The sequence below is a fragment of the Myotis nattereri genome (genome assembly GCF_964212035.1).
Source record: "Myotis nattereri genome assembly, chromosome: X".
Taxonomy (NCBI): Eukaryota; Metazoa; Chordata; class Mammalia; order Chiroptera; family Vespertilionidae; genus Myotis; species Myotis nattereri.
In genome coordinates, this window is record NC_138078.1 from 6121828 (window position 1) to 6698543 (window position 576716).

Genomic DNA, 576716 nt, shown 5'->3' on the forward strand with positions numbered 1-576716 from the left:
CACCCCTGTTATAGTCTCACACTCACTCATCCTCCTGTGGATTCTGCTGGTCCTGAGGGAAGATGGAGACAGAAGACACAGTCCTTTGTGGTTCTGCTTCTCTGAGCATCTCTGAGAACCACCAGGAGGGACTCCACCACATACCCTGGAACCAGAAGCTGAGAATCAGATTCCTAGCCCCAGATTTCTAAATCTGCAGGAAGTAATATGGTCTATTGGAACTTGCAACAACAACAACAACAGAAAAGTAACTTTTCTTTGGCTTACAAATTGAAGAACATTTGTGTTTATTACGATGACTCAAACTAATTCATTCTGAGCTATCAAAGAGGAGAGGTCTGTGTTTGTATTTAAAAATGCAAAATAGCAATAAATTTAGGATGTTAATCCAAAACTCTAGCAAATCAGTATTAGTGAATATTTCAGCAAGATTGCATGATGTTTCTTAAAGAAATTGGCATTAGGGTCCATCCCTCATTCTGTATTAAATGTAAAAAATTGCATAACAAAGCAATAAATAGTGGATAGTCATTCTGCGTTTAATTTTATTTCACATTGATATGAAATAAATGAGGTGCGATGTGATAATCCCATGCTATTTATTGTGAAAAGGAACAAACTGACCTTGGGAGAAAGCCTCTTTGGTATTTAAAAATGATTGCTTGAATATGCCATAGACCTTGCACTTGGATTTTAAGTACTCCAAGGTTAGCTACTTATATCCCTCCCTTTGTGTAAGTACCCTTGAAATTCGAAATGGAAATGTTCTTTTAGGATGGCCATTGATTTCTGGGAGGTGTACAGAATTGTTAGTGCTCCAACGGTTCCTTGTTCTTGGTACATTGTAGAGTGTTTTCAGAACAAAGAGTTATTTTCAACTGAACTGACTGAGCTGCACAAGGGTACTCCAGCATAGAAATTCTGTATTCACTGGGAGGAGGGAAGAAAGTAATTGGAGATGGGGCTCAGGGACCTTCAGGGAAGATGCTCCTGCTGTGTTCTATACTTTTTCTTCCTACTTGCTTGTCTGTCTAGCTTTTTCTTTTATATCTATATATATAAAAGCCAAGTGACCAGAATGACCAGTCACTATGACAAGCACTGCAGCAGCCAACTGGCCCAATTGGGGCCCCGATTGGCTCCCCAAAACCTCCCGGGTCCCCTCCCACCCGCCAGCCCAGCCCTGATCGGCCCCCATTGGGGTGGGCAGCCGGACCTCACCTGTGCACAAATTCATGCACCAGGCTATATATATATATATATATATATATATATATATATATATATATTCTCAGGAAAGGAGAGGAAGAGGGAGATAGAAATATTAATAATGAGAGAGAATCATGGATCAGCTGCCTCCTACACACCCCCACCAGGGATCAAGCCTGCAACCCGGGCATGTGCCCATGACCAGAATCAAACCCGGGACCCTTCAGTCCACAGGCTGATGCTCTATCCACTGAGCCAAACCAGCCAGAGCTGCAGCTTTTTCTTCCTACTTGCTTGTCTGTCTACCTTTTGCCATCCCTCCACCCACTCGTCCTGCTAGCAAATAGACAGTTCCGGAGAATAGGAATATTGTATGTTTACCAGTTAATTGACTTGGGGGTTGCTACCCAGGCACCACAAATCTAACCATTCAGGGGTTTCCATCTAAGTTTTTTTTCAGCCTGCTAATGGTTGCCCATAAGAACTGATTCTGCTTCATTGTACCTATCACATATAATACAGCCTGATACACCATGTCCTGTTGACATTTAGGTTACTTTGTATTGAATCAGACATTAGTTGTTTTATTTTTTACTTTTATTGATTTCAGAGAGGAAGGGAGAGGAAAAGAGAGAAACATCAATGATGAGAGAGAATCATTGATTGGCTGCCTCCTGCATGCACCCTATTGGGGATCGAGCCCACAACCCGGGCATGTGTCCTGACTGGGAATTGAACCATGACCTCCTAGTTCCTAGGTTGACATTCAACCACTGAGCCACACCGGCCAGGCCAGACGTTAGTCACTTTCAAGTGCTGATTTGTCTCCTGCACATGGGTAGTTAGGCTTACATAGTTCAATTTAAATGCTTCCTTCCTGTACAGACTAGCCCCGTGGTCAGCAAACCATGACTTGCGAGCCACATGCGGCTCTTTGGCCCCTTGAGTATGGCTCTTCCACAAAATACCATGTGCGGGCGCGCACGTACAGTGTGATTGAAACTTCGTGGCCCATGCGCAGAAGTCGGTATTTTGTGGAAGAGCCACACTCAAGGGGCCAAAGAGCCGCATGTGGCTCGCGAGCTGCAGTTTGCTGAGCCGCAGTTTGCTGACCACTGGACTAGTCTAGGGGGAAACTACATGTAATGTTACCAGAAGATTGACACATGGCACTGGCTCTCATTTTTAATGACTGAAATTGAAGCGATTCATTAATTCAACATGTACTAAGTGCCTAATATGCATTGGGCTGTGAAAAATGACATAAACAGAGCCATTCCAAAATGGCTTCAGAGCCGCCATCCCAGAGGAACTGCCTTGCACTCCTCAACCCTTTGGAATGTCTGAACTGGGCTAGTAACCTTTGGACTGGGCCAGACCAACATTGCCTTCCAAACAACAGCTTGTAAAGCCAGGAGGAAAGCAGACCTCCTGATGACAAGGACTGAGATTAAGGACTTTCTTTAGAATCAGCACCACCATGTATAACTCAGGAATAACTTAGCTCATTTGCACCAATAGAAATTCCTTCTTGCTGCTGATGTAACTGTTGCCCTTCCCTTTCTCATAAATACCCCTCGCCTTCACCTCCTAATTGGAACACTTTGGGTTCCTGCCTGAACCAGTGCTTCCTGAAGAGCTATTCTTTGAATCTCAAATAAGTGCTTGTTGCCTCTCACTTTGGCTTTTTCTTTTTATGTTAACAAGGCCATGAAGTTAGCCAGGGGTAGGGACGTTCAACTCACAAAATCATTTGGTCTGGCCCTGGTATTAAGGGTGAGTTAATTAAATGTTTGATCAAATATAGCAGGCTAATTTTTAAGTTGATAATAATGTATGGTCCAAGAATGATGCTATAAATATCTAAATGGTCCTTGACAGGAAAAAAGGTTCCTCACCCCTGAGCTAAGCTCTGGGCATTTTTTTTTTAAATGCCTGGCAGTTGCAGTAGCTGTAGATCACATTTTGTGCTTTATGCAAATTAATAATCCAGCTGGGGAAAGGACACAGCAAGTAAGAGTATTGGTGATAGTGGCATGAAGGGGCCTGAGGAGGGCAGGGCACTGGGGCTGGGCCTTCGTAGCATTCACACACAAATACTCTTTTTATTCTTTTTTTGGATTCTCTGGAATTTGGATTTATTTTTTTTAACATTTAATTTTTTTATTGATTAAGTTATTACATATGTGTCCTTATCCCCACATTACCCCCAGCCTCCCCCCCCCCCCACTCATGCCCTCACCCCCTGGTGTCTGTGTCCATTGGTTAGGCCTATAGGCTTGCATATAAGTCCTTTGGTTGATCTCTCCCCCTTACCCTCACCCTCCCCTGCCTTCCCTCTGAGGTTTGACGGTCTGATCGATGCTCACAAATATTCTTGTGGACATTTGTTTTCATTTCTTTTGGATAATACTTGGGAGTGAAATAGCTGGTCGAGGGGTAATTAGAAACTGCCAAATTGTTTTCCATGGGGCTGTACCATGTTACATTCCCACCAGCAAGGTATGAGTTCCACTTGCTCCACAACCTCACCAACACTTAATATTGTCAGACTTTTAAATGTACCCATTCTCGTGTAGGTCTTGGTGAAGCTATATTCTCTGGCTTCTAGAAACGTGCTCTTCTAGAACGTGGAGTTTGTCTTCATGAGCAATAGGAAAACAAAACAAAGCATCGAGACATAGAAGAACGGTACAGGAACAAGAAGACGCACAATCTGGATCTCAGAGCCAGGATAAGGCTATATAATAGGAATGGTAAGCTCACTAAGAGCCAGGCGTTGTTTTAAGTGCTTTTTGTATATTGATTCCTTTAACACAAAAGCCTATAAGGCAGCTGCATTTATCATTATCCCTTGTTCACAGATGAAGAAAAGGAAACACAGAAACTTTTAGGTAACTTGCCGAAGGTCACACTCACCCAGGCCTGACTTCAGGAATTCTGCTCAATGCCATCCAACGGCCCTGCCTCTGGGAAAGCGCCAGAGAAATTCTAAAAGTGACACATGGCTGTTGGCTTCTCGAAGCAGGGGTCTTGAAAATAGAAGATGGGATTATGGTTAATTAAGAACTCATCATGTCAGCTAGGATATTTTCAGGAGCAGAAATTAAATGCCCAAATAAAAATGACTTAAACAGGGGGTTACTAAGAAGTCTCACGAAATAAGAGATGTGGAGGCAGGAAGTTTCAAATGTGGTTAATTCAGAAATTAAATGACATTGAAGCAGCAGTGACTCATATACTTGTTCTTTGTTTTCCACCCAATTCCACCTTCTTTGTGGTTCTTTGGAAGGTTGCCCCAGTTCTGAGTAGCAAGTACTGTCAGAAAGGGAGGGAGGAAATTTGTCCCAGAAGACGTCCCTTCTGGCCCCATTGGCCAGGATTGAGTCACATGATCTAGACACAGGGGAAGCTGGGAAAGTGAGTCTCTGGCATTCTAGGTCTCATGGAAGGCAGGTTCTGCTGGAAACAACACCCCCCACCCCCCCGCCAAAAAAAAAAAAAGCCAGAGACTGGCAGAAGCCAGCCAGTCATGATGCCACATCTCTTATATTCCATGTCGAAACCCTTGTTTGGCTGTGCTGAAATTTGGAAAAGCTAGAACCCAACTGCCTTGTAAAGGCAGTCACGGGCAAACAATTTGAGGCGGTGCTCAGAGACCGCACCATCTGATGACATCATATTTCAGGGCAGGACGTCAGATGCGCCAGCAACCAGGACCGGAAGCAGTCAGTCCTGCTGCAAACAACAGAGGCACCGCGTTGGGAGGCCTCAGAGACTGGGCACGAAATCCAGACCAGAGCCAGCAACAGGATTGCTGCGCTCAGCCAATCAATGGATGTTCGATGAGTGTTCAGTCTGCTTAAGGCCAGGTATGAATACTGCATGGGGTGGGGTGGGGTGGTGGGGAAGGACAGGGATACTGAAATATCAGATGTGCAGCCTGACCTCAAGAAAGACATAAAAATCCATGACACATTTTCCTGGTTCTCTCCCTACCTCTAGCCATTCTATCAGATTGTTTATTTTGTTCATTGGATTCCACATATAAGTGAAAGCATATGGTACTTGTCTTTCCCTGGCTGGCTTATTTCACTTAGCACACTACTCTCCAGGTCCATCCATACTGTTGCAAAGGGTAAGATGTCCTCTTTCTAGGGCCGAGTCATGGAAACCCAGGGGAGGTGGGAGGGAATTCATAAGAACCGAAGGCTTCTCAAAGGTAACCAGAATCCCGTGTACATAGCTCTGAGGTAATCCAGAGGTCAGGTGGTGGGAGTAAGTGGCGGGAGCAAGCTGGTCTATTCACGGTCCTAAAAGCACACAGCTGACATTTATTATGTGCCTGACACAGTACTTAGGCACCAGATATATTGGAGTAAATAAAGCAGAATTTTCACTTTAAAAACAAAAAGACACTTTTAAAAAGACAAAAATCTAATGCTAGTCAACATGAACTGACTACTTACTATCTGCAAAGCCTGTTTAAATTAGCAAAATACATTATCCTAGACACTAAAATGTGCATTCAATCCTCAGAGTAATCCTAAAGACAGGTTATTTATTAATTGTATTATTTTCCATATGAACTGTAAACTTACTTTTGCCCCACTCTTATGCTTTATATCGATTACATGTTAAAATGATAATATTTTTGATATTTTGGGTTCACTTAAATATATTATCAGAATTAATTTCACCTGTTTCCTCTTGCTTTTAATGTGGCTGTTAAATTTTTTAAATGGCATGTATGGCTCACGCTGTGTTTCTCTTGGACAATGCTCTGATAAAAAGACTAGAGGCCAGTGCACAAAATTTGTGCATGGGTAGGGTCCCTAGGCCTGGCTGGCAATCAGGGCTGATCTGTGGGGCGACCAGCAGGGTGATCCTGCCTTGGCTGGCCTGGTGCTGCCCGCTCACTGGCCCTCCCCCCTGCCACCAGTCAGGGCCTGCAGGCTGGGGGCAGCTCCTACGTTGAGCATCTGCCCCCTGGTGGTCAGGGCACGTCATAACGACCGGTTGTTCTGCTGTTTGGTCGATTTGCATATTAGGGTTTTATATAGATAGATAATTCTAGGGAGAATGTCTGTATTACGAGGGATTCTCTTTGTTGCTTGCTATTGTTTATAAAACCAACTTAGACATTAATTAGTTAAAATTATGCAAATCATGCAGAGGCCTGGGTGGAGGTTTCCAGTGGGAACTGCATTGCCTCGTAGGCGTTGCCTTGGAGCTGTTTAAGGCAGAAATGCTGCCCAGAACACACTCATGCTTTCTTGTGACCATGATTCCAGGCCAAGCTACAGCACATATAAAAATAACACTGATGAGTTCATTATTCTGAACTTATAGCCAAATGGCCTGCTGGCTCCTTCCATATAGTTTGAATCTTTTATGACCCGAAGATACAAAACACATTTTTAAAAACAGTAACTTATGCAATCCAAGTGATCTTGTAAACTTTTGGGAGTTGAGCAACTTTTGGCTCTCCGAAGATGGTGATGATGCTATGCCTTATGTGTGTATAAATTTTTATGTTTTCTAAGTTCCCTACAGCTTTTCTTTTGTTATTTCCATTTGAATGTGACTAGATGTCCCAATGAGACAATCTGAGCTGTTGCTTTGTGCACATTTTGTGGGCGAGGGTTGTCCCAACTCTTCTCAATCCTGCCTAGTGTTCTTTTGGCTACAGCAGTGGTGTGATGGAGCCAGATCCTACCCACTCATGAAAGCCAGACAGGCACATCTCTTCACAACATAGCATTCACATTGCATGGTGGCTTGAAATTGGCCATGGGATGAGTATTTATACCATGGTAATTGGCAAATGCTACAAATCAGGTTTGTTTATTTTTTGTTGTTGTTGTTTTTCTGGAGAGGCAGTTCCTCAACATTTACTAGCACGCTGCTAGGTGTACATCCAAAATTAGAGAACTTCAGGGTTAGACGACATGAGCTAGAAAACATGGGCAAATACACAAATTCGCTGAGTTCAGGAACTGAATTCTGTAGAGATAAGCCCCTTAAAGTCAAATGAGTCATGCTGTCTTCCGTGTGTCCACTGTAAGGAATGATGATGCTCCCTTCTTTACCTAGATAAGGGCAGGCCAAAACTACTTAAACCTGACTAGCACTCCTGAAAGGATGGAAATCACTCTCCCGGCTCCAACACAATTGTTTGTTCTGTCTTTCTGTTTCCTCTCCCTCTCCCTCTCCCTCTTCCTCTCCCTCTTCCTCCTCCTCCTCCTCCTCCTCCTCCTCCTCCTCCTCCTTCACCCCTGCCTCCATCTCATTCTCTCATTCTATTCCTCTTTGCCTCTCTGTGTTTATCTTTGCCTTTGCGTGTGCGTCTTGTAGGGGAGGAAAAATAATGTTCTGCATTCTTAGCCAAGACTCCTGTAACAAACCATTAACAAGAGAAAACAAACAAGCTTATTAACACATATACCTCATATACATCCATGGGAGACACCCAGGGAAAATTGAGTCACTTCCTGAGGTGGCTTAGAATTCAGGCTTAGCCCTAACTGGTTTGGCTCAGTGGATAGAGCGTTGGCCTACGGACTAAAGGGTCCCAGGTTGGATTTCGGTCAAGGTCAAGTACCTCGGTTGCAGGTTCAGTCCCTGGCCCTGGTCTGGTCAGGACTCTTGTGGGAGGCAACCAATCCATGTGTCTCTCTCACATCGATGTTTCTCTCTCTGTGTCTTTCCTCCTCCCTTCCACTTGCTCTAAAAGTCAATGGAAAAATAGTATCTGGTGAGGATTGACCAAAAAAATAAAATAAATAATTCAGGCTTAAAAACCATCTTAATAGGAAAAGGGGAAGAGGGATGTAGGCCTCCAGGGGAGAGGAAAGGCTTTTTAGGAAAGAAGAACCGGCCCTTAGAAGAATAGATGGGAGGTTTGATAGTTTGTGACAAAGTGTATCTGGGTGAGGTGTTGACTTCTAGTCTCCTCTCCTGTGACAAGAGTCCATGTTCCCTGGTTGATGGCACTCCTGGAATGGGGACTTATGACCATTGAATTCTTTTGGAGCAGTGGTTCTCAACCTTCTGGCCCTTTAAATACAGTTCCTCATGTTGTGACCCAACCATAAAATTATTGTCGTTGCTACTTCATAACTGTCATGTTGCTACTGTTATGAATCGTATTGTAAATATCTGATCTGCAGGATGGTCTTAGGCGACCCCTGTGAAAGGGTCGTTCGACCGCCAAAGGGGTCGCGACCCACAGGTTGAGAACCGCTGTTTTGGAGGCTCTGTCTTGAGGCAGATAAAGTCTCCCCTTGCATCTGCTGTTTCTCAAGTGTCTGAAGCTCAAAATAGTCAACATACTATTGGGGGTGGCTTGTCCTGAACTCCTGCAGCCATATTTCAGTGGCATATTCTGCTGCCCTTCGGTCTTGTTATCCATACACAAACACACCATTTTCACTGCATAGGTCACTACAGGACAGAGCTAGAAACTCAGCAACCCAAATCACACCAGTGCGACGCTTTCCTCCAGTAAAAGCTGGGATAAAAATGCTTCATTTTCTTCAGTGGAAAAACAATCAAGCACTAAATTCACTGGCGAGGGGGAAATCTTTAAAACCAGTCAAGAAGGGAGATACTGGAGGTAACCATCTATCTGTACCTAAAAGGAAATCACTTCAGCCGTCTGCGGTTGTCTCATATCAAATCAAGCCCACTGTTTCTCAATTACTTCATTATTTCCCCACAAGAGAGCCCGATTAGCTAATCACAGGGATTTCAGATGGTGCTTACTCACCCAAGCTTCTTGGCAGTCGCTGGAAAAGCGCTGCTCTAAGGCAAACTATTCTAAACGAGAAACATGGGGGGGGGGGTGGCCGTCTTTTCAGCCATCCCCTCCCTTCCCACACATCAGTGAACTAAGCAAAATGCTTGCCAGATGGGCCTAACTCTGAACCTTGCTTAATTCTGAAGTTCACGTATTAGAGAGCCTAGAAATCAGTTGGTGCTGGGAAAAAAATCAACCAAGAACCAGAGGTCTCTGACTGGATGCCATCAGCCCAGAAAAGTACGGCCAGATGTTTTATTACAATGCTTTTTTTCAGAGCTAACATTGAAAAATTAGATTTTCAGTAAAAATTCAGATTTGGGGAATTTTTCTTTTTTTCTTTAAAGGACAGAGTACTGATATTTAGAGAGAAAGGAAGGGCGGGAGAAAGAGAAACATTGATGTGAGAGTACAACATTGATCGGCTGCCTCCTGCATGTCCCCTACTGGGGACCAAGCCCACAACCTGGGCATGTACCCTGACCAGGAATTGAACTGGCAACCTTTTGGTGCACAGACGACGCGCAACCAGCTGAGCCACACCGGCCAGCGCTGGGGATTGCCTTTAGGACTCAGCAGCTGACACATGGGCGGGTGCTCCCTTAAAGCAAGAGTAGACGGAGTTTAGGTAGTTGCCTTGGAGACATTTAAGTTTGCAACCCTGCAATGGAACAACAAATGCATCTATCACCCTGAACTGGTAGGAGCTATAGGAATAACTCATGTCATGCTTGCTCAGTGGCTTTTGTTCCCAACAGGCCCCTAACCCATCCTTCCGGGGCTAGACATATACAGTATATGTTTTCATATGCGTGTGTATCCATAGTTTTTCTTTTTCTGAACTTGGCTAACAATTTCTCAAGGCAGAAACGATTTCTTCATTTTTAATCTTTGTTATCCCAAAGTCTCCTGCAGTGTCGAGAACACACTTAATGTTTGTCAAATGGCTCACAGTCAGCTTGACTCCGCCCATCTTCATTTCAGTCTCCCACCCCATCCCCAAGGACCAGAAAGTCCGAGGGCCTCTCCAGCGAGTCATGGCCAAGGCCGTGTCACTCAAGCTGGCTCTGCCCTGCTGGCAGCTCCCTGAGGCCCCGGATTATTGGACCCGTCCCATCTGGTCACGATCGTATAAAACAGCTCCGCAAATCATGGGTCTGGCTTTCAGGGTCTTCAGTTTGGATGCCGATCTGTGCCAATGGTTTCTGTGGTTCTTCCTCGGATTCATTTAGTCCCTCTCTTGCTGTAGCTCCACTTTACCCCTCCTTCCCCCTAAGAACTTTAACGCTTTCTCTTCCTTTGTCCCAGTTGCATCTCTACTCGGGTTTAGTCTCTTTGCACCATAGTTCTTGGTCCAGTGCAAATAATTCACCTTCGAGAGCAACATTCACTCACTCATTCACTCATTCATTCACTCATTCATTCATTCATGCATTCATTGGTGTATGTTGCAAGTATTCAGCACCTACCATGTGCTGATGAAAAGAGTAAAAAACACGCCCTAGCTGGTTTGGCTCAGTGGATAGAGCATTGGACTGCAGCCTGGAAGGTTCCGGGTTCGATTCCAGTCAAGGGCACATGCTTGGGTTCTGGGCTCGATCCCCAGTAGGGGGCGAGCAGGAGGCAGCCGATCAATGATACTCTCTCTTCATTGATGTTTCTCTCTCTCTCCCTCTCCCTTCCTGTCTGAACTCAATAAAAATATATTTTTAAAAAACCAAAAAAGTAAAAAAAAACATAGACCTGGTCCCTGCTTTCAGGGAACTTACGGTTTCAAATAAATATGTACACAAATGGGTGTGTGATTGCCAACCAAACAGGAAAGAAACGGAAATTATCCTATGAAAGCATGTGGTGAAGGGGGTAAGGGGTGGGCACGACTAAGGAACTGAGCTGTCAGTGTGGTCTGGACCCAGAGAGAGGACAATGAGGACCAGGGGCCAGATGCCACCGGCTCTTATCGCCATGCTGAGGGTGCCTGGAAATGAGGATGCTCCAATGTGCTGCAAAAGGGAGGGCAGCTGAGACGCACGGAATTACTGAACGCACTACTCACTCTGGAAGGAAGACCTACTAGGGCAGCGGTTCTCAACCTGTGGGTCGCGACCCCTTTAGCGGTCGAACGACCCTTTCACAGGGGTCGCCTAAGACCATCCTGCATATCAGATATTTACATGACGATTCATCACAGTAGCAACATGACAGTTGTGAAGTAGCAACGAAAATAATTTTATGGTTGGGTCACAACATGAGGAACTGTATTGAAAGGGCGAGAAGGTTGAGAACCACTGTACTAGGGAATAGACACTCACTTCCTGCATTTGTTTTCTATGTAATTGCCACAGATTTGCTTTCCTCATGGGAAGGAAGAGTCTCAAAAGTTATTATCGAACTTGCTCTAAAAATGTTCTGTTTAGTCCTAGTGTGTTAGAAATGCTCAATAGGAGAAGGGTTTAAAAGTCACTTAGCACCCTCTTAAGAGTCAAAGTGGCCTGAGCAGGCTGAAATGACAGACCAGAGCAAAACGGAGACTCCGTGCTAATTGCCTATTGATCGAGGAAGGGAAAGAGAAGGCAAGTAAGCCAGTTATTAGCATCTTTGCTAAAATAGTTTCTTTTCCTGATTGGAAGGTAATTCTAACAACATAAGACCTGAGCATCTATATATATAAAACGCTAAGCGACCAGCCGACTGGACGGTAGCTATGACACGCACTGACCACCAGGGGGAAGGTACTCAAAACAGGAGCTGCCGAGTGACAGCAACTTTGCAGAGTGCCCTCTTGCACTCCGGAACCCCTCAGGGGATGTCAGACTGCCAGTTTTGGCCTGATCCCCACAGGCCAGGCTAAGGGACCCCACCTGCCAGAGGGACCCCACTCACTCTGTAGACGCCCTTCGAACCCTGTCACCACCCCAGGTGCAGCCAGCCGGGGATGGACTGTGGGAGGTTGGCTCCAGGGCATGTCTGGCCTGTCTTGCCCAGTCCCATCCTGCCAGCCACCTTCTAATTAATTTACTTTCAATGTGCACGAGTCCGTGCACTGGGCCTCTAGTTTTATATATGCAGCAGGACTATGCTGCAGTTTAGGGGACATTAGAGCTGGAAGATGAACAAGCCCACATTCCCTGGTGCTGAGCAAGCTTTGTTACATAACCCTTCCACTTACAAAGTTGTGCCAGTGCCCTAGCCAGTGTGGCCCAGTGGATAGAGCATCGGCCTGTGGACCAAAGGGTCCCGGGTTCGATTCTGGTCAAGGGCACGTACCTCAGTTGCAGGCTCCTCCCCAGCCCAGGCCCTGGTCAGGGCATGTGCAGGAGGCAACCAATTTATGTGTTTCTCTCCCATCGATGTTTCTGTCTTTCCCTTTCTCTTCCGCTCTCTCTAAAATCAAAGGAAAAATATCCTCGGATGAAGATTAAAAATAAAAAATAAAAAAAGATGTGTCAGAGAGGAAATCCTGGCTGAAAAGTTTGATCATGTTAAAGAACATTTTAATTTCCTAGTTTCTGCTGATTCTTGGGCTGTTGGGGCCCAAGATTTGGTGTTGGGGACGATTTTATTATGGCATTGCCTAGCTGTGCACGGTGTGCCCCTAAAGCTTGCATGCAGGGAGAAAAGCTGCTCTGGTTAATAAAGTAAAAGTCAATCACCATTGAGGGCCAGGGAACTCTGAGTGAATTCCATTGCCTTTAGGAAAATGCTTCTCTTCCTTAAAATGTATCTGAAATATATTGCCTATAATCAACTTCGTTCATCCTTGGGAGACATGCTTTGTTCAAGAGCTTTTTATTTTTCCTACAAATTTTTCAATTACAGTTGACAGTCAATATTATTTTGTATTTGTTTCAGGTGTGTAGCATGTGATTAGAGAATCATAAACTTTACAAAGTGCTCTCCCTGATATTCCCAGTACCCACCCGGTGCTGTACATATTGTATTCTGCAATTACAATAGTGACTATATCTCCTCCGCTGTAGGACAAGAGCTGTTTTTATCTCATCCTAGTGGAGGGTGTCCAGTGAGTGCCAGAGTCCATCATGCCAGACTGTCCCACTAAGGCCTTGCTGCCTCCTGTGCTGTTGTTTGAACAGAGAAAGTTAGATTTGAGGAAACTATTGTACATTATTTTATATATGCTTACCCAGATGGACCCTGTGAATAAACCAAACCTGTCTGCCCGGCGTGGCTCAGTGGTTGAGTGTCGACCCATGCACCAAGAGGTTGCTAGTTCGATTCCTGGTCAGGGCACATGCCTGGTTACAGGCTCAATCCCCAGTAGGCAGCGTACAGGAGACAGCTGGTCAATGTTGCTGTTTCTCATCGATGTTTCTCTCTCTCCCTTCCTCTCTCTCTAAAGTCAATAAAAATATACTTTTTTAAAAAAAGAAAAAGAATAAGCCATACCATATGGATTAGGGAAGAGATTACCTTAGAAGTAAGGGTGGCTAAGATTCATGCAAAATAATAATTTAAAAAGGGCTCTTAGAGGCCCAACCAGCGTGGCTCAGTGGTTGAGTGTCAACCTATGAACCAGGAGGTCATGGTTCGATTCCCGGTCAGGACACATGCCCGGGTTGTGGGCTCGATCCCCAGTGTGAGGCGTGTAATCAATGACTCTCATCATTGATGTTTCTCTCTCTCTCTCTCTTCCTCTTCCTTCCTCTCTGAAATCAATGTAAATATTTATTTAAAATATATTTTATTGATTTTTTACAGAGAGGAAGGGAGAGAGATAGAGAGTTAGAAACATCGATGAGAGAGAAACATCGATCAGCTGCCTCCTGCACACCTCCTACTGGGGATGTGCCCACAACCAAGGTACATGCCCTTGACCGGAATCGAACCTGGGACCCTTCAGTCCGCAGGCCGAGGCTCTATCCACTGAGCCAAACCAGCTAGGGCGTAAATATTTTTTTTAAAATGAGGGAAGGACAGAAGCTCTGGGAAGGGTCCCGAATTGGTTGAAAATGAGAAAACAAGGAGAGAGAGAGACTCAGACGCCCCTTCCCTCTGAAAATAGAAGCATGCTGTCACAGCCCTGACCTTGCTGGCTCTTAGATCCACTTCTCTCTTGCCCAGATTTTGTCTGACTTTTGAGCTCTGGTGGCATTGCTCATCCATGCGGTGACGTGGACTCTGCTGCCCACTGCCTGGCTCTGATCCCTGTTTCACTGAATTTGGGGAAATGATTCACCCTCTGTGAATGCTTACTGACTGTACAATAGGCTGATAGCAACACCCACTTCAAAGAGGAGATGGAATGGAACAAGTGGCAACCTGGAAAGCATCTCGAACTGTGCCCAGACACAGTAAATGCTTTGTTAATGGGCGCTACTGCTATTGTTCTTTGAATGAGTATTGATTGGGTGCCTGGTTTTTTTTTGTTGTTTTTTAAATATATTTTTACTAGAGGCCCGGTGCACAAAAATTTGTGCACTCGGAGGGAAGGGGGGGGTCCCTCAGCCCGGCCCGTGCCCTCTCGCAGTCTGGGACCCCTCGGGAGATAACGACCTGCTGGCTTAGGCCTGCTCCGGGTGGCAGAGGGCAGGCCCAATCCCTAGGTGCAGCCCCTGGTCGGGCTCAGAGCAGGGCCAATTGGGGAGTTGGGGCGCCGCCCCCTGTCATGCACAGAGCAGGGAGATTGGGAGGTTGTGATGCCACCCTCAGTCACGCTCAGGGTAGGGCCGATTGGGGGGTTGGGGCACCATCCCCTGTCACACTCAAGGCAGGGTCAATGGGGAGGTTGCAGCACCACCCTCGGTCACCACAGAGCAGGGCCAATCAGGGGGTTGGGGCGCTGCCCCCGTCATGCACACAGCAGGGCCCATCAGGGAGTTGGGGCACTGCCACTCTCACACTCAGGGCAGGGCCGATGGGGAGGTTATGGCTCTACCCTGTCACACACAGAGCAGGGCCCGGGGGGTGGGGGGGAGCTCCCCCCTATCAGGCACAGAGCAGGGCTGATCAGGGGGTTGGGGCGCCTTCCCCTGTCACAAACAGAGCAGGGTGGATAGGGAGGTTGTGGCCCCACCCCCTGTCACACACAGAGCCGCAGGGCGATCAGGGGGTTTGGGCGCTGCCCCCTGTCACGCTGATCCCGGTGCTGGGAGGCCTCATGGCTCCGCTGATCCCAGTGCCGGGAGGCCTCATGGCTCCGCTGATCCCGTTGCTGAGAGGCACATTATCCTTTTACTATATAGGGTAGAGGCCTGGTGCAAGGGTGGGGCCGGCTGGTTTGCCCTGAAGGGTGTCCTGGATCAGGGTGGGGGTCCCCACTGGGGTGCCTGGCCAGCCTGGGTGAGGGGATGATGGCTGTTTGCAGCTGGTCACACACCCTTCAGGGTGGGGGTCCCCACTGGGGTGCCTGGCCAGTCTGGGTGAGGGGCTGAGGGCTGTTTTCAGGCTGGGGGTGACTGAAGCTCCCAACTGCTCCTTTTTTTCTTTTTCTTTTTTTTTTTTATTCTGGGACAGCTTTACCTTGAGGCTTGGCTCCAGCTCTTAGGCCTCCGTGGCTGAAAGTAGGTTTCTGGCCTTTGCTTACAATGTTGTGAATCTGCTGGCTGAAGTCTGGCGGTATTTGTTACAGAGTTTCTTAAACTGCCCACTCAGAGGCCTGCAGCCGCAGGCGGGGAACGTTGGTTTCCTCCGTCACTGAGGCAACCAAGCCTCATGTTAGTTTCAAGCTGCCTGGCTGTTGGCCGCCATCTTGGCTGACAGTTAATTTGCATATCTCGCTGATTAGCCAATGAAAAGGGTAGCGGTTGTACGCCAATTACCATGTTTCTCTTTTATTAGTGTAGATTGATTTCAGAGAGGAAGGGAGAGGAGAGACAGAAACATCAATGATGAGAGAGAATCATTGATCGGCTGCCACCTGCATGCCCCCTCTTGGGGGGTTGAGCCTGCAACCTGGGCATATGCCCTTGACCGGAATCGAACCCGGGACCCTTCAGTCTACAGGCCGACGCTCTATTCACTGAGCCAAACCAGCTAGGCTTGGGTGCCTGTTATGTATAGAGTTGGACCGTCTCTTTCACCAGTCATTCCAAGACCACTCGCAAAATCATATGTCTCTACATGACAATGTCATTGTGATGGCCTTAGTAATGTAGTGCTTGGCTGTCTTTGATTTTTTTCTTATTAAAAAACTGACTCAGTGCATCGTAAACTGTCATATTGATTTAAAATTACTGTAATTCGCTGCAATAGCACGTAGTGGATGTGGTTCAGCTGCTTTATTTCCCCCCTTCTCAAGAAGAACAAGTAAGACCCCCAATCCCTCATCTGTCATTAGGCGTGCACTCAGCCACTTCAGAATGCCTGACCTGCAATGGAAAACCACTCACGTCCCTGGTGGTAGTCACCCCTTCTGCATGCTGACCATGAAATTCATCCTTATACTTATCCTTCATTTTCTGTCTCCCTTATATTTAAAACTAGAGTCACGATAATGGTTCCAGTACTTTAAAACATTTTGTCATAGTAACCCCTAGGGCCTAAAGCAAGCTATGAGATCTGATGATTGTTACTCAGTTCAGGGCTATATATAACTCCTGACATAGCACCTCACTGCTCAATCTGGTTGCTCTCAGATTACAGTCCCCACTATATTTTTGTCTTGGCTTTACAGAATCCCTCACCTATTGCATTTCTGCAAAGATTGGTTTAAAGCAGTTCTTCTCAAACTGTAATGTGTACACAACCTAGCAATCTAGTTGAAGTTCAGGTTCTGCTTCAGTAGGTCTGGGAGGGGCCCGAGTGTCTGCGTTTCTGACCGCTCCCAGGTAATGCCCGCACTGCAGGTCAAAGGCCCACACTTTGAGTAGGAAGGATTTCAAGGGCAGATGCCAAGAGCAGCTACAAAATCAGGCTTAGATGAGCCTCTTGAGAGATTCCAAGCCCCTCTCAACTGTGAAGTCAATGCTCAATGCTGAAATTCAACCCTGGCTGCTCTGTGAGCACCATCTGTCATGGCGTTGCCTAAATGGGTGTCCTATGGGCTATGGTCCCTGAGAAAGGGTGTTGGCCTCTTCCATAATCAGCCTTTTTAAAGCAAAAGCTGTCACCCTAGCTGATTTGGCTCAGTGGGTAGTGTCAGCCTGTGGACTGAAGGGTCCTGGGTTCAATTCCAGTCAAAGGCACATGCCCGGGTTGTGGGCTCGATCCCTAGTAGGGGGCATGCAGGAGGCAGCCAATGAATGATTCTGTCTCATCATTGATGTTTCTATCTCTCTCTCGCTCTCCCTTCCTCTCTGAAATCAATTTTATGTGTGTGTGTGTGTGTATCCTATATAATAAAAGGGTAATATGCAAATTGACCCTAACAGCAGAATGGCCAGAATGACTGCTGGACCAGTCATTATGAGGTGCACTGACCACCTCTTGATCCCTTCCCCTGGCCGTCAAGCACCAATCACCTGATGGCAAATGGGCAACCGGGGGTGGGTGGTGGGGGGCGGGGCTGGCTGCAGGCAGCTGGGGAAGATGGCCCTGTTCGCAGGCCTAGGGACTGTACCTGCGCACAAATTTCGTGCACCGGGCCTCTAGGGTGTGTGTGTGTGTGTGTGTGTGTGTGTGTGAATATATATATATAGCAAAAGCTGTCTTCAAAACACAGAGGCTTCACTTCCTATTTATGTCTGTGAAAATTGAGGTTTTGGGGTGAGGGGGTAAAGAGGTTAAGAAGAAATTATATCACCAATCTTGTATTTATTCTCAGAAAATATTAAGCATCCTAACCCCCAGCTCTGATCTGGAGCCTGTGTTTCCTGAGGGCATGTTTTTCCACCTGCCAAGAACCACAAATGACCACAGATGGGCCCAGAGAAGGCTTTGAGCTTTAGAGCCCATACTAAGTGGTTGAAAAAAGGCCCCATCAAGTCAGTGGGTTGAATAGTTTATATGACACACATTACTTGGCCCCAACCAGAGTTCCCGACTCAGTAGGTTTGCCCGAGAATTTGTGTTTTGCTGAGTTTTCAGGTGATGGTGCTTCTGCTGGGGCAGAGACCACACTCTGAGCCCCTGCATTTATTTTCTTTAGCACTCTGCAAAAGTGGACTTTCTCACGAGCTCTAAGTGTCTAAGAAGGAAAATGAACGGATAAGTGGTGGGTCCAATGCATACCAGGCCTTTTACCTAAATCTTTGTCAGAGAGAGTAGGAGCAGAAAAGCAAGGCTGAGATGTGGCTTTGAGATTTGAATCAACGAGGAACCCCAGTTGCAAAACCCTGTTCCTTCTCGCAGGTACTAGACTAAAAGTCAGAGCTAGCAGCAAGAGGCAAGTTATTCTCTTCTTTGGAATATGGAAGCGTCACATAATTAACGATGACTTGACTAGCTGTTTTAGGTATAAAAACTATAAAGCAGGAGAAGTTAGAAGGAGCAAGCCCTGAGGGGTCTACAGTTTGGTGTCAATAAGAAATCAAAGATATTCTGAAGGTAGAAAGCAAAAGTTCACGTAGAGATTGTCAGCAATGGGTCCAGCGAGTGGAGTCCTTGGTCAACTCATGTTTCCTATTTTCTTTCTTTTTATTATTTTTTTAAAATTTATTTTTATTGATTTCAGAGAGGAAGGGAAAAGGAGAGATAGAAAAAGGATCAATAATGAGAGAGGATCATTGATTGGCTGCCTTCTGCATGCCCCTCACTGGGGATCGAGCCCACAACCCAGGCATGTGCCCTTGGCCGGAATCGAACCTGGGACCCTTCAGTCCACAGGCTGACGCTCTATCCACTGAGCCAAGCCAGCTAGGGCTATTTTCTTTCTTTTTAAATATAATATATTTTTATTGATTTCAGAGAGGAAGGGAGAGGGATAGAGAGATAGAAACATTCATGATAAGAGAGAATCATGGATCGGCTGCCTCCTGCACACCCCACACTAGATACCGAGCCTGCAACCTGGGCATGTGCCCTTGACCAGAATCAAACCCGGGACCCTTCAGTCCACAGGCCGAGGCTCTATCTGCTGAGCCAAACCGCCTAGGACTCCTGTTTTCTTAATGGCTCCCCGTCCTTTGAACCTGCCACTCTATGACAGAGAGAAAGCTTATTAACAACAGGTTGAACTCTCTCACTTACGTCCTTGCAGCTCAGCAACCTCATCCAAATGAGTTTCTCTTTCCCAATAGTTGAAACTCAAGACCAAGGATTGGCTTTGGTGGGATTGACTTTTGGTCGGTGCCTGTCCTCAAGTCATTCACTCCCACGGATGGAAGGCCCTGGGATTGTCTCTGGTTGCTTGGGATGGTGTCAACCTTACCCAAAGCCCTTGGGCTGGGAGTGGCAAAGGCGTGGTCCCTAGAAGACAGCCAGGAGGAATGGAAGCTGGGACGTGCAACCCAAAGTGTCCAATGCTAGCCTTCGTTTTCCGAATCCTCAGGCTTGGGGCCAGCATGCAGAGGGCTCTGAATGGCAAGAGAATGAGAAAGACCTGGAATATTTCTGTTACTAGTGGAGAGCTAATAACAAGGCTTTGGAGACACATAATGAGATGATGAAGTAATACATTTTGAAAGAATTAATTGAATTGGTTTTCTAAGGAAGCTTAAAAAGCAGGGGAACCACCTAAGGGACTATTGAAACGGGTCAGAAGTAGGATGCCGTGGAAAAGGGCTATGATGCTCATGGGAGGAAAAGTAGTTGGCGGACAATTTTGTGACTCTAGGAATTTGGTAGACATGTTAGGGACAGATGTCAGCTCCATGCATGCACTCCCCTGGGCTGGAGTTTACATCTCCCATGGGCACTTTTACTCTCTTGCACCCCCAAACTCCTGTCCGCTCTTCCTTTGTGTTGGCCCAGGCTCAACTGCATCAGCAGTGTATACACGCTTCTGTCCCATTTCTGCCCTGCAGAGCTGTTTACCTTATTTTAAGTATGGCCTTATGTTTTTCAATTTTCTTTTTCTATAACTTAATTTGAAATGTTTGGAACTGAGAAGTCCTCAAGCTACACACTTAACAATGCCATCTTCACCAAAAGTTTGCCCACTTGCTCATCTTAAAAATTTCCCAGGCATTTCCTATGTGCCAGTCCCGCTTGCCCAATATTGCTGCTTTGTCTCTCAATAGTAAAGGGAAAAGTAGTGAGATAGGTAGTAAAGTAAAATGTGTATATTTTACATTGTTAAAAATACAGTTGGCCCTATCTGGTTTGGCTCAGTGGCTAGAGCGTCGGCCTGCAGACTGAAGGGTCCCAGGTTTGACTCCAGTCAGGGGCACATTCCCAGGTTGCAGGCTGGACCCCAGTAGGGGGGTGTGCAGGAGGCAGCCGATCGATGATTCTCTCTCATCATTGGTAGTTATCTCTCTCTCCCTATCCCTTCCTCTCTGAAATCAATAAAAATATATTTTAAAAAATATAGTTGGACAACTTATTTTATACATATATGTCCTAAAAAATACCACGATTAGCCCAGCCGGCGTGGCTCAGTGGTTGAGCATCGATTTATGAACCAGGAGGTCACAGTTCGATTCCTATCAGGACAAATGCCCGGGTTGTCCAAATGCGGGCTCAATCCCCAGTGTGGAGGCAGCCAATCGATGATTCTCTCTCATCACTGATGTTTCTATTTCTCTCTCCCTCTCCCTTCCTCTCTGAAATCAATAAAAATATATTTTTTAAAAATGCCATGATTAGAACCAGAGCTGTAGCCAATCATGGTAAAGTCATTTTCAATGCATACTCTATGGATAGTGAATAATTGTGCTGACAGGGGAATAAGGAGGACACAGAGAATTTTACTAAGAATATGAAAAGCTTATGGTTTTATTAGTGGAGGGATAAGACCACCGTAGTGTGTCCTGGGAGGGGGGACAAGTGCCAATCAGCACCGCCACTGAGTTTGTTCTTATACCATCATTTGGTAGCGGTCTCACTATGGGATTTTCTGACGGACGCTGACAGGGATGTAATGCCCGTGGCACTGGACTGCTGACCCGCTGTCTCCCCATCAGTGCCTGGGCTTTTTTGCTGTCTGGTTCTACAAGATGCCTGCGTGGGTGAGCCTCAGTGGAGGCAAAAGCTGGATAGGTTATATTGTGGGAGTACTTTTGCAAATGTGGTATTTCAGCAGCCTGGAGAATTACCAAGGCAGAAGAGATGAGCCTGCAGGCAAATGTAATTGCTTTTACAGAATGAGCAATTCGGCTTTCCAAGTGTCAGATGCGGTTCTTATCTAATTCCTCAGGTGTTTAGATGGGCTACTTTCACTTGGAAATCTTCGCTTAGATGAAAGAATTAGAGCTGATTTTGAGTTTCTTGAAGTTTTTTTTCTTTTTAATTACCGAGGTGCTAGAGGCTGAAAAAAATATTCAAAAACCAGCAGTTTGGAAATTATAAAATTCAAGCCTGCTGCTTGTTGAATTCATTGTCATCTCATCTTTTAGCGTAGCTTGTTTTTTGTTTTTTAAATATATTTTTATTGATTTCAGAGATGAAGGGAGAGGGAGAGGTAGAAACATCCATGATGAGAGAGAATCATGGATCGGCTGCCTCCTGCACGCCCCACACTGGAGGTCAAGCCCGCAACCCGGGCCTGTGCCCTGACCGGGAATCAAACTGTGACCTCTTGGTTCATAGGTCGATGCTTAACCACTGAGCCATGCCAGCCAGGCCTAGGGTAGCTTTTAAAAGAGCTTTCAGTCCATTTTCTGTGGATATACTATGTCTATAATTATATCTATAACTACAGCAGTTCTCAACCAGGGGGAATTTTGCCCCCCAGGGGGCACTTGGGAATATCTGGAGACAGTTTGGCTGTCACAGTGGGGCCACCGGGAGAGGGCTCTTGGCATCCAGTGAGTAGAGACCAGGGATGCTGCTAAGCATCCTACAGTGGCCAGGGCAGCCCCACCACCAAGAAATTTCCTGCCCAAAGTGTCAAGGTTGAGAAACCCTAATCTACAGATTTAATTCATATTTAAGAAAACTTTATTATTATTATTATTATATTTTTATTGATTTCAGAGAGGGAGAGAGAGATAGAAACATCAATGGTGAGAGAGAATCATGGATCGGCTGCCTCCTGCATGCCCCACACTGGGGATAGAGCCCACAACTCGGGCATGTGCCCTGAACTGGAATGGAACCGTGAGCTCCTGGTTCATAGGTTGACGCTCAACCACTGAGCCACGCTGGCCAGGCTAAGAAAACTTCAAATAGGAAGGAGTAAAGCATCATTGATTCTTAGAAGTTCATTGAGGGAATCTGGCCACTAATGATCTAGCATTGTTTTCTTTTTCTCTGTAGAAGTCTTGAAATCGTTTTTGGAGTTGACGTTGGAACACATTTACTCCCAGTTGCACTCATTTAGGCAGAGAAGGTCACCTTGGGATTCGGTCAGTTTGTTCCCAGGCAGGGGAGCATGAGGACAACAGATCTCAGGGTTTTGGGGCCCCGGATGCTTGGATGAGTGTCCCCAGGGTGCATCCTGAGAGTCATGGCAAGGGTGCAGCTGGCAATGGGGCTGCCGGCTGGGATTAGACCGGACCTGAGGCCCCGTTGGCTCCTAATGAACCCTGAGCTAGAAAAGCCAGCAACTCCACTTACGCCCCCCTCCCACACCTGCAGGGGACATGACGCTTGGGTACATTTCCCCCCTTTTTGCTTACTTGGATTGTCACTTGATCAAAATGTCAGGAGGTGGGAAACAGGAAATCTGAAGGCAGTGGAACCTAAAGCATTTTCCCCCTTAGGCTCCAGACTCCATGGGGTGCATTCTGAGAACTGTAGCCTAGCTCGGAAATTCTCACCCCAGCGCCATCTTGGAGAGAAAAGTCTCTTTGAGCCACGGTTCATGACTATAAGCAGGGGCCACTCTGCCAATGCCAATGCGATGGCCGCAGCACAGACTGGACAGGCGGGTCTGTCCCCTGGGGAAGAAGTGACGCCGGTGTTCCATGGCCATTGGAGGAAACGCGGAGATTGACAGGGTCTGGATAACTCCTGCCCACACCTGGGGACCTTGGTGAGGCCTGCCTGTAGTTCACATCACACAAGCCCTGAGGGACTCTGGGAGGGACTCCATAAGGGAGTGTTGGCCAAGCCATACTTATGCCAACTTTCACCAATCGGGAGTTAGAATGCCCGGGTTGAGCATTCTCATGGCATAGCTGTAGGTTTGAACTGCTCTGAAATACTCAAGTGCTGAGAATCTTATGGGTGGGTAGGAAAATGGTTTTTTTGTTCCCTCTCTCCCTCCCTCCCTCCATGCGCCTTTCCCTGTTCTCCCCTCCCCTTCTCTCCTTCCCTCCAGAGAATAATATCTTAGGAAACTTTAAATTCCTTAGGAAACTACTCATGGGAAAGAACAACTATGTAAAATGACGTTTCAGTATGTACCATTCTATAGGGTAGAGAATATTAGGGAATAAGATGGAGAAGTCGAAGGTATTTTGAAAATCTTGTTATATAAATTGCGTGTTTCATAATGTACTTCTGCTTCAAAATACATGAAATCATTAATTAGCATTTTGTCACCAGAAGATATTTAATAAGCTCTCAGTGGGGCCTAGCATTTTGCCAGACCGGATGCATATTTATTCCCGACAAGTAAACATGAAAATCCTTCCTGCGACCTTTATCAAATGCCATGATGTTTCACTCTATGTGAATTCTAAATATCCCTTATCCGGAGTTTAATGTGTCTTCACCATTGAGAGCAGGTGTATGGTTGAAAAGACAGAATACACGGCTTTGAGGCGGACAGCTCTGATTCCAAATCCCACCATTAGCTTGCACTAGTATGGAGCTGAATTTTCTTGGGACAAAAACATCCGGACTTTACCCCAATATGACACCCAGATCTTTGCTTCCTCTAGTTGACTTCCAAGGAAATGAAGGGAGAGCAAGTACATCCCAAATCCAACTCCTGGGCCACCCTGGTTCCAGGCACAGTCTTCTCTAGCAGGCTAATGGCATAGTTTTCTCATGGGTCTAACCCTGGCCCCCAGCAACCTCTTCTCCACGAGGCAGGCAGAGCAATGATCTGAAAAAGGAAGAACGACCATGCCATGCCTCTGTCCAGAAGCCCCCAGTGGCTCCCCATTACACTCGGAGCCAATTTTCCATCTTTGGGTCCTCCTCCTCCAGGCCTTCGCACATGCTGTTCCCTCTACCAGGAAGGCCTTTCCTACCTAGCTGGTCAGCTGCAAGACCGCTCACCAAAGAGGCCTTGGCCTTCCAGCTTCCGGTGCAGCCCCTCCCAACTGCCACAGCACTCCCTATGCTCCTGCCCCTGCAATCGTTTCTCTGCATTACTTGTAACTCATTTGATATACTTTCTTTCTTTTTTAAAATATATTTTTATGGATTTCAGAGAGGAAGGAAGAGAGAGAGAGAGAGAGAACAGAGAGAGAGAGAGAGAGAGAACATCAATGAGAGAGACACATTGATTGACTGCTTCCTGCACACCTCCTACGGGAGATCAAGCCTGCAGTCTGGGCATGTGCCCTGACCGGGAATCAAACCGTGACCTCCTGGTTCATAGGTGGACGCTCAACCCCTGAGCCATGCCGAGCCATGCCAGCCGGGTTGATATACTTTTTTAATTTACTGGTTATTACCTGCCTGCCCCACTTGAGAAAAGTCTCATGAGAGCAAGAATTTTTATCTGTTTTTTTGCACAGCTATATCCCCAATAGCCGGAACTGTGCATGGTACAAGTATTTTGTTTAATGAATAAAAAGTAACCTCACCTCTGTTTTTCTACCATTGAAAGGAATACAGGTAGACATGGTCATGAGGGATGCTAAGCAGGTTAGGATCCATCCAGATTTCTTTATATCCAATTTCAAATGGAAAATATACAGTTTAGGCTCTTTGAGTAAGTTGGTAATCAACAATATTTTCAATAATAGGCTAATGCATGCAGCGTGCATGGAAGTGCGGCCAGATGTGTTGAATATGCGCACCTAACTGCAGATGTATCTCCATACACTTCATATTTGCAGACACAAGTTTTACCACCAACCCATCCATCCTCTCTGAGCGTGAGCAATATTTTGCCAACCTGTGGAAGGAGGGCCAAATATCAGTTAATCTCGCGATTTTTCTTTTTCTTTCGGCCAGGCGAACTCACTAACAGCAGGCCTCCTGTTTCTATATATGGCTGCCTGTGTGAGTGGTGAAGATAGGCATAGAGCTTAGCACTGTCTAGGAAAGCAGTTCTCAACCTATGGGTTGCGACCCCTTTGGCAGTCGAATGACCCTTTCACAGGAGTCGCCTAAGACCATCCTGCATATCAGATATTTACAATACGATTCATAACAGTAGCAACATGACAGTTATGAAGTAGCAACGAAAATAATTTTATGGTTGGGTCATAATATGAGGAACTGTATTTAAAGGGCCAGAAGGTTGAGAACCACTGGTCTAGGAGAAATATAATGTGAGTGCCATTTTAAATTTTCTAGCAACTCAATTAAAAAAGTAAAAGGTGAAAGTTATATAACTTAAATAATAGATTTATTTAACCCAGTCTATCCAAAATGTTATTTCAACAAGTCATCAATATTAAAGAGGATTTATGAGCTATTTGACATCTTTTTCTTTTGGACTAAGTCTTTAAAATCCAGTTTGGCTCAGTGGATGGAGCATTGGCCTGCAGGCTGAAGGGTCCCAGGTTCAATTCCAGTCAAGGGCATGTACCTCGGTTGCAGGCTCCATCTAGGCCAATTGGTGTGCCTCCCTCACACTGATGTTTCTCTCTCTCTTCCCCTCCCTTCCACTTTCTCTCAAAAATCAATGGAAAAATATCCTCAGCGAGGATAACAAACCAACAAAAAATCCAGTGAGTAGCTCTGGCCAGAGTTTCACAGTGGTTAGAGCATCGGCCCCGTGCACCAAAGGGACTTGGGTTCACTTTCCAGTTAAGGGCACGTACCTGGGTTGCAGGTTGGAGCCCCAGCCCTAGTCCAGGTGCATGTGGGAGGCAACCAATTGATAATGTCTCTCTCACATCATCATCTCTCTATCTATCTCTGTCCTCCCTCCCTCCCACTAAAAAAAAAAGGAAAAAATATCCTCAGGTGAGGATTAACAACAACAACCAAAAAACCCAGTGTGTATTTGACACTTAGAGCACATCTCAGTTTGGATATATTTCAAGTGCTCAATGGGGCTAATGGCAACTGTTGTGGATTGAATGTTTGCGCCCCACCCCCACCCCCGTCCCCTCCAAATTCACAGGTTGAAATCCTACCTCTCAATGTGATGGCATTAGGAGGCGGGGCCTTTGGGGGGAGGTGATTAGGGTTAGCTGAGGTAATGAGGGAAGGGCCCTCATCAGTGGGATCAGTGCCCTTGTAAGAGTGACAAAAGAGCTTACTACTCTCTGCTCTGCCAGGTAGGATTCCAGAAGACAACTGTCTATGAACCAGGAAGAGAACCCTTACCAGACACTGAATCTGCCAGCGCCTTGATCTTGGACTTCCCAGCCTGCAGAACTGTGAGAAATCTGTTTGTTGTTTAAGCCTCTCGGTCTATGGCAGTGATGGCGAACCTATGACACGCGTGTCAGAGGTGACACACAAACTCATTTTTTTGGTTGATTTTTCTTTGTTAAATGGCATTTAAATATATAAAGTAAATATCAAAAATATAAGTCTTTGTTTTACTATGGTTGCAAAGATCAAAAAATTTCTATATGTGACACGGCACCAGAGTTAAGTTAGGGTTTTTCAAAATGCTGACACGCCTAGCTCAAAAGGTTCGCCCTCACTGCTCTAGATCGTTTAATTCTTTTTTTAAATATATATAGATACTAGAGGCCCAGTGCATGACATTCGTGCACTGAAGGGGGGGTGTCCCTCAGCCGAGCCTGTCCGGGATCCCTTGGCAGACATCCCCCGAGGGGTCCTTACCAGTGCCTCGGAGGTGGGAGAGGCTCCTGGCATCACCGCTACACTCACCAGCCATGAGACTGGCTTATGGCTGAGCAGTGCTCCCCCTGTGGGAGCGCACTGACCACTGGGGACAGCTCCTGCATTGAGCGTCTGCCCCCTGGTGGTCAGTGCGCGTCATAGCGACCTGTCGTTCTACCATTCAGTCGATTTGCATATTAGCCTTTTATTATATAGGATTTTTAAATTGATTTCAGAAAGGAAGGGAGAGGGAGAGAGAGGCAGAAACATCAATGATGAGAGGGAATCATTGATTGGCTGCCTCCTGCACACCCCACACCAGGAATCAAGCCTGCAACCTGGGCATGTGCCCTGACTGGGAATCGAACCCTGACCTCCTGGTTCATAGGTCGACACTCAACCACTGACTGGGCTAGACCCATGGTCGGCAAACTGTGGCTCGGGAGCCACATGCGGCTCTTTGGCCCCTTCAGTGTGGCTCTTCCACAAAATACCACGTGCGGGTGCACTGTACAGTGCGATTGAAACTTCGTTGCCCATGCGCAGAAGTTGGTATTTTGTGGAAGAGCTGGTATTTTGTGGGAGAGCCACCCTCAAGGGGCCAAAGAGCCACATGTGGCTCGCGAGCCGTGGTTTGCCGAGCCGCAGTTTGCCGACCACTGGGCTAGACCATTTAATTCTTAATCTGCTCTGGATTTCTCCATAATAATATGTGTTTTAATGGTTTAAAACCACAATTACCATTTATTCTTTTTCATGGTTATGATTGATCGGACTCCACTGGGTGATTCTTCTGCTTCCCATGGGGTCACCTAGGGCTCTGATCATCTGGAGGCTAGACTGGACTGGAGTGACCACGATGGCTCATGCACATGGCGGGCAGGGGCATGGGGCTCATGCTGTCCCATGTTTTGTCAGTTGGGGATACAGCGATCTGGGGCTCTAAGTGGGCTGGAACACCCAGCTGGCTCCCTCACACGGCTGAGGGGGAGTGCTGGCTGCCCACTGGGAGCTCAGCTGGGGCTGTGCACTAGAGAGCCCCACTCTCCTCTGCGTGACTCTCCCTGTGGCTCGCCTTCCTCAGAGCATGGTTCCAGGCCCAGCTTGGAAGTTACACAGAGAGATTTCGCTCCACTCTACTGGTCAAAGCAAGTGATAAGGCCAAACTAGATTCAGGTGGCGGGGGGGAGGGTAGGGAGAGGGGTCCGGAGGGGAAAGACCATCTCTGGCTGGGAGGAGTGGCAAGGACTTGGCGGCCATCTTGAATCCATATTCCAAAGAGAATAGCTGACATTTATTGAGCCATTGTCATGTAAGTTCTAATATCCTGTATTATCCAGTTTCATCAATTTTAAAATGCACTTTTTTTTACTTTTTATAAATCCATAGAAAGCTGTTAAGGTAGTACAGAGAGGCCCTGCGTATAAAAACCCGGTTCTCTCCAATGGTTAAACCATGCATCATTTTACTGCGGTATCAAAGCCAAGAAACTGACATTGGGACAATGCGTATGTATGGTCCTATGTAATTTTAAAAGCGCATAACTGCCCTAGCTGGGTTAGCACATTGGCCCTTGGACTGAAGGGTCGCAGGTTTGATTCCTGTCAAGGGCATGTGCTTCTGTTGCAGGCTTGATCCCCCGCCTTGGTGTGTGGGAAGCAACCAGTCAATGGGTCAGGAAAATAGAAGAGCTCTCATTTACCTAACACTTAGCTCCGCATCGGCTCTGGCCTAGCCAGTGGTTGGCAAACTGCGGCTCGCGAGCCACATGCGGCTCTTTGGCCCCTTGAGTGTGGCTCTTCCACAAAATACCACATGCGGGCGTGCACGTACAGTGTGATTGAAACTTCGTGGCCCATGTGCAGAAGTCGGTATTTTGTGAAAGAGCCACACTCAAGGGGCCAAAGAGCCGCATGTGGCTCGCGAGCCGCAGTTTGCCGACCACTGGCTAGCCCATGAGATGGCATCAGATCCAGAGCCATCGCCCTGGTTTGGTTACTGGATGACTGATTCCATTCCCTGCTCTTATGCCGAGTGTCTTCTCTCTGCGGCTGCAGTTTACATACATGATGCATTTCCTGTCTGAAACCGCTGTCTGCCTTTCATATCTCCATGAGCCATATGCTCATGTGTTTAAAGTACAGATGGTGACATTAGTCATGTAATTCGTCATATGGGAAAATTCAGAGTCTGGCTATTGTATTTCAATATAAGTATTCATTTCTACCTTTCATATTGGGAGAAAAATCCAAAAATGTCCATGGGAATTGGAGGTAGACTATCTACCCCCGCTTAATTTTACTTCCATTGATGGTTCAAATATGGCCTGAACTGTCCAGAAATTATAGAAAGATACATAAAGCTGGCGTGGTAGATTTCTTGCACTGATAGCCCCAGTTTGTCACCCCTTCATGTAGCCTCACTCTGTGGCCTGTGGCTGTGCAGAGCCTCTCTAAACGGCAGTGTCTAGCTGCTCTGGCCAATAGGATGTGACGGAGGTGGCTGTCCAGCAAGTCCAAGCATTAGGCTTCAAGAGGTCTTGGAGCTTCCATTCCCTCTTGGACCCTTGCATCCACCATGTCAACACGGCGGCCAGCCAATCCCCACATGTGAGAAGGCTCAGCCAAGATCAGCAGAGCCATCAACTTGACCTACATCTAACCACAGATGTGTGTATAAACAGCAAAGATAAAGAACCAGCTACCCAGCCGGTATGACTCGGTGGTTGAGCATCGACCTCTGAACCAGGAAGAGAGAGGGAGAGAGAGATAGAGACATCAATGATGAGGGAGAATCATTGATCAGCTGCCTCCTGCACGCCCCTTGCTGGGGATCGAACACACATCCTGGTCATGTACCCTTGACCAGAATGGAACCTGGGACCCTTCAGTCCGCAGACCGACGCTCTATCCACTGAGCCAAACAAGCTAGGGCTGTTTTAATATATTTTAATTGATTTTAGAGAGGAAGAGGGAGGGAGAGATAGAAACATCAATGATGAGAGATAATCATTAATTGGGTACCTCCTGCTCAGCCCCCCTCCCTTTACTGGGGATGGAGCCTGCAACCCCGGGCATATGCCCTGACCTGGAATCGAACTGTGACCTCCTGGTTCATAGGTCAACACTCAACCACTGAGCCACGCCAACTGGGCTATTTAGAGTCTTTGCATTTAGCTTCAGCATCATTTTCGGTGACTAGCATGAAAAAATTGCTAAATTTAAACTTATAAACAAGGACCTGCTTTGATGAAACCTCTCAGCCATTTACAGCTCATATATTTCCAATTCTATGCCAATGGTCTAAAGTTTACTTATACCCTAAGACTATCCATGTGTATTTTGGGGCTTGAGTTTTTCTAAAAGTTGAATTTTCATGCCAATGGTCATGGTTAGATCCCATGTGGGAACTATTACATACGTAGTATTTTTACTAACTACTATTCTTATGTATGCTTTTCTGGGTTTTTCTTCAAAACTGTTTCCTGGGTAATGTCCCAAAAAACAATGAAAGAAACAAAAACAAAGACAAAAGATGTCTGTGGTCACTGCAGAGTACGAACAATTCCAGAACTCTCTTCCTCTTGACATTCTTCCACACTTCCTTTCCCACTGGATCTGGTTGCTCAGATAATCATTTTAAAGTAAATGTTACATGAGGAGGAAATACATCCTATGCTAAGATGACCAGACCACCTCTTGCAAATACCTTTCAAAGGAGAGACAAATTGTTGGGGCTAACTTACACAGACCATTAGAGTAGATGTGTTCTTATGGTTTGCAGGTTTTTGTTCAGTCGCCTGGGGCTGCTGCCAGGAGATCCGTGCCCCAAGGTCTCATGGGACTTTTCCCCCAACCACTTCCTCTGTCCAACATCCTCTGACCTCAGTTTGTTTTCTCAAATAGGCAGGAATGTTCTTTTCCTGCTCATTTTGCACGCATTTGGCAAGTACTACCCTGTATCCGGGTCCCCCCCAGCTTGTAACCAGAGCTGACATTTTAATTGTCCTTGTAAATTCTAGTCCCATGTCAGAATATAGGCTACTTCTTGATTTATTTATACCTTTATATCAAAGTATAATTGACATAACATTATATTAGTTTCAGGTATACAACATAATGATTTGATATTATTTGATGTTTGTATATATTGTGAAATGATTTCCATAAGTCTAGTTAACATCCGTCATCATACATAGTTACAGAGTTTTTTTTCTTGTGATGAAAACTTTTAAGATTTACTCTCATCCGGCCGGCATGGGTCAGTGGTTTAGCATTCACCTATGAACTAGGAGGTGACGGTTCAATTCCTGGTCAGGGCATATGCCTAGGTTGTGGGCTCGATCCCCAGTGTGGGGTGTGCAGGAGGCAGCTGCTCAATGATTCTCTCTCATCATTGATGTTTCTCTCTCTCTCCCTCTCCTTTCCTCTCTGAAATCAATAAAAATATATATTTTTAAAGAAGACTTACTCTTTTAGCAACTTACAAATATATAATGCAGCATATTAACTGTACTCACCTTTCTATACATTACATCCTGTGACTTATTTTATAACTAGGAGTTTGTACCTTTTGATTCCCTTACCCATTTTGCCAACGCCCCAACCCCCAACCCTCCTGCTTCTCGCAACCAATCAGTTTTCTATATCTGTGAACTTGGGCTTTCGTGTTTGTATTTTCAGATTCCACATATAAGTGAGATCATATGGTACTTGTCTTTCTCTGTCTGAATTATTTCACTTAGCATAATGCCTCGGGGCCCATCCATGTTGTCACAAATGGCAAGATTTCATCCTTTCTATGGCTGAATAATACTCCATTGTGTACATGCACCACATTTCTTTATTTGTTCACTCAGCCGTAGAAAGGGTGTTTTCATATCTTGGCTATTGTAAATGATGCTGCAAAACATAGCAGTGCATATATTTTTCTGAATTAGTGTTTTCATTTCCTTTGGATAAATACCCATAAGTGGAATTGCTGGGTCATATGGTAGTTCTAGTTTTACTTTTTTTGAGGAATTTCCATTCTGTTTTCCACTGTGGCTGCACCAACATATATTCCCACCAACAGTGTACGAGGGTTCCCTTTTCTGCACATCCTCTCCAGCACTTGTTATTTCTGGTCTTTTTGATGATATTCCTTCTGACAGGTGTGAGGTGATACTTCATTGTGGTTTTGGTGTACATTTCTCTGATGATTAGTGATGTTGAGCATCTTTCATGTGTCTGTTGGCCATCTGCATATCTTCTTTGGGAAATGTCTATTCGGATTCTCTACCCATTGTTTGTTTGTTTTTGCTGTTGAGTTATATATTTGGTACTTTTTAAATTTTAATATATTTAATTGATTTTTTTACAGAGAGGAAGGGAGAGGGATAGAGAGTTAGAAACATCGATGAGAGAGAAACATCAATCAGCTGCCTCCTGCACACCTCCTACTTGGGATGTGCCCGCAATCAAGGTACATGCCCTTGACCGGAAACGAACCTGGGACCTTTCAGTCCACAGGCTGATGCTCTATCCACTGAACCAAACCGGTTAGGGTTATATTTGGTACTTTTATTAAAGATGATTGAGAAGTGGTTTGGTAAAGGTTTTCAAAATCAGGGATAATTGTAATACTCCATTTACCTCCTGCCTTGATATGTAAAGGATTCTAGATGGCTTCCTAGATTTCCTGAGATGAAATAGGTATAAAACTTAAAACTCGGGGCCTACAAAAATGCAGATGGCCGGGCTAGCATGGCTCAGTGGTTGAGCGTCGACCTATGAAGCAGGAGGTCACAGTTAGATTCCTGGTCGGGGCACATGCCTGGGTTGGAGGCTAGATCCCCAGTGGGGGTGTGTGTAGGAGGCAGCCGATCGATGATTCTCTCTCATCATTGATGTTTCTGTCTCTATTCCTCTTCCTTCCTCTCTGAAATCAATATATATATAAATCAATGTATATATATTTAAAGTGCAGATGGACGAAACCAGGAAGAAAATAGGAAAAAAAAATTATGCAGGTTCCACTGCAAAGATGAGCCAAAATTGGGCTGTAAGCTTTCTGATGGCTCACTCAAAAAGGAAAAATATAGTCAAATGTGTGGTTCATGTTGCCTAAGAAATATAGCCTGCCAGTAATTTGGAGGAAGCAAAGCCCCTCCTAGCACAGAACTACACGAACATTCCCGTGCAGGTCCCCACATGGGGCGCATCGCCTCTGTAATATACGTGATCACTGCTGTGCGAGGGGCGTTTATGACACGATCCCTCAGTGGGAAGGTAAGAGGGCGGATAGCAATGCAAGAGCAGTGTTCCACACGCGTCTTCCGCAGCGTGGCCTGGCGTTCATCTCCCCGGTGGCTTACCCAGAGTAACTCGAGGCGTGTCAGATGAATAGCTGGCATATTTTACAAAGACACTTCTGGTAATATCGTGTCTTTCAACAGAGTTTTGACTTTTGTTCAGAATGCTTTTGAGCAGGGAAGCTCAGTAGACAGTCCTGCGAAGGCTAAGCAAAAGGGAATTCGTTTAATTTGCAATGGGAAGGCTTTGGGGTTTGTTAACAAGAATGTCCTGACTGTGAGGGGATTCCTATGAGAATAGATCCTTTTAAATATATTTTATTGATTTTTTACAGAGAGGAAGGGAGAGGGATAGAGAGGTAGAAACATCAATGAGAGAGAAACATCGATCAGCTGCCTCCTGCACACCCCCTACTGGGGATGTGCCTGCAACCAAGGTACATGCCCTTGACCGGAATCGAACCTAGGACCCTTCAGTCCGCAGGCTGACGCTCTATCCACTGAGCCAAACGGGTTAGGGCAAGAATAGATCCTTTTAGATATGGTTTTGTCTCATTCATGTTAAAGCATGGAAAATCTGCAGAAGGCTTTTGCCGACCCTGTGACATGTTGACTGTGACGATTCATTTCCAGTGTGTTGGAAACAGATGACTGCTTCATGCTGATCCCTGACCCCTGTGCTGGGCCAAGTAGGAGGAGGAAAAGGAAACCTACCAAGGGGGCTCCCGGCCCACCCAGAGGTGAATTTCATTCGGGGTGGGCTCAGTTCCATCGGCCCGGAAGCAAACTTGCAGCCATCTGCGTGAGGTTTTGTGGGAACCGCGAATTCCAGGCCCGGGTCGGTGGGAGAGCACCCAGGATAGACTCTTCATTGAACCCTGTTTTCATTCCCCGAGGGGGTGCTCCCTGGGGCCTCCTTTCCTTGTGAGCTTAGGGCTGGGGAGGAGCTGGACAGGCACCTTTGGGGTTCAAACTCAGACACATCGCGGCCCTTTCCCACAGAAGAGCTGACCCTTGCAACCAGGGCTTCGGACATTCCATATGCGCCTCCTGAGACGAAATGACCCAGAACAAATGCAGGGGGCGTCTCTAGTGGCCTCGTTGAGGTCACCAATGGTTTCCAACCTCAGCAAAGCCAAACCCACGTTACGCTTGCACTGACGATTCTGGCTGGTTAGGGGCAGATTGTCCACCACCCAGTTTCTCTCGCCTAGAAGCAATCTGTATGAGATTGAATCACCATCTAGTCAACGAACCCTTATCATAGGTGGGATGTGAAAATTGTGGATGTGAGTCTGAAGCAATGCAGATGGGTCCCCCACATCTGAGCAACTTGCTAAAAATGTCCTTATACCAGTATGCCCCACCCCGCATGTTCATCCATAAGAGGAAGATCTTGGACGTGAACTTGCTTATTGTCTTGGGTCAAGGTTCCCCAGAAGTAAAGCCTGAGATAGGGGTCCCTGGGCAAGTCATTTATTGGGGGCTGCTTGCAGGAGAAGCCTGTAAGGCGGTGAGGAGAGCAAGGATGTGGTTTAAGAAAAGGTCTAGCCTCACTGCCCAACCCCATGGGGAACTCTGGAGCATAAACAGCAGAGCAGAGTGGGTCCCATCCTGGGCAGGGGCGCTCTGGTAACCTGTACCAGTCATGGCTCCCAGCCAGCCTGCGTGTGTGTATGTGAGGGAACCCCCAAGCATTCCTAGTTGAGGCAGCTCCAGATGCTGCAGTTCTCAAGAGCATCCTCAAGAGAAGGTTTTATTTTACTTTTTAAATGTATCTTTACTTATTTCAGAGAGGAAGGGGGGAGAGAGAGAGAGAGAGAGAGAGAGAGAGAGAGAGAGAGAGAGAAAGAAATGTCAATGATAGAAAAATCTTGATCTGCTGCCTCCTCCACGCACCCTACTGGGGATCAAGCCCACAACCTGGGCATGTGCCCTTGACCGGAATCAAAGGGACCCTTTAGTCCGCAGGCCGACGCTCTATCCACTGAGCCAGACCAGCTAGGGCTGAATGCCAGACTCTTTCTCACCAGCTGCAAAGGGTCAAAGAAAAGCAGCAACACCTGGAAACATTGGCTCGCGTTTCCTTTGTTACAAAAGAGGAAGCAAAAAGGGTCACTGCTCTCGTGTTGTACGCTGTCTGTCATTTGATATGATCACAGTTCCTGGAATCTCGTGAATTGGGATCATTAATCGCTAAGCTGACTCGGGGGCCTGACAGGTCCCACGAATGGGGCACTCCCCATCAGCTCCAGGGCTTTGCTTTAATCCTCTGGGACTCCCCGTGGAAATCCATAATGGTTTCTTCAAAGTGGTGTGGTGTGTTGTGTGAGTGCATACTTAGGAACGCCTCAAGAGTGGATTAGAAACACAATGGACCGTATCACATGAACGGAGACACTCCTATTGAAAAATTAATAAACTTGGGAATTCAGAAAGAGCATTGCAGCATTGACCTTAAAGCCCTCAGGAAACAGAAACAACGATGCATCCAGTCCCTCTCCAGTGGTCGGCAAACCGCGGCTCGCGAGCCACATGCGGCTCTTTGGCCCCTTGAGTGTGGCTCTTCCACAAAATACCGACTTCTGCGCATGGGCCACGAAGTTTCAATCGCACTGTACATGCGCGCCCGCACATTGTATTTTGTGGAAGAGCCACACTGAAGGGGCCAAAGAGCCGCATGTGGCTCACGAGCCGTGGTTTGCCGACCACAGCTCTAGTCTGCACATTGATGAAGGAAAGTCATACAATGTGCGTGGAAGGCAGAATTTTTCTTTATTCAGCCATTCAGTTGGATCTTAGTGTGTGTGTGTATGTGTGTGTGTGTGTGTGTGGAAACAAATAAGGCCGAGCAATAAATATCTAATATACGCTACATAAGAACAGGTCTGTGTGAAGTGTGATGAAGAAAAGAAAGGCAGGGTAAGGAGAACAAGTCTGCGCTGGGGCAGACTCGGGTGTGGGCAGGGGGACTGGGGGCATCTGGGAAGGAGATTTGCTCTGTTAGAGGGATGTCAAGCTGGCTCTCAGATACAGGGGACTTGGAGCCGAGCCCTGAAGCAGTGGAGGGAGGAGCTGTGTGGCCATCTGGAGGGGCAGCGTTCCAGGCAGAAGGGACAGCGGACACAGCCAGTGGCGCGCTCAAGAACCAGCAGGAAGGTCTGGGCGCTGGAGCAGAGTGAGCCAGGGGAAGGGGCATGCGTGATGGGAGCGGAAAGGATCCCTCCGGCTCTGTGTGGAGGAAGGGGAACATCTTCATGTGTCTTGTCTCCAGAGGGAGACAAGAATCTCGGCTAACAAGTTGTGGTTTAGCTGGTTTTTACCCGTGGGGGTGAAGTGTCCAACTCAAGATGTGTCCATATTTTGAAGGTGGAACAAGCAGAATTTCCTAATGATCTGAATATAGGATGTGGCAGAAAGAAAGGAGTCAAGGATGGATGCAGTGCTTTAGTGTGAGCTACTGGGAGAATGAAGCTGACACTGGCTGACATGTAGAGCTGAGAAGGCTGAGCATGTAAAGGGGGGGAGAGAAAACAAGGGTTTGGTCTGGAATGTTCTAACTTTGAGATGCCTGTTAGACGCCCATGAGGAGATGTCATGCAGGCAGTTGAAGTCCAGAATCTAGAAGGGAGGTCTAAGGTGGAGATACAATACTGGGTGGTATCAACTCTGTACTACATTCTTTCTAAATAGCCTTGTAGTATAAACCCCAGGGGTAATTAACATGTTCTAGCCAAGAAGCGCTAGATTTACAGCAGTAGATTTTCTAACATAAGACAATTTGTAAACAACTAAATATAAAGCTATGGTGGTTTTAATGAACTTGGTCTTCATATGAAACCTGTGGGTGCAGTTTTGCAACCAGGACAAGCACATTCCAACAGCATTCTGAGGGTTAAATTAGATAGCTGGTCAGCTAGACTCAGGAAAAACTAGCCTCTTTCAGGCCTTTGTGTAAGACAGGATCAGTGAAACTGAACTTAATCAAAATTAAAAGACTTTAAGTGCATCAAAGGACATTATCAAGAGAATGAAAAGACAACAGAATGGAAGAAAATATTTGCAAATCACATATCTGATAAGGGTCTACTGTCCAGAATATATAAACAACTTACAATCCACACTAATAAAAGAGGAAGATGCAAAGTGACCATACCTTTGCGATGCCCATCAGCCAATCAGGAGTAAGTATGCAAATTAATCCAACAAAGATGGTGGGTTAATTTGCATACACAGGCACTGAGCGGTCGGGGCTGGGGGCGGGCCGGGGGTGGGAAGGGACGCTTGTTCCACACCACCCTGGCCACTCTGGGGCCTCTGGGCAGTGTGGGAAGGTGGAAAGGTGGCTCTGGGCCAGAGCAAATGTGGTGCCGGTAGCCAGGGGAAGGAAGACCCATTCTTGCACAAATCTTCATGCATCAGGCCTCTAGTTTAACATAAAAGACAACCCAATTTAAACATGGGCACAGGATCTATATAGACATTTCTCCTAAGAAGATATACAAATGGTCAAGGGGCACCTGAAAAGATGCTCAACATCATCCTTAGGGAAATGCAAATAAAAAATACAGTAAGGTACCATTGCTAACACACTAGGCTTATTATTATCAAAAGGGTAAGGGGAATGCCTAGCTGGTTTTGCTCAGTAGATAGAGCATTGGCCTGCGGACTGAAGTGTCCTGGGTTCGATTCCGGTCAAGGGCACATGCCTGGGTTGCTGGCTCGATCCCCAGTGGGGGGTGTGCAGGAGGCAGCCGATCAATGATTCTCTCTCATTGTTGAGGTTTCTATCTCTCTCTCCCTCTCCCTTCCTCTCTGAAATCAATAGAAATATATATATTTTTAAAAGTAGAGGGAAATGGAGATGGTAGGGATGTGGAGAAATCAAGCCGATGTGGCAGCCACCATGGAAACTAGTTTGGTGGTTCCTCAAAAAGTTAGATGGGGAATTACCAAAAGAACCAGCAATTCCGCTCCTAGGTATATCCCCCCAAAAGTGGCAAACAGGGACTCAAACTGATACTTGTACACCAGTGTTCACAACAGCACTGTTCGCAATAGCCCAAAGGTAAAGTGTTAAAAAAACAAAATTAAATTGAGTAAATTTGAGATCTACTTGGCTTTAATGGAGGGCAGCATCCCATGTGGCACCTAGAAGGGTTCTGCAGCGGGTTGTACTAAGGGGATGGTTTTTATAGAAAAACAGGGAGGGCAAGGGAGCTAGTAACAAAAGAATAGAAAGGACTATTCCTGTGCCCGGGCATCTTTCCTTGGGGGAGGAGAACCGGAGGGTTTGCCATGCAGGTTGCCTCTTCTTCCTGTGGGGGATGGAGAGCGCCCACTAGCACAGGTCACTTCACTGGTGCCAGACCAGCAAATTCAAGACTGGGCGATTAGGATGTTGTTTCTAGGAGAGGCTGAAACTGCAATCAGATCAGGTGTGAAATCTAGCTTCGGTAGCATGGGCTTTTAGCACGAGTGACGCCATTTTGGACTCGTGGGTTTGGACCTGTGGTGACATCCATTCATCAGATGTCCAGCAACTGATGAATGGATACACAAGGTGTATATGTTGTATGTACATGTGATGACTATTATTCAACCATAAGAAGGAATGAAGTTCTGATAACATGCTACAATGTTGACAAACCTTGAAAATATTATACCAAGTGAAAGAAGCCAGACACAAAAGAATACTGAAGATATGATTCCAGTTGTAGAAAATGTCCAGAATAGGTAAATCCACAGAGGAAGAAGACAGAATGGCGGTTGCCATCTGAGGGTCAGAGGGAGAAAGAGGGGGTGACTACCTAATGGCTACTGAGGTTTCTCTTGGGGTGATGGATATATTTTGGAACCAGGTAGAGGTGGTAGTTGTACATTGTGAATATACTAAATGCTACTGAATTGTTCCCTTTAAAATGACTCGTTTTATGTCGTGCGAATTTCAGAGCCTGCTTCTGCAGGAGGGAGATACTCTTCCGTAAGTTCTCATAAATAAGCCCTGGGTATGTCCATACAGGCTCCAAGTCAGCACAACAAGTTCCTTTGTGCCGGAAGAGCCAACTCTTTCCAAAAAATCAAGCACTGAAAGTTGGTTGTTTTCCTGATTTGCATGCATTGCATTTATATTATTGCGTTGCTTCCCAGGGTTGAAGTGTTTTGAAAGTAAGTCGTAGCCAACTGAACGGAATAGCCTGATTCCTTGTTTACCAAAAAGAAAAATGAAAGAGACGGAAAGGCAGGCCTGAGCACACTGTGCCTTTGAAAGCACAGACTGTACAGGGAGGGACAGGCTGCTATTTTCAGGCGCGTGTGGGTGTGAGGATAGCAGGCCCCTGGAAACAGCTGTTTAACTACAGAATGTGAGAAGTCTCCTGGGACTCAAAGGCCCAACCCTCTACAGTGAACCGAGGGAAAGTTCATGAGAGCTGGGAAAGTTCAGCGCATTGCACAAATGTGAAATGCAGATCTGACACGGGTCTGATTGAGCTGCAGTATTTAGCAAGGCTTTGCTCCCTCTGCACAAAAGAAGGACTCCAGGAAACTGCAAAGCCAAACCAGAAACAGACATGGTGTACTTTCCGGAAGAATAACGATCCTCAAAGCCGCTCCGGCAGGGGTCCAGCCTCCCTCTGGGGGTCTGACAATTGGCCCGCTTCTGGAAGGAAATGGACTTGGGTGGAGGGACAGTTGCCCGGTGCAAGCTTTTGTTTCAGGATCCAGCCTTAGATGCGAACTCTCTGTTACTATGAAAGATGGAAGGTGGCTTGAAGTCTGAGCTTGCTTTCATTTTTGTTTTACTGAATCATGATATCTACCTTTCAATCGTTGTCCCCCATGCACTGGACAGTAAAACCAACCCATTTCCAGCCAGATACAGAGAACACACTATAAATAGGACCCCAAAGGTAGTTCTTTAAAAGCTGGGTGGCCAAGTGATCCATTTTTCTTTGTTTTTCTTATAAACCTTGTAACTTAAACATAATAAGAGTAGCCCAGCTGGCTTGGCTCACTGGTTGAGCATCGACCCTTGAACCAGGAGGTCATGGTTAGATTCCTGGTCAAGGGCACATGCCCGGGTTGCGGGCTCCATCCCCAGTGTGGGGCGTGCAGGAGGCAGCCAATCAATGATTCTCTCATTGATGTTTCTCTCTTCCTCTCCCTCTCCCTTCCTCTCTGCAATCAATAAAAAAAAATATTAAAAAAAATAATAACAAGAGTAAGGAAAAAAATCTTATAATTTAAGGTAAAATTACTTTAAGAGTGCTCTATCTTCAGCCATACTCTGGTCAACAGTTTTAGCATTTATTCATTCTGTCATGCATTTATTCAGCAAGTATATGTTTATTGATTGTAGCATGTTATGCATCACGCTAGATGTGAGGATACAGTGAGAAGCAAAGCAGATACAATGTCTGCCTTGGAGCAGGTGTTAACGTAAAAAACCATTGAAACCTGTAAAGAATTTTTGTGAGTTTATTTGAGCCAAACTGTCGACATATGCCGGGAAGCAGAACCTCAATGAATTGAGATAGTGCTCCGGAGAATGGCAGGGTTACATCCGTATTTATACATGAAATTCAGTGGTGACAGATTTAAGGAGGTGGGATTAAGCGAAGCAGGGAAACCTCTGTGATAGAATAAAAAGTAAAATGATGGACACATACTTAGGTGGGTGCAGGATCCGTTAACATGATAATGAAGGAATTTGTAGTATCTGTCCTGGCTCCCAGAACATTTGGTTGTGCCCCAGGGGCTCCAGAAAAAGGGAAGTTACAAGTTACCCAGACATTTCAAGGGTATGTTATCTTAGAGGCAAAAAGGCAAATGGGCTCAGTAAGGATCAAAGTTGATCTTGTCAGTGAAGATACTGGCCTAGGACATAACTGCCCACCATAACTGCTTTTAGTTAAAGTTTAATTTCAGACCATCCTTTGTGGTTACTTTAGGTCTCTGAGTTTGCTAGGCCGCCACGCAGGCCTTCCCTGAGCTTGTCAGGACAGTGTGTGGCCCCTTTCTTTCACACAGGTAACACACAGAGGAATATAGGAAACTATTTACTCAGGTGGGGGCTGTGACAGGGGGACATTTTCCCATCGCCCAAGCTCAAGGCCTCCTTCCTGGATCCTTCTTTTCTCTTCTAAAATGAAACTCTATCTATGATGAAGTAGAGTGAGACCATCCTTCCCTGGAAACATGGGCCCTCAATAGCATCAGAAGAAAATGGGCTCATTTTACATTTCCCAACAAGGGCAGGATGAGTCAGAGTCAAGCTATGGCAGTGGTCGAGCTGAGCTGGAACTCATGCCTGCAGGTCCTGCAATTCTCAGGTTCCAACTCTGGTTTCCTGTAAGTGGCTAACATAAGAGCACACATAACACCTCCCCAAGCAACCATCACTTACAGTCACACTTACTGAGGAAAGTAACAGCTCATTCATTCCCCAGAAAAGTGCACGCAATTTATCCCATCAAATTGGAGTCCCGGGATTCCCAGTAAGATCTAGCCTTTCCTAGTAACAATAGGTCCCAATTGTTTGCATTCTATTTCATATTTGCATAACTAAGAGGCCCATAGTAATCGTTTTCTCAAAACAAAGGGATAGTTTTCCTCAATTGTGAATCCAGGGCTCTACCTCTTAGGAAGCAAAATAACAATTCCCCTTTTTCTTTTTTTAATTTCTTTATTGATTAAGTTATTACATATGTGTCCTTATCCCCACATTACCCCCCATACCCCCACTCATGCCCTCACCCCCCTGTTGTCTGTGTCCATTGGTTAGGCCTATATGCTTGCATACAAGTCCTTTGGTTGATCTCTCCCCCTTACCCCCACCCTCCCCTACCTTCCCTCTGAGGTTTGATGGTCTGATCGATGTTTCTCTGTCTCTGGATCTGTTTTTGTTCATTGGTTTAGGTTGTTCATTATATGCCATAAATGAGTGAGCATCTATTTTTTTCAGTATCTGCTCTTCAAGACACCTGCCTCCCAAAGCTTTTTTTTTCATATATATTTTTATTCATTTCAGAGAGGAAGGGAGAGTGAGAGAGAGATAGAAATATCAATGATGAAAGAGAATCATTGATCGGCTGCCTCCTGCACACCTCACACTGGGGATCGAGCCCGCAACCCGGGCATGTGCCCCGACCGGGAATTGAACCGTGACCTTCTGGTTCATAGGTCTATGCTCTACCACTGAGCCACACCGGCCAGGCTCCCAAAGGTTTAAACAAGGCCCAGTCCTAAACAGGATCACTGTATGATATTTGTTTATAAAATGTACAGGTGGTGTGAAGCTGAATGTGGTTTGGGGAATGGGCTGAGAGGACTATGATCAGACTAAGCATTGACAGGCTGGATTCAGGCACCAGTCTTACCCAGGTGACAGGGAACCTCCAACCTAGGGTCCTCCGCTTCTGGTGGACACATCAACCTCAAAGGGATCAGATTGAGAAGCTGCCACTGAGCCACCCACATAGGACTTCAGGCCTAAATTGACCATAAATTCTATATGAAATAAGAGGAAAGGTCACAACTTTTGGAATTACAACATAGGGTTCTCACCCTCTATTTAACCTCTCTTATTCAGTTTCTTTAAACAGTTACACACACGCGCACACACAGATGTATATATATATAATTTTTATTTATTGTTGACTGTATGACAGATATCCCCTATTCCGCCCCCCCTTTGCCACCCTCTACTCAGCCCCCGCCCCACCCCAGGCCTTCCCCACACTATTGTCTGTGTCCATGGGCTCTGCATATATGTATAATCTCTTTCCATCCCCCCGCCACACCCCTCTCATCTGAGCTAGATCAGTCTATTCCAGTGATGGTGAATCTTTTGAGCTCGGTGTGTCAGCATTTTGAAAACCCTAACTTAACTCTGGTGCCGTGTCACCTATAGAAATTTTTTGATATTTGCAACCATAGTAAAACAAAGATTTATAGTTTTGATATTTATTTTATATATTTAAATGCCATTTAACAAAGAAAAATCAACCAAAAAAATGAGTTCACGTGTCACCTCTGACACGCATGTCATAGGTTTGCCATCACTGGTCTATCCCATGCATCCATGCCTCTGGACCTATTTTGTTCATCAGTTTATTTTGTTCAACATTATGATATCCCTTTAAAGTCTCTGATTGGAGTCATTTGAGAGTGTTTTCCCTTCTTCAACACTTGGGGAGTAGAAGTCATTTTCTGTGCCCTAATATTAAATTATTTTAGTGAATATTTGGATGGGGTAGTGGAGAGGCAGTTGCCTTGAGGTTAAAGGGCACAAAGGCATTTGAGCAATCATTGAACAGTTTATCACAGTGAACCATTGACCTTCCTAAATTTAGATTTCAGAGTCGCTGTTGGAGGCCCTAAGGGAGGTCAGGGACAGGGTTACATGGGCTGCAGAGCCCTCCCTGAAAACAATTTGTGTAGGGGAAAGAAATAGGGGCCAGGGAGTAGACGGGAAACAGCTCTAAAAAAAATAAAATCTTAAAAAAAAAATCGCTCCCATCAGTACATAGCCTCTAGAATGGCCTCCTGGTATCCATGCCCTTGTGTGGTCACCTCCCTTTATGGGTGAGCTGGGCCCAATGACTTCTAAGTACGTGACTTCTAACTGAGAGGGTGTAGCAGAAATGATGGGATGTCGCTTCCGAGATTAGGTTACATAAAGACTCTGGCTTCCATCTTGCTTGCCCTCTCTTCCCCTCTCACTGGCTCTGAGGAAGCCAGCCGCCATGTTGTGAGCTGCCCTACAGAGAGGCCCAGGTGGCAAGGAACTGACAACAGACTGCAGCCAATAGCCAGGCAGGAACTGACAACAGACTGCAGCCAATAGCCAGTCAGGACCTGAATCCTGCCAGCGTCCCCTGAGTGAGCTTGGAAAAGAATCAAGGAATGTAGGTATGTAAAGTTTCACTGGAAATTGATAAGAAACCAAAAGTGCACACATCCCCTCCTCTTTTTAACCTCACCCGAGGATATTTTCCCATTGATTTTTAGAGAGAGAGTGGAAGAGAAAGGGAAGGACAGAGAGAAACATCGATGTGAGAGAAACACATTGATTGGCTGCCTCCTGCACAAACACACTGGTTGCCTCCTGCAAGAGCCCTGACCAGGGCTCGGACCGGGGAGGAGCCTGCAACCAACCAAGGTACAAGTAGGTGCCCTTGACCAGAATTGAACCTGGGCCCCTTCAGTCCACAAGCCAACACTCTGTCCTCTGAGCAAAACCGACTAGGGCCCCTCCTCTTCTTTTAAAAACAACATAGAATATGCCAGTGTTCAGAGTTTTCTTTTTCCTCCTCCTCCCTCTCCTCTTCTTCCTTCTAATGAACTCAAGCCCAAGGAAAGACCTTGCTTCTGTTGCATTTTTTACTCTGCAGCAAACACTTCGCATTTGTTGCAGAGTTGATTTAGGGAAGTTTGAGAGTAGAGAGCAGAGATGAGAATGAGGCACCTGAGGACACCTCACAAGAGGCCAGACAGCTTGGGGCGATTATCTTCTTGAAGCCGTACAGCAAAGCAAGAGTGATGACTGACCATTTACACAGCTGGCAGCCTTCCGTCTGTCAGCAGCCTGGATTTACTCCCAGTTTCAGGAACAACATTGGAAGTGATCTCCATCCAATTTGTTATGGACGACTGTTCAGATCACCAGGCATCCTTCTTGGTTTCTTCTTGGCTGGAGGCACAAGGATCGTCCAGACTGAATGGGCGTGGGCACGACCTTCTCTGTGTCCCCGACCTCCACTGTGTTCCCGAGAACGTGATCATGATGATTAGGGTCAGGCCTCCAAGAGGTCATGGGCCACCTCTGATAGATTTGTTACTGTTGTAACTAGCCAGTTAATATCAAAATCGGAAGAGATCAGCCCGGCCAGTTGTGGTTCAGTGGTTGAGTGTCGATATATGAACCAGGAGGTAACAGTTCGATAACTGATTAGGGAACATGCCCGGGTTGCAGGCTCAATCCCCAGTGTGGGGCATGCAAGAGACAGCCGATCAATGATTCTCTCATATTGATGTTTCTTTCTGTCTCTCCCTTTCCCTTCTCTAAAATCAATCTATAATAATAAAAGGGTAATATGCTAATTAGACCAGATGTCTTCTGGACGTCATTCAAGATGTCCTTCTCAACAAAGCCGGGGCCAGAGGGAAGCAGCCCAGGTCTCAGGTGCCGGAGGGAAGCTGGTGCTGGCAGCCGGGGGAAGGAAGGCCTACTCTTGCACGAAATTTCATGCAACGGGCCTCTAGTAAAAATATATTTAAAAGAAATAAATAAAATAGGAAGGGAGCAAAGGGGAGGCGACATTGTAAGCCTGGTCATCTGGGCAGCTTCACGAGGAAGATGCAACTTTACACTCCCCAGGGAGCCACCAGTCTATACCCTGCAGTTCAGGGACAGGGCAGAGATCAACCAAAGAACATAGATACATATATGCATAGCCCATGGACACAGGCAATAGTGTGGGGAAGTCCTGGGATGTGGGAAGGGAAATGGATGCATGTGCAGTGAAGGTGAAGGGATGTAGGGACAGTGCTTGTCTGTCAGTCCACCCTGAGAGAAAGATAATTGGCTAGAGGGGGTGGAGCCACTGCAAGCACGCAAAATCTTGAAAGGGTGAAATCCCCAGGACAAAGAATTCTCTCTTGCTTGCAGCTTGCACTCCTATTTCTAGCTCATTCCGTGACCTGTGCACTAGCCCATCATGTGTCCCTAGAAGCCACATGACCCATGGCCATGCAGACCCCACATGCAATGGACGGCAGCTGCTAAGCTGGCCAGATGCTGGACTGACTGGACCTCAGTATGGAGCGGAAACTCTGGGCAATGGCTTTGATCTTAGCCCCGCTGAAGACAAAATGGTGGGAAGGGGGTGGAGGGGCTGGGTGGGGCCTGGTAAAGGGGGAAAATGGAAGACATCTGTTATACTGTCAACAATAAAAATTACATTTTAAAGCAAAGACAAAATGGGACCTTTTCTTTTTTAGTATTTTTATTGATCTTAGAGAGGAATGGAGAGGGGATAGAGAGATAGAAACATCCATCAGCTGCCTCTTGTCCACCTCCTACTATGGATTGAGCCCATAACCCGGGCACATGCCCTGACTAGGAACCGAACCAGGGACCTCAGTGCTCAACCAACTGAGCCACGCCGGCCAGGCTGCAAATGAGACCTTTTCCATGGTGGAACAGAGTGAAAGGGAACCTTGGAAACCCAGGGGTTCAGTTCCACAGATGTAAAGCTTTCCACTGTCCCCCATCTTCCTGTGGGGGCCTCAGCAAATTCTTACTCCCACGGCACCCCAAGAAGCCCATTTCCACTGGCACCAGGTGGGGACATAGAGCACCCCACCGATAGGAGACTCAGCTTTGATGCCTGGGCATCCAGAACCTTCAGAGATGATAAGTCAGTTCTGAAAAAACGTGGCTGGTGCTATGAAACAAAAATGGGTGAAGTGTCATCAGCAAGAGTGCAGTGGGAGAGCCAGGGAAACACGTCTTCAGATTCTAATGCCAGGTCTGCTGCTGGCCAGATCTTTCCAATAAAGCAATGAAGGGTTTTATGCTTTCGTTTCTTCACCAACTCTATAACCATGCCACCAATTTCTCCCAAAGGAGCAATGTCAGGCTAACCCCATAAACAAATCTTACTTGAACACGATTTATGCTCATGAAGACTGCAAGGTCTGTACTGAGCCAACCCAAGGCCGTTGAATCACTCAACTCTGAATCTACATCTCCCTTATATGGTCTCCTGGATCTTAAACAACCTTATGACACCATCCAGGATTTATCAAGCACTTCACTTTTGAAATAATTCTCATTTGCTTTTCACAACAAACTTGAGTGGAAGATGCTTTTATCATCCATTAAAAGATGAGTTTACGAAGAAGTAACACACCCAGCCAGTGAGTAGGAGAGCTGAGATCCAAACTTCCTGGACCCCAAAGTCTTCAAGACCACAGCCCCCCCCCCCATTTTAATGAAGGGGGAGTCTACTTACTGTATTTCCATGGACAAGGACCATAAATCAAAGGCGCTCCACCACCCAGGGAAAGATCATTGATCCCCAGAACCTCAAATAAAGGAAGGACACTCAGGTCAGACAGCGTCTTCATTGACTGTCACCCATTAGTGGCGTCATGCGCAGATACAGCGTCAGCTGCCTGCAGAAATCCTTCCCCACACTTACCAACCCTGTTGTGGGCTCAGAGATTTTGAATGATCTCTTTCGGTAAAACCAGACTTCACATGGTTTGAAAGGTGCCTGGGAGAATTCAAGAGTACTACACAGTCTCCATCTCACCCTCAGAGGGAAATTCCCTCAGATCGCATCTTGGCAGATTTGCTGTCGACCCTTAAATTCTTTTACTTGGAATTGTAACCTTACAGCCCAGGGGTCTGGGCTGCCTGTCACTACTTGAGCCAATTCAGCTGAAACAGGGTTGAATCATATGAGTGTTTATTCCAATCCTGCCGGCAGGGTGGGAGAGCAGCAGGTCAGCCATAAAAATCTGCTCTGCCCCCCCACCCCCACCCCACCATAAGCCAGCTGCTTATATTGGGTAGGAGGACACAGATTGCATGGGGAAGTAGGCAAAGGGTATGCCAAATGGGCAGTTTACAGGTAATAAGGGCTGGAGGTTTGCAAAGCCTGCAGGTATGCAAAGGCTGGGGGTCTTCAAAGGGCTGGTGGCTCTGGTTTTTGCACCAAGGTGGTTAATCTTTCCATGATAACAGGCAGCTCCCCGATGGGGAGGATGGGTCGCCTTTCCAGGTGAGCTCCCAGGTCCCACGTGCAACTCCCAGCCAGGTGAGCAGGTGCCTTCTTTAATCAGAACAAAACAATCACAGTTAACAGAGCATGATTAATATTTCTTACAGTTCTAGCTGGTCCCCGATATTCTGTCTCTACCCCTATCATAATCTCTTGGATTCTAGAAACAGATGCTCCCTCGGGTCACTAAAATAGGAGAGGTCTAATACCATGCTGTATCTGCAGCAGGTAAGAGAGATAGAGGGCCACAGATGCCGAGATACTTCTCTCATGGTCTTGCAGCCTGCAGGAGGAGGAAGATTCTAGAACCCAGGCTGCTCTGCTGGCCCCAGGGTCTTCATTCAAGTTTTCTACCGTTACCACAACCCAGCTAGTCTCCACAGATCTGATCAGCTGTCTTTCTGTACCTGAAATTGGTAGGTTGTTTATTACTGGTTCAAATTCCTGAAAGGTGAAATCAAACTGGCCCATTTCATCTCTTCCCAGCAGGCCCAATCTAAGGCTCTGGCCAGCCTGTGGATTGACTGACTCCTGGGCCCATCTATGAGCAGAGAGCAGCCTAATGCAGCTTCCCGGACTGAGGAGGGGCATTGAAATGGGGCGATTTTCGGGGGAATGGGGGAGTTGACCTTGACAGGTAACACATTTGGGTCCCATTTGTGACAATCCAGAACCAAGCAATCAAGAATCTTTTCTGATATAGAGAGCAGGCCGATGGTTGCCAGAGGGGTGGAGGTTGGGGGCCTGGGTTAAAAGGTGAAGGGATTGAGAAGTACAGATTGGTAGTTACAAAATAGTTATGGGGATGTAAAGTACAGCAGAGGGAATAGAGTTAATAATCCTATATAATAAAATGCTAATATGCAAATTGTCCCCTCAACCGGGAGTTCGACCAGGAGTTCGACCAGGGGGACTGGATTGGGGCAGGCCAGCAGGACCTCACCCGTGTGTGAATTCATGCACTGAGCCTCTAGTATTGTAATAACTATGTACCGTGTCGGTTGGGTATTGAAAATATCGGGGGGTGGGGCACTTTGTAAAGTATACGATTGTCTAACCGCTATGCTGTACCCCTGAAACTAATACAAAATAATACTGAATACAAACTGTAATTTAAAAAATATTGGTTTGCCCTAGCCAGTTTGGCTCAGTGGATAGAGCATCAGCCTGTGGACTAAAGGGTCCTGGGTTCGATTCCAGTCAAGGGCACGCACCTTGGTTGTGGGTTTGATCCCCGGCCCTTGTCAGGGCATGAGGGTGAGGCAACCAATTGATGTGTCTCTCTCACATCAATGTTTCTCTCTCTGTCTCTTCCTCTCCCTTCATTCTCTCTAAAAATCAATGGAAAAATATCCTTGGGTGAGGATTAACAAAAAATAATAATAATAAAAATAAATCTATAAAAAATTGTTTTTTAAACTGAAAAAACGAAAGACTCTTTTCTGATTCATCTAGTTTTCCCAAAGGAAGTCTGTTCCTTGGGGTTTTTGCTGGGTAGAGCGAGGCTGTGAGGGGACTGGGAGCAAGGAAGAAAGTGCTAGAAGAAAGGAAAGGCTACTCTAACCTCCTTAGGACACCTGGGCAGGACAAAAATACCCCACCACTTACTAAATGCCAGCTATGGACCAGGCCCTGTGTTAGGCTTTGTGAGAGCAACTAATACGAATGACTCCTATGTAGTACGGCAGTAGGATGATGGTACTTAACATACAAAAACTCACTGTTATTACCATAGGAGTGCTATTCCTGTGCTCACTTTACAGAGAAGGGAACTGAGTCACAGAGGGGTTCAGCAACTTGCAAGGGGCAGGGCTAGGATTTAACCACGGCACTGTCACGTCTTGATTCTTTTAAACATTGTCATTTAATTCCCTCAGACGCAGGTATAATTACTTACATTCAACGTTTGAAGAGACCGAGGCTCAAAGAAGTCAAGTAATTCGCCCAAAGCCCATCAGCAGGCATCGGCCCTCCCCCTTCATTCAAGCTGTCACACAAGTCACTGAGCAGATGAGGTCCTGCAGTCCTCTCTGCGCATGTGCCAGTCTTTCCACCACCCACACCATGCAGCAGCCCTTCTCTGCGTCTCCCCTGCTGCTGTTGTGGATTTTGTCACAAATTGCTGCATCAGTACCCTATCTATTGCAGACTCGAGTTTAAAAAGGATCCGCCAGAAAAGCTGGCACTATGCCTATTCAAAAGGAAAGTTTTCTCTCCTTTTTAATGATGTCTTCCTTTAAAATTTTTTTCTTAAATTACAATTTACATGAAATATTTTTTTGTATTCGTTTCAGGTGTACAGCATGGTGGTTAGACAATCATATACTTTACACAGTGTTCCCCCTGATATTTCCAGTGCCCGCCTGGCACCATTCATAGTAATTACAATATTATTCACTATATTTCCTATGCTGTTATCTCATTTTTTTAAATGGGGGGGGGCACATTCCTATAAATGTGCAAGATCTGAAGTGTACCGTAGCTTGATGAAATTTTCCAATCTGTATAATTATGGAACCATCATTCAAGGTATAAAGGAGGGCCTGGCCGGCGTGGCTCAGAGGTTGAACATAGACCCGTGAACCAGGAGGTTACAGTTCGATTCCAGGTCAGGGCACATGCCTGGGTTATGGGCTCGATCCCCGGTGTGGGGCGTGCAGGAGGCAGCCCATCAATGATTCTCTCCATCATTGATGTTTCTATCTCTCTCTCCCTCTCCCTGTCTCTGAATTCAATAAAGACATATCTTTAAAAAAATAAAAAGATATAAAGGAAGGGTGCGCAGGGCGAACCACAGGCAAACCAAATCGGGCCCTCCCCCTGATTTTGTAGCTGAGGTTGTAGTGGACCCGCCGAGCTGACTTGTTTATGTGTTGTCTGTCTGCACTTGCGCTGCCATGGCAGAGCCGAGGAACTGACAGAGACTGCGTGCCTTTAAAGACAAAAATATTTACTATCTGGTCCTTTACAGAAGAAGTCGGCCGACCCCTGTTATGGAACATTCTGGAGCACACCAGAAGGCTCCCTCGTGCCTTAAAAATAAATGTCAGCCATCGAATCTTGGAGTCGGTGAGCAGGAATGACGACAGGAAGAGCAACGTGAGGAAGGTCGCCTTTGCCCCTGTTGGTTTTCTCGCCCTCATTGGCACAGTCACGTGTCTGACAGTTTTAAGCTGTCAGCGGGTAGCCTGCCAATGCACGCAGAGCTTCTGTTTCTAAAAAGCTCTCTCAAGAGTGACTAAGAGTTGCGTCGACACGAACAGGAGTGAAGAGGGAGACAGGTTGCGCGCCTCCATTTGCTCTGTGGTTCTGCACATCTGACTGTGGCTGCTTCCTACTTCCCTTCCTTTATGCCAGTGGTTCTCAACCTTCTGGCCCTTTAAATACAGTTCCTCATGTTGTGGTGACCCCCAACCATAAAATTATTTTCGTTGCTACTTCATCACTGTCATGTTGCTACTGTTAGGAATCGTCATGTAAATATCTGATAGGCAGGATGGTCTTAGGCGACCCCTGTGAAAGGGTCGTTCGACCGCCAAAGGGGTCGCGACCCACAGGTTGAGAACCGCTGCTTTAGGTATTAGACCTTCCAGGATGTGGAGAATCAGCGGGGGCTGAGCTTTCATGAGTTTGCTTTGGCCCCATCTCTTTTCTTTTTTTTTTTTAAAAAAATATATTTTTATTGATTTCAGAGAGAAAAGGAGAGGGAGAGAGAGAAACATCCATGATGAGAGAGAATCATGGATCGGCTGCCTCCTGCAGGCCCCACACTGGGGATTGAGCCAGCAACCCAGGCATATGCCCTTGACCGGAATTGAACCTGGGACCCTTCAGTTTGCAGACTGACGCTCTATCCACTGAGCCAAACCAGCCAGGGCTTGGCCCCATTTCTTACATGTTTCCTTTTCATTTGACTTTGGAGCATCCATTGCATCCTGTTTTGTGCTTTTTGTGTTTTCTGCACCTTCAGTCTGCTACTTGAAGTTACATGGGAGTTCTCTAAGGGGTCTGCCATCTTTACAATACCAACAAAGAGCTCAATAAATCAGGCCAACAGCTCAATTGCATCTGTTCTTTAGTCTGGGCCAGAACACACACGCCCGCAATAAATCACCGCCGAGCAACAATAGCATGTCCGGATGAATGAGAAGTGTGTCCGGAACACTCCAAGAACACGGAACATGCTGGAACGGCAAGCCAGCTCCCCAGAATAGATGGCCGAGAACAGGTGCCCTCCTCTCCAGAGGCCTTGGGACACAGGCCGCAAATTCCAAAGCGTCTTATCCTGTGCCCTGCCCTGTTTACCCAACTAGGGACAACCGAAGGGCTACCACAGTGGCCAAGAGGACACGCGGGCACACACACCCCGGCGCACAGGCAGAACCGGGGCCGCACCCAGCTCCCAAAGAGTGTCTGTTCCCAAACTGTGTGTTGATGTTTTCAGAACTCCGAATGCATGTTTATGTTGGAATGATGATTTAATGGGTGATAGAAACATCCTTGATGAAACATCCATAACTCTGCAAAGTCTATTTATACTAGTCTGAAGCCAAAATAAAATAATTATTTGCCCAGTGCGTCTGGCACCCGTGGAATGCCCGAATCTAAATCATTCCAGTGTGATCCTGGGCAAATCAGTTGAACGCTCTGCCTCAGTTTCCCCATCTGTAAATCAAGGGTAATAACAGTACCTTCCTCATAGGGTGGTTGCAAGAGATAATGAGCGTAGAGTCCTTAGCGCAGAGCTTGGCATCTAATAAGCCCTTAATAAATGTTAGGAGTTGTTGTTACAAGCTGAGACCTTGACCTTGCCTCTCTCTCTTCAAGATAGAGCCCATCCTTCACATTTGCATCCTGTTTAGCAAAAACTCTTTCCCCTACTGGCAATGATTATGTTCCTCCTAGGTCTTTTCTCTGTCATGGCAACCCTCAGGACATACGGGGTGGGGCAAAAGTAGGTTTACAGTTGTGAGTACACAAAACAATCTATTCTTTTTTAAAATATGTTTTTATTGATTTCAAAGAGGAAGGGAGAGGGAGAGAGAGATAGAAACATCAATGATGAGAGAGAATCATGGATCAGCTGCCTCCTGCCCGCCTCTTACTGGGGATCGAGCCCGCAACTTGGGCATGTGCCCTTGACCGGAATCGAACCTGGGACCCTTCAGTCCACGGGCCGACACTCTATCCACTGAGCCAAACCAGCTAGGGCACAATTTATTCTGGTATCATTATTTATTAGTTACTGTATTATTTTCCATATGAACAACTGTACGTCTACCCTTGTCTCCCCCCCCCCTTTTTTCCCTGGTAATAATTTGCAGAAAAATTCAGCATGAAGAAGCTACTCTAAAACTCTTTGAGATCCCTGCCGGTGGAAGTATAAAGACTCCCTTATTCTTCCTGTGGCCTTCCAGTTTCCTGAGTAACTCCTGCTCAGTAGACGTGCATGCACACACGCACACACACACTCTTCCAGGGGACAAACAGCAATTCTCAGGGACTGGGGTGGCTCTCAACTGCCCCTGCGTAGAATCTGCCCGGATTCTCCCATCCACAATGGAAATGCAACTTATTTGCACAGAAGGCCAGTTCCCTTTTCTCATCCCCCTGCTTCTAGACCATTGCCAAGGGCGTCTTAGTCCCTAGGAAACAGCCCGTCAAAGGACCTCTTCAAACAGCGGAGCCGTTTAGCCTTACTGTTTACTGTGAGCTATATACAAAGGCTTGGCTCAAGCCTTGAATCAGATGCACTTTTTTTTGTTTGTTTAACCTTGGACTAGAACAAATTGTTAGGCATGGCTCCTACTCCCTTCTAATTTCTGTAAAGAGAAGGAAAAACTATAGAGATTGATTTTCCCTTTGTCCAGAACAAAGAATGAAGGGCAGTTCTTGTAATTATATCCCTTTACCCCTTGTTCATTGGGCACCTGAAACCTGTAGGTGCCGGACACTGAATGGGAGTCAAAGAAGTGCAAATCTGTTCTTATCTTTAAACAGATTATAATCTAGTCAGAATAGAAAATGCTGGAAAGGGACGGAGGGAGAAAAGGAGGGGTGCGCTGTGAGTAATTAGTCCTTGATGGCGAAGTTAAAAATACGGTTTTAGAAAGAGTTGAAGATGTTTGGGGCAAGCTTAGCACATGTTCAAAGTCCATTCAGAACCCAGAATTCATCTTTGCTATGGTTTCTGAAAACCGCCTGATATGTTATGGGATTTTCCTCTACAAATTGCTTCAGTCTGCTTGTACCCGATACGGTCTACAGTACACACAGACACCCTAAATAGATTGTGCTACCAACAATTTCTACCATGAGCCCCATCTATTTGTCCACTGCCATCCAGCATCTGGCCAGAGATTTTAGGAAGGCGTAGTGTTTTGTTTTTTTGTGTTTTTAAAATAATTCTTTATTGTTGAAAGTATTACATATGTCCCTTTCTTCCTCCTATTGATGCCCTCCAGCCTTCCCCCGCCCCACCCCAGGCCCTTACCGCCCTGCCCCGTTGTCTGTGTCCATGGGCCATGCATATATGCATACAAGGTCCTTGGTTGAAAAGACTCCCTCATTGTCCCACCCGCTCCCCCTCCCCCGTCTTCCCTCTGAGATTTGCACTTTGTCCTTGCTCCCATGTCTCTGGATCCACTCTGCTCATCAGTTTATTGTGTTACTTAGATAGGAAGGACTAGCATTTTCAGGGAAACATTTTGAAGTAGGAGATTAAATGAATGATGACTCTCATTTCGCTCACCACTGCCCCGGGGCATTCATCTTTGGTTAGCAGATGATGTCACTATGAGCAAGAGAATCCCAGGCAGCCCAACGGGAGAGAATGCTGACAGAAGACATTTCTCACATGTCATCCCTCCAAATTAAAGAACGCATTCTAAATGAATGGGGGCGAATACACGCCCTGCTGTGTGATTGGCGACTTTCACCACTAAACCTGGAAGTTGAAAGGCATGTAAGCCAAAATCCACCGTCCTCTGGACCTTGAGGGGGTGAGTCACCAAAGGGAGCTTCACATTTCTTCATGCACAGAAGGCAGGAGACTTTCCAAAAATGGCTGTGGTTTCTCTGTTTCCTTGGCTCCCTGACACGTAGTCTAGCCGTGATCACATGGGGCAGGAACCCGCTGCCTTATTTGGGAATCCTTAGCCCGATTTGTATGGGGAATAGGGCAGACTGAAAAGTCCAGATCAAAACGCCAACTCACAAAAATAAAGAGAATCAGATAAAGGAGTCGGCTGTTTTATCCCGAATAACCATAGAGAACTGCCTGATCCGAGGAATAAGTATTTCCCTGCCCATTTCTTTGTAAAGGTCTCCTGGGAAAATATTGAGAATCTTCCATTTTCTGAAATGATTTCCCCCATTTTCTTTCTAAACATAGTGCTGACTGTCTGCATTTCTCAGCTGCTGCGGAGACAGCTCCGCTGTGGGGGGAGACTATGAGTCACATTCACTCACAGTTGTCCAAGCAAATGCTTCTCAAGTGGCCCTCATTGTGACCCTGACATGTTCTGTGTGACAGGCATTGTGGCATGCAGACAGCAGGAACAGTCTCAGCCAAAAAGAAAGGAGAAAAAAAAAATAGGAGATTGCACCATGACGAACTGAGGCTGAGGGCGCAAATGCTCTGGATTTTATTTTATTTTTATTTTTTTATTGACTTCAGCGAGGAAGGGAGAGGAGAGAGAGGGAAACATCAATGACAAGAGAGAATCATGGATCGGCTGCCTCCTGTATGCCCCACACTGGGGATCGAGCCCCCAACCCAGGCATGTGACCTGACCGGGAATCGAACTGTGACCTCACTCAACCACTGAGCCATCCCAGCCAGGCAATGCTCTGGATTTTATAACTAACTTCCAGTCTGCCTTTCCTTAGGGGGGCATAATGGAGTGGAGGGAGGAAGGGTGGACCCAACACAGATCTCAAGCCCACACTTAGGCCTCCTTAGAGAAGCAGGGAAGCTGTAGAGAAAGCCTACACTCCTCTCAGGTATTCCTCCCCGCAGGGCTGCAGCCAGACCACTCCTTTCCATTGTGTTTCTCCAAATGTGAGATCATCCAGCTGAGCAAGAAAAGGAAAGTGGGGAAAGGGAGGGAGTCAGTGAAACAGTAATGGGTGTGTCAGCTCCAACTGGAATGTGTGTCCATTGTCCACCCCAAGTAACTGAAAAACAAACCCGAGGCCAGAATTCCCTCTCCTGGTGGCTAGTGTGTCAATGGCATAGTCGCGGGAAGGGCGCCCTCTGCTGTCAGCTCTGGTTCTTTGTTTTTTTATTTCAAAGGAAATTTTCAAGCTCCATATAAAACAGATTTAAGAAACATTCTGGGTATTAAATAGGGAAGCTAGGCCGTGGCCGGGTAGCTTAGTTAGTTAGAGCATCGTCCCCATGCACCAAAGTTGCAGGTTCAATCCCGGTCAGGGCACATACTAGAATCAAGCAATGATTGCATCAATAAATGGAACAAAAATCTATGTTTCTTTCTTCCTCTCCCTTCCTCTCTCAAATCAATAAGTAACTTTAGCCGAAACTGGTTTGGCTCAGTGGATAGAGCGTCGGCCTGCGGACTGAAGGGTCCCAGGTTCGATTCCGGTCAAGGGCATGTACCTGGGTTGCGGGCACATCCCCAGTGGGAGGTGTGCAGGAGGCAGCTGATCGATGTTTCTCTCCCATCGATGTTTCTAACTCTCTATCTCTCTCCCTTCCTCTCTGTAAAAAATCAATAAAATATATATATTAATAAGTAACTTTAAATAAATGTTTAAAATTATAAATAGGGAAGCCAAATTAGGATTTCAGTTGTTTTAACCAGACTGAGAAAAGTCCATCCCGTCTGCCTGCTGAGGGGGAACCATGGCTTGGGAGTGGAGCGTGGGCCTTAGGGAGCTGGGACAGTTTAACTGAAAATAAAACCATTTGTAGGAAGCAGAGCCCTTTTGGGGTAGTAACACTCTCTGGCCAGCATCTCATTATTTTTCTGTTTGTTCCAGTAAACTAATTTAGACTTGTTATTAGATTCCTTGGTTTGTTTCTCTAGGAAAGAAAAATATATGTAGTTCTCACATCGTGAAAACTCAGTGGCTTTGCTCACAAACACTGCATGGAGATAAGGATTTAAAATAAATACAAGGGCCCAACTCTGATGAAAGGTGAGCTATGTGGCTCAGTGTGCTTTCCTCGGAATATCAACTGAGATATAGTCATTGACCCAGGCATCTCCTTTGAGTTAACCCAAATGCAATCTACAGCCTGTGTCAAATGGGATGAAGATCAAATATATATCTCTTATTATTAATCACAATATCACAACTGCATATGCCCTTGCCTCTGACCCACCAATGCCACTTGTAGGAATTGACCCTGAACTCCACCTCTAACAATATGAAAGTACATACAGGGGTGGGCAAAAGTAAGTTTACAGTTGTGAGTACACAAAACATTTTGTTCTTGTAGTATTTATTTGTGTTACAACTGTAAACCTACTTTTGCCCACCCTTGTACGCAAGCAGTCATTCTTTGCAGCATTATCTGTTCAACCATAGGAGACTGGTTGAATAAACTATGGTGCATCGACACTACCACAGAATACTATGCAAATACATTGAACTTGACAATGTAGGACAGATGGACGTTATATGCCTCCAGATGTGCTGCTCTGAGAAAGACACAACATCGCCCATATAATGGTCTGGCAAAAATACATAACATTTTCAGATTTGCATGCCTGTGAGGATAAGACCCTTCCCTTTGGATCCCGAAGCAGTTTGTGGAGAGGTTGGGGAGGGGCTTGTATTCATGTATGAAGTGGAACCTATTTCTTCTGCAACCCTCCCCCATCTCAGGAAAAGGCAACTCCAAGCTTCCAGTTGTTCAGAACAAAAGCTTTTGTCCTCAAGATTCAGTATTCCCTTCTTGACAAACTAAGAAAAAAAAGGATCTTTCTGGATTAACATTCAGCTCCGATGCTCTCTGCTCAGACACCTCAGATTTGGGCAAAGAGGTAGATCTGAAGATAGGCTGATAATATCTAAACCAACCAAAATGTGGGGCATTCAACACTGTATAGGTGATACCCCTTACAAATATATCTTAATAAATTGAGTATTAGTTTAAGGCCCACGCTAGAAGCCCTTCATTTATTTTTTGGTGAGATCTGTAAATTCAGAAGGTCATTGGGTGGGGCAGAGAACTTCAAAGAGAAGGTAGCACAGTGAAGGAGCCCACACTTCCCCTCACCTTCTACTGGCCAGCACTCAGTCAACATGGCCAAACCTAGCTGCAAGGGAGGCTGAGCAATGTAGTCCAGCTGTCTGCCCATGGGGAGAAGGAAAATGATTTGGTGAACAACTGGCTAATCTTTGCCATTGGTGCTAGATTATAAATAATGTCTTCCTTCTCACATATTAATTAGTATGAATCTATTATTATTAACTATTAAAATATGTTATTTATACTTTGAAATTATGATGACTTGATTTCTCTTAATTTATGAAATGTATGACCTACATAAAACTCCTGATAGTGTAAAAAACCCATTAAGGACATTACGGATGCCAAACATCAAGGAACATCTCACTCAAGTAATACCCAGTCTTTTCTTAGAAAGAAGGCTGGTGCCTCTGTGAGGAATAAAATTAAGTGTTGCTGAAGAAATATTTGAATGCTAGCTGATAACTGCACACCAGCTGTCCTCATTTTATAACACTTTTCCATAAAGTTTTGCTCCCCAGGGGTGGAGGTGGGGTGCAATTGGCATATAGTGGGTGAGACTAGACATTTTACAATTCACAGGGCAGACCCCACAATCAAGAATTATTGAGACCAAAATATCAATAGTGCAGAGATTAAGAAAACCTGACTTGCCGAAACTGGTTTGGCTCAGTGGATAGAGCGTCAGCCTGCGGACTGAAAGGTCCCGGGTTCAATTCCGGTCAAGGGCATGTACCTGGGTGGCGGGCACATCCCCAGTGGGAGATGTGCAGGAGGCAGCTGATCAATGTTTCTCTCTCATCGATATTTCTAACTCTCTATCTCTCTCCCTTCCTCTCTGTAAAAAAATCAATGAAATATATTTAAAAAAAAGAAGAAAAGAAAGAAAACCTGACTAAAAGCAACCATCTCCACAAAGTCCAAAGGGGAAAACCCATTTTAGGAGATCTTTATTTCATGTATATATATTTTTAATTGATTTTAGAGAAGAAGGGAGAGGGATAAAGAGATAGAAACATTAATGATGAGAAAGAATCATTGATCAGCTGCCTAATACTGGGGATGGAGCCTGTAACCCCGGGCATGTGCCCTGACCAGGAATCGAACCACAACCTCCTGGTTCATAGGTTGACAACCACTGAGCCACGCTGGCTGGGCTAGGAGACCTTTAATAATATAGATCTGTGTGGTTCTCAGCTAGGGGTGCTTTTGTTCCCCAGGGATATTTGTCATGTCTGGAGACGTTTTTTTTTCCCTTTGTCACAAGTGGAAAGGTGAGTTGCTACTGACATCTAGTGGCCAGAGACCAGGGATGCTGCTAAACATCCTACAGTGCACAGCCCTATGACAAAGAGTGATGCCACTCCAAATGTCACTAGTGCCCAGGTGGAGGTCAACTCTATTGTGGTTGTTTGGCTCCCTGGTTTTCCCACCCCCTTCCGGTTTTGTGCTTGTGCTCCCATACTTTGCATCTGCCCCATTTTTGACGTCTAGACCTGATACAACTTTGGCATCGGTCTAGGGAACTGGGGGTCACGTTGAAGCAAAAACTGCTCAGTGAACAGAGCAGAAGCAAAACAGTTGAGACCAAGAGTATAACCAGTTACTCGTTTGTGTTTTTGTTTTTTAGATAGCTTTGGCTTTATTTTAAAGTTACATTTTTCTAGAGTATTTTAAACATAACATACAATCCTTATAGAAAATCTGGAATTTACAAAAGAATATAAAGAAGATGAAAAATTAACCTACATTCTCATATATTTATTAATATTTGTTATCAATGCCTCTATTAATATTCTTCTACTCTTTTATCTTTGCAAAGATTCCATTTCTTTCTACAGAGAAGACATACTTTGCTCTCTGTAACTTGGTATCCTTAACATTATGACAAAATCATTTCCCTTACTATCACAGACTCTAATTGAATAATTTTTGTGATAGTCCCTGGTTTTAGCTCATTATAAAGTCAACCCATGCTATCTGTTTAAATTTAGAAAATACAGAAAAGTATAAAGGCAGTTAAATACTCTATAATTCCATATCCCAATTTTCAGACCAGTTCAAACTCCCCAACTGTCAGTTCCAAGCCTTCAGTTCTTTCCCCTGCAATTGATTCCCTTAGCATCCAGGAAAAGCAGAGACCTTGTAATTTAAATCAGGGGTGATCATCAGTCTTGCTAAAGCTGAGGTGGGTGGGGGTGTGGGGAAGGAAGAAGTGCTGGGTAGGTGAGCAGCTATTTTTTTAGAACAAAATTTTAAAAAAATCCTCACCCAAGGATATGTTTATTTATTTTAGAGAGAGAGTGTGTGTGAGAGAAAGATAGGTAGGTAGGTAGGTAGATAGATAGATAGATAGATAGATAGATAGATAGACATCTATTGGTTGCCTCTCATACACACCCAACCGGAGACTGAACCCACAACCTGAGCACGTGACAGGGAATCGAACCCACGACCTTTCAGTATATGGGATGACGCTCCAACCAACTGAGGCTCACTGGCCAGGGCTGAAAGCCTCACCTGAGCAGCCAAGTAATGGCATCTGACACCAACCAAATACAATGCCACATAACTACCTGCACAATACAGCCAGTCATGCTCTCTTCTGAAATGCTGGATGCCAGCAGATGTCATGAGAACAAACTAGCATGGTCCTTAAAACTAACAGTAAAATATGATGGGGATAAAAGGAAAAAGCAGACATATCTATTTTCTCAATGCCTGCCTGTAAGCAAAGCGAAGCATACACACTTGACATTGTTAAGAGAAAAGGCAGCAACAGACCTTCATTCAAAATAAACATTGCCGGCAGGTGCAAAGCACACATGTGCTTCCCACCCATACTTGCTGGTGAGACTGCTGAATAAACACGTATGTCAGCGTTCACGGAAGATGGCAAACAGAAGTGTACATCTGTCCTGAGAACGGACTTCACTCCTATCTTCTCCAATGGATGGCTGACTTCCAAGGGGGCACTTCTTCTAGCCACTGGCGAGTCAAGGTTCATGTCCAGACAAGGGTTTGAAAGAGGCTTGTTATCTACATATTTTAGGGGGACTAGATGGCCCATTTTAATGATCAAACTGAGTGCGTTCAGTTATACCGCACTCATTACCGCAACAGGGACATTATCATGGACTGGGCATTAAAGGTCTGGAGAGTGGCTCTTTTCACGAGACTTTAGGCCCTAGAGACAAGTTTATTTTGCTTTTCCACGGTTAATGTTTCTATCGAATATACTACTATACGTCTTTGAAAGCCAACTGAAATTCTTTTTTAAGTGAAAAAAAATAAAAGTACAACATAGAATAATACCTACCTGCAAGGCGCTGTTAGCCTAGTTAAGTGGACTATACTATTCAGAAATATCCAGGCCTCTTAACAGACGTATAATACACTGGGCCAAAAGGAAGAGGGCTCGTATTTGGAAAGAAATCAGACAATGGTTTGTAGAGGAGATGGTGTTTGAGGTGGATCTTACCAGAGTTAAAATATGTTTCTAGGCTCAAGATGGAGCCACTGCCGCCCAAGGTGCCACATCAACAAGTCAAAACTTAGATAACTGGCCCTAGCCAGTTTGGCTCAGTGGCTAGAGCATCGGCCCGCAGACTGAAGGGTCCCGGGTTTGATTCTGGTCAAAAGCACGTACCTGGGTTGCAGGTTCAATCCCTGGCCTTGGTTGGGGTGTGTGAAGGAGGCAACCAATTGATGTGTCTCTCACATCAGTGTTTCTCTCTCCCCTCCACCCCGACCCCCTTCCACTCTCTCTAAAAATCAATGGAAAAATATCCTCGAGAGAGGATTAACAACAAAAACTTAGATAACTGTCATCTCCCTGTAAATGTTCCTCTTGACCAGAAACACAGTATGTCTGTCAGCCTATCCCCAACTGCGAAGCCAAATCTGGGCCTTCTCACCACAAACAAGGTTGACTGTAGTTCCAGCCAATCCGATATTTTCTATTTTCCTCTTGTTTCTATTCTGTATCCTCTCAGAGCTTCCTGCCCCATTTTGCAGTACTCCAAATGGAGACTGTGCAGTTCATGGAGTGTTGACGTTCGTTTAGATCACCTAAATCCGTGGTCGGCAAACCGCGGCTCGCCAGCCACATGCGGCTCTTTGGCCCCTTGACTGTGGCTCTTCCACAAAATAGCATGTGCGGGCGCACACATACAATGCCATTGAAACTTCGTGACCCATGCACAGAAGTCGGTATTTTGTGGAAGAGCCACAGTCAAGGGGCCAAAGAGCCACATGTGGCTCGCGAGCCGCGGTTTGCCAAGCCGCAGTTTGCCGACCACTGTCCTAAATTGTCTTCTTTCATCATTTTTTAACATCACAGTGGTTGGATCCAGAAAGGTAGAAGGGAGGCGAGGAGTGAGAAGTGAACACATGGGACATGTCTGAGGAATAGGCCTCCGCGGGAGGACCCTGAGGGCCAGGCTGAGGCATTTGAAGGAACTCGGGAAGATGGGGCATTGAGGGCTTTTGAGCAAGGACTGATCTCCTACGGGGCTCTTCTACCCAGCCCCTCTTGTTTGCTTCTGATAATGTCAGAGGAAAGGGCTGCTCAGAGTAGAAGCACAGCTGTGTGGAGCGAATACCAAAACCATTCAGAGGATCAGGCCACCGCGGATTCGCTAACTGCTCATTCCGAGGACCTGCGACCACTCTAGGTTTCAGGTTTACAGGTAACTTGAAGCCCTATTTACCTAGAACTGGTAGGGAAGCAAGAGACAGGAGAAAATCTATCATATGTGAGTAGCTATCATCAAATGGACGCATAGCGCCTTAATAGGGAAAATGAAGCAGCCATGTGCGAGTCCGTAAAACACAGAAGCTAAGTCCTATGTAATTGAAGAAAGTGCATCAAAATAGAAGAGTATCAAAACACAGATGTCATCCGTAAAGATCCCATAGACAAAGTTGGCCTTTGCCGCTGAAACACACAAAAGATATGCTTTTCTATAAGCCATGTATGTAGAGTTGCACTGTTCACTAGCTGTGGCCATTTGAATTTTAGTTAAAGTGCAGTTCCTCAGTCACAATAGCCATGTTCCAATGACCAGTAGCCACAGTGGCTAGTGGCTACCATGTTGGCATATTGACTGCGCAGACATAGAACATTTGTCATCATCACACAAAGTTCTGTCACCAATTTTTGAGGGTTGTGGTTGAGGGGGTGGGGGAGAGGGTCATGAACCCTTTCCTAATAAAATGTGCAAACACACATACAGGTGCTCTTTTGTATATAAGTCCAGGTTTTTGTATATAAGTCCAGGTTTTTATTCATAGACCATTTAGGTATTCATGAATTCCACGTTCAACCCCAGAAGGCTTTTAAATATTTTGGTGTTGGGCTCATAATCCTACTTTTCACACGTAGTCCTGTCATATTCCCAGAAGCCTCGAACATTCCAGTGAATGTCACATACAAAATCCTGCCTCTAATTCCCTTGTTCTCTTCACCAACAATGACCTTTCCTTCTGGTCCATATTGGCCACATGGTCACTTCCTGAAGCTGGTCTTTGGGAAGAACACCCGCTGTCACCTCTGAAATCACAAACTCTAACACTCTGACTACAGACTCCTTCCTTCCAACTCTCTCACTCGCTCCTGATACTTTGGATCTTGGGACTCATCAAGACTCTAGCCCACTGGCCTCTAAACTTTCTCCCTACCCCACACCCTCTTCCTTTATTTACTCCCTTCCCTATCCGCTTGGATAAGTTGGACCAACATTTGAACCACTCTCCTGCCCAGGTCTTCATTCCCCTTGCCCCGTGGTCAGCAAACTGCGGCTCGCGAGCCACATGCGGCTCTTTGGCCCCTTGAGTGTGGCTCTTCCTAAGCCTTAGGCGTACCCTAATTAAGTTAATAACAATTTACCTACCTATATAGTTTAAGTTTAAAAAATTTGGCTCTCAAAAGAAATTTCAATGGTTCTACTGTTGATATTTGGTTTTGTTGACTAATGAGTTTGCCTTGCCTGTTGGCCAGCTCTCAAGTCAGCCTGCCAAAACCCCAATGGGCCCAACTGCCAACCTTTTCCCAGGCTGCACCTGACCTGCTGAAGAGCATTAGCGAAGAAGCGTAGAATTTCTCAGCTTTCTGCTACAACGCATTTATGGCATCCAAAATCAACCGGGTCTTCCATATTGCTGCATCCCTATTGTGTTCCCCTTGTCAAATCTTTCTCCCACTTTCCACATCAGCCCCTTAAGACATTCTCCAGTCTGCATATTTACACAATGACATGTGTGCATAATAACAAGAGATTGGACGTAAGCCATGTCCATTGTAAAGGGACTAAGTAAATAGACTGTGATGCATCTACCAAATGGAATCCTGTGTACCTACTAATGCAATGGAAAGATCTTCAGGATGCCTTGTTGGAAGTAAAATAAAATGATTTTCTTTGTTCAGATGGGCACATTGTGTGCTGTAACAAACTGTGACATCTTAGTAGCTTAACGTAATGTTTATTTCTTGCTCGTGGAACAACTCAGTGTGTGTCAGATGACTCAGAGACCGAGATGTCCTTGTCTTAACCACGTGGCCTTTGAAGCCAGAACAAAAGAAGGAGCATAAAAGGCTCAGGAAGTTGTGCGGGCAGGTCCCCGGATGATGTAATCACTTCTGCACGCCTCCTGTCAGCCAGAACCTCACATGGCCTCAACCAAACAGGAAAAGAAACTGGGAAATAGAATTGTCCTGTGTCCCTTAGAGAAAAAAAGGGGGGATTTGGTGACCACCTAACAGTGTCTCTGCCACAGTTACATTTAAGTACAAAGGGAGGGGGGAGAAAAGAATATTTAAATTTTCTTGTGTATTTTTTTAAAGTTTAGTATAGGAAAGTCATAAACATGATTACATCAATGAGGAGAAGAGATGGACAGAGCTTTCTGATCTCAGTATAAGCTCCTCCCCCTGAGAGGAAAATGTCATGGCCACAGATACCTCAGGTCCAGCCGCTGGTGAGCCGTGACGGCTGGCCAAAGCCGGAGGCAGTAGAAAAGCCCAGGCCGTGGAGTAAAAAGGGCTGGCTTGCCATTCTGTTCCATCTCCTGGCTCCGAAACCTCAGGCAAATTATTACATTCTCTGAGCTTCAGTAACCTCAGCTATAAAAGGATACTTTTTCTAGGGTTGTTGTCAAAGTGAAAGTAATCGAAGCAAAGAGTCTCATATCGTTTCTGGTATGTAATAGATGCTCAATAAACAATAATGATTACTCCTATTATTATTATTAATGATCTATATATATAAAAGCCTAAGCAACTGGCTGACGGGCTGGTAGCTATGACACGCAATGACCAGCAGGGGCAGATGCTCAATGCACAGGCATGGAAACATGGAACAGACTGACGACTCTCAGAGGGAAGTGGGGAGGGAGGAGGGCAGGAAGAGATTAACCAAAGATCTTATATGCATATTAGAGTCCCGATGCATAGATTCATGCACCGGTGGGGTCCCTCGGCCTGGCCTGTGGGGATGGGGCCGAAACCGGCTCTCCAACTCCCCTGAGGGGTCCCAAATTGCAAGAGGGCGCAGGCCAGGCCGAGGGACCCCACCAGTGCACAAATTCGTGCATCAGGCCTCTAGTTTTATCATAATACAGTCCCTACAAATGAAACAGAACCTGTGGGTCCTGGGAATGTGTGCCCTACTGAAGTGCAAACTGGAACCACAGCTTGCATTTGCACTTGCATTTGCATTTCATCCTCTGCTTCCCATAACAATTGACTAATGGAGGTAGGTATAACTATCACCACTTTTCAGTGAGGATAACAGGACTCAGGGAAACCAGATCATTTGCCCAAGGTCCCACAGGTCATAAATTCAGAGCTGGGACCCAGTTCTTCTGACTTTCCACCACACCGGAGTAGACCAATCAAATATTACCTTTTTGTGGTTGAGGAGAGCCCCAGCAATATTTTTTAGCAGATTAGAAGCAGTGAGTGAGCAACCTGGGGTTGAGGGAGAGAAAGAAGGTGGTTTATTGGGGTGGTACTTGGGGATTACAGAGCCAGAGCAGCCGCGGGCCTTGGCCATGGCTTAGCCCAGCATTTCTCACCCTGGTGCTACTGACAACCGGGGCTGGCTCATGCTTTGTTGAAAAACACTGGCTTTTCCCCAGCCTTTCTGTGGACAGATGAGGCAATAGGAATTTATTCAACTCAGGTGGGATCCAACTGCTCCCAGCAGAGTAGAGGTCATTGTCTTCTTCCATAAGGCTTCTCCAAGACTCCGTAAGGCATCTTCAATAACTGGCTGACAGCCTGGCTCAGTGGTTGAACATTGACCTATGAACCAGAAGGTCATGGTCAGTTTCTGGTCAGGACACATGCCCAGGTTGTAGACTCCATCCCCCATGCGGGGTGTGCAGGAGGCAGCCAATCCATGATTCTCTCTCATCATTGATGTTTCTGTCTCTCCCTCTCTGAAATCAATAAAAAATATTTTAAAAAAATAACTGGCTGACAAATGGGCAGGAAATTATATCTGGCAGGTCACCTACATATAATAGGAGAAAGTACTTGGACCCAAACCAAAGCACACTAGTGGGTGGCAAATGCTTTAAAATCTGCTATGCTTAGCCCTCCCCCGCATCTCCTTCCCAACTTTGCTCTTGCTTAAGAAATGAAAAAAATACAGTGTTAAAGTTTCCCTAAATTCCTCCTGCAGGATTAATGGCCCTTGACATTTAAATAACCAAGCACAGTTATCAATGCACAAATACCCAGCAATGGAGCAATGTAAACATCCTTGAGTTTTCAGCTGCAGAATTTTGCAGGCCCAATTTGTGATCCCAGGCGGGAAAAAGACTTACCAACTCCTCCCACTAGGAGATGAGAACCACTTGACCCATTTTGGTCTCCGGGAGTAGTTCAAGGTGATCTCTAGACCAGCAGCACCAGCAGCACCTGAGAAATGCAAATTCCCAGGCCCTACTCGAAGTGATGCTGTGCACACGACAGTTTGAGAACCACTGGTTTTAGAACTATAGGACCAAAACCTGGTTTTGTAAATAAACTTTTATTAGACCACAACCACACCCATTTGTTTATAGATTTTCAATGGCTGTTATACTACAAGAGCATGCAGAGCCAGGCAGGTGTGGCTCAGTGGTTGAGCATCGACCTATGAACCAGGAGGTCATGGTTCGATTCCTGGTCAGGGCACATGCCTGGGTTGCAGGCTTGATCCCCAGTGTGGGGCGTGCAGGAGGGAGCAGATCAATGATTCTCATCATTGATGTTTCTATCTCTCTCTCCCTCTCCCTTCCTCTCTGAAATCAATAAAAAATATATTTAATTTAACAAAAGGAGGCGCATGAGAATGTGTGGTCTGCATGACAGTCCCTAATGGCTAACTTAGCCCCTTCCCCTCTAATTAAGCCACTGTCCTCTCAGTCCCTCTTCAGTGAGGTGAGATGTAGAGTCTGTTTCTAGGCTCCAAGGTCATGGGGTTGTCACCCGCGTGCTCTACCTGCTGAAGTTGACAGCTGGGCTCATTCTCATGGCTCCCTTCACCTAGGACAGCGATGGCGAACCTTTTGAGCTCGGCGTGTCAGCATTTTGAAAAACCCTAACTTAACTCTGGTGCCGTGTCACATAGAGAAATGTTTTGATCTTTGCAACCATAGCAAAACAAAGACTTATATTTTTGATATTTATTTTCTATATTTAAATGCCATTTAACAAAGAAAAATCAACCACAAAAATGAGTTCGCGTGTCACCTCTGACACGCGTGTCATAGGTTCGCCATCACTGCCCTAGGACCTGCTTCAAAGGCACGTGACCTGCGCAGTGACACAGGACCCCATACTCAGAAGGACCCCGCACTTAGCTTCCTGCTCTGTGGTCGCTCTCTTGAAATTCTTAATTTGTGAACCAAGGGCCTCACATGTGCATTTTATGCCTGGTGCCCGCAAAGGAATTAGCCCGCCCCACCTTCATCCTTTGTAGAAACTGGATTCTAACCTAAGACTTCTGCCCAAGACTTCCTCCCTACTCAGGACTCTGTATAAGCGTGAGGAGCTATTTTAAAAATAAATAACAGCAACTACAAGAGGACTTAATTTTTAAGAAGGTGAAACATCTTTAACTTTCAAAATTAAAGATGCCTACTATTGGACAGCAGATGGCGCTCTAGCTGCATGCAGGAGAGGAGATCTGTAATCAGCTAGCTGGTAATTTCAGATTTTTGAGCCTTTAGGAAAGCAAGGCCTCAGAGAAGCTTGATCTAAGAACTTTTCTTATAACATCTTGCATTCTTCTGGTGAGGAGCCACCACAAAAACAGGAAATTCACCACCCACCAAATTTAAGCAGAAAACTGCAAATAATGATTGTAGCACGGTATTAACTCAGTTAAGTACAAAATAAATAATGCGACTAAATTCAGTTTCTTCACATAGACTAACATATTGTAACACAGTCTCGTCCTTTCAAACTGGTGTTTAACACAGGGCATATGTGATCTTGTGATTTATAATAAATGTATGTTTGCTCTTGGTCCTATTTGTGGCACAGACAGGGGAGGGGAGAGGGGCTGCAGGCTCAATCAATCACCAATAGCCAATGATTTGATCAATAATGTAATGAAACCTCCATAAAGACCCAAGAAGGGAAGGTTCAGAGAGCTTCTGGGTTGGTGAACAATAGGGATTTGGGGAGAGTGGACAGCTTAGGGCAGTGATGGCGAACCTATGACACGTGTGTCAGAGGTGACACGCGAACTCATTTTTGTGGTTGATTTTTCTTTGTTAAATGGCATTTAAATATATAAAATAAATATCAAAAATATAAGTCTTTGTTTTACTATGGTTGCAAAGATCAAAACATTTCTCTATGTGACACGGCACCAGCGTTAAGTTAGGGTTTTTCAAAATGCTGACACGCCAAAAGGTTCGCCATCACTGGCTTAGAACATGGGTGCTTTGTGCCCTTTCCCCGCGCCCTTCCCTATGCATCGCTCCCATCTGACTGTTTCTGAGTTATGTCCTTTTTAATATATATATATATATATTTTTTATTGATTTCAGAGAGGAAGGGAGAGGGAGAAAGACACAGAAACATTAATGATGAGAGAGAATCATGGATCAGCTGCCTCCTGCACACCCCTCACTGGGGATCGAGCCCACAACCCAGGCATGTGCCCTGACCGGGAATCAAACTGTGACCTCCTGGTTCATAGGTCCATGCTCAACCACCGAGCTACACCGGCCAGACCTCAGTTATATCCTTTTATAATAAACCTGTAATCTAGTAAATAAAGTGCTTCTCTGAGTTTTTTGTACCGCTCTAGCAAATTAATTAAACCCAAGGAGGGGATCATGGGAACCTCTGATTTATAGTCAGAAGTACCAGTAGGTAAGTGTCAGAATTGAGTTGAATTGCAGGTCACCCAGAAGTGTCCTAAGAATTGCTTGTTGGGTGTGTGGGGAACACTCCCCCCCCCGACACACACACAGTGAAACTGACCCTCAGAACAGCAAGAACATAAGACATTTCCCCAATGTGTTCCCTGTGTTCCAAGGGTTGCGCTTGTTGCCAAATAAAGTGTGAAAGGTTAAAGTCCAGCAGAAAACGGATGCCTTTCACTCCAGGACTCGTGGGGAAAGTGGCAGAGTGAATCCAACGTTTCCCTTGGATGTTTCCTAATTTGCTGGAAGGTCCCAGCTGAGCATATATCGCGGGTCCGAGGCCCGTCAGCCCCGTGTAAATAGTGATGGAATGAGATGATTCAGTTGCTAGGGTAACTATTGGTTGCTAAGTCTGCCCAATATTAAAATGTCCCTAGCACTAAAGTAACAGTTCATCACAGGAAGATAATCAGATAGCCCTTGCAGTCTCTCAAATGAGTTTTTTGTTGTTGTTTGTTTCTTTGTTTTGTTTTGTTTTGTTTATGTGGCGGAAGGTTAGAAAGCATCCCTAACTCTCACCAGAATTCAGTAGCGTGTGCAACCCTGCATGGTCAGCAGACTTGGCATACATAAAGCAATACACCCGCAAACAGTGGTGCCAACAAAGAGTCATCGACCTATGAACCAGGAGGTCGCAGTTCGATTCCCAGTCAGGGCACATGCCCGGGTTGCGGGCTCGATCCTCAGTGGGGGGCGTGCAGGAGGCAGCCGTTCCATGATTCTCTCTCTTCATTGATGTTTCTACCTTCCTCTCCCTCCCTCTCTGAAATCAATAAAAATGTATTTTAAAAAGCAAATCGTCTTGGTTAGTCCATCACGATCCAGCAATCCCTAAACCAGCAGCCTGGAAACCGAGCCCTCCCATTTTCTGGCCTTGATCAGTTGTCCAAGATGTATATGCAGCAGACATGTAATTTATCATATGTATACATAGTCAAATTATATTTATGTCAAGCAGCATAAATGCCATAGCAACAGAGTGACTGCCCTGCCCACTAGCCTAACATGATACACGGAGGACGTCCACCTTTCTGGGCCCCTCTGACCTGGTGGTCTCTTGCGGCACAGGGTCTGCTTGGCGCCCCAACTTCAGGTGCATCTGTGTGAGAAAAGCCCTAAGAAGCTGCCTTGACTCGCCCACTGTATCCCGTCTCCTTGGTCCTCTGAGTAAGCCTCATCCTGCTTCTTGGCTGGTTCTATAGAAAGTGAAGCAAGCCACGCTGGCCTGGCTCAGTGGTTGGGCGTCGACCTATGAACCAGGAGGTCAGGGTTCGATTCCCAGTCAGGGCCCATGCCCCGGGTGTGGGCTCTATCCCCAGTAGGGGGCGTGCAGGAGGCAGCCAGTCCATGATTCCCTCTCATCATGGATGTTCTCTCTCTCTCTCTCTCTCTCTCTCTCTCTCTCTCTCTCTCTCTCTCCCTCCCTCCCTCCCTCTCCCTCTCCCTCTCTGAAATCAAGAAAAATATATCAAAAAGAAAAGGAAGCAAAAACCCAGGTGTCTGAGTGATCACACTCTCTGACCTTGTTTCCTGCTCTAGTCCTGCCTCCTGGTTGAGATGAGCCTCAGACCTAATTCGGGGTAGTGAGGTCTGCAGACAGGCCCGCCGCGGGCTTCCAGGAAAGCAGGTTCTTGTCTGAAGACGGTATTGTAATCTGTCTACACTGCTGCAAGCTGGCCCAGGAGCAAGGAGGTTGCTTTGGTGGCGTAACTTCATTAGTGGTTCTGCCCGCTAGAGTCACCTACACTCTGCTAGATGCTTTCCAAGCAGGGGAACTCTGTAAATAGCCAATTCCCGTTAACAGCCCTAATGCCATCTTAGATGGATGCAAACTCTGATCTGAGCCAAGTCAAGTCAGGGTCTGCTAAAATAACCCCTTTTCTATGGGCTTGACACATGTTTCTGCACTTTCTGATTTTCTACAGCAAATCTGCATATTCTGATCAGCAAAGAAAATATTGCATGAGAACTGGGTCCACATCCACCCACTGGTCCTTCCATCATTGTGGGCCTTAGTCCCTTATCAGTAAGATGAGAGGTTTGGACAATGTGATGGCTAAATTCCTTCCCACCCTGACAAATCCAAGAATTCTAATGAAATGGGAGTCAAGGTTGAGGAGGGGACTGCTTAAAACAGTGATGGCGAACCTATGACACACGAACTCATTTTTTTGGTTGATTTTTCTTTGTTAAATGGCATTTAAATATATAAAATAAATATCAAAAATATAAGTCTTTGTTTTACTATGGTTGCAAATATCAAAACATTTCTATATGTGACACGGCACCAGAGTTAAGTTAGGGTTTCAAAATGCTGACACGCCGAGCTCAAAAGGTTCTCCATCACTGGCTTAGAATGACAATAAGAATGTGGCCATAGATCTATATACATTAACATGCAATGACCTCTAACAGGGGGCATAAGATTGCGTCGCTTCTGTGGATATGCAAAGAGGATATCCTGAATGATACAGAAGAACCTGGTTACAGTACTTCCTCTGAGTTGGGGGAAAGGGTCTGGCCTTGGGGTTATTTTACACCTTCTCCTGTACAAAATTCTGTCAGGTGTACTCTATTGCCTTCTCAAGTCAAGAAGTAGCCCTGGCCTGTTTGGCTCAGTGGATAGAGCATTGGCCTGCGGATGGAAGGGTCCGGGGTTCAATTCCGCTCAAGGGCACATACCTGGGTTGCAGGCTCCTCCCTGGCCTGGGCCCTGGTCAGGGCGCATGCTGGAGGCAACCAATTGATCTGTTTCTTTCACATTGATATTTCTCTCTGTCTTTCCCTTTCTCTACAAATCAATGGAAAAATATCCTCGTGTGAGGATTAACTTTAAAAAAAGGAAAAAGAAGTAGGAATCTGCCATACCACCCTCCTGCCATTGAACCTTACAAACATCTAGAGCACGTAATATAGCTAGATATTTGCTCCATATGTTCTCCCCTTACACATCAGCTCAGCTTGCAAATCTCCATTTTTACGGTGATTCCAAGAAGTTAAATAACTTCCCGGAGTCATTCAGCTTATGAGCAGCAGAGCTAAGATTTGGGCCTGGATCTGCTTGACTCCAGAGAACACGTTTGTGTTTCCAGTGAGTCTGCATGCAGGACCTGGGGCCCAGGTCTAGACAATCCTTATGCAGCCATATGTGCAACGAAAAAAATGGGTGGATTTTAAGTGAAAGAGAAAAAGGATCCCACTTACTTTTTCTTTCTTTTAATTTTTTTTTTTCATTCATAAGTATTGAGAGAGGGCGAGGATTTGTGGATTTGTTGTTACACTTATTTACGCATTCTTTGATTACTTTCCTGTATGAGCCCTGACTGGGGATCGAACCCACAACCCTGGCGCATCAGGACAATGCTCCAAACGACTAAGCCACCCGGCCAGGACCACTCATTTTTTCCAACGAGGCAAAAAAGCAAAGAACCTGAAAACAAGCCAGTGAGAAAGATGGAGGGTGAGCACACACAGGACACACAAAAAAAGTTACTTATGTTAAGAAGTTGGGCCCGGCCAGTGTGGCTCAGTGGTTGAGCATTGACCTATGAACCAGAAGGTCATGGTTCAATTTCCTGTCAGGGGACATGCCTGGGTTGGAGGCTTGATCCCCAGTAGGGGGTGTGCTGGAGGCAGCCGATCAATGATTCTCTCTCATCATTGATGTTTCTCTCTCTCTCTCTTTCCCCCTCCCTTCCTCTCTGAAATCAATAAAAATATATTTTTAAAAAAGGAAGTTGGGCCCGGCCAGTGTGGCTCAGTGGTTGAGCATCAACCTATGAACCAGGAGGTCACAGTTTGATTCAGGGTCATGGCCTATGGCCAGGTTGTGGGCTTGACCCACAGTAGGGGGTGTGCAGAAGGCAGCTGATCAATGATTCTCTCTTCTCATTGATGTTTCTATCTCTTTCTCTGTCTTCCTTCCTTTCTGAAATCAATAAAAATATTTAAACAAACAAACAAACAAAAAAACAAATTAGTATCTTTGTGTTTTTAAATAAATACCCAGAAGTGGTATTGCTGGGTGGTATGGCAGCTGTATCATTACTTTTTTGAGGAAACTCCATACTGTTTCCACAGTGACTGCACCAAATTACAATCCCACCAACAGTGCACGAGGGTTCCCTTTACTCCACATCCTTGCCAGTACTTGTTGTTTACTGATTTATTGATGGTAGCCATTCTGACAGGTGTGAGGTGGTGCCTCATTGTGGTTTTAATTTGCATCTCTCTGATCATTAGTGATGTTGAGCATCTTTTCATGTGTCTGTTGGCTTCTTTGGAGAAATGTCTATCTAGGACCTCCGCTTATTTTTTAACTGGATTGTTTGGGAGTGGTTTGGTGTTAAGCTATATGAGTTCCTAATGTATTGTGGATATTAACACCTTAACTTAAAGATGTACCTTTTATAGTTCGTTAATCATAAAAAGTATTATCTCGTTTGCCAGACTTGATTGAAATGAAACGTGACTCTTTCGAACAATCAGATCAACCCCGACAGGATCAAAGTTTGCCACAACTGAGCATTCTCAGACTTGAGAAGTTAAGGGGTCCAAAGGCCTGGCTTTTACCCTGGCTAATTCTGTGTGCTTGCGATTGTCACCTCAGTTTCCTGTTTTCACATCTGTAGCATAGGAATGGAAATTATTGTCAGTGCTTCTCGGGGTTGTTTTGCAGGTAAATTAATTCAAGGTTTGAAAGCTCTTTTAAAGCTTCACAAATATAAGCCATTGTGGTTATGACATGTGCACACAGCTTTTCCAACCAAAATGAATGTGAATATTTCAGGAGACTTCTGTGTTGCGCTGCAGACTAATTCAGATTCCTACATTTGATCATTGCCAAGTAGTCTCACAGTGACTTGCTCATTAGTCCAGAGCTGCCTGGCTTCCTCCCTGTGGACGAAACCAGCAGAGAAGCCAGAGAGTTCTGGAACTTACATCCAGATGTTTTCATCCCACTTTCCAAGTTACACTCAACTGCAATGGTATTTCTCCATTTCCCCGAAGAATCAGGAAATAGAAGCTTTTCCGCACGTGGCATTGTTTACTCTCAGTCGCAGCAAATGTGCATCTTGATGTGAAGAAATTTCTGGATGCTTGGAACATTCTTTCCTAGACAGACAGGGACTCTTAGCCTCTGAGCACTTCTTTCTTCTTTTACTTTTTTGTTTCTTCATCTTGTCCAAAGACTTCCCTCCCTGTACCACCAGGAGCACCTACAGTTGACATGAAGGTGCAGTTCAGTGCCTATAGTAGAACCTGTTGGGTTTATTGCTCTTGGCAATAAGGAAGACTACACACCATGGACAATTATTGGGCATCTCATTACAGGTTTTATTTTATTTTTTTAAAAAAATTAAATTTAGCCCTAGCCGGCTTGGCTCAATGGATAAAGCATTGGCCTGCGTACTGAAGGGTCCCAGGTTTGATTCCGGTCAAGGGCATATGCCTGGGTTGCTGGCTCAATCCCCAGTAGGGGGTGTGCAGGAAGCAGCCGATCAATGATTCTCTCTCATCATTGATGTTTCTATCTCTGTCTCCCTCTCCCTTCCTCTCTGAAATCAATAAAAACATATTTTTTAAAAAAATTAAATTTACTGGGGTGACGTTGGTTGACATGATCCTACAGATTTCAGGTGTGGGCTTCTATGTTACAATATTGCACCATGTGCCCACCACCCAAAGTCAAACATTCTCCTGTCACCATATATTAGGACCCCCTTAACCCCTGAGCCCCTTCCCTCTGGCAAACACCACACTGCTGTTGGTGTTCACGAGTTCATTAAAGGTTTTAGAAAGGACCTATTTTAGGGTTTGGGCTGGTGTTAGGTGACGTGGGGAAGAGTTTAAGGAAGTGGGGTTTTGCATTAAAGTGAGTGGTGTGAAGAAGTGGGGTAATTGTATGATCGGGTGTCTTCAATCTCATTGAAAAGGCAGGAGGACTGAATTGAGGCCAAAGCTGTAATCGGTGGGTGCAACAGTCATCACATTGGCCGGAGGAGGACCTATTTGGCCACTTTGGTGACCTCACAGTGCACATGTTTTGACTTTTGAATTCACAGAGGGATGTCTTCTATTTGTCTTGATCCATCCTGGTCACAGGGGGGCCTTGTCTGATGATGATGATGTTGGGTGTGATATTAATATTCAGCAGAACACCATGACCAGCTCTGAGTAGCAGGCCAGCTTCTAGCCACAACAAAGCCGAGCTGATAGGGCCACACTGTGAGGGGCTGCTTTTCTTTTTCTCAGTCTCTACCATGAAATAACATACAGGTACAAATCCCTACACACGAAAAAAAAGCATAGCTGAATGAAAAAATTTTTTTTTTGCTAATCCTCACCAAGGATATTTTTCCATTGATTTTTAGAGAGAGTGGAAGGGAGAGGGAGAGACAGAGAGAAACATCGATGTGAGAGAAACACATCAATTGGTTGCCTCCTGCGCACACCCCGACCAGGGCCAGGGAACCTGTACCTGAGGTACATGCCCTTGACTGGAATTGAACCCGGGACCCTTCAGTCCACGGGCCAATGCTCTATTCACTGAGCCAAACTGGCTAGGGCAGCTGAATGAATTTTTATAAATAAACTAAAGGCCTGGTGCATGAATTCATGCATGGGTGGGGTTCCTTGGCATGGCCTGCAATCGTGGTCAATCGGGGCCTGGAGGTCGGCCGGGGGAAGAGGCCATAGGAGGTGGCCAGCTGGAGGGGAGGGGCCACAGGAGGTTGGCTGTGGGAGCACACTGACTACCAGGGGGCAACTCCTGCATTGAGCATCGGGCAACTCCTGCATTGAGCATCTGCCCCCTGGTGGTCAGTGCACCTCATAGTGACCGGTTGTTCGGTTGTTCAGCCACTTAGGCTTTTATATATATAGATACCCTTGTAATCACCATGCAGACTTAGAAATCCAGCTTTGCCAGCCACCCCATCTCAGTCCCAGCCCCCAAAGGAGCCGCTATATTATCACAGTCATCACTTTCTTGTGTTTCTTTATCATTTCTCACATAGCTCTCTCCTTAGACATTGTACTTTGGTCTTGCTCATTTTTAAAAACTTGATATGTCTTTTGAGTCTCTTTGAATCCATAGTTTCCCCTCTATTCTTTTCTTTCTTTCAAATAATTTATCTGTTGAAAAGTTAAGGCCAGTCAACCTATAAAATTTTTCAACGTCTGGATTTTGCTATTTCCTCTTCTTGGACAGTTCAACCTTGACCGCTGTCCTCTTTATTTCCTTCCATTGTCACCTGGATCCAGGGGTCTGAATGGATTCAAGTTCACTGTCTTTGGTAAGTCTCTAGGTGGTGTGTTCTTTCCTCAGGAGACATCTTCCATCTCATCTCCTAAGTAAATTCTATTAAAAAAAAGTGTGCTGCTTGCCCTGGCCAGTTAGGCTCAGTGGATAGAGCATCAGCCTGCGGACTGAAGGGTCCCAGGTTTGATTCTGATCAAGGGCACATGCCTGGGTTGCGGGCTCAATCCCCAGTGGGGACCATGAGGAGGCAGCCAATCAATGATTCTCTCTCATCATTGATGTTTCTTTCTCTCTTTCCCTCTCCCTTCCTCTCTGAAATCAATAACAATATTAAAAAAAAAAAATGTGCCCTAGCCGGTTTGGCTTAATGGAGAGAGCATCAGCCTGCAGACTGAAGGGTCCCAGGTTTGATTCTGGTCAAGGGCACATGTCTGGGTTACGGGCTCGATCCCCAGTGGGGGGCATGAGGAGGCAGCCGATACATGATTCTCATCATTGATGTTTCTATCTCTCTCCCCCTCTCCCTTCCTCTCTGAAACCAATAAAAATATATTTAAAAAAAGAAAAAAGAACAACGTATGCTGTCTGTTTTTAGGTATGAAACACTGACTTGAACAGCTCAACCCCAAGCCCCCAAGGAGGCCAGCTGTGCTAGGCAATCCTGCCCGGGAGAAACCCAGGAGACACTGCTGAGGAAGGCTTCTGGAGCACAAAAGGTCAGGAACAGACCGGGAGTGGCACTAAATGTCTCCTCCCCTTACATGTCGGTGAATAATTTCCCTTTCCCACTCGCTTAACATGCAATGTGGAAGTGCCTGTCATTCAGAAACACTTATAATAGAGGATGGTGACATCTGGCACCGCTCACACTTCGTTGTGATATGATGAAAAATGCATGGTCTATGATAATGTAAGAGTTGTGCATGCGAATTGCTATAACTAGAACGGAGGATTCTATGCTTGCACCCGCAATGCGTACTCGGCTGTCACTTCTTCACTGGTTCAATGAAATAAGGAAGGAAAATAGAGCTTCGTGTCAGCTATTCTAAAAGTTAAAGAGCTCAGCTAACAAAGAGACCATCAATCTCTTGCTCATGTGAACAAATACTGGGACCCCTTTGCTGATCTCATTCCCTGTTTCAGTCAGAGTCTGATCAGGAAAACAGAACTCATAACAGTTCATTTAACAGAGTGAATTTAATATAAGGAGTTAGTTAAGTTGGTGTTGGAAGTCGGAACACAGATAAAGGGAATGTGGAGACAGTAACTGTTGGAAGCAGCCAGGACCCCCAGGAAGAGAGAGGGAGAGAGAGAGACACATCCATGATGAGAGAGAATCATAAATCGGCTGCCTCCTACACGCCCCCTACTGGGGATTGAGCCCGCAACCCAGGCATGTGCCCTTGACCAGAATCAAACTGGGGACCCTTCAGTCCGCAGGCCGGCGCTCTATCCACTGAGCCACACCGGCTAGGGCAGCAGTGAGCATCCTTTCCATACTGAGACCAGTGTATACCATCTGGCCTGCTTCAAACACCACGCTGCTCCTACTTCTGTGCCTTTGGACAAAAGCCTCTGCCCGAATGCCCTTGCCCACTTGGCAAATTCTTACTCAGCTTTCAGGTCCACCGCCCATGCCACCTCCTCCAGGAAGTCTCCTTGGTAAAGTCCAGGCTAAACCTGGGCTCTGTGACCACCGTCTCCCACACTCTGTTGTGAGCGTCTTTATCCCAATCTATTACAACATTTGAGTCTTTTCTGGTATTTTCTCCCCTGGACGGTAAACAACTTGAAGGCAGACATTTGGTTTCCTTTCTTTCTGTATTTCCAGCTCCCAGCTTGGGCCTGGCATATAGTAACCACTAATCCATGTTCTTTAATCATGGTAGCCACAGATACATCCCTGTTGTCTTTCATGCACGTTGGATCTAGTTTTTAATTGCTACCATCTGATTTGGGGGTGGGGGAGGTCACGACTTTAAAATGTGGTCACAGCCCAGTCTGTGTGGCTGAGTGGTTGAGCATCGACCTATGAACCAGGAAGTCAGGGTTCAATTCCTGGTCAGGGCACATACCCGGGTTGTGGACTCGATCCCCAGTGTGGGGCGTGCAGGAGGCAGCCGATCCATGATTCCCTCTCATCATTGATGTTTCTCCCCCTCTCCCTCTCCCTTCCTCTCTGAAATCAATAAAAATATATTTTAAAAATAAAATAAAATGTGGTCGCGGTGGTTTACCACCGCTTGTGTTCTGGGCCAAGTTCCTAATTGGGCTTAAGCCCACCAGAGTTGCCACTCTCGGGCATTAAAGTGACTTAATGAGCAAACCCAAATTTAGGGTCCTGTATTGGTTTTCAACTGTCTCATAGCCTGGCTCCAGTGCACCTAGAAATGGTTGTTGGCCAGCTCAGAATTCGCTCAGGCTCTCGCCTTGCCATTGACCTAAATTCCTCATCTGTAAGTAATTTACATAGAACCAATAAGTAGAAACAAGGATCGAATCTCTATGGGTGCTTTATTCAGATGGTCGGCGATCTGAGAAGACGGTGGGTTACGTGCCCTAAAAAGACTGTCTTACATCTGATCTCAGGCCGACCCTGCTTATAAGGAGAAGAAATGTGTAGGTAAAGGGTTTGGAATTCAGGAGAAAGTAGGTAAGGAGTTTGGAATGTGGGGGGAAGGGGGAAGGTTAAAAGCTGCAGTCCGTGATTTTCCAAGCATCTCTTCATCTGCTAACCTGTGATTATGTGTGTGTGTGTGTGTGTGTGTGTGTGTCCCGTGATTCTTTATCTGCGTCAAGTCAGGGCAGATCCAGTCATACATCCCAGTCCTTGGGGCAATAGCGTTCTATGTGCATCAGTGAGCAAGCCTAGTAACTACAGCTATAAAGCTAGAAATTTTAACTTCTTGAGTTCCCCATCATAAGCAAGGCTAGGAAGAACCAGTGTGAGGAAGTCGGGTGACCGGGAGGGCAGTAGGGGACAGTCTCTCAATGGATCCAAGGGAGACATTGTCTGCTGACTCAGACTGAGTGTGGGCCAGAGTTCCAGGATCTGGGGGGAGGAGAGGAACTTAACCAAATATTGGTTATCAAGCATTTTGTTCTGATTGATCGGTGGGCACAAAACAGCTCAGTGAATAATTTTTAAGGCAAAGAATGGGAATTTGGAGAGTCCGGGTCTGGCCTTATGCTAGGTAAACAAGGGGATTATCTGTAAGTCTTATCAGAGTCATTTGGGGAAAGGTGGTTCTATACCATTTCCAGGAACACAAAAAGCATGGGGCCCAGCCAGTGTTGCTCAGTGGTTGAGCGTTGACCTGTGAACCATGAGATCACAGTTTGATTCCTGGTCAGGGCACATGCCAGGGTTGCAGGCACGATCCTCAGTAGGAGGCGTGCAGGAGGCAGCCGATCCATGAGTCTCTCATCACTGATGTTTCTCTCTCTCTCTTCCTCTCTGAAATCAATAAAAATATATTTTAAAAAAAAAGAATTGGTATTAACTTTTTTTTTTAAGCACAGGGAGGTTTCTTTGTTTTTTAATTGAGGTGTAATTGATATGTAACTTTCTGATAGTTTCAGGTGGAGGACATGATTCAATATTTCTGTATGTTGTGAAATGATCACAATATCAGGTTAATTTCTGTCATCTTATAGTTACAAAATTTCTTTTTCTCTTCTAAGATTTCCTGTCTCCGCAACTTGCAAATACAGAATACAGTGGGGCCTTGACTTACGAGTTTAAAATCGTTCGGAGACCAAGCTCCTTAAGGAGCTCGTTAACTCAAATGACTTTGTCAACTCAATGCAAAAAATGAGCCGAGAGACAGCTGGTATCTCAAAAAACTCGTTAGTCGGGGCACTCGTAAGTCAAGGTCCCACTGTATAGTCAACTGTAGTGAGCGCACCGTGGGGTCTCTGCCCTTCCTGCAGCTTCCCGGGCGCATGGCTCCAGTGGAGTTCAGTGTTGTCCAGGGCGTGTGTTTTCATGGCATCTGCTTTTGAATTTTATCCAAAAATAAACTAAGAATTTAAACAGATACTAACTTTTCCAATAAATGTTAAAGGAACACATAGAAAAGCACAGATTCCAGAAACTCTTTGCTCCACTTTCGAGTTCTTCCAAATGGCTGGCTGGAGGAAGAAGTCGTGGGCAGTGCTCACCGAAACTGCTGAGAGCGCGGGAGGTTAGAAAGGTTTTGATAACGCGGTTCCGAGTTTCTAAGATACGACGGGCGCTGTGTGATCAAGCCGGCACCCCGCGCTGCAGAACCCCACCCCCAATCCCCATGGTTTAATTTCACAGGCAGGCATTGTGTTGCATCGCCGGGAATGCGCTGTTTTCTAATCTCCACTTCTCACGCAAACCTGAACAAATCATGAAATAGGAGACAAACTCCAGCCCAAACATATGCAAATGGCGCCTTGCTATCCCATTCCTCTGCCCAAAGGGATCTTGCTTCTGTCACAGGGAACCCTGGGTCGGTAGGGGCCGCTGGGGACAGTGTGGCAGGGTTGGGGACTTCCTCTCACCTCTGGATCTGCTCTTTTTCTGCTCTACCTTGTCAGCTTCAGCCAGGATCTACTTCCTTCATCGGCCCGTCACCGCCCAGTCATATTCTGGCCCTGACCTTCTGCCCCACAGGGCCTTAGACGAGGCTCACAGGCCCAAGATGCGGGCCTTCTGAGGACCCAGGCTGCACCGAGCATTTGCTGACGTGATCTGCCCCTTCTGAGCCCCAGAAGCTTGATTTCCGTCGCAGAAGTTCACCAGTCCAATTCCAGTAATAATAATGGAAAGGGTTGTTTTACTAAAGATATCATAATGACAGCAGGAAAGTTAGTCAAAATTTTCCTTTTTAAAAGATATTTTTATTTATTTCAGAGGGGAAGGGAGAAGGAGAGAGATAGAAACATCAATGATGAGAGAGAATCATGGATCCGCTGCCTCCTGCAGGGCCCACACTGGGGATCAAGCCAGCAACCCCGGCATGTGCCCTGACCGGGAATCGAACCGTGATCTCCTGGTTCATAGGTTGACGCTCAACCACTGAGCCACACCAGCGGGGCTAGAAGTTTTTTTAACAACAAGGAAAATGAATTAACTCATAATCAGCAACCAAACAATGAAAATGTGATTCTCCTTGGATTGTTTAGACATTTAGCTTTACCTCGTTGATTGAACCCTATGCTTGGCCCGTTGCCATAGAAGCTGGCTGGTGACGATCCTGATTGTCACCTCTAACTTGACTAACTACCATTCCTCTCTTCCAGTGTCTTTCTTTTTGCAATAATGTAGAACCTCAAAGAGAAAGTAACCGTCTGGAACACAACAATGCTCTTCCCACTTAAAAAAGTTAAATATCCCTAATGGCTTTAAAAGATGCTGGTTTTTTAAGGGGGGAAAGGCTGATATCGGAGAGGTACAACATTTCTTAAACCAACATATGGAAAGTATTACACGCCAAAAAGGGAAAGAATCCTGAATTACATCCAGGAGAACTCCCTGGTTATAATTTTAAACACTTACGAAATCACTGATGTATAAGTGCAGCAATACGAAGCCATCGACTCTTGGCCGGAGGCGAGCAAAGATTTTTGTTTCCATTCCAAAGCTAATGATTTATATTTGTAACACTCACAAACTGAAACCGGCATTCTCATTGCATTTATTAATGAAAATGATAAATGGGCCAATTTTGGATGAATGAGCAGATTTCCTGTATTCAATGGCAAGCAAAGTACAAAAGAGGGGAACTGTCCCTCAGCAAAGCATCTATGCACCTTTTCCCTCTGGCCTGACAACCAAAAATTACATGAAAAATGAGTGTCTTATAACCATCTGAGTTAGACCTCATCTGAGGGCTCCTGAGGGTAGATTCTCGGGGATAACAGCTGAGAGGTCCTAACCACTGTGACTAAACTGAGGCACAGCAAGCCCTGGGAGCAGAGGAGAATGCAGATATTCTGGAATAATCCTAGACCTTGGAATATACCAGGCAGTGTTCATGAGGTTGCCAGTCCATGGTATGTAATAGGTACTGCTGCTGTCGGAGGGTTTAGTAGAGAGATAAAATCAGCAGCTCGCCCTAGCTGGTTTGGCTCAGTGGATAGAGTGTCGGCCTGTGGACTGAAGGGTCCTGGGTTCGATTCCAGTCAAGGGCACATGCCCGGGTTGCAGGCTCAATCCCTAGTGGGGGATGTGCAGGGGGCAGCCAATCCATGATTCTCTCTCATCATTGATATTTCTTTCTCCCTCTCCCTTCCTCTCTGAAATCAATAAAAATATATATTTAAAAAATAAGCCCTGATCGGTTTGGCTCAGTGGATAGAGCGTCGGCCTGGGGACTGGAGGATCCCGGGTTCGATTCTGGTCAGGGGCATGTACCTTGGTTGCGGGCACATCCCCAGTGGGGGGTGTGCAGGAGGCAGCTGATCGATGTTTCTCTCTCATCGATGTTTCTGACTCTCTATCCCTCTCCCTTCCTCTCTGTAAAAAATCAATAAAATATATATTTTTAAAAAATAAGTTTAAAAAAATCAGCAGCTCTCTTCATTGCACATTGAATTTACTATTGGTCCTGCCAAAATGAGTCACCTTTCCGAACCTACAGTCATCTTTTTTATCAGTGTTGCTTTTGTATTCCTCCCAGCTTCCACATTCTTTCTCTCTCTCCGAATTCTTCATTCTTTCCTATAATTTTCTGTTCTCTTCCATAATTTGAATCCTTTCCCACATTTCTCAGTCTCCTAAATTCTCTTGTCCCCCTCACAATTCTCCCTTCTCTCCTACAACCCTCCATTCTCTCCCACAATTCCCTGTATCTTCCAAAGTTCCCAATCCATCCCACAATTCCACGTCTCTCTCACAATGCTGTGCTCTCCCACAATTCCTGGTCTCTTCTACATTTCTCCATATTTTTCTACAATTTCTTGTTTTCCTTTATTTTTCTCTGTTCTCGCACACACTTCTATGATTTGATTTCATTTTCTTTCACAATAATCCCATATTCTCTCACAATTCTCTATTCTCTCCCAGATTTCTGTCCACAATTCCCATTTCTTCCCAAATTCCCATTTCCCCCCACAATCCAGTTACTCTCAAAATTTTGTCTCTCCTACAATTCTGTTTCTCAGGAGAAGCTTCCCACAATTCTCCCTTCTCTTGGATAATTCTCCATTCTCTCCCACAATTCTCTGCTTCTCCCACAATTTTCCATTCTCTCCCACAACTCCCAGTTTCATCATTAGGCAATTGATGAAATTGCCTAATCATTAGGTTCTAACAATCATTAGGTTCTGCCTCTCCCACAATTCTTGTGTCTTGTGCCTTTTTCTCCTTTCATACTTTCCCCTTAAGTCCTATGGCCAGAACCCTAAAGACTTCATCTTTCATTTTTCTTTTTTTAAATATGTTTTTATTGATTTCCGAGAGGAAGGGAGAGGGAGAGAGAGATGGAAACATCAGTGATAGGAGAGAATCATTGATTGGCTGCCTCCTGCATGCCCCCCGCTGGGGATCAAGCCCACAACCCTGGCATGTGCCCTGACTGGAAATAGAACTGTGACCTCCTGGTTCATAGATCCATGCTCAACCACTGAACCACACTGGCTGGCAAGACTTCATTTTTCAAACAAGGTCTAAGCTCTCCATACCTATGGATTATAGTCCCTGGACTCTAATTCTAGAAACAGGACACCTTGATGTGGTCTTCTTAGAACTATTATTGCCTCTTACACTTAAGGGTGAAATATCTGTTCTGTGTTTCTCTAGAAGTAAAATGCAGGAAAAAAATCCTTAACGCTACAGCTCTAAACTCAAAACAGCATTTTTATAATATATAAAGTGCAGGCCACTGTTAAAACCCATATTTTAATTAAAATACTAATCCTGTCTGCCTTGGCCAACTCTAAGCTCTCTTTAAAAAAACTTTTAAAGTCCCCAGAGTCTAGGACTATAACCTTTCTGCCACTATGATTCTCTCCAAATATATATTTCTGGAGATTTAAACTCCAAAGGCTCCCCTGAGCTGCTTTCAGCTGCTTAGATGATTGATTTTAAGTGTCAACATTTGTAATTCCCAGGGGCCAACATTTGCAAAACCTTAACTATATTTTTTGTATCATATACAACCCACTATAACACTTAAAAGTCATTCTAATATGACTTTCCTTTGACTTATGCCTCACTCAAAAGCAGCAGAGCTTTGGGTTAGAACAATGTGGTTTGGGGCAAGTTGTTATCTGCTCATATGCAATTTGCAAGACTTTCTACTTTCTAAAGATTGTTTTATAAAACGATTCATGAAAGGAGGAATAAAACAGGGACAAGCACTTATCTGTATAGAACACAAAGAATGTATCTTCTTCCTCCCTTGTTTCCACAGCACCCTGAGTACTTCGGTTACCACTTATACCATTAATTCTAATAATATATTCACATTTCTGTCACCCAGAGCAAGGGATTATAGCTTATTCGTCTTTATATCCCAATCAAACGCAGTGTTCAGCACATGATTGTCGTGGGTACAACGAATGTTTGTTAAAGGAGTAAGTGTAAACCATGTATAAGAACTTTATGGAAATAGGTATATATGTAAAAAAGAAAGAAAAGAAAAAAGAATTTTGTTTTAGAAAATTTTGCTATCCCGTGTTCTTTTTTAAAAAAATATATTTTATTGATTTTTTACAGAGAGGAAGGGAGAGGGATAGTTAGAAACATCGATCCGCTGCCTCCTGCACACCCCCTACTGGGGATGTGCCTGCAACCAAGGTACATGCCCTTGACCGGAATTGAACCCGGGACCCTTCAGTCCACAGACCAACACTCTATCCACTGAACCAAACCAGTTAGGGCTATCTTTATTCTTTAAAAAGAGGGCTCAAAAATGTAGTTCCAGCCCTAACCGGTTTGGCTCAGTGGATAGAGCGTCGGCCTGTGGACTCAAGGGTCCCAGGTTCAATTCCGGTTAAGGGCATGTACCTTGGTTGCGGGCACATCCCCAGTGGGGAGTGTGCAGGAGGCAGCTGATTGGTGTTTCTCTCTCATCGATGTTTCTAACTCTCTATCCTTCTCCCTTCCGCTCTGTAAAAAATTAATAAAATATATATTTTTTAAAATGTAGTTCCAATTTTATAGTCCACAGAATATTTCTCAATCAAACTTCCCCCAATTTAGTTGGAGTGACTTTGAGTAAGAGTCTTTATGTTTAAGGCCCGTCTAAACTGGGTTGCCTGGGTTTAGTTCTCACAAATCATTGTGTAGGCTTTATGTAGGAAAAATAAAGGGACAAGCCTTGCAGGGGTGTGCTAAGTGAGTATTACATTCAGTTGTGAACAGGAAAACAGCAAAGGATATTTACACACAGAGCAGGAAGGAAGTGCACAGGATGGACTCAAGCCAGACCTACTCCCAACAGAGACAAAAAGAAAAGCCCCTGATGGTTGAGTGCCTTAAGCTGGAAACTCAAGAATTTGGTAAAAGTCAAGGGAGCTAACAGTCAGACAATGAGACTTCATTCACGGCCAGGGGACTTTTCTATATAATAGTGGCATTTAAAGGGTCATGGCCTCCCTTAAAAATCAGATGAAAGCCATATTGTTCTCACCAGAACATACTTCCTTTCATATAAAACGTTATTTACTGTTTCTGGTGGTGAACTGACTCCAGCCCATCTCTACCAGGCTATGAATCTGTATGGAAAATGAAATCTGGACCTAGCTGGTTTGGCTCAGTGTATAGAGCATCGGCCCACAGACTGAAGGGTCCCAGGTTCGATTCCAGTCAAGGGCATGTACCTTGGTTGCAGGTTCCCCTGCCTTGGTCAGGGTGCATTCAGAAGGCAACAAGTCAATGTGCCTCTCTCACATCGATGTTTTTCTCTGTCTCTCCCTCTCCCTTCCACTCTCTCTAAAAATCAATGGAAAAAATATCCTCAGGTGAGGATTAGCAAAAAAAAAAAAAAAAGAAGAAGAAGAAAAAGAAAAAGAAAAAAAATAAAGAAATCTGGTGGCAAAATTAATCTCTGGTGAGGTCTGACTGAAAAATCCATGTTATTTCTATTAGATTGATAGATGATCTTAGATGAGATAGTTAACTGCTCTGTACCTCACATTCCTCATCTGTAAAATGGTGTGATAATACCTATCTTTCAGGTGTTGTCAAGAGTAAATTACTACTCTCTATAAAATGTCTAGCCCTTAGTAATCATCCACAAATATCAATTTCTTTTTCTTCCTCAAGGAGAAAGTAGAGAGATCTAAGAGCTGGCAGAGTCCAAGGGGGAAATGAATCAAAGTGTCTTTTTTTTCTCTTTTAATTTTACCTTAGTGATTCTCCCCAAGAGGTCAGACTCATTATGTTAAAGAAAACAGGACATTCTAAAAACTACATGCTAGTTGTCCAGCCCAAATCACCAGGGAGAAAACAACAACAAAGGAACTGACTGGTAGACACATTTCCACCAAGTGATCTCCATTGCCCAGCACAGAGCCTGCCACTTTGTAGGTTCTAGTTAAACATTTCAGCAAGAACGGAGGGAGAGGATAAAGAGAGAGGGAAGGAGTGAGTGGGGAAGGGAAGGAAGACCGAACATGGTTGGGATTTTGCTTCTACTATAGTGCTTCAAGAACAAGGTCTTTGACAAGCACAGAATAAAGAAAAACAGTTTCTATCTCAAGCTACAGCTTCCCATACAGAATGTAGCAGTGTCTGCATTGAGAGTCTTACACTTCATTGACTCCTTTCTTGGAATGCAAAGGAATGGAAAGAAAAGAGACTGGGGAAACACATCAATTTCTAGAACATGTCACTGGGCTACATTACACGTAGAAGATTGAAGAGATGCCATTGTTTTCCTCCATAGGAATGGTGGAGAAAAGGTCATGGAGTTTGAGGGAGAGGACTATATAATGGTAACGCAGAGAGACAAACTCATCCCCTGTGTGGCCTTGGGCAAGGCACATCACACGCTGGACCTGAGTTTTTCCATCTGTAAGATGTTGGCGTTAGTCCAGATCAGTGGTTCTCAGTCTTGGCTCTCCACGGAAACCACCTGAGGAGTTTCAAAATGTCCCCACAGCCAAGCCATAGTCCAGATATTAGACTCTCTTGAGGTGGGACCCAGGCATGAGTAGTTTCCCAGCTTCCCAGATGAAACCACTGTGCAGCTGAACTTGAGAAGTGGTGGTCCAGGTGATCTCTAGACCCTCACTACCCTAAGAGGGTCTCAGACGAGCAGCATTATCACTTGGGGTTTTTTAAAATATACTTTTACTAGGAGCCCAGCGCGCAATTCGAAATCACGTGGCGATGCCCACTCCCTCTCTGGTCCTTGAAGCAGCCACGGCTGCTGCTGATCAGGCCCTCCCCCAGCACAGGCGCCTGGAGGCCCCTGCTGCCCCACCCCCGACACTGCGCGCACAACCTCCTCCTGTCTGGTTGACCGGTTACAGCGTCCCGGTTAATTAGCATATTTCTCTATTTTATATGTATATATAGATGGATTTCAGAGAAGAAGGAAGAGGGAGAGAGAGATAGGAACATCAATGATAAGACTCATTGATCAGCTGCCTCCTGCACACCCCCTACTGGGGATCGAGCCCACAACCCAGGTATGTGCCCTGACCGGGAATCAAACCGTGACCCCCTGGTTTGTAGGTCGATGCTCAACCACTGAGCCACGCTGGCTGGGCACACTTGGGTTTTTGTTTTTGTGTTTCTTTAGCAATCAAGACTCAGGCCTCATTCTAGAGCTACACAATCAGAACCACCATTTTAACAAGACCCCCCCCCCCACCCCCCACCGGTAATTTGTATTGAAATTCAAAACTCTGGCCTAGATACTCTTTCATGCAGCTCTTTCATCCGACAGGGCTTTGCTTCTGGTGCTGACATTTCAATATACGTTTTGATCTCCACGCCGGGCACATCGTAAGCATTAAAAGTTTTATACGTGTGCTATGTGTGTATTTTCAGAAAGCACAAAACTATCCCATCAGACCTGTTCTACGCAGGGGGCTAAGTGGAAATAGATTAGGAGAGCAAAATGTAGCCCTGTAAAAGCTGTGGATGATTTTATGAGATTCCGATCAAAGACTGTTTTCCCTTTATAGAATAGAGTAGGGTCCCCTTAAGAGAAGTTCTCTTCAAAGTCAGCAACACCAGGGTGATTATTAAGAACCCCTGCCTCTGCGTGGCAATTTGTATCCAATCTGGCAGCACGTCATTTCCAGATCCCTTCTCTGTTCCTCCAACTACCTGATGGCACTTTTGTCCCCCAGGAAATAATAGGTGGGCTGGCCAAGAGGCATTTGACCTCCTCCAGAAGTTTCCTGTCACAATGTTCATCACTTCCTTTAAGATTACAGAAGGGAAGCCGGCTCTGAAAAAAAAGACAGAGTAGAAACAGCATCAGAATGCTGAAAATAAAACTAGGACGTGACAGATCAAGGTTATGCAAGATGCTACTCTAACCATTTATAACTCGGGGCTAAGAAAGCAGGATGGCCCCATGTTTTAAGCTGATCGTGTTTTATTAGGACTTAAAAAAAAATAATGGTGTATTTGAAAGAGGGAGTGATTTGGATCCGAATATTTAGGAAGAAGTGGCATGAGCACAACCATCATTTTCAATTCAACTGCTGGGCATTAGGTGGCAGCAATGTGCTGCCCCGCCCATCTCCTCCCAGGCTGGACAGCGCCAGTAGCATGTCCGCAGTCAGCATCTATGGCAGTGGTTCTCAACCTTCCTAAGGCCGTGATCCTTTAATACAGTTCCTCATGTTGTGGTGACCCCCAATGTCATTGTTACAAATTGAACATCATGAAAGCATAGTGATTCATCACAAAAACAATATGTAATTCTATATGTGTTTTCCAATGGTCTTAGGCGACCCCTGTGAAAGGGGTCACGACCCACAGGTTGAGAACCGCTGATCTATGGGAGCTGCTTCTTCTTCTTCTTCTTCCTCTTCCTCTTCTTCTTTATTTTAGTTTCTTTACTTTTATTGATTTCAGAGAAGAATGGAGAGAGAAAAACATCAATGATGAGAGAGTCATTGATTGGCTGCTTCCTGCACGCCCCCTACTGGGGATAGAGCCCATAAACAGGGCATGTGCCCTTGACCAGAATCAAACCGGTGACCTCTTGGTTCCTGGGTTGAAGCTCAACCGCTGAGCCACACCTGGCCAGGCTCAGCTCTCAGCGCAGCAGGCAGAAGTCATCGGACCTGCACTCTGGTGGAAGCCTTCAGGCGATGACTGAACAGAGGTGGTGTCTAAATACCCCAGCTCCCTGGCCTTTCAGGCGAGACCCGGGTTCTAGGCTGGCTTAGGGAGGTACCTGGCAGCATGAAGCTGCAGTCGCCCCAGTGATACCCTGATACACACCTGCTATTGCTTACCTTCCCTCTCTGGACTCACCCCCTCTCCCCTGCCAGGGCTCTGCTCCCCCAGAACCAACTACCACCAATCCAGTCCTTGCCTCGGGGTCTGCTTGTGGGCAAACTCACACCAAGAGGAATTTTATATCCCACCTGCTTTAGGATAGTGGCAGGTGTACAGTCCATACCTTACATTCTTTCCTTTCTCTATTAGTGTTTTCAGGAAATAAAACCAGTGATGGTGTGAAGAGGTCAAAGGGGTTTGGTAATGGTCTTGGTGGGATCCTCTTGTTGCCTTATTCATGAAACTCATTTGACATCTGAATCTGCAAAGAAGTAAAACGATGAGAAAGAGGGCAGGTGTTCATGAAGATGATGCCTGTACAGTGTCTAGGACAATGCCTGTCACTGTTGGCTTTGAACAGCTCAATGGCCTAACTAGTGACTAACCAGGGATACTGAATCCATTAGGATGCCTGCAAAGGTAAAACAGAAGACCTGCTGAACATGGCTTACATCAGTAAGGACAGCTATGGTATGAATCAGGAAGCTGCAGCAAGAATCTTCCTTGCCCAGCCTGCATGACTCAGTGGTTGAGTGTTGACCTATGAACCAGGAGGTCATGGTTCGTTTGATTCGGGTCAGGGCACAGGCCCAGGTTGCAGGCTAGATCCCCAGTAGGGGGCGTGCAGGAGGCAGCCAATCCATGATTCTCTCTCATCATTGATGTTTCTGTTTCTCTCTCCCTCTCCCTTCCTCTCTGAAATCAATTTTTTTTAAAAAAGACAAAGGGTGTGGATGCAGGGAGTGGGGGGAAGGAGGGACCAATGATTCATTCTACTATAACAAGTTGTCAGAACAAAGAACATACTGAGTACCCAAGTGAATTCTCTGAACTCATATATATTCGTGTTTCTGCCATTAATTTCGGCTGGTTACCCCATTACCGTATCATCTGGTGGTCTCGTGTAGGTAAGCTGTCGCAGCTGAGTTTGGCAGGTCACTTGTCAAAGGAAGGAGTTGCGCTTTGCAGCTCTAGCAGCCCATGCTTTGCAGTTTTTGAACAAAACTCTGCAGTGTGAAAGTCTAACCGGATATAGGATAGAAGCATCATTCTGAACTGGCACCCTTGGTCCCTGCTTCGACCTTTCCAGCGAATTCTTAAATCCTCCAGCGCAGATATCACTGAAAGCTGCCCCATGTCTGAAATAGACGGCGATCCAACTAGAGCGAAGTAAGCTGAGTCGGGGGTAAGTTTCTTGGTGAACATAGCGCGGAGGATGCGCGGGTGGCGCTGGAGGCGGGTCCCAGCCAGATGTGCATGGCCCTCCCCGCCCTCCCTTGCGCACCGAACCCTCTTCACCCTCAGAGGAGCCGCAGCGGTTGGCCAGGGCGCCCCCACCTCTCCTGAGCCCGCGAGCGCCCCCAACCGCAGGGCCAGCCGTCCTGTCTGCCCCGCAGGACTGCGCGCCGGGGAGGAGCGGAGACCCAGAGCTACAGAGGAGAGAGGAGGCTGTGCCAGGTCCGCGCCCTCCCGGGGGGCAGGAGGAGGAGTGGCAGGCGACAGCTGCGGGCCTGGCGCGAATCTGAAGATGCCGTCGCCCTGGGCCCTTGCGCTCCCGCTGCTGCTCCCCTGGGTGGCAGGTGGATTAGAGAACGCGGCCAGGTGAGTGGCTGGCGATCGCCCTGGCTTCAGCTCCCCACGGGCCCCTACGCTTTGTCCCCCCGCGGGTGTGTGCGCGCTGAGACCTGGATTTAACAAGGATGCCAGTTCCTGGGCGGCCACAGCTTCTCTCCAGCTCCCTTTGCATCTGAGGCGCCCCACCTGACCGCGTCCAGTGGGATCCTGGGGGGCGGGGGAGGCTCTGCTTGCCACCCCTCCCCGCGCCCCAAGGGTGCGTTCTGGCTTCGTGATCCGCAGGCAGCCGTGGGGCCGCGTGTGTGAGGGTCTGCCTGTGGGTGGGTAGCGCCTGTGCCTGCGTAGTTTTGTGTTTTCCACTCTCGCTAACCAGTACCAATGGATTGTCAGTCGCTAGTTTTGGGGGGGGGCTGGGGGGGGGGAGAAGGGAATGAAACTGGGAGGACTCGGACTAAGGGTTTACCCCGGGCTGAGCCCGCTGCGAAGGGGGTTCCCACGCAGTGGCTTTCTCATGAGGGTTGATGAACTGGAAAGAAAGAACATGTGTGTGAATGAAATGGACTCATTCTTCTTGCTGTGGCAGTTCAGAATCTGAAGTTACTTCTTTACTGCCCATAAGCTTTCCCAAGCCCCAAAACTTATTTTTGCAGAGATCAGCAGGGCCACTTAAGAAAGACATGCTTATATAGTGCTCCCTGCAGGCCTGGCACTGTTCGAAACACCCATTTAAAGCCCCATAACTGCCCTAGCTGATTTGGCTCCATGGATAGAGCATTGGCCTGGGGACTGAAGGGTCCCGGGTTCGATTCTGGTCAAGGGCACATGCTCTGGTTGTGGGCTCCATCCCCAGTGTGGGGTGTGCAGGAGGCAGCCGATCCCTGATTCTCTCTCATCATTGATGTTTCTGTCTCTCCCTCTCTCTCTCCCTTCCTCTCTGAACTCAATAAAAATATATTTTAAAAAATAAAATAAAGCCCCATAACTACACTGTGTGGAGTTATCACCCCCCAGTGATAGAGGACAAAAATGAGGCACAGATGGAGGTAAATGCACCAGGAGGCACAGCCAGTGAGCGGTGGCCCCGGGCATTCAAACCCAGGCGGTCTGGCCCAGCGTCCCTGCTCTCCACCGTCATTAGGGCAGCCTTTTGGGAATCACTCACTGGAAAAGGGTTCCTGGCTCCCTGGCTGTGACGTCTTGCTTTCTGAGGTGTCCACTAAGCAGGGATTCTCCACTGTGGGACTAGCGCCCTTGGGGGCGGGGGTGGACCATTATTGTGGGGTAGAGAGGCTGTTATGTGCATTGTGGGAGTTTTAGCAGAAGCATCTGTGGCACTTCTAACCACCGGATGCCCACAGCAACCTTCCCAAGTGTGACAACCAAAAAATGTCCCTGGACACGTCCAAGGTCCCCTGCTGAATCCCCTCCAGCTGAGTGAGAACCACATCGCTGTTGAGAATTTTTTAAAATATGTTTTTATTCATTTCAGAGAGAGGAAGGGAGAAGGGAAGAGAGATAGAAACATCAATGATGAGAGAGGACCATTGATTGGCTCCCTCCTGCCACGCCCCACACTGGAGATCACACCCACAGCAACCCAGGCATGTGCCTTGACCGGGAATCGAACTGTGACCTCCTGGATCATGGGTCGGCGCTTAACCACTGAGCAACACCAGCCAGGTTGGAGAGTTTTTAGTGGACATTTCCTGGGCAGAGCAGGCTGGGAGCCTTGCTTTGGTGCAGGCTGCTTTCAGGTGAGCCTATCTCTGTTTGACTCGTAGCGACAAAACTTTCATCAGAGTCTGTCACAGTCTTAAGGGATTTTGAAGTTCAAAGAGAACAAACCTCAAATCAGGTTCTTAGAATGTATGGTCACAAGCTTCAATTTCCTTTTCGCGATAAAAATGTGGGCAGATGTAATTTGCTCATAGTTACATTGTCCTGGAACTGTGCGGGTCTTGTATTGCCAGAAAGCCCGCTCTTTGGAGATGAGATTACTAGTTCCCTAGCAACCAGCAAACCGACCTCCAGGAGTGTCACTCTCAAAGTGCCACCGAATTAAATGCAAAGCTGACAAGCCCCCAAATAAGCCAAAGAATATTAAAATGGAGACTCTGTGGAGGATTCTGCAGTTTTCAAGATGTGAAACATGGTTTCCTTACTCCGTATCAGGTTCACCAGCCGGTGTGTTTATTATCTCCTCAACATGCTTGGAAATGTCAAGTGGTCGGCTCTCCAGCAACTGCTGGGAGCCATGGTTAATCAACTCCAGACTCTGAGTAACAGGGACACATTAAAAGGAAAAGCTGGGCATTCACTGCAGAAAAGTATGTCTGCTGATTATTTTCTCTTTTTTAAAAATATTTTTTATTTATTTCAGAGAGGAAAGGACAGGGAGAGAGAGATAGAAACATCAATGATGAGAAAGAACCATTGATTGGCTGCCTCCTGCACGCCCCCCACTGGGGATCGAGCCTGCAACCTGGGAACGTGCCCTTGACCGGAATCAAACCCAGGACCCTTCAGTTCGCAGTCCGATGCTCTACCCACTGAGCCAAACCAGCCAGGGCATGATTATTTTCTGAGGTTTCACACTTATAGCAAAAATTACCCCTGCTATAGAGAGATTTCTAATATAATCACCAGTTTTTATTTAATTGAAAATCTGCACCATAACTTTAGTGACGTAAAAAAATATATGCCTCTTAAATGGTGCTTAGCACATAGCATACAATTAACACTTATCAAATAAATAAATCATTAGCAGCATGTGTTTCCATAGTTTTAAGCATCAATATTTGTCTTGAACCCCAGACTTTTCTATACCCTTTGGGCATTGGGACAATTTAGATGCTCTAGACATGCTTTGTCCATTCCTAGATCTCCCATAATCCCCTGCTTCTATTATAATTCTCCATTCTCTCCATAGTACTCTGCTGCCCCCGTTTTCTCCCATAATCTCATTCTTTCTCATAGTTGCCTGCTTCTCCCATAATCTCACTCTCTCCCATAATTTTCTCTCCCATGCTACTGTGTTGCTCCCATAATTCCATTCTCTCCCATAGTCCTCTGCTGCTCCCATAATCCTATTCTCTTCCATAGTACTCTGCTGCTCCCATAAGCCCATCCCCTCCCACAGTTCCCTGCTTCTCCCAGAATCCCATTCTTTCCCATAGTTACCTGTGTATCTTTCATAATCCCATTTTATCTCATAGCTCCCTGCTTCTCCCAGAATCACACTCTCTCCCATAATTCCTTGCTTCTCCCATAGTTCTCTTTTTACTTTGATGTAGTCCCATTTATTTATTTTCTCCTTTGTTTCCTTTGCCCTAGGAGATGTATCGGCAAACGTGTTGCTACTAGTGATGTCTGAGATGTTGTTGCCTATGGTTTCTTCTAGGATTTTTATGGTTTTGCAACTTACATTTAAGTATTTTATCCATTTCGAGTTTATTCTTGTGTATGGTGTAAATTGGTGGTTGTTTCATTTTTTTGCAAGTATCTCCAATTTTCCCAACACCATTTATTGAAGAGACTGTCTTGACTCCGTTATATGCTCTTGCCTCCTTTGTCAAATAATAATTAAGTGTAATGGCTTGAGTCAATTTCTGGGTTCTCTGTTCTGTTCCATTGATCTATATGCCTGTTCTTCTGTCAGTACCAGGCTGTTTTGATTACAGTGGCCTTGTAGTATAACTTGATATCTGGTGTTGTGATCCCTCCAACTTTGTTTTTTCTCAAGATTGCTGTAGCTATTCAAGGGTCTTTTTTTTGGTTCCATATAAATTTTTGGAGTATTTGTTTTAGATCTGGGAAAAATGCCATTTAATAGGGATTGCATTGAATCTATAGATTGCTTTGGGTAGTATGGACATTTTAATGATGTTAATTCTACCAATCCATGAACACTGTATATTCTTCCACTTGTTTATATCTTCTATCTCTTTTTTCAATGTCCTGTAGTTTTTCAATTGTAAATCTTTTACCTCTTTGGTTAAGTTTATTCCTATGTATCTTACCTTTTTTGTTGCATTGGTAAATGGGATTATTTTTTTAATTTCTCTTTCTGAGAATTTATTATTGGTATATAAAAATTCCATCAATTTCTGGGTGTTAATTTTTTTATCCTGCTACATTGCCAAATTCATTTATGAAATCTAGTAGTTTTTTGGTGAGTCATTGGGGTTTTCTATGTACAATATCACGTCATCTGTAAATAATGACAGTTTTACTTCCTTCTTTCCAATTTGGAAGCCTTTTATTTTTTCTTCTTGTCTGATTGCTCTGGCTAAGATTTCCAGGACTATGTTGAATAAGAGTGGTGAAAGTGGAAGAAAAAAATGCTCCAAGTCAGTAATCAGAGAGATGCAAATTAAAATGACAGTGAGGTACCGCCTGTCAACAAATGACAAGTGCCGGTGAGGATGTGGAGAAAAGAGAACCCTAGTACACTGCTGGTGGGAATGAAGACTGGTGCAACCATTATGGAAAACAGTATGGAATTTCCAAAAAAAATTAAAAATGGAACTGCCATTTGTCCCAGTGATCCCACTTCTAGGAATATATCCTAAGAAACCCGAAACACCAATCAGAAGAATGTATGCACCACTATGTTCATTGCAATGCAGTTCACAATAGCTAAGATCTGGAAACAGCCCAAGTGCCCTTCAGCAGAGGAGTGGGTAAAAAAAGCTGTTACATTTGCACAAAGGAATACTATGCCACAGTAAAAAAGAAGGATCTCTTACCCTTTGAGACAACATGGACAGGCCTGGAAAGTATTGTACTAAGTAAAATAAGCCAGTCAGAGAAAGACAAGTATCACATGGTCTCACTCATATGTGGAACCTAATGCACAAAATAAACTGATGAACAAAATAGACCCAGAGACACAGAAGCATGGAACACACTGTTGAATCTCAGAGGGAAGGTAGGGTTGGGCGGGTGGGTGGGAAGAGATCAACCAAAGAACTGGTATGCATATATGCATCACCCATGGACACAGACAATAGTGTGGTGAAAGCCTAGGGTAGGGGTTGGGGTGGGCTAGAGGAGGTCAATGGGGAAAAAAGAGGACATATATAATACTTTCAACAATAAAATTTTTTTTTAAAAGAATAAAATTTGTTCTATATAAAATGGCATGAAAGGACCTGCTTGATCTAGCCCAGTGATGGCGAACCTTTTGAGCTCGGCGTGCCAGCATTTTGAAAAACCCTAACTTAACTCTGGTGCCGTGTCACATATAGACATTTTTTGATATTTGCAACCATAGTAAAACAAAGACTTATATTTTTGATATTTATTTTATATATTTAAATGCCATTTAACAAAGAAAAATCAACCAAAAAAATGAGTTCACGTGTCACCTCTGACACGCGTGTCATAGGTTCGCCATCACTGATCTAGCCTTTGCCTATTTCTTAACTTCATTTTATGTCATTTCCCCCCATGTTTCATTATGAATGAATGAACGTGATGGAAAATAAATATAGCTGTCTTGATAACACTGACTTTTTTTTTACTACCTTCCCTTCCTTGTCTCACTTTCCCTCTCCCCTATTGATCTTCCCTTCACCTCATCAATAAACCACTTCTTGCATTCAAATCTTATCTTGTGGTCTGCTTCCAGGGGGAGGCCAAACTAACACACTCCTCTTCCCCCATTTTAGCCTGATTCCTGAGCTTGGAAGATAAATGAGAGAAGTAGAGGAAGCAATGGAAAGTTCCAAGTTTTGTCCTACCACTCATGGCATGGGGAGTTTGAAAATGCATCAGTTCACAGTAGGCCTGGAGAGCTTGATAGCCTATATATTCAGGAAGGTGAGATGCTTTGGGGTACCCTGGGGCCTGTTGGACTTGGGCCCTGTATCTTGAAAATGGATAGGAACCCAGAATGAATCTTAACTCATTAGGTACAATGGGCTTGCCATACTGGGAGCTATGGAAAAACAAAAAACAAAAATAAAAAACAACAACAACAACAAAACCCATCATGGTTGGACCTTGTTATCCCTATTTAGAAAAAAGATTGAATTTGTTTGGCAATATTTAAATGGATTTGAACATCAGTAAAAGAAGTTTTAACTTCTCAATTTGTCTTGGAGAATATCATGAAGTTTCCTGGAACCATAAACAAGCGTACAGAGAATTCTGGCACAGTATATTTTTTGCAGAAAATAAGGAATCCCATGAAGAAATACTACACTACTTCCACAACCCCTGGAATGTTTTTAAATTAACTTCAGCTGTGGAGACGGCAATTTTCTGATTAATTTGATCAATGTAGACAGCAAGCTGTATAATGCATTAAAGGAACTCTGGCAATTCAGCATTTAGCTCAGACTCCTACAGCTCAGGGCCTTCTCTCCACGGAGACTTACTCGCCTACGTTAATACATCCCTGCCTGAGGACCAGGTTCCCTAGGCCTTCTATGTGCCAGACTTTGTTTAAGACAGTGATGGCGAACCTATGACACGCATGTCAGAGGTGACACGCGAACTCATTTTTTTGGTTGATTTTTCTTTGTTAAATGGCATTTAAATATATAAAATAAATATCCTATCTAATAATAGACAAACATGGTAATTGACCATACCTTTACTATGCCTCCCATTGGCTAATCAGTGAGATAGCAAATTGACCACCAACAAAGATGGAAGTTAATTTGCATATGTAGGTGCAAAGCGGTGGAACAAAGACTGAAGGCAGCTCCAGCCGGAACAGCAAAGACTGAAGGTGGTTCCGGCTGGAGCAAAGGCCTGGGTCCCGGGTGCCGGAGGAAAACTGGTGCTGGCAGCCAGGAGAAGGGAAGGCCAATTGCATGAATCTTTTCGTGCAACAGGCCTCTAGTCAAAAATATAAGTCTTTGTTTTACTATGGTTGCAAATATCAAAAAATGTCTATATGTGACACGGCACCAGAGTTAAGTTAGGGGACCTCTCAAGGTGGTAGAGGGCAGTGGATGTTGGTGGAATCATTTCAGTCCAAAGTCAGAAATTCTTTCTCATAAACTCCTTTTTATTGATGACCCCAGGTATATATTAGGTTCCATGGGTTTGGGTCAATCCAGCCAAAAGCATAAAAGCTCTCTATACTCAGACATCTGTTAAATTCCTATGATTGATACTTTGCCTTAACCATGTATCTTTGACAATGCCAGAATACACTGGTCCAATTTTATACATTTTAAAAATACATGCTTCAATAAATATGGAGCTAAATGCAGTTCATATTGATAGCTTTGTAAGGTTTTTTTTTGTATGAATGGATTCACATATAAAGAATATAATCATGTATATCAGACTTTAGGAAATGATTCTTGAAATACTACAGTGTTGATCATGGTAGGCTAACTTCTGCATCAGACCATCTCAAAATCTCAGTGGTTGAACACTGCAAAAGTTTCTTTCTTTGTCTGCCTTGAAGTCCAAGGCATGTTTAAAAGATGGCTGCATGCCTTCACATGGAACCAGGCTCCATCCATCCATCTTGAGAGTCACCATCTTCCCCCAGGTCTGCAGAATCCTCTCTCATCAATGGGTTGATGGAAAATAAGCAGATCCAGGGTCTCTTGGGAGGTGTTGTGAGCAGGCTTGGAGGTGATCTGCTTGCATTCCCACATTCCACTGGCCAAATCCAGTCCCGTGGCCCCAACTAGCTGGCAGCTGGCGGGGAAGTCTAGCATAGCTCTGTGCCCAGGAGACACAGAAGCAACCTAATGAGTATTTAACCATCTCTTCCACCGCCATTAAATTGCAACATATGGAGTTAAAGCTGTTTGGCCATTTTTAACTTTAAAAAATGGTAGTTTCATGTAGCTTAGCCTAATGGTTTATGGCCCTTATCCAGAATCCTCACAACCAGATATTAAAGTATAATAAGAATTGAATTAGTGAGGGAACGATCATGAGTGGGCATGCTATTCGAGCAAAGGTAGAAGGAGAGGCTGCTGGGAAAGTAATTTGAATCATTTGCTAACATTAACATGGAATGGCATGTGAAAACTATGTAGAAACTAAATGTTCAAGCTTTTTTAGAAGATATTTATACTTACTTTTTTAAATGTTTATTTTTTATCACCATTTCACTCCTCTATGCCCTCTTCTACCTCTATCCACCCTCCTAATCCCCACAATCACCACACTGTTGTCCATGTCCCAGAGTTCTCTCTCTCTCTCCTCTCTCTTTGACAGTTTTTAAAAGATTTTATAAGTTAGTGTGCCCTGCTATTGTCAATATCATGCTTGCCTATTTCTTCCCCTCAATAATATTGTTTCAATTTAAACAGAAACAATAATTAATTTTCTTTTTATTTGTAGTTTTAAATAGCTGCATGTGTGCATTAAAAAAAAAAACTGGCAAGCATACAATGCAGAGCTGGATTCTGGGGGTAATAAATCAATTTCCTCTGGCATCTTTTTAAACCAGCAAGTAATTAGTAGCATTTCTGTCCAGGAGTGATTTCCCCCCTTTAAACTAATTTTCCATTCTCATGACCAGATGTAGCATTTGATGATCAAACCAGTAAAATCCCATTTGTTGCTGTTCATTTGAAGCCATCTCTCAAAGCTGAGTGAATTCATGGATGGCACACCCACTCATTAAAAGGCATGTGGCTCATTTATGGACCCGCATGGTTCTCAATGGTTTTTCTTTCACTGTTGTTTGAAGCTGCTCGGTCATCTTTAGAAAATATGCACAGAGCGTGTCGTTGCATCCACAGTGTAGCTGGAGGCTGCTTTGTACAGTTGCCCGAACATCAAAATCCATTTTCTAGTTCCCAGTCATCAGTAGATTCTTAGCTGTTCTTTTCATTTTTTCAACAAATGAGACTAAGGCTCGATTTAATGTCCAGTTTCTGATTTCTTCTAAGAGAGCTTGAATTCTAAGATGTATTTGTCACTGAGAAAATAATCTTACTTTCTTAACAAGTTTTTCATGGCCCAAGGGTTACTCATGAACATTTTGGCAAGTTTTACGAGTGATGCTTTGTACAATGTCAAAAAACGATGACTTGAAAAAACACACAACAAACCGAAGACTTGGGAGAAATGACTACAACTCAGATTTCTGTTTCACCTTTTCACCTACAGGCAAGCATGTGAAAGCAATAAAACTCGAGAAAGACAATGTCTCTGGAGAGCTGTGGTAATGTGCAAGCAGTATATGAATTTCATCTTCTGCTGATTTTCTCCTGTTAGTTAACCCCAGGCAGAATTCTGCATAAATCAAAAGTGATTGATTTTGCCCAACACATATGATATGGGTCTGACCACCTGTGCAGGGGGCCCTGGGCTCTTTCACCAAAGTTTCTACTTAGACTTTTGGGAAAATATCATATTTCAATAAATTTCCATTTGTTTTTGTGATATTTCACATCTAACAGTTTTAGTAATCTTGTTAGAGCTTATCAAGTTCACCATGGCTGTAAGGCGGCTGGCTTGAGTTTTGTCAAATCTTTGCTATTTCTTAGTGCTTGAAATCCTTCCATAACTCTCCAGAGCTTTCAGGATGGACAGCCTGTTTCACGTGGACACAGGTCTTTTCTTTCTGGCCCCTGCTAATCTCCCTGCCCCTTCTCCATCCTACTATTTCTTCTCTCTGCTTCCTCTCCCACTTCCCTAGTCCAAACACACACTACTTTCTATTCTTAAGTCTATAGACCACCAACTTGTGTTCTTAGTGGCTCCATCCTTGACACATGTTTTGTCCTCTGCCTGAAACACCTTCCCCAGTAAACAGGCCCCTCCCTTGTACCTGGGTAAGTTCCACCAGTCACCAGAATTCATGTCAGGACCTATTTCCTCTAGAAAACCCCTTAATGCAGGCATTCCTGGGGTCCGGGGGCCCAAGGGTCTGCCAACCACTGTAGGTTCTTGGCTTCATGCAAGAAAGAATTCCAATACAAGCTAGAATAGAATTTAAAGTGAAAGAGAGTTTATTAGTGAAGCAGTGAGAGTGGCTACTCCATATACAGAGCATCCCCTCCCTAGTGGGATTTACTTCTTTTGTTGAAGTTCATTTAATCGAGTGGTAGGGCATTCAATAAGGGGGGAGAGGAATATTCAGGATCTTTCTGGGAAAGAGGTGGAGATTTCTGGTAAGAACCCCAGCAACCACGTTGTGTCCTTATATAGGCTTCAGGCAGCTGCAGGGTGTGTCGGATAGCATGCTAATGTATTACAATGGGATATAAGGAGGTTAGAGGTCACCATAAGGAACAAAAAAAAGACACCAAATAGCTGCAGCAATCTTGAGAAGGAAGAACAAAATAGGAGAGATCACAACACCAGATATCAAGCTATACCAGAAAGCCACTGTAATCAGAACAGCCTGGTACTAGCACAAGAACTGGCATATAGAACAATGGAACAGAACAGAGAACCCTGAAATCTACCCACGCCATTATGCTCAGTTAGTATTTGGCAAAGGAGGCAAGAGCATACAATGGAGTCAAGACAATCTCTTCAATAAATGGTGTTGGGAAAATTGGACAGGTACATGCAAAAAAAAAATTGAATCTAGACCACCAACTTACACCATACACGAGAATAAACTCAAAATGGATAAAAGACTTAAATGTATGTCATGAAACCATAAAAACCCTAGAAGAAACCATGGGCAGCAAAATCTCAGACATCTCTCATAGCAACATGTTTGCCGATAACATCTCCTAGGGCAAGGGAAACAAAGGAGAAAATAAACAAATGGGACTACATCAAAGTAAAAAGCTTCTGCACAGCAAAAGAAACTATCAACAAAATGAAAAGGGAGCCCACTGTATGGGAGAACATATTTAGCAATGATACATCTGATAAAGTGTTAATATCCAGAATATATAAGGAACTCATACAACTTAACAAAAGGAAGACAAACAATTCAATTTAAAAATGGGCAAAGGACCTAAATAGATACTTCTCCAAAGTGGACATACAGATGGCTAAGAGACACTATGGAAAACAGTATGGAGTTTCCTCAAAAAATTAAAAATGGGCCCACCCAGCTTGGCTAAGTGGTTGAGCATCAACCTATGAACCAGGAGGTCACGGTTCAATTCCCAGTTAGGGGACATGCCTGGGTTGTGGGCTCAAAACCAAGTAGGGGGCATGCAGGAGGCAGTCAGTCATCTAAAGACATTTTCAGCTGACACTACTGGAGGGGTTGGTGCTGCTGGTGTCTGTAGGTAGAGGCCAGGGATGCTGCTAAGCATCCTACAATGCACATGACAGCCTCCAACAACAAAGATTTATTTGGCTCAAAATATTGCTCATGTAGAGGTTGGAAAACCCCATTCAGAGGTTGAGCATGACTTATAAATGCCCAAAATTAATTCCATTAGAGGATGAAAAAATTGTTCCTTCAAGAAAAAGTAGCCCGGCCAGCATGGCTCAGTGGTTGAGCATCAACCTATGAACCCAGAGGTCACTGTTCGACTCCCAATCAGGGCACATTGCTGGGTTGTGGGCTCAATCCCCAGTGTGGGGCGTGCAGGAGGCAGCTGATCAATGATTCTCTCTCATCATTGATGTTTCTATCTCTCTCCCTCTCCCCCTCTGAAATCAATAAAAATATAAGTTTTTTTAAAAAGAAAAAGTGAAGAATAAATTCATCCTTGATTTGGTGTTCTCAGCTAATGAAATCTCAGACACCATCTCTTTGTAGCTCTTAACTGAACAACCAAGTTGGTAGGAGGCAGACCACGAGGGAAAACAGCAAGGTTATTTAACTTCCCGACCTTGACTCATGTTATTAACTTGCGTAAAATCCAGCCCTGCAGCAGAAAGCACGTGGTAAAATGTACATTCCTTGTCTGTTAAACAGCCCAGGAAACATTTTACAGTGCATTTAATATGCGTGTGGAAGCAACCCCAGCCCTCCATAAAATGTACAACTCAAGTCTTCTTCCAGGATCTGCTAGCAACCCTGTCCCATTCTAGGCCAGTGAGTAGGTAAACTTGCAGTGAGCTTCATCCGTGGCCCAGAATACTTAGGGGCACTTGGTGACAGGGCTGACTTGGTCAGGAATCATCAAACTACAGCCTGAAAGCCAAGGCTGGTGGGCATCTGTTTTTATGTGGCTTGTGGCTAAAGCTAAATCAAAAAAAGTGTACTATTGCCCAACTGGCATGGCTCAGTGATTGAGCGTTGACCTATGAACCAGGAGGTCACAGTTTAATTCCAAGTCAGGGCACATGCCTGGGTTGTGGGCTCGCGATCCCCAGTAGGGGGCATGCAGCAGGTGGCCAATCCATGATTCTCTCTCATCATCAATGTTTCTATCTCTCTCTCCCTCTCCGTCTCTGAAATATATACTTTGTGTGTGTGTGTATGTGTGTGTGTTTGTGTGTGTGTAAAGTATAATAAGCTAATTAGACCGGACATCCTTCAAAGACGACCTTCCGGATGAAGCCAGGGCTGCGAGGGAAGCCCAGGTCCTGGTGCTTGCCGGCAGCTGGAGGAAAGCCTGGGTCCCGGATGCCAGAGGGCAGCCGGGGAAAGGAAGGCCTACTCTTGCATGAATTTCATGCATCAGGTCTCTAGTATATAGTAAAAGGGTAATATGGTAATTAGACCGGACGTCATTCCAGACATCCTTCCTGACAAAGTCGGGGCTGGAGGGAAGCCAGCCTGGGTCCCGAGTGCCTGCAGGTGGTCCGAGGGAAGCCAGCCAGAGGAAGGAAGCCCGGGTCCCAGGTCTCAGAGGGAAGCTGGTGCTGGCAGCCGGGAGAAGGAAGAAGGAAGGCCTACTCTTGCACAAATTTATATATATAAATAAAGAGTTTAGCAAATTGTGTTTCCAGGAGGCGAAGAGGAAGGAGAAGGCAGCTGGGCTGTCATCCCTGACACTGCTCTGCTGGGGCGGGGCCTCTTCTCCACTGGGCTGGAGTTTCCTCATCTATAACATGGGAGGGCTTGGCTGAGGGTTCTCTAGAGCCTTCCAGCACTTACTGGCCTATAGTGTATGCACCTTCCAGTTTCCTCAAGCGGCGCCAGGTGGCCAGTGGGGTAAAAGTGCAGTGCTCTTGTCTGGGACAGCGCCGAAGGGCCAGGGAGTCACATTGCCACCCTCGGCTCGGAAACAGTCACACACCCGGGTAGCCGCTCTGTCTGTGCCAAGCAGACTTAGGAATCGGTGCCCTGTGAGGCTCAGGAACATAGACTTTTGGCCACTTTCATGTGCCCTAGTTTTCTAGATTATATAACCCAATTCTTTTAACCCTGGGAAAGGAGGAAATGGATGACACTAATTACTGGGGAAGGCTGGCAAGGGATGGTAGCACAGACTGGCCACCCAAAATTCAGGTTTTCAAAGTCAAATGGGCAGGTTTGTTGAAATTAACCAGGTAACTGACATCTCTGCTGCTCATCTAGTAGCAGGGAAGGGTCTCTGTTGCCCTTTCTGTTTTTTTCAATACTAACATGTGGCTCTTTGTCTGTAGTCCAAGGGGTCACGGGTTGTCGGCACTCCAGCCCGGGCTCTGTCGCTATGGAACCAAACTGGCCTGCTGCTACGGCTGGAGAAGGGGCAGCAAGGGAGTCTGTGAAGGTAACTTTGTAAAAAATCAGGCCACCATGTGCTCAAGCAGTAGCTCAGGATCTTTAGGTTTTTATTACTATTTCTTTTTATTTTTTTAATTGATTTCAGAGAGGAAAGGAGAAGGAGAGGGAGATAGAAGCATCCATGATGAGAGAGCATCATTGATCGGCTGCCTCCTGTACGTCCCACACTGGGGAAAGAGCCCAAAACCCGGGCATGTGCCCTGACCGGGAATCAAACCGTGACCTCCTGGTTCATATAGGTCGACTCTCAGCCACTGAGCCATACCGGCCGGGCTTTAGGTTTTTATCTGTGACACCATGAGCTGTGGGGTCCCCAGCAAAGGGACATGGATAGCTATCAACACCCAAGCTCTTAGGTTCCTGTGAGACCTCTTCCCACCCAAAATGTGGCTGACACCATCAACCTAGTCGTGGTTTGTTAGGAGACCTGCCTTGTCACTTATTTCTGTTGCTATCTTAGTGAGCATGCCCGGGTGGCTTGTTGTTGTTTTAATCAGGAGAAACTGAGTTGGACAAAAATAGGTCAAGAAGTACCTCCTTCCAATTATAATTTTTTACAATTGATTTCTAATGATACACACTTTTAAATTATGAATCACGCAACCAATAGACTTCAGTCACAAACGTGAAAGTAAGCCACTTACTTTATAATTTTGTTACATTTTTAAAAATTTCTTTATTGATTAAGGTATGACATATGTGTCCTTATCCCCATCAAAAATAGACCACATATTGGGTCACAAGCAAAGTCTCCCCAAATTCAAGAAGATTGAAATCATATCAAGCATCTTCTCAGACCACAATGGCATAATATTAGAAATAAACTACAATAAAAACAATCCAAAAAATTCAAACACTTGGAAGCTGAATAGCATACTATTAAACTAATGTTAGTCACATTTTGAAAGTCCATGGTGCCAATTTCTAGATGGTTTCAAGGTATACATGTGTATATGCAAAGATGTTAAGTATTTTTGGATTCTCTGTACAACTTTCATACCAAGGAACCATAATTTGCCTTGGTTATTGTTTCTTAGGCCATGCGTTAGGAAAAGGCCTCTAATCATTTCAAGAGGGTTGGGGAGGACAGGGATTTATGTAGAGTTTTGTGGTGTTTGTTTTTAATATGACTTTCTTTTTTGCATTAATCCTCACCAGAGGATACTTTTTCCCCATTGATTCTAGAGAGAGTGAAAGGGAGGGAGGGGCGAGAGAGGCAGAGAGAAGCATCGATGTGAGACACATTGATTGGTTGCCTTCTGCACATGCCCTGGCACAAGCCGGGATCAGGCCTGCAACCCAGGTACGAGCCCTTGACCAGGAATTGAACCCAGACCCTTCAGTCCGCAGACCGATGCTGAAACCACCGAGCCAAACCGGCCAGGGCTATATGACTTTCTATCATAATGAACACTCTCAGTGTGAGGAATCAAATCTGCATTCATTCCTCCCAGCTAACTGAGCTGGGGTGTACTACTTTGTGGTAGGAGTCTGGTTTCACTGTTCTTGTGTCCGTAGGTGGCATATGCCTGAACCTCAGTGTTTTATCTGTTAAATGTTTAAAAGGCAAGTAAGTGCAGAGGGCTCAAGAAAAATACTCACAATGCACATTTGGCAAGCTGAAGAGGTTGTCAGCACTCCCACGGCCCCAGTCGAATGTTCAGGTTAATACCCTTGCCATGATTTTTATATCTAAGATCTATATTTTAGCCAGGCTGGTGTTGCTCAGTGGTTGAGCATCAACCTATGAACCAAGAGGTCACTGTTCTATCCCCATCAGGGCACATGCCTGGGCTGGGGCTCGTTCCCCAGTGTGGGGCCAATCAATGATTTTTCTCTCATCATTGATGTTTCTATCTCTCTTTCCCTCTCCCTTCCTCTCTGAAATCAATAAAAGCTTATTTAAATAAAATAAAATCTGTATTGTATTTTATCCAATTTGCATGGTCCTTCTTGATAGTAAAGTCATATGCTCCTTGAAGCACCAAATAACAGGGTGGTTAGTCTGATTGCCAGGTCTCCGATTTCTAAGCCAGAGTGTGGTCTTTGTGGTCATGGGACAAGAACACAGAGTTAGACCCCGGTCTGTGAGGTCCCAGTCTACCTTGGCCTTCACCTCCTTCCATCTCTTCACCCTCATTCCATTCAAGGCCCTGCCTCAGTGCCCGAGCTTTTTAGATCTTGACCGCTGCCCTGCCTAAATCTGCTCCCTGGGCAGGGTCTGCTTAACTCCATATCATTAACCAGATGTACATGTCACTTAGCCAGATGTTGAAGTCATTAATGAAAAGCTACAGATAGCGGAGTTTCAGGAACAATTGAACAAGAGAGCTTTACTTTCTCTAAAGCCCACTAGAATCTCAGACCATCTACACTAATAAAAGAGAAAGATGCAAATTGACCATACCTCCGCAACACCCACCAGCCAATCAGGAGTGAGTATGCAAATTAACCCAACAAAGATGGCAGGTTAATTTGCATGTGCAGGCACCGAGCAGCCAGGGGTGGGGCGGGATGCTTGCATCATTGTGGCGATGACATAGGGGTTCCACACCGTCCCAGCTGCTCAGGGCCTCTGGGCAGCGTGGGAAGGCAGAAAGGCGGCTCTGGCCGGATGGAGGGCGGTGCAGGCATCCAGGGGAAGGAAGCCCCATTCTTGTACGAATCTTCGTGCATCGGGCCTCTAGTTTTAGGCAAACTGAATGTTGCTGTGGATTGGTTATTCAAATCACAGATCCAAAGTTACTGTAAATGGAAATATCTTTTGGGAGCTTTGACCTTATGGCAGCAAGAGTCTTATTCACCATTGCTAGTTCCCAAGAAAACACTTTGCAGTGTGTTAAAGGGGGAAACGAACCAGAAAAAAAGCAGATCATCCTCTAAATGTCCCCACGGATTTCTCTGCCATAGACAAGGTGGCTGAGTTTGACATGCGTACATTTCACTGTGCTAACTACTCCTGTTTTTTTATCATTAAAACACCTTTTTCTTTCCACAGCTACATGCGAACCTGGCTGCAAGTTCGGTGAGTGTGTGGGACCAAACAAATGTAGATGCTTCCCAGGATACACCGGGAAAACCTGCAGTCAAGGTCAGTGGAACAGACCAGGGTCCAAGTCCAAACTTACCCCAGATCTTTCAAAAGCATTCTCATCGTTGCAGTGGGATTTGTGACATGATATAGTGCTCAGGATTTAACTCCAATCTTCAAATGAAAGTGGCCTCAGGCCCTAGCCAGTTTGGTTCAGTGGATAGAGCTTTGGCCTGCGGACTGAAGGGTCCCAGGTTCGATTCCAGTCAAAGGCACATGCCTGGGCTGCGGGCTCGATCCCCAGTAGGGGGCGTGCAGGAGGCAGCTGATCAATGATTCTGAAACATCAGAATCAGATGTTTTTACCTCTCTCTCCCTCTCTGAAATCAATAAAAATATATAAAAAATAAAAAGAAAGTGGTCTCAGAACTAGAATTTTTAGTTAATCTCCTCTCCCAGAAAAATGTAGAAGTCATTTTGATGCTTTTGTCAAGATGCCAAATAAAAGGTCTTTTTCTCTAAACAAATAGTTTTATTGTGTTTTCAAGCTACTGAAGTAATGCATATTTTTCACTAAAGTAAACAGTGCCAAAGGATATAAATTAAGAAGTAAGCCCTGGCCGATGTGGTTCAGTAGTTGAGCATCATCCCATGCACCAAGAGGTCTCAGGTTTGATTCCCGGTCAGGGCACATGCCTGATTTGCAGGCTCGATCCTCAGTAGGGGGCATGCAGGAGGCAGCTGATGGATGTTTCTCACTCTCTCCCTCTCCCTTCCTCTCTCTGTCTCTTAAATTAATTAAAAAATATATTTTTAAAAAAGAAGTGAGTGTCCAGCCCTGACCAGTATGGCTCAGTTGGTTGAGCATCGTCCCATGCACCAAAAGGTTGCCAGTTCAGTTCCTGGCCAGGGCACATGCCTGGGCTGCAGGCTCCATCCCTGGTAAGAGGTGTGCAGGAGGCAGCTGGTTGATGTTTCGCTCTCACGTAGGTGTTTCTCTCTCTCCCTCTCCCTTCCTCTCTCTGTAAAGTCAATAAAAATATATTTTTTAAAGTAGGTGTCCACCCCCAGTCCCTACTCTTGCCATAGTTAAGTTTGTGCTAAGTCCCTCAGGCCTTTTCTGTGATAGAACCAACATCAGTATCTCTCATGGGCATCTCCCATGTCAGCACATACACAGCTGCCTCACGCTTTTTAAGCCTGTATCCTAGTCCTTAGTGTGAACACTTTTATCATTTATGTAAAAAATACTTTATTTAATCACTATTGTCTAAGTTGTCTCCAATTATTTGCCTTTATAAACAATGCAGAAGCAGACATCATTCTATGCATGTCCTTGCACCTTGCGTGGGTGCAAGGATATGCTTAGAAGAATAGGATAAATTCTGAAAATGGAATTGTGGGTTGATAATGTACATATTTTTTATTTTAATGGACATATTTTAAAAGGCATTTTGCGACTTTTGGCATGGGCTGTTTATTTGAAGAGTTTATTTATAATATTGAGAACAGCAGTTTTCAATCTGTATAATGTTGTTCCCCAGGAAGATTTGCCAGATAAAAATACAGATCCCCAGTTAGATTTTAATTTCAGATAAACAACAAATAATTTTATAGCGTACTTAATATTGAATGGGATGTGTGTATACTAAAAAAGTTTTTTAAAAAATATATTTCTTTATTGATTTCAGAGAGGAAGGGAGAGGGAGAGAGAGATAGAAACATCAATGATGAGAGAGCCATTGATCGCTGCCTCCTGCACGCCCCCCACTGGGGATCAAGCCCACAACCCGGGCATGTGCCCTTGGCCAGAATTGAACCTGGGACCCTTCAGTCCATAGGCCAACGCTCTATCCACTGAGCAAAACGGGCTAGGGCTATACTAAAAAGTTTAATCATTTATTTAAAATTGAAACTTAACTGGGCATCCTGTATTTTTATTGTTGTTGTTTATCCTCACCCAAGGATATTTTTCCATTGATTTTTAGAGAGAGTGGAAGGGAGAGGGGGAGAAAAGAGAGAGAGAGAGAGAGAGAGAGAGAGAGGCATCGATGTGAGAGAGACATATCAATTGGTTGCCTCCAGTACACATCCCAACTGAGACCAGGGACCGAACCTGCAACCCAGGTATATGTCCTTGGCCAGGAATCAGACCCGAGAACCTTTGGTGTGCAGGCCGACATTCTAACCATTGAGCCACACCAGCCAGGGCATCCTGTATTTTTATTTGCTAAATCTGGGAACCTTACCCCAGGGGACATCTGAACACATTTGAAGGGGTTACTACCGTCATTTACTGGGTGGAGGCTAGGGATGCTGCTAAGACGCTACAGCGCACAGGGCAGCCCCCTACAACGAAGAATGATCTGACCCAGATGTCAGCAATGCTGGGGTTGAGAAACCCTGGCGTGAGGAAACTTGCCATAATTCAGGTAGGGTCCCTGGTTCTATAACAGTGGTTCTCAACCTTGGCTGCACATTAGAATCACCTGGGAATCTTTTTAAAATCCTGATTTCTGGGCCTCATCCTCTGAGGCCCAACTACCCTCATCCGAGGATAAAGCCCAGAAATCAGGATTTTAAGAAGATTCCCAGGTGATTCTAATGTGCAGCCAAGGTTGAGAACCATTGTTCTATAACTCAGTTGAGCAAAGAGCAGCAAATCAAGTTCAGCTGCCCTCGAGAACAGGGGGCCAGTGTTCTGGAAAGAGGATGAAGTTCCAGAGCAGGGCAGGCACCCCCTTCGCTCCCCATGCCCAGCCCAGCGCCAATGCAGAGCGGAGCTTCTCCACTGCAACAGCCTTTCTTAGAGCTGCAGCCTCAGGGGGAACCTCTGACTCTCTCACGTTCTCCACCAGCACAGAAGCCAGTGCCGGAAGCCTTAGGGCCTACGGTGTTTCCTAGAACCGGGTCCAGCTGCTTGAGAGAGCTGCTTCAAGCATCACACTCTCACCCTGGCTGGTGTGCCTCAGTGGATAGAGCGTCGGCCTGTGAGCTGAAAGGTCCCCGGTTTGATACCAGTCCAGGGCACATGCCCAGGTTGTGGGCTCGATCCCCAGTAGGGGGCATGCAGGAGGCAGCCCATCAATGAATCTCTCTCATCATTGATGTTCTATCTGTTTCTCTTTCTCCCTTCCTCTCCGAAATCAATTAAAAAAAAAAGAGGGGGGAAATCACACTCTCGCCCTAGTCGGTGTGGCTCAGTGGATAGAGCGTCGGCATGTGGATTGAAGGGTCCCAGGTTTGATTCCGGGCAAGGACATGTACCTCCGTTGCAGGCTCCTCCCCAGCCCGGGTCCTGGTCAGGGCTTGTGCAGGAGGTAACCAATCGGTGTGTTTCTCTCACATCGATGTTTCTCTCTGTCTTTCCCTCTCTTCTACTCTCTCTAAAAATCAATGGGAAAATATCCTCAGGTGAGGATTAACAACAACAACAAAAGAATCACACTCTCGTCTGGCCGGTGTGGCTCAGTGGTTGAGCATCGACCTATGAACCAGGAGGTCAGGGTTCCATTCCCAATCAGGGCACATGCCCAAGTTGCAGGCTCGATCCCCAGTGGGGGGTGTGCAGGAGGCAGCCGATCCATGATTCTCTCTCTTCGATGTTTCCACCTATCCCTCTCCCTTCTTCTCTCTCTCAAAATCAACAAAAAACATTTTTTTTTAAAGAATCATGCTCTCATAAGTAAGAATTCATCTGTATCCCTTAGTAGGGTCTTCACACCAGGAAGCCGCACTTCCCAGATGTCTTGGATTCCGTACCAAGATGCCTTCTAAGAGATTTGGAACAGAGAAGCTATTTTTCATGCTGGTTTTCAAGTCCTAGTAAATATTCAGATTGAAGGAGCTGTCCAGTTGGCTCAGGTTCGAGACGGCCTGTCTTCCCCCGCAGCCTCCCCGTGCCAGGACAGCCTAACCAAAGTCTATATGTGAATATCCATGAATGGCAACATGCCCCAGCCCTCCACTGATGTGTTTCCCAAAAATGCTTCTTCCAAGAGACTCTGGGTGCATCACCTCTGGGTTAGGGCCAAGTGATGGGTGTTCCTGGATTTGCCATTAAGTCCAATCAGCGTTCTCCGACTCCCCCTTTTGAAGCAGTTAAGGTTTGTGCAGGAGATGGTAGGGTGCAGGGGACAGGCAATGGACAAGGGCCTTTATAATGTCCAACTAGGGCATCAGAAAATCCCAATGTGTCTTAGCCGGTTTGGCTCAGTGGCTAGAGTGTCAGCCTGTGGACTGAAGGGTCCCAGGTTCGATTCCAGTCAAGGGCACATGCTCGGGTTGCAGGCTTGATCCTCAGTAGGGGGCGTGAAGGAGGCTGCCGATCAATGATCCTCTCTCATCATTGATGTTTCTATCTCCCTCTCCCTTCCTCTCTGAAATAAAATAAAAAAAAGAAAATCCCCATGTAAGGTTCTTTTCAGAGGTGAAGGCATCTGCTTATTTTCCACAATGCAGTTTGCCTGCTGCCACGTGGAATGTTTGTCCTACAAGGAACGTGGTGATGCTCATCTTCCTTGAAGGGGTTAAGCCACGAGGCACCCACGTGACAGCATTTCTAAACACAATCTCCCTTGCCCAGGATCACTTTCAAGCTTTGTTTTCCTTCTGTATCACTTTTCTTGTAGTAAAGTTATTTATTCTTTTTAAAATATATTTTTATTGATTTCAGAGAGGAAGGGAGAGGGAGAGAGATAGAAACATCAATGATGAGAGAGAATCACGGATCGGCTGCCTCCTGCATGCCCCACACTGGGGAATCGAGCTCACAACCCGGGACGTGCCCTTGACCGGGAATCGAACCGTGACTTCCTGGTTCATTGGTCCACACTCAACCACTGAGCCACGCCAGCTGGGCAAGTTATTCATTCTTAATGTTCAAAATTCTTTTAGTAAACACTGAAAAGCACAGAGAAGAAAGTCATCCTCCATCTCACCATCTGGAGATAGCCATCATTAGCGTTTGAGCACAGCCTCCCAGGCCTTTTGTTTCTATGCATTTTTTTACACATATTTTATTGATTTTTTTACAGAGAGGAAGGGGGAAGGATAGTTAGAAACATCGATGAGAGAGAAACATCGATCAGCTGCCTCCTGCAAACCCCCAACTGGGGATGTGCCCACAAACAAGGTACATGCCCTTGACCGGAATCAAACCTGGGACCCTTCAGTCCACAGGCCGATGCTCTATCCCAGTGATGGCGAACCTTTTGAGCTCGGCGTGTCAGCATTTTGAAAAATCCTAACTTAACTCTGATGCCGTGTCACATATAGAAATTTTTTGATATTTGCAACCATAGTAAAACAAAGATTTATATTTTTAATATTTATTTTATATATTTAAATGCTATTTAACAAAGAAAAATCAACCAAAAAAATGAGTTTGCGTGTCACCTCTGACATGCGTGTCATAGGTTCGCCATCACTGCTCTATCCACTGATCCAAACTGGTTAGGGCTCTATGCATTTTTATTTTATATATTTGTTTGTTAATCCTCACTTGAGGATATTTTTCCATTGATTTTTTAAGAGAGAGTGGAAGGGAGAGGGAGAGACAGAGAAAGAAACATCGATGTGAGAGAGACACATCAATTGGTTGCCTCCCGCATATGCCCCAACCAGGGCTTGGGATCAAGCCTGCAACCAAGGTACATGCCCTTGACTGGAATTGAACCCAGGTCCCTTCAGTCCACTGGCTGATGTCCTATCCACTGAGCCGAACCGGCTAGGGTTTATATTATATTTCTTACAAGTTTGGCATTGATCTTTATAGGTGGTCTCGCAATCTTCTGTTCTCATTGAACAACATTCGCTGAACATCTTTGCATTACCCAGTCCCACATCTGGATGTTTCCGGATTCAGGGAACCTTTCTCGTGTTCTAACCACCCCCTGCAGATGTGAATGAGTGTGGAGAGAAACCCCGGCCATGCCAACACAGATGTGTGAACACACATGGAAGCTACAAGTGCTTTTGCCTCAATGGCCACATGCTCATGCCGGATGCCACATGTGCCAGTAAGTGTCAACAGCCAGGCTGCTGGTAGTCAACCTTTGAGGCTTAACTTTTGCCATTTGATGCTTGGAGGAAAGTTGACTTGAGTGATTTAAAAGCAAACTAACAAACAAACAAAAACACCGAAAAATCTCTCTAACATCACCCCAGGCTAAAACATCTTTGAGTAATTTTTTAAAAATTGTGGTAAAATATATATAACATAGAATGCACCATTTAACCATTTTTAAATGTACGGTTTAATGGCATTTTACACATTCACAATGTTGTATAACTATCACCACCAATTCCAGAAGATCTTCACCCCAAAATGGAAACCATCCTTAAGAGTCACCCCCATTCCTCGGACGACAACACATCTGCTTTCTGTCTCTATGGATGTGGCTATTAAATAAAAAGAGTAGCTGAGGAACAAAATAAATTCTGTATCTCTATATATGCAGAGATGTATTGGATTTCTTCACGAAAATAAACATGTTGGCTAGAATAAGCATATTGTTTCAGGAAGGTGATAAATTTAAATTCCATCTTGGGATATCAATCCCACCAGCTACCTTTCTCATGCCCTTTGCCCCAGGCTCAAAGATTAGTAACTCTTGTTGCAAACACACTCTGATTCACATTCCTGGAAAGAAAAGCCCTTCTGTGATAAAGAGAAACCCACGTCCTGTGGGAGGGTGAGAGTCTATATCCATTCATTTACTGAGAAGGAAAGCTTTTCAGGTTTGATGTTGCAGCTAAAAGGTAAACCCATCCTCCTTGCCTGCCTCCCATCCTCCCTCCCCTCTTCCCATTTCTCTTTCTACTGCCCTGCAGCCCCCAACAAGCCTGGGGCCTGTGCCTTCTGCCAGCTTCCTGTGGTGGCAGAGTCTGGGGACTCCCCAGCCTGTTGTAAAATCTTGGCTAATGCACGGCTCACTGCTCCCCTGGCTTACCCTTGGGCTGTCCCCTCTTGGCGAACTGCCCCAACACCACCACTCATCTAGATTCTTCCTTAGCCAGCAAGCTGAAGAGATAGAGCAGGCATTCAAGAGGCTTTTTTAAAAAATCCTTACTGTTATAAATTAAACAGAAACCCACCAGAGACAAATACCTAGCTTAATGACTTCTTATATGGTGAGCACCCATGTAACTACTTACCAAATAGAACTTCTCCAGAACGCCCCCCCCCAACCCCCACTCGTGGGAGCCACTAGTTGGGCTTTTATAGTAATCACTTAACATTTCTGAAAAGATACATGCTAATGGATGTTTCTAAAACATTCCATGAAGGCCCAGTCAGTGCCAAAAGAGATATCTTTCTCCAAATGGCAAGATAGGATTAGGTAATTTTGAAGATTAATTTTAAAAGGCGACAACTAAAGAGAAGGAAGAGTGAACTAGAAAGATAACCATCCGTGGGTGTTGGTTACATTGCCTTGGCCTGTGTATCTGGCCCTGCCCCCTCTTTGTCTATTTCTATGTATGTAACGGTTGCCTGGGCCTCTCTGTTTATAGCTCAGCGTGTCCCGGTGGCCCCAAGCGCTCTCCTGGAGGCTGATTGTATTGCACCTGGCTCCTTGCAGTCTCTTGTGTAGCTGGGTGATTGGCATGCCATGGATGGGGTGGATGAAGGGAGCATATGCGCCATGCTCTCCTGTTGTAGAAGCTTATGATCCACACATACTGGACTCCTGCTGAGGAAAGGCATTTTTGTGAGATAAGTTATGTTTAGCAATGAGCGACAGAAAAATCCAGCTAAATCATCTTATTTGCTAAAATAGCCAGAGGTAGGCTGTTTCACAACCGCTCAATGGTGCACAAAATTCGTGCAAGGGTAGGGTTCCTGCTAGCTGCTAGCTGCTGACTACTAGCTGCAGTCTCTGCCATCATCAGGGTATTGATTTCATTCCATACTTGTTGCCTCAGAGTCACAATGTGGCTGCCACAGCTCCAGACATCGCACATACATTTAAGGGAGGCAAGACAAAGAGGAAAGGAGTGACGCCAGTGAATGAACACCTCTGTCATGACTGTCCCTTTTATCGTACAGCAGCACCTTTTCCAGAAATCCCACTCCCTCCAGCAGACTCATCTGTACATCTCTTTGGCCACAACTGGGTGACATGGTCACTCCTCTTTGCTGCAAGGGAAACTGGGAAAAAGACAAGTATCTGTTAATATAAAGAGAAAAGCGGGCCCAGAATGGCTAGCAGCCAATCAGTTTTATCTGCCACATGTTTTAAAACTGGTACCTAAAAGACCAAGTCTCATATCTCGAGCGACTCTCTCATTGAGGCTAGACATGCATGGAGAGCTTGTCTAGAATGGATTCTTCTGCCCTAATTACTCAGATTGATCACCTGCATCAGAGGTTGCATTTCAACCCTGTAGAGAGCAGCCGGGTGACATAAAGAAGTGATTAGAGCTCAGGCAGGCGGAGAGGCAGATGCAGCCTGGTAACTGATGGGTGCATGTCCTACCCAAAGACAGTCAAATTCAACACACTGGCCATCGAAACAGACCATGCAGCCACCAAGGCACTGCCCTGCCCAGATTCCATTTGGGTCTCAAACAACGAAGCTTATCCTATAACTAGAGGCCCAGTGCACGAAATTCGTGCAAGGGTAGGGTCCCTGCTGGCTGCTGGCTGCTGGCTGGGGCCTTCCTTCATTCTGTGGCTCCCCCTGGTGGTCAGTGCATGTCATAGCGAGCAATCGAACTCCCAGTCAGTCTAACTCCCGGTTGGTCGAACTCCTGAGGGGACACTCTGCATATTAGGCATGTATATAGATTCCATTTCACGTGTTACATGTAACACCCCAGAACTCTGAGGTGGTTTCTCAGTAAGCAATATTTAGCATCTCGGGAGGAGGCTAACCCATGCCTACTTTTCCAGACTCTAGGACGTGTGCCATGACATACTGCCAGTACAGCTGTGAAGACACAGAGGAAGGGCCACGGTGTCTGTGTCCATCCTCGGGACTCCACCTGGCCCCAAATGGAAGAATTTGCATCGGTAAGGCAGCAGGCATCACCTCCATGCCCCATCCCCTGCCCTTGACTGATCCCTTTACTCAATTCCTCCTTTTTCTTTTTTTTAACTTTAAATATTATATATATATATATATATATATATATATATATATATATATATATATATCTTTATTGATTTCAGAGAAAAGGGAGAGAGAGAAACATCAATGATGAGAATCATTGACCAGCTGCCTCCTGCACGCCCCCTACTGGGGATTGAGCCCACAACCCGGCATGTGCCCTTGACTGGAATCAAACCCAGAACCCTTCAGTCTGCAGGCCGATGCTCTATCCACTGAGCAACACCAGCTAGAGCTCAATTCTTCCTTTTTCACTGATACAATCTTGGTGACTAGACATCGCAAGCTCCTAAAAGTACAGACTTATGTCCGGCTCTGAGACAACATTGTTACCCACATATGCTCTAGACTTTGGGATGCTAGAAAGAACACTTCTCTATTATTTGGGGGTTGCTTAATGCCATAGTGTAAAAAAAAACAACAAAGTTTTCTTTTAGTATATTTATCCTGCACATGTTACTTCGGCCACCAAATTGCATATCCTCATAGTATTGTACTGAATTATATTGCACCAAATATACATAATATTCAGAGCAAGGAGCACAGAGCATTAATAAGCCATGTCAAACCAAGTCAAAACATTGAAAAAGTTATTAATCTTGTTTATTTAAATAAGGAAATATCAGTCTGATTTAATATTCTTAATTCCTTACTACAATAGAAATATTTTTCACTCAAGGTGCTGGATGTTTATTTATTGTAAACATACATAACCTGATAAACTGCATTTAAAAAGCTCAGCCAAAATAGTTCCTACCTCAGTTAAACACTTTTTAAAAATCATGTAAATTAAAAATTTGGCTCTGCTCTTTGAGAGTAATCAAACAGCTTTCATTAGAATGACAAGTTTAGTATTCTGTAGTAAAAGAAGGTTTCTATGACAAAACTAATTCCTGATAAAACTGAATCCACACCCCTCTACCTCTTTGATTGTTCAGGTGCCATTTTTATTGAAAGGAGAGGAGGGTGTGCAGGAAAGTAATCACTGAAAAATAATTGCTGTCAGCCCATCATTTATTTATTGATTATTTTAAGAATGCAAAAGAAACAATAAGCCAGCACCGTCCTAAAATAACAGCACAATATCTATTTGATTTGATATCTGAAAGTGAAATCAAAACCTGAGTCTTTTTAAATGTTTTTTTTTAATTGATTTCAGAGAGAGGAAGGGAGAGGGAGAGGGATAGAAACACCAATGATGAGAGAGAATCATGGATCCGCTGCCTCCTGCAGGCGCCCTAGTGGGGATCATGCCCACAACTCAGGCATGTGCCCTGACCAGGAATCAAACCGTGATCTCCCGGTACATAGGTCGACACTCAACCACTGAGCCACACCGGCCGGGCTTGACCCACAGTTTGTGTATAAGTCTATTCTTATACACATTTCTGTGATTTGGGTCAATATTGCAGGACTTGGGAGAGCTTGCTAATGAAATAATTATTTTGTAAAATGCAAAATTTAAATGATTGTGTATTCAGTTTGCTTAAAGCGTAGTTGTCTGACTGTTTTCAAAAACTGTGTATGCTATGCAGTTTACAGAGCGGGAAAAATATTAATCCACTCAGCAAACATGTAATGTGCGTGTGCATGCATGTGCATGTGTATTTCAGAGGGAGAAAGCTTTTCTTCCTGTCACTGACACCTTCTGGTTCTCCATCCTAGATATCGATGAATGTGCCTCTGGCGAAGCCGGCTGCCCCTACAATCGGAGATGTGTGAACACATTTGGAAGCTACTACTGCAAATGTCATGTTGGTTTCGAACTGAAATATGTCAGTGGCCGGTATGACTGTGTAGGTAAGATTTGGTGGCACCTTTTTCTTTTTCCCTATCCCCACCAAACATGTAGGCTTTCTCTACAACTACAGTGGGGCCTTGACTTACGAGTTTAATTCGTTCCGAGACTGAGCTCGTTAAGGAGCTCGTTAACTCAAATTACTCTATCAACTCAATGCAAAAAAATCTGGCGAGAGACAGCTGGTATCTCAAAAAACTCGTTAGTCGGGACACTCGTAAGTCAAGGCCCCACTGTATTTCAATTCAGTCTATTAGTTGAACAATCTTGGGTACCAACCAGCTGAACAACACAGAAACAGTTACATTTTTGACATGTCTGGCATTTAGGGAACTCTGACGCCATGAATTATTGGAAGTCAGGTCAGTGAAGATTTAAACTAAGGAACTTCAATCTGGATAGCTCTGTTACGGGGGCAAATATCTTGAGATATGTTTTGTGGCCTTTTTAAAAATATATAAAATATGTTTTTACTAGAGGCCTAGTGCATGAATTCATGCACGGGTGGGGTCCCTCAGCCTGGTCAGCAATCGGGGTCGATTGGGGCAGCCAGTCAGGAGAGGGACCACAGGAGGTTGGCCAGCCGTGGGAGGTTGGCTGTGGGAGCACACTGACCACCAGGGGGCAGCTCCTGCATTGAGTGTCTGCCCCCTGGTGGTCAGTGCGTGTCATAGCTACCGTCCAGTCGCTTAGGCTTTTATATATATAGATTGATTTCAGAGAGAGAAAAGGAGAGGAAGAGGGAGATAGAAACATCAATGATAAGAGAGAATCATTAATCAGCTGCCTCCTTCATGCCTCACACTGGGGATGGAGCCTGCAACCCAGGCATGTGCCCTGACAGGGAATCGAACTGTGATCTCCTGGTTCATAGGTCAATGCTCAACCACTGAGCCATATCAGCCAGGCATTTTGTGGCCTTTTTTAAAAAAAAATATTGTATGGTTTTGTTTTTAATTTTTCATTCTTTGTCCAGGTACATATCTGAAAATGGGAACAATATAGAAGTTTTTATATTTGATAAAAGGAAGAATAACAAGGCCTATTTAATCTGGATCTCAGTGATCTGTTCATGGCAGTCTCCAGCAAGTGTGGCCTTGGAAAAATGGCTGAAGGAGATGAAGGCACGTGCTCTTGCCTCTCCTCCTTCAGCCCTTTCATGATTCCAGCTCCACATCCCTATAATGCTCCCTTCCAGGGTCACCGAAACCACTCTGCTCAGATTCCGGTATCAGTCAGCAGTGGGCCTGATCAGTGGGAAATAAAACCCTTATCCCCTGTGAAGGGATTCCAGGTCTCAATGAGCATGTGGAATGGGGCATCTGAGGAGCCCTTGGATGCATTCCCATGGCCCTGATATAACGTGGGGTCCTAGAGCAGTGGTCGGCAAACTCATTAGTCAACAGAGCCAGATATCAACAGTACAACAATTGAAATTTCTTTTGAGAGCCACATTTTTTAAACTTAAACTATATAGGTAGGTACATTGTTACTAACTTAATTAGGGGACTCCTAAGCTGGCCTTTGCTAAAAACGTCCTCAATCTGATTGAGGTACGTTCGCTGAGGTCGACCCCTTCCAACTCTCCCATCCACACTCATCTTGTATACTTGTTTCGTCTATCTCCTTTCCGAAAACCGTCTTCTGCGCATGGCCCCGAAGTTTCAATTGCACTGTATGTGTGCGCCCGCACGTGGTATTTTGTGGAAGAGCCACACTCAAGGGGCCAAAGAGCCACATGTGGCTCGCGAGCCACGGTTTGCCAACCACTGTCCTATAGTGAATGGGAGTTCAGGCCCCTGTAGAATCCTAGTCACATGACATGTGTAGCAAATGTGCACATGACATGGAAAGCTAACAGTTGGGGGAAAAGTCGGAATTCATTCAATCCTGCATCCCAGGACGCATCCCGTGTGATCATGTTGGGACAACACTTAATCCCTGGGTTTTGAACTGTCCTGTGAAGCTTCCACAACTCTTCCGTCAGATCTTCTCAAACACAAAGACCACCCCAGACAGGCTGGTAAAGTCCCTGTTTCTCGTGGGCTTGGACCCCACACCCTGCTGCAGACCCGCCCAGCTCTGTAATGGGTGATGCCGTGTCACAGAGCAGAAGCCTGTTCCCTGATACCCACAGGGAGGTTCCACGGGACAGGCATGGAGAGCTTCCAAAGGAAACAGATCTTTTTGTGATTTTAAAAGTGATTGAGGTTTGCCCTAGCTGGTTTGGCTCAGTGGATAGAGCATCAGCCTGAGGACTGAAGGGCCCTGGGTTCGATTCCCGTCAAGGGCACGTACTTTGATTGCAGGCTCGATCCCTGGCCCTGGTCGGGGTGCATATGGAAAGCAACCAATTGATGTTTCTCTCTCTGTGTCTCTCCCTCTCCCTTCAACTCTCTCTAAAAATCAATGGAAAAATAAATAAATAAATAAATAAATAAATAAATAAATAAATGCCAAAAAAATCAATGGAAAAATATCCTCAGGTGAGGATTAACAACAACAAAAGTGATTGAGATTAGCCTCTGAACTCCCTTTGTGGCTAAATTAAGAACAGTAGACTATTTTGTGTGCATATGTCTACAAAAGCATAGCTAGAAAGCGGGTGGAGAAGCGGGCAATGCACTTCTCACCTGGGTGGAATTTGGTTGACTTTCCTAGTCTCAATCCAGCAGACAAGCTCAGACCAGCCTGACCTTGCTCCTGGCAGTCTGCGGTCTTTGATCAAAATGCCTGTATATAGCCCTAACCGGTTTGGCTCAGTGGATAGAGCATCAGCCTTCGGACTGAAAGGTCCCAGGTTCGATTCCGGTCAAGGGCATGTACCTTGGTTGCGGGCACATCCCCAGTAGGGAGTGTGCAGGAGGCAGCTGTGCAGGAGGAGTGAAATGTTTCTCTCTCATCAGTGTTTCTAATTCTCTATCTGTCTCCCTTCCTGTCTGTAAAAAATCAATAAAATATATTTTTTAAAAAATTGCCTGTATATATGCAGATAATGTCGATGCTTCCTGGCCAGTCTTGTCCTTTGTTAGGAGTTCCAAACCCTTCCCTGTATAGAATGTATTTCCTGATATTGTGATTTAGTTCTAAATGAGACAGATGGGACACTTAAGAAAACAACCTACACATCTTACAAATTTCAGCAGGATGGATAAGCAGATGAGAATGCTGTGGGGTGGTAAGCTATAGACAAGTGATGGCAAACCTATGACACGCGTGTCAGAGGTGACACGCGAACTCATTTTTTTGGTTGATTTTTCTTTGTTAAATGGCATTTAAATATATAAGATAAATATCAAAAATATGTGTTTTACTATGGTTGCAAATATAAAAAATTTCTATATGTAACACGGCACCGGAGTTAAGTTAGGGTTTTTCAAAATGCTGACATGCCGAGCTCAAAAGGTTCGCCATCACTGCTATAGACACATTCCCTACCTACCTGGTGTCAGGCTAGCTGGGGTTCCAGGCCAACGCACTGGGGGTTATGAACACCTCGCAGTTCTGTGGCCACACTTGGTTTGTTGGCGATGTTGACGGTTGGCCCAAGATGGTAGTCTTTCAGCATGCCCTGTTACTAAAAGCTTGTTCACATTTTTAGATATAAATGAATGTGCTGTGAATACCCATACGTGCAGCCTCTACGCCAATTGCCTCAATACCCAAGGATCCTTCAAGTGCAAGTGCAAGCAGGGATATAAAGGCAGTGGACTTCAGTGTTCCGGTAAGTAGCATTTGGTCACGGTGTGTTAGCTCTTCTGATGAAGCATTCTCTCTATGTCTCCTTCCTCCCTTTACCCGTTTGCCTGCAGTGTGTGAAATTTAACTCGGCCTCAGCCTTGTCTTCTCTGCTAATCGAACCACATCTCCAATACTCCAATACTGAAGTTATAGGCACTACATTTATTTACTTACTTATTTATTTATTTATTCATTCATTCATTCATTCATTCATTCATTTATTTATTTATTTTTAATATAAATTTTTATTGATTTCAGAGAGGAAGGGGGAGAGAGAGAGAGATAGAAACATCAATGATGAGAGAGAATCATGGATGAGATGCCTCCTGCACACCCCACACTGGAGATTCAGCCTGCAACCTGGGCTTGTGTCCTGACCAGGAATCGAACCATGACCTCCTGGTTCATAGGTCGACGCTCAACCATTGAGCCATGCCAGCTGGGGGCAAAGTGGGTATATAAAGAAATCTCAAATCTCCTCCAGAGAAATTTCCAACTTCATCTACAGGAGACTGTCTTGTGAATCTAAAAACCCTGGAATTCCCTGTTTTTATGTCTGAGATCCCCCAATGTATCAAAGGCCCTCCTACTGCAACTTCCTCCTACGTTTTTATATTCTCAAGAAGATGGTGCAATAATCAAGAAATTGTAATGTGAAAAAAATCAGTTATGTCAAATTTGAAACAGCAATACCCAGGTAAAGCCACATCTATCTATTCATGGTCATGCATATGCATGGGTTCCTTATCCTTGCCCCAGCTCCCTCTTTACATACTAAGGGAGTGAAATTGTTGGCACCACAAAGTTCGTAATGGCTTGATCTTTTTTTTCCAAAAGGAAAAAAATCAAAACTTCAAAGCAGAAACTGAAAGCAGATGTTTCAGTTTGCCTGGTGTAGGTTGCAACCCTCTGCTCATTATTTATTAAAGGTCCTTAGTTTTACGTTACTGATTTGCATAAAGGCAATTTCCAGGGAATGGGTTTTTCCTGTTAATTTTCGTGCTGGGTCCTGGGAAGAGATTCAGGGAACCATGTACAGAATTACACAGTAGGGCCTCCAGGGGAAGCTCTATATCTGATCAGCATATTACAGTCAAAACTTAGCATGCGGCCTCCGGCAAAGAAGTCAAAACAGGCCATTTGAAGGTCAGGAAAATGAGTAATGATGCCTTACTTGTATTAGTAGTAGTTGATTTCGAACCTGTAATTATAGGCTGTCACATTGGTAAATAAGTAGGACATTTCATTGAATAGGGAAATGTAGCTCTTGTTATAACAGCCCTAGATTGATTTCAAAGTAAAAGCAATGTATAAAAAAAAAAGCAATGTAGTAATTAAGAGCATGTATATTTTCAAAGCATTTTTTCTTCCTCCTTTTGATTGCCCAAAATATTGTGGACTTCTTGTTTATTTTTCTACAACTTTGATACAGAGTGAATCAACCAAGTAATGGAGACGGAATTGAACAGAAGAGATTAAAACATTGCCAAGAAAAATGTTATTTCCAATTTCTTGTATAGTATTCTTTTCAGGGACTAAAGTTGATGTCTACTCCCTTATTTCATTTTCCTCTAAACTATATCCAAGTAGTAGAATTGAATAAATTGGTTCAGCTGTTATTAGTTTTAGACCAGCACATGCCTAGATATTTTATAAAAGGACAATATATTTGATTTTAAAGATCAGTGTTTTAAATTTTTTTAAATATTTTTATTTCACCTTAGAGAGAGAGAAACATCAATAATGAGAGAGAATCATTGATCGGCTGCCTCCTGCACGCCCCGCACTGGGGATCGAGCCGGAAACCTGGGCATGTGCCCTAACTGGGAATCGAACTGTGACCTCCTAATTCAGTGGTTCTCAACCCCTTTGGCGGTCAAACGACCCTTTCGCAGGGGTCGCCTAAGACCATCCTGCATATCAGATATTTACATTATGATTCATAACAGTAGCAACATTACAGTTTTGAAGTAGCAACGAAAATAATTTTATGGTTGGGTCACAACATGAGGAACTGTATTTAAAGGGCCAGAAGGTTGAGAACCGCTGTAGTTCATAGGTCGATGCTTAACCACTGAGCCATGCTGGCTGGGCAGTGTTTTTAATTTTAAAAAATTACTTTTTTTTTTACATTAGTTGGATATCTTTAATTGTCATGAGTAGATCCCTGAAAAGGAGGCATCCATCTTTGGGTTCTAGATTTCAAGGCATTTGAACCAGTCTAGAGAAAAGTAACCCTTAACCCTAGAGCAGGAATAAATCTGTCATGGAAATAGGACTGGAAAAAAAGAATCATTCATCTGCTTCACCCTCAAATCCTAGCTCTGCCCCTTGGTATCTGAATGACTTTGGGCAAGTCACTTAACGTGACCCAGTTGCCTCATCTATAAAACAAAGTTGTTGGGCTAAATGATCTTTTTTTCTACCTCTTGAGTTCTTCATTGACCCACTGGGGGCATGAGGAATCAATCTAGAGGTACATTTTTTAAACAATTTAATCCAGTGGTGAGAAATAGGAAATGAATGTAAAACAGCAAATGTAAAAGCCTCTATAAATATTCAATAAATAGAATTATTTCACTTTAGATAGTAGTGGGTTGAGGTTAAGAAATTCAAAGCAGAGAGAGAACAGGGAAGAAAAATTAGGTATATACACATTGAACCATAAAGCACAATTTTTATTGGTCACAAATGGCCCATTATTGACCATTTACCTGGTCCAGCCTAATGCGATAGCTGTAATCTTGGAACAGCAAATTTAGACAAATCGATAGGGCTACCTGGACGACCCCAGCTTTAAAGAATACCTGTGTGAAAGCAGAAATATGAGAGGACCCCAGAGGAATCCATCACCTTAGAACCTGTAGCCCAACTTGGTAGGAGCAGGTATTTCATCATCGTAGTCTCTGAAGCAAAACAAAAGTATGTCCTCTAAGGAAAGATAGTTAAGATACTCCCATAACAGCCCTAACTGGTTTGGCTCAGTGGATAGAGCGTCAGCCCTCAGACTGAAGGGTCCTGGGTTTGATTCTGGTCAAGGACATGTACCTTGGTTGCAGGCTCGATACCCAGTGGGGGTTGTACAGGAGGCAGCTGATGAATGTTTCTCTCTCATCATTGTTTCTGACTCTCAATCCCTCTCCCTTCCTCTCTATAAAAACCAATCTATAGTAATAAAAAGGTAATATGCTAATTAGACCAGAGGTCTTCCAGACGTCCTTCCAGACAAGGCCACAGCGGCTGCGAGGACCAAGGGCTGGCAGCGCGGAAGAGGCGGTGGCGCAGGAGAGGTGGTAGCGCAGGCTGGCCAGCACTGCGGCCCCTTCTGCAGAGGCGGCAGGAGAGGGCGCTGCGCGGTCCCGGTCCCAGTGATGCCCTTTCTGCAGAGGCAGCCACAGAGGCAGCGGCACCATGCCTCCATGGAGGCTGGACAGGGTGCAATCTGCTGTGCTTCAACCTCCCACAGTCCCTCCCCCAGCTGGCCTGGCCCCAGATTGCCCCCCACCCACCAGTGGATGGGGGGCGGGGCCAGCACTAAGAAGCTAGGGCCAAGGGCTGGCAGCCGAGGCGGCCAGTGGCAGCAGCAGCAGGGTGATGGGGGCGGCGCCTTCCCCTGATCGGCCCAGTTGCCTCCCTCAGAGGGAGGCCAGACTACAGACTACAGCTTAGGCCTACTCCCCAAGGGAGGGTAGTGGGCCTAAGCCGTCAGTAGGACATCCCCTGAGGGTTCCCAGACTGTGAGAGGGGGCAGGCCTGGCTGAGGGACCGCCCCCTGCAGTGCACAAATTTTTGTGCACCAGGTCTCTAGTAAAATATTTTTAAAAAGATGCTACCATAACATAACTGCTTAAAACAGATGCATGTATAGTTCTTCTGAAAATATCAAATGGTAGAGCCTCATGTGGGTTGATTCTGAAAGTATTCATTTCCAGCACTTGAACACTTTTCAAATGCTCTGTTGTTTTGTGAGTTATCTAATTATCGGCCAAGGTAGAACTTCTCGCCTGTTATTGTTTGTTGTAGTTATCCCTGAAAAGTCTGTGAAGGAAGTCCTTAGAGCACCTGGTACCATCAAAGACAGAATCAAGAAGTTGCTTGCTCACAAAAACAGCATGAAAAAGAAGGTGAAAATAAAAAACACCATCGTAGAACCTGCTGGGACTCCTGCCCCGAAGGGTAACTTGCGGCCCTTTGACTCTGAAGAGAGTGTTTCCAGAGATGGGAACCCAAATGGAGGGGAAAAGGGGAATGAGGAGAGAAAGAGAGAGGAGCTGGAGGAAGAGAAAAGAGATGAGACAGCCCTGAAGAACCACGTGGAGCAGGAACGAAGCCTTCGAGGAGATGTGTTTTGTGAGTATCACTTCTGTTATTTTACACATCTTGTGAAAAATGAGTTGTGACCTCTCTGGGACATGAACGAAGAAAAGACAGTTTCACTCATTAAGTGAAATGGGTTTGGCTCTAAGTCCTAAAAAGCAGGGTTCTCTCTAAGTCTGGAAAGTAACATCTTCTGTGGATACGCAATCAAATTTGCTCCTGTGGGCAACAAGAAGTCTGGGTCCTTTCCCCTTACCTTGGGGGGCGGGGGTCCTATTTGACACAGACCCTCCCATTCCACTCGCAGCAAAGTCAGCCTGCTTGTCCAGCAAGCACAGTTGTCTGTCCGGCTGCCCAGACCTCCACGCAGTTCAACCCCAAACCAGGGAGACCCTTACCAGACAGATCTGCCAAACCCTACATTTTTCCTTCTCGAAGGTACCTTTTACAGGCCCACTCAGTGAAAGGAGAATTTCACGGTTGTGTGGTTATTGTTTTAAAAGCCAAAGTAGACAGTTGTAAGGAAGAAAATGTTAAAAGTAGAGCATAAGCTTTAGTTTTTTCCATGAACTGGATGACTACAGAACCCACCAGAAGTCCCAGCTCATACAGGACGGTTTCCCTATTAACTTGCCCTGAACCCCCACACTGAGACTTTCCATTTCATTCTCACTGGGCATCTGTTGCTCCCTCTATATTTTGCCTTGTCTGTTCTTGGCTCTATGGCCATTGGATTTAACCACGTGAGGAATAGACCCAGGACCACCCATCCAGGAACTAGTGTGCCAATGACAACATCTCCCCTAATAGAGAGTGAGAATCTCACAAAAGTGTATTTCCAAAACCTGGTGAGAAGGGACATGTTACATCCCCCTACCTTGCTGCTTCTCTGTTGATTATTTTAAAAAGTCTTAGATTAAAGTGATTATAACTTATTAGGAAACATTTGTCAACACATGTAAACAATAACATGCCAGATAGTTTCTGAATATGTGAATCAATATGTTAAGGAAAATAACTGTATTACTTCAAACTACCAAAATCTGAATATATCAAAATAATTCCCTTTCAACTAGTTTCCTATTAAATGTTCACAGGGAATATTAAATTTCTTCCAGCCAGTTTTTTTAGAAAATAATTTTTATTGATTTCAGAGAAGAAGGGAGAGGGAAAAAGAGATAGAAACATCAATGATAAGAGAGAATCATCCATAGGCTGCCTCCTGCACGCCCCCCCTACCCCCACTGGGGATGGCGCCCACAACCCAGGCATGTGCCCTGACCGGGAATCGAACCGTGACCTCCTGGTTCATAGGTCGACTCTCAACCATTGAGCCACACTGGCTGGGCAAGCAGTTTTTTAAAGAAACTCACATTCTTTTATTTTTGCTTTTTATTTATTTAAATGGGAACTCAAGAGTTTCTTCTTAAATCTTGCCCTTCTCAGCTTCACAGGGCTTTCCAGATTCGTTTAGGTGTTAGAGTGACCCTGTTTTCTCTGAACATAGCTCACTCAGCATGGATACCTGGCATCTGGAAGATAACATCTATTCCTACTACTCAGTGTCAAAGCCAGTTCCTGTGCAATAGGGTCATATGAGTTAGTCCTCTTTAATAGCTGTTCAATGGTTTGATTATATCATTGTTTTGAACATTTTGAAGTAATTTTTTATTCCCTCTCCATTATTAGATCACTTTTGAAGCAGAACGTGGCCAGGGCAAAACCGAAGAAATTGCTGTAGATGGTGTCATGCTGGTGTCAGGCTAATGTCCTGGCGGCCTTTTTATCAGTGGATGCTGGAATGTTACTGTTGTCTTTTATATCCTTATATTTGACTTTTAATGTCAGTTCTCTGTTTTTTTATATATATTATGTCACAGATGCCCCTCCATTTAAAAAATACGAACTGAAAAATTGTAATGTACCAATTGAAACATTATTGTGAGCTGCCTTTCTTGTATAGGTGCCTCGTTATTTGCTTTAAATTCATTTCTGAATTGATAAAATGTGGAAATGTCAGTTCAGCTTTTCCCCCCAATATATTTTATCTGTCTATATGAGTCGATGAACCTCTCTGTACAACACTTCTGGAATTTTTAAAAAAAGCACAGAGAAATGTTTAATTGTGTGACTTTTAGGGCACTTCTTGGAAACCATGACATCACAGATAGACTTTTACCTAAGTTGCTTAACCTGACCTTTTATAGCCGAACTTGTATGTTTAAATTCTTTGTACTAATATCCAAATAATCACCTTGTGTCACGGTTTGTTTTTCTAAGTAAGAAAATGTGCTAATTTGATTTTATGTTTAGCTATGTGCATGATTATTTGCTTTGTGGAAATGTGGTTTTTATTCTTTTCTCTATGGAAATACTTTATTTTCTCAAAAGTACTTTCTATTATGGGAACACATGGCTGCTTTATTAGGCTTCATAATTGCAATGCAAATTAGCATACATTGTTGAGTTCAAGACCTCCGAGAACCTAAAACTAAGTTAAGCAAGTAGCAGGACTAAAAAAAAGATGGATACCCTCTTTTCTATTTCTCTTTTCTTCCAAATCCAATAAGAGCTTTGTATGGTAATGAATCCTGAGTGAATTCTCTGAGGATGAAAGGATACTCTGCTTTAAGATTCTCAGTCACAAATAGCTCCAAGATACCCCCCAAATAGAAGGTTCTCCAGATATTTTCTTGCCCTCCCCTAAAAGCAATGAAGGCATTGGGCCATAAGAGTAAGGAAAGAGAGAAGGTGGCCCACTTATTAATCTTTAAAATTTGTAGTCTCACTCTTCAAGTTTTTTATATTGAAATTCTTGTAGGGTGGGGGGTAGGGGAACACATTGTTTTTCTTTAGTGTGAAGTAATCTTGGCACACAAGGTCTATACAAGACTGTAGCTATATCTGTTTGAGAACTGGTAGTTATAGAAATCCTCAAAACAGTTTTTCTAGTGAGACCAGTTGAAAACCTGCCCCAGCTACATCAAATCAGCCCACAGAATTGTAAGAGAGAATAAAATGGTTATTTTAAGACATTGAAATGTGGAGTGGAAAAAAAATTTGGAGTGGTTTGTTACACAGCAAAAGCTAACTGATACATGTGGTTTCAAATACTGCAGTAGAATCTGAAGAAGACTTTCTATCCATTCAGTGATCAAGGAAATTTGAGACCATAGTTGTGGCTTAGAATAAAGGAAGATAGGGGGGAGCATTTGTAATAAAAGGCAGTGTCCCAGTGATCCAGATTAAAGGAAGAGATGTGCCCTAGCCAGTTTAGCTCAGTGGATAGAGTGTCAGCCTGCAGACTGAAGGGTCCTAGGTCCAATTCTGGTCAAGGGCACATGCCAGGGTTGCAGGCTCTATCCCCAGTAGGGGGTGTGCAAGAGGCAGCCAATCAGTGATTCTCTCCCTCTCCCTTCCTCTCTGAAATCAATAAAAATGTATTTTAAAAAATGAAGGAAGAGATGTTGAACCAAAAATGAAATAGGAAGGCCTATGAATCATGTTATACATGGATAAAAATAATGCATAAATCTAATATTTCATGTTTCTCTAATATTTGTAGCAGAGACTTCTAGTTACCTATCCAGTATCCATTCTCACCCTTTCCCTTACTAATGTAAGCATATATAAATATATTTGGGAGACCCCTATCTGGTTTGGCTCTGTAGATAAGAGCATTGGCCCGTAGACTGAAGGGTCCCAGGTTTGATTCCAGCCAAGGGCACATGCCTAGGTTGTGGGCTTGATCCCCAGTAGGGGGCGTGCAGGAGGCAGCCAATCAATGATTCTCATCATTGATGTTTCTATCTCTCTATCCCTCTCCCTTCCTCTCTAAAATCAATAAAAATATATTTTAAAATATATATATTTGGGGGTTAGTGGGCATTATACTCAACTAAAGGACTGCATTTCTCAAAATCTCTTTCAGTTGGAGGAGGCCACTGAAGCATTGGTAGGCTTCCAGGAAGGATCATTAAAGAGGGCTCTCAGCTGGCAGCACACTTTTGCCATCTCTCTTCTTCCTTCTTCCCGCCTTCAATGTGGTTGTGAAGGCAGCTACTCTATGAGGTACTTCGTGATCCTGAGGGCAAGGACCACACCCTATAACAGAGTGCATAGCTGGAGGAAGCCTGGATCACTGACGACATTATGGCGTCTCTACAGCTGCGCAGACTGGTCACTGCTCAATATTTTATTAAGTGAAAGAAAAAATATCCTTTGTTGGCCTACCTAGGATTTCAAACAAAGCACAATCCAGACTCAGGTGACCACTCTCCCTGCTCCCTGGGGGCTACTTCTGCCATTTTCACCACAAGACCATAGTCTTGGGGATTAACTTTTTAGACCCTTAAATACCAATACATTGGCACTCTCCCTTCCAGGAGCATGCCCATGCCTTTCCCTTTCCTTTCCCTCTCCTCCCCCCATCCCTTCCTCATTCCCAAGCCCCAAGAGCCCTTCCTACCTCTATAACATGTTTCCTACACCCATTTCTTCTAGGAATTATTTCTTTTTAAAAATATATATTTTTGCCGAAACCGGTTTGGCTCAGTGGATGGAGCGTCGGCCTGCGGACTGAGAGGTCCCAGGTTTGATTCCGGTCAAGGGCATGTACCTGGGTTGCGGGCACATCCCCAGTGGGAGATGTGCAGGAGGCGGCTGATCGATGATTCTCTCTCATCGATGTTTCTAACTCTCTATCTCTCTCCCTTCCTCTCTGTAAAAAATCAATAAAATATATTTAAAAAATATATATATATATTTTTATTGATTTCAGAGAAAAAAGGAAGGAAGAGAGAGAGACATCAGTGATGAGAGAGAATCATGGATCGGTTGCCTCCTGCACGCCCCCTACTGGGGATTGAGCCCGCAACCCGGGCATGTGCCCTGACTGAGAATCAAACCATGACCTCCTAGTTCATAGGTCGATGCTCAACCATTGAGCCACAGGAATAGGAATTATTTCTACTTCTGTGATTTACCAAATAAATATTCTCATACAGTTAAATAAATACATAAACAAACAAACAAAATACCAACATATTGTTTTAAATTCCAATCAACAGCCTGTAGTGTCATGGAGCTCTAACCTGCACCCGCACCGAATCATACTTTGCTTCCTTTGGGGAAATCTAAGGTCAGCTAATTCCGCCATGACTCCCATATCTGTTGACCCTGGCCATGATCCAATGTGCAAACCCCCCATGTCATCCACGCTCTCGCACTGTCTCACCCCAACACTGTTATGAGCTTCCTCTTCTGGACACTAACTCCCACTGTTTCTGTCCCCGCCCCCATCACACATACTCCACAGTCTGGTAAACAAACTCTGCTACATCGTAATTCATGCCAGCGATGTCTTCCTCCGTCTCTCAGCCTTAGCTGAACTGAGCTCTCTCCCATAGCCACTTCTACCCCTGTAGCTTGATCAAATGGCTGCCACTCATCCTCCCACAGTGCATTCTCCTCACCCTACTCTTGTTTACAGTCTCTTATTTCTTGATTTCCATGTAAAAACCACTGTTCATTGGAGGTGCCATTAAGTAGCTCTCCAGCCCGCTGTCCTTCCTAGCCATTGTCATCAATCAATCTGTGCAGATGACATCTGTGCAAATGACCCATCCAATATCCTGGCCTCACAGGTCTTTGACCTCCTCCAGTCACTGTCACTGTCCTTTTAAAAAGCTTTTCCCTCATGAGTCCAAGCTGCGGTCACACAGCTCTCCTGCTCAAAGTGAGACACTTTCCACTGGCACCATTCATTTTTGAGACCTTCTCAGAGTTCCAGCAGTGCCCCCTTGTGGCAGCCTATGTGCATATGTATGTGGCTGCCACCAGGGAAACAGCTAAAAGGACTGTCTTCAGCATCAGCCCCCTACCCCCTCACCCCCCATTGCTCCATCTCTCCCTTTTCCGGTGTCTAGTGAACTCATACTTCTTTCTGGATACCCAAAACCTTACAGTTCAGTCACCCCTGAGATCTTGAAGAATCCAATCTTGCAGAACTCTCATTCTCTTCTATCAACGCTTACTGGTCCTATGTCCTGTTCCGCTGGTCTCTGCCAAGTGAAGGGAGGCTACCCTTCAAAGATAACTCAAGTGTCAGGAATAAGCAGGTGCAAGTATAACTTTTACTAACTCATATTTTCTGTTGTATAATAGCAGCTTCAATGCCTTCATACCAAGGAGTAAGAAGGCAATTCCAGCTCCATGGTAAGATCAGGCGTTCTCTCTTTTCTTCTGTAAGAGAACATTTCTTTTTTCAGGGATTCTCTTCTGATGGCCCTCAAATCTCACAGCTACGTTAAAATGGGGGCTGTGTCGGTTAGTGTTTGTGGGTAGCAAGCAACAGAAACATCTCAGCTAACATGTCAAAGGGAAGTTGCAGTAAAAAAGCAGGAGTGTGCAGGCAAGTGGGAGGATCAGTGAGCCAGGCTTGGAAATGGTCTGCAGTGCTAGCAGCAGAGCTATAGAAAAAAGTCATTGCTGACCAGGATGCTGCCATTGCCAGAATGACCTCACACTGTTAGTCTCCACATTGTTCTGCTCAAAATTCACATTCTGGGAGGGGTGTGCATTTGGGCCAGCCTGGGTCATGTGGCTGCTCCCAGCTAGGGCAGATTGGGGTAATTAATTAGCTTTTCAGAGAGTGGGCTAAAAGCTGCTGACCCAAACCCACCGGAGTCCCCACGTGGACCATCTCACATAAACGCTGGGATTGAGTACATGCCAACATACCAGTCTAACTGATGTACTCTTGTCATGACAAATGAGTTGATGCCTTTGTTTTCTTTAGCAACTAGAAACTTAGTTGATGTTTGGGTTGGTTTTTAAACTAAGAACAACTAATAAAAACTGGTATATGAGCTCGGCCAGTGTTGCTCAGTGGTCGAGGATCGACCCATGAAGCAGGAGGATACAGTTCAATTCCCGGTCAGGACACATGCCTGGGTTTCAGGCTTCATCCCCAGTGGGGGGTGTGCGGGAGGCAGCCAATTGATGATTCTCTCTCATAATTGATGTTTCTGACTCTCTCCCTTTCTCTCTCTGAAATCAATAAAAACATTTTTTAAAAAACTAGTCCTTAGGTCTTTTACACTGCTGGTTAAATTTATTCCCAGGTATTTTGTTGTTGTTAATCCTCATCCAAGGATATTTTCCCACTGATTTTTAGAGAGAGTGGAAGCAAGGGGGAGAGACAGAGAGAGAGAAACATCGATGTGAGAGAGACATATTAATTGGCTGCCTCCCGCATGTGCCCTGACGGGGGCCGGGGATTGAGCCTGCAACCAAGGTACCTGCCCTTGACCAGACTCGAACCGTCGACCCTTCAGTCAGTCCGTGGGCCAACACTCTAACCACTGAGAAAACTGGCTAGGGCAATTCCCAGGTATTTTTTGTTGATGCAATTATAAATGCGATTGTTTTCTCAGTTTCTCTTTCTGATAGTTCATTATTGGTGTATAAAAATGCAACTGATTTCTGGATATTTCTTTTGTATTCTGCTACTTTATTGAATTCATTTATCAGTTGCAGTTTTTTGGCAGAGTCTTTAGGGTTCTCTGTGTACAGTACATGTCATCTGCTATATTGTCATTTTTGATGAATGGTCCCTCTGGCAGCACTCCCAGGTTATACCATGAAAGGGGGGCTGTGGATGATGAGCACAGTTTGTCCATGAGAATGGGCCTCGAAGCAACATGGTGCAAGAACAAAGGACAAGGAAGCAGCACGGACCAGTGCTTTGTAGTTCAGGGTTTATGTCTTGCGACTCTGATGAACTGCTGAGAACCAAAATGAAGTGAGGCGTTTCATGGAGCAGTCGGTACAGGATCACTGGCAGCCTGTGCTCTTCCTGGTAAGAAGCCACTCTGACAAAATGAAATCCCAGCGGTAGGCTGCAGCTCAGATTTCCTAACCACAGTACAAAAGACAGTCGAGTAGGCAGGTCTTTGAATAGAGTTGGCATCCTTTCATCCCACTTTTTTTGTACTTTTCCTATATTTTTCTGATTAAATGGAATTTTGGAGCAGCCCCAGTAACCAAGTAGTATAAATATTGTTTCATTGCCTCTAAATTTCCATCCTATGAGCTACACCAAGAAGTTATTAAAGCCAGACTTGCCTGCCCTTCAAATGTGTTTCTCTTTGCTGTTCGGGAGTTACAAACCACACCTGAGCTGAGGGAAGGTTGGAGCTTTGAATTGGATGAGTAGTTGATTTTTTTACATTAGGTTAGAATGGGTTTTAATTACCTAAAAACGAAGATGATTTCTTGATACCTGAAAGTAATTGGAAAAAGCCTCAGGCTCCAGCCGGAGGAGCCATGGGAAAGGGGAGATAGCCTACAGAGCTTTGTTTCAAGGCAGTGATGAGAGAACAATGTGTCTTCTGACATTCACCCTACGGAGCCCAGCCTGTCCAATAAAACTGATTTACAGATGTCTCACTTTGTTCTTGTGATAGAAACAACCTTCTAGCAATCATCTTTTGAAACTAAAGTCTCTTAGGTTACATCCAGAATGGACTTGCAGTATTTCAACGGTTTTTTAAACTGAGTTACTGCTGCTCTTTTTTATCTTTTAACTTTTTTATTTTTTATTTTGGCTAATTATGGCTGTAGTCTTGGCCTTGTCTTCCCTTCTTCTAGGTAAGGTTTATTACATTGCTCCATCTTAGAATTGCCCTGCTTCCTGACAGCATCCAGTCCAGAGCAAACCCCTGCTTCCTTGAACCGCCCCCCAAGTTGTCTTACAGGAGGGGATCAGCAAAGAAGAGAGCCACATTCTGAGTCTAGTTGTACCATCACTTTGGTTTTATTGAGCCCTTCCAGGGGAAGATGTGCACTGGTGATTACTGCGGGATGCACTTGTCTACTTAATGAATGTTCACTACTTTCACATTAGCTGGTGCATGCTAGGGGTGCAATAAATGCTCGTGGAATTAATCTCAGCGTTACATAGGTAATGAACATTTTGTCCAAAGTTTTGCCAATATTCAACTGAGCACTGTCTTGACTGGAAGCAGAAATGGAACGTTGCAGAGCAGTTCCACAAACCGCTGCTGAAAAACAATACCCGCACTAGTTTCTTCCGTCCTTCGAGGCTGCACTGTTGGCCCTGGGCCAGCCGCCTCCAGCGAGCGGCCCCGACCCGCCCCGGGGCCGCTGGTCGCTGTGCGCAGGCGCTGAATCCCGGCTGTGTTTTCCAGTCTGCGGGCTTTGATTGGCTGAACCTTGGTGGTCCCGCCCTGGAAACCGGAAGTCCACATTAGACTCGGAGGCCGCGGAGGGCTCCACGCTCAGCCGGCTCTTCTTGGTGAGCCACGCCCCGGGTTTGCCTAGGTCTCTGCGCGGGGAGTCCTGGTGCGCCCTGGGCCTTGGGTGGGGGAGGCCTGAACGTTCCTTTGTCCCCTCCGCCCCGAGGGCCCCGGGGTGGGCAGATCCCTCTGGGCCGCCCCTACTTGTGTTGGGTGCCAGGCTGTCACCCCAGAACGGTTTGCTGCAGGCTTGGCTTGTCGCTCCACCCCACCCACCGGAACCTGAACCCGGGCCAGAGCGGGCCCTTGGGTTTGTCCCTTCCATTCATTTGCTAGGGATCATCTTAACGTGAGAGGCCCCTAGCGCAGTACAGTATTGACAGTTCAGAAACAGAGACGCCCCTACGGACAACAACATAAACCGATGAACAAAAACAGATCTAGAGACAGGAGACTGTCAAACCTCAGAGGGGAGGCAGGAGAGGGTGGGGGGAAGGGGGAGAGACCAACCAAAGGACTTGTATGCAAGCCTATAGGCCTAACCAATGGACACAGACAACAGGGGGGTGAGGGCATGAGGGGAGGGAGGGGGAACAATGGGGGGATAAAGACACATTTGTAATACCTTAATCAATAAAGGGGGGGAAAATTAAAAAAAAAAACATTTGGCATTTCTCTCCCCTAGAGGAAGGGGCTCCCAGTGTAGCTGGATTAGATCTTAGATCTAAAGTTCTAATCAGATGTCAGTTACTGCTAATTTGTAAACTTTTGGAAAATTTTCTTTCGTCTTCCACTCTTCGGGGTTTAGGCCAGATGTGTGCACCTTGCACATACTGTAATACTAGTTAATAATGACAAGCTTTTATATGCATACTCTTGCTGGCGCTGTATACACTCTCTTTTTGGTATGTATTCAGAATCTAGAGGTATAGGTGTGTATCTAAGCATTATCTATATTAGCATATGTTCTAGAACTGTTATCCAATATGGTAGCCACTAGCTACATAGGCAATTGAGTACTTGAAATGTGCCTGGTCTGAATTGAGTTGTGCAGTAAGCATAAAACAGCGAAATTTTTGAGAATTAGTATGAAAAATATAAAGTATCTCAATAATTTTTTATGTCACATGTTGAAGTAGCAGTATTTTGGATAAACTGGGTTAAGTAAAATGTATTATTAATTTCACCTGTCTGGTGGTTTTTTTGTTTTGTTTTGTCTTGTTTTCTATTTTAGAGAGGAAGGGAGAGGGAGAGAGAGATAGAAACATCAATGATGAGAGAATAATTGACCAGCCGCCTCCCATAAGCCCCACATGGGATCTAGCCTGTCACCAGGCATGTGCCGTGACCTCCAGGTTTATAGTTCGAGGCTTAACCACTGAGCACCACCAGCTGAAGTCACCTGTCTGTTTTTTTAACGTGGCTGCTAGACAATTTTAAATTCTATCTGTGGCTTGCATTATGTTTCTATTGGACAGCAATGTTCTAGAAAAGGGATCAGCAAACTGACCTGCAGCTGAATGCAGCCTGCCTGCTTTTGAAAAAAAGATTGATTGGAGCAAAGCCACGCCCACTTGTGTATGCATTGGCAGTGTTGCTGTTTCTGCTGCAAGAGCAGCGGAGTTGAGTAGTGTGTACTGAGATCGGATGGCTTGTGAAGCCTAAAATATTTGTTGTTTGGCCTTTTAAAGAAAAAGTTTGCCAACCCCCTGTTCTAGAGCAATGCCTGGTATTATAGCAGATATATGTAAACCTTTTCACTGTAGTCCTGTGTAATTGCCAGTCAGGCTTACTGTGTGACAGGTGTAGTTCTAAGGACTTTATGAGGACTATGTCGTTTAATTCTCATATTAATCCTAGGATGTTGGATTTCCCCCATTTTGTAGATGAGGACAATGGGGCACAGAATGGTCATGCAGCTTACCCAGCATGCTCAACACACCTCACTTCTGGGGACTGTACCTTCTTGAACCTCTTTATCCCCACATGGCTTGACTCCTGGACCCCACTTGATTAGCCGACAGTAGACACCATGTTCTTTTTGTTTTTAACTAGAATTTCTGTTAATGATTGTTAATTTTTATTTATTTATTTGTTTATTTATTTTAAATTCGTGTTGTCGTTAATTTTCCCCTGTGATATTTTTCTATTGATTTTTTAGAGAGAGTGGGAGGGAAGGGGAAGAGACAGAGAGAGGGGCTCGAGCCTGCAACCGAGGTATATGCCCTTGACCAGAATCGAACCCAGGATCCATCAGTCCTCAGGCCAACGCTCTTCCCACTGGGCCAAAACAGCTAGGGCTGTGAATGATTTTTTTATACTAAAATTGAGATGAGCTTAGTCTCTGGTGGAAGAAGCTGAGGGGGCCCTGAGCTCAGGTGCAGTGGGTGCAAGCAAGGTGATCTGTATGAAAAGAATGAAGTTCGCCAGCAGAGAGGAGGGAGCATCCTGAATTTAACAAAAAGTATTGGGTGAGTAATTCTGAGCATTGGCCAGGTGTTTGCCAGATGTGTATCAGCGAATGAAACATGTCATTCTTAGGGTCTTGTGGGGGAGACGGACAATAAAAAAATTTAATGTAATATGCACCATGAAAAAACAGTGCAAATACTTGATGTTTTTAACAGGTGTCCTCATCTGTAAGATGGAAATGAGCCTGTCTCGGTTATTGTGAGGATCCAGATGACATGAGTGTACTGCAGGTGGAGTTGCTCAATAAATATACATTGCCTTCTGCTACTACGAGGTAAGAGGGGAAATGAATATGGGGAATTGAGTGCATCATGACACCTGACACAGGGCAGTCACCACTTGTAATTTATAGAGGTTTTTGATTAGTTGTGCCCAGCAGGTGTTTTTAATATTTCCTGATTTAACGGGGCTCATCTAGCCGAAGCGCTGTCAGGGAGGTTCCGTGCGTTCAGTCTGGGAGCAAGATGACAGGCTGATAGCAGTGCCCCTGGGACGTTCCTGCTGTGGGCAGGGAGTTACGCCTGTGCAGTGGTCGCAGCTCTGGTTTCAATCAGAATCGCCTGGAGCGCTGACAGAATACCCAGGCCTACCTTCGCAGATTCTGATTTATTATGATATCATTCTATCCCACAAGGGCCTGGCATTGCTGTTTTTGGTTTTGCTGCTTACTTTCTCCAGATGGTTCGGATTTGCAGTGAGGCTTGAGACCCACTCAATGATGACTGATAAAGGCCAGGCTCAGGGAGCTACGGGGGCAAAGGCCCAGAGCTGTGAAGCTGGCTGAGCCTTCGGTGGTTCAGCCGGGCACAGGGGGGGCGGGCTGGAAGGGGGCGTTTCATTACCTGGCCAAGGACCTTGGTTCCATCCTGAGAGCAGAAGGCAATCCCTGAAGGGCTCTAAGTGGGAGAATGAGGGGATATCTTGGTAAGATATGTACTAGAGCAGTGGTTCTCAACCTTCCTAATGCCGCGACCCTTTAATACAGTTCCTCATGTTGTGGTGACCCCCAACCATAAAATTATTTTCGTTGCTACTTCATCACTGTAATGTTGCTACTGTTATGAATCGTCACGTAAATATCTGATATGCAGGATGTATTTTCATTGTTACAAATTGAACATAATGAAAGCATAGTGATTCATCACAAAAACAGTATGTAATTATATATGTGTTTTCCTATGGTCTTAGGCGACCCCTGTGAAAGGGTCGTTCGACCCCCAAAGGGGTCGTGACCCACAGGTTGAGAACCGCTGTATTAGAGGATGACCCTCTAACGAAGTGGCAGGAAGGCAGTGAGGATGCAAGTGGAGCTGGTCAGATGACAGCCAGCCCAGATTCGGTGTCCTCCTATGTGAGTCTCCTGGTGGATCGTGTCTATCTTTGTGGGTCATAATTGGCTGCATTTTTCTGTCTGTATTCCTTCCACTGAGCTGGCAGCTCCTTCAAAGCAGAGACTATTGAGGCTCAGCATCTATCATGTACTAGACACATACGAAATTTTTTATTAAATGAACCATGTAGAACTCGAAACTGGACACACAGCTCACTTTGTCATTTTATGACAGTTCGCAAAATTTTGTATCCCAGTTGCTTCCACACTAGACGCCCCCCCCCCACTAGGGTAATAAGGGATTTATATTCACCTGATTGCCCCATGGGGGGAATAGAAAGTTTGACAGGATTTAAATGCTGTTAAAAAGATGGAGAGCCCTAGCCGGTTTGGCTCAGTGGATAGAGCGTCAGCCTGCAGACTGAAGGGTCCCAGGGTCGATTCTGGTCAAGGGAGGACACATGCCCAGGCTCCAGACTCAAACCCCAGTAGGGGGCCCACAGGAGGAGCAGATCAGTGATTCTCTCTCATCATTGATGTTTCTGACTCTCTTTCCCTCTCCCTTACTCTCTGAAATCAATAAAAAATATATATATTTTAAAAAGATGGAGAATGGAAAACAGTATGGCAGATCCTTGAAAAATTAAAAATAGAATTACATATGATCCAGCAATCCCACTTTTGGTATATACCCAAAGAATTGAAAGCAGGGCCTCGAAGACATATTTGTACCCCCATGTTCATAGCATCTCTATTCACAAGAGCCAAAAGGTGGAGGCAACCCAAGTGTCCATCAGTGGATGACTGGATAAGCAACATGTGGCCTCTGTACTCAATGGAATATTTTTCAGCCTTAAAAAGGAAGGAAATCCTGGCACATGCTGCAACATGGATCAACATTGATGATATTACGCTAAGTGAAATAAGCCAGTCATAAAAAGACAAATACTGTATGATTCACCTTATATGAGATATATAAAGTACTGAAATTCATAGATATTGTAAATAGAATGATGGCTTCCCACGGCTGCAGGGAAGGGGGAGAGAAAGGAATGGGGAGTTAGTGTTTAAGGGCACAAAGTTTGTTTTGCAAGATGGAAAAAAAAGGTTCTGGAGGTTGGTTGCACAACACTGAATGTACTTAACACTTCTGAACTGTAGACTCGAAAAGGGTTAGGATGGTAAATTTTGTGGTCTATAGTTTACCACAATTAAAGATGGAAAATGAATAATTATGGAGGAGAGCTAAATAGAGGGACATGTGGAATGAAGAGCAAAGTGCTTACACATGAATGCATTCACTTCTGTAGATTGATGTGCGTAAGAGACAAGTTTTGCTAGGATGCCAGACTGCTGCTCTCCTGGCACTGATGTCCTGAAGCTGTAGTTAAATTCCCCTTCAGAGTCTCCTTGAGACTCTGACCCTTCGTTGAGAAATTCTGACCTGAGTTAAATATTGCCTAATTGCCATGTGGGCACTGTAGGCCTGTCTCTTATTAACCACCTTGTTAACCTCCAGCTAACTTCAATCCTGATTTCGTTGGTATTCATGCATATAGAGTGAATATAGAAGGCAGGCAGGATGAATATTTCTTCTTGGTTAGGAAACTTTCCAGCAAGTGGGGGAGGGCTTGGGACCTCATCATCATGACATGGCTGCTTGACTTCCTCCAGATCCCAAGATGTCAGGCGGACAATTTTGAGATAAATATCCAGCAGTCGAGGGTCTTTTTTATTTTTCTGTGCTATCTTTCTTCTTTGTTTCCTGAGCCTTTGATTTTGGGGGAAGTGGAATCTTAAAAAAGGAAAAACCATGGCCGTGAAGTACTGAATGGATAATTAGAAAAATAGCCACTTAAGATCCTGAATTGATGGCCCATTGAGTGACTATTAAATGACTGGGGAAAAAAAAAAAAGACTGCCAAGGTTGTCTACTTTCTGGTGGTAAAAATGCAAGACTTGGGATCTTGAGGAACATGGAAACACCAGAAGGAATCCCATAGTTGTGGCCAAGAGTACTTAATTTTTTAAAGGGTACTTAATTCTTATATTTGGTGATAAAGTCTGAGAGGAGAGTCAACTGTTTTAGAGTCAGGGTAGACTCCTGAGGAGACTATGAATGCTAATATGAATGCAAAGCCATGGTGATAGAGTACCTTCGCAGTATTCTGATTCCAGAGGGAAGGTTTGTTGAGCCACTCACATTGCCATTTTTCTTTTTCTTTTTTTTTTTAAAATATATTTTATTGATTTTTTACAGAGAGGAAGGGAGAGAGAAAGAGAGTTATGAACATCGATGAGAGAGAAACATCGATCAACTTCCTCCTGCATATCCCCCACTGGGGATGTGCCCGCAACTCAGGTACATGCCCTTGACCGGAATCGAACCTGGGACCTTTCATTCTGAAGGCCGACGCTCTATCCACTGAGCCAAACCGGTTTTGGCACATTGCCATTTTTCAGTAGGCACATATATATTTTTAAAATATATAGTTTTATTGATTTCAGAGAGGAAGGGAGAGGGAGAGAGAGATAGAAACATCAATGATGAGAGAGAATCATTGATTGGCTGCCTCCTGCACACCCCCTACTGGGAAATAGAGCCTGTAACCCAGGCATGTGCCCTGACCAGGAATCTAACCGTAACCTGGTTCATATGTCAACACTCAACCACTGAGCCACACCAACAGGGCTAGGCACATATCTTAAATGTATATAGAATTTATCATGGAATCATATTAGACTAATAACTTTTGTGATTATGAAAATAATACATAGTCATCATGGAAATCCGAAAAGAGTAAGAGAACAAAAAAAAATAACCTAAATCTTGCCGTTCAGAAAATCCCAGTCTGACATTTTGTGTATATATTTTCAGCCTTTTCACATATGATTTTTAAGTAAAATTTGGTTCAGACTCTATATGTTGTTTTTAAATAACAGCTTTATTCAGATATAATTTATATACCATACAATTCCCCTATTTAACATGTATACTTTAGTACTGGAGGTTAGTTGCACAACACTGAATGTACTCAACATTACTGAACTGACCACTTGAAAAGGGTTAAGATGGTTCATTTTAATGATATGTGTGGTTTTTAGTATATTGACAGTTGCACAACTTGTCACCACAATCACCTTTAGAGAAGATTTTCCACCTACCCCAAGAAAAACTGCACCCATTAACAGCCACTCCCCTTCTCATTCCACCCACTGGTGCCCCAACCCCCCAGCCCTAGCCAACCACCAGTTTCCTTTGTGTCTCTGTGCCTTTCACTTAGCACAGTGTTTTCAAGGGTCATCCATGTTGGAATGTGTATCAGAATCTCATTTCTTTTCTTTTAAAAATATTTTTTATTGATTTCAGAGAGGAAGGGAGAGGGAAAGAGAGAGAGAGAAACAGCAATGGTGAGAGAGAATCATTGATCGGCTGCCTCCTGCATGCCCCACACTGGGGATCGAGCCCACAACCCGGGCATGTGCCCTGACCAGGATTCGAACTGTGACCTCCTCGTTCATAGGTGGATGCTCAACCACTGAGCCATGCCAGCCAGGCAGAATCTCATTTCTTTTTATTGCCAAATATCATTCCGTTATATGGATGTACCACATTTGGTATATTCATCCATCAGTTGATGGACATTTGGGTTGTTCCTACTCTTTGTTTTGAATATTGCTGCTATGAACATTCATGTTTAACCATTTGGGACCTTCTCGTTTCTTCTCAGTTTGAAGGAAATTCTTAGCTATCCAGCCTCCACACCACTCATTTCCTTACAGTAATTTATAGAAGTAGATTTGCTGTCTAAAAGGACATTACATGTTACAGCTCTTGTCAGATGGTTTCTAGGAAGTCTACATTCATTCTCTCTGGAATCACTTCAGTGTTATTAGCCTGTATATGTTCAGTGATGCTGTTTAATACCAAGTGCTGTAAAATAGGAGTCCATGAATTTTTTTTATTGATTTTTTTACAGAGAGGAAGGGAGAGGGATAGAGAGTCAGAAACATTGATGAGAGAGAAACACTGATCAGCTGCCTCCTTGCATGCCCCCTACTGGGGATCGAGCCTGCAACCAAGGTATATGCCCTTCACCGGAATTGAACCTGGGGCCCTTTAGTTCGTGGGCCGACACTCTATCCACTAAGCCAAACCAGTCAGGGAGGAGTCCATGAATTTTTTAAAAGACAGAGTCCCTGCCATCAAGGTGCTTATGTTCACATTTAGCCAGATGGGCAGATCTAGATCCACGGTTTTCATGTAGACAAGATGGTAGACATTATGTGGAGAGAAACATAGACTGGTGAGCTAGAGTAAACATTGGCCTGCCCGGGATGAGATTCACTCAGATATAATCATCAAGCAACTTTTTACACCTAAAAGTAAAAAAAAAAAAAAAAAAAAAAGGAAGAAAAGAAAAGAAAAAAGTTAACAGAGCCAAACTGCAGCCTAGGGACCAGTTAGTCCAGTGTCATAAACCCTCTGGATCGCTTCTAACGGTTCTCAACCTGTGGGTCGGGACCCCTGAAGATACATCCTGCATATCAGATATTTACATTACGACTCATAACAGTAGCAAAATTACAGTGATGAAGTAGCAACGAAAATAATGTTATGGTGGGGGGTCACCACAACATGAGGAACTGTATTCAAGGGTCGTGGCATTAGGAAGGTTGAGAACCACTGGTAGCCTTAGTGTAAACCTTTCCCCTGTTCTCCAGAAGACTCAGATGTCAGCACAGTGGGGCCCATCAGACCTGGCTCCGGCTGCCTCCCAACCTGTGCTAGCTCACGACCTCTTTAGATTCCTTGGGACATCTAAACAGCATCCCCTGTTGCCCTGTTTCTCATTCTTTTATATTCAGAAAAGTACCACTAAAGATTATAAAATTAGCCTGGCTGCCATGGTTCAGTGGTTAGTGTCGACCTATGAACCAGGAGGTCATGGTTTGATTCCTGGTCAGGGCACAAGCCCGGGTTGTGGGCTCGACCCACAGTGTGGAGCGTGCAGGAGGCAGCTGATCAATGATTCTTTCTCATCATTGATATTTCTATCTCTCTCTCCCTTCCTCCCTGAAATCAATAAAAATATTTTTTTAAAATTTCTCTAAGCCCTAACCGGTTTGGCTCAGTGGATAGAGCTCCCACCTGCAGACTGAAGGGTCCCAGGTTCGATTCCGGTCAAGGGCATGTACTTTGGTTGCAGGCACATCCCCAGTAGGGAGTGTGCAGGAGGCAGCTGATCGATGTTTCTCTCTCATCAATGTTTCTAACTCTCTATCCCTCTCCCTTCCTCTCTGTAAAAATCAATAAAATATTTTTTAAAAAATAAAATTTCTCTTAAAAAAAAAAGGTTATAAAATGAGCAAGTAGTTCCCTTATATAGCTGAATATGGGAAGAAGTTTCCAGACTTGCTCAGTCGTACCCTGTTGATGTTGACACTGGCATGATTTCACCCCCAACATGACCACCAGATTCCATGCACAGGAAGTGACAAATCTTGATTCGGGAAGCTCACTGATTAGTAAAATTAGAGGTGGCAAAAGTTATAGCAGCTCTTTAAGCAGCCATTCATGCAGAAGCTGTTTACAGTGCCGCTAAAAAAAAACAAAAAAAACTACTGAGAATCAAACTTTTTAAACGAAACCATGCCCCACTGCAGATCCCGTTTTCTAACATGCCACACCCATTTTTATTACCCAACTCCTTTAGCAAACACCATGTAGGTCACTGGCAGAAAGTGCCACGCTACTAACAGGAAGCCGTGATTGGCAAACACAAGCCTAAGAAAATGGAAAACTCTTTTTCTCTTTGCAGCTGTGAAAATGTCTGCCAGGACTCAGCTAGCGGCCAGAGCTTCCCTTATTGAGCAATTGCTGTCTGAAGGGAAATTTGAGGATCTTGGCAACCACCTGACAGAGCTGGAAACTCTGCACGTGACCAAGGAGCATCTCCAGCAGACACATGTGGTCAGGGCTGTGTACCGTGTCCTCAAAAACTGCCCCACGGTGGCTTTCAAGAAGAAGGCCAAGTGTCTCCTGTCGAAATGGAAAGCTCTTTATAATGATCCTTATTTCAAACCAGGGGACAGCCCCAAATTCTTCCCCGTGGGTGACAAGGACAAAAATTCAGGACTTTCTTATGACTCACGTCCAGATGAGACATTGGGGGGCTCCAGTTCTGATCCTCTGCTATCTTCCCAAGATGCTATAGCAAAAGCCGCTGAAATGCTTATGCCTGAAAACAGCCCAAATGGAATGGAACGTAAGGAAGAGGATGTCAAGGGCGGCGACCCCAAATCCACTGACAAGAGAACAAGTGAGTTGCTACATCCTGCAGTGCCCGTGAGAATGAAATGCACAGAGCTTCTTTATGAAGCTTTAACTAGTTCTTCCACCAGTCAGCCCAAAGCAGAGTTGTGGCAAAGCTTTGCAAGAGAAATTGAAGAGCACGTTTTTGCCCTGTATTCAAAGAACCTCAAAAAATATAAAACTTGTATCAGAAGCAAAGTTGCCAATCTGAAGAACCCCCGAAATTCTCACTTACAACGAAACTTGCTCTCTGGGACCATGTCGCCAAGAGAATTTGCTGAAATGACGGTCATGGATATGGCAAGCAAGGAGCTGAAAGAGTTGAGAGATTCCTACACGGAATCTGGCATTCAGGAGCATTGCCTTCCCCAAGTGATGGAGGGCACCCAGACGGAGAAAATAAAATGCAGACACTGTGAAAAGTTCAATTGCAAGGTCACTGTAATTGACAGAGGAGCACTTTTCCTTCCAAGTTGGGTGCGGAATTCAAACCCAGATGAACAAATGATGACCTATGTAATCTGTAATGAATGTGGGCAACAGTGGTACCATAGCAATTGGGTGTGCTTGTAATTGTAAATAAATGCTCTGGGCCTGGCACATATCTTAAATGTATATAGATTTTGTCAGGAAGTTATCTTAGACTAATAACTACGATTGTGAGAATCAGAAAAGAGTAAGAGAACAAACAAAAATCACCTAAATCTTGCCGTTCAGGAAATCCCAGTCTAAAATGTTGTGTATCTATTTTCAGCCTTTTCACTTGTGATTTTTAAGTAAAATTTGGTTGAGACTCTATATGATGTTTTTTAAATAACAGCTTTATTCAGTTGGCTGGGCGTCCTCTTGTATTCCCTGTCAGGGCACTTGCCCGGGTTGTGGGCTCTGTCCCTGGTAGGGGGCATGCATGCAGGAAGCAGCCAATTGATGTTTCACTCTCACATCGATGTTTCTCTTTCCCTCTCCCTCTCCCTTCCCCTCTCTAAAAATTAATAAAATTAGTTTTAAAAGTAAAATAAGTAAATGTTCTGAACAACAGATAACTGGAGTGAAACCTTTTCTTTATATCACCTTTTTATGCTTGTTTTTAAAATCCTATACAACCCTAAGAAGCCCAGTTGGTGTGGCTCAGTAGTTGAGTGTTGACCTATGAACCAGGAGGACACAGTTGGATTCCTAATCAGGGCACATGCCTGGGTTTTGGGCTCAGATATACAGGAGGCAACCGAACAAGCCTCATCATCAATGTTTCTATCATCAATGTTTCTATCTCTCTCCCTCGCCCTCTCTGAAATATATATATACTAGAGGCCCGGTGCACAAAAATTTGTGCACTCGGGGGGAAGAGGGGGGTCCCTCAGCCCGGCCTGTGCCCTCTCACAGTCTGGGACCCCTCGGGAGATAACGACCTGCTGGCTTAGGCCTGCTCCCTGGTGACAGAGGGCAGGCCTAATCCCTAGGTGCAGCCCCTGGTCGGGCTCAGAGCAGGGCCGATTGGGGAGTTGGGGCGCCGCCCCTTGTCATGCATAGAGCAGGGCGGATTGGGAGGTTGCAATGCCACCTTCAGTCACGCTCAGGGTAGGGCCGATTGGGGGGTTGGGGCACCGCCCCCCGTCACACTCAAGGCAGGGTTGATGGGGAGGTTGCGGCGCCACCCCCTGTCACTCACAGAGCAGGGCCCATCAGGGGGTTGGGGAGCTCCCCCATCACACACAGAGCAGGGCCCATCAGGGGGTTGAGGAGCTCCCCCCGTCACTCACAGAGTAGGGCCAATAGGGGAGTTGGGGCACTGCCCCCTGTCACACACAGAGCAGGGCCGATCAGGGGGTTGGGGCGCTGCCACTGTCACACTCAGGGCAGGGCAGATGGGGAGGTTATGGCTCTACCCCATCACACACAGAGCAGGGCCCGGGGGGGGGGGGAGTTGGGGCACCGCCACTCTCACACTCAGGGCAGGGCCAATGGGGAGGTTATGGTTCTACCCCGTCACACACAGAGCAGGGCCCGTGGGGTGGGGGGGTTGGGGTGCCGTACCCTGTCACACACAGAGCCACAGGTCGATCAGGGGGTTGGGGAGCTCCCCCCTATCAGGCACAGAACTGGGCCGATCAGGGGGTTGGGGCGCCTTCCCCTGTCAGGAACAGAGCAGGGCAGATAGGGAGATTGTGGCCCCGCCCCCTGTCACACACAGAGCTGCAGGGCGATCAGGGGGTTTGGGCGCTGCCCCCTGTCACGCTGATCCCGGTGCCGGGAGGCCTCGCGGCTCCGCTGATCCTGGTGCTGGGAGGCATATTACCCTTTTACTATATAGGATAGAGGCCTGGTGCACGTGTGGGGGCCGGCTGGTTTGCCCTGAAGGGTGTCCTGGATCAGGGTGGGGGTCCCCACTGGGGTGCCTGGCCAGCCTGGGTGAGGGGATGATGGCTGTTTGCAGCTGGTCACACACCATTCAGGGTGGGGGTCCCCACTGGGGTGCCTGGCCAGTCTGGGTGAGGGGCTGAGGGCTGTTTTCAGGCTGGGACTGAAGCTCCCAACTGCTCTTTTCTTTTTCTTTATTTTATTCTGGGCCAGCTTTAGCTCTGAGGCTCCAGCTCTTAGGCATCCGCTGCTGAAAGCAGGTATCTGGTTTGTTTAGGTTCTATAATCGAAACTCTGTATCAATTCCAGCTCTGAGATCCCGGCTCGCTGAAAGCAGGTTTCTGGGGTTTTGTTTAGCTTCTATATTTGTTACAATGTTTGAAACTGCAGGCTCAGAGGCCAGCAAGGCAGGCAGGGAACGTTGGTTTCCTCCGTCACTGAAGCAAGCAAGCCTCATGTTAGTTTCAAGCTGCCTGGCTGCCTGCCGCCATCTTGTCTGGCAGTTAATTTGCATATCTCGCTGATTAGCCAATGGGAAGGGTAGCGGTCGTACGCCAATTACCATGTTTCTCTTTTATTAGATAGGAGATTATATATATATATATATATATATATATATATATATATATATATATATATATATATATATATATATTTAAAACCCTAAGGAAGTCATTTGCTGAAGTCCGCACCACTATCACTAAAAGTTGATGCTTTGGCTAGAGAGTGGATGACTGTCTGCATTGTGCTTTGTGGCCACATAGTACTTTGCTATCCTCAGAGTGTTTGAGAGCATAAGCTATGAGCCTGTTAGAAATGCAGTCTCTCGGCCCCAAGCTACTGAATTCGAACCTGCATTTTGGCAGGATCCCCACGTCATCCTGTCCAAAATAGTTTGAGAAGCGCTACTTTAGCAATAGGCCGATAGTTATCAACAGTGGCTGCATATTAGAATCATTTGGGGAACTTTGAAACTCTACCGAGGCTGAGGGCCAACCCTAGAACAATCACATCTGAATCTGTGGGCTGCAACCCAGACATCAACATTTCCTTTTTAATTTTTTTCCTAAATATGTTTTTTTTATTGATTTTTAGAGAGAGATGGAAGGAGAGGGATAGAGAGAGAGAAACATTGATAGGCTGCCTCCTGCACGCCCCTACTGGGAATCGAGCCTGCAACCCAGGCATGTGCCCTGACCGGAAATGGAACCAGTGACCTCTTGGCTCCTGGGACGATGATCAACCTCTGAGCCACACGGGCCGGGCTTCTTTTTAATTTCTCGACTTATTTTGAGATGCTGTCACAGTTGAGAACTGCTCATACCTAGGCTGTCACTCGACCCTTTTCATGGTTCTAAGAAAAGACTGTTGTTCTGTATACTTTACAGGTGATGAAACAGGTCCACAGAGATGCTGTGACTTGCCCAAGCTACACAACCACAGGTAGCCCAACTCAAGCTGCTCCCAGCTTTTCTTCCTCCAAATTCACTGTCAGTGACTGCCTCAATATTAACTTCTTTTTTTTTTTAATCCTCACCCAAGAACATGTTTCTCATTGATTTTTAGAGAGAGAGGAAAAGAGGGAGAGAGAGGAAAAACATTGATGTGAGAGAGAAATATCGATCAGTTGCCTCATATGCACCAACACCAGGCATCAAACCCACAACCCGGGTATGTGCCCTGACCAGGAATCGAACCTGCGGCCCTTCAGTGCACTGGACGATGCTCCAACCAGCTGAGCTGCACCGGCCAGGCTACTTTGACTTCTGAGAAACGTGTTCCTAGAGATGCAGGACAAAGTGAATAGTGCCTCTAGGCTCTAACATTGTGTAACTAGAACTTTGTTATTTTTCCCTCTTTTCTCAGTTTACAGGTCTCCCTTAAGCCGCGAAAGTTACCCTATAACTAATCCTACAGTGTTTTATTTTGAGTCCTTGATTTGTGGAAGGAGTTATGGGGTGTTTTTTTTTCTTTGCAAAGTCTCCAGGGTATGTAAACTCTTCAACTATGACAGGGGTTCTCAACCTGTGGGCCGTGACCCCTTTGGCGGTCGAACGACCCTTTCACAGGGGTAACCTAAGACTATCCTGCATATCAGATATTTACATGATGACTCATAACAGTCGCAACATGACAGTTATGAAGTAGCAACGAAAATAATTTTATGGCTGGGTCACACATGAGGAACTGTATTTAAAAAATCAGAAGGTTGAGAACCACTGAACTTTGACCTTTAGTTTCTGATGTTAGGGAGTCTTCATGTTCTCAAGGGCATGTGTTTTAGGTCTGCAGGGGAGGACAAAACACTTGGGAGGCTGCAAATTAGACTGAAAACGACACATCAATAAGAGAAAACCAGTTTATTACCACTTGCTACATGATACCCACAGGAGAAACTCAGTGATGAGTAACTCAAAGGGCTGGTTAGAACTTGGGCTTATATGGCATTTTAACAAAGAACAATACATTTGTAGAGAAGACAAAGGAAAGGGGCTTTCGGTTTCTAGGGGCAGCAAACTGGGAAAGTAAATATATGGGGAACCTATGGAAGGTAGTGGTTATTTAGTCATTTGTGTAGTCTCAGTGCCATCTTGTCTCCAGTGATAAGGTTGTTACCCACTTCCTGGTACGGAATTCGTGAGGGGAATTTCTGTTCTGTTTTCAGGGGGAGGGCAGGAAGCTTATCCTGTGTCTGCTTTTTCTCGTTCGCTTTCCTCTCAGAATGATCCTTATATCAGGATGGCATATCCCGGGGTGGCATACTCTGACCCCCTCTAGGTCTGAAGTTCCAAATCTACTTACGGAAAAACAGGAATAAATCAGTCAGACGAAGGCCATTGCTTCAGCCTTTGACTCTCCCAACAGTTCTCTAATAAATGAATTGAAAAGGAAATGACTTCTTTGAGGCCTTGCAAACAGTGTCTAAGCAAGTGGTATAATTGTTTAAACACAGCAAACCTTCTGTGTGGTTGCAGCTGGTTTTTTTCCCCTTTTTTAAACATTCATAGATGTTATGTCGGTGTGGCTCAGTGGTTTAGCATTGACCCCATGAACCAGGAGGTCATGGTTGGATTCCTGGTCAGGGCATGTGCCCAGGTTGCAGGCTCAAACCCAGTGTGGGGCATGCAGGAGGCAGCCAGTTGATGATTCTCTCTCATCATTAATGTTTCCATCTCTCCCTCTCCCTTCCTCTCTCTGAAATCAATAAAACATATTTTAAAGTAAATATTCATAGAATGTTAATTGTAATAGCTTCACCAAGTTTACTTCTGAAAAATAAAAAGAGTACAAGTTTACTTCTGAGTTATCTGCAAACCAGATGACCTGCACATTTGCATAAGTTCTTTTCTCCCAACTTGTTTAACTTGCTTTGCCAGACCCTGAAGGCCTAAGCGCACTGACAGAATTCCCCCAAAGGTGCTCAAAACTAAAATGCCTTTGTGTTTCAAATGGTTTTGAAGAAATCGCTTGAGGCCATCCAGTGCGAATTCTATTTTGGTCCCTTTTCTCCCCGTGACTTCCCAGGGCTGTTTATTGTGAGGTGGCATATTAGTCCTTTAAAGAGAAACTTGCAAAGTCACCTAAAACTTCAAGTTTCACAAAGTGTGGTTTCATGTGACTTGGAATGATCTTAAAGACTATTCAGTGGGTATAAAAGAGCACAGTACGTGAAACCCAAATGTGATTAGTTCATGTCACTCTGCTTTTTGGTTAGGGTTTTTGTGTGTGTGTGTGTGTGTGTGTGTGTGTGTGTGTGTGTGTGTTTTGTTGTTTTTTTAGTGTGTGTGTGTTTTGGGGTTTGGGGGTTTTTTTTGTGGGTAGTTTTTATTTATACTGGAATTTTGCAACCTAAGTTTGCAGACAAAAACGCCTGAAATGGAAATTCTTTTACTCTCCAAGACGTAAAAATCTGGCTAGTCTTCCTCATTTTGTATTAACTTTGTTAGTGACTATTGCAACTAGAGTTGGGAAAAATAGTAATCTGGGTTTTTGCTTTAGATAGCATTTTGTTTTCTAAGCATTGGTAATCATTCTTTCACATCCTATATTTTATTCCCTAAAAATAAAGGTGTTGTTTCTTTTAACTTGTTTGTTTGTTTTGTTAATCCTCACCAGAGGATATTTTTCCATTGATTTTTAGGGAGATTGGAAGAGAGAGGGAAAGACAGAGAGAAACATAGATGTAAGAGAAACACATCAATTGGTTGCCTCCGGCATGGGTCCCGACCAGGGCCCGGATTGGGGAGGAGCCTACAACCAAGGTATGTGCCCTTGACTGGAACCGAACCTGGGACCCTTTGGTCTGCAGGCTGACACTCTATCCACTGAGCCAAACCGGCCAGGGCAAAGATGTTTTTTATTTTATTTTATTTTATTTTATTTTATTTTATTTTATTTTATTTTATTTTATTTTATTATGTTTTAATATATTTTATTGATTTTTTACAGAGAGGAAGGGAGAGGGATATAGAGTTAGAAACATCAATGAGAAACATCGATCAGCTGCCTCCTGCACGCCCCCTACTGGGGATGTGCCCGCAACCAAGGCACATGGCCTTGACTGGAATCGAACCTGGGACCCCTCAGTCCGCAGGCTGACGCTCTATCCACTGAGCCAAACCAGCCAGGGCAAAGGTGTTTTGTTTTGTTTTTAATTGCTTGTAGGGTAAAGGATCTTTTATTTACACTCATTTTTATAGGAAAAGGACCTAAGACTGGAAGGTGTCGTTGTCAAAGATGAGGCATAGCCGAAACTGGTTTGGCTCAGTGGATAGAGCGTCAGCCTGCGGACTGAGAGGTCCCGGGTTCGATTCCGGTCAAGGGCATGTACCTGGGTTGCGGGCACAGGATGTGCAAGAGGCAGCTGATCGATGTTTCTCTCTCATCGATGTTTCTAACTCTCTCTATCTCTCTCTCTTCCTCTCTGTGAAAAATCAATAAAATATATTTAAAAAAAAAAAAAGATGAGGCATAGCAAGGGTCCACAGGCTGAGGCATTGTCACAGGGGGAGAGGGGGAGAGGGGGAGAGGGGGGAGAGGGGGAGAGGGGGAGAGGGGGAGAGGGGGAGAGGTGGGGAGATGAAGTTAAAGGGCCATCGAATTCATGAAGGCCTCCTCGGTCATGATAAGGACTTTGGGGGGGTTTCCAAGCTTGAGGGGAAGCATGGAAGCTAGGGAGTTGGTGGTGATAAGATTTGAATGACCTTTAGGAAGGATTTCTGTGGCTTCTATGTTAAGTTAGATGGGGAAGAAAGCAAGGGTGGATGCAGGCACACCAGTTAAGTGGCCATACCAATGGTCCAAATTTCAAACACAAGGGCACAAAGACAGCTCTCCCTGTATCCTTATGGTTGACAAAGTCCTTGATAATGGGGTTCAGGACATGCTACCCCAAAATATTTTAAGCTGAAGGAATTTGAGAAATGGCAGGTGCAGGAAGGACTCTCTGATCTCCCCATTCTCCCGAGGCAGGTCATAGGACCCATCAGTGAGAGGTGCCCGCCCCACACCCAAGGAAAAGACCATTCTTATGTCTATAGCATAGATGGAGACATGATGAGAGGAACCGGAATGAACAGGCCCCACTAGGTTTCCCTCAGATTATTACCATTGGCTCATAACCTTTGTTCTATCACATTTTCTCATGACTTTCTGCTCTTCATTAAACCAAGTAGAAAAACACTCGGGTTTAACCGTTTGAGTATTGATTTTCTTATCAAAGCTCCTGTGTCATGTAAAACTTACGTTAAATAAATGTGTGTGCTTTCCTCTTGTTAATTTGTCTTTTGTAACAGAGTCCCAGCCAGGAACCTGGATGGGTAGAAGAAAAACGATTTTTCCCTCCCATACATTGGCAATATTGCAAATGGATGCTTCATAAAATACAACCAACCCCAAGTTCCCTACTTGTGGCCCATAATAAGAAATAACAAACAGCACAGAAGCTCTGCGCCATGCAAGGATAGCCTGGATCCTGGTTGCCATGGTTCTGAGGAGCAGCTCTGCACTGGGCACAAACCTCAGTTGTTATACCTGAATGCAGAAAGGCTCTCTTCACGGATTTTCCCACATCACTCTCCTTTTGTCCATGTCACTTCTTTCAAATCCAAACTTGGTACAATTGCAGCTCTGTCTCTTCCCCAGCCCTTCCTGGGATCAGAGGCTCCTTTCATTCCCCATTTCCATTTCCAAGGACCAGTCAGGAAGCCCGCGGCTGGCAGCGCTCCACTGCCTTTGCTAGGGCCGGCCTTCATCTTTCAGGTCAGATTGCTTTGTTATTTATAACTTACCAGTAAGTGCAAAATATTTGACTCAAACATTTTTCTGTCTCTCAGAGGTATTTACTGTAAGGGCCTAGATTATAGAAGGCACCTTCTTTATTTATTTATTTATTTTTAGAAGGCACCTTCTTGCTTTCAGAAGAGCCCACAGCCTGAAGGGAGAACCCATGACGACTTCATGTAATCTCATTTGCAATATTGTTTAAAATTAGGCTTCCAGAGATGTTACTGTGTGTTACCAGAAAGGCTATGCGGTAACAATTGCACATTGCTTTACACTTTGCCAGGTGCTGGGGGCAAAGAGATGACAAGACACCGTCCCAGGCCTCAGGACCCACGAATACAGGTGGAGCGCCAATGGCATGTAGCCAGTAGTCATTTTCCACTTTAAGAGACCGAAGAGGCAGGGGTGCAGGCGTCTAGGCCAGTGATGGCGAACCTATGACACGCGTGTCAGAGGTGACACGCGAACTCATGCTTTTGGTTGATTTTTCTTTGTTAAATGGCATTTAAATCTATAAAATAAATATCAAAAATATAAGTCTTTGTTTTACTATGGTTGCAAATATCAAAAAATTTCTCTATGTGACACGGCACCAGAGTTAAGTTAGGGTTTTTCAAAAGGCTGACACGCCGAGCTCAAAAGGTTCGCCATCACTGGTTTAGGGGAATCGGGGAGGGCTTCACAGAGGCTGTGTCCCTTCAGGCAAATCTTGAAGTTAGCCATCCATTCAGAGGAAGGGCGAAGGATGTTTTACCACCATAGTCACTAGATTCCTGGCACTTTATATACAGCATCTCATTTAATCTTCACAACGACCCTGCCAGCAGTTTGTTTTTTATTTTTTAAATATATTTTTTATTGATTTAAGAAAGGAAATGAGAAAGAGAGAGATAGAAACATCAATGATGAGAGAGAATCATTGATTGGCTGCCTCCTGCACGCCCCCTACTAGAGATCAAGCCAGCAACCCCAGCCTGTGTGCTGACGGAGGAATTGAACTGTGACCTCCTGGTTCATAGGTCAACACTCAACCACTGAGCAACACTGGCCGGGCATTTTAATGGATTTTGATATCATTTAAAAATGAGACAGAAGCTAAAGGGTATGGGGGTTTCTTTGGGGGTATGAAAATGTTCAGAAATTGATTGTGATAATGGTTGCACAACTCTGTGAATAAACACCATTGAATTGATTGCTTTGAATGGGTGAATTGTATGGTCTGTAAAGCTATTATGAAAAAAATCAGCCCGGCCAGCATGGCTCAGTGGTTGAGCATCAACCTATGAACCAGGAAGTCATGGTTCCATTCCCTGTCAGAGCACATGCCCAGGTTGCAGGCTTGATCCCCAGTGGGGCCGTGCAAGAGGCAGCCGATCAATGATTCTCATCACTGATGTTTCTCTCTCTCCCTCTCCTTTCCTCTCAATAAAAATATATTAAAAAATCAAATGAACTGAGAGAGAGAATTAGAGACAGAATCTCCATTGGATATTTACCTCAGTGAGTCATTCTGAACCTTTCTGTACAATTCAGGGTCCAGCGTCCCTCATACCTATAGTGGAGCAAAACAGCAGCCTTCCTCAGAGGGGCCTCCAGGAGGGGGCCGCCAGAACCACTGACAGATGAAGAGGAGTCAGCTGGCGGCCAGGCAGCGTGCTGGGCTCTGGCCTTTGCATTTCTGCATAGAAGGCCCCTTCCTCTTTCAGTCACACATCCAGCAGGGCCAAAGCTTCCATCCACAATCATTGCTCCCCATTTCTCTCTGTTTCTTCCCCATTTCTCAAGCCACAGATTTGAGCTGCCACATACGCCCCCGGTTAGATCTGTGCCCAGAAAAGAAACTGCAGATAAAATCAGCCCCGCACTCTCGCCATTCGCAGTGAGGCCCTGGGATCAGCTGTGTCAGCATCACCTGGGAGCAAATACAGACACCAGGGCCTCATCCAGACCTACTGACTCTGAATCGTCCTTGTCACAAAGCCCTCAATGAGTCCTACGCATGTTCCAGTTTGCAAAATGCTGTCCTGTCCACAGCCATTGGGCCTGCGAACTCTGCCTCCCACTTAACACCTTTGGATGAAACCCCAAGTTCCCAGCTAGCACAGCTCTGTCCACTGGTCTTGGTCACAACCATCTCCACCTTCCATGTTGCTAAATGCAAGGGACACTTCTCAGCCTTGAAACCTATCAGCAGCATTTACACACTTGCTTCCTTCTTGAAAACACTGTTTTCATGTGGCTTACAGCAGGTCACTGGCCTCCTTGCTGGTCATTGACTGTGCCAGGCACACACCTGCCACAGGACCTTTGCACCGGCTGCAGCTTCTGCCTCAAATGCTCTTATCCCAGATTCCCAATGACTTAATTTACCTAGCTCGGATGTCACCCTGGGCAGTGATGCCTTCCCCAAGTACCCTTTCTGATTTGTTTTGGTAGAGCTTATTCACTATTTAGATACAATGCTTTACTTACTTAGTTTGTTAATTGTCTGTTTCCCACCCCCCTCCCTTCACCAAATTGTAAATGCCATAGGGTTAGGGATTTTTGTCTTCTTAGTTTACAGATTATCCCCAACCCTAGAACAGTTCCTGGCACATGGAAAGCCTTCAACAAATATTTACTGAATTAATGCACTTAAAAAAAACCATAATAGCCAGAAATATGACATATCAATACCTATGCATATTTATGTAAAGAATTAAAAACCTGTTTAGAGGGAGTGATTATAGTTTACAACAGGCAAAACAATTTGAGAGTGGAAAGAATGAAGAATTGGAAAAGAGAAAGCATGTTTTTCCCAGAATATTTTTGAGCTTTTCTTTCCCATGTAGTGTCTTTGAGTGAGCATCTATAATAATAAAAGCGTAATATGCTAATTAGACCAGACGTCCTTCTGGATGACCTTCTGGATGATGCCGAGGCTGCGAGGGAAGCCCCGGTCCTGGGTGCCAGAGGGAAGCCAGTGCCAGCAGTTGGGGGAAGGAAGGCCTACTCTTGCATGAATTTCGTGCATCAAGCCTCTAGTCCAGTGGTCGGCAAACTGCGGCCCCTTGAGTGTGGCTCTTCCACAAAATACCACGTGTGGGCACACACGTACAGTGCAGTTGAAACTTCATGGCCACACTCAAGGGGCCAAAGAGCCACATGTGGCTCGTGAGCCGCAGTTTGCCGACCACTGCTCTAGTCAGATATAAAATCTCAGGCCACATATGCTCAAATGCTAGGGTATAGACAATTGTCTTGTTGTCTTAGGACCTTTCCCTTTCTCTGCATTGTTTTCCATTTCAGTATTCAATACCATTTTCACCAGACAAATAAGGAAAAGGAGGTCAGAATAAAATTCTATTTGTTCATGGTTTTATTTGCCAGAAAACCCTGCAAGTATTTAGTAAGGAACATAGTTGAAAGAATTGCTTGGTGATTTCTTCGTTGTTGTTGACTTAATACCTATGTATTACAGACTGTCCTTGAGTGTATGTTGGTGGTTCAAATGTGCCTATATATATATATACTGTTATATATACTGTTTGCAACATATGAGGGTTTTTAAAGCTCATGTGCATTTATTTAGTTTTGTTACAAGTCGGCAGTTTTTTTAATTTAAATTCTACAATTCAGCAGTTGTTAGTGTGTATTCACAAAGTTGTATAACCACCACCGTTATCTAATTTCAGAACACTTTCACCATCCCAAAAAGAAACCTAGTCCCCATTAGCATTCACTTCCCGTCCCTCGCCCCCCCCTCCCCAACCCCTGGCAGCCACTCATCTACTTTCTGTCTCTATGGATTTGCCAGCTCCAGACATTTCATATACGTGGAATCATACCATATGTGCTCTTTTGTGTCTGGCTTCTTTCACATGAGTTGTTTTTTTAAAACTCAAGAAATAAATGTTGTTTTACTAACCAAAGGAACTGCACTGACCTTTATTTAAAGTGCAGCTTTAACTGAATTCACGCAAATAACTTAACATTTATACCTGTTACAATTACACTTCTTCAAACTTTTGTGTGAATGATTATTTTTGGTTAACCACATGCAAAACTTGACATATTGAATGCAGAAAAGCTCAACTCTTATCTACAAGATAAAGGTCATATGATTTTTTTTTCCTTAAGAAAAAGGAAATACGGATACTTCCCCTCGTTTCTTAATTTAGTTGGCAAAGATGAGTTTAATCGAATTTCATCACTAAGGACTTCGAGTCACTGTGTTTGGTGAGAAGTAAAGTTTGTAATTTTTAGCAACATATGGGGTTCAGTTTTTCCTCCCCTGCCTATCTCCTTCCACATACACACCCTCTGGCATAAAATTATTGTGCTTTTGAATTGTTTAGCTTGTTGTAAAGTAGTCGTTTCCTCACATAATTCCATTACGTCATTAGGCTGGGGAATTTCACACTTAGCTCATCCGATGAATTTTCTGTATTCTATCTCTCCCCTGTTGTATCACTGCTTTACATTACTTGTGGACATGTTTGTTTGTTTTTTCCCCTCAAAGCCACAAGGTTAACTGCTTAATGCAATTTTGTAAAGTTGATTTTTATTCAAGTGGGAGTGGGATTTCAATATGAGTTCATCCATGTTTCTGTTCTGCATATTTCACCCCACACTTTGGAAACACTGCATCGAACTTTAATAAACTGTATCAAGTGTTACTATTATGAATGTTTCAAACCCAAAATAATGCATTCCAAATAAATTTTTTAATGTTTTTATTTATTACAGAGAGGAAGGGAAAGGGAGAGAGAGCTAGAAACATCAATGATGAAAGAGAATCATGGATCGGCTGCCTCCTGCATGCCCCCTACTGGGGATCGAGCCCACAACCCGGCATGTGACCTTGACCAGAATCGAACCTGGGACCCTTCAGTCCACAGGCCAATGCTCTACCCACTGAGCCAAACCAGCTAGGGCCATTCCAAATAAATTTAATTCATGTTATGGAATTTGAAACTTACCAAATCAATAAAACAAAGCCCTGAGTCATAAGAGCTGTGTTAGATGGTTTTATTGATCAAATAGTTTATGACCCTTCCAGGAGGACAATTGTAGACCACCACAGCATTCAGATCAGCTTGGCCCTCACAGCAGTTCTCAACCTGTGGGTCGGGCCCCCTGAAAATCCATCCTGCATATCAGATATTTACATTATGATTCATAACAGTAGCAACATTACAGTTATGAAGTAGCAATGAAAATAATTTTAATTGGGGGTCACCACAACATGAGGAACTGTATTAAAGGGTCGCGGCATTAGGAAGGTTGAGAACCACTGCTTTAGAAGGATTGTACATCAAAATGTAAAACTTGCTTTGGCCAATGACATATGGATGGACACTTTAAGAGCCAGCAGGGGTATTATTTTGGTCTGTTTCTCTCAACCCACGAGACCTGCAATATATCAGACAGGGTTTGTTCCATTAGGTTAGGTTCATCAGTCTGGGTCCAGTGGGAAGATGACATGGAACCGGAACGACAGCTGACCCATATGGACATTAAGGTGAGAAATAAATCTTTGGTTTTTTTTTTAACCACTGAGATTTCAGGGGTAGGGGTTATTTTCTTTTGTTTACCACAGCATGGCTTAGCCTAAGCCAGTGGTCGGCAAACTCATTAGTCAACAGAGCCAAATATCAACAGTACAACGATTGAAATTTCTTTTGAGAGCCACATTTTTTAAACTTAAACTATATAGGTAGGTACATTGTTATTCACTTCATTAGGGTACTCCTAAGGCTTAGGAAGAGCCACATTCAAGGGGCCAAAGAGCCGCATGTGGCTCGAGAGCCACAGTTTGCCGACCACGGGCATAAGCTGACTGATAGGAAGTGTTAAGAGAGGTGTAATGCCATTTGCCTGCATTTACATTATGAATCACAATAAGTTTGCACTAGATAATCTAGGAGACATTTGAACTTCATACCATTCAGAGTCTGTAGCTGCAAATAAAGACATCAACTCCTTGTGACTTAGTAAAGGAATTTCTTGGGGGAGATTATGGGTAGTTCTTAGAGGCAAGGCTGGTGAATGGAGTTTGTTCAGTGGTGGGGACAACAGGACCCCAGAACATGACTGGCCTGGTTAAAATGCTGTCACTGCTAGGTACTTAATATTGCCACTGGCATCATCACCACTGGCGCCATCCATGGTCACCAGATACCAGAGGCCACCACTACCCATGCCAGAATGAACTCCAAGCTGTTCCAGCATCTCTGTGTTGCTCGCCCAAGACTTGGATCTTCAAAGAGTGTATCTGATTGACCAATCGTGGGTCCCATGCCTGTATCCTTACTGCCATTGTTATGGAAGAACAAATATCAAAATAATCTGGACTCTGCGGCTTTTATAATGAAAAGACTCACAAAATAGTTGGTTCCCTGTCAGAGGTGCCTTCAGATGCTAAGCAAGATCCCCAAAACCCCCCAAAAGACAATCCCCAAAACTCTTAGAAGTTAAGAAAACTTTATGCCCTAGCTGGTTTGGCTCAGTGGATAGAGCATCAGCCTGTGGACTGAAAGGTCTCAGGTTTGATTCTGGTCAAGGGCACATGCCCAGGTTGTGGGCTTGATCTCCAGTAGGGGGCGTGCAGGAGGTAGCCGATCAACTATTCTCTATCATCATTGATGTTTCTATCTCTCTCTCCCTCTCCCTTCCTCTCTGAAATCAATAAAAATATATTTTAAAAAAGGAAAGAAAATTTACAGCTCTTAATCTGTATTTCTTACTAAGTCATGCTTCCCTTTATGGGGGTAGAACATAAGCGGTGTTAAATGATCACATTCTAATTGAAAATTTATGAGACGAAAGAGTATATTCTAGTCCAGTGATGTCCAATAGGATTTTATGTGATGGTGGAAATAGTCTATATCTACACAGTCCAGTGGGGTAGCCACATGTGGCTACTGAGCACTGGAAATTGGCTAATATGGTTAAGGAACTGAATCCTGAATGCTGTTTAATTTTAATTGATTTATATTTCAATTGAAGTAAGCACATGTAGCTAACAGCTACATTAGACAGCACAGTCCTGGTCCTTTCAGGCACCACACATAATTTTCCCCACAAAGGTCTTCACATTTTTGTGTGTTAGGTTTGTTCCTAAATATTTTATAATATTGTTATTTAAATTGGTATCTCTTTATTTATATTCCCCGTGTTCATTGGTTATAACTTATTTTTGTTAACCATTTTGTAACCTATCCACTGCTTAGTCCATTCTGGCTGCTCTAACAAAATACCATACACTGGGGGGCTTATAAACAAACAAACAAAAAAACTTATTTCTCACTGTTCTGGATCCTGGAAGTCCAAGATCAAGGTGTCAGCAGATTCAGTGTCTGGTGAGGGCCCTCTTCCAGGCTTTTCCCTGTGTCCTCAGGTGATGGAAGGCGTGGGGGGTGAGGGAGCTCTGTGAGGTCTCTTTCATAAGGGCACTAACCCCATCATGAAGGCTCCACCCTCATGACTAATCAGCCCCAAAGGCTTCCACCACCTGATACCATCACATTGTGGGTTAAGTTTTCAACATTATAATTTGGTGGGGGACACAATCAGTCTACAGCAGTGATGGCGAACCTTTTGAGCTCGGCGTGTCAGCATTTTGAAAAACCCTAACTTAACTCTGGTGCCGTGTCACATATAGACATTTTTTGATCTTTGCAACCATAGTAAAACAAAGACTTATATTTTTGATATTTATTTTATATATTTAAATGCCATTTAACAAAGAAATCAACCAAAAAAAGAGTTCGCGTGTCACCTCTGACACGCGTGTCATAGGCTCGCCATCACTGGTCTACAGCAAGCCACCTTGTTAAACAAGAAATATGTTTTCTATAGTCCTTTGAATTTTCCAAGCATAGTGTCTGTGTGTAATAGTTTATTTCTCCCTTTGCAATCCTCATACTTGTTTTTTTCTTTTACTTCTGTGTGGTAGAACCTCCAATGTTGAAAAGAATGATCACAACAGACATATTTTTTTCTTGTTTTAAAAATGTATACTTACAGATTTTAACTGTTAAGAATGATGTTTGGTATAGATTTGTAGTAGCTTTTTCTTTTAAACAGTTCAATTAAAAATACATATATATATATATATATATATATATATATATATATATATATATTTCTTCAATGATTTCAGAGAGGAAGGGAGAGGGAGAAAGAGATAGAAACATCAATGATGAGACAGAATCATTGATTGGCTGCCTCCTGCACGCCCCCTATTGGGGATGGAGCCCACAACCTAGACATGTGCCCTGACTGTAATTGAACCGTGACCTCCTGGTTCATAGGTTGACACTCAACCGCTGAGCCACATTGACAGGGCCAGCTTGGATTATTTATGCCTATGTGGGTGGTAGTGACGGGAGGAGAGGAGAGGATGAGAAATTGGTTATGTGAGCACCATAGTGGTTCCAGCTTTTACACAAAAGGTCAAGACAGCTGCTCATGGCCACTGGGTGCTCAGACACATGGCAACCAGGAGGCGAGATGAGCAACACTTGAGCATTCCTGTCCTAAGTTCTAGGAGCAGAGGAAGTTTTGGATGAATGTGTGTGGGTTCAGGAGGGCTTTGTCTGAAGGAAAGAGTTGCCAAGATAAATGGATTTTTGTCTTGCCCTAACCTTTGTAGTCTAAGGCAAGGATTACTACATTTGGATGTCATGTAAAGTATTTCTAAAGATTGCTTAAAACTGCTTCATTACTGAGCATTTGAGATCTTGCTCCTTGGCGTATGTTGTCAGTTTGACTCAAATAAACTCATAAAAATTATCTAAAAAAGTTGCTTCATTAAAAAATTTCCACTTGCCCTGACCGGTTTGGCTCAGCGGATAGAGCGTCGGCCTGTGGACTGAAGGGTCCCAGGTTTGATTCTGGTCAACGGCATGTACCTTGGTTGCGGGCACATCCCCAGTGGGGAGTGTGCAGGAGACAGCTGATCGATGTTTCTCTCTCATCGATGTTTCTAACTCTCTATCCCTCTCCCTTCCTCTCTGTAAAAAATCAATAAAATATATTTTTAAAAAATTTCCACTTATTGTCAGATGGGTACTGGGAATAGTAATCTGGCTGGTGGAGGATCTTGCCTTCAATTTGTAAAACATGTAACATTTGTGAAGTGCAATAATGTGAAGCTCAATAAAACAAGGTAGCCTGTATCATTTCAATTACAAGTATTTATTATACCTAAATCTGGGGCGTACTTATAGCTCCTCATCAGAGATACCAGAGGTGATTTCTTTCAGACTCCAGCTTGAAATGGGTAGTAACTCCCAGTGCTCATATAGTAATGAGTAGGTGTCATTTAAGGAAGGGAATTATTAATGCCTAACAACCTTGATCTTTTTCCTCCTTGAGTGATGCATTAGATGTTTACAGGATATAAAGATGAAAAATACTACTTAGATGGAGTCAAGCAAGGTCAGTTCTTAAATGCTTTCCTTTAGTAAACAAGTTCATGGAGTGAGAGAGATACAGACCATCTACTTACTTTATGTCTGCTTGCCAATCATACACATTCCACCACAAAAATCCCCAAACATGTCCTCCAGGGAAAAATCTTTGACCCACTCTCTACTCTTGCACTGTTAGATCAATTAGCTAAAGAAGTGGATGGTGGGCCCTGATAGGTTTGGCTCAGTGGATAGAGCGTCAGCCTGGGGACTGAAGGGTCCCGGGTTCTATTCCGGTCAAGGGCATGTACCTTGGTTGCGGGTGCATCCCCAGTAGGGGGTGTGCAGGAGGCAGCTAATCGATGTTTCTCTCTCATCGATGTTTCTAACTCTCTATCCCTTTCCCTTCCTCTCTGTAAAAAATCAATAAAATATATTTTAAAAAAAGAAGTGGATGGTGGAAGATAATATATGAGAATTCTTCCCCCCCCCACATAAACAACAGTTTTATTCTAAATAATCATATCATTAAAAAATTTTTTTCTAAAGTAGTTTTAAAAAAATAACCCCAGTGTCATTAATTCTGGAAATTCTCTTTTTCACATTAGTACTACCTTAGTTGAACTGTAACATTCCAAGAACTCCAGAGCTTCTATAGATTTAATTTTTAAAGTTAAAAAAATAATTCGCCCACCCGGCATGGCTTAGTGGTTGAGCATGGAAATATGAACCAGGAGGTCACGATTGGGCTCCAGGTAGGGGCACCTGCCCAGGTTGTGGGCTTGATCCCCAGTGGGGGGCGTGCAGGAGGCAGCCGGTCAATGATTCTCTCTCATCATTGATATTTCTCTCTCTCCCTCTCCCTTTCTCTCTGAAATCAATTTTAAAAAAAAGAACTAAAAAAAGTTTAAAATTTTCTATTTTATTTTTCATGATAAATGATGTTACTGAAAACTCTACTTGGTAGACTTTTAGTTACTTTGATGATCTTTGCAATCTTACAAATAGGCAACAAATATGTAACATGTAAAGTAATAATAAACCAGTCTCCAAAGCTTGCATTGGAGGCCAGGGAGTTGCATTTCATTAAACCCAAGCTGAACAGAGTTGAATTCAGTTTAATACAGAGAAAGCCAAGCATGCCCCGGATGTGTCGTCCTTTGTATTTCCTGACGCATCAGCTGAATTGTGAAAAACTCAAAGAGCTTCTTATTACTCTTGCTTTTAGACAATTTCTGTAGAATAATGCTGAGCTTTTCTAGAGTTCGAAGATAAAGCTTAGGGGTTCGAAGCAGCACGGAGCAAGAACGAAAAAAAGTGTCACTCCAGGCTTCCAGGAGAGGCTGCAAGGATTTAGATTCCACTGTCATCTGAAGCAGACTATCGATGACGTTGGCTACGAGTCCTTTACTGGATGTTCTTAGATGGTTTAATATAACTGCCCCGGGCGGGGCAGCTGCAGGGCTCAGCGGAGGCCCCTTGCAGTTGCTCTCCACCTGGGCTCTTGCCTCACCCTCAGGCTCAGGGGTCTCCAGGCCTGAGGTCCACAATAGGCCTCTCCCTCTCCCCCTCTTCCCCCGGCAGAATTCAAATGATGGGGGGCACGGGGAATCCCCCACACCAGGTTTCTGATTCCCGATCCACCAAGAGGGCCCTGGAAGCCCAGCCAGGTCAAGAGGGTCAGTCCAGCCTGGTTCTGGCCCTCCTGGCCCATTGCCTCCACCGCCTGGGGTGGGCAAGAAGGCACAGTCAGAAGCCAGGTGTCCCCGCCATGGGAAGGACGGTGTCCCAAGCTTGGGGCCTGGTAAAAAAGGAGTATTATTATTATTTTAAATATATTTTTATTGATTTCAGAGAGGAAGGGAAAGGGAGAGAGAGAGACATCAGTGATGAGAGAGAATCATTGATCGGCTGCCTCCTGCGCGCCCCACACTGGGGATTGAGCCCGCAACCCAGGCATGTGCCAGGGAATCAAACTATGACCTCCTGGTTCACAGGTCAATACTCAATCACTGAGCCATGCCAGCGGGGCAAAAAGACAAACAAACAAAAACATAAAACAAACCACCAAGTAATCTTAAGTGTCAGTTGTCTAGGGTCCAAGTCATAGTTATTCCAGAAAAAGTAACTTTCCTTATTCTTTCTTCAGGTGTTGACTATACATTACACTCAGATAATGTTGCAGGCTTGACTTACATTTCAGAAAAGCCTAAGAATCACTTGTAGGACCTACTTAGGACCATTTTTTGAAAACTCTTGGGTTTCTCAAGACTTACTTTAAGGCAATGTACAATAATTCCACAAGAACACTTGTCAACAGCTGGCTGGTATTAGCAGCTGCAGAGATAAACTCGCATGTCATGTATGCCATCACCCCTTGGTTATGATTCTGACATACGACTTCCAGGTAGCATTTCCCTAGTGACCCTGTGCACTGCTTGTTGCAATTTAGTGCAAAGAACATGACATATTTGTTTCTTTTGAAAAATTAACTGCAATGTTCTTTTCTGTTGTATTGTGTAGTTTTAATTATTATGTGTTTTAAAATAAGGTAATATCTCACCTGGCTGGCATGGCTCAGTGGTTAAGCGTCGACCCATGAACCAGGAGGTCATGATTCGATTCCCGTTCAGGGCCCATGCCCGGGTTGTGGGCTTGATTTCCCACTGTGGGGCGTGCAGGAGGAGGCCAATTAATGATTCTCTTTTATCATTAATGTTTCTATCCCTCTCTCCCTCTCCCTTCTTCTCTAAACTCAATAAAAAGTATTTTAGCCCTAACCAGTTTGGTTCAGTGGATAGAGAGTCGGCCTGCGGACTGAAGGATCCCAGGTTCGATTCCGGTCAAGGGCGTGTACCTTGGTTGCAGGCACATTTCCAGTAGGAGGTGTGCAGGAGGTAGCTGATCGATGTTTCTTTCTCATCCATGTTTCTAACTCTCTTTCCCTTTCCCTTCCTCTCTGTAATAAAATATATTTAAAATATTTTTAAAAAGATAATATCTTTCCCCGCCCTATTTTCAACAGATTTGAATTTTATGAACTTTTACTCATTATCTTGGGAAAATATCGTGCATGGATAAAAATAGATTTTTTCTATAAAGAAAAAATTCCATTTAAACTCAAAGTAGAAGTCAATCTTTTTTACACGCGTCATTTTCACAAGTATTCTAAAACCGTCTTTCATACTTGTGAGAAACTCACACAGAACCTTTCTGGTGCTGAATGAAGACTACATTGGATTCACTGCCTGCAAATGACTCCCTAAAGGCCAGAGGTTAATGATAACCCAGCAAAGCAAAGCATGCTGGGTGTTTCATGTGGGAAACACGTGAAATCCACTGAACAAAATATACTGAGAGGTCACTAAAAGCCCCTCTGGTCTCCAGGGCGTGCATCGTTAAGACCTGCGTTCAATGCCATCTATAAAGTGAGGAATTGAGGAGAGCTCCCCACTACTGCTTTATATTTGCAGATGACAGAGGCAGTTGTTTTTTTTTTTTTTTTTAACAAGATAAGGACAAAATTTAAATCTAATTCCTGTTATTCCACATCACAGCTGTTTGTTGTTGTTAATCCACACCCGAGGATATTTTTCCATTGATGTTTAGAGAGTAGAAGGGAAGGGGAGAGACACAGAGAGAGAAACATCAATGTGAGAGAGACACATGGATTGGTTGCCCCTCTCGGATAGAGCCTGCAACGGAGGTACATGCCCTTGATCAGAATGGAACCTGGGACCCTTCAGTCCCCAGGCCAATGCTCTATCCATTGAGCCACACCAGCTAGGGCACAGCTGTTTTCTTAAAAAACAATTTTTAAAAATTCTCAGCTAAGGATATGTTTTTATTGATTTTTGGAGAGGAAGGGAGAGAGAGAAACATCAATGTGAGATGAAACAGCCAGATGTGAGCTGAAACATGCATCGGTCGCCTCCCCAATGCACCCCCAACGGGCCCCTCCTGGGGATCAAACCGCAATCTAGGCATGTGCCCTGACCAGGAATGGAACCCGCAACCTTTTGGTGCGCCGCCAACGCTCCAGTCAACTGGGCCACCCGGCCGGGCGCAGCTGTTTTCATTTTCCATCTAGCCGTTTGTTCTGGGCCCATTCGCTTTCTCGTCGAATTCACCTCCCGTGACGGGGATGTGTTTATTCCCACATTACGTAATCTTTCAGAGGGACCGACGAGGTCGTGCCCTGTCCCGCCGGGACACAGCGGGAGGACAAGAGGAGCAGCCGATCGCAAGAAGAAAAACCTTGATTGAGCTGGGAGACTGGCAGTTCGGGAGTGGGCGAGGCGGGGCGAAGCGCGGCTCCGAGGCCTGGGTTGTCAGGCCCCGCCCCCATTCCCGCGGCCTAGCCCCGCCCCGCCCCGCCCCGGCCCCGCCCTCGGCCCCGCCCCCGCCTGTCGCCATGTTGTTCCCTCGGCGCTGGGCGGGAGCAGCCGGAGTCGGGCTCGGGTAGCGCCTTGGCGGCCGCGTCCGACTGTCTCGCTTTCCTCGGTGCCCTGGCCGGGCCGGGTCGGAGCTCCCGGGCGTCCTGGGTGTGGCGGCGAGGTGAGCGGAGCGCGGACTCCCTCGGGGCTGGCGTGGGGCGGGGGCCGGGGCCGGGGCCGGGGCCCGGGCGTGCGGTCGGGGTGTGAGCCCGCGGGCCGCCGGCGCCGTCTGGGTCTCCAGCCGCTGGGGTGGGCGCTCCGCTCCGGGCCGGCGCGGGTCGCTGGCGCCCGGGGCGGAGGCCCGGCTGGTCGCCCCTGCCTCCTCCTGACTGACACAGCAGGAAAGACGGGTTCCCATTCCCACACCCCCGGGAGGGAGGCCCGCACACAACCCGGGGGACACACGCTTACCCCAGCCTTTCCCCCAACCCCTGGGGGCACCCCCTCCCCCCCCAGCCCACCCAATCCGAATGGGCCGCCGACTGGCTCGCGTGGAGAATGCCCAGCGCTGTCACGATCTGATGTTAGCGATTGTGACGCGCTCCCCAGGCGAGACATTTGGAACGTGGAGCCAGGGCCGGGGCTGGAGGCGGTTTGGGGTGTTATCTGATTCAGGCTGGCTACGGTTGCAGAATGGGGTTCCTGACTGGCTTCCAGCTTCGTGTGTAAAGAGGCAAGATGAGAATGGGGAGTGCCGCCCGCATCGCGGTGGAGGTACTGGCTTTGTCGTTTCTAAGTGATGACACATCCCGTGACCTAGGTTCTTTTGAGGAATGACTTTTTTTGTTGTTGTTGTTGGTGCTAGTTTCCAATTTGTCACGTGGCCAGGCTTTTTATAGGCTTTCAGAACCCTAATGAAACCCATAGAATGTGATGGCTTTTGGAAAATTAAACACAAATTTTTTAACTTGTCTGTCCTTCAGTCTGCCACGGTGGTAATGGAAAATTTCTAAATTGCCTGTAATCTCAAAAAACCGGTTCTTGGAGCTAAACTTGTAGACGTGAAGGAAACCCATAACTCCTCAGTGTGGGACTTTTAAGAAGACTCTTCTTAGGTTCTCGGTTAGAAACTTTTGTTGAAGTTATCACTGCTTGTCTGGAACTCTCAGTATCTTATTTATATTTACAAATCGGAGACAGTGGTGTGGCAGTCTGGTGCTAGCAGTATTTCTGTGTAGAAATTTTAGTAAATTCCTCCTGCTTAATGTTTCTGGTTTGGTGATTTCTTATTTTCCAGAGTTTTGTGGTGTGGGGATATTTTTGGTTTAGCATTTGTGAGGTTAAAGTGGACCAATGAAACTAAGTAGACTAGAACATTTTTTGGCTTTCATTCCAAGCCGGGTTCTTGGAGATTAGGAAAATACTTGAATGCTGCTCCCTCTTTTCCAACTTCTTTTTTCTTTTCCCGTTTCAGCCACTTCTTCCATCCAGAATACATTACTCTGGAGGCCTGAAGATAAGTTCCTTTGGTTTTAGAAGTTAAATTTTAACCTCCCCTCATTTCTTGGGCAGCCGCTCTGGCATTGGCTGTTCTCTGTGTGTAAATCCTGTACATACATCATTTAATTGAATTTTCACAGCGTTTCTGTGTTACTAGCTCCATTTCACAGACGAGGAATTTGCTGGGACATTGAAGGGTTAGGTCTGTTTCCCGCAATCACACAGGGCAGAGGCAGGATTCAAAGCAGGCCTGTGTGAGTTTAGAGTAATAGTTCTCAACTGGGGCCCTTGATGTCTCCAGGCATTTTGGGTTCACTCTTGAGAAGGAGTGCTGCTGGCATCTTGGGGGGTGGGGGGTAAGAAGCCAGGAATGCTGCTCAACTCTCCAGGGCACAGGGCAGGCCCCGCATCGGAGTTGTCTGGCCCAAAATGTCACTATGCAGGGGCTGAGAAAGCCTGCTTTACAGCAGTCTGTAACCTCAGAGCTCAGGTTTCAGCACGTCTGTAGTTTTTCAAATGTAACGGCCTTTTCCTATTTAGGAGAACTCATTTTAAGAAAGAGCAGTGGGGAAATTTGAGAACTTGAAGAGATTTCCCTTGACTCAGAGGCATATACATTCATTGGAAAGATGGAGTGAGCAAATAATTTCGGATAACAGAATCCAATTTTTAAGGCAAAAGTGGCAAAAGGACCTCGAGAGCCATTCATATCCATGGAAGTAGACTTAGGGAGTTTGGTTGCTGTATTATTCCAGTTTGCTATAAGCATTTTCTGAGTCACCTGTCATGCACTGATAGGTGCTGCTGATATGAAGGGGAGCATGCAGTCTAATCACAATCATAAGATCAAGTTCTGACTTGTCCTGGAACCAAATTTATTGTGTGGGCTGCTCAAGGTCGGGGGTCAGGTGTTATTAAAAACACACACACACACACACCCTCCCCCCTCCCCCCCAGCCTGGCTGGGCATGGCTTAGTGATTGAGCTGACCTATGAACCAGGAGGTCATCTTTTGATTCCTAGTCAGGACACATGCCAAGGTTGTGGGCTAGATCCCCAGTTTGGGGCCTGAGGAGGCAGCCGATCAATGATTCTCTCTCATCATTGATGTGTCTCTCTCCTTCTCCCTCTCCCTTTCTCTCTGAAATCAATAAATATATTTTTAAAAAACCACACTCTAGCTGGGTGGCACAGTTGGGTTGGAGAGTTATCCTGTACAACCAAAAAGGTTGCTGGTTCGATTCCTGGTCAGGGCACATAGCTAGGTAGCAGTTTTGATCCCCAGTTGGGGCATGTATCAGAGGCAACCAATTGATGTTTCTCTCTCTCTAAAAAAAAAAAAAATCAGTGAAAACATATCCTCTGGTGAGGATTTAGAAAAACCTCAATAGGTGCACACCCACACACAGGTACCTGTATCATAGTATTTACTGTGTGAAGACTTAGGTGAAATGAGGAAACGTAGATACGCTTTTGGTAGCTTTGTAGGTTGGCCACATGTGAATATTTACAAGAAACAAATTGAGTAGCCATTATAGTTGAGCATAAAATTTCTTAAATTTCCCCTCAGTAGACAATAGTCATGCATGCATTTTATCATGGAAATCAAGAAATACATGATGAAAATATTTTTTTAAATGGCCTTTGCATCATTTTCTTTTGCATCTTCCAGTCCGTTTTCATCATGCCTGTCTAAGACTAGGCCCTTCAATATAGGTACCGCTTCATTCTGGCGGCAAGTGTAACTTTTAGGTGAACTCTGGGAGTGATTGATTGAGGAATCCCAAAGGGCTGGCTCTTGTTTGAGGAATCTGTGAAGGGGTTATTCATGCAGCCAACATGGCATCTTTTGTGCGTAGCTTTGCTTTTTGACTCATGCTCAGGGACAGCGTGTTCTTTGTTAATGAATAGATTTCTCTGCCTCTCATCAGGAGTTGTCTGCTGTGGGGGATGCTAAATTATACACCTAAAGTGGATTGCTAGCTCATGGATCTGACAAAGGAATGTGTGTTCTTTTCTTTCTGGAGGCGTTTTATTCTGGGAAGGGGAATTGGTCCAGGAAGAACATCCATTGGCCTCTGAGGAGTCTTGCTTGATCTGTAGTTGGCTTGGCTGCTCTGGCCAAATTAGGTCACCGCATTTCTTTTCTTTTCTTTTTTAAAATAAGTTTTTATTGATTTTGAGAGAGGAAGGGAGAGGGAGAGAGAGAGAAACATCCACGTGAGAGAGAAACATCAGCGGGCTGCCTTCTGCACACCCCCTATTGGGATTTGAGCCTGAAACCTGGGCTCAGAAACCCAGGCATGTGCTGACCGGGAATTGAACCAGCGACTTCCTGGTGCAGGGGACCACGCTCAATCAACTGAGCCACACTGGCGGGCCACCTTTCTTTTTATGAGATTACATGACTACGTAGAGACATCAGATCATTGGTTTCCAAGTAGTTCTTCCCCAGGCAATTTGTTGGTTACATCAGCAGGAGGAAATAAGCCAAGTGGAATTGTGTGTGTGTGTGTTTGAAATGTGTCTCACTTGAAAGCTAGCTAGGTAATAAATTTGTTAGTCAAAAACCAAGGACAAGAAAATAGGGCTTGTGATTAAGTAGGTCATCAACAGAGACTATTAAGGATTTTGACGGGTGAGGGGTGAACTCACAAAATGCCTCATGGAGTTTGGAAAGCTGTGATGCAAACGAAAGGCCAGAATGCCTGAGGGAGGAGCCACGGGAGACTCAGGTGTGTAGGAGGAGGAAGCCTGGCTGCCTTGCGCTGGGAGGCGAGGCTGGAGGTAGTCCCAGGCGGTGTTTAGCAGGGAGCCCGGGGTTGCCTGGGCCTCCTCCATAACCTGGAGGAGAAATCTGTTTTCCAAAGTGCATCTTGATATTGTACATGTTGTCAAGTTGAGCTCTGTGTATTTCCACATTCTGGATTATTCCATCACTTTTTGTTTCTTTCTGACCCAGGGTTTGAATGCTACTGTGTATCATGAACGTGGAGAGGATGATTAGTTGTGAATGAATGTAAGTAAGGTAACAGATCAGCATGGGATGGAGAGAGACAGCTGTATGTTTTGGAAGAAATGTGTAAGTGAAGCTAACAGTGGAGGCTTCGCTGACCCCAGCTCATTTCATTGTGAGGAGTCTGGACACAGACTTCACTTTTGTCCCAGGCCTGCTGCCTTACAAATGTACGTTATTGTTTGACAAGGGATGGAGGAACAGTAGGACACAACTTGATTCATTCATCCCATCGCCATAGTCATTATCCAGGTGTGAAGGGTAGCAGAGCAGTGTAAACTAGCAAACGGAACTGTTCAGTGTAAATTGAACTAACACTTTAAGTTCCAAATTCATATGCATTGTATTCGGCTTTTGGGTCCAGAGGCGAAGTTAGTTTTTAGGTTAGTTTTCATAAGTGTGGTTGTGTTATCAGTGTGAGAGAAGCCTGAAAAAAACCTTAGAGATTTGTTTCTAGAACTTGCTATGTAAAGCTCTAATAGAAGAATGCTTAAATGATATAACAGGCTCAAAAAAGTTAGAACCTACTGGGGTATGTATGCTATAAGGTGACTGCGCTAGTCTTTGCAGCTTCAGGCTTGTGTAATCAGAGCAGTGATTAGATGAATATGCGTAAAAATACAGACTTGGTTTAGTTGCAAGTCAGAACAGAAGAACTGCTTGAGATCCATACGTTAGTAAATGCAGAGCATTCTCGAATGAGTTCCAGTCTTCTTAAATAAAATTTCATAAATAGTTGTTTTGGAGCAAACAGCTGCCACCCTCCTGTCCTGTTCCACATTCATATGTGAGCAGTACTTGAGTTTCTCACACCAGCCCTGGCAAACCAGATTTGCAAAGATATGACGTCATCGAAAGGAATGTGCTACGATGTAATGCTGAAGCTGGGAACTCCCTTGGGAGCCAGTTTGCATGGTGTCCTGCAGGTGTCCAGTTCCTTTCTGATTCCCTCAGAAATTTAAAGCAGCCCACCCTGCTCGTTTCCTATGCAAACTGTCCCTTGATCTCCTCTCCCTCATTGTCCATAGTGTTCCATTCCCATTTTCTGCTGCTCACACTTCTTTTTAAAAAAAATATATTTTTATTGATTTCAGAGGGGAAGGGAGAGGGAGAGAGAAACATCAGTGATGAGAGAGAATCATTGATCAGCTGCCTCCTGCACACCCCACACCGGGGACCAAGCCCACAACCTGGGCATGTGCCCTTGACCGGAATCAATCAACCTGGGACCTCTCAGTCCGCACGCTGATGCTCTATCCACTGAGCCAAACCAGCCAGGGCTGCTCACACTTCTTGAGGGAATAGATCTTCTGGTGGAGAAAGGGGCCTCTGGGTGCAGAGGGTGGTCACAGGGTCTCCTGCCTCTCAGAGAATCCCTTGCGCTTCCGCCCACCTGCCTGAATAAGTGTCAACAAGTGTGTTAGGTTTCCTCATCTCTCTCTCTCTCTCTCTCTCTCTCACTTTTTTAATAGATTTTTATTGGTTTCAGAGAGGGAGAGAGAAACATCAATGATGAGAGAGAATCATTGATCAGCTGCCTCCTGTACATTCCCCAGTGGGGATCGAGCCCACAACCCGGGCATGTGCCCCTGACTGGGCTTGAACCCAGGACCCCTCAGTCCTCAGGCCAACACTTTGTCCATTGAGCCAAACCAGCCAGGGCTCATCTCTCTCTTTTTTTAAAAAAAAAATATATTCTTACTGATTTCAGAGAGGTAGAAACATCAATGATGAGAGAGAATCATTATCAACTGCCTCCTGCACGCCCCACACTGGAGATCGAGCCTGCAACCCGGACATGTGTCCTGATTGGGAGTCGACCCATGACCTCCTGGTTCATAGGTCGACGCTCAATCACTGAGCCATGCTGGCTGGGCTCTCTTTAGTTTGTCACTGTGGACCATTTGTTTTCCATCTTCTCAATTTTGTTGCTGTCTCATCTGTAGTTCCCTCTTGTTGTCTTTTTAGGGTTTGTACATTTTTAGTCCTTTTTGCCATTTGGTGGGAGTGAAAGTAACACATACTTGACCTGCCCTGTTTGGTTAGACTGGGGGAAGCTGTTTAATCTTTGTGAACTTGCATTTATTGAACTATAAAACACCAACTTGCAGGTGATTTGAAGGTGCGATATGCCTACCAGATACAGTGCAACCTCAATTCTCGAACTAAATTTGTTCCGGAAGGCTATTCAAGAAGCAATTTGTTAAAAAAAAAAAGAAGCAATTTGTTTGAAAACCAAATCATTTTTTCCCAATTAGAAATAATGCAAACGGAATAAATTCATTCCAGATCCCCAAATAACCCCCTGTTTTAACCTTTCTTATATACAGTACATGTCTAATGTATTGTTTAATCTATAATCACACATTCTTTTCTTAAACTTACTGAACCACCCCTTCTAGCCTTAACCAACTCACTTTCTTCGCTTTTCCCCATATTGCTACCTCCAAAATGCTGTCCCCAGCAAACTGCTTTTCATTTATCTAAATCAACAAGTTTTTCTACCTCTTCAGTCGCCTGTGATCATTGTTTCTTTTACACCCTTAGCAACATTAGCACTCTTTAAAATTATTTATTAAATTTATTGGAGTGACACTGGTGAGCATGAACATATACGTTTCAGGTGTAGGTTTCTATGTTACAAGATCTGTATGTTGCACCATGTGCCCACCACCCAAAGTCAAATCTTCTCTGTCACCTTATATTGGGACCCTCTTGTTTCCCCACCCCCTTCCCTCTGGCAACCACCACACTGCTGATTGTGTTCAGTTTTATGTCCCACATACAAGTGAAATCATACGGTTCTTAGCTGTTTCTGACTGACTTCTTTCACTTAGCATAATGTTCTCAAGGTCCATCCATGTTGTTACAAATGGCAGTATTTCATCCTTCCTTATGGCTGAGTAGTATTCCAATATGTATATGTACGACATCGTCTTTATCCAGTCCTCTATCAAAGGTCACTTTGGTTGCTTCCATGTCTTGGTCACAGTGAATAATGCGACATTAGCACTCTTGATGTCCTCTTTAAAATTGTGCGAATCATCCATTTTGCCAACAAAAGCAACAAAACACACACACGCACGCACGCACGCACGCACGCGCACAAATAGTCACAGCTCGATTTCCTGATATGTTAACAAGGTGAGGTTTAACTAAACTGACTCATACTGGGGCATTCTCTCCTTGTTTGTGGCCTTTGTTTTGTCATGCTGGTGTTATCAGCACGAAAGAGTTGTCGGGTTCACAACCCAGACATTTTTTTTTCCGTGAAAAACTTGGTAGAGAACCGAAATGTTCGAGATGGGGAACATTGGAGACTGAGGTTTGACTGTATTTGGTAAACAGTGGCGGCTAATGTTATTCCAGTCATAGCATTTGTTATTTGAGAAAACATGACAATAGCAATAGGTAGGGAAGTGGACATGTTTCTTGTGTTGGTGAATGAAGGGGGTAAGAGAGATTTTTGGAAATGGGGGAAATAGTTTGGTTTTAGTTATGTTGAAGTTGAACTGCCAGCAGGGTACCAGATGAATCTATAATAATAAAAGGGTAATATGCTAATCAGACCAGACGTCTTCCGGATGTCATTCCAGATGTCCTTCCTGACAAAGCCAGGGCCGGAAGGAAGCCAACCCGGGTCCCGGGTGCTGGAGAGCGGCCGGAGGAGAGAAGCCTGGGTCCCGGGTGCCAGAGGGAAGCCGGTGCTGGCAGCTGGGGGAAGGAAGACCTACTCTTGCATGAATTTTCGTGCATTGGGCCTCTAGTATATTATAAAAGGGGTGGAATTCTTGTCTGGCCCCGACGGGGTGGGAGGGTGGAGGTGGACTTTAGTTTCAAAATCACTGGGTTTTATATCCCAGGAAGATACGGTTTGGGAAGAGGTAACAGCTTCAACCTTGCCATATACCAATGTTAAGAGCTTGTTAGAAAAGGGAGCCACTTAGGTTGCTGAAAGCTAAGTGGGTGGTGAAAGCCAGAGAAGGTGGAAACTGTTGTCAGGGGTAGTTTTATGGACCATTAAGTCGGAAGCATTTTCAAGGTCATTGCTAGGCTGTGGCTGAGTCCTGGCTAAGACTGGAAGGTCTTCCGTCTCCAGCTAGAGGTGTGCTACTTTGCAAGGTTCTTTCCCAATTGAGCCTCTATTGCCTTATTTGTTTAAAAAATGCTTATTTAGGGGCTTAGGATGTGGTTGTTGGCAATGAATTTTATGGTGGGGTCTTAAATTCAATGATACTAGTAAAAGTTAAATTAAAACAAGCCAAAAACAATAGATTTCTTCATTTTCACTAAACAGGCAAATTGAAATACATGGTACAAAAAAGGTAAGATTATTGTAAAATGAAATGGACAGAATAAATATTCGATTTAATTTTCCATCTATGGTAATTTCACAATAAAAATCATAGTTTGCTTTGTAAAAAACAAACAAAAAATGCCCGAGTACCCTTTCAAGATTTTATGTCATGACACATGGCTACATCCGAGAGAATTCACTACTAGGTGGGCCTCAGGTGGGGACACTGGTTAGCCATGAGGGTCGTTTCTAAAAGCATACACTGTGAAGCTCTAAGAGAAGCACTTTTCTCTTTATTCGCTTTAGAAGTGCATATGCCATAGGCCAGTGATGGCGGACCTATGTCACCTCTGACGCGCGAACTCATTTTTTTGGTTGATTTTTCTTTGTTAAATGGCATTTAAATATATAAAATAAATATCAAAAATATAAGTCTTTGTTTACTATGGTTGCAAATATCAAAAAATTTCTATATGTGACACAGCACCAGAGTTAAGTTAGGGTTTTACAAAATGCTGATATGCCGAGCTCAAAAGGTTCGCCATCACTGCCATAGGCCATTTATCTAAGGACTAAGGAAAAGCCTTTGGACTGGCCACTGGGAGTTGACTGGGGACTTCTGCATATATAGGAGTTGGGGGATGAAGTTGGGAGCCTGTGTGTAATGAGCAGAGTGGAGGGTGATCAGGCATAGTCGTGAAATGGGTAGTGATGGCACAGTAAGGTTAGGCGTGGAAAGGTTTTTGTAAGCAAAGTCATCTGCATTACCTTGGTGGGGACAAACAGGCCTCATTGATGGAGAAGTAGGATGAAGTGAACTTTCTGGAAAGCTACCTGCAGCACTCTTACATTCTTCTCATTGTCTTTTTAAAAAAATATATTTTTATTGATTTCAGAGAGGCAGGGAGAGGGAAAGAGAGATAGAAACATCAATGATGAGAGAGAATCACTGATCAGCTGCCTCCTGCACGCCCCGCACCAGGAATTGGGCCTACAACCTGGGCATGTGCCAATTGGGAATGGAATGGTGACCTCCTGGTTCATAGGTCAATGCTCAACCTCTGAGCCACGCCTTCTCATTTTGACCTGGTGACAACTTCACTGCAGACGGGGGGCCTTTAATCTAGCAGAGTCCTATGTGCCAGACATAAAGCTGTCCTCTTGAAATATATCTGCTTGGGAAATTTCCACTTCCCTTACTTAATTTCTCTAACAGCCAAGACGTTCCACTTTGCTGTGGCTTCATCCCTCGTGGGCAGTGTTTGTAGACGAACTCTTCCCTGAGTAGATTTGGAAGACCTCCAGCCCTGACACTTTTCTGCTTCAAATTAAAGACATCTGGTTTCTTATCTAATTTGAGAGGACTCACAACCAACATTTCCTTAAGCTACAGCAGATCATTGCAGATCATGCTTAATTTGTGTTTAGCTGCTCTAATGTATTGTTCTAACAGGCATATTCAAATTCATTTCTTTTATAATGCATTCTTCCTGAAACAGCCAGTCTAATTCCCAGTACTGCATCTCTGTCTTTTGATCTGTATCTGTTTCTTTGCATTTTAATTCTGTCTCCCCAAATGAAACCTTGAACTGCTCCACTCTTTTCCTTATTGTCAAGCACTGTAAGTGCCTTTTCCTGTAAGTGTCTTAATACAGGTAGATACATTTATACTTGTTTCTCTGAAGGTCTCATTAAGCACAACAAACACTATCTTCACTTCCAGGATTAGCAGTTTCCCGTAAGTCTGTTCACTGAACCATCACAGTTCATGGTCATAATATTAATAACATCTCATGAGTGAGGGAGAGAAGAATAGGAAATAGTGATGCCAAGTAAAGACGAAAGTGAGAGTGTCATGAGCTACACAAATGGGTTACACATGATATATGAATGATGCAGACACGTATCGATCATTTCGTGAGGTCCAGATTCCTTTAATAATCTGATGAGCCCTAGCTGGTTTGGCTCAGTGGATAGAGCGTTGGCCTGTGGATTGAAGGGTCTCGGGTTCAATTCCAGTCAAGGGCACATGCCCAGGTTGTGGGCTCGAACTACAGTAGGGGGCATGCAGGAGCAGCTAATCAATGACTCACATCATTGATGTTTCTCTCCCTCTCCCTTCTGAAATCAATAAAAATATATTTTAAAAAAGAATCTGATGAAACCTTTTTTGACTCTTTCCAGAGAAAAGCTCCAGCTCACATGCTTCCATCCCTGCACTCATCCTTATTTCACATGTGATTCTAGGTGCATTTCCCCCCTGCAGCTCCTTCATGGACTCCCAGGTAAGCACACACTATATGCACACTGTTGAATGCAGAACTCATGTAGCAATTCAAATGTAAACTAACCGAAATGAAATAAAATTAAAAATCCAAGCCCGGCTGCTGTGAGTCAGTGGTTTAGCATCGACCCATGAACCAGGAGGTCACGGTTTGATTCCTGGTCAGGGCAAATGCCTGGATTTTGGGTTCCATCCCCAGTGCGGGGCATGCAGGAGGCAGCTATTTGATGATTCTCTCTCATCATTGATGTTTCTCTCTCTCCTTCCCCCTTCCTCTCTGAAATCAATAAAAACATTAAAAAAAATTCCGTTCCTCAGTTGGATCAGCCACATTTCAAGTGCTCAGTAGCCATGTACGGTTAGTAACTGCCGTATCGGACAGCGCAGATATAGAATGTTCCCATCATTGCAGACAAAGTTCTGTCAGATATTGCTGCTCTACAATTTCAGGATGGTTTAAGAAGATTTACTTCCTTAACCAAATCTCTTCTTTCCTCTTCTTTCCCACTCTCTCCACAATTGTTAATGATTAGTGTACCTACAGCCCTGTCTTGTTTTAAGCAAAACTGTAGGTATTTCCTAAAAGTTTAATTAGATGACTCATCTTCAGAAAAGAGATTGATTGAAACGAATTCTTTAGGCAGGTTGAGCTGCTCTAATGTGAAGTGTGGTTTGACTTCAGTATTTTTCCTCTCTAGCTGTCTCTGAGGTAATACTCAGTGATAGACTAGGATCATTTAGTTCATCTGGCAAGTTGTGCCTCCAAATTGGTCTATTCCTATGGTATTTTGCCTAATTCTTCCTTTTTTTTTTTTCCTGGCCGACATCTTGCAGTAGAGATAGACTTAATTACTTCGTTGACTTGCTTCTTGCTTATATATTTCAGCAGGGCAACCATGAAGACCAGAAACAAAAGAGTGGAATGGCTGACACACACCTATATTAAGATACTATAAGGAAATAAATACAGCTCTAGTAAAAATGGAGATAAGTTAGAGATTATTCATGCCTTTATTTCCTTGGTTAGTTTCTTTGAGCCTCCTCAATTTCTCAGGCTTTGAAATGAAATACGTGGTATGCCTCTAACTAGGACATTTAGGATGAATGAAAAGGTATGTGTTTTTTGGAAAAAAAAGTTTCTAAATTTAAACCAAGAGTGATAAATTCAACTTAAGTGTTCGGACGTGAGAACTAGTCAAGGGGTCACAGAGTATGTGTTTCAAACTCTGAAATTTTGAGAACAGCAGTGTACAAACCCAGCCTACTCTCCCTTTGGCTGCTTGTTAGAGGAATGCTGCTTTTTTGCAACCTTGTACTTTTTTGCAGCCAGCAATACTAATTTTAAAGTGGTTTTCTCATTAGACTTGCAAGTAAGAATCAATTTTTTTGTCCTTTCCCATGCATTTTAATAGACCTCAAAAGTAAAATGGGGGAGGAACTGACTGATTAGAGAAACAAAGAACTGTAAGTACAGAAAGTACAAATAGAAAAATAAGAAGCCCTAGCCAGTTTGGGTCAGTGGATAGAGCGTCAGCCAGCGGACTGCAGGGTTCTGGGTTCAATTCCGGTCAAGGGCGCATACCTCGGTTGCAGGCTCTGGCCCTGGTTGGGGCTTGTGTGGGAGGCAACCAATCGATAATGTCTCTCACAGTGATATTTCTCTCTCTGTCTCTCTCCTCCCTTACACACACTCTCTCAAAATCAATGGAAAAATATCCTCTGGTGAGGATTAATAAAACAAAACAAAAGAAAATAAGGATAGAATAATAACAAGAATAAAGGAGGAAGTAATTTAGTTTGGTCTCAGTTTTAACACTTTGGTACCTCACCATATGTAAAGTTTTGTATATGATGTTGCAGAACAAAAAAAGGGCAAATGAATGGTGGCATTTGCTGTTGCGTGTCCCTCCCAGGGAGTTAGACAGACTCAGACACAACAGACTGATTAGACCAGGGGTCCTCAAACCACGGCCCGCGGGCCACATGCAAATACAAATATTGTATTTGTTCCCGTTTTGTTTCTTTACTTCAAAATAAGATATGTGCAGTGTGCATAGGAATTTGTTCATAGTTTTTTTTTTAAACTATAGTCCGGCCCTCCAACTGTCTGAGGGACAGTGAACTGGCCCCCTGTTTAAAAGTTTGAGGACCCCTGGTTTAGAGCATAAGTGAGTGAGAGCTGCGATAGGGGTGGAAAGGATTAGAGAGAAGAGAAAGATTAGGCAGGGGAGGCATAGAAGGCTTGGATGAAGGCTCTGAACTAGGCCTTTGCATGACTGGGATATTCATAGCTGTCCAGGTATAGGGAGGGGGCTCCCAGGCCAAGATAAGGGCCTGAGCAAAGGCTATACAGTAAATACCCGTGATAGGGTTGGGGTTGGTGGCTTGTAGGGTTATACTTGGGGCAGGCTTGTAAGCAAGGTTGGATAGCTCTTTGAATGCCATGTTCAAAATTTTGTATAATAAAAATCATAAAGACACAAGTGGGTTTAGTTTGGAGACAATTAGATCCATGACCAATAAAAATGTCCACCTTTAGCCCTGACCAGTTTGGCTTAGTAGATAGAGCGTCAGCCTGCGGACTCAAGGGTCCCAGGTTCGATTCCGGTCAAGGCATGTACCTTGGTTGCGGGCACATCCCCAATAGGGGGTGTGCAGGAGGCAGCTGATCGATGTCTCTCATCGATGTTTCTAACTCTCTATCCCTCTCCCTTCCTCTCTGTAGAAAATCAATAAAATATATTAAAAAATAAAAATGTCCACCTTTAATTAAACATTCCTGTTAAGAGATTTATATTCTCCATGCCTGGGTCTGAATCCCTCTTGGTCTGTTGTGGTATATGGTTTTGGAAACCAGCAAGGGGTTGGAGAAGGCCAGAGAAAAGGCTACTACTGATGAACTATCCATAAGCAATTGATAGTGCAAGATAAAAGTCCACAGTGGAGGAGTTGGGAAAATAGTATTATAAAAGGGAAAGGGTTGACATACAGTGCTGTCTTTTTATCTTTAGTTTTGAGGTATCTGCTTCCCATTGAGATTAGTGTGTGCTGTATAGGTGTGTTGGTGACAGCACATGGTATTGTAATCCTAAAATACTATCGATTGTGCTTAGAACTGGTTTATTTAAAAGGACACTGCTGCCCTGACCGGTTTGGCTGAGTGGATAGAGCATCGGCCTGCGGACTCAAGGGTCCTGGGTTCGATTCCGGTCAGGGGCATGTAAGTTGGTTGCGGGCACATGCCCAGTGGGGGGCATGCAGGAGGCAGCTGATCGATGTTTCTCTCTCATCTGTGTTTCTAACTCTCTCTCCCTCTCCATCTCTGTGAAAAATCAATAAAATATATTTTTTAAAAAAGACACTGCTGCAGGGACAAGGAGATTATTTGTGGCTCTGTAAATCTCATTTTAGGGTCTTGTTGCTAATAAGACCTTAGGCTGTGTGTGTATATCTCTATCTATATTCTTTATTTAATTCACCATAAAATTCATCCTTCTAATATGTACAGTACAATGGTTTTTAGTATAATCACAAAGTTGAGCAAGTATCACCACTCTCTAATTCCAGAATATCTTTACGCTTCCACAAAAGATACCTGTAGTCATTAGCAGTCACTCCTCATTTACCTCTCCCCTCATTCCCTGAAACCACAGATCTATTTTCTATCTATAGATTTGCCTGTTCTGAACATTTCATATCAGTGGAATCATATAATATGTAGCCTTTTGTGTCTGGCTTCTTTCACTTAGCATAATGTATTTGGGGTTTATCCATTCATCAGTTGATCAACATTTGGGTTGTTTCTGCTTTATGGCTATTATGAATAATGCTGCTATAAATGTACACGTACCAAGTATTTATGTGGATGCATGTCTTAATTTCTCTTAGGTATATGCTTAAGAGAGGAATTGCTGGGTCGTATGGTAACTGTGTTTAACTTTTTTTGTTTGTTTTTGTTAATTCTCACCCGAGGATATTTTTCCATTAATTTTTAGGGAGAGTGGAAGAGAGAGGGAAAGACAGAGAAACATCTATGTGAGAGAAACACATTGACTGGTTGCCTCCTGCATGAGCCTGGACCAGCGCCCAGGCCAGGGAGGAGCCTGCAGCTAAGGTACATGTCCTTGACCATAATCGAACCCGGGACCCTTTGGTCTGCAGGCTGGCGCTCTATCCACTGAGCCAGGCTGTTATTTATTATCATTGTACCAGTTTACATTCCCATCAGCAGTGTATGAGGGTTACAGTTTCTCCACAACCTCTTCAACACTTGTTATGGTCTTTTTTATTCTAGCTGTCCTAGTGGGTGTGAAGTTTTCATTTGCATTTCTCTACTGGCTATTGATGTTGACCATTTTCCCTTATTTTTAAGTTGGGCTATTTTTTTTTTTTTTATTGATGACTTGTAAGAGTTCTTTATATATTCTGGGTCCAAGTCCCTTATCATATATTTGTTTTCCAAATATTTCCTCCGATTCTGTTTGTTGTCTTTTCACTTTCTTGATAGTGTACTTTTAAGCACAAAAGTTTTAATTTTGATGAATTTTAGTTTATTTTTTGTTTTGTTGCTTGTAATTTTGGTGTCATATTGAGTTATTTTCAATCTTAGAATTAGGAATCAAATGTCCTTGAGGCATGGTGGATAGCAGTATTTAAGGAAAATTTAAAAGATGATTTCCATTTTACTTAATTGGAGCATTCAGTCAAGCTAGATTGTAAGTGAAAATGAAGCTTTTGATTCATTTTTATATACTTTTGATATTTAAAAAAAGTATGACTTTGCAGACAAATTACAACTTTCAAGATTGAACTCAGTATTGAATATTCTAGGTTTTCTTGCAGACTTTAATATAAATCTGTAAGCTTTTTCATAGTGTGATCACCATGTGCCTAGTATTTGGGTTTATCACTCAGCAGTATACTTCTACAGTTCTATGTCTCCAGTTAGGCATTTAGGTCATTTCCAGAAATCCTTCCTTGGCATCTAAGGCCCTGCCTGCTCCAGGCCTCTCCCCCCAGTCCCATCTGCATAGAACTCTCCTTTCTCCAGACTCCAGGTGCTCAGGCCTACCTTGGACTCACCCAGTACATGCCAGTCTACATTGGCAGGGCCTTGGCCTGGGCTGGTCCCTCTCTCTGATTCCTGGCTCCCTCTCTTCTCAGTTTTCTCCTGCTGAGCTTAGCTTGTGGTTAAACCCACTTGCCCTCGGTCAAGTCCACCTGTAGTGGAGGCTGACCTTGGTGAGGCTGTGTTCTCAGAGCAGTGTGCGGCTGAAATAAACACTGAGACATGGCTTTGGAACAGCCCACACTGGACACCGGTGTCTAGTCTATCACTGCCACTGTCGACACAGCCAGTTTTCCTCTGGCGCTGGGAGTTGCCACTTTTTCTTTAACGGAGTGGCAGGTGAGGTAGCTGGCTGTGTTACAGAGTCGCGGTGTATGAAATTGACGTCCCTCTGATGGCTAGAATCACACACAGCTCCAAGCTACTCCTGAGATGCTCACACAAGGGGCCCGGGTCTGCCTGAGGCAGCCAAAGGTTTACACATCGCATCTCTCACCAGGGCAGATGCTGCACTGTTTGAGTGGTTCCTTGGTTTTTGGTTGAGTGCAAATAGTTGTATTCTACACCAAGTCCAGATTCTCATTTGTAGGACTTTCCACAGTTGGATTGGTGTGGATTGTCATCTTCCCCAACCTCCAGCTCCATGAGTTGGGTGTCACATCCTCAGCATCAGGCACACAGTAGGCACTCACTAAGTGCTTGTTGAAAAACTGCTTTCCCACCCACTTCACCAAATGCTAGACTTCTGGGGTGGTCCTTTAGAGTTCTGCAAACATTGGCTTGACATTTCATGTAAAACATGTTTAAGCTACTGAAACTAATAAAACTCCGGCACATTCAGATGTGCTTTATACTACACTAAAGGCCCGGTGCACAAATTCGTGCACGGGTGGGGTCCAGCCCGTCTGCCCCGATGGGGAGGTGGGACTGGCTGGGGGGAGGGGCCGCAGGCAGTTGGCTGGCTGGCCCCGTCTCCTGGTTGAACTCTTGGTAGAGGGGACAGTTTGCATATTAGCCTTTTATTATATAGGAAGGCAATGGCTTGTCTACTGCTAGTTCTGTCAAGTTAACGGTTTTGAGCAGATCTTGAAATAAAGTGAGCAGTTGACTCTTACCTAGCCGTGGGCAAACTACGGCCCGCGGGCCGGATCCGGTCCGTTTGAAATGAATAAAACTAAAAAAAAAAAAAAAAAGAAAAAGACCGTACCCTTTTATGTAATGATGTTTACTTTGAATTTATATTAGTTCACACAAACACTCCATCCATGCTTTTGTTCCGGCCCTCCGGTCCAGTTTAAGAACCCATTGTGGCCCTCGAGTCAAAAAGTTTGCCCACCCCTGCTCTTAACCATTGCAACTGCTATTTTGCATTATACCCACCACAGCAACAGGAAAACCCTCAGACATCAGTGCAAGGCAGCTGAGCCTCGTGGGTTAAGTGCTGGGGTCTAGAACAGCCTGCCACATTCTTGCCTCATTTCTACCTTTTACTGGCGATGTGACCTTGACCAAGGTATGTAAGCTCTCGAGTCAGTGTCATTGTGGTCTGGGGATAGAGACTTGTGAGGAGTGAATGCCGTGAAGCAGAATAAGGGCTAACAGTGTTGGCGTTGTTGCTATTACTCTGTACAGTCATACCCCACTTTATTGCACTTTGAAGATATTGCAGTTTTTTTTGTAAATTGAAGGTTTGTGGCAACCATTAGCAAAAAGATTATGACTCATGGAAGGCTCACAAAATAGTTAACAATAAAGTATTTCTAACTTAAGGTATGTACGTTGTTCTTTTATTTTATTTTTTAAAAATATTTTTTTATTGATTTCAGAGAGGGAGAGGGAGAGAGATAGAAACATCAGTGATGAGAAGGAATCATTGATCAGCTGCCTCCTGCAGGCCCCCTATGAGGGATCAAGCCCGCAACCTGGGCATGTGCCCTTGACTGGAATCGAACCTGGGACCCTTCAGTCCTCAGGCTGATGCTCTATCCACTGAGCCAAACCAGCTAGGGCTGTACATTTTTTTTTTAGACATAATGCTATTGCATACTTAATAGGCTATATAGTATAGTGTAAACATCGCTTATATGCACTGGGAAAACAAAAGAATTCATGTGGCTTGATCTGTTGTGGTATTTGCTTTATTGCTGTGGTCTGGATCTGAACCCCCAATATCTCTGAGGTATGCCTGTATTATACTATTGTATCCTTAACTCCGAAATGTCAAGATTTTGAAGAGTCACTTTTTTCATCGATTGAATTTATAAATTAAGGACTATTATATGTAAGTCCCACAAAAATGCCCTTCGCTTTTAAGGAGGACAGAGGGCTTGAAACCATTGGTTAGAGCAGGGGTGGGCAAACTTTTTGACTCAAGGGCCACAATGGGTTCTTAAACTGGACCGGAGGGCCGGAACAAAAGCATGGATGGAGTGTTTGTGTGAACTAATATAAATTCAAAGTAAACATCATTACATAAAAGGGTACGGTTTTTTTTTTTTTTTTTTTAGTTTTATTCATTTCAAATGGGGCGGATCCGTAGTTTGCCCACGGCTGGGTTAGAGAATGGCTAGTACTTTAGCACAGCTCCGCATTCGTTGAATTTGATCTTCAGGGCTAGGATCCTTTGGCTTCCTATTGTCTGCCTGTATAGTTCTCTCACTTTTCTGCCCATAACTCTTCCTGAAATTCCACTGAAGAAATGGCCATAACAGAAGCCTTTCTGTGATACTGCCAGTAAAGACTTCTTATATTCATTCCACAGAAACTGCCTGCTTTCCTATGAGGAGCCTGGTGCAGTGGTGAATCGCTTTCCCCCTGTTGTCCACGTCTAAGTGAATTTTCCCAAGAGTCTGAGAGGTAGGTATTGTTGTCACCATTGTCTGGTGAGCTTCAGGATGTCAAGTAGCTTTCCAGTTGGTCTTCATTGGCCTTTGACACCAGGAACCAATTCTCCTTCCAAGTTTTCACCTTGTCCTTGGCCGCCCAGAAAGAAGCTTCACAACTCTTTGCTGCCTTAAACTGCCTTTTCCTGTGTCCCATTGGTGTTCCTTCCTCACGTGGCCCTTTTTCTTTGTTTATATTAATTTTATTTTATTCTCTGGAATATGATTATTCTAAGCTATGCAAAATTTGAGCAACTTGAAGAATGAATGATATATTTTTACATTTATTTCAATTTAACACAATTTTATAGCCCAGTGTGAAGCTTAGAGAAGCAGGGTTGGCAGGTGAAAGATTAACGTGTAGTATTTGATTCTAGGACTTTTTTTAGGCTGAGGAAGGTCATGGGCAGCTATCAGGTGTGATTTTCCTTTTCAATTTAAGAATTTAGTGGCTACTAGAAGTCAGCTATTTCTTTCACATTTTAATTCTTGTGTTTACTCTTAAAATTATGGAAAAAAAACTGTACATTGCCAAGCTGAGCTTTCTAATTTTTTCTTTGCAGATAATGATGATGCTTGAACTGAACAACTAAGGTGAGATTTATGACCTAGATAGAATGCTTTTCTTATGCAGACTTCCTTATAGAATTTAGCTGAATTGCTAAAATTTTATTTTAACTTTGATGAAGACTATTGCCTTTGGGCAATCATTCCAAACTGTGGATTATGAAAGACTTGACGTTACATTTTAAGGTAAGTTCTGAAAATAACATGGCAGGATACTGTATTTATTCAGCTTGAACTGAAGAAGTTTCAAAGGATTTTACTGTTTTTAGAAAAGGAAAAGGAAACATTTTTAATATCTGTAAGCTGATTATGGTTCTGTTAATGTATAGATTCCATGAAGCTACGTTTTGTTAGATGTCATTGGGAAATGAGATGCTTTATACAATTACCTGTATCACCATGTATGTTTATATACAACGCTACAGTTAGAATCAGAGAGATGTGTGTGTATTCGTTGCTTTAGCAAATGCCAGCATACTCCCAAATTGGATATCTGGGAGGCCCCAAATTACAGATGGGAAATGTAAACATTGTGCCCTATTGCCTGGTGTGTGGGTCTAGCATTCCCCACATTTGTTTCATCAGAATAACGGCACAAACTAGGCAATCTCACATTATTACGAAAAAAGAAACGAACTGTCAACGTGTCCTGATAAAATTATAAACGACAAATTCCAAGGAACTTCTAAGACTTAATTTGGTAGATGTATACAACCAGTCATCTGAGAGAGGTTGTTAGGTTGCATAATCTGGGTTATAATTTGATGTAGAGATTCTAACCATCAGTGCTGTACAATAAAACTTCGTGTCTGGTAAGGCAGTTAGAGACCTAGTAAAATACTGGGGTAAATGATACACTACAATTACGCCCATCCGTTCCACCCTCCTAACACAACAGGGAACTTCGGTGTTCACATATCTTAAACATTGTGTGAAAGGAACAACCTGGGGACAGGAGCTGCTGGGGGAAGTATTCAGTGTTGTTGGCCGTGCCAAGTGGTTCTGAGGGCCCAGAGGTTAGTTAGCAGCGTGGTAGGTGAAGCGGGGTGGGAGCACCATCAGAAGGAACAGTGTGTGCCAAGGCGAAGGCAAGGGAGAGTGGGCTGGGCAAGTGGAATTGAATTTCAGTTCCATCTGACTGCTTTTCTGAAGGACTGAGCCAAGAATGGGGAGCAGGGCCAACTGTCTTGCCTTAGAAGTTGGACTCAGACTTGAATCTGTGGAGAACCGCTGGAGAATGTTAAGGAGGGGTATTCGGCAGATACTTGGCCCTAAGTCAGAATATTTGGTGTGCTTTTTCGGTTTTGTTTCTCCTGTTTCTGGAAGTTGAAGTTGTTTAAGCAAGACTGCAAAGATTTAAACAAAGGAACCGATTTAGCACATCTTTACATCTGCCAGGAAATTAAGAGGCTTGAGAATGTTTGAACTTCCTCTTTAACATTAATTTAGTCTGGGCATTGGGCAGAGTGATCCATTGGCAGTCAAAAGTCTCCAAGAGGGTCCGACTGGTGTGGCTCAGAGGTTGAATGTTGACCTATGAACCAGGAGGTCACAGTTCAATTCCTGGTTGGGGCACATACCCGAGTTGCAGTCTCGATCCCAAGTGTGGGGCGTGCAGGAGGCAGCTGATCAATGAGTCACTCTCATCATTGATGTTTCTATCTCTTCCTCTCCCTTCCTCCCTGAAATCAATAAAAAATAAAGTCTCCAAGCGGTCTGTACCTTGATTGCCTCAGACTTTTGTTGGCCAATTTAAATTGTATTAATTATAGCAGTAATTACTATAGGAGTAATTTAAAAGAGCCAGTTGGAGTTAGGGACAAGTTGCTACAGTTTTTACCGGAAGAGTATATAGCTGGAAATACAGAATTCTTGCACGTTATAGGAAGTGTTCAGTTACATTACCCTGGGTCACATTTGCATATAAGTAGGAGTTAGCCAGGTAACGTTTACTGCAGTGATTTTGCAAATTCATCCTAGTAATTTCACAATTATTGTTCATGTTTTAATTATCTTCCCATTGAGGGACTCCCAATATCTCCTCTCACATTACATTTCCATTTTTATTCTAGAGCTTTGCTGTCCAGTATAGCTGTTGGCTCTCTAAATATGGCTATTCAAATTAGCTCAAATTAAATCCAATTTAAAATTCAGTTCCTCACTCCCCCCAACCATATGCCAAGTGCTCAGTAGCCTAACTGTGGCGACTGGCTGCCATATGGGACGCCGCAGATGGAGGACATCTCCACCATTGCGGAAGGTTCTCTTAGTGCCACTCTAAAGGTTGTCTTCTTTTACAAATTTTAATATACTAACGGCTACTTAATAAAAACCTTACAGATTAAGTGATATAGTGTGATTCAAAATAAACTGGGGAGAAGGGCGAATGGGGAGTTACGGAGGAAATAGGATTTGCCATCAGTTGGTAATTGGTGAAGTTAGGTTTAGGACCCATGGGGTATCATTATATTATTCTCATTTAGAAATTTTGTGTATGTTTGAAATTTTCCATAATAAAGAATTAAAACAGAAGCTTAAATAGGAACAGCACTTAGAAGCAGCCATCTATAAATGAGCATCTGAAATCCCACCTGTAATGTAGGAAGGTTTTTAATCCTGCCCCAGGGTTTCCCCTAAGAGGGTACACATAGCACCTTGTTTTTATTTAAGGGTTACTTCACTCCCCCTCGAAACATACAAGTAGCAGCACTGGCTCGCGCTACTTGTGGGCAGAATGAGTCTGTGGGTAGAATGTGCTAGATTACATTGTTTAAAATTCTGTTGCTGCTGACGTTAATTTTGGCAGACTCAACGTAGTGTTCCCAATGAAGAGAATAGAGTTCATTTACTCAGTGGTTGGCTTATTTTTGTTCACGGCCAAATCAGTCAGCTTCTGTGTCTGGTTTCCTGGTTACCAGCTCCTATGGTGACAGCACTGGAAGAAGCGGGGGTCATGGAGAAAACCCCTGGCAGGAGAGCAAAGCCAACAGTGTCTGTCACGGTGTCACCAAGGGCTGTTTGAGGTTGTCACCCAGACTTGCCTACTCCAGTCTCCTCCTACATCTCTAACAAATGGTGGCCGGGCTTATTGTGAGTAGAGAGAAACGGTTGAGAGCAAGGTGTTTGGGGTCAGACTTGGCTTGGAGTGCCAGCTTCAGCCAGCTGAGACCCAAGGAAGGGCAAGACTGGGCCCTCGCCAGCTGCCGCAGGGAGTAATGGCAGGCTAGGCCAGGCGCATGGTTGAGTGCTCCATAAATGACAGCTCTCGCTGTTAGGCATTCTCTGTGCAGAAAGGAATTGGGCCTCTGTTTATTCCCCTTAAATGCTGATATTTCTAGAATCGTGTGGAGCAGTGTACAGGTCTAAAGGAATGTAATGGTACCTTTTTATTTTACAGGGTTCTGAAGTCAGAGATCTTGAGATTAATAATGGCAGGAAAATCCTCACTTTTTAAAGTAATTCTCCTTGGAGATGGTGGAGTTGGAAAGAGTTCTCTAATGAACAGATATGTGACTAATAAGTTTGACACCCAGCTCTTCCATACAATAGGTGTGGAATTTTTAAATAAAGAGCTGGAGGTAGATGGACACTTCGTGACCATGCAGATTTGGGACACAGCCGGTCAGGAGAGATTCCGAAGCCTGAGGACGCCCTTTTACAGAGGTTCTGACTGTTGCCTGCTCACTTTTAGTGTCGATGATTCTCAAAGCTTCCAGAACTTGAGTAACTGGAAGAAAGAATTCATATATTACGCAGATGTAAAAGAGCCCGAAAGCTTTCCTTTTGTCATTTTGGGCAACAAGATTGACATAAACGAACGGCAGGTGTCTGCAGAAGAAGCCGAAGCCTGGTGCCGGGACAACGGCGACTACCCTTACTTCGAAACAAGTGCAAAAGATGCCACGAACGTGGCAGCGGCCTTTGAGGAAGCGGTGCGAAGAGTGCTTGCCACTGAGGATAGGTCGGATCACTTGATTCAGACAGACACCGTCAGTCTGCACCGGAAGCCCAAGCCCACCTCCTCTTGCTGTTGATCCTGATGAGGTTTAACCAACTCACACACACATACGAATAAACATGGGGAGAGGAGAATTAGCATCTGCAGCAATAGATCATATACTCATAAAATTAAACTAACCATATTGCTGCTTCATACGTGGGTGGGAGAAGGGATACATTCACTCACAGAAGAATCTTATTTACTCAATAATGGCATCTTACATTTATAAGTTGTAACGGTTGTCTAATGTTTAATTTAAATATGTAAGTTACAGAGCTAATAAATGAGATGACCAAGACTTTGACTTTGTGATTAAAACAAAACACTTGAATATTCTAGAAATTGTTCTTTTCCTGGGAAAATGGAGAACGACTTTTTATATATGTATATTTTTATGTAATTAGCATCTATTCCTGGTTCAGAGGGAAATTTCCTACAGCAATAATGTTAGATATTAAAGATTAAAATTGAGTGCATCTGTGCTGTAGTGATTTGATTGTTTCTACATTCTCTTTAAAATTATTGAAGTGTTCACATTTTCATTCTACATAATGGAATTGATCTCTTGATCTCCCCAGTAATCGCTCATCTGTGTGCCACACGTTCGCTACCCCCTCAACCCCAGAAGCCAACTTTATCATTAGTCTTAGAGGAAATGTGAAGGATTGAACTTTGTGTGAGGGTAAGAGAAGACATCTTTATTTGGTCGTGTATTTACTTAGTGCCTTCTCCTTCACTGAACATTGTATAGTGATTTGCTCTCGAAGATTTCTCATCTTGCTGCAATGACCAGACTTACTGATAAAACAAATTGTGATCTTTTGTGGGTAAAGTTCATATGTTGCACCTTCATGCTGATTCCATTCTCCAGAGGCAAACCAACTCCTAGACCCCATGTCAGTGAAGACAGCACCCTGGCTGTAGAGCAGTGGGTTATCAACGGACATGCTTGGGGCAGGGGTACATTTTGAGAAACGAAATAGATAAATTTCTTTCCCTGGCTCCACTCATTGGAAACCACTGAAAAAGAGTATCATTACAGTAAGCTAAGCTTTTGAAAATCTTATTTCCTAACATAACAATTTGGCTGTAAGGAAAATGTTATGACATTTTTAATTTGGGGAAGTTAAATCTCTTCATATTCTCAGGTTGGAGAGAGCTCTAGTTTTTATTATTTGCAATCACCTCCCCCCCCGCCCCGCCCCCGGGAAAAAAACTAATCCTCCATCCAAAAAAACAATTTTTTTTTCTTGAGGAGACTTGCTTTTCTTTTTAATATAATTTTATTGATTTCAGAGAGGAAGTGTGAGAGAGAAACATCAATGATGAGAAACATTGATCAGCTGCCTCCTGCACACCCCACACTGGGGATCGACCCTGCAACCTGGGCATGTGCCCTGACCAGGAATCGAACCGTGACCTCCTGGTTCATAGGTTGGTGCTCCACCACTGAGCCATGCCAGCTGGGCTTGCTTTTTTTTAAAAATCAAAAGTGTACCCATTGTTTTGTGACTTGCCCTTTTTCTCTTAATATGTCTGGACATACTTACATTACAGTAGACCCCTCTCATTTATTTGCTGTATGGATATCTAACAACTATTCAAACCCTTCTTCCTTGGTGGATATGGAGCAGTAGTGCATGAAAGTGCTAGTTTCCACACATCGGTCAATTTCTCTGCAGACATGAAAAGTGGCAACAGTGAAGCATTCTAGGAGTCACATGGTTCAAATTCTAGGGACAAGGGACATGTCTCTACCTTTGCCACCCAGTTCCTGTCCCTGGCGGCAGCTACATGTGTTTTTGGGTGTCCATCTAGATCAGAGATGGGGAACGTTTTTCTGCCAAGGTCCATTTGAATATTGATAACATTTGTGGGCCATACACCATTATCAACTTAAAAATTAGCCTGCTATATTTGGTCAAACATTTAATGAACTCGCCTCTAATGCCTTGGCAGGGCCAGACCAAATGATTTCGCTACGGCCCATGGGCCAGAGGAAAGTATATTGTATTAGGTGTGCTAGGCTGTCGTAATAAAATGCAGATTGTGTGGCTTGACAATGGGAATTTTTCTCACAATGCTGAAGGCTAGAAGTCGCAGGTCAGGGTGTTGGTAGGTTTAGTTTCTCCTGAGGTCTTTCCCCATGGCTTGCGGATGACCTTTCCCATGTTGTCACCCCCCCCCCCCCCAATCTATATCAAAATTTCCTGTTATAAGGATACCAGATTGGATTAGGCCCACCCAAACAGGCTCATTTTAACTTAAATCATCTCTTTGAAGGCCCCATCTCCAAATATAGCCACATTCTGAGGGTGTGCGTGGGGGCTAGAACTTAGGAATTTGGGGGGTAGGGGTAACGTGTATAGGTTTTTACAAAATGTATAATTTCGGTACTTGAATAGATTTAACTAATACATTAGTGTATTTTTAAACTTTAAAGCATCTTTTCAAGTATTGTATTTTCAAATAAATATTTAAGGATTAGATTAGTTGGCATTCTAGAGGCCTAGTGTTGAGCAGCTAAAATGATCAAAGGAAAAGGTCTTCATGTGTGTAGACAGGCTGACAGTAATTCTTCACACCATGACTTAAAGGGAATCTGGGGAAACAAGGGTTAATATAACAAACATGGTACTGAAATGTGATTAAGAACAAAACCTGACTAAATAGCTTTGTCCTTCAATGAAGCAACAACTGATGGAAAAGCTCTTGAACCAGAAGCAAAAGGTAGCTGAAAATCTGATTCTTTTGAAGAAAAAAGATGCTTTAATTGGCTGGTCTTACCTATCTATACAAAGATGAAAAGTATGGGAAAAACAAGAGTTGGGGATCAAAGCAGGTGGTGCAGGAGTGGTGGCAATAGCTGCGGAGCCCCCAAAGCAAGCAGAACTGTGGTTTGGGGAGGAGGGGCTTGTTAAAGCGCTGTGCTTGCCACTGGGCGTTTGGGCCATCGGAGACAGTGCGTGCTTCCACGCTGTCTGTGAATGTACAGACCAAGTTCAGTGTTAAAGACCAACTATGACCTCAGAGAATGGACAAATGTACTTTTGACCAATGAAAACAATTTCAGGAGGCTGTGTAGAAGATGGAAAGGTACTTCATCAATGGGTTACTTCCAGTTTTGTCACCTCCTTCACCCTTGTGAAAAATTCCCTAGTTGAAGTTCAAACATGTCTTAAAGAAAACCTTGCTTTACGTTTCTATAAAAACTTGTGTAAGCTTTCACTGTCCTATGACACTGACACCAGTTCTCACACAATACCAGTGGCTTGTGGGGCAGTGCAGTGTTAAGCAGAACAATGGACCTGTGGGTTCTGAGAAGTCGTCACCCTGGCCCGTTAACCGGGAGGTACTGTTGTGACTGCAGAAAAAGAACATGGGTATATCGGGCAGAGCACCGATCGATGGTCTCTGCATTCGTGGACAGCGGGGCAACAGTGCAGCCTTCTAGGAAACGAAGGACAAAACCAGATTGGTGCGTTTTATTTGGATCTTTGGAAGTGCTAACGATTACAAATTTAATACCTATGCTCAGTGAAGCCTGATGCTTGTGGGGAATCATGAGCCCTGGCAAGTGCCCAGGGTGCTACTGATGTCCCTCCACTGCTCTTGTATTCCGGAACCTTCAGTAACGCCACCTACTACCAGATCTATGCTTTACCAACTCGCCAGTCCTGGTTCTGGCCCCTCAGCTGTCCAATCCCCATGCCTAGTGCTGCTTTTCCCCCCACACCTTTGTGCCCAGCATGCTTTCCCCGTGCAGCCCACCCACCAGCTCCCACGCTCATCACTGGACTTGCCTTGGAGCTCCTTCAAAGATGCAGGCATACGTGAAATTTGGTACTTAATTCCAGTAACGTGCTCACGCAGGGCTCTTGTTACATGTTCCCATCTCGCCCTCACAAGCCTAGAGAAAAGGGTCGCTGTTTGCAGGGCACTGCCGTTGTGTGGCCGGGCCAGGACCCATCGATCTCTACCTAGAACTCCCTGCTGCTGCTCCTGGCCGCTTGCGTCGCAGCCCTCTGTGCTACGTGGTCATTGAGGGCAGAGCAAACTACATAAAACAATATGTGTTGCCCTGACCGGTGTGGCTCAGTGGATAGAGCACTGGCCTGCGGACTGAAGGGTCCCAGGTTTGATTCCGGTCAAGGGCATGTACCTGGGTTGCGGGCATATCCCCAGTGGGGGGTGTGCAAAAGGCAGCTGATAGATGTTTCTCCCATCGATGTTTCTGGCTCTCTATCCCTCTCCCTTCCTCTCTGTAGAAAATCAATAAAATATATTAAATAAAATAAAATTAAAACAAACAAACAAACAAAAACCAATACGTGTTTGGGTCTCTCCAATGAGCATGGCTGAAATGACTCCTAGATTTCTAGCTGAATATCTTTTTCTGCTCCCAAAGCTCTGGCACCTAATTTGAGATGATCCAGGTTCTGTAAATTGGGTTAAAATATATACTAGTTTGCAGACTTTCAAAATAAAACTAAAATGGTATTGGTGGCAGGGTGAGCAGCACTTAAAAAATTTGATATTAAATTCCCACAATCTTAGACAAACATCTTTATTTAGTAAATCAAATAAATAGGGTAAAAAAAATCATAGTAGCAACTTCACACAAAGATACAAGAACAAACTTAGAATTACTTGCTCAAGTTATTCAGAATGGAAGAAAATTCTTCAAGTGCTCACAAGTAGCACGGAAAATATGTGCTTATATTACTTGCTTTTCGATCGACATCTACTTGTTTACAGTAAGGTCCACACTCCTTACAGTAAAATAGCCCCCTCCCGCCCCCTCTGGTGCACAGCCTAAAAGGCTAGGAGTGCGAATGTTAATGTAATACAAGCTTTTCTGTCTTTACAACTTGATGAGAATCGTCTTACAGCTTTTTACTAATACAGATTATCAACAGGTTCATGAAATCTTTAGCATACTAAGGGAAAGGAAAGAACACAACCCTGCACTTTGGGCCCAGCCACCCATTTTACAGACATGGATCCCGGATTTCAGAATGACAGCAGGATCACTGTCCCATCCCGAACAGCGGCAGGTACATGGCACTGGGCACTGCACACGCTGTTTACTTCAGCTTCTTGGGTAGGGCTATGCACAGTGCCTATACATTTTTATATCATCTCTAGATGTATGGGTAAGCCCATGTATGTCCTACCAACTTTATTCCTCACTGCAGATGCTTTAGTTTTACATCTACCAAATCTTGACAATGACATTTGGTTCTGGATTGTTACATCAAGATCAAGCTGTATGAATGAGGAAAGTCAAAAGCTTATTCTCAGATTTTCAAAGATGTTTCAAGGATATTGATAAAGAAATCCTTATAAATAACTGTTCAGAAGCAAATATTAATCTACTAGAGGCCCAGTGCACGGGATTTGTGCACTGGTGAGGGGTATGGCCTGCGGGGATCAGCCCACCATGGGAGCGCACTGACTGCCAGGGGGCAGTTCCTCTGTTGAGTGTCTGCCCCCTGGTGGTCAATACGTGTCATAGCGGCTGGTTAACTGGTCGTTCTGCCGTTCGGTCGCTGGCCTTTTATTATATAGGATTGATAATTCTAAGAAACTGTACTATTTTTATCTATAAGGAATTTCACTAGGCTTAAATAAATTAACACTACAAGTAAAACTTTCCCAGGCTATTTAATCAAGTAACTTACAATGTACACATTCCTGAGTATATTCCATTGTAGCGACATTGTTTATTTCCGAATTTTTCTGTGCTTAGCTTAAGAGGTGTTTCTTTCCAAGAAACTGAACTTTTCTGTCAAATGCACTGGATCGAATAGGAGAATTTGGTTCATAAAATGGATTCATTGCAAACTAGGAAAGAAGAAAGTATTAGTGAGTTTGTCAGAGTAAAAAGACTGACAAATCATGAGTCTCTAAATTATTTTGAGCTTTAAATGAAAAGAAATCATTAAACACATTCAAAACAAGTCAGAAGATCACATTTTTAAATTTCCATAAAAATGTTCTATTGTTAAATAGCAACTTCCCCTTAAGGAAATTTCTTTCTCGGTGTTATAGTTTTGAGCAGTACCTGTGGTGAAACTGATGGTGGTATGATAAGTGTTGCCTATGTAAGCAAAATTAACTCAGGATTCACCCTGTGTGTGAATTACTAATCTTATATTCATTGTAAACATATGAATTAATCTGTAAGACCTACATAAAATACAAATGAAAAATGTGCCATATCATGGGTCTCTAAGTTAAGAAAAAGTTACACCACACTGATTAAAAACTACTCTTGTGTGGTAACTTTTTAAGAATCAGGTTTTTAATACTCTCCTTTAACACAAGGCTAAGTGACCAGTTTCTCAGATAATGCAACAAATGTATCGTAACAGTCAGAGAAAATTATTAACAACAAATGGAATCACTAATGAGGAAAGGAGTTAGCAATTTTTACACCTTAATCACTTTGTCTACCTTTATAAAAGGACTAGATATTCTTACTTGCTAGTGCTGACTAGGAATATTGTTAGTATGCAAAAATCTTGTGCAAATACAGAATATTTAAATTATTAAGAAATACTGTTGTTAGCACTGCAGTTTAACTACTGATGTCCTATTATTTTATTTTTTCCAATTAAATACAAGAAATGCAGGTGGCACCAATCTCCTTGGGTGACTATTTGATAATATATGAATCACTTCCTGCTGGTTTATGATCAGTATTCATTGCACTGTAACTTATTTGTAAAGTAGATGGAAAGCATTTTAGATTGAAATTATAAAGCAATTTCTCTTATGGAGAATACTTCCTTCCCTCTCTTTAGGGTTCCCTAGTAAAATCAACTATATGCACCAAAAGAGGGAGAAAGAAGTAGATTTTAAAATAACCACAAGCCCTGGCCGGTGTTTCTCAGTGGTTAGAGCAGGGGTGGGCAAACTTTTTGACTCGAGGGCCACAATGGGTTCTTAAACTGGACCGGAGGGCCGGAACAAAAGCATGGATGGAGTGTTTGTGTGAACTAATATAAATTCAAAGTAAACATCATTACATAAAAGGGTACGGTCTTTTTTTTTTTTTAGTTTTATTCATTTCAAACGGGCCGGATCCGGCCCGCGGGCCGTAGTTTGCCCACGGCTGGGTTAGAGCATAAGCCTGTGGACTGGAAAGGGTCATGGGTTCAATTCCGGTCAAGGGCATGTGACTGGGTTGCAGGCTCTATTCCCAGCCCCCGTTGGGGCGTGTGTGGGAGGCAACCAATTGATGTGTCTGTCTGTACTTCCCCTCCTACTCGCTCTAAAAAAAGTCAATGGGAAAAATATCCTTGGCTGAGGATTAACAACAACAAAATAACTATGAGTTCTTTCCCTAAATACATGTTAATCTGGTGAAAACTTGCCTGATGAGGGAGCTGCCAGGGATGGTCTGACTGAGGGAGAGCTGCTCTGAGATGAAAACTACTACAAGGGACTCGCTTTGACAGGCCAGTTCCCTGCCGTTTGAATCCCTTTTATCAGTTTTAAAAAGTTATAGAACATACATACCTTTATGTATAGTTCATAGACATCAGTAAAGAAGTTCTTTATTCCATCTTCTTGTCTTACATCATGAAGCATAATAAATCTCATATGTGAAATAATTAAGGTGTAATCTTAGAAATGTAAAATTAAAAGCAATAGTTCAAAGTTAGCTTAGTTTTTACCTTAAAGAGAACATAATCTTTAAAGTTAAAAAATAAAAGTAAAACCACCCTTGATAGGGTTCAGATAAACCTTAGTTTTACATACCAGACTTGGTTTTAAAATGATTTAAAGAAAATGTATTTTTTCCCTGAAAAAAATAAAAGTAGCTACGTAAATGGCAATTTTCACCTGACACTTTAAAGTTCATCAACTTATCCTGGCATCTGTGTCCCATGTTCTAGTTGGTTACCCCAACCTGTAGTTAGGTATCTTTATTAAGAAGGTAAGGATATGACCTGCAGTAACAAATGCTGAAACAAACCACTCATTGAACTTGTCCACAGTTTTCAAGTACATGTTGTTTGACAGCCACATATTCTCATCCACCAGGTCAAGGGCAGCATGAGCTATGAACTGGTTCAGATGACGATGGTCGTCCTAGATGACAGTGTGAGCAGCACCAGGTTAACATTTCCATACAGCATCAAGACAGCCAACATTTCAATCTGTAAATCCTATACAGTTCTTCTTGCGGGGGGACACTTTATTTTTCTAAAAAAGTATATTTTTATTGATTTCAGAGAGGAAGGGAGCGAGAGATAGAAACATCAATGATGAGAGAGAATCACTGATTGGATGCCTCCTGCACGCCCCACACTGGAGGTCAAGCCTGCAACCTGGGCATGTGCTCTGACCAGAATCAAACCGTGACTTCCTGGTTCATAGGTTGATGCTCAACCACTGAGCCATGCCAGCTGGGCTACTTTTAAATTTGGTATCTAAAATTCAATAAATAGAAATAGCCGATTATAATATACTAATTATAATATTAATAAAATGTTTTCAAGAAACTAAAAAAAATTTAATTTTGCAAGAAGGAAGCTACCAGTTTCCGTAACCTTTTAAGCATGTGGGGGAAAAAATACTCTGTTGGAAAACAAATAGATCCTCCTTTCAAGAAGCCTGTATTCTTTTAGAGCAGAGGTTCTCAACCCGTGGGTCGCAACCCTTTGGCAGTCAAACGACCCTTTCACAGGGGTCGCCTAAGACCATCCTGCATATCAGATATTTACATTACGATTCATAACAGTAGCAACATTACAGTTATGAAGTAGCAACGAAAATAATTTTTAAAAAAATATATTTTATTGATTTTTTACAGAGAGGAAGGGAGAGGGATAGAGAGTTAGAAACATCGATGAGAGAGAAACATCGATGAGAGAGAAACATCGACCAGCTGCCTCCTGCACACTCCCCACTGGGGACGTGCCCGCAACCAAGGTATATGCGCCTGACCGGAATCGAACCCGGGACCCTTGAGTCCGCAGTCCGATGCTCTATCCACTGAGCCAAACCGGTCAGGGTGCAACAAAAATAATTGGGTTGGGTCACAACATGAGGAACTGTATTTAAAGGGCCAGAAGGTTGAGAACCACTGTTTTAGAGGAAGACAGGAAAAAATACCTAAAAGGTTGTGGATAAAGGACAGCAACATAGGTAAGCTGGGGCTAAGGACAGAGAGGTGACATTGGCACAGGCCTCAAGGTGGGGTGAGGGGGAGGCTTCCTGTGTAGTGACACCTGGTGAGCAGTGAAGGCAAGCGAGGAGGTGGCACTCCTAACATGGTGGCATGACTCTTTCAGGTGTAAGGAGTTTACAAGGCAGGGGGACCTGGGAGTGGCAGGAGGCCATGCTTAACCCTTGTGAACACTCAGTCCCCTGTGTGATAGCAGGAGACAGTCCTGTCAGAGCTGGGAGTGTCCTTTTCACAGGCTGACAGAGCTGAACTGGAGAAGGTGGGAATGTCCCACCATATTGTGGAGGGGGCGTTCACCACCTGAAATGGTCTTACTCCTGTGGAATTCTTACTTTCCATATGCATTTTCAGAGAACACCTCCGTTATGGGTTGAATTGTACCCCCACCCATTCCTGTGTTGCAGTCCCCACCCCCAGGACCTTAGAATGCAGCCTTATTTGGAAAGAGGGTTGTTGTAGATGTAACTACAGTGGGGCCTTGACTTACGAGTTTAATTCGTTCCGAGACCGAGCTCGTTAAGGAGCTCATTAACTCAAATTACTCTATCAACTCAATGCAAAAAGTCCACTGAGAGAGGCTCGTATCTCGAAAAACTCGTTAGTCGGGACACTCGTAAGTCAAGGCCCCACTGTAGTTAGCATGAGTTCATGCTAGAGAAGAGTGGGCTCCAGTGTGACTGGTGTATTTATAAAAAAGGGGACCCTTGGACACAGACACACCCAGGGAGAACGCCAGGTGGAGACTGGAGTTGTGCTGCCACCAGGCAAGGAACTACCAGGAACTAGGAGAGAGGCCGGAACAGATCCTTCGAGAGCACCTTCCCTGCCGGGGCCTTCTGACCTCCAGACTGAGACAGAACATTCCCATCGTGCTAAGCCACCCAGGTTTTGTGCTCTGTGGCGGCAGCCCTGGGAAACTGTACAGATCCTTTGCTGAGGAGGCTGTTCCCACAACTGGGCTGGAGGAAGGCTGCCAGTTACCCTGGAATCCCTCGCACAGCTAAAGCATGTTTACTTCATGCCCGTTGCCAAGATGCAGCTAATTTAATCCTTAGAGAAGGGATGTATTTCGTGTCTGGCTTATAGCAGCATTTTCCATTACTTTACAGGGATGATCAATCTTGAGAGATTAGGAGAAAACTATAGAAATGCTTTCAGAAGGTAAGTGGTAGCATCTTGCGATGAAGTACTTTTATATGCACTGCTTTATGTACCACCAGGCCCCGGAGTGCACAGGAACTATAATTGAGTAGTGGTGTAACACAAAGCCATCACTGCTACAGAGATGCCTCAAACCAAAGTTTTAATGAGCTGCGTGCTCATAGGGATGTGGGAAAAGAATGTAGCACCAACACCTGGTAGGATAATTACATTTCTATCATATTTTACTGGCAAGATCTGAATAGTTGACAAGCATCCTACACTAGACTGGACATTATGCATTACAATGAATTTGAAAAATCAACTCCTGTCTTAAAGAACATTAAAGCTTATTTTTGGAGGTCGGGAGACACAGCACAACTTCTGGGCAATTAGGAACGTGGACTGGTACGGAAAGATGGAAGGGACCCAGCTATTCTCATCTCAAGGCTCTATGGCTCTGTTTATTCTGAATGGAGACGTTTGCCAACCCAGTGTGTTTTTCTACAGCCATTCTTGATAAGGAAGCTGGGTGTGTCACTGGGGAGGAGAGCATATGGGCACCAGCCAGAGATAAGGTAGGTCACTGGGAACTGCCATCGTCTTGGGCAGCAGGAAGACATGTAAGTAAGGGTCCCTTTTAACCCTCCCAGGTGTAAATGGATCTACTATGTATGTCCTGATGAAAAATGTGACTTGCTGGGGCACAATGGGCTTTCATGGCATTTCAAGGCAGCAACGACTGTTCTTTCAGACCCACTATGGGTGGACCATGTTTCTATGCACTTAAGGAGTAGCTTTTCCTAGTTGGGTGGCACAGTGGACTGAAGACCAGGAAAAGAGGCCCAGAGCTTCCTCCCAGTACATGCTAAGTGTGTGCTGATAAAGGATGAAGCAATTTATTGAACCTTCCCTGACTGGCTGGCTTCTACCAGCCCATGGGACTCCAGAGCAAACCTCGCTTAATTGTTATCTCATCTGTCCAGATCTCCAGTTCGAAAAGCACATTACACCATTATCATTACAACAGCATGACAGTTCTCACGGGGTTTGTTAAGGTTCCATACGCACTTTGGATTCTGCTTTTCCAGGTGGCAGAAACTCCATTTCAAAAACTGGATTGTCATGGTGGCCAACAATCACGAAGTAGAAGCTTCCAGACATTGTCTCCAATATATGGCTCCTAATTAAATGAAAAGAAAATGCATTTAGTACTCAATACTGAAAACCAAAAATGGTTAGCTGGGAGTGTACAGTCCCGGGGAAAGTACAACCTAGGTGTGCCAGGGCCCAGGATGCATCATGCCTCACAGGGACTCCTGCTGATTCACTCAGAACATGCAACAAAAGCCAAAGAAGTTCGAAATATATTTCCTAACGAACGCAATACTTTGTAAAGGAAATCAGGCTAGAGCTGGCGCATGTAACCCAGGAATTGGAAGGCCAGGTCTGGAAAAAAAGGCAGGCAGGAGACTCTCTTGGCATGCTGAAGTAAGTAGGATTTAAGATACTATTTGGAGCAGGGCTTGTTACACTACAGCCTACAGGCCAAATCTGGCCTTATCTGTCTTACTATAGTCAAAGGCTGCTTTTGCCCTACAGTGGCAGAGGTGAGCAGTTGTGACAGGGATAGCCTGGTGCTTTACAGAAAAAAATGGTCCCTGTTTTAGGGGAAAATGAGAAAAGGGCCCAAATAGTAAAACTGCATAACCAAGACAAGCAGGAATGATACAAAAGCTGTGCAAAATAGGAGAATTGGCCAGAATTCTCAAGAGAAAGTGAGGGGAAGAGGGATGGGAGCTTGAAATGTTAACCAAGTCAGCAATGACATCATTCATTTTTGCTGGAAGAGGTTTCCTAGCTGGAGTTTGCCAAGGGAAGGGCTTACTTTCTTCACAAACATTTAAGCAGCAGAGAGAAAAGATAAGGCAGACACCTCCCCCAATGCACATTTAAGCAGCAGCAGCAGCAGACAATTAATGTATAAAGGAAGATAACCACCCACAAAATACTTGTCTCCTGTATGGAAATCCATGACTGGGAGAGAAGCATGGTGCTAAGTACCGAGTGAGGACAAACAAAAAGGAAGCTGAAGGAAATACTGCATAAAGGTTGTATCACAAACTACACAGCTGAGCAGGACTTGAGCTGCCAAGAATTTGATTTCACAAACAGCTGGAGAAGGGAAGTAACTATTCAATTATGACAAGGAAAAACTGAAGGGTGGGTGAAGTGGAAGGAAAAGAAACCATACAACCACATAGTCTCAGGAAGGGAATATCTACAATCATTTAATGTTAGAGGGCTTACTATGCCTAGGTAATGGGCAAAAGGGAGACACTCTCTAGAACTCTGTGCTGTCATATATATGGAACTTTCTGCGAGAATGGAAATGCTCTGTACCTGTGCTGTGCGATCTAGTAGCCACTGCCGACTAAGGAGCATTTGAAATGTGGTTCATGTCTGCAGAACTGAATTTGAAATTTTATTTAATTTTAATGGATTAAATAGCCACACGGGGTTCATGGCTACTGTACTGGACAGTGTAGCTCTAGAGCAGTGGTTCTCAACCTTCCTAATGCTGCGACCCTTTCATACAGTTCCTCATGTTGTGGTGACCCCCAATTTCATTGTTTCACATTGAACATCATGAAAGCATAGTGATGAATCACAAAAACAATATGTAATTATATATGTGTTTTCCGATGGTCTTAGGCGACCCCTGTGAAAGGGTCGTTCGACCCCCAAAGTGGTCGTGACCCACAGGTTGAGAACCACTGCTCTAGACCAATGACTGCAAACTTTTTTTTTTTTAAATTCCAGGATCTCTTCCACCTTCCCTCCACCCATGAAGTATTACTTAAACTCCAATATGTAACACAAACAATACAAATAAAGCACCACAACAGCTGTGTTTGTGTAAGTTGTGTGTGCGCCTGCTCAACGTTCCCATCACCTGAAGGAGGGACCCTTCGAGCATCTGCAAGGGAGACTAGGCCTGGAGGAGTGGAGAAGGGAGCTAAACAGAACTTGGCAATGGATTAAATGGGAGGACTGAAGATGTTTCCAAATGTTTGGCTGAGGTGATCAAGCAGAATATCAGGATGCCATGCTATTCACTGAGAAAACAAATAAGGGAAGGAAGAGGGATGAAAACATGTCAGTTTCCAACATGGTATGGTAGCCAGAATAGCCTTCCTGACCACCTGCTCCCCCCCCGCCAAATGTCCACATCCTAATCTTGGGAACCTGTGAATGAATGTTAATTTACCAGGTAAAGTGGAATTAAGGCTACAAATGGAACTGAGGTTGCTCATGAGCTGACCTTAGATAGGAGATGATCGTGGGCTACCCAGGTGGGCCCAGTGCAAGCACAAGGGGCTTTAAAAGTGGAGGGAGGCACGAGAGGCAGTCAGGTGACTACAGGTCCTGGCTTTAACGATGGAGGAAGAGGTCACCAGTCACAGAATACTGGTGGCATCCAGAAGCTGGAAAGGACAAAGGAACAGAGTCTCCCCAAGAACAGAGTCTCCCCAGGAAGCCTCCAGAAGGGAACGCAGCCTGATACCTGGATTGCAGCCCAGTGAGACCCACGTCGGACTTCTATGCTAAGAACTGTAATGTAATGCATTTGTGTTGTTTCAAGCCACTAAATTTGTGGCAATTTGTTAGGGCAGCAATAGGAAACTAACACACATGTCAGAGCTGGAAAAAAAGAAAAAAAAACCTCCCTTGCAAGTACGAGAAAAAAGGAAATATTCAAGGAAGCGTCAGCCAAAAGGTAAAAGTGCATTCTGTAAAGAGAGCCGGAACAGAGGGAGTTCATTTACCATGGCACATGGGTAGCAAAGCATTGTTGGAAAGGTGGGTCTAGGGCAGCCGTGGGCAAACTACGGCCCGCGGGCCGGATCCGGCCCGTTTGAAATGAATAAAACTATTGAAAAAAGAGACCGTACCCTTTTATGTAATGATGTTTACTTTGAATTTATATTAGTTCACACAAACACTCCATCCATGCTTTTGTTCTGGCCCTCCGGTCCAGTTTAAGAACCCATTGTGGCCCTCAAGTCAAAAAGTTTGCCCACCCCTGGTCTAGGGCAACTGTGCGTCAAGATGGACCTACCTTAGGGCAATATGGGGAATGAACATGGAAAAGAACAGGGACTGTGGTTTTTTCCAGCCTGAATCCCTGACACCGAGCCTAGTATATAATAAGTGCTCAATGTTTGCAGAATGGAGCTGCGGGGGGGGGGGGGGGAGGGAGGGCTGTAGTTTACAGTGTGAGATGACCCTAAGAATAGGGGAGAGGGAATGCTGGAGTGAGAGGCAGGGTGGGATTAACCAGCCCAGCTGAGGCCTGTGGGGTGGGGAGGAAGGGGAGTACTCAAGAGGCCTGATAGCTGGAGTCTGTTCAAGCTATTAACAGCACCTTTCTGAGAAGCTGCTGAGGTTCCTTACATAAAGCAATCCTCCATTACACGGGGAAGGGCTAGTTGCCTGAGGGTAGGGGAGGCAGGACTGCACCTGTGGTGAGGACAGCAGCAGCCTCTGGTTGCTAGGGTGACCTGAGCTGCTTTAGGGAGAGAGACAACTAAAGAAATCAAGGTGGTGCTATAAGGAGCTCAGGGTTACCTTGAACTCAAAGAGGCTGTGCACATAATGTAGGAAGTAGGGCACTAACTAGTAATGAACACAGAAATGGGACCTGGGACCTTCAGAAACCTGTGAGGCTACCATCAGAAAGGCAAAAGCCCAAATGAGCTGAAATGTGTGGACTAAGTTAAGAAAAAGAAAGCCTTTTTAGGCTACAGTCAGGAAAAAGCAGGGTTTCTCGAAAGGTCAACTGCTTCAAGCACCTGGTATACAAAGTACAGAGGATGCAGATCTGCTGAACTTCAATTTCCTTAAAAAGAGTGATTTTCCAACAGCAAATGTGGAAGAATCAAGGTTAGGTAGGCTATGAACCTCAAGATGGGAATATTAAAAAAATCTAGACATTTCAATAAATACAGGTATTCAGTTCTCAGCAAACTACATATCTTGGATTAACAAATGTGATTATACATCTAGTGATCAGTGATATTTGAGAACTCGCAGGAACAGAAAAGAGCCATATCATCAGATACAGGTAAATGTTATTCCTATTTTCAAACACTAAAAGGCTTATCTCCTAGTCTATAATTGGGTACTTTCAGAGAAATGAAAAGACCAATAGAAATATGTATTAAATGGCTGCCTTTGGTTAGACACCATACTGAGAACTTTTATTATACATTATTCAATGTGGATCCCTACACAAAAAGAGTAGGTTGTTATTCATTCACGTAACCCCTGGTTATACTGAGAACAAGTCATACCAAACTTAAATTTTATGTTTTGGAAGGGAAATTAGGAGGCAGTAAATCATTTTTGGAAATAGTTTGGTGTACACCTAGAAACAACTAGACCTTTAGCTTGCCTGATAACACAGTCCGGTATCCCCAGAGCTATAACAGTGCTGGGGCCCAGAAAACACTCCTTATAACAATAATTGTGAGATGAAGCCAACTTATCACATTCAAAGATATGCTAAGGGCAACACATTTATTAGAAGGCAAAAGGCAAGATTCAAAAATATCTCCACAGCTAAGAGAACTAGGCGTGAAATTAACAAAGTAGAATTTAATAGGATGCAAAATAAAGTCCGGTACTTGGGCTTGGAAAAAATGAGCTGCACAACAGGGTGAGGAAACCTAGCTTAAGAGCAGTGCATCTACAAGCACCCATTTTCATTTATTGCAAACTGAATAAGAGACAGCAGTCTGAAACAGTGGTCACAAAAAGCTAATGCAATACCAAGCTGCATTAAGAGAAGACAATGTCCTCTTCACAAATAATATCATCTCTGGGTAAGTAGTCAGTTCTGGGAATTGTATTTTAAGTGAATCAATAACTGAACTGTGTGTGGGGGGAGGAGGGTGGGATCTAGGCTAGGGAATGCTCTGGACAAAAAACTGAGGATGTTTAAACTGAGGAAGGGAAATACTTTTTTTTGGGGGGGGGTGAAGGTGGGGAGCAGTGTCCAGCACAATGTCATCTGTAGAGAAGATACACTGTCTAATGGAAAAGGGAGCTGACTAGGAATGGCAAATGGGTTTCTTTTCCTGAGCCAGTTCGAATCACTGGTAGTGACTGCCAGGAACTGGTGCTGAGATCCTAAGACTTAAGTGTGGTCAGCAGGAAAGATCGCTGTGATTAATTATCCACTGTCGTGGGTGATGGTGGGGGAAGGGCAGTTGGCCTCAGCGAGTGCCAAGCGGTGACTCTTTTTGCCACCATCCAAAGCATACCCATTAAAGCCCAGATGAAGTCATACTTTTCCCGCAGAGATGTCTCTGCGGGCTTCCATCTTCCACTCTCTTTTTTTTTCTAAACTCCACTCGAGTTTACAGTAATCTCAGCCCATCTTTATCTTTCTCACAGCATGCAAACACAAACTTTAGCTCACTGATTTTCAACCAGTGACTTTTGCCTCCCCGAGGACATCTGGCAATGCCTGAGACATTCAGTAAGGTCAGAACTGGTGCGGAGGCGCTGCATTTAGTGGGCAGAGAGGCCAGGGACAGGGCTAACCACCCCGCGGTGCACAAGGCAGCGCTCCCTACAAAGAGTTTTCGGGCCCCAAAGGGCAAGACAGCGCTCCCTACAAAGAGTTTTCGTGCCGCGGTTACGGAGCCCTGTGACCCAGTACAAGGCAAAAGATGCAAAACCCCAAGCTGGCGGAGCTCGCCGGATGCAATGCCTGGGCTGTGATGGGACCAGCCACCGGGGGGCTGGCCGGGTTGGGCCCGGCGCCCCAGGCCGCAACTGGATGGAGTGACAGGGTTAACACTCAGATCACGCGGCCCCGGATGTCCCCCAAAGCGCCCGCCTCCTCCCCCAATCCTCGCTCTATCCCCTACCTGCGCCCCTAGACGCAGACTTCGTAAGAAGGTATCCACGGAGCTTCCGCTGCGGCGACTAGCGCTCGGAACTTCAGTAAGGAAGCCGGACAAGCTCTCGCGAGACTCGGAGGCTACGCTCTCGCGGTAAGTGGGCGGGGCTTCGGCAGCTAGTAACGCGGGCTCGCTGGCGCAGGCGCAGTAACGCTCCGGACTTAGGTCGCTCAACCTGGCGGGTCTCGGGGAGAGGGCGGGACCGGCTGAGAGCGGCGAGGAACCACGTGGTGCCTCGGCGTCCCCGGACCCGGGTTTCCCAGACTCCTCGCCTGATGTTTCTACCTCCCAGCCTCCGGTGAGAGTGGCGATCGGGCGGTACACGACCCCACCCACCCATAGCAACCCGAGGGGAGGAAGTGCGTTTATGCGGCAGGGTTCTTAGTTCGGGGTGGGCGGGAGACCGTTGAGCGATTCCCCAGCACCGCGGTTGGGCTCTGGAGGTAGGGAGTTCCCTCGTTGCCACCTTGAGGCGGGGCGGGCGGGACTGGCTCGGTGGGAAACTGATGCCGGCGGAGATTAAGCATCTTGTTGGCTTTCGTTAAAGCGCTGACCGGGTGCGCGTGTGGGGTGCAGTGTCTTGTTGGTTTTCGTTAAAGCGCCGACCGGGTGCGCGTGAGGGGACGAAGCTTCGTGTTTGTTTCCTTCAAGCGCCGACCGGGTGTGCGTGAGGGGACGAAACTTCGTGTTTGTTTCGTTAAAGCGCCGACCGGGTGCGCGTGAGGGGACGAAACTTCGTGTTTGTTTCGTTAAAGCGCCGACCGGGTGCGCGTGAGGGGACGAGGCTTCGTGTTCGTTCCGTTAAAGCGCCAACACGGCGCGCGTGAGGAGAGGGAGCTTCCTGTTGGTTTTCGTTCAAGTGCCAATCGGGTGCGCGCTTGAAGGGACGAAGCTTCGTGTTTCTTTTCATTAAAGCGCAGACCGGGTTTGCGTGAGGGGACGAAGCTTCGTGTTTGTTTCCCTTCAAGTGCCAATCGTGAGGGGACGAAGCTTCATGTTTGTTGTCGTTCAAGCGCCAACCAGGTGCGCACTTGAGGGGACGAAGCTTCTTTTTAAAAATTTATTATGTTATTACGTATGTGTCCTTATCCCCACGTTACCCCCCAACCCCCCACTCATACCCTCACCCCCCTGTCTGTGTCCGTTGGTTAGGCCTATATGCTTGCATACAAGTCCTTTGGTTGTTTCGTGAAAGCGCCAACCGAGTGCGCACTTGAAAGGACGAAGCTTCTTAATGTTTCGGTTAAAGCGCCAACACGAAGCTTTGTGTTTGTTTTCGTTGAAGCGCCAACCGGGTGTGCACGTGAGGGGACGAGGCTTTGTGTTCATTGGTTAAAGCGCCACTGGGCGCGAGTGAGGAGGGGGCGCTTCCTGTTCGTTTTCCATTCAGGCGCCAACCGGGTGTGCACGTGGGGGGACGAGGCTTTGTGTTCATTGGTTAAAGCGCCACTGGGCGCGAGTGAGGAGGGGGCGCTTCCTGTTCCTTTTTCCATTCAAGCGCCAACCAGGTGTGCACGTGAGGGGACGAGGCTTTGTGTTCATTGGTTAAAGCGCCACTGGGCGCGAGTGAGGAGGGGGCGCTTCCTGTTCGTTTTCCATTCAAGCGCCAACCGGGTGTGCACGTGGGGGGACGAGGCTTTGTGTTCATTGGTTAAAGCGCCACTGGGCGCGAGTGAGGAGGGGGCGCTTCCTGTTCGTTTTCCATTCAAGCGCCAACCGGGTGTGCACGTGGGGGGACGAGGCTTTGTGTTCATTGGTTAAAGCGCCACTGGGCGCGAGTGAGGAGGGGGCGCTTCCTGTTCGTTTTCCATTCAAGCGCCAACCAGGTGTGCACGTGGGGGGACGAGGCTTTGTGTTCATTGGTTAAAGCGCCACTGGGCGCGAGTGAGGAGGGGGCGCTTCCTGTTCCTTTTTCCATTCAAGCGCCAACCAGGTGTGCACGTGAGGGGACGAGGCTTTGTGTTCATTGGTTAAAGCGCCACTGGGCGCGAGTGAGGAGGGGGCGCTTCCTGTTCGTTTTCCATTCAAGCGCCAACCGGGTGTGCACGTGGGGGGACGAAGCTTCTTGCTTGTTGTCCTGAAAGCGCTGTTCCCGCGGGGCTTTCCAGATTTCCCGAAGGTCAGCCACTGTTCCGTCCTCAGAAATGCCTATGCCCTCTGCCTGCCCGGTAACCGTCGGCATCTTCTCTTCCAGCTCACCATGCCCTTTAAAGAGGACGAGTTGACTCAAGATGAACTACGCAGAAAGCTGTACCAGACCTTCAAGGACCGAGGTATCCTGGACTCCCTCAAGGTATCGGCTTGAGGCATATCTGTTCTATAACGTTTACAAGTGGAAGCGGTAACAGGGAGTCCGCATTTAAACCCACTGGGTCTTGGTTTTACAAATAATACGATATGCAGGTGGTATTGGGGAGTGACGCTTTTATGTTTTGTAGAACTCGTTATCCTGGAAAGCATTCTCAAACGGTTGAGAGTTTGCCCGGTCTTCATATTCAAATAGATTTATTGACTGGCATTCAGATAGGAGCGAATAGCTTGATTAAATGAACACGTTTTCGTAAGGTTAGGCTTGTTTTATGAAGCTGGTTTGTAGGTTCCTGAGTTAATACGTGGTTTTGTAATAGTCATGTTGGAATGAACGACATTGACACCGTATAGAAAACGTTACATGTGCTGCTTACCGTAGAATAGTTTGGAGAATGAGAACTTTAAAAAAATACATGGAAAGATCTGAATATTTAATTTGGGCAGCAAATACTTATTAGTATGAATTAACAGCAAGAAATAGGGTTAATAGCAATGGATACTATTACCTCGAACATGTTTTCATTACTATATACATTTCTGAAGTATATTTTACACTGAGATGTTTAGGAAATGTGAGTTTGTTTTTACTTCTCCCTCACCCATTGTTATTGTAACTAAAGAAACAACACCACTTCAGATTCACCTGAAAAATACAGAAAACAAAGGAGGAAAAGTCATCTGATTCAACCACTTGGTATAACGGTGTGTTATTCTTAGTTCACTATTATATGGTGAACGTTTTCCTGTGTTCATAAACGTTCCTTGAAATCCTAATTTTAGTGGCCCTAGGCTCATGTTTGGATGTATGTGTAATTTAAGTAGCAGTTCCCTGGTGAATATTTTGCTTGGGTAGCAAATATTTATTATTATACTTTATATATGTTAACAGCAACGAGTAGGATTACCTCAAACATGTTTTCACTGCTATATACATTTCAGAAGTATATTTTACCCTTAAAATGGGAAATTGAGGAAAAGTGAGTTTGTGTTTTTTTTTTTCTTCTCCCTCCCTCATTGTTTTTGTAACTTAAAAAAACACACAGCATCACTTCAGATTCACCTGAAAAATACAGAAAAACTTCAAAGAAGAAAGTCGTCTCTGATTCAGCAACTTAATGGCATAATGGTTTGTGTGTGTATGTGTGTATTCTTCTTAGTTCAATATTATATAATAAGCATTTTCTTGTGTCCTTAAATGTTCATTGCAATCCTCATTTTCAGTGGCACCAGGCCCATGTTTGTATGTATGTATAATCTATGTAGCAGTCCCCTGATTAATATTTAGCTTGGGCAGCAAATATTTATTAATATACTTTATATATAAATTAATAGCAAGGAGTAGGAGTAGTTCAAATGTGTTTTCATTACTATATATATATATATATATATATATATATTTCAGAAGTATATTTTACACATAAAATGTTGAATACATCCTAGGTCTATACATCCTGCAATTGCATTTCTCATTTTTGCCTAATTAAGTGGCTTTGTATGACTCTTTATCCTGGAAAATCAAAGGGCATAAGCATTTTTTTAAGGCTCTTGGCTTGTTCTAGAAAGATTGTAATAGTGTATATGACACCAGCAGTTTGAGAATGCTTGTCTCACTCCAATATTATTATCACGACATTTAAAAAAACCAATCTAAGATTGAAAAGCAGCCTTCATTTTAGTATTTATTCCTTTGATTGTTAATGATGTTGCACATAGTTTCTGGCCATTTGTCTGTTTTCCATGGATTGGCAGTTTGTCTCTTGCTCATTTTTTTTAGGATGTTAGTGTTTTCTTATTGTGTAAGAATTCTTTTAATAGAAACTATTAATCTTTTTTTGTCATTTTTGTGGTAATACTTTTATTTTGGTGTTCAATTCTAATTTGGCTCTAAAATATTGATGTTATATTTTTATATGGTCAAATCCATTGATTTTTTTGCTGATTATTCTCAGTAAATTTTTCTCCACTAATAGCATGAGTAATCACTTTTTAAAGTTTCTTTTTTTTAATATATTTTATTGATTTTTTACAGAGAGGAAGGGAGAGGGACAGAGAGTTAGAAACATCTATGAGAGAGATGGATCAGCTGTCTCCTGCACACCCCCCACTGGGGATGTGCCTGCAACCAAGGTACATGCCCTTGACCGGAATCGAACCTGGGACCCTTGAGTTCGCAGGCCGACACTCCATCCACTGAGCCAAACCGGTTCGGCACTTTTTAAAGTTTCTTAAAAGGCTTCAGTTCTTATAGTTAACACTTTAACCCACCTGGAGTTAATTGTAGTGTGTAATGCATTACTAGACCTAACGTGGGATGGTTATTGCATTCCTGAATATGGAATTTTTTTTTCTTTTTCTGTGTTTCTGGATTAGATTTGGTACTGTTTGGCTTCCTATCTGTAGTTACAATTGACTAGTCCTTTCTTAGCTATCCTTGTTCGGCTTTGATATTGGGATTATGCTAACCTTATTCACTCTGTAGCTGCAGTATATTCTTGGGAGAAATGTTTCCGGTTTGCAGCTGGCTGTTTCTGGAATTACAGCTTGGTCAATGGCAGGGCAGAGTTTTACTCTCTCTGTCTGAGCTAATTTTTTCTCCGTTTAAGGACTGTGGTTGGGGTGAGTTCGTGTATTGAATTTTTTTAGTGGCCTAACTCATTCTATTTGGATGTTTGAAAAGAATTTGTATTTATGATTAAGTACGAAGTCACAGATAACTATTAAAGTTTATCAAGGCCTTTTCATATTTTTAATCTACTCAGTCTGTGAATTTCTTGAAAGATGTCTCAGAAGGATTCCCAAGTCTCTTCTCTCCCACTTACCCTCCCCCCACAATAATTGTATTTATTCTTTCCTTAGGGACATTTCAAGATTTAATTATGAATGGGTATCTCTCTCTGCATTGGCTGCTGGAAAGCCCCCAGCCAGTCTTGCCATTTCTTCTAGCAAGTGCTAGATGGCATGCCTTTTGTATTTGTCAATATGGGAATTCATCTATGATGTCATTTAATTTTATTCTTCTCTTATTTTCTTTTTAACCTGCTTATGTCACTCATTTAAATTTTATCCTATTTCAGTACTTGTTTGCAGGACACCCTGAATCACTTTTGTCAATTAAGCTGGATCTAAATATACTACTTCTTTAGCATGTTACAAATCTCATTAAACAACCTCTAAATTTTACTGGTGGAGAATGCTGTAGTTTCTCTTTCCTTATTTTATTATTTCTGTTACTGAATGACATTAGATGAGGCAGAACATGCATATTCTGCTCAATATAAATGTCTTTTGTACTATAGGATTTTTGATGTATGAGTCTTGTTCTGTGCTGGTAGTTATATACTTCTCTCTAGCTGAAGGATAGAAGATAGAAGTATAGCAACTCCTTTTGTTTCTTGCTTGTATTCTATTAATATGAACACATTAGATACTACTTAGTGTTGAACCCCATGGATATATGCAGCATACTCTTAAGCTTAGCCCAATTACGTTTCCAGCTTATATGCACAATAGATGAGAACAAATATCCAGTAATTCAGTTAATTTAGAGATTTTTCTTAAAACCCAAAGGAATAATAACACTAGTTATAACCTTGAAAAAATTACTCACCTTGAACCTAAATTTCCTTATTTATAAAATGTCTTGAGATGTAAATACTATATATGAAAGTGCATGTTAATAAGCCTTCTTTAGGTTTACTGGTTTCTCTCTTGCATATGTTATTTCCTTTTGGGGAATTTTATTTTTGTCAATATGCTCAATACACTGATTTCATCCAATATTGTTTTCATATCCTCCAACAATCCACAGAATTCTGTTGCGGAAGCAGCAGAATTTTCTCTGATTGGTGTCTTGACCAACGGCTGCTGAAATGGGCTCCTAGGGAAGACAAGTAAGAGTTGACATGTGTTCTGACTCACCACCAGTTCACTTGGGAAGCTTTCACTGGTGAAAGCAGACTTCTTTGGGCAGAACCCATGGGCTGCTTGTCTCACAGGGTAAGACAAAGTATGCAACAAAGAAGTTCTAACTTCTGTCCATGGATCTAGAACAGGGGTGGGCAAACTTTTTGACTCGAGGGCCACAATGGGTTCTTAAACTGGACCGGAGGGCCGGAACAAAAGCATGGATGGAGTGTTTGTGTGAACTAATATAAATTCAAAGTAAACATCATTACATAAAAGGGTACGGTCTTTTTTTTTTTTCAATAGTTTTATTCATTTCAAATGGGCCGGATCCGGCCTGCGGGCCGTAGTTTGCCCACGGCTGATCTAGAACCACTGTGGAAATAAAAGGTTTCTAATTCGTGTGGCAAATCTGTTTATCTCCAGTGCAAAAATCCTGCTAAAAGTATTTTCCCTCTTGTCTCTTTTCTCTTTTTTTGTCGTTGAACTAGACACAACTGAGAAAGCAACTCATTCAAGAATTGATGCACCCTGTATTGAGCGGAGAAATGCGGCCCTCGTCCATTTCAGTGGAAGGGAGTGCCCTTTTAATAGGCGCTTCTAATTCCCTAGTGGCAGATCATTTACAAAGATGTGGCTATGAGTATTCACTTTCGGTTTTCTTCCCAGAAAGTGGCTTGGCAGAAGAAAAGGTAAAGTTTTTCCTTACTGTTTCCGAATTTTCTATTAACAGCTTCTCCCCCCGACCCCCCAAGATGATAATAAAGTGCTGCACAGTAGCTGAGTGCTCCTTGGCTGTCTTGGTCCATTTCTCAGTTGTTTTTTAGATAATTCACCAAAGGAGTACTCAATTTGATATATCAGTTCCTTGGAATCTTCATTAGTCTTTTGTTAAATTGTGTTGTGTAGAATCACGAAATGTTTCAGAGCTAGAATTGATCTTATGTCCCACATAGTTGACTCAGACTCATAACTGCCATTTATGTTGACTGTTGTGAGCTTGGCACTGGGCTAGTCACACTGCAGGTGTACCTGTGTCCCAGATGAGGAGCCAGAGTCTGGAGAGGTGAGTGATTTGCTCAAGGTCACAGGATTTTGAGGTGGCAAAATAGGGCAGTAAATCTAGATCTCTAAAATGTAAACTGATGCCACAGTCTCTGTTTCTAGATATTTCTCTTCTTTGTGATTATATAACAGAAGGAATAGATTAATTTTTTAAAAATCTGTGGTGTTCTCAAATATTAAAACACATGTTTATCACTTTTCTAGTTATTTTAACTATTCCTCTACCATTACCATTGAACATATATTAGTCATACTTTATTAGTATTTTCAAGGCAGGTATAACAAACTTTCCATATATTTTTTTTAAAGTAGACTTAACTTTTTAGAGCAGTTTAGGTTCACAGCAAAATTGAGAAGGAAGGGAGAGTTCCCGTATGCCCTCTCCCCCCATACATGCACAGCCTCCCCCATTATCATCATTTTTACAGTTAATGAGCCTACATTGTGGCATCATTATCACCTGAAATCCATAGTTGACATTAGGGTGCACTCTGTGTTATCCCTGTGTTTTGGCTCTCTTTATCCTATCTGTAATTGACCAAAAGTTTTATATTCAGAAGTTTTAAGAAATCATGAACAGTTCTAATATTTGAAAAACTTATAATTTACATATGCTATATTTATTCATTAACAACCAAATTTTACTTATCAACATTAGGAATTCTGTTTTGGTCCATCAGTCTCTAGGTTTGTCATTACATTTCACAGTTTTATTTATTGAATGAGCAATAGCCAATTATATAGTGATTAGAGCAGTAATTAATCTACCTCACATGATTGCAGGTTTTTACTGTTATAAAATGCCATGCAGAATATTTTCTTTAAAGGAAAACCAGTAGAAAATCATGTTAGTGTTCTCAGCGTAGATGTAGTAAGTGATATGTGCTGTACTGGGAAAATATATTAAGAATAGCTACCCAAAATGTTTGTTTAAAACTATTTTCAGTATACTTTAGTCATTCATAGTTGTAAAGACAGTAAAAATTTAGTTTATTTACATTTTGAAGCAATAATATTTAAAAAAAATTACTGCAATTGAAAGGCCCTGGAATTCACTCATGAATTCATTGGTTCATCAGATGTTTGAGTGTTTATCATCTGTAAGGCACTAACCATTTCTGTCGTTTCTGTTAGGCATGTCATCTTCATTGTGAAATATTTGGAGATTAATTACATGATCAAGAAAAAATATTTTATCCATATAATCTCAATATGTTTATTGTAATTTACTTAGTAGTATAAGAAACAGCTTCAATTTTATATGAGCAGTTATTTTTTATTTAATCTGAAAATGATTACTAGTCATATTCAGAAACATCTTAATTCATCATTTAAACATTAATGTAAAAATGTCTACTTAATTAATATTTTTTTTTCCTTAAGGTATTTACTATGCAGGATCTATTACAACTCATTAAAATCAAGCCTGAATCCAGTCTCTACAAATCACTGGTAGGATTATTTAGTTTTTATAACCTGCTTTGGTTTGTTAATTATACCTCAATAGTTTAATAAAAGTGAAATGCTTTATTTTAATAGGTCTCAGGATTTGATAAAGAAAACAAAAAAGGTAGGAGCTTTCATCTTTATAGAGATATAGTACCATCTTTGTCATGTATTTTTCCTATAAAAGTATGAAACTAATAATTTTTACAGGGAAGAATAGGGAATCTAATTCGAATTAAATTATGGTGTGTTTTTTTGTTTTTTTTTGTTGCTGACAATACCTGACCTTTTGAATAAGCAGAAGAATCCATCTATTTGACAAATGGAGATCATTTCCTCTAAACTTCAATTTTTTAATAGCTCTTAGATACTCAAATAAGATACACTTTGGCCAAAGCCGGTTTGGCTCAGCGGATAGAGTGTCGGCCTGCGGACTGAAAGGTCCCAGGTTTGATTCCGGTCAAGGGCATGTACCTGGGTTGCGGGCACTTCCCCAGTGGGGGATGTGCAGGAGGCAGCTGATCGATGTTCCTCTCTCATCGATGTTTCTAACTCTCTATCTCTCTCCCTTCCTCTCTGTAAAAAATCAATAAAATATATTTTTTAAAAAAAAAGATACACTTTGAATAATTATAGAGGTAATGTTTGTACTTCAGCTGTGTTTTCAAACTTCCAGTAGCATTTTAGGATGAATTTCCTTTGTTCAAAGCTTAATCTGGCTGAAAAGAAAGAAACATCAATTGAACTTGAGCTTCATCTAGCTAGCATCCTAGTAAAATTTCTAAAACTCAAAAACTATGAATAGCAGACATGTCAGGAGTCCTAGTGGCAAAGTTTGTATAGAACTCTGGGCTAACTGTAAAATAGCCACTGTTAAAATGAAGTGATTTTTAAAACTTGGTGACTTCCAATTAAGAGGTTAATGCTGCGCCCTAACTGGTTTGGCTCAGTGGATAGAGCGTCAGCCTGCAAACTCAAAGGTCCCGAGTTCGATTCCGGTCAAGGGCATGTACCTTGGTTGTGGGCACATCCCTGGTAGGGAGTGTGCAGAGGCAGCTGATCGATGTTTCTCTCTCATCGATGTTTCTAACTCTCTATCCCTCTCCCTTCCTCTCTGTAAAAAATAATAAAAAAATATTTTAAAAAATTTAAAAAAAGAGGTTTAAGGTCATCAGAAAACATGTAGGAAGATATTTTGCACCTAACTATTGTCTATTCCCTGACAGGGACCTATGTCTCTGTTATGAAAACTCACACTCACAAATGAGGTCATATTATAGATAACTTTTCTGATTTGCTTGCTTTAGTCACCAATATATTTTTCTATAGCCATATTTAGACTAATTATTTTTTAAAGAATGTAGTTAATTAACCACCTGTTGATGGAGGTTTTGTTGTCTTGTTTGGGTTTTTCCATTAGAAGCAGTGTGCAGTGTGCACACCCTTTGTGTCCTTGTGGAAGTGTAGCTGTGTGAATTCCTAGAGGTGGAAAGACTAGGTTAAAGGTCATGTTCATTTTGAATACACAGATATTGACAAATTTGCCTCCCGAGTGATTGAGCCTGCCAGTTTCCCCACTCCCTTGTCAGCACTTCAAGTATGATCAGAGTTTTAATCTTAGCAGTCTTATTGGGAAAATAGGATCTCTCTGTTGTAGTATTAATTTGCATTTGTTTATGATTTTGTTTGTTTTTTTGACATTAAAATTATCTCTAAGCTCTTTGTCCATGCCCTTTTAAGAATTTTCTTACTGATTTGTAAGAGCTCTTTGATATAAAAATTAGTGCTCTGTCTCCAAAATATAGTAACTATTTTTTCCAGCTATCATTTGTCTTTTGACTTTATTTCATACCACATATAAGTTCTTAATTTTTATGTTAAATGTTTCTCTTTATCACTTCTAGATTTTTGTGTTGTGCTTGGGAAGGACTTCCCTCAGAAACTATTCTTTAAAAATACCTAATGTAAAACAGGATAATGTTATAAACCCAAAATTTATAAACAGTGACTGAGCAATGGTTGTGAGACCAAATTTATGTACATTGTGTTTTTTAGGTTTTCTCGTGGAATTTCTAAAAGAAATGGCAGAATATCATCAGGCTAAAGAGACCTGTGACATAGGTACTCAGACAAGTCCGATGTTGCCTATCAAAGACTCCCTTGGTAATTACAGGCTTGTTTCATAATTTCAGGTTTTCTGTTTTCTTTTTGAATGAAGGAAATGACGTCCTTTCCCATGTTATTGGTGTTCCTAGACTGGGAGGGATGTAAGCTGCAGGTGAGGTGCTCATTTCCTCTTGTGTCATTGCTGGAAGGGACCAGTCCTATCTTCAGTGCTGCTCCTCCCTCCATGGTCACCAGGGTGACGCAGAGGCCCATGTTTTTGTTTGTTGGTTTGAACCTCAACTGGGAGGCTCTTCCCTGCATCTCATCTAACTTTATCTTATAGCCACTAATGTGAGAAGATCTAGACTATTTACATTGTGAAGAACTAGAGAAGTCAGCGGCCCATCATTTCATTTTATAGTTGAGGAAAATGAGGTCGCCAGATGAAGGAAAAGCAACTTGGAAACACCCAGTGTGGGTCAGAAACTAGAGTCCAACTTTTCTGGTCCATGATCCAGATCCTTTCCATGGTACAGCCTTTCTACATACAGTACCATCCTGCCTTTAGGCGTATGCTCAGAAGGGAAACAGCTGGCTAAAATGCTATGATTAATCCTGGCTCCTCCTTACTCATAAGGAGCAATAACTTTAACAATTAGTTCAAAGATCTTAATCTACTTCTGCCAGCCTTTTTTTTTCCTGTGCATACTTTTTGGTGGGCACTGGTGTTCACATGGTTGAGATTGCACTCTTGGTGTGGGTTTGCACTCTGTTAACGTTTGATTCCAATCCACATTTGGTTTGAGGGTTGTGGGTCTGCTGGAGAGAGCACTGGAATGAGAGAATCAGTAGACCTGGCTTTCGTCCCAGTAACGCTATTGTATAGTTGCTTAGCCTCTGGGAGTCACCTATACTCTAAGGGCACCTGTGTCCTCTGTATAATGGAAGACTTGAAATTCATGATCTTTGATTCATTTTAAGGTCAGTGTTTTGAACATATGACCAAATTTTCACCAAAGACCAATAAAAGAACTCTCTGCTTTGGCACTTAGAGACTGGAAAGAGATGCCAGTGTTTTCTGACTTAAACTTCGCTTTCTTTTTTGCTGACATTTTTTTAAATCTTTTTTTTATTGTCTAAAGTTTTCGCTGACATTTTATGATGAAAATTTTCAAACATTCAAAAAGTTGTAAGTTTTACAGTTCACCATTAATTTTGTGTTACACTTGCTTGATCACTTTTTGTCCATCCAGTAATCTATCTTAATTTTTTGAATTATTTCAAAGTAAACCGCAGATCTCCCTGCTCACATCCCTGTACTCTTTGCTTTTGAACAGACCTCTTGCTCACCTGACTTCGTTCCTCTACCCTAACTGCCTGTGTTTTTTTAATAGCTGAGAAGCTTCAGCATATTGATGATCAGTTTGCAGGTGCTTGCCCTCAGCATCCAAAGTTAGACTCTTTAGAAAAGAAGTTAAGTGAATATAAGAGAGAAATAGAACAACAGCTTCAGGCAGAAATGCTCGAAAAGGTAAATTTATCTTGTTGCTATTAACAAAAGTGATATTTTTGCTTTTCTTTTCATTCTTAATCTTAGGTATGTAGGAAAATATCTAGAATCTCCATTAATGAATGTGATACTAGACTGTTGTGCATGGTATTTTTCTTTCCACTTGATGTCATTTCTCTTTGCCTTTTGAATGAATCCTGATAGGTATAGTGAATGAGATGAAAGTAAAGGTGAATTAAACTAAAATATAGAGTGGGAATGTTAAACCTAACCATGGAGAATCTGTTACTATTTTTTTAGTATTGTTATTGGTACTTACAATTATTTTTGATCAATTGGCAGTTGAAGCATTTCAAAAATACTGAAATAATAAAACTTAAAATGGAAGAGAAAAGAAAGTCTGAAAAGGAAATAGCAAAGTTCTGGAGTGATGTTGAGAAAACTTGTCAAGCAAAATCCGAAGCCCTCCTTAAACGGGAAAAGTTGTCCCTTGAGAGAATTCAGAAACACCAGGAGGTAATATTTTAAAATTGTTTGATGGGTGGCTCTTTCCACAGCTGTTAGTAGACTGGCTCAAAGTCCAGGAGTGAGATGCGACATCTGATGGAACAATTGATGGCTCAGGCCCTAGAGGACCAGTAAGGACTATGATCAAGAGTACACATGGGAGAATCAGCCTTGAAAAGGATATGTAGACTTCTTTTTCCGAGACTGCTGGAAGGAAAAGTGGAAGTGAATGTCCATGTCAGAAGTGTGAGACACTCGCAGTAAATTAGTGGCAGATGTGAGGATTAGGTAGTGACCTTGAGTAGAGGACCAGAGATGTGGAATGGCTACTGGGCCCAGGGGGAGGGGGGTGGGAATGGAGCAGAGCAGCTTTCTGAAGCAGACAAGACTGCTAGAGCTATTTTGGGGTCCCTGCTGGGGTGGGCAACCTGGAATTGAAGTAGAACTAATCAGGTACTTGTAGGTGATTGTTCTGTTACAGCTCTTGGGAGGATTGGAAGCTCAGTAAGAGCAGAAAGATGGTGGTGGTTGGGGAGTGGAGCTTTATAGAGCTGAATTTATTTGATTTGAGAAAGACAGCCTGTTTAGTTGAAGACATTGGGGTTCAGCATGATGGCGAACGGAACCAGAACAGAGGGTGGATGGCTACTAACCCAGGGAGGGGAGAAGGGAGAGCTACATGGCATCTCAGACATCAAGGAGTAGGTCTGGGGATATTGACAGATGGAAGAATAAGGGTGGACCAAGAGGACAGAGTTGCAATTGAACTTCTAGGTGAAGTTGGAAACCAAATGCAGTGTGTTTCTATCCGAGCAAAGGCGAAGATTCCAGGAGTAGAGGGACCCAGGGCTTTAAGTGTCATCCATTTGATCTTGGCACCCAGGAAAGTGACTGGACAGGACGTGGAGAGGTTGAGGAATGGCGGGAAGTGCGTGTCAGCAGGAGGGATTGGATCCACCCCTTTAGGAAAAACAATTCCTTTCCCAAGGGGGAGTCGGACCTGATTGGATTGGGGGCATGGTTTCCTATGTACAACCAGAACTACTAATGCCAGGAGATGGTCAAGTAAAAAGCTTCCTCCTGGCATCAATCCTTACTTGGAGCTTCTCAGTAAGACACAGTTATTAATGGTGATTGAACCCCGTCTATGATTTTGTGTAGCATTTCTGGGAATTGCACTCATTTTAGCTATAAAAATAAATGAAAGCACTGGTCTTCAAGATGATGGATTGTTTTCACACTAACACTGTCATCTTCAAGGTAGATGACTGACTAGATCAGATCAACCAGTTAGTTAACAGCCCCAGTCTCCATTTAGTCACGGATTCCCTGAAGCCTCTGGAAATGGTTACCATTCTCAAAAAGGCACCATGTCTTTACTCTGCCACTCGAATGTCTGTCCCCTTCTCTCCCTGTTAAAACTGTCCTGTCCTTCAAACTCCAGCTTAAATGTCACCTCCTGTGACTCCCATTGATGTACTCATTTAGGCGTCATTCCTGCCATGGAGACGACCCTGGTTGTGAAATCATCACATTGGAGTATGATTGTTTTTCTCTCCCTTAGTAAATCGTGAATTTTTTAAAAGATGGGGACTATAACTATTCGTTTCATATCCAGCTCCCAGTGTGCTTTCTGACATGATATTCAGTAAATCCTTGCTCAGTGAACACACAGATAAAAGTGTGGCCTGTGTTCTGGGACTCCATACCAGCTTGCTCATGCTGAATCAGAACCCCCTATGAATTGAAACTTGCAGGCAACAACTGCTAAACCATGTGGATTCTGTTTTGTTAAGTGTTATTGTTGAATGTGTATTTCATTTCTTTTTCTAATTGAAGAATTTATCAAAATTTTAAGTAACAGATGTTAATTAGGTAGAATAATTACACAAGGGATGTTGAATATAGGGTAATGTAGCTTAACAGTCATTAGGCTAGGGAGTAAATTCTTGTGTAACTAGAACAGGCAAAATGCATACCTTGAGGTGGAACCTCTTAAAAGTGAAATTGTTCCTCTCAATGTCTGTACTTTGTCCTCTGGAATGTAAGAAGCAGTTCATTAGTTCAAATCTGTTTTATTTTCTTTAGCTTGCTTGCTAAAAATTAATGCTTTCCTGTACAGATGGAGACAAAAGAAATTTATGCTCAAAGGCAGCTTCTACTAAAAGATATTGATTTGCTAAGAGGCAGAGAAGCAGAGCTGAAGCAAAGAATTGAAGCTTTTGATGTGTAAGTAATGTTTTCATTTTTAATATTCAGGGTCTGTGAGTTTAAAAAGAACTAAATACATCTAATTATTCTAATGCTAATTGCCAAGTAGAGTTCTTGGTTGTAAAGGTGCCATCACCTGGTTTTAAAAGGCACAAGTTGGAAGAAACAAAAGACTAGGATTTTTGCTTTTGAAATACTACACATTGGGATGAATAGCAGAGTGAGACACCATCATCAGGCTACAGTAAAACCAGACCAGCGCTTTGAAGAAGCTAACAACACTTTAAGAAATCATGTTGCACACTTACATTCGGTCATTCAGATCTAGCGGTTGCATATGCACAAAGTAACTGAATTGCAGACGTATTTAACTGCTTTGCTGTCAGAGGAAATGGGGTACCTCTGACTTGACTTGTACTGGGTGAAACTGTGATGTGTGTGTACTTTTTTAAAGCACTCACCAATGTTTAATTCTTCACATCTTACCTGCCATTAATAGGAAGCTCACCAGTCTCATTTATGCAGTAAGCTTTCTTTCCTGTTAGGTTCTGCTATTGACACTCATAGATACCCTTATTTCATGAAAGGATTTGTGCCTAATCTTCATTAATGTTATTCTCTCATTGTTTTTAGATTTCAGAGAGGAAGAGAGAGAGAAAAACATCAATGGAGAGAGAGGTAGAAACATCAATGATGAGAGAGAATCATTGATTGGCTGCCTTCTGCATGCCCCACAATGGGGATCGAGCCTGCAACCCGGGCCTGTGCCCCCGACCGGAATCGAACCCGGAACCCTTCAGTCCGCAGGCCGATGCTCTGAGCCAAACCAGCTAGGGCATGTTCTCTCATTTATATAGGCTCAATTCATTTGATTTCTCCTCTCTGCCTAACGTATTACTCTGTTTTTGGCAGTAGTGAAGTGGTAAATTGATCATGAGAGCAAAGAAAAGTGACAAAATTTGGGTGGAGATAGCTCATGACTATATCATCACTTTATCTCCATTTCCCCTAACTCTTCCTTCTAAGCATGCTGTATAAGCCAGTAAATGTAGTTTACTGCTCCATTGCTTTACAGATTAGCCAGCAGAGGGAGCTAATGCATAGAGCTTTTACTTCTTAGAATGGTCAGCTTTCCCTAGCACAGTGGTTCTCAACCTTCCTAATGCCGCGACCCTTTAATACAGTTCCTCATGTTGTGGTGACCCCCAACCATAAAATTGTTTTCGTTGCTACTTCATAACTGTAATGTTGCTACTGTTATGAATCGTCATGTAAATATCTGATATGCAGGATGTATTTTCATGGTTACAAATTGAACATAATTAAAGCATAGTGATTAATCACAAAAACAATATGTAATTATATATGTGTTTTCCGGTGGTCTTAGGCGACCCCTGTGAAAGGGTCGTTCGACCCCCAAAGGGGTCGTGACCCACAGGTTGAGAACCGCTGCCCTAGCACTTCCCATGGCTTGATCTAAGTGCCTATGAACCTGATTCCCTGGATCTGGAATTGGTTTGTGGTTGATTTAAGGTCTCACTTGAAGACCATTCCATTCTTCAGTATTTGGAAGTTCTCATTGATTCATCTACCTTTTCTTTCTTGTTTGGCACTCTGCAATATTCAATCACTAAATTATTAAATTCCAAAACCAAATCTGTCTTTAATACCTATGGGTTAATCAGTTAAATCTCACAGAAACAATCTTACAGAAGAACAAGTACTAAAGTACACTAAAGCTTGGTATGTAGCTTTATTGTAATGTTATTCTTTCACCTTTGAGTTGATTACGGCCATTTATCATCTGTTTTTTTTTTTAATATATTTTATTGATTTTTTTGCAGAGAGGAAGGGAGAGAGATAGTCAGAAACATCGATGAGAGAGAAACATCGATCAGCCGCCTCCTGCACATCCCCCACTGAGGATGTGCCCGCAACCCAGGTACATGCCCTTGACCGGAATCGAACCTGGGACTTTTCAGTCCGCAGGCCGACGCTCTATCCACTGAGCCAAACCGGTTTCGGCATCATCTCTGTTTTTTAAGTGTGGGTTATCTTCTGTGAAAAAGCACTTTGGTCTGGATACTTTCCCACTCCCTGCAGCCTGGTGCCACCATGCTGCTCCATCTGCTATTTCAGATCCGGCATAACTTGGTCAAGGTCAGTTCATAAAATAGATGGAGGACTCCGGCTCTTTCCATTTATTTCCCAGAGGTGACAGTGTTACAGAAAAACCAGAGAAGAACCAAGCAACGCTTAGAGAGATGGAGTTACATTTATTACGTGCGGGCCCAGAGGAAAATGTGTCTCAAATTCTGGGTGAAATCACACACGAAGTTTCCCATATTTATACTATTTTGCCTTCTTTGTCTCCCAAATATGGGGTTTTTCCAGTTCCCTTTGCAAGTTCTTAAAGGGTCCTATGTGCTGGGGCTTTGAGACTTTGACCAAAGGCTTGGCCTGATGCCAGCACTGATAACTTCGTCTGGAGAAGGTTTAATGGCCTCTCTGAAATGGGAGTGATCTTATTTTCCTTATTATTTAAGCAAGCAAGCATTTCCAGAAGCCAGAAATAGAGGATCAAAATTTCAAACAACAGCTTTTATATAAGATGGATGCTTCAACAGTAACATGACAGTTTTAGTCCATGGAGCTAAAAATCACGTTATTTTTTCTCTTAAAGTCTTCATTTCAGATACTACAGTTTTTTTAATCTGCTTTTTATGTTTTTGCTGATTTCAGGTCCCAGAAGATACAACAAGAAAAACATAAAACTATGGCTGATGCACTTAAGAGAAGGGAGCTGAATATAAAGAGTATGGAAGAAACCTATGAACAGAAGCTCAAGAGTGAAATTCTAAAGTAATTGTTTGGCATTCTTAAATAAGTAATATGTTTGAATTAAGTTGATGGCAATACTAGTGAAGTAGATAAGACTAACATTTTCTGGTGAAAGTTCGTGTTTTCATTGACAGTCAAACCTTTCTCATGAGTATTTAAGATAGTTTTACAAAGTAACAGTACAGAGAATAGCATCCTCTGCTCGTTCTTACTCATAGCTTCTCTAACATGTATTGAGGCCCTTTAATTTGCTTTTATTTTTAGGACACCTTGTGACTTTCTCAGCTCACACTGCTGATAAGCTATAAAAGTGGAATTATAATCACCTTTAGTTCTCTTTTCCTCTACCTCACTCATACTGCCACTAAGATGGCAATATCTAACAATTTATAAATTATTCTACCTAGTGGTTATAGTGTTTGTCAGGGGACATGTGCCTTGTATTCCTTCAACATTCTGCAGAGCCAGAATCAAAAGAAACAAACTGAAATTATATGAAGCAAAAAAAAAAAGATCAGGGAAAGGAAAATACAGATAACTGGTTACTATGGCTTTCCTATAGTCCGAGTTTTATTGTATTACAGTGACTAATATCTTAGTGCAAAGATATTAAGCCCATATGATAACTTTTCTCAGTATACCAGTGCTCAGTATAGTGTCTAGCCCATAATAAGTGTTCAGTTAATATTCGTTGAATAAATGAATTCTTGTTGAAGAGATGACTCAACTGAGCTGCTCTGGTATTTCTTAATCATTGGCCGCTTTTTACTGCCTTGCCTATAATTTGTCATTGATATTCCATTACATAGTACTTGCACATATTTCTTGAGCTCATTCTTTTTGTAATCTTTATTGTTGAAAGTATTACACATGTCCCTCTTTTTTTCCTATTGATCCCTTCTAGCCCGCTCCCGCCCCTCCCCCCAAGGCCTTCACCATCTTGAGGCTTATTCCTTAAAAGAATTCTGATAAAAATATAGTACCTTTCCATATAGTGAATTTGAAATGATGGATGTTACCGCTACATACTTTTATGTGAGCTCCTCGAGTATAGTAGCAAACACTGACATATCTGTAGTTAAACTTTTAGGAATAAATGAATAAGTGTGTATATTAACTTTACACTGCCACATATATCATGAGCTGTTTGGTATTTGTCTGCTTTAGGTATGACTTTAGCAAGGGTTGGAGTTCACAGGGTACTCAGCACAGGAGTGCTTCTCCCCCCCCCCCCCCCCAATCTCTGAACCAAAAAGTCTGCTAGTAGCAGCTGGTGGAGATAAGGAAAACTGCTTGAAAGTGTGCCTTTAGTATTGCTAACCCAGACATGAAGGCGACCGTTGGCTCAGAACACTGTGCCCAGCTGAGGCAAAAGGTCTTCTGGTGGGGGGAGGGCAAGGCAGATGGATGGGATGTTACTGACTTACTATCTTTTGGGATTTAGAGTCAGTTGTATCAGTGTAAATTTAACTTAATTTACTTTTTTGTGTCAGTCCAGACCACTGTGGAATAATTGTTCTTAGTAACCTCACAATAACATGAGTTTTCAGGACCCAGTTTACAGGATTGCCGCAGGCTTTTACCGGACCTTGTATATTCAGAATTTGGATCTCTGGCCTTAAGTACTGAGAGGCCTTGAAGTTATGTATGGCCATGTTCATGCCCTTAGGCGCCCGGTGCCACAGAAGCTCACACATTGATAGGAATCTGTCCATGAAAGTGACAAGAAACTCATTTTAGTCATTCTGATTCTCAGGTATCAACTTGAGCTGAAGGACAACTACATTGCCAAAGCTAACAAACTGGTTGAAGAAGACAGAAAGAATAAAGGTGATTCATTGTTACTACAAAATTATACATTTTTTGCCTTTTCAATTTTACAAAATTTAAAAAATAATCATTGTCTTTCACTGTGTTTTTGCAAACCTTCCTGTTTAACCTTTTGTGTATTTACAAAGGTCAGTTATTTACTGACAGGATTTTACCCAACTTTATATACATTTTTTATTTTTTAAAATATGTTTTTATTGATTTTTGAGAGAGGAAGGAAGGGAGGGAGACAGAGAGATAGAAACATCTATGAGAGAGAAACATCGATCCACTGTTAACCAACTGAGCAACACAGACCAGGGCAAAATATAATATATATATTTTTTAAACAAGAAAAGTGGTATATTAAAAATGACGCTTAACCTGAGAGAAAGTAGGGTATTCAGGATTTTTTTTTCTCCTGTCTGCCTCCCTCCCTCCCTCCCTTTTGACAATCATCAGCTTGTTAATTATATTTATGGATCTGTTTTTGTTTTGTTTAGTTTTTATTTTTTAGATTCCACATATAAGTTAAATCATATGGTATTTGTCTTTCTCTGTGACTCACTTCACTTACCATAATACCCTCTAGGTCCATCCATGTTGTTGCAAATGGCAATATTTCATTTTTTTCTGTGGCTAAGTAATACTCCATTGAGTATATAAACCACATCTTTATCCATTCATCTATTGATGGTCGTCTAGGTTGCTTCCATATTTTGGCTGTTACTAGTAATGATGCAGTGAACACAGACAGGGGTGCATACATATATCTTTTCCAATTAGTGTTTTTGGTTTTTTGGGGGTTATATGCCAAGAAGTAGAATTGCTGGATCATATGACAGCTCTATTTTTAATTTTCTGAGGACCCTCCATACTGTTTTTCATTGTGGCTGCACCAGTCTGCATCCCAACAACAGTATATGAGGGTTTCCTTTCTCCACATCCCTGCCAGCACTTGTTTGTTGATTTACTGGTGATAGCCATTCTGATAGGTTCAAAGTGATATCTCATTGTGGTTTTTACCTTGAGAGACTTCATTTTTTACTTACGGAAAATTTTATTTTAACTTCTCTGTCCCCTGTGACCCGATTTCTTATTTCTTTAACTTCTAATATATTTTTATGCTTCATGATATTTTCACTTGACTGTAACCCCCCTGAACTGTTGTAGAATTGGTCCAGGACTAGGAAAGTTGAATAATTTTTCAATCTCTAGGTATTTTACCTCTCAGTATATTTCTAGGAACTTGCCTGTGACAAGAAGTTGAACTTCAGTGGAAATTTCAAAGGACTTCTTGGAGTAAACCAGGGCTGGGTACTTGATGGAGACCTGTAAGGACACCCAGCGTGTGGCTGCTCCTCTGTGACTATCTTGTGGAGACTAGTACTTCTTTAGGAATTAGTACCATTATGTAGTCAGCCAATTAATTTTGATGATATATCTGCATAGTAGACTTGTATTAGATGAGGTGAAAATGACAAAATAGTGACTATAAAATCATAAGACAAATCTTTGTGTTTAAGGAAAGTCAGATCTTTGGGCATGAGGGCTCTGAGCACCTGGTGTAACTCTGGTTGGTATGTGTAATAGGAGGAAGCTCACCACATATGTGACCGTTAGGACTAACTTCTATCACCTGTTGGGTAAAAGGGCTTATTTCTTACTTTCCCTACTGATTTTGGGCTCTGACACCTGCTATTTTAGATGATGAAATAATGGTCATTAGGTCTGACATTGGCCATAAATTCTTAAATGAGTTCTGTATCCACTAGAAAAACATGATGTTTAATTGGTTGGCTCTCTATTTCAGAAAAAGCTATACTTTTGCAAGAGCAGCTGTTGGCTCTTAATTCAAAAAAGGAAGAACTCTATCATTGTGCAACTCGTGTGAAAGAACTTGAGGTAATTGCTAAGCCTATTTTTTGAAATAGATGTTAGGCAGTATATGGAATTTTAGTGTCAGTCATACATAATTTAGCTTGTTACTGGACTTATTATATGACTAAGAAGGTGGTGGCCCAACTTAAATTTTCTTTTCAGTCTTAGTCTCCTAGGGAAGCGTGGGAAGTACATCCTTTGGGGCCTGGAGTTCTGCTTGAATCCTGTGTCTCTCCCTTACTGCTTATGTGCCTCAGACAAGTTCCTTAACATTGGGGTGCTGCCCCCATTCCATGGTGGTTGAGGTTCCTTGGTGTGCTGACTTAAGTGCCTAACCCATAGCAGGCGGCCAGTGCATTTTAGTTTCTGCCTCAGCCTCTTCTTCCCTTCCTATCAGCAGAAGGTGAAAATTCCTATCATTACATCGGGTTCTTACAGGTTAAAACAGAATGAAATGTGTTTTTCACATGCCGCTTTACTTTCCTTCTGTTCATCACATGTGCTATCTGAAGGACAGAGCTAGAACTTGACATACCTGAATATATCGTGCACATAAAATGTATTTTTGCAGCTGCAGTGACTTATTTGAGAACTTTGTAGGCGTTTGTATACAAACATTAGATGTACAAAGAAAAGGAAAGCGCCTACAGCATGTTTGTGATAGTTCACTTTTTCATATTTGAGAACTGCTACAGTCTATGATTGCTATTGGGACTTTAGTTGCATCTTGAAAATGGGCGATAAACTTAATCAGAAGCACTTGCTTTGTAGGCTAGGATTCTGCATAAGTATAAGGTTGGATGAACTTCCCCTGAGTCAGGCTCTTCTTACTGCAGAGAATAAGACTTCTGTCCAGTGACCTTAATTACATTGTGATGCCCAGCTTAAAGCAACCCTCCAGCTTTTGCGTAAGCAGTACTGCAGTCACTGTTCATTGAAAAATGCAAGTTTTTTTCAATTCCAGCTTGAGCTTGAGTCTCTCAAGTCCCAGTGCTTGGCAATAACCAAGCAAAACCACCTGCTGAATGAAAAGATGAAAGCGATGAGTGACTATTCACTTCTAAAAGAAGAGAAACTAGAGCTTCAGGCTCAAAATAAATTACTTATGCAACAACTGGAAGAGAGCAGAAATGAAAAAGTGCATCTCTTAAACCGTATGTCTTTTTTCCTGATTTGCATGTCTTTGTAATTCGTATTAGCTTAGTATTATGAAACTGCTTGGTAATACCTGTAAAGGGAGGCTTCAATCAGAAAAATTTTATGTACTTAAGATTCTCGATTTGAAGTTACTGCCTTTTTGCTTGCTGTTATATTAGTAGTGTCACTAAGAAGAAATATTTCTAAACTGTACAAATCTGCCTGTCTGGATTGTACCAGTTTCCCCTCACCCTCTGCTGTTCAGGTTTGGCCAGTGGGGTCACCCTCACGGCTGGGAAGGAGGGCTGAGAGTGAGGTGAGGTGGTTGTTATCTCCTCCCTGCCATCCCCCCCCCCCCGCCCCCGCAAACTGTGTACATTGGCTGTGGGCTGGCCCTGTGCCTCTCACCCAGGTAAGATCCCAGGGCTTGCGGGATGGCCTCTCACCAGCACTCTGTGCCTATGCCAGCTCATTCTCTCCACTTCTGGGAATTCTTCCCTCCCTGACCCTCTAGGCCAGTAGTTCTCAACCTTCCTAATGCCGCGACCCTTTAATACAGTTCCTCATGTTGTGGTGACCCCCAACCATAAAATTATTTTTGTTGCTACTTCATAACTGTAATTTTGCTACTGTTATGAATCGTAATGTAAATATCTGATATGCAGGATGTATTTTCATGGTTACAAATTGAACATAATTAAAGCATAGTGATTCATCACAAAAACAATATGTAATTATATATGTGTTTTATGATGGTCTTAGGCGACCCCTGTGAAAAGGTCGTTCAACCCCCAAAGGGGTTGCGACCCACAGGTTGAGAACTGCTCTAGTCCCAAGGAGGGTTAACAGCATGGCCCCATAACTAGCCCAGGGAACTACACCATCTTTTGTGGCTACCCTACATGAGTTACCCTTTATTAGAGGGTTCTTCAGTGACTGAGATGGGGGAACTCCATCTGCTGCCTGCTTGGACCCCAAGTGCTGCTGATAGATGTATAGATCAGATTGTACCCAGGGGTAGTCATCAATAGGTTCTGATGGAGGGCTCCTTCTGTGCCTTCTGTGAGTGGTAGAGGAAAGAGGTGGGCTTTCAAGTTAATTTGAGGATTTGAAAGAATTTTTTTTTAAACTTGGAATGAGAGTAGGAAGAGCAGTGAAGTTTGCATTTGCATGCATTAAATTCTGAAATTTGAGAGTCAGGATTACTCTTAGTTCATTCCAAAGAATTAATATACTGTTAACTACATGTGTACAAAAAAAGAGAAAGAACAATTTAAAATCTCCTTAGCTGCTTTTGCTAAGTGAAATGAGAAAACCTACTGTTGATAATCACTAGGCTTTTTTACCTTCTTAGGCGTAGCTCAGCCATCTCCTGAGCTGGTAAATTTACAGAAACAGTTAAAGAAAGCAGAAGCTACTATCGTGTTAGGGCATAAGGAGTTTGAAAACCACAAGGAAGCTATGCACAGACAGCTGCAAAGTGAAGTGAGTACTGCTCTTTGGTTGGCCAGGTGTTAGGCCAGTCCACTGTGTACACATGTAAACTTGGCATATGTCATGCCATTGTAAATCAGATTGATTTTAACATCAAAAATTACTCCCCCACTATGCTAAGGTATCCTTTTCATCTGAGAAAATGCTCGAGTGATATGACTATATTCATAACAGTAATAAAATCCTGAGGAAAGCAAACTCATATAAATACAAAATTGTCCAAGTCCCAGTGGTGCCCACTAGTGTGTCTCTTGGTTCTTGCCCCTGTGACCTAGAACTGTTGACACACTCTGATGTCTGCCTCATGCCCTATAGAGCTGTTCTTTGAGATGAGTGAAAATGGAGGTGGGAAACTTTTGTGCTCTGTTGTTTTCTAGGGCCCTGTGGATTACAGGCATAAAGCTGTTCAGAATGGGCAAAACGGAAAAGAGAATAAGCCCAATAAAAGACTTGTTCCTTTTGAAGTGAACTGGAATTTCTTTTACATTGATTTCTTTCCCTTCTCTAAATCTTTTCAGATTGAGCATTCTGCAAAGCTGAAGGCCCAGATATTAGATTATGATGCTTCTGTAAAGAGCTTAAATATGCAAGTGGTTGACTTAAAATTGCAACTGAAACAAACTCAGACAGGTTAGAAACATTTTTAACCTATAAATGTGTACATGTATGTGTAAAACTTCTGATGTATGTGGAAATATAATGATCATTACTGAAATTTTAGTAATTCTCAGTAGGGGAAAAGCCATAGAAATATGCCATCTTAGAAGTAAAACTCCCTGTCCATTTCAGGAATACCAACCCGGTCATCAGTTAACGTGACTTGCTTTTATAAGTTCCCCTCTGGCTTGGGAGAGTCTTATACCCCAAACAGAAAGGTGTGGTGATGATGTACCTCAAATTTATTATGGACCTAGGCTTTTCTTTTATATTTGTTACCCTGATAATAAGATCAATCTGACTCTTTAGTGGTTTTACATGTTCCTTGAGAGATGAGTAAGCATATGGGAGAAGTGGGTGGCTTCTCTCACATTGGCATACATAACATTGATTCTATATAATGTTTTTGTTTTTGCACCCTGATTTTGAGGTTAGTTGATTGACCTTGGGCACATTTAACTGGGACACATCAGACACTTGGAAGGGTTACTGCTATTATGTTGTTACTGCATGTTTTCCATGAGGATGCGTGCTATCTGCCCCTTCCTACTTCATAACTGAAGCTGAGCTACCTGTTTTGCTGCTTTGAAGCTCAGAGGAAGTTTCTCTGTGTTAGCAGTTGAACTAGTTTCCACACTTCCTGGTCTTGAGCCTCTCTCAGTTCCTGTTTGCACTCTTTCCTTCTCAGTTCTTGCTCTCTTCTCCCACACTAGTTTTGTTTTTATCTCTACTCATTTCTACTCCTTCCTGTTCCTTATTTCCTTTCAATTTGCCAAACTGCCCACAGCTGAAATCACAGTGATCTCGAATGATGAAAAATAGTTTGAGGAGGGAACCTTTTCAAACACATTCATTACTCTGGAGGCATTGCCGGAGAGTAGCCGCCACAAGACTGGCTGTGCATGTACTGGCTTTGCTTAGGGAGTCCCAGCGTCTATACACCTCACTACTTGTGTGACCCAGCCTCAGCCCCTACCTGTAATGTGGGAGGAGGAGAGTTGTTAGCCTTGTTGTGACTGCAGGTCCACACACCATTTTCTGAAACTTGGGCCCTACAATGGTTTTGCCACAGCCCTGGGAGTTCCTTTAGTGAACCATGTTTGCAGTTAAATGTATGACTGTCCTTGCTGGGTAGAATAAATAAAGATTATGAAAGGGTTTGCATCAGTTCAGGTCAAGTTTATCAACCAAGTGAGTTCAGGTCCGCTTAGGCTTTGCAACCAAATAAATTATGAATAAGTTCTCAGAGCTTTTTGGATATTAAGATTGTGTATTATGGATCGTGAAATAATAATTATGTATTAAGAAAGAAGGCCTAAAAGAAGGCCTATGAAGCTTTAGCTGGTACATAAAAGCTCCCAATAAATGCTAATAAATAATTAGTATTACCATGGCTTCAGAAATTGTTTAGTGTGCATGTTTGTTCTTATTACTACCTCCTCTCATTTTTCAAAAAATAATTCTCAAGCATATTTGAATTTTCTCTGCTCATTCATCACATTATCTCTGTGTAACCTGCAGCCCTAGAGAATGAAGTGTACCGCAATCCAAAGACAGCTCTGTTCTCTCGTTCTGCCAGCGGATTTATGGGGCCTCCTAAGGATGAAAGAAACAGGAATCGCTTGAAAAACTTTCTCAAACAGGAACAGCTGATGGCAGACACAATTGCAGCAAGGGTCTTACATTCTACAAATGCAAGCACGGATGGTAGCTCCCCAGATTCTGAAATTGAGTTTGTAGCCAGCACCAAAGCAAGAATGAAAGAGCTAGAGCGCGAGGCTGAAAGCTTGGAAAAAGCTTTCCTAGATTACCGTGATAGAGTTGGTCAGTACCCTGCCGCTAGAAGCCCAGTAACATCCAAGAGTCTGCCACCTGTGCACTTGGAAGAAACTCTCAAGAACATCCTTTCGGGTTCCTCAGAAAGACGTATTTTTGCAGAGGAAGCAGCTGTGCCCAAGAATCGTGCAGGCAGAGTGGTAGAAGCGCTGGGCGATTCAGTCTCAGGGCTCTGCAGAGGCTCTAACAGACGCCTTTCCTCCACTCCTGTTGCTAGAAGATGCCTTGATAGTGAAATGTATCTGGAAGGTAAGCTTTTGCAGAAAGGGTTGCAGGACTTGGATGGTCCTCAGTGGACCTCTTACCTGAGTAAGAGGGAACCCTAGGCAGCAGGAAGGAGCAGAAAGTTCATGCTTAGCTGAGCCTCGGAAAGCCCAGGGCCTGAGAAATCTCTAGTTGTGTCCTCACTGCACCTGTGGTTGCCTGCTTACCAGCAGCTTCTCCCCTATGGCACAACATTGGTGTGGGAAGCAATGGGATAGAGTGGCAAGTTCCAGCATTTTGCTTGGCATGCAGCTGTGTTCAGAGAATAACAATGGCTTTTCCCTTACTACTGATTAGTTTTATACATTTTATTGTAATCACTGCAATTTCATTTAGGTGCTTGAATCGTTAATGCTATAGGTCATTTATACATCATACTCAACTGTTTGCAAGGATAGATAACAGAATTTCTTTTCAAACTAATAGAACTTAGAAACCACGTAGCTTTTTTTTCTCCGTGTAATTTATTCTTGCCCTGATATCTTCTGCCCCTTAGGTCTGTGCCAATCCCAAGTTGCTTTTCCCAGTTCTTGTCCAGAAAGAATGTTCCAGACTTCACCAACTGAGTCTAGGCACAGCCTCTCCTTCCATTCGCTCTCGAGCTCTCCGGAGCAGAAAGCTGAGTAAGTCCCATGTTCTGATTGGCCCAACCAAGTCTGGTTAGCTGAATGGGGTCTCAGCCCTGACTTGTGTGGTGGTTTTATTTATTTATTTTTTAAAAAATGTATTTTTATTGATTTCAGCGAGGAAGGGAGGAGAGAGAAAAAATAGAAACATCAATGATGAGAGAGAATCATTGATCGGCTGCCTCCTGCACACCCCCTACTGGGGATTGAACCTGAAACCCGGGAATGTGCCCTTGACCAGAATCAAACCCGGGACCCTTTGGTCCGCTGGCCAACCCTTCAGTCCGCTGGCCGACGCTCTATCTACTGAGCAAAACCAGCTAGGGCTTGTGTGGTGTTTTAAAGTGACGCTCAGGACCACGTGGAGTGTAGAATTTGCAGTTAGATTGCAAGATGATGTGTGATCTTTGAGAATCTGAATTACTGGGAAAATTCCTCTTAGTAAATAAGTAATTTCTCTTTGTTTGCTAACCCTGATGTGTGCACTATGGTGGCAATAAGCATCTTCATAGTTCCATGAATAGACTCGGTGTATAGAGATAAAAAAGCAACATACAAAACCTGCAAAAGCAAATCAGTTTATTTTTAAACTTGAAGTAGTTTCACGCATCATTGAAAAGGCATTTAAACATATTTTGGGCCTGGCTGGTGTGGCTTGAGCATTGCCCCATGAACCAGGAGGTCACGGTTCCATTCCTGGTCAGAGCACATGCCTGGGTTGCGGGCTTGATCTCTGGTAGGGGACGTGAGGAAGCAGCCAATCAATGATTCTCTCTCATCATTGATGTTTCTGTTCTTCTCTCCTCTCTTCCTCTCTCTGAAATCAATAAAAACACTTTAAAAAATATTTTGGTATTTAAGTCCAAACAAAGAAAATTCTAATTTGTCTATTGAGGTAAATTCTGAATTGATAGTGGGTTGTAGGGTCTGACTATTGAAGCAGAATGGAGTAGACGTATGTAGAAGCTAGGCTGTGGGTCACCCAGGCTGGGATTGAGTCACATGTGGGACTCCTGTCTGTGCCTGATCCTTATGGAGGGAGACTCTGATTCCTTAGTTCTGTTCTCTAGGCTGGACATCTGTCTGTATATTGATTCAGTCCCAGTGTACAGAGTTGAAAACTGGCGCATGTACCCATCATGGTTCTAATGCATGTAATGTATATGTATTTACATTGCGCTCTCATGATAAAACCAAGAGGAGAAACAGGACACCCATGTGGGAGTTAGGGCTTGTAGTATTGCATCTTCAACTAACTCATGTTGATTCTGTATAGAATTTGTTCTTTTCAAAAAATGTTTTGTCGTTCTTGAAGAAATAAACAGCATTGAGAGTGTCGACAATAGTGCCTGCCTCACAGTGTAAGGTGGTTCTGCAGAGTGCCCGAGCTAATGTCTTGATTGCTGGGAATGATGCCTGGTGCATGGAGAGTGCCCAGTGCAGGGCAGCTCTCATTCTCACTGAGCACAGTTCATTCTAGAGCCTTTTCCAGAGTCACAAAGGCTTTTCATAGTCCTGTGCTCTTGGTTTTACCCTATTAGAGCTTCACACTCATGAATTTTATTTTTCCAACCTAGTCTTTATCAAAGACAAACTGAAGTTCAAGACAGAAGTGACTTTTCAAATGTGGACGAACTATCTTTTAAGGATGACGAGGAACTTGAATCAGAATCATCTTTTGAATGTAAGTTCAAATGTAACTACTGGTTTTTAAAAGTTGAAAATGTTGAAAGCTTAAGTTTTGGTGAAACATACCCATTGTTATAAAAATCAAAGCAGTTATAAATTACGACATTTGTATTTTGTGATAAAAACAAAGATATATTGCTTCGTTTTTATATCAAAGATTTTCAAGGATACATTTGAGTTCCATTTTTTTAAAATTTCAGGATAACGAATAATTTCAAAGTTGGAGCTAATCCCATAAGTGAACCCATCACTTAATTTGCCAAGTTTGGGATTACTTCAGATTTAAAATAAGTGATTTTTAAATTTGTTTTATTTCTTTTTATGGGCTATGAAGATGCCAAGTTATTTCCTTTAAGTTATACAGATTCTGTCGACTGCCTCAGATGTAGAAAACTCATTCTTAGTGAAAGAATGGAGGTGAAAGTATATTAGCTTCCTTGTCTGGAAACTGGAGTCCTGGCTCTGGCCCTGCCTTAGAGTGTTCTGTAGGAGCCTACTGCTTAAGTACAAAATTGGGATGTAGAGTCAGTTAGCTCTGAGGTTCTCTCCAGCCTGGGAAAACTTTATATTTGTATGTAACCTACCATTTCGCCATTGAGCTTCATCACCAAGTCAAAGTATATTTTGAACAATTAAATGAAAGGCCTTAGTAAAACTTGGAAATTTTTTGCAGCTAACCTTAACAATTGTGTTAACGCCTTGCTATTTAAATGGAGTTCAAATAATTGTCAGCGAGCCAGGTGAATTCTTCTGTCACTTTCCTGTTGGGTTATGAATCTAGTTTTGAAAACAAATCTAATTCTTTAAGAACACTTTGAGAAGCAAATACATTGGCAAGTGGTTATGCTGAAACGTTTTGGGATTAACTCTGTGGGGAACGTTCTGGCCTGGTTGCTTTGGTTGAGACTTCAGCATTACGCGATGAGTTACTCATACACTGCACTGCCTTCTCTTGCTGTTGCAGCGGACATGCCAATGCAGTTTGAAGTGAATGGCCTCCACCCTGGTGGTGACATGTCTTCCTTGGGCGCAGCTGCAGCCGCTCTGCCTAACAGATCTCTCTTCTCTCAGTATCCAAGTAAGTTTTCCTTGGTGGTAACTACAGGTAGTATGATGGGTACTGAACACCAGTCTGTGCCCTTTAAGTTATTTCATGTATTGTGGGAGTAGTTACTGTGAGCATAAATTATTCAAAGTCTTAGTGTGGGGTGTTAGCAATGTTAATGACATTTCTGAAGTAACTCCCAATCTGAACATGTAAAGAGGAGAAAACTGAAGGAAAGGCTTCTCATTTATTCTTCCGGGCCAATGGCTTTTAATATGTTTTCCTTGTCCAAAGTCTGACAGAGCAGTTACCTTTCTGCTTAAGACACTTTCGCAAAAACCATTCCATCTTGAGAAATTAGAGTGTAACAATGAAATGGTGGTTAGTACCCATATACATCTTCAGTGTGATTGGTATGTTAATATTTGTTTCCTTCCTTCATGTCTTTAAAAATTAGGACAGAAAAACCTTTATATTTCAGTTTTCAGAAGAACTGATGATACTGGAGAAAAAGTATTTATCAGACTTGTCTGGCCCACTTTCTCTTTCCTTTTAGCTTCTCCAGCTTACCCACTTCCTTCACCAGTGTGGATGCACAGGGAGGAAAGCGGTAGGGGGAGACTAGAGCTTTGCTCCTGCCAGGTCCTTTTCTCCTTGAACCAAAGGGTTTAAGCCTTAAGCTTGAAAGGAAATTCCTCAAGTAAAACTACCTCTTGTCCTCCCAGTGTTTGGGCAGGACTGTCACGCCCAAAACCTATGTGTGCAAAGCCTCTTGTAAGTAGTTTCTTGGTTTAAGTCATCATACTCAGGGATATGAGGAATTGCTAAAAGAAGCAGGAGACTCTGAAAGGGTTGATGTTGCTGATTCCAGAGTAAATCATTCTGGAAAGCACTCATTCAGCGAGACTTGATCAAGAACCTTCTGTGTCCTGGGCGCTGGGCATACTGCAGTGGGCCAACCCAAAGCCCTTGCTTCATAGAGCTTCTAGTGGGGAAGTTGGACAGTCAGCCATCACCGAGGACCTCCGATGGGTACCCAGTAGTGGCAGTGGCCACCCAAGAGTGGATGTGATAGGCATTTGGCAGAGACCTGGGTGAACAGGGAATAAAAATAACAATACAATAAGGGAAACAACTGAGTTGATAGGTGTTCTGCCTCTGAGATGTAATGTAAATTATAATAGCTTTTAAAATTATTCTTAGTGTGTTTACATTGATGATTGAAAGATTCTCTTATATCATCATTTCCCCTGTTCATCTGGGTACAAAGGGAAATGAAAAAGTCTGAAACTTGCTCTCTTTGAGGTGCCCAGTGGAAATGCTGCTTTTCTTTGCTCTTACATCCAAAGAGGTTTCTGTATGTTACTCTGCATCTACAAAGTGCAGTCATGCACCACTTAACAGCTGGCATATATTCTGAGAAATGTGTCCTTCAGGGATTCATCATAGTGCCAAGATCAGAGTGCACTTAATGTAAACCTAGATGGTACAGCCTCCTGTATACCCAGGTTGTGTGGTCTAGGGCAGTGGTCAGCAAACTCATTAGTCAACAGAGCCAAATATCAACAGCACAACGATTGAAATTTCTTTTGAGAGCCACATTTTTTAAACTTAAACTATATAGGTAGGCACATTGTTATTAACACATTGTGTGCGGGTAGTTTTTATCGCGCGCTAACAGGTGGCGCGGGCCATTTTTGCAGTTGAATAGATTGATTACCATCATACCTGGAAGTACATACATAATTCACCATTGTATGTGTTAGAGACCCAAATTTTGTCCTTTGGAATTCGTATATCTGCATGTTAGCATCCCTTTAGAGCAATAAAAAAGTATAAAAATAAACGTATTTATACGTTACCCGCATTCTACCGCTAGTCTATAAAAAACGTGTTAATACGTGTCCCGCGCTCTACTACCAGTCAACGTAAAACGTATAAATTCGTTTCCCGCATACAATGTGTTAAATTAATTAGGGGACTCCTAAGGCTTAGGAAGAGCCACACTCAAGCGGCCAAAGAGCTGCATGTGTCTCGCGAGCCTTAGTTTGCCAACCACAGGTCTAGCCTATTGCCCCTTGGCTACAAGCCTATACAGCATGCTACTGTACAAAACACAAGATTAAATCAAGCACAAGAGCCGAAACCGGTTTGGCTCAGTGGATAGAGCGTCGGCCTGCGGACTGAGAGGTCGCAGGTTCGATTCCGGTCAAGGGCGTGTACCTGGGTTGCGGGCACATCCCCAGTAGGAGGTGTGCAGGAGGCAGCTGATCGATGTTTCTCTCTCATCGATGTTTCTAACTCTCTATCTCTCTCCCTTTGTCTCTGTAAAAAATCAATAAAATATATTTTTTTAAAAAAATAAATAAATCAAGCACAAGAGAAAATGATGCCATCAAGTGACATGGTATTAAACATAAAATATATGAGAATGCTGGCTGCACAACATGGGATGCTGTTTTATGGCAAACTTTTTTTTATCAGTAGAAAGAAAACTATAAAATAATGATAAAATGTATAGTGTAGTAAATACATAAACCAGTGACATGGCCATTTATTATCATTATCAAGTATTAGGTACTAGACGTAGTTATATGACTGGTAGCACAGTGGATTAGTTTGCATCAGCATCTCCGCAGACACATGAGTAATGTGTTGCGTTACGTTACCATGAGGTGATGGCTGCACCACTAGGCAACAGTGATTTTTCAGTACATCACTGTATACTCAGCAATGATGTAGTCCTTTTTTCTTTATCTTTTAAAGTCAAGCAACCAAACAGCGTTTCTATTTTGAGGTTGCTATTCCATGTGATAAAGTGATGCCATTTAGGAGTAACCATTTTTCCAGCAGCAAGGAGGAGATTGCATTTCTGTCTGTGGAAATGAGCAGCTGTCTCCTCTGATATTTGAATTTCATAACCAGGACTATGAGACCGAGAATGTGTTTCCTCTGTCCTGTTGATAAAACTAACTCAATTCCTAACAGGGACTTGGAACAGGGCAGAACACAAAAACCTTTAAAGTCCTCTGGTGAACCTGTGAGTTTGTCTCTTAGCATTGCTGGGGGGAAAGTTTAGCCGGAGAAAGGCAAGCATAATGCTCTGTGGGATTGACATTGAGTTAAACCTGTGAAACGTGGGGACTTGTGCTTTGAGCTAGAGCAGTGGTTCTCAACCTGGGCTGCACATTAGAATCACCTGGGAATCTTTTTAAAATCCTGATTTCTGGGCCTCATCCTCCGGAAATTCTGTTTCTTTGTTACTCATGTTGTGGCCTCACCCCATAACAAAGAAACCGAATTTCTGGAGGATGGGGCCCAGAAATCAGGATTTTAAAGATCCCCAGGTGATTCTAATGTGCAGCCAAGGTTGACAACCACTGAGCTAGAGGGAATAGACAAATAATTAAAGCCCAGAACAATAGATGTAGGACAGACAGATACACATGGTTGTGACAAGGCAGGTACAAAATACTGTGTGAATGTTGTGGTGGAGAGGTAACTGTCACTTTAGAAATAAGGAGGACCTCACCGAGAAGGAGGCACTTAAGTGGGGGCTTGCTCAGGGCTAGGGTTTTATGGGAGAGGTGGGAGGAAGGGAGTGTCAGGTTAAGGAGAGAGTGAAAGCAAAGCACAGAACAAGGGAGGGTACAGTTGGATTTAGCCAGCAGTGTGTCTGCTGCTTAAGATGCAGTGTTCCCAGTGCAGAAGAAGGGTGCTATAGCAAGTCCAGAAAGAAAAAAGCAGATTGTCACAGCCCAGAGCACAGTGGGTCTGGGCTCCACCAGAACAGATACAGCAATAGAAATCCAGGTCTTCTCTTCAGGAAATGACAGGCACTGATGAAGGTGGGTTGCTTGAAGGCAGAGACTAATGTCAGGGAGAGCACACTGACTCGGTTATTTTAGCTGCAGCTATCTAGGTAAATGGTGAGAGGGACTCTAATTGCAGCAAGGTGGGGAGTTAGAACCTGTAAGCCCTGGTGGCTGAGTGAATGTAGTGTAGAAAGGCATGATTAAAGGGACAGGAATGGTAACTTCAGGTGTGAAGCTGATGTGGGGTTTTCGTGTGTTGATGGCAGGGAACTGGTCAGAAACATGGGCGTGAGGCTGGGGGAGAGATCAGGACTAGAGAAATAGCCATGGGAATGATCAGGGCAGAGCCAATAGCTGAAACCCTAGGAAAGGATCAGCCCAGGGGAAGTGGGGAATGACGGTGAGATGATTCGGGGGGTGAAGGGGTGGAGTGCTGGTTTTGTACTGGGCGGGAGAGGCTTGAGCGCCTTTGTGGGAGTCCGGAAGAGTTATAAATTACGGACTAATGGTTAATGCAGAATCCTAAATGGAGTTAGATTATAACCAATTGTGGAGACAGAAATACAGGGCTTGGGGAGGGCAGAGGATGGAGAAGGGGGTGAGGAGGATAAAGAAATGTGATATGGAGGGGAGGACAGTTGAAGTTGTTTGTGATAAAGGTGACTTGTGTTCATCTCAGTAAAGTAAAAGGCAAGTGCCATGCCAGGAGTGGGGTTGGGGGCTGCGAGACCATGAAGTTGGATCAGCAGGCCAACACAGTCAACTGAGAATGGAGCAGGGGCACCTGCAAACCAGTCCTGCATTTGTTAGAAAAACTGATGCTGGAAGCTACCTGCTCTTTATTTTCTGCCCCTTTAGGTGCAGATGAGAAAGAAGTTAGAGAAGAGAGTGAAGAAGAAAGAATATGGAACCTGTTGAAAGAACAAAAGCAGAGAGAAGAAAAAAGGCAGAGTGAACAGAAAGCTTTGGAAAAGGAACGAAGAGAACTAGAAAAACTGGATCAAGAAAGGGTAATAGTTATAGCTCAGTTCTCCATGTTAGTTTCTGCATGGTACACCTTTATTGTGAGTCTTTAGTGTCCCCTAAAGACATAGCAGTAGGGTAACTTTCAAAAAGCCTGCTACAGGCATCCCGATCCTCTCATGTGCTTCAGCGCACTGAGAAGGGGAGTTTTGCAAGCCTGTGGGCATGCATTCTCAACTGGTCCTAAAAACACACCTGGAAAGGGGGTGTACTCTGCTTTGCTGTAGATCTTTCCTGTGTAAGTGGGGTTTCCAGGTCAGCTGGCTGGGACCAGAGGAAACCCGGGAGGTGGCTTCCTCAGGCTGCCCTGCCCTCCTCCCTCCTGATTGTCTTTGCCCTTCTATGTCTGGATTCTGGTCCCAGACAGATGGACTACTCTGCCACTTTGCATGCCTGTTGGACCTTACATAGATTAATCTTCCGTATCATGTTCCTTGAACTCCTGGTTCATTTGGTCTAGAGCACAAGACCCTTTAGGCAAAGTAACCCCATCCTTCATTACATGACTTGTCTGTCCCCCTTTGATGGTAGCAATGACTTCAATGAAAAAAAAAAAGGAAATGGTTTTCTGGTGTGTACATTTTACGTAAACAATCAGAGTTATATATAGCATTAAGGGTTTTTATTTTATTTTTTATTTTATTTTTTTTAAAATATATTTTATTGATTTTTTACAGAGAAGAAGGGAGAGAGGTAGAGAGTTAGAAACATCGATCAGCTGCCTCCTGCACATCTCCCACTGGGGATATGCCTGCAACCCAGGTACATGCCCTTGACCGGAATCGAACCTGGGACCTTTCAGTCCGCAGGCCTACGCTCTATCCACTGAGCCAAACCGGTTTCGGCAGCATTAAGTGTTTTTAAAATGTATGTGTGTATTTACTATTTTGCTGGCCATCTATTTGACAGTGGATAATTGAAGAATCTTTGAAGACTGAAATGGACAAAGCATTAGAAGAGAGTGTTCAAGAAGAAATGAAAGACAAATCTGCTTGTGGTGAAAATGCTTTGGAGAAATATATGAAAATCATCCAGGAGGACCAAGACCTGAATCTGGTGGATAAGGTACTGATGCTGTAAACCGGAGGTTTGTGGGTGGGGACGCGAGGGCTTCTGTGGTTTGTTAGAAAACTTTGGGATTAGAGTCTGCCTTCTCTATCCCATTGTATGCCATAAGTGTCTGTAGATCACCGGTTCTCAACTTGTGGGTCACGACCCCTTTGGGGGTCGAACGACCCTTTCACAGGGTCGCCTAAGACCATCGGAAAACACATATATAATTACATATTGTTTTTGTGATTAATCACTATGCTTTAATTATGTTTAATTAGTAACAATGAAAATACATCCTGCATATCAGATATTGACATTACGATTCATAACAGTAGCAAAGTTACAGTTATGAAGTAGCAACAAAAATAATTTTATGGTCGGGGGGTCACCACAACATGAACTGTATTAAAGGGTCGCGGCATTAGGAAGGTTGAGAACCACTGCTGTAGATGCAAGCGACGGATCTTCCCCATATGCCACATGCATGTATAAAAAAAAAATGTTTTCCCTAAGTGGAAGCCCTGGCCAACTTTAAAATCATTTTTCGTGAGAATTTTCAGCTGAAAATATTTAAAAGCACCCGAATTGTGAGTAATATATTTATTTTTATAGTATTCATTGCAAATTGATTTTTAAACTCATAATATCGTGGTATGTGGGGATGGTTTCCATTTTGGATGTGGCAGTTAACTGGCTATTGGAGACAAAAAGGTAAAAGCAGAGAAAATCCAAAGTTCAAATGTAGCCTCGAGTCTCTTAAATGTATTACATTCTTGACAAAATTTTATCGCTTTTGCTTGGGTAAAGATTGAACAGATCTTGATTTGTCAAGGTTGAGATGTCTCATTATTTTCAGAACAAGAATGAAATTTCTATCAATGAATAACGAATGCATTGGTACTATCTAAGACATGAATATGTTACATAAGTCTGGAATACTATGGCTGTTGAGAATGCACATGGGATAGTTTGAGCTTGCTAAATTTCATGTCTAAAAGTCACCTTTTTGGACTCTTAAATTATATTTCAAAAAGTTCTCAGAGATATCAGAAGTCTTTAATAAAATTAATACATTAACACATATCTAATTTCAAAATTATTCTTCCCCCTCTTTATCAGAGCTCAATAGAAAGTGTTGGAGAGAGCTCGCAAGTGGACACGCTGCCCTCTAGTGACAAAGATGAAAGGTATGCTTTCCCTACCATTGTGTTCTTACCCAAACCATTATCAGATTGCTGGCTTTGTCAGCAATGGCACCATTCAGATGTAGTCTGCCTTTAAGAAATTATTGAACTAATCAAATTACTGACATCAAAACAAATCTGTTGCATGTTGAAGTTTTGATATTGCTACTGATACAAATTAAGTGAGGGCAGAAACCCCACAGGGAAGAAATAGGAACATTAGAAAAGTCCCCAAATGAACTGACAAGAATTTAACAAATTTTTCGTCTTTCCCTAATTTAGTTCCACAGGCCTGCCTCATGAAGAACCAGATGACTTTTGGTAAACACATGTGTTGCCCAGCTTCTTTCTCATGTAACAATAAAAGGCCTATGTTCTCTGTAATAAACAGAATTCTCAATAAAAATTGTTTATGCAATTCAGTGTGGTTTCTTTTTCACCATTTTATTTGGTACTCTAGTGTATAAACCAAAAATCTAGTCAAGAGATTTTCTAATTTCTTTTCAGAATTCCTAATTCTTAGGCCTTTCATTACTCTAGAATGAGTTGCTAAGGGTTTTTCCCGTTTTTGTGTTAGATTTTATTTCTTTGAAAACTTACTGGTCAAATTCTAATCCTGCATTTTGGAAGTTTCTTCTGTGTTTTCTGCTCTCCAGAGTTGGGCTACTGCCTGTCAAACTGGAGGGCGTCTTCCCCAGCGCTATCCTTCTGATTTGTCCCTCAAAATAAAGACAGGTTTTCCATTCCAGGCTTCCGAAATTGTACAGTCCACTGGGCTTTGCTTCTGACATCTTTGTCTTGAGAATGAACCCAAACCCTGAGATGGTAAGAAGAGGAGATAACATTTACTGGCACTTACTGTGTGCCAGGTACACTTTAAACCTATACCTGTATTAACTCACTTAATGCTCATATCAGCCATATGAAGTGTAGGTACCGTGACTGTCCATATTTTACAGATTAGGGAACATGGGGCACAGGTCAGAGACTTGACCAAGGTCTTATGATGGTCCAGTTGTGCAGCCAGGACCCAGGTGTTGAGACCAGCACTGCCTCTAGCCTGGGCTGTGCTGAAGCTGCTCCTGTGAAAGACTTGCCAGGACCTGGAATGGCTCAGTCACTAGAGTTGCTCCTCTCCAGGATAACCTTTAGAAACTGCACTTCACCCAAATCAAGGTAAGTGCACTCAAACGCAGCACAGTATAACTTCCACACAGGTAAGAGGAGACCTGTTTGCTGCTGCCCCCATTTCTTCATCTTCGTACTCCTGCAGCTCTCAGTCCAGCAACTTGCTGTGGGAGCATCTCGGGGAAAGTTCTTTAACGACACTGCCATTATGGTCACTAAAAGTGCATCCAGGACTGCTCTGAGGGTGAACAACCATCCCGGTTTGCCTGGACGGGGGCATTGTGGGGAAACACGGGAGTTGGTTGAAAAGTCTGTGAGGAGGATTCTCTGAAAGGTTGGAGGCCTCTAGGGGATTCTTGCCAAAGGCAGCAGACCCTGCCTTGACTTTTCCAAACAAGTCTAAGCCCCCGGGTGTTTTACTGAAATGTTTATATTTAGACTTCAGGACATCCTTGTTTTAAGGACACTATAAATACATGTTTTCTCAAAAATACCCTACTAGTAACATCTAAAGATAATTTTAATTCAAACTATTGCAATGAAAGCCTAAGGAGACAGGCAAACAAAGCTGTCTGGTTCCTTTAGCTACACAGTCCATTAACCCTCTCACAAAAAAAACATGTCAAAAGAATCATCTGTCACTCAGGATCTGCTGGTCAGTCCTGGCAGGGCATTTCCCGGGACATGAGACTCGGTATTGATGACCACCCAGTTAATACAGGAAGGATTTGTCTGGTTAATTCCAGGAAAATTCTAGAGCCGAACATTTTCCTTTACAAATACAAGCTGGGCTGCTTTGTTTGTGCCAGTGATACTTGTCTGGCCCGTAAGTTCTATAACAAAGTGGTTGCCTTTCAAACCTTTGTGATTGCGCCTTTGTTCTAGGTGATGTCCAGTAGTTGAGGTGGTGTCTAGACTGTCAGTGCCCCAATGGGGATGATCACAGTCAGCACCTAGATGCAGTCTGATTGGAAGCCAGGCTCTGACAGCGACTGGGAAAGTGTGTATAGTAGTTCCCTTTACCCAGTGTTTCCCTTTTGGCAGATTGTTACCCATGGTCTGAAAATACCAGATGGGAAATTCTAGAAATAATTCGTAAGTTTTAAATTGCATGTCATCGTGAGTAGTGTGATGAAATCTCACACCATCCTACCTGGGATGTGAATCCTCCCTTTGTCCAGTGTCACCTGCCCATCAATCACTTAGTAGCCATTTCAGTTATAAATCGACTGCTGAGGTAGCACAGTGTATGTGTTTAAGTCACCCTTATTTTACTTAATAATGACCCTGAATACATTTACATAACTTTTATTAAGGTATAGTGTTGTAATTGTTCTACTTTATTATTGTTAATCTATTGTGCCTAATTTATAAATTAAGCTTTATCCTCGGTATGTATGTACAGAAAAAACATAGTATATATAATGTTTGGTACTATCTGTGGTTTCAGGCATCCACTGAGGTTCTTGGAATGTATCACCTGCACAGAGGGTTGGACTTCTGTAGAACTCCTGGGACAAACTGGGAGATGCATATTTTTGCCTACTCCCTCTGCATTTGGCCTGGGTGTATAGCTGTGGGTGTGTGGTTTCACGCCTGGTAAGAACTGCTTCTTTGTTTGCTACAGGCCCGTGGGACTTGTGAATGTAATCACTTCTGGCTGTCAGAGGCAGGCAATCTGGGGACCTGTACCTTGGGTGGCAGCTGCTAACACCAGGCAGAGATGTGTATATAAGCTTCTTTCTGGAAGATACTGGTGATCTGGAGCTGGTGGGGGAGGCATCCTTGGCTTCTTTAGTGTCTAGGGAGGATGGCACTCGCCCCCTAGATGTGTGCTAAATTAGAAAGAAACCAGACTCTCAGGCAGCAGTTTTTAATATATTCAAATAGACCAGTTTCAGGGAAAGCAGTACTTGGTGAATCTAGAGCTGGTTTAGAACTGTTTGTTTGTATGTTACATTCTTGTGGGCTTTATGGCCATAAGCTCAGTTGGCCTTAAGAGTGAGGTGTTTGGGAGCCCATCTCAGGTGGGTCTTAAAAGATGGAGCACTAGATAGGGAGTGCAAATCCTTTGCTCTTCAGGAGAACCACGGGGTCAGGGGTCTGTCCCCTCCTGATTGTATGGTGGTGTGCTTCGGATGGGGTGAGACCATGTCTCAGACTTTCCGGCCTGTTTCAATGGGGCTATTTTCTTGTTCGCTGCATGTATAAGAAGAGCTCGGCTAATTTTTTTCAGAAAAACTTCCATGTATAGTGGTACATTCGGTGTACCCATGGGAGAGAGTAGTTCAGAAATGTGCTGTTGTCACCTATCTCAAGGCAGATTCCATTTAAAGAAAAGTAAGTCATTTCTCATGTAGCATTTCAGATGGCACATTACCTAGAATGCCTAAGAATACAGATTTCGAGATGCAAGACTCCCTGCAGCCTCCCCTGCTTCTGCCTCCACAGGACCCCCTGAGTGAGTCTCTGTTTAAATCTTCCCAGGTGAGTACAATAATATTTATACATACTTAACATCCGTGTGAGAGAGAAACCAATCAATTGCCTCCTGCATGAGTCCCAACCAGGGTATCAAACCTGGGATCTTTTGGTATATGGGACGATGCTCCTGAATCAACAGCCACACCAATCAGGGCGCAGTAAGTTTAAATATCAAAACATTGAGGAAGATTAGTGGAGCAGTTTAGAAAAAGAATGTTCTTTGCCAAACCTGACTTCTATTTGCATTTTTATTTCCTAAAAACTTGGTAGTTTTACTTATCCTAAATATTTATTTTGAAAAGTTACCTTAAGCAACATCTATAATTTTTTACATCTATAATTTTTTACAAACATCTGGGAACAATTAGCCTTGCACTAGCTAGAGAAATATGCCATTGTTTAGGAAAATATGTAAATAGCAAAGTGGATTGTCTCTTAAATGTTCTAATATTATGGCTAGCATAGCATTAAAAAGCCCTAAAAGGATTTTTTCCCAAATTTTTATTGTGGAATTTTGGTCCTCATTTTTTAGTAGACAAAGTATTTTTGCTTGCTGATTTTTCTTTTTCATGATTACTATTTTTTGTTGTTGTTAATCCACATCCAAGGATATTTTTTCCATTGCCTTTTTTTTTTTTTAAGAAGAGAGTGGAAAGGAGGGACGGAGGGGGAGAGAGAGAGAAAAAACAAACATTGATGTGAGAGACATGGATTGGTTACCTCCTGAACACGCCCTGACCAGGGCTAGGGATTGAACCTGCAACCCAGGTACATAGCCTTGACCGGGAATGGAACCTGCGACCCTCTGGTGCGCAGGCCGACACTAACCACCGAGCACAATCTGCCACACACTTGTTGGGTTTTTCAATGAGTGGCCCCTCCCCTAAAATTTTGACTTTCTTTTCACCTCTTAAAAGTTATTTCACAAGGTATAACTAGATAAATGGAAACAGCTCCATCTGCTAAAGGTTTTCACATTTGTGGCATGATTACTGTTGATAATAAAGAGACCGCACGTGATCTTATCTAGCCATGATTTACACAACATTTATTTAGGTGATTCATGTAACTTAAGAAATAATTACACAAATGCTACATTAACAGAAGGTATGAAGTATAGTGTGACAAACAGCAAACTAATTGGGCTCCTGATTTGGTCTCCTACTGATTGTGAATGAAGGGCGGTTATCTGGAGGCGAAAAGCTGATTATTACTAAGAAAAGTTGGAGAAAATTCAAATGTGTAATCATTCTAACAAGTCATTTTAAACATTATAAAATGAAATCTTAAGGAACAGTTTTAGCTCTGCTGCTTTAGAAAATACTGTTAGCTCTAGCCCTGGCTGGTGATTCTCTGTGGTTAGAGTGTTGCCCTTGGACTGACAGTTCACGGGTTCCATTCATGGTCAAGGGCACATACCTGGGTTGCATGCTCGATCCCTGGCCCCGGTCAGTGCATGTGTGGGAGGTAACCAATCCATATGTATCTGTTTCACATCAATGTTTATCCTTCTTTCTCCCTTCCTTCTACTCTCTCTAAAAATCAAAGGAAAAAATATCCTCGGGTGAAGATTAACAAAAAAAGAAAACACTGTTAGCTCTAGATCTTTTTAAATATTCCCCAATAAATCTTTCAGTAGATTTCTATACCTCGGGTTTGTAAAATAGCCAATGACATATGGACCCTTATGCAGATTGTTCCTTATACTTTCCCTTAACTTAAGTTTTGTGTTCATCCCATAGGTATATTGCTTTCATTAAGTCAGAAAATGTCTATATTTTTCACAAAGAACTGTAAAGTGTTAATGGTACTTTATGTAAAGTACACCCTAGTGGGTGAGGTCATTTTCTTAAAAGAGATTTGTCAGAAATGAAACATAGCACTCTTAAAAGCTGGATTTCATACGAATGTGAAATCTTGATCATGCATACTATTTAAAAATGACACCATACTGAAGACGGAGAAAGAGAACATTTATGTATGTCAAAAGGCAACTGAATGAAGCTATAATTTTATTTCATTTTTCTTAGTACATCCACAACTATTTCCACCTAAATAGATCTTTAAAATAAGCATACACAAGTATTGACTATTATCTACAAATATTTATTATAACACTGGAATAGAACTACAGGAAGCCCTTGGCACTGATAGAAAATATTGATTCACTGTTAGGTTACAAAAATTTATACATAGCAAAATTTAATGCTCTTTACATAAAAAATATTAGACTACTTGAACAAAACTTTCGAACATTCTTGGTAGTAGCCACCAGAATTAGAAAAGTCAAATTAGGCTTTAGACACTGCTTCTAGAACACTGGACTCTAATGGCACCTGCACTGCCGGAGGAAACATCGAAGTCTGCCATGCAACAGAAAGCACATCACCAAGCTAGTCCGGAACAACCGTTCTACACGGGGGAGAGCTTCTCCCACTAAAAAAATAGTCAAGGTCCAAATAGGCATGTTTAGGCATTAACAACCACAACTGAAAGAATCCAAATGAAATATACTTGTTCAATTTTAATAGCATGTTGATAAAGTTATGCTTCCTTTCATTGCAATACAGTTCTGCACATGTATGTTTTAAAATCCAGGAAAACAGCCAAACCACAAGTTAATTCTTAACATGAATATACATAGTTAACCCTATATTATGCAGCCCCCTTTAAAAAGCACGGATGCACCCAACAGTTATATGTATCATTTCATAAAGAACAACACAAAGTTTACCATCACTAATACCCAATACCTATAGTCACTTAATGTTCTGGTACACAATGATTTAGAAGGCAAGTTTCTGAAAATGGCTTAAACTCAAGCAGTTGTTTTGCTGAACATGGAACTTTGATTATTCCAGGAAACTAAGGTTTAGATAAGAAAAAGTGAAATAAATACCCTAATTTAAATTACTTAAGTATTCAAGTCTATAAAAGTAGGAGGTCTGTGGTCTATTCGCAATTAGGTTTTAGATAGTTGGTATGAAACTGTAAACTCACTTTTCAGACCACATAAAAATGGTTTAGAATGGTGGTCATTTTAATAAGGTAACACTTCTTAATTTAAAAAAATGTTTGTGGAAAAAAATTCTATGAAGTATTTTGGATCTCCCGTTGTGATGCAAGTTCTTAGAAATTTACAGCAAATACTCATTAAGGCTGAGCTGACATTTATTTCCCAAGAAGAATGATGACAAGTGGGTCATTTTATTACAATGAAGTCTTTTAGAAAATTGATTCCAGAAAGCTTGTCAAGGAGTCAGAATTCAGCTTCTTTAATGGTAGTTATAGCAGAATTATAGTAGCACATTTTAGCATTATTGAAAAAAGATTTCTGATTGGATCATAAAGTTAAGGTGTCCTAATCAATTGTAAGAATTACATTATCTTTGATGAAGCCACTGTTCAATAAATGTTGGCTGTCAGAAATGGAACTTCACACCAATTCCATTTTATTCCCTATTAGGTACATCTGTTTAGGGACAGATGGCACACATGAATTTATGGTCCCTTCCCTTGGTGCTGGCACATCATGGGTCCCTATCAAGGACTATGCCATATTCTCAATTCCTATCTTGGTAGGATTGCTCTAGCAATAAATGTGAACATGCCACAAATTTCAAAAAGATGAACAATCATTTTGTCAAAAAGTGTTGCCTTTTAAAATGGCTAACATGAAACCTCCTGTATCTGTTCTAAAGGAAAAGGTTTACCTACTAGAGGGTTTTTCTAGAAATACATCCCAGCAGCTTGAGATAGACAGTGAAGTGTTTGTAGTTCTATGTGAGTTTGTTTGGTGGGAAACACATCTGTACTGCAGAGCAGCTGCCTGATGATTTGTCACAGCTGTCAATGTGTCGGCGGAAGCACTCTGGCAAACGTTTATGTATAAGAATTGAGTTGTTCTTTTGACCGGGACTGGATATCTTGCAGTTCCTGTTCTTCCTTTGCTTTGATATCCTGGTAAGCCTGCATTTTGCTGGCATCCTTTAAGTAAGCCCAGTTAGAAGACAGTATCATGAGGAAGTGGATCTGGAAAAGAAGGGTGAGCATGATGGCTAGTGAGCATGTCAGAGGCAAAGCAAGCTGCTAGGTAGATTAGACGGACTTTACTGTAAGAAAGGGAGAGGGTTATTTCATATTAATACTCATTCTGCAATCAGAGGCATCAGATACTGAGAGCATGTTCTAGTAGAGTCAATATTAAAAGGCAGAAGAAAAGTTAGTATCCCGACATAATGCACTTGAAAAAAATGGTCAAAGTTAATTAAGAAAAAGCAAAAATAGAACACATAGAGGGTGCTTTTACCATTTTGAGAATAATTTTAAAAACTGATACAGAAGTTCAGAAATGTGGTTATTTTTAAATAAGTGCGGTGCAAATATCTTTGCTATTGGACAAAAATCAATTACCCAAAAGGCCTAAAAGTCTGAACAACGTTTATTTTTAGTAAGTAATAAAGAGCTACATATTTAACATGGAAAAATTAAGTGAATGTCAAAACCAAACTTAAGAACTATAAGCAAAGCATGCAGTCTCTGTTAACAATTTTTTAGTAGTAAAACTACATTTTCCATTTTGTAACTGCCATTATTTCATTTCAAAAATGTAAAAATCCATATTGGCATTCTTTACAGTTGATGTGGTCAACACTTTTTCCCATTTATTTTCCTCATCTTTCCTGCAAAATCTACATCTCAAGTTCCTTATATTTCCTTCTCAACATACTTGAGACCTTCAGATCCAGGAACAATTCCTCTTCCTATTAAAATCTTTCGAGTGCCTGGTTGGTGTGGCTCAGTGGTTGAGCATCGACCCATGAACCAGGAGGTCACGGTTTGGTTCCCAGTCAAGGGCACATGCCTGGGTTGTGGGCTTGATCCCCAATAAAGGGGGTGTGCAGGAGGCAACCAACCTGATTCTCATCATTGATGTTTTCTATTTCTTTGTCCCTTCCTCTCTCTAAAATAAAAAAATTAAAAACTCATGTGCAGTTTGAGAACTGGCTTTAAGGAATCAGTTACTACTTACCAACAACTTAGGGTTATCAATTTTGTGGGCTCTGAAAAGAAGGATTGTGTTATGTTTAAAAAAAAACTCACATAAATCCTTTTTTCAGAGAAAACAAATGGGTGGCCTTTATTTTACTTCAGATTTTCACCTTGCTTGAGGGGCATTTATTTGGTAGTGAACCATGCAATCATAAAAAACTTTTAATGAAATTTAAAATATATTTATAAAATATTTTTCAGAAGGAGTCTGACAAAACAAAATCCAGACTAAGACAGTTTTCTTTCATTTCATCTTCGGCACTGTGTTCATTTTTGCCATTGAACTTGGTTATCAAGCCAGTAAAAATAACGGAAAATGCAGGTGTTTCAGAGTTTTAATACTTCACTTAGAGATGTTGTTTAAAGTTTAAGTTGAAGAAAATTAATTTTTAATGGGTGCTGAGCAATGTCAGTAAATAACTGAATCCTTTTCAAAATGTGGAAATAGCCAGATCTCATAATTTTGTAATTCACGTACGGTAAGTCATCTTATTAACCTTCCACGCAGAATGAGTTGACTAAAGCTATTTACAAATTACTGGTGCGAAACTGCAGAAGCCTAGACTCTGCTTTAGTCTGGGTGTCAGTGATGTTCATGCTACATCGTACAGCTCTCTAACGCTCCTTATGGGCCTCATGCAACTTAGAATTTAGTGCAGCAATCTTCCCGACTCTTAAACTTCAAAACCGCATAGTTATATGTAGTAGCCATCATGTAGATCAGCTGGTGGAAGAGAACAAAACAGGACAGTAAGATATAGGCAGTGAGGGCCAGTGCCACACTTCTAAACTTGGGTGGGGTGGGGTGCCAACTCAGCCTACGGTGTTTCTTTTTCCCATTTGTAACCACCACAGGCGATTCTCACATCTAGCGCACACAAACCTTTTCTCATTTCACATACACCACATCAGTCTTCAGCTTGGCCCATGGTATGTTTATTAAAAAGACTAGGACGTGTTTAAAGGATGACAAGATACAGTTCTGGGTCAGTAGCATCCGATGAAGCTAAATGCTCTATTTCCCATCATCTTTCCAAAACTGTCTACTCAGGAGCAATTGGTCCTCTCCTGCCTGTTAAGCCCAGAGAGCTGGCAGCAGCCCAGACAATGGGTCACACTCTGAGTGAACAGGTGCTTTCTTTTCATGGGCTGTCATGGGAAGGGATGACTTCAGGGATGGAAAACCTGGGGATGACTCATTTCTGAGCTGATGAGATGTCCCCCTTTTGCTTCACCAATCTTAGATTTCTTGAAATCACAAACCAAGCCCTCCCAAAATACATATCAGTGCACATACATACATACACACACCTGTTTGTGTTTATACAGTTGATCCTCATTATTCACAGATTCTATATTTTCGAGTTTGCCTACATACTAAAATGTCTTTGTGGCCCCCACATTAGCACTCACAGCACTTGCATGGTATTCATGGACATGTGCAGAGTGGTGAAAAAGTCTCGTCTCCTAGTGGAGGTCAACCGAGGTGACACTGCCTTTTTGTTCCAGCTCTGTCTGAGCACAAGTGTCCTTTTTGTCAATCTGTTTAGTGCCATGTTTTTTGCATTCTTGTGGTTTCACTCTAAATGTTCCCTGTTCCAGGTGCTGTGTAATGGTTTTAAGTGCAAGAAGGTTGTGAGGTGCCTTCTGAAGAGGATACATGTACTGACTGAGCTTCATTTGGGTATGAGGCATAGTGCTGTTGGCCGGGAGTTCAGTGTTAGTAAATCATGTCTTTGAATAGAATCCCACAAAGCAGGCTTCTGTATTCCATTGGTTTGACAAAACTGTTGTGACCAGAGGCTCGCAGATACCTAATCCTGTATTCCCCCAAGGAGCAATGGCTCTGTGTTGGTTAATTCGGTGTTGAGAAAACTTTATTAAGCATAACTTCTGTGCACAAGATCAACGGTACAAGTGTGTATGTATATATGCACATTTCCTCACATGACCATTTATCCATGATTGAAGTCATGAAAGTAAGGGCTGAATAAGCCACATTGCAATGTTCCCGTCCTAGTTAACAGGTGTTCCAGGTGTTGGTCCCCTTTCTTTCCACAGAATCCAATTTACATTACCTACAATCAGTGCCAGTACAGCCAACTAGTACACCCTGCGATCTAGACATGTGATAGGTTTACACAGGTGAAGTTAAACCCACCTTGAGTCCTAGAAGTGTTTCCTGGAAGGGAAACCTGTCGTTATAGAGACTGCTGGGAGGGGGAGCTAGAACAGGCCAATCCTCAGGCCCTTACTCACCAGGGCAATGACGGTGGCACCAGCTCCAGCACAGGCCACAATGAACAGGTGATAGGACATGTAGAACTAGGAAAGAAGAGGGCACCAACATGAGCATTTCATGTGTAATGAAATGGCCTACTCCCGTTCCAACATGCTGCATCATCTTTAAGTATTTACGCAAGGCTGAGTATAAGTGTGTGTTCCAGTCCAGCCCAGTTGGAATCACCTGGTGGGTGTTTAAACTTTCTGATGCCCTAGAGCAGTGGTCGGCAAACTCATTAGTCAACACAGCCAAATATCAACAGTACAACAATTGAAATTTCTTTTGAGAGCGAAATTTTTTAAACTTAAACTATATAGGTGGGTACATTGTTATTAACTTAATTAGGGTCCTCCTAAGGCTTAGGAAGAGCCACACTGAAGGGCCCAAAGAGCCACATGTGGCTCGTGAGCTGCAGTTTGCCGACCAAGGCTCCTAGAGTCTCACCCCATAACAAATTGTTCCCTGCCCTCTCCTGTAGCTTTCTGCCTCCTGTAGGATGTGTTGTCACTCTGTTAGGGGTAGGGCCACAACATTAATAACAAACAGAATTTCTAGAGGATGAGGCCCAGAAATCAGGATTTTAAAAAGATTTCCCAGGTGATTCTAATGTGCAGCCAAGTTTGAGAACCACTGATCTGGAGGCTGGGGCTCAGCCATCAGTATATTACAATGCTGCTCAATGACTGCAATGTGCAGCCAAGGTTGGGATTCCCTGCCTTGAGCCATTCCACACTATGGATATACACACACTGACCAGCCAGGTCGGCAGGGGCTCATTATTTCAGTAACTGATTGCTTTCTAAAAGCACATTAGGGTTCTCTTATACATGCAAGTTTCTACTGGTGCATTTAAGAGTTTTATAAACCAATGCCTGAAGAATATTCTAGGGCCAGAGGTTTTAAAGCAAAGAATGTTAAGATTTACTGCCAATTAAGGGTGCCCTAGAAATAACAGCAATCACTCTGGCAATATAAGTGACTGACTGTAACTTGATTTATAAAATTTTGACTTAAATACAAATACAGGGGACACTTTCCCCTGAAAATTAATTTACACTTGTCCTGTGACATGTTCTAATTTGAAAAACTGAAGGTGAAAGAAAAGAGTCTCTTTATACTTTCAAAAATCAGGATTGGGGTCACTTACAAATTGTTGCAGAAAGAGAAAGCTTTCTGATTGCTACGATCCTCACTGAATGAAAGGGCCATCTTTTAGGTCAAAAGTGGTTGAGTACTGATTACATACAGTTCACTCTTTAAAAGCCTGCAAAAAGGTCTTTCCTTGACAGCATTTGAGCCATCCCTCCTGATTTTGCTCCCCAGGAGAATGGACTCTGTTTTGTTGTGATCATCTGTGAGCCTTTGACAGGAGAGTGGTTTACCTCGTTGGTGTTGCAGATGTTCTCTAGGGCAGAGCCGCATATTTTTCCTGGGAAAGCATTCCAAGGAATGATACCTGTGAAGTGAGACCCAGTAGAGAGTTAGGTGTTAGGGCAAACTACAACGCTTCATGCTCTCCCGTCCTCACCACTTTGGAAGCCAATTACAGTGCAGTTGTAGGTCATATTCGTCATCAACAATGAACACACTTGCCCTCTGCAAAACAGCCTTTCGGAATAATTAAGTCCCATTTGGACTATAGGGCATGAGTAAAGTCAACTAGTCTGTAAGAGACTTAACCTGATACTATTTTTTCTACAAATCATGCTTTGTTTAGTGGAGCTGATATCTGTAAAAAATGATTTTTTTCCCTCCTGTGTATCTATGAATCATAGTTGAGCAGCTCCAGGAGGACCCCCCGCCCCATAAGGCATTTCATCATGCTGAGGTCAAGTTCGTTTTCTCATGATTCCTTGGTCTGTGGCCTTGTTACTCAGTCTCTTTGTTAGTGGTTTGCCATGAGATAAGTTGTGAAATTGAGAGTCTGTGCTCAGAAAGTTTCATGGCAGTTTGACAGAGTAATTTGTTTTTGTTAAATAATTTGGACTTGTATTTTGTATGTCTTTGCTTTTATATTCATAATTTTTTTTAAAAAAAATTTATTTCAGAGAGAGGAAGGGAGAGAGAGAGATAGAAACATCAATGATGAGAGAGAAGCATTGATTGGCTGCCTCTTGCACGCCCCCTAGTGGGGATCCAGCCTGCAACCCCGGGCATATGCCCTGACCTGGAATGGAACAGCGACTTCCTCGTTTCATAGGTTGATTCTCAAGCACTGAGCCATACCGGCTGGGTCATTTTTTATTGTGTTTTACAAATGTTTTGGAAATACTTTGGGATTGAAAACACTGACCTTCATCACAGAGTGTGGCCAGCACGGTCTGTGGTCTTTCTCACTGTAACCTGGACTCCTCCCTGCAGCAACATTGTGCACTGGGGGCTGCTGCTCTTTTTGCCATTAATGAGCAGGTGCATGCTTACATATTGAACTCAGCTCAATTTACACTTCCCCAGGAGGTAAGGAAGGAGGATTTTAAAACATTCCTGATTTCCTCCATCCTTGCTGTGGGCCAAGAATAAGTCTTCATGCTTCAGAAGAATGGGAAATGACGAGTCTCTAAATTGTCAGTGGAACCGGCGATTTAAAATACAGATTAAAAAGATGATTACCAATACATTTAGACATTGATTTACAAATACTTTAAAATCAACTTTAGGCTCTGCTTTTTAGGCTCTGTTTTCAATCCATCGAAAAGAAGTGTGGTTGAGCCTTGGTCTTTATGAGAAAAGATTATTAGGCTGATGGGCAATTTAAAACAAATTTCCTATTATATCATAAGGTAAGAGGCTGAGGATAAGTCACACGGGAAGAACAAGCAACAAAAATGAAATGCTAGTCATCTCTCTCTCTCTCAAAACTCTGAAAGAACAGTTACTTCCTCTTCGGTTCTAATGAAAAGCTGTTTTCCCCTAGTTTCTGCCAAGAACAGGATTTCTGCCATCCTGGCTAGAAACACTAATTAAACTCCGTACATAGGGGATGTTGCCTTCTCTCACTCAGCAGGGAAATCAAGTCTCAAATTAATTGACAGGCACAGCAATGGCCCCTTCTGTGGCTTGTCAAAATGAACCAACCGTAGCTGCCTATTGGGATGATCCCATTCATTTGAAAACATGTTTGAACCTGTTTCCAACTGCCGGCTGTTACAGAATATGTTCTCATGGCTTTAAAATACATTTGGATTTTATGTTGTGTTTTTCAGTATAGATGAAGTTGAAGCAATTGGTCATTTTAAAAAGACCTGCTTTGAAGAGTCGGACATACAAATTAATTGGATTATACAGGGCATGCAATGTTTTGGATGGAAAGATGATACAAAACTGGCATATTGAAAATACATAAACTTTTTATAGTGGACATCATCTTTTTTATTCAATTGCATTATGAATTAGCTTCTCATTAAAAAATGTTTGCTACTTTCTTGAAAATATAACAAAATTTTAAATGTCACCCTTTATAAACTAAGACCCTAACGATCTTTCCATTCTAACAGAAAAGGTATGAAAGAGATCATGATGATTAAAAAGAGGCCCATGTAATAATTAAGGTGCAGACTTACACATGAGAGCATAAACATTAACGGGGGATTAAAAGGAAGTACCGTATTGTCGGATATCCACGCAGATCTGCTCCACACTGGCTGTCCCGTTGGTCTGGGGTGACTTGATGACTTCACAAGTTGACCATATGTTGTAGAACATAAACACGGGCACCGCAGAGAAACCAAACACACCAAGCCAGGCCACTCCCAGCACATAGGTGAGGAAGACAAACTAAGCCGAAAAGGACAAAGAATCGTCACTGGACCTGCCAAGGCGCACTGCCTGGGAGGAATGATTCTGCATTTCTGACCTGATACCAAACCTGTGGGATGCATTCAATTCAGAGCACCGTCCGGCCACAGTAGTGACAAGGGAAAGGAGAGCCAAGGCTGACCGCTGGGGCAGGGTGGTCACACTCTCCAGAGAGAGAGTATGGAAAATGTTTACTACCGAAGCCTGGTTAGTTAAAAGTCCTTTTAACAAGGACCAGAGATTTTCAAGAGATGAGATACCTTGTCCAAGATCACAGAGCTAATTAGTGACAGGACCTTCCATGTGGCATTCTTCCTAAACATCAATTCTGTACTCACCATGGGACAGTGTCTGGGTGGTTTCACACGACACTTGAATTATAACCATATTAATTTTCCCCAAATTAAGTTCTTTTACATAATAGATGGATAGAATAATAGTCATACAAGACATCCCTTCTCAAAAGCAACCTCACTAGTTTCATGATCCTGTGAAATTACTAAAAGCATTAGATCTTGAACCTGTATTAAAAGTTTAAAATAGCCTTGCACACAAGTTTAATGCACAGCGAATCTGATCAAATTCTCATTTCCCCTGAGTTGTTTTCATCTTTAAGATTCACAGCGACTCTACAAGCAAAGCCCTGGCTTAGGACAAAATCACCGTGTTCACCCCCACGTTGCAACAGAGAATATAATCACATTGCTTTAAGTTTCTTCTTAACCTGCCTTGACTACCAGTTTTCAGAGAACTTTGAAAGGCTGTTTCAAACACATTGGGGTATTTATATTTTCAGAATGTGCACCCACGGAGTGTGTGGGTGAAGGTTCGGAATCCTAGTTTGGCTTTTTAGTTTTTCAGGCTGCTGCTGAAGAGGTGAAGGTTCCATCTAGCTTTCCACACTGCAGGAAATACCTGGGTCGTGCCAGGTTGGCCTGGGGTCGGCTCAAGACAGGTCACCTCCTGTCGGTCATCCCAGGAAACTGCAGGAACAAGGCATTTTATCTCAAGGGCATTTACACTTTGGGAAGCATTTGCATTTCTAAAAGTATTCAAAGCAGCAGAGTTCAGCAGTTTCACAGGCTCCCTCCCCAGTGCTTACGGGTGGGCCACTCCAGACTTGGCTTTCTTTTCTGGCCCTTCAGAAGAAAACTTGCTTTCTAATACACCACAAAGACTTGAAAAGGGGCTGGTGATTCTTTGCTTGGTGAGCCTCCCTTTCCCACAGCGGTCAGGGCTCCCAGGATAGCCGGTGCCCAGTGGAGAGGGCCTGTGGGGACATTTCTGTTCTGGTGGCCTCTAGCATTCAGAGTTCTGTCCTTAATGACACACCGTGAGGTGCGTCGCAGGCAGAGCCTGAACTGATTGCATTCTGGCCCTGGGCAAACAAGCTTTGCTGACCTCTGATCTAGAGGAGAACAGAGCTTAGAAAGAGCTCATTAAAAGACTGGGTTATAGGGCTGGTGTGGCTCAGTGGTTGAGCATCGGCCTATGAACCAGAGTGTCAGGGTTCTATTCCTGGTCAGGGCACCTGCCCCGGTTGTAGGCTCGATCCCTAGTGGGAGGTGTGCAGGAGGCAGCTGATAAGTGATTCTTTCATCATTGATGTTTCTATCTCTCCCTCTCTGAAATCAATAATTTTTTTTTTTAAAAAAGACTAGGTAATAAAGAGCTGCATCCCAGAGGGAAACTCTAAGGGGGTTGAGTGGCTAGTATATGTAAGGCTTCAGGATCACAATCCACATTCAAGATATGAAGAGAACATTGAGACGATGTCCAAGTCTTCTCCTTTTATTGTGGGAACTTTATATTTGAAAAATCTTTAATACCCTCATTACCTATACCTTGATAAGGGAAATGTTTGATGTAATACTACCTCCCCCCATATACTTTAATTTATTATCAATAATATATTGAAGGTACTTTCAAATTCCAAACTCTAAATTAAGAACACTACAGGCATACCTCGGTTTTATTGAACTTCAGAGATGTGTGTTTTACAAGCTAAAAGCAAAGACCCTCCAGCAGCAGAAAGATTATGACTCGTTTCATTGTGGTGGTCTGGAACCAAGCCTACTGCATCTCGGAGGTGTGCCTGTATGTGTGTCATGGACTCTCCCTGCATTCTCAGCTCGTAGCTTTTCTCAGCTACACAGTACAGAGAGGTGTGGCTCTGGCTGTGCATCAGACAATCTGAGATTCATACTCACCATTCCACTGATGCATCGGCCACAGGCGGTGGTTTTAAACTCCCCGTGAAGTTCTTTTACTGCACTCGTGGTGTAAAAGCCTTCTGCCAACAGGATGATCCCATACAAGAAGAAAAAGGACGCAATTCCATAGATGACATACTGCATCATTTGGATTCTACAGAAAGGAAGAGGAAAGCCTGAGGATTTAAATCCACTGCCTGGTAAACAGACAGTGTTTTCAACCTCTGGAGGGAGGACATGAGAGTGGTGTCCTGTGGCATCTCCTGCCACTCTCATGGCTGCAGTGGGCTTGTGGGCATTCCGGACAGGCAATCCTGCCCACCCCACGGCATCCTGGGCCTTTTTTCCAAGGTGGGCCCACTGTTGAGGTGCACAGCCTTCCCAGACAATAGAGACTTTTCCTTCGGTCAGGGGCAGAGGCCCAGGTGTAATCTTGTAATACTTACCCAAGTCCTGTGCCGTGGGGGTTAGAATCCTCATTTTGCAAATAAGTCAAGAAAGGCATTGAGCATGTTCTTTCTGCCATATCAAATGCCTCCCAACCAGGCCTACTGGCTAATGTCATTCTGATAAGGCCCCTAAGTAAGCACTCAGGCTTCCTTAAGAAATAACTTGGGCAGATTTTTTTTTTTTGCATTGAGATTCTCACTACATAAGTGATAATGGTCAAGAGGTTAAGGTACAAAAAGTTAACTTACAACTAATTTTGTCCTGTGAAAGCTGACAGGGACCCAGATGACTGTTCCTCAACCTTTGGCTGCCCTTTGGAACTACCGGGGGAGCTTTAGGAAATACTGGTCCCTGGGTACTATCCTTAGAGCTTATGACTTAATTGGTCTGGAGCAAAGCATGGGCATGGGGAATTTTTAAGGATTCATGGAAATCTGAGAGCCACTCATCAAGTTCACTAGCTAATTAAAGCAGCACACCTTTCCCAGGGTCGGTCGTGGTAAATATTCTTGGTCTTCTTTGCACACAGTTGTATTCATTAAGTCCCTTGTCCTGTTTGATCCTCCTTATAACTTCACCTACCCCTGCTCATTACTTTGGATATCATTCGTGAATAGATAAAACAGAATAACATCCCCTAAGGACTCTTCCAACATGACTTCGTTATTGATCCATAAAAATTCATCCGTGCCTTTTTCAGTCTGGTGGGGAAGTTTTTTATAATCACAAGGCACCTAAATACAGTGAGACTTTGGAGGTCAAGGAAGGAAAAAGAAAATACTGGAGGCAATAGGGAAAGTATATGAAGTATATGAATGCACTACTTCGGGGCTTGTACCGTTAGGAGAATCTGCATGGCAGTTGTTGAAACTCCACTGAGAATGGTTCCAGAATGGGGAGGCAGAGATTTGGGGCTCAACTCCCCCAAACTTTCCCTTTTCTGCATTGGAAGGTGTTTTGGGATTTGTTCTTCTGCCTGAATAATTAATGTCAAAAGTCCTGCTCCTGTAGAATTAGAGGACAGTCCTCAATAGGGTTCCTATTATTCCAGGGATGGTCGTTTCTTGTGAGACCACTGGAGGGCGCCTCTTACTTGGGAACCATGATAACTGGTTGTGATCCGCAGCATCACCCTCCCACCGGCCCCCATGTCCAAGGCTACAGTGTGTGGATATCCTATGTGTGAAGCTTGCCATTCCCAAGTGAGATCCCAAACACCCACTGCCTTCTTGGCCCTTTCTTTTTTTCCTTCTCTCATGGACCTTCTTCTATCTGCATACAGCAAGCTTTCATGAAAAGCATCAGCTTTCTGCCAGGAGAGCACACTGTTGTCTTTCTGAAAACATCATGGGGTTGTTGCGTTTTAAACACAGTTTTAAAGGGAACCAGGTACTTACACATCACTCAGCACGGCATGGTCCCTGATGTTGGTGGAGAAGTGTTGCTCAAGAATCGCCACAGTGCCTGCAAGAGCCACATGTCCACAGCCACAGAACAAAGCCACCCCGGAGAAGCAGAGGATGGTGGCCACCAGAGAGGCATAGGGGACTCCTCCCAGGCACTTGATGCAGCATTCGAAGCAACCTAGACCCAAAGGAGAGAAATGCATCTGTTATGGGCAAGATGCTCTGGTCTTCATGAACACCACACATTAGCAAAGAAGGTTCTACTTTTCCATCTTCCTTCTCAGACCCTATAGTTAACAGTGCAACACCCCAAGGGCCAGTGGGGCAGTTGTCATGATATCCTATTCTGTGGGTGAAGACTCTAGGGCTCCAGGAGGGAACGTAGCCTAATTTGCTAGATAATTGATAGATAATTATGTAGTAAGTCACAATTCTAGAGCTTCTCCACTGACCCGGGTTGGTGGGGGGACCTGCTTAAGTGACAATGTGGAGCAATCACTTCCCTAACAGTAAAAAGAGAGGATAGCAGGGAAGCTGCAGTTCTACGAAGAAAAGCCACCATCAAGTTCACCGCAACCTCAACCTTCTGGGGTTCCAAGTACCTCTATTTCTGTAGCAGCCAATGGCTTTGCCTGAGCCCTCACGTCCTGGGAACCAGAAGAATCAAATACAGTAATTACACTGTTGCTGCATTCAGAAAAATATGAACGTGATCATTTTGGAAAGGTGATAGGTATTTTGGTCCCTAGAAGTACAGTCACCAAGGCACACTTGAGTGGATCCCCTCAGGTTTCATTCATGTCAATATCAGAAATTACCTTAATTTTGTACTAAAAATGTCCCCCAGCCCAGCAGCACAAGCAGTTTATTCATAGTCCTCCTCCTCCCCGGCTTCCATCTGTCCCCTTCCTCGACACACATGTTCAGAATAAGAACCCAGAACTGGTGGATGACATTTAAGTACTTGAAGAAGGAAAAGGAACAGAAGAAAAAAAAAAAAAGACAAAATGAGCATCCATGAAGTGAAATGAAGGAGAGAGAGCCACAGTTCACTCTTCATCTTGAGAAGAATAAGACTTCTATTCATTTTTAAAATAAACTTTTACTTGAGATGGCCATGGAGACCTCCCCAAGGGGCAAAGCCAGTTGCCATTTTCAGTTCGGAGACATTTATGTTTTGGTAGAGCAGTGCTGGCCTCAGGATAATGTCACTACCTCCCTGACCTCCTGTCCCTGTTTATATTATCCAGACCCTTAAGTAAATGGCTTGTCAGGGAAATCGAACTCTGAATGCATTATGGGGTCTAATAGCAGTCAAGGGCAGTTCATTACTCCAAGGCAGCACATGAAGCTAGCTACATTTCTTTTCCCCAAATGGTCTTCACAGTAGACAGGAAGTGGATACCCAGCATAAAACACTGGAGACAGGCTTTTCCATTTTGATGATCATCCCATTTTAAACTAGCATTTGCTTAACCTCACCACATTACCAGATTTCTCCACCCTCGATGTGTTCTAGTACATAAAGCAATAGACCTGTGTGTGTTGTATCATTCACAATCTCCCCACTCCTAGTATCTATGATATAAGTAACAAGATGCATGCCTGCTTCCCTGGCTAACAATGTCATATCTGGTCCATATTGCATAGAGATGTGTGGCCTGGAGGCTCTGCTGTCCAACATGGTAGCCACTAGCTCATGTGGCTATTTAAAATAAAATGATAAATTCAGTTCCACGAGCCACATTTCACATGCTAGTTGCCACATGTGCTAGCAGCTGCCCTATTGGACAGAGCAGATTGAGAACATTCTATCATTGCAGAAACACTGCTTTAGAAGTTTAGAGTTTCACCTGTCACATATTTGTTTTTCTATAACATGACCTGGGTTTTAACTGAGTTTTACTTTGGGTTTCATTAATTCAACATGTTTTTGAAGACCTACTGGGTACTAAGAACTGTGCTTGGCTCTGGGGAAACAACTATGAAATCAGATTTTTTTTGCCTTCAAGGAGATCAGTCTAATAATGCTGAAAGCAGACATATAATGTTATTATAGTACAGTATAAGATACAGACTGCTGGAGAGCCAGTGGATGGTGGGTGGGAAAGGGGAGAGAGAAGGACAGGAAGGAATAAATTCATATTGGGGAGGGATTAGGAAAGGCTTTCTACAGAAAGACCTCATATGCAGAACACAGTTGACATGGTGACATTGACATATACTAGTGATCTGATAAAAGGCTTATTCGTTCCTGAATATTTTTGTTTTATATATGTATACTATATATTTAAATAAACCATATCCTTTCTCATCATTTGGAGTTAGGTTAGGTGTTATGGCATAGCACACTTGCTCTTTAACAATATAACTCATCTTTCACAATCCAGCTGCCACTTCAAAGGTCTTTCATCCAAAGTGTTATAGCATTCTGCTTCTTTCAAAGGAAATATCACAGCTGCTCCCTGACTCAGAAAGACAAGCGGGGTTAGAAGAATGCTGCTGTTCAGTCCCAACTTCAACACTACATCAAGGTTAAAGTTTCCCTCCAATTTATATCTCTCAAGGACTCCATATACCCCATGCTGTGGGTCTGATTTTATAACAGCGGGGGAAATCAGGGACTCAAGGATTTGGAGGATCACGTAAATGAATCAGTCTCTCTGCAGATGGTTTTATTTGCAGCTATAGGAGCTCTGGCTCCTATAGAACAGAAGTCACCATATTGGTTATCATTCCACATTCACAGATAAAACTCTTAGGGACCTTGCCGGCCAATGTGAGTCGAGGCTTGTGGAATGCAACATGGGAAAAATGTATAGGAAACAATACAGCTGGATGCATAGCAGGTTCATCTAAAGGCACAGCTCAGCCCTCACTCAAGAGAAACTCTTCCCATAACCTTGCTGTTATCATCACTTTGGGTATTGAGGTGTCTCAAAGGTCTTGTTTAATTGAAGCTGTCAGTTAAGCGGAGTAACAGATATGGGTGCAGATGACAGCATTAAAAAGGAGGGAGCAGCTGTCTATTCACTTGTTCCATTTCATTCAATTAGTGACCATTCAATGCTCACCAAGTGTCTTCAATGTCCCAAGCATTTTGCTGGGCACTGGGGACTCAATGGTAAACTAAGATAGGTGTGGTCTACACTCTAATGGAGCTTATAGTCTACGGGGAAATGGACATTAACCATATGGTTCTAAGCTCAGAAGTCCTAGGATAGCAAACTATGGGGACTCACTTAGGTTTCAGAGGGATGGCCATGGATGGCTTCTGGAGTTTAAATATGAAGGATTAATTTCAGTTACTTAGGCAAAGGGAGAGCAGAATGTGTTAGGGAGAATGTTTCAGGAACAGAAGGAACAAAAACTCTATGGTAGAAAAGAACAGGGCACTTTTCTGCGCATGAAAGAAGCCAGAGCACAGAGTACACAGAGGGTGGGGCAAAGAAGATAGGAGGGATCTATTTCTGATAGACCACTTAGGGTCTTAGGCACCTTAAGGATTCTGGACGTATCCTCAGAATCATTTGAAGCCATTGAGCTCTTGTAACCATAGGGAACAGACTGGGGTTGCAAAAGATCACTGAGGCTGATGGGATGGGAACAAAGTGGAAGTGGAGGTGAGGAGGAACCCAGTATAATGGTTCACACAAAAGATGACAGGAGCTTGGACCAGGGCGAATGTGGTGGCAGTAGAGGAAATTAATGGGTCTGAGAGATGATTAAGATGTCAAATGGGCACAACTTGGTGTGGATTTAATCATGGGGTTGGGATGGGTTGGTGAGCACCAAAGAAGACTCGTAAATGTCTAACCAGGTAGATGTTGTATAACCAGATAGATGTTGTATTGTTCTCCTAGCTAGGTTGGCCAGAAGAGGGCTAGACCTTGAGGACAAAGATGTTGAGTTTCCTTTTAGATATGTTGAGTTTGAGGTGACTGGATGTCGTCTTAAGGGAGGATTTCTTGGATCTGTGGGTCTATAGCTCAGAAGAACTAAAGATGGATGCCATCAGCTTCTACTGGACAGCAATGAAAACTTTCAGACATCAAGAAAACATACGAGTGGACCATTTGTCAGTTGAAAGTGCTTTAGACCTTTTGTTTTGCAAAGTGTGGTCCTTGGACCAGCAGTATCAGCTTCAGCAGGGAGCTTGGGAGAAATGCAGAATCTCAGGCCCCGCTCCAGACCAGCAGAATCAGAACCTGCATTTTAACAAGCCTCTGCCTCAGGTGACTTGTGTGCACAAGAAAGCTTGAGAAGCCCATTGCTAGTCAACAGTCCCATCTTCCTAGTCTCAGGAGTGGTGTCCTGAGCCTGTTTGAAGTGCCTGTGTTGTGTTCAACCATGTTTGGTGTTTTCCCCTTAAGAGGTGGCCCACTGAGCTTGGCCAAAACTCTAGCAAATCAAATGACAAGTTCCAGGGGCTGCAATGAGGAAACAAAATGTTTCAAGTTGTTCAGCTGTCCTGAAAGGAGTGCAACTAGAGCGCTTTTTCTGAGCCAAGTAAGTCCTCTTAACCTCAGAATTTTTGACAAAGATGCTTTAGAGCCACACCATAGATGAGGTCTGAGAAAACAGATTTATTCCCTCACCCGACCCTGCCATGGGGCTGAGAGTGCCCATGCAGACAAAGGAACTGGATCTGTGATTCAGGCTGTCCCCAGTGTGAGAAGTCACAGGCAAGACTGGTGTTTTGAAATGTGGAGGTGGTGCCAAGCATCAGCAGAGCACCACACTGTTCAAGTTCATGCTAGCTAAGGAAGGTCAATGCTTTTCTTGGATACTCCATAAATCCACACTCAAGTTTTCCCAAGATTCAAACCAGCAAGGACAACATTGGTTAACGTGAACCAGAAAAGGCAAGGAAAGCATTTTTTCATGACTAAGATCTACTCAAGTAAAAATAAAAATCAATACCAGGCCTTCAAGCACATTTTGCTGTAATTCTCAATGCCTCTCACTAAAGCCCCAGAACCTCTTAGGTTAATAATGCTGTAAGCCTTCACTTAGCCGGTTTCGGTGGCTAAAGAGAATTTAAAATTTTTGGTTTTGATTTACACAAAAAGTCCAGTGTGCATTAGCCTAAGCGTTTAAATATAAACCACATAGTAGGGAGAAAGAAATCCACATCAATGCCTCTAACTCTCAATGGCCAGTTTGTCTCCAGTATCTCTAGAACCTTTTGTGCAGAACAACAGAATAAAACACGTTTTGTCCTCGGGCTTGCGGATGGCCGTTGCCATGGCTGTGGGTTCATGACAGCCCAGTGATTTGCCCCGAGTTGCCTGCGATCCTGGCTGCAGATTTAATGCTGGCCCAGAAGGAGGGCCAGAGGGAACAGGGCTCACATTCTTCCCCAGGGAATGAATGTCACACTCACACACACACCATGCTCTAAGCACGGCCTTCCTTGCTCCTTTACTGATTCCTAATGAGCCACAACATTAAAAAGAAAAGGAGAAGTAGCCAAGGTTTGCAACTTTCAAACCACAGCATCAGGAAAATGGAAGCGGTGAGAATCCTACTTAATAGAAGCAAAAGTGAATGTCAGCAGCGGTTCTCAACAGGGCGTGACTGTGCCCCCAGGGGACATTCTGTAATGTCTGGAGATATTTTGGGTCCCCACAATTGGGGGAGAGGGGCGCTACTCGTTCCAGCGACTAAAGGTCAGGGATGCTGCCAAACTTACAATGCACAGGACAGCTCCCCAAGTATCTGACCCCAAATGTCACTAGTGCTGAGACAGCATGAACAAAAATCTATATGGGTTTAGATCCGTGGTTTTCAATGGGACGATTTTGCCTCCCTGGGGACATTGGGCTGTGTGTAGGAAGACATTTTCGGTCATCACAACTATGAGGGCACTGCTGGCATCTAGCGGGTAGAGGCCAGGGATGCTGCTAAACATCCTACAGTGCATAGGGCAATCCCCCCCAACAAAAATGATAGGATGCAAAATGTTAGTAGTGCCACAGGTGAGAAACCCCGCTCTAAGGTTACAACGCACAATCCTGGTCTGAGACACCTACAATTTTTTTTAAGAAAGAGCTTAAGTCCTGGCTAGTGTGGCTCAGTTGGCTGGCACATCCTCTCATGCACCAAAAGGTTGTGGGTTTGATCCCCGTTGGGACGCGTGTGAGAGGCAACTGAGTGATGTTTTTCACTCACATCAATGTTTCTCTCCCCCCTCCCTCCTTTCTCCCCTCCATAAAAAAATCAATGAATGTCCTCAGGTGAGGATAAAAAAATAATAATGACAAAAAATTTTAAAAAGAGCTTAATAAACTTTAGTTGGCTTAGAAAATATCACAGAGCAGAGGCTCTCAAGGTTTGCTGCACAGAATTATCTGGAGACCATTTGAAAGCCCAGATGCCCAAACTTCACCCCAGACCAAATAAATCAGAATTTCGGGGGGTGGGACTCAGCAATGAGAGGTTTGTGATTTTAAAAACAAAGCTCCCCATGTGATTTTAATGAGCACCCAGGTTGGAGAACAAGTGTTACAGAGCCATTCAATATTGGAGAACTTGCATCTGCCACAGGGAAAGTACCAGAGTCCTAATACTTACAAGGCTTCCTAATAAAACTGGTGGTAAGATGAACAAATGGGACTTTTTTGATAGCATGAAAGATCTACACAACTCAGAGAACCAATATTTTTCAAATGACCCATGTGTGATATGAAATCATTCTTGAATACAGAGCTAAGATAGTACAACAGATTTGAACGGAACACAGTATAAAAAGTGGAGCTTTGCAAAAATGTAAAACAGTACTTACTACTCTTCTCACTCAAGTTTTATTTAGTTTAAGAAAATAGTTACCTTTCTAAAATATTATTTAACATGTAACAGATTTATTATGGTTTGTTATTATTTTAAATAAATAATGAGTTCATTATTTCACAGTTAATTTTTCATTTATAATTTCTAATACAGAAAATATTTATAGATATAGCCCACATGAGCAAAAGTTTTTGGGGTCTTCAATTACTTTTAAGTGGTAAAGGGACCTGTTTTTTAATAATATAAAGGGAATTGCCTTTCAGCAGATCCTTTTAAAAAGCTTGTCCTAAAAGCTATTAAATATATTAAAGAATAGATTTACTTCTAACATTTGCAAAATGTCATGAGCAGTAGATGATAAGCAATTATATTAAAGACTAGAGGCCCGGTGCACAAAAATTTGTGCACTCAGGGGGGAGGGGGGTCCCTGAGCCCAGCCTGTGCCCTCTCGCAGTCTGGGACCCCTCGGGACATAACGACCTGCTGGCTTAGGCCTGCTCCCAGGTGGCAGAGGGCAGGCCCAATCCCTACGTGCAGCCCCTGGTCGGGCTCAGAGCAGGGCCGATTGGGGAGTCGGGGCACCTTCCCCTGTCATGCACAGAGCAGGGGAGATTGGGAGGTTGCGATGCCACCCTCAGTCACGCTCAGGGTAGGGCCGATTGGGGGGTTGGGGCACCGGCCCCTGTCACACTCAAGGCAGGGTCGATGGGGAGGTTGCGGCACCACCCCCTGTCATGCACAGAGCAGGGTCAATCAGGGGGTTGGGGAGCTCCCCCCTATCAGGCACAGAGAAGGGCCGATCAGGGGGTTGAGGAGCTCCCCCCTGTCACTCACAGAGTAGGGCCGATAGGGGAGTTGGGGCACCGCCCCCTGTCACACTCAGGGCAGGGCGGATCAGGGGCTTGGGGCTCCACCCTCTATCACCCACAGAGCAGGGCCAATCAGGGGGTTGGGGCACTGCCACTGTCACACTCAGGGAAGGGCCGATGGGAGGTTATGGCTCTACCCTGTCACACACAGAGCAGGGCCGATCAGGGGGTTGAGGCGCCGCACCCTGTCACACACAGAGCTGCAGGGCGATCAGGGGGTTGGGGAGCTCCCCAATATCAGGCACAGAGCAGGGCTGATCAGGGGGTTGGGGCACCTTCCCCTGTCACGAACAGAGCAGGGCAGATAGGGAGGTTGTGGCCCCGCCCCCTGTCACATACAGAGCCGCAGGGCGATCAGGGGGTTTGGGCGTTACCCCCTGCCACGCTGATCCTGGTGCTGGGAGGCCTTGCGGCTCCGCTGATCCCGGTGCTGGGAGGCATATTACCCTTTTACTATATAGGATAGAGGCCTGGTGCATGGGTGGGGCTGGCTGGTTTGCCCTGAAGGGTGTCCTGGATCAGGGTGGGGGTCCCCACTGGGGTGCCTGGCCACCCTGGGTGAGGGGCTGATGGCTGTTTGCAGCTGGTCACACACCCTTCAGGGTGGGGGTCCCCACTGGGGTGCCTGGCCAGTCTGGGTGAGGGGCTGAGGGCTGTTTTCAGGCTGACTGAAGCTCCCAACTGCTCCTTTTTTTCTTTTTCTTTTTTTATTCTGGGCCAGGTTTAGCTCTGGCTCCAGCTCTGAGGCCTCTGCTGCTGAAAACAGGTATCTGGTTTGTTTAGGTTCTATAATCAAAACTCTGTATCAACTCCAGCTCTGAGATCCCGGCCGGTTGAAAGCTGGTTTCTGGGGTTTTGTTTAGCTTCTATATTTGTTACAATGTTTCTTAAACTGCAAGCTCAGAGGCCGGCAATGCAGGCGGGGAATGTTGGGAGTCCTCTGTCACTGAAGCAAGCAAAGCTCATGTTAGTTTCAAGCTGCCTGGCTGCCGGCTGCCATCTTGGCTGGCAGTTAATTTGCATATCTCCCTGATTAGCCAATGGGAAGGGTAGTGGTCATACGCCAATTACCATGTTTCTCTTTTATTAGATAGGATATATTCACATGGTGAGAATGAACAAATTCAAGAAACAGACACTTCTTAGCCTCTTCCTTTGCCTTTGTGGGAACTGGCTTTGGCTTTCCTAAACACCATGTGTGTGTCTTAGCCTAATGAAGTGTGGGAGCAAAGAATCAGGGAAACCAATGGTGAGTAGGAGAAGCTAGCTCTAAGTTTAGATATCACAGATTTTAAGAAAGATCTGTAGGGTATTCAAGAAATATGAGAACTATCTGCATCATGAAGCTTTGGTAGCACTCAACCTCCTTGACCATCTGGGAGACAACATCTATGTTTTCCTGGATTCCACTGAATTCACTGAGTGTCTGTTGAAGCAGTACTATATGCCAGGCACTGTTTTGCTCTCCCAGCATCGACACTGGAGTGGGGCGAGGGACAGAAACACAGAAGAAATCATTAAAACAGAATAAAGAGAGATGACTCAGGGGCATGGGGAGTGAGGTAGAGACAGATTTCCTGGGTCTAGTATGAGAGCTAAGGAAAGGGTGTATGGTGGCAGCAGTGTGGACAGGCCTTGAAGAACAGAAGGATCCATGGTTAGGACAGATGGAACAGTACAGGGGAAGGAGAGCAGGGCCAACCTACTGAGGGATGCATGGGGGGAGTTCAGGGTGTGGCCAAGTTTATCAAGGATGCCAGCGCAGTGTCAGGGTAGGAACCAGAAAGGCAGGTGGGGCTCTCCTGTGGTGGGGCAGGGGGGGGGGCCTCCAAGCCAGCTTGGACCTTTTCAGGCTTCATTTTGCCGGCAGTGAGGAGAGAGAGGTTTGTGAACAGGAGAGTTGACATGATCCAAGGTATGCTTTTAAGAGGTTAATCTGGGACTGGGGTGTAGGCTGGATTGGAGTGGGTGCAAACGAAAGTCTTCCACTGTAGGTGGTAGCAGAATGGGTCTTTTGGAGGTTTTTTCCAAAGCATACAGGGCGTGTTCAATGGAGGCAGGAAGGATGAAAATCAGACAAAGCTCAGAGCTACTAAGCACTCAATGTCACACAACATTTTATGGAAATGGTTTGACAAGAAGCAGTGAGAGAATTTATGTGAACAAGTCTTCATAAGGGTCATTCCAGAAAACATAAACTAATCCAGAGAGACAGAAAGCAAATCAGTGGTTGCTTGGGGGAGGGTAGGTGAGAGGAAGGTTTACAGAGGGAACCGGGGAAACTTCGGGATTCATGAACACGTCACCATCTTTCTCGGGCACATACCTATGTCAAAACTTATCAACTAGGCCATTTTAAATATATGCAGTGTCAATCATACCTCAAAAAAAAAGTTAGAAAAAAATAGCTACTTTTTAAGTTTGGTTTTTACAAAAGACACTAGTAATTTTAAAAAGCTGTGAGTCCCTTTTGGGAACTAAGGATTGGCTGCACAAGGTAGGATCCACATTAACCTGGGTGGGGCGGGGTGACAGGTCCTGTGGCTGCAGAATCCACAGGACATGGATTCTGCAGCCCCCCACTCAGTGACAGGTAAGTGAAGGGGCTACTGTCATTGAGGAGAGAAGACAGTGCTCTATGGCACAAAGGATGCATTTCCACTTGGAAATTGGAAACGTTCACACAGCTTGTGGCAGGCCCCCTTCTGAGACAACCCCAATGATCCCGCCTCCTGAGATTCACACCTTTGTGTCACCTAGTGACTTGCTTCTAGCGTCCTCTTTCTTGTGGGCATACTCTCGTACCCACTCACCTGATCTCTCTGATGAAGCCAGCTGCCATGTCATGAGGGAGCTGTGGGAAAGCTCACATGGCAAAGTATCAAGGGAGGTCTTGGGCCAGGAGCTAGTGAGGAACTGAGAGACCTCAGTACAACAGACTATGAGGAAATGAGCCCTGCCAACAACCGCAGCAGTGTGCTGGGAAGTGGATGAGTCCCTGGTTGGGCCTTCAGATGAGACCCAGAGACATATAAGCTGAGCCCAGATTCCAACCTACAGAAACCGAGATAATATATGTTGTTGTTACTAGTCACCAAGTTTAAGATTAATTTGTTAAATGACAATAGATTACTAATACATTGGTGCTTGCCTACAGCTCTACAATACAATAGTTTTGCATTCTTTTTAGATACACAAAGATACAATGATTATCTAAAAACATCAAGAGGAGTTTCCTTCAAATTCAATAGCACCAACCGTAGCTGGCATGGCTCAGTGGTTGAGCATCCACCTATGAACCAGGAGGTCATGGTTCAGTTGTTGGTCAGGGCACATGCCTGGGTTGCAGGCTTGACCCCCCAGTAGGGGGTGTGCAGGAGGCAGCTGATCAATGATTCTCTCTCATCACTGATCTCTCTCTCTCTCTCTCTCTCTCTCTCTCTCTCTCTCTCTCTCCCTCTCTCTCTCTCTCTCCTCTCATCAATAAAAATATATTTAAAACATCCAACAGCACCATCTGCTAAGGATGTGGTGATTTGGCTTTGGACATCTCGATAGTAACTATGTATACAAGTTGCCTGTGAATTTCAAGTTTCTGTTCTTCAGAAAAGTATTTTGAACTGAACCAAGGTTATGATCCTCTATGTGGTGGCCAGACTTTAGTGTGCATCTGAATCGCCTGGGGAACTTATTAAAACAGCAATTCCTGGGGTCCACCCCCCCAAAATGGTGGGTGGGGCCTGGGAATCCAAATGTTTAACCAGCATCCTTGGTGATTCTGATTCAGAGCATTAGAGGCCCATATTTTGAAAAATCACTTAACGAAATGACCCCCAATATTACAGTTAATAAAATATAAATCATCTTTTACATATCACAGAAAATAAAACTTGCTAAAGTACACTGAATTGAGCAATGGATGAAAACAGCTCCATGACATCCATTAAAGGCATGTCATAGGATTATATTAAAGAACATGATGAGGGACATTTAAGAATTTCTCCCAAGCTCCCATCCACTACTTTCTCCTCACCCTCTCTTTGCCACAAGGAAACAAACCATTCCCACTTTCACTGCTCTTCCCCACTCTCCTTCACCAAGATTTTAAACAAAGGAATAAGAGGAGGCATGCTTTCAGACAAGTAGACAAGAGAACCAGAGGTCACTATCTTTCAAACTAACCAGGACTCAGTGCATTAATGACGGCTATTTTTATGCATGCCTCTCCACAAGCAGAGAGGGAAAGCAGAATGAATACCTTAAGCTATTCTGTCTTTTCCAATGCTAAAGAGAGGTCTAGATCTCGAGGGTAAATTCACTTCAATTCCTTCCTGTCTTCTCTCTTCTTGCTCTGGACCTTCCTCTAAATTAGTGTGTCTCAAATGGTAATGTTCATAGGGACCATCTGGAAATCCTGTTAAAATGCAGATTCTGATTCTGCAGGATGGGAGCAGGGCCTGAGACTCTGCCTTGGTAATAAAATTCTAGGTGATGCCAATTCTGTGGCCCAAAGACCATACTTGGAACAGAGGATCTAAATTCTCTGATGCTATACTCGGAAGCCTGTGTAACACAATCTACAGTAGCTTGAAGTATTCCCCACAGGTGTCCATTAACTATCCCTTTTATTACCAATGCTACCATCTCAGATGGCCATCTCAGGCCTGGGCCCCTAAGGCAGCATCACACAGGGTTGCCTATGTGGCCATCCATCCTTTGATTCCCCGGAGGCCTAGAGAAGATGTATTACCTGAGTAAAAAAAGTTAAAAAAATGAAAAAATAAGAAAAAAGCAACAGATGGTGAAGGATTAACTATCCAAGTCCTAAAAAATGTAATTCTACTGGGAAGTTACACCAAAAACAACAACACACACATGAAAATATCAGGCAAAGGAAACTGGAGCTACTGGACTTTTCCAAAGGGGAATAAGGGAGTTGGGGGTTGGAGGGAGGTGGTCTTGACTATAATAACTGTACAGGTGGGAGAGGCATTTTCCTTTGGCAAAGATCTTCTGGTCAGCTTGTATCAAAGCCTCTTCTTCCCCTCCCCCACTCGAAAGAAACGGAGAACTCTGAAAAAAAAAATAAAAAGACACAAGAGCCATATGGAATTCTCTCTATTTTTTTCTCTCACACCATCTGGTTTGGAATCTAAGTACAGAATGGCAACTGCATCGATTTAGAAGCCAACAAAATCTCCAAGCAACTGGGAAGGCGAAGACATGGCTGGGTTCAGTCCCCTCACTCCGGAGCCTGCACTGTACTCTTTTAATTTGTTTTGTTGTTGTTAATCCTTACCCGAGGATATTTTTCCATTGATTTGTAGGGAGAGTGGAAGAGAGAGGAAAAGACAGAGAGAAACATCGATGTGAGAGAGACACATTGATTGGTTGCCTCCTGCATAAGCCCTGACCAGGGCATGGCCCGGGGAGGAGCCTGCAACCAAGGTACATGCCCTTGATCAGAATCAAAGCCAGGACCCTTCTGCCCACAGGCTGACGCTCTATCCACTGAGCCAAACCAGCTAGGACTGCATTATATTCTTTATACTCTCTCTCCTACATGCAAGGTCTCTGTGGCTGGTTTCAGACACAAATGGTCCTGATTTCAGTCACTGCACAGAAAAAGTTAAAACTATGTGTGGGTAGAGATTGTTTCAGGATCTCGGAAGATGATTCTATAAATCAAGTTCAGTGATTTTATTTCTCCCCTTCAGACAATAACCTGCTTGCTCATGGAATTCTCACATGAAATATCACCAGCAACCTGATACTGAGTTCTACAGTTTCTCAGCATACCATTCCAGAAGTCTAAAAACTCTAAAACCAAGGATTATTTCTTTCTTTCTTGGTATAGTTCAGCTGGCAACAAAACCTGTTCTGATCTAAACTTATTTGAAGGCAAAACCCAATGTGATTGGACCAGAGGCTGTTTATAGGCTTCCTTTATGCAATGTAGGCTCTCTACAAAGATTAAGGTGTTTGATTTGTGGGAGCACCCAGACTTCGCTGGTGATGTCATGTAGCACGTGGTGTACGTGCCATGTTACTTTTCAAAAACCCAAACTCTTCTGAATTCTGGAATAAGTCTGGCCCCAAAGGTTTCAGAAAAGAAATTGGATCGAGCCTTGTGTTTTGCTCCTCTCTGGCCACTGCTGCTTAGAATGCCCGTGTTCTGGTGTTTGGTTGTAGGATCAGAAGCATGTATTTTTCCAGTGTTCTTAAGGAAACTGTTCAACCAGTGGACAAAACTTGTCAAGAGCAATTGCTAGAGGGCTTTCCTCTAATAAGATACTGATGTTTACTCTTTACCACACAATCCAGGAAGATTTTTTTAATTTTTATTTTTCTTGATTTCCAACTAGCCTGGTGTCTTCCAACACATTCTTAAAATGAAAATGAAGAACTTTCTGATAACTTAGGGACCTTCTTGTTATGTTAACTAATACCCTTCTTCTCACTCTATGCTATTGAACTGTGCACATTTAAAAATATATTTTATTGATTTTTTTTACAGAGAGGAAGGGAGAGGGATAGAGAGTTAGAGACACCAATGAGAGAGAAAAATCGATCAGCTGCCTCCTGCACACCCCCCACTGGGGATGTGCCCGCAACCAAGGTATATGCCCTTGACCAGAATTGAACCTGGGACCCTTCAGTCCTCAGGCTGACGCTCTATCCACTGAGCCAAACCGGTTAGGGTGAACTGTGCACATTTAATGGTGCTTGGGGGTATGTTTGTTAAAAACAGCTTTAATGAAATATAGCTTACATTTAAAATTCACCTGTTTTAAGTGTACAATTCAATGGTTTTGAGTAAATTTAGTTATGTAACCATCACCACAATCTAATTTTAAAACATTTCCATCATTCTAAAAAATATCCCTTGTACCCCTTAGTAGTCACTCCTCATCACTCTTCCCTCAGCCTGTGGCAAACACTTTCTGTCTCTATGGATTTGTCAATTCTAGAAATTTCATATAAATGGAATCATACAATATTTGGTTTCTTGCGACTGACTTCTTTTACTCAGCAAAATGATTTTTGAGATTCATCCATGTTGCAGTACTAGTATGTGTCAGTAATTCATTCCTTTTAATTGCTGAAGAGTATTCTTTAATTGCATGGATATAACATGTCTAATGGTAATTTTAAAAAATATTCCAGAACCCTCCATTCTTTAAAGACCTCTGAGAACAAATGTGTGATATCCCTTCTTGCTCACCTTTTCTAACCAGCACTGCTCAGGTACACACAGAGCTGGCGTCTAACAGCCCCATGTCAAATGAAGGAATCCATAACCCCAAATGTAGAGCTAAATCCCAAGTCAGATTTCATGTTAATTAACCTGAAGCTCCAATTTAGGTTTTAAAATAAAAATAAAAAGTTTTATAAAATAATTGCGGGCGTTGTGACTTTGGAATTCAATAGGTGTGTTACATCGTATCTCAGGTACTTCTGAGGTATTCCTGAAAAAGTAAGAAACTAGGAAAAATGATTCTATGGGTTTATGCAAAATTATAGCAAAACTTCAAACCAATTGTTTATTTGACCCAGTACCATCCCTTTATAGTCACATTTTAAGTAACTTGAAATCACTGAATTTTAGCTAATTGAGCTGAGTATTAAGACGCGAGTAGACTTTGGGAATGTGGTGGGTGGATGTTCATACTACTCAGCATTTTCCCCCTTTTTAGTCCCCCACACATTTCACATTTCATCCAGGCCCAACGCCTAGTGGTTCTGAGGGACCAGAGTTCCTCATGAGCAAGGAAACCAGAAACTGGACCTACCTGACGGGATCGGGTACAGTTACCCCATCCCCACTCCATGTGCTTTGACTTTCCCATCTCAAAGGCAATGGCTAACATTAAATCAGAGTACACAGCAGTGGGGCCAGGAATAAATCTGGGGATGCTCACAGTACCCTTAGAGCCAAGGCTCCTTGACTGTCCTGGCCTAGTTTTTGGTCCTAAGGTGGACATGGGTGACACCTCCCCCCCAATTATCAGTTCAGACATTGGAAATTTTGTGGTTAGCCCTAAGGTGTAGCTCATTGTATACTACTCCCTTTGAGAAGAAGAGGTGAGTGTGAGGAAAGGGGGAGGAGGGAGAAGAAAGAGGCGAAAGATGGAGTGGAATGGAGAGAAGAAGAGAAAAAGGAAGATGATCAAATTTTTTAAAGGGTCAATTCCACCCATGCCCCTGTGAACAAATGAATGCATCAAGCAAAAACATAAAATATCACCAATTGGAAAGAACCATTACAAATAATATTAACGATAACAGTTGACTTGCTATTAGAATTCACCCCAAGGCTGTATTTACCTGGACTGCTCAAGGGGCTAGCCCTGTCCCCCAGGGTTGGCACGGGACGGTACTGGTGGTTCTTTGAGCCTGGGTACATCCAGTGGTACCTGCCAATTTCCATTTCAGCTCTGCTGTTCACTGCCAATTTCAGGTGGCAAAGAGTCAGTGTCTCTATCTCCAGCAAAGATTCTATATCAGCATTTTAAGTAATTCTTTTACCATATAGTTCAAGGAAAGGAGGAGTTTAAAAATATGCAATTGGAATGCAATCTTTCAATACCATCTTATCAACTCAGCATGATAAATTGAGAATGTTGGAATTTGTTCCTCTGTTTTTCAATTTAAGTTTACAAAAATCACCCAAATTGTTTTTTCTTTTCTTATTTAATCCATTTCTCCCACCCCACCCCTTAGAATGCTCATTTTGGGCAGACACTATTTATAGTAAAAATCTGGCTTCCCACAATAATATTTTTCTCTTTGTTTATTTCTCTTTCAGACCCACAGACTATCATAATTATTGCAGCTGCAAAAGCAGAGGTGACTACAGGCTCACTTTCCATAATGGTACCCAGTCCCAGCCTTGAAAATCTGGCAAAGAACCCCATGCTCTGCTGAATCTTGGATGAAACTCCCGTCCTCCTACTGACATCTGCAACATTCTCTGTCACCTCATCTTAAACTCAGTACTTCAGAGCCTAGAATGTTCTGGATTAAACCCTGACTCAGTGATCTCCCAGTGTCTTATAGACCAAGGGCTGCTGAGTTTGGACTACAGTTTACTCACACACACGGTGACAATTGGTCTCCTGAAGACTCGGGTCCCTATTTGGTAATATAACTATAATTCCTACTTCTTAGGATTGGAGAGAAAAACATTTACTAATTTTCCTGACCCAGAGTCAGCTGCTGGTAACTATTAGTTAAATTACAATCTTGAAATCCCTAAGAAAACATAAGGTCAGCATGCCAGTTTATGTTTGGGAATCCCATAAAACCCAATAAGAGGTTATGTCCTCTGGGGTGCCACAAATATTCCAGGATAAAAAATATAATTCTAGCATTGACATAGATAATTATTCCATCAGAAGATCAGGCTATAACGCCCCATTTGGCACCTAAGAACCAAGGAAACAACCACATTGCGAGGCAACACAGCACATGCCCTGACCAGGTGCACTTCAAACCTCACAAAGACTTTATAAAATCCCAACTGTGATCTTTGAAAACTCTCAGGGATTTCCCACTGGGAGTGGACACATACTTTTCCAGGTGATGTTTTAGAGAAAGTCTTTTTTGGCTTCAGGTTAAAGTAAAATGTCTTCTAAAGACTTAAAGACATTGAAAAGAAAGGAAAGATTTTAGGACAACCAGAACTGCACATTGAAAGTGTTTGGCTGTTTTTGTTGTCCACAATGGTGCCAGCTGCGTAAGTTACAGAGTGCTTATGGTGCGCTGGTCACCATGCAAAGCATATTGCAGCCAATACCTCATCTGTCACAAGCACCCAATGAAACAGGTACTGTTATTCTTCTATCTTTACAAATGAAAAAACCAAGATTAATAAGAAGGCAAGTCACTTGCCCACAACCATGCAGCAAGGGTGGAGGAGCCCAGGTATGAGCCCGGGCATTTTTACTCCATTTTCTACTCTTTTGCTGAAGCAGTGGTTAGCTTAACAAGAGTTTTTCTGCAGACCCTCTGGAGGTGAGCTATGCTTCTGTGCCTCCTAAAAAAATGTTTCAGATCCCAAGCTTCTGATGTTATGTCAGGGTTCTTAAATCTTCTTAACTCTCACCCTTCCCTGGATTTAGATTTTTGCTTTACTATTCACAAGATTCTCTCTTAGACATGGGTTGTGCTACATTTTCTGAAAGCAAAATGACTCAGTGGGGCTGGTGGAAGAAACCAGAAGAAGGTCCAGTCGCCTCCTGCTATGACATGATTTACTCTTGGTAAAGTGGCTGTGAGCTCTCCATATTGACCTCAAGCAAGAGGATTCCATGTAGCTCTATCACATTTGATCTGAGAAATTTCATTGTCCTTTAAAAACATTTCTCTCTCTATGCCCAATACACAGTAGGTGCCCCCTGAAAGTGTGCTGAATAAATATTTGGTTGAATGTAAAGGAGCTCCCTGAGACCCTGTGGGCCAAAAAGTGGACCCCCAGGTCCCCCTGCACACTGATCTCACCCAGGCCAGACCATGCAATTGAAGCACTCTCTACATGGGATACATCTATTCTCTGTTCTCATCTCCTCACAGGGTGGGGGTGTCTCCAGACATTTGGGCAATCAGGCACAGTCGGCCAGGCAGTGACAGTGAAAAATATGGACTGCCCTACACTAATGTGTTTGCTGGGAACAACATGGCAGCCATGCCTGAGATGCTTAATTTAGCATAAAAATAATACTGCTCCAGCAGATGTGGGGGTGGAAGTGGCAAGTGGATGGAGGTTTTCCATTACTTCTGGGAAGGCCTTTTATAATAGTGAATCTTAAGATATGAAAGAAAAGAAAGTCATGTCTATTTCATGTGTTTGAGCCAAACTTAAAGACATTAAATATAAAATTATTTATAAAATTTCAAAGAACCCCACATACATTTTGTTTAAAAGGACAAGGTCCCAACACTCAGAAGGGAGTCACATGATTGCAAGGAAAAGCTGCAGCTTGAATGGTATATTAATGTTAATTCTGGGCAACTGGCAAGAAATGAGAAGATATGTATGCCCGGGGTCCTGCCTTACAGAGAGAAGACTGCAAATGTTCCCCTAAGAGAGTAGGAGAGAGAGATGGGGAGGAGACCAATCTATATTCTTGAAGAAGCACAAAAGGCTGTGACATCTGAGATACTATTTATGGTTGGGGCTGAGGTGAGTGGTGTGACTGATGGCTATAGACACTACGGTACTTGGTCATCACCAAAGGTGGGTATGAAACAAACAATGGGAAGTTGAGGAAAGTATAACAAAACAATGCCTTGTACACTTTTTAAAATTTACTTAACGTGAGTTAGTGACAAGGCTGAATAACTGCTACAGACCGCCAAACTTTCTAGCATCTAGGAAATTATCACTGCAAGCAACTGAGTGACAAAGATTGAGCTTCCTAGAAAGACCACATTCACTGGGCAAGGTCTTTGAAAGCTGTATCTATCATCCTTCATTTTTAGCTATTATTTAAAATATGAAAGGAAAGCCATCACCACACTACAGAATATAGCTAAGGTCATGAACGATGGCCACCTGCTTTTGTAAATGAAGTTTTATTGGAACATGGCCACACCCATTTGTTTAGATACTATCGATGGCTACAATGGTAGACTTGAGTAGTTACAACAGAGACTTTATGGCTCACAAAGCCTAAAATATTGACTCTCTGGCCCTTTGATAGATGAGGTGTGCTGATCCTTGGTTTGAATATAGCTAGTAAAGCTGGAATATATAAAGAAGTTAATGCAATTAATCAAATCAGCCTTCAAAATAGGAAATTATTTTCTCTTGTTACATGTTCTCTGAAGAGATATACAACTGGGATGGCTAAGGATCAAAATTATCTCTGGCATTGTTGTCTGCTATTTACTCTGCCATTGATCAGCAAAATTATGGTCAAACTCAAGATTAAACTACACATATTAGTCCTTAAAACGAGTTAGGGTCCTTCTACTCCTATGACATGAGCTAAGAGGTCAGAGGAAGGATAATGGTTCAAAGTAGAACATTATTAAATTAATAAATAATCAAATGAGTGAAGGAACAACCAGGTACGTTTGTGAACTTGGACTGTAGTCTTCCTCTCTCCCATAGCCACCCTGTTCCTGGCCAACCATTTCATGTGGATGTACATTTGGTGCCAAGGAGAGAAAAGCAAGAGTGTCTTTAGAATAATCCAATTCATTACCAGTCCCAGAGAGGGGAAATTTTTGTCATGAGGATAACTGGCTATTTCACATGCTCCTGGATACATGAAGGCTAGTAAGCCATGTTGTTAAAATTATTTACTCTAAATTGACCTCTACTTCCAAATAACAGAGAAATATAATTTTTAGTGTTACAGTTTGAATTCAAGATTTCCACTCAGTTTTAAGGTAGGCAAATCTAAATTTGCAGAATTGGGTCAGAATTCTTTGTCTAATGAAATAGCAAGACCCAGCCTTGAAAAGTATGCTAATGGCAATAATAATATAAAAGTAGGAGATGCACCAAATGGCTCATTGAGATCTCCACACTTAAGTTTTCTTAAAAAATAAGATGAAAGCAAGCTGTATCATACCTACCACATATGTCCAGCACCATCTGGCCAGCCACGCTTTTCTCTACAGCCTATCCCCCAGACACCCTCTCTTCAAATGTCCCCCTTAGCAGATTCTTATAAGGAAAAATTGCATCTAAAACATTCTCTATACCATATTCATAAAATTAAGTTAGAGAACATCAATAAAAATCTTAAAATGAAATAATTCATAGAATACCAGAAATAGTGTAACATGTTCAATGCGTCACAATGGGTTTTAAACATGCAGGTCATATATTCTAGAGGAGTGATTTTCTTCCTAAACAAAAAAAAGATAGGGTCCAAAAGTGCACACGTTTTGCAAAATAAAATAAAAAAAGGAAAGAAAGAAACAGAATCTAATTTTTTATCTATTTGATTAAAAGATTTAAATAGATGTGTTAAGTTTTTAATCAAGTCAACAATTTCAATTCATTTCTTATTGTGACTATGTCCTGTAATTTATTTTAAATTATACATTATTTCCAATTTACTACATTTTCCTTCCTATGTGGTTAGGAACTTAATTTGAAGCCTGGAATTCTGGAATTTATTTCAGCAATGATTCATAGGAGCTTAACTAGTCTGACTATAATTGCTTTAGGAGCTCGCAATTTCCTACATGTAATAAAAATAATTTTCATCACAGATACTTAGATTTTTTTTCACGCAATAGAGCAATTGATTCAATTGTTTTTCTACCCTGTGATTCAGTACTCCCAGCAATTCCAGATGCATTGGTTTCCACAAATGAATTGCCATCAAGTAAAGCTCTACAGAAATAAATAGAAACCTAACTCTCTATTTTTTATTATTAAGTCTCATAATCTATTTCCTTTGATTCTCATTCATTTCCTTCACTTATTCCATTTCAGTGAATCTGCTTACTCAATGCTCACATTTTGATTTAATTTAATGCTTCCAATTTGAAAACTGCCATTTGTAGTAATTTGGCATTGCTTACATCTGAGAAAACCTGCTTGCTTTCCTTAGAGAATTCCTGAGTAACTACTAAATACTTATTGTGAATTTTGATGGTTCAGTAGTGTTCTCTGACAAAAGCTATGAGACTGCTTCCAAAACACATTTGCTTTCTCTTTTTAAAAGACTTGGATTATTATTTTTTTTTTTAAATAGGAACAAATTCATGTTGATTTAGTTTAAAGAAACAGCTCTCTTTGTCCTGCCAAAACTCCCAGGAAGTGACACCAACTAGAAAAACGGAGGTCCATTTATAAAGCTAAATTTAATTTATGTTCTTAATAAACATTGTAATAATTACCCAAAGCCATTAATTCAGAAACTACTGGGTAACAACCACTGGGCAATAAACCCCAAATTAAGAGACAGATATCGCCTCTAGTGCTAACTATTAAAAAAAAGAAGGAAGGAACAGAGGGGCAAAATATATGTGCATAAAAACCTGTGGGAAGTGACAAAATATACAGGGTTAAATTTGGTAAATTAAATCCCTCGTTGAAAGTTTTTTGTTTTTTGTAAAGAACAGCTCCACCAGCTCAAGAATTATCTAATACATTCTCTAACTGTGTCAAGTTTTTAAGTGCTAATTTCAATGCAGCAAACATTTATTTTCGAAATTGAACATGAAATCTGAAGAAATGCTGGCGTGATAAACACACACAAACGTGTGATTCTCGTTTTGTGCCTTGAATGACAATGGCGAGCAGACTGGGGACACTACAAAGATGATACCTGTGTGAGTTTTGACTTGTGCAGTTTATGAACTTGTCTAAATGAAGATTAGGAGAGAAGCCATCCTCCAGACCAACATTTATGGTAGGTGGGTCACATAGAGAGCGATCGCAACCCCGTGGCTGCAGTGGAAATACACTCCCTGGCCCGTATTCTTACTGCAGCATGTACTCTATATATGGTCAGAGCTTGTGTTAACATGGCATTTTTTAATTCCTTAACAAATAGCTAGTGTTTATCAATTTTGGTAATTTTTAAAGTTCCTCCAGGAATTATCTTTGGCTTCTCATTTTATCTCCAAAAGCATAGCTACTGAGATTTCATACACAGATGGTCAATGGATGTAGTGGCAGCCTGTGGATTTGGTATTAAATAATATTTAATTGACATAAAATAACAGTGTTCCACAAGACTAAATGATGATGAGATACACGATTGTGAAGTGGGGATTTCATATTGCTTCTATGCCCCTTGCTTGCTTTTGGAGAGAAAAATGAAAGGTATGTTTTTGCGGAGACCGAAATGGTTTTATCTGCCACTGGCAGACACCCTATTAATAAAAAGTGTGTGCTAAACAGAGTCATCTGCTTTAGGGAAAACCTGCTATCACCTGGGGTAGGCTTCCTCACAACAATGCTATGTTACTCATTACATCCCCAAACTTCATCTCTGAACATCATGGATATGAATCTTTAAACTGTCATCTCAGTTCCTCAGCGTCATAAATTCTCCTGTTGCTATTTGCTCATTCATGTACATATAAGATCTATACAAACAAGAAAGGGCAGGGTTGTGGGGGACTTTGGGCTGTTGTTTTTTTGGGGGGGGCATAGGGTGGGTGGGTGGTAGGTTGGATGCAAGGATTGAAGTAAACTACCCATTTTAAAATGGAAGTGCTATTGCCACTTAATTATACCTAATGCCACTGAATTATACACTTAAAATGGTTCAAATGTCCATTTTTCTGTGTGTGTATTCTATCACACTTCGAAAAGAATTCATTTAAAACATGAAATTGCTCTCCGGAGGATGCAATGTCATCCAAGTACTGCGCACAGAAGAAATCCCATGTAAGAACACGCAGCTTCAACCCAGGCGTGCTGCGACGCCAAAGCCATGCCACTGCCGCTCCTGTCATGTAAAATGGTTGACTATCAGCGATCTCACAGTTCGACCTACATAGTCATAGTAAAGCCTCCATCCCGGGGAGTGACTCCTGCTTAGTGACTGTCAGTGGACGGCAGGGCCGTGAGAAATAACCTTCCTTTGCGCGGTGGCTTTTGATGCTGGAGCCACTGCGGCTACAGAATCTGGTCCGGGCCATAACTTTGGGGGAGGGAGACAAGTCACCACGCAGGGGAGATGCCTGGACTGACAGCAGCTGAGCTGACTCTATGGCTATCACACACTTGCCATCAGTCATTCCTTGGGCAAAGATTAATTTTAGCTTCTATTTTCTGCCACTTTCGTACCACAAAACACTCCCCCCCCCAACCCCCGCCGAAAACCCCACCATTCCATATGTCAAATTGTGATATGATCTAAGATTCCCTTTCAGGAACAGGACCGTTATCAATTTCCTCCCCGAAATCTCCAAGTCATGAATAACAGAACCCACTCCTCTCCCATCAGCACTAGGCAACAGAGCTGACAGACCCGCTCTCCAGCTCCAACTTAAATGGCTATTACATGTCATAGCCAGGGCCCCATACATAGAAACAGCAATCATATTCAATAAGAACATGAGAGAATGTCCAAATCGTTACAGCATGAGTGGAACCCAAACGCATTTAAGATGCATGCCCCTCCAGTTCTCTTTGGCATGAGCAGCAAACAATGCATCCCATATCCCTGGACCGTAACATGCAGAACACAGAACCTAAGTTATGACATTCCGTTAATTCAAAAAGAGAGTTTCCCCCAATCCAGCTCAAGGTGACAAGCTGCTGTCGCCCTTCTATGAAATACCACGTTCGCTAGGAAGATTTGGAGCAGGAACGGATTGCAGAAAGGCTGCTCTATTAATTTAACATCAAGGGGGGAAAAAAACACCCAAAAGCAAGACCGGGCGGTAGGGATTGCTTCTGAGCTATTTTACAAGAGACACAAACCGGGCGACCCCCCCTTTAAGCACCCCCAGTGAAAAGCTCTAAACAGGCTATTGTCAACGCCGGGTACCTTTTCTCTCTTGGCTTTGTTCAGTATTTTCCTCCGCCGCAGTTTCCATGGCTGGCTTCATACCATCCACCAAAAATGCTTTTCCCCCGCTCCCCCCAACACACACTTTTCCCCTCCTCTTCCTTTTCTTTGGACTCCCCTCCGTCTCTTATTTACACTCGCGTGATTGAGCGGTTCTGTTCCTCACTACAGTAGATTACAGTCCCTTCCAAGATGCAAAAGTCTCTTCAGCGTCAATTTCCCTCTGCCTACTGGTCCATAAAGACAGCTGCCAAGGAGCCGGCAGCCATACGTCACCAAGGATCCCAGTTATAAAACAGCTATTCTGTGTCCGATTGTGCCTCCGATCTCAATGCGGCTCTGAGGGGGGGCGGGACCGCTCCCCACCGGGCCCCTTCCTCCCTGCTCTCCTACCCGCCGAGCCCTTCTTTCTCCTTGCCAACTGCGCCCAATGAATGCTAATGAATTCTCCCAGGAGAGAAGAGATTCGTGATTCCTGACATCAGAGGAGGGCATGTGGAGAAGAAAAGAGCCCCTCCTACCACGTGACTCAGCTGGCTGACCATGAAGTATGTTCTCTCAGGAGAAGGCACGTCTTCCGGAAGCAAATGCCTTCTTTTCCGTGGGGCCCCGTGGGGCATCATAATTGGTTTTATTTCATGTACCCCTGGCCCTGGCAGAATATAGTCAAAGGACTTGCCCAGGGTCTCTATTTTATTTGCTTTCTTTCAAATTTGCCTTTTACACAATCTTCACATAGATATATATATCCACCAAAAACGCTTTTCCCCCCTCACCCATATATATGTATATATGAAAAGTACATAAGAAGGAAGATAATCCAAACATCATGGGCGTAATAATAGCAGTGTACCAGTTTAGTATTAGTACCTATTTCCTGGCCTCTAACTAACATATGTGATGGAAACAAAAACTTTAGCTCAAGCCCAATTAATAGAGATACCTGTCCTTATTTTAAAATAATCATAATATGCTGTGAGTATATCTAGCCGACATTTTGGTGGCTTCTTGGAATGAAAATCAGAAGAGAGTGTTTTTCTTATTGCACGTGGTTATTTCTATACGGAGCTTTCTTCATTACAACCCCTGGCTCAAAATGAAAGGGTAGTTTCAAGAGCATTCAAAATGTTCAGCATAAAAGCTATTGTACCAATAATGATTTTGACTGCTGCTTTCACATGCCTCCTTGCATACCCAGGTACCAGTGCACCAGCGTTCTCACATTCCCATCCAAGCATAGAAGCCTCATTATCATGGTTGAGCCACATGTTTCCAAGCATCACTGATTTCTGCACCATGCTTTAAGCACTTAATTTCATTTTCCTATCAAAAAGTTTATAGAAACTCAAGTCAAATACAGGGATGGAGGCTGATAACCGCAGGACAAAGGGTTCCAATTAAGAACAGAGTCTGGTAGTTGGTTGGGGTGAGTACCCATCTTAAAAACAAACATAAAGTCAAATTAGAGACCACTCTCTCCAAAAAAAATCTCTCCCAAATTTTAAGCGTTTCTTGCTCAACACTTAAAAAAATGTATAAGATCCTGCATCAAAATCCTCTAACAACCTGATCTTTTAACACATTAGATCTGGATAATCCGCAAAGCCTTCTGCATTCAATACCGAAGGACCCGTTAAACCGAAAAAGATTTTGAAAACCAGTTTAGCCTGTTTCAACATTTTCTTTTCATTTTACATCTCATTTTTCACTGTAACCATTGTCTTAGAAGACCACGCCCACAATCAGCTATTTCCTTAAATGATGGCCCCAGACAATGTCTCATGGTGAGGGGATTGACAAGCATGGCAGTCTAAAATTTCAGACTTTCACAAGGAGATTCATTGCATAAATGCACCACAGCTTTTTTATCCCATCATCTACTGACGGCCACTTGGGCTGCTTCCAAATTTTGGCTATTGTAAAAACCATGCTACATTGAACACAGGGGTGAACGCACAATACAATACACAGATGATGTATTATAAAATTGTACACCTGAAACCTATGTAATTATGCTAGCTAATGCCACCCCAATAAATTCAATAAAATGTTTTTAAGATGAAAAAATTAGAAGAGACAAAAACAAACAAACCAGATTCATTTGTGATGAACTACCTCCATGGGAAAACCTGACGAGGATGATGTGTCCAAACAGGATGGTCTTAAGCATTTTTGCAAAGATTTTGTAGGTGCATTCAGACAGAGAGATGGTAATTGTTGCTCTGTGACAGGTTTATTCTCCCTCAGCAGTTCAAGCAAAAATTAAAACCAAAACAAAATTCAATTCAGCACAAAAGGGGACAGTTGTGATGAGCTATATTATTGGCTTTTACCTTTAAAGTATCTAGCAAAATCATTCAATTATAGAACTGCAGAATAGAATGATTCTTTGGCTATGACTTAAGAGTATTGTTTTAAAATGTAGGTAAAAGCGGGAAGACAGAATATGGAAGACATTCCAAATTTAAGGGCAACTCTAGTTCTGTAGCACAGTCATGGAAATCAAACGCAGGGACAAAATGTTTACAAATTCCCCAGTTGATACCTTTATCTACTTCCACCCTGAAAAACTCCATGTATCATTTTTGTATCATTTAATGTACCATGCACCTTTAAATGTATCAGTTTTGCCTTATTCATAACTTGATCATTTTTCTTTTCATTAGGCCAATAATGTATGACAATTCTAAAAGTTACCATTGTAACTTTATACACAGCCTCAAAAACCTCCTGGATATTTATAATACATCATCTGAATCAGAAAAATAATAATAGATACATTGTTACTAGCAAGAAATAAGAGTAGATATTTATAACATTTCTTAGGTATGCACCCACTTGGGGCCAGAATAGATACATAGAATGAGTAGGATGGGAAATGTCTTAAAGAACTGAAAATAACTTATTGAACTCCATGCATTAAGGCAATCTGACTAAAGCTAAGAATAGTTCTAAATAGCCCTTAACCAGTTTGGCTCAGTGGATAGAGCGTCAGCCTGTGGACTGAAGGTCCCAGGTTCGATTCCGGTCAAGGGCATGTACCTTGGTTGCGGGCACATCCCCAGTAGGGAGTGTGCAGGAGGCAGCTGATCGATGTTTCTCTCTCATCGTTGTTTCTAACTCTCTCTCCCTCTCCCTTCCTCTCTGTAAAAAATCTATAAAATATATTAAAAAAAGAATAGTTCTAAACAGAAATAAAAAAATATTAACATAAAATAGATGTATTACATTGAACCATACAAAACTGCTAATACTAAGAATAGTAGTTTCATACGGTTCAACGTATATATTCACATGTCTTCTGGAGAATTCCAGCCAATTTAGTAAACGTGCACAGAATAACCTTCCAATTACTAACAACCTTTCAAGTACTAATATCTACAACAATCACAGACATGCACAAGAGACAGAGCTTGTCTTCATGTAACACACAGACTACGGAGACCCTCCTAAACCAGGGTGGTCCTACCTGGTACAAGCACTGTGGTATCACAACAAAGAAGATGAGAGGAGGGGAGAGAGTGAAGTTGGGAAAACCTTTTCCGAGTTGATTTGGCTACTGCAGTTAGGTAGAAACCTAAGTAGGAAAAGTAAAGAATGGTAGGGACAGGAAGAATAGGAAAGGGCATGGATGGGCAAGGAAGAACTGGGCGGGTAAGAGTAGGGTAGGGTAAAGAAGGGATATGTAGGAAAGGGAAAAATGTTCCAGGAAAAACTGAAAAAACAAGGTGAGAGAATCCTGTGTATGCACTCTGAACATCATCCTGGTTGGCTGACTAGTTTGTTCATTGATTCATTCATTCAACCATGATTCATTAAGCACCGAATGCATGCTGAAAATTGAGTCACTAATCTACATTTTATGATTATGATTGTTCAGTCAACTGGGAATTCATTGAATTGCACAATCACCTACCTACATTTCCTTACCATAGTCACATAGCTATCAATATAGTTTGTCAAATGTCTACTCCTTCCAAATTTCTAGAATTATATTTTAGGTTTCTTTTCACCTCCAAATGACTCCTCAGTGGGGAGTCATTAATCACCAAGAAGGGATGTTTCCATATTCCTTCCAACTAATTCCTCTGAAATTTTCACATTTTCCAGGACATTTTTTTCCCTCAAAGTTCAGCCTCCTATTCAGTACCCAGGGGCAGAGCCTTCTAGTAGTCCTACCGTTCCGGAGGATAGAGCCTCATTCATCTTTCCATTCACATTGTTTACCATTCTTGGCATTGACTGCTTTTTTTTCTGGATTTTTTTCTTTCCTCCTGCTAATGGATATCCCCTCATTACCAAAGAGCCAGCATGCCCTCCAGATTCCTTAAGCTCCTTTATCTCTCTCCTGAGTAAGGAGCTAAGACTGCATTTGTGGAACACATCATGGTGACCACCTCCAACAAAGACAGGCAACTCAGGGCCAGTGGGTTTCCCTGAGACCTATACCTTCCACAATGTTTCTGGGGCATAAAGGCATTCACATGTCTTTGCGCATGCCTAGCATAACCCTTCCTCTTTGGCCCTCAAAGGAAATCAATACACAGAGTAACAACCCCAAAAGCAAAGACAACCTCACTTCACATTCTGATAGTGGGGAAGGGCATGTAATAAGAATAGAGCCACAGTTGTCTAATAATCATTCACCTTACTAGCTATAGATGAGAAGTTTTCTTACAGACCCTGGGAAGCTGGAGGACCAAACAAGGCTGTAAAAAGATAAGATGCCTTGATGGGTTCATTACTCAGAAAATAAACACATTTTTGGGAACAGACCAAGGACAGGACACGCTTTGATTTGGTTGCTGTGCTTGGACCCTGACCCCCTCCAGGAGTTTTTCTCAGGAAGGCTGACCATTCTCCAGTCCCAGGAAGGGGCTGAGTTGTTTGTAACAAACATCATAGAAGATTAGCCACCTTGTTATCAGACTTTGAGCTCCTGAAGGCCGAACTGGAGACTCTACCCTGCCCTTTCCATGTTACACTTGCAGCTCACAGCTGCACATAGCTATCTTCTCCCTCATGTGTACGTAATCAGCCCATTGGTGAGCAAGGTCAGAGCAGAATTTCCAGGGTGACCAATTGCTCTACCCATACTACCGGCAGTACTGGAATAAATGCTCATATGATTCAACCCTGTCTCTGCTTAATTTGGCTCAAGTAGTGACAAGCAGCTTCGACCCATTGCATCCAGTTTCAATTCTAGTGTGAAAATCCCTCACCTGCTTGAATGAATGAATTTTAAATAAATTGTGTTTTAAAAGAAATTGTTAAGTGATTACTATTATCACATTACTTGAAATCAAAGATGTCTTCTAGCAGCAAATATCTGAAAGTAACAAGAATATTCAAAATATTAAGACCCATGCTATATTAAAAATGTTGCACAAATGAAGAAATTCAGAAACTAGAAATATAGCATAGAGGCAGAAATTTAGAATGTGATTGTCTAGAATTGGGTCTTTTCCATAATTAGATTTTTCCAAAGTTCTATCAATTTGGCAAAACTTTGTCTCCCATTACCAATATGAAATATCTTTTTTAATTGATGATGATGATGATAGAGAAACATCAACTTGTTGTTCCATTTCCTTTTGCAGTTACTGGTTGATTCTTGTATGTACCCTGACTGGGGATCAAACCTATAACCTTGGTGTATTGGGATGATGCTCTAACCAACTGAGCTACCTGGCCAGGACTGAAATTTTTAATTTTACATTCAATTTGTTTTTTTTTAAATGTTTTTTGATACCTTATTCTTATTCTCTTTCCTGATGCATTTCCTCAATAATGCCTTTATATTTGTTATACTTTCCTTTCCAGGAAATGACACCACATAAAGCTAAAAGCTAAAATGACAAACCAAATTGGATGATGTATATAAAAACTCTTAGAAATGGTAAAGCTCTGTAAGTATAAGCCATATTATTAGTGATTCTCTTTTTAAAAAAATACATTTTCACTGATTTCAGAGGAGAAAGGAGAGGGTGAGAAACATTAATGATGAGAGAGAATCATTGATTGGCTGCCTCCTGCACATCCCTTACTGGGGATCAAGCCTGCAACCTGGGCATGTGCCCTTGACTAGAATTGAACCCAGGAACCTTCAGTCCACAGGCTGACACTCTATCCACTGAGCCAAACCAGCTAGGGCTAGTGTTTCTCTTTGGTGGTAGAGGTGGTTCTCAGGCAGGCCACTGTCATGAAACTAGCCAAGAACTGTAACGATGAGCACACAGAAACCCCTGTTAGCCAATCTCTTCCTAATCTAATCAGCCATTCACTTAACAACAGGCAGCGTCCTCATTAGAATCTGCAGTGATTGTTGAGTTTGGAAAAGCTGCTTGAGGGGTGATGGGCCTTTTGCTTCTGGCAAAAATGCCGCTAAACCTCAATTTTAAAAGGAGAGCAAGAGAATCCTTTTGGCAGGAGCAGGTGTGGCATGAAAAGTATCAACATACCAGGCTGCCAAATGGACACACAGCCCAGGTAAAACTGTGGCATGAGGCAGAGTGTGCATTTTCCTCACTGGTGTGGACCTCATCTGTCAGCCCCAAAGTCAAGGGCAGCATTGCTGCTTCTCTCCCATCTCTTAAACCAGTGATGTCCAACCTCAGAACTACTTACATATGGGCTGGATAATTCTTAGGTATGGGGCTGTCCCGTGCACTGTAGGATGTTTAGCAGCATCCCTGGTCTCTACTCACTGGATGCCAGTAACTCCACCCTAGTTCCGACAACCAAAAATGTCTCCAGACATTGCCAAATGCCTCCTGGAGGGTGATATCACTTCCACTTGAGAACTACTGTGTTAAATCTATATTTTCTTCCCTAAGTTTCCTCTGGCTATTGCAATATTCTGTTGGCCAGTGGTTCTCAAGCCTGGTTGCACACTGGAATCATTTGGGAAACTGAAAATACTGATGCCTGGGCCCTATCCCCAGAGATTTGGACCTGAGAGTCAGAGATGTGTGGTGGTTACAAAAACTTTAAAACCTCCCCAGGTAATTCCAATATGCAGACATAAGCAGAGCTGTTTTGTAAAAATTATAGAGAGCGGTTTGATGGATGGATAGGAGACCAGAGAGGCCAGAGTCAACGTAACCAAACTCAACTGGGGAAGATGTGGAGACACTACACCCAGTTGAGGCAGAAATGAAAAACTGGGCATCAAGGTGAGGGAGAGGAGCTTCAGAGTTTATTCTGAGATGGGAGTTTATTCCAAGATGTCACATTGGATCCCCATAAGGATGGTGAATGCCATAGGAAATACTTGGGAAGATGAGACAATGTGTTAGTTCCTAGGGCTTCCATAACAAAGTACTACAAACGGGGTGACTTTAAACATCAATTATTCTTTCAGTGTTCTGGAGGATAGAAGCCTCAAATAAAAGTTTCAGCAGGACCATACTGTCTGTGAAGGCTCTAGGGGAGCATCCTTCCTTTCCTCTTTCAGCTTCTTGTGGTTACTGGCAACCCTTGGTTTTGTAGATACATCATTCCAACCTTTGCTTCTGTCATTAGATATCATGTTCCTTGTGTGTCCATGACTTTTCTTCTGAGGACACTAGTCATACTGGACTAGGGCCATCTTAATTAAGTATGGCCTCATCTTAACTTGTTTATATCTACAAAGACTCTATTTCCAATTAAGGGCACATTCACAGGTACCAGATGTTAGGGCTTCAATATATTTTTCTGGGAGACACATTTCAACTCACAACAGGTGAGGAGAGTTAGTGAGAAAGATGATCAAGTTTGGAGGCCATATGGGCCATGTCTGTGCAGCTACTCAGCCTAGGCAGAGTTTGGAAATGAAGACTTGAGTGTTACCAGCAGAGAGGAGCCAATTAAAATCATGGGAGTGGGTGAGTTGCCAAGGGAGCTGATACAGAGGAGAAAGCCGTGCTGGTGCCACTCAATGGGTCTTCAGTGAAAGAATTATTCTCAAAGAATGCAGAAAATACTGGAAGAGATCTAGGACAGGGCCTTGGCAGAGGGGAGGAAGGAATTTTTAGAAGGACAAGGTGGTCCAAAGTCAAGGCAGCCAGAAGGCGAGGACTTGGCAAAGGCCACTGGAATGGAATATTCCAATTTCCTTACCAGTGTCAGTAGAAAGATTAGAATAAAAACCCAGTGCATAGAGGAGCTAATGAAGGACTGGGAAGTAGAGAAGAGGAAGTGGGGCAGCCAACTTTTCAAAGAAATTTGATAGTGAGGGGAAGGTGAGAGAATGATTCAGGCAGATTGGGGGGGGGGGCACAGTAAGGAAGAGAGTCCCAACATGTTTTATGCTGAAAAGAAAGCAGCGGTTGAAAGAGAAATAGAGGAAAATACAAGTGAGGGTGAATAGATGACAAATAGAGATCACAGGGGAGGGTCCGCTGTGGGTAGGAGGATGGAACACTTCTTCCTCTGAAGTGGGAATGCAGAAAGAGGAAAGGAAAAGAAGTTGATCCAAGATTTAAGTAAGTTCATCTTAGAAGAGGTGGTGGTGATAGGGAGCTTAAAGGAGCAACCTGTCTGATGTTGAGAGGGTGCATTTGTTACCTCATTTAGTCCACATTACAGCCCTAAGAGGGAGGTATTATCAGCCCCACTTTACGGGCGACATAACAGAAGACATGATGCTCTTGGTCTTAGTAGGGGAGGCAGCTTGCCTTGAGTGTGGATTGCTTGGGAACCTGAGTCTTCAGGGGATCAGAGAGCTGAGCAAAAACCCAGGGGATTCGAGACTAGAGGTGGATGGAGGAAAACAAACAATACCCTCCTCACAGTGTGTCTTCTCACATGGCGGGGAGGGAAGGGGTCCCCTAGATGGTGCCACACTTAAAGTCAAAACAGAAACAAGGTCCAGATGATGGCTTTTTTGTAACTGGTTTTGACTTGAAAAGGAAAGTTTGTACTTCCTTGTATGTATACAAGACATACTTCAGGAGATAGATAGCCAATCTACTGACAACATGCTTCCCGATGACCACATCCTGGTGTGGAGAGCAGATGCCTCACTAAGAGCAGCGCATCATCAATGAGCTCCCCATGTGAGTGCTCCCAATGAACTTGTCCACCAAGCACACATCAGCCAATATGAACAAAGGCAGGTTTTCCAAACCTGTTAGCTATTGAAAAGACAGCTACTGGGATCTCAGTCATGTCTTTGGAGCATCCAGAATCCCCAGTGGCTAGACTATTCTCTTAGTCAGGAAGAGTCGGTGGCTCAACCTCACAGCTGGGTGAACCTGGGGTGCAGGGGATTTCCCTTACCTCATCTGCCAAAACTCAAACTCACACTGCCTCCCCAGTTCCCCTTTCCTTCTTGAAAGGCACAGCCCAAAGCCTGCTACCTTTGGAAGACCTCCTTGGGTAACTGTACCCATTTTCTTCTTTACATTCTAACCACTCCTCAGTTGCTCAGTTATAAATGTAAGCAACTCCAAATGGTAGCTATCTACACTGATGGTTGTTCTGTATTTTACTAGTTGTAATTTTGATGTGGTTGTGGGAGGCGGTGGCCAGTGTTGACCTATGCTGCCATCTTGTTCCTCCTCAAATGATATATTTTATCTGCTTTAACTGATGTTTGAATACCCTGGATGCATGCCACTGTGCTCCTGGCATTCTTTAGAGCAAGATGCCAGCACCTCTTTCTTTGGAAGTATGTGGTGCAATTAACTTTTTCTCAGCTTTGATCCTACTAACCTGTGTCCTTTAAGCTCTCAAAGCAGTTACACTAAACTTATCTTCATATTGCTAAAAGCACAAAGAAAATGGAAACCAGTAAAACCATTACAAAAATATTTTATAATAAAATTTAGAACCTGTTACTCACTTGGAAATATATTTTAGAAATGAAACGGATAAAACAGTGTTATTCAATAGAATATACAAAAATTGAGTTTCACACAGAAATCTGACAGAAAGAGAGCTTTAAGATTGGTTAAGATCTCCTCATGGATTGGGAGTATAATTTTTAGTACAACTGTAACAATATAGTTATGTACCTTTTATGATAAAAATAGGCTATTGATAGGCTAGGATAGAAGGACTATGATATTTGTCAGCCCTCAAACTGCCAGAGTAGATTGAGGTAATTTAGGTGAGCACATGGCTGTTACCTTCTTTTTCCTCTACTCTAGATGTTACCTTCCTAACACTACCTACTCAGATGAAGGACACTGTCATCCCAGACAAGTAATCTCACACCAAGTGATCTCAATAAACACACGCAAGTCTGAAAACCATTGATTTACAGAAGAGTATGATTATCCAACATTTAGCTTGACAGAATATCTGAGAGTCGCCAATACATAGCTTGACAGAGTATTTGAAATTTACTTTCTGACATTAGAACACCTGCTCTTGTTAGCTCAGGAAAACCCCCAGGATTTGTAGATACATAATTCAAAAGCCCTCAGATGAAAGTCTATGGAAAACCAATGCCTCGTTGGGTCACCTGCTGGGTGGGCCAGGGTTGGTATAAAATATGAATTGCACAAAAATGTGAGCTATTTCATTTAATCTACTGATGATAAAAATTTACACTAAAAAGAATAAAAAACCACATACTTTTAAATACATTCACATTTACTCAAATGGAATATTTTATTCAATTTCCTCTTCTGTTTATTTACTGGGATGGAAATTAGGAGAAGTGGGATGAAGTCATTTAGATCTTTATTCCACTAAAACAGTCAGTGGGCTTTGAAAATTGAAACCATTGGGACAACTTGAAATAACCATCCCTGCCAGGTCAGACAAAAAATATCTTAGTACATAGAAAAGGCAAACCAGTGAAGAGTAAATCTTGGCAGTCTCACTGAAATATACCAATAATATTTTACATCCCTCATTCACATATGATATCTTCATATTGGGGAATCTACAGATTCAGAGCACCTCAAAGGGAAAGGTAAAAACTGAGGGACAACCTCTGTATGGTCTCTGACCTCATCAATGGACACGGGAATGAAGCCAACCACCTGTAGGTATACACAGCCATATCTGTGACTTAATTTGTGTTTGTCACGACTAAACGGGAAAGCTGACACATTTGCTGGATGTAAGTTTGTGTCCAGGCCCAAATAATGGATAGCAGGATCCTGAGAGAACTTTTGGCATGACTGCACACCTGCTACAGATAATCAGTGTGAAGGTGGAGAGATGCTGGGAACTGAGACCAAACCTGTTGTAGCCCTAGCCAGTTTTGCTCAGTGGATAGAGCATCACCCTGTGGACTGAAGGGTCCTGGGTTTATTTCCAGTCAAGGGCAAGTGCCCAGGTTGCAGGATCGATCCCCAGTGAGCAGGAGGCAGCTGATCAATGATGTTTCTATCTCTCTCCCTCTCCTTTCCTCTCTGAAATCAATAAAAATATATTTTTTAAAAACCAAACCTGTTCTAAATTTCTAGAAGAGATTTTTCAACAGATCACCCATGACTACCACTAATAGGAAACTAACATATAGAAGCCAACCTAGGTTCTTGAAGAACAAGTAACAGCAAACTAACTTGATTTTTTTCTATTTAAATATTTAATTTGTGAACTTATCATACTTAAATAACAGTAAATTAGAAAAAAAATAGCTTTTCCCCCACAAACATTTTATGAATCAATTTTATTCAAACTTTTCTCTTGCATCTTCAACATTGTTCATTTAACCAATCAGAATCTTTGTCGTCATTAGAACTCAACTTGGAGTCTAGTTTCCCAGAGCCTATTATCTTTGCTTTCTTCTGAGCTGACATCCACCACTTCTGAAAAGTCTATGCTGAGGTCTGGCCAGCAGACAAGTACCCACTCACAAGGCTCTTAACTTTAGATGGGTCAGGTAATTTCAGTTTCTTCTAAATTGTATAGTATTCATAAATTTACATCAATGGCATAGTGTATTGGCAAAATGAATATATATATATATGATTTAAGATAGGATCACCAAACCAGGTGAATTTCATCTACACTGACCTTGCAAGCCACTTAATAAAACCCTTCCCATTTTTTTCCTTTTATAATACAAAAAAAGAGATTTATTTGTACACATACCAGTGAAGGAGAGCAGTCTTCTGTCAAATGGAGAAGATGAAGATTCTCAAGTAGCTGATTTTTGAATCTACTATAATGAGAAGACTTTCTTTGCTGCCTTTAGATGTTTAGATGTTAGGTCTATTTACCTAACATTTCACCAGGCTTTTTTAATGGGTCTTCCTCCTCCTGGGCCTGATTTTCTCATTCCTTGTGATATCCTAGCTGGCATTGCAGGTAGTTTGTACTCTTCTGTTCCTCCAGGTACTTTCCCATGAAGCACAAGACATCATATTCATTGTTGGAAGAAGCTATGGTCTTTGGGTCTAGCAGGAGCTTGCTTGAGTGGTTCTCCAATTCCAGGGCAGACTCTAGAGCAGTGGTTCTCAACCTTGGCTGCACATTAGAATCACCTGGGAATCTTTTTAAAATCCTGATTTCTGGGCCTCACCCTCCGGAAATTCTGTTTCTTTGTTACTAATGTTGTGGCCCGACCCCATACAAAGAAACAGAATTTCCGGAGGGTGAGGCCCAGAAATCAGAATTATAAAAAGATTCCCAAGTGATTCTAATGTGCAGCCAAGGTTGAGAACCACTGCTTTAGAGCTTGTCTGCCGGTTCCCCAGTTATCTATCCCAGGCCACTTAATCACTAGAAGGCAGATTTTACTCTCACATCCTCTTAGATATCTTAGGAATTGCTTTCCATGTTCCTTCTTCACCTCAGCTTGGTTTTCAAAGAATGTGGCAAAAAGAGGTTCTCCTGGGACTTCAGTGTAATAACAGGCCACCTATATATAGAAAAGGCTAATATGCAAATTGTCCCCTCAGGAGTTCAACCAGGAGACTGGGAGTTTGATCGCTTGCTATGACATGCACTGACCACCTGGGGGTGGCGTGAAATGAAGGAAGGCCCTGGCTGGCAGCCAGCAGCTGGGGAAGGGATGCCCCGGCCGGCAGCTGGAAGGCCCCAATTGGCCTTGATTGTTGGCCAGGCCTAGGGACCCTACCTGTGCACGAATTTCATGCACTGGGCCTCTAGTAGATAAATAAGCATCACTGATGTGCAGCTCATAAGAATGCACGTGATTAAGAGCAACGTTACACTAATCAGAGAGGAGGTGCTTGGCTGCCACCTCAGCTTTAGAGAACACCAGGCATAAACAGTGCTCCCTCCCCATATTTTTTGGGACTAAGATAATGTAAGGTTGGCAACATGCTAGTACACTTTAAAACATTGCATTCATTCTGTGCTTTCAACCTACCCACAACTTAAGGTCACTTACACACTCAAGTGGAATCAGAATGGCCTAATGTGCTTTCAAAGTGGTTATTAAATGGTAGCTGTCAATGCAGAGAAGGTTTCTAGTGTTATGCCACTGGGCTTTGTACTTGGTCTGTGCCATGGAGATGGCAATGTCACACAGGGCTCAGAGGGCAGGCCACTTACATTCATTTTACCACCTAGGCATTCAACGTGAAATCACTGGACTCAAGTCACCTAGAATTTTTTCACAGAAATGACAATGAGAAGAATTTTGTTCAATTCTTCCCTGATTTTCTGGCTCTCCTTAAGGTAAACGTTATGTGCACACAGCATTCTAAAAGCAGGAAGAAAAATTTTAAGCCATCTAGCTCTTCTTTCCTTTTCCAGTCTGTAATCAGGAAAGACAGGACTAAAGATTCATATTTGTTGACTCACAGCCAAACGTGCTCTTGTTTTTGCCTGATGTATAGTTATCAAAGTAAATATTCTGTTAGGTTGTGGCCCAAATGCCAAATCTGCAATGCACACATCAGACACAAAATATACATCATATCTTTGCAAAAACACATTCATGTATTTTACAAAATACCTTTTAAAAGTTCAATCGTATTGGGCCAAGACAGAGTATAATAGAGAAGACAACATAAATCTTTGGAAATCAATGCTTGTTAACGTCAATTTATCATTTTAATGAAAAGCCTCTGATAAGCCATGCCATTGGATTAAGTGAGCTAATGCATGCCATGGGCTTTGCACAAGACCTAGGAACACTCCATAAAAAGTAGCTGTTCTGATTAATAGGTGAGACTGGAGTGGGGTTGGAAAGGCCTTTTCACAAAGGCAATAAAGCTCCAGGATGGAGCTTGTCAACCAGCCCTGGTCAGAGCATAATGGATGGACAATGGTCACCTGCTCCACCCACTCTCAGGGGCAACCTAGGATTACTAGCAATCGGCTCTCAAGCTGAGTTCCCACTCATTCCTGCTCACTTGGGAAAGCAGATCAAACTGCAAGGGAGAGACATTTATAAAAGCAAAAAGGAAATTAGTGCACATCTTGCTTCATTCTTAGTAAGAGATTCTAAGTTCTCACTAATTGTACCACACGAGTGTGATACGTTCCACAGCTGAGAATGGCTGTTTGGGGGGAATAGAAAATGCCTCTAAGCACTTAAAATGACAAAGCATTAAAAGAATCCAAGCTGTTGTTATTATAGTGCCAAAGAGGAAATGCAATAACAGAGAAAAACAAGGAAATTCCTGATTTGAGCTAATTCTTCAATTCCCGAAGCTAAATATGAGTTTGTAGCTTTTAAAAAAAGTGCCTGCCTGACCCTACGGGTCGCATATAAAGGATAAATTGAACAAGGCATGGTGATATAAAATGAAACTCAAATGTATTTAGAAAATCTAAATATGTTTATTTTTAATTGGCCATCCTGACAATTAGCTTGTTTAAAATGTCAAAAATCTTGTTTTGAGGGATTTGCTGTGCAACCTTTTCTTCTGCTCTGTCAATTTCATGGGTGAAAGTGGCAGGTAATTTGTCACGTTCACACCAAATAGTTAATCAGTCAATATGTTAATTATCCAGTATATTTACTTCTTTTTAGAAAGTAATTTGATTATTTTCACTAATTACTGCCAACCTTAGTGGAAGATTGAAAAGAAATGAGCTACACATTTCAAGCATGATAACCCCATACTTATTTTAATATATGCAATGGGGGGAAAGAGAAATTATTACATAGTTTAATCTGCCCATGATTACTTTTATCATTGTGAATAAAAAGCAATTAGTCTATTTGCTGTGATGCATCCCAGTGAGACTGCCCTAAGCATTCTCTGAAACTCTGCCTAAAATTGTAACCGTGGAGCTATCAGCCAGAACATTTCTATTGCGTCATTTTTGCCCTCTTCTTCCTCACCCATCAAAAATTCAGAACTCATTATTTCTGGATTCAAAACATATTAAGGCTAACAGTTGGAAATACACAGAAGGTGACAAAGGCCAATTCTTTCCTTTTTAAATATCTGTAATTTACTGCTAGCAACACCTAAGACAAGTTATAAATATTTCAAATCTTAATAATGTCGTTATTTTCTTGACACATGTTAACAAGCGCCAGCCATGTGGCAGGGATGGTGCCAGGCACTAGGGATCTAAAAAGAGAGTGGAGATGATTTCTCATTCGAGGATCCAAGGTGCTCTTGGGAGCAGAGGGACACCAACATTCACTTCTGATTCAGCAAATCTTTACCTGTCCCCTCGTGCAGAGGGCACTGTCATGGCAGCTGGAGCCACAGAGTACTGATCCCACCAGAATGGACAGTCCCTGAGTGTAAGCTCCACACCTGACTCATTCCTCGATGCTGGCTTACCTCCTGGCGCAGGGCAAGTGTTACAGGGTTTGTTGACTGGCCACCAACAAGGATCTGGTCCTCAGTCTCCTTGAACTCATACAACCCATGGAGGATGGGGGAGCCACGGGGGCAGAGATGGAGCAAAGCTGAAGTTGGGGGGAGAATGGCAGATAAGGGCTGTGGCTGCCTGTGGCAAGGAAGGCCTCTAGCCCAGTGGTTCTCAACCTTCTGGCCCTTTAAATATAGCTCCTCATGTTGTGACCCAACCATAAAATGATTTTCGTTGCTACTTCATGACTGTTATGTTGCTACTGTTATGCATCGTCATGTAAATATCTGATCTTCAGGATGGTCTTAGATGACCCCTGTGAAAGGGTCATTCGACCGCCAAAGAGGTCGCGACCCACAGGTTGAGAACCGCTGCTCTAGAAGAATCATTCTCTGAATGGGGTCCTGAGGGATAAGGAGCGGACTTGACTTCCTGTGATACTTTAAGAAATTTCATAGTTTCTTGGACAGTATTAGACCACACTGCAAAGACTAGGAGTTTAAGATTTGACCCAGCTTTTCCAGGAAAGCGAGTCACTAAACTCCTGTGTCCGATCCTCACCTTTACTGCTGGATAGTATTTAGTCAATCCAGTTTAAAGTGACAGGGAAGATTAATTGATAATGTAGAAAAGTGGTGAGAACAGTTCTTGGCCACTATAGTAAGTGTTAACTATTATGGTAATGTAGATAAAGGCTAGCCATTTTTATACAAGACTGTTTCCAAGTTGTAGCACCATTATCAGCAGTCAGCCTGAACCATCAAGAACTCTGAGAGAGTTTTACACATCACTGAGTCTCAAATCAGGGGCAAGACGTCTCGCTTTTGGCGTTTGCTAAACTCCCAGTTTCATTCAACTTTTACATGTTGAGAGTGAAATGTATAAGTGCATGATCACTGCTACATGTGAAAAATGCTCAACAATGTGATGTACTAGCTTTCAGCTCCTGGAGGTAAGAGCAGCGCAGCAGCTCACAGGTCTGACAAAGCTGGCTCAGAAACACACTCAAGACCTAACTCAGAATGACGTGGCTCTTAAACATTGGCTCATGCCATCAGTTGAGGTTAAATAAATGAACAAATAAAATGTGTTAAATCATTGCTGTGTGATCTCTGCAAGTTTGCATGAGACAAGTCTTGGGCTTGCCACCAGTAGCAGTTGGCACTTTAAGTCACTAAAATAGGTGGCTGATCGCTTCTTCACTACGAGACCCTTGAGCTGCTATGATTTCAATTAGAAAAATAGATGAATGGTAGCTGTTTATAACCTGTGGGTTTTTTTTAATGCTAAAGCATGCTTACCATGTTAGTGAACAGAGCCCAGGCCTTAATTTAAGGTAGAAACAAATCCAAAGTCTCAGTCAGTACCTACATGCATCTGCCACATGAGCTACTTCTTTGTCGAGGTGAATGAACCAGCTATAATCCTATTTCTATCCAAAGAAGTTCTATGAATTCCATTTTTACTGTGCAAAGACTTACCATGTTTTAACTTTTGTAAGTTTATCAAAAAGAGAAAAAGTATGCAATGTTTTTGTTTTAAATAAGCACATTAGAGACTATTGCAATAAAGACATCCTATATTGTTTCACACCTAAAGCATACTACAGTCCGCCCTCTGTATCTGTGGGTTTTGCATCTCTAGGGTTTGCATCTGCAGATTCAACCAACTGCAGATAAAATATATTTGGGGGGGAAAAATCTCAGAAAATTCCAAAAAGCAAAACTTGAATTTTCCACGTGCCGAGCACTACACTGAATCCATGGAAACGAAGTGGTTTGTAGGCATATCCTGCTGTAGCCTAAATACAGTCCATTCTCAGGGCACTGGTTCCATGACCCTCCCCCCAAACAAAATCTGAGGATCTCAACAAGGTTATGCACTAGCTTTCAGTATAGTATTTTTATAGAACCTATGTCGCACATCCTCCTGTATACTTTAAATCATTTCTAGGTGACATAGAATGCCTAATAAAATGTCAATTCTATGTAAGTAGGTATTGTTTAGGGATCAATTTTCTGGATTTTTTTTTCTTGAATATTTTTGACCCATGTTTGGTTGAATCCCAAAATGCACAACTCAGGAATACAGAGGGCCGACTCTATGGTTTTTTTTTAAATATATTTTATTGATATTTTTACAGAGAGGAAGGGAGAGGGACAGAGAGTTAGAAACATCGATGGGAGAGAAACATCGATCAGCTGCCTCCTGCACATCTCCTACTGGGGATGTGCCCGCAACCCAGGTACATGCCCCTGACCGGAATCGAACCTGGGACCTTTCAGTCCGCAGGCTGATGCTCTACCCACTGAGCCAAACCGGTTTCGGCAACTCTATGGGTTTTATGTAAATACTTGAGCATCATCAGATTTTGGCATCCACAAGGAGGGTCCTGGAGCCAATTCCCCAAGGATACCGAGGGACTATTGCACCATTATTATTTACTAAGTACCCAACACAAACCTAGAATTCAATTAACATTCATTTTATAGCTTCACACGGTGGTATACAATTCGCTTTCATGAGCTATATAGAATACACTACAAGTATACATGACAAATATACAAATTGCCTCCAATGAGTCATGTGAAATTTCAATTTGGAAGTACTTTTGCAGGTCTTAATAGCTCTTTGGTAATACACGCATTATTCTTCAGTTATAAAATTCACACATTTAAAAAAACTAACTGAGCTAAAATGTGCCCAGAAGGAATTAAATCAATGCACTTTCCTGCATAAAAATCAGCCAGTCAGAGCAGGAAGGAAAACGTGTTTTTCCTATGGTCGACTGTAGGATTCCGCGCCTAATACTGACTAAATTTGCCACATAAAAATTCAAGCTTAACGCATAAAAATCTAGCTACACATTTAGTTATCCAAGGACAGAGCCAACTGAATAAGCTGAAGATTTGAGAAAAATAAACACAACCCAAATTGTATTAAATTGTGAGAAGACAGGGCTTTGAAAGCACAAGTATGTAGATAACCGTTCAATCATGGCCTAGGCATCATCAAGCTTTTGCTGCCATTTCAAAACACCGATTTCTTTTTTCTTGGCTATGCCTTGTCTAGGAGGAAGGCCCCAACCTCCACCCTCAGTCCCTGCATAATTTCCCTACCCTGACACATTTAATAATTTTAAGCACACAGCCTTCCTGTGATGGGGGCAGCCCGAGTCCCCTGTAGAATGCGGCTGTCTAGCATAGATGACAAGAGGAGGTGCCTGAAGGGAGGGCAGAGCAAACCCATGAGAAACCACTCAGCTCTAGGCAGCCCACAGACTCAAGGGGCTTCGCTGGGTGACTGCAGTTGTCACCCTATTCATCTCCTTTCTCCCTGCACAATAGGGTGCCCGGAGCCCTGCAAAAAGCCGTCTTCTCTCTTTATCATCATTCATATCTTAGCTATGACAGGCCGGAAAAAAAAGACTCAGAGGGGAAATGTGCCTCAAATTAGCATATTTCTCCCCTCCACACAATGAAGGCTTTTGAGCTTCAGCTTTTTAAAAGCAGGGGAGAGAGAGGAGGAGGGAAAGGCAGGGCTGCTCTTAGCAACAGTGTCTGAATGTAATGATTTGCCTCCCTCAAAGCGGCTTGTGTTTTTCAATTTTCTTAAAGCAAGCCTCCTCTCGAATGGACTCAACATTTATTAGAAAATATTTATTGGGTCACTGTCTAATAAACATCCTCCCTCTTGTCACTAAACTGCAATTAAATTCTTTGATTAAAAAAATAATTACAAACCCTAAACTCTTCCTCCAATCTTGTGATGGAGCGTGGCAGCTACCTTCCTCCTGGAGAAATTGACAAAATGAAGAAATCCAGTAGTTGGAACTACTTATTCAGGGAAGTCCTCGGAGGGAACACATTTGCCATGTTTATTTATACGTTTCCACTCTTCAGAAATCAAAACAAGGGCTGAAAGGTAACATGTATGCTTCGATTACCCTGAGAATGACTGTGCGATGCAAGCCATCACTTGGCGTCACCTTTCCTCAGAGGCTGCCCCTGTCACCATCGTCTTTGCTCAAGGAGAGTCCTAAATATACTATGCTGCAGTAAAAAAAAAGGAACTCTTGCCTTTTGCAACAGCATGGATGGAACTGGAGAGCATTATGCTAAGTGAAATAAGCCAGTCAGAGAAAGATAAATACCACATGATCTCACTCATTTGTGGATTATAGAGAACAACATAGACTGATGAAAAAGGACAGACCCAAAGACTGAAAAACAGCGATCAGGCTATCAATCCCCAGAAGGAAAGTAGGGGAGGGCGGGGGTAAGGGGAAGAGATCAACAGAAGGACTTGTATACATGTATATAAGCCAAACCAATGGACATGGACAACGGGGGGATGGGAGCATGAGTTTGTGTGTGGGGGGGAGGTTGGGGGTTAAAGGGGGGGATGAGGACACATTTGTAATACCTTAACTAATAATAATAATAAAAAAAAGGAGAGTCCTAAAGCTGAAACAGGCATAGGCTGACAAACCAGACTGGAATGTTTGAAAGGTCATAAAAACATCCATCTAGTAAATATGTGAGGGGTCAGCAGAAGAAATGATTTGTGTTCCATGCCATTAAATATTAATTCTCCAAAAGACTGAGTCTCAATTTGAGGGGGAGAAATTAAGATTTCTGGGGCTCAATTGAATTCTTTGAAAGGGCTCTGCCCTTGAACAGTAACTCAAGACCATCATGGATGCTTACAATGACACCCTTCTCCACACGGCTCCAGTGCCTTCATCGTGGCCCAGGCACATTGGTTTTCAGGGCCTCCAGGAAAGACAGGCCCAGGAGATTCTGAATGTCAGAGCTCTCCCAAGGGCCACGATGGAGCCAGGGGCCAGCTCAGCTCAGCTTGGTTCTGGAAGGCGGCCCATGCTAGAAGGCCCCTGAAAATGATGTTGGGGCCATCTGCTTTGCTTCCCAACTATACCTCTGCAGAGCCAGACTCCCGCCTTTATTAAATGCCTAGACATAGCCCCCTCCCCCAGGCCCAGGTCCCCCTGACAGGGATCAAAGTTCATCATTGTGTGTGTGAGATCTAACTTCTACCTTTCTGGACATCCATGCCTACATCTGTATAATGTTCATAATAGATTCCCACAACACCATGTTGTTTGGAACGGTCATTGAAATTCTATAAACCCCTCTATACACCATATACATTCTCTCTCTCTCTCAAAAACATATTAGCTGGTTATGACTTTTCCACATTGGATTATTTGGATTACTTACCAGATGTGTGTGTGTGTGTGTGTGTGTGTGTGTGTGTGTGTGTGTGAGAGAGAGAGAGAGAGAGAGAGAGAGAGAGAGAGAGAGAGAGAGAGAAAGAGAGAGAGAGAAAGAGAGAAGTCCAAATTTCTCCTTGGTCCTTTATCCAGTCTCTCTTTACCTCAGACTTGGATGGTAGCAACAGCTGTCTAACTGGTTATTAATCTTCACAATCTCCCATCTCAAATTCCAGATCAAAGTATGTCTGTTCTAAATTAACACTTTCATTGAGTTGTTCCTGCAATCTACAATGCAACCCCTGCCTACTAGCTTAGGTTGACTCTCAGACTCATGTGATCACCTTCCTCCAAACGGAGTTATCCATGCTCACCCGCCATGCCCCTCTTGGCTACTCACAAGTACTGTACCTCTTGCCTCTGCCTCTCGGACCAGTTTCCTTCTCACTCTTCCCTCTCCCCTCCCACTTGTGCTAATTCTAGTCATTTTCAAGGCATAATTCAAAGGCTACAGCTTATGGGAACCCCCCCCCCACAATGATGAAGTTCTGACCACATTTCAGGTCTATGCTCCCCAATTTATCACATTATGACATTCTATCTTTTTCTCCAAAGCATCCATGTATTTATTTAAGTCTTACATTCCAAAAACACTTTGACATCTGATGGGACAAGGACTATATATGTTACTTCTCTGGTGCCATGCAAAAACACTTAGCCTAACTTTAGAAAAATGTTGTCACATTCAATGAGAACTCACTGATTTTTCAAATAATAATTATCAGATTATTTGCAATGCTTATGTCCTATGGCTTTTAAAGTAGGAGTATACTTTTTCTATCTGAAACAAATAAAAAATGGACCACATAGTACCATCTCTTTAAAGAAATAGGTAAGTAAATAGCACTTCATTACCAGAGATGAAAAATTTGGCAAAGTATATTGTAAAGTGTAACTTTACATATTTAACATATTACATTGGTAGGGCTCAATATGTAGAAACACCAAGTGGTTTTAAATTTCCACCTACAGTTTGTGAAGCCCAGGGGCTCAAAATGACCTCGATGTTGAACAGGAGGCACATCCATCTGCCAGCAGTAATTGTTTTATTGACCTGATTAAAGAACAACTATTTCCATGGTCAAAAAGACCTACCCAAACCCATCAGCCTTAGGCACACAACAGCAGTAATTAAAGATGCATATTTGTCTAATTAAAATGAGTCAATAGGCAGAACATAAAATATTATTAATATTTATTCAACATATTTCTTTCACTGGTATGATTAAGCCATTAAAAAAAGTACCCTATAATTCACTCATTTAATGTGTATAATTCAATGGTTTTTAGATTATTCCTCCCTTTTCATTTGTTCAAATTCAGTGGTTGCAACTGTCACCACAATCTAATTTGGAACATTTTGGTCATTCCTAAAAGAAATTTTGATCACATTAGCAGTCAATCCCCACTCCTCTCTATCCTACCCAACACCCAGCTCTGGTTCTAAGCAGCCATTAATCTACTTTCTCTATAAGCTTGGCTGTTCTGGACATATGTTTTCAGGGGTCATCCATGTTGTAGCATGTGTCGGAATTTTATTTTATTTTTTATTTTATTTTTTCCCATCACCATTTATCCCCACTATATCCTCTTCCACCTTCTTCCACCCCTTCCCTTGGCAATCACCACACTGTTGTTTATGTCCATGAGTTCTTTTTTTTTTGCTCAATCCCTCCTCCACCATCACCCCCACAACATCTCTCAATTGATTAATAAGATTCTATGGAATGATATACTCCATTTCATTTATCCATTCATGAGCTTATGGACATTTGGGTTGTTTCTACTTTTTGGCTATTATGAATAATGCTGCTATGAACATTGGTGTACCAGTTTTTTTTTTGCATGGACATAAGTTTTCATTTCTCTTGGGTATATATTTAAAAGTAGAATTGCCGGGTCATATGGTAACTCTGTTTAAACATTTGAGGAACTGCCAGACTACTTTCCAAAGCAGCTGCACCATTTTACATTGCCACCTGCAATGTGTGAGAGTTTCATTCTTTCCCACATCCTCACCAACACTTGCTTTATCTTTTTTATTCTAGTCATTCTAGTGGTGTGAGTGGCATTTCACAGTGGTTTTGATTTGCATTTCCATAGTAACTAATAATGTCGAACATCTTTTCAAGTGCTTATTGTTCATTTTTGCATCTTTTTTTGAGAAATGACTATGAAATCCTTTGTATATTTTTATTTAGGTTATCTTTTTATGATTGAGTTGTAAGATTTTATTAAAAATATACTAGTACTCTGGATATAAGTCCCTAAGATATATGATTTTAAAATATTGCCTTCCATTCTGTTAGTTGTCTTTTCACTTCTTGATGGTATCCTTTGTGGTACAAAAGTTTTTCATTTTGATAAAGTCCAATTTATCTACTTTTTCTTTTTCATGTGTTGCTTGTACTTTGGATGTTGCATCTAAGAAACCATTGTCTAACCAAAGTCATGGAGATTTACTCCCATATTTTCTTCTAACAGTTTTATAATACTAGCTTTTACATTTAGGTCTAGGATCCATTTTAAGTTAATTTTTTGTGAATGGTGCGAGGTAGGGATCCAACTTCATTCCTTTGCATCTGGATATTCAGTTGTCCCAGTATATCTATCTTAATCCATTTCATCTGCTATAACAAACTACCATAGACTGGTTGGCTTAAACAACAAAAATTTATCTCTCACAGTTCTGGAGCCTGGAAAGTTTAACATGAAGGCACCTGCAGATTCTGTGTCTTCTGAGGTTTCATTTCCTGGTTTATAGACAGCCAACTTCTCCCTGTGTCCTCACGTGGCAGAAGGAGTGAGGGAGCTCTCTGGAGCCTCTTTTATAATGGCACTAATCCCATTCATGAGGGTTCCACCTTCATGACCTAATCACCTTCCAAAAACCCCGCCTCCAATTACCATCATTTTGGGGATTACGTTTCAGCATATGAATTGGAGGTAGGGCACACATATTCAGTCTATAACAGTACCCTTGTTGAAAACCAGTTGACCACAAATAAAAGGGTTATTCTGGATTCTCATTTCTGTTCTATCAATCTTTATGTCTACTTTTATGCCAGTATCACACTGTATTGATTACTGTAGCTTTTTAGTTTTGGCAATTTGGGGGTTCTCACATTCCATTTGATAAAATTCTATTTTAACACAAATCTTGGTTATATTAGAAGTGACTGGAAAAATCTAATTTTACATCTGACTGATGCTCATTAGATGGCAAAGAGTTTTAGTGCTTTAATCTTATGATAGTTAAAAGGTGCTTTAATCTCATACACAGCCTATGAAAGTCAAAGATCCTATTTTATAAATTCATCATCTTAATATATTCAGAGTTATTTGAACAAATAGCATTACAATTATTGTTCCAGTTGGTTATAAGAAGATGATTGCCAGACCTTGGACACAGAGAGACTTGGAGTCCAAGAAACTGGAGAATGTCATTCTCCCGGTCAATACTGGGATCTAGAAGGATTTCCAAACTTATAGAATTTGCAAAATATTTCATGGTTTGGTCTACAGGTACAGATGGTTCCCCTTAGAACCTACCAACATATTTCCTAGTGTCTGGCCCATCTAGAGTTCTTGAACCATTCTTTACCACTGACTATATACTGTGAACAAAATTAAGAAAACATGCCCAGCCAGCATGACTCAGTCATTGAGCATCTACCTATGACCCAGGAGGTCGTGGTTTGATTCCAAGTCAGTGCACATGCCCAGGTTGTGGGCTCCCCGGTGTGTGTGTGTGTGTGTGTGTGTGTGGGGTGCGTCATGCAGGAGGCAGCCAATCAATGATTCTTTCTCATTACTGATGTTTCTATCCCTCTCTCCTTTCCTCTCTGAAATCAATAAAAATATTTTTACAAAATAAGAAAACAAAAGAGGCAACACATTGTCTTTAATATGAAGTAAGGCCAAGAAAGCTGTGATATACCTTGCCTTACTTATCTTCTAACATTTGCCAGAATGTTTTCTTTTCTACAGTGGAAATTTAAGCATCGGAAAACCTTCTAGCTCTTTCAGTATTTATTTAGGATAGACTGCCATTTTCTATCTCACAGAATTTTATTCATTGTATGAAATGGCCTTCCATCTAACCTATTCCAACAGCCTATTCCAAAAACAAAAGGCTTCTTATATACATAGATTTTATTTTTCCATACTAGAGTAAGTTAAGAGTAAAAATTCTCTCTCCTCCGATATACTTGTATTTATGTACTATTAAAAGTTATTTAGCTTTCAGCTTGACACTATATATCTATCAATTAATTTTTAGGATTTTGTTTAAATCTTTAGCATTTTCCACTTCTGTTGGATGTTTTAGCTTCTCAAGACCAAGGACAGCCAGCAACTTTGCAAGGACACTTTTTCTTAGCAGGTATTGAATTTTCAGCTACATATTCTTTAAGGGGTGTATACCCACACATAACCTGGTGCAACCTCCAAATCAATGAACCTCATTATGCATTTTCTCTGAAACTTCGCATTCTCCATGAAGGAAGTTGTGTCCTGAGGATTCTTCCCAAGCCACGAAGGGGCACTGTGCACAAAGTGGTGGGTTCTTTGTCACAGAGAGAATGAATGGGGAGTCCAATTCCCATAAAAGAGTGCCAAAAATCCTGATCTCCACCCTCCATGCCTTTCTCCCTTTCTCATTTTCCATCTTTCCCTTCCTCTGCCATTTGGCTGCCTCCTTGTAACATTTAAGCCTCTGATTTTTACACCTGAACAATGTTTCTTTCCATACTTGCATTTTCTCTATGGAATTCTGAGTTTCCACACATCTATCGATCGCATCTCTTAGTCACCCCCAGAATACCTAGATTCATTTGTCTAATTCTGATCTGTGTCCCTGGACACTACTATCCATGTTCCCAGGCCCTCCTTGCACCAAAACACAGGCTCTTACAAAATCTACTACTCATGAAAAGGCTGTCTTACACTCAATGTAAGCTCATATTTTTGTTTTCTTGTTCCACATAGTAAAGTGTAAAGAAACCTACTCTGACCTACCAGAACAATATAGACTTCTTCTCTCTCCCACCCATCCTTTTTTAAAACTAACTTTCGCTTCTTTGACTAATCATCTTTCCTAGTACTGATCTGCACTTTTTAGGTAATTGTCAGTACTGTGATGGACCACCAAAAATTGCTCATTTCTTGCCCTCATCAGATGCATGCATGATAAGGGTCAGTGCTTTCTATGAACTACACCAATGAGGCTACTACTAATGAACAGAGACAAGCAGATGGCTTGGTTGTCCTGTCAATATGTCTATTTGTATTGAGCTTTCCACCCAGTTTTTGTCATATTTCCATTTACTAAATATATACACATGGTACTATAAATTCCCAATCCCCAAATCAGTAATGATATAAAGATGAGACTTTACGAAACTGTGTGAGATGAAGAAAAATACCATCTTATACATCTATAAGTATCTTTACACATGAATTGCTGCCATAGTTCTCAGTGTTGAATAGAAGAATTTGGTAGAAAATCAGGTAAGAAAACAACACAGCAATTTTTAAAAATCCAAATTATTTTTAATATAAATATTCACAGGCTAACTTTTAATATTTACCAATGTGTTTCTCTCTCAAAGTCTACTTAAACAAAGAAGGTTTCATGTTCTTTATGGATTTCAGTATGTTATTTCTAAATACCCCCTCTAAACTCTAATGCAATATTAACCCCACCTGTATTTTTGCATGGTTTGAATACGTGAATTATGATTCCATTCAACCTCCTCAACATCACTCAAACCCTCATAAAATCCATTTCTTTATAGAAAATGGAAGTGTTTGCCAATCCGTTAGCCCCTCAGCTTTAAGTGGATTAATGCTGGTGCATTAGAAAATGGCTCCTACATATTACATCAAATGAGTAATTTCAATATTGGACTTTATAATAAAGGCAAAAAGGCCCTTCAAATTACAGCTTTTACAAAAGCTGAATAGCAGGGTTCTTTTCCAAGCAACTTTACAAATGCTGTGATTTAAAGATTAATTGATTTTTAAATTACCTGTTATTTCTTTAATTCTATTTGTTTCAAGATAGAGAAGGTGAACTATAGAGTAAACACCTACATGTTCTTTCCACAGTCTAAGCCTGGAACTACATGAATTTCCAGTGGCCATTATAATGATATTAAGGGAGCCATCAAAAACATGAACTAAGGATTTCAAACATTTTTCCGGTTTACTCAGACAACTGCCCCACATCATAAATATTCTTCACTGGCAAAACTGCATGTGAGAATGAGATGCCACTCACACAAACTGGAATGGCCATAATTCAATAGATAATAACGGGTGTTGATAAGGATATGAAAACACTGGAACACTCATACATTGCCTGCTGGCAGGAATGTAAAATGGTGCAGCCCCTTTGGGAAACAACACGAAAGTTTCTCAAAAAGTTAAACAATTATCATATGACAATTCCACTCCTAGGTATATACCCAAAAGAAATGCAAAATGTATGTATACATAAAAACTTATACATGAAAGTTCATAGCAGCATTAGTCATAACGTCCAAAAAAGGCAAACACCTCAAGCATCTATCAACTGGTTAATGGATAAACAAAATCTGGTTCATTCATATAGTGGAATATTATTTGGCAATATAAACAAAGTACAGACACATGCTACAACACGTAAGAACCTCAAAAATCTTATGCTGAGTGAAAAAGTAGACATAAAAGAATATATATTAGACCATTTATATCGAAAATGTTCAGAAAAGGTAAACAGAGACAGAGTCAATTAGTGGTTCCTAGTGAACCTGGGATTGAGAATGGGACTAGGCAATAGCTATAAATAAGCTTAAGGGACCTTATTGGGCATGGCAACGTTCTGAAATTGGATTGTGGTGATGGATATATAACTCGGTAAATTTACTAAAAATAATTTAATTGTCGTCAAAACTGGTGAACTTTATGGTGTGTAAATTATACCTTAACACAGTTGTTTAAAAAAATAGATGTGGGAGAAATAGCCAGGAAGCAGGTACAGTCATTCAAGTCAGAGATGATGGTGGCCTGGATCAGGTAGGACAGAAATTAGAAAAAGGTGGTCTGATTCAAAGAAGCTGGGAAGACAGAACTGTCGGGATTTCCGTTATGCTGTTCCTTACTTTAGCATTCTGTGAACTCTTACAGCACCAACGCTCTGTCCCATTCATTTGGACATAATCACATACTGCCTGACATTATCAGTTGATTGTGTTGTGCATATTGTCATTGCTCCGGGCTGGATTGTACATGAGTATACCATAAATACTCATGAACAAATGAATGGTGAGACAATTGGACATAATCAGCTCCATGCTGAATATCATTGATTATTTGGGATTATATTAACAGTCATCATAATGTTCAGACACTAAAACTAGCAATTACCTTCACAAAGGAGTTGCGAAAGTCATCCACACAATAGTAGAGTAAAAAAATCAATTTTTAGAAAATAACCACCAAAATTGATATAAAAAGGTAACAGAAGACAGAATCAGAAAGTCAGCCAAAAGCAGCATTTGCAATATATATATATATTTTTTTTGGGGGGGAATAAAAATATAGAAATACTTTGAAGAACATGTTTGTCTTCTTAAGAGTCTGTCCATTTACTAATTCAAGTCTTAAGCCCATGTAGTGCAGTGGACGGAACTGGGTCCAGGATATAGAAGTCTGGACCTTGGTTGAACCACTCATGTGAGTTTGGGCAGCTTCCATGGGAAAAGAAAAGAGAACACTAAACATCTTTCACAAATTCTATGGAAGACGTCAATGAAATTATGTGTAGCCTTTAGGACATGCAATGAATTAAAGTATTACTGTTTTTATTGCAATCACTTAAAATATTTGTAGTAACCTATTTTACAAATGAATTAAAGCTATATTAAACTCACTTCTTTTTTTAAAATTCTCATTTGAGTATATTTTTCTCATTGATTTTTTTAGAGAGTAGAGGGGAGGGAATAGGGGAAGAGAAAAAGAAATACTGATATGAGAAAGACACATCAATTGGTTGTCTCCTGCACAGGCCCTGACCAGGTCTTGGGATCAAGTCTGCAACTGAAGTACCTGCCCTTGACTGTGAATCGAACCCAAAACCCTTTGGTCCACAGGCTGACACTCTAACCATTGAGCAAACTGGCCAGGGCTTAAACTTGTTTCTTGGAAAAAACTTTGAAGTTCATTTGAAAAGAGTTCTACCTAATAACTAATTTCTGTTCCAATTCATTGAAGTACAGGGAGCTGAATAGAGATTTTGAGTCAGAGCTGGGTTCTAATTTCAACTCTGCTACTTACAAGTTGGATGACCTTGGACAAAACTTAAACTCTCTTATGCCTTGGTTTTTGTACTTTTTTTTGCACTTGATGATAACCTCTTAAGAAGCACCTTATATACTGCTGAGGACACAGTAGGTCCTTGATGAATAGTAGCTACTGTCATTATTATTCATATAAAAATCATGATTATTTAAAACATGACTCGCTTAAGGTTCTACACAGTTTTTGCTAATCACCAGATGTCTCAAAGAACAACACATTTTGTTCTGGAAGGATGGACGAAGTAATCTCAGACATGGAATGAAATAAACAGTTGAAATGGAGGGAAAATGACCCTGTTCTAAACACCACAGGCCTCCATTTCCCCTAGTTTCCACAATTTTTACCGACATGAACTTTTAAAGATATCTACCCAGTGTATTATTGCCAGGAAGGTAGACTATTCCTTGTATCTGACACATACATATCTTTAGAAAAGCGATCACTCATTACTTTGCTTCCTAATATTTTACCAATGAACTAATAATGCGCCTTTGTAGAAAAGAACTAGCCGCTGCCAACTGACCCTAAGCAATCACGCAGCCCACATGGCACATACCAAATTCCATCGAGATTTGTTCAAAGTTTATTATAAAATGGCCTCTTTGAAATGATTGCCACTTGCCTTGCCTATTACGAATGAATGACCAAATCAAATTAAAATGCATCCCAATATCCTTAGGTAGGGTATCAACTTTGATCAAGAAATAAAAACCACTTTTAAGTTTTCATGGAAAATTCCCTTTTTACAGCCTAATATATTTTGCCTACGGAATAGTTAGTTTTTCTAGAAAAATGAATAAGTACATAGAAAATCCTCTGGCGTGTTCATTTATGAAATACAGAAAGAACAGGAACATTCTAAGTATTTCATATGTGAGCCTAAAGATAACAAGAAAGATGTTTCATAAGGATCCTATTTTAGCTTGAATCTTTCTAGGAGCTGAACCTGAAACAGGGCATGGTTGCACGTGGTTCATTTGGAAGTTGATCCCAGGAAATATGGGTAGGAGAATAGGAAGTTAGGAAGGGAAGAGAAGGTAGCCAATAAAGACAGATTAACAAGCACATTATTGCTATGGGTGACTGAGACTTGGCCCCACTGGAGAATTCGAAGAGACTACAGAGCATGGGCTGCAGAGTCATCCCACCAAGGCATGGGGGTGGGGGTGGGGGCAGGGATATTTACACACCAATTTCCACCAGCCATTGGCTGAGGGCTTCTTCTGGAGGGTGGGAATTCTCATCTGGCCAACAGATGAGCAGGCCAGAAGCCCTCAGGTGATGAAATGCAAGTGCTGGCACTTGGAATTCCATCCAGGGTTCACTGAAGTGGTAAGGGGAGGTGACGTGGGCGTGGCCCCACAGCATCTGCTACAGATATATTACCTAGACTAGTAAAAGGAAGCCCCACAAAAACATACATCAAGATGAGGAGTAGAACCATCAAAATTGCTAATTCCTGCTCAGAAGTGAGTCATATTACTGGAAAATGAATCTGATATAAATCCACAGAGTAGTGAAGAGATTTTTTTATCTTGTCATCATATAATAGCATATCTTGTCATCATATGCTATTCATATAAATTCAGTATTTACTTGATAAAAACAAGTAAGTTAAAAAAAGCAAATAAGTTAATTATGATATAAATCATAACTAATCAATACAAGCTATGGTTTATATCATAATTAACTTATTGGGGTACAAGGTTGTCGAACTTTTTCTGTAAAGGACCAGATAGTAAATATTTTAGGCTTTGTCCATCATATGGTCCCTGTCCCATCTACTCAACCCTGTAGTTGTAGCAGCCATCGACAATACATAGAATTGGTTTGGCTGTGTTCTGAAGTTTTTATTTCCAAAATCAAATGGCTCATAATTGATATAGGCAAAGAGAAAAGTAAGTTCGAAGAATGTAAAATTTTTCTTTCATTTATAATAGCATGATTTTAATACATCTCATCTATACTGCCTCCCCACAGCCCCTTTTGTTTTAAAAGATTTAATATGTAGTAGAGTGACATGATAAAAAAAGCAAAACATATAAGAAACTATACATTGAGAATTTTCATTTCTCTGGCCTCTAGTCACTGCTTTACCTTCCCCTCACAAGTGACTACTTTTACTAGTTCAAGTATAAATACACACTTTCCACCCTTCCTAAATAAAAATAGCATAGTATATTTACCATTCTGCAGCTTGTCTTTTATTTAATGCACATAAAACATCCTTCTATAGATCCATATGTACCTTCCCCATCCTTTTTTCCAGCTGCATGGTATGACTGTACCCTGGGAGATACAGCTGGCTCCCTATAGGCAGACACTGGTTTCTGGTCTTTTGCTATTATAAGTAAGTGCAGAGGGGAGAGTACAATGAACAACTTCCACATGCATCGTTTTGTATAGGTATAGTACAGCTCTAGGATACATTCCCAGAAGAGGTATTCCTGGATCAAAGGACTGGTGAATTTAGGATTTTGGTAGAGACTGACAACATGTCCCCAGCAAGGGTCACTCCACGTTTGCACTCCCACCAGCAGCACATGGAAGTGTCTTCTAAACCCATTTCATTGGGAATAAAGTAGAAAAATTACTTTAAATATTCATGTAGGTATCTGTGTCTCCAAGACCACCCTGTGTTCAGAGATTCACTAGGAAGACTCAAGGGATTCAGCATATAATTGTACTGACGGCTAAGATTTATTAGAGCAACACAGAATCTAAGGGGAATAACACACGTGGAGTCTGCAGAAATCCACACACAGGCTTCCTTTGGTCTCTCCTTCCCATTAAGAATCACGCAGGGCACACTCAGTCCTCCGAATGAAAACACAACAACACGTTTGAGATGTTTCTGTCCAGGGAAGCAATTAGAAAGACTGAGGCTGGTCATGTAGGCACCCTCTGCCCAGACATATCAAAATTCTAGACTTCAGGAAGGAAAGCGGGTGTTCAGCATAAACCATATTGTTTGTACAGCTTAGGCATCCTGAACCAGCCTTACTGGCTAGAGAAAGTTTCATATCCGAGAAGGTACCTGTTTACCAATTTCCTAGCAGCCAGCCAAGGACCAATCTTGCAAGCAGGCCTTGTTAAGGATAGCAGCCTCAAGCCTGCTGTGTCAACTCTTTTCTGCACAATCTCATATGATAAAATTATTTCAAGTTTGAAACTAGATGGCCAGTGGCAGGAAGTGGATGCCACTTTTGGCGAACTCTGGCTCAGAGGGATGAGCTCTGGTGGGTCGGCTACTTCACTTCACACCATTTGAATCCAACTGTAGCATCCAGGTGCTGCCGCAGGAAAATGTGCTTGGCATAAAAAAATTGCCTCCTAACAAAATTACTATTTATTTCAAGCTGCTTCTTTTAAAAAACTGACCCCATTTTTCATTCTATAGAACTACCAAGAGCCAAAAAGGAACTGAGGGCTCGTGCTGCCTTCATAGATTTTCATGAAAGAAAGACTAGCTCAGTGAGAAAGCAGACTACAGAGTAAGTATCTTTTGGTTTACAGCTGAGATTTAAATAGAGACACTTCCTTAAGAGGAGAGTTTTCTCTGTAGCATGCATTTTCTAATGATTCTATGAAAGCACACATATTTTCTAATGCAATCAACCTGAACACCTTTAAAAAAAAAACACCTAAATTCTTCAGAGCTGAATAGTAGAAAGGCTTGTGGGAGGTTCTTCTCTAAATCTTCTAATGTGCCATTTTAATTTTAATTGAAATATCTATAATAATAAAAGCGTAATATGCTAATTAGACCGGGCAGCTGAATGACCTTCTGGACATCATTCCGGACATCCTTCTGGATGAAGCTGCGGTGGCAGGGGCCAAGGCAGAGGCAGCTAGGGGGCAATCAGGCAGGCAGGCACAGTGGTTAGGGGTGATTAGGCACACAAGCAGAGGTGGTTAGGGGCAATCAGGCAGGCAGGCAGAGTGGTTAGGGGCAATCAGGCAGGCAGACAAGTGGTTAGAGGTAATCAGACAGGCAGACAGAGTGGTTAGGGGCAATCAGGCAGGCAGGCAGGCCAGCAGTTAGGAGCCAGCAGTCTTGATTGTGAGAGGGATGTCCGACTGCCAGTTTAAGCCTGATCCTGTGGGGTCCCGTATTGTGAGAGGGTGCAGGCCGGGCTGAGAAACCCCCCACCCCCACATGAATTTCGTGCACTGGGCCTCTAGTATATACATAAAATGCACAAATGAGAAATGTATATCTCACTTCATTTTCACAAAATGAACATACTCGTGTAGGCAGATCTCAGATTTTAGAAAAGATCACTAGCACCCAAGAACCCCCTCCCTCTTGTGCCCCTACCATCTCCTCAAAGTTAGCCACTAGCCTGACTTTTAACACCACTGATATGTTTGCTCAATTTTGACTGTTATATAAATGGAACCATATGGAATATTCTCTTTCGTGTCTGGTTTCTTTCGTTCAACAACTTGCTGGTGAGATTCATTTACATTGCTGTATGTTACAGTGGTTTATTTACTCTTGCTGCTGTAGAGAAATCCACTGTATGAACACGCCACAGTTTATTTGTCCAGTCTACTTGAAGGGCATTTGGATTATTTCCAGTGTGGGACTATTATGAAGAGTTCAGCATGTTCATTTTCAAAATGCTAGCAATTTTTTTAAATTGATGAATAGGCATACAGTCACATACACAAACCCTGAGTATACAACTTGATGTATCACACACACACACTATTCACCAAACCCAAGAACAAGATACAGAATACTTCCATCACCCCAGAAGACTCCCTAGACTCAATTTTCAATCACTTCAAAAAGATGAGCAACTGGCAATCTTTAAACACACTGTGCATTCTCTACTGAGGTCATCGAGTGAACATGGTCAAGCCACATGCTCTGTCATTTGCTTGTGACCTTACAAAGGTCACTCAGCAACTGTATCATCATCTGTAAATAAAGGGGTGGAGCTATATGGATCCCAGGGGCCCCTCGCAGTGGCACCACATAGTCAACAAGAATCACAACCTCCCCTGCCAGTCCCTCATGTCTAAACCCAAATTCTTTTTGCTGCTATTTTATCCTCAAGTCAGCTCGGTAAAGAGGAGGAGCAGTTAATCACCATTTCCCACTTACTAACTTTCCTGTTTCTTACATATCATTAAGTCAGCCCTTAGCTTTCTCTTCCTCAGGCTGAATAATTGCAGCCCTTCTTCCCAGGTTGGCTCTACTCCAAGTCTTTGTGGCTCACCTCGAAACATTTTCTAATTCTCTGTATGCCTCTAGAAACTAAGGAGCCCCAACGGGATGTAATATTTTAGTAATGTTGACCAAAGGAGATTAAGGAGAGAGAAACCCAGTCAATAAAGAGCCCACAGCATCACCCGGGATCTCAGTACAAAGGCAAATGTTCCCACTCCGCCCCAGGCCTCCTGAACCAGAATGTGCATTTTCACAATGTACCCAGTGACTCCATGTTCATTGAAGTCTGGTAGGCAAAGGATGCTATATTCAAAGTAAATCTTGAGAAGGAAGGACCTACTAGTTTCTATTTCTGCTATAACCAGTGGTCACTGATTTATGGCTTAAAACAGCAATTTTAAAACTTTTTTCATTGCATGGCACATATAAACTAATTATTAAAATTCTGCAGCACACTAAAAATATATTTTTTGCTGATATGACCAAAAAATAGGTATAATTTTGATTGAATTACAAAAATAATAGTAATTACCTACCCTTTTTGCTCCAAAGTGACTTTTTAAAAAAATCAAATGCCTATACTTGTATATAAGAATTTCTAGTACCAAGAATGAACCAGTCAAACACAACCGTATTATGCAACGTGACCAATAAGATGCAACTTTATTAAATGACCTATATATTTAGGGCTCAAGACAGGACATTCACACAGGATGGCTATCATTATGTTGGCTGTTGTCATTTTTTTTTTAATTTGACAATCGAAGGGGAAAAAGGTCAGTGCCCCTGACTAAACAGTCAGATGTTGCATGTTTTAAAAATTCTTGCGGGCCCTGACCGGTTTGGCTCAGCAGATAGAGTGTCGGTCTGCGGACTGAAAGGTCCCAGGTTTGATTCCGGTCAAGGGCATGTACCTTGGTTGCAGGCACATCCCCAGTAGGATGAGTGCAGGAAGCAGCTGGTCGATGTTTCTCTCTCATTGATGTTTCTAACTCTCTATCCCTCTCTCTTCCTCTCTAAAAAGTCAATAAAATATATTTTTACATTTTTTAAAAAATATATTTCTTTATTGGTTTCAGAGAGGAAGGGAGAAGGAGAGAGAGATAGAAACATCAATGATGAAAGAGAATCATCAATCGGCTGCCTCCTGCACGCCCCCCACCGGGGACCGAGCCCGCAACCCAGGCATGTGCCCTTGGCCGGAATCGAACCCGGGACCCTCCAGTCCGCAGGCGGACGCTCTATCCGCTGAGCCAAGCCGGCCAGGGCAATAAAATATATTTTTTAAAAAATTCTTGCGGAAAACAAAATTTTTTTGCAGCACACCGGTTGAAAAATTGAAAAATCACTGGCTTAAAACAATACAAAATTATTCTCCTCCAGTTCTGGAGGCCCGAAGTCCAGAATCAGTTTTACTGGGCTAAAGTCAAGGTGTAGGAAGAGCTGCTTCCTTCTGGGGGCTCTAGCAGATAATTTCTTGGCCTTTTCCAGTTTCTAGTGGCCACCTGCATTCTGTGGGTTGTGGCCCTTCTTTCATCTTTAAGGTCAATAACATAACATCTTCAAATCTCTGTTCCTCTCATCTTGGCTTCCATCCTCACATCTTCTGATTCCCCTGCCTTTTTCTCATAAGGACCATTGTGATTAAATTGGGCCCACCTGGATAATTTTCTCATCTCAAGATACTTATGTCTAAGAAAATCTCTTTTGCCATATAAGGTAAGTTATTCACAGGTTCCTGGGATTATGACTTGGACAGGGTGGTGAAGGTGAACATTTTTTAGCCTACCACAGGTGAGGAAGAAAAATAGGATAGAATGGGGCAATACTTATTAGGCAACATCACATCAATTATCACTTATATAGGTAGTAGAATCAAAGAAGTCAAACAAAACTATAGAAAATTTCTATGAGTCTTAACATGCAGCAATAAAGGATCCATGGCTTTAAGTTCACAAAGTCTGAGCTTTCCTCCCTCTTAGAATCATATCATCTTAGACTTGGAAGAGATCTTGATAGTACATTGCCTCAATTTCCATATTGTACAAAGACACGGTGATGTTGGCAGAACAGTTCCCCCTGATAATACAGACCAGGATTTGAGCCCATGTTTTACCCAACTCAATGCTACTTCTTTTTAATGTTTTAGTAAAGGCTCGGGTTTGTTTTATTGGACAGAATGCTAATAGGTCTTTTGATAACTACATGTTATCTAAAACGGAAATTGCCCAAATTCATTCATTATTTCAATAATCATTACTGGAGCACCTACGGTGTGATGGTAGATGCTAGGATACACAGAGATACTAAATTACTGACAGACACCAGCAAACAAGATTTTGTGCTGTAAGCTTACAATATGAGCGATACTGCCATAAGGATTAGTTCATGATTTCATTCATTCCACTGCTATGATTGCCCTCCATGTGACAGAAACCTAAAGAATGCCAGGAAGCACAGTGAGAAGACCTGATTGGGCACTGCATGAAAATCCAAGTGCTGCATATATCTCAAAAAAGTTGAGGCAAGAGGGAGCGCCATTTATTAATGGTCTGAAAATACCCCATTTTGCATAAGAGGTGCTAATTACATCTGTGCTTGAGATAAGGCATACTACCGTTTCAGTTCTCTCAGAAACTACACAAAAAGCATCCTATCTGTCTTCCAGCATTAAATATTTGTGCTTCTTTGGTTACCCTTAAGAGTAGTATTCTTTCTCTCTCAACACCTCCTTAGCCATTTCTAGATCATCTGTTTGCTACCATCTCTCAAGTTCATAATTATTTAGGATTACAATCAATGGGATGCTGGTAAATGGTTAACAACTGGCTCTCTGATGGGGTGGGGATGGGGATGGGGATGGGGAGATCCAGATCTGTAATGTTTGTCCTTTTCTATGGTATAAACACTACCGTCATGGCCAATCTTAAGCTGCCAATTTTATGTCACTGAACCTGGAGTTGGGAGGAGACACTCATCATCAGGGCAAGAACCTGCATGTACCAGCTGCAGCACAGCACTATACAATCAGGAACCCGCTGCAACTGTATCTGTGAAGTTGACAAACCTCAGAGTACTATGCAATTTCAGTCTTCCCAACATGCTCTGGCCAGTTTCAAGTATAAATTGTGACCTCCACACGACAGCTCAAATTATTTCCAGGACAGCCTATCCAACCCTTTCAAGTCTTATCTTAGCCAAGGACCTTCCCTAGCTACAACTGCCCCCACTAAATTTTCCCTCTTGCTGTTCTACCCAATATTTATCTGCACCACACACCTCGAATTCTATTTGCTCATGGGGTTTCTTGGTGGCTTAGTGTACATGACCTGTTAGTAACCTCCCTACAATTTCTGTAAAAATAAAGACTAGCATAGCTTTCTTTGGCATCATTCTTCGTATCTATTGCCACAGACAGTATGGCGAGAGCTCAGTAGCCCCTGCATTAATTCTCCTTTGAAATAATTGAAATAGTTCCAACAACAGGATCTGTGTAAAACCATTCACCTCTTCTAAAATACAAGAAAATCTAACATCATACAGCTTTAAAATTTGCAGCAAGTGTATTTTCTTTAGTTGTGAGGTGAAATTTACATGCATTAAACTTCATCCATTTTTAAGTGTACAGTCTTATGAAATTTAGTAATTATACACAATTGTGCAATCACCATAATCAAGACAGAACAGTTCCCTCATTTTCTGTAGCTGATCTCCTTCTCTGATCCCTGGCAACCACTGATTTACTTTTTGTTGATATAGTTTGGTTTTTTGAGAATGTCATATAAATGAAATCATATAGTATATTTGAATTTGTCTTTTTACACTCATAACATTTGAAAGTCTTCCATATTGTTGTGGATGCATATCTCTTTACTTTTAATTGTTGAGTTGTATTTCATAGTATGAATATATCACAGGATGTGTGTGTGTTTTTAATCCATTTACCAGTTTAAGGATATTTGAGTTGTTTCTAGTTTGGTGTTATTATGAATAATGCTGCTGTGATTACTCACTTTAAGTCTTTGTATAAATAGATTTTCTTTTATTGCTAATTTTTATACCTGTTTTTTAAAACATATCAGGCACAATTATAAATATATTATACTTATTATCTCATTTAATGCAACTTCAACTCCAAGGGATGAGTACTTTTAGTTCATCTGGAAAAATGAAGTTGCACACATTTTCATAGCTAGGAACTTGAGGAGTCAGAATTTGAACCCTGCTATCCCATATTATTGTCATAGGGATTAAATCAGCTAATAGATATAAAGTGCTTAGAATAGTAAGCGTTCAATACATGTTAGGTATTATGACTTATGGTTTCTCCTGCACACAATCTTACCATCCACGGAGTATTCAATAATGTTTGCAAGTGAAGCTGTACAGGTATTGAAATAAAATAAATGAACAATGTGCCTCGCCAGTGTATGCCTGTTCCTTCTTTTCTTGGCTCACTTCTCTTTTCTTCCCCATCCTCAATTCCCATCCCAGATCAGAAAAGAAATCCATGTTTTATCACCTCAGCAACTGATGTCATATCATAGCAACAAATGAAACACCACTCAGTGCTAACACATGCCCTAGGACAAACACTTCACAGTGTGATGAAAGAAAAACTTCATTAGTTGGCCAGATGGTTTTTATACAGGGAAGAATTTTAGAAGACAAGAAAATCCTCACTAGAGATTTTTTCATCATCCACCTCTTTTTCCTCCCTTCAATTATTTCATTTTTATGGATTTTTAAGACGAGAGCACAAAAATGGCACATGAACCTTGTTGGAAAGTAAAATATGACTCATTTAAAATATACAGGAATAAAAAATGAAATAAACTAAAATATACAGGAATCTTACAACACTCTGGTACAGTGAAATATTTAGTATAAAATATGGGTCCTTTGTGGAGCCCAACCAAGGCAAAGCACTCACTACAATTCCAGAAGATTCTTTTTAACTATAAAAAATCAGCTCTGGTGAAAATAATATAGGGAGAGGTGTCCCAGTATCTCTGTTCCTGATATACTTGTTATCCTTTCTGACCCTTGTGATGCTATTGGGTAGCCATTTTGTCAACTGCAAGATTTTCCCCATGCGAATGAGATCATTAGCATACTCAGACCCTGAATGTCTTCATATCTGCTTTTTTCACCCTAGCTGGGTTGGCTCAGTGGATAGAGAGTTGGCCTGCCGACCAAAGGGTCCCAGGTTCAACTGAAATTGAAATTTCAGTCAAGAACATGTACCTCAGTTGCAGGCTTGATTCCTGGCCCTGGTCTGGGAGCGTGCAGGAGGCAACCAATCAATGTGTCTCTCTCTCTGTCTCTCCCTCTCTCTTCCACTCTCTCTAAAAATCAATGGAAAAATATCCTCGGGTGAGGAATTATATATATATATATATATATGATTTTTTTCATATTCTTTGTTAAAAATAATTTCGTAGACTAGGCAAAAATGCCACAAAGTTAAAACCACAAAGTCTATCAAGTGGATCCTGGACCTTGGAAGCTCAAAAGTCAACAAAGAAACTTGTTTGCCCTCAGCTGTGGCCTCACCTTCCTGGGCACAGAGTGGTCAGGATCCAGGTGGAAAAGGGGTAAAGACAATGGGGAAAACACTGGTGGGTCTCTCTTTTGCTGAGGTCACAGGCCTGAGCTTGTCAGTGGAGTTAGCGTTTCTTCTGAAGACAAAGGCCTCAGCGGTCTTGGCTACTGTGACTTTTAAAAAAAATATGTTTTTATTTATTTCAGAGAGGAAGGGAAAGGTAGAGAGAGTTAGAAAAATTGATGAGAGAGAATCATTGATTGGCTCCCTTCTGCACGCCCCACCCTGGGGATCAAGTCTGCAACCCAGGCCTGTGCCCTGACCGGGAATCAAACTGTGACCTCCTGGTTCATGGGCGATGCTCAACCACCGACCCACCACAGCCAGGTAACTTCTGAGACTTCTTAGAAAGAATCTCATGGTTTCTGTTTTGAATCCCAAATACCAGTTTTATAACATAAATAAGTGTAACATGGCAGGTAGGTACAATATAAAAAATATGAAGCAGCAGTAATAAATAAAAGTACATTTTAGAGCTTTTGGGAAATACCCAATAAGAAAAGTATATGACTTCCCCACCTTCAAAGAACTGTCTCTTTCACTTCTGACTTTGTCTGTGAAAATATAGTTTAAAAATTGGTATAATATAACCATAGAAAGCCATAGAGACTGAAAGTAATCTCTCCTCTTCCCCACCCTCAACTTAACCAATGGTTTGCCATCTTGGATAGACAGCAAGCAGCGTCTTCAGGAACAGTCTCTTTCTCAGTTCTGCTTGGATGATAGGGATCTTTTGCATTTTTATGTGTTATAGTAGAGGCCTAGTGCATGAAATTCATGCACTCAGTGGGGGGGATCCCTCAGCCTGGCCTGCGCCCTCTAGCAGTCCAGGAGCCCTCAGAGGAAATGTCCAACTGCTGTGGAGGTTGGAGAGGCTTCCGCCACCACCGCTGCACTTGCCAGCCATGAGTCCAGCTCAGGGCTTCTGGCTGAGTAGCACTCCCCCTGTGAGAGTGCACTGATCACCGGGGGGGCAGCTCCTGCATCGAGTGTCTGCCCCCTGGTGGTCAGTGTGCATCATAGCAACTGGTCATTCCACCATTTGGTCAATTTGCATTTTATTATATAGGATAATTTCACCAAACCATCCTTTGGGAAATCTTTGGAAAATGAACAGCAAGATATAATTTCACACAGTCTTACTACATCTCATTTCTGGATGAGAACAAATGTCATAGCCACATGCAACATCCACTTGAAATAAAAATCCACCCCGTTTTGTTCACTCATGCCATGGTAACTGTTGCTATCTCCCAGGAAAATGGTAGATTATAATGCAACAATGCAGAGTGGTTTAAAAGAAGACAGACTCAGTGGAAACTTTGTTTGAAGACACCAGGGATTCTGCCCCAGAAAAAAACCACAAAAGCTATAATACTGCAAGCAAAAATAAGCTAGTAGTAGTTATTCAGATGCCAAACTGTCAATTGTGTGACCTTTCCATGCTGGCCCCTTCCCAGGGCTCATTATGAGAAAGGTTGTTCTTTCTCCCGAATGAATGCAGCTTTTGAACACACTTTTCTAGTTACATTTGGTCCCAAGCGCCGATGGATTATTTTAACCATGCTCTCCTAGTGGGAAACTCACTCACTTTCTTTCTAGAGAAAGAGCTGCCTTGTGATAATTATAGTGGTTTTTAAACTCCAGGATGTGTGGTGTTTTGAAAGGAAAGAAATGAAGTCTTTGGCACAACAACAGAGAAATAATTTCCCTTTGGTCGGTCCATCCTGGTCCCTTTTCTTAAGTTTTCAGTGAAATGGTGAAAGAAACCGGAAAGAAATACTAATGTTGCAGTTTCATATTTGGTATCACATGTTGATAACAAAATCAGTATTTTTCCTAAAGCAATTCTTTACAGTATCTTGTTTTATTGTATCCAAAATGATAACCAATGACTGTAGGATGTGGCCCATTTATTTCTGGAAAGCAGTGAAAGGTTAATGAAGGCAAGAAAAAATGTTGCCATAAATTGTATCAATAACAGTTATATTAAAAGGTCATCTGTTTGATTTCCCCCCTTGTGTAGTACAAAGAAACATGGAAAACCAGAAAGACACTTGAAAAATCTGAAAGTAATTGATGCTGACCCTCAACCTTCTGCCCATCTCTCCAAGGACATGCATGGTAATGTAGTCAAATCACTGAAGCAGATCCATGGAGCATCTTATTCAGCAAAAAAGCAGAGCCGCTGATATATTCTGAATCGCCTTGCCTGGTACTGCTGCCAATCCCCTCCTATGGAAAGCAGACAGGGGGCTGCTATACTAGACCAAATGTGGTCATCCCCCTTAGGGAAGAAGTTGGTGTTGTGAAGGGAATCTTGGGAGGAAGTGGCTATGTCTTCTCACATTGGGTGGTGGTGCAAGGTTCTTACACCAGGGCACAAGGCACATGAAGGGAGTAGTTTGGTCTTCAGGGCTTTCCAAAGGTTCACAGAATGGCAATTTTGAGTTCAGGGTCAACTTAAAGAAAGACAGCTTTAAAGGGTTGGGATGATCTCAGAAATGATATTCTACTAATATACTCTAATGAGCCCTTAAAAGAAGTGGAAAACCCGCCCCCCCCCCCGCCACCCCAAACCAGAGTGAGGTTGAATGGTTAATGGGAATTGCCCTTCCCATGTAGTGTAAATGAAAGAGAGAGAAAGGGGATATATTAAAGGACAAACAAGAATTTCGGAGGATAAAGTCAGAAAGGTGATCTTCCAGAGTATTCAAGTGTGTATGGTAAATGCAGTAAAAGGTGAAGGAGTTGCCAGCTCTTCTAGAACCAGGCTTCGTGAAGACTTGGAAAAGTCACTCCACCCTATGTCACAAAATTTAAGTTCAATTCTGTTTCCTCATTTTTAAATGTAGGTGGTAAAGTCACTGACTTATAGGGCAGTTGTAAAGATTAAATGCACATGAGAGCACTTTGTAAACTGTAAGGCACTTCATGATATCATGATCAAAAAGAGCATAGAGGTCATGGGCTCAATCGTGTTTTGATTCCAAGAGATAAAAAAAAAACACCGATTATCTCCTCAACGTGGTTTTGTTTCTGACTTCTTGGATAAGAACAATGACCTTCAGCCAGGAAAGAGTAAAAATAAAATACTAGGAAGAGAGAGCTGAGGCCCCAAATTGATTAGAAGATATTCTAAAGGAATTTAAGCATTACAGTGATGACAAATTACACCCTAGGTACTGGGAGAACTGGAAGATAAAACAGCTAAATCATCCCCTGAAATACAAAATGAGTAGGGAAAATGCATTTGTAATTTTCAAAAAAAGAAAAAGGAAGATAAATGCCTCAAAAACTATGGATTGCTGAATTTGATAGACATCTTTGTCAAGAGTCTAGAATAGATTATTAAAGAATGTTTTGTGAGCGCTTTAGAAGAGGATGCAGTGGTTATTAGATGTGAGATTAGCCTCTCTCTCTTTTTTTTCTGAGAAGGTAATTAGATTGTTAGTCTGAGGGAATTTTCTAGACATGAACTATCTAGATATGGCAAAACAATTGTAAAGGCCTTTCCAACTGCCATGTTCACAAGGGAATGTGGAAGAGACGACCTTTAGTGATGTTGAGGCCCAACAGTGGTGAGAAGCTACTGGGCAGTCTTCAGTCATTAGAGTGGTCTGGGCTGGCCCTTTCCCTTTCATGCTTATCAATGGCTCAGACAAAGTTACTGATACTTTCTTGATTAAATCTGTAGTGATATGAAACTAGAAAGTGAGGTCAACCCACTTGATGACCAAATAATCAGATGCCAAAAGGAACTTGACAAAATGAGGAGAATCTGAAAAGAATAAATGTAATGGGGACAAATGTCATATCCTAAATTTAGGTCTTAGGAAGCAAATGCATGATTTTAAGATGAGGGCAATATATAGAAAAAGACTAAAGGGATTAGTTGATGCAAACATCAGGTTGAGCCCAATGATATCTTCAGCCAAAGAGGCCAGTTAGAGCTTACACTGAATGACCAAAAATGTGGAACCAAGATGGTCTCTGTTGTTTGGTGTTCAGTTCTGGATGCCACACTTCTCAAATAACTACAGGAGTCAAGGGACTGAGTGGAAAGGCTAGTGGGATGACTAAAAATTATGCATGCAAGTACCTAGCATAGGGCTTCATTCTGAACTTAGATTCTGTGAAATGTCTCCATTTTGCATTCAGGTATGGCATCAGAATACTGAGGAAGATTGGAGTTGGGCAAAGAATTTTCTAGAAAGTGAAAAGATCTTCATAGACATTAAAATTGTGTGTGTGTGTGTGTGTGTGTAGAGAGAGAGGGAGAGAGAGAGAGAGAGAGAGAGAGAGAGAGAGAGAGAGAGAGAGAGAAGGTACTTCTAGAAAACTGTTATTTAAATAATGGGAGGAAATACTTTGTATTAAAATATTTTTTAGAGGGCAGTAACTGACAACTGGTAGATTTCAAAAATAAAATGTCAATACTTCAGCACAGTTTACTTAGTTTCTGAATTTTGAATATAACTACAGGATTTTAAAATCAGATCCAAATCCAGCCTTGGGTTTTTCTTGCATTTCCTATTTCCCACAACTTTTGCTAATAGAACATGAATTAGATATGTAAATCATCTCTCACTAAAAGTGAAATACAGGATCTGAGTCATCTTTTCTGAGATAAAATTGTTGGTTATTAACCAGCCTACATATAAAAGAATAACTTTTAAAATGTGATGGTTGCATAAGAGTTTTCCTTTACCCCTTGGGTCAAATGAGGGGAAATTCCATGGCACAGAATAAAATGTCCGCTGTTTCCACAGAAAAGATTGTTTCCACAAAGTTTGGCAATAGCATTCTTGGACAAGTAATATCTTTTCTTTCTCACACTTATTCAATAAAGTGATTCATTGCACAGCTCCCTGAAGTGGTGATTATTGATTTGGACATAATATAACCCACATTTTTCCCCTTTCCGGGACCCTAAGGTCATTTCTTGCCTTAATTCTAATGACATGCCAAAGTGGTTACTCGTGTACATAAGCAAACAATACTACATGGGATGCTTGGAAATAGCGTAGACGCTTTATCTCAAGAGCAACAGATGCATAGAACATGGGAGGTTGAGGGAGTATTTTATCCTAGAATTTAACCAAAAGCCATCAGAGTAAAGCCCAAAGGTATTAGGTGTCCATCAACTGAAGAATGAGTAAACTAAATGTGGTATATATCTATACAATGAAATATTATTGGGCCATAAAAAGGAATGGAGTATTGATACATGATACAACATGGCTGAATCTCAAAAACATTATGCTAAGCAAAGAAGCCAGACCTAAAAGATCACATATGATTCCATTAAAAATAAGAGTCCACAATAGGACATGAAAAGAAAATAACCTATAGAGACAGAAAGTAGATTAGCAGTTGCTTAGAGCTGGGGCAATGAGTTAGGGGGAAATGTCCAGTGATAGCGAATGGGTATAAATGTGTTTGTTTGTTTTTAGTGGGACAAAATGTTTTAACATTAGATTGTGGTGATAGCCACACAGCCCTGTGAATGTTCTAAAACAGTGAATTGTATATTTTAAATGGGTGAACTGTGAATTATTTATCAATAAAGCTGTTTAAAAGACATTAGGGAATCATGATGAAAATGTAGGCCATAAATTTGTAATCTGTGGTTATCCTCCCCTTAGAGTTTCATGTTAAAATTGTCTCCCCTTGGACTTCTTTAAAAAAAAAAAAAATATATATATATAAATTTCAGAGAGGAAGGGGGGAGAGGGAGAGAGAGATAGAAATATCAATGATGAGAGAGAATCATTGATCACCTGCCTCCTGCACATACCCTATGGCAGCCGTGGGCAAACTACGGCCCGCGGGCCAGATCTGGCCCGTTCGAAATGAATAAAACTAAAAAAAAAAAAGACCGTACCCTTTTATGTAATGATGTTTACTTTGAATTTATATTAGTTCACACAAACACTCCATCCATGCTTTTGTTCCGGCCCTCCGGTCCAGTTTAAGAACCCATTGTGGCCCTCGAGTCAAAAAGTTTGCCCACCCCTGCCCTATGGGCATTGAGCACACAACCCAGGCATGTGCCCTTGGCCAGAATCGAACTCAGGACCCTTCAGTCCATAGGCCTACGCTCTATCCACTGAGCCAAACCAGCTAGGGCCCCTGGGACTTCTTTACTTTCCTGCCAGAATACCCTATTCAGTCACATTTAAATTATTCTCTATTCCTTTGTTTATAATTTACTAGTGGCCTGGTGCACAGATTCATGCATATTGAACAGAAATTAATTAGAAGAAATATTTTAATATCACTATTCGCCCTTTCTCTATAATAGAAGTGTCAGAGATGAAAGAAAATTAGTAAAATGTATATGAAAATAATATATAAATTAATTAATAAATAAACAATAACAATATGATATAATAAACTCAACGACATGATATAAAAGCAACATTGATAAAAACAATGACTGATAAATTGATTAAACTTATTCTAACACTTGGAATCTAAACAGCCTCTCCTACACAGATCCTGTTAATTCTTGATTATGTTAGGTCGCAATCTTTTGATAATAAATCTAGTACCATTACAAAGACTCCATTTACTATTAATATTTCTCAGTAGCATGATGATTGCACCTACTTTCAATTCTAATTTATGACACGGCATTCCCGAAGGAGTAATACTTTTAAGAAATTCAATGGGAAAATTGTCCTTTTCGGCATCATCTGTTGAATCTAGTATTATTGTCAATTACACTCTCATCTCTGAGTCTTAATGCAATATCTGTTCCCCAGTCTTTCTCAGCATGTGGGAAAAGAATAGGATACGTCATTGCATGTAATGTAGGAAACAGGATACTGATTTGTTTCATTTTAGGGGCATTCGGATTATTGGGATCTGGTTTACAATGAATGAGCAAGTCCCTTTCAAAAGGAGGTCCTCCATCTTCGTTTCTGAATATGATGGAAACTTTGGTTACACAGGGATAATTATATCTACCCGGATCACTATTACGATCATATTTAATCACCATTGTTACTTCCGTGTGATGCCACCACTTTCTTTCAGCTTCAGAATGTCAACCAAAACAACCAAATTCACGATCGACAATGACAGATCGAAACACACATGTGCAATTGGAGCCAGCCAGAGCTTTATATGTATCACGCATGCACAAGTCAACTTGGCCTTTTATAGATGTAGAACAAACTTGCTTAATTAGACCTGCTTTCTGATTTAGCTGAACTTTTTCCATCCCAGTGAAGCACCCCAACTTCTCTTTCAGGTAATTGTCAGCAACACAGCAGTAAATATCAACACAAAGCAGATTATTATTGTAGATCACACAGGGAGAACAAAGGGTAAAATATTTAACTGCAGCAGTGTTTGACTATATTCTGCGCAGTGAGAAAACCTGAAGTCATTTTCAAGGTCCACCATTTCTTACTTCTTTTCAGTCAGGTCAAGTTTCTAAGCTTTCTAAATCTCCGTTTTCTGGCTAATGAAAAGAAAATAGGATTCCACCGAGTCTCCTAGCTACCTACTCCAGGACTTCTGTGAGGATCAAATGAGATGAGGCACATGAAAACACTTCACAAACATTTGGTTAGTTTCCACTTGAGGCTAGTCCTCACCAGGGAGAGGAAGCCTGGTGTTGGCATTTGATGTTATTACTTGGACAGACTGTTGACACTTAGCATATTAGCCTTTTATATATATAGAAGACTTTTAAATACTCAAGATAATTTTAGACTTTCAGAAGTGTCACAAAAATATTGCAGGGTTTCCTTTATCTTTTACCAGCTTCTCCTTATGTTAATATCTTACATAACTACAGAAAATTTATCAAAACTAAAAAAACTCATCTTGATATGTTATTAACTAGAATACAGAACTTATTTTGGATTTTTCCAGTTTTACTACTAATGTTATTTTTCTGGTCCCAGATCCAACACTAGATCTCACATTGAATTTAGTTGTCACATCTCCTGAGTCTGTTTTTCATGACCTTGACTCTTTTGAGAAGTCCTAGTCATGTGTTTTGTAGAATATCCCTAATTTTGAATTTATCTGATGTTTTCTCATGATTTGGTTGAGATTATGCATTACTGGGAAGGAAACCAGAGAAATGATGCTGTGTCCTTTGCAATGCATCATATCATGGAGGGAACAGTGTTAATATATATTACTTGTGATGTTAACCTTGATCCCTTGGCTAGGGCGGGGTCTTCCAAAATTCTCCACTGACATTTAAAATTTATTTCCACACAGTAAAAATATTTATTCAATGTTTGTCATCTGTCAGAGAATACATTAAGCTCTAGGGCTGTGGTGCTCATTCCTGTCTACAAATCAAGATGGTCTGTGAAGACTTTTAGACACACATTCCTGGGCTCAGCCTCTCAAGATTCAGAATGAGTAGGTCTGGGGAAGGTTTCCCAGGAGATCTTCACAATGGCCTGGGTGGAGAGGCAGAGAGAAATAGGACAGTTGCCCTACTTTGGAGGAGCTCTCAGTCTAGAAGAAAGACACAGAGACAGATAAATCAAAAGTGATGATAGCCATTCTAATGAGGTAAGAACTGAGGACTGTGTGAGCACAGAAAACAGAGCCCCTCACACTGCTTCAAAGGGGAGTCTGACTCCCTGGACCCCAAGTATTTGGAGGTATTTGGCTGTCAAACAGGTCTGGTCTCTGTATTTACTTTTTTAAGTACTTCTTTGTACGACGCATGTATGTGTGCAAAGTATAAATTCATGGGGTCTGCATGCATTGTGTCAGGAAAGTCACATGGTCTAGAACAGTCCTTTGTAAAAAGGGAAATCCTTTACAGCTGTGAGGCCAAGTCTGTCTGGCAGCTTCCAAATCTGATTAAAGAAGTTAGAGCTGTTCCAACCTCTGGCAGTGTCAGGAGAGGAGTAGGCACATAGAGGGAGTATCAAAACAGAGGGAATTCCCACCTGGTGTGTTTGCTCTGCAGAACTAGGCTTTGGAAGTTTGACAGAGAAAGAAAGGTTTGGCCTGATTCCTAAGGGAACCTGTGTAGGAAATTCTGAGTAGCCCTGAAATCTCAGCAACCAGCAAGCATCTCACACCTGCTTTTCTTTTCTTTTTTTTAAAATATATTTTATTGACTTTTTACAGAGAGGAAGGGAGAGGAATAGAGAGTTCAGAAACATTGGATGAGAGAGAAACATCGATCAGCTGCCTCTTGCAACCAAGGTACATGCCCTCGACTGGAATCGAACCCGGGACCCTTGAGTCCGCAGGCTGACGCTCTATCCACTGAGCCAAACCAATTAGGGCTCACACCTGCTTTTCATATGAAGACATGAAGTTAAAGAGGCTAAGTGCTTGTCCCACAGTGCCCAGGGAGGAAGGTGGAGCCCAGAGTCAAGCACAGATCTTCCAACAATGATACAAAGTAGCCTTGAATCCCAGGGCTCAGGTTCAAATATGGGTTCCATCACTTACAAGTCGGGTAACCTTAGGAAAGGGGCTTATTTTCTCCATGTCTCTGTTTTCTGGCTCTTAAAAAAGAGATGACAGGGTTGCCTTTTGGGGATGATGAAAATGTTTTTGAACTAGGTAGAGTTGGTTGTTGAACAACATTGTGAATATACTAAATGTCATTGAATTGTTCAATTTAAAATGGTTAATTTTGTTATATGAATTTTGTCTCAATAAAAATGAGGGATGACTGTATCTACTTCATAAAATGGTCATGGGATTAAATGGGTCAATCCACATTAAGCAATTAAAACAAAGTCTGACACACAGTAAGCCCTCTAATGATACTGATTATGATTATATCATAGTCCAGCTGCTTCATTCCATGTAAGTGCCATTAAAATGTGCTCAAGGGATCCAGGCCATACAAGTGTCTCAATTTTTGCCTAATGAATAATTAAAACCAAACATTTTTATTTTAAAATGTCTTTCATTTTAGAATGTATCTGAAGTATCCCAGCCTGCACATTTCCCATCATTAAAATATCAAGTTCCCATTTTTATTAAGCTGTACTTTACCTTCTAAAAATTAAATACAGCATTTAAAAAAGAGTGGGATTTTTTAAAATGATAAAAAAACATTGTCATCTTTTCTTACCCCGAGCAACAACACAGGGGAATACTTAACAGTACATATTGTGCAAAAAGACACATTTCAAATTGAGCTGCCAGCAATTTACAATGGATATATTAATACCATTTTATCCAAAAGAATGGGATTAAGAAAGACATTATGAGGCAGTCAAAAGCTTTGTTTCAATAGTTTGTAAACAGATGCAAATAAAGATTGAAGCTGCTGCCTAGGAATAAGTCAGAACAATTTCATAAAGAAAAACTTACACTTTTCTGGGGCTTTAGGAGAGAAATGAACAAAAAAGAATGGATGTTAGGGAAAATTAACACAACCAATGGCATAATCCTTTATAATTAGATTCAACTGATATTCATTGAACAATGAGCATACACAAAACATCTGTAAGGTGCTGGGGAATATAGAATTGGTGAGTCACTTATAAAGCTGGAGGCTCATGAGTAATACCTATAATGCTGGTACGTGAAAGTGATGTCAGCAGTCCATCCTCAAAATGACAAAAGTGTGGCAGCAGCCAAGACCTTGGGCACTGTTGAAAACTAACATATATTGTTGAGGGTTGAATTGTGTTCCAACGAAAAATGTATGTTCAGGTTCTAACCTCCAGTACCTATGAATGTGGCCTTATTTGGAAATAGGGTTTTTGCAGATGAAATCAAGTCAAGATGAGGTCATACTAGATTGCTAACCCAATAATTGGTGTCTTTATAAGGAGAGGGAAATTTGGACACAGAGGAAAGACACAGGGAAAATATGAAGGTAGAGGCAGAAACTGGAGTATTGCTTCTACATGTCAATGAATGCCAAGAATTGTGAGCATGAAATAGATTCTCTTTCAGAGCTTTCAGAAGGAACCAACACTACTGGTACCTTGGTTTTAGTGTAGACTCTAGTCTCTGGAACTGTAAGAAACTAAATTTCTGTTGTTGAAGCCAACCTGTTTGTGGTATCTTATTACGTATCTCTAGGAAATGAATATATCTGCCATCTTGGGCATACTCTCTTCAAGCCCATGAGAGTTTGAATAGAAGAGGGGTCAAATGTCTGGGCTCTGCAGTCAGGCATTTCAACTTTGCCATGTAAGAACCATGTGGCCGTGAGTCAGGTACTAAAATCTCTCTGTGCCTCAGTTTTCTTGTTGTTGTTGTTTTTTTAAACTATTCATTGTTTAAAGTATTAGAAAACTATGGTACATCTACACAATGGAATTCTACACTGCTGTAAAAAAGAAGAAATTCTTACTATTCGCAACAGCATGGATGGACCTGGAGAGCATTATGCTAAGCAAAATAAGCCAGTCGGAGAAAGATAAATATCACATGATCTCACTCATTTGTGGAATATAATGATCAACATAAACTGATGAACAAAAAAAAAGTGTTCTTGTTTTTAAATGAGGATAATGGTAGGAACCACCTCACACAGTTGTCATGAAGTTTAAATGAGATAAAATTCAGGAAGTCTGCATTAATGCTATTACTGTTATACTGAAAATTTTAATATTTACCCTATTTGTATAACAATCCCTCCCTTGAAACTCCCTTTTCCTCTTTGGCCTACTTTTTAATTCTCTGACTTTCTAGTATTTTCAACATAGTAGAATCTACAATGCCTATATTTTGATGAAAACTTGAGTTCCATGGGCAATAGAGTCTAATCTAATTTTGAAATCTCCAGGTGTTTCTAGAATAGCCTAACACTAGAAAGAGAAAAATAGTACCCAAGTGCCTTTGAGCATGAAGAATGTGTGTCCATCTCTGTCCTTGAGAGACTGCAGTTGGTACAGGTAGAGACACAAACATCTTTGAAGCCAAAAGAAGTAGGGTAGACACAAAACATAAGAAAAACTAAAAAACTAGGTAAAGTTTATGTAGGTGGAGTTGATTGAGAGGCATTCATGGCACTCCCAAGGATGCACGAATCATTGGAAGCTGCAGGGACCCACCAGGAAAAAAAATCATGGTGGAGGCAAGTCTTAACATGGGTTTGAAAGAAAATGGATGTACACGGCCAAGGTGATTGGTGTGATAGTGAAGACGTTTGTACAACATTGTGAGTACAGTGGGGCCTTGACTTATGAGTGTCCTGACTAACGAGTTTTTCGAGATGCGAGCCATCTCTCGGCCGATTTTTTGCTTTGAGTTGCGAGCTAAAATTCGGGTTACGGGCCAGCTTCAGATACCCCACCGCTAGTTGGCGCAGCGAACGTCACAGTGAACGCCACAACATCAGCCCAGCATCACATGTCTCACTCATTCACTTTTTTAAAAAAAATATATTTTATTGAGTTTTTACAGAGAGGAAAGGAGAGAGATAGAGAGCCAGAAACATCGATGAGAGAGAAACATCGATCAGCTGCCTCCTGCACAGTCCCCACTGGGGATGTGCCCGCAACCAAGGCACATGCCCTTGACCAGAATCGAACCCGGGACCCCTCAGTCCGCAGGCCGACGCTCCATCCACTGAGCCAAACCGGTCTTGGCTCATTCACTTTTTGATTTGACATACGAGTAATTTGAGTTACGAGCTCCATCACAGAACGAATTAAACTCGTAAGTCAAGGCCCCACTGTATCTTAAATGCCACAGAATTGTATACTTTAAAATGGTTAGATGGTAAATGTTCTTATGTGTATTTCGCCATAAAATAAAAATAAATTAAATGAAAGGAATAAAAGCCAGGAAGAATTCCACAAGAACAATAGCAAAAAGCCATGGTGAATGAGACAGGGCAAGGTGATATGTGGAAATAGGAGAACTAATGGTGATACATTTGTCACAGAGATGAGATTAACTTGGTATAGCACCTAAGGCAATCCTTTTAAATCAATGATCAAGGGAACATGTGATACTTATCTTTCTCTGACTGGCTTATTCGTTTAGCATAATACATGATCTCACTCATATGTGAGATCTAATAAACAAAATAAACTGATGACCAGAATACATCCAGAGACATAGAACCATGGAATAGACTGATGAATTTCAGAGGGAAGGTGGGGGTTGGGGGTTGAGGGAGAGATTAACCAGGGAACTTGTATGCATATATGCATAGCCCATGGACACAGACAATAGTGTGGCAAAGGCTTGGGAGGGGCAGGTGCCAGGAGGAGGGGCTCAATGGGAAAACACACACAATAAAAACAAAGGGGACATCTGTAATATTTTCAACAATAAAGATAAATTTAAAAAAAGACCAAGGGAAAGGCCAAAAGCAACAAATGATGGCCATCATCAGGGCTCTACATGGCCTGACACTGTAGATTGGGTCCTACATGCCTACTGGATTACTCATAAGTGCATTAAAATGTCTTTAGAAGGTCACTGATAAACTTCTGCTGATTGGCTATTCATCAAGGGAAACACAGATTAACATACAAGATGTCTACATATTTCTCTTCAAAATTTTAAGAGTTTCACTTGTTCAAAATTTCTTCATGCAAATGTTCTCTGATGAATGCCCATAGGTCCTGCATTCCCAGAATAGCTGGACACCCAGGAGTGGTACCAAAAGCCCTGCCTAAATAGATAATGGCACGTGCAACTTAAAGTTGTTCATCAGAAATATTAGGGAATGAGATGCCAGCATGCAAGGCAGATGGTAGGATGAATCCAGCAAGATGGTCAAGGGTGGTCTGGAACAATCTATTGCTTGTTAAGATGGCCTGCTTATGACTCTGAAGGCAAAAGGAAGCTTTTGCAAGGCTGTGCAAGCCCAGGCACAGCACATCCACCTATAAACAGTGAGAACAGTGGACAAGAGGATGGTTGTTTCCTGGCGGAACCTAGCCTCCATTATAGAGTGCCATATGTCTGACTTGAGTAGGCCTGTTGTCTGGCAAAGTCTGAGGTGACATCATGCACATACCATGATGCTATGTCACCCCCTGTCCAGTTCCAGGAATAATGGACAAGCCACTGGGTTAATTTGGGAGCACTATCTCAACTCCCATGCTGGGTAGTAGGGCGGGGGAATCTGGGGTTCATATGAGAACACAGGCAAGGACATTTTTTGGGGTCACACAATTTCCAGCTGTGTGTCTTGGTGTCATTGCAAGGTCTGGGTCATGGGGCAGGAGAGGATACTTCCCTTACCATAGCCTCCCACAAAACAGCCACTTGCTATGTCCACACAGCTGAAGATCAAGAGGCAAATGCATACCAGCTAGACTGGTCAATGATTATACGAGCTGTCCTAATAAGTAATGCTCTTCATCTAGAAGTGGGATGTGTCCTTTATTTCTATTTTACTGATTTTTTGTTAATCCTCATCTGAGGCTATGTTTTCCATTGATTTTCAGAGAGCGTGGAAGGGAAGGAAGACGAGGTGGGGGGAGGGAGGGAGGGAGAGAGAGAGAGAGGAGAGACACACATTGATTGGTTGCCTCCCACATGCACCTGATCCTGACTGGGGTGGGGAACAAACCTGCAACTCAGGTATGTGCCCTTGACCAGGAATTGAACCCACAACCCTTTGGTGCACGGCCCAACACTCTAACCACTGAGTACACTGGCCAGGGTGGGATGTGTCCTTTAACAGTTGAAGAGTAAATTGTGATACGGGACAAAACAAATGTACCAAGATGTCAGCATTCTCTAAAATGTAAATTATGTTTCACCAAAGAGCACTGGAAGCATGTGAACTTGACAGGGATGCAGAGGTACAGAGTTTCCTTAGGGTGCCTGGTAAAGCATGAGTTATACAAACAGAAAAGAGTTTGGGAGCCAGTGGACTGTAATCCGTAAAGCTCCTAGGATCCAACATACTTCTCCAGTACAGTACTAAGACAGAATTAATGATTTCAGAAACTATTTCTGGCCATGTGCATCCTTTGATTCACTTGGTTGTATATAATATTTTAAAAATAATTCCACTATATTTACTTCATCTCTTTTTTTCTAAAGATATTTCACAACTAAGTGTTTCAGTATGCATTTTAAAAAGCATATTTTCCTACATAGTCAAAATACTATTATTACCCTTACAAGAGTTAACAACTTCTTAAGATCATCCAAGATCTGTCTATATTCAAATGTTGCTAATTTTCCTCCCAAATGTCATTGACAGTTGGTTTGATTGACGAGGATTTGATAAGGCCCTGGATCTGAAACAACCAGAAGCAAATCTAGAAAGCAGAGAAATAAAATAAAAAATTATGCCGTAGCAAAGCTGATTTTTTTTAAATCAAGTAAAGTATCCATACTTTTGTGTTGTTGTTTTCTTTCCTAGTCAGGGTTTAAAGTTGGGGGAAAATAGGAACAAGTAATTTGGGGCAAGAAGGGTGCCTACCCTTCCATTTACAAATGCTCTGATTACCCTCGAACATCCCGATCAGCTGGGGCAGGGGAATCGCCACCAGTGGGGGTGTCAAAGGAGAGAGCAGGCTATTACTAGCCTGAGCCTTCAGCTAAAGAAACTTAGGCATGAAGAGGAATTTGCCCAAGATCACAAAGTCAGTGAGTAGGCAAAGTGGGGGCTCAAACCCAGGTGCTGTAGCTACAGAGATCTGCACTTAACCACTGGAGTACAGTAGTCACCTCCCAATGTCATCAGGATCTGGTCTTTGACAAGTACAAACATAAAAGGATGCCCTTCCAGTTCACAAGGCAACATTGTAGAGGATGGTCCTCAAACAAAAACAAAGATTTTATACGCAAACTGGTTTAATTCCTAATACCAACTGTTACAGATTTCTATCACATATCTTTTCAAAGAGTTTCTTTTCTCAATGTTCAAGTAATATTTCTAAATCAGGGCATGAATCTTGATTAGTTATCAATCTCTCACTATGTGGATTTAGGAATGAAGATCTTGAGTTGTGTTGTCCAATGCAGTGGCCACATGTCACCATTGAGCACTTGATTGGGACTAGTCCTGTTGAAAAGTGTTGGGATTATAAAGTTCACCCTGGACTTCAAAAGACCTGGCATGAAAAATAAGATAAATACTTCAATTTTTATATTGGTCACATGTTGAAATAACATTTTGGATATATTGAATTACAGAAAATATTACTAAATTAATTTCACCGGGTTTTTAACCTTTCAAATAATTTGTAATAGCCATTTAATAATCATATAAGTGGCTTACATTATATTTGTATTGGACTGTGCTGATCCAGAGTACTCTAAAATAGTTCACATTGTATAAAATATTTAGCATAGTTTTTCATGTTGGAAATGCATATTTTCTTAATCAGGTTTTTATCTAGAAACAAATACCAGATCCCTCTAGATTCTAAATGGCAAATGAATTCATCAGGCCTCCTCAAATATACAAGACTTTCACATTAGTTTGTTCTATACTTTATCTACTTCAAGAGCAGTGCATTTAGTAGCCATAATGCAATTTTGCATTATTCTGAAATAGAGGGAAAATGTTTTAAGGACCCTTCAGTCAATAATGCAAACTCCCTAATCTACAGATTCTGCAGATCTTACCTCACTTTATTTACTCCCATTAAAAGGTTTTGGAACCATGGTGTAAGAAGAGATAACAAGCAGTCTCCATTTTCTCAGCACATTTCCCCCCTGAGAGCTACAAAATAATGTAGCATGTCATTAAGTGGGCTGAGTTTTCCCATAGACTTTAGAAAATTGAGCCTGGGGTCCTGACCAAGGACTTCAGATCAAAGAGACAAAGACGTAAACAAATGTGACAGAAGGAAATATACAACCTCCAGCCTGCATAAGTATTCAAAATACTGACAGGAGGACCCAGTATTGGATGGGCCCAGAGGAGGTGACCCCACAGGGCATTTGGCCTGCCTGGGAATTTATATGAGGGGAAACTGAAACCGGGAGGAACAGAAAAATAACATTTGTTCATCATCTACATATATTTGCATATTTCACCTCAGTTAAAGAGAAATCCAGTAACTTGTTAGTGCAGGAGTCTTGCTCTCAACTCTGCATTCCCAGAACAGGGCTTTTTTTTTTTTTTTTTTTTTTTAGTTATTCTGTACCACTTTTCTTACAAAGTCTAAAAACTGTGCATAAACAAACTATAATTATACATAGAAGGCTGGTTTACTATAAAGTATATATGCATTGTATAAAAAAATTTCTCTGTGACTTTATTTCATCCTAGCATTCCATTAATTATCTTTCTTGCCACCTTAGAAAGAATTCCTAGCTATTGAAATAGCAAGGAATGTCCAAGAAATGTAAGCTAAATACCTTCCCCCAAAAAGTCCTCCCCTACTCCCTGACAAACAGAGGCAATCTCCAAAAATATCCCCTATAGTTTTGCAATAGTGGCGCCACCATGAAGGTTTGGTTGGGAAGTTAGGCAAGGGCCTTTAGGGGTAGACTTATCTCCCATACTGTCCTTCACTATTTCCACTTCTCCTGGGAATAGTCTTCAGAGGCAAATCAAGTGCATGAATGGGGCAGGACTTAGTCACCCCCCTTAGAAGGACACAAAAGTGCTTATAACCCTACGTCTGTGTGTAAAAAGACCCGAGTGTCAGGACTACCTCTTGAGGTCCTACCTCCCCCCACCTTCAGCCACTACCACAGACAAGAGTAATGGATGGAGTGAGTGACATGCAGTTGAGGTAGCACATTTGACAGCAATGAAGGAAGAGAGAAAGTGTGAATGGCAGAGAAAGGCTTGTCTTATACAGAAAAGTCATATACTATTTTATGTTTGGATTTCGAGAAGTTTGTTTTAGTTTTTTACCCCCATAATGGCTCCAAGTGAAAAACTGACATATCTTTTGGAAAGTTAAAACATGCAGAACAAAAAGATCAAATCACTGACAAGCATGAAAACACTGTATGCTTTTGTGATACACTTGTAATTTGTTAAATCAGCAACAGAAATGCAATTCTGACCTTGCTATCTACATCCTTCTCCTGATTCTACAACTCATAAGAATAAAACACTTATTGGGTTTTTTTTGGTTATGTGCTTCAAAAAGATTCCACCAAATTAGTATTGTACATATGCATATATGCAAATGTATTCAAATTTTAAGCAATGAATTAGAAAGCAAAATCTCATCCTGAAGTTTCACTTTTAATCAATGATTAATTTAACCTAATGCCTTTAGGAGCTTGACATCTTGTAGGCTACTACAGTTTTCTCCAGTGATATCTTAAAACACTCCCCTTAAATGTCACATCTCTTCATGTTTATGTTTATAGTCCTGTATGTTTCAGGATACAGCTATTTCATTTGAGCATGTGAAAAATGCTTTCACATATTTATAAGCTCCCAGCACTACTGGCATTACAGGGCATGGAAGGGATAGTCCCTATATAATCTAGTCCTCTGTACTCAAATTTCAAGACACATTCCCTCTCTTCGCCTATAGGAAGAGAGGCCATGAAACCCTAAGCAGTCATTGTCCTGCTGACATCATCATTTCCCCAGCTCTCAACATGACTGACCATCAACAATGAACCTCTTCTGGGCCTCAGGTCTCTCTACCTTAAGTCACTGCTGAATCAAAGATACTAATAACAAAATATAGACATTCTTATTCTCAATGGTTGATGCGTGAACTTGGATACTAAGCTACAGATGCCCCTTCTCATAGGCACACTTGTCTTCCAATGACATTAACTGCAGGCCTGTCCATGCCTACCGTGTCCACGGACAAATGCTGTGTGTTTCCACTTTTAGTAACAAACAAGTAAGTCTAGCTCAAAAGATGATGATCCAAGTGGAAAGAGTTAATTAAGCTCATCACCTTGGGTTTCTCCTTCAGGAGAGTGTTGGGGCCATTTTGGGGGGAAGACACTGATAAGGGTGCTGAAATGAACGACATGAACTTCCTCATACAAGCCTGACTACCCAGAACTGCCAGTGGCAAGAGGACACCGCCTCTCTCCACAGGAAAGCCTCAGAGGCCCACTGGTGGGTCTCAATCACAGACCTGCCATCTACATGATCCCCCAGCCTTACTTCCCTCCTTGTTGAAGTCTGGGGTGAAATCAGTGATTCCCATTTTTTGGAGAGAAGGATGGTGGGCTAAGGCAGTGAGTTTCCACGTTGGCTGCACATTAGGATCACCTGGGGAGATTCCCACAGTCCCCCACCAGGCTGCATCCCAGAACATAACCAATGGACAGAGACACCGGTGGGGGGTGAGGGCAGGAACGGGAGTGGGGGGGGGCAAGGATGCATATGTAATACCTTAATCAATAAAAAAATTTGAATCTGGGGAGGGGGGGAACCAGAGAGCAGTAGCTTGCAAGCTGCCCAGCTGATGGTAACACACAGCAAAGTTTAAGAACCAGTGGTAGATGGAGCAAGTCAGAACTGCTGAGCACTTTTTGGTTCCAAAATGACCTCCTTGCCCTCCAAATCCATGCATTACAAAGCCCATGCTCCTAATTGCTGGGTTTTATATTTCTACAGGTGGGCGGGGACAGCAAAACAGATTGAGAACCACTGAGTTAGATAGTGCCTACGGCCCCTTTCAGTACCCAAGGTCTATTTTTCTGTAATCCTAGTTGGGTCACCCATCACGTATGGAACACGATAAACACTAATGGAAAATGTCAGCGTTTTGAAACATTTCTGCATGCAGCCATGGATTACTGTAAAGTTCACTTTCTTGCGGAAAGCCATTCAAGTTACAAGCTTGCTACTGAAAAAAAAAAAAAAAAAGCTAAGCTTTCCATCATAACGGATCTTCCAATGCACACACTAAACTCTGGAAGGCAAAATTAATTACCTTCCATTGTCTCTCATGCAAAGCCTCGAAGGAGAAAGCAAAACATACACATTTCTTTCTCTTCCGCCTTGGTAAATGAAAATCAGCAGTGGCATTTGTCACATGCTTTCTAACCCAGCCAACACTTGGCAGTTCAAACTCTGTCCTTTCAGCCATTTCTATATTCTTTGTTCAGCAGCCGCACACACACGGAAGCATTCTGCTTGGGCTCCCAGGGAGGGCAAACAGGAAACACATTCTTTTCTCTGGAAGAGAAAGATGTAGCTTTTTGCCTTTCATTTTTCTTCTATATGGGGCAATATTTTATTCCATCCATTTAGTTCCTGCAACTCCCACCTCCCCCCCCCCCTTTTTTTTCTTGTTTTGCTTGGTGATGGTTTTAAAAACGGAGATTAGAAATGCAGTAGAAAAAAAGTGGGTTTTGCCTTTTGCCTCCCAAGCTAATTATCTAAAATAGAATCGCAACTGCTTCTGGTGGTAGCAATACCTGTTTCTCTCCAGCCTGCAGAGATAGATAGCACTTTCCTTCACGGTGGGGTCAACAGGTCTCCAGGCCAACTAGAATAATGGGACATTAACTAGAAAGGAACCTATAGTTTTCTCAGACTTGGGTATGCAAACGCATTACCTGGGAGCTTTGCTAAAAATGCAGATTGATCCCACAGGTCTGGGGTAGGGACTAAGGTCCTGGGTCTCCAACAAGCTCTGGGGGATGCTGCTGCTGCTGCTGCTGCTGCTGGTATTGGGACTGCATTTCATAAACAAGAACAGATATGGTGGCTCTCAACCTTGGCGCTCATAGAGAGCTTTAAATACTACTGATGCCCATCCTATAGCAGATCAACAGAATCCATGGGGAGGGGGTGTGGCATTAATAAAATACTCCAGGTGATTCTGATCTAAGTCAATTCGCAGAGAGTAACATCAGAAAAATAGTGCTTAGCCACAAACCCTCCACCTTACAACTCCTCCGGTAGAAAACAGAAGATAGTAAATCTAAATGTGTGGATAAAGTCCAGTGCCCGTTCCCAGAGGTTAACATCTATACATTACTAGTGGTAGGTCCAACCATCCAACAGATATTTGTGGCATGCTGACTAGACCCCAGTAAAACTGGGCTGGACATTGGGGGTAGCATGGAGAACAAAAGAGTGGTCTTTTACCCTCAGAAAGCTGATAGTTCAGGGCAGAAAGGCATGACCCAAACAATTGCACAAATCCCTATGATTTCAAGCCATGATAACTGCTAGGAAGCATGAGTGCTGAGTGTAATGAGAATGTGGAGCAGGGTGGTGGGTTGACATTAGAAACAAGCAAACATATGGTTTATTGTTCAACCAATGATCATAGAAGTTTTTTTATTGTGGTAAAATATGCATAACATAAACTTTAATTCAGTAGCTTTAAATACATCCACAATGTTGTATAACTATCACCACCATCCATTTCCAGAACTTTCCATCACCAGGAGCAGAGAAACTCTATAAGCACTGAACAGTAATTCCCCATCGCCCCTCCCAATCACAGAATATTTGAACTGAGAGGGACTTTGAGAGCTTGTACTTCTGTAGTCTGATTTTACAGAGAAGGAAACCTGACTTTCCAGTTCAGAATCCTTGCCACTGTAGCATGTTGTCAAATAGAATTAGATACTAAGGAAAAGCTGTTAATTACGTGCTATTAGTGAATTACTCTCAGTAGTCACTGAAGAAAGAAAGAAGCATTGAACTTCCCAGTTCATTGAGGGCAGTAGTCAAATGTCATACCAGGTTACCCTATCTGGGCACCATCAACATTAGGGCTGGATCATTCTTTGATGTGGGGACTATTCTGTGAACTGTAGGATATGTAGCAGCATCCCTGGCATTTATCCATTAAATGCCAGAAGCACCCCACTCCAGCTGTGAAGCAAACATGTCTCTACACATTGCCTGATGTCCCCTTGGGGGCACAATGTCCCCGGTAGAGAACCAGTGAGTTAGAAGGATGATTTGTTCAAGTGCCACTTCTTCAAAGGCTGAAGAACTTGGCTCAGTCTGACTCAAAACCCAAAAGAAAGACATATCTTCCATTCCCTGCAGAAAAATCCACTTCTTCCAGATGTGAAGCTGTTATATCTCCACCATAGTGCATACTAAAACCACCTGGGGAGACTTTAAGAATCTCTATGCCCAGGCCACACCCTGACCAGTTAAACTAGAATTTTGGGGGGTGGGGCTTGGGCATCAGTATTTTTTAAAAATCTCTCCCCCCCTTCCCTTCCCCCTCTCCCCTAGGGTATCAGTATTTTTGAAAGCCCTCCATGTGAGCCCAAGGCACAGCCAAGGTTGAGATCCACTGATCTAACACTTGCTACTCAAGCATGGTAGTCCATTGATCAGCATCATCTCAAGGTGAGTTGAGTCTCAGGCTCCAGCCTAGACCTATTGAATCAGATCCCCAGGAGATTCAAATGCACATTAAAGTTTAAGAAATTCTGCTCTGGGATTCATAAAAAATAGTACCTTAACTTGTGAGTAGTCATGCTAATGTTTGTTTTTTTTTTTTTTTCCCAGCTGCATGAAGCAATTCAGATAAAATCCAAAGTAAACTTGCAAATGGTAATTTTGAAAGAGCTGCTTCTCAATTTCCCTCCTCTAAGCCCAAGAGGCCACACTTTTGGGGGTGGAAACACCAAGGGAGAAATGTGGCCTGTTTGCCATTGTGGACATTTGTCTGAGCTTGCAGTCCCCAAAAGGGGGCCGGACACACACTGCTATGTGCTCCGTGGGTGCTTAATAAATATTTGTTGGCTGGCTGACCAGCCCAGATGTGAGAACAATGTGTGTTTTTCTCCGAGTTGGGGGAAATTTATCCACCTAACCATTTCATATGATTTAAGGCGAGAAGTCACAAGTCTGCTTGTCTCGCTTTTGGAAAGCAGTGGGGCTGGAGGAACGGAAGGCGAGGGAAGACTAGAACAGTCAGAGGCAAAGCGAGAGGCTGCAGAGAGCACAGAATGCATTACTGTACTGGAGTCATGAAATAAACAGAAGCAAAGTATGCCAATCACCGCATAATGAATTTGCTTCTGGCTGCCAAAGTAGGAGCCAAAGAACAATGAACAATGTGAGTGGCTTCTGTTTCCACAATGCAGCCTTGTGAATGTCCACAGGCAGAAAATTTTGCCTACCATGCACTGGGCATTTTTCTTTCTGGGCGGGGCTCCAGACCCGGGCAACAAACTGTGTACCTAAGAACCATTTCATCTCAGGACTAGGAAAATGAACATTTGAACCTCCTGTCCAGAATCATCCTGGATATGACAGGGTTTCCTTTTCTGGAAACCATTTTATTAGTAAAAGCAAGTGTTCAAAAGAGCAGTGGTATTGGCATACCAAAAGAGTTTCTAGAAGCTCCTTGCCAACTAGACCATCTCATAGGCACAGCTTGGGAATAGTCATGCTGCTTTTGAGTACTCGGTAATTATTTGTCAAGGAACTTGACAGCCCATGTACTAGTATCCTTTATAATTCTTTTTTGTTGTTGTTGTTCATTCTCACCCAAGGATATTTTTCAATAGGTTTTTAGAGAGAGTCGAAGGAAGGGGGAGAGACACACAGAGAGAAACATTGATGTGAGAGAGACACATCGATTGGTTGCTTCCTACATGCTCCCTAAAGGGGCTGGGGATCAAGCCTGCAACCGAGGTACATGCCCTTAACAGGAATCCAACCTGGGACCCTTCCTTCAGTCTGTGGGCTGAGGCTGTATCCACTGAGCCAAACTGGATAGGGTCAAAAATAAGTTTTGACATGTACTAAAGCAGGCCATAATAATACAATCCACCCCATCAATTTATGTATATGATTATGTCCCAGGTGGCCTACCCAAATTGTCCGCAAACTAGCATTTGAGAAGTCCAGGAATACTCATTTATTCAGACAAAAACTGGGGTGTTTATTCATATTGAACTGGTAAAATAGGATGGATTTTCATTTTAGTTTTTCCTCTGTAAAACTCCTTCAAACAACAAAATCTCTACTTCATCAATCACAGGTTCACACACACCTGAGTCAAAGATTGGGTGCATTGCTTTTTCTCTCCATAACTCAGTTTCCTCGTGTCTACATGCTGGTGGCTAAACTATTATGATTTCTGGGAAGACAACAAGCTCAAAAGATACCTGTGATGCTGCAACTATATGAGAAACCTCCTCATGAAAACACACAAAGGCAACATTTCTATACCTTCCAATGTCCTTTCTTTCCCAGTTCAAATAAAGAAGATCTTTGGTTCATTACATTTTTTTTGAAGCCTACAGCCATTTGTGGTACCCTCTCTCCCACCTGCTCTCCCTCCCTCTTTTTCTCTCCTTCCCTCCTTCCACAGTCCTCAGACACCCTCAAGATTCCTGCATCTTGATGGGGTACCAATTGCTTTCATATTATATCCTTAAAGTACTAGAAGTATGTGTATTAAATACAAACTTAAATTTCTTTATTTAAAAAATAGCTTTATTGAGGGTAATTGATATACAACAAATTGTAGAGACAAACTGTAAATTTGAAAAGTTTTACATGTATATACCCATAAAACCATCACCACACTCAAGGTATAAACAGGTCACTCCTAAAGTTGCCTCTTGCTCCTTTGTCATCTTACCATCTTGTCACTCTGAGCCCCTTCCCCAGGCAAGCACTAATCTGCTTTTTGTCACTATAGATTAGTTTGCATTTTCTAGAATTGTACATAAATGAAATCCTATGATATGTACTTTTTTGTCTTAGCTTTTTTGCACTCGGCAGAGTTATTTTGAGATTCATCAATGTTGCATGAGTTGATAGCTGGTTCCTTTGTATTGCCGAGTACGATTTTATTGTATGGATGTACCACAGTTTGTTTATCTATTCACCTGTTGGGGCACTTGAGTGTTTTCTAGTTCTTGACTATTATAAATAAAGCTGTTATAAATATTTATATACAAAGTCTATGGACATATGCTTTTGTTTTTCTTGGGTTAATATCTAGGAATAGAATCGCTGGCCGGAAGCATCACACTGTAGGTACATATTTAACTTTTAAAGAAACTGCCAAATTTTTTTCCAAAGTGATAGTACCATTTTACATTCCTACCCAGTGCATGAGAGTTTCAATTTCTTCACATCTTTTCCAACATTTTAAAAAAACTTTCAGTCATTCTAACAGGTATGTAATGTTCTCATGGCTTTAATTTGTCTTTCCACAATAACTAGTAATGTTGAGCATCTTTTCATGTACTTATTTTCCAGATGTCTTTTGTGAAATGTCTGTTCAAATCTTTTACCCATGTTTTTCAAAATTAGGCTGCTTGTTTTTGAGAGTCCTTTCTTCTGAATGCAAGTCATTAATTGGATATGTGATTTGCATACTATTCCTTCCAGTTTGTGACTTATCCTTTCATTCTCTTAACAGTTTCTTCTGAAGGCAGAAGTTATTAATTTTATTTTTATGGACTGTGCTTTTTTGATTATAGATATATATTTAATATTTTATTATTCATATTTTTGATCTTTTATTTTTTTTGTCTTCTTCTTAAAGAAGACCCTTTAACATCTCTTGTAATACTGGTTTGGCGGTGATGAACTCCTTTAGCTTTTTGTCTGTGAAGCCCTTTATCTGTCCTTCAATTCTAAATGATAGCTTTCCCCTCCTTTTATTGAGTTTCTTGGGGCGACACTGGTTAACAAAATTATACAAGTTTCAGGTGCACAATTCCACAACCCACCATCTGTACACTGTATTGTGTGTTAACCACTCTAAGTCAAGTCTCCATCCACCACCATCTATCCCCCTAGACCCTCTCCACCTGATGTACAATGAGCCCTTTGGCATAGCTTGAGGGTTTCACTTATAGGACCGAGGCTTTAAACAACTCAAACAACAATCATGCCTTCATGTAGCCTTGTGCTGAGTAGACATGTTAGCAGATTCTCAGGGGTTTACCAGTTCTCCACAAGCAGTTTTAACTATTGGGATTTCATTTGGAACATCATCTAACAAAACTTCAAATAGGCACAATAAGGATCATTTAAACCAGAGGCCAGTGAACTCTTTGGGGAAAGAGCCAAATAGTAAATATTTTAGGCTTTGTGGGCCACATACAATCTGTTGTAATGACTTGACTTTCTCAGTCAGAGTAGTGCAAAAACAGCCTTAGATAATAGGAAAACAAATAGGCATGGCTGTGTTGTAATGCAATTTTATTTATGGACACTGAACTTTAAATTTCATATAATTTACACCTGTTATAAAATATTCTTCTTTTGATTTTTCTTTTAACCATTTAAATATATAAAAACCACTTTTAACCTGTGAGCCATTCAAAAACAGGTGGCAGGCCAAATTTGGTCCATGGGTCATAGTTTACTAACTGCTCATCTAGATGGTAATTTTATAACCAGGTTTGATGCCCAAAGTATATACCTGAGTTAGCAGTTGTGTTTATTCTAACTTCTACCAAGTTACAGATTTTCACCTTAAATGTAGTATTTCTTAAACATGGTCTCAGGAATCCATCAAGACCTCACATCTGAGAATTTTATCTTAAAGGAATATCATTACCTTAGTTTCTCAAATGACCAGATTTTCCTCCTGACTTAAATTGAGCTACCTGCTAAAGACAGCATGGTAGCAATACTGAATGCACAACAAACCATCATTCTTTCTGTCAAATATTGGCTTCCACCTTCTCTCTGATCATATTGCTGGAGTTGAGGACAATTGGTGTAATGTGGTAGCCTGAATTTCACTTCTTTTCCCTGCTGTGTCTGAGGGCCAGTACTAATGAAGCAATGGTCATATTTGACTGAATGGCCAAAGAGGCAGGCAGAGGGAGAAGGAAATCAGGACCACAAAGTGCTGTGTCCTGGGTTCTGAGCCCTGGAGAACCAAAGGTTTTTAATACTCCACCAGCAAGGGCTCATACCCCAGAAGTCACCTACTCACTCTGTACGTTCTCTCATGAACTGGAGGTCCCCAAGTCAGTGAAGAGAAGCTTCCACAGAGCTGGTTTGTTTCATTCGCTGAAGGTAACTCAGCACAGTGCACATATGCTTTTGTCATTAGGGTGCTGTGCAAGGAGAGTTTGCCTTCTGTGCAGGGTCACTGAACCGCTGATGGAGGTCTCTCGCCTCTTCTCCCAGAGGGCCTTAAACATGCCTGGAGATTTAGTGTAACACGTTGCAACTCCACAGGGCGTTCCGTCTCTCCATATCCTCAGAGACCTCGTGGGGAGAATTGCTGGCACTAGGCCTGAATTCTCCCCACGGGTAAGCAAAGCTGGTTCCAAGACTGGAGCTTCCTGTTGCTTGGGGAAGGGTTCTCTCTCTAGGACATCTCAAGGAACACTCACTGTTTCCACAGGGCATGGAAGGGGAGACAAAGGAGCAAAGCCTGGCCACTCTGATCCCCTCCAGGTGACCCCAAAACATCTCGGCCCACTAAGACGTTAAGCAAGCCTACAGATTAAATGGATATGCATCACAGCCACCGTATGAATGACACAGAACTCTCTCTCCCAACCAACCCCCCACCTCTTATATCCAAAAACTTGCAAAAAAACCTATGCTGTGTTATTGAGGTAAATCTAGAGATAGTACTGTGAAATCTAACTAATCACACAAGCTAGGCAGTAAAAGTTAATCTTGCAATTGCCACCCAAATTTGATCTCCCTATGTGCATTTGTATGGGGCAGTTCTTTTCTCCATGGATCTTTGAGTATATTTCCTTCATCTTATGGTTAGAAAGGAATATTCCTGTGTAGCATAGTCATCCTAAATTAGCTAATCATATACTGAGGTTATTTTATTGTAACTCTTTGTTCAAACTAAATCATAGTCTTAGACATTCATTTGTCACCAATTATTTATGTTGAATGAAAATTTGCAAACCCCATGAGAAGAAGTCATTTAGCATATCAAAGTTGGTTAGAATCACAATGTTGGGTGCTTTTCTGGATGGTGATTTGCCATGGAAACACTTTATATTTTATATGTTGTATCTGTTACAAAAGGGGCTGCTGATTTTAACCTACTTCAAGGAAGTATGTAAATTGACTAAAATGTGGAGATTTATATAAGCAGAGAAACAAAGCAGGCCTCCCATATACTCCCTCTCTCCACTCCTCTCTGACGGTTACTCAGCCCTGGGAGATATAAATGACAATAATAAATGCGTTGTAGTCACTGCTTTCCCTGAAATGTTACAACATCATTTTGGTGAGAAAAGAGCTCTCCGTTCCTTGCCATACAAATATTTTATTTGGGGGATTTTTCTTGTAATGGGAGATATCTTAATTTGAGAGTGTCTATTGGGGCACCTTGGCTGATGCTTTGCTTTTATTACAGCTTCTAAATATACCCACATAATCACAACAGCCCAGAGGGGTCAATAAGCTCCTTAGCATCTCCCTGCTATGATCCTGCCCCACAGTAAGGCACTGACAATGGCCACAATTAAACCTGAAAATCTAATTTCTACAGAGCATAATAAGAATCTGGTACATTTTTTTTCCCCATTTTTAGTTGTTTTAAGATTTCTAAACTTGTGTTGAAACATGCTGCTTTCATTTCCCTAGAGAGGAATAATATTCCTTTAGCAAAATTCTTAGGTCAAGCCCATGTGTGTTTTGGAATGGACCAAAAGCTGGAAAAAAAATAACAGATATCATCTGGGGAGGGGAAATCATAGCCAATTTGTAACAAACCCTTCTAGAAAAGGACTAGTATGGAAGAGAATTTTTCAGACTGTATATTGAGGATTGCTAGTTCCATGAGATTATTAATAGGTAGGTATTCCAGTTAAACATCTTTGGAAAATGATACAACTAATATCGCCATCATGGACTTTAGAAGACTAGCAAGCAAACAGCTATTTTTTAAAATCTCATGGTTCCAGATACTCTATTACCTCAAAATCCCTATTCTCCCCCAAGGAATGTCTGTCAATATCTTGTGATATTCCAGTTGATAGGACAGAAATGCTGGGATGTAATTAGTTTCTAAAAATTTTAAATATGGTGCTTATTAACAAGAATTGAAAAACATTGATAGCTAGAAGACAGGCAGGTCATCATTTTAAAAAATTAAGAGAAATAAGACTTCTGTATGGCTGGGAAATAACAGAACGAACCACTGTAACTCACACAATTGTGAAGTTTCGGGTGCCATCCCCAGGTGTGAAAACCAACAGACAGAGCCAGTTACTCAGAAAACACACATTATAACTAGCTATTACTACTCGGTGCCTATAAAAGCGATTTTTAACAGAAGAATTAAAATGCATTAGGCTGAGCCATATCAAATTGCCGATTTTATAGTAAAGAAATGGCCATATGTTGGTAATTTCACATGGTTCACTCCAGCAGAGGAATTATATAGAGCTAGGTAGAAGATAGGGTAGTCAAACATTCTTAAAAGTTAAACAAGAGAAATTGGGATGGTTCATCTAATTAACTTGATTTTATCAGTGGGAACAAAAAATAAGGAACATTTATTCCAGATGACAGGGTCAACTTTTCAGCAGACATGTGTTTTATTTGTAGGTAAGTCTGGATGTTCTTGTCTTAAGTATATGTGACCCATAGGCTCAACAATTCTTGCTCAACAGCTGAGCTTAATCAATAAAATTCCACTGGCTGTAGGATGTTAGAATTGTGTATTTTAGATGCTTCTCTCCTTCAGGGTCAACAACTTTTAAAATCATCTTAAATGACCCAACAAATCTTTTTTTCTTTTCCTTTGGATGAATGGATCGGCATTATTCAGTTGACATACTTTCTACAAGAAAGACTGTAGTTAGTATAAACTTACAGATACCTCTCAGGAGTAAATTGCATATTAAAATTTTCGTTTAACCCAAGTGGAAAATTACACTTGACAGAAAAGAACTTTAAAACAATCCATCCTCAGATGAGCTACTTTTATCTCTTGCTATTGTTTAAAATGATTCAAATACAAACTGATTATATGACTACATTGAAAAATACAAATGCTGCCACTTGTCCAGCCTATGAAACAAAGCTGGTTTGTTAATGGAGACCTAGCTATCAATCTGTATCCCTATGGCTAAAAAGAATGCTCAATCTGTGGGTCATAATATTGCACCACTTTCCTACCCAGCTGCAAGTCATATTCAAGAATCCAAAGGAATGTCCCAAGTTTGTTCTAAACTGTCCAGATGGGCTCACTCACATACCACTCCAATAAACAGTACCGGCCAAGCGTGCACAAACTGGTCAGCCCACCACATTCATACTCCATGAGGTGCAGGCATTCCCACCCTTCTATTAGCATTGTCTCCTGCTACAGGCATAGATCCATCTCCCTGTAGAGCTCATGATTACACTAGTGTTTTCCTTTTAATCTACTTATATCAGCATTACTTCATGTTCCCTTTTAAATTGTTTAGGCATATTTATTAATGTAAATTGCAAAGCTTGGCCACTGAAAACTGTTTGGTGCTACCATACTGGATTAATATCACTGTCAAGGAGGAGAATGGGTATTTGTATTAGTCTGTGCTACCTTACTGGGGGCGAATGCCTCATTTCCTTCAGGTGAGGTTTCCAATTTGAGCATTAGCTACATTTTGGACCAGATCATTCTTTGTGGAGGTGCTGTCCCGTGCATTGTAGGGTATTTAGCTGCATCCCTGGTCTCTACCCACTAGATGCCAGTAGCATTCCCAAATGTGACAACCAAAAATGTCTGCACACATTGTCAAATGGTCCCTGGGGAACAAATCGCCGCTGTTCAGAACCACTGCTTTAGACTTTCTGAGATTCTGAAACTAGTTTGAGGGCCTCTTACAACTGCCTTCATGCTCTCTCAGGATACTGAGGCTCAAAGTGGGGCCCCTGGATCAGCAGCATCGGCAGCATCTGGGAACTTGTCAGAAATGCAGATGCTCAGGCCCCACCTCACACCAGCTGCATCAATATCTGCATTTTAACAAGACCCACGGGTGATTCTGCTGCACATTAAAGTTTGAGAAGCACTAATCTATAATGCCCTAGAGGTTGGAATCTATCATTTAGTATCTTATAAAGACAATGATTCATAACAAAAGGTGTTAAATATAGGCTGACAAGCCAGAATCATTTATTATTCAACAGCTGGTTCCTTTCCATTTGTTTTGGTCTAGATATGTGCTTGTTCACTGGTTTTCTTTTCTCCTTCCTTCCTTCCTTCCTTTCTTCCTTTCTTCCTTCCTTCCTTCCTTCCTTCCTTCCTTCCTTCCTTCCTTCCTTCCTTCCTTCTCTCTCTCTCTCTCTCTCTCTCTCTCTCTCTCTCTCTCTCTCTCTCTCTCTCTCTCTCTCCTAGATGTGTTCATTCCCTCCCTCCCCTTCCCACTCTCTCCCTCCCCTTCCCACTCTCTCCCTCCCTTCTTTCCTTCCTTCCTTCCTTCCTTCCTTCCTTCCTTCCTTCCTTCCTTCCTTCCTTCCTTCCTTTCTTTCCTATAGAGAGAAACTAAGGGGAGTGGGAATCACAGCTTGCTTATGCTCCACTTTCTCATAGGGACTGGCTCAATGACAATCACCTAGTTGTACTTCCCTGCCAGGTTTACCCAGAAGATGATAGGAAACCACCCAACAACAGTTCTTATGCCCCCAAACTCATCTGTCATTCTAAGGTAGTCCAACATTAATTTAAAAAGCAGATATGTTTATTTAAAATAATCAAAGATATAGAATATGCATTTTCAACAGGGGCAAATCACCATCCGTTGGATAAAAATGGGTTCTTGAGGGGAAATATAAAACCTTACTCTTTTATGTATAAAGCACAAATATACACACAGTACATAAACATATGTACAATGTATCTATTGTATTAAGATTTCATAGGGAGGCAATTAGGGAAAAATGTTTAAAAAGTCTCCTTGTGGGGGAGATAAATAAGAAGGTTGAAAAACGCTGATTTAAAAAGTGACCTCTTAAAAGACAAAGTCTTCTAAAACCTCAATGTAGTCTTGGGTAACAAGCCACAGGCACTCACTACTACAGTCTTTGCTTCAGAAGACAGAAACACACAAGTTGGAATGGGAACGATGATAAAGAACAGGGACAGAGAGCAGTCTGGGGACCATGCTGCTGTGGAGAGAGAGGCTGCTTCTCAGATGTGAATTCTGACCCCTCACTTCCCAACTGTAGGGACCTTGGCCAATTTCCTCTCTCCCTCCAAGCCTCAATTTCCTACCACCTAAGCAGGTTGACATGAGGTTGAAATGCAGTTATTATTAGAAGGCGTCCAACATGACCTGGCATAAAGTAAGTTTGCATGAAATATTAGCTTTCTCTTTTCCTGCTAATCATCCTCTCCAGTTGTAATATTTTAAAATGTCATTAATTTGGACTATAGTTTAAATTAATTTTGGGAAAATGAATCTATTCCTTCTTGTTTGGATTCTGAATGAATCATAAACAGAACTTTAGTATACTAAAAAAGAAATCTGTAAACAAATGAGTCTCTTATCTCATCCCCATAATAACTTATTCAATAGGTGAAGTCAGGTGGAAGGTTTAGTGGAGAAGCTGTACAGTCCCTTATGCTATAATGCCACATAGGTGATCCTAAAAATCATCATTCTTTGCAAAAATAGCATAAAAAACACAGGGCTTATGAAAAAAAATGCAATTAGGGATACAATACTCAAAAGCTTCATCAGTGACACATTTAAAAAGAAAGAAACCTAATAAAATGGTTTTTACACACGCTACATAATTAAGAAATGTATAAATACAATTATAAATATTTCACTTCACCTTGCAGAAAAACCTGAAGTTTGTTTGCGGAGTGGGTGTCAGAGGGGTTGCAGCTTATGAGCTACTGGGAAGGGGTGGAAGGAGGGTATTCTGAAATTGAAGGGCAGGTTGCAACCCCAGATGTGGATGGGTGTGGGTCCTAACACAGCGGGTGAACTGAGGTTTGGAGATGTCTGAAGTGTGGGGATGTATGTGTTTTGTATATTCTGACTCTGCTCGGGTCAGTTGGGAACACTTTTCTGCTTTCACCTAATGCTCCACCAGGACAAAATGGCATATAAGCAGATGTGAAATTCTGATTATTCTTATATTATTTCCTGATATATCCACTGCATTGGAACACATTTGTGATTTCAAAACAAACAAGAGTTCTAGAGGAACTGACTACTGCATTTCCAACACTGCTTACATTTTCAATCTTGGATGTTCTGTAAAAAGAAGGGATCCTTTCTCTGAAGGACATCTTAATTCAGAATCAAATCCATCAACTACAGTCTGAAGCAGGGGTCCTCAAACTTTTTAAACAGGGGGCCAGTTCACTGTCCCTCAGACCGTTGGAGGGCCGGACTATAGTTTAAAAAAAAACTATGAACAAATTCCTATGCACACTGCACATATCTTATTTCGAAGTAAAAAAACAAAGCGGGAACAAATACAATATTTGTATTTGCATGTGGCCCGCGGGCCGTAGTTTGAGGACCCCTGGTCTGAAGCCTATAGGGACACCTAGCTCATTTACACCTATGACAATGCTTTCAATAGCATCTTACACCATTCCTGAGTTTCCATAGAGTTCAAGAATTTCCAAAGGGTACATAATGCGCTGAACATGAGAGGCAGCTAATGGAGAGGGCTCTAGCCTTACAGAGTGGAGTCTACATCCAAACCCCTGTGTGACTTACATCGTCCCTTCACCTTGCTGAGCCACATGATCAAATCTCTAAGCTAAGGCTACTCTGAGGATCAGATGAGATAACATATGTTGAAATTACCTGGACCAGTGCTTTAAAACATCAGTTGAAGGTAAATCTGGACACAGATTGACTCATAATCATAAAGAAAGCATCACCTTTGTCCTTCTAAGAGGTAATGTATCAAAAAGATCCCTTATTTTACTGCCTTGGCATAAAATGATCATTGAAGTGGCTATAAAAATTCAGAGAAAATCGAAAATAAACATCCCAAACACTAAAGTAGTTTATAGACACAGGAAGACATGGGGGAAAGCAACCACTTCCATCAGCCCAGAGAGAATTTCCTTTCCTCCCTCAAGGTTTTATTAGCTTTCATCTCCCTGGTTTCTTGTGTTACAGTCTGGAATGTCCTACTTTGTTGTCTAAAAAAGAATATTCAAAGTCCTGAGTCTACAAAATTATTCTTGCTCAATCCATCCCTCCTGCCATGGCATCTGAAGGAACTTTTGAGTCATCTGATTTGGTTTCTTTCTTTCTCTAATCCAGGAGTGAGGACCTCTTGTTCCCAAAGTCTAGCCAGACAGACAAAGTCACACTGCAAATGCAAAGACTTTTACTTGCTCGTTTTGGGGACTCCAGGTTTTAATCCTCTTCTAAAGCAAAGAACACACACTTGTACCTGAAGACAGATACCGATTACAAGAACTGGGCTGCGAACTCAGCGAATTCTCCTCACTATTACTCTTTGCTCAACCTGGTACTGATATTTAAACCCAGGGAACTTTCCCAACCAAGAAAGAGATGCTTTGAAGACATAAGTCTGTCAGCTGATTTTATTTCCTGTTAAAAAATAATTAAATGACCTCTAATTTTAAGATTTATTTTTTAAAAAGAATTGCTAAGTGCCATGTAAAAGCAAAGGGTGACAACACAAGGATACACTAGAAGGGCACACTTCTAGAATCAAAAGTCATGATTTGCTGGTCTGAGTTCAGAATACCTACATGATTATGAGGCTATTAGTGGATGCAGATAATGAGTTGATTGCAACAGGAGTCCAAGTGTGTGGTTTCCCTTGTAGACTCAGTCCACTACAGTAGAATCTTCTTTTTAAAAAAAATATATTTTATTGATTTTTTACAGAGAGGGAGAGGGACAGAGAGCCAGAAACATCGATGAGAGAGAAACATCGATTAGCTGCCTCCTGCACACTCCCTACTGGGGATGTGCCCGCAACCAAAGTACATGCCTCTGACCGGAATCAAACCTGGGACCCTTGAGTCCGCAGGCTGACACTCTATCCACTGAGCCAAACTGGCTAGGGCAGTAGAATCTTCTTTAACACATAGCCTTCACAGTAGAAATACAAAAAAGAATACTATTTAATAAGGTATTTTCTGACAATGGGTATCTTCAAGAACAAGTGGGAAATAGTCCAGGCCTAAATACACGAATGTTTCCCCTCAATTTGTTATTTAAGGCAATTTCATAAACGTGGATTGAATATATTATAGCATTGACGTTGATTACCTCATTTGATCATTTTAGCCACTCTGAGCTAGAGACAGCATGCTTCTCCATTGTGTTAATAAAATGGCTTACCCATAAAATGATTCCTCAACATTGCCTCATTCAATCTGGTTTTTGACAAGGTCACTAAAGCACACAGAAGTTAAGTGGCTTGTCTAAGATCATGAGATACTTAATGGAAGTCACAGCACTAACACCCAGATCTCTGACCTTTTGTTCAGCACTCCTACTTGGCCACAAGAAAGCCCCACCTGAAGGCTCTGCCCAAAAGCCAACACAAAATCAGTAAGGAAACCAGAAGAACCTCAGGCTTTGGTCTCCCCTTCTAGTCAGGGCTCATGATCCATACTCACAACTAAATGCCAATCCAATCAATTCCAACAACAGTTACTGGTACCCCCCCCCCCCCCCCCCAGCACATGAGCTGCAGCAGCACAGACTGAATCACAGGAAGCCCATATGACCTGTCCCATAGAGAAGGTACTAAAAATCAGGCTCCATCAAGACGGAAGAAGGTTCAAGTAAGGGTACCCAGTTGGATACTAATGGGTGTGTCCATAGTTTGGCTCCACTGGGTGATCCTGAAAACATCTCAGGTCCTCAGTGCAGGGCCAGCCTCCAGGCAGGGAGATGATAGGACAGCACAAGGCCACCATCACAGTCACCGTCATCTAATACCAATGCATTTCTCTGACTATGCAGGGTTCTCTAAGGGCTGGGAGAAGTGGTTCCTTCCTCCAGGAATCACAGACACATTGGAATTTGGAACTGACTGTTTCACTAGGGCCAAGACATACATTTAAACAAACACTGACAGGACCACAAGGCAGGGCCAGGCGTGAATGTCTGTGACTGGCACAGGGTGGCAGAGCTGGAGACGAATGTCCTTCAGTAGTTGGGAGAAGGACAGTATCATCCGGGGAAGCAGGTTTCTTTCCAAGGCATTGCAATGGAAGGACAGGGTTTCTTCCTGTTGGCCATCTGCAGAGCCCTCTGGGCTCCCAACTCACAATAATGTGTTCAATGAATGAAATAAAACACATAGGAAGAAAACTAATTAAACTAAAATATGACTATCCAAATCAACAAATTTGAAATAGATATCATAAATATATGTAATCATATAATGTAATTATACATGCATGTATAATATATATGTTCTTTATTGATGCTGGTAAGGGTATAATATACAGTGTGCAAATAGTGATGAGTATAATATTTTGAAATGTCTGCAACAGCTGTTATGAGATATGAAAATATTTGTGATTTCTATTACTGGCAAAGTTGCACATACTACTAAAGTGACTGTGTGTGGTTGGTTGCCCACGTTCATAAGAGAACAAATGCAAAGTTCTGTTAGAGGTTAGTGAAAATGCAGATGTATTTTTTTCCTATCCCAATTCCTCCAGAGTTTCATCCCCATGGACTCCTTGAAGGTGTGCAGCCCTTCAGAAGCCCTTGCTCTAGAACAGAGAGCAGCAGGCTATGGCAGAAAAGCCAAATCCAGCCTTCTGTCTGTTCTGGTAAATAAAGTTTTATTGGCACACCTATTCATTGACATATTGTCTAGTGCTTCTTCTGAGCTACAATGGCACAGTTGAGTACTTGTGACAGATATTTACTATTTAGCTCTTTACAGAGAGAGTTTGACGAGCCCTGTGTTCATCACTCAGTGAGCCTGATATTCTCTGGGCTTCTGGGACCAGCTGGAGCTCAGGCCTGACACTCTAGAGGTGGCAGAGGGGTCTAAGACTCCAAGCAGACCTTTAAGGCTTGACCAGGCAAGCACCTAATGGCTTACCACCCTCAGGGCCTCCTGAATTCTAAAACTACAGAAGGCAGGAGCTCGCTGCATAAGCAGTTTGTCTCTGTCCTGAGATAGAGTGAGGCCACAGTAGGCTTTCTGCAACCCAAGCCTGCTTCTACCTTCAAGGAAAGTCCAATTAAATGATGCGCTAAGGATGTGCTATGGTATTTAGCAGACAACATAATCTGTACTCAAATGTGGCTCTCCTATTAAGAGTTCCTTTTAATTCTTCAGAGTTTTTTAGACTCAATGGCTGACATGGAATACTTCCTAAGTACTATGAAAACTTTACCTTTCAGAGTGGGCTCCCTTGAAAAATGCAGAACTCATTCATGGTATAAAGAAATGCAATTATACCAGAGGGAAAGGGGGTTTGGGGAAGATAGGAGAGGGTAAAGGGGGAATAAATGGTGATGGAAGGAGACTTGACTTGGGGTGGTGAACATAAAATACAATATACAGATGATGGATTATAGAATTACACACCTGAAACTTATATAATTTTATTAACCAATGTCATCCCAATAAATTCAATAAAAAAGAAAATAGCCCTAACCCGTTTGGCTCAGTGGATAGAGCGTCGGCCTGTGGACGCAAGGGTCCCAGGTTCGATTCCGGTCAAGGGCATGTACCTTGGTTGAGGGCACATCCCCAGTAGGGAGTATGCAGGAGGCAGCTGATCGATGTTTCTCTCTCATCGATGTTTCTAACTCTCTATCCCTCTCCCTTCCTCTGTAAAAAATCAATAAAATATATTTTTTAAAAAATTGAAAAAATAAAATAAAGGCAAAAAAGAAATAGAATAATATAAATATTGCATGTGTATACGCCATCTGTACAATATGGAAATGAGTATCGCCAAGAAAGAGTTTTCCAGTTCAGCTAGCCATTCAACCTCTTTCATGTTGCCCTGGATGATTCCGAGGTTTCAGAACAGCCATATATGCAATTTGCTATAACAAGAATATCCCACGAAAGGGTCAGGGTTCTACCACACTTCCTGCCTTTCAAGTTGGCCAAGCTTTATATCACATGTATTTGTTTTTCTGTGGTTATAAAGATAAAACCCCCATTTGATCTTGGATGTGAGGCTCAGCCTGAAACAGCTATGTCCTCCATTCATGAAACAATGGGATACAACAAAACAAACCTCCAATTTCATGTTGAAGCTGAATATTAACCAAAAGTTCAGAATTATAAAATGAAGCAAGAGCTATGTTGATTCAAAGAGTCACTGGTCTCATACCAATTTCATTTATGCATTCATCTACCAGCTTCATACACATACATCATTTCTTTTCTCCCCAAATAAAGAACATCTATAAGCCTTCAAAAACTTTAGAGTGATCAAATGTAATGTGGGGGCTTCCTCTTTTGATAATTTGAGCAGCTGCTGCGGCAGAATTGTTTTCCTTCCCTCCCTTTCACTGGGTTTTCTCTCTAGCAGCTGCTTTTGTTTTTTGTTCCCGTGCCTCCTCCCACTTCCCCTCCTCTAACCAGTTACAAAGTTGGGGGCTGGGGGCGCTGAAAGACAAAGCAGTGCTTGTGAAAAATTTGAGTAAATCTGGGCTAATAGCCAAATTTAATTCTAAAGACCCATTTTGGAAGCTCAGGACTAAAATGGAACCTAGCATAGGTCTGGCTGTTTCTAGGACACCATGTCCCTATTTTGGGGGAAAGGCGGAGAGGGAGGAAAGAGATTAATTTGATTCTATTGGCCACCATGTTTTGAAGATTTAATACGTGTTAAAAATAAATCATTTCTCGTAGAGCTAAGCTATAAAGAGATTTTTAGTTTGAAATAATTTATGATTAGATAAAATTTTAAACTTAGTGGATGTACAGCACATCAATCATTGAGTTCTATATTTTCCAAACCACAACCTTACTAGACCTTAGCTTCCTAGAAATAGAGCAAATCTAGCATTTTTGTGTGTTTTTTCTTTTAAGAAATGTCCGACCTAATTACCTTTACATTTTAGGATTAAATCCATTAGAAATATCTTGTGCTTCAAAGAATAGAGTAGCTGTTGGAAACGAAATTCACCATCCAAGTTCATAAACTCTTTTCAATGATTACATTATTCCCAAAATTGATTCCAAAAAAAACCAATTTTAAGATAATCTCAGTATATATATTGAGGTTATATAACACACACACACACATAATTGAGGGCGAGGGAGAGAGAGATAGAAACATCAATGATGAGAAAGAATCATTGATCGGCTGCCTCCTACATGTCTCCTTCTGGGGATTGAGCCTGCAACCCAGGCATGTACCCTTGACCGGAATTGACCCTTCAGTCCACAGGCCAACACTATCCACTCAGCCAAACCAGCTAGGGCTCAATATATCATCCTTTTATTAGTAAGTTATGTTGTAGTTATTGGAAACAATGCTCTTTTGTGTTTTATAGTCATCCCCAGAAAGATTATGGAATGATGATCACGAAAGCAAGACCACTAACTTGAGAATGATCTAACTGCACTTAAATTTGAAGGAATAAATGCACAAAAGAGTCTGTATGTTTTTTCTGTTTCTTTGTATCCTATTAATTCTATAACCCAGTTTCAGAATAATTAGTACATAAACCCAATTGTTTATCCTTCCATGCTTTGTCAAATCTTAAGAATCTACAAGAAAGGAGTTTCCTCAAAAAATAAAAAATGGAACTCCCATTTGATCCAGTGATCCCACTTCTAGGAATATATCCTAAGAAATCAAAAACACCAATCAGAAAGAATATATGCATCCCTATGTTCATAGCAGCACAATTTACAATAGCTAAGACTTGGAAACAGCCTAAGTGCCCATCAGCAGATGAGTGGATAAAAAAGTTGTGGTACATTTACACAATGCAATACTATGCAGCTGTAAAAAAGAAATAACTCTTACCATTTGCAAAGGCATGGATGGACCTGGAGAGTATTATGATAAGCAAAGTAAGCCAGCCAGAGAAAGATAAGTATAACATATCTCACTTATATGTGGAATCTAGTGAACAAAATAAAATGATGAATAAAACAGATCCAGAGACATAGAAGCATGGAACAGACTTACAAATTTCAGAGGGAGGGTGGAGGTGGGGGTGGTGATGGGAGGGGAGTGATTAACCAGGAACCTTATATGCATGTATGTATAACCCATGGACACAGACAATAGAGTGGTGAAGGCCTGGAAGGGGCGGGTATGGGCTAGAGGGGGTCAGTGGGGGAAAAAACCCCAAAACAGAAATAAAGGGGATATCTGTAATACTTTAAACAATAAAGATAATTTTTTAAAAAGCTGGAGATACAAAAATGAGGAAAAAAAGGGTAAAAGGGGTTAAGTATATGGTGAGGGAAGAAGATCTGACTTTGGGTGGTAAACACAATGCAATATACAGATGATGTATCATAGACTTGTACACTTGAAACCTATATAGTTTTATGAACCAATGTTACCCCAATAAATTTAGTATCAAAATTTAAAAATAAAATAAAAGCAAACAACATTAAGAAAAAGAATCCATAAGATCCCTGTGAAAGATAATGTCACAGACAGCAGCTGACATTTACTGGGAATGTGTCATGTACAGACACAGTGCCTGGCACATCCCTTACATCTTCCCCTTTACATGATAACCCAGAGTTTTTGAGTGCGGAGATTGTGTCTGGGAGCACCTAAATAACTTGTTAGTAAGGGGTAATACCAAGATTTAAATCTAGGTTTGTCCAACTTTCAAAATTATACTTAAACATTTACATTTAAAGTTATTCAAGTCCAGGTTTGTCTAACTTTAAAATGAACTTCAATATTGTACTTCATTTTTAGAGTTAGCAGAAAAAAACTATTGAAGTTCATGTACTACATTACCAGAGAACTGTCTGAAATATTAATTTATAGCTTATCAATTTTTATTTTACACACAATTATAACAGCTTGATTATCCCTTTATCATCCACTCTCTGTGGTCGAACTCTGAAAATGGTGAGAAGGCATCATTGAGAGTACAAATGAGATTAGAGAGAGAAAATTGTGAAGATGACACATAAAACATCAAAAGCACAGCTATTTTGAAACTATTTAATGCTTGGGCATCATTTCTCCCATCTCATCCTTCTATTGTAACAGGACACATGAGTGGTGTCCATTATCAAAGATACTATGACCAGTAGTACTCTTGAAAAAGTGGAGGTCATGAAAGACAAGAAAAAACTGAGAAATTGTCACAGCTCGGGGGAGACTAAGGAGATGTGACAACTAAATGCCACGTAGGATCCTGAACTGGATCCTAAAACAGACAAATGATCTTAGAGGATAAATTGGTGAAATTCAAGTGAATGCTTTCGTTTTGGTAACAGTATTGTACCAATACCAATGTTAATATCCTGCTTTTGATAACTGTACTATGGTTTTGGGGAAAGCTTGGTGGAGGTTATATACAAACTTTATAATATTTTAAAAACTTTTCTTTACCTGAAATTATTTCAAACTAAACAAAAATTTTAAATCTAATTTGGTTCCACATACATATATAAATTATATTTTAGAAATATCCGGCCCAGAAATCTTTAAAACAAAAACATTTTAGTTCTTTATGAAAGAGGTAAACTTCCTATTCAGTGAGTACAGAGTTGGCACGCATATATTTATTGAAAAATGAAAATATATCTCATTCCCATTGAAAGCAGTACTATCTGATAACTTTTTAAAAATAAACTTATTTTTGGAACAGTTTTTGATTTACAGAATTATTACAAAGATAGTACAGAGAGTTCCCATGGACCCCACTCCCAGTGTCCCCTATTATTAATATCTTACATTAGTATGGGGTGTTGGTCATAATAACAAGCCCCATCCTGGGCGCTTCTATTCATACAGAGGCTGATCCCACTGGCCTTTTGGGCAGCTCATTACACGGCTGACGACGAGGATCAAATTGACACTAATCACATATTTACTGAGCACTTACTATAGGCCCGGCATTGTACTCACAGTTTGCATAAATCGTCGGATTTAACTCTCACAATAACAGAATTAGGTAGGTGCTTTTTATTACTCCCACTAAAGGGAGAAGGAAGCCGAAGCTCAGTGAAGTTAAGGGACATGCTCCAGATCACCCAGGAGGAAACGATGGTGCCAGGGTTCACACTCCTAACCACAGCAGCTGTCATTCAACTGAAACCTCTACACAGCTATTTATGTTTCCCATATCCTATATATGTTCACCTCGTGTTATGTAAAGTCAGTAAAAGTGTTGTACTCCTTCCAGCTTAACTTCATCATCCAGGAGTGTCTGATGAGCATGCTTTGTCCTGATTCAGATCACTGAGGAAAATGAGGAACTGGACAGGACCCTGTAAGAATTCACCAGCTACCTCCATCCAGGGTGGTGTGCTCTACTATCTAACAGCAATGTTTGGGCCACACGTCAAAAAGTGTCCACTTGTCCAGCTGGCATGGTTCAGTGGTTGAGTGCAAACCTATGAACCAGGAGGTCACAGTTTGATTCCTGTCAGGGCACATGCCCGGGTTGTGGGCTGGATCCCAAGTGTGGGGTATGCAGGAGGCATCCAATCAATGATTCTCTCTCATCATTGATGTTTCACTCATTCCCTCTCCCTTCTTCTCTGAAATCAATAAAAACATATTTTTTTAAAAAAGTGTCCACTCTGTCTCACCAGGTAGAGATTGTCCCAATGATTGACAACCCTGGCTGCACATTACAATCACCAGTGGAACTTTAAAAAGTCCCTATGTTCAGGCAACACCCCAGAAAATTACATCACAATCTCTGAGGGTGGACCCAGGCATCAGCATTTTTAAAGCTCTTCAGGGTGCCGGAAGCCGGTCCATCCTTGCTGCTTGACACAGTCACTGCAGGATAGAAACATCTGCACAGCATATGTTTCAAGGGGCCTGACGTATATGGCATCCTGTTCTTAATATATTTGCTCCCCTTCTTGGCGCTATGTGTTTTAACCAAGGTCACCTCTCCGAGGAAGGTTGTTTCCCCAGGTAGGGATTTTTCCCTGAAGTTAGGGAGAGGATAAAACCCCTTAACTAAGTGCCAGGCGGGTAGTTAATCACTTTAACTACGAACAATCATGCTTAAGCTACATAATCTTTACTCCCTGGAATGGAGATAAGAAACACCCTAACCTTTGGAATAGAAATTGATAGGATTAAAATCAACTGGTATAAATACAGATGTAACAAGACAATAAAAGACAAAACCTGGCTGGAGAACCTAGCGAGAGAACATGGCAAGAGAACCTTGACAGAACTTGGCTAGAGATCCTGCCTAGGCTGCTGATCAACTGAACGCTGTCTCCGTGTCATTCCTTCTTCGCCAACTCCGTCCACACCTTTGGGGACTCCTGGACCTGTTGGGGTTGGACCCCAACACCAGGGGATTCCAGCATGTAGCTGGGGTGAGAGCCACTAGGCCAGCACACATTTCCCTTTATCCACAAGGAGACCAGGGATAGGACTCCCAGGTCTGGATCTGGGCAGTACGCTCCTCTTTTAGACAAGTTGCCCACTGACAAAACATGCCAGCCACTTGTGACCAAACCTTTATGAACAGATTACTGGTCTTTGTGAGGTATGCACTCCACGACCTACGGAATTGGAGAAATAGGAACATAAATATCACCGAAGGAGAGGCTTCTCTTAGAATTTCTCAGCATTGATATCAAGCTCTTTCATTTCTTTTGGGAAGAACTAATTATACAGCTGAAATACCAAAGAACAAACCTTGAGTGTGCCATTGTGAATAATTCATCCTCCAAAGGGGCTGGATTTATACAGGACAACATAAGCATTAAGAAGTTAAAATGTGGCATGTTTATATTCGTGTAGAGCAGTGGTCGGCAAACTGCGGCTCGCGAGCCACATGTGGCTCTTTGGCCCCTTGAGTGTGGCTCTTCCACAAAATACCATGTGCGGGCGCGCATGTACAATGCGATTGAAACTTCGTGGCCCATGCACAGAAGTCGGTATTTTGTGGAAGAGCCACACTCAAGGGGCCAGAGAGCCGCATGTGGCTCACAAGCCGCAGTTTGCCGACAACTGGTGTAGAGCAACAAGTTGCAAAGAGGTTAGGAAAAACACCAGCAAACTGAAGTCATCATTTGTAACAAAAATATTGATAACACCTTATATTCTTCAACGATAAAATTAGTAATGATGATGATGATGATAGTAATAATAGCTTAAACAGTGAGTATTTTCCATGGCCTGGGCATTGTTTTATGTACTTTCCATACATGAAACCATTTACTGCTCAACCATGTAAAGTAGGTACCTCACTGTCCAAGGCCCAGAGAAGGGCACCTGCAGGTAACTGGCATTTAAATCCAGCAGTCTGGCACTGAAGCCCACCCTCAAGCATAAAATGACGCTGTCTCATCTGATCCTCAGGTTAGCTTTCTCTTACACAACAGCATGTAAAAGCAGCAGCTGCAATGCTGACATGTCCACTGAGGCCTAGGCCAGTGATGGCGAACCTATGACACGCGTGTCAGAGGTGACACACAAACTCATTTTTTTTGGTTGATTTTTCTTTGTGAAATGGCATTTAAATATATAAAATAAATATCAAAAATATAAGTCTTTGTTTTACTATGGTTGCAAAGATCAAAAAATTTCTCTATGTGACACGGCACCAGAGTTAAGTTAGGGTTTTTCAAAATGCTGACACGCCGAGCTCAAAAGGTTCGCCATCACTGGGCTAGGCTCACAGATAGATAGGCTCACAGAGCTTTTAATGACTCAGATGAGTTGACTTCCATTCCACACCTCCTTCTTGCTATGCCATAAACAGTTCTTTCTCAGATGCCCATCTACAGATACCAATGTAAATAGAATCTTCTGCTGGTAGAAATACAGCGGCTTCTAGCCATGTGGGACTGCTGAGCATTTTAAATGTGGCTGATGTGTCTAAAGTACTGAATTTAATTTAATTTAAACTAATTCAAGTTGAAATAGCTAGTGACTATCATACTGGAAACACAGCTACAGAGGCCATGAAAGGTCTATCATTTTCGCCTTTTATAATTACTTCTCAAACTAAATTCACTTCCAGCCTGTTTCCACGCTCATTTAACAGCTCCCCAGTCCATTTCAAGCTCTACTGAAAATAAAAGACCACCGAGGGGTTTTTATAAGCTTGCGCTCTGTGATCTCATTGGGAATTTGCCTGGCAAATCCACCACAGCAGGCTCAGCTATAAACTGGAATATGTGACTCACAAAATGTAGTCAAGAAAAACATTTCTTGAAGGAAAGCCATCACACATTTCCTTGCACACGGAGGATGTGGTTTGTTTTCAAAAAGCTGAAAAGGGGCTCAAGATAAGGCAAATGTGAACTCCACTGACCAGTAGCCAATTGCCTGGTCTGCCTAAAATACTACCCCAAACTGAAATGACCAGTCCAAGTCTTTCCCCTAGTTGCCAGGCACACAGGATGTTCATTATTTCCTTTGTCCTCTCACCATTTTCTTTTCTTAGCTAAAAAAAAAACAGATGCCAAGGTGAATGTGAAAACTCTTACCAAATTTTATCCAAGAATAAAATTCAAAATATTGGCTTCTGTGGGGATTCAGAACAAGCCACCTCAAGAGAAGGTTTGTTTAACCTTTTCTTTTTCATATTAGCAGGAATGTGAAAGTGATGGCAGGAGCTGTGGCAGCCATATTGGACCATGAAATGGAAGCCAAGTCTTGAGAATGATAGAACAACAAGACAGACGGCGCCTAGGTCTCTGACTCCTCTCTTTTTTTAAATATATTTTATTGATTTTTTACAGAGAGGAAGGGAGAGAGATAGAGAGTTAGAAACATCGATGAGAGAGAAACATCGATCAGCTGCCTCCTGCACATCTCCTACTGGGGATGTGCCCGCAACCCAGGTACATGCCCTTGACCACAATCGAACCTGGGACCCTTCAGTCCGCAGGCCGACACTCTATCCACTGAGCCAAACCGATTTCGGCTCTGACTCCTTTCTGTAGGAGAGCCACCAGACCAGCTGGCACTTTCACATCAGAAGGACTGAAACTTCTGGCATGTTGAAGTTATTTTTAACATTGTGGGGGGGCTCCATTATAACATATAAACCTATATAACCCAGCTAGTTGGTATCATTACAAGTAATACAAGCATCTGTGTTGTGTTCTATTAAAAATAATTACAAAAGTGTATATACAAAGAACCATTCTTCCAAGCTGCCTGGCATCCAATGGTGCTGCTGAAGTATCTCCAGAGAGAATAAACAACTTACATGATTTTACTGGGTCCCAGAAGGGCAGTCCTCAGGTTGGTCACTCGCCTTACTCATTGGATCTGGCCCAGTTGATTTTAACCACTTTCCAAAAACCTAACCCACCATCTAAAATGTGCCACCATTGAGACCCTTAAAACAAATGAGCCACAGGTTTTCTTCTTCCCTTTCCCACACTGACAGGAGAAAATAGGCAGGAGAAATAGCCTCCGCCTCCTCCCTCTTCCCTCCTCCTTTTCCCTCTTTTCTCCCTCCTCCTCCTCTTCCTCCTCCTCCTCCTCCTCCTCCTCCTCCTCCTCCTCCTCCTCCTCCTCCTTTCTTCTTCTTCTTCTTCTTCTTCTTCTTCTTCTTCTTCTTCTTCTTCTTCTTCTTCTTCTTCTTCTTCTTCTTTCTCTCTCTCTCTCTCTCTCTCTCTCTCTCTCTCTCTCTCTCTCTCTCATTGATGGTTATAAGCACCAACACCCCAACAAATCAACCATACTACCACCTCCATCAAGAGGAGGTGAGGAACACAGAGAGTACTGGGGTTCAAATACCAGCATTACCACTTCCTGGCTCTGTGAAATGGTGGGGGTTACATTGGTTGATGCAGGTAAAGCATTTAGAACAGTGCCTACACATAGTAAGTAATGACTCAGTAAATGTTTTATATGTGTGTGTATCATACTTCTGTGTATACATAGATGTATGTTATACAAACAACTTATATATGCACACATATCTGTCTGCATACCTGTACGTTATATATAGCATATATACTGCCCACACTAGGGATTGAGCCCACAACCTGGGCATGTGCCCTAGCCAGAAATTGAACCCTGACCTCCTGGTTCATAGGTTGACACTTGACCACTGAGCCACACTGGCCGGGCTGTGTCTCCATTTCTGGACTGATTTGCACAAATATTCTGAGTTCTGTGAAAACCAAGTTCATAAAAGCAAAATGCCCTTCTGTCCCAAGCTCAAAACCTATGAAAGCTTATTCTCCCGCATCTGTAATATACCTTATAATTAAGTGCATCTGCCACCTAAACATCCCTCAAGGAGCTCTGAAAGGCCCAGCAGGATTTTCAGCTGCTCTGACCCAACCCCAGCAGGGGGATGTGGCATGTGAGTACAGGGCAGGAAGGCCACCTAACGCAACAGTCTCTGGACCCGCCTCCCAAGGCTTGGAACTGTAATTTTATTTTCTCAGTGACCAAGGGAGCTCATGTGAGCCATAAAAAAAAGGATGCTGACATAGAAATATAAACACGATGCCAAGGAAAGATTTCCCTAAGGGTAGAAATGGATCAAAGAGCTCACAATAGAAGCAGTACTCTTCCCTACATTCCCCCCTCGCTTTTGGAATGGATATTTTTTAAAAGGCAGTGTTGTCACTGAGTAGGTCTCCAAAGCAGGACAGATTTCTATCACTGATGTGGATACAGAATGCAGTTTATGCACAGAGACATCTACATAGACTGCTCTTCTCCAATCATCCAGAAGTTGAAATAGTTTGGAAGCATCAGTCATTTGTGAAATAATCAAGTATTAAAAGACTCAGAATGGTTAACAGTTGCCACAAAGCCCACTCTACAAGGGAACTACAAAACTCCTGGGCACCCGCTCCAAGCGGCTGATTGGCAAATAATGCAGCAGTCAGCACTGCTTAAGTTAGCTTACAAAGAGTGTGTATTTGCTTATTAATTCATATGTGTGTGTTTTGAGGTGACTCCATCTTAAAAATAAATAAAACAAGGCAGATTGGCTATAACGGGAGCTCTGCGACAGCACAGGGGAGATAGAAATACACTGAAATATTCAAGTCCAGCGTTACAGTAGGGACTCAAGTGAAAAGTGGGCACTTCTGCCTCAACGCCTGCTGCTAACGGAAGATACACATATGGAGCCCAAGCACGATCCATTCCAAATCCCTCAGTTAATTGACAACCAAGCTGTGAAGGTTGTTTCACTCCATTAATCATGGCAAGGATACATGTAAGCTATTTAAAAAATATTCACGTTTTTAAATGGTGGACATTTTAAATCTCTTCAGTGCTGTATAGTAATAACCTTTGGCATTTCTCAAAACAACTTATGTGATCAAGTCATTAGCTGAAATGCCAGTTAAATAAGGAATCACTCACTGGACATGAGAAAGTTATGTGTAGAGATTTTTATAGGAATTATATTTTTAAAACAAGTATGCACAGCCTGACATTTTAAGTACGAAGTTACCATGGCAACAGTAACATACCCCATCTCTTCTACCCTAAAATATTCACAGGTAATAAAATTGTAGAAATAAATAAAGCATTCCATGTAAGTCTAAACTACAGGGTGTCCCCCCAAAAAATGTATATATATTTTGCCCAGCCGGCATGGCTCAGTGGTTAAGCATTGACCTATGAACCAGGAGGTTAGAGTTCAATTCCCTGTCAGGGCACATGCCTGGGTTGTGGGCTCGATACCCATTGTGGGGTGTTCAGGAGGCAGTCGATCAATGATTCTCTCTCATCATTGATGTTTCTCTCTCTCCCTCTCCCTTCTCTCTGAAATCAATAAAAATATAGTTTAAAAAATGTATACACACTTTAACAGCTGATAGATCAATTTTGAAAATGAAATGTATTTAAATAAACACGGCCTTTATAATTATTCAATGTGTGTGTATATATACTATTTTTGGACACCCTATATGTAAGAGACTGGACTTTGTCAGGCATTCAAGCAACACCTTAATTGGTTTTCGAGTTCATGCAATGGTGTCTCCAGGCTTCTAAAGAAGGAAGCATCACATAACAATGATGCTTCATTGTGTTATTATAGTTACTGACATCATGGTTTATCCTATGACACAACTTATTGTTTTGATCAGTTTTATTACAAACCCTATTTTCCTAATTGTATGAAAGTGTCAATGATAATTTGCTACATTCAAAGAAATGCCCTTTTGCAAAGTTCTGATTCTTCCCAAGTGAATATCTTTCAGTAGGATGTTCACTTGCTGAAAGATTCAGATAAAATGAAGTCTGAAACCTGCTAGTACTTTCATTAAAATAGTCACTACAATGTAAAAGAGAAATGTCTCCCCTATGGTAATACATGTGGCAGGAATGTAGACCAGTATTGGTGCTATTCCTTTACCAGGAAACAATGCTTTTTTGAACATATTTCTTTTGTTTTGCTTTTTAAAATTTTATCTTTATTATTGAAAGTATTACAGATGTCCCTTTTTCCCCACTGACCCCCTCCACCCCACACCCTCCCAGACCTTCACCACACTATTATCTGTGTCCATGGGTTATGCATATAATTTCCTCAATTTCTCCCTACCCACCCTCCCCTGCTTTCCTTCTGAGATTCGTCAGTCTGTTCTATGCTTCTATGTCTCTGATCTATTTTGTTCATCAGTTTATTTTGTTCATTAGGTTCCACTTATCAGTGAGATCATGTGACACTTGCCTTTCTCTGTCTGGCTTATTTTGCTTAGTCTAATACTCTCCAGGTCCCTCCATGCTGTCTCCAAGGGTGAGAGATCCTTCTTTTTTTACAGCTGCATAATCTTTATCATGGTTTCTCTGCTCATAGGTGCATCCTACCAGACTGTGGGCTCTCCATCAAGGCCAAGAACTCTCTTATTCACCACTATAGTTCTTGCATTTCCAACTGCATTTGGGTAATGAATGCGCACAATTAAAGTTTGGAAGCTGACTGGTAAAACAAGCTGTCTCTAATAATATCTTTGATAATGTTAACAAAAGCATCAATATCACAGCAAATAACTACCATGGACGTTCAGAGCTTGGGCTTTAGCTGTTAACAGTCTTCCTTCTCCTCAGGCATCTCTGTAGCTGACTGTGACAATGACAAAGCATTAGACATCTGTAGCTTCAGGAAGGCATTTTCTTACGGGAATGAAAGCAGAGATGACTCCCTTAACTTTTCAACTTCCTTGATTTGCTTATTTGGAGAAGCCATCTAAACTCTCTTCAACTTCCGGAAATGGTCAAGAGAGACCAAACGTTTTATCCTACAGATTTCAAATAATAGTATACCAGCATGGCAGACATCACAAAGAGGGACTAGGCAAAAGGACTGGAGGTAGGGGTAAGAGATGGGAAGCAGAGAGTTTCCTGACTGGTCAATATGTGGCTGTATGGTTTTGGGTTGATAATATTTTCATGAATAAACACCTGTTTTCAAATATAAGGCTAAGTACTATACTGAATAGGGTTCTGATTACTTGAGGTTTCATATTAGGATGAATTCTTAATTCTAGGAAGCCAAGGTGTGGGTTTCCCCATTCTTTTTTTTTTTCTTTTACACTTTAAATGTGCAGTTTACAGTATACAAGTCATAACACTGCATTTTAAAATACAAGATAAGATAACATGAATGGGAAAACAATTTTTTAATTCTTATAATTCAAATGCTTTTGATTTCCTGATTCATGCCAATATCTATTTTTTCCTGTTCTCTAAAGAAATTAGATTACATTTTCAAGCAAAAGTTGTTAATGGGCAAGAATTAGAACATTGAAATCTTTTTAAAAAAATACAGTGAAGGGACTGGATAAAGAAGATGTGGTACATATACACAATGGAATACTACTCAGCCATAAGGAAGGATGAAATAATGCCATTTGCAACAACATGGATGGACCTTGAGAACATCATGTTAAGTGAAATAAGTCAGCCAGAAACAGCTAAGAACCATATTATTTCACTCATATGTGGGATATAAAACTGAAACTCATGATCACAAACAGCAGTGTGGTGGTTGCCAGAGGGAAGGGAGTGGGCGGATAAAAGGTTCCTAATACAAGGTGACAGGAGAAAATCTGACTTTGGGTGGTGGGCACGCAGTGCAATATACTGATCTTGTAACATAGAAACCCACACCTGAAACCTATATGCTCATGTTGACCAATGTCATCTCAATACATTTAATTTAAAAAAATAAATAAAAATACACTGAAGGTTTTCCCATTCTTAATGTCACTCTCAAAGAGCAATTTTATATTTATTTCTAGTAAGCCCCATGAATGTTTAGTAGTTTTACAGATGTAATACTATAAAATACTAAATAATAAGACTTTCGAACAACCGATGTAGAAATCTCAGTAGGTGAAATTATATTGGAGTTGTGTTTTTTTTTTCCACAAAGCTATTAAAGTAAGATGTACAAATTGAAAATAGTAACATATTCATATATGTTTAGGAATCATTAAACTGTATGGACATAAAAACTTGACACTTACCTGGAAATGACCACATTTTTACCAATTTCAACTAAAAATATGGGGAGGGGGGACTTTCCTGAAAATATAAACAATAGTTAATTTTCTATGCTAATATTAAGCTACCAAAAAGCATTCATTAAATGTCAGTGAAACGACAGACGAAGATAACTAGAAAACTTCCTCTATCTCATACCTAACAATTACCCAGACAGGTGTACCACACACCTGAAGAGAACATAACACGCACAAACCCACACTTACAGAGGAGATAAATTAGGGGATGATTCTTTGCTTCACCAAAGGAAATGCTGAAGAACAGCAGTCTTTGGTTCTTAAGTATTTGTGAGCAGAACCCCAGGTCTGGGGACAATGAAACCTAAAGCCTTTGAAGACTTATTATTAGAATGAGGCTATAGCCTCATCAGCAGTTTCAGGGAGGAAAAAAAGAATGGGCACTTCCTTTATTTCACTGCAATGTCAGGCTGGAATGGTCCCTGGGAGAGAATATTTAGGCTGCTACCTTCTGTATTACACTGAACCACATGGAAATGCCATATCATACGCCAAAAATGGTCTAATGTGGTATATTTCATGTGTCTCAACTTAAGAATTTCACCAAGGATTGGGAAAGCCAGGGAAATATTATACGTAAATCACTCATTGTACTCTTCATCAGCAGCTCTTAGAATAAAATAAAAAGGTTAACCTATTGCTTGCAATTAAATGCTAAATGAACAAATAATTGGCTCACTTCAATGTTATATGCTATTTTAATTTGTTACATGAATATCTGAGAGTTTGCCAAAAAAGAGGCTGAAATAATAAATAAATAAAACCCTCAGGTAGTCCTAGCTTATGTGGCTCAGTGGATAGAGTGTCAGATTGTGGATTGAAGGTCCTGGGTTCAATTCCGGTCAAGGGCACATGCCTGGGTTGTGGGCTCGATCCCCATTGGTGTGTGTGTGTGTGTGTGTGTGTGTGTGTGTGTGTGTGTATGCGCGCGTGCGCACGCGCGTGCAGGAGGCAGCCGATCCATGATTCTCTCTCATCATTGATGTTTCTGTTTCTCTCTCCCTCTCCCTTCCTCTCTGAAATCAATAAAAATATTTTAAAAACAAAGTTTTAAAAAAAGAATTTTATAATTCGGTTTTATATCGTACATGGTATTATTATTTGTTTCATTATTTCTTAACATAAAGAATACCTTGCTTGTGGTAAGAGTTTAATGGATATCAATTGAATTAAACAAGTAGGTCCATATCAGCACCAGTAATTAGCAATATCCAACACTGGGTTCTGTCAGTATTAAGAGAGGCTTGTCCTAATGGCACCTTCTGAACTGGGCAACCCCTTCTATATCTGGGTCCCTTTATTTGGTGTCTAGAATCTCTTGCTCTATTTCATCCCAAACCCCAAACTTTCCCACGGTCTATATGCCATTAAGGTTTATAAAGACCATCTTTTACAATTTCAAAGTTCAGTGTAAATCAATGTATCCCAACCTTAGAACTCTTGACATTTTGGGGCCAGATGACTTTGTTTGGGGAGGCTGTCCTGTTCACTGTAGGATGTTTAGCAGCATCTCTGCCCTCTACCCACTAGATGCCAGTGGTACCCTCCCCTTGACTCCAGTTGTAACAACTAAAATGGTTTCCCTTGGGGGCAAAATCCACTACAGTGAAGAAGAACCATGGGCATGAAAAATTCTTCTTCAAACACAAAATAACATGGTTGCTTTTTAAAGCATAAGAGGCTTCCATTGGTCTCCAGTCCCTGAAAGAATGAGAGGTTGACTCCAAATACTGCCTCCACACATTGAGTCTCAACCTAGGAACTTTTGACATTTGGGGCTGGGTGACTTTGAGGAAAGAGCCTGCCAGGCAGCAAGTCTAATATCTCCAAGCCACCAACTTAGCAGAGGTTTCTAATCAACAACCCAGTCTGTCACTGGTTAGTCAAAAGTTTCCTTTTTCTCTTCAGTGATAGCTCACTTGTCATGTTAGGCTGAAGACACTGCAAGGCAATCAAAAAGTAGAAGTGGCACCATTTTTGCTCAAATCACTAAATGCTAAAATAAGATGAAAAAAAGTAAAAAGAACTTAACCTGTATGTCCGAATTTAGACTTCAATTTTAAGTTCTAGCCCCAACTGGTTTGGCTCAGTGGACTGAAGGGTCCCGGGTTCAATTCCGGTCAAGGGCACATGCCCGGGTTGTGGGCTTGATCCCTAGTAGGAGGTGGCTGATAAATGATTCTCTCTCATCATTGATGTTTCTCTCTCTCTCTCCCTCTCCCTTCCTCTCTGAAATCAATAAAAATATATTTAAATTCTAGAGTTTCCACATCGAGAGACCCTTCTAAGACAAAAACAGGACAAAAAAAGTGAATGTCAAGAACAGATTCTTGTGACTGGGGCCTTTCGGGATTACTCAAATCTACATGTACAGAAGTGCGTGCGTGCATGCGTGAGTGCGTGTATTGGCTGGAGAGGAGACAGCGGGCAGTGGGTAGACATTGTGTAGCAGTCCTGACTTGTTCTGGTCATCATCATCAACAGAAAGGGAGTACTAGCACTCTATTAAAAACTGCATTTCCAAAGATATGTTTCAGGACAATTTACATTTGTGATTTCTCTTGCCTCCAAGTAAATAAAAGTTTGAGGCGTTGTGCAGGAATACGAATATTTCTGTGACATGATGAATAACAGTCGTACACATAATCTCATTTGACAGCTGAATAAACCACTTTCTGGAATAAATCAAGCTGGCCGTCCAGCCCAATGCTGGCCTCTTCTTTGCAGGGTGAGCAGCTATATAAAATTATTCCAGGAAAAAACTTTCCATTTAACCACTTAGGCAAAATAGGTAATCTCGAAACGACCAAGAAAAGTTCATTTTCACAAGTAACATCACCAAACATGGAAGTAACACTCCAACAGAAGAGCCATGTTTAAATCATCCTAGGGTTACCTTAGCTACCTTAGCTACATTGCACTAAAGTATGAATGGAAAATGGTCTCCCCCCCCTGCCCCCCCCCCCGGCCCCGTTCTCCTTCAACTAAGAATTTGCACCTTAAAGGTAAATGTGTTTTTTGTAATGGAGCAAATTGGGTCATATTTTTCTTTTAGAAGAAATCCACATTTGTTTTTATCATAATGAGGGTTTTATTTTCTTATCTTACCATATGTCAAGGGTTGGTTTAAGTAAAAATACCTCACTTTGCTTCAGTTTTTATGACCAGGCTGCTACATGATAACTCAGAATCAGCTTCCCCCATAGTTTCTATGTTAATCTAAACAAGTTTGTCCATTCAGCTGCACTTTCAGAAGTCACAGATCTGGAAGGAAACATGACATCTCATGGCATTAGATTTAACCCCGATTGACTTTTTCTTTTAAAAAAGCCACAGAAACTATGAGGGACCTCTAATAAAATTGTAAAAGGTGTACAAAAACATTATTAAGGGGTGTAAAAGAATATCTACTTGTATGAAGAGATACACCACATATGCAATTGGAAGGTCCAATATAGTAAACACAGTGACCATCACCAAAATTATTCTGTAAATTCATTGTAATCCCACCCAAAATCCTAGTACAAATGTGTGTGGAACATGAAAGGCTGATTCCAAAAGCAAAAAATGAAGAATAGCTCAGATACTTTTAAAGAAGAACATGAAAAGTTCTATAAATAGACCAACAAAATAAATCCCGAGGCATGGAGACATGGAACAGACTGACATATTGGGGGTGGGGGGGAAGGTGGGGAAGGGGTGAGAAGAAATTAACCAAAGAACTTTTATACTTATATACATAGCCCATGGACACAAATAATAGTGTGGTGAAGGCCTGGGGGAATAGGATGGGAGGAGGGCGAAATGGGGGACATCTGTAATACTGCCAACAATAAAACAATATATTTTTTTAAAAAGAGAAAAGTTCTCCTAGGAGATATCCAGGCATACTATAAATCTACAGGAATTAGGACAGGGTAGTATTAGTACACGGATGGCGAAAGAACAGAATGGAGTCCAGAGATGTATACACATATACAGTAGGAAAACTTAATCCTTGAGAGATGGTATAAAGATCAGTGGGAAAAGGATAAACTATTAAGTCCCTGGTGGTTTATGTATAGGAAATACAAAATAAAAATAGATTTCTAACTCATACTATTCCAAAAAACTAAAATCCCAATGGAATAAAGACTGAAAAATGAAAAGCATACATTTAAAAAAAAAACTTTAAGAGAAAATACATTGGAATAGAAGAACATCTTTATCACCTTTGAAATAGGAACAATTTTAAAACAAGGCAAAAATTAAAAGCACAAATCATAAAAGACTAACAAAAATATTGATAATTAGGGCTTTATTACAATAAAAATGTTTTGTACAATAAAAGATGTGTTCCACAAAGTTAAAAGATAAACCACAGAGAGGAAGATGATATTGACAACACATTTAAATAAGAGTTAGAATTCAGGATGTATAAAGAATTGCTACAAATCAATAAGAAAAAGCATACACACACACACACACACACACACAAAGGGATATAAATGAAAGAGAAAGCACAAATGGCCTAATAACTTACCAAGAAGTCTCAACCTCTAGGGCAGTGGTTCTCAACCTTCCTAATGCCGCGACCCTTTAATACAGTTCCTCATGTTGTGGTGACCCCCAACCATAAAATTATTTTCGTTGCTACTTCATAACTGTCATGTTGCTACTGTTATGAATCGTAATGTAAATATCTGACATGCAGGATGGTCTTAGGCGACCCCTGTGAAAGGGTCGTTCGACCCCCGAAGGGGTCACGACCCACAGGTTGAGAACCACTGCTCTAGGAAAATTCAACATAAAAAACAATGAAATACCACCTCATACCTATAGAATTTTTGAAAAATTAAATGCTGCGACAAATACCAAATGCTGGTGAAGATACAGAAAAACTAGAATGCTTACACACTACTGGTGAGAGAATAAAGTGATACCACTACGTGGAAAGCAGTAGTGACACTATACAGTTTAAAGCCAACTTTATGTGATGACAAAGCATTTATTTCGCTAACTACATCATTACTTCAGTCAACAAGACAACACAATTTTTCATTGAAGAAATAAACACATTGTTATAGTCTATGTGCCTAAACAACACAAGAAGAAAAGTTATTTTGGCAAAAACAGTTTTATATCTATTTCTAAAAATTTTCAGGATGAGAATCAGAATCAGACCTTCAACCCTTTTTTGCAAACTTGGACTCCACTTGGACTACCCACTAGCCAACAGTTGACTAATTACTGTAAATTGAGACATTTTCTAAAACTCCATCTTCTTCAGGAAATGAATTCAAGGGAGGTCTCAAAAGTATTCATACTGATCATATCCTGAATAAATACACAACATCTCCATTTCCTCTTTATTCATAACCTATCATGATCTACTTTCCATCCCGAGGTAGGTAATGGAATACCTTATATTTGTAATCTCTTCCTCACCATTCATGTTTTTCATGTACCATTCTCATCTTTCATCAATTATTTTCAAAGTTCTGCTGTATTTATGTTTTCCCCTTAAAATGGAAGGTAGGAATCAGTGGTTTATGCACTCCCTAACACAGCTCTATGCATATAGGCATTTAATAAATGCTTTTAACAATAATGATGTAGAAGCAGGTCTATTTTCCAAACAGAAATAATCACCAGTTTTAAAATAATGTTATTAATGTTGATTAAGAGTTCATACTGTATGATTCCACTTATATAAAGTACAAAAACAGGCAAAACTATGTTGGCAGAAATTAGGAGTGAGTACCCCTGGTCAGAGGTGCCGCACGGAAAGGGAGTTTGCTGAGGATTTCTGAGGGGCTAATAATTTTCTGCTTCTTAGTCTGTGTATTGACTACTTAAATTTATAAAAATGTGTCAAGCTGTATGCTTGTGATTTCCCCGCTTTCTGTATACATATTATATTCCAATAATAAATTTTAAAATGATTTTATAATATCCGTGCCTGTTACAAAACATCTAAAAATATTTGTGACAACATATCATTATATGATAGCGCTCAAACCAGTTTTTGGTAACCCATGACAGTGGCTTTGCAACATGGTAATAACACTTGGAATAGAAATTCATCTCTTTAATGTTCTTTTTAAAAATATATATTTTATTGACTTTTTTTTTTTTTACAGAGAGGAAGGGAGAGGGATAGAGAGAAACATCGATGAGGGAGAAACATCGATCAGCTGCCTCCTGCACAACCCCCATTGGAGATGTGTCTGCAACCCAGTACATGCCCTTGACCGGAATCGAACCTGGGACCCTTCAGTCCGCAGGCCGACGCTCCATCCACTGAGCCACACCGGTCAGGGCTTTAATGTTCTTAACTCTGTTGTACTTACCATGGAAATAGTCAGAATATGCCACGTGTGAAAACTAAAAGGAAAATATATAAAAATTGCTGCAAAAAATAAAGTTATCTTCAGGGTTTGACTTTCTCTGCTAATTACATTTCTCCTTGTGTGAAAGAACAGATGCCTGCATTTAAGCTGCCATTTTAAAAGCCACCATTTAAGCATTCTTTTCAGGGAGCCCATGTGAAATAGCACATTCCTGAACCTAAAAGAGTGGCCTGATGCACATACAAAATAGATTTTCCAGGCTCCTTCTACCCTTTGCTTCCAATGTTCCTGTTTCTTTTTCTACAAGCGTGCTCAGATCTCCCACAAAACACCAACTTAAGGTCTCTCTACCACTAGGTAGGATTTGAGTATTAGGGGGAAGCAATGACATTACAGACTGTCCTTAAAGGATTTCTGTTATAAATAAGGGGGAAACCAGTCCTTCCTCTTACAACTCCTGTGTCTCTCAAACACAAGGAAAGCATAATGCTGTGATGACCATAGACCTTAAGGATGAAATAGAATGTGCAGGAAGGTTGCCTTAAAGTCTTAATCTGGGTAGATTTGATTATACTTAAGGAGATGAATTCTAAATTTGGAAAGGTCATCAAAGTAATTAAGGATGTTAAGAAATGGGACTAGATCCTTGATGTCTTTCCACTTAATGAAAAGAACAAAAGATGATGAAAATTATTTTAATAAGCAAAATGAGCTTCATATTGATTTAGTCCTTTCAAAGATAAAGTGCCCTGAACATCAGAACAAGTTGCCAAGGAAAGCCAGGCACTCTATTCCCAGGGGTATTTGGTTTAATTATTGAGATGGTTTAGCTGTCATTTTACTGCAAAGAAAGAGTGAATTAGGTGGTCCAAAAGGCTCCCCGTTCTAGCTCCAGATTCTCTGGTAATATTAAAAAAGTAAAAAAACAACAAACAAAAAACTTCCTTCAGCTAGAAAAATCCAGCATCCCTTTCTGAAGGATAACACCTTTTGAACCAGAGATCTCCCCATTTTGCAGATGTGTTCAACCAAGTCCTCAATAATGCCACTACTAAGATTTTATAATACTGTGAAGCACAAAATGTTTTTAATCCCTTTACTCTAAAGCAGTGATTCTCAAAATGGGGCGATTTTGCCCCCCACACAACAGTTGTTATTTGGCTATGTCTGCAAACATTTTTGGCTGTAACGGTTGGAGAGGGAGTGGGTAGAGGCCAGGGCTGCTGTTCAATATCCTAAAGTACACAGGACAGCCTCTCAGGACAAAGGATCATGCAGCCCAAAATGCCAATAGTGCTGAGGTTGAGAAATCATGCTTTAAAAGTACATTTGAAAGAGAAGGAAAGGAGACTTCTTTTAATTCAGTATCTGCCTCCAGATGCTCCAAAGAATAAAGTTGAATTGAACAGTCATCTGAAAACAAAGAAATAAATGTACAGGCAAATACTATGCAATAACTGCAACTCAAGGTTATTTATAATAGATTTGCCACACCAAGTTCAAATGTACTGAGTTATATACAAAATTAAAAGTAAAATTAAAAAGATTAGGTTTAAACTTTTTCCTTTGGCAGATTTTTGCTCTAACCAAGTAAGCAATTTTTACTTCTAGACATTAAAATCCTATTTTCTGATCACTAGGAAATGCACTTCTTTTTAATGAAGTGATCAGCTCATCTATCAGATGTAATTATCAACCTACAAAAAGAAAACTTAAAATAAATGGCCAAGATTGATCAAGAAAAATAAAGAGAATATAAGTTACCGACCTCACTAGGAATTAACATCACTATTGATCTCACAGACAAGAGGATTAAACACATAATACAAGAATGTTATGCACAACTTTATGCCAATAAAGTCAGTAGCATATAAAATGTGGAAAAGTCCTTGAAAGACACAACTTGTAAAAACTGAAACAAGGACCAAGAGGAAATCTGAATACTACTATCTTTGTTAAAGAAATATAATTCAGAACGTTTCCACAAAGAAAACTCTGGACCCACACAGCTTCACTGGTAAATTCTTTCAAATATTTAAGGAAGAAATAATATCACTTTTAAAATTAATAATGAAATAAATACATAGACAAGGACCACGTTCCATTTCACCAGCCCTTCTGGAATCACACCAAAAAACCAATCACCCTTTCTGTCCCAGAAAGGCTTACATTTCCTTTCTTCTCTAACTTATCTTTTGAAAGGAAGGAAGCAATAGACAAGATTAATAACATTTTTGCAAAATTCATTTATATGTGTCCATTTGTAATCAGTTAAAATGTGTCACTCCCTATTTGGCTTCTTGTGCTCCTCCGCCATCTTATGTTCTACTCCCCCCCTCCTCCACTTACTCTCTGCTATGGCCAGGCCAGTTTCTTCAGGATCCCACAGTAAACCTTGCTCACTCGTGTCTTCCACGTGTACCTGAATCCTTTCCACCCTTCTCAACACACCTAAAATCCAAGTCTCCACCAGAAACTTCATGTAAGCTAGAAGGTCTTAGCCTTCTCAGAACTCCTTCCAGACTCTTATTTGGAATTTTATAATTAGACCGTAATGATTCTATCTCACTGGGCTTCTTTTATCTCCTCGGGGAGAATGTCATCTCCTTCCAGCTGTTGCTTCCCTGCTTAAAATTCCTTCATGATTCTCTTCATGATTCCAGGGCCAAGAAGGTAATGTTAAGTCCTTTGCTGACCTGGCTTCTCTTCAAGCCTCAGCTCTCCCCACTTCCCCCACATTCAGGCTATGCCCAGCTCCTCAAAGTGTCCAAGCTGCAGTCTCTGCTATGCCTCCTGCTTTCACACATCTATACCCAGGGCCTGGGATGTCCTCTCCCAGACACACTATGACTCCTGTCATCCTGCAGATCCTCCCAGAGTCAGATCAAAGGTAACTGCGTCCCTGAGGAACCCCTCTCTGAAATACCATCCTCTTTTTTGTCCTCAGAGGAAATTATTCTACAGGATCTTGTACTTATTTCTCTTATCATTCTTTATCTGCCTCTACAAAGTGACTGTGGGGATCTGAGGACAGGGCTGGGTCTTGTTTATTTATTTGTTTATTTTTTGCTTCAAAACTTAGCACTGTACCTGGCTCATCTAAGCCGGATTCTGAACGCTCACAGTGTGATCACCTGCCATATTCGAGAGCCTTCACGGTGATGGGCATGTAACAGGAACTCAAAGGCTTACAGATTGGCACTTGCTAGTTGCATAGTATTGCAATGGGTACTCATTTACCCCAGTTGTATAAGGTGGGAATGGAAACACAAGAATATTATTACCTTTTAATCCTGAGGGCAATAATGAATTTCACTGAAACAGTATTTCCCTCCAAGCTTCCCTGAACTTCAAAAGTCTGACAAGACGGAAGTGTTTTTCACCAGAGAGAGGAAAATATTTCATAACATCAAAAGAAAAAAGCTAAAGGCAAAAAAAAAGAAATGAAATAACACTCAAACTGCTCTTTAAATTGTTTTTGTGTCTGTGTATGCCTGCAGCAATCAAATTACTTCTAAAGTGACTTCAAGCTGTGAATTCTGTTATTCTGTGAATATCTATGCTAAAAGTATTATTAAAGAATAATAATGTCATTTACCTATTTAATTTATTATAATCAATCATAGTTTATAATACATAAGTAAATATTTTACATACCTTGAAATCTATATATTTATAATGTTGATAGACAATAAAGTATATTTTATGTGGTAAAACCTTAACCTTTCAACAAATATTTGTGGAGCACCTACAATATGCCAATCATTTGAATGAAAATTGGGATACAACAATGAATAAAACAATCTTTGTTCTTGACAAATTTGGTATTTGAACAGAAAAGGCATATGAAAAACACTGACAAACCACCTAATAGTAACCTGAAAATTTATGTAAAATTATTAAATGGATAATATTGGCTCAAAAATACAGTAGAAGCTCTGTTACCAACATTCACCTAGTGAGCCCATGTTTTCTATTCTCTTTGTTAACCACACTGACCATTGCCCACAGATCTTGACCTCAAAGCTATTCTCAAGACAACTCTGGACTATTTCTCCCACCAGCTGAATTGTCTACCTCAGAAGAGCCAGTTGTCTGTTACTTTAATTATTCAATTCAATTCAATATTACACAAACTAATAAAATATGAGTGCTAAAATTTTTTTATTTCTTGAAAACCAGGCCGATGGCTTTGAAAAGTCTTAACAAAGAGGACTCACTTGGAAAAATGACTGCAAAAAAAAAGTGCCGGCAAGATAACATTAAAGCCACCCAACTGCTTGACCCTGATACAGCAGATAAGGATCTTCTCTAAGAAACCCTTGGAAGGGTCAAGTGGTTTGGACAACAGCTTCTTCTGGAGCAAAGATACACTAAATAATTACTTCAAGTTTGTCACAAACAGTACTTGGTGCTATTGGGCTACAAGGTTTTTTTCAAAATTGCCTGGGAAATTTGAAGGGCGTGCTCTCCAAGAAAGAGGAGGGTGGGCTGCTACTAGATCTTTACACTCAGAGGGAGGGAGGCTAGCACATTCTGGGATACTTCCTGCCCAGCTCTTCATCAGGATACTATTCCTTTGTCTCCACTGCATCTGAATTCCTGAGCAAACTCCCAGACCCAGACATTGTCTGCTCAAGTCCTCAGTAGGCTTTCTTCTGAGTCTTGCCTCTGAAGGTGGCCTGGGCTCTGGGTGCGGGGTGAGAAAAGTTCTCAGGAACAGCCAGCTCTAAGGGGAAGAGGGCAGAAGCCAAAGCTAGAAGCACTCCTCTACCAGTCTCCTTGGAGAAAGCTCGTTGTTCAGCATTCAAGGAACCTACAAATGATGCCTAGGATGCTGGCTTCATGGAAATAAACAGTATTCAATTAGGGAGCTGTTTTCTCATGTTTTTCAAGCATAACATTACCCTCTCATTTCTTTTTCTAAATTACATCCATTTCGGTCTGTTGGAACCCCCCAAAATAATTTCATCAAATCTTTCATTTCTGTAGTAAACTGAAATTAAGAAGAGAAAATTATTTACCCAAGGTCACACAGTCAGTTAGTGGAATTCCTGTGGTGGGCACCTGGGCCTGTGGCTTGCCCTGCTTTTCCTGTTTCTTAGTCCCAGGAACAACAGCACCAGCAGCACCTGGGAGCTTGCTAGAAACACAGAAACTCAGGCCCACCCAGACCCACTGAATCAGAAGCTGTTTGTTTTTTTTTTTAACAAGGTCACAGTTGACCTGTATGCATATTACAGTTAAAGAAGAACTGCTCTAAACAGATATTTTAAATGCTATTTTTTTTGTGAAGTGATAAATTCATAATCTTCATATAAATTTCCTTGCAACAAGATGGATCAAAACAAAGATCATTTTACATACAATTTTCATTTAAAATGATAGCCAGCTAATGAAACAAAATTAGCCTTTCTCTCTGGATACATGATCCATATGAAAGCAGGATGGATATCCTACACATGCCTTACAAGAGGTTACTGCATTGAATCCATTCAATTGCTATGCCTTCAGGCCTGTGAATAAGGTAACAGAATCAAAATTCTGTTCGGCAGTGTGGGTTCCCAGCAGATAAAAGCAGAGTAACACTGAGAATATGTGTGCATACGCACACTCACAATGGGCAAATGTGGAACTCTTCAGCTAGTGAAATAAATACTTAGTTTCATCACACTCATTTAGTTGGTGTACTGCATACACACAATACATCAACATCTTCCCATTGTGCAAAACAACCAAAGTTACCGAATAGTCAAACACACCACAAACATCAATTGGCTCATTGCATTTACATGAACCATCCAGAATAGGCAAACCCATAGGAAGTAGATTAGTGGTTGCTCTGGCTCAGGCTCGGGGGAGGGAAGGACAGGGAGTGACTTCTAATGGGTCCAGGGCTTCTTTTGGGGGCGATGACAATGTTAGTTAGTGGTGGTGGCTGCACAAGTCTAAATACACTAAAAATCATGGACTCTGTGCACTTAAATGTGCCAATTGTAATGGTATGTGAATTATACCTGAACAAAGCTGTAAAAAGAAAATCAATTGGCTCAACGTGTTTTCTTTTAAGATACATTGAAACATACAATTGTACACACCATCATTGCTCATTACTTTATTTTTCCACTTAAAAATGTTGAATACCTTAAAATTTGAGTCTGAAGGGGCTTTTATTTCCATGAACCTCCCCCATTTTACCAGGAAATTAACTGGTAACAGTTCAAGGAAGTGACGTGCATGAGAACCAAAGTCCCAACTCAATGGACCAATGGTCAGAATTTTCCCAGCATTACATCATTTCAATGAAAACATTCATGGGGAATGTTCGGTAATTGAATACAACTGGAAGAATGAAACCAGTTCATGGCCCTGTGGTGTATTTACTAAGAACCCCCCAAAGAAAATCAGTATGTTTCCTTTTTAGCATGAGGGGAACTTTCTTTTTTTATGTCAAAACTAAACACTAACACCAAGGATACCGGCAGAACCAGTGAAGTATGCACAAATTAACATAAGTTGGCAACCGAAGTGAAGAACCAACAATTGTCCAAGACACAAAGTACTTCCTTGAGAACAGGCCTCTGCTTTGGGCATTGGCTTCATGAGAACTTCCAGACCTACTGAAAAATAAAACCCTCACTTAAGCCCAGGGTATTGTGAAAGTCGTTCTCAAGAAGGTGCCCGCATGAGAATCAGAGGCTCAGTTTTGAACCTGTACAAATCCCAATGCTTGGCGTTCAAAACCCAGAAACTTTATTTCAGGAAAATTAGTGCTTTTGCTCAATGCTGCACTTGGTGGAACTTCCACATCGCGGCCCCAAGCATTGCCAAGGGGGTTACAGGCTGAGCAGCAGCCCTGATTTTTGTGTATGAACCTCATTTAAAAGGGAGTGCTGCTGAAACCGGTTTGGCTCAGTGGATAGAGTGTCGGCCTGCGGACTGAGAGGTCCCAGGTTCGATTCCGGTCAAGGGCATGTACCTGGGTTGCGGGCATATCCCCAGTAGGAGATGTGCAGGAGGCAGCTGATCAATGTTTCTCTCTCATCGATGTTTCTGACTCTCTGTCTCTCACCCTTCCTCTCTGTAAAAAATCAATAAAAAATATTTAAAAAAAAAAAAAGGGAGTGCTGAGTGATGTGACTACTCAGGTGGAGGCATTTGGAGAAACAGGAACCAGTCACCTGTCCCACAATTCGGCCCTTTCAGAAGGATTTTGTCCTAGCTTGCCACTAGCTCTCTAGTAAAGAAATTTCCTGTTGGACTCAGGGGTGTTATTTCCTTTCCAATTTTGATCCCCTAGTAAATTTTTAAAAATTAACTATAAAATTCTTTGCACTTCCTTTAACATGCAAAATACTGAACCTTACCATAGCCTCACCAAAAACTTAATTGGCACAAGATTACACTCCTCCCACATACACACGCCAACCCAGACTCAATCGCAGCGGGGATATAGGATGGGGTAAGGGGCTGCGGATAGCAGGTGGGGGTGGGGGCTGGCAGGGAAGTCACTCCTTAGCCCTCACCATTAACCCGCAGAGTGGGTGGGGGTGGCTGGCAGGGAATTCATTCCTTGGCCCTCACCATTAACCCGCAGTGCTGAAGCCCACTGGCTCCCTCATTAGCAATGCTTTGGATGGGTCTTCAGCCTGTGGCTTTTTTTTTTTTTTAAATATATTTTATTGATTTTTTACAGAGAGGAAGGGAGAGAGATAGAGAGTTAGAAACATCGATGAGAGAGAAACATCGACCAGCTGCCTCCTGCACATCCCCCACTGGGGATATGCCCGCAACCCAGGTACATGCCCTTGACCAGAATCGAACCCAGGACCCCTCAGTCCGCAGGCCGACGCTCTATCCACTGAGCCAAACCGGTCTCGGCCAGCCTGTGGCTTTTGTGGCGCTGGTGGCTGGAGTCTGTGAGTCACTAGAGAAAGATGACCGAGCAGGGAGAGAACACCCTTTCCCCAGCGCTCAGGCTCAGACATTTCCAGGGCTGCGGCGGAATGAGGTTGATTCCCCACCCCACCCTCCGCCCTCCGCCCTCCAGGAGTTTCCCTGGGGATACAGAGTACACCTTTAACGACAGGTTGCTGACGGCAGCATTTCGGGGTCTTAGGAGGTGACAGAATCTCCCGGCCACCTAACATCCGCCCCGGCCCAGGTTGCAGATTCTCAATCTCCAGAGCTGGGCTGTCACGCTTACTAGGCAGTCATCCCCAACTGCACCGGAACCCGCCTGGCACACCGTCCCCTCCGGCGCCCAGGTCCGCATTTTGATAGTTGGAACAGGGGACAAAGAAATGAAAGCCTCTGTCCCATCCTGTCCCGGTCCCCTCCCACCTTCCTTGTTTCCAGGGTCCTGGTTCTCACATGGGGTCTTCTTCCCAGAGACCCTGGGGAATCAGGCGTTTGTTTCACGTGGGTTTCGGGCCAAGGGAACCAGGGCAGGGTGCGACAGGACCGAACTCAGCGCCCGGGGCTCGGGTGTCAGGGAGGGAGGGCGTCCCAGGAAAGGGGCAAGAAGCTCGCTACTCTCCAACACCCCCTGAACATGAGGCAGGGGCCGGCCTCCCGGGACGCTCCGTCCGCCACCCGCCCAGGCGCCCCGCTCTTGCCTGGAGCGAGCCGAAAGCCGGGGCGCAGCCGAAGGGCTGTGGGGGCGGGGACGCCCCCGCGATGGGGCAGGGACACGCACCGGGACGCGAGGGACACCTGCGCGGCGCCCCTCCCACCTCCAGCCTCCGCCCCCTCGCCCGGGATCCCCGGCAGAGGTGCCCCCGGAGGCCCCACCTGAGCGGGGGGCGGGGGGAGGGGGGCGCGGGGCCAGCACGCTGCCTTACCCATGGTGGCGACGGGCTGGAGGGGCGCTGGCTCCCCGGGGACCGGCCGAGCAGGTGGGGCGAGTTTGCAGGTGGGGCGGGCACACGTGCGCGGGCCGGGCTCCTGGCGGGCTGCGCTGGGCTGCGGGCGGGCGGCTGGCGGCTGGCTCCGGGCTGGGGTGGGAGAGCGACTGGGCTCCGCCTGCACTGGGGGCCGGCCGCGCCGAGAGGGGCCCTGACGTCAGCGCCGGGGGCTTTGTGAGCCCGCAGCAGGGCCCGAACCGCAGCAGGCGTGCCCAGGCGGGTCAGCCAAGCGGGAGGCTCCCCCAGGACCCCCTAGCGAGCACCCCGGGCCGGAAGCCGGAAAAGCCAGATTGGGGGGCCGGGGGGGAGGGTTGGGGATGGAGAGAGAGGGGAGTGGGCTTTCAGGATCTCGGAAAAAAAGGAACTCTTACAGCTGCAGAGGCTTTGCGGTCTTAGTCATCACCCATTGTGCAGATAAAGAAACTGAGGCGCAAGTCGCTGCACCGGCTCCTTTTGTTCACATACGGGCTGCGGGTGGTTTACTGGATTCCGCAGGTCTAACCGGGGTTGCACGTTAGAATCGGCTGGGGAGCTTTGCAACCATGGTTTCATCAAGTCCTCGGCGGGTGGGACCAAGTCAAAAGCTCCCAGGGTGATTCCCACGTGCAGCCAAGGTTGCCAACACTGACTGGAGTTACTTGTGGGTAACCAATGACTTCGAAGGGCACAGGCGGCACTTTGCAGTCTGGGGTGGTGACGGGTTTGGTGGGGTCTGTTATCAGCCCACTTGCTCCCTGGCAGCCCGGCCCTGGCATGTGCTGGGAGACCTTGCAGACTCGTCCAAGTCCCTGCTTCTCCAGCTCAGGCCTCCTGCTTGAACCTGTAAGTGAAGTAATGGTTTAACAGTGTCCGGGGTTTAAAATTCCTTCTGTTTCCTTCGAGAAGCATTTTTCCTGTTTCCAAAGGTTTTAGAAAAGAGCTGAGACCCTGGCAGTTTTTCTACCGTTACTGCGTCCTCAGTCATTTCTGCGCCCCTGATAGTTTATGCTGTGCTTTTAATTGTTTTGAAAATACATCATGTTACTTGAACCGAGGGTTACATAAACAGTAACAATAGATAGTACCCTAAGGGACATTTAAGCCAGAAGAAAGGCTTCAGGACTAAAAAAGGGTGGAGGCGGCAAACATTTCATCTCTTGAAATTTATTGGATTAGAGAAGATCTTATCAAGGCAGAGCTCTTAGAAAGCCTAATAATATTTTGCATAAAAGGACAGAGATTTGTGCTAGGTGGATCATTGCTAACCAATCTCATGTAGTGATAAAATAGCAGGGAGCTCATAGCTTTAACTTTTTGCCCTGTTACAGAGAGCGATCCATTTGAAGGAGGCCTGAGTGCACGTGTTTGCAGAAATCCAGCTGCAGGTGACAATGATTAGGGTGGCCTGCAAAGGGCAGAGACCAAGGGGGAAGGAAAGGAGGCAAAGAGGAATGTATTCTACCTCCAGGTTTAGGGAAGAGCATTTGGTTGGTTCCAACACCCTAGGAGACAGTGCAAACAACAGAATGGGCTTCTCAAATAGTACCTGGGCATGCTCTGACCCCACTCGGCCACTATGGAAGCAAGAACTCTAAGGTTTTGTGCTTTGGGATAAAAGTAAACCCTTTCATCCACTTTCTGTCATTCCCTAGAAGTCTCAGATTTTTTTTCTAACCAAAGAAAAGAAAGAACAGCTGTCTAAATATTGAAGCTAGTCACATGGGATGCTGTGATTAAAAACCAAGTTAGAGCGAGTGTGTACACAGTGTCAAAGGAAAGCCACATTTTAATAGAAAATTTTACTTACTTTGGAAATGTCACGGACTGATTTCAACAAGCAATTGTCCTGAAAACCCTTAAGAAAAACAACACAGCAGTTGGGAATTAACAAGGCTACTACAGACAGGGTGCAGAAGACACCTAATATGTATACTTGACTATTAGTCAAATAAATGCTATTTGATAGTAATAAACCATTTTTTTCTCATATTAAGTAACTGAAACCTTTTAAAAAATCAAGCAAATCTACCTTCCAGGTGGGTGACTAAATTGGTAGAGCCTTTCTGGAAAGTTATTTGGCAGTATGAATCAAGAGTCCTAAAAATATGCATAGCCTCTGACCTAATCTCTTGCTTCTGGGATGTTCTCCTAACTAAATAATGACTGTTTCAGTAAAAATTAATGTAAAAAGATGGTTATCACAGGGCAAGATGTAATAGCAAACAAAACAATAAAACAAAAATAAGAAAGAAAGCAACAACTGTTCAATAAAAGGGAAGTTATATATATTACTAGCGACCCAGTGCACGGATTCGTGCACATTGAAATTAATTAGAAGGTGGCTGGTGGGGTGGGACTGGGCAAGATGGGCTGGACACACCCTGGAGCCAACTCCCACGGTCCCTCCCTGGCTGGCCACACCTGGGGTGGCACTGTGGCTTGAAAGGTGTCTGTGGAGTGAGCGGGGTCCCTTTGGGAGGTGGGGGTTCCTGGCCTGGCCTGTGGGGGATCAGGCCGAAACAGGCAATCTGACATCCCCCATGGGATCCCAGAGTGCCAGAGGGCACTCTACAAAGTTGCTGTCATACAGGGTGTGGAATGCAAACGTGAGTGTGCAGTAAAGCAGATTCGGGACTGACAGTGCCCCAGCAACAACATAACCCATGACTGAAGGTGGAATCATGTGGCCCCACGAGGAATTGGGCTCCATCCTTTCTGGTTTTTGGGTGTGTCACCTGAGAACCGCTGCTGCCAAGTCACTGCAGCTTGGCAGCTCCTGCGTTGAACATCTGCCCCCTGGTGGTCAGTGTGTGTCATAGAGACCGGTCTGATGGAGGGAGGGACACTTAGCATATTAGCCTTTTATATATATAGACTAGTGACCCGTTGTGCAAAATTGTGTGAGATCTGGGACCCTTTCCTCCCTCCCTACCCCCCTGCCGTGCCATGGGACAGCCCTGAGTCCTGGAGTCCCGCCCCACGTGGTTGGTGCGCCATGAGATGGCCCTGAGTCCTGGAGTGCCACGCCAATGCCCCGCCTCTGGGCTGCACGCAGCGGCCGCCGGACCCTGACTCTGTGGTGTGCACATGGGGCCGTGGAAATCCTGGCAGAAGCCTCGCAAAGCAGCCGTCGGGACACCCACAACGTGTTTGCGCACAGGGCTGCAGGAACCCCAGCAGAAGCTGCGTGGAGCAGCTGCTGGCCCCGCCCCCACTGCCCTGCCCCTGCTGTGCTCACCGCCATCTTGTGATGGCATTATGGTGTGAGGGTCAATTTGCATACTCTCTCTTTATTATATTGATTATTGACTTAGCTCAGTGGTTCTCAGCTGTGGATGATTCCCTCCCCATCCCCATTCTCCCAGGCCAGGAGACATTTGGCAATGTCTGGAGACAGTTTTAGTTGCCACATCTGGAGAGGAAGTGCTACTGGCACCTGGCTGGTGGAGGCCAGAAATGCTGCTAAATATCCTACAATGCACAGGACAGCCCCACTTGCAGCAAAGATTTATTTATTTTTAATTTTTTTTTATTGATTAAGGTGCAGCAAAGATTTATGATATAGTCCCACCCAAATGTCAATAGTGCTGAGATTGAGCAGCTGTGATCTATTTAATTGTATATCTCATGGCCCCGTTTCCAAAGAATTATGTGGGGAAATACTCAGAGATATTTTTAAAGTTTTAAAGCTGAGTGTACAATATAATCCTAGTCATGTTTGTATGCACATACATATGTATTGAAGAAGACTGAAAAAATAATATGGTAGGGACTGTGGGGAGGAATAAAGTTTCCTGTACTCTCCTAGGTTCTTCCAACTGGTCTAATAATTAAATTGGCATGAGACAAATTAACAAGAGAAAATAACTACATTTAATTACATATGTAAATATGGCAACCCCACATACACAAAAGAGTTAGAGACCAGAGACCCTATATGCAGGGGAGGTTCAGAGACAGGGTGACTGAGGTAATAAGACATTCTGAACTAGGGATGAGGTAAAGTGCCTTGTAGGCTTCAAAGAGTTAAGGCAAAATAAGAAGAGCAGACATTTAGTAAATAGAAGTTTGTCCTGCCATATAGGTGGGTCATAAAGTTACTACTGGTGATAACTCTTATTATGGGCAAGGCCCCTAACTTAAACTCTTTAAGGGAGAGGTAAAAGTTTCTCTTAAGCCTGCAGGGTCTTGATCGCCTTCAGTTCAAAATACTTCACATGCCAAAGTGGCACATCTTGGGGAGGCCTATTCTGAACCCATGCAGACTATTATTTATTTACCAAACATATATCTTCTAACTGGTCACACAGCTGGACTACATTTCCTAGGCTTCTTAGCAGTTAGGTGGGCTAAAGTGTGTGCCTCTGGGAGTGAGGCCACCAGTTGGGAGAAGACAGCTGAGAGACTTTTTCACCAAGCCCTACTATTCTATTTGTTATCACGCATATGTGTTATTTATAGATGTGGATAGTGATACTGATATATTTAATTAAAGCACCTGTGTCCATTGGGTGCTTAGTTCTATGCTTTCCAGGCTCCTGAGACCTTATTTCCAGACATACCTATATGTAAAATGGGTATAATCATAGCCCTACCTCATATAGTTGTAGGAAATAAAGGAGATTGTATTAGTAAGGAACTCACCATCTGGGACTCAATAAATGGTAGCTGATGTGGATGTTGTTGCTGGTGATATTATCATTATTATCTCCACCTTTTACCTTGGGGAGCCTGAGCCATCACTGGAATCACCAGAAATCACCTTTAGGGTGAGGGCATTCTGAGATTTTGCAGTGCAAAAAGGGATGGAGCTCTCTGGTGTACAATTTTGCCTTTTTATTTTAGGTGTATAGAGGAGCCCTCACTTGACTGCATCCATTCTAGAGGATGGAAGGAAATAGTTGATTTCCATTCTGCTATTATACTGTACTAGAGGCCTGGTGCATGAAATTCGTGTACTCAGGGGGTGTCCCTCAGCCTGGTCTGTGCTCCCTTGCAGTCCAGGAGCCCTTGGGGAGTGGGCCTAAGCTGGCAGTCAGACATCCTTAGTGCTGCCGTGGAGGTGGGAGAGGCTCCTGACACCACCGCTGTGCTCGCCAGCCATGAGCCCGGCTTCTGGCTGAGCAGTGACCCCCTGTGGGAGTCCACTGACCACAAGGGGGCAGCTACTGCATTGAGTGTCTGCCCCCTGGTGGTCAGTGCACACTGTTTGGTTGATTTGCATACTAGCCTTTTATTATATAGGATTTTATTTGTTTATTTACTTACTGGTGAGGGATGGTGTCAGGTGGCCTTGAGTAGTAAGCAAATAGAATGCAGCCCAATGTAGAAGAAGCAACAGGAAATTAACAAAATAACTTTCCTATGAAGTTGTACAGTACGTCATTTAATTAGAGAAAAACTGAGTTTAAATGAACATGTTTTAAAATTGCAAATATTCCCTAAGACTGAAGATCCCTCACACCTTGGATGTGAATCCAGATGGTTTTCTAAATGTCTACATTTACATTGATATTAGAAATATCAACCATCCTGAGTTGGCAAGTTGAGTGGAAGAAGGGCAGACAAAAAAGTACAACGTACATAGAGTTCGAAAAGGCAAGGGCAGTCAGTGCCCAGCCAGGGGACAACAGGAGGGATAGGGGAGCAGCTGAGAAGACCTGCAAGGAAGAGCTGCCCAGACCTTGGAGATAAATATTAAAGCACCTCCGAGATAATCATCTTTGCCTTCTCCTACATTTTCCTATGTTCAACTTGGGAATGGAAGAGGAGAAGATACGATTTTTTTGCTGTCAGATTTTTAAGGAGCTAATTGTCCCCTGGGGTCTTTGTGACTTTTCAATTGGCTTTTCCAGTCACCTGCAGGAGACAGGTGGAGGTCTCCCTGCTCTCTGCTCCCCGGGTCTTCACCTGAGGCCCTTTCTGAGCATCTAGAACAGTGATGGCGAACCGTTTGAACTCGGCGTGTCAGCATTTTGAAAAATCCTAACTTAACTCTGGTGCCGTGTCACATATAGAAATTTTTTGATAGTTGCAACCATAGTAAAACACTTATATTTTTGATATTTATTTTATATATTTAAATGCCATTTCACAAAGAAAAATCAACCAAAAAAATGAGTTCGCGTGTCACCTCTGACATGCGTGTCATAGGTTCGCCATCACTGCTCTAGGGTGAGGGCCCTAGATTCCCTCTCACACTTTCCTGGTTGTCATATGGCATCCTGACCTTTCCTTGTGTTTCCTTTAATGAGGAAACTGAGTCTTGGAGATATTCAGTCATGTGTCGCAGGTCGCACACTGAGTACACAGCAAATCTAGATTTAGAGTTGAACCCTGCTCTATCCGAATTCAAGCTCTGTCCACTCCACCACATTACCATCCATAGAACATGTTTCTGGATCGTATGATTCCCGATCTGGGCTATAAGGAACAAGTGCCAAAGCCTCAGCCAGGTGTGGGAAACTGTTTATTGCCTTCACTATCTGATAAGCATAGACAGAGACACCCCCCCCCCCCCGAACACCCCCCCCCCCCCCCCCCCCCCCCCCCCCCCCCGCCAAGGCTGGGTGCCTTTGAAGCCTTGGCAGAGGTCGGAGCTAGGCGCCACCTCTGTTTGTCCAGACAGTGGTAGCTGAAACTACTCCCCCATTTATTATTATGTAAATCCTTGCTGATGGGCTAGTCTGCCTGTTAATGGGGGGTCGTCTGCCTAAGGGCTATGCTATGGGTGCATCCCAGATCAATAAAAGCATGGTGAGGCCTGAGCATGGGAGGAAGTCCTTCCCCTTGAGTTGGACTTGCCCACCTGGTCCCCCAATATTCCCAAATTATCTCTTGTCTTTTCATTTTCATTTGTGTGCGGCTCTGCTTCCAGGTCCTGAACCCTGACCCACGCGGGACGTGGGAAGGAAACACTCAACAGCCAGGAGGGTGTTTAAGGGCTCCCTTTCAGAGTCAGTCTCCAGTTCAGCCGTGGCTTAGAGGATGGGGAACATGGCTATATCCTGTCGTGGGTCTTACAGAGTCACCGGCTACAAGTGAGCAGGATGCAGGCAAAATAGAACACAGCTGCATCCCAGGGGGGCCCAGGATTCAAAGCTGGCTGAAAACAGATCCTGCCTTTAAACACAGATCATTTCATGCTGTCCTTTTGTGAAGCAGAGCAATTGGCAAATGATGTTTCTTTGGTTTGTACTGAGGCTTTCACTCCGCAAGTCTGGGTTATGTCCACTCTAATGCTTGTTGTCTTTCACAGGACTCACTACTTTTGGACTGTGGCCGAGTTACCCACATACAGGAATCTAGATCAGAATTCACAGGGGGGCATCAGTTTGTTGTGGAACTCACAACAAACACCAAAGAATGTAGCTAATCTGACAGTGCGTACTTCTTTTTGCAGATGAAATTTTTAAATAAAACCATGTGCAGAGCTCAAAATTATTTATTAGCCCATCATTTTTCTTAGCTGACAATGATCTCTTTTACTCCTCCCACACTTCCCATTTGGCTAGTAATAATGAATTTTGTAGCCTCTTGGAAAAAATAATGTTGCTCTGGGCTAGGATTTTCTTATCATTTTTCTCAAGGAAGCTCTTTCTGACCTCCCTATTAAGGCTGAACGTCCCAACTGACAGTCTCATTGCACCATCCACCTTCCCTTCCTAGGTCCTGCCACAGTTGCAATTTTACTTCGGATTATGTGAACATATAATGTATGTTTTTCTCCTCAGTTGGGCCATGGCTATAGTGAGAGTAAATTAAAATATCTTGATTAATTAATTAAAAATGTTTTGAGGAACCTTGGGAGACTTCATGTCCTATCTTCTCCCTTCCAGGACTGTTTGTAATAATAGCTTTCTGTCTTTCCTGCGTCATCAATATCTCCCTTTTGACTTAATCATTCCTACTGGTTCACACACATGTTCCAGCCATTGCTTTATTTTCTTGCTCCCTTTCTTAGCAAAACCTTTTGGAAGAGTAATCCACACTTGCCTGAATGTCCTCACCTCTCACTCCCTGAAGCTCACTCCAATAAGCCTTAGGTCCCCATCATTCTGCTGAAACTGCTCTTGTCAAGAACACAAATGATGGCATGTGGCAAGATGGGACACTTGCAGTAAAGGCCTCCATTTTTCTAGAAACATGTTCTTATCTAAGCTTTCATGAACTCACACATTTCTGGTTTTCCTTTTACCTCTTCAGATGAAACTTCTCAGTCTTCTTTGCTACTACCTAAATTTATTTTGTCATGACTATTTTTTATTGTCAGTTTCACCCTGTGGATTCGATGCTCCAGGTGGGCAGAAAGTTTATCTTGATCACTATTATAACCTCAATTCACAGAACATATCAGATGCTCAAGTTTTCATTAAATGAATGAATATTTCCTCCATTTCAACTTACATAATTTTGAACCTAACAATCTTTAAAATTCTGGTTAGTATAAAAAATATCCTGCCCGGCCAGCATGGCTCAGTGGCTGAGCATTGACCTGTGAACTAGGAAGTCACGGTTCGATTCCTGGTCAGGGCACATGCCCGGGTTACGGGCTGATCCCCAGTGTGGGGCTGTGCAGAAGGCAGCCAGTCAATGATTCTCTCTCATCATTGATGTTTCTATCTCGGTCTCCCTCTCCCTTCCTTTCTGAAATCAATAAAAATATATTTTTTAAATATCATAAGTATTATTCTGAGTTTTATTCTTTTACCTAATATATTAGCTACCTCTTGTGAAAATGAATAGAGGAAAACCACATTCAAAATGGAGTCAGGAAGCCATGAAGGGAGGGTTTTCATGCATATACCACTTGCTGCAGCTTACTTTATATACCTTAGCTGGAAGAAGCTTACTTTCCGTACCTCAGCAGGATGAAGGAAGATTTTCTAGTTGCCCAGCAATAAATATCTCAACCAATGAGAAGCCACCAAAACTAGAACTCTCCCTTTCAATGAACTTTAAAAAAATGTTTTTATTGATTTTAGAGAGAGAGAGAGAAGGGAGAGGAATAGAGATATACGAACATTGATGAGAGAGAACCATCCATCGGCTGCCTCCTGCATACCCCCCACTGAGGATTGAGCCAGAAACCCAACCTGGGCATGTGCCCAGACTGGGAAGCAAACCTGTGACCTCTTGGTTCACGGGTCGACGCTCAACCACTTAGCCAAACTGGCTGGGCCCTTCCAATGAACTTTTATTCAGAATTGCCCCCCCCCCCGCCCCAATTTCTTCCCTTCTCCTATAAAAGCACGCTCCTCTCCTTTGTTCTCTGGACTTGCCTATGGTTTGCTATAGTTTGCAATTCCTCTGCTATTTCAGAATAAACTCGATTTTCCTGGCTAAATTGCTTACATTTTTATTTTAAAGGTTGACACCCTCTTACTTTTGATGAATACTCTTTCTAAATTTTCATCCATTTTGTAATAAAAATATTTATTCTGACAATCATTCTTCTTTCATGTTGACCTCAATTCATTGATCAGCATTCTTTGAGCATGTTTGTTTTCAGCCAGCTGGGTAATCCTTGATTGTGTTGACACCCAGCACACATTTCTGTATGTTGTCCACAAGGAAATAACACCTTCTATTGTGGAAAAAGGTCATCATTTGTTTAGCACACACAAGGTTCTAGGTTGATTCAGCTGTTCAGCTGGGGCAGATACTTGTTAACAGGATGATTTTCCAAATGCACCATGGGCAAGGGCCACTTAAACCCAAGAAAGAGGGGCAGATGTGACAACTGTGCAACCCCTGCATATTTTAATGCCCAGAAACTGATTCTCTCCTCTCCTCTGAATGGCTACCCCTCTTCTTCAACTCTTCCTGAAGTCCAGAGAGGATGTTGAGCATGTCCCTGTTCTCCCATCTAGAAACTTTATCCAAGAAAGCAATGAAGTTGGAGGTGGCAGGGGAAAGGAAGGTGGGGGTGGGAACTCTGTCTTAATATATGGGGGTTCCCTACAATCAATCCTTTCTTTTAAAAATGCTCAGAGATCCTAATTGTTAATTCTACCATATATTTGTTGATGCACTCTACACATCACTGAATATTTCTCCCAATGGGTTGAGATAGATGTAAGCAGGGTCAGCATTATCGAAATTTTGCAGGAGTGGTGTAGTAACTTAGCCATGGTTATAAGACTTGTAGATAATTAGAACTAGAACTGTTGACTGGAGCCACAATGCCTCTTTGTCAATTTCCCTTCTCACCTACCAGTATCAGCATGTAGTTAAAAGTGTGACAAAGTGACTGTTGCTGTTTTCTTGGGGGCAAGTGACCTAACTCCTTTGAACCTGTTTGTTCATGCTTCAGAGACAGATAAGAATACTCATGGCACATGTTAACTTTGTGGTTTAAGGTAAAGTCCTACCTCCAGACTTATACTTTCGTTGTTATTGTCACGATCTATCAAATCAATGCCTCCCTTTCTCACTCCCTTTATTCAAGATGGAGGCTCCTGCTTCAATCCAGTTTCTTGGTGTCTCTTCGCATGACTCAAGGGTCCGTGATTATATCTACAAAGACCTGTAGGGTCCTGAGATATAAGATGACAGGCATGAAATCCTTGACTCATGTTAAAGAAACAGGTGGTGTTCATTTCTAGCTCGCCTGGGGACATCCTAAGGACCAGTTGGACTCTTCTCCCTGTTCTTCCCTGTGTCCTCAATCCCTCACTAATGTTTGTTGAGTGAATGAATGACTACAAAGAGCAGACAGACTTGGAATCAAACCTCACTTTGGGCCCTGATTAACTGAGCCTCAGTTTCCAAATCTGCAAACTGAAAACAATAGACTCTTTTGAAAAATTTTTATTTTAATTTTTTAATTTGTGTTGAATTTATTGGGGTGACATCCTATATAATAAAACCCTAATATGAAAATCGACCAAAGGGCAGAACGACTGGTGGAACATCCAGTCGCTATGACATGCACTGACCACCAGGGGGAAGACACTCAATGCAGGAGCTGTCCCCAGCCCACAGGCCCCAGGCCAGCCAAGGTGGGTGCCAGCAGGGGCCCCGATCACCCCAATCGCCCCACCCTCCGGTCGCTCCACAGATGGCCCTGATCGCCAGGCAGGCCTAGGGACCCTACCCTATATATTGGGAACTGTCTCTTAGATTTAAAAATTAAAACCTGGCAAGGCTACTCTAACCCTGAAACAAAAGGATGATGCAGCAATGCCATGCATGGACTCTGGCTTGCACATTTTGTGGTCAGCCCTAATTCTGACACTTACAACTGTGTGACAAAGCCACTTACTTAACTTCTACCTGCTTCAGTGTTTCCACCCATAAGATGGAGAAAATGGTACTACTGCTGCAGAAGGATCATGTTATGCACTACTTTTATAATCAGGGCAAAAAAATGTAGCTGCCCATACAACAGCAAGATGCCTTTCACCTGTGTGAAAAGTAGTCACTGGTGCATGCAGCATCCCGAATTGCGAGAGGGATATCCAACTGGCAGTTTAGGCCTGACATCCCCCGAGAGGTCCCGGATTGTGCGAGAGCGGAGGCCGGGCTGAGAGCCTCCCCCCGTCTCCGCCCCCCCCACCCCCGTGCATGAATTTCATGCACTGGGCCTCTAGTTGGTTAATAAAATTACATAGGTAGCAAGAGACTATTTGCAGGGTTGGTAGGAGGATTTAAATAATAGCTATTCAATATTTTTCTCTTTCCCACATTCAATTTACCCTTAGCTCCCCCTTTAATAATGGTTATCTGCTTTAGATTTTGTTGTTTCTTTTCAATTTTTGCTCCTTATCAAAGGCAGGAGACAACTAGAAGGTAGATTGTTCTGCCCTCTTTCTATCATTTGATCTGCCCCAAACTAGTCTTTGTCCCTCCTTTGTCTAGTCATGAATTTAAAAGTATCCTTTGTGCTTTGTGGGTCACAAATAAATGCACTGCACACACAAGGATAAAATATTAGCAAATCAGTCCACATACATAATGTCCTTGTTTAAAAACAAGGCAATCAAAAAACGTAAGTCTAATTCTAGAAACTGTTACATTTCTTTTGATTTTTAAAAAATGCAATTGAGTTTCAGGTAAAGAATCAACATCCTTTAAGAGAATTATATTGAAGTCACTTTCTATCACCAAACAGGTCATATTTTGGGGAGCAACTTCCCAATCTGTTAAATGAATAATGATTGCTTTAGAATAATCATGATTACATCCTCAAAAGGCAATTTTATCTTGGTTAATTTTTTCTTTGTACTGTCAAATGACTATTTCTGAAGCAATTATAAGGCCCAGTATTATTTTTCACCACTGAACAGCACACCCATTACCCTTCACAGTGCCCTGTGTTTCTCTGCCACACAAGCACTTGAAAACGGTGGTTTTGTGATTTAAACTTATCAAGCAAAAGGTCATTTAGGAAGCTTATTTGATAATTCAGCTTTGCCTGTGTGTCTTTGTACCACAGCAAAGGGCCAGGGGAAAATATGTGGGTGTGTGGCTGTGGAGGTAGGATTAATCCTCTCTCTGCATTTGGTTTCTGCTTTGTTAAGGAGTTTCGTGTGGGTGGTGGGAGCAGATTGGCCATCTGAGAAAGCCAGGCTCCTTTTCCTCCCAGCAGCTGTGCACAGGCTTTCTTTGCCTCCCCTGTACTAGTATATGGCTGCATTTGTGTCTGTCTTTAGGGTCAGGTCCTTTGGGGATGCAATGTGTCTCCCCACCTTTTCCTGATGCCTGTCGTACTGCATCTTACCTTTCTGCAGGTACACTAAAGCCAGGTTTCCTCCTTGGAGAAGCTAATTAGCACATACTGATAAGAAAGAAAAAGGTGCCAGTGAGTAGCACTTTATCTGCCTCAGGTAAATACACACAGCTGACAGGTGTGATCTGGCGATTCGGCTAAAAGCATGGGCTTTGAAGTGAAGTGGACTGAGTTCAAATCCTGCCAGAAGCTTCCAGGGACTCCAGACCAGTGACTTGAATCTCTCTGAGCAGCCTTCCTCTCCTGCAGGATGGGAGCAGAATGATAGCTTTCTTGAAAGGATTGTTATGAAGAGGCAATGAGTTGATGCACTTAAAGAGTGTGGTGCAAAGCCTCACTTTCAGTAAGTGCTCCATTCACAGGAACTAGTTATGGAGCAGCCAGAGTGGCCCTGGGAGGACCAAGGGTGGGTGCATCTGGCCTTATCTTCAATTCCTACGCTTGGCTTTTTCAGAAGGCTTTCTTGATTAATTCATTTTAGTTTGGTATGTGGGCACGTGCTTGTGTGGCCCAAGAACACCTTCCAAGTGGACATTGATCTACAAGCTTTCAATATATATATAAATTTCATATATTGACATCTCTCACCTTTTGGTAGCATTCCATGCTGTTTTTCTTGGTTGTCTCATTGCATTAAGGTTTTATCACAAGAAAAAGGGCTTTACTCCTGGAGTGGAGTTCTAAACCCAGCATTAATTTACGTTCTCTTTAGGGGAGCTTTGTCTCCCCCAAACCATCTTTGTCAGAAGCCACCGGCTGCACAGACGGTTGTCCCACCCCCACTCTGTCCTTGGCTCTGACCACACAGCAGTTGTCTCCCTTGCAGCTCCCACATCTTACTCATAATCACTGACTGTTCTCAATCTGTCTTTTTTCTGATTTCCTTTTTCTTATTCCTCCACCTCCGCAATTTCTCCCCCCCCCCCCTTGGCTTCCATTTCCTTCTCTGAGTACCACTAGCCCAGCTTGGCAGGTTTTCTTCTTTTATGCCATTCCCCGTGTTGACCAGGCTTCCCAGACTTTTCTGCTTTTCCTGAGGCCAAAGCTGAGTGATGCTGTGTGTCTACTGGTTCCTAGGAGCAGTGGTCTGTGCTCTCTGTGAACATCTCCTCAGTGTAGCCAGTGGGCAAAGCCCTAGTGGCCCCAGGCACTTATTTCATTCAGCTCAAATGATTCAGAGGCACAGTGAGTGACCCCCCTGTGTAGTAAACTAATGAATTAGTTGGTTCAAGGGGGCCTCAGAGCCTGAGTCCACCACTGACCTGTCAGACGGCAAAGAGTTCCCACTCTTGGTGCCGCTCAGGTTACGTTTATGTCTCTGAATGTGACTGCCAACCACTTGATATAGTTCACTGGGGATGCACATGAAATGGGAGGCTCCTGACCTCCTGAACCAGATCCTCTGGAGGTGGGGCCTGGCGCTCTGGGTGATTCTGATGGCTGCTAATGTTGGACTTGGGAAAGGCACTGTGTTAGTTTCCTCTTGCTGCTGTAACAAATTACTGCAAACCTGGTGCTTTAAAACAATGCAGATTTATTTGGAGCTTAGAAGTTTAAAATTCATTTCACTGAGATAAAGTCAAGGAGTTGGCAAGGCTGTATTCCTTCTAGAGGCTCCAAGAAATCTGTTTCCTTGCCCTTTTCAGCTGCTTATGACCTGTATTTCTTGGTTTGTGGCCCCTTCCTCCATCTTCAAAGTGTATCACTCCAGTGTCTTCTTCCCATATCACATTGCCTTTGCTCTCATTGCTGACTTTAAAAAGGGACATTATATGGGTATTCTAATTTAACATCAGCCCTTAAAAGCAATGTTAAGTAAATGTTAGTAAAGCAAAGAGCAATACTAACAACAGTGGGATAACATACCACCACTCTATGGTTGAGAACGTTGACTATGGCTCACCCTGGGTGTCAATCAAGCTATTAATAGAAAGAAAAAAAAAAGAACTCAACAACAGGCAAGAAGCAATAGGCTATGAATAGACCACTGTGATAAGAGAATAATGACCAACCAGATAAAGACACCACAAAATAAAAACAGAACCACAGGCCAATATCCTTGATGAACATACATGCTAAAATCCTCAACAAAATTCTAGCAAATCGGATTCAACATTACGTTATAAAGTTCATACACCATGACCAAGTGGGATTTAATCCAGAGATACATGGATAGTACAATATCTGCAAATCAATAAATGTGATACATCACATAAACAAATTGAGAGACAAAAGTCACATAATCAAATCAATCAATGCAGAAAAAACATTTGACAAAATCCAAGACTCTTTCTTGATAAAAACTCTCAGCAAAGAGGGAATAGAGGGATCATACCTCAACATAATAAAAACCTTATATGACAAACCTATAGCCAACATCATACTCAATGGGCAAAAATTAAAACCATTTCCCCTAAGAACAGGAACAAGACAGGGATGCCTACTTTCACCACTCCTGTTCGTTATAGTACTGGAAGTGCTAGCCATAGCAATCAGACAAGAAGAAACCAGAAAAGAAGTAAAACTGTCCTTATTCGCAGATGACATGATACTATACCTAGAAAACCCCAAAGACTCCATCAAAAAACTACTAGACCTAATAAATGAATTTGGCAATACAGCAGGATACAAAATTAACACCCAAAAATCTATGGCCTTTTTATACACCAATAATGAACTCACAGAAAGAGAAACTAAAAACACAATCCCATTTACCATTGCACCAAAAAAATTAAGATACCTAGGGATAAACTTAGCTAAGGAGGTAAAAGACCTGCACAGGAAACTACAGGACATTGAACAAAGAAATAGAGGAAGACATAAACAAATGGAAGAACATACCATGTGCATGGGTTGGTAGAATCAACATCATTAAAATGTCCATATTACCCAAAGCAATCTACAGATTTAATGCAATCCACATTAAAATACCAATGGCATATTTCAAAGATCTAGAACAAACTCTCCAAAAATTCATCTGTAATAAAAAAGACCCCGAATAGCCACAGCAATCCTGAGAAAGAAGAACAAAGTTGGAGGGATCACAATACCAGATATTAAGCTATATTACAAAGCCACGGTTCTCAAAACTGCCTGGTACTGGTACAAGAACAGACATATAGACCAATGGAACAGAACAGAGAACCCAGAAATGGACAATCCATTGTGCTCAATTAATATTTGACAAAGGAGGCAAGAGCATACAATGGAGTCAAGACAGTCTCTTAAATAAGTGGTGCTGGGAAATTTGGTCAGATACATGCAAAAAAATGAAACTAGATCATAAACTAACACTATACACAAAAACAAACTCAAAATGGCTAAAGGACTTAAATGTAAGATGGAAAACCATAAAAAAATCCTACAAGCCTCCATAGGCATCAAAATAGCAGACATATGTCATAGCAATATCTTTTTTGTTGTTGTTTTTTAAATATATATTTTATTGATTAAGATATTACATATGTGTCCTTATCCCCACGTTGCCCCCTCCCCCCCCCGCGTCCCCCCCCCCCCCGCTCATGCCCTCACCCCCCCGTTGTCCGTGTCCATTGGTTAGGCCTATATGCTTGCATATAAGTGCTTTGGCTGATCTTTCCCCCTTACCCCCACCCTCCCCTACCTTCCCTCCAAGGCCCGACAGTCCAATCAATGCCTCTCTGTCTCTGGATCAGTTCTTGTTCATCAGTTTATGTTGTTCATTATATTCCACAAATGAGTGAGATCATGTGGTATTTATCCACTCTCCAGTTCCATCCATGCTGTGGCAAATGGTAAGAGTTCCTTTATCTTCTTCCTCTTCTTAAAGAATACCTTTCAGCATTTCATATAATGCTGGTTTGGTGGTGATGAACTCCTTTAGCTTTTCCTTATCTGTGAAGCTCTTTATCTGACCTTCAGTTCTGAATGATAGCTTTGCTGGATAAAGTAATCTTGGTTGTAGGTTCTTGCTATTCATTACTTTGAATATTTCTTGCCACTCTCTTCTGGCCTGCATGGTTTCTGTTGAGAAATCAGCTGATAGTCTTATGGGTACTCCCTTGTAGGTAACTGACTGTCTTTCTCTTGCTGCTTTTAAGATTCTCTCTTTGTCTTTTGCTCTTGGCATTTTAATTATGATGTGTCTTGGTGTGGTCCTCTTTGGGTTCCTTTTGTTTGGGGTTCTCTGCACTTCCTGGACTTGTAAGTCTATTTTTTTCACCAGGTAGGGGAAGTTTTCTGTCATTATTTCTTCAAATAGGTTTTCAATATCTTGCCCTCTCTCTTCTTCTGGTACCCCTATAATTCTGATGTTGGTACGCTTGAAGTTGTCCCAGAGGCTCCTTACACTATCTTCATATTTTGGAATCTTTTTTCTTTTTCGGTTGGGTATTTTTTGTTTCTTCGTATTTCAAATCTTTGACTTGATTCTTGGGATCCTCTTGTCTGCTGTTGGATCTCTGTATATTATTCTTTATTTCAGTCAGTGTATGCTTAATTTCTAGTTGGTCTTTTTTCACATCCTCCAGGGTCTCACTAAATTTATTGGCAGTTTCCATAAAATTCTTGAAAAACCTTACAAACGTGGCTTTGAACTCTATATCCAGTCGTTTGCTTTCCTCCATTTCTGTCATTTGTGACCTGTTTCTTTGTCTCCGCATTTTTTATGCTGCCCTGTGTTGGTAGAGTGGTTTTGTGTGCTAGGTGTCCTGTAGGGCCCAGTGGCTCAGCCTCCCCAGTTACCTGAGGTGGACACTCTTGGTGCACCCCCTTGTGGGCTTTGTGCACAGTCTTCTTGTAGTTATGCCTTGATTGTTGTAGGATCATTGGGAGGAATTGACCTCCAGGCCACTTGGCAGTGAGAATCAGCTGTGTCTGCAGTGGGAGAACTTCTGTGCTGAAGACACCCTTCTGGGGCAAGACTTGCTTCAGTGGGGCTTTGGTGCTCACTGAGTCTGTGCCCTGAGTGTGTCCCTTATGGATCTGAGGAGTTGTAATCTGGATGGTCCCCTTCTGACCACTGGGTACACTGGCTCTTGGATCTAAGGAGGTGCTAATTTAGCCTCTGCCTGAGGTTACCCAGCAGGAGCTACGAAGAGAACTGCAGATTCCCCTTCCTTTTCTGGAGTTTGTAGGTGCCCTGATGAGGCCCAGCTGTGAAGCAATGCAAGCTGCTGTGGGGCCTTGGGCCTTCTCTTGGAAGTTCTGGGTCTGTCTGGCCCAGCTGCAATTTGTTAGGTAATTTTCAGGTTTCAAAGGGCCAGAACATTCATATGCAAAAGCCTCTACCACAGCCTGGGTGGGGCGGGGTCTCAGGGAATCAAAGGGCAGAGCAAGCAGCTATGGCTGGTCCTCAGCCCTGCCCTAAGGGGCCACGCGTCTCAGAGTCCCGATAATTGCTGCAACCACATCTGAGGGAAAGCCGCCCTCAAGTTCAGAGTTCTGCCTGCTGCCAGACAGTCCAGTTTCTCCCCGTATGAGTCGTGGGTCCCCAGAGACTTCCCGGAGCCGGAGTTCAGAGCAGTCGGGAGCTTGTGACTCCCTCCTGATTCAAAAAGACAGCCGCGTCCTCAGGTACCAGCCCCTTTCCTCGCGCGTGCACACACACGCTCGAGCCTCCGTACCTTTGCACTTTACTTCCACAGCTCCTCTGAGTCTCAGTGTGCTTTTCTCTTTTCTTCTAGTTGTAGAATTTACACTCAGCCAGCCTTCCTGTAGTTCTGGATAATGTCCGTTTTGTCTTTTCGTTGTATTTTTGAAGTTGTTGTGGGAGGCAGCAATTTCCTGGTGTTTACCTATGCTGCCATCTTAGTTTCTTCTCCATAGCAATATCTTTACCAACACAGCTCCTAGGGCAATAGAGACTAAGGAGAAAATATAACAGATGGGACTACATCAAAATAAAAAGCTTCTGCACAGCAAAAGAAACCATCAACAAAACAACAAGAAAGCCCACTGCATGGGAGAACATATTTGCCAATGCTATTTTAGATAAGCGTTTAGTCTCCAAAATTTACAGAGAACTCATACAACTTAACAAAAGGAAGATAAACAATCTAATCAAAAAATGGGCAAAGGACCTAAATAGACACTTTTCGAAAGAGGACATACAGAAGGCCGAGAAATATATGAACACATGCTCAAAGTCACTAATCATCCGAGAGATGCAAATCAAAACAACAATGAGATACCATCTTACACCTGTCAGAATGGCTATCATCAATAAATCAACAAATAACAAGTGCTGGTGAGGATGTGGAGAAAAAGGAACCCTCGTGCACTGCTGGTGGGAATGCAGACTGGTGCAGCCACTGTGGAGAACAGTATGGAGTTTCCTCAAAAAGTTAAAAATGGAACTCCCATTTGACCCTGTGATCCCACTTCTAGGAATATATCCCAAGAAACCAGAAACACCAATCAGAAAGGATATATGCACCCCTATGTTCATAGCAGCACAATTTACAATAGCTAAGATTTGGAAACAGCCTAAGTGCCCATCAGCAGATGAGTGGGTTAAAAAACTGTGGTACATCCACACAATGGACTACTACGCCGCTAAAAAAAAGAAGGAACTTTTACCATTTGCAACAGCATGGATGGAACTGGAGAGCATTATGCTAAGTGAAATAAGCCAGTCGGAGAAAGATAAATATCACATGATCTCACTCATATGTGGGATATAATGATCAACAAACTTAGTTGAACAAAAATAGATCCAGAGACAAATGGCAGGGGAAGTGGGGTGGGGGTGGTTAAAGAGTAACCAAAGACTTGTATGCATGCATATTAGCATAACCAATGGACACAGTCACTGGGGCGGTGGGGGCTTTCCTGGGGTGGGAATGGCTGGGGGGGGGGTGTCAATTGGGGAAAAAGGAGACATATGTAAAACTTTAGACAATAAATAAAAAATAAATATACAGAAGGGCCAAAAAAAGAGAGAGAGAATAATGTCCATGTCCCCTCAAAGATGTCCACATCATAATTCCAGAACCTGTGACTATGTTAGCTTATATGGTAAAAGGGTCTTTGTAGGTGGGATTAAGTTAAGGCTCTTGGGATGGAACATGATTCTGAATTATCTTGGTGGGCCCAATGTAATCACCAGGGTTATTTTAAGAGGGTAGTGAGGGAGATCAGATTCAGACAAAGAAGGTGTGAGGACAAAAACAGAGGTTGGAGTAATGTGTGCCCCTGCCCCCCCCCCCCCCGAAGGAATGCAGCCTTGACAACACCTTGATTGTAGACTTTTGACCTCCAGAACCTTAAGAGAATAAGCTTGTGTTGTTTTCAGCCACTGTATTTGTGTTAATGTGCTATGGCAGTAATAGGAAATGAATATAACCCCTTGCTGAACAGTGTGGCAACTCCACGAGCAGCAGCATATAAAGGCCATGAGCTACCTGAGGGGGGCAGAGCAGAAAAGCTCCTTTAGGTTTTATTTTAGGAGTCAGACTGGAGAAGGTTCAGTTGAGTTATCAACCCCGGGGAAAGCCCTCGGGAGAGAGGGAACAAGGATTGTACATTTCACAGAAAAGGGCTCCTGAGTCTTGATTGCTTTATTCTGCGGACGCCAACAGCTGAGTGGCCATTTGTAGAAAGGGAGGGAATCATGGACTGGTTCCAGGGACATCTGAACTGAACTCAAGTCACTTAAAGGGAACAAAAATATCCATTCTGTTCATGGTGAGTATTCTTACCACGATTCAAAAAATTAAATGTAATGAAATCTGTAATGATATGGAAAACTAACATTTTCTCACGTTGATGTACATGAACAAAAGCATCTTTGGGAAAAAATAAAACCAAACTGGGGGAAGTTTGGGTCCCTGGCTCTCCCTGGAACCAATTTATAGGAACCCTCTCCTGATTTTAACAACCCTCACATGGCGTTACTGCTTGCTTGTTTGTTTTGGGTTTTGATTTATAGACAATTTGTCTCAAGAAACTTTTAGACCCTTTGCTACCCAAAGTGTGGTACATGGACCAGCAGCAGCATCTAATGTGAGCTCATTAGAAATGCAGTCTCAGGCCCCCTAGACCTGTTGAATCAGAGCCACATTTTAACAAGATCCTCCAGTGGTTTGCATGCACACTACAGTTTGAAAACTACTGTTCCAGACAACCAGAAAACACAGGCAGCGGTTCACAGTCATGATTCTTTTCTGCAAGGAAAATGTACCATTTTCATTCTCATAATGATTTTTAAAATGTAAATTATTTTATCCTAAAAGTAATAAAAGCTCATTCTAGAAAAATGGTGAAAAATACCACCTGCGCTCCCAACACCCTAATGCAGTGGTCGGCAAACCACGCCTCGCGAGCCACGTGCGGCTCTTTGGCCCCATGGCATGGGCCACAAAGTTTCAATTGCACTGTACGTGAGCACCCGCATGTGGTATTTTGTGGAAGAGCCACACTCAAGGGGCCAGTTTGCCGACCACTGCCCTAATGTAACCACTATTCTTATATGTGTACATTTCCACATATTTACATTGCATACCCACATCACACTGTCATTACTTCAATGGCTTCATGATAGTAGAATGGCTTATTTCACCACTCCCCATGTTTTGGGCAATTTTTCATCAATTCTGTGATGATACACATCTTTGTGCACATAGCTGTTTTTCTAAATTGAAGATTATTTCTTTAGAATGACTTTCAAAAAGTAAAATTACTGACTGGGTCATTGGTAATAAACACTGAAAAAAACTCATTTTAAGAAATTGGTAGTATACAGAGACATGGAACAGACTGACATATTTCAGAGGGAAGGGGGGGCAGGAAGAGATTAACCAAAGAATTTATATGCATATATGCAAAATCCATGGACACAGTCAACAGTGGGGTGAAGGCCTGAGGGTGGGTGGGAGCAGGGTGGGAAAAAGAAAGACATCTGTAACTTTCAACAATAAATAATTTTTTTTTTAAATTGGGCCCAGCCAGTGTGGGTCAGTGGTTGGGCATACACCTATGAACCAGGAGGTTATGGTTTGATTCCTGGTCGGGGCATATGCCCAGGTCACAGGCTCAATCCCCAGTGGGGGGTATGCAGGAGGCAGCCGATCAATGATTCTCTCTCATCATTGATGTTTCTCTCTCTCCCTCTCTCACTCTCCCTTCCTCTCTGAAATCAATAAAAATATTTTTTTAAAAGATTTTTAAAGAATTGTTGGTACAGTGTGTGTGTGTGTGTGTGTGTGTGTGTGTGCTGGGATCATAGAAATCTAATCTTTTTCATCTAGATTCAACTATAGAACAATAATGTTTTACTCCTATCTTTTGAACAACTCGCCCTGGGTTCAGCCTATGAAAATGATTCGGGCTCTAGGAGATGTCTGGGGACATTGCTGTGAGGGAACACCTGTTCCTAACTCAGGGTTCTTATCTTCTAAGACACTATCCCCAGTCATCAGCATTATCTCAGGACAAAGTGGGTTATGGGACTTGCTCGCCCCTATGATCATTTATGATTCATGGAAATAGATGGGTGCCAATTTTAACTGTTTTGATGGAACATGCTAGTAGCAGCAGTTGAGTCACTGTCATTTGATTTCTGTTCCTTCATTTTTCACACCTGTCAGCAAAAGTGGAACAAAGCTTTGTGATTTTTTGTCTGGTATACCTATTTAAGTGTTCAATTTCAGTGTTTTTATTTTTGAAATATATTTTATTGCTTTTTTACAGAGAGGAAGGGAGAGGGATAGAGTGTTAGAAACATCGATGAGAGAGAAACATCGATCAGCTGACTCCTGCACACCTCCTACTGGGGATGTGCCCGCAACCCAGGTACATGCCCTTAACTGGAATCAAACCTGGGAACTCTCAGTCCGCAGGCCGACGCTCTATCCACTGAGCCAAACTGGTCAGGGCCAATTTCAGTGTTTTTAAATAGCAACCATCACAATAATCAATTTTATAACATTTTCATCACCTCTGAAATACCTAGACCAAATAGCAATCACTTCCAATTGTCCCCCAAGACTCCCCCACCCAAGACAACCACAAATCTACTTTCCATCTCCAATGATTCACCTATTCTGAATATTTCATATATAGTTGACCCTTGAACAACATGGAGTTTAGGGGCACTAACCCCTCCCCCCCATACAAAAATCCACATATAACTTTTCACTCCCTAAAAACTTAAGTACTAATAGCTTACTGTTGACAGGAAGCCTTACTGATAACATAGTTAACACATATTTTGTACATTATATGTATTATATTCTGTATTCTTACAATAGAGTAAGCTAGAGAAAAGAAAATATTAAGAAAATTATAAGGAAGGGAAAATACATTTACAGCACTGTAGTGTATTGATACCATAAATGTACACCATATATTTACAAGATGAGTCATCTGTCAGTCTGTCAGTACCTACATCAATATTGTCTTATATGATACAAAACACTGTAGATGTTATATGTATTACTAATAATGGACATCAAAAATGAAAAGATAATGTGAAAAAATTCATATTTATTTACAGTTATAATAATTCCTGCATTGATAACTAAGTGGCAGCAATATGATCACTTTATGGTAGCTGAGCTTAATCTATGATTGCTTCATTTTATTAATGAAATCACCAAAATATTTTCCAATATATTTATTGAAAAAAATGCACATATAAGTGGACTTGCACAGTTCAAACCCATGTTGTTAAGGGTCAAATATATATAAAATCATACAATATGTGACCAGCTTCTCTCATCTAGCATAATATTTTAAGGTACACCCCTATTGTAGCATATGTAAGTATTTCATTCTTTTTATGGCTGAATGATTTTCTATTGAATGGATAGATCACATTTTGTTTATCCATTCATCAGCTGATGGACATTTGGGTTATTTCCACTTTTTGGCTATTATGAATGCTGCTGCAATGAACATTCATGTACAAGTTTATGTATAGACATATGTTTGCATTTCTCTTTGGTATCTACCTAGAAGTAGAATTGCTGGGTGGCATGGTAACTCTGTATTAACTACTGCCAGACTGTTTTCCAAAGTGGCTGCACAATTTTACATCCCCATGTTCTATTTTCTCCACATTTTCACCAACACTTGTTATTGTCTATCGTTTTTATTATAGCCATCCCAGTGGGAATGAAGTGGTATCTAATTATGGTTGTGATTTGTATTTCCTTCACAGCTAATGGTGTTGAACATCTTTCATTGTTTACGGGCCATTTGTGTATGACTATTCAAATCTTTTGCCCATTGTTTTTAGCTGGACTATTTATCTTCTTATTATTGAGTTGTAAGAAGTCTTTATATATTCTGGATCCAATTCTCTTATCAGATAAATAATTTGCAAATATTACCTCCTATTCTGTGGGTTGTCTTCACTGGTAGGGTTTTTTAGTCTATACATAAAAGAAGCTATAGCATTTAGAAATTTGATTTTGGTCTTTCTCCAACCACAATTTTTGGTATGTGTGTACATGTGTGTATATATATATTAAGTCTAGACATTAAGCAGCTTTAAAAAACAGCTTCTCAGAGCAGGAGGCAGATCATTTGCTTGCCTGTTTGATTCTGAGGGCCTGATTCTTACAGTGAGTGAAACTGAACCAACAACAACAAAAACGAGAGTTTAATTTCTCTCTTCTGTGCCCCCTAGCCTTCTTACCTAAACATGGTCTCCAGAGATGGATGAATGGAAAAGAGAGGTAATAAATCATCCACATTTTAGTAGGATCATCTTCCAAGTAACAATTTAATACTCCAAATGAGAGAATGAGCCCATATACTGACCTTGGTGAAATTCACTGCAAAAGAAGTCTTAATGGAAAAGGCTAATAAAATTTTTCAGGAAATTAGCTCCACATTGACAGGAAATAGGAATGTTCAATGTGTTGGACAAATAGTCCTTTCTGAAGAAAATTGCTGATTCGTTCACTAAGAACACATGTATGAAGGCTTATTTAAAAAAATAGTTGAGCATCTGAAGACAAGTGGGGACACTGTGGCCCAAAGGCCCCTGACACATACTGGAGCAGTGCCAGGAAAAAGAAAGGATGGATCTAGCACAGTGATGGCGAACCTTTTGAGCTCGGCGTGTCAGCATTTTGAAAAATCCTAACTTAACTCTGGCGCCATGTCACATATAGAAATTTTTTGATCTTTGCAACCATAGTAAAACAAAGACTTATATTTTTGAAATTTATTTTATATATTTAAATATTTATATTTAAATATATTTTATATATTTAAATTTTATATATTTAACAAAGAAAAATCAACCAAAAAAAATGAGTTCACGTGTCACCTCTGACACGCGTGTCATACGTTCGCCATCACTGGCCTAGAAGGTGCTTCCCCTTCTTTGCTGTCTGCACACATCCCTGCCACCCAACCTTCAAGTTTACCAGTAATCAAATCCCACCTCTCCTCTGGATCCTCCTGACTCCCATCAACCCACACAGGTCCCCTGACTCTCCGACTGCCGCTAGGGCATGTTGCCCTCCCACACAACTTTGGACTTAATTTTCTGCTTCCTGAGATTATTTTCCCTGTTAACATCTTGTCTACCCCATCTCCCTGCAAGTTCCTAGGGCTGAGGATGTCGCACCTCACATAAAAGAAGGGATTCTGTAAGTGTTTGTTGAAGTAAGTGATATGGCCTCTAAGAATGGGAAATGCTGCTGGATTGGCTCACACCATCTCAGTGGTTGTGCTTTGCCACAGTTCACAAAGGCTGCTGGCAGAAGAGGGTGACAGCAGGCCCGGGGGCGATGCTTCTGTCACCACACTGTTTGGCTCTTCCTCTCTGCCTCTTTCCTTCCTGAGCCTCTGCTTTCCATGTGTGTCCTTTTTTATTTTTATTTTTTGAATCTTCTATCCTTCCCACCAAATGACGAGAGAAAAACAATGGTCATAGAACACAAATAGCAAAAGGAAGGAAGCCTGCATTATTATTTTTGGTTCTTTTACATCTTTACTCTTCTTTCTTTCATCTTTATTTTAAAATTAAATTTATTGGGGCAACATTGGTTAATAAGGTTATTTGTTCATTTGTTACTTTCAGTTTCTATATCCCACATGTGAGTGAAATCACATGATTCTTAACTTCATCTAACTTATGTCACTTAGCATCATATTTTCTTTTATATATATACTAGAGGCCCGGAACACAAAAATTTGTGCACTCGTGGGGGGGGGGGGGGGTTCCTCAGCCCGGCCTGTGCCCTCTCATAGTCTGGGACCCCTCAGGGATGACCATCTGCTGGCTGAGGCCTGCTCCCCAGGGGATTGGGCCTAAGCTGGCAATCAGACATTCCTCTGGCAGCCCAGCAGCCCTCGGGGGATGTCCACTTGCCAGGGGGAGCAGACCTAAGATGTAGTCGGACATCCTTAGCGCTGCTGAGGAGGCAGGAGAGGCTCCTACCACCACGGCTGTACTGGCAGCCATCAGCCTGGTTTGTGGCTCCCCCATGTGGGAGTGCACTGACCACCAGGGGGCAGCTCCTGCATTGAGCGTCTGCCCCCTGTTGGTCAGTGTGTGTCATAGTGACCAGTCATTCCCAATCTTTCTGCTGTTAGGGTCAGTTTGCATATTACCCTTTTGCTATATAGGATAGAGGCCTGGTGCACGGGTGGGGGCTGGCTGGTTTGCCCTGAATGGTGTCCTGGATCAGGGTGGGGGTCCTGTTTGGTTGCCTGGCCAGCCTGGATGAGGGGCTGAGGGCTGTTTTCAGGCTGCCCACACCCCCTTCAGGGTAGGGGTCCCCACTGGGGTGCCTGGCCAGCCTGGATGAGGGGATGATGGCTGTTTTCAGGCTGCCCATACCCCCTTCAGGGTGGGGGTTCCCACTAGGGTGCCTGGCCAGCCTCGATGAGGGGATGATGGCTGTTTTCAGGCTGCCCATACCCCCTTCAGGGTGGGGGTCCCACTGGGGTGCCTGGCCAGCCTGGATGAGGGGCTGAGGGCTGTTTTCAGGTGGGCCAAGCCTGCAACTGAAGCTCCCAGTCTCTCCTTTTTTTCTTTTTTTTTTTATTCTGGGATTTATTTACCTTCTGTAATTGAAACTTTGTTGCAGTTCCAGCTCCAATGCCAGCTGTCTGAAAGCAGGTCTCTGGGGTTTGTTTCGCTTCTATAATTGAAACATAGTTGCATTTCAGAGCTGTTGCTTTCAGGCTCAGAGCCTGGCGCAGCAGATGGGGAACCTTGGCTTCCTCCATCACCGGGGCAACCAAGCCTCATGTTCGCTTCAGCTGCGTGGCTTCCAGCCGCCATCTTGGTTGGCAGTTAATTTGCATATCACCCTGATTAGCCAATGGGAAGCATAGCGGAGGTATAGTTAATTACCATGTTTGTCTATTATTAGATAGGATATATATATATATATATATATATATATATATATATTTGATTTTTTTACACAGAGGAAGGGAGAGGGATAGAGAGTTAGAAACATCAATGAGAGAGAAACATTGATCAGTTGCCTCCTGCACACTCCCTACTGGAGATGGGCCCACAACCAAGATACATGCCCTTGACTGGAATCGAACCTGAGACCTTTCAGTCCGCAGGCCGACGCTCTATCCACTGAGCCAAACCAGTCAGGAAGCATGATATTTTCAAGGTCCATACATGTTGTCATAAATGGTAGTATTTCATTGTATATATGCATCATATCTGTATCCAATAATCTAGCAAAGGACATTTTGATTGTTTCCATGTCTTGGCCACCATGATTAAGGCTGCAATGAACATACGTGTGCATAAATCTTTGCGAATGTTTTAAAAAATGTTAGGTAGATACCCAGACTCTTTCATCTTTTCTGGACATTTGTATCTATTTAGAATTGCAGATGGTGGCAGGGACTTGAGATAGATCATGTACTCTATAACTTTACAATAAAGAAAGGGAGATCCTGAGAATGTTAAAAAAAGGCCCTGGATGGTGCAGCTCAGTTGCTTAAACATTGTCCCATGCACCTAGAGGTTCCATTCCCTGTCAGGCACATGCCCGAGATGTGCGCTCCATCTCCAGTAGGGGGTGTGCAGGAGGCAGCCAATCAGTATTTCTCCCTCTCTCCCTTCCTCTTTCTCTCTCTCAAAACAAAAACATATTTAAAGAGAAAAAAGGAGGTTCAGAAAAATGTATGCCTCAAGTAGCCCAGCAGAGAGTGGTAGGTCAAGGCTAGAACCTGGGTGTCTTGACTTCCTATCCAGAGCTCTTGGCCTTGCCTCTGGGTGAGATTTTTATGCATATGAATGCATGATTCATAAGAAAAGGATGTTTGGTAAATGTCCTACTATCACAATTAGCAATGTCTGCAAACCTATATAGATCTCTGTTTAATTTAGGCTGATTCAATAGTCTAAAATCTGGGAATTCAGAATCAGACAGAAAAAATAAACAATGCATTGTTCTGACAGTTTTCATAAAACTCACCATGGCAGAGTTTCCTAAAACTCCATAGCCTCCTACCCTGCAGAAATGCTGGCTTCTTTTTCTGGCAGATGATTAAAAACTAAATCCAACCCCAAAACATAAATTGGTAGGTGAAAAGCTATTGCAATATCCAATTCAGAAATGAGTGTGGATGCCAAGAGGCGTCTACTGGTGCTCTCATGGCTCTGCCCTGGCACACGTGGCTTTGAGTCAGGCTGTCCAGTATAATTAAAAGTCATGTTACCAGTATCTGTCAGGGGAATGGCATGTTCCAGAACTTGCAAGAAATGGTGCTGTAGGAAAAGGTTCCATAAAATGTATCTGCTTCAAGAAATTACATGAAATATATCTGTGTGAGACTCAGCTGATTTTATGGAGGGCAAGCAGGCGAGCATGATGACCCTGAGAAATCCTCATTATCTTGCTTTGAGAAACTTCCAATGAAAATAGAAACAGGGCTTCCTTCCAGCAGAAGACTTAGGATTAACTTCTTTCACTTTCAAAGTCAGTAGAAACAGCATTCTTTTGTAACCCTTTCTTTTAGCATAAAGATCTTGGTGATATCATGTAATAAATGATAAAAGAAATATGGAAATATGGAAATAAGACACTGATATAAAAAGCATAGCACAATTTTTCTGTTTGATGTTTTCTGAAAAGTATGATCTGACTGGATTTTCACTTCTTTCATCTCATGATTGTTGAGGCTCTGATTGTAACAATCAAAGTCGAGTGAAGTACCAGTTGAATCCACTTCCAGGATAATGCAACTCTGGGAGAATTGTTGAGCTCAGAGCTTTAGATGTAATGTTCATCATAATCCTACTGACATACTGGTTGTCAGGGAGATGATCAGTGTAGGAATTCTGGGGGTCAGCAGCCCCAAGTCTTCTGTGACCTCCTGGCTCATCAATATGCCCCAAGAGATCACAGTCCCGCCCCAGAGCAACATGGCACCAGGGAGGTGCCCATGCTATTTCAGCTCTAAGAGGGCCAATGGAAGAAATCTCAGGGCTTATGTGTCTCTAGAACAGTGGTTCTCAACCTTCCTGATGCCGCGACCCTTTAATATAGTTCCTCATGTTGTGGTGACCCCCAATTTCATTGTTACAAATTGAACATAATGAAAGCATAGTGATTAATCACAAAACAATATGTAATTATATATGTGTTTTCCGATGGTCTTAGGCAACCCCTGTGAAAGGGTTGTTCGACCCCCAAAGGGGTCACGACCCACAGGTTGAGAACCACTGCTCTAGAATAACCATTTCTGATGTTGTGAATAAGCAAATTATGGGGCTTTGGTGGTTTATTGAAATATAGAGGAGCTGGGAGCACTTGTTTTATGAACACATATTGAGCATCTGCTTGGAGACCATCTCTCTATGAGGAGCAATGAAAGCTGGGACACAGGAACCCAGCCCTCTGGGAACTTACAGTCAGAGGTTGACTTTTGAAGAAGGACTGCGATCAACTCACCTCTTGCAAGGATGATCATTTATATAGAGAGCTTTTGTGTCACTGATACATAGACACCTCAGTCCACACTGAACCCCAACCCAAGAGTCATGGCTCCTTAGGATAAAAAAGCAGGAACTTTCTAGTTCACAGACTCTTAGGATAGTTATGTGGCATCCACCATGTTGGAGTCAGATGGTATCCCACCTGGTCTGTGCCTGATTCCAAGAGTGAAACTTGATGAAGGTCTGGCAAATCCCAGTATATCGGTATTTTCTCTAAGCTTCTTCTGTCCCATCCCATCAACAAGTGTACCCACATAACACAAGCTGAAGTAGGAAAGGGAATTCAATGGCTTTGTCTCATCCTTTCATAGTCCGATTTGCACCACTATGTCCTGGGCTTTAAAGATCCCAGATCACTTCAATTTTGAACCACCAGGATCTGAGTTTTTGCCTGGTAGGTTGGAAAGTAGCAGAATCATTGCAAAGAAGAAAGAATGAGAAGGCAAGGAAACAGGGAGTGAGAGTGTGCAAGAACAAGAGACTTTCTGCAGATGTGTTCAGCCTTGAGGTTTAAGCTAGATGAGACAAGACAGGCAATATTAGTTCCACTTTACTTGACTCAAAGAGTCAAATGCAGTGGTTCTCAACCTTCCTAATGCTGCAACCCTTTAATACAGTTCATGTTGTGGTGACCCCCAACCATAAAATTTTTTCACTGCTACTTCATAACTGTAATTTTGCTACTGTTATGAATCATAATGTAAATATCTGATATTCAGGATGTATTTAGGTGACCCCTGTGAAAGGGTCGTTCGACCGCCAAAGGGGTCGCGACCCACAGGTTGAGAACCGCTGGTCAAATGAGATTGACCTGGAGTAAGGAAATAATGAGTTGTTCTAGAACCTACATCTTCTTACTCCTTATTTCATCTTTTTTGTTGTTGTTAATCCTCATCTGAGGATATTTTTTCCATTAATTTTTAGAGAGAAAGGGAAGAGGGGGAGGGAGAAGGAGAGAGAAGGGAGAGGGAGAGGGAGAGGGAGAGGGAGAGGGAGAGGGAGAGGGAGAGGGAGAGGGAGAGGGAGAGGGAGAGGGAGGGAGGGAGGGAGAGAGGGAGAGGGGGGGAGATATATATATATATATATATATATATATATATATATATAGAGAGAGAGAGAGAGAGAGAGAGAGAGAAACAATCGATGTGAGAGAGACATGTCAATTGGTTGTCTCCCACATGCACCCTGACTGGGGCTGGGGATCAAACTTGCAACCCAGGTACATGCCTTCGACTGGGAATCAGACTCAAGAAAGACCCTTAGGTGCGAAGGCCAAAGCTCTAACCATTGAGACCACCAGCCAGGGCTCTTTACCTCATCTTTCTACATATTTCTTTCCTTCTGGCTGAACATCAATCTGTCATAAATTACTCCATGTTATACCATTTAGAAAGAAGGTTAGTCCTGGAATAACTCAATTTGAGGATAATGTGTTAAATGAAATTTTTAGTCCCCATTTTAGTTACTTAGCAACCACATATATTTAGTGATGACTACTTCTATGCCTATAAAGCACACACAGCATGCACTTGGTTTCATATGTACTACTTGAGCTAGACCATAATTTAGCTTCAGCTTTGGTCTAAAAACTCTAATGATTCTTTTATACTCAGAATCTTGTTTTTCACCCTCTGCTGTGCATATGATGTGTGAAATTCTGATACTGTCTCATTTTAAAAAGAAATTTTCTTTAAGGAGATTATGTTAATGAAGGTTGTTTATGACTTTAGTAAACTTATGGGAATTTATATAGGCACAACCATTTTGGAGAGAAATTTGACAATGAGTATTAAAAGCCTTAAATAGATTCTGTTAGAATTGTGAATTCCACTTTTAGTCTGTTCTGTGGAAAGCAAATAAAAAATGCAGACCAACATTTATGCATAAAAATCTTCATTGATGCATTACTTAGTAGACTGGTTGGGGTAAATTTTATATGGTCATAAAATAGAATATTATGCTTCCAGTATAATACATAATTCTTTTAGTGGTAAAATGTGTATTCTATTAGGTTCAGAGGTCAAGCAGAATACCAATGTACATGCATGTTATGACTCTCACTATGTAAAATCACATGGATGCGGGGGTAACACACCAAAATAGCAACAGTAGTTGCATCCAGCAGGTATCATACTGGCAAATATTTTTTCTCCTGCATATTTTTCTATTCTTTATCAAGTATTCTACAGTAAGTACGTATTATTATTATGATCAGAAAGAAATGAGCTTTTAAAGACTTTCCTTATGTGTTAAATGTAGGTTCTTCACATGCATCTACTTTGAATAGCTCTAAGAATATGCTTCAGGGAGTGAAGTGAGGAGTAACATAATCATTCTGGCACTGGCCTCCCTGCTTCTACTTTTGATTCCCTGAAGCTTTTTCTCTGCACAGCAGCCAGAGGGATACTCTTAAAATGTAAGAGCGCCCTGTTTGAGGAAAGCATCCAGGACAGTGATGGCGAACCTTTTGAGCTCGGCGTGTCAGCATTTTGAAAAACCCTAACTTAACTCTGGTGCCGTGTCACATATAGACATTTTTTGATATTTGCAACCATAGTAAAACAAAGATTTATATTTTTGATATTTATTTTATATATTTAAATGCCATTGAACAAAGAAAAATCAACCAAAAAAATGAGTTCGCGCGTCACTTCTGACACGCGTGTCACAGGTTCGCCATCACTGATCTAGGAGATGGTTTGGGGAAAAGGGTTTAAGGAGTGAAATAACCATTCTGTCTCTAGACTTTTCCAGCCGCTGTTCTACCCTAGATCATGAACTTGACATGCTGCCACCAGCCGGGTTTCCAGCCTCTGGTCAGCCTTGTGATCCACTATCCACATCGGCACGAGCTATTTCTCCCGATTAATAAAGGCTGTAGTCAAGGAGCATTCACTGACAGCAACCAGGGACCGCAGTTAATTCTGAACAGGTTTTTTTCAACAATTGGCAACTGAGTTTTCAGTCCCTGGTTTACTTATGCCCATAAAGGTGTGATTGCTTAATGTGTAACCTCACACGTTAGAAAACTCTGGACATAAAGAAGCCAGCAATATTTAACAGTTATTTAAAAAGTAGTAAATAAAGTTTAAAATACATGCAATTCAAAAACAAGTAAGAGCAAGTTTCACTCTTCGATTCCAATGTTCTCCAATAGTTTCCTGTCTCATTAAGGCAGTGTCTTTAGCAGAATGGACAAAGCCCAGTGGCACAAGCTGCCTGCTCTCCACCCATCCGTGTTCCCCTATACATCCGCTCCAGCCACACTGGCCTCCTTGCTATCCTTTCCATCTGCCAGTGAAGCTGCCTCAGGGCCTTTGCATTGGCCGTTTCACTTGCCTGAAAGGCTCTTCTCTCAGACACCAGCCTGGCTGCTCCCTCCCCATCTTTGCAAATACCAATCAGCTCCTTTTGTCTATATTTTGTGGAATTTATTTTGCATTTCACATATAAGTGAGATCATATGGTATTTGTCTTTCTCTGACTTCAGTTATCATAATGCCTTCAAGGTCCATCCATTCTGTTGCAAATGACAGGATTTCCTTCTTTTTGTGGCTGAATAATACAGTGGGGCCTTGACTTATGAGTTTAATTCGTTCCGAGACCGAGCTCGTGAAGGAGCTCATTAACTCAAATTACTCTATCAACTCAATGCAAAAAATCTGCGGAGAGACAGCTGGTATCTCAAAAAACTCCTTAGTCGAGACACTCGTAAGTCAAGGCCCCACTGTATTCCATTGTATGTTTATATGACTTTTTTTTTATTCATTCATCTGTTGATGGGCACATAGGTTTTTTTCCATGTTTTGACTGCTAAGCTCCTTAACATGTGGAACTAGATTCTGGCAGTTTTTAATCTCAACAAATGGAAGGTATACATGCACATACTTAGAAGTCAAATAATCCTGCAAGATTTAGGGTCAAAAAAAGCCATAGGCCATACCCCATCATGCCATACTGGATTGCACTTCCCAGAGACCACTATTTTCAGGTGATAAGTACAGTGGGGCCTTGGCTTACGAGAGTCCCTACTAACGAGTTTTTTGAGATACCAGCTGTCTCTCCGCCAATTTTTTGCATTGAGTTGATAGAGTAATTTGAGTTAATGAGCTCCTTAACGAGCTCGGTCTCGGAACGAATTCAACTCGCAAGTCAAGGCCCCACTGTACTATGGGGAAAATAAAGGCAGCAGAAGAGTTAATGAGTGCCTTCCTGGTGGAGGGAGTGTCATTTAAAATAGAACATTGAGAAGGTGGAATGTGAATAAGAGTCATAGCGCCCTCGGTGTCCGGATCTGTCTCTTGCTTCAACAGCGTTTGGATAGAACAGACCCAGAAATACCCCTTCTTCCAGCCTCCAACCACTCTCCAGCATCTTATCCAGTCACCACCTTCAGAACCACCTTCTAGACTAGCCAACACACTGTTGTTTTTTCTACCTTAATTTTTTATTGCTGAACAATGATGAGCTCCGAAATTCGTCAGAATTATTCAATTGAGGTAAAGGCCCTGTCAAGCGCCTAGCCAACCTGCATCTGCGGGCCTCCCACACCTACCTCTCTCTGGGCTTCTGTTTCCACCGTGACAATGTAGCTCTGGAGGGTGGGGGCCACTTCTTCCTCGAGTTGGCGGAGAAGAATCTCGAAGGCGCTGAGCATGTCTTAAAGTTGCAAAACCAGAGTGGTGGTCACATTCTCTCCAGGACGTGCTGAAGCCTTCCCAAGATCAGTGGGCAAAACTCAGGACACCATGGAAGCTGCCATGGCCTTGGAGAAGTAACTGAACCAGGCCCTTTGGGATCGGCAGGCCCTGGGTTCTACCTGCACAGACCCTCAGCTTCCCAGAGAACCACTTTCGGGTAAGCAGGTGAAACTCATTAAGAAGATGGCAGACACCTGACTCACCTCCACAGGCTGCAGGCCCCCAGGCTGGGCTGAGTATCTCTGAAAGGCTCACCATCAAGCTGACCAGGAGCCTGTGGAACCCGGAGGCCTTTGAGAGGCCCCTCTGCATTCCCCTGGTGTCTGGTTTTTGCCTGAGCCTCTCCCGGAAACTACTAGCCATTCTTTTAACCACCCTGGATCTCTCTCCCATTCATTGGACCAAATGAAACAATAAAGCTTTTTGCAGCAAAAATAAAAAATAAAGGAGGGAGAGAATGATTCCTGTGGCTACCTAGATCACAAGCTGTCTGGTTAGAGCCATGGTCAGCAAACTGTGGCTCACGAGCCACATGCGGCTCTTTGGCCCCTTGAGTGTGGCTCTTCCTAACCCTTAGGAGTACCCTAATTAAGTTAATAACAATGTACCTACCTATATAGTTTAAGTTTAAAAAATTTGGCTCTCAAAAGAAATTCAATTGTTGTACTGTTGATATTTGGCTCTGTTGACTAATGAGTCTGCCGACCACTGGGTTAGAGAAATGACAAATGCAAAATCCTGGGGGCAGACCACTGGGTTAGAGAAATGACAAATGCAAAATCCTGGGGGCAGCAGTGTGCTAGCTCTGGGACCACTGCTTCCCATTCTATTCATGCAGAGGAATCCCGTGATGCTCTTGGTAAAATGCAGATCCTGCCCTGGCCGGTGTTGCTCAGTGGTAGAACATCTGCCGAGCACTGAAGGGTCTCAGGTTTCGTTCCGGTCAAGAGCACGTGCCTGGGTTGCAGGTTCATTCCCCACCCCAGTCGGGGCTTTGCGGGGGGTGAGGGGGGGGAGGAAGGAGGAGTCAATCAATGTGTCTCTCTCACATTGATGTTTCTCTCTTTCTCTCCCCCACCCCCAATCCTGTCTGTCCCTTCCACTCTCTAAAAATCAATGGATTGGGTGAGAATTAACAAACAAACAAAAAAGCAAACAGACCTGCAGATACTGACTCAGGAGGACTGTGGTGGAATTCCAGACACTGTATTTCTAATGAGCTCCTAGTTGATGCTGATGTTGGTCTAGGGACCACTTTGCTGCTTTGAGTGAGGTATTACAGTTGGACCAACAAGGCTGGAGGAAAATGAGACAGTGGGCAAGTAAGTCAGAAAGATAACAGGGACAAGAACCAGGTCTTGCTATGCCTTAAGGCCACTGTAAGGACCTACGCTGTTATTCTGGGATGGGAGCAGAGTGATGTGATCTGGCTGGCTTATGTTATGTTTTAGAAGCATCTCTGTAGGTGCTGTGCTGAGAATAGATTGTAGGAGGGCAAAGGCAGTTAGGAAACCACTGAACAAATCCAGGTGAGAGAGGGTGGTGCTTTGGACATGGAGGCAGCAGCAGGAATGTGAGTAGGTAGTGCCAACTGGGTTTCTAATGGATTGGTTGGGGGCGTGAAAGAGGAGAGTTGCTTGAGCACCTGGGAGGATGGAGTTGCTATTTCTGCCCCATCTCTCACATCTATCTTCTCTCCAGTTCCACTGCCACTTCTCTAGTCAAGCTCCATTAATTCTCATTACTGTAGTCGCCTTTGAACAGATACTGCAAATGTCTTTTTGAAAAATGGCTTTGTTCAGTCCAGGCCTTTGTAAAGACCTTGCACTTGCTTAGAGTTCATAGTCCAGCAGGGAAGACCCTTCATAAAATGGCCCGTTCCCATACTTCTGTGTCATCACTCTCCTTCACGAACCCATTACTCTAGCCCGGGGCTTCACAACGTTCTCCCCATCACCATGTACACGCTATGGAGGATAAAAGCTGGGATATTTGCAAGTCCTGGCATGGCTGCCCTAACACCACCACGTTGTCTCCCATTCAGACACTTGAATTCACTTTTGTGGATTATACTTTAAGAAAGCAAACTATTTGCAAACCTTCCTTCTCTGTCCCTTTATTGTTATCACATGCTGACATTAGTGCTACTCAATGTAAAACCCATGAACCACAGCGTTAGCATCACCTGGGAGCTTAATAGTAAGGCAGCTTCATGAGCCACACCCCACAATATTGAATCTTATAACAGGGCCCAGGAATCTGTATTTTAACGAGCTCCCCAGGTAACTGTTACACATGCTAAAGTTTGAGATGTAGTGGATGACACCACACTCCAAATTGAACATCAGCACATCCCTATACCACATTTGAGCACAGCTCAACCCTGGCTGCACACTGGATTACCTGGAGAGCTTTACAAAAAACCCCAGCAGTTTCTGGGCCCCCACTACCAGCGATTTTGATTTAATTGGCTAGAGAAGGATCCAAGTGATTCTCATGTGTAGCCATGTTTGAGAACCGTGGGAGTCTGGTAGATGGATGTACATTGTTTCTCATATAAAACCATATATTCTGCCTTTTGCTAGTAGCTCTACCTGGAATGTGTCCATACCATCTGCATACTGCCAAATCTATGAATAGACTGAGCCCAAATACAGTTTCTCTTCAAACTTGTCTCTGATCCTTTTCTTTTCTGTTTCCTGAAGCCACATGTGTGGCTTCTATAACACCCATAGCCAAATAAGACTCCTAGATTGTTCTTTGTTAAAATGAGGCCTCCTTCAATGAAAATGTGTTTCTGAAACTGTGTCCTATGAAGTATTAGTATTCTATCATGTACTAATATCTATCTTTAAAAATATATTTTTAATTGATTTCAGAGAGGAAGGGAGAGGGAGAGAGAAAAACATCAATGATGATGCTGCAAACAATGGAAGAGGGTGGTTGCCCCCAATGCAAAGAGAAGACAGTTACCCTAAAGAGGCAATAAAAACATGCTGGATGGCAGAAAACCAAATGCCAATGACATCCCCTTCCGTGAGCTCAGTATGGAAATTAGCTCCCTTATTGTTCACACTCATGGCTCCTTGTCATTTAATTTCACATCACTTATCGCAATTTGCAGTGAAATAGTGATGTCTGAATTTAATTTTGTGACTGCACGGACCAATGAGGCTGCATGCTCAATATGCATGGCTCATATTAGGCTGATCATAATTGAATGGATTAATTTTCAGCCACTCCATTAAGAAACAGGATAGGGGTTGGGGAGGGAGGATGAGAGGAAGAACAAAGTAGAAAGGAAAAGGAGAAGGAAAAGAGGGCAGAAGAAAAAACACACATCAATGATGAGAGAGAATCCTTGATTGGCTGTCTCCTGCATGCCCCCCCCTGGGGATTGAGCCTGCAACCTGGGCATGCGCCCTGACTGGGAATCGAACCGAGACCTCCTGGTTCCTAGGTCAATGCTCAACCACTGAGCCACACCAGCCGGGCTGTACTACTACCTATTTTGTGGAACAACTGTTCCACAAAATAGAAATTGAGGCCAAAAAAATAGAAATTGAGGATTACACACCACATGATTTCTGCCCATCACTCTCCAGGTTTTTCTCCCAGCCCTCGACCATAGCTTCTCTATCTTTTTAAATTATTACATTTTCTTTCATGGAGCTGAAATTTATATAACACAAAAGTAACCATTTGAAAGTGAACAATTCAGTGGCATTTAGTACATTCGCAACGTTATATAACCACCACCTCTATATCCCAAAACATTTTCATCACCTTGAAAGGGAATCCTGAACCCATTAGCAGTCACTCCTATTTCCCACCCATCCCCCAGCCATTGGGCATGTTATTTTTCTTACTCTGAAACAATTTGCTCATCAGAAAATTTGACCACGCTTCATTGTGTTGGTAGGAGAAACAAAGCTGGTAACATGTACAAATTGTCCAGCACTATACACATTAGGTACCTAACACAGGTTGGATCCTTACTTCACTTACACTTCAGTCTTGCCATTCTGGTGTCTGAGGTGTCAGATTCTATAACATTCAAAAGAGTAAAAGGGGTTTTGTAAATTCTTTCTTTAGAAAAATAACTTATGTGGAACAAGTTACACATACATATAATGAGAAAAAAAATCAATATTAAATTTCTATTTTTATTTTAAAACTCTTTGTTTTAGAATTATTTTAGGTTTATAGAAACATTGTAAAGGTCGTATAGAGTTCCTGTATACTTTCACCATTTTCTCATATTGCTAACATTTGACATAACTATGACACATTTGTCAAAACTAAGAAATTAACACTGGCACATTCCTATTCAATGAAACTATGGACTTTATTTGGATTTCATCAGTTTTTTCACTAATATCCTGTTTCTGTTCCAGGATCCAATCCATGATCTCACATCGAAATTAGTCATCATGTCTCCTTATTCTCTTCTGTAACAATATCTGTCTTCCTTATCATGGCCTGGAGGATTTTATAGAGTACTGGTCAGCTGTTTTCTAGAATGTTCCTCCGTTCAGGTTTATCTGATGTTTCTCTCATGAGTAGACTGGGGTGATGGGTTCTGAGACTACGGGAAGTGAAGTGCCCTTCTCATCACATCAGATCACATCAGGTAGCACACTGTACCCACAGAATTTATCACTGGCGATGTTGACCTTGAGCACTTAAATGATGTGATGTCTGCCAGGTTTTTCCACTGAAAGTTATTTTCCCCTTTCTGTACTTTGGAAGTGAGTCACTCATTAGCTCCTACTCAGTGGGAGAGGGAGCACTATCTATAAATATTATTTGGAATTCTTGTGTAAGGAAAATTTGTCTCATCCCTATTTATTATTCAATTATTTATTAGCATGGACTCATGTATATTTCTCTTATACTTTGGGTTATAATCTGATACTACGTTATATAGTATATAGTTTGTTCAAATTGTTCCTGTTTGGCCACTGGGAGTTCTTTCAGATTGGTTCCTGTGTCCCTCTGACATCCCCCCCCTACACCCCCGGCCTGGCAGTACCTTAGCTTTTAAAAAAAATTTATTTTTATTGTTGAGGTATCTTAGCTTTTGATGTAAAATTTGGTTTTCTTTCCCTTCTATCCAGAGATTGCTTTAAGAGTCTTCACATTACAATGGTTTCTAGAATGTCAGGCCAAAGTCTACTTTTCTGTTCTTAGTTGACCTTTCTGTGGCAATACTATTAATCTCTTTCCTTCCAATTCCATTTCATTTTCTAAAAATATACTATGAAATTTTCAAACATAAGCAAAGCCAGAGAAAAGAGCATAATGAGTCTCCATGCATCCATGTCCTAATTTCAACAATTCTCAACATTTTGCTGATCTTGTTTCAACTGTCACTTCTCCCATGCTCTGCCCCTGGAATACTTTCAAGGAAATCCAAGACAGCATATGTATTCAGCTGTAAAGGATTCAGATAAGAACTTAAAAAAAAACATAACCACAAAACAATTATTACACCTAACAAATTTAATAACTCTTTACTATCCTCTAACACTCAGTCCATATTCAAATTCCCCCCAAATTTTTAATAATGAATTTTTTTCAAATTAGGATCCATACAAAGTTGACACATTACATCTTAGAACGGTTCCTCCCCCTGCTATCACCTCTTCTCCAACGCACACTTTTAAAAGTCCATTTGTTGAAGAAACTAGGTTTTCTGTCCTATCAAATTTCCCTCATTCTAGATTTGGCTGATTGTATCTTCAGTGTGTTTAAAATGTTAGTCTACTCCCTGAACTTCCTGTAAATTAGTACTTAGATGTAGAGTCTTAATTAGATTGTGTTATATATACACATATATATTTACAAAAATATTTGCAATATATTTGATATAGGCATATATATATATATATATATATATATATATATATGTATTTTTTTTTTGCAAAAATACTTTATTGGTGGTGATATCAACTTCCTAAGGCATCCCAGCAGGAGCCACATTGTCTGCTTGTCCCACTTACAATTTCCCCTTTCAAGATACCTCTAGCTCCTGGTTTTTCTCTTCTTTGTCTTTGTCATTTCTTCTCTGTTCCCATCACAGACTCTACTTGACGTCGTTGTTCTTCAGGGCCTATTGTCACTGGTCCATTCCTCCCAGTCTATATACGGTGCCCTTTTCCATATTCTTGTCTTTTTAATGCAGACCCTCTCCACTGAGTTCTAAACCCAAATATCCTGTGACTGGCAGGATGTCACTGGATGTCCTGTGAGCCCTTCAAACTCACCATGTTCCAAATAGAATTAATTATCTTTGTTCCCAAACCGGTTTCTCATTGTTTCCTTTACTTCAATAACTAGAACCACCATCCAAGACAGAAATCTGAGCCATCCTAGACTTTTTCTCGCCTGCCCCAAATCACCAACCCACGGAACGTCTATTTCAGCGATGGCGAACCTTTTGAGCTCGGCGTGTCAGCATTTTGAAAAACCCTAACTTAACTCTGGTGCCGTGTCACATATAGACATTTTTTGATCTTTGCAACCATAGTAAGACAAAGACTTATATTTTTGAAATTTATTTTATATATTTAAATGCCATTTAACAAAGAAAAATCAACCAAAAAAAATGAGTTCACGTGTCACCTCTGACACGCGTGTCATAGGTTCGCCATCACTGGTCTATTTCCTCAATATCACAAGCATATCCCCTCTTCTTCTTGCTGCTAATAATGTCAGTTCTAAAATTCAGACAAAAAATGCAAATGCATTATCCAGAGTCACACATTCCCAAGCAGTGCTAGGGCTAGAACCTAACCTGGTGCTTCAGCATGGAATGTACTGGAATCCTGCTGAGAGCTGTAAGTGGCTCCAGATTCTTTGTGATGCTTTGGATACAGTGTGCCTTACATATATTGACGTATGGCTGTAGAGACCGCGTTCAGCAGGGCGAAGCAGCTAAAAGTGGGGAGCTTAGGAGTCAGAATACCTGGGTTTGACAGCCACTTGCACCACTGACAGTAAACCCGATTCAGCTGGTTAATTTCTCTGTGCTTCAGGTTCCTAATCTACAAATGGGAATATTCCTTCACCCCTTTTCTGAAACCCCCAAAGCTCTAGAAACTAGAAGTTGTTCTTTTGTTGTTGTTGTTTTTTTTAAAAAAAATAATTTGGCAGCCAAATCTGACTTAACTGTAAGGATCTGATGACAATGCCTGACCTGAATAAAACTGAAAGCACAACAAAATCTGAATTCTGAAACATGCCTGACCTAGAGGTTTTGGAAAACAGGTTGTATACCTGTAATAGGTCATCATAGGTTGATTATGTAATAGGTCATCATAGGTTGATTACTAAAAAAATTAATATTTGAAAAGTAATTAGAAGAGTATGTGGCTCATAGTAAGCCCAATATAAGTGTCTGATAAAGCGAAACACAATATTTTGTGTCAGAATAGCTTGATGAATTTGGAGGCCTCTATCAAAACTGAGTTCCTACCATAGCTTTTCTGTTATATAAAAATTAAACATCAGAGACAGAAAATCCCCTTTTTTTGAATGGCACTCCAATTCCTTCCCTGCTCAGAACTATCCACTATTCTGAAGCTGGTGTATATGAATATTGTGCATGCAAGTTTCTTGATATTAGTACATATATGTGTCCACAGTATGTATTTTTTTTTTAAATCCTCACCGGAGGACACTTTTTACATTGATTTTCAGAGAAAGTGGAAGGGAGGGTGAAAGGGGGACAGATGGAGAGAAACATCAATGTGAGAGAGACACATCGATTGGTTGCCTCCCACTCGTGGGCGGGTCAAACCTGCAACTCAGGTACTTGACCTAGACTGGAATCAAACCGGTGACCCTTCTGTGTGAGAGCTGATGCTCTAACCACTGAGAACACTGGCCAGGGCCACAGTATATATTTTTTAAAAAACAACAAACAATAATCGGTCCCAAATGTCAATAGTGCTGAGGTTGAGAAGCCCTGCCCTCATCCCTCTCTTTCCTATGCTCCTGCAGCTCCTGCACGCATGCGTACAGCAGTGCACACATTGCATCTGTTATCACTGCACACCTGTCTGCTTCTCCTCCTAAAATGCAAGTTCCCTGAGGAAAGAGGCTATGGTTTGACTACCTGGAATGGAAAGGACTAAAAATATTTCCTGAATAAATGAATGAACACGTCACAGGTCTCTTCTATCACAATTTATCCAGGAGGCATATGGGAAGATGGACCAGTGGGAATGAGATGTAAGAAGCCAATGCATCCATCTGAAGAGCTGACAGGGAAACATGTCTCCATATTAGGAAGAAATTTCACACCCAGGATTTCCACTGGCTCTCTTTGGCATTTTTGTTGTTGTTGTTGTTAATCCTAACCTGAGGATATTTTTTTCCATTGATTTTTACAGAGTGGAATATTTTTTCCATTGATTTTTACAGAGTGGAAGGGAGTGAGGGAGGGAAGGAGGAAGGGAGGGAGGGAGGGAGGGAGGGAGGGAGAGAAAGAGAGAGAAAAAGAGAGAGAGAGAGAGAGAGAGAGAGAGAGAGAGAGATCGATCAACGTGAGAGAGACACATGGATCGGTTGCTTCCCACATATGCCAGGACCAGGCTGGGGATTGAACCTGCAACCCAGGTACCTGCTGTTGACCAGGAATTGAGCCAGAGACCCTTCAGTGAGCAGGCTGATGCTCTAACCACTTAACACACCAGCCAGGGCTCTTTGGCAATTTTTAAAGACAGAGAATAAATAAGTGTCAACATGTATTGAGTATTTACCGTGCAGCCAGCACTATGTTTTCCAAGTACTAACTCAATGCGGTCCTCACAAGGACTCCATGTGGGGGAGTTAACACCCACTTGAAGAGGAGGAACATGAAGCACTGAGAGGTGAAAGGAACTGGGTCTGCAGTCACAAAGCCAGCAGGGGTGGCACTGGGATGGTGGTTTCTTCAGGGAAAGGAAGGAGAGTCCTTTGTAAAGAGAAACATTTCACTTTTAAATAGCTAAGAGCCTGCTGCCAATAGAATTAGTCTGTATTTGTGCCCGAGTTACATCCATTTTCTATTTAGGCTTACGAGTTTAAAATATAAAAAAGAGAACTACTGAAGACTTGGAATTTTAGTCACACGTCACCTCAGGGGAAATTAATTCTGATTTTTGTCTACAATACCCAGGCTCAAACTGCAACTCCAGTAATAAAATGAGAGCTGGGAAAAACAAGCACCTGGGGCGGATGAAAGTAATGTATGTGTCACAGGGCAGGGGCTGAGACGTGGAGTGAGTGTTCTTAGGGAAAAACATGTCAATACTAAATCTTCTCACCAACCTTTGATGGATGTGCTAATCTTCTCGGGTCAACAAGGCTCACCCTGGCAACGCGCTGTAATCACTTATTTAAAAGGCAGCTGGCTCTTTTAAATGGCCTGTTTCATCCATTTTTAGGTTTCCAGTCTGAGAAATGTATTCTCTTATCAAAACGATATTTGCAATACAAAGTAAGAGTTCAATTATACCTCTTCCACACCAGAGGAGACTGCAGAGGGGAGCAGCTTTGGGCATTACAGCTCTGTGCTCAGGTCTGACATTCAAACTCTGCAGAGGTAAAGAGATAACAAAAAGAATGTCAGACAGGTAGTTTCCTCTATTATTAGAGCGGCAGTCCACAAACTACTGCCCATAGGCCAAATCTGGCCCACGCCTATTTTTATAAATAAAGTTTTATTGGAACACAGTCACACTCACTTGTATACTTACTGTCTATGGCTGCTTTCAGGTGGCAAGGGCACAACTGAGAAGTCAGGACACAGACCTGCAGCCTGAAAGCCAAAAGTATGAATTCTCTGGCCCTTGGCAGCACATGCGTGCTGACCTCGCAGGGAGAGAAGTCGCTGTCTGGCTGCATGCTTGGCCCATTCTCGGTGGGGGCGGAGGAGTTCCAGCAGGAGACCACATCTGCCACATTTAAAGCATCTGCCTAGTTCAGCTGGGTTCAAGATAGAAGCAAGCAGAAAAAGACAAAAACCTAGGCCAGTGGTTGGCAAACCGCGGCTCGCGAGCCACATGTGGCTCTTTGGCCCCTTGAGTGTGGCTCTTCCACAAAATACCACGTGCGGGTGCGCACGTACAGTGCGATTGAAACTTCGTGGCCCATGCGCAGAAGTCCGTTTTCGGCCTGGGCGAGTCTATTTTGAAGAAGTGGCGTTAGAAGAAGTGGGGGTACGTTCGCTGAGGTCGACCCCTCAGATTGAGGACGTTTTTAGCAAAGGCCAGCTTAGGAGTACCCTAATTATGTGAATAACAATGTACCTACCTATATAGTTTAAGTTTTAAAAATTTGGCTCTCAAAAGAAATTTCAATCATTGTACTGTTGGTATTTGGCTCTGTTGACTCATGAGTTTGCCGACCACTGACCTAGGCAGTATCCCTAAGTGAGGACTTCAATGCACTGAACAGTGTAACGCATATGAAATGATCATTTTATGTCAAAAGAGAAACCTCGCAAGCAGGCAACAGTACATGCCCTGCTGCTTAAAAAAGGCTGATATATGACACGAAATTCATGCAAGGGGCTCGGCCCTTGCAGCCCCTCCCCCCCCCTCACCCCCCTCCCTCTCTTCCCTCCCACCCCACACATGACAGGCCCACTGGCACTTTGGTGAACATGCTGATTTCTCAGGACAACGTCCCCTTTCCTTGAGAAAACGCACAGAAGCAGATGAAGGAGCAAATCCCAGAGGAAGGGGCCCAGGACTCAGAACTTCAGCGGAATGACCGGCCAGTACTTGGGCCGCTTTCGGTCAAAGTGCTTGTTAAAGCTCAGCTGCACGGCGGCCTCCATGGCCTGGATCTTGGCGGCGCTGTCCCCGTACAAGCACTTCATCTCGGCCTGGCGCCGCTCGCTGGGGCTCTCGGAGGGGGGCTCCATGGAGCGGCTTGTCTTGTAATACAGGTCGTGGTCGGCGTTCACATAGTCCTCCAGGCGCTTTGCGTCCAGCTGCTGCTGCCGCCCTGAGAACAAGCCAACACAGTCAACTGGGGTGAATTCACGGTTGCCAGACGTGCGGGGGGGGGGGGGGGGGGCGCATCCCCCAAGTCCCTTAGCTTTCCCTTTCACACTGTGAAGCCACGCCCAGCTGCGCTGGCTGAGATGTTCTCTGGATTCTAAGGCACTAAGTTTGGAAGCTCCTTGCTCACTTATCAGGGGGCTATACGCTGGGAGAAATAGCAACAAGCCACAAGGAAAGGTGCTACCCCAAACTACCCAACATCTGGCAGCAGCCCTGAAAATAGAGGAGAAATTGACAGCAACTGGCCTCCTCTCCTCACCCAGCAGCCAGCTCACATCTTGCCCAACCAGGAAGGGCAGGTGGGGCTCACTGGGTTTTAAACACCGACCGACCCAGGCCGGCAGGGAAAGGCCAGGCTGCCTGGAAAGGCCAGTGTTGCGAGAAGTACTCCCCAGCACAGAAGAGGTGGTGGCAGAAAAACTGAATTTAGGTAATCCAGAAAGAGCAATGGCCACCATGACCTGATCCTTTCATGCATCTAAAACACACACTGTACCAGGCAACAGGAGGTCAAGTGATTGAACACTTGCCGAAGGTACGAGGGCCAAACAAGGGCAATTCAGCAAATGGATGGGAAACCTCTGTGGTCTAATCTTCCTGCTACATTAACCAAGCTAAAGAGGTAAGGAGGTAGAGATAACTTCAGTGCGCAGGCTGATGCTCTAGCCACTGAACAACACCGGGCTGGGTGTCTATGTCCTCGCTATGGGATCTGACTTTTCACTTCTCAGGTTGGCTTAGGCTCCATTTCAAGTGCCATCGTTATATGCTTTCAACCCTATTAATTTAAATGGATTCTTGCCCCGGCTGGGTGACTCAGTTGGTTGGAGCATCATCCCGTACACCAAAATGTTTGCAGGTTCAATCCCCAGTTGGGGTACATACCCAAGTTGTGGGTTCGATCCCCGGTCCGGGCGTGTATGGGAGGCAACCGATTGATGTTTCTCCCTCACACTGATGTCTGTCTGCCTCTCTGTCTCTCTGTCCCAGTTCCTCTAAAATCAATAAAAACATCCTTGGGTGAAGATTTAAAGTAAATAAATAAATGGATGAATGAATAAATGGATTCTTCTAAAGCAAGAAATATTTATTCAATTTATTCTCCCCTTCTCTATTTTCTATTATAAAAAGCACTAATATAACTTTTATTCTTATGTTAATAAGAACATAAAATATCCGCAAAACAAGGCTGTGGAAGGTAAACTTTAGCCTATTACATAGATTTTTGTAAGCGACTGTCAAGAACAGAAATTGATAGCCGAATGCATCCATCTGTAGCTACTGTTGCTACAAAGAGAAATGCTACCAAGTAAGGAGTGAAGATGGTTGTAGGGGATAAAACAACACTATAAATCATTCTTTCCTGGTTAAAAGCAGCAGAAAGAAAGGTTAGTATGGAAGAAACCACAAAAGTGAAGGAACCAAGTGTGCACAGAAAGATATTTATGTGGCTATGCACAATCCCTCTCATAAATCCTGTTCTTCATAAATGACACCTTGGACTAGGCGGGAAGGAGTTTTATAAACTTGGAAACATTAAAAATGTGGCCATTTCTGTCTCAGCACATCTGCAGTTCCTTTTCACACAAGGAAGCAATGCCCTGATATGCCAAATGACTGGCAAAATGAAGACCATATCCCTGTTACCTTATCCAGGGAAAAGATAGAATTGACTTACTGGGAAATGCAGACCTAAACCAAAATATTGACCTAATATGGAAATGAATGGGAGGTCAACAAGCATTTGTTTCTCATTCTCAATCTTTCTGACAAGTTTGAAACATCAGGATGTAAGTTGTTCAGTCCTCATGGGTGTTTAAATTCTATTCCCTACCCCGCCCCTCAAGGACTACTCCTCGGAAGGCCTGGTATTTCCCCATTAGCCAGGGAAGAGAGGCCCACCTAGGAGCGCCTTGGCCCCATTACCCATCCTTGGGGTCTCCTTTTGTTGTTGGCCTGCAGGACACAATCCCATGTGTGGGTCTGCTGGGGCCTCCGAGCCTCTGCATCTAGAGGGCAGAGATTCCCAGGCCACAGTCCTTTCACTCTGAAGTTTGTCCCAAGACTATCATCAGCCTTCTCGACAGATTAAGTGACACAACAGATGTTCCACTTCCTGTCTAAATCCGAGTCTCTGAGTTTAGAAGTTTGAGTAAACACTGGAATCTTCGCTGTCTTAGTAAGTGTTGCTCTCTGCCGTTAGAATATGTGAATTTAATCTTTTTACTTTTGCATCTATAGTTTTCTTTTCCTTATAATTTAGCATGGTTATAATTATGCTTCTTTCTGCTACTCTTCTGACAAAAACTCTTACCAATATTAAACTGGTGTCATAATTCTATGTTGAAACATTTTCTTTGTAAAAAATATATTTTTATTGATTTCAGAGAGGAAGAGGGAGAGAGAGAGAGAAACATCCACGATGAGAGAGAATCATGGATCGGCTGCCTCCTGCACGTCCCCTACTGGGGATCGAGCCCGCAACCTGGGCATGTGCTCTTGACTGGAATTGAACCTGGGACCCTTCAGTCTGCAGGCTGACACGCCAAAGTGGCTAGGGCTCGAGAGACATTTTCTTAACTGTTGATGAAATACTGTTAACACAAAGCAACCTTAGCTGGCAGTCTATGAAGCCTGTGCAACTTTCCAAGTTTGAACTCGGCTCATGGGTTGCCACCATGGGGTTTTAGTTCTTAACAAAGTTAGTTCATACATTGCAAGAATAAAAGTCCTCTGCTCTGTTCTCTACTTGTATCTCCTTCCCACCCAGCCTTCCTCATGAAAACTTAAGGCTCAACTCTGTCCCCTCCCTGCCCACAAGAAGTCTGGAATTTTCCGGGTTTCCTGCATGGATTTAAGGGGCAGGAAGGGGGAGGGTCCCTGTTGCCTTTTTTCACCCCTACCCCTAGTCCCAGGAGGACACAATGCCTGACACAAAGCCAGTGCTCAGGAAATGATCGTAGAGAAAGTGCGGACAAAGGCCATACATTATTTTTTTGTAAACAACTGTTTCTTCCAAATGCTGTTGAAGAAAAATGATGACACCCCAGAGAGAGAGAGAGAGAAACAGATGCTGAAATCACAAAAGGTGCTGGGGTGGAGCTCCCCTACAATAGGTTCCTCAGAGCCTCCACGGGGAGAGGATGGGGGCAGAGCCAGGGTTGGGGTCTGATCTTGTTTCCTTACATTTGAGTCACTTCACCTCCACTTACTCACACAATGAAAAAATATGTTCCAAGGCTGGACTACAGATTTGAAAACCAGCCAGCTTAAACCAAATACCCTCAGACTGGCTGAAAGTGCTTTCCTGTATACTGACCTAGGGGACCAAGCAAGCCTTATTCTTATTCCGTTTTCTGTTCGTTGCTTCCTTCCTCCCACTGAGAAGGATTCTCAGTCACTGGCAGTTTTTTTTCCTGTCAAAACAAGGTGAGGGCTCATCCAACCAGATGGAGAATCAGATGACTGAAGCAGAGAAGGGGAACGTCACACCTCAGACATAACTGAACAGGTGCCTTGTTGCGGAGAGGTGGGTCATTTTTACTGAAAACAGCTGTGGGACTTGATGTTACAAGAGGTTTTTTCTTGTAGGATATTTGGACATGGGAATTTGTTTTGATACAAATCATACTCTTTTTATATTCCAGTTTTAAAACAGGGTTTTAGTGGGGTGACTAACGTCCTCTCAAAATTCACATCTCCTTGGAACCTCCAACGAGGTTCATGTGAATATGATCTTATTTGGAAACTAGAGGCCCAGTGCATGAAATTCGTGCATGGGTAGGGTCCCTAGGCCTGGCTGGCGATCAGGGCCAATCGGGGCCTTCCAGCTGCCAGCCTGGGCCTCCGTTCCCTGGCTGCCAGCCGGGGCCTTCCTTTGCTCCATGCCACCCCCTGATGGTCAGCGCACATCATAGCGAGCGATTGAACTCCCAGTCTCCCAGTCGAACTCCCAAGGGGACACTTTGCATATTAGGCTTTTATATATATAGAATAGCATCTTTGCAGATGTGTTTAAGGGAAGGGTGACGATGTGATCATACTGGATTAGGGTGGACCCTATCCAATGAGGGTGAAATAGAGAAGGACACATAGAGACACAGGGATAAAACCATGTACACGTGGAGGCACAGGTTGGAACTATGCTGCCACAAGCCACCAAACGCCAGGAGCCAGAAGAAGCTGGAAGAAACAAAGCCCAGGAGACTCTGGAGGGAATGTGGTCCTTCCAACACCCTGATCTTGCACTTCTGGGCTCTAGAACTGTGGGAATAAATTTCTGTTGTTCTAAGCCATCCAGTTGGTGGTAATCTGTTAGCGGTCCTGGGAAACTGATGCAGGGGTAATACATACATAGGGTTAAAACAAGAAAAACAGTCAGTATTATACTATTAAGGAGAAACTGTACTGGATTCATCTGGATTTAGGATATAGAACCTTGATATTTTTTTTGCTTGAGTCCAAAGATTTACATGATATTGCCAATAGAGACTTATGTCCATAAAGGAAAAAAAAAAAGGGAAATGACTTGGACCCTAGAGAAGCCCATAGAACAGGGAAATAAGCATTCATTATTCCACAAATAATTAGCCCATAGGCAGAATATTTTGGAGGACAAAGCACTAAGACAAATGAGTGCTGAAGAATGTTATTTTCCCTCATTTTTTCAGCATTAGCATGTCTTTCTGATTATATTCTCTGCTACGTTGCTAGAATTAATGATCTTCTAGCACAACCGAGTGAAAGCACAGACTTGTTTTATATCATGAATGCCTCATTTCTGACTTGTCAGCAACACACCCAGGACACAGGTGCAGATCTGGAGCCATTTCTGATGGGTCTGCCATCCTCACCCTACATCCCTCACTCCATGACAAATACAAGCCAGTGGACAACCACCATTTCTGCTTTTAGAATAAAAGTGCATTTCCATCCCTCCCTTCCACTTTTCGACAGCCTTTTGCATGTTTTTTTTCTCGCTGATTGGCTTTATGCATGTCTGAACAGCTGGACTAGATGAAACACACATGTGGCGGGATTATGCTCAATCAGTATTATTCCACACTTGAGTATCACTGATTAAACCAAAATGGCTCACTAAATACTGGGCTGTAACCTTCGCTGTATCCTTCAGGTTTTCCATACAGGGTGGACTGAAGCAGGACCAACCAGATAGGGTTCCAGCCAACTGACAGAGTCTAAACCTCCTTACTCAGGTAGACACAACACAATGGAGCAGATGTCTCCCATCAAATGTATGAAGAACACATCAGGGCCCTTTGATAAGAATAGCACCATTGAGTGTTAACTGGCGGTGGCCTTACCTTCTTTTCCTTTCTCTCATTCCCAATTGACCCCATCCCTCAAAGCCTGAAGCACATTCCAGTTCTCCACAATTAGCCTGTGGAGCTCCTCCTCTGACCACCAAGTTCACTGGCTCTACCCTCATTTGCAAAAGTAACCATGGACCACACCATAGATGGCTCTTGTAGGTATCGTTTTTAATTTGATTTATCTCCTCTTCCCATCTGGGTTCGCTCTTTGCGAACATGTCCCTGCTTTGACCCACCAACTAGCCCCAAAACACGTGATAACCATCTGACTGGCTGAAGCCGGAGACAACAGGGGCAGTGTTTGTTTCTGAGGGCTTTCTTCTCTATGGGGAACGATAACTGGCACGCATTTTCCCTCTAAGAGTCAGGACTATAACCTTGCAGTCGCAATCGATGGTTATTTATGCCTAAAAAAAATGATACTTTTCTTAACCTAACAATAAAGATTTTCCCTAAGAAGTAGGTGAAAACACAGCTGACCTTTCAAACTTCACAACTGTCTAGTTTCCTGTAAGTAATGTTACCACTGAAGTTTTAGATAATTGGAAACATCTCAGTTGGAAATGAGGACATAACATAATCAAAAGCATGCCTGTTCCCACTGCACAAAAGTTCTTTATCCTTCCTTTTTCCCCCTTTTTTTCCTCTTATCATCGAAACATGTTAAATTAGAGACTAGCTGGAAGAGTAGTAACCACAGGCAAGAACATGCTATCTCGTCTGAAGGATTTTATCCTAAGAAAATATTAAACAAGATTCAGCAGATGAAAAGCTAAATCAAGTTTAGCTACGTTTTCCCTGGCTGGTAAGAGTTTATAAAATTCTGTGTTCTCTATATGATTCATATTCAGAGTTGAATTTGCCCTTAATGATGAAGTAGCTTCTAGTGGTTCAAAGAGCAAAACAAAACAACTTTAACCCTTTGCGGTCGTTTGTCTACTCTCAGCCACCAAAGCTTTTTTACCGTTCCCGTCGTATGTCTGCTCTCAGCCACCACAGCAAGGAACTGTACGAATCTTAACTCTATTCATTCATGTGTCAGTTCATAATTTCTCTGAAAGCTCTTTAAGTGTCTAAGCGACCTTGTCACGAACCAAAACATTGCCCCGACAAATCGGAGATATCGAAACTCAATATAAACAAACGCGGTCGTTCCACACTCGCCATGCAAAACACCGTGGCGAGTCCGTCGCCTTTTGAGAGTGAAGAAATCGACAAGCTTCGGAGATACTTCGCAGAATTTCAAATAAAGCTTTACAAATTACGTTTAACTGTAATTGGGCATTCTCGCTTGCTAAGATATTTCAAAATAATACTCCAAAATGGCAAAAAGAAAGTTACCGAAAGAAGTGTACTGCAAATCTGAAAGTAACGATGAAGAGTTTTATTTTGGCACCTTGAATACTGACTCTGACGTAGAAAGTGCTAACGTTTGTTGTGATTCTACTAGTAGTGACGTAGTTCCAAAAAAGAATTAATAAATCTTGTTTATCCTTCATAATCTTGCATGTTATGTATCCCTGCTCTTTCAATGGAAATTAATTCCGACCAGTACAACACCCATGTCCAAATTTATCTATTTATTTATTTTTTTTTAAAAAAATATATTTTATTGATTTTTTACAGAGAGGAAGGGAGAGAGATAGAGAGCTAGAAACATCGATGAGAGAGAAACATCGACCAGCCGCCCCCCGCACATCTCCCACCGGGGATATGCCCGCAACCCAGGCACATGCCCCTGACTGGAATCGAACCTGGGACCCTTCAGTCCGCAGGCCGACGCTCTATCCACTGAGCCAAACCGGTTTCGGCCATGTCCAAATTTAATAGGACCGCAAAGGGTTAAGTATTCATACTACTCAGGTCCCTTACCGCTTTATGAAGCATTTCCCGACTGTGTACAGAACTAAACCTCCATGGTTTCTAGTAAAGGCAATGGACTGGAAAGCACCCTGGGCATTCAAATCACTTCCATCTGAATTCCATCATTCATTACTGCTCCAAGGAATGCGTATTCATCCTATATGCGTATTTCACCAAAAGTGCTGGTGAAAAAAAATAATGCCGGTGAACCACTGCCCATTATTTTGTTATTGGAGGCGCAGGGCCAAGCCCTGGCAGCTACTTCTAATAGAGACCCAGTCTTTAGCAGTAAGATTCTCACCCTCGCCAGACAATTCTCACGCCTCCCAGGGGCTGCATAATGCTTTCAGGGCAGACTGCAGGACACAAAAGCAGAGCAGACTCTTGGGCAAGTAGTTCTGAATTTTGCTACAAGTACACGTTTTAAAGAGCACAAAGAAGTGGCAGCCCAGTGTGTTCAGTGCTGTTATTAGTAATGGGGGGTGGGTTCGTTTTTCTGGCCCAAGTATTTCACTTTCGTAAGTTATGTCAAGCAAGAATGTCCTGGAAACAGAACTCAAAGTTGTATTAAGGACTACATGGACTAAATTGTGTTAATGACTACATTGTGTGAATGACCAAAATTTATTTCTTTTATGTTTTGAATATTTAATTATTGAATATTTCGATCAATTTAAGAGTTTGGCTAAGTGCTGCCTGGAGCAGAAATATATGACTTTTTTGGAAGTCATAGAGCTTCTTTATAAAAAATGTACAGAATCTGAATCAAGCACTAAGTAGGACAGTTACCAGTATAAAACCAGTTTATAGTTAATAATCCACAATCAAGGATGAGTTATTAGCAACTAACCATGACAAGTAACATTTCTTGGGCACTGGGTTTGTCCCAAGCACTGTTCTCTAACTTTTCTCTTATCTCATTTCATCTTCATAATTACCACCCCATTAATTAGGGTCCCCATTTCACAGGTGAGGAGACTGAGGCACAGAAAGGTTAGGGCAGATGGCCCCCAAGAGGTTAAGAACCTCTAGCTACTATGTGGTGGAACCCTGTGACTTGAGTGGTTCTGCTGTAGCTGCCTCTGTATAATTTAAAATAATAAAAGCGTAATATGCAAATTGACTGACCAGCCGAACAGCAGAACGACCTTCCGGACAAAGCTGGGGCTGCAGCCATGAAATCGAGGCGGCTGTGAAATTGAGGCAGCTGCCGTGGCTGCGAGGAAGGGATCAAGGCAGCTGCCGCAGCTGCGAAGGCCTACTCTTGCACAAATTTCATGCATCGGGCCTCTAGTGTTACTAATAATAATTTAAATACTGGGAAGTAAGGTTAAGGATGAAGGTCACAAGGGTTTTCAAGAACTCCCTTTTTAAAATATATTTTTATTGATTTCAGAGAGGAAGGGAGAGAGAGAAACATCAATGATGAGAGAGAATCATTGATCGGCTGCCTCCTGCATACCCCACACCGGGGATTGAGCCCGCAACCTGGGCATGTGCCCTGACTGGGAGTCGAACCCAGACCTCCTGATTCATAGGTCGACACTCAATCACTGAGCCACTCCAGCCGGTCAAAGCTCCCCTTTTTGTTGGTTTGCACTCTAGATCATGGGAAAACAAATATACATCACATTTTCTTCGTAGAGATGGTAAGACCTTTCTCCAGTTCCCTTTATATTCCACTCCTGACTGCATTTGGGAACAAAGACAATTCTTGCAGGGTGACTGTACAGTTTCCCAGGGCTGCCGTCACAAAGCACAAAACCTGGGTGGCTTAGCACAATGGGAATGTTCTGTCTCAGTTCTGGAGGTCAGAAGGCCCAGCTCAAGGGCGGGGAGGGCTGTGCCCCCTCGGCAGGGAAGGTGCTCTTGAAGGATCTGTTCCGGCCTCTCTCCTAGTTCCTGGTAGTTCCTTGCCTGGTGGCAGCACAACTCCAGTCTCCACATGGCGTTCTCCCTGGGTGTGTCTGTGTCCAAGGGTCCCCTTTTTATAAATACATCAGTCACATTGGGTCAGGGCCCATCTAATGACCTCATTTGAACTTGATTACTTCTATAAAGGCCCTTTCTCCAAATAAGGTTCCATCCTGAGGTCCAGGGTTAAGGGAGGTGGGGGTTGAGATTCCAATATATCTTTTTTAAGGGACACAATTCAAGCCATAACGGCAATGACAGCAGTGCAATTTGGAGCCTTGAAGTAAACAAAGATGACTTAGGAATACCATCAACCAAAATATGAAGTTCATCAAGTTCATACAGCATTCCAAGCCTAACTCACTTTGTAAAATGTCTCACAGAACCATAGCAAGTTTAGCACTTTGTGGGGTAAGATTTCAAAACCTCATGATTTAAGGCTCATAATAACAAAATACTTTACTCATTCATTTAAAATAATACTAAGTGCCAGGCACAATGTAGCAGATAATTTTCATGATTTTTTAACCTACCTAGGATTCTAACTGACAAAGGCAAGAGGAAGGAACAGGGATAGTTCTTAACCATATCTGTAACTGAACTGCTCACCCTGGAAGAACACATTTCATTATTTTCTGTTCATTCCATTCATATCTATTTTTTATTGAGTAACTGTATCAGGTTTATTTTATACTAGAGGCCGGTGCATGAAATTCGTTCATGGAGGGGGGGTTCCCTCAGCCCAGCCTGTACCCACTCCAATTGGGGACCCCTTGGGGGATGTCCAACCGCCGGTTTAGGTCCAACCCCTCACAATCTAGGACTGCTGGCTCCTAACTACTCACCTGCCTGCCTGCCTGATCACCCCCAACCTCTTTGCCTGCCTGCCTGCCTGATCACCCCTAACTGCCTCTGCCTGCCTGCCTGATTGCCCCTAACTTCTCTGCCTGCCTGCCTGCCTAATCGCCCCTGTCTCTGCCTGCCTGCCTGATCACCCCAAACTGTCTCTGCCTGCCTGCCTGATCACCCCTAACTGCCCTTCCCTGCCAGCCTGATCTCGCCCCCAATTGCCCTCCTCTGTCAGCCAATTTAGTTCTGATTGGTCAGTTTCTATGCCAGTCAGCATCAAAAGCCCCGCCTCCTAGGCAGCCATTGGCTCCTCACAGTTGACCCAGATTTGGTTCTGACTGGTCAGTTTCTATGCTAGTCAATGTCAAAAGCTCCGCCTCCTAGGCAGCCATTGGCTCCTTATATTCACCCAGATTTGGTTCTGATCAGTCAGTTTCTATGCCAGTCAGCATCTCTGGGCCTATCAATGGGGCCTGATCAGAAAGGCAGGGCTGATCAGCAGCCCCTGTGGAGGCCTGGAGAGAAATGGAGGCGTGGCTGTTGGTGAGGCCGAGAGAGAAAGAGAGGCAAGTTCTGATCAATGACTTCCACAGAGGCTACGGATCAGACCCTGCTTCTCTCTCTGTAGGCCTCTCTCAGGGCCTGATCTGCAGACCCCTAGGCAGTCAGTGCTGGGTTGCCATGGCAACCCAGCTGACTTCCAGTCTGGTCAAGCCTTCGGTGGTTAGGATCCTGGCTCTTTATTATATAGATTAACATATAAGTCAAAATGGCCTCTCTGATGACTGGGTTTTCTCCCATTCTTAATTACAACTTTGATCGTAAAATTATCAATCTCTCGGGGGAAAAACATCTTCTGGTAAGGACAACAGAAATAAGCCCCATCATCATCATTATTTTCTTTTTCAAAAGTAACAAACGGCATTCCAACCAAATGTGGACACGGGCCAATGCCTACTCTCCCTCAACATGTCAAATGGTTATTTTGTATGTATTTTGAAAAAAGGTAGACTTCCTTCCTGGAGATCAAGGAAAGAAATGTATTCTATGTGTAATGTAAGTGCTGTTGTAAAAATACTTGTTTGGATATACTTTCGAATGAACACCAAAGAAGTCAACAGTTTAATTGAAAGAAGGAAAATTAAAAAAAAAACCTGAAACTGAATGAGTAGTTTAGTGAAGGAAGAATGATGGGCAAAGACACTAAAGGGCGTGACGCTTTATACCAAGCCCACTGCTCAGTTCCTGACACCCAGCGGGATCAATAAATGCTAGGCCATCATTATGAAAATATGATCATTCAAAATGGAAATAAAACTCTTCCCAGACTTCCATGTTTCTGTTTACTAAAAATGGTAGGTAAACTTTCATATAATTAGAACTCAATACAAACAATATTGAGACTGGCTACTGGTTATAATAGAGAGAAAAAAATAGATATTTGTATATTTATTAGAGACACTTAAAATGTAAATGATCTGATAACTTCAATAGTAAGAACAGCACCAAAAGCAGTTCTAGTTCTTTGTAGTCAGAAATTAAAAAAAGAAAATTCCTGCTTTCTGACTGAAGATATAAGACCATTATCACAATTCTCTAACCCCTGGGAAGACAGTCTCAATGCAGGATCAAATCGGAAAATTTAAGTAAGTACTAGGCATTTTGTTATTCTATTTAGGTTCAGACTGATCTCTACTTTGAGGGCAGGGAGCTTAATGTTTAAGAAATGGCGGGTCTGCAGTACCAGGGAAGGCCCAGAGCTATGTACCAAAGAGTTGGCAACAGTATTTTAGGAACCCAGTTGTCTTCGGTACAAAACCCAATCCCTAAGTTTGTGCATGAGGAAGGAGCACAGGAATTGGAGTCAGGCAGACCTTGGTTGATTCCTGACAGCAAATTATTAGTTGTGTACCATGGAATAAGTCAAATAACCTTCTAAAGGCTCACTTTCCTCATTTGTAAAATGGGTTTAATACCTCGAGGGACTATTGTGTAGATTAGGGAACACATGCGTGCACACATGCATGCGCACACATGCACACTCTCCATCTGGTGGAGTCTCTAATATTCCATAAATGTTAGAGATCCTATTGGGTGAAGATTTGTTCTAGAACTGAAAAGAAAGTCCTATATAAAAATAGCTCTGGAAACTAATATAATTGAGGTGCCATGTCACCATGGCTTTTCCGGGCCTCTGACTGGATTTGGCATAGTATCTGTGCCCAGTTGAGGAGTGAGAAAGTAAATTTACGGACTGGGGGAGAGAAAGCTGCAGAATGCAGGCCAAGGAAAGCAAGCTTGTGAAGGCAGCTCTGCACTTACGCCGCTCCTCCCTGTGCCTCTCGGTCTCTGCAAAGTACTGGCGGAGCTCCTCTGTGATCTCCATGTTGCTCAGGTCGCACTCCACCTCATCATCTGAGTCGGTCTCCGCCCCCTCTTCTGTGGTCCAAGATTGGTCTTCGCTTGCGGTGTCAGAAGGACGCTGCCCAGACCTTGGAGAATGTGAATAATCACAGTGGGAGTCCTTGGAGGACAGGTGATGGTCATAGAAGGGCGGAGAACATCTACCTTTCTTAGCATAAAAGCTCTGGGGAAGACCTCCTGGAGTGAAGTACCAGGGGGAACAGAAATAAGACTCCATGGCCCTCCAATAGGCATTCTGGTGGCTTCGCATCCAAGCCATTGCTTGATAATAATGTTGCCAGTATCTTGCATATACTGGATGACAAGACCAAGGCGTGGTAGTTTCCGATGATGTCATCTACAAAATAAAGGGAGGTGTAGGCTCGACACTGCAATTCATCCTCAAGATAAATCCCTAAATGTTTCATCAACTTATCAACACATATTTACTGAGTATCTACTAACAACCTACTCTACTGTAGGATGCTGCGGGCCAAAGAGGACATGACAGGTCCATGCCCACAATGGAAACTGAGTGTATGCACACCCGCTCTGAAGTATGTGTACATGAGGTACGCACAGGATAATTAGCTTAACGTTATGGCCATAAAAAAGTGGGACAGAAGCTAGTAATGATCATTTTTAGGTAGGATGCAGGGAGAGCTAAGGACTGGACATCTATCACCTTGGCCCTTTCTATCCACTGCAATTAAGCAACTAGTTCCCAGTTTGAAACGGCCTGCCAAGAACCACATGGACTAGTGAATGGCATGTTTTCTGGTCCCTCCCTCTCTGCCCCCTAAATGCCTGCTGGCCCAGCCTATTCCTCAGTCCCACGTACAAAAGATGTTGAGCAACGCACCCAGTGGTGCTTTTACTTTTCGTTTCTAATGTATTTCTTTGGTCTTCTCCATCATGGAATGAGAACACCAAGACTTTAAAGACTAAAATTTACCTTTTTCTCTTATAAGTTACAACAAAAATCTCACCTTTGCTGCCATCTCTGAATGTGAAAGTCCAAATGGGCACGGGAACTAGGAAAGACCAAGCACAGTGCAACATCTGGTCAGTATAGTTATGTGGCATTCATGGCTATTTTGTAGTTTGCCAAGCAGCTTCTCATAGGGTGCCTCTTGCCAGTACCATGCCTAGTCTTCATGCAGCTTACTACTACAGGACCCTGGCACCTGGGCATGACCTTGAGGTCTGAAAAGGAGGGATCCGCTTAGGTATGATCAAGTGGCTCAAAGGACACTCCACTTTTCAAGTACTGGTTTCCCTAATTTTTGTTTTTCATTCCAGTTTACTTTTCAATATTTTTTGGTATTGGTTTCAGGTGTATGCATAGTGGTTAGACAATTATATACTTTACAAAGTGTTACCCCTGAGATTTCCAGTGCCCACAGTATTATTGACAGTATTCCCTAAGCTGTACTCTACATCAGCACTATTGAAAGACATGCAAGATGCCCCCAGCAGCATAAAGGTCACTACCTTAAAGTGCAACGACATATAGAGATTTAACAACAGAACTTGTTTCCCTATTGAAAATAACTATATAAATAGTTAGTAGTTAGTGTATATATAAAAATAATATCGAGAGTATGAACCAAAATTGACAACTATTATTTTATGTACCAATCCTTAACTCATGCCAATGTCTATTTAAATTAAACTGCATGTCCCTGAGGCTTGAACAGAATACTGTTCATCTTGCCAACTCACCAGAAACCTTTGTTGGGCCTTGGGGATGCCCCTCTAAATAAGACATCTTCCAGACTGGCTGGTGCCCTGCACTTTAAGGCCACTCAATAGACCTTATTTTGGTTTGGGTTGTGATAAGCACCTCTCAGCCAGCGGGTGACACCACGCTCTCCCTGTCTAACCACGCTGCCCCTTTGCAGGAGGAGAAACTTCCATGGAGGCACTTCATGGAGCCACCATGCAGGATGCCTGTGCCCAACAGCCTTGCTATGCCCATATCTGCGCCTTTCCCCACTACCTAAGTGCGTGTGACTTACTGATATGACAAGAAATACCTAAAGGTAAAGTCCAATCTGCAACTTTTACAACCCATTTAAAACCGACTTAATATTTTTCCTTCTGTTCAGGAGTTTAGAGCTACTAAAATGACAATCTATATCAGAATGTACTCTAAGAAGTTAAATAAAAAATAATACCCTAAAATGCATGAGAATTTAAGCATCTGTTAGACCAGTGGTTCTCAACCTTCCTAATGCCGTGACCCTTTAATACAGTTCTTCATGTTGTAGTGACCCCCAACCATAAAATTATTTTCGTTGCTACTTCATCACTGTAATGTTGCTACTGTTATGAATTGTCATGTAAATATCTGATATGCAGGATGTATTTTCATTGTTACAAATTGAACATCATTAAAGCATAGTGATGAATCACAAAAACAATATGTAATTATATATGTGTTTACTGATGGTATTAGGCGACCCCTGTGAAAGGGTCGTTCGATCCCCAAAGGGATCGCGACCCACAGGTTCAGAACCGCTGTGTTAGACGAATCCACTAACACAATGTGTTGCTGAGCAGTTGCTTAGGATTTGAAACTTCAGAAATCAGATACTGAAAGAGTCCTATTTTTCCTAACTTCACTCAATCACAGAATAGAATTTAAAAATCTCCAAGCCTTAAGAAAGAAACGACTTATTTTGTAATCTTGATCAGATGTTTCACTATGGGTAATGTTGAGACGTTAAAATGACCACTTCTTTTAAGATTTAACCTAAAAGAGAATCATTTGCTTTCTTTTTAAATATAATAAGCTTTCAAATAGGGTATTTCCAAGAGGGCTGACATGAACTTCTGTAAATTTATCTTAAATATAACCCACACTTCCTGTTCACTGTTCTAAATTCAGAAATACACATATGCAGTGAACGTAAACTGGAAAAAGGTTAACAGATGCAGTGAAAATGTAAGCGCACATTCAGTCCACATTACTCTTAACCATTTGTACGCCATAAGCGTCTATAGACGCAAGCGGCGGACCTTTTTAAATTAAATTCAAAGTATCGTGGCAGTTAACCAGTTAAAGTATAATTTAAAGGTTTAAAACATGAGCCGTTATCCGAAAACCTGGTTAACTGCTTTGTGCTTTACAGGCCACTGAAGAAATCTAAAACAGTCAATATAATTCAGGGGCTAACCACCCAGAGAAGTGAAACGAACCCAAAATGAAATTATGGCAGAAATCAGCACACACTTGAGTGCTAAACTGTAAGGTGCAGCCTTTCAGTGCTAATTACCTGCAGCCAGTTTTCATCTGTCTATCGCCGATTCCCGAATCGATTTCTGAGAGCCTGCAGCACCTAATGACATTAAAGTGAACTCCATGTGTGTCTTAATCAAATTTGTTTTAGAGATTCACAAGTAGCCTAGGAATTAAATTAGAAAAGTCGAGGAGACATCTGCATGTCTTCTGAAGATGAAGAGTTTTGAATCCAGCCTTCTAGCCTTAAAAAACATACTTAGAACCAGATTAATGTGAATAGTACTTATCCCAAACTGACAGCCTCGAATATGTAATCAACATGATTGTCACTGAACACTACTATAGACCTCAGAAAGGCCTGCTTTTATTAAGAATTGGGACAATCCAGCCTGGCTTTAAAGAAGCAGCACCAATATTCTGCAAATGCATGAGATGGTGTCTGAGAGGCTCCACTTTGCAGAGTGGGAAGTGTAGGCAGATGTGATAAAGTAGGCAACTGTTTAAGAAGTTCAAGTGTCATCCATCATGTTCACCAGGCTGCTAAATGTCAATGGCTGTGATTAAAAAGAAGGGGGAAGCACTAATTTGAGGAGAGATTACTTATGTATGCCTTTAATTCAATAAATAACTTGAGAGAAGGGCTGCCATGGTACACTGCTTTAGAGATCACGCAAGTTTGCAAGAAAGACACCAGGATAATGAGCTGAGCTGAGCGGAGAAAGCCAATTTCAGCATTTGAAGCAGAAGCGGCTCTGATTCAGCCCAGTGTGCTGCCTATTTACAAAGCACACCAACTAATCAGCTAAAGGACCAGTCCCAGGGGTGGGCAAACTTTTTGACTCGAGGGCCACAATGGGTCCTTAAACTGGACCGGAGGGCCGGAACAAAAGCATGGATGGAGTGTTTGTGTGAACTAATATAAATTCCAAGTAAACATCATTACATAAAAGGGTACGGTCTTTTTTTTTTTAGTTTTATTCATTTCAAACGGCGGGCCGTAGTTTGCCCACGGCTGGACTCTTTTAAGACCGAGGCCATTAAGGAAAGAGGAATTTATAATAATGATGGAATACAGGCAACTTTGTCCTCAATTTTAGCCTGTGATTTCTGCATTGGTATGGACAGACACTAGGACTTCACAATCACATCTGCGGCCACCCTCTAGCAAGTCCAGAGGCCTGGGGCTGTATGTCAAATATGCCAATTTCATCCTTGGCTTTATTATCTCCCCCCCCCCCCAATTCCAAAACCTGTGTATCATATCCTCTTACATTTTCTTATTTTTAAGATTCCTAAAATCCTACAGATAGTTGCTTAAAAATAGTTCCTGAAATGACAAATTAATCCATCTCTGAAAAATTAAATCAGATAAAGTATAGAAAAACACATAAAAAGGAATACCAGCTTGCATAGAGCTTTATTATTATTACTAGAGGCCCGATGCATGAAAGCCCCGGCTGCCTCGGCTGGCCCTCGAAGCCCCTCACAGCCCCAGCTTCGTCAGGAAGATCATCCAGACGGTTGTCTGGACGGTCCTTCTGCTGTTCGGTCTAATTAGCATATTAGCTCTTTGTTATATAGGATTAGCTTACTCTTGGTATTTTATGCCTGCAATTATTTTCTGTAAAGTGTCAAACAGTAAATATTTTGGGCTTATTGGCTACATACAGTCTCTTTTTTCAGTTGAAAAAAACAACCCTTTAAAAATGTAAACACCATCTTCAGCTCCCGTGTAGTACAACAGAAAAGCTGCGGGCCATCATTTGCCCACCCGTTTTACGTGCAGACATCATTAAGCTGTACAGACACTGCCCTCAATATGCTGAGCATCCTAATCGTTCCTCACTGTCCACTTGGAAATCACTGGAAAAACTTTGGCTTCTCACCCTTAAACTTGGACTAAGACGAGTGGAAGCAAGAGAACTGGGATTATGACCAACCCCAATGGTGGTGACAAGTTCCTAATATTTGGGACAAAAGAATCCTCTCCATGACTAAATAAGCAAATTGAATCACTTCTCAAAGATCTACATAGACATTTAAAGACTTAATTAAGAAAAAAAGACCTTAAACTCCTGCAAAACAGTATCAGTCGACGGGACTTATGAATGCACATGCAGTGCCATGATTTCTGATGAACACGCTACCACAGCGGTTCTCAACCTGTGGGTCGCGACCCCTTCACAGGAGTCACCTAAGACCATCCTCCTTATCAGATATTTACATGATGATTCATAACAGTAGCAACATGACAGTTATGAAGTAGCAACGAAAATAATTTTATGGCTGGGTCACAACATGAGGAACTGTATTTAAAGGGCCAGAAGGCTGAGAACCACTGCTCTACCAGCTGCCGTGAGTGAGACAGTGACCCAACAAGGACGGGAAGCAGGGAGAGTTCCCAGTCTTATCACTGGGAGAAGGAATACACATCCTTCCCCACTAGTTGCACCAGGTAGCTCCCAAGGGAAGGGTCCTGTTCAAAGCTGGTGATTCTTTCTACACACAATGCTTAAGAACTTAATAAAAACACCTGGGTTTCTGAAAGGCCTACATTAAAATAATTCTAGGCATTATGACAGCACCACCATCAGACACCACTATCATTTCAAAGCAAAGAAAGCTTATGGTTGCCGCAGACTTAGATGCCTTTTCAGTGGTCTTTAATTTTATCTTTCATTCCCTACCTCCCTAGGAGTGTCTCCTACTCTATTAGAGCACATTTTGTGGGCTGATGGGATGATGTGGCTGAAAGAAAAGAGATTGGCAATGTCAGGGCAGGCCGGGAGCCACAGCACTACCAACCGGGCAGCCCTTCCCCCGTGAGTACAATGGCATAATAGTCACTACCCAGCTGAGCCCTGGCAAGTACAGAGACCGAATTCATTGTCTGTCCTCAACCATTAGAGAAGGAAGGAATAAAAACAGCATTGAGGTCATTCACTGAACACTGCCGAGACCCACAGACAAGACAGCGCCTCTGAGTCTTCAACAATATATTTCCCTATAAAGCCTTGCTTGAAAAATGGGCTCATTCTTCATTGAATCTGCTTATCCTGGAAAAGACATTTTTAAATGCATAAATATACATGAATAACAACAGACAAGAGCTTTGTAGTTTTCAATGGACACACTGTGACTACTTCCATCAAGTTATTTTGAAAATTTCACAAATAAGTAATGTGGCATTGTACATCTTCTTTTCATTGTATACAGCATTTATATACTTATAAATATAGGATCTAGGGTGTGTCATAGCAGTCAGATAAATAGAATAAAAGCACAAATTTCCCTCAAAACGATAAATCTGTAACTGGATTTTCCTATCTTCCTTTTCCACTAGAATTCTGACAATTAAATAAACGAAAACTCACCTGTTTTGATTTTTGCGTAGGAACACACAAAAAGTCATTAAGTAAGTTATGCTGGTTAAAGCCCTGAAAGTCGTACCATTCCTATAAAGCTCCCACCAATTTGATTCTCTGAGCCAATGAAATAATTTCAGGACCTAATCAGGCCTTCATTACAATGTTTTAAGGTAAAAGGAAGGAGGAGGAGGGTCTGCTGGAGATTGTTCATAATAAGATACGGTGAGAAATCTGAATTACATAAATGGAGTCATGCGGTTCTAATAACCCTACCGGAGTGGATGACTTCCAATAACACACACTGGTAGGAACCTCCTCACCTAAGAGAAATAATAAAATGAGGTTTTTTTTGAGAGCACTGTTTCCTGTCCTCACCCCCAGCAGCTAATAAGGCTGGTAAGTTCATCTGGCTCCCTCCTGTGGCTTTGCATGGTCCCTGCTCAGTGTTTTGGACATCAAGTCTGAATGGTCTTCTACCCTCAACAGCCCAAGCTCCACCTCCCAGACACAGGCCTCCCACAAGTGTACAGGCTTCCGTGTTCAGCAAGACCACACCTTTCCGTCTCTAACAGCCACCATAGGCAAGGGAGCCCACAAGCAGTTTTATTTCCTTATTCCCTCACCCCCAAACCCCAGTTTACAGTCTTCCGGATGTTGCAGTAAGTAATGGCACAAAGAAACATAGCCTGAGGGAAGGAGATAGACTGAAAAGATGTAGTTAATTCTTTTTAACATGGATAACAGTCTACCCACAGAATGGCACTGTTTAATTTGTCAGCAAGAGTGATGGACTTGTGAATGGATTTCTTTAAAAGTTCACCAAATGCCCATGTGACTAACGTCAGAATCAGAAGTGAAATATGAGGACACCCAAAAAGAAGTTACCCTCAGACTCATAAACACAACAGGCAATAGGATAGTTGAAAACTGGAATAACTGAGGACATAATAATAAAATAACTCATAAGAAGAGACAGTAAGATCTCTTCACTGTAAGTATATCCTTCATGCAGTAAAAAACCTAGTGTGATCATAAAGAAATAAGTGAACAGTCAGGTAATACAAGTTAAGCACCTACCAGCAAAACCCATGGCTATTTTAAAAGTGGTTAAGAGCATCAGTAGATTTCAGGAGCCTTATTTCAAATTTTACTTCTATAAATACATACATGGTAATTTCATGTTAATCTCTCTTTTCTGAATGTATACAGCATTCATTATGCCTCACTCATTTGGGTGTTTAATCAATTATCTGTAGGCATGGATTTGGCAGTCTACTTCTTTTAAATATCCCAGTTTTCTTCCAGCATAAAAATCATAGCTAATATTTCCTTTCCTTGGATGCTATTGGGATTGTTGTTTCCTGGTAACACATTCTTCTCCTACCTCTCCCCTCTCTAAAATCACTGAGTAGCTATCACTCAAATAACTCTGACTTTATTATAAAGCTCCAAATTTTTTTCAGAAAGAGTAAGTTATTTAACTAATGTTTTCAAAGATATTTTCAATGTATATGACCAACTATAGCAGGGGTCCTCAAACTACGGCCCGCGGGCCACATACAAATACAAATATTGTATTTGTTCCCATTTTGTTTTTTTACTTCAAAGTAAGATATGTGCAGTGTGCATAGGAATTTGTTCATAGTTTTTTTTAAAACTATAGTCCGGCCCTCCAACTGTCTGAGGGACAGCGAACTGGCCCCTTGTTTAAAAAGTTTGAGGACCCCTGAACTATAGCTATACGTTCTTCAGTTGTCCACTTTTTTCTCTGTCCTGCAACTGGATTTCCTATTGTAGATCAGTGGTTCCAGGAGCTCTGTAGCTAGTTTGAACTCTCCAAACTCCAGCCTACATGTTCCATTTCCCCCACCCCTCTCATCTCACATTATATACTCCATGGTGGACCCTAAAAGATACAACAATCTTTCACCCTCTGTAAAAGTTTTAGAATGAAAATTTCTCTCTGGAGCTTTAGTTTACATACTTTCCCATCAGAGCAATGAGCACACACAGACGTGCACACCTTACAGTGAACTTGCCTTCAGTTATACCTATCCAAGGTTACTAACAATCTTTCAAAATACACAATTTTCTGTTTGCATTACCATCCCAAAGGAACTGTTAACTTTATAAACCATATAAGCATACATTGTATGTTGAAAGTAAATACCCCCAGAAGTCTCATTTGTGTTATTAATTTTTAATCTGGACTTTCGAGTAATGCTGTTCTGACTTCAGGTTCAAGACAGCTGAATACAGAACCTAGCCTGTGAAATAACTTTAAAAATAATTTCTAATAAAGAAATTGTTCAGAACCCACTGGTTTGTATTAAGGAACTCTCTGGATTTCAAAGCTAATGGATACTGTTTGGCTACTGGTTTAACTACTGAGTAAGAAAAAAAGGGCAAAGGCATTCCCCATCTCCACGGGTAAGGTGCATACAAATGTTCTCCAGATAACTTCCACTTCCACCCCCGACTTCCCACAGAGGTCAAAGTGCGAGGGAAAAGAAAGAAAACCCAATTTTTTTAGAAGACGGATCAATATCCTAGACGTCCCTCCAAGAAGGCGGCTGCCCTGGGCGATCTTGTTTAGAGACTGGGCTGGATGGGCAGGCCGAATTCACCTTCCACATCTAGCTTATCACAATGCCCCTGGCACACCAGAATCACAATGGGGAACTTTAATAAAAATACCGATGCCTGGGCCCTACTTCTGGGGATTCAAATTTAATTGCCCTGAAATGGGGGCCCAGTGATTCTGACGCACGTGCGAGAGGAGAAGACTGCACTAGGCCCTTGTTACAAAAAACCAGCAAGGAGTTAGGCATCTCTTGGGCCTTTGGCTCCACCTTTTACCGCGAGATGGTAATTTCTACGACAACGTGACAGCCAAGCCCTCGGCTCTCAGGGCCTCCGAGGAAGCCAGGCTACGCTTCACCTCCCAAAGAACACCCAGCCGTCCCCGGAGTCACCTCGGGCTCCCAGCTTCCAGATCCTGGGCGGCGGGATGCAGGGACCTACTTCTCTGCGGGGGGGGGGGGGGGGGGGAGTGGGCGGAGCTATCGCCACGGCGGCTGGACGTGAACTTCTGATTCGCCACACCGAGCGCCGGAAGTCCCGCCCTCACCGCGGTGACGCCACGTCCGCGGCGCGTTCGGCACCACGATGCTGGGGGCGGGCGCCGGAGAAGGGTCCACCCCTCGAGTTGAACGTGGGAGCGGCTGGAGGGGGGGTGAACACAGGAGTCGCCTGCGACACTGGTCGCGGCGCTACGGCGAGGACCCGGACCGCTGCGGCCACGAAGGTGGTTTCTGCGCGGCCCCCGACCCCACCATAGTTCCTTGGCCTTTGATATTTCGCTCTTCTCAAGGGAGGGTGGCCGCGGCCCAGGGGAAAACCGCCTGGCTTTGGAAATAGTCATCCGGATCTGAGTTTGAGCGTCATTCCAGCGCGTCGTCTATTGACTTTCCTGTGCCTCAGGTCCTCTCCCATAATGTGTGTGAAAAATACCTAGTGCACAGCGCCTGGTGCGTTAGAGCAAACACACAAGTGGTGCCTATTAACATTACTTTTTATCATCACAATCTTTATCAGCAGTACTTGCCCTGTTAGTATCGCAGAGAAATCATTAATAACCTCAATTCTTTTGTTAATCCTCACCTGAGGTTATTTTTTTCATTGATTTTTAGAGAGAGTGGAAGAGAGGGTAGAAGGGGCGGGTAGAGAGAAACATCTGTGTAAGAGAGACACTCTATATTAGTTGCCTCAGACTGGGGCTGGGGATAGAACCTGCAAGCTAGGCTTGTGCTCATTACTGGGAATCGAACCAGCAACCTTTAGGTGCATAGGGTAACACTCTAACCAATGAGGAACACGGGCCAAGGCTAAAAAAAATCTCATTTTTTTTAATAGAGCATGTTAGGGAAGGACTATTTAGGTAAAATAAATTGTAAGATAAAAATTAAATGATCTTTTTACTTTTGAAACTGGACACAATCAGTCCCAGGCCACCTGTCACTACTTGAGCCAAATTAAACAGACAGGGTTGACTCATATATGAGCGTTTATTCCAATAATGCTGGCAGTATGGGAGAGCAGTCGGTCACCCTGGAAATTCTGCTCAGAGCCCCCACCCCACACACACCAGTTGGCTGGTTATATACACAGGAGGGAGAAGATAGCTACCTGCAGCTGCAAGTGTAACATGGAAAGGGGAGGATAGGGTCTGCAGTCCGGCCTGCAGGAGCTCAAAATCCCATCACAAGGTAGCTAATCTATGATGTTACAAATGGCTCAGCCTGGAGGGGTGGGGTAGAGAAAAACAACCTTCCTGAGAAAAACAACCAGAGGGGGTCAGGGTCTCGGCACAGTTCTCAAAATGTATTTCTTTTCTTTTTCTTTTTCTTTTTTTAAAAATATATTTTATTGATTTTTTACAGAGAGGAAGGGAGAGAGATAGAGAGTTAGAAACATCGATGAGAGAGAAACATCGACCAGCTGCCTCCTGCACATCCCCCACTGGGGATGTGCCCGCAACCCAGGCACATGCCCTTGACCGGAATCGAACCTGGGACCTTTCAGTCCGCAGGCTGACACTCTATCCACTGAGCCAAACCAGTTTCGGCTGTATTTCTTTTCTGAGTAATGGAACCATCCAGGCATCTTACTAGTATCTTTTTACAGCCTTGTTTCATCCTCCAGCTTCCCAGGGTTTGTAAGAAAACTTCTCATCTATAATTAGTTAAGGTGAATGATTATCAAACAGCTGTGGCTCTATTCTTACTACGTGCCCTTCCCCACTATCACTTTAACATGGCGAGTAAGACATTTAAAATTATATATGTGGCATGCATTATCCTATCTAATAAAACAGAAACATGGTAATTGGCGTACGACTGCTACCCTTCCCATTGGCTAATCAGCGAGATATGAAAATGGTGATCGGCAACCCAGGCGGCAGGCAAAAGTTGTGGGGTGGGCAACGGCTGCCTTTCCCCACCCCCCAGCGGGTGATCACCATGGGAAAGCTGGGGTTGCCGGCTGGCCTGCGGCCCTGATCGCCATGGCAATTGGAGGGCGGGAGGGCCGGAGCGCAGGCCAGGCGGCAACCGCGGACCCCCGCCATGGCAATCGGAGGGCAGGAGGGCGGGGTGCAGGCCAGGCAGCAACCACGGACCCCCACCATGGCAATTGAAGGGCGGGAGGGCGGGGCACAGGCCAGGCTGCAACCACGGACCCCCACCATGGCGATGGGAGGGCGGGAGGGCCGGAGCACAGGCCAGGCATCAACCCCGGACCCCCACCATGGCAACTGATGGGCTGGAGGGCCTGCATTCGATCGGAGGGTGGGAGGGCCATGTTGCAGGCCAGGCAGCAACCCCGGACCCCCTCCATGGCAATCGGAGGGCGGGAGGGCCTGAGCGCAAGCCAGGCAGCAACCCCGGACCCCCTCCATGGCAATCGGAGGGCGGGAGGGCCTGAGCGCAAGCCAGGCAGCAACCCCGGACCCCCGCCATGGCAATCGTAGGGCAGGAGGGCCGTGTTGCAGGCCAGGCATCAACCCCGGACCCCCACCATGGCAACTGATGGGCGGGAGGGCCTGCGTCCCTCGATTGCCATGGTGATCGGAGGGCGGGAGGGCCGTGTTGCAGGCCAGGCAGCAACCGCGGACCCCCGCCATGGTGATCGGAGGGCGGGAGGGCCATGTTGCAGGCCAGGCAGCAACCCCGGACCCCCACCATGGCGATCAGAGGGTGGGAAGGCCAAGTTGCAGGCCAGGAAGCAACCACGGACCCCCACCATGGCAATCGAAGGGCGGGAGGGCGGGGTGCAGGCCAGGCATCAACCCCAGACCCCCGCCATGGCAACTGAAAGGCGGGAGGGCCTGCGCTCCTCGATCACCATGGCGATCCGAGGGCAGGAGGGTGGGGCGCAGGCCAGGCCGCAACCCGGACTCCTGGAACCTCTCTTAAAGGTTCTCTTAAAGCAGTTGGCGAGGGACCTCGGAGAGCCCCAGGGGGCCCTGGTGCCAGCAAAACTGAGACCTGGGGCGGCTCTCCTCAGAAGGTCCAGAGAACAGCCACTGCAGCCCGCCCCCACCCCAGCGCAAGGCAAGGCACGCTGGGCCCGAGGCCCCACCCCCTCCCAGAGGCCCCTGGCTTGCTCATGCAGCCCTGGTCACATCACTGGAGCAGCTATAAGGCACAGAAAGCACCATGGACAGCCGCTTGCTCGCACTTGCATTTGCTAAGACAAGGACAGAGGGTGTGAGGGCCGGCTCACATCTCCTTCTCCCTCCTTTTGCTCCTCCTCTGGCTGCTTAGCTTGCCCAGCTTCTTATCCAGGCTCCTCTGCAGCTGGGCCCACTTGGCGGGGTCCAGGGACCGGTCCTTGGCCCCACTGCCAGTGTACAGCACTCCCACCCAGCTGATTCTCTGCGGGGCGTGGGCGGGGCCCTCTCCCCACAGCCATGGATCTTGGGCAGGCAGTGGCTGAGGCAGTAGCGGTGGCTGCAGTGTGGGCAGAGCAGTCCCGGATTACGAGAGGGATGTCCGACTACTGGTTTAGGCCCAATCCCTGTAAACTGGCAGGACATTTTTTTGAGGGGTCCCAAATTGGAGAGGGTGTAGGCCAGGCTGAGGAACACATCCTCCCCCGTGCACGAATTTCGTGCACTGGGACACTAGTCCTATCTAATAAAAGAGAAACATGGTAATTGGCGTACGACCGCTACCCTTCCCATTGGCTAATCAGGGCAATATGCAAATTAACTGCCAGCCAAGATGGCGGCCGGCAGCCAGGCAGCTTGAAACTAACATGAGGCTTGCTTGCTTCAGTGACGGAGGACTCCAACGTTCCCCGCCTGCTGCTGCCGGCCTCTGAGCTGCAACTCTAAGCAACTATGTAACAAATATAGAAGCTAAACAAAACCCCAGAAACCTGCTTTAGTCTGCCGGGCTTCAGCCAGCAGGATCGCAACATTGTAAGCAAAGGCCAGAAACCTACTTTCAGCAGCGGAGGCCTAAGAGCTGGAGACAAGCCTCAAAGCTAAAGCTGGCCCAGAATAAAAAAAAAGAAAAGAAAAAAAGGAGTGGTTGGGAGCTTCAGTCACCCCCAGCCTGAAAACAGCCCTCAGCCCCTCACCCAGACTGGCCAGGCACCCCAGTGGGGACCCCCACCCTGAAGGGTGTGTGACCAGCTGCAAACAGCCATCATCCCCTCACCCAGGCTGGCCAGGCACCCCAATGGGGACCCCCATCCTGATCCAGGACACCCTTCAGGGCAAACCAGCCAGCCCCACCTATGCACCAGGCCCCTACCCTATATAGTAAAAGGGTAATATGCCTCCCAGCACCGGGATCAGCATGACAGGGGGCAGCGCCCAAACCCCATGATTGCCCTGCAGCTCTGTGTGACAGGGGGCGGGACCACAACCTCCCTATCCACCCTGCTCTGTTCGTGACAGGGGAAGGCGCCCCAACCCCCTGATCAGCCCTGCTCTGTGCCTGATAGGGGGGAGCTCCCCAATTCCCTGATCATCCTGCGGCTCTGTGTGTGACAGGGTGCAGCGCCCCAACCCCTGATCGGCCCTGCTCTGTGTGTGACAGGGTGCAGCGTCCTAACCACCCCCCCCCCATGGGCCCTGCTCTGTGTGTGATGGGGTAGAGCCATAACCTCCCCATCGGCCCTGCCCTGAGTGTGAGAGTGGCGGCGTCCCAACCCCTGATCGGCCCTGCTCTGTGGGTGACAGAGTACGGTGCCCCAACCCCCTGATGGGCCCTGCTCTGTGCGTGACAGGGGGCAGCGCCCCAACCCCCTGATTGGCCCTGCTCTGTGCGTGACAGAAGGGAGCTCCCCAACCCCCTGATTAACCCTGCTCTGTGCATGACAGGGTACAGAGCCCCAACCCCCCTGATGGGCCCTGCTCTGTGAGTGACAGGGGGCAGCGCCCCAACCCCCTGATTGGCCCTGCTCTGTGCATGACAGGGTACAGAGCCCCAACCCCCCTGATGGGCCCTGCTCTGTGAGTGACAGGGGGTGGCGCCGCAACCTCCCCATCGACCCTGCCTTGAGTGTGACAGGGGATGGTGCCCCAACCCCCCAATCAGCCCTACCCTGAGCGTGACTGAGGGTGGCATCGCAACCTCCCGATCCGCCCTGCTCTGTGCATGACAGGGGGCGGCGCCCCAACTCCCCAATCGGCCCTGCTCTGAGCCCGACCAGGGGCTGCACCTAGGGATTGGGCCTGCCCTCTGCCACCCGGGAGCAGGCCTAAGCCAGCAGGTTGTTATCTCCCGAGGGGTCCCAGACTGCGAGAGGGTACAGGCCGGGCTGAGGGACCCCCCTCCCCACCCCCCCACCCCCAGTGCACAAATTTTTGTGCACCGGGCCTCTAGTGTATTTATAAATGCCTATCAGACAGTGGTATTCTATTTACCCAATATACAGTGGTGAACAAGACGTTTTTTGACCTTATAAAATTAACACTGTTGAGTAGAGCATAGACAATAAACAGATAATATAATTGTATATGATGGTAAGTTATATGAAGAAAATCTAGCAGGTAAAGGCCAGGAAGTGTTTCTATATTGAGGGAGATTACTTTAGACACGATACTTTCTCTACTGTTTAGAAAATGGATGTGGGATGAAATGGGATATTGATGGATGGGAAATGGGGGTAGGGAATGATAGGAATTATATGTCTTCTGGGAAAATTCAGGTGTGGATTGAGGCTGATAAATTAATTGGGGCCTGGCTAAATCTCCGCCTTATGGAAGAAACTGCATCAGGGGAGGAAAGAAAGAGAGAAGAAGAGGAAGGAGATAGAGGGAGAAAGTGCTGAAGTAACCCTGGGAAAGGCAGAACCAAGCAGGCCTAGAGTAGATACATGTAGATACGTGTCAGGTAGAGCAGTTACTGGCGTGCTATGAGTATATAGTACTATGAGTGTGTGTATATATTCTGTCTCTGGGTGGAAGGTGCTCAGAGTGGTGAGGTAGACCCACCTGGCCAGAGACTCAAATTCCACCTATTGCGTTGCTTGATGCTCCCTGGTTTGTTGCCTTGGCTCACATGGCACAAGATGGCACACCACTGTGCCTTACTTTCAGCCAGCGGGAAGAGAGATATGGGAAGCCGTGGCAAGCCCCGTCTCTCTAAGGTAGTGTTTCTCCACCTTGGCACAATTCAATTTGAAGCTGGGCAATTCTGGTTTTGGGGGCTCTCTCGTGCATTGTAGGATGTTTAGCAGCATTCCTGGGCTCTACTCAGTAGATGCTACTAGCATCCCCCAGCTGTGACAATTAAAAGTGTCCCAGACAATGCCAAATGTCCCCTAGGACCAAAGCTACCCCCAGTTGAGAACCACAGCTTTAAGACTACTTTAAGTCTCCAGTCACACTTCTGCTTAAATCCCACTCATGGCCAGCGCTTCATCACTGGACCATCCTAAGGGTAGTGGAGTCTTGGAATTGTCTGCTAGCCAGATTCCCAGCTAAAAGTTAACTAAAGAAGAAGGAAGGAAGCTAGCAGATTCTCCCGCATCCCCATTGCTGCAGGGAGTGGAAATTCCGTAGCTGACTGAGAAGGTGGCCCTGTGCTTGTACCTTCCCGGCTAAGTTCTGGTCAGGAATCATTTAAATTCACTTGCGTGGAAATATTGGTGATGGGGGACACTAAGCATGCACAAGGGACAATCCCTTTTGAAAAGGATGGTGGGCATTTGTTACTCCAGAGAGCTGACCAGCGTGAGTGAGAAACTGATTCTGCAGTGGAGGCTGAAGGAGGTGGGAGTTCACATGAGTTTTAGTGTCATCCTTTAGCAATTTATAAATCCTACCACTTGTTACCCTGTTGTCTGGCACTTTCTTTGATTTTTTTAAAGCAATAACCTCAAATTAGTAATAACCCGCCCAGCTGGCGTGGCTCGATGGTTGAGCATCGACCTATGAACCAGGAGGTCATGGTTCGATTCCCAGTCAGGGAACATGCCTGGGTTGTGGAAGGTGGCCAATCGATGAGTCTCTCTCATCATTGATGTTTCTATCTCTCTCTCCCTCTCTGAAATCAATAAAAATAAAAAAAATATTAGTAACCCTTATATGGATTTTAGCAAGAATTTAAAAGGTCCTTCCAGACAAGTAACTCTTTAAAGTAGGATTTCTCTAGAACAGCGGTCGCCAACCGGTGGTCCACGGACCACTGTGGTCCGTGAGGTCCGAAAAGTTGGTGGCCGCTGCTCTAGAACACCATGTTGGTTTTAACAAGTAGGTATTGTTGACAGCATTACCTCTGGTGATTGGAAGTGGGTGGGAAGATCTTTTACTTTGTATTTTATGCTCTTCTGTATTATCTGCACTTATTTTTGTTTTGAATACAATTACTTATAATAAAAATTTAATAAAACTTTTCAAAGATACCCTCAAAAAAAGGACGGCTTCTCACCCTCAGCACTAGGACATCTGGAGCAGCATAATCCTTCGTTGTGGGGGATGCCCTGTGCATTGTAGGATGTTTAGCCAAAATTGACAAATCTCCCTTGGGCAGGGAGGCAACATTGCTCCCAGTTGAGAACCATTCCTTTTAACGGAGCTCCTAAAAATTCCACGGTCTGTTAAGGCCATATGCCACAGTAATCTCATATCAATGTATCCTGGGGGTGGGAGAGGCATGTGTGTGTGTGTGGGGGGGGGGTAGTCAGAGCTTGGAGTAAACGAAGCTCCAGCTGTAACATGGCATGTCCTCTTTTTTATATTTTGGAGAACTCTGCTTCTGCTTGTCCCAGCAGCTGGCGATCAGATTGACTGAGGTATGCTCGAAGGCCCTGTGAGGATGCAGTTTATTTACTAGTAAACCCCAGGACAAGACAATCTACAGAGGCCATTACCTAAAGCACGAAGGAGCACAGAATAATCCCAGACTGTGATAGTGGGCCCCCAAATTCCCCTCTGAGATGTGCAGGCGTGGATGATCCTGCCAGGTGTGGGAAGCCATAGCTAATTTTATGGGGCTTTTTAGACCCCTCCGGCAACCCTCTGCTACCTGAGTGTTGTGGAGAAGTTGGTTGGGAGCCAGTCCCCGTGCCTCAGTCATGTAGGTGGTGCTAACACTCCTAAGATGTTACTTTGAAACCGGGTAAAGGAAATGTCAGTTTCCTAGGAGTATTCCGCCCACCCACCCCCCAGTGAGCCACCTTCAGGCCTCGCCAATTTCCCTTCAGGTTCACCTCCCTGGCAAGCTCCTGTCCCAGCATGCAGATACTCTATTTCAGGTGATGACCTCACCTCCTACTGAAAAATAAAGATGACCAGGTGCACATTTTATCACTTCAAATTGTCTGAACTCTGTACTCACTCTGCCTCTTGCCTTAGAATAAGAGGTCTCTTGGTTTCCTCTTAGGCCAATCCATTCTTGTGTTCTTTGCATCCAAACCCACGGTCTCACAAGCACCTTGCCCCTTCAATTATGTTCTCTCTCTCTCTCTCTCTCTCTCTCTCTCTCTCTCTCTCTCTCTCTCTCTCCTCCCCCACCCCCTTCATCAGTCTTGCTTAAGCTTTCTGATCTTTGCAGTAGTTTGGTTTGATTTTTCACCTCCCACTCCTTACTGTCTGTTTTTTCCACTTCTCTCTGTGCTCTAACATGTAAAAAGTGGCCTCCTGTGATTCTCTCACCTTCTTTTCTCTCAACCCACTGCCATTTCTCTTCTAGCACGTCCACTATAACACAGCCGTCTCACCGAGGCTCTCTGCTGACTTCTTTCTATCTACTATCCAGTATTACTTGGCCTCTCTGCAGTGTTTGATACTATTGCATGCCCTCTTTCCTTGCAATTACCATATTTTCCCTCCCCAAACTGCAAAAGTTACATGTGTTTCAAGCACAGAACAAAACACAAGAAGAAAAACATAAGAACAAAAACACAAATCTTGGAAAAACAGGCACTTAAGCACAAAGGAAAACAAGAAATACTCCCATTACTTTAAAAATAACCACTCTTTATATTTAGTGTATGTCCTTCCAAGTTTGTTGTATACTAATACATTTAAACACACACACACACACACACACACACACACACACACACACACACACACACCACTCTCTTTCTTATACACCCTCATATAAAAACCAAATGGTTTATTGTTGTAGATCTGGTTTTAGCTGTTCCCCAGAAAGCTGATTCAATGATATACACATACCTCTCCTCCCCACAATTGTGACAACTAAAAATGTTTCCACATTGCCAAATATTGGAGTGTGGGGGGGGAGAACCGCCTCCAGTTGGGAAGCAATGGGGTAAAGAGAAGAGTTGAACTTGGATGTGGCCTAACAACAGTCTTTGTGGACTCCACAGGCATCTCAGGAGCTAAAATGGCCCTTCTGGGTGGTGATAGTCAGGCTGCGCTATCAGGGCCTTTATCTTTCATATGGAGAAGTCATTGGATATGGGCCTCTGAGAGGGAGCATGGTGTTGGGGTGAGGTGGCTATCTGAAGCTGGAGCAATATGTCCTTCATTGAAGGGAGTTCTGGGCCATCCCAGTGTTCATGACACATGCTACTCCAGAATTGTTAATTTGCTTCTCAGCATCTTCCACTCAATGATAAAACCCCTGAGAATTGGGGCATGCCTCACTTGGTTCTGTGTCATTAAAACGGAGCATACCACATGGGAATAAACACTGGTTAAACGACTGTGAAACTAAATGGGACAATAATTGTGGTTATTTGGATATTGGCAAACTTAAAATACTCTAATGAAAGGCTTCTTGAGATGTGGGGAACTCCAAAAAGATTAATCTATATTTATGTTATTATATTAAATTATGACTACATTTTTTGGAAGTAACAAGTCACTATCAGCTGATAAACAGTACTGAGCTAATTTTTAACAGTGTTTTGAATTTTCAGTAGATGAGATTCTTTAGCAGTAATTTATAAAGAGGATTAGGGGATTGGTGTGGGATGGATTCAACCAATTTATGAAATATTACTCAGAATTCAAGTAATGAAAAGTTCTGTTTAAATAGATGTGATAATGCACTATATTTTGTCCATGTATAGCTTCCTAAAATAACACCTATTTTCATCCAGCAGAGGGCACAGCTGTACATAGTTATTGATGGAGAAATACTTTTAAAAGCAAATACAAATGCATAATCTCACAGCCATACGCTAGTGACATGTTATCACATGTAAATGGGTGTAACTATACATCTGAAGTTTAATAATGTGTTGTTTGTAGACTGCATTTCCAACTCTATTCTTTTACATTTTTTAATGTTATATCTTCAACAAGCTCAGGATTAAGTTAATCTCTAAAGAATACTGTTAATTTCAACTGCCTAAAATCATTTGAGCCCTATAATGTGTAAGGGTATTTTAGAGCACAGTTGCACTTACGGTATGTTTTCTAGTCTCACGAGATATTTTATAGGGCATGATAGAAAAACATACCTACATATACTGCACAGTATTCCCCTCATAGTTTTGTAAAAGTCAGGTTAATAGTGCCCTCCCATTGTTTTTAGATTTTGGTTGGCATGAATATTGCACATAATGAGCTCATATGGTGAAATGGACAAAGGCCTGTTCTAGGGGTTGAAAGATCCTGGCTTTGTACCTTACTGATTTTGACACTTTGGTCAAGTAACTACTTCTCAGAGCCTCTCTTTTTTCATCTGTTAGTAGAGGGATGATAATGCCCACTGGGCCCCCTTCATAGATGGGTGATGTGTGCTCTCAGTGTAAGAGCCATGAACATCAGATGCATGGGGTCATTTGTGTCACAGTACAGAATTCACTGAAGCAATGTCATGAAGTGCCCACTGGATGGTGGTCAGTCTCTAGTTTTCTGTGAAGAATTTGAATGAATCTCCAGGTTCTTGGGCAATTCAGAGCAGTGGGAGGAAGAGGTGTCCAGGAATTAGTTTTCTGCTAATCTGGGGAGGAGGGATTTGATTAGTATTCAGACCTTATTTTTACCACAACCTGATAAAGCTGGTCACGCTTCAGTTATGTTTCTTACTTTACTTTAGATACATGCCTAATTTCATTTTGGGGAATTTATCCTTTGACAGTAATTCAAGACTACAAAAGGACATAATAGCTATATATGCATAGATGTTTATTTATTACAGTGTTGTTTATGGATAATTAGTGAACTTGGAAGCAATTTAGGAACATGGCAGTCATAAAAATTAAAATTATGATTATTATAGTTACATAAAAAGTAAATCTGATGAGTGGTAAGTCAAATAAGAGCAGAATGAATTATGTTTCATGTTAATAATTATGTAAAAATTGAAAGCATGTGTGGCTGGGAAAGAAAGGCAAGAAAGATGGAATGGTAATAACCCCTGACATGCCAGACAGTTAGTGGTCTCTGTCTTTCTGTGTCTCTCTCTCTCTCTTTCTGCATCTCTCCTTCCTAAATCACATTATTGCTGTTATAATGATACTTGCAGAACATGACACTTCTAAAGAGATTTTCATACTTTGTTTGAAAAACAATAATGCCTAAAGTATCCAGAATGTTAGGGAAGAAGTGGCATATTTAAATGACTTACTTAACTATGTCATTTAAATAAGACTATTTTTTTTCTGTTAAAATTTTTAACTGATTAAAGTATTAAAAATTAAGAGATCATTTTTTTCTGATCTTTACTCATTTAAACACACAAAACAACAGCAGCAGAACCATTTTGGCTAGAACTCTTTCTTAAATATACTACATACTTTCCTGTTTCCTCCAACAGTTTCCTGGGCATATCTTACTCTTTCCGATCTCAGGCTTGCCATGAGACTGTCAATTTCTCTTCCACACAGATTACAGTGTTGTCCTCATGTGCAGTTCAACTAGAGCAGGGGTGGGGACCCTTTTTTTCTGCCAAAGGCCATTTGGATATTTATAACATCATTTGTGGGCCATACAAAATTATCAAATTAAAAATTAGCCTGCTACATTTGGTCAAACATTTAATTAGCTCACCCCTAATGCCTTGAGGGCCAGACTAAATGATTTTGTGGGCTTTATACAGCCTGTGACTGGAAGTTCCCCACCCCTGAACTATAAGGTTATTTGCCTCTACAAGGCATGATCAAATCTCCTGAGTTTTGATTCCTTGAATCTTGTTCTTACAGGTTTTCTTTTTTGTTGTTGTTTGGTCTTTTGGCGTTATTTTTGTGGTTGCCAGTGTCAGAGAGTTAGCAGTCTCTCTGTGGCAGCCTTATTTTTTTCTGACCTCCTAACAAATTTGCTGCTTCTAATATGCCTTGCTGGAAAATCACACAGTTGAGTTTACTAGAATTATGTTGTGCAGAGAGCTCCAAAGGGCTTTCCACTTTATGTACGTGTTTAGACAGTGGGGAAACGGCCATATCTATGTTGGTTGCTCAGAGGTGTTTTGACTTATTTCTTAGCTCCTGACTGTTTCCTGGATACGCTGAGGTCTCAGGGAAATGACCTATGCACAAGCTACATCTGCTGCAGGGAAAATGAAATACTGGCTCTCAGAAACAAAGATAGTAGTAGTAAATCCAGTCAACCTCAACAAATCAATGGAAACTGACAGCAGAGCCAAGCAATCAATAGTCATCAAAAACCTCATGCTTGCATCTGCTCCGTTCTTTTTCCTTGTCACTTCATCCTTTCCATTCATCCTGGTACAAATTTATCTCTAGTTTAGAAAGGAGCAACTGAACAAGGATCAGCAGAAATTATACAAAATTAATTAGGGACGAATAATTTATGTTATGCAAGGCTCATTTCCTTTAGCCAACCAATAAATAGCACATCTTTTAAACATACAGGGCATATTTAAAACATAGAAAACAGATTGCTAGATGCCATGGAGACTCAAACCTGCAACCCAGAAACATGCCCTTGACTGGGAACTGTACCTGTGACCCTTTAGTGTGTGGGCTGATGATCTACCATTGAGTCACACTGGTCAGAGCCCTACCCTTACTTTTTTAAAAAATATATATATTTTATCGATTTTTTACAGAGAGGAAGGGAGAGGGTTAGAGAGTTAGAAACATCGGTGAGAGAGAAACATCGATCAGCTGCCTCCTGCACACCCCCTCCCTACTGGGGATGTGCCTGCAACCAAGGTACATGCCCTTGACCGGAATTGAACCTGGGACCCTTCAGTCCGCAGGCTGATGCTTTATCCATTGAGCCAAATCGGTTAGGGCACTTTTTAATAAAAGAATTAATTGCAAGAGTAAAGTGGACCATTTGTGCAATTAAAATAGAATTAAATGTAATTAGATTAAATAATTCATAACTCTCTGGGAATCTAGATGTTAAGTAAATTCAGATATTGCTGTTACCCAGAGTCACTGCTATTTTCTTTTCGTTCTGGTGTCTAAAGTAAGACTCCAGTTCAATGTTATCCACTATAGATGTATAGGCACTTTTTTGAAGAGCATTTCTACCATAATTTGTTGAACTCCACCCCACCCTTGAAGGTATTTATGCACTTCCAGGGCTTAGGAAAAGTTTTTATACTTCCCAGCCTTCTCTTTACTCAAAAAAATACCCAACAAAATGGGTAATAACTATAAAATAAAATAAGCAAATCTATCCCTTAATGTTCAGAGCAGTGACTGAAAGACAGCTTGTAATGGGACATAATTTTGGGTTTCTTTTGTTTAATTCTGAAGAAACCTTACAGATTCCATGGATCAGTGTGTGAGAAATGACCTTCACTTAGATTCATGTATGAGAAATAACCATCTTCTAAGAATCAATGCCAACTGCTAGGCAATGTTTTTAACAAGAAAAATCTTTATTTAAGTTTGGTCAGTACAGGTAAGAAATACTGGAGTCACAGGACAATGTGCATTAACAGGATACAACAGTTCATAAAAACTGAGTAACTATGCACACAAACTTCTCAAACATTCAGTCACCTAGAGATAAAATGCACAGATGCATGGCGGAAAAACTACTACAGGGCTCCATCAACAAATCTAACTTTTAGTGAAAACTACTGCACTGAGAAACTTGGCAGTCATAAAACCACATCTACTCCACCAAGTCTGAATGGTGCATAAGCATAGTAAAAGCACCAGCAGGAATGCCCTACACACCACAGGTACTAGATAGACACAGATTTATACAGCCACCATTGCCTTATACTTTCAGGAAAGATTTCCATTTACAACATCACATTAACTCTTATAAAGTAACCTGACCCTAAATGACGTTTTAGCAACAAAGTAATTAACTGTTAGAATTTCCAAAGTGGCAGAGATATTGAAGCAAAGAAGAAAAAAAAAAAGGGAAACACACACACACAAGATAAATTGTGACAAAAGTATGCATTAATTTTGTGGATAGTATCCTCTCCCAAATTAAATAACCCTGCATAAAAAGTTGCTGGAAAAATATTATAAAACTGAACACTGTACATTTACACGTGAGTCCAAGCCATTCTGAACGTGGCAGGAACCAACAGTTCGGTTACCTTTCCCACTCACTGTTTTTTTTCCTTTTGAGGGTCACGACTGGAGTCTGTGTCGTTTCACTGTGTGAGAGAGTTCACTGCCCTGGGAGAGACTATACTTCCATATCCCCCCACTGAGTTGGTTTATGTAACTACTACCTCCTTTGCCAGTTCTCTCCTCTGAGCTGTTGGAGGCCTTATTACCAGTCACTGGAGAAGAAGGAAAGCCATTTTCGGTCGTGTCCCCCTCCCTGTGACCTCCAGGCCCAGACGTCCTCAGCCGGGAGGAACTGCCGTTGCTTGGTCCATTGGTCAGCCGACTGCAGTCTTTACCTGGGGCCTCTGCCTGTCCCACAGGCTCAGATGTAGTCCCGCTGGTACCTGGGGTTGGGGCTTGAGCCTGCTGCTGTTGGTACTGAGCCAACTGCTGGCGTGTCTCCTCTAGTTGCTGCTGTAGAACTAGAATGGTACTCTGCATATCCTCTACTTCTTCCTCCAGCTGAATGATGAAGTCATTCAGTTCACTCCGGCTGCTTTTAAGCTCCTCACTGTATTTCTTCTGTAAAGCCAACTCTGCTTCAAGCTGCGCAATAAGTTCCCGGTTCACCTGCCTGCCAAGCTGTTGATTCTCCTGGAGAAGCCTTCGACATTTCACCATGACGTCTTTGCCGGTTTGGCTATCAGGAGTAAACTTCCAGGCACTCAGTTCATTCTGGGTTTGTTCCAGTTTGTCTTTAGTCTCTTCCAGCTCACCTCTCATTTTTAGGAAAAGGAAGTTGATCGCGGGGTCCACCGCTGTTGATGTCGGCTGGGGAGCGCTAGGCTGCTGGGCCTGCTGGAGGTACTGGATTTGAGCGGTATACTCTTGGACCCCTTGCTCCTTGGTTGCTAGTCGCATAACAAGGATGTCTTTTCTGCGTGCAGACACTTCCTGTTGTTGCTTTAGTTTTTCTGCTGACTCCCTTAAGCCAGTTACCTTGGAGTTCAGATCTGTGTACTTGTCCTCCAAAGTTTGCACATATGCTTCATACTCTTTCCATCTTAAAATCAACTCATCTCGTGCCATAACTTTAAAGTCTGTCTCACTCAGTTGAACCTTTTTGGGGAGAGGTTCCTCGGTGGTCATCTTGAGTCCCCTCCAGACAGAGGTCCCACAAATGCAGCCCAGTCACAGAGGCCGAGGCCGCGCTGCCGGTTCGCCACCCAGGGCGGGTGAAACCACCCACTCGATCGTGCAACCGCCAGTCTGGTCTGATTCTCCCCTTTATTTGTGGGTCTCGCATTCACAAAATGGCTCCGAGGGAGGAACCGAGGCACTGCCGTCCCACCCCCTTCTGGTTCTTCCTCCAGAGGAAGAACCCCATCCCACCCACCATCCTGTCCCCTGCAAACATTTTTGTTCAGTATGATTAGAAATGGCCTCTGGTATTGGTTAAATGATCAGGAAGTCCACACTGTTTATTGCTTACATGCAGGTGTGACTGTTAAGGGAAGGAAAGGGAGTATATTTGCAGTGAACAGCAGTGTTCTGTCCATATTGCACAAGTTTTGCTGGTCCTTTTGAAAGGAAGCTAGTTGAAAACATGGCTATCTTTTCCATAGTTTGCAGGCTATCTTAATAAACACCTACAATGTCCTATTGTCAGCTGAATAAATCACATATTAGAAAGTGATGTATCAAATAAATTCTAGATTATTCATGATAGTAGAGATAAGGTTAACTTTTAGAGAAACCACTTAAACATATTGAAGTAATAATCCAAATGAAAGTGTTTAGAGCCCTGAAACCATTTCAAGCCACATTTTACCCTATAAGTTAAAAAATTCGTTTTACAGTGTTATGAAAAATTATGAAATAAGCAATATCCTTTCCACCATTTTTGCTCATTTTCTACTGTAAATGTTGATGGGAGACAAGATGGACCAAGGGTTAGGAACTAGAGAATACTTTCCATTCTGGCTATACAATGCTATGAACATATGTAAATTTGATTATCATTAGTTCAATGAATGCTGAGAATAATGTATGTACTAAGTTTATTAGGTAACCATTTGGTTTTCTATTAAGCTAAACAAATGCAACAATTTAATATATAATTGATAAGGCTAGTTTAATTGTTTGTAGTCATGATTCTTAGCTTTGGATTCATACTAGCAACACTTGGAAAGCTTTTAAAACCCTAAACCCAGGCCACATCCTAGACCAGGGGTGGGCAAACTTTTTGACTCGAGGGCCACAATGGGTTCTTAAACTGGACCGGAGGGCCGGAACAAAAGCATGGATGGAGTGTTTGTGTGAACTAATATAAATTCAAAGTAAACATCATTACATAAAAGGGTACGGTCTTTTTTTTTTTTTAGTTTTATTCATTTCAAACGGACCGGATCCGGCCCGCGGGCCGTAGTTTGCTCACGGCTGTCCTAGACCAATTACATTAGAATATCCTGGGGCTGGGACTCAGATATCAGTATTTTTAAAGTTCACTGGGTGATTCTAATATTAGCTGAGTCTTGGAAACACTGCTTTATAGAATATCCGTTTACTCTTAAATTTAAGTGCATTAGGGACTCTAACAATCTTTAAGAGTCTATAGGAACCATTTCTGTTATGTTTCTTTTGCTTTGAACAAAAGCAAATCATTTTAAAAGAATAATCTTATTTGCTTTCTTTTATTCCTCCTTTTATCTTTTAGCTCTTTGGTTTCTCTGCCATATTGATCAATATAGCATAATGTATGGCATTAGGTCATCCTAGGTTTGAATCCAGGTTGGGCTATTTGCTAGTTATCATTGACTGGCAATTTATTTAGCCTCTAAACTAGGTCCCCCATCTATAGCAGTGGTTCTCAACTGGAGATAATTTTACCCCCTAGGAGACAGTTGGCAATGTTGGAGACATTTTTGATCATCACCACTCAGAGGTTGCTTTTGACATCTAGTGGGTAGAGGCCAGTAATGTTGCTAAACATCCTACAGTGCACAGAACAGTCTCCATAGCACACAATCATCTGGTGCCAAATGACACTAGTGCTGGGATAAAGGAACCTTGATCAACAGTCTGACTGTATGTATTCATATTCTCATTCCTCTACTTCCTAGCTGTGTAACCTTGAGCAACTTATTATTTCAGCCTGAATCCATCTGAAAAGGTAGCTATTATTAGCATTCACCTTGGAGTTGATGTGAGGTTTAAATGGGTTTATGCATGTGGAGCCTTAACACAGTGCCAGATAGCTATTTATCATCAAAATATGTCTCCCATTCTGGAGCATTTATAGCCTCTTGTTAGGGTCCTTGAGATCACATGTTTGACCCTACTCTCAACAATCTCAGTGTTAGTATTTCATAACTAAGTGATAGGAGGGGGATAGGGGTTGAAGGGTGGAGTTATCTTTGAAAATGCACCTGCTTTGGATTCTAAGAGGAAATTCAGAGGAGACAGCCCTACAGACACTGTTAATTTCCTTCTCCCACCTTTCATGTTCCTTTCCCGGTTTACTACTAGAGCTTAACACTTGTGCTGAGGTGGAGTGTTCAAATAGACAAGCTTGTATTGGTTCAAATAAAAAGTAAAGAATAGCCCAACCAGTGTGGCTCAGTGGTTGAGCATTGACCTAGGAACCAGAAGGTCACAATTCGATTCCCAGTCAGGGCACATGCTCAGGTTGTGGGCTCCATTCCCAGTTGGGGGCATGCAGGAGGCAGCTAATCAATGATTCTCTCTCATCATTGATGTTTCTATCTCTTCCTCCCCCTCCCTTCCTCTCTGAAATCAATAAAAATATTTTTAAAAAGTCAAAAATATTTTTATAAGTGCTGATTCTAAGGGAAGAGGGCTTAATAGCAATGAACAGTTTATTAATAAACTTTTTATATTTATTATTAACATGGGGCTGTTAACTACAGGGGTCTGAAACTTGGGAAAGAGTTCCGTGCTGGAAATACATTTGGGGATTATTGCAGAAGAAGTCAAAGTTCTGGGAGAGAATAAAAGTGAGAGAGAGGGTGTAGGGAGAAGGGGGCTCAGGTTATAGCCCAAGAAATACCTACTTGGCTAACATTTATTGCAGATCTACTGTGCACCTGTCAGTCACCTTTCTAATCTAGAATACTACATTTCTTTTTTAGGGAGAGTCACTAAGTGCTATAAGTAAATAAAGTGAATCTTTTCTGAAGACAATATGGGATACTCACAAAAATAGCTTGGAAATCCCTGTACTGATAGCTCTACATTAATTGGATTCATTTTTAATTTTGTCATTATAATTATATCATATTAAAATATTTAAAATTTGAATTTTTTTATCCACGCATATGCTTTTCTCTAGTCATAGTGTGCTTATAACTAGGTGTGTTTTTATAACAGTTCATTGAGATATAATTCACAAACCATACAATTCACCCACTCAAGGTATATAATTCAATGGTTTTTAGTATATTCACAGAGTTGTGCAACCATTACCACAATCAACTTTAGAACATTTTCATCACACCCAAAAGAAACCCTGTACCCATTAGTAGTCACTCCCCATTTACCCCAACCTTCCAAGCCCCAGATACTTTCTGTCTCTATAGATTTGCCAGTTCTGGACATTTCATATAAATAATTAATTTATAAGGTCGTTTTTGTCTGGCTTCTTTCACTTAGCATAATATTTTCAAAGTTTATCCACATTGTAGCATGTATCAGTAGTTCATTCCTTTTTGGGGGATATATTTTTATTGATTTAAGAGAGGAAGAGAGAGGGAGAGAGAGATAGAAACATCAATGATGAGAGAGAATCAATTGGCTGCCTCCTGCACGCTCCTTACTGGGGATGGAGCCCGCAACCCAGGCATGTGCCCTGACTGGAAATTGAACCCTAACTTCCTGGTTCAAAGGTTGACACTCAACCACTAAGCCATGCCAGCCAGGCAATCATTCATTCCTTTTTATGGCTGGATAATATCCCATTGTGTGGATATAGCACATTTTGTTTATCTATTCATTAGATTATGTATATTGGGTTGTTTCCACCTTTGGGATACCATGAATAGTGCTGCTATGAACATTTGTGTACAAGTATTTGTTTGAACATCTGTTTTCATTTTTGGAGGATATATATCTAGGAGTGAAATTGCTTGGTCATATGGTAAGTCAGTGTTTAACCTTTGGAGGAAGTGCAAGTATGCTTTCCAAGGAGGTCATGCCATTTTACATTCCCATCAGTAATGTATGAGTTTTGAAATTTCTCCACATCCTTACCAACACTTTTTATTACCTATCTTTTTTATGCTAACCATCTTAGTGAGTATGAAGGGGCATATCATTGTGGTGTTGATATATATTAATGTTATTTGATATGTATTTCCAGGTTGCTATCTTTCATAATCAATATTTCAAATGGATTAGAACTATTCTTTCAAATAGCTATATTATAATTTGCTAGACCATTCTTCTATCTAGGGACACTTGTTTACTAATTTTTACAATTATAGATTTTCCTGCATACAGATTTTCTAATGTTTGGATTATTTTCTTACGCTGCTTTCAAGATCCACTTTGGTCTTTATCCATGAAGAATGCATAAAGAAGTGTGCAACTGGGAAACACTGTGTGATGGATAAAAATATTCTCTGATGGATTAATTTTTATCATCAAAGGTTTAAACTGGCAGAAAGCTCCCAATAAAGAGGATTCCAACCAAGTAATGAACACAAGCTTGGCCACTTTATTCATCTTTAAACAGAGATGGAAAGGTCCTCTCTAATTGCTACTTGAATAAAAATGAAACTCCCAACGTTCACTATTGAGCTGGGACCCTTAAATTTATTATTACCTAATTACGTAATTGTTTTTTATTGTATAAAAAACAAAATATAAGCAAAAGGAAGGAAGGGAAACTCTCTCCCTCCCTGGCAATAATCATTGCCTCTTTCTACAGGGTTCCTAGATGAGCATCTTTGAGTCATTAGCAGGCCTGAACTACCTGCAGTGGTTGAGCCCAAGAAAAACCACCTATAAGCAGATTTAATAAATGCCCAGCAGCCCCTGGGCTCTGAAACTGCTGGGGTTTCTCCAAGGAGATTACATTTGTTTCTATTTTCTTTGGTCTTCTGGTTCATTTATATACATTTAAGAGCAAAATTCATACAAATAGGTGGGGAAAGTTTGAGTGGCCTCTTCCACTTACTTCAGAAAATTGACTTAAAATTAGAGTGACATTAATTCCCAATGCATTAATTAGACAGCTTGCAGGGTCTATCTTCTGCTAATTTAAATTATTTCCCTAAATTCTGCTTTACCACTTCTGGGTGCAGATATGCCACGGAACGAATTTGATTGTTACAAAAGGGACTTGTTTTTTTGACTGTAAAAAGAAACAACCCAGACCTTAAAAAAACAATGAATGTTAAATTATGAATACAGAGAACTTCTGCCCAATCATATATATTCAAACGTTTATTGAGTACCTACTGCACATAAGGCAAGATGCTGGACTATGGACTCAATTGCAAAATGGGTTGGGTGCTAGGGAGAAACAAGACTAATCTTGAGGCAGAAAGTTATATGATGAATGCAGAAAGGTCCATTGCGAAGGGATTCTCTGAGCATTTTCTAGATGCCAGTTTTATTTCAGTTTCCTTTTTATTTTTTTAATCTTTATTTTTAAGAGTCAAATTTTTGTTTTTCCCCTTCTGTTTTCTTCTTTTAGAAAGTAGAAGTAACCAAACCTGATGGAGGCAGGAGGGGCCCTGGGGGTTTTTGACTAGCAGGACTGCAGGTGTGGAGCTGAGGTGTTTGCAGTACTGGTGGGGGTGGTGGTGGGGGGCGGTTGTGGGGGGGATGGAAGCCTGTCAGAGGGTGCAAAGTGCAGGAGAGAGAGGCCTACTGATATGGAGCAATTTGGCCCTGGCCCTATAGAGTAGCAATTGCCCCTAGGCAAGTGTTTGCGAAGCTATCTTTTATTGGACTCTCTGGTGCCTGTTTAGAAAAATACAGGTAGCTTGATCCCAGACTCTAAGATTGTGACTCAGTTGGTGGGTGAGAAGCCTGGGAATCTGTATTTTTACAAAGCTTCCTGGGCAATGCTCATGCACATCCAAGTTTGGGAATCTCTACAGTCATTGCATGCAACTCAGTGGTGCCAGACTACCAGGCTGCATATCAGAACCATGTGGGGACTATTAATGAAGTGGATGCCTGGGACCTATCCTTCAAGATTCTGTCATTGATCTTCTGAGGGCCTGAGGACCGGGATTTTTCCAAGTTCTCCTGGTAATTGCAATGAGCAGCCAAGTTGAGAACCACTGATTTAAATGCATCCAATCCAGCCCTGGCCTGTGTTGCTAAATGGTTAGAGCATCAACCCAGGAACCCAAGGGTCACGGATTTGATTCCTGGTCAGGGGCAGGTACCTGGGTTGCAGGTTCACTCCCCAACCCCTGTTAGGTGTGGGTGAGGCAACCAGCCAATGTGTCACCTCTCTCTCTCTCTCTCTCTTTCCCTCCCTCCCTCCCTCTCTCCCACGCTCTCTGAAAAGCAATGGAAAAAATATCCTCAGGTGAGGATTTTTAAAAAATGCATTGGCAACATTTGTATCACTTAAAAAAAATAAAGGCATTCAATCCTGATGAATCGTTGCTCTTGCTATCAAAGCTCAAAATGAAGAAATGGTGGCAGTTTGAGTAATTGAACCGGATAATTCAAGAGAACTGAGAGAACAGGAGAAAGGACTCAGAGTGGGTGGGTGCAGAGGGAGTAGGCACATCATTATCAATACAGCACCACTAAGAGCACTTTCTCCCAGAGGCAGCTGCACTTTATCATCTAAGGCAGTGGTTCTCAACCTGTGGGTCGCGATCCCTTTGGGGGTCAAACAACCCTTTCACAGGGGTTGCCTAAGACCATCGGAAAACACATATATAATTACATATTGTATTTTGTGATTAATCACTATGCTTTAATGATATTCAATTTGTAACAATGAAAATATATCCTGCATATCAGATATTTACATGACAATTCATAACAGTAGCAAAATTACAGTTATGAAGTAGCAACAAAAATAATTTTATGGTTGGGGGTCACCACAACATGAGGAACTGTATTAAAGGGTCGCGGCATTAGGAAGGCTGAGAACCACTGATCTAAGGGGATGAGGGGCTGGAAACACAGCCCCTCCTTTAAAGTCCTGCTCTTTCTGTAAGGTTCATAAAGCAGCCAGCGCCTTGATTATGAAGTGAGGCCTTTGTTTCCAGAAGATAAGCAGTCTCAACAGTCTTCCAAGGCCAGCAGAAGCATGGCAAGAGCACGGTCTGGTGATTTCATCACTGAAAGGCTGGACACCTGTGCAGAGAAGTGGCCTTCACACAGATGACAGACAAACTCAGCTGATTTTCTGCAGACTCTACTTGGAACTATGCTCCGTGTTTCTTTGAATTTGTAAATAGCACAGCAGATGGCAGTCCAACATAAAAAGAATGAGATGAATCTGTGACCATCTCCAATGTGGCAGCTAGGCCAGAGACAGCAAAGTCTGGGAACTATACAGTCTGCAGAGCACTGTCCCATAGAACTTTCTTGAATGATGGAGCTGTTCTATATCTGAGCTACTCGTTACAATAGCCACGAGCCACATGAGCTCCTCAGCACTTGAGGTATGGGTAGTGAGAGTGAGGGACTGAAATTTTAATTCATTTCAATTAAGTACAATTTCAGTATCAGTAGCAACATGAGATGAGTGGCTTCCACATTGGATGGTGCAGTTCTAGAGAATGAATCTAGACCAGCCGTGGGCAAACTACGGCCCGCGGGCCGGATCCGGCCCGTTTGAAATGAATAAAAATAAAAAAATAAAAAGACCGTACCCTTTTATGTAATGATGTTTACTTTGAATTTATATTAGTTCACACAAACACTCCATCCATGCTTTTGTTCCGGCCCTCCGGTCCAGTTTAAGAACCCATTGTGGCCCTCGAGTCAAAAAGTTTGCCCACTCCTGATCTAGACTCTGCCACTTACTACTTCCTGCACCCTTAACCTGGGGGCAAATTTCTAAAGCTCTTCAGGCTTCGGTTCCCTTGCCTGTATTTCTTATTTGCTGATATCTAAATCCTCTTAGGGAGAGAACTCTGTTTGGGAAAATGCCTTGATTTATAATTTGGCTATGAAAATACAGGCAGTCTTCGGGTTACGTCGGACTTGACGTACATCATTTTGTGATTATGTCGCCATCTCCCATTTATTTATAAAAAAAGTTCTGTCATTTTGACGTGTGTACATATGTGCTTTATGTTTTTTATTATTTATTTACCACAAGTAAAGGTTAGGAATTGTTATCTTTCTTTTAAATTTTTTTTTACTGTTTCACTTCATTACTGCTGTGTATGTGCTCCATGTGAGTGACATAGGAGCTTATGTAGGTGGGTTCAGACTTACGGCGAAAATCGAGTTATGTCATGCTGTAGGAACGGATCTCTGACGTAACCGCAGGACCTACTGTATAGATCTCAGAGAAGGGTCTGGAAAGGGAATGCAGACTACAGGAAGGGCCAGGCATTTTCTATAAGAACATGGGAGAAATGATGCATCTCTTGTTGGCCCTGATGAGAAGTGAAAGAAGAGCCAGTAAGAAAGGTTGGGCCTACATGGAATGTTGGGGTGGCCAAGTGGACTCTAGGAACAGGGAGAGCTAATATGACTTCGAAGTTACTTCTGTTACTGTGTTGTAGACCTTTTCTATCTTTCCAGATCTTTGATAAAAGTTGCTCCAAGCACAACTAGCTTGGTTGGATTTGTGTGTGTTTGTTTATGTGTATGCATGTTAGTGTGATTGCGTGTGAATTAAATAAGGGAGGGGCTCAATGTTTAGAGTAGAACTGAATGGAAAAGATAAGAAGATGGGATGGTCAGGCAATTACTAAGCTAAACTCATTTAGCAAAAGCAGGAGCTCAGAGGCAGGAGAAACCATGAGAAGGTAAGCCCCTAAGAAGTTTAGGAATCATGAGACTAGCATTGTTTTTTCAGTAAGTAGAAGTTAACACCAAGAAGTTAACACCCATATAGGGTGCCCCCCCCCAAATGTATACACACTTTGGCTGCCTTTTTTAATTCCAGTGGGTTAAATCTGAAAAGAAAGAAACATTAATTGAGCTCTCAGCTGTTAAAGTGTGTATACATTTTTTGGGACACCCTGTATATCTCAAAAGGAAGGGTCATTCTAGCTAATATTTGTATTATATGTACTAGGAAATTAGGGATAATGATACCCACTTGAAGGGTTGTTGTGAAGATAAAATGAGATAATGTCTAAAGTGCTTAGTTCGTGCATCGCACATAAAGAAGAGCTTAAATGACAGTTAAGCATCATTTTCTAAATATAATGCATTTGTTTTAAAAAGAAAATTGAGTGGAAAAAAAGTGAAGCTAAGCATTTCTTCAATGCCGTACTCCTTTCTTTTTAAGAAGGGACTCTTTCAGACCCTTACTTGATAGCTATATCACTTTACATTGTAGATCCACACAGAAACTTCCTGGGAATATATGAGGTCTTTCCGTCTGCTCCTTCTCTCAATTACATATGGCTATCACTTTTAAGTACCCCAAACCAATGCAAACTATTTTATGGCAGTGCAGCACTTATATTGAGCTGCTGTTTAACGTCCAGGTTTATCTTCCATCTTTATCCACAACCATCTCAGATTTTTCTCTCTCTCTTATAACTCATGTGGGATTATTGCATTGATGAGCCCAACTTTCACCTCATTTTACTGAGATGAGGGTCTTGTTTACCCAACAAGTTGTCCTTGCCTCTCCTGTAGTGGTCTTCATTTCCAGTCCTTGTTCATCACTGCTGCTTTTCAAATGTCACTAACTGCCTATTCAGAACATCATTCTTTGGCTGAAATATGTTATTTGTATCCTTTTCATCTCTCTTATTGATTTCAGCCTGCTTCTTGTTGCTGAGTTGAGTACTTAAAGAACATTCTTGTACGTAACAATCAAACCTCTTCCTCAGAGTAGGCTGGGAAAATTCTGAGAATTATAGGGTTGTCAAAACGCCTGAAAAATTCAGACAGTGCAGGTTACACTAGAGGTCACCAGACAGATGTCTGCTTTTCCTCACAGATGATGGGATAACTTTAAGTTTCATGATTCAAATTAAGTGTTTTATTCATCCCTAAACAAAACAAAACAAAATAACGATCTCACCTGCAATCAGCTACCTTACCTCTGGGTAGTGGACAATCAGCAGCATTTGTGGCCATAGAAAATGTTTGATTGAAATAAAGATAAACCCGCCTTTTGCCTTTAGAAATATGTTTCTTATTAAAACAGCTCTGTGTAAGTACCATGGCATAATTTATCAAATATATTACTTAATTTATTGATGGTAGCCATTCTGGCAGCTATGAGGTGGTACCTCATTGTTGTTTTAATTTGCATCTCTCTAATAATTAGTGACATTGAGTATTTTTTTCATATTTCTCATAGCCATTTGTATGTCCTCTTTGGAGAATTATCTATTCAGGGTCTCTGCCAATTTTTAATTGGGTTGTTCATCTTCCTTTTGTTGAGTTGTATGAGTACTTGATATATTTTGGAAATTAACCCCTTATCAGATGTATCATTGGCAAATACGTTCTCCCATGCAGTGGGTTTCCTTTTCATTTTAAAAAAATTGATTTCAGGGAGAGGAAGGAAGAGGGAGAGAGAGATAGAAACATCAATGATGAGAGAGAATAATCAGTTGGTTGCCTCCTGCATTGCCCCTATTGGGGATAGAGTCCACAATCCAGGCATGTGCCCTGACTGGGAATCAAACTGTGACCTTCTGGTTCATGGGTAAACACTCAATCACTGAATCACATCAATAGGGCATGGGTTCCCTTTTCATTTTGATGCTGGTTTATTTTGCTGTGCAGAAGCTTTTTAATTTGATGTAGTCCCACAAGTATCACATGATCTCACTAATATGTAGAATCTAATGAACAAACTAACAGGACAAACAAAATAGATCCAGAGACATTGAAGCATGCAACAGACTTACATATTTCAGAGGGAAGGAGCGGGGGCGAGATGGCAAGAGATTAACCAAAGAACTTATATGTGAGCTTCTGGGGAAGATGGAAATGTTGTACTTCTTGATTTGATTTGAGGTTGCATGGGTATATACATTCATCATGATTTATCTAGTTGTATATAAGACATAAGCTAAAATGTTAACCACGTTGAATTGAGTGATTTTAGTTTCTTGCTATATCTATGTTTTGCAGGTTTTCCTCAATGAACACGTTTTTCTTGAGTAACTAGAATTTATTTTTTAAAAATAATTTTATTGTTTGAGCTGGTAAACTATTTTTCTAATTTGCCTATTTACAAATATACATCTACACAAGATCATCTTTTCCCTGGATGTACTTAATGCTATAACATTTGCATGAGCATATTGCCTACAGATAATTTCAAAGTTCTAACGAATCATAGATTTGTATGACTGGAAAGTAAGTTGAAAAATCAGCTGGTCCAAAAGATTTATGTACATGGCACTAAGGAGAGGTGGTTATTAATTTTCTTCTGCTATATCTCTCTAGGTATAGAGCCTCCACCACTTCTGTTAGCCAGCCTCTTTCAGTACTTTATCATCTTGATGGACGATTGCTTAGACGATCCTTTTGAGGCAGGTAAAAGCCAGATTGAGGACAAAGCTAGGTTATTGACTTCTAGAATGTTCTTCCATCCACCTGATCCTACTGCTCCATAATTGATATTTCTAGAGTTCGATTTTTCTATTATCTTTGATGAAATTAAAGAGCTGTTTGTATGTGTGGAACTTGTTTTTCTTCAGGGACAACTTACTTTTATTATTAGGAAGTCTTACTCATGGAAGCACCTCAGCTCCACAATGATGTCTTGCCTTTAGTTCAGAATAGAGGCATCATACACCCATGACTTCTTCTATCTAGTAGACTGTAATTTATGTATTGAGAAATACTTGTTAAGAAACTACCAAATCAGGACATTTTTGAGAGGTACAACAGAACTATTACTAATTTAGCTAGCATAACAGACATAAATGGGACTACCTCAGGATATTTACACTAGAACAAGTTCATCTAAGCTGCTTTTAGCAAACCTGTGCGTGTTGGCTGCAGGTGCATGTGTGTTTGTGCAGTGGAGTGGAGTGAAGGAACGGGGTTTAAAAAGAGGGAGGTTCCCTCTTTAAAAAGAGGGAGGTTCCAGTTAAGGCAGATTTTGTCTTTGTGAGTTTAAGTAAAGAAGAAAAGTAGTCTATGTTTTTGTTGAAGTCCACAGCTCTCAAAAATATTGTTACAAATATAGATTGCTTCACTTTTTTTTGTGGTTCATGATGCTCTGAATATTGATGGAACACCAGGGTGGAAAGCTCTTTTATTTTGGGGGTGGTCTGTCTCTCTTTACTGATTTTTCTGCACGCAATTCTGCATCTGTTTATGAGAGACAATCTGCTTGCCTATTCATGAGAAAACTTTCCTTTGATTCAGTTTTTGCCCTACCCAGTGCTTCCCTGCATTACTGTTTTGCTTTACAATAATCAAAATTGATAGCTATCGACCAACTCTGACACCATTCTGATTTTATGAGTATTTTTACACACAAACTGCTCCTTGATTATGCCTATAATTGGCACAGTGGCTGCAGAATCATTTTTAGATTTAATTGGTTGCTCCTAACTTACTTTTGAGTAGTTTTTTTGTGTGCAAAACAACTGCTAAATAATAGTCTGATGAGAATACCATTCATCAGTTTGAAAACACTGTCACATTCCTGAGTTTACATTGAGAAGGAGGGAGTTTGTTAATGAGAAATATGTAGACTATAGAGTGGACTCTCAATGTTCAGTCATGTCTGGGAATACATAAGGGCAATATAAGGGTGATGATGTTCACTTACTTTAACCACTTGTTAGTTTGATTCTATTTAATTTGATCAAAACCCCATGAAACCAAACCATTTGTAATAAAGGTAACACAATTCCTCCTCTTTTATTTTGATGGATGTTAATTACTACAGGCAGGAGCTATGGAGTAATTCAATTACTGGCTATAAGAATGTCATTTAATTAATAATGCATGCCTCATATCTGAGTGTGAAGTTCTTTGGAGAGTGATTACAACAGAAAAATGTAATTCAGATACATGTGTATCATCCAAATGTTTTTTTTCTATATACCTAAGCAAATACGAATCCATTTTTCCCTTCTCTTTTTATATACATACTTGAAGCCCGGGCCAATTGGGGCTGTCTGGTCCAGTCCCAATCCCCAATTGGGCCGGCAGGGGGTGGGGTGGAGGGGGAGGGACCGCAGTAGGTTGGCTATAGGAGCGCACTGACCACCAGGGGGCAGCTCCTGCATTGAGCTTCTGCCTCCTCGTGGTCAGTGTGCATCATTGCTACTGTCAGGTCATCCGGTTTTAACAGTTGCTTAAGCTTTTATATATATAGATTGTACATACTGGAATCTCCCTAGCTTTTTTTGCACTTGGTGATAATGCTTTATTTTAATCAGGGACTATTAAGGTCTTTCAGCCTCAAATTTAATTCAGTGTCATAGCAGGAGTTGTTCAAAGTAGGGAAAATGGGCAGGTAGAGACATGGGGAGAGGACACTTTTTGCTATATGCACTTTTGTAACTTTGAATTTTTTTAATTGAATTTATTGGGGTGACATTGGTTAATAAAATTATATAGGTTTCAGGTGTACAATTCTATAATACATCTTCCATGTTCTGTATTGCATGATCACCACCCAAAGTCAAGTCAACTTTTGTCACCATTTATCCTGCCTTTATCCTGTTCTACTTCCCCTTCCCCACTGCCTTCCACATACTGTTGTCAGTGTCTATGAGGTTTTCTTTTACATAATTCCTTCACCTTTTTCACCCAGCCCCACAATCCCACTCCCCTCTGACAGCTGTCAGTCTGTTCTCATCTATGAGTCTTTATATTTTTTTGTTAGTTTATTTTGTTCATTAGACTCCACATATAAATGAAATCATATGGTATTTGTCTTTCTCTGACTGACTTATTTCACTTAGCATACAGTACTACTCTGCAGGTCCATATATGTAGATGCAAAGGTTAAGACTTCCTTCTTTTTTACCGCTGAGTAGTATTCCATTGTGTAAATGTACCACAACATTTTTATCCACTGCTCTACTGATGGACACTTCGGCTGCTTCCAAATTTGGCTATTGTAAATAATGCTTAAATGAACATAGAGTGCATATATTCTTTCAAATTAGTGTTTTGGGTTTCTTTGGATAAATTCCCAGAAGTGAAATTGCTGGGTCATACGGCAGTTTCCATTGTTAACTTTTTTTGAGGAATCTCCATACTGTTTTCTGCAGTGATTGCACCAATATGCATTCCCACTAATATGGCATCAGGATTCCTTTTTTTCCACATTCTTGCCAATACTTGTCTGTTGATTTATTTATTATTTTTAAAAATATATATTTTATGGATTTCAGAGAGGAAGGGAGAGGAAGAGAGAGATAGAAACATCAATGATGAGAGATAATAATTTATTGGATGCCTCCTGCAAGCCCCATCCCAAGGATTGAGCCCACAACCTGGACATATGCCCTCACCTGGAATCGAACCGTGACCTCTTGGTTCATAGGTCAACACTCAACCACTGAGCCACGAAGGCCCAACTCTTTGCCCATTTTTGAATCAGATTGTTTTCTGATTGGTGTTAAGTTGTATAAATTCTTTATATATTTTGGATATTAACTCCATATCTGGTGTATCACTGGCAAATATGTTTTCCCATTCAGTGGGCTGTGTTTTCATTTTGTTGATGGCTTCTTTTGCTGTGCAAGAAAACTTTTTAATTTGATGTAGTGCCATTTGTTTAATTTTTCTTTTTTCCCCCTTGCCCAAGCAGGTATATTAGGAAAAATTTTTCTTTGATAAATGTCCAAGATTTTATTGCTTATGTTTTCTTCTAGGATTTTTATGGTTTTGAGTCTTACATTTAAGTATTTAATCCATTTTGAGTTTATTCTTGTGTATGGTATAAGAAGGTGGTCTAACTTAGTGTTTTGGTTTTTTTTGCACAATCTGTCCAATTTTCCCCATAGCATTTATTGAATAGACTACCTTTAGCCCATTGTATGTTCTTGCCTCCTTTGTCCAATATTAATTGACCATAGGCATTGATTTATTTCTGGGCTCTCTATTCTGTTCCATTGATCTATATGTCTGTTTTTTATGCCAATATCATGCTGCTTTGATTACTATGGCTTTGTAGTGTAGTTTGATATCAGTAGCATGATTCCTCAAACTTTGTTATTTTTTCTCAAGATTGCTGTGGCTATTCGGGGTATTTTGTGGTTCCATACAAATTTTTGGAATATTTGTTTTATTCTGTGAAATATGCCATTGGTATCTTGATAGGAGTTGCATTGAATCTATAGATTGCTTTGGGTATTATGAAGATTTTAATGATGTTAATTCTTCCTATCCATGAACACAGTATATGCTTCCACTTATTTATTTTTTCAGTATCATAATGTTCCTAGTATAGGTGCTTTATATTCTTGGTTAAACTTATTTCCAGGTATATTTTGATGCAATTGTAAATAGGATTGTTTTCTTAGCTTCTCTTTCTAATAGTTCATTACCTTATATAATAAAACCCTAATCTGCAAATCGACTGAACAGTGGAATGACAGGTTGCTATGATGTGCACTGACCACCAGGGGGCAGATGCTCAACGCAGGAGCTGTCCCCTGGTGGTCAGTGCACTCCCACAGGGGGAGTGCCACTCGGACACAAGCTGGACTCATGGCTAGTGAGTGCAGCAGCGGTGGTGGGAGCCTCTCTTGCCTCCGCAGCAGCGCTAAGGGCCTCTCAGGGGATCTCCGACTGCTGGCTCAGGCCCACTCCCTGGACTGCGAGAGGGTTCAGGGCAGGCTGAGGGACTCCCACGCCCCCAGTGCACAAATGTTGTGCACCGGGCTTCTAGTTGATATATAAAAATGCAACTGGTTTCTGAATATTTACTTTGTATCCTGATACTTTACTGAATTCATTTATCAGTTCTAGTAGTTTTTTGGTGGAATTTTTAAGGTTCTCTATATACAGTTTCATGTCATCATCTGCAAATAATGACAGCTTTACTTCTTCCTTTCCAATTTGGATGACTTTTATTTCTTCTTCTTGTCTGATTGCTGTGGCTAGGGCTTCCAGTACTATATTGAAAAAGGGTGGTGAAAGTAGATATCCCTGTCTTATTTCTGATCATAAGGGAAACAGTCTTAGTTTTTGCCCATTGAATATGATGTTAGCTGTGGGTTTGTCATATATGGTCTTTATTATGTTGAGGTATGTTCCCTCTATTCCCACTTTGCTGAGAGTTTTTATCATAAGTAGGTACTGGATTTTATCAAATGCTTTTTTTTCTGCATCTATTGATATGCTCATGTGATTTTTACCCTTCATTTTATTTATGTGGTGTATCACATTTATTGATTTGCAGATTTATTATCAACCTTGCATCCCCAGAATAAATCCCACTTGATCATGGTATATGCTCTTTTTAATGTATTGCTGGATTCTGTTTGATAATATTTTATTAGGGATTTTACCATTGATGTTCATCAGGGATATTGGGCTATAATTTTCTTTGTAGTGTCTTTATCTGGTTTTGGAATTAGGATAATACTGGCCACATAAAATGAGCTTGGGAGTCTTACCTCCTCTTGAATTTTTTGGAATAGTTTGAGAAGATAGGGGTTATTTCTTCTTTTAATGTTTGGTAAAATTCACCTGTGAAGCCATCAGGTCCAGGACTTTTGTTTGTTGGAAGTTTTTTTTTTTTTTTTTAATTGTATTACTGCTTCAATTTCATTAGTTGTAATAGGTCTATACAGATTTTCTGATTCATTTTTGGAAGATTTTATGTTTCTAGGAATTTATCCAGTTCATCTGGATTGTCCAATTTGTTGGCATATAGTTGTTCATAATATTTTCTTAGAATCCTTTGTATTTCTGTGATATCAGTTGTTACTTCTCATCTTTCATTTCTGATTTTATTTATTTGGGTTCTTTCTCTTTGTTTCTTGATGAGTCTGGTTAAAGTATTGAAAATCTTATTTATTTTTTCAAAGAACCAGCTCTTGGTTTTATTGATATTTTATATATTTTTTATCCTCTATTTTATTTTGGCTCTAATCTTCATTATTTCCTTCCTTCTACTTACTTTGGGCTTTGTTTGTCGTTTTTTTTCTAGTACTTTTAAGTACAGTTTAGATTGTTTACTTGAGATTTTTCTTGTTTCTTGAGGTAATACTATGAATTTTCCTTAGGATTGCTTTTGCTGTGTCCTGTAGGTTTTGGGTTGTTGTGTTCTCATTTTCATTTGCTGCAAGGTATCTTTTGATTTCTTCATTGATATCATTGTTAATATGTTATTTAACCTCCATGTCTTTGTGTGTTTTTAGTTTTTTTCTTGTGATTGATTTCTAGTTTCATACCATTATGGTCAGGGAAGCTTGATATTTCAGTATTCTTAAATTTATTGAGACTTGTTTTGTGTCCCAACATGTAGTCTATCCTAGAAAATGTTCCATTTGCACTTGAGAAGAATGTATATTTTGTTGCTTTGTGGTGAAAGTCTCTGAAGATATTGATTAAATTCATCTGATCTAATGTGTTATTTATGGCTGCTGTTTCCTTGTTGATTTTTCTGTCTGGAAGATCTATCCAGTGATGTCAATGACTATATTACTACCATGACTGTATTACTGTCAAAATCTCTACCTTTATGTCTATCAATACCTGCTTTATATATTTAGGTGCTCCTATGCTGGGTCCATAAATATTTACAAGGGTTATACCCTCTTGTTGGGTTGCTTCCTTTATCATTATATAGTGTCCTTCTTTGTCTGTTACTATAGACTTTCCTCTAAAGTCTATTTTATCTAAGTATTGATACCCCCGCTTTTTCCCATTTGCATTTAATATCCCTTTCCATCACTTTACTTTTAGTCTGTGTGTATCTTTTGTTCTAAGATTAGTCTTTTGTAGACAGCATATATTTCAGTCTTATTTTCTTATCTATTCAGCTACTCTATGTCTTTTGATCTGAACATTTAAGCCATTTACATTTAAAGTAATTATTGATAGGTACGTATTTATTTGCCATTTTATTCTTTAGAACTATGTTGTTGTTGTTTTCTCCTCTTCTTCCTCCTCCACCTCCTCCTTCTCCTCCTTCTCTTCCTCATTTTCCTTCTCCTTTTTTTTTTCCTCCAAGATTCTGTCACATTTCTTGTATTACTGGTTTGGTGGTAATGAACTCCTTTAGCTTTTCTTTTTGGGAAAAACTATTTCTCCTTCAATTTTAAATGATAGCCTTGCTGGGTGTATAGTTTTGGCCGTATGTCCTTGCTTTTCATCACTTTGAATATTTTATGCCAATTCCTTCTGGCCTGAAATGTTTCTGTTGAGAAATAAGCTGACAGTCTTATGGGAGCTCCCTTATAGGTAACTGTTTCTCTTGCTGCTTTTAAGATTCTCTTTATCTTTAACCTTTGTCATTTTAATTATGATGTGTCAGCCTCTTTGGGTTCTTCTTGTTTGGGACTTGTAATTTTTAATTTTAAACCTAGAAAATTTAATATGTATTCAAAAATTAAGTTAAAAATATCTACCTACTAGTAATACCTACGCTGATGTAAGAAACTTTTTTTTGCATTGAACTATCTACTGAATCCCTTGTAACTCTTCTCTTTAAGAATGCAACTGCCAGATTTAGGGCACATCATGTGTATATTGTGGAAAAATTTCCCTTAGAAACACATGGAAATTAGTTGGAGTTATGACACTATGTATGTATATTATATTTAGATACTTGATTGATTGAGTAGGATTTTCAATTGTCTTGACTTTGCATCACAATGTTTCTATGGCATTATACATTCCAATTTTCCTAAAATATAGCCTTATTAAATGTGCACTTATGAAAACTTTTGTAAGTTACCAACATTTAGACAAATATACCTATGGCTAATTTTTTTAAAAAAATATATTTTATTGATTTTTTACAGAGAGGAAGGGAGAGAGATAGAGAGTTAGAAACATCGATGAGAGAGAAACATCGATCAGCTGCCTCCTGCACACTCCCTACTGGGGATGTGCCCGCAACCCAGGTACATGCCCTTGACCGGAATCGAACCTGGGACCTTTCAGTCCGCAAGCCGACGCTCTATCCACTGAGCCAAACCGGTTTCGGCGTATGGCTAATTTTTAAATACGTTTTGTTCAGCATCTTTACCTTTATGTGAGCACAGTTGCTAACTTTTGGTGTTGAAAGGAAAAAGTCAGACTTTCATTTTAAAAGGGAAAAATGACAGGATGATAGTGACAGGAGTGAAGAGAAAAAAGACATAATTCTATAATTCAAGCAGACACTCAGGAATCAAAGACATTCTTGGATAATCCAGTTGCCTACTTAAGAGAAAGAATTTTTTCCCCTCTTTTGTTCCCTCTTGGATAACTGGTGTTATTCATCAGAATAAAACGTGGCTTTTAAGAGAAAGAAAAAGGGGCCTATGCCTTTAGTGTATTTTTCCCAGTGGAGTTTCTTTCACTTACTTTGTTAGAGCAAAATAAATGATTTTACTCCTTGGTGTCATATATGGTCATGTCTAAGTAGGGCTTTATGTTTATCATAAGAATATTTTGTCTTAAAGGTAGCAAATGAAGTCTTTAAATCATAAGGGGTGCCATCTGACTGCCTGAATAACACTGAAAACAGTGCTTTGATGACTGGGCAAGTCTCTGTCTCAGGAGCCTTGCTAATTGAAGATTTGTCACATCACCCCCTTAATTTAAGCAGTCTGCTCTGCAAATGATGATTGCTCTTTTGCCTTTGTGCTTTCCCTTCCAAGCAAATCATCTGTTGCTTTGCTTCACACCAAGGAAGACACAGGGACTGCTTCATGGGACTGTCAAAAACCAAACTTCAGCCAAGTAAATCTTAATGATCTAATTGGTTTCATTGAATCGGGCAGCATCTAGCAAGTAGAACGGTGCCCCAAAGTGCTACAGAATAGAGAAAGCTTTTAAAGGCAAGATGAGGAAGTGATAAACAACAAAAAATGATTAGGTCACCTCCCTTTGGGGGACAAAAAGTCTTTATAGGTGGGTTACCTCATATTTCTTTGAGGGATGGAGAGGGACGATGCAACAGATGACTTCATTGTATAAATTGCCTTATTTATCTCTTTTAAGCTTAACAAAGACCCTGCAAGCCATAGATGACAAAACCAGTTCATTGCCATTTAGCCTCAATTTACAGACATAGTAAGTGGGGACTCAAACCAGATTCTGTTTGTAGAACTCTTAGCTTCTAACTCATCACTCTCCAATAGAAATATAATGTGAGCCACACCTATAATTTTACACCTCCCAGTAGTCACATTAAAAATAAAAATGAATAGGTGAAATAATTTTTGTTTTGTTTTTTGTTAATCCTCACTGAAGGATATTTTTTCCATTGATTGTTAGAGAGAGTGGAAGGGAGGGAGGGAGGGAAGAGAGAGAAAAAGAGAGAGGAGAGAGAGAGAGAGAGAGAGACATTGATATGAGAGAGACACATCCATTGGTTGCTTCCCGCACATGCCCGTACCAAGGCCAGGGATTGACCCTCCAACCCAAGTACATGCCCTTGACTGGGAATTGAACCTAAGACCCTTTGGTTTGAGGACTAAAACGCTAACCACTGAGCATACTTGCTAGGGTGGTGAAATTAATTTTAATAATCTATTTTATTTAACCCAATATATGCAAGATATTCTCATTTCCAAATGCAATCAATATAAAAATTGCCAATGAGAACTCATACTCTTTTTTTGAACCAAATCCTTAAAATCCAGCACATACTTTATACTCAAAGCATATCTCAATTAAGATGCTAAATTTTTATTAACCATACTTAGTTGACATTTAAATTTCATAAAAATTACAGTTGAAAAAGTAGATTCACAAAGATGTTCCAAGCATACTTAAAATTTTTCCAGTAACCGAATCAAACATTTATATTTATATTTAAATTAAATTAAATAAATTTAAATAAATTAAATTTAAATTTAAAATTCAGTACCTCAAGGGCTCTAGGCATATTTGAAATGCTCAGCAGCCATATGTGGCCAGTCACCACTGAATTGGTTAGCATAGCTCTAAGCTATGTGGAGGAAGTTAGAGGCAGCTGGGGAAAACTTTCTGGCAAGGGTCTTAAGAAAGGCCATGAATAAAGGCAAGAGGAAGGGGTACCTGGATTTTTGGTAAGTGTTGTCAAATGCTGAAGTCCTCATGGTTTCACCACTCAGCCATCTTCAGTTTCTTTTCTTTGATTTGATCTTGATTATACTCATATCTGCAGATATACACTCTGGTTCCAGTTCCCATTAGGCAAAGTCTGGATTCATAAGACACATCTATAGAAAGAAGAGGGCACAATATTAGGCTCTGAACATTACTTTTGAATCAATTTGTTGTGAACCATCATTTAAAACCATTCTACACAGCAACATATTCACAAAGATAATTGAAAAAAAATTTGAATAAAAACAAAAAACTCATTCCACCAAAAGAAAACCAGATTTCAAAACCCCAACCAACCATCCAAGCAACCAACCAATTAAACAAAAAGCAAATTCAGAGATAATCTTATCTGCTGTTCTCATTTCTAAAGTTAGAGCCTTAATTTTCACCACAAACAAATATCAATTCCAGGTGGGCTAAGACTTAATCAGGAAAAGTAAAACCTTCCTAGAAAAAGAGGTAAAGGGTTCTGACACACAATTTCTGTGTCTGTGTCTGGGTGTGTTTCCACACCACCAAGCAAGTCTTTGACACCAACTGGGTGTCCCTACACTTCAACTCAATTACGACATTATGTATCTGGAGACAGAGTCAGATTCCACAGGGTAAGGGATCAATCAGTCCCACAAGATGGTTCCCCACTCCATTTTCAGATGCCAGCTTGTCAGAAGTTCAGCTTGTCAGAAGACTAACTGGCTATAGGTTGGAGAGTCTACTGATCCCCTCAATGGTTTTGATTAATTGGCTAGGGCAGGTGACAGGACTCAGATGAACATTTTTAAAAAAATATGTTTTTCTTGATTTCAGAGAGGAAGGGAAAGGGAGAGATAGAAACAATGATGAGAATCATTATTTGGCTGCCTCCTGCACGCCCTCGTTGGGGATCAAGCCCTCATCCCAGGCATGTGCCCTGATTGGGAATGGAACCCTGACCTCCTCCTGGTTCATAGGTTGATGCTCCACCACTGAGCCATGCTGGCTGGGCCAGATGTACATTTTACTTAGTAGATTATAGCTTTATTATCCTATATAATAACAAGGTAATATGCAAATGGTCAGCACTCCGTGACGCCTAACGACTGATCAGGAGGAGGGGACAGTGAGCTACAAGTGGCGGAGAGCTACAGGAGGCATGAGCAGTGGAGAGCTACGAGCGGCAGTGGGTGGGGCAGCCAGCTGAGGCAAGCGGCAGTGAGCTATTCATGCACATATTCGTGTGCAGGGCCACTAGTAAAAGTATATAACTCAGAAACAGTAGGATGGAAGAGTTATAGAGGGTGAGGTATGGGGAAAGGGTGTAGAGCATCCATGCCCTTTTCAGGAATGCCACTCTTCCCAAATCTCCATGAGTTTGGCAACCTTGAAGCTCTCCAAACCCTGTCCTATTGGGTTTTATGGAGACTTCATTACATAGGTATGGCTGATTACATCATTAGCCATTGGTGATTAATTTAACCTCCCATTCCTCTTCCTTCCCTGGAGGTGGTACTGAAAGTGCCAACCCTCTAATTACATGGTTGGTTCTCCTGGCAACCAGCCTATCCTCAGGTGAGGTCCAAAAGAAACCTCATTAACGTAATGAAAGACATTCTGGTTTCTCTTATCATTTAGAAAACTCCAAGGGTTTTTTTTTAATTGCTTAAAGTATTACAAAAAGTATTACATATGTCTCCGTTTTTTTCCCCCCCGCCCTTGACAATCGCCTGGCCTCCCCTACCCCCCAGTGTCTTATGTCCATTGGTTATGCTTATATGCATGCATACAAGTCCTTTGGTTGATCTCTTACCCGCCCCCCTCCTGCCCTCCCACCCTCCCCGGCCTTCCTGCTGTAGTTTGACAGTCTGTTCGAGGCAGCTCTGCCTCTGTATCTATTTTTTATTTTTTGATTTATTTTTATTTTTATTTTTTTAAATTTTTTTCTTTTTTTATTGCTTAAAGTATTACAAAGGGTATTACATATGTGTCCATTTTATCCCCCCACCGTAGAAAGTCCCCCAGCATCCCCTATCCCCCAATGTCTTATGTCCATTGGTTATGCTTATATGCATGCATACAAGTCCTTTAGTTGATCTCTTACCCCCCTACCTCCTGCCCCCCATCCCTCCCCAGCCTTCCTGCTGCAGTTTGACAATCTGTTTGAGGCAGCTCTGCCTCTGTATCTATTATTGTTCAAAAGTTTATAATGGTCTTTATCATCCAGAAATGAGTGACATCATGTGGTATTTTTCCTTCATTGACTGGCTTATTTCACTTAGCATAATGCTTTCCAGTTCCATCCATGCTGTTGAAAATGGTAAGAGTTACTTCTTTTTTAAAGCAGCATAGTATTCCATCGTGTAGATGTACCACAGTTTTCTAATCCATTCATCTGCAGATGGGCACTTAGGCTGTTTCCAGATCTTAGCTATGGTGAATTGTGCTGCTATGAACATAGGGGTGCATATATGCTTTGTGATTGGTGTTTCTGGTTTCTTGGGATATATTCCTAGAAGTGGGATCACAGGGTCAAATGGGAGTTCTATTTGTAGTTTTTTGAGGAAACTCCATACTGTCTTCCATAGTGGCTGCACCAGTCTGCATTCCCACCAGCAGTGCACAAGTGTTCCTTTTTCTCCACATCCTCTCCAGCACTTGTCGTTTGTTGATTTGTTGATGATAGCCATTCTGACAGGTGTGAGATGGTACCTCATTGTTGTTTTGATTTGCATCTCTCGGATGATTAGTGACTTTGAGCATGTTTTCATATGTCTCTTGGCTTTCTGAATGTCCTCTTTTGAAAGGTGTCTATTTAGGTCCTTTGCCCATTTTTTGATTGGATTGTTTATCTTCCTTTTGTTAAGTTGTATGAGTTCCCTATAAATTTTGGAGATTAGGCCCTTATCAGATATGACATTGGCAAATATGTTTTCCCACGCAGTGGGTTTTCTCGTTGTTTTGTTGATGGTTTCTTTTGCTGTGCAGAAGCTTTTTATTTTGATGTAGTCCCATTTGTTTATTTTCTCTTTAGTTTCCATTGCCCTAGGAGCTGTATCGGTGAAGAAATTGCTTAGGCATATGTCTGAGATTTTGTTGCCTTTGGATTCTTCTAGTATTTGTATGGTTTCCCGTCATATATTTAAGTCCTTCATCCATTTTGAGTTTATTTTTGTGTATGGTGTAAGTTGGTGGTCCAGTTTCATTTTCTTGCATGTATCTGTCCAATTTTCCCAACACCATTTATTGAAGAGACTATCTTGACTCCATTGTATGTTCTTGCCTCCTTTGTCAAATATTAATTGAGCGTATTGGTTGGGGCTGATTTCTGGGCTCTCTATTCTATTCCATTGATCAATATGTCTGTTCTTGTGCCAGTACCAGGCAGTTTTGAGAACAGTGGCTTTGTAATACAGCTTGATATCTGGTATTGAGATCCCACCTACTTTGTTCTTTCTCAGGATCGCTGCAGCTATTCGAGGTCGCTTTTTATTCCAGATGAATTTTTGGAGAGTACGTTCTAGGTCTGTGAAATATGCCATTGGTATTTTAATGGGAAGTGCGTTGAATTTATAGATTGCTTTGGGCAGTATGGACATTTTAATGATGTTGATTCTACCAATCCAAGAACATGGTATGTTCTTCCATCTCTTTATGTCTTCCTCTATCTCTTTTTTCAACATCCTGTAGTTTTCTGAGAAGAGGTCTTTTACCTCTTTAGTTAAGTTTATTCCTAGGTAGCTTAATTTTTTTTGGTGCGATGGTAAATGGGATTGCTTTTTTAGTCTCTATTTCTGCACATTCACTATTGGTGTATAGAAATGCCATAGATTTCTTGGCGTTAATTTTGTATCCTGCAACATTGCCGAATTCTTTTATTAAGTCTAATAGTTTATTGATGGAGTCTTTAGGGTTTTTTAAGTATAATATCATGTCATCTGCAAATAAGGACAGTTTTACTTCTTTTCCAATTTGGATGCCTTTTATTTCTTCTTCTTGTCTAATTGCAATGGCTAATACTTCCAGTACTATGTCGAACAGGAGTGGTGAGAGTGGGCATCCCTGTCTTGTTCCTATTCTTAGGGGAAATTGTGTTAGTTTTTGTCCATTGAGTATGATGTTGTCTGTGGGTTTGTCATATATGGCTTTTATTATGTTGAGGTATGATCCTTCAATTCCCACCTTGCTGAGAGTTTTTATAAAAATGGGTGTTGAATTTAGTCAAACGCTTTTTCTGCATCAATTGATATGACTATGTGGTTTTTTTCTTTCAATTTGTTTATGTGATGTATCACGTTTATTGATTTGCGGATATTGTACCATCCTTGCATCCCTGGGATAAATCCTACTTGGTCATGGTGTATGATCTTTCTGATGTACTGCTGGATCCGATTTGCTAAGATTTTGTTGAGGATTTTGGCATCTATGTTCATGAGGGACATTGGCCTGTAATTCTCTTTCATTGTGTTGTCTTTACCTGGTTTTGGTATTAGGGTGATGCTGGCTTCATAGAATGAGCTTGGAAGTGTTCCTTCCTCTTGAATTTTTTGTAGTAGTCTGAGGAGGATAGGTTTTAGTTCTTCCTTGAACGTTTGGTAAAACTCCCCTGTGAAGCCATCTGGTCCTGGGCTTTTGTTTGCTGGAAGGTTTTTGATGACTGCTTCAATTTCTTCCATAGTTATTGGCCTATTGAGATTTTTAGATTCTTCCTGATCAAGTTTTGGAATGTTGTATTTTTCTAGGAATATGTCCATTTCCTCCAAGTTGTCTAGTTTGTTGGAGTAGACCTGTCCATAGTATTTATTAACAATCATTGGTATTTCTGTGGGGTCTGTTGTTATTTTGCCTCTATCGTTTATGATTTTGTTTATTTGGGTCCTTTCTCTTTGCTTTTTGGTGAGCCTGGCTAGAGGTTTGTCAATCTTGTTTATCCTTTCAAAGAAACAGTTCTTTGTTTCATTGATTTTCTGTATTGTTTTTTTGGTCTCTATGTCATTTATTTCTGCTCTAATCTTTATTATCTCCTTCCTTCTGCTCACTCTGGGCTTTTCTTGTTGCTCTCTTTCTAATTCATTTAGCTGTAGATTTAAATGATTTACTATCATTTTTTCTTGTTTGTTGAGATAGGCCTGTAGAGCTATAAACTTCCCTCTCAGGACTGCTTTCATTGTGTCCCATAGGTTTTGGATTGTTGTGTTTTCATTGTCATTAATTTCCAGGATGTTTTTGATTTCTTCTTTGATCTCATTGTTAACCCAATCAATATTTAATAACATGCTATTCAGCTTCCAAGTGTTTGAGTATTTGGGGTTGTTTTTATTGTAGTTTATTTCTAATATTATGCCATTGTGGTATGAGAAGATGCTTTTTATGATTTCAGTCTTCTTGAATTTGGGGATACTTTGCTTGTGACCCAATATGTGGTCCATTTTTGAATATGTCCCATGAGCATCCGAGTGGAATGTATATTCCGTGGCTTTGGGGTGAAGTGTTCTGAAGATGTCTATTAAGTCCATTTGATCTAGTGAGTCATTTAGGATTGCTGTTTCTTTGCTGATTGTTTGTCTAGAGGACTTATCCAGTGCTGTCAGTGGTGTTTAAAGTCACCTACTATGATTGTATTGTTGTCGATCTCTCCTTTGATATCTTCCAGGAGTTTTTTTATGAATTTGGGTGCTCCTGCATTGGGTTCATATATGTTTACCAGAGTTATATCTTCTTGTTGTATTGATCCGTTTAGTATTATAAAGTGGCCTTCCTTATCTCTTGTTATGGCCTTCACTTTGAGGTCTATTTTGTCTGATATAAGTATTGCTACTCCAGCTTTCTTTTCCTTTCCGTTTGCCTGAAAGATATTTTTCCTTCCCTTCACTTTCAGTCTGTGTGAGTCCCTTCTAATGAGGTGGGTCTATTGTAGACAGCGGATGTATGGGTCATGTTTTTTTATCCATTCAGCCACTCGATGTCTTTTGTTTGGAGCATTTAGTCGGTTTACGTTTAAAGTTATTATTGAAAGGTACTTGTTTGTAGCCATTTCTTTTTTTGTGTGGCTGTTTTCTTTCTGAGAATTTTATTTCTTCTTTTTACACAAGTCCTTTTAGCATTCCTTGCATTGCGGGCTTGGTGGTGATAAACTCCCTTAGCCTTTTTTTGTCTGTGAAGCTTCTTATTTCCCCTTCAAGTTTGAATGATAGCCTTGCTGGATAGAGTATTCTTGGATTCAGTCCTTTGCTTTGCATCACTTTGTAAATTTCCGTCCATTCTTTTCTGGCCTGATGAGTTTCTGTTGAGAAATCATTTGATAATCTAATGGGAGATCCCTTGTATGTAACTTTCCGTCTCTCTCTGGCAGCCTGTAAGATTCTCTCTTTGTCCTGAACATTTGCCATGGTAATTATGATGTGTCTTGGTGTGGGTCTTTTCGGGTTCACCTTGTTTGGGACTCTCTGGGCTTGTGTGACTTTTTTCTTCCCCACCTCAGGGAAGTTTTCTGATATTATTTCTTCAAATAGGTTTTCTAATCCTTGTTCATCTTTCTGTTGTTCTGGCACCCCTATTATTCACATATTGTTTTGTTCCATGTTGTCCCAAAGCTCCCTTAAGCTCTCCTCCTGTCCTTTGATTTTTTTCTCCAATTGCAGTACATTTTGGGTGTGTTTTGCTTCCTTGTCTTCTAATTCACTAATTCGGTCCTCCGCTTCTCCTAGTCTACTGTTGATACTTTCCATGGTGTTTATTATTGCAGCTATATCACTCTTCATTTCTTCTTGGGTCTTACTTAAGTTGTTGATTTTTTCATCTGATTCTTCTAGCTTCTTCCATATGTTATTGATTTTTTCATCTGTTTCTTCTTGCTTCTTGCATAGGTAGTTGACTTTTTCATCTGTTTCTCCTTGCTTCTTGCAGAAGTTGTTGATTTTTTCCTCCATCCGGTTTATGCACTCTAGGACCCTTATTCTGAATTCTTTTTCTGTCATGTTGCATGCCTCTGTATTACTTAGCTGCTTTTCTGGAGAGTCGTCCTTCTCTTTCCTTTGGGGGTTTCTTTGTCTACCCATGTTTGATCTCACTGACATATCTAGACGTTGAGTCGTTCAGTGGCTGCTCCCTGGGTGGCAGTGACTCCTTGGTCTGTGGTTGCTCTTCGGGCGGTTGCGGTGTCAGCTGCTCTTCAGTTGGCAGCAGCTCCTCTGGTGGGTGCCGTTCATAGCTGTGGTGGCTCTTCTGGCTGGTGGGGGGAGGTTTCACATACAGCTGCTGTTCCTCAGCAGAGGGGGTGGTGCTCAGGAGGCTGCTGTTGCTTGGATCAGCTGCGTTGATTTAAAGGCACAAAATACAACACAACAAGGCGCCACGTACCAGGCACTTAGTCCTGCCAGGTATTCAGGAGAGTGTTGAATTTCCCTGCGATACACTGTTCCTCTGTGTTGTAAACCACAGTCCTTATTTTAAAGCAGGCCGTATTTGTTTCCCAGACTGCCTTATTTTGTGTTTAGCAAAGAGTCAGTTTGTGGCTCAGCCTCTGGGTGGCAGTGTTCTGGGGTTGACCTCTGAGGCTATACGGCTTCTCTATCGCCCTTAAAGCTGGTTTGGGGAGGTCAACTATCCAGAGCTGTTTCTTTAATTGTTCCCCTGCTCTCTAAAATATTTCTTGATATGTCATGGTTTCCATGATGCACATCATCCTGTTCCTTCTCCATTGGGAATGATTCATTGAGGAGCTTTTGGGATATGGCACATGGAACTACACAAATCAGCAGAAATGGCCTTAACTTTATATGTATTCATTACTGAACAAGACTGTTGTACTCATTCTACCTATGAAGTCAAGACACAAAGCCCCTCACTGGAACATGATGGGCATTTGAGTCCATTCTTCCTCATCCTGTACTTACATGATTGATTTTTCATTTCTTTATTTAACTAAAAGTAGGCTTTATATTTATCATTTTTAGTCACCCTATGGTCAATTGCAGCAGCTGCGAGGCCTCAGGGTCCCGGGATCAGCAGATCCGAGAGGCCTCAGGGCCCCAATAACAGCGGAGCTGCGAGGCCTCAGGGGCCTGGGATCAGCAGATCCGAGAGGCCTCAGGGCCCCGAGATCAGCGGAGTGGCAAAGCCTCCAGGCCCCAGAATAGGCTGAGCCAGGAAGCCTCAGGGCCCCGGGATCAGCAGAGCCTAGAAGCCTCAGGGCCCTGGGACCAGCGGATCCAAGAGATGTCCTGCTCCGGATCAGCAGAGCCGAGAGGCCTCGGGGCCCCAAGATCAGTGGATCTGAGAGGCCTCAGGGCCCCAAGATCAGGGAGCCAAGAGGCCTCAGTGTCCCTGGATCAGTGGTACTGTGAGGCCTCAGGGCCCCAGGACCAGCGGATCCAAGTGGCCTCAGGGCCCCAAGATCAGGGAGCCAAGAGGCCTCAGTGCTCTGGGAACAGCCGCGCCGAGAGGCCTCAGAGCCCCGGGATCAGCGGAGCCGAGAGGCCTCAGGGCCCCGGGATCAGCGGAGCCGTGAAGCCTCAGGGCCCCGGGATCAGTGGAGTGGCCAAGCCTCTAGGCCCCGGAATCAACGGAGTGGGGAAGCCTCCCGGCCCCGGAAAAGGCTGAGCAAGGAAGCCTCAGGGCCCTGGGATCAGGGGAGCCTAGAAGCCTCAGGACCCCGGTACCAGCGGATCCAAGAGGCGTCCCACCCCGGATCAGCGGAGCCGAGAGGCCTCAGGGCCCCAAGATCAGTGAGCCAAGAGGCCTCAGTGCCCCGGGATCAGCGGAGCAGAGAGGCCTCAGGGCCCCAAGATCATTGGAGCTGCGAGGCCTCAGAGCCCCGGGATCAGCGGAGCCGAGAGGCCTGCAGGCAGCGGGATCAGCGGAGCCGTGAGGCAGCGCCTGCCCTGGAGCCAGTGCCCAGGCCCCTGGATTTACCACAGGCCCCTTCACCCCTGCCCTTGCCCCGCCTCCACCGCCGCCCCCCTGTCCAGCAGCTGCCCCGCCTGCCCCACTTGCTGAAGTCCAAATCTTAGGCCAGCCTCCTGCAGGTGCTGGCAGGGGCCGCCACCCAGGGGGTTCCCCCAGCCCCCATCAGCAGCCTGTTGGAACTCTGCTTGGCTGCCACAGCCACAGGCACATCAGGACCACCCTGCTGCTTAACTCCCAGGTCCTGAGCACAGTGTGGAGCCGCCATGCCTGGAGGGCGGGCACACGTGTGCCTGGTGCAGCGGGACTTGCTGGGGAGCCGCCCACCTTCCCGGCCAGGCCTTAGGTCCGTCGCCCAACGTGGAAGGGCCCCAGCGGCCACCAGGCCCTGAAGGCTGCCCTGAAAGTCACACAAAGACAGCCTTCTACTGGAGGGCAGGCATGTGGTGCTCCGGGAAGATGCCGGAGGTAGGGAAGGAAGGTCATGGAAGGGAACAATTGCAAGAGGAGATCCCGAAGGTTCTGAAAGCAGAGGACCAGCTCCTTGCAGACCTGAACTCTGTGGGGGCCTCCTGATCGGCCCTGGCGGTGGGAGACACAGGAGGAGGTGATGGACCGGGGCTGCGCCCAAGGAAGACTCAGAGGAAGCAACGTGTGGACAGGGCCAGGCGGAGCAGGCAGGCCCGTGCGATGCCCGCTGGAGCGCAGCCAGACCCCAAGGCGACCACCAAGCCAGGCCCCAGGGAGAAGGGAGCAGATGCCACTCCACTCTCTGGAGAAGACCATTGAGCAGAAAACTAAAGAAACCGATTTTACATCATTTCCCGTTGGAGAACAGTTGGCATGTAAGCCCCTGACCAGTGCCCAGCCTCTCCTCTGTCTGTCTATCTCACTCTTAGGTACCATGTTCTTTGTTCTCTCTTAAATGCAACTCATTTTTAAACTAGATTGCTTTTAAAAGAAGACTAAATATAGTTTCCCTTAAGTTATTTAGGCGGTGCTGGGGCTGCTGGGGGCCTGATAGGAGACACAAACAGGCAGCGGGGGGCCTGTACCCAGCAGCCCCAAGGCCCACCACCTTGGTGCTGGGGCTGCTGGGGCCCTGATCAAAGACCCGCAGCCTCAGGCCCCGCCATCAAGGTGCTGGGGCTGCTGGGGGTATCAGAGACACACACCCGCAGGCCCGGCACCCAGCAGACCCAACGCCTCCGCGGCAGCGCTAAGGAGCAGCAAGCCGAGCGGTAGGAAGCAGCAAGCAGGTGGGCAGTAAGGAGGGAGGGGTCCCAGACTGCGAGAGGGCACATGCTGTGCTAAGGGACCCCCCACCCATCCCCAGTGCACGAATGTCCTGCACTGGGCCTCTAGTTTAATATAACCACCTGAATTTACTAGTGAAGAAAGTGAGAGCTCCAAAGTCAAGACCATTTTTACCAATGGTTGGTAACAACATTTGTATGAAAATTTGGTTTGCACTGAGTCAGGCACCCTGTTCTGTTAGTCACATCTGTTGGGAAAAAAATAGAATTTGGGAATCTTCTAGAAGATTTAGCAGTTATCCTATATAATAAAAAGCTAATATGCAAATTGTCCCCTTGACTGGGAGTTTGACCAGTAGTTGGACCAGGGGATGGGGCCAGCCAGCCAACCACCTATGGCTCCGCCCCTTAGCTGGCCCTGCAACTGATTGCCCCCCCCCAATCGGGGGGGGGGCGACCAGCCAACCACTTGTGGCCCCTCCCCCCAGCGGGCCCCATCCCCAATCGGCCCCCCCCACATCAGGGGCAAGCCAGCTAGCCAACTTCTTCCCAAGTCCCTCCCCACCCACCCCCCGGCCACCCGGCTTGATGGCCCCGATTGGGGCGGGCTGGCCAGACCCCACCCATTCACAAATTTGTGCACTGGGCCTCTAGCTTTCTTATGAATTAAAATAATTATGTAAGTACATTGGAGATATTTTTAGGGATTATTGTGGCACTGATCACTGGGTGAAAATGGAATATATTGACGGCGATAAGCTTGATAAAAACTATGTTTCATTTCAGTACAACTATTTTAAAACAAGAAAAGTGCCATTGTTGTCTACTACCAAGTCTTTTAGAGAAGACACAGATGGACATGGCAGGCTATAATAGAATCTAAACTTTAACCAACACATAATATCTATTTTCCCCCCACAGAATCTCTCACTCCGTCATTTTCAAAACACTTGACTTTATTAAGGAGTTTACACACAATATTGAAAGCTTAGTGGTATTATTAAATAGTCAGTTGTCTTCAAACTATCAGTATGTTTCCAATGCTTTTCAATAAGTGTCTTGAACACTGCATACTTTAACTTATCTTGAATCTTCTGGTAGTCTGGCACAACTTCTTTTCACTGCAGATCTTAATGAAACTCCTTGGGTTTTTGTTGAAATAGTTTTGATTTGTGTCCTGTGTCTCTATTTTGTTCACCTAACTTGTATTTTTTGGCCATTGTTACAAGAGCTTCTGGGATACTTTGATTTGATCTTTCCAGAATTTTAATCAATTCAGGGGCAGTCTTCCAATCATTTTTCGTCATAAGAGTAATGGACGTGCCAGTCTTCCCTGCTCTTCCAGTACGCCCTACTCTGTGTACGTATTCTTCAATGTTTCTTGGGAAATCATAATTATACACATGTGTGATATCATCAACATCAAGACCTCGGGATGCTAAGTCAGTAGAAATCAGTATTTTCACATTTCCACTTCTAAAGTCATCTAATGCCTGCTCACGGTCACTCTGTTCTCTGTTTCCATGCAAGCATTGTACAGACAGGCCTTGGACACTTAAATCGCTGGATAAGCCATCAGCAACAATTTTTCTACTGACAAACACGATGACTTTGTCTTTGGGTGACAGGCTGTGTAGGAATTCTTTTATAAGAGATCGTTTTTCTTCTTCTGTGGTAACAATTATATTTTGCTTCACTGTATTTACAGCAACTAGGTCCAGAGTACCAACATAAACGATCATAGGCTCTTTCAAATAAGTTTGTGAAAGTCGATGAATGGCATCTGGCCAAGTTGCACTTGTCATAATCGTTTGCCGATCTGGGCGCACATCTAATAAAATCTTCATTATCTGAGGTTGAAATCCCATGTCTAGCATCTTATCAGCTTCATCTAAGACTAAGTAGGTTATGCTTCTAAGGTTGACAAAATTATTCATTTGCAGATCATTCAGTCGCCCAGGAGTTGCAATAATGATGTCTATGTCTTTGGCAACGTCTTTTATTTGTTGTTGTCTACTTCCACCACCGTATATACAAATACTTTTAAGATTTTTATATGCATACTTAGAACATTCATTTCCTATCTGGAGAGCTAATTCTCTAGTCGGTGTAAGGACTAGCATGCCGGGACCATTCCTCTGTTCTCCGGGTGTTGCTTGAGAACTGATGTGAATAAGCCCAGGCAATAAATAAGACAAAGTTTTGCCTGTTCCAGTTTGGGCGACTCCTACAAGATCTATCCCTTGTAGAACAATTGGCCACACCTGTGATTGAATTGGCGTTGGCTTTTGAAACCCTGCTTTTTGAATGTTTTTCATTATTTCAGGATAATTCTGGAAAGCGTCCTCAAATTTAATAGTTGGGTTGGGGATAGACCGTTTTTCACCATCTTTCAAATCATCACAAATTATATTGAAGTGTTCCTTCCTCCAAAGGTCTGCCTGCATTGGAGACAGAGAACTTGTTGCTTTGGATTCTATGTAAAAGTCTTTTTTAATGGGTGCTAAGTCTTCCCATCTTCTTTTCTCCCAGTCTGTCACTCTTGCCTTAATTCGATCCCAGTCTATCAATGGTTGAACTTCTCTAACAGTGTTATCTGTGGTTAAGTCTCTTGCAACAGCTGGCTGGGGTGCAGCATTATTAGCAGTGCCTTCTGAATATTGGTGGTTGCTTCCTTGTCTTTCAACAATAGTCTCTATAGCTGCTTTGGCCTTTGCTTGCATATCCTCGCTGCCAAAAATGTTTACGTCTGCTTCGGAATCACCCCGTACCGGGAAGATCTGTATTTTCGTGTTTGTCCTACTCTGAATGTCTCTTATTTTTGATCCGCCATGACCAATCACTGTACCAACCAGACTTTTTTTTATTTTAAAAACGAGAGGAGGGCCTTGGGGGCCAGGAGCCCTAGGCTCCAGGTGGCTGGAGGAGCTGCCCCAGCTCTGGCCTCTGCCACCTCTTCCTCCCCTGCCATCTCTGTAGGCCCTGCCAGCCCTGGGATCCCTTAGGTTTGGCTCTGCCCACTTCTGCTTTGGGGCCCAGGCCATTGCTACATGGTAGAATTGGTACAGACTTATCGCCTACCACCAGTTGGGAGATGTGGCCTCAGGTCTCTTTCTCTTCAGGCTCTGGAGAAACAGACCATACTGACTTGTAGATAGGTAGTTATATACCCGTTACCTAGGGAAACATTTAATGTGATGTCACAGAGGGATGGCCTGACCAATCACAGGCTTGGGACTAGGGTGAGGTAAGCAGGTATCTCTGAAGCAAATTTAAAGTGACACTCACTCTCAGAGGTTGAGCCTATAGGCCTTTACAGGACCTTGAGAGTGAGTGTTTCTGCATCATGGGTGTCATAGGTGCCTCCATTGCTCACTTCATGCTAATTTTAGCTCAGTTTGTGAGCAGATTTGAAGCAAGCCATGAACTTATCCACATAGTTTTGCTTTTTTAAAAAAATAAATAAATAAATCAATCATTTCCACAGGAAGAAATATAGTGGATTTGTTTGTTTCCTTAGATCCTTCTTCTTTTGCCAGTTACATCTTCATGGCATTTTTCTCTCTTCAGCAAAAGTTGAAGTTGCACAGAGTAGGTTTGATTCTCCTTGTATCCTTGTATTTGTAAGGACCAGTGTCAAATCCCCTTAAGGTTTCTGTTCATCAGTGTTAAATTCCTAGTTTTCTAAAATATTTCTTTTCTTTTCTTTTCTTTTTTTCTTTTTTTTTTTTTTTTTTGTTGGCTGTAGTCCTGCCATATATGGCTTTTATTATGTTGAGGTATGATCCTTCTACTCCCGCCTTGCTGAGAGTTTTTATCAAAAATGGGTGTTGGATTTTGTCAAATGCTTTTTCTGCATCAATTGATATGACCATGTGGTTTTTTTCTTTCAATTTGTTTATGTGATGTATCACGTTTATTGATTTGCGGATATTGTACCATCCTTGCATCCCTGGGAATAATCCAACTTGGTCATGGTGTATGATCTTTCTGATGTACTGCTGGATCCGATTTGCTAAGATTTTGTTGAGGATTTTGGCATCTATGTTCATGAGGGACATTGGCCTGTAATTCTCTTTCATTGTGTTGTCTTTACCTGGTTTTGGTATTAGGGTGATGCTGGCTTCATAGAATGAGCTTGGAAGTGTTCCTTCCTCTTGAATTTTTTGTAGTAGTCTGAGGAGGATAGGTTTTAGTTCTTCCTTGAATGTTTGGTAAAACTCCCCTGTGAAGCTGTCTGGTCCTGGGCTTTTGTTTGCTGGAAGCTTTTTGATGACTGCTTCAATTTCTTCCATAGTTATTGGCCTATTGAGATTTTTAGATTCTTCCTGATTGAGTTTTGGAATGTTGTATTTTTCTAGGAATTTGTCCATTTCCTCCAGGTTGTCTAGTTTGTTGGAGTAGACCTGTCCATAGTATTTTTTAACAATCATTTGTATTTCTGTGTGGTCTGTTGTTATTTCGCCTCTATCGTTTCTGATTTTGTTTATTTGGGTCCTCTCTCTTTGCTTCTTGGTGAGTCTGGCTAGAGGTTTGTCAATTCTGTTTATCCTTTCAAAGAACCAGCTCTTGGTTTCATTGATTTTCTGTATTGTTTTTTTGGTCTCTATGTCATTTATTTCTGCTCTAATCTTTATTATCTCCTTCCTTCTGCTCACTCTGGCGTTTTCTTGTTGCTCTCTTTCTAATTCTTTGAGTTGTAGAGTTAGATGATTTACTACCACTTTTTCTTGTTTTTTGAGATAGGCCTGTAGAGCTATAAACTTCCCTCTCAGGACTGCTTTCATTGTGTCCCATAGGTTTTGGATTGTTGTGTTTTCATTGTCATTAGTTTCCAGGATGTTTTTGATTTCTTCTTTGATCTCATTGTTAACCCAATCAATATTTAATAACATTCTATTCAGCTTCCAAGTGTTTGAGTATTTGGGGTTGTTTTTATTGTAGTTTATTTCTAATATTATGCCATCGTGGTATGAGAAGATGGTTTTTATGATTTCAGTCTTCTTGAATTTGGGGAGACTTTGCTTGTGACCCAATATGTGGTCTGTTTTTGAATATGTCCCACGAGCATCAGAGTGGAATGTATATTCCGTGGCTTTGGGGTGAAGTGTTCTGAAGATGTCTATTAAGTCCATTTGATCTAGTGAGTCATTTAGGATTGCTGTATCTTTGCTGATTGTTTGTCTAGAGGACTTAGCCATTGCTGTCAGTGGTGTATTATAGTCCTCTACTATGACTGTATTGTCGTCGATCTCTCCTTTGATATCTTCCAGGAGTTTTTTTTTTTATGAATTTGGGTTCTCCTGCATTGGGTGCATATATGTTTATCAGGGTTATATCCTCTTGTTGTATTGATCCCTTTAGTATTATGAAGTGGCCTTTCTTATCTCTTGTTATGGCCTTCACTGTGAGGTCTATTTTGTCTGATATAAGTATTGCTACCCCAGCTTTTTTTTCATTTCCATTTGCCTGAAAGATATTTTTCCATCCCTTCACTTTCAGTCCGTGTGAGTCCCTTCTAATGAGGTGGGTCTCTTGTAGACAGCAAATATATGGGTCATGTTTTTTTCATCCATTCAGCCACTCGATGTCTTTTGGTTGGAGCATTTAGTCCGTTTACGTTTAAAGTTATTATTGAAAGGTACTTGTTTGTAGCCATTTCTATTTTTGTTTGTGGCTGTTTTCTTTCTGGGCTTTTTAGTTCTTCCTTTTACACCAGTCCTTTAGCATTTCTTGCATTGCTGGCTTGGTGGTGATAAATTCCCTTAGCCTTTTTTTTGTCTCTGAAGCTTCTTATTTCCCCTTCAATTTTGAATGATAGCCTTGCTGGATAGAGTATTCTTGGATTCAGTCCTTTGCTTTGCATCACTTTGTAAATTTCCGTCCATTCTTTTCTGTCCTGATGTGTTTATGTTGAGAAATCATTTGATAATCTGATGGGGGATCCTTTGTGGGTAACTGTCTGTTTCTCTCTTGCAGCCTTTACGATTCTCTCTTTGTCCTGAACATTTGCCATGGTAATTATGATGTGTCTTGGTGTGGGTCTTTTGGGGTTCATCTTGCCTCGGACTCTCTGTACTTGTGTAAATTTTTTCTTCCCCATATCAGTGAAGTTTTCTTACATTATTTCTTCAAATAGATTTTCTAATCTTTGCTGCTCTTCTTGTCCTTCGTGCACCCCTATTATGTGTATGTTACTTCGTTTCATGTTGTCCCGAAGCTCCCTTAGGCTCTCCTCCTGCTTTTTAATTTTTTTCTCCAGTTACTGTTTAGATTGAGCTTGTTTCTCTGCCTTATCTTCTAACTCACTAATTTGGTCCTCTGCTTCTTCTAGTCTGCTGTTGAAACTTTCCATGGTGTTTTTCATTGTAGCTATATCGCTTTTCATTTCTTCCTGATTCTTGCATAGGTTGTTGATTTTCTCATCCATCCAGTGAATGAATTGTACAACCATTATTCTGAATTCTTTTTCTGTCATGTTGCATGCTTCAACTTCATTAATGTCCTTTCTTGGTGACTCCTCATTGTCTTTCCTCTGGGTGTTGTTTCGTCTCTTCATTCTGATTATCTCCCAATGGTTCAAACTTCGAGTTGCGTGGGCCTGGGCCGTGTGCAGTGGGAGCCTCCCAACACCTTAGTGTCACTGAAGAGCTCTGACACTAAGATGTGTGGTTGTTGTGGGTTGGTGGGAACCAGGCTTGCTCAGAGTCAGTGTTGTCAGCGCTCAATGTTGCCTAGTACGCGCCCTTAGAATCAGGGACCCTGCCTGCACCATGCTGAAACAGAGACCCCCCCTGAAACGTGTTGAAAACCAGAGCCCCCTAGCATGCGCCAGGAGTCAGAGTTCCCCAGAATCCAGTATCAGAGTTTCTGTTGCTTCGCGCGACCTTGCCTTGAGAATCAGGGTCCCTGTGTGCCCTTGCACCAGGAATTGGAGTCACTGGCTCTTAGTATGAATGCACAGGAAATCAGGATCTCAGGCGCAGGTGAAAAGAAGCACAGTCAAGTCACTGGTGTTTGGTGCTGCCACCTGCCCAGAGAATCGGGGTCCCTGGGCCTGTGATATGTGGGACAAATTCCCGGTGTTTGCGTGATTGCTCCCAGCCCAGGGCTCAGAAGCCGGCAGTGCGCCTATGCTCAGTTCCTGGGGTTCGTGAGTTTGCTCCCAGCCCAGGGCTCAGAAGCCGGCAGTGCGCGAGTAGGATCAGTTCCAAGGTGCTCGCGCACTTCCAGGCTAAAGTTCCTGGAGCGCTGAGGCCCAGGCAAGGGGTGGGTCTATCAGTTAATTACTCTGGAGGTGCCTGCAAGCCTGTGGGAAGGGGGGATGGGCTCTGTTACTCAGGGATCTGCCGCGGGGATTTCTGAACTTTTGGTGTCCGCAGGTCTGTAGCTGTGGTCACAGGTCTCTGTCCCCAGTGGCTGCAGGGTCCTGGTATGCGTCTGAGATCAGACTGGGTGGTGCTGAGGCCAGGATCGTAGCCTCAAGCAGCTCTGTTTCCCAAGATGGCATGGTCACTGTGCCTGTGCTGGCCGCCCAGGAGTGTCCGCGCAGTGAGCGGGACTCCGCCGCCTAAGACTGCCCGGTTTAGCAGCCCCTTAGAAGACCTGCAGAATCTAACTGTCCCTAGCTCGTACACACACACCACACACGTCCACACACTCCTCTATCACTTCCTTGCGCTCTCACACTCTCTCCCTCCCTACCTTCCTGCTGGTCCCCATTTTTCCATTTTTCTCCAAGGGTTTTTTTTTTTTTAATTTTTTATCACCACATCAAAACTCCAAGGTTTTAGGAGCTCCATTCCAGAAAGAGGGAGGAAGACCAAATATACAGGGTGCGGCAAAAGTAGGTTTACAATTGTTCCTATGGAAAATAATACAACAATTAATAAAAATACAAGAATAAACTCTGCTTTGTGTACTCAAAATATCACAACGGGAAAATGTCTGGTATTCGCTGGCACCCTGCTCCGGGGGCAAAAGGACCCCCTCCCTCTCTTGGGCCGGTGAGAAGCTGACCTGTCCACACTGACGTCTGAAAACCACCCCACCCCGGTGAAAAATCCCTGCCGGACAAACGGCTCCCGGAAAATGACCAAACCGCAGGACAGACCGCAGGTTTCACCTGACCCTGGAAAGCCCCGACTGCCACCAGTTTCGGCCAGCAACAATTGCCTCAGAAAAGTATAAAACCTTGCCCCTGCCCAGGTTGGGCGCGGCTTCTCCTGCTCCCCTCTCTGAGCCAGTGAACCCGCCCGTGTGCTCCCAATAAAGCCTGTTTAATCTGGTCTCTGTTTTGACTCACGGTTTTTCCTCGCGGCGGCGTAAAACTTAAGAGAAAATATTTTCATAATCTTGACACAAAGTCCACCTTGAAGCATGGCACTGAAATTAGAAACATTAAATAAAAATATTGAGAGATTTGACTTCATTGAAAAAACGTAAGAAACTTTATAGGTGGCCAAAATATAGGTTAAAAGACAAAAATTAACCCATAGAAAAAGCTGTAACATATGTAAAAGAAAAAATATAGAGGGGTTATTAGCTATAATGTAACAGAGTCTTACTAATCAATAAAATGAACACCTCAATAAAAACATGGGCAAAGCATGGAGTTAAAAGAATAAATTCTTAAAAGCAGTTCAAATGGTCAAAACTTTTATGAATATGTGTTCAACTTTCTTAATAATGAAAGAAATGCAAAGTAAAATAATAAGATGTAAAGTTTGACATATTGGTTGGTAAAAACTAAAAAGATTGACAACAGTCAGGATTGTGACGGTATGATGAAAGAGGCCCTCTTATACACTAGTGGTGGAGATCTATATTCATACAAAGTTGGGGTGGACAATTCAGTGGCATTCATCACAGTGACTAATAGGCATGTCTTTTGCCAAGCAATTTCACTTCTAGAAATTTATCTTGACAACACAATCAAGCAAGTGAATAAATATATTGAGAGTTTTATACTAACACTGTACAATGGAAACAATTTAAATGCCCTAGGGCCGTGGTCAGCAAACCACGGCTTGTGAGCCACATGCGGCTCTTTGGCCCCTTGAGTATAGCTCTTCCACAAAATACCACGTGCAGACGTGCACGTACAGTGCAATTGAAACTTCATGGCCCATGTGCAGAAGTCAGTATTTTGTGGAAGAGCTGGTATTTTGTGGAAGAGCCACACTCAAGGGGCCAAAGAGCCGCATGTGGTTCGCGAGCCATGGTTTGCCAAGCCGCGGTTTGCTGACCACTGCCCTAGGGGATTGGATAACTAAATAATGGTATATTTGTGCAATGGCATATCATGTAGCCATTAATAAGGATAAAATAAGTGTACAGGCATGAAAATATGCTCATAGATCATTAAAAATTTGGTTTTAGAGTTTTGACTATAAGGGGAATCCTCGTTTTGTTTTAAAAAGGTATCTGAAATATTTAGTCAATGCTGATTTCTTTCAGAGCGGAATTGGGAAAGGCACTATCACTTCTTTTTTTAAACTATGTTTATTAAATTTATTTTTAGAGAAAGAGGAAGGGAAAGGGAGAGAGAAACATTGAGAGAGAAACATGGATCGCTGCCTCCTGCATGCTCCCTACTGAAGATTGAGCCTGCAACTGGGGTATAACCTCTTTCTAGGCAATGAAAGGCAATGTTTCAGAGGTAGATTTCTGATGTCAGACTCTGGGGTTCCAATTCTGGCTCTGCTGTTTACTAGCTTTCTATTGTTAGGCCTGTTTCTTAATCTCTTTCAGCCTCTATTCCTTGACCTTTTAAGTTGGGCATAGACATAATGGTCCAGCTCACAGGATCGTTGTGAGTGTTCATATATGTATTGGTTGTTTCATTTTATCATAGTGTCAGAAAATGGCCAGGGTTTAATACATTTTAGCTATCATTATAACATTTTTCTATATGCCTTGAACTTTACAACAAACATCTATCACTTTGGCAGTAAAAGAGCAATACATACATAAGGTGGCCCCCAAAATGTGGAAATACAGGCACATATAAAATGGCTTATTGATATATCACAATAGAATAAAATAGCCATCTATGATTCCTGACTTGATTACCCTGTATATTTACGTTTAAGTTATTTTTTAAATTAGGTGAAATTCATATAATATAAAATTAACCATTTTAAAGTGAAAAATTCAGTGGCATTTAGTATATTCACAATGTTGTGCAATCACTACTTGTATCTAGTTCTAAGAAATTCTATCACTTCAGAAGGAAAGCCTATACCAGTTAAGCAGTCACTCCCCAATCTCTTCTTTCCACATACCCCTGGGAACCACCAATTTTCCTTCTGTCTATGGATTGACCTCTTCTGGATATTTTATACAAATGGAATCATACAATGTGTGACCTTTTGTGTCTGGCTGTTTTCACTCAGCATATTGTTTTTGAGGTTCATCCACATTGTAACATGTGTCAGAACTTCATTTCTTCGTAGGATGAATACTATTTCATTGTGTGGCTAGACCACACATTTGTTTATCCATGCATCAATTGATGGCCTTTTGGCTACTGTGAATTGTATTTCCATGAACATGTGTGTACAAGTGCTTGTTTGAATGCGTGTTTCAATTCTTTTGGATACATACCTAGTAGTGAAGTTGCTGGGTCATGAGCTAATTCTATGTTGAACTTTTTGAGGAACTGCCAGATTGTTTTCCACAGCAGTTGCACCAATTTACATTCCCACCAGCAATGCATAAAGGTTCCAATATCTCCACATTCTCTCCCAAACTTGATGTTTTTCATTTTTTAAAAATTATAGCCATCCTAGAGGGTGTGAAGTGGTATTTTATTGTGGTTTTGATTTGCATTTCCTTGATGACTAGTGATATTGAGCATCTTTTCAGGAGCTTGTGGACTGTATTAGCATATCATCTTTGGAAAAATGTCTGTTTAAATCCTATGCCCGTTTTTCAGTTAGGTTGTTTGTCTTTTTGTTGTTCAATTGTAAGAATTTATATATTCTGGATGTATATTTACCTTTGAAAACAAAGAGTGAGTCTCATCCTTTGAGGAGTCAACTCAGATCCTCCAAGAAGCCTGATGTCTTTGGCTAAAATTTATTTCTCCACACTTAGAGAACAGGTAACAAAGACCATAATGTGGCCCACAAATCTGAAAATATTTACTATTTATCTCTCTACAGAAAATGTATCAATTCCTTGAGGGCAGGGATGGTTTTTGACAGAGCCTTAAATGCTCAAAATGATGGCCCTCGGTCACTAAAAAATCGAGTGTTTTGCATATAGTTCAAAGTGAAGCAATCTATTTTGGAAAAAAAATCTTTCCAAAGTGATTATGGCCAGCGTTCTGAACTTCAAATTTAATTATTTGCTAATAATTTACATATATGGAATACCCCATTTTCAGGTAAATCAGAATAAATGAAGTGTTCCTATAATTTTATTTGCCAAATTTGTGGCTGAACTTTCAGGAAATAATTTGAAAAATAATTTACGTGCTTCAAACCCTGAAGTTTGAAGCTAAACCTGAAATCATTGCTATAATTTGCCTCTGTGGAAACACAAGATTATTGGTACAAAGTATCACTCAATTTATGGTTCAGGAACTGAGCCACATGGCCTAAAGCCAGCAATTAGTTCACTGCTAGCAAAGGCCTGTAAATGTCTCTGCTCTTACCTGAAGAAGTTTCAGACTGACACCAGAAATGTGTTTTAAAATAATGCATCTATTTTTTTCTTTATTGATTAAAGTATTACGCATGTGTCCTTATCCCTCCATTGTCCCCCACCCCCTGCTCATGCCCTTACCTCCCCTGGCCCCTGGTGTCTGTGTCCATTGGTTAGGCTTACATGCATGCATGTAAATCCTTTGGTTGATCTCTCCCCCTTACTCCCACCCTCCCCAGCCTTCCCTCTGAGGTTCGAAAGTCTGAAATAATGAATCTATTTTGGAGATCCTGAAACTTGGACATTTCCACATTGCTATTTTCACCTTAGTCTAGGCTTCTGTTATGCATCAGAAATAGCACAACGCAAGAGGCACAATGCCCTTTTCTTAGCTGTTTTACCTTGATTTTTTTTAAGACCCAGCTTGAGCATTTCTCTGGCCTTGAAAATCAGATTGATTTAGGAACTGATGGCTGCCTAGTGGAGGAAAATTAAAAGTTGTGACTGCACTACCCTCTGGTCTTCTGTGTGAATGGCCGAGGTCTGTGTTTGATTCTAATTAAAAGCAGACAGAAATTACTGAGGTGAAACTAGAGAGAAAAAAGTGTCTGCCTTTATAATCATGAGACATCTTTGCAGGGGCCTGCTCTAGTGATGAGTGGGGAAACAGGTATGCTGGGGCATACTCAGCAAACTTCCTCTCTAAAGGCCAGATAGTAAATATTTTTAGCTTTGCAGGCCATAGAGTTTCTGTTGCAACTATTCAATTCTGCCATTGCATAGACAACAGGAGAAAGAAATAGCATGGCTGTGCTCCAATCACTTTATAGGCTGCAGGTTACACTTGGCCTGCGGGTAGGTGGTAGTTTGCCAATCCAGGTCTATACCATCAATCTGAGGTTTCTTCCTCCTGTTGGCACACTTTGGAGAATTTCTTTGTTTACAATCCACCCAAGGAAGGTGACCATGGAAGGCAGAGAGAGATGCTTTTTACACATGGCATGCTTTCTATGAAGATTCTGACAATGCATTTGGTCCAGGACAAAGCTAAAATCATAGCTAATGGGGGATTGATGACCCATGTAGTTTTAGAGACATTTTTATTGTAGGTTTAACTGGAAGGAAGAATCTAGAATTGACTGTTATCTATAGGCCTACAGTAAATGGGGCGAGAATTTTTCCCAAGATAGTGTGTGTCTGCCACTCTCTCAAATAAAATATTTTTTGGCTACTGTCTTGTTCTTTTCTCTTCGTAAATGCAATGTCAGTCATCTCTGTGCGGTTTCTGTGTAGATTGTTCGGATATATGCTGGGTTTTACTTTCCTAACATAAATACTCCCAAGATTCCCTTTAATTTCTTCTGAGAAGAACTTGTAGCAATAAAGTGGAGTGGTCTTTTATCATACATTTCAACACTAACAGATGTTCAAATGCATGTTAAATTGAAAATACAGTAGTCCCCTCTTATTCATGGAGGATATGTTCCAAGATTCCCAGTGGATGCCTGAAACCATGGATAGCGCTGAATTCTACATAGACTATGCTTTTTCCTATACATACGTACCTTTGATAAAGTTTACTTTCTAAATTAGGCAATTTCACAGATAGAAGATTTATTTTTACTGTAGATCTTAACAACCTCAGCACACATTTTTTCTTTTCTTATTACGTCCAGAACTTTCACCTTTTTCATTTAAAGAAAGCACTTGACAGCATCTCTGTTGCATGTCTGAATGGCCAGCATCACTACTCCTGGACTTTGGGGCCACTGTTAAGTAAAATATGGGTGACTTGAACACAAGTACTGTGATACGGAGACAGTTGAACTGATAATCAAATGGCTACTGAGTGATGAATGGACAGAGTAGTATATACAGTATGGAGACACTGGACAAAGGGATGATTCACCTCTCAGGCCAGCATATTGAGAAGGTACGTCATTGTATCATGCTACTCAGAACAGCCACAGTTTAAAACTTATGAATTGTTAATTTCTGGAATTTTCCATTTAATATTTTTTGACTGTGGCTGATCATGGGGTAACTGAAATCCTAGAAAGCAAAACTGCAGATAAGAAGACACTACGGTGTTGAGCTAGTGTAAGAAAGGACAGATAAATGGCCTTTGAAATGCTGCCTAAACTTACCTTCAATTAGATCATATTCTTACCCTTATTTAGACGCTATTATTTATATGAGACAAGAACATTCACAAATAAGTGGGGAGAGGGATGGATTATGTAATAAATGGCAGTGGAAAAATCAAGTTTGGGAAAAAACAATTTGGAAAGAAAACAGTTTAGGACCTCATCTTACACCATACACTAAATGAATGAGATGATATAGAGTTATGAATGAAATAAGATATGAAAATATAATAAAATCCAGAAGAAACTTTGGTTGAACATTCAAATGATCTCGAGTAGGAAATGCCTTTGGCCCAGGAATCCCAGCTACAGGCATCAATCCTACAAGATTAAACACACCATAATGTAAGGTAGAGCTATATTCAGGCAGCGTTTTCTTGTAATGGTAAAACTGGAAATACCCTGAATGTTCCCCAGTAGAAAAATGGCTGGGTTAATCATGCACATTTTTACTGTGAATGATTACTAGAAAAATGAATCACAGCTATTACTTGACTTGGAGAGATGCAGTGATATGTTAGTAAGTAAAGGGGAAAGACGGTCTTCAGGGTAGAAGACACACTATGGTATAATTTTGGTTAAAAAGAAATAGATGCTCTCTCTCACATGCATGTGTTTGTATATCAGCACAGTCAAAGACATAGCAGGATATGCCCTGAATTATTATTATTGGTATCTTGGTGTGGGTTGACTGGATTGGGGAACAGTTTTTATCAATATACCTATTATAGCACTTTATCTATTAAATGGAATATCCATTCCATTTAAATGAATGGAATATGTTATTATTGTGCTTCAATTAAAAATTTACAAGTGCTTATTTATTATAAAGCAATATAATATAGCATTACATTTTTTAAAAAAGGAAAAACTATTATATCACGTTTTAAATATCTCCCTGGGTCATCTTGGTATAGAGGATGTCCCAAAAATGTATACACACACTTGGAATAATTATAAAGGCAGTGTTTATTAAAATACGTTTCATTTTCAAGATTGAGCTATCAGCTGTTAAAGTGTGTATGCATTTTTTGGGACACCCTGTATTTAAGATCCTCAGTATTACATATATTTTTAGTTGATAGTTTTTAATGGCTGAATGGTATTGAATTATCATGATTTTCTTTAACTATTCCCCTAATGTTAGACATATGTTATTTCTAGTTTGCCGCTATTATGGTTCTTACTGCATGAACACCTTTATACTTATTGTTTTTATTCTGTTGATTAATTTTTGAAAATATATTGTCTAATATGTGATTATTATTCAAATTATATATGAATATCTATTGCTCTTGTTATACACTGCCTTAGCTATAAAATTTTACATCAGATATTTGCATTGATATTCATTGTAATCCCTGTCTGTAAGCAAACCTTCTAAAGGCAGATCTGAACATAGTTTGCAAAGTGCTGCTTTTCTCTGCATTTTACTGATATCCCAATATAAGGACACTCATTACTAGCTGTTCATTACAAGAGATTGTAAATACAGCAAAATGTCTATAATAGCTGAAAAGATCTTTTAAGAAGAATTTGACAGCCTTTTTGAAAATAATAACAGTAATTTGCATTTATCTGATACTCAACTAGATGACTCCCTTTGTTAGTAAAATGGATTGATACATAATTTCTTACACTACTTTGCTACCATGTCTTTACACATCATTTAAGGAACTGTTTTCAGTTGTCTGAATTACAACAGCTTATTAGTGGATATAGACGTTTCTATAAATCACACTTCCTGTGTCTCTAATGTATCCCTTTATAGTAGGTTCTGTTTGGTATTTAGGGGCAGATTTCACAAATACCATAGGCTTTACGACACCCCCTGTTTACCTCTGTTTTCTGTTGACATTCATGGGTTGAGGATTCAGGCATATCTCTGATCTTTTTGTCTCTTATAAATGACTCAGCTATACCCATGAGTCACAAACAAGCGTCACTTGACTGTTTTCTATTACCTTTGGGGCTTGTCGAATGGATTTTGACCTTGTTCTTCCTTCCTCTCAAAATAGAATTCCTACCATGGATATCTAATAATACTACAGATATTTTTACCTCCCTTTTTAAAGCAGTCTCAACCAGCCCAGGCAAGACACTTTGCATTTTTAAACTTCATTGGTCATGAACTAAGAGCTCTAACTGATCATTTTCATTTAATTATGCCTTGATTTTAGGATAAAGAGGTCATAGGCCTTCATGTTTTATCACTTCTCAAGCAACATCAAAATGTTGTTAGTATAATACCTGCTACACTTCCTTCACTCTTCAGATAGAGAACATATGACACTTGTGGTGGTAAAGACATCTGTTTTAAACTCATGTAACAGATGGTACCATTGAACTCAACAGAAGTGGAGAAGAAACGGAAATGCAAACTACACAGTTAGACACTAACTAATGTTCTGTATACTTGGATGGTACAGAATCCTTCATAAGTGATATACCTTGAATTGAAATGCTCTAAGATATTTACCATTTCACTTTCTGCTTATTTCTTTTGCTGCACTAAAAGCAAGTTTTTGTTATTTAATCATTAGCTATCCTCTGCCTTCCTCTCTTTTGTAAAACAATCTCACTAGCAATTGGCAATAGGATTGGTATTATGCTAAGAAAAATAAACAGATGTAGCTCCTACCTCTATGACTTACATTCTAAAAATACCATTTCACAGGGCTACCACAGTTGAAGGAAAATAAAAACACTTGGAACAATGTCATAAAAAAAAGTTACACCAGCTGTTCCTCCTTCTCCTGTTGTGTGTGTGTGTGTGTGTGTGTGTGTGTGTGTGTGTGTAGTACAATTACATACAGGAAAATAGTGTTTGGTGTACAATTAGATGAGTTTTGACAATATGTACATCTATGTAAGCAACACTCCAATCCACATGTAGAATCTTCCATCACTTTGGGAAGTCCCTTTGTATGCCTTCTCTAATAATTCTCCTGTCCACCAGGCAACCTCTGTTCTGATTTCTATCACCACAGATTAGTGTTTGACTGTTCTAGAAAGTCATATACATGGAATCATAGTGTACAGACTCTTTAGTGTCTGGTTTCTTCCACTCAACCTAATAATTTTAAGATTCATACATGTTGTTGCATGCATTAGTAGTTCATTCTTCATTGCTGAGCTAGTTGTATTCCATAGTATAGATAGACTACAATTTTTCATTCTCTTGATGGTCACCTGAGGTGTTTTTAGATTTGGGAGATTATGAATAAATGCAATGCACATTCTTGATAGAGTGTTTTTAAGTACATATATATGTTTTTATTTCTCTTTGTTCTGTCCCTGGGAATTGAATTGCTGAATCAGAAGTAGTTTTATATTTAACTTTATTAAGAAATTGCTATATGCACATATCATTTTACATTACCACCAGCAGTGTTTGCTGTGAATTCTTGCAAACATTTGTTCTGTTATTGCTAGCTTTTAATTTTTAAATATAAATTTTGTATTTTATATTTAAACTTAAAATTTTAGCTATTCTAGTGACTATGTAGTGGTATCCCATTGCAGTTTTCATTTGCATTTATGTGGTGACTAACAATGGTGAACAATTATTCATGCATTCATTGGCTATTTATATATCTACTTTTTAAAAACATTATCTGTTAAAATATTTCTCACATTTTTATTCAATTGTTTATCTTTTTTAAATTGCTTTGTAGGAGTTATTTACACAGTTTGGATATATATATATATATATATATATATATATATATATATATATAAATGAGTTTTAACAATATGTACAATATGTACATTTATTCTCCTCCAAGTCTGTGGTTTGAATTTTCATTTTCTTAATGGTGTCTTTTGGTGAATAAAAGGTTTAAATTTGTGTGAAGTGTCATTTATCACTTGTTTTAAAAATATATTATATTGATTTTAGAGAGGAAGGGAGAGGGAGAGAGAGATAGAAACATTAATGATGAGAATCATTGATTGGCTGTCTCCTGCACATCCCCTACTGGGGATTGAGATTGCAACCTGGGCATGTGCCCTGACCAGAAATTGAACTGTGACCTTCTGGTTCATAGGTCAATGCTCAGCCACTGAGCTATGCTGGCTGAGCTCACTTTTTTTAAGGGTAGATATTTTTGCATTCTGTCTATGAAATCTTTGCCCAATTTATCTTCTAGTAGCCTTATTGTTAAGCTTTGACATTTAGGTCTGAAATCCATCTTGAGATAAGTTTTTATATGGTGTGAGATATGGGTCAAAGTTCATCTTTTTAAAAAATATGGATCTCTCCCTTGTTCTAGGGACCTCTGTTGAAAATACTTTCCTTTCTCCATTTGACTGTTGTGGAATCTTTGTCAGAAATGACTTGGGTCTTTCTTCTCTCTATAGTAGTTCATTGATATATTTGTGGATCATATGCCAGGACCAGTGTATTGATTGCTTAATTTTATAGTAATTCCTGAATGTAGGAATATAAATCCTCTAATTTTGTTTTTCTTTTTCAGGAATTTTGATCCTTTTCATTTCTATAAAAAGTTTAGAATTAGCTTTTAATTTCTATAAAAAATTGGCTGAGCTTTTTCCTGTATTCATATTAACCCTTGACAATTAACCTAATACTTTATTCCATTTCACTATGAAGATTTCATTATGTTAATTAAAGTCTTGCTTTCTGAAAAAGAAATACTTTAGAAACTAAAGTCTTCTTTTATGAACATGCCTTTCAGGTACAAATTATTACTGAAAAGTCAAATTTTGCCTTTATACAAGAATTCTTAGTACAAGAATTCAGGATGACTTCAAAGGCAGATGTGGACTGATTGCTGTCATTTGAACATTAGGAAATGCCTACCCAGAGGAAGCCAGATATGCTTATCAACACACTGTGAGTTAAACACTGTCACTCTGGGAAATTGCTTAGAGGCCAAAGTGATTGTTAAAAAAAAACACAACAAAGGAAGAGACATATCTGAACATAAGAGACAATTTCTGGTTTAAAGAGGACACTCTGACGATCTAGAATGTGGCATATTAAAATGTTTTAGACTGTTATTTAAATGAAAATGCAAAATTCAAAAAATTGCACAGACTTTGTAGATCCTTAATAATATGTCAAAGGGAATGCTAAGCTGCCAGTTTGAGAATCTCAGACACAATAGATTCATTTATTCATTTACATATGTACCTACTATACACTAGGGACTGTGCAAGGTGTTGGCTATAGAGTGATGAACAAAAAAGGGTTTCTCTTCCATGAAATACAGTGTATTTGGAGGGGCATATAATAAGCAAGTAAATAAACATAAAACACAGCTATGAATTGTGATACATGCAATAAAGGAAATGATCAAAATACAATGGTAGAAAACATCACTTAGATTGGTGCTAGTGAAGGCCTCTGTGAGGTGGAAATATTTTCCCCAGTGTAAAGTAAGATCTTGAAAATTAAAAGAAGTTCTCAAAGTGGGGTGCGGGGTGCGGGATGGGAGATATCTGTAATACTATCAACAATAAAAGTATATTAAAGAAAGAAGATCTCAGAAGACTTCAAAGTAAGAGATTGAGCATACAAAGTGGGGTTATTAGGTAGGAACCTTTGGGAGAGGTAATTGCCAAAATAGACCTTTGAGTGTTACGAGTAGTTTTGCGGAAGATAGTGGGAGAGAAGGAAGAGGTGTGTAGATCAGCAAGGTTAGAAAAATGTAGGTTAAAATCAGGGAGAGATTATCAGAATATAAGTTTTACAGAATGGGCAGAAGATGGGGCTACCTTACAAGGCAAAAGTATTATATAGTGCTTGGTGCATAGGAGGTTATTCAGATGGATGTAAAAATTTCCAAACTAATAAAAAAGTATGATGATTACATATTGTTTTTTCTTAGCATCACCTCCCTGAAGTCTCATTGCTAGCAACGTGTTTTAAAAAATCCACCTAAGCTCTGGATGGTGTGGCTCAGTTGGTTGGAGCATCCTGTACACCGAAAGGTCATGGGTTTGTTTTCTAGTAAGGGCACACACTCATGCTGCAGGCTCAATTCCCAGTCAGGGTGTGTATGGGAGGCATCCAATTGATGTTTCTCTCACTGTGATGTTCTCTCTCTCTCTCTCTCTCTCTCTCTCTCTCTCTCTCCCCCCTCCCTCTTCCTTCCTCTCTCTAAAATTCAATTTTAAAAATCCACTCAAGCTCCCCTCTAATATATTAATGCTGTATGCTGTAGGATTTATTTATAAATTAGATATTCTTTTACAATATCATTTTTGAATATCAGTTTAGAAATAAATTCCTTTGTGTGGAAACTAAGGTATGTCCCATGGGATGTCAATTTCTTCAATGTATTATATTGGTGGTCACATTTTAAGAGGAAAATAATTTTCTATGCACATTATTTTCACTTGGGGCTACTGTTTTGTGGGGCAATGTTTCATCTGTGAAAATGAGACTAATTATACATAGCAATTAAAAAAAAAATGGCGACCTCTTGAAAATACCTGAGTATTTACAATCTTTCCCAAACCATAAACATCATTCATTATGAATTCAGCCATGAAACTAAATGTAATTGAAATAGTGAAATAACCCACAGGTCTTGTAAAGTTGGTTTTATGAGCTAGTCACCTTGGGAACAAATGTAATGACCCAATAAACTTAATGTGTAGGATTTTCTTGGGGTACATACACCATTTGCCATAATTTTGTCTTTTAGGTTCTTCCATTCATCTGTTTAGCTGCTACTGGATAAAGAAATTATATCATAGCACCTGGATTTTCACGTCTCACAGTCACCAGGATATAAGTTTTCATTCAAGAGTAGTTTGCTTCTCTCAAAGGTCTGCTATATTTCCTTCCAGATATAGTTAATATCCTCAGAAACTGTGACTCTGCTATGGAATATGAATTGATGATATTGTTAGCTGCACTCAGGATGATCTAAAAGGCATGAATATTAGCTTGGATAATTAATCACAATGTAGATGAAGTTCTTGAGCAATAAAACCACAACATGGAAGGATCAAATGTCAACAAGCTATTTTATGGATTTGGAACTCTCCAGGGTGCCCCAGACTTTCTGATTCCACACCTGCCCAAAGTAGAAACTAATATGCCTTAGATGATGGGGTGGTGCTGGTAGGGATAAGCATGTTGGATGAATGAGACTCCTTGGTTCCTTTGCCAACTACATCTTTGTTTCAGATAATTTTTGCAAACCCATGTCTTCAACTCAGTTATTCTTACTTGAAAAGGAGACAAGACAGGAAAAAAAATGTGACCTAAAAATTGGGTGTGGTTTCAATGAATGTCTCCAAATCTATATGTAGTGGCTCCTATTTCTCAAAATTTTACATTTGTCACATCCATTTCCTTTCCAATCTGAGTGAACTATTAGAATCTATTTTTCCAAAGAGATAGAGAAAGTTTGGGATGAAGGTAGGACTAATTTACTTGGGCTAATTTACTATAAAAGTCTTTCAATGGAGCCATTATAGAGGCTGTGGTTTTCTTGCTGACCCGAAGTGAGGGTTCAGACAGAACCATTATCATCAGATAATTTATCATCCTTAAAAGGTGGGCTCTTCCTAAGACCTTTGGATGACCATATCATTTATCACTTATTCTAAAATGAAGTGAAGATACTTGATAAATTGCTCAGCCTGGCTTCAGAGAGTTTGGGTGCCCTGTACTTGTCAGGTGAAAAAACAGCTTCCTTGAGATAATGCCTGGCTTTCTTTACCTCATTACCCGAACCAATTTTAGACTTTTGTTCTCCAAGTTCTTGCTCCACCCATTTTAGGGTTTGAAAACGTAGAACTAGCTCTTCTGGCACATTTACTGTTCCTAAAACCACTCGATAAAAATGCAAACGTCAATTTAAAAATATATTCTTTTAGAAGCTCTGGGTAGTGTGGTGTAATGGAATTGTAGGAGGCATGAAAGAATTAGACAGCAGTGATTCCTCCTGCTGTGTGTTTTGGCCAAGATAGCCTTTTCTTGATAAAAGAAAGATTTTATTTAAGGCTCTGCAATGTGATATCATTTGTAGTGGAATGTCGGAGACATTGATAGGATAAAATAGTTTTAAATCATGTCATAGATTCTTCCAGACAATGCAAGATCTAGAAAGTATTCCTTTGTCAGCTAAAGCCACAAATATCACTATGCCACCTCCAATCTGAATGGCACAGAACTGAAGGACTATATGAGTCTTCTGAGTTAGTGGCAAGGAAGATGTAGATCCTTCTACCCTTTATGTGGTCCCCCAGCTTTGCCCTGGAAGAGCAGCCCCGTGGCTGAGAAATGTTAAATGGCAGTGTGAATGGACCTTGACCTAGAAACAGGAGAGCAGACTGTGGAAGTCACCTCTCTACTACTTACAGTATATATAGTGAATCTTTTTTTGTGTGTGTGTGCCTGCTCAATATATGGTTGGGAAGCCCATAGTCCAGATGGGGCTGATCCCGCCCCTAGATTCCAGGTATGGTCATGTGGATCAGAGCTGGCCCATGAAAGCCTTGTGCAGGACTCTGGGTGATCTCTCAGGAAAGAAGCTTTCTTCCCCAGTGATCTCGTTAAACTAGTAGGTGGAAGGTCTGGAGCTGCCAGTGGCCACCATTGCTACCATGTCAGGAAAGACCACTTACAGGAAAGAAGAGCCTAGTGATGAAGATCTTCCAATATTCGTGCACCTGGAACCAGCAGCATAGCAGAATGCCTGAGAAGCATGGAAGAAAGACAAATGGAAAAAGAAAAAAAAAGAAAGGAAAGAGAAGAAAAAGGGTAGAAGAAAGCTTACTGTTCACTGCGAGACCTAGGGCGAGTTCTTTGGGGAACAATAATACCCACCTTGCAGGGCTGTTATGAGGGTTTAGAACAAGGGTAGGGAACCTTTTTTTCTGCCAAGGGCCATTCACGTGCCATACAGAATGATCAACTTAAAAATTAGTCTGCTATATTTGGTCAAACATTTAATTAACTCACTCCTAATGCCTTTGCAGGGCCAAACCAAATGGCGTTCCCCACTCCTGTTTTAGAGGAAGTGTATAAAATTGTCAAGGTGGAACTTGCTCACTTATTGTAATCTGATAGGTTTCCACCTGAAGAGCTGAAGGGATCTAAGTTATTTAAGGTTTAAAATCAGCCCGTTCTTCAAAATTTGATTTTCCTCTTCTATAAAATGAGGGCTCACACTTGATCATCTCTAAGGCGTCGTCCAGTTCTGATTTTTGCAGAAAGCTTCCTTTCTTGGCAAACTCCACTGTATGTACGAAAAATTCAGTTGCAATGACCACAGACTTCTGCCAGAGGTCACTATTGGATATGGTTGATTCCTCAACTCAACCTTCTTGTTAATAATGTAAGTAAATACTACAGGAAACAGATGAAAACCACGCACAGTCACCACTGCATGCCCCAGGGCAGGTCACCTGCTACACCTTGACTTCTCTGGTAATGTGGAGCTAACAATACCTTTTGCTGCCTTGCTTTCCAATCATCTACCTTGTAAAATATATATTATTAATTAAGACTCTCCTTGGCCAAGTATAGTTCAGGAAGGCATTTTATGACTCTGAAGAACAGTATTGTGCTTAAATATTCAACGCTAAAAATCTTGTTTCTCTGATGAAGAGGTGAGCTTTAACATACGCATTTCAGCAGGAGTTTGACCTGTTTCTTTTTCCTTCTCTATTCTGCTATGTGCTACCTGTCATCTCAAAGCCACTACTGCTAAGAAGATGCCTTCCTTTGCTAAGGATCTTATGGTTCTGTTTAGAGACTGTTCTAGAAGCAGTAATAATTTCCCCATAACATGTAATTTCACTGACCATGTGAGTTCTAGCCTTAGGCACAAGGGTCTGGGGAAGGCAGTGAGCATATATCTATGCTGGTCCTTTCTCCATTGGACATCAGTTTTATTCTTATTCAAGTTATTTTATTTGTAGGTATGAAAGACACTGTAATGCTCACTACATTTCCCATACTCCTTGAAGCTAGGCTTGAATGTGTGATTAGTTCTGGCCAATAAATTCTTATTGCAAGTAACATACGTTATTCCTGGCTAAAGCAATTAAGAGTCTGTGTGAGAGATTAACCAAAGAACTTATATGCATATATGCATAACCCATGGACACAGAAAATAGTGTGGTGAAGTCCTGGGGGTATAAGCAGGAATGGGGAGGTGGGGATCAATGGGGGAAAAGGTGACATCTGTAATACTTTCAACAATAAATTTTAAAAAGAGTCTGTGTGCCATATCCATCTCTCTCTTTTATGCTGCTTTGACCTGGTGAGCCACATGTTCCAGCTGGCAGAGTCACAAAATAAAGGATGATAAACTGAATATGATTAAGAAATAAACCTTTTGGCATGAAATCACTGAGATTCCATGGTTTGTTTGTTACTGCAGCATAGCCTATCCTGTCCTAACACAGTGGGAATGCGAACACCTATAGCAGAAAGAAATAGGCTTTATTCAGAAGCTAACCGCAGTCTCTGACATTTTAATTCTTAATTATTACTGATTTTTGTTATTGATAAACTTGTAAGCATTGGTGAAAGGAACAGTCCTATAGGCCAAGCACTATGTCTGGGAAGTGGCACTATCTTGAAAGCAGATTTTGGGGTACTAGCAGAACCTGGAAGTTATCATACAGACATTCTGATGTACCCAAGTAAGATACATTTGAATAACCCGTGTGGATGAATCTTGAACCAATGATCCTATGAAGAAATATTCATGAAGGTTCATAAAGGACCCAGATCCTAGGTGAAAGAAGCCTAGCCACTCCTAAAATTCGTGGAGGTGCCATGACTTCTTGTCATGCTTGCAAGAACAAGATTTCATTGTATTTTCGAAAACACAGAGATTCCTTTTCTCTCTACCCAGGCCAAAATTGCATGTTATCCCAATTTTTCCAAGATGAAAAGAACTTCAAATAATGTTTTCACAAGCAGATTTATTTTGGTTGTGTTCTGATTTCAAGTTCTAAACAAAAAAAAGGAATTTTTAGTTTGATGGCTATAACCCTAATGGAATTTTCCCCCCACAAAGAGACTGATAAGGAAATACTAAATAAAAAACCCTTATTATAAATTTTCCAGTGCATAACACATAGTTCACTGGTGAGTAAGGATTTCTATGGTTAGTCACCGGTAAGAAAATTTACTTTCTGCACAATACAGATGGATTCAGCTTTATTTACTGATAAGTTTAGTTTCAACTTGCTTCCTCCTCTCTGATTTTTTTTTTATTTCCCCCATTTTATTATCTCAGATTCTAGAATGTTCTTCAGTAGTTCATGTCTTCTCACAGGATTTCAGGTTTGTCTTTCTGTCTTAGGGTTCAGTCTGAAGGTGAGTTCTCTCTTCAAGGTCTCTCCAATAAGTAGGAGTGTCCTCAAGGATGCACAGCTGCTATTGTGTCAGGCTAATAAAGATTTCCTTAGAATGCAGACATTCAGCCCTAGGCTTCCCAAGTAACAACTCTTGATAAATTGAGAGGGGTGCAATTCTACTGAGTCCCTTGGAGACCTTCCTTTTAGGTCTTATAGATATACTATCTATACCTCGGAGGACCTGCAGGCATTGTTTCTAGACGGTAATCTTTTCCCACATGTTATGAAACAACTGCAAGAGTCTGTCCTCTTGTTTGCTAGTGTTGTAATACCTTAACTTAGAATATTGGGGTTAACTACTGAAGTAAAATTTACAAATGAGTGAAAAGATATTAAACTTTTTATTTCTTAATATAAATCATTTTTTATTTTTCAATTACAGTTGACATACAATATTATATTAGTTTTAGGTGTACACTCCAATGATTAGACATTATCTAACTTATTAAGTGATCATCCTGATAAACCTCACACTCATCTGACACTGTACATAGTTATTACACTTTTATTGACTATATCCCCTATGCTGTACTTTACATCCCCATGACTATTCTGTAACAACCAATTTGTTTGTTATAAGATATTAAACTTTTATAAGACATTCCTTTTGAACTTATTTGGGCCCATAGTACCCTGAACTTGACCTCGATTGATGGATTACAATGAGCTGCAGAGAACAAGTGAAGGGGCCGGCCAACTCTGAGTTCACAATAGGCTTAGCACTTCTCCCCATTTCCCAGGCAACTCTATCTTCTGAGGTGATACTAAATGCCATATCATATCTTTTCCCTCAGGTTGCTGGGGAGAGTTTACAAGGCCCCCCAAAGTGTAACATGCTAGTGATGTAGTGTGTGGTCTGACCTCGGCTGCATTAGTTATCTATTGTTGCATAACACATAATCCAGCCATTTAGCAGCTCAAACAGGAAACATTTGTTATCTCACATAGTTTTGAAGGTTAGGAATCCAGTTGTGGCTTAACTGGGTGTATCTGACTTAGGGTCTTCCATGAGACTGAAGTTTGGCTGTTGCCCAGGGCTGCATTTATCTCAGTTTTACTGGGGCTATAGAATAGGCTTCATGTGCTCACTCCTATGGTTGTTGACAGGCTTCAGTTCCTTACTGACTGTTGGACACAAGTGACTCTCCATAGAGCTGTTCAAAACATAACAGCTTGCTTCTCTCAGAGTGAGTGATTTGAGAGAGGAGAGCAACAGGTGCCAAAAGAAGCCACAGTGTTTTACAACATAATCTTTAAAATACCATGCCATCACCTCTGTTGTATGGTACTGGTCATACAGACCAGCCCCAGTACAATGTGGCAGGGGACTACACAAGAGTGTGAATACCAAAAAACAGGGATCATCAGGAGCCATCTTGGAGGCTGGGTACCATGGGCTCTTTCTTCTCTGGCCAACCCTCGTTTCCAGGGCTCCAGGACCTCTGACCTTTCAGTTTCTAAAATGTGCCATGCTCGCCCTGGCCGCAGCGCCTGTGTGTGTTGTGCTCTCTGCCTGTGAAACTCTGCTCACTCTCAGCTCAACCATCTCTTTCCCAGAAAAACTTCTGCTCTTAACATTGTTGCAAATTTACATGGGTCGCTTAATTCATCTCTTTCTCTTCTCACTCTCTGGATGGTAAACTCCAAGTTTATGTTAGTTTTTGCTCATGAATGTATCCTTGGCTCAGTGGCTAATGCAAAGTAACTGTGATGAATGGATAAATTAATAAATGAAGAAGGTCAAGGTCAGTACATGGGGAAAGTTTGTGAGAGGAAGTCCAGGTGTGTAATGATAATAGGTGTGTGAACTGGTATATGAGGTGAGAAATTAGGAATTAGGCATTTCTCCTTTTTCCAATGCTCTCTATTCCTTTCCTTTCATCTAAATCACCTATTTTCTTCTTTCCCCTCTTCTCTTCTTCTATGTCTCATTCTATTGCTTATCTAATCCACTTTCCCCCAATTCTGGCATCTTCTCACTGGTAGTAATTGTAAAAGGGGGATTAAAGGTTGCAACAGGAAAATGAGAAGTGAAGTGAGCTGTGCAAATGTTCTATAACACACTGCTGGGCAGAGTACAGGAAGTTGAGGCAAAAACCTTCCAGATCAGGAAACATGCTAGCTTATTTATGTTGCCAGTGAGCAATTGGGGCAAAGTGTCTGGTACATTCTTTCAGTCATATATTCATTTAGCCAACATTTAGGAAGGAGAGTTCACCTATCTGAGAATGGGCTGAGTGTTGCAGATACAGATGGGCTGGGTGTTGGGGATACAGATGGGCTGGGTGTTGGGGATAGAAATACTTAAGGAGACAAGATTCCTGATATCTAGGAGCCCACTGTCGAGCATCTGGATACCCAAAGTGTGGTCCATGAACTGGCAGCATCAATATCCTCTGGGAGTTTGTTGGAAGTGTCTAATCCTAGGCCACGCCCAGATGTACTGGAATTGGGACTTTCATTTTAACCAGATGCCCAGTTCATCTGTAAGTCCATTAAAGTTTAAGAAGCACCTGGTTAGGAAGTGAAGACAGGTAAAAAGCCAAGGACAACAGGTGAAGTGTCAGAATCTGTGTAAACACAGAGTGCTGTGGGGTTGCATTGGAACACCATCCGGCTCTTGTCTGCTGATGGTAAGGAATATGACCAGGGAGGTCAGGAGATAACACATGAACGGGAATTTGAAAAGGGAAGAGTCCCACAGGGTGTAGCATGCCGAGGAAGTAGAATATACAAAGGCCTATTATTGCTTGCAATTAGGGCCCGTTCAATTAAATGTGAGTTATTCAACCTGGATAGAACTAGAATTTGAGCTTGAAAGTGACAAGAGATAAGGTTCAACACATGGATGGAAGTAGATCATGAAAGGCTAACTGTGCGCTCCTAACAAGGATTAATATTATTTTTAAGGCACTGGAGGGTTATTTGTGCTGGTGGGAAGTCATTCTGAGAGACATAACAGCAGAGATAATAATACTATAATGATAATATACAGTATATTGGGTATGCATTACATGTTAGGTCCTTTACCAAATACACTACTTAAAATGCCTTATTTCACTTAGCCCTGCAAACAAGCCTATGGGGAAAGATACTATGACAACTTCTACTGGTCCAAGGGATGGGACCTATGCATATGAATGGCGGGGTAGGGAGAAGGTTTCCAGAAAGAGACAGAATAAAGTTGCTTTGTACTTGGAGCTTGAGTGCCCATATTACGCTATTTGAGGGGTGACAGATTCTGGAGAAGGGAAGAATGAGACAAAACACTTCTCTTATCCTCTTTTGATTACTGCTTTCTGTTAAAATTCTCTTTTGCTTGAAGAATGATCTCTTCTGCCTCCTGACATGGGTTATGCATCGTCAACCAGCTCAGTACAGAGACCCCCAGGGAACTGCTGGTGCTCTGGGGGTTACCTTGAAAGCAAATTCCCTGAATAAACAGTTCAGTTAAAAAACACCAGGTACCCAATCTTATATCCCATAAAATCAAACCTGACTTTTGCATCCTGTAGACAATCATTTTTGCTAAGGGTGGCAGTAGCCAGAATTGAAAGGCAGGATGCATTGTCTCAGAGCTCCTCTCCACATCCCCTTTTTGGAAAACTATCAGACTTGTTGCATTTCTCTTCCTCACCAAAACACCCCTAGCTGTGTCCATTTCCTTAGGGTCATATTCTTTCCCAAGAAAAGGTGTCATGATGTATCAATGAACTAGATATTAATTCTTTATAATACTGAGATAGCCCATCAGTAATGTTGTCCTGCCAAGATAACAGATGCCTGGTATTTAGAGTGACACTAAAGTGAAGCATAGACAAGAGTAGAGAAGGTTGTCTGATTTAGGGTGCCTTCTCTTCCTTTCCCATGCCCTCCTCCAGTCTGTTACATCAATGAAGAGAAGGAAAGAGAAAAAAAATCTTTTTTTTTTGTAGTCCAATGTTTGCACTTTTATTTTTTTTACTCTATCTTTATTGTTTACACCATTACAGATATCCCCATTCCCTCTCCCCACTTTGCTTACCTCCTCCTCCACCTTCATCCCCCCCTTTCCCTCTGGCCATCATCATATTGTTGTGTCTATGGGCTATGCATGTATATTCTTTGGCTAAACCCTTCACCTTCTTTCATCCAGTCCCTGCTCCTCCCTCCCAGCTGTAAGTCTGTTCCATGTATCCATGCCTCTGTTTCTATTTTGTTCGTTAGTTTATTTGGTTCATTAGATTTCACATATAAGTGAGATCATATGGTATTTGTCTTATTTCATTTAGCATAATAATCTCCAGGTCCAAAATCTTCAATTGCTCTTTCTCTTGGTCTTGCTATTTCAATACTAACTGACCTTCTATTGTCGGTGAGACATGAATCCTGGTAGTTGGACTCTCTCCATGGGACACCAACATTTTCTTTGAAGGGTTCTATAGAGGGTTACTTCATGACACATTTCCCTAATGTAGCAATCTGAGCCAAGTACATTCTCCTCCATCTCCCCCCGCCCCTTTCATCTATGGCTAGTGGTGGTGTATTCCTTGGCTACTTGCTGCTGGCTCCCTTCTCGTAGAAGGTAGCCCTCAGGGTTGGGGACTAATAAGACATCTCATTTCCTCTTGACCACTAATGTGGAGGGCATGCAGGAGGCTTGCCAGTTCCCCCTTAATCTCTGCCTAGCATCTCCCTCCTATTCGCCTTTCCTCTGCTCAGGCAACCCAGAGGCAGAGAAGCATATCTTCTGCCTGAGTAGGTGTCTAGCTAGTGTCCTGATGCCAGTCTCTTCTTGCATTCTCCTTGGAGACACATGCAATTAGTGATCCTCTAATTGGATCACTAATTTTTCATTTGGATTTAGAATTGGTGAGGGCCCCCATAGAGGAAGTGAGGAAGAAGCTACCTACTCCCCTGACCTGAATATCTTGCCTTCCCCCCAAACTTCTAACATCATCTAGAAAAGTAGAGAAGGATTGTAGGGCTAGGGCAGCAACTGAGGTTCAGCTCCCTCTTAGGGAGCCCTGTGGGGAGCTATCTATTCCCAAGTATTTGTGGCTGTCTTTAAAATAGAGGGTCCTTAGCATTTTGGCTCAAGTGCCGATTCCTGGTCACAGGAAAACTCTTGCTCACATTGAAATTATATAAGCATCACACAAAAAAACAATAAATAAATAAATAAATAAATAAAATAAAATAAACAATTAATGCCTTGAGTAAATGTTTTAAAAGTTCTATATGTCAAAACCTGATTTTAATAATGACAAACTGGAAAAATATTTGTAATGTGTGTGCCAGATAGACATTATGATTCTTGGCAATAAAAGCTGTTGCAAACCAAATTTAAAAAAGAGGCTACATCTAATTAGAAAGTCATGGACAAGGGAGACTAACAAGGTAAGTAATAGAAAAAAAAGGTTTTAATGTCAAGAAAATAATCAGTAAGAATCATAGAAATATGGCAAAGAGAATTAAAGGTAGGAAATGATATGGAGTAAGGATCAGTTTAATACACCACATGCATGCCACAACATCCAGCACAGATGGGCCTTGCATTTAAGAAGCACTCTTCTCTCACGAGAATGAGCAGACAAGCCACAGACTAGAACAAAATATTTACAAAAGACATCTCTGATAATGGACTGTTATCCAAAATACACAAAAAAACTCAACAATAATAAATTAAAAATGGGCAAAAGACCTGAATAGATACCCCACCAAAGAATATATACAGATGGCAAATAAGCATATGAGAAGATTCTCAACATCATATGTCATTAGGAATTGCAAATTAAACCAAGAGTGATATGTTACTACACATTAGAATGGTCAAAGTCCAAAAGACTGACAATACCAAATTTCTGCAAGGATATAAAACAACAGAAACTTTATTGCTGGTGAAGAAAAATGGTACAATCATTTTAGAAGACAGTTTGGCAGTTTTTACAAAATTAAACAAACTCTTACTATATGATCTGGCAATCATGCTCCTTGATATTTACCCAAATGAATTAAAAATTCATGTCCACACAAAAACCTACACATGAATGTTTATACCAGTTTTATTAATAACTAGAGGCCTGTTGCATGAAGAGATTTGTGCAATAGGCTTTCCCTTCCCTTGGCTGCTGGCACCAGTTTGCCTCTGGTACCCGGGACCCAGGCCTTCGCTCTGGCCAGGCTCTGGCTGGAGCTGGCCCCGGGGCCATCCGGCTTCACTCCACTGCTTGGAGCCTACCTATGCAAATTAACCACCATCTTTGTTGGCGGTTAATTTGCATATCATGCTGATTAGCCAATGGGAGGCGTAGCGAAGGTACGGTCAACTACAATATTTGTCTATTATTAGATAGGATTGCCAAAACTTGGTAGTAACCAAGATGTCCTTCAGCAGGTGAGTGGATAAATAAACTGCGGTATATCCAGACAATGGAATAATATTCAGTGCTAAGAAGAAATGAGTTGCCAAGCCATGAGAAGATATGGAGGAAACTTAAAAGCATTTCACTAAAAGGAAGAACCCAATCTGAAAAGGCTACATACTGTATGGTTCCAACTATATGACATTCTGGAAAAGGCAAAAATTTAGCATCAGTAAAAAGATCAGTGGTTGCCAGGGGTTAAGGGGTGGAGGGGATGATTAGGCAGAACACAGAGAATTGGTAGGGTAGTGAAAATACTCTGTATGATACTACAATGGTGGACACATGTCATTATACATTTGTCTAGAACAGGGGTGGGCAAACTTTTTGACTCGAGGGCCACAATGGGTTCTTAAACTGGACCGGAGGGCCGGAACAAAAGCATGGATGGAGTGTTTGTGTGAACTAATATAAATTCAAAGTAAACATCATTACATAAAAGGGTACGGTCTTTTTTTTTTTTTTAGTTTTATTCATTTCAAACGGGCCGGATCCGGCCCGTGGGCCGTAGTTTGCCCACGGCTGGTCTAAACCCATAGAATGTTCAACACCAAGACTGAACCCTAACTGTGGACTCTGGATGATGATCTTGTGTTAATGTAAGTTCATCCATTGTAACAAATGTCCCACTCTGGTGGGGGATGTCGATAGCAGGGAAAGGCTGTGCATATGCAGAGGCAGGGAGTATATGGGAACTAGCTGTGTTTTCTGTTCACTTTTGCTGTGAAATAAAAATTGCTTTAAAAAATAAATTCCATTAAGAGAGAGAGAGATGGGCTCAATATCCCGACTAGAGTCAAAGTAAATATCCTTCTCAGTTTAGAGGGAGCATATGTAGCAGACCCTGCTCCTGATGTGTCATAGAATTGTACACTTAAAACCTATATATTTTATTAACCAATGTCACCCCAATAAATTTAATTTAAAAAGAAAAAAAAAAGAATTTTCTCCTCTGGTTTGTCCGAAAGAGGACATTGTACTATGGGCTAGAAAACAAAGAAACAAAAAACCATGAACACCAAAAAAAGGAAAAGAAAAAAAAAGCAAGTTGAGCCACTTTATATCAACTCCCTTGATACTGCCTGATGGCCTAATATCAAAGCTCAATTCAGTAAAAGCAAGACTAGGGAGAGCCAAAGTAAAATGGACAAAGAGCACAATTCTCTGATTATCTGGTTTCTATAAGGATAACATTGAATGTACATGCAATTAAAGAGAGTGGAAACCAGACAGGCTTGGAATGATCTATCCATATTATTTCCAAAAATTTAGCTTTTGCTAAATGAATGGTTGTCATGTCTGGCAAGCAGTCAGTGTGCAGAGATCTCATGTTATCAGTACAGTCAGATCCAGACACTTTGAAAACAGCAGAGAAAAGGATAAGGTTGACTGTTGTGAAACTTGAGCATCTGCCTGAAAAGAAATCCATTCAGATGCTACATGGGGTAGGCAGACCCACCCCGGGGTCACCCATGGGCTGGGCGAGGCTTTCCTCAGAAAGTACTTCTGGGTTGGCTTCCCCAATACATGGTAGGTCTGGGACAACCTGGATGTTTTATCTTTTCTCAAAGTCGAATTTTTCTCCTCTCCTTTCCCTGTTCACCTGCTCAGCCTCATCACCCCTTCTATTCCCTTTGCTCTGTTCCCCTGTCTTGTCTGTCCTGCTCTCCTTTTTTTCTTTCATCTCCCACAGCCAGGTGGCATGTGACACTGTGCCTTCTCACACAGAGGGAGATTTTAATTATGTAAGGACACAAAAGCATATCGAGTAGAGATTAACTACCTGGGCAGTGCAGATTAAGGAAAGAAACAGGGAAATTAATTATGAAGATGAGACTTTTTCCTTTCATTTCATTCTGACAGCCTGATAAGGGCTCTCTGGGAGGTGACCAGCATCTAATGTGACAGAAAACCACTGCTTTTCTGCCTATGGGCAAAGATTTCTGAGGTTCTCAGTTTTTTTTCTTCTGCAGCTTTGGCCTGAGCAAGCTTGTAGGACAGGCCTGAGACTTAAAATGTTCCTGAGTCCTGGCCTGTGTGGCTCAGTTGGTTGGGCATCATCCAGTGCACCAGGAGGTCACCGGTTTGATTTCCAGTCAGAGCACATGCCTAGCTTGTGGGCCCCATCCCCGGTAGAGGGCATGTAGGAGGCAGGCAATCGATTTCTCTCTCATTTATGTTTTTTTTTTTTTTTCAGGCACAAATGTAGGTTTTCTTTCATTTTTTCTCCCTTTTCTCCCCCGCTAACCCCCTTCAGCCTGCCCCCACCCAGGCCCCAGGCATTCACCATCTCTCATCAATGTTTCTATCACTCCCTCTCCCTTCTTCTCTCTCTAAAAAAAAAAAAATCAATAAACTAGTCTTTTAAAAACTGTTAAGTTTGCCCGATGTTTTTCTTCTGGCATTTTCCATGGTCCAGCCACACTAACAATGCAAGGAGATTTTACATGACTCCACAGTTGGTAACACCCTTGAAGAAAGCAGTTCAATGTTCTGTCCTGGTTAATTACCACCAATTGAGTTACACCCCGAGGAGACAAAAACCTTTCTATATGTCTGTTAGAGTTCAACAACAAATAAGTACCTGAAATATTTTAAAAATGTGTTAATCAAGGAGATGTTAAAATAAAGGGAAAGTGACAACATGCTGTGATTTTTAGTTGGTTATCATGTGCTTGAATTTATAAATGAGAACAGGCAATGATGCACATTTAATGGTTTCAAAGAGATCAAATGTATCTGTGGTTGGGCAACAGGTATTTAGTGTGGAGATTATAGATAACAAATCAGAAGCATGACTTTTCTCTCTGTATGTGAGCTGATAAGGAACTCTCCAGAACTGTTTTGTATTTCTCAGTAGAGCTTTGGCTGCCTCTGTTCAGTAGATTTAATAAAAGGTCAATATAAATAAGGAACCACATGGCCAAATCTTTGTGTGCAGAGTCATCTAGCCCATTAGTAGGCTTTGGAGTACCTTATCTAATGATCCTGAGAGGATTATAGCATAAATAAAATTTGAGGGGGAATTTGAAAAGAAAAAAATAGACAAGAGGTGGTTTGCTCAATGTGAGACCGTTTGTGGAAAGTGAATGTGCTTATGCAATTTGAAACCAGAAGTCAACTGATTTTTGTTTGTAACAGTTTTATTGAAGTATAATTTAAACAACATAAAATTTACTCATCATAAGTGGATAATTCAATGACTTTTAGTAAATTTATGGAGTTGAGTAACCATCACCACAATCCCATTTCAGAAAATTTTCATCATCAGCAAACTATGGCCTGATGTTGTAAATGAAATTTTACTGGAACACAGCAATGCCTATTCATTTACATATTGTCAAGGGCTGTTTTCCCGTGGGCAAACACGGGAAATAAAACTAAATAAAAAAACTAAAAAAACTAAAACTAAAAAAAATAAATAAATAAAACTAAAAAAACCTAAAAAATAAAAAACTAAAAAATAAAACTAAAAAAAAAAGCTAAAAAATAAAACTAAAAAAAAAAGAAAAAGACCGTACCCTTTTATGTAATGATGTTTACTTTGAATTTATATTAGTTCACACAAACACTCCATCCATGCTTTTGTTCCGGCCCTCCGGTCCAGTTTAAGAACCCATTGTGGCCCTCGAGTCAGAAAGTTTGCCCACCCCTGCCTTAAGCCAGGTTCAGTAGTTACAGCAGAGGCCCAGTCAAGTCTAAAATATTTACTAACTTGCCTTTTACAGGAAGTTTGATGACTCCTGCTTTAAAGGGAAACATGAAAGTTTTAAATGGGACCAATGTTATTTAAGGGCCTTTTAACGGTTATTCCTAAAATTTGCTAGCCTTATACATGGAACATTTTAAGCTTTTAAAAACGAAGGAGTTAGATATTTGACTTTGTAACTTTAATAAATTGAATGGTGATTTTTAAAACACACATCCAAACCGTCAGAATACTCTTTTCTCTGCACAGAAACCACTCTTAAGGACAGATACTCACACAGATTCCCCCTAAATAGGTGACTGGCTAAAGGTAGAGTGTTGCTGACAGTAATTTTTCTTTTCTTCTGTGAAATGTCCTCCCCGTGTCACCAACCCCGGATAAATTAAAGATGGCTGCAAATTCTTTGAAATTCATTTCAGAAGGTAGAGATTGTATCTCTTCCATTGAATCTTGGTGGCTCTGTGACAGCTTGAGCAATATTTACTGAGGTTGAATACGCTATCACTCAAGCCCCAGCAATGCCATCCTTGGGTGTACATCTAGGAGAAGCTCCCTTATGTGTGGACAAGGAGACATGCTATCCACAGAAGAATGGATAAATAATTGATAATGTACACATGCATCAGGATGTTCTTCATAGTGAAAAAGGAATAAACTAGTTACACCTATCATCAAGGACACGTCTTACAGACATAAAACTAAGGGGAAATAGCAGAATGTAGAACAGTGTTTCTCAACATATTTTTCATTGTGCCTTCCCAAAAGAGCCTTTTTAGACGTTTATTAATAATTCCCTCTCATGAAATTGTAATACCTCACACATACTGAGTATATTTATGTACTGTATGTATATCTGTGCTTCATATATCAGAGAGTATGATTTTTACCCCCTCAAAGAACCAATTATCATCCCAGTTGAGAATGCATGATGTAGCAGGGGTGGGGAACCTTTTCTCTGCCAAAGGCCATTTTGGTATTTATAACATAATTTACGGGCTGTACAAAATTATCAACTTAAAAATTAGCCTGCTATATTCGGTCAAACATTTAATTAACTCACCCCTAATGCCTTGGCAGGACCAGACCCAATAATATCTCGGGCCTTATATGTCACCTGGGCCAGACGTAACCCACCCCTGATGTAGTGGAATGCAGGAAGTATGATCCTATTATCATTGGAAATTATCATTTACTAGTATTGTTTAAAAGCACATAAAGCAATGACATTTTGCTTATGGATACATAAACATGTATTAAAGACATGAAGAGATGCATGTGAATGGGAAGCACCAATTTCAGGAGAGTGGCAGTTTTGTGGGGGCAGGGGGAGAAGGGGAAAATGAAGTTGAAGAAGGCTACACAGAGGACATCAGGTGTGTTTATGCTTCAGGTGGAGACTCCAGGGGGTGGAGCTGCAGTCCCTATACTTTAAACATATTGGTTTTTGCCACCTTACTCTACCTGAAAATTTCTCCTCAGTTTAAATTTAAAAACTGTCTTGAAAGAAAATAAATTTAGTGGACTGTATTCAACACATAATGTGATAAATGAAAGCAATAGTCACTAGCATATTTTTAACAATTTGACTGGATAAGAACATAAAGTTTAATGTCACAAACAGAAATTACCTTTACCCACAAAACATCAAGAGATGTGTGTGAACTGTTGCAATCACTGATGTACTTAGGGAGGATCAGGAATCAGTTAGAAATTTGTATTAGATGGCAATTTACATCATAGAAAAGCAAACCCCACGGGTTTGGAGCATGAACACACACTATAGAGGTTATAATTTCTTCATCAGGCTCATGAAGTAGCTTTCATGAAATATGTATTTTTATGTTTAAGTTTTCCTTTATAATATGAAACTAAATTACATATGCAACATTATCTTTGAAATGAACATTTTAGAGATCCATAGTTCAGTATTTTGGCATATAGCAATGGTTGAAAATGAGCTCATTTGAAATATGTTGACTACTTCTGTAACTGCCATGGCTTGAGCTGCCTCATCTCATAATTATGTATTAGGATTTCGTCTGAAGGTGAACTTTGTGCAATTCATAAAAACTCAAAAGCTTTAGCTCCCTTTGTTATGTTAGGTATTTTAGGCTTTAGTTCACTAAAATATTTTTTCTACATATATATACATACTTATACATCTTGATGTATATATATTATAAATAGAAATATATGAACCCCCATTTCTATAGCATTTATCTTCATAATAAGACCCAGCAGGAACAAGCAGTTTTGGCTCATGTAAACTGAATATATCAGAATTTTACATATTTTATTCTATTGTGCAGTGAAGAAATGTATCATAACATAGCAATGTAATTTCTTCCATAAGTGATGCAGGGCTTCAATATGTAACCACAAAAAGGCTCCCTTTTCCAAGCTACTAGTGAATGAATGGCTATAGCAATTCTTAGGAAAGAGATTCAGTTGCACTGTATGTAGCTATCATAACTTATTTCCAGATGACTCCTTAGTTATAACTCCTGTAATTCTACAAAATATAAGAAAGAGAGCTAGAACAGTTTTTAAAGGAAACATTTAACAGGCAGTGTTCCAAGGAAAGATGTACCTTTCTTTGTGCTAGGTATTGGGGTGAGTTTTGCACTCATTCATCTTCCTTTCCAAGCTTCTGGGTGATGGAGAACATAAACAAAGTATAAAAGTCAAATGATGTCAGCATTATTAATGGCAGGATGAAAGTCTATTAATTCTCAAATATAGGGTTCTCTAGAATGAATTATGCTTTAGGGAGGAGCCTGGTGTAGAGCTTTCTGCTTCTGCCTAGAACTCACACTCTTGTATTACCTGTTGGAAGGAGTCTGAAGGGTAGTTTTTATATCTACCTACCCATACTATTTCAGGGGGTACAGACCCTCCACACTCCAAGAGGAGTTGGTATGACATGTTGAAAGAGTAGGGGTGGAAGGTTTCCTTTTCACAGGAAAGCCCATGGATATACAATAAGAAGATGGAGGACTCTCTCCTGAAATGCCACCTAAGCTCACCAAGGACAAAGGCAGAAGGTGCCTGATTGAATTATGGCCTTTAACGTATTATAACACTACTGGTTAAGAAATATATCACCTGAGAGGAAGATGGTGGCTGACAGGACAGCAGTGAGGGAGAGAGTGTGAATGAGTAAGAGAGTGAAAGGGGAGTATGTGGATGGGTGTGGTGTGTGCATGTGTGAGTGAGGGACAGTTAGATCGAGCAGGAGTCTCAGGGGCTGACAGACCAGGCTCTCCTGGATGGGGAGTCCCTGCTACCACTATGGGCACTCCCCGGGATGCACGGCTCTGACATAGAACCCACACCATCTTGAAGGGGAGAGTGGCTGCAACTAGGAGCCCAGCCTTATCACCACCAAGACTGGCCTTGGACACAACCCGGGATCCTGCAGCCACCCCGGCCAAAGTCGTGTGTCTCACCCACAAACCTGCAGACCCCAAGATGCCTGCCTCCCCAGCTGCTGGCTCCCAGGCCCACTCGATCTCAGGATTCCTGCATCCACAGCTGCCTGCTTTAGGGTCCCTTGGTGAGTTGCTGAGTGTGTGCCTCTCCAGCCAAGGGCACACTGCTCCATCAGCAGATCCTGTGACTACCGCTTCTCTGGCTGCTGGATCCTGAGCCCCTTGGAGAGTTGCTGAGTGCACACCTCTCTGGCCAAGGCTGTGCTGCTTCAACCACAGACCCCTTGACCCCTGCTCCCCTGGCCGCTGGCTCCTGGACCCCCTTGTGATTCACAGAGTGAAGCCAACCTGGCTAGAATCACCTGCAGACTCTGGGACATGTGCCCCCCTTTCCCCCCCGCAGGCTCTGGGTCCCTTGCAGTGATTCACAGAATGCAGGATGATGCCACCCTATTAATAGTCACACCACACTGTCCAGAGTCTAATTAACCCAGCTGCTGGCCCTGGGACCCCTGCCACCCAGGCCATGGACTCCAGGACCATACAATGAGCACATGCCAGTGAGACCTCAGGCAACCCTTGCCACAAGAGCTGGGACCACAAGCACATCCACAATAGCTTGCATGACAAGGCCGGGGGTAAGTCACATTGTCAGATAACCTGTGAGGAAACTTCACCCACGAATGGGAAACTAACATTCAATACCCAACTACCTCAGGAGAACCCAAATAACTCAAGCAGGGGGCTCCGCTAGAATACTCAGCTCAGGAGAGCTGAGAGATTGTACCACTGGCTCCCACAAATCACCAGCTACATTGGACCACCCGCAAAAGAACCTGGGTGGCAGAGCAGTTGGATCTAAGACATAGAAACAATTACAATGGGACAGCAAAAATAGGGAGGCAAAGAAACAATTCCCAAAGGAAAGAAAAAGAGGAATTGCCAGAAAAGGAATTAAATGAAATGGAGGCAAGTAATTTGTCAGAGAAAGAAGTGAGAGCAATAGTTATAAGGATGCTCAAATGCCTAGATGTTAATTACACACCACTCAATGAGAAATATAGGGAGCTGAATGAGCATTTCACCAACATGAATAAGAATCAAGAAGAAATGAAGAATGACATGGCTGCAATAAAGAACACAATGGAAGTTTTTAACAGTAGACTAGAAGACGTTGAGGACTGAATCAACCAGTGAGAAGACAAAGTTGAAAACACACCCAAGCAGAGCAGCAACTGGAAAAATAATTAAAAACCAGGAGGAGAGTCTAAGGGAGCTTTGGGACAACTTGAAATGAAAAAACAAAACAAAAACAAAAACAAAAACAACTCAACATGCACATAATAGGGGTACCAGAAGGAGAGGAAACTGAGCAAGGAATAGAAAACCTTTTTGAAGAAATAATGACAGAAATTTCCCAGACTTGGGGAAGAAAAAAGTCACACAAATATAAGAAGCACACAGAATCCCAAACAAGATGAACTTAAAAAGACCCACACCAAGACACATCATAATTAAATTGGCAAACATAAAAGACAAAGAATAATCTTATAGGCTGCAAGAGACAAAAAGTTACCTAGCAGGGATCTTCCCTTAGACTATCAACTGATTTCTCAATAGAAACATGTCAGGCCAGAAGGATATGGAATGAAATATACAAAGTGATGCAAAGCAAGGGACTGAATCCAAGAATATTCTATCCAGCAAGCCTAACATTCAAAATTGAAAGTGAAATCAGGAGCTTCACAGACCAAAAAAAAAAAGGCTAAGGGAATTTATTATCAACAAGTCAGCAATGCAAGAAATAGAAAGGGAGGAAGGAACACAGGCATAAAGAACAAAAATGGCAACAAATACCTATCTATATATACAAAAGGCTAATATGCAAAGTGTCCCCTCAGGAGTTCGACCAGGAGACCGGGAGTTCGATCACTCACTATGACGTGCGCTGACCACCAGGGGGTGGCACAGAATGAAGGAAGGCTCAGGCCAGCAGCCAGCAGCCAGGGAAGGAAGGCCCTGCTGGCAGCCAGAAGGCCCCGATTGGCCTTGATTACCAGCCAGGCCTAGGGACCCTACCTGTGCACGAATTTCATGCATGAGGCCTCTAGTCAATAATAACCTTAAATGTAAATGGATTAAATGCTCTAATCATAGACATAGGGTAGCTGAATGGGTAAGAAAACATGACCCATATATATGCTGTCTACAAGAGATCCACCTCAGAACAAAGGACTCACACAGACTGAAAGTGAAGGGATGGAAAAAAATTCTTCTGGCAAATGGAAATGAAAACAAAAGCTGGGGTAGCAATACTTATATCTAACAAAATAGACCTCAAAGTGAAGGCCATAACAAGAAATAATGAAGGTCATTTCATAATTCTAAAGAAATTGATACAACAGGATATAACTCTGGTAAACATTTATGCACCCAATATAGGAGCATCCAAATACATATAAAAACTTCTGGAAGATATCAAGGGAGAGATCCACAGCAACACAACCATAGTAGGAGACTTCAATACCCCATTTATATCACTGGATAAATCTTCTAGAAAAAAATATCAACAAGGAAATAGCAATCCTAACCGTAACCCTAAAGACTCCATCTAAAAACTTCTAGGTTTAATAAATGAATTCAGCAATGTAGCAGGATACAAAATTAACACCCAGAAATCTATGGCTTCTTGATACACCAATAATGAACCCACAGAAAGAGAAATAACAACAACAAAAAACAATCAACAACAATCCCATTTACCATTGCATCGAAAAAATTTAGATACCTAGGAATAAATTTAACTAAGGAAGTAAAAGACCTATACTCAGAAAACTACAGGACATTGAAAAAAGAGATAGAGGAAGACATAAACAAATGGAAGAATATACTGTGTTCATGGACTGGTAGAATCAACATCATTAAAATGTCCATTCTACCCAAAGCAATCCATAGATTTAATGCAATCCCCATTAAAACACCAATGGCATATTTCACAGACCTAGAACATACTCTCTCAAAATTCATATGGAATAAAGAAGACCCTGAATAGCTACAGCAATCTTGAGAAAGAACAAAGTTGGAGGGATCATAATATCAGATATCAAGGTATATTACAAAGCCGTTGGTCTCAAAACTGCCTGAAACTGGCATAAGAACAGATATATAGATCAATGGAACAGAACAGAGACTCCAGAAATTGACCCAAGCCATTATGCTCAATTAATATTTGACAAAGGAGGCAAGAACATACAATGGAGTCAAGACAGTCTCTTCAATAAACGATGTTGGGAAAATTGGACAGATACTTGCAAAAAACGAAACTAGACCAACAACTTATACCACACACAAAAATAAACTCAGAATGGATTAAGGACTTAAACATAAGACGGGAAACCATAAAAATCTTGGAAGACTCCATAGGCAACAAAATATCAGACATATATTGTAGCAATATTTTTACTGAGACAGCTCCTAGGGCAATGGGAACTAAGGAGAAAATCCCAACAATTGGGACTATATCAAAATAAAAAGCTTCTGCACAGCAAAAGAAACCATCAACAAAACAACAAGAAAGCCCACTGCATGGGAGAACTTACTTGTCAATGTTATATGCGATAAGGGCTTAATCTCTAAAATTTATAGGAAACTCATACATCTTAACAAAATTAAGATAAACAATCCAATCAAAAAATGGGCAAAGGACTTAGACACATTTTGAAAGTGGACATACAGAAGGAGACATATGAAAATATGCTCAAAGTCACTAATCATCAGAGAGATGCAAATCAAAATGACAATGAGATACCATCTCACACCTGTCAGAATGACTATCATCAACAAATCGACAAATGACAAGTGCTGGTGAGGATGTGGAGAAAAAGGAACCATCGTGCACTGCTGGTGGGAATGCAGACTGGTGCAGCCACTGTGGGAAACAGTATGAAGTTTCTGCAAAAAATTAAAAATGGAACTCCCACTTGACCCAGTAATCCCACTTCTAGGAATATATACCAAGAAATCAGAAACACCACTTAGAAAGGACATATGTACCCCTATGTTCATAGCAGCACAATTTACAATAGCCAAGATTTGGAAACAGCCTAAGTGCCCATCAGCAGATGACTGGATTAAAAAACTGTTGTACATCTACACAATGGAATACTATGCTGTTGTTAAAAAGAAAGAACTCGTACCATTCACAACAGCATGAGTGGATATGGAGAACATTATGCTAAGTGAAATAAGCCAGTTGGGGAAAGATAAATATCACATGATCTTACTCAGTTGTGGAATATAATGAACAACATGAACTGACGAACAAAAATAGATCTAGCGACAGAGAAGCATTAACAGACCATCAAACTTCAGAGGGAAGGCAGGGGGTAGGGGTAAGAGATCAACCAAAGGACTTGTATGCATGCATATGAGCATAACCAATGGACACAGACAGTAGGGGCGGGGGTGAGGGCATGTGCTGAGGGGGTGGGGGTGGCTGGGGAGAGGTCAATGGAGGAAAAAGAAGACATATGTAATACTTTAACCAATAAAGATTTTTTTTAAAAAAAGAAGAAATAAAAAGCCATCCAAATTGGAAAGGAAAAAGTAAAACTGTCACTGTTTGCAGACGCCATGATACTGTACATAGAAAACCCCAAAGACCCCATCAGAAAACTACTAGATTTAATAAATGAATTCAGCAATGTAGCAGAATATAAAATTAATACCCAGAAATCTATGGCATTTTTATACACCAATAATGAACTCTCAGAAATGGAAACCAAACAAACAACCCCATTTACCATTGCAACAAAAAATTTAGATACTTAGGAATAAACTTAACCAAGGAGGTAAAAGATCTGTACTCAGAAAACTACAGGAAATTGAAAAAAGAAATAGAGAAAGATTTATACAAGTGGAAGAATATACCGTATTCATGAATTGGTAGAATCAACATCATTAAAATGGCCATATTACCCAAAGCAATCTATAGATTTAATACAAAGCCTATCAAAATACCAACGGCTTATTTCACAGACCTCAAACAAATATTCCAAGAATTTATATGGAATCAAAAAAGACCCTCAATAGCTGCAGCAATCTTGAGAAACAAGAACAAAGTTGGAGGGATCATAATACCAGATATCAAGTTATACTATATTGCCACTGTACTCAAAACAGCCTGGTACTGGCACAAGAACTGGCATATGGACCAATGGAACAGAACAGAGAACCCAGAAATTGACCCAAGTCATTGTGTTCAATTAATATTTGACAAAAGAGGCAAGAGCATACAATGGAGTCAAGACAGTCTCTTCATTAAATGGTGTTGGGAAAATTGGACAGATACATGCAAAAAAAATGAAACTAGACCACCAACTTACACCATACACAAAAATAAACTCAAAATGGATAAAGGACTTAGATGTAAGACATGAAACCATAAAAATCCTAGAAGAAACCATTGGTAGCAAAACCTCCGACATCTCTTGTAGCAATATATTTACAGATACATCTCCCAGGACAACGGAAATTAAGTTGGAAATTAAGAAATAAGAAATTAAGAAATTAAGAAAATAAACAAATGGGACTATATCAAAATAAAGAGCTTCTGCACAGCAAAAGAAACCATCAATAAAATAACAAGCAAGCCCAATCCATGGGAAAACATATTTGCCAATGATATATCCGATAAGGGGTTAACCTCCAAAATCTACAGAGAACTCATACAACTTAACACAAGGAAGATAACAATCCAATTAAAAAATGGGCAAAGGACCTAAATAGACACTTCTCCAAAATGGACATGCAGAAGTCCAAAAGTCACATGAAAAACATGCTCAAAGTCACTAATCATCTGAGAGATGCAAATCATAAGGACAATGAGGTACCACCTCACACCTGTTAGAATGCCTATCACGAACAAATCAACAAACGCCAAGTGCTGGCGAGGATGCGCAGAAAAAGGAACCCTCGTGCACTGCTGGTGGGAATGCAGACTGGTGCAGCCACTATGGAGAACAGTATGGAGTTTCCTCAAAAAGTTAAAAATGGAAATCCCATTTGACCCAGTGATCCCACTTCTAGGAATATATCCCCAGAATTCAGAAATACCCATCAGAAAGGATATATGCACCCCTATGTTCATAGCCAGAGCAATTTACAATAGCTAAGATTTGGAAACAGCCTAAGTGCCCATCAGCAGATGAATAGATTTAAAAGCTGTGGTGCATCTATACAATAGAATACTATGCAGTTGTAAAAAAGAAAGAACTCTTACCATTTGCAACAGCATGAATGGACCTAGAGAGCATAATGTTAAGTAAAATAAGCCAGTTGGAGGAAAATAAGTATCACATGATCTCACTCATATGTGAAATCTAACTGATGAACAAAAATAGATCCAGAGACACAGAAACATTGAACAGACTGTCAAACCTCAGAGGGAAGACAGGGGAGGGGGGAGGGGGGAAGATATCAACCAATGAACTCATATGCGTGTATGCATAACCCAAGGACACAGGCAATAGGGTGATGAAGGCTTGGGTGGGTTGGGGGACAGAGGGCAATGAGGGAAAAAAGAGACATACGCAATACTTTCAACAATAAAGATTTATTTAAAAATAAATATATCACCCTATGTTTAACCTAGACTCTAACCAATTGGGTTTTTCATGCCTTCTTTTGAAAGGAGCCTTTGGAGGGATTGAAGGTGTTCTCATTAACTCGTGGCCATCAGGTAGAGAGAGAGGTGTGGAAGTCCCTTCTTGTATGGAAACACAGGGTGGGGGTGTTGGTGTGGAACAGTGGTATGAACATTCCTCTTTCTCCCCAACTTGTATTCAATAGCCCTGACCAGAAGGCCATGCATTGGAGTGGGGCCTCTGAAGTATGCTGTTCAAGTAAATGTGGCAGCATAGGACAGAAGTTAGCATTTATTTAGTGTCTACTATGTTCCAATAATTCTATATACTTATCTAATGTCACACTAATCAAGTAGAGTTACATCTCACATTGGGTTAGGCACAGTGGTTCTCAACTTTCCTAATGCCGTGACCCTTTAACTACAGTTCCTCATGTTGTGGTGACCCCCAAACATAAAATTATTTTCATTGCCACTTCATAACTGTAATGTTGCTACTGTTATGAATTGTAATGTAAATATCTGATATGCAGGATGGTCTTAGGCGACCCCTGTGAAAGGGTTGTTCGACCCCCAAAGGGGTCGCGACCCACAGGTTGAGAACTGCTGGGTTAGGGTCGAATGTTAGCTAGGAAGGCTCTGTAGTAAAAAATTATTCTTAAAAAACCACACTGGCAAGAGATTTACCTTTTTTAGTAAGCCCAACCCAGTCATATTTTTCTCCAGCTTTGGAACAGATTTCTGATTTTTGCTTTTCAATTGAGCATGAGGTAAAATAGTTGTCTGTTTGAGAAATACATTTTATATAAATATGTATCTTTGAAAATTGAAGTTATATGTAGTTAGTGAGATGCTTATACCAAGACCTTTTAAAAATAACCTATGCAATTCTGAACTCCAAAATTCATAAAGTGTAGGAACCTTAGAGCATTCACACACAGACCAGAAAATGCCAAGACTATAGGAAAACAAGAACGGCAGTGCAATTGAGTTACTCAGAAAAGATAAAGGGAAATAAGAAAATGGACTTTAGGTAAATGAAAGTTCCTCTATTTCTAGTAAAGACAAAGGAAAAAGTGGTTTAAAGAGCAACATTAAGAATTTAAGGTAGACATAGTTTCTGCTTGTTAAAAATTGGACTGGGTTATAATAGGAGGGTGTAGAATCTCATTTCCCAAGAGTTGGTGTGAGGAAAAAAGGAATTTATTTTTGGTTATATTCCTCAAGTTGGGTAGAATTTCACCATCTTTGACTTTTATGGGCAAGGGTTTTCTAGGTAAAATATACTTAAAGGCTGTTTATGTTTCCTATTTACCTTGTAGTTTTTGCTTTTGCTTGCACTGTTACTTAGAAAACTAGATGGTGCATGTTAAGAGATTATAAGAGAGGACTAATTGTTGTACCCAGGTGTATGTATGGGGCTGAGGCAGCACAAGGCTGTCATCCCATTAATCAGGATTAGGATACAGATTTTCACCACTTGATTACACCTTGGGCTCTGCATTCTTTTACATTCACACATATTTTTTCCACTTAATTTCTTTTCAGCTTTTTTTTAGGAGAAATATTTTGCTTGTTAAGGATGGTATGAATCCATGTTTTTTCATCATTCCCTTATTATACTTCACGTAATGCTGGTGTAGTATTTTCTAACATGATAAATGTGTTAAATTTACTTGTAAGTTAAGGACATTTGTATTACAGATGGGTATATCATGAAAGAAAAAATCTATTCTTTTTAAAAAAAATATATTTCATTGATTTCTTACAGAAAAGAAAGATATAGAGAGTTAGAAACATCGATGAGAGAGAAACATCGATCAGCTGCCTCTTGCACACCCCCCACTGGGTATGTGCCTGCAACCAAGGTACATGCCCTTGACTGGAATCGAACCCGGGACCCCTGAGTCCGCAGGCCGGTGCTCTGTCCATTGAGCCAAACCGACTGGGCAAAAAATCTATTCTTGATACCGTAAAATCTTACAGAACATTCCTGGTGAACCTTCTCTTTTTAAAAAGTGTTTTCAATTTTTAGATTTAGTGTTCACAATATTTTTTTAATATATTTTATTGACTTTTTACAGAGAGGAAGGAAGAGGGATAGAGAGTTAGAAACATCGATCAGCTGCTTCCTGCACACCTCCTACTCGGGATGTGCCTGCAACCAAGGTACATGCCCTTGACTGGAATCGAACCCGGGACCCTTCAGTCCGCAGGCCGACACTCTATCCACTGAGGCAAACTGGTCAGGGCCATAATATATATATTTATATTGTTAATCCTCACCCAAGGATAGTTTTCCATTGAATTTTAGAGAGACAGAAAGGGAGGGAGGGGGGAAACAGAGACATAGACATAAGAGAGACACATCAATGGGTTGCCTCACACACACACCCCCACCAGGGCCAGGGATCGAACCTGCAACCCAGGTATGTGCCCTTTACTGGGAAACGAGCTTAAGACCCTTCAGTGTGTGGGCCAATGCTCTAATAACTGAGAAGCATGGGCCAGCATAGTGTTCACAATTTTATAGCACTGGAAGGCAAAGACAGAATAGGATAAATGAGCAAACTGATGTGTACTCATTTGCTGGCTCCTGCTCAATCTTTTCTCTTTGAACCTCTTGAGGCACACTTCCCCTCCCCCCACCCAATATTGGGGGTAAGGTGGGGGGAGGGAATCAGATTGAGGGATAAGATGGCGACAGGAATTTCAGATTCCTTAATAACACCCCAGTTCATATTATGAAATCTTACATATACTGATAAAATTTAGGAGAAAATTTTGGAATTCAATAATTCTCATTTTACAGGCTCTCCATTTTCATTTTACCTCTGATCTGCTTAAGCAGTATACTCCTCCAACAATTTATTGCCTTTTAAGGCCATGAATCCAGAGGGCTGACAGTAAATCTGGACAAGCTCTAATATGCCCTGTGCCAACTGTAATTTAGCTGGTCCTTTGAGAGCTCAAGTTTTTTATTATCATAAATATTCCTCTGCTCCCAGGCGTCTCCCTACTGACAACATTGTCCAATTTTGAATCCCGACATCTTCATTTCAAGAGCCTGCAAATGAAACTGCAAAGGTCAGGTTTCATTGTAATTACAGGCTATGGATAAAAAACCCCACCACATTCCTTAGGAGCGAACTGCCACCCACCGCTTGCTTTGGTGAGCACAGAGCTTGGGCAAAATGTCACTGTGCAATTCATGTGAATGATTGCACCTGGCACTTGGATCATCAGGAAATATTTGGTCATATTTCAGTGTCTGACTTTGTCACCACACAAGGAGAGAAAAATGTTAAAGCAGACTCCGATTTAGCATACATGAACACTGCATACTTCCTACTTCTGGAATGTCCTTTTCTCCTTCTTTATATAACTGATGGCTCCCAACCTTCAGATCTCATCTCAGGCAACAAAACTTTATGGGGCTGACCTCTCAGTACCTTGTATTTAACAGCAAAACAGGGATAATGATGGCTTCTACTTCAAATAGTCATTGGAAAGATTAAATGAGTTAGTGAACACCACATACTTAAAAAGGGTGCCTGGAATGAAGACAATTCTCAACCATGGTTAGCTATTAGTATGACCTCCATCACTATAATACCTAAGTCTGTCTGAGCAAAGCATTTTATGAGATTCACTTGTATTTTCTTGTTTTACCCTCACAGCAGTCCTCCGAGGTTGGCACCACTGTCTACAGTGGAGGGAACTGAAGTTAGAATGGTAATCTGTTCAAGGTCACAGAGCAGGTCAATGATGCACCCAGAATTTGCATCCAAGTACTCAGACTCCAGAGCCCATGTTCATGAGCAAAGCCATGGAGATAAAGCTATGCAGGAAACCTGTCACTGCCCTGCCCATATCCATCACTCTTTTATTTAATTTATTTTTATTATTTTTTAATTTAAATTCTTTATTGTTTAAAGTATTACATAAGTATCCTCCTCCCCTCATTGAACTCTCCCCAGCTGTCCCCACCCCCCAGCACATGCCCTCACCCCGCTACTGTCTGTGTCCATTGGTTATGCTCATGTTCATGCATACAAGTCCATTGGTTGATCTCTTACCTCCCCTCGCCCCCACCTTCCCTCTTAGATTGGACAGTCTGTTCAGTGCTTCTGGCTCTATTTTTGTTCATCAGTTTATGTTGTTCATTATATTCTCCAAATGAGTGAGATCATGTGAGATTTATCTTTCTCCGACTGACATATTTCACTTAGCATAATGCTCTCATGTCCATCCATGCTGTTGCAAATGGCAAGAGTCTTTCTTTTTTACAGCAGCATAGTATTCCATTGTGTAGATGTACAACAGTTTTTTAAACCACTCATCTGCTGATGGGCACTTAGGCTGTTTCCAAATCTTAGCTATTGTAAATTGTGCTGCTAAGAACATAGGGGTGCATATATCCTTTCTGATTTGTGTTTCTGATTTCTTGGGGGATATATTCCTAGAAGTGGGATCACTGGGTCAAATGGGAGTTCCATGTTTAGTTTTTTGAGGAAACTCCATACTGTTTTCCACACTGGCTGCACCAGTCTGCATTCCTACCAGCAGTGCACGAGGGTTCCTTTCCCCATCACCCCTTCAGGACACATGACTCAACTTCCAATTCCCAGCAACTACATTTTGTTGCTTAAGGACTCTCTCTGGCCTCCAAATCATACTTCAACAATCATGTGGAAGACAGAAGGTATTAGGGAATCCACAGCCCTAGAGCAGCTCTCAACTAATGATTGCTGTGGGTTGGTAGATAAATACTCCAGCTACCTTGTCTCTGGGTGAGATAATTCTGAGACATGTTCTTCCCTGGCTCCTGGTTCTAGTTGCCCACCATGACAATTGACTCTGCATTCTTTATTATCTATCTTCTGCTCCCTGACTCACTTCTTCACTCCCCTATTTTCACTCGAACCTTGTTTCAGAGTCTGCTTCTGGTGGAAACGAAACTAAGATGGTCTCTTTCAACACTAGGATTCCATGATTCTAGAGATGCTGAAAGTGAAGAGAAAGGGAGTGGCTGTAGTCAGACAGAAGGAGGAGGCCATATCACCAAGCAGTGTGTCCTGTATTTGTAAGGTTTCTTAACCTCAGCACTACTGACATTTGAGAATGGGTTTTTGTTGTTGTTTTGAAAGACTGTCCTGTGCGATGTAGGAAGTTGAACAGCATCTCTAGACTCTACCCAGTAGAAACCAGTAGTGACCTCCCCATCACCAGTTATGAAAATGCAAAATGTCTCCAGATATTGCAAGCATGTCCCTTGGCGGGGAGCAAAGTTACTCCCAGTTGAGAAACAATGACTTAGAGAGAAGAGAGTGTTATTTATGTTTGACTAACATACTGACTCGGTAGGCATTAATTCATTCAAGAGGATTATAATTATATTAACATTATTAAATATCTATTACAAAGTTTTCTACCTGCTGCTTTACATACTGTCTCATTTGGTACCCCCAGCATTTTATTTCCTCCATCTCACACATTAGGAAAATGAGGTTCGTGGAGAGTAAGTGCTTTTTACAGTGACATAAAAACAAGTAAAAGATGGACCCAGGGTTCATATCCAGGTGTGTCAGGCTGCAAGTTCATGCCCCTTCAACTAGATTCTTTTATTTCTTCATTAATGCATCAATATATGCAATATTTATTGAGTATCTGGGTGTTAGGGAGGGGGTATTAACAGTGACAGCTACAACTGTAATGCTTAGCTTGGCACCTGACAGAAAGGTGTGGCTCAAGATATATTTCTTACACCAAAATAAACACAATCAAGCTACATTCAATTTGGAAAGTTAATCTGTAAAATTAATCACTTTTTGAAGATAATTTTGTTAGCAAATGTGTTCTAAATTTTAAAAATCATGCAAATAAACTCTTTGAACACAACCTATGCAAAATCTGGAAACTACCTATACATATTTGGGAAAATTCATTTTTTTACATATCCCTTGAATTTGAAAAAAAAAAGACTTTGCTTTAGAAACAGTACATGGTTATTTCAGTGAATGTAATGATATTTATGGGGACTCATAGGAACATGAGTTCTGATGCTTTCAGAACACCATTTCATTTCTATTTGACTTACACAATTAGCAAGAGGACCTTACCTGCTTATCAGATCATAGTTTCACATCATTAGAAATTAGAAAGTAGTTTCCAAGGTAACAGAAAACCAAGATGTTTTTCCCTCCTGTGTATCAGAGTTTAAAATGGGATTCTCCCTATCTTAGTTTTTGCTAAAATCTCAAAGGCTGTTAATAAAAAACAAAAAGGGTTCAGTACTCTCAGAGTCCAATGTTCTAACATGAAGTGCTGGATTAACCTCCATCCACAGAATTTTGGACCCTTAGCTCAACATCAACTCAAGTATATAAGAGGATTGATGTTTGAGAGGCCAGGAGAGAGGGAAGGAGCAGTTCCCCCTACTCTGTAGTTGTAGGACACTTCCTCTTTCTTCATCCCAAGGCAGAGGTGAATGGTTTACTCTCACTTCAAGTCAGTTAGGGAGGCTTTATGGGCACCTCTTAGAGAGAGCTTGCTCCATATGTCACCTAGATTCAGTGAGCATGCAGAGATGGGAAGCAGACCTGTGATGAAAGACTACAGGCAAGGAAATGGCAAAAATAGGCAGTATTAGTTTCTTAGGGCTGCTATAACAAAGTACCCCTAACTGAGTGATTTAAAACAATAGAAATCAATTTGTTCACTGTTCTGAAGGCTAGAAGTCAGAAATCTAGGTGTCAGCAGTGTCAGGCTTCATCTGAAAGTTTAGGAAAGAGTCCTTCCTTGCCTCTTCCAGTTTCTAGTGGCCCATACATTCCTTGGCTCATGGCAGCATAACTCCAATCTCTGCCTCTGTCTTCCCTTTGTGTGTCTCTGTCATTGCATTGTTTTATAAGGACACCAAACATATTGGATTAAGGATCTATGTATTCCAGTGTGATCTTACCTTAACTAGTTATATCTGCAATGACACTAATTCCAAATAATGTCAGTCTAAAGTACAGGGGTCAAGTTAGGACTTCAACCTTGTTGTTTTTTTTTTTGGGGGGGGGGCGGGGGAGTACAATTTAACCCATAACATGGTTCTTGGCAGCAGAGGAACAGGGATGCCTTTGATCAAATTGTATTTCCACCAAAGGGGAACAAATTAAGTGTTTTTTGGGAGGGAACCACACCTTGGCCATCTTGGGATTGTCTTAAAAAGACCTCTGTCCAAATGTGGACTTTTAGAAGCACAAGCATTGTGGATCAACTCTATAAGCCATCAGTCAGAAGGCATGCATTGTCCATGGCAGGAGAAATGCAATGTAGATTCCTTGGGGGAACTTCGAAGGAATCCCTCAAAACACCCCATGAAAGAAAGAAAACATTCTTTCCTGTGTCTTATCTCTCTTCCTTCCTGTTCTCCCTTCTCCAATGTTGGGGTGATCAAAATCCACAGTTGGTGAGATAAGTAGGGAACTGACACAGAAAAGAGAGAAGCCAACCATACTTCTATACTCCACTATAAGCAGCCATGTGGAGTGGAGGAGCAATAATGAAATATTCTGGAGTATAAGAGTATAAGGTGCTTGATTAATATTGAGAAGATTAAAGACAGGTGGCCTGAGATGCCCATGAGGAAAGGTGGAGAGCTATGCCATCAATGTGAGCATAGTATAATTCCACTATATGGTGTGGCAAGAATGCATGGCATTCTCAGAGTGCAAGTGGAGAACTGAACAGACATTTCCTTTAAGGAATGGCCAACAGGGCAGCTTCACAGGGTTAAGGGTGTCCAGCAATAAGAGGTGATTGAGGAGGAGCTGGGTTGTCAAGAGCCAAGGGAGGCTTCTCAAGAGGGTAGTGGGAGAAGACACAAAGCAGTATCCGGGAAGTGCAACAACCAATTCCCTGGGGACAAATATTCACTTTGTATTCCACAGGAGTGGTACCTCCTAGAGTTTGGCCTACCAAACAGAGCCTTTCAGTGCCTGGTGGTGACAGTATGCGTTAATTCAGACCTTTTCTGACCCTCATTGCTAGCCATATTCCTCCAAACCTGGAGGAGCCAGAGGCATCCTGGAGCTGAACTTGGAAAAACGAAAAGGCAGGCAGGGAAGTCAAGAGGAGCTAACTCATACCCTCCGCCAGGGGCAGGCTGGGAGTTGAGGGAGAAGAAAGCTATAAATGAAGATAGGAGTTTTGGTTATTAAGCAAGACTGGACATATTAATAATTGAACTCTGTTTGGGGAACTAAAGTGGCTGGAAGATTTTAAAATCTAAGAAATATGAGGAAAATCATCAACCCTGTTCTAGATTTCACTTAACTGGCTGGAAAGAGCTCAGTCCTCAAAATGGATAGTATTGAATGGGGAGAGGGAAAGTAAAGTTTTCTGTTGCACCACCCAGCTTCCTAATTGTTCAATATAAAGATTAGTCCAGTTTATCGAATTTCAAGTCAAGTGTGCTTTACCCTCTACCTGAGCTGGTGGCAATAGCTAGGACTTAGAGAGAAATGGAATAATTGTAGAGTATGATTCTTTTTATCTGTAGAATCATCCTGCTCCTTCAACTTGTTTTTGAAGCAGGGGTTTAGCTTATGGATGATGGGCTGAGAATAGTGGTTCTCACAGTCTAATCCCCTACCAGCAGCATCAGCATTACCTGGGAGCTTGTTAGAAATACAGAACCTCAGGCTCCAGCCATACTTAGTCACACTGGGATGAAGCACTGCAATCCCATGTTTTCTCAAGTTTGCTAAAGTCTGTGTACCACTGTTTTTTTTTGTTGTTGTTGTTTTTTGTTTTGGAAAAAATGTTTTTATTGATATCAGAGAGAGGAAGGGAGAGGGAGAGGGAGAAAGAAATAGAAATGAGAGAATAATTGATTGGCTGCCTCCTGCACACCCGCTACTGGGGATTGAGCCCACAACCCAGGCATATGCTCCGGAATCAAACTGTGATCTCCTGGTTCATAGGTCGATGCTCAAACTGAGCCACTTTGGCTGGGTGAGTACCATGGTTTAAAGCTATTACTCTCCACACTGATTGTGTACTAGAATCAACAGTACATTTGCCCAGGTTGGGTACCATAGACAGAGCTATAACTTAAGTCAAGGCTTCTCAAAATGTAATGAGCATACTGATCCCCTGGAATCTTTTTAAAATGCAGATACTGTCTTGGTGGATCTGGGATTGGGAACCAAGCTTCTACATTTTTTTTCTCGAGTTTATCTATATATATTTAAAAGCCTAAGTGACCGAACGACCGAACAACTGAATGACCTGGACTACTGGTCGCTATGATGTGCACTGGCCACCAGGGGACAGATGCTTAATGCAGGAGCTGCCCCCTGGTGGTCAGTGTGCTCCCACATTGAAACTCCTGTGGTCCCTTCCCCCTCGGCTGGCTGGCCCCGATGGCCCCAATTGGCCCCGATCGCCGGCCAGGTCGAGGGACCCCACCCATACATGAATTTGTGCACCAGGCCTCTAGTTAAGATGTAATTGACATATATGTTAATTTAAGGTATACAATGTGATGATTTGATGCATGTATATATTGCACAATAAAGTTAGTTTAAACTTCCATTTCCTCCACACTGTTTTCCATAGTGCTGTAACAATCTACGTTGCTACCAACAGTGCAAAAGGGTTTTCTTTTTTGGTGTTGATAACATAAAAGATATAAGAACAACTTTCAAGTATATAATACAGTACTCTTAATCATAGTCACCATGCTGTACATTAGATCCCCAGAACTTATTCATTTTATAACTGAAACTTTGTAGCCTTTGACCAATATCCTCTCGCTTCCTCCAACACCCAGCCCCTGGTAACTACCATTCCACTCTACTTCTAAAGTTCAGCTTTTTAAAAAAGCTTTAGCATACAAGTGAGAACATAACAGTATTTGTCTTTCTCTGTTTCACTTATTTCACTTAGCATAATGACCTCAAGGTCTATTCATGTTCATGTAAAAGGCAGGATTCCTTCTTTTTAATGAATAATTAATATGCCATTGTATATATTTTCTTTATCCATTCAGTCATTGATGTATACTTAGTTGCTTCCATGTCTTGGCTATTATAAATAATGCTGCAATGACCATGGGGGTACAGATAGCTATTTGAGATTGTGACTTTGTTTCCTTTGGTTATATACTCAGAAGTGGGATTGCTGGATCATATGGTCGTTGTATTTACAATTTTTTGAAGAACCTCCATTCTGTTTTCCATAGTTCTGTACCAATCTATATTGCTACCAACAGTGCACACGCGTTCTCTTTCCTTGGTAGCTTCACCAACACTTGCTGTCTCTTGTTTTTCTTATAATAGCCATTAAGACAGATGTGAAGTGATATCTTATTATAGTTTTGATTTGCATTTCCCTGATGATTGGCGATGTTGAGCATCTTTTCATGTACCTATTGGCCATTTGTATGTCTTTTTGGAAATATGTTGATTTAAGTCCTCTGCCAATTTTTCAGTTAGATTAGTTGTCTTTTTGCTACTGAGTTTGTTATTGATTCCTTACATATTTTGGATATGGACCTTTTATCAGATAGATGGTTTGCAAATATTTTCTCCCATTCCATAGGTTGCTTTTTCATTTCGGTGATTGTTCCTTTTGCTGCACAGAAGCTTTTTAGTTTGGTATAGTCCCATTTTTTATTTTAGCGTTTGTTGCTGTGCTTCTGGCATCATATAGAAAAATCATTGCCAAGACCAATGTCAAGGAGCTTTCCTCCTAAGTTTTCTCTTAGGAATTTTATGGCTTCAGGTCTTATGTCTAAGTCTTTATTTCCACGGGCCGTATGAAGCTTAGTGCCTTAGTGTTGCTTATTGGGACCTTCAGGACTTTCTGGTTCCTCTGCTGCTTCCCCAGCAGAGAGAAGTATAAAGAGATGGAAATTACACAAAAGACAAAACTTTTGGGGACTTAATGATATGAGGTGGCTTTAAATGCATATTACCAGGCCACAATCTAGATCCCCTGGATCAGCCAGGGAGGTGGGTGAGCCTAGGAACCTGCTTATTTAAAAACACCTCAAATGACTGAGGTGGCCCTTCCCCACCATGTTGTGAGAAACCCTGATCTATTATTTTCCAAGCGTTATGCTGGCTTGAAGAAAACAAATTAAATCTCTAGGTGCATCACAAATCTAATTTCTCAGCTACCCGTGGTTATGAAAGCCAGACATCTCTCTTTTCTGATTACACTTCCAGCTAGGGTCATTTCCTCATAAGATTCTAGCTCCCCTCTGCCCTGAGGTTAAGTTGAAGCATTTCTTCTTACTTGCCTTCCTAATTGCTGGGAAAGAGCTATTGTGCCAGGTTTTGCAACCTCTTCACTGTACCCTGGAGGGGCGCCATCTCAGTGGTGGGCCTAGTACTTTCTCTTTACAAGATGCTTTGTAGAGTCAGTAAGGTTTATAAAGTGCTTCATGAGCTATTTGGACCTGAGGCATTGCATAAAGAGATTATGCAAACAGAATGGCATCCATATTGCAGGCAGGTGGTGAGAAATCTCCTCTCCTCCCTTACCTGCCCTAGCCCTGGGAAGAATTTGAGCGCAGATCTGCTGAGAAGACTTTGAAGAGAAAGGCTGAGTTGTTAAAAGAGTAAAATTGATAACATAAGCTGGTAACACCTGCAGGCTGGAGGGAGAATTACTGGAGGAGATGGATTGAGATGTTAGATATTATGCTTTGAGTAGAAAAATCTGTCAGCTGTGGGTATAATAATATTACTGTTTATTGACCATCCTATATAGGTCAGGTACTTAACTAGGTGTCTGCTTATATATCTTGTCTTATTCCATTTTTGTTACAATGCTGTGAGGAAAGGCCTTTTTATCCCCTACAACAAAAAGGGAAACTGAGGCTTAGAGAAATGTGGTGAATTTGCTCCCTATAATACAATTACCAAATAGAAAATACAGGATTCAGAACCATGTTTCTTAACTGCAACCATCTTCTTGCCACTATACAGCTGTACATCCGTTAATATCTGGGAGGCAAATAGAAAGGAATGAGAGAAACGACAAGAGAGAAGATGTAAGACAGTTGCTGTAACCAAGACAAATCCCTTTCTGCCTTATGTTTTATGCCAAGTTCTGGGATGTTATTGCTATCTCACAGATATTTTTTTATGTTAGACGTGGAAAAGTTTCCATTTCTGCTGAAGTAAAAATATAATTTGAAAACAAGTAGATGGAGATAATATTTTGCAAATAATCACTCAATATAGCTTTTATTTCCTTGTAGGTGTTGCATCCCTTCCACTATCTTGTGAGCCATAAGGTTTATGGCTGAAGAAGAAATGGGGGGAATCAAAGATCATACATGAGGAAGGAGGAAATGGGGGAGAGACGTTTCTATCCCACCAGCACAGGAAGTTGTTTTGGTTCTGGGAGAAAGAGCCAAGGAAAGAGAAAGAGGTTGAAGAGAATACACACCAGCATCCTTGCTTCTTCCCATGCTAATGTTTGGATCTCAAGAGGTAAATACGCATTAGTAAAAAAAATTCCACGTTGTTTGATGCCAACTTCCTATTTAGGACTCTGGGGAGAGAGCTCACAAAGTACCCTCACAGACACACAATACTCATGGAATGTTCCAGAAGATAATCTAGGTTTTATTGAGTTCATCTTTTTGAAATTGGCCATAGTTCTGATCTAACTGCTTTAGGCAGTTTTGTTAGTTCAAAGAGTTATCTTCACCAATTGTATTGTAGAAACACATACATATTTTCGTTTTTACTCTTTGCTCTAGTAGCATAACACAGTGTATCAAATTTCATGAAAGGCCAGATAATTCTGACATCTCCTATAGATGCTGAAACTGGTAATTTCTCATATGGCAAGGGGTAGAATAGGCTCCCCACAGTCTGCTCCCATTCCTGACAATACAGAATGGATATGAGCCATGCCATTAACATTTTGTGTTCACAGTAATAACACCCGAATATAGGGCAGACAGAGGTGGCAATGTCTCCTGTGGGTTAAGAGCTTTTTATTTGAATTTATTTCATGCACATGGGTTGACTTTACTTTTAGGAAATGGTGTAGGTCAGTGGTTGGCAAACTGCGGCTCGCGAGCCACATGCGGCTCTTTGGCCCCTTGAGTGTGGCTCTTCCACAAAATACCGACTTCTGGGCCACGAAATTTCAATCACACTGTATGTGCGCGCCCGCACGTGGTATTTTGTGGAAGAGCCACACTCAAGGGGCCAAAGAGCCGCATGTGGCTCGCGAGCCGCAGTTTGCTGACCACTGGTGTAGGTTATTGCAATTGCTGGATGTATTAAAATATACAATGGCTCAATGTCTGAAGCTGCCCAGTTTTCATGATTGTGGTTTCTTGATCATATCACTATGAACCAGCTATCAGCTTTGGGTGCTTGAATTGATTGCAAGGATGGTTCAATTTGTTTATGTCTTCCAGTATCTATGTCCTTTAGTAGAACCCTTCCACATTGACTCTGGGCTTATTTAGCCTTGTGATTTGCTTTAGCCAATGGAACAATAGCATATGTGACATAAGCACAGATTTGAAAAGTACTTGTGCACTGGGGCTTGGTCTCTTGGTACTCTTAAATCTTGCCATCAAGCCCAGGCTAGCTGACTGGAGGATGAGACACTTCATGGAGGAGTGCTGTCCCCCAGTCAGCCTGGCAGCTGATAATAGCTACATATGTGAGTCCCAACCAAGGTTGACCAGGGTAGCTCAAATCAGAAGAACCAGCTAGTTTTACCCAATCTGAACTGGTGACTCATGGAATCATGAGCTCAATAGAAACTTATGGTTTGAAACCACTACATGTTTGGGTTGTTTGTTATGCAACCAAATAAATATAGATATCAAGAACATGATTTCACTATACTTAGAATTCTTTGGTATTGGGGAATGACCTCATGAAGGACAGATGAATAAAACAATGGAAATTTATTAATATATTAGGGAGTAAGACTGATAGGTAGACAGGTTGATTATCAGTACATTTTCTCCTTTAGGAAAATTTCTATGAGAATCCAAATTACACTCAAAAGGCATAAAATTGGCCTGAGGGAAGACAACTGCTTGATCTCAGTGCTTGCTTGCTGCATCCATTTTCAAAAGAGAAAGAGAGAGAGGGCAGGGAAGAGAGATAGAGATAAAGATAGAGTTAGAGCTAGAGCTAGCTAGCTAGCTAGATAGAATTAACCATGTCCCAGTGTGGTCTGAGCCTCCTGCATCCTCGAGAGGATGGAGTTACATTTGCTTATTATTCCTATTTGGGCTCCTCTTCCCTAGAATCTATGAAAACTGCATTAAAAATATGCCTCTCTGGGGTCACACCCATGTTACTTATACCTGGAAATTATTACATATTACAAATCAGCTTTTTTTATAGGTTGCCTCTATGGCATTTTATGTTTAAGGTATTTAATCACAGATATTTTAATGTTACAAGAGGGATGGATTGAATTAAGATGGATGGTTCATGGAGACTAGTCAAGAGGCTACTGCAGTGGTACAGGCAGGGAGAATGATGATCAAGATTAAGTGGTTAGCCCAGCCAATGTGGCTCAGTGGTTGAGCACTGACCTATGAACCAGGAGGTCATGGTTTGATTTCAGGTCAAGGCACGCACATGCCCGGGTTGCAGGCTCAATCCTCACTGTGGGGAGTGCAGGAGGCAGACGATCAATGATTCTCTCTCATCATTGACGCTTCTATCTCTCTCTCCCTCTCCTTTCCTCACTGAAATCAATATATTTCAAAAAAGATTAAGTGGTTAGTCAAATAACATATGCATAACCCATGGACACAGACAATAGTGCAATAAGCCTGGGGGAGGGGCGAGGGCTGGGCGGAGGGGGTCAATGGGGAAAGAAGGGGGACTTCTCCAATACTTTCAACAGTAAAGATACATTTTTAAAAAGATTAAGTTGTTAGCTGTACAAGCATAGGGAATAGAGCCAATAATATTGTAATAACTATGTATGGGGCCAAGTAGGTACTTGAAGTATTGAAAAATAAAATTTAAAAAAGTTGTTGGCTATACAGATAGAGAGAAGTATATGAACTTGAGAGAGTTTGGAGGTAGGGCAGTCAGGATTGGATGAAGGTGGGGAGAAAGGAAAGAAACAGGGTGCAGTTTGGTGGTGCCATTGGCCATACAAGGTAAGTATCTTTATCTTTGTTTTTGTCCTATGGAAACACACACACACACACACACACACACACACACACACACACGCGCGCGCGCGCGCGCGCACAGGTGCTCAGAGGTGTTATTGAATTCGGATGACCTGAGCATAATGCTGGCATGACCAAACCCATAGTACTAGTAAATGTTAAGTTTTATTTTCATTGCCAAGTCACACAGCTAGTCTGACTTCAAAGTTTATACTCTTAGCCAATGCTTCTTAAATAATGTGCTTACGAATCACCTGGATATCTTGTTAAAGTGCAGATTATGATTCAGCAGGTCTGGAATGGGGCTTTAAATTCTCTATTTCTCATAAGGTCCCAGATAATGCTGATACTGTTGGTCCAAAAACCATTCTTTGAGTAACAGGGAACTGGAACACTTACATGAACATGGAACAATCATAAGCATTTTAGTAATAGTAATGATGTCATTTTGGAGCAATCAGAACTGGACAATATTTTTCACACGTATAGAATGTGTGTAAAGTGTGATCAACAACTATCTCAGTTTGTCTTTGGGGCTTCAATTCTAAATTGTTAGTGTAAATAGTTGGGATGGTTCCTGGGACAGAAGAAGGGTATGAAGCTCTGACATGCTAAGAGATTGGGACACCCCAAACAGGTACTGAGTAATTTGTTTTAATTTTTTTCGTATTCAAAGCCATGGATTTAAAACTTTTTGGTGAAATGCAAATATTTAGTGAATAATTAATCTTAATCTTCTTGGAAGAAACATCAGAATAGTTTTCTTTGGAACACGATATACCAGAACTTTTCTGGACATTCAAACAAAGATCTAGGGCAGCCTTGCATAGAATGCCCTTGAAATGAAAGTGATTGAACCACATTTGACAATCTTTAATGCAGAAAGACTCACCCCTCTTTTAGAAGCTATCTCCAGAACATAAAGGGCTAAAGAAGCCATCTCAGGCTGTCAGAAAATATTCAACTACATTAGTACAGGATGGGTTTGCTTGCTCAACAATTTAACTCAGGATGCTGTTGACAGATTTCTTAAGTATCTCCATCAAACTGCACACAACCTGACAGCATTTTTAAGTACTAAGCCCACATTTTTGTCAAAGAAAAACATTTTAAGCTGATTTCTCTAGGGGGTGTCAACTAGCTTTCATGGGCTGTCAGAGGAATTATGGTGAGTTAGCATCAGAAGCGATTTTGATCACCAAACTTTAGGGCTGGAAAGAATTTAGAATCCAAAGAAATCACAGAATCTTAGAGCTGGTTGGAACTGAACAAAACCTCTCATAATGTAGTTGAGAAATGTGAGACTCAAAGAGGTGAAATGACTTGTAGTAAGTCATACAACTAGTGAATGACCATCCTTAATATCAGTGGTCGCCAACCTTTCAGCCCTCACGGACCACCAATGGTCCATGGACCACTGGTTGGCGACCACTGCTTAATATAGTTTTTTGACATTGCTGGTCATGCAAAATAATCATATTGTTAAATGATAAAAATTAGACTTTTATAGGGCCTACATCTCCCATGGAGATGTTTATTAAAGCACTTGGGGAACAAGGAAAAATTAGCCCCCCACATCAAGATGGAAGGCTTTGACCACCTTCTGCCTTGAAACATAAATGAGATTTAGAAGCATTCCATGTTCCACAAATAGGAGACTCCTGACATAATCTCTTTCTTCACAGGAAAACTGAAATCAGATGAATTTTTCTTTTTTCCTCTGGAGGTTAACATGAGCTAAGAGACACCATGGGCAAGAAGAGAAGATGGTCCTTGTTTGATAAGGGCTCCTACCTGAGTGTTTTTTAGGGGTGACAAATATGTATTCCATACATTAATTATATAGCAAACATTATTTAGTTCCTATTGCTTTTCTTTAGTTTTAGTTTCTCTTTCTCAGTTCTGTAGTGAAATTCCTACAGAAAAATATAAAATCCTCTTTTATATGACCTAAAGGAAGAAGAGTATTGGTTTATAACTAAGCTACATCAGCCAGGATCCTCACTTGCAAGATTAAAGTGCAGCACCCAGCATGGCACCCAAGGCCATTAATGATCTGGCACCTGCCCTGTCAACAGCTACCTACTGTTTAGTTGTGGGGAACCATATTTGTTTTCAAAATGCATTTTCCTTTTCTCTAACTCTTGTGTCTTTGTGCTTCTCTTCAATCTGCCTGGAATATCCAAGCCTTCCCGCCCCCCCCCCCCCCGACCCTCCCATCCCTTCTACCATGTGAGCATTTGCTTATCCAATTAGGCCAGGTCAGTGTGTGCTTCTCTGTGAAGGCCTCTGCAGGGTCTCTGGTCAGAAGCAGTAGCTCTGTCTTCCTGCTATTTATAGCACTCTGCTCTTACCCTAACAATATGGTCTTATAATTAGCCATTTACATGTGTGTCTCTCTGCAATGATAAGCAAGCCCGATTTGGTCTGCTTATTATTTGAGTCACCAGGGGCAACTCCAGAAAAACTACCACTGTCCTAGCCTCACCCCCAGAGATTCTGATTCAAAAGGTCTTGTGGGGGAAGCGAGGGCACTGGTATTTATGCTGAAGCTCACCCCCGCCCCCTGGCAATTTGAATGTGCAGCCTGTGTTGAGAAATACTGTGATTAGAATGTCAGCTCTTTGCAGAGACTATGCTTATTTGTCTTTTTCATTATTCCTTCCTACTAAGTGCCCAGTACACTGCCTGGCAATGGCACTTGTGTTAGCCCAAAAAGTGAAGCTCGTCAAAGTAGGCTCCTCTCAATACATGATTGCTCATTTTGTTGAATGATTCACATTTTCAGAAGGGATTTAAATCCATTGGGGGAAGACAAGTATACAAGCATCACAAAGACGAAAACATGGCCAACTTTCATGTTTATCATTGACTTACAAATATGCTATTTAAAAATAAATCTACGCCCTGGCCAGCTTGGCTCAGTGGATAGAGTGTCAGCCTGCAGACTGAAGGGTCCCAGGTTCCATTCTGGCCAAGGGCACATACCTGGGTTGCGGGCTTGATCCCCAGTGGGGGGAGTGCAGGAGGCAGCCGATCAATGATTCTCTCTCATCATTGATGTTTCTATCTCTCTCTCCTCCCTTCCTCTCTGAAATCAATAAAGAAATATATTTTAAAAAATAAATCTACAAGGACACTGCCAAGAGAATCATTTGTTTGGTACTAAGGTGGACAGAAATGGGAGGAGGTGGGTAGAGGTTTGCAGTTGTGGGTGATGTTTTGGTAAGTAAAAAGTATTTTGGTGAGGCATAAACATGAATAAATGCCAGAGTCACACTGGCTGGGTCCAGCTCTATCACTTACTAGTTCTGTGATCTTTCTCAAGTAACTTCACCTCTCTGTTCTCACTTTTCCTACCTGGCAAATGGGATGTTGATGTTAATACTGGTAATTGGCTTCGTAGGATTATCATGATGGTCCAATAAATTAGTATACATAAGGCACCTAGAACAATGTCTGGTGCATAGTAAGCTCCCAGTGAACCTTAGTTGCCATTATTATTATTATTATTATTATTATTATTATTATTATACATGGAGGCTTTGCTGGAGGAGGGGGTTGATGTAGTGAAGCCAGTCACCTAGTATAGAAATAGATAATGTAGTCTTATTGTCGTTCCCTGTTGCCTATGTTTGTCCAGCATCCTTGACCTAATGTATTAGAAGGAACTACTGCCTTTTATCTTGAAAGTATAAATGAAAAAGTGTTTGGAAGATGCCTTGGGGCACCTTATCCATTCACTAGAGAATGACCAATGATGGCACTCAGCTTTTCAAATGGAGGCCTCAAATGCATTGTTTAAGCACAATTGGCTTGGGGCCTTTGGCAAAAAATACCATTGCTTTCTTACAGTCCTGCTGGGGGGCACTTTCAGGCTTAATATATATATTTGCTAGAGAAAACAATAGTTTTTTTTTCTCTATCAATGGTTTTTCTTAGGCAATGCTATGAGCATAGCACACATTTCTGTTAAAGTCCTTTCTTTTAAAAATGATATTGATTCATAGAAAATAGATATTAAGACATCTTTCATGGACTTCTTACATGACTTTATAGGAGAATTAACTCTTTGGCCACCATCTATTCTACCTAATGTAGAATATAGCCATTATCTACATGCCAGATAGAACTCAAGATCCCTCTCGGTTCAATCTCAACATAAAAACCAATTTCCAAATGACAAAATTAATTTAATTCATCAAGAAACAAAAATATTTTATAATATATTGGCCTAGGTGTACTTCAGAATGTGACTGTATTTAGAGAGAGGGCCTTAAAATTGGTGATTAAGTTAAAAGGAGGCTGTTAGAGTGTGCCCCAATCCAATCTAACTGGTGTCTTTATGAGAAGAGATAGGACACACAGAGAGATATTAGGATGCCATCCCCAGGGGGAAGACCAATGAAGAGGCAACAAGAGGTCAGCCATCTGCAAGAGGCCTCAGAAGAAACCAGCTCTGCCAGCACCTTTATCTGGAATTTTCAGCCTTCAGAACCATGAGGGAAATACATTTATGTTGTTTAAGTCACCCAGTCTGTGGACTTTTGTTATGATAGCCCTAGTGAC

At 42.3% G+C, this 576716-nt stretch overlaps 8 protein-coding genes and 1 pseudogene across 18 annotated transcripts; 4 read left to right on the top strand and 5 right to left on the bottom strand.

Annotated features, from left to right (window-relative positions):
- Positions 1-91859: 91859 nt before the first annotated feature.
- On the top strand, positions 91860-128508 carry EGFL6 (EGF like domain multiple 6; the record flags this gene model as incomplete). Its single annotated transcript, XM_081114979.1, has 8 exons — positions 91860-91933; positions 105350-105456; positions 108469-108561; positions 114402-114521; positions 117398-117517; positions 119280-119414; positions 123014-123136; positions 127177-128508. 8 exons carry the CDS (start codon positions 91860-91862, stop codon positions 127551-127553), a joined length of 1149 nt encoding a protein of 382 aa, XP_080971105.1. The 3' UTR covers positions 127554-128508.
- Positions 128509-146362: 17854 nt separating this feature from the next.
- TCEANC (transcription elongation factor A N-terminal and central domain containing) lies at positions 146363-147848 on the top strand (the record flags this gene model as incomplete). Its single annotated transcript, XM_081115067.1, has 1 exon — positions 146363-147848. The coding sequence occupies one exon, from the start codon at positions 146363-146365 to the stop codon at positions 147419-147421; it is 1059 nt and encodes a 352-aa protein (XP_080971193.1). The 3' UTR covers positions 147422-147848.
- Positions 147849-169316: 21468 nt separating this feature from the next.
- On the top strand, positions 169317-193366 carry RAB9A (RAB9A, member RAS oncogene family). Of its 3 annotated transcripts, XM_081115069.1 has the most exons (5): positions 169337-169446; positions 180263-180363; positions 188192-188286; positions 188876-188906; positions 192277-193366. In XM_081115069.1, exon 5 carries the CDS (start codon positions 192308-192310, stop codon positions 192911-192913), a length of 606 nt encoding a protein of 201 aa, XP_080971195.1. In that variant the 5' UTR covers positions 169337-169446; positions 180263-180363; positions 188192-188286; positions 188876-188906; positions 192277-192307; the 3' UTR covers positions 192914-193366. The 3 variants fall into 3 exon arrangements, with proteins under 3 accessions (XP_080971194.1, XP_080971195.1, XP_080971196.1); XM_081115068.1 differs by lacking the exon at positions 180263-180363 and having other exon boundaries at positions 169317-169446; XM_081115070.1 differs by lacking the exons at positions 169337-169446; positions 180263-180363 and adding an exon at positions 169875-170039.
- A 4064-nt stretch (positions 193367-197430) lies between these two features.
- Positions 197431-210256, bottom strand: TRAPPC2 (trafficking protein particle complex subunit 2). 2 transcript variants are annotated; one of them, XM_081115073.1, is made up of 5 exons: positions 210163-210256; positions 204293-204404; positions 200838-200982; positions 200407-200492; positions 197431-198726 (listed from the first exon to the last, which is right to left on the bottom strand). In XM_081115073.1, the coding sequence occupies exons 2-5, from the start codon at positions 204383-204385 to the stop codon at positions 198628-198630; spliced, it is 423 nt and encodes a 140-aa protein (XP_080971199.1). In that variant the 5' UTR covers positions 204386-204404; positions 210163-210256; the 3' UTR covers positions 197431-198627. The 2 variants fall into 2 exon arrangements, with proteins under 2 accessions (XP_080971199.1, XP_080971200.1); XM_081115074.1 differs by having other exon boundaries at positions 200407-200488; positions 200834-200982.
- Positions 210175-248028, top strand: OFD1 (OFD1 centriole and centriolar satellite protein). 2 transcript variants are annotated; one of them, XM_081115072.1, is made up of 23 exons: positions 210175-210288; positions 212390-212488; positions 216900-217100; positions 218857-218925; positions 219013-219043; positions 220975-221082; positions 222420-222556; positions 222878-223051; positions 225165-225271; positions 227996-228115; positions 229851-229924; positions 231717-231808; positions 232749-232938; positions 234276-234406; positions 234934-235045; positions 236594-237157; positions 237669-237795; positions 239376-239482; positions 240452-240565; positions 245206-245357; positions 246280-246435; positions 247543-247610; positions 247890-248028. In XM_081115072.1, exons 2-23 carry the CDS (start codon positions 212396-212398, stop codon positions 247930-247932), a joined length of 2970 nt encoding a protein of 989 aa, XP_080971198.1. In that variant the 5' UTR covers positions 210175-210288; positions 212390-212395; the 3' UTR covers positions 247933-248028. The 2 variants fall into 2 exon arrangements, with proteins under 2 accessions (XP_080971198.1, XP_080971197.1); XM_081115071.1 differs by lacking the exon at positions 210175-210288 and adding an exon at positions 210328-210493.
- Positions 248029-253171: 5143 nt separating this feature from the next.
- GPM6B (glycoprotein M6B) lies at positions 253172-397490 on the bottom strand. Of its 6 annotated transcripts, none has more exons than XM_081115075.1 (8): positions 290556-290967; positions 282409-282528; positions 266411-266597; positions 264561-264717; positions 262158-262329; positions 259938-260011; positions 258531-258596; positions 253172-255251 (listed from the first exon to the last, which is right to left on the bottom strand). In XM_081115075.1, the coding sequence occupies exons 1-8, from the start codon at positions 290614-290616 to the stop codon at positions 255102-255104; spliced, it is 987 nt and encodes a 328-aa protein (XP_080971201.1). In that variant the 5' UTR covers positions 290617-290967; the 3' UTR covers positions 253172-255101. The 6 variants fall into 6 exon arrangements, with proteins under 6 accessions (XP_080971201.1, XP_080971204.1, XP_080971203.1 ...); XM_081115076.1 differs by lacking the exon at positions 253172-255251 and adding an exon at positions 255643-256995 and having other exon boundaries at positions 290556-290805; XM_081115078.1 differs by lacking the exons at positions 282409-282528; positions 290556-290967 and adding an exon at positions 397241-397490.
- Positions 397491-442079: 44589 nt separating this feature from the next.
- Positions 442080-464702, bottom strand: GEMIN8 (gem nuclear organelle associated protein 8). The gene is made up of 4 exons (XM_081081387.1): positions 464643-464702; positions 456042-456086; positions 454972-455410; positions 442080-442631 (listed from the first exon to the last, which is right to left on the bottom strand). The coding sequence occupies exons 2-4, from the start codon at positions 456051-456053 to the stop codon at positions 442375-442377; spliced, it is 708 nt and encodes a 235-aa protein (XP_080937513.1). The 5' UTR covers positions 456054-456086; positions 464643-464702; the 3' UTR covers positions 442080-442374.
- Positions 464703-479067: 14365 nt separating this feature from the next.
- Positions 479068-480249, bottom strand: LOC308512023 (pre-mRNA-splicing regulator WTAP-like; annotated as a pseudogene). The gene has a single exon. The product of its transcript is annotated as a pre-mRNA-splicing regulator WTAP-like (transcript).
- Positions 480250-512746: 32497 nt separating this feature from the next.
- Positions 512747-514660, bottom strand: LOC308511321 (putative ATP-dependent RNA helicase DDX53; the record flags this gene model as incomplete). The annotated part of the gene is made up of 1 exon (XM_081081359.1): positions 512747-514660. One exon carries the CDS (start codon positions 514658-514660, stop codon positions 512747-512749), a length of 1914 nt encoding a protein of 637 aa, XP_080937485.1.
- Positions 514661-576716: the final 62056 nt, after the last annotated feature.

Excerpts from the sequence above, each read along its gene's own strand:
- RAB9A (XM_081115068.1), top strand. The coding sequence starts at position 192,308 with ATGGCAGGAAAATCCTCACTTTTTAAAGTAATTCTCCTTGGAGATGGT.
- TRAPPC2 (XM_081115073.1), bottom strand. The coding sequence starts at position 204,385 with ATGTCTGGAAGCTTCTACTTCGTGATTGTTGGCCACCATGACAATCCA. Across the intron at positions 200,983-204,292 it reads CTGGAAAAGCAGAATCCAAA|GACGACCATCGTCATCTGAA; the intron begins GTGCGTATGGAA and ends ACTGTCATCTAG. Across the intron at positions 200,493-200,837 it reads AGCATTTGTTACTGCAGGTC|ATATGAGATTTATTATGCTT; the intron begins ATATCCTTACCT and ends TAATTATTTCAC.
- OFD1 (XM_081115072.1), top strand. The coding sequence starts at position 212,396 with ATGCCCTTTAAAGAGGACGAGTTGACTCAAGATGAACTACGCAGAAAG. Across the intron at positions 217,101-218,856 it reads GTGGCTTGGCAGAAGAAAAG|GTATTTACTATGCAGGATCT; the intron begins GTAAAGTTTTTC and ends TTTTTCCTTAAG. Across the intron at positions 225,272-227,995 it reads AGAATTGAAGCTTTTGATGT|GTCCCAGAAGATACAACAAG; the intron begins GTAAGTAATGTT and ends TGCTGATTTCAG.
- GPM6B (XM_081115075.1), bottom strand. The coding sequence starts at position 290,616 with ATGAAGCCAGCCATGGAAACTGCGGCGGAGGAAAATACTGAACAAAGC. Across the intron at positions 262,330-264,560 it reads GCCGATGCATCAGTGGAATG|TTTGTCTTCCTCACCTATGT; the intron begins GTGAGTATGAAT and ends TTTTCGGCTTAG. Across the intron at positions 258,597-259,937 it reads ACATCTGCAACACCAACGAG|TTCTACATGTCCTATCACCT; the intron begins GTAAACCACTCT and ends CTTCTTTCCTAG.
- GEMIN8 (XM_081081387.1), bottom strand. Across the intron at positions 442,632-454,971 it reads GAGGCACAGGGAGGAGCGGC|GGCGGCAGCAGCAGCTGGAC; the intron begins GTAAGTGCAGAG and ends GCTTGTTCTCAG.